Source organism: Mytilus trossulus, chromosome 1, assembly GCF_036588685.1.
Source record: "Mytilus trossulus isolate FHL-02 chromosome 1, PNRI_Mtr1.1.1.hap1, whole genome shotgun sequence".
NCBI lineage: Eukaryota > Metazoa > Mollusca > Bivalvia > Mytilida > Mytilidae > Mytilus > Mytilus trossulus.
Window position 1 is genome coordinate 106,089,952 of NC_086373.1, and position 576,716 is coordinate 106,666,667.

The 576,716-nt window shown below is 32.0% G+C and overlaps 17 protein-coding genes and 1 long non-coding RNA gene across 48 annotated transcripts; 12 read left to right on the forward strand and 6 right to left on the reverse strand.

Moving 5' to 3' along the window:
• Nucleotides 1-870: 870 nt before the first annotated feature.
• On the reverse strand, nucleotides 871-27,261 carry LOC134695847 (uncharacterized). 2 transcript variants are annotated; one of them, XM_063557303.1, is made up of 11 exons: nucleotides 27,040-27,261; nucleotides 25,479-25,658; nucleotides 24,751-24,811; nucleotides 24,068-24,328; nucleotides 23,396-23,547; nucleotides 21,611-21,751; nucleotides 21,221-21,296; nucleotides 19,854-20,017; nucleotides 19,269-19,343; nucleotides 18,531-18,731; nucleotides 871-1,337 (listed from the first exon to the last, which is right to left on the reverse strand). In XM_063557303.1, exons 1-11 carry the CDS (start codon nucleotides 27,199-27,201, stop codon nucleotides 1,140-1,142), a joined length of 1,671 nt encoding a protein of 556 aa, XP_063413373.1. In that variant the 5' UTR covers nucleotides 27,202-27,261; the 3' UTR covers nucleotides 871-1,139. The 2 variants fall into 2 exon arrangements, with proteins under 2 accessions (XP_063413373.1, XP_063413365.1); XM_063557295.1 differs by having other exon boundaries at nucleotides 24,068-24,332; nucleotides 24,710-24,811.
• Nucleotides 27,207-35,532, forward strand: LOC134695861 (methylthioribose-1-phosphate isomerase-like). Of its 7 annotated transcripts, none has more exons than XM_063557316.1 (7): nucleotides 27,225-27,315; nucleotides 29,008-29,071; nucleotides 29,703-29,844; nucleotides 30,908-31,143; nucleotides 31,509-31,678; nucleotides 34,578-34,979; nucleotides 35,342-35,532. In XM_063557316.1, the coding sequence occupies exons 3-7, from the start codon at nucleotides 29,713-29,715 to the stop codon at nucleotides 35,470-35,472; spliced, it is 1,071 nt and encodes a 356-aa protein (XP_063413386.1). In that variant the 5' UTR covers nucleotides 27,225-27,315; nucleotides 29,008-29,071; nucleotides 29,703-29,712; the 3' UTR covers nucleotides 35,473-35,532. The 7 variants fall into 7 exon arrangements, with proteins under 7 accessions (XP_063413413.1, XP_063413386.1, XP_063413404.1 ...); XM_063557334.1 differs by having other exon boundaries at nucleotides 27,229-27,296; XM_063557325.1 differs by having other exon boundaries at nucleotides 27,291-27,318.
• Nucleotides 35,533-52,218: 16,686 nt separating this feature from the next.
• Nucleotides 52,219-55,627, forward strand: LOC134705622 (snaclec clone 2100755-like). Its single transcript, XM_063564345.1, has 4 exons — nucleotides 52,219-52,431; nucleotides 53,018-53,120; nucleotides 54,918-55,025; nucleotides 55,288-55,627. The coding sequence occupies exons 1-4, from the start codon at nucleotides 52,219-52,221 to the stop codon at nucleotides 55,563-55,565; spliced, it is 702 nt and encodes a 233-aa protein (XP_063420415.1). The 3' UTR covers nucleotides 55,566-55,627.
• A 3,410-nt stretch (nucleotides 55,628-59,037) lies between these two features.
• On the reverse strand, nucleotides 59,038-86,361 carry LOC134695896 (YTH domain-containing protein 1-like). Of its 2 annotated transcripts, XR_010102860.1 has the most exons (18): nucleotides 86,171-86,361; nucleotides 85,006-85,107; nucleotides 83,288-83,506; nucleotides 78,840-78,932; nucleotides 75,608-75,805; nucleotides 74,431-74,739; nucleotides 73,088-73,233; nucleotides 72,707-72,761; nucleotides 72,269-72,386; nucleotides 71,769-71,853; nucleotides 70,687-70,940; nucleotides 65,951-66,025; nucleotides 65,590-65,613; nucleotides 64,416-64,461; nucleotides 64,154-64,231; nucleotides 63,693-63,812; nucleotides 59,280-59,505; nucleotides 59,038-59,245 (listed from the first exon to the last, which is right to left on the reverse strand). XR_010102860.1 is itself a non-coding variant. In XM_063557380.1 (17 exons), exons 1-17 carry the CDS (start codon nucleotides 86,196-86,198, stop codon nucleotides 59,347-59,349), a joined length of 2,109 nt encoding a protein of 702 aa, XP_063413450.1. In that variant the 5' UTR covers nucleotides 86,199-86,361; the 3' UTR covers nucleotides 59,038-59,346. The 2 variants fall into 2 exon arrangements, 1 of the variants encoding a protein (XP_063413450.1); XM_063557380.1 differs by having other exon boundaries at nucleotides 59,038-59,505.
• Nucleotides 79,740-82,388, reverse strand: LOC134695933 (uncharacterized). The gene is made up of 3 exons (XR_010102866.1): nucleotides 81,865-82,388; nucleotides 81,050-81,118; nucleotides 79,740-80,286 (listed from the first exon to the last, which is right to left on the reverse strand). It is a non-coding gene; the product is annotated as an uncharacterized LOC134695933 (long non-coding RNA).
• On the forward strand, nucleotides 85,958-98,512 carry LOC134695908 (RWD domain-containing protein 3-like). Of its 4 annotated transcripts, none has more exons than XM_063557410.1 (6): nucleotides 85,958-86,000; nucleotides 91,285-91,367; nucleotides 94,040-94,509; nucleotides 95,682-95,794; nucleotides 97,815-97,900; nucleotides 98,466-98,512. In XM_063557410.1, exons 2-6 carry the CDS (start codon nucleotides 91,295-91,297, stop codon nucleotides 98,495-98,497), a joined length of 774 nt encoding a protein of 257 aa, XP_063413480.1. In that variant the 5' UTR covers nucleotides 85,958-86,000; nucleotides 91,285-91,294; the 3' UTR covers nucleotides 98,498-98,512. The 4 variants fall into 4 exon arrangements, with proteins under 4 accessions (XP_063413480.1, XP_063413464.1, XP_063413488.1 ...); XM_063557394.1 differs by lacking the exon at nucleotides 85,958-86,000 and adding an exon at nucleotides 86,360-86,449; XM_063557402.1 differs by lacking the exon at nucleotides 85,958-86,000 and adding an exon at nucleotides 86,379-86,512.
• Nucleotides 98,513-125,051: 26,539 nt separating this feature from the next.
• LOC134695971 (3',5'-cyclic-AMP phosphodiesterase 4C-like) lies at nucleotides 125,052-355,222 on the forward strand. Of its 17 annotated transcripts, XM_063557480.1 has the most exons (17): nucleotides 125,052-125,139; nucleotides 152,348-152,394; nucleotides 157,697-157,727; nucleotides 161,573-161,826; nucleotides 275,372-275,554; nucleotides 277,379-277,420; nucleotides 315,469-315,576; nucleotides 326,639-326,718; nucleotides 331,184-331,296; nucleotides 332,762-332,855; nucleotides 345,745-345,947; nucleotides 346,886-346,984; nucleotides 348,840-349,004; nucleotides 349,829-349,928; nucleotides 350,955-351,232; nucleotides 352,039-352,221; nucleotides 352,664-355,222. In XM_063557480.1, the coding sequence occupies exons 4-17, from the start codon at nucleotides 161,606-161,608 to the stop codon at nucleotides 352,934-352,936; spliced, it is 2,142 nt and encodes a 713-aa protein (XP_063413550.1). In that variant the 5' UTR covers nucleotides 125,052-125,139; nucleotides 152,348-152,394; nucleotides 157,697-157,727; nucleotides 161,573-161,605; the 3' UTR covers nucleotides 352,937-355,222. The 17 variants fall into 17 exon arrangements, with proteins under 17 accessions (XP_063413550.1, XP_063413581.1, XP_063413557.1 ...); XM_063557511.1 differs by lacking the exon at nucleotides 277,379-277,420 and having other exon boundaries at nucleotides 125,053-125,139; XM_063557487.1 differs by lacking the exons at nucleotides 125,052-125,139; nucleotides 152,348-152,394; nucleotides 157,697-157,727 and having other exon boundaries at nucleotides 161,543-161,826.
• Nucleotides 355,223-363,743: 8,521 nt separating this feature from the next.
• On the reverse strand, nucleotides 363,744-373,165 carry LOC134695953 (E3 ubiquitin-protein ligase RNF170-like). The gene is made up of 6 exons (XM_063557457.1): nucleotides 373,062-373,165; nucleotides 369,300-369,431; nucleotides 368,235-368,428; nucleotides 367,529-367,605; nucleotides 365,898-366,017; nucleotides 363,744-365,496 (listed from the first exon to the last, which is right to left on the reverse strand). Exons 2-6 carry the CDS (start codon nucleotides 369,416-369,418, stop codon nucleotides 365,221-365,223), a joined length of 786 nt encoding a protein of 261 aa, XP_063413527.1. The 5' UTR covers nucleotides 369,419-369,431; nucleotides 373,062-373,165; the 3' UTR covers nucleotides 363,744-365,220.
• On the forward strand, nucleotides 373,140-396,464 carry LOC134695940 (protein Hook homolog 3-like). Of its 2 annotated transcripts, XM_063557435.1 has the most exons (22): nucleotides 373,140-373,262; nucleotides 375,589-375,674; nucleotides 376,263-376,335; nucleotides 377,860-377,910; nucleotides 379,051-379,102; nucleotides 379,440-379,588; nucleotides 379,847-379,903; nucleotides 380,228-380,311; nucleotides 381,345-381,439; nucleotides 382,214-382,225; nucleotides 384,058-384,137; nucleotides 384,776-384,840; nucleotides 385,284-385,367; nucleotides 385,844-385,886; nucleotides 386,562-386,647; nucleotides 387,056-387,220; nucleotides 387,675-387,817; nucleotides 388,747-388,890; nucleotides 390,779-391,079; nucleotides 391,588-391,692; nucleotides 392,356-392,427; nucleotides 393,421-396,464. In XM_063557435.1, exons 1-22 carry the CDS (start codon nucleotides 373,224-373,226, stop codon nucleotides 393,559-393,561), a joined length of 2,127 nt encoding a protein of 708 aa, XP_063413505.1. In that variant the 5' UTR covers nucleotides 373,140-373,223; the 3' UTR covers nucleotides 393,562-396,464. The 2 variants fall into 2 exon arrangements, with proteins under 2 accessions (XP_063413505.1, XP_063413514.1); XM_063557444.1 differs by lacking the exon at nucleotides 382,214-382,225.
• Nucleotides 396,465-402,712: 6,248 nt separating this feature from the next.
• LOC134695962 (uncharacterized) lies at nucleotides 402,713-409,249 on the forward strand. Its single transcript, XM_063557469.1, has 3 exons — nucleotides 402,713-403,582; nucleotides 407,555-407,622; nucleotides 408,974-409,249. The coding sequence occupies exons 1-3, from the start codon at nucleotides 403,131-403,133 to the stop codon at nucleotides 409,228-409,230; spliced, it is 777 nt and encodes a 258-aa protein (XP_063413539.1). The 5' UTR covers nucleotides 402,713-403,130; the 3' UTR covers nucleotides 409,231-409,249.
• Nucleotides 409,250-414,778: 5,529 nt separating this feature from the next.
• On the forward strand, nucleotides 414,779-420,273 carry LOC134696060 (uncharacterized). Of its 2 annotated transcripts, none has more exons than XM_063557636.1 (3): nucleotides 414,779-414,973; nucleotides 416,393-416,496; nucleotides 418,120-420,273. In XM_063557636.1, exons 1-3 carry the CDS (start codon nucleotides 414,858-414,860, stop codon nucleotides 418,392-418,394), a joined length of 495 nt encoding a protein of 164 aa, XP_063413706.1. In that variant the 5' UTR covers nucleotides 414,779-414,857; the 3' UTR covers nucleotides 418,395-420,273. The 2 variants fall into 2 exon arrangements, with proteins under 2 accessions (XP_063413706.1, XP_063413715.1); XM_063557645.1 differs by lacking the exon at nucleotides 414,779-414,973 and adding an exon at nucleotides 415,995-416,212.
• A 2,010-nt stretch (nucleotides 420,274-422,283) lies between these two features.
• Nucleotides 422,284-427,350, forward strand: LOC134696053 (uncharacterized). The gene is made up of 4 exons (XM_063557621.1): nucleotides 422,284-424,470; nucleotides 425,254-425,435; nucleotides 426,635-426,688; nucleotides 427,059-427,350. The coding sequence occupies exons 1-4, from the start codon at nucleotides 422,672-422,674 to the stop codon at nucleotides 427,112-427,114; spliced, it is 2,091 nt and encodes a 696-aa protein (XP_063413691.1). The 5' UTR covers nucleotides 422,284-422,671; the 3' UTR covers nucleotides 427,115-427,350.
• Nucleotides 427,351-433,095: 5,745 nt separating this feature from the next.
• On the reverse strand, nucleotides 433,096-438,164 carry LOC134696070 (cytochrome c oxidase subunit 6C-like). The gene is made up of 3 exons (XM_063557658.1): nucleotides 438,055-438,164; nucleotides 434,155-434,312; nucleotides 433,096-433,258 (listed from the first exon to the last, which is right to left on the reverse strand). Exons 2-3 carry the CDS (start codon nucleotides 434,310-434,312, stop codon nucleotides 433,162-433,164), a joined length of 255 nt encoding a protein of 84 aa, XP_063413728.1. The 5' UTR covers nucleotides 438,055-438,164; the 3' UTR covers nucleotides 433,096-433,161.
• A 23,525-nt stretch (nucleotides 438,165-461,689) lies between these two features.
• On the forward strand, nucleotides 461,690-520,633 carry LOC134696078 (nucleolar protein 4-like). 2 transcript variants are annotated; one of them, XM_063557678.1, is made up of 10 exons: nucleotides 461,690-462,355; nucleotides 470,547-470,690; nucleotides 480,062-480,346; nucleotides 505,759-505,837; nucleotides 514,598-514,767; nucleotides 515,528-515,665; nucleotides 516,085-516,288; nucleotides 516,824-516,940; nucleotides 517,301-517,688; nucleotides 518,478-520,633. In XM_063557678.1, exons 1-10 carry the CDS (start codon nucleotides 462,071-462,073, stop codon nucleotides 518,636-518,638), a joined length of 1,971 nt encoding a protein of 656 aa, XP_063413748.1. In that variant the 5' UTR covers nucleotides 461,690-462,070; the 3' UTR covers nucleotides 518,639-520,633. The 2 variants fall into 2 exon arrangements, with proteins under 2 accessions (XP_063413748.1, XP_063413740.1); XM_063557670.1 differs by having other exon boundaries at nucleotides 461,691-462,355; nucleotides 516,821-516,940; nucleotides 518,478-520,631.
• A 23,376-nt stretch (nucleotides 520,634-544,009) lies between these two features.
• On the forward strand, nucleotides 544,010-546,990 carry LOC134698584 (uncharacterized). Its single transcript, XM_063560504.1, has 2 exons — nucleotides 544,010-546,588; nucleotides 546,880-546,990. Exon 1 carries the CDS (start codon nucleotides 544,010-544,012, stop codon nucleotides 545,993-545,995), a length of 1,986 nt encoding a protein of 661 aa, XP_063416574.1. The 3' UTR covers nucleotides 545,996-546,588; nucleotides 546,880-546,990.
• Nucleotides 546,991-552,088: 5,098 nt separating this feature from the next.
• LOC134696093 (uncharacterized) lies at nucleotides 552,089-554,754 on the forward strand. The gene is made up of 2 exons (XM_063557689.1): nucleotides 552,089-552,473; nucleotides 553,145-554,754. The coding sequence occupies exons 1-2, from the start codon at nucleotides 552,197-552,199 to the stop codon at nucleotides 554,080-554,082; spliced, it is 1,215 nt and encodes a 404-aa protein (XP_063413759.1). The 5' UTR covers nucleotides 552,089-552,196; the 3' UTR covers nucleotides 554,083-554,754.
• Nucleotides 554,755-555,573: 819 nt separating this feature from the next.
• On the reverse strand, nucleotides 555,574-559,200 carry LOC134696102 (uncharacterized). The gene is made up of 2 exons (XM_063557701.1): nucleotides 558,217-559,200; nucleotides 555,574-557,553 (listed from the first exon to the last, which is right to left on the reverse strand). The coding sequence occupies exons 1-2, from the start codon at nucleotides 558,575-558,577 to the stop codon at nucleotides 556,784-556,786; spliced, it is 1,131 nt and encodes a 376-aa protein (XP_063413771.1). The 5' UTR covers nucleotides 558,578-559,200; the 3' UTR covers nucleotides 555,574-556,783.
• Nucleotides 559,201-564,524: 5,324 nt separating this feature from the next.
• On the forward strand, nucleotides 564,525-574,181 carry LOC134696107 (uncharacterized). Its single transcript, XM_063557713.1, has 2 exons — nucleotides 564,525-565,428; nucleotides 569,563-574,181. The coding sequence occupies exons 1-2, from the start codon at nucleotides 565,176-565,178 to the stop codon at nucleotides 573,621-573,623; spliced, it is 4,314 nt and encodes a 1,437-aa protein (XP_063413783.1). The 5' UTR covers nucleotides 564,525-565,175; the 3' UTR covers nucleotides 573,624-574,181.
• The last annotated feature ends 2,535 nt before the right edge of the window (nucleotides 574,182-576,716 follow it).

Consider the following 576,716-nt stretch of genomic DNA (forward strand, 5'->3'; position numbering starts at 1 on the left):
TATTACATATAGAATAAGTAAAAAAGACCAAAACTCAACTTAAATTTGACCACTGAACCATGAAAATGAGGTCAAGGTCAGATGACACCTGCCAGCTAAACATGTACACCTTACAATCATTCCATACACCAAATAAAGTAGACCTATTGCTTAAAGTATCTGAGTTATAGACTTGACCACCAAAACTTAACCTTGTTCACTGATCCATGAAATGAGGTCGAGGTCAAGTGAAAACTGTCTGACGGGCATTAGGACCTTGCAAGGTACTCACAAACCAAATATAGTTATCCTACTACTTATAATAAGAGAGAATTTAACATTACAAAAAATCTTAACTTTTTTTTCAAGTAGTCACTGAACCATGAAAATGGGGTCAAAGACATTGGACATGTGACTGACGGAAACTTTGTAACATGAGGCATCTATATACAAAGTATGAAACATCCAGGTCTTCCATCTTCTAAAATATAAAGCTTTTAAGAAGTGAGCTAACACTGCTGCCGCCGCTGGATCACTATCCCTATGTCGAGCTTTCTGCAACTAAAGTTGCAGGCTCGACAAAAAGTGCATACCAAATATAATTAGTTTAAACAATATCTAAATATAATTGACATCCCATTTGTGGTTCCCATTAAATTGATCTTAAGTTATTACACACTCTAAAAAATAAATTGACAGCAAGCACAAGTCTCTCAGCTTCTACATGTTCTACTTTAGAGCAAAACGAAATTGATGGTGCTTATATATTCTCTGATACAAAAATCTATCCATATTTGATTATACAACTATATAGTTGATAAAATTCAGCCTTGTTAATGTTTGCTTAAAATTAGTAATCTGAAATATATACAATAAAACCATAACACAAACTATAAATTTTAAATTTATTGAAACCTAACAAATTCAAACGATTTGGCACAATGGAGATAGAACTAACAGTAAAAGAAAAGCTTCATGCTTTCCTCTGCTTAAAAACAAATGTGAGGCCACTTGGATAAATAATTAAACAGCTGTTCAGAAATGTATTGCAATATTTAAGTGTTCTCTTGTTGCCTTCATAAATTTTTCTTTTGCTCATCTTCCCCAAGAGCAGAATGATGACACTTAACAACATGATAAACAAATATAAATTCAATACGTCAGATCTTTTCAAGAAAATCTTTTACACTATCCATAATATCAGGATGAATTATACTTGATTGTTCCATTAGTTCATTTAAAATATCCTTATACTGTCTCTTTTTATATATCGTCCACTTCATGTAATCTATGAACAGTTGGTCATGTGATACTACCAAACATGTCAGGTGATCACTTACACTGTCACTACATGTGATCTGAAAAAATGAAATAGTTTTATATATTCATTTGTATAACATTGTCAGGTACTTTTTTTTTAATAGACATAAATTATGATAAAAAAAGATAAATACAATATTTGAAGTTTGTATAAAAACAGTTATACTCTACACCTCTCCCAGTTTTTGTTCTTCTTATTTACTATATATGGGTTACAGTCACACTTTTATGTAGTATGTGTTTATCAAGGTTGAGATAATATTGGCATACAGCATTGTGATAATATATAACTAGAGGCTCTCAAGAGCCTTTGTCGCTCACCTTGGTTTATGTGCATATTGAACAATGGACACAGATAAATTCATAACAAAATTGTGTTTTGATGATGGTGATGTGTTTGTAGATTTTACTTCTCTGAACGCTCTTGTTGCTACAATTATCTCTATCAGTGTTCCAGCTAGGCCATTTTCAGAGAGCGCGGCGCCCTCCCTTTTCCGAGTGGCGCCCTGTGCCCTTTAAACTGCATTTTACCCCTATGTTCTATTTTTAGCCATGGAGGCCATCTTGGTTGGTTGACTGGGTCACCGAACACAATTTTTAAACTAGATACCCCAATGATGATTGTGACCAAGTTTGGTTAAATTTGGCCCAGTGGTTTCAGTGGAGAAGATTTTTGTAAAAGATTACTAAGATTTACGAAACTAGAGGCTTTAAAGAGTCTGTGTCGCTCACCTTGGTATATGTGAATTAAACAAAGGAAGCAGACAGTTCATGACAAAATTGTGTTTAGGTGATTGTGATGTGTTTGTACATCTTACTTTACTAAAAATTCTTGCTGCTTACAATTATCTCTATCTATAATGAACTTGTCTGTGTAGTTTCAGTGGAAAATGTTAGTAAAAATTTACAAATTTTATGAAAATTGTTAAAAATTGATCATAAAGGACAATAACTTCTTAGGGGGTCAATTGACCATTTTGGTCATTTTGACTTATTTTTTAGTCTTAAATTGCTGTACATTATTGCTGTATACAATTTATCTCTATCTATAATAATATTCAAGATAATAACCAAAAACAGCAATGTTCTATTTTTAGCCGTAGCGGCCATCTTGGTGGGTTTGCCCGGTCACAAAACACAATTTTTAAACTAGATAGCCTAATAATAATTCTGGCTATGTTTGGTGAAATTTGGCCCAGTAGTTTCAGAGGAGAAGATTTTTGTAAAAGTTAACTAAGATTTACGAAAAATGGTTAAAAATTGACTATAAAGGGCAATAACTCCTAAAGGGGTCAACTGACCATTTTGGTCCTGTTGACTTATTTGTAAATCTTACTTTGCTGAACATTATTGCTGTTTACAGTTTATCTCCATCTTTCCTTAAAAGTACCAATTTAGGGGCAGCAACCCAACAATGGGTTGTCTGATTCATCTGAAAATTTCAGGGCAGATAGATCTTGACCAGATAAACAATTTTACTCCTTGTCAGATTTGCTCTAAATGCTTTGGTTTTTGAGTTATAAGCCAAAAACTGCATTTTACCACTATATTCTATTTTTAGTCATGGCGGCCATGTTGGCTGGTTGGCCGGGTCAAAAAACACAATTTCTAAACTAAATACCCCAAAGATGATTGTTGCTAAGTTTGGATAAATTCAACTCGGTAGTTTCAGAGGAGAAGATTTTTGCAAAAGATCATGGATATTTATGAAAAATGGTTAAAAATTGACTATAAAGGGCAATTACTCCTAAAGGGGTCAACTGACATTTTTGGTCCTGTTGACTTATTTGTAAATCTTACTTTGCTGAACATTATTGCTGTGTACAGTTTATCTCCATCTATAATAATATTCAAGATAATAACCAAAAGCAGTAAAATTTCCTTAAAATTACCAATTTAGGGGCAGCAACCCTACAATGGGTTGTCTGATTCATCTGAAAATTTCAGGGCAGATAGATCTTGACCAGATAAACAATTTTACTCCTTGTCATATTTGCTCTAAATGCTTTGGTTTTTGAGTTATAAGCCAAAAACTGCATTTTACCGCTATGTTCTATTTTTAGCCATGGCGGCCATTTTGGTTTGTTGGCCGGGTCAAAAAACACAATTTCTAAACTAGATACCCCAAAGATGATTGTTGCTAAGTTTGGATAAATTTGACCTGGTAGTTTCAGAGGAGAAGATTTTTGCAAAAGATCATGGAGATTTATGAAAAATGGTTAAAAATTGACTATAAAGGGCAATAACATCTAAAGGGGTCAACTGACCATTTTAGTCCTGTTGACTTATTTGTAAATCTTACTTTGCTGAACATTTTTGCTGTTTACAGTTTATCTCCATCTATAATAATATTCAAGATAATAACCAAAAACAGTAAAAGTTCCTTAAAATTACCAATTTAGGGGCAGCAACCCTACAATGGGTTGTCTGATTCATATGAAAATTTCAGGGCAGATAGATCTTGACCTGATAAAGGAAGTACACCACTAATAAATGGCCCAATTGCTTTCTATGTTAAATTCCTCAATTTCGAGTGGTCACAGCTCTTTTATCTTAAGTTCAAATAAAGTGACAATCATTGCATGTCAAAGCAACACCTTCTGGTGTCCTGTACTGAAAAAATCAACATACCTTACATGGCATATAAGAAAGAACTGGATCCCATAACTTCGGATGTACCAAAACAGGTACTTCCAATCTGACAAAAAGGCAAAATGTACCTTCCTTTTTAAATTTCATGCCATTTTTTTATTATTCAAATTTATCAGTCAAAAATTGTTCTTCAATGATCACCAGTCATGCAGCTTTCATTTGATACCAAAGTTAATAAAATATTCTAAATATTTTGAAAGTTATGTCCATGCGTAGGAACTATTTTGTGTTAAATATGTACTACTTTCTGGTATGTGCTTTCTTGCCAAGCCCAAATTAGTGGTGTTACACCTTAATAATTTTACCCCATGTCAGATTTGCTCTAAATGCTTTGGTTTTTGAGTTATAAGCCAAAAACTGCATTTTACCACTATATTCTATTTTTAGCCATGGCGGCCAACTTGGTTGGTTGTTTGGGTAAAAAAACACATATTTTAAACTAGATACCACAAGGATGATTGTGACAAAGTTTGGATTAATTTGGTCCAGTAGTTTCAGAGGAGAAGATTTTTGTAAAAGATCATGGAGATTTACGAAAAATGGTTAAAATTGACTATAAAGGGCAATAACTCCTAAAGGTGTCAACTGACCATTTTGGTCCTGTTGACTTATTTGTAAATCTTACTTTGCTGAACATTATTGCTGTTTACAGTTTATCTCCATCTATAATAATATTCAAGATAATAACCAAAAACAGTAAAATTTCCTTAAAATTACCAATTCAGGGGCAGCAACCCAACAATGGGTTGTCTGATTCATATAATTTCAGGGCAGATAGATCTTGACCTGATAAACAACTTCACCCCATGTCAGATTTGCTCTAAATGCTTTGGTTTTTGAGTTATAGGCCAAAAACTGCATTTTACCCCTATGTTCTATTTTTAGCCATGGCGGCCCCTCGGTTGGTTGGCGGGGTAAAAAAACACAATTTTCAAACTAGATACATCAATGATGATTGTGGCCATGTTAGGTTTAATTTGGCCCAGTAGTTTCAGAGGAGAAGAATTTTGTAAAAGTTAAAGAGGGACGACGACAGACACTGGACGCCAAGTGATGGGAAAAGCTCACTTGGCCTTTTAGGCCAGGTGAGCTAAAAAGGTTTAAAATTGACTATAAAGGGCAATAACTCCTAAAGGGGTCAACTGACCATTTCGGTCATGTTGCCTTATTTGTGAATCTTATTTTGCTGAACATTATTGCTGTTTACAGTTTATCTCTATTTATAATATTATTCAAGAAAATAACCAAATACAGAAAAATTACCTAAAAATTACCAATTCAGGGGCAGCAACCCAACAACGGTTGCTCGATTCATCTGAAATTTTCAGGGCAGATAGATCTTGACCTGATAAACAATTTCACCCTAAATGCTTTGGTTTTTGAGTTATAAGCCAAAAACTGCATTTTACCCTTATGTTCTATATTTAGCCATAGCGGCCATCTTGGTTTGATGAAGGGGTTACGCCACACATTTTTTAAACTATATACCCTAATAATGATTGTAGCTAAATTTGGTCAAGTTGTTTCAGAGGAGAAGATTTTTGTAAAGGATTACAAAATTTACGAAAAATTGGTAAAAAATGACTATTAAGGGCAATAACAATATTTAGCCATAGCGGCCATCTTGGTTTGATGAAGGGGTTACGCCACACATTTTTTAAACTATATACCCTAATAATGATTGTAGCTAAATTTGGTCAAGTTGTTTCAGAGGAGAAGATTTTTGTAAAAGATTACAAAATTTACAAAAAATTGGTAAAAAATGACTATTAAGGGCAATAACTCCTTAAGGGGTCAACTCACCATTTTGATCATTTGACTTATTTGTAGATCTTACTTTGTTGAACATTACTGCTGTTTACAGTTTATCTCTATCTATAATAATTTTCAAGATAATGAGCCAAAAGGACAAAATTTCCTTAAAATTACCAATTCAGGGGCAGCAACCCTGAAGTTGAACAACAGGTTGTCCGAATTATCTGAAAATTTCAGGGCAGATGGATCTTGACCTGATTAACAATTTTACCCCATGTCAGATTTGCTCTAAATGCTTTGGTTTTTGAGTTATAAGCCAAAAACTGCATTTTACCCCTATGTTCTATTTTTAGCTGTGGCAGTCATCTTGGTTGGTTGGCGGTGTCACGCCACACATTTTTCAATCTAGATACCCCAATAATGATTGTGGGCAAGTTTTGTTTAATTTGGCCCAGTAGTTTCAGAGAAGATTTTGGAAAAGATTACAAAATTTACGAAAAATTAGTAAAAAATGACTATTAAGGGCATTAACTCCTTAAGGGGTCAACTGACCATTTTGATCATGTTGACTTATTTGTAGATCTTACTTTGCTGAACATTACTGCTGTTTACAGTTTATCTCTATCTATAATAATTTTCAAGATAATAAGCGAAAAGGACAAAATTTCCTTAAAATTATCAATTCAGGGGCAGCAACCCTGAAGTTGAACAACAGGTTGTCCGAAGTATCTGAAAATTTCAGGGCAGATGGATCTTGACCTGATAAACAAATTAACCCCCATGTCAGATTTGCTCTAAATGCTTTGGTTTTTGAGTTATAAGCCAAAAACTGCATTTTACCCCTATGTTCTATTTTTAGCTGTGGCAGTCATCTTGATTGGTTGGCGGGGTCACGCCACACATTTTTCAAACTAGATACCCCAATAATCATTGTGGCCAAGTTTGGTTTAATTTGGCCCAGTAGTTTCAGAGAAGATTTTTGTAAAAGATTAAAAAATTTACGAAAAATTGGTAAAAAATGACTATTAAGGGCAATAACTCCTTAAGGGGTCAACTGACCATTTTGATCATGTTGACATATTTGTAGATCTTACTTTGCTGAACATTACTGCTGTTTACAGTTTTCTCTATCTATAATAATTTTCAAGATAATAAGCAAAAACAGACAAAATTTCCTTAAAATTACCAATTCAGGGGCAGCAACCCAACAAAGGGTTGTCCGAATCATCTGATAATTTCAGGGCAGATGGATCTTGACCTGATAAATAATTTTACCCCATGTCAGATTTGCTCTAAAATGCTTTGGTTTTTGAGTTATAAGCCAAAAACTGCATTTTACCCCTATGTTCTATTTTTAGCTGTGGCAGCCATCTTGGTTAGTTGGCGGGGTCATGCCACACATATTTTAAACTAGAACCCAAATGATGATTGTGGCCAAGTTTGGTTTAATTTGGCCCAGTAGTTTCAGAGGAGAAGATTTTTGTAAAAGATTACAAAATTTACGAAAAATTGGTAAACTAGAGGCTCCAAAGAGCCTGTGTCGCTCACCTTGGTCTATGTGAATATTAAATAGTGTTGGATAATCGGTTGAAATTACCAACCGATTATCTATTACAATCGGTTAACAGCAACCAACCGACTATCGGTTATAATCGGATCATAATACCTTGCCCTTTTTTCTTAAAGGAAATCATGCATTTAGTCTCATTGTACTTGTCAAATGTGTATATTCCATATCATTGCAGAGTTTATATTTTCATATTTGATCTTTTGTTTCCTTTCAATATTCTGGCATACGTACTACTAAATTATAATTCTGGTACCTTTGATAATTATCTATTTAGCAGTTAAAACAATGAATTGATAAGAATCAAGATTCATATTGAACATATTTTATCTCATAATTACAACATTAATTACCAACAGTGACACTAACATTTCTAAATTTCAATGGTGTAACTCAGAAAAAAAATTCAATAACATAGGTCATAGCTGTATGAACATTTGAAGAACTTTTAGAAATTTAAAATTAACAGAAAAAAATAAAACAATGCATTTGCATTTTACAGTAAACATGGGTATTAAGCCAATGTCTGTTAATTCGTGTAGAACGCTTTTATTACTTTTGTAATTATTATTTTCTTTCAATTGTGTCATTCGTGCATCTGAACTTATTATTGCAAGAATGCGGAATTTTTACATAGTTGAACCGTATCCGATTCCTGATTCTTATATTCATAAATGGCGGGCAAATTTCGGAAAATTTACAAAGGTGCAATCAACAGTTTTTTTCTATGACGTAACATTTTTAGGGACCATGCATAAGTGGCCCTTAGTGGTGGACTGATTAATAAAGATACTTGTATAAAACTTGATATCACTGGAATCAGAATGTTCTCTAGTTTATAATGAAATAAAAATAATGTGTACTTTTAATATATTAAAAACATTCCATCCAATGAACATGGGGGAAAAAAGCTCTAATTTTGACAGAAAAAACTTGAAACCAGGTCATGTGCACAGACATGAAGACATGATCCATGCACATTTTTCATAGCACCCAAAAGTAAATGATGTTTGGCAAGCAATTTGGAAAGGAATATGACGTTTTTGATGCTACAAATGGATAACACATTAATAAAAGGCAACTTGCAACACGTTCTAATGAAGCAACGAAATTATTTTGTCTAAAATCAGAATCATTCGTACGCTCTCAAGTAACAAGTACCGGTTTTTAAAGAAAGTATTTCATACAAAGTTATTGATCTTGGATAACATTCCATCAATCTGCAAATGCTTTTGTCACGTTCATAAAGAAGGAAATTGGTTATTTCTTTAATAATGGATGTTTGACATTGTTACTGTCATCAACTGATATTTTTTGTTAAAAAATGCAAACAGTAAACGGACCGGAAGTTGATAAGCTCAAAGTCCGGAAACTTTAACGACAATCGATTGAACAAAATCCCAATCGATTATCGACATCACCAGCCCCAACCAACTGATTTCCGACTTATTCCGATCATCGGAACAACACTAATATTAAACAAAGGAGACTGATGGATTTATGACACAATTGTGTTTTGGTGATGGGGATGTGTTTGTAGATCTTACTTTTCTAAACATTCTTGCTGCTTAAAATTATCTCCATCTTTAATGAACTTGGCCGAATAGCTTCAGTGGAAATGTAAGTAAAAATTTACAAATTTTACAAAAATTGTTAAAAATTGACTAAAATGTGCTTTAACTCCTTATGGGGGTCAATTGACCATTTTGGTCATGTTGACTTATTTGTAGATCTTACTTTGTTGAACATTTTGCTGTTGACAGTTTATCTCTATCCATAATAATATTTAAGATAATATCCAAAAACAGCAAAATTTCCTTAAAATTACCAATTCAGGGAAAGCAATCTAGCAACAGGTTGTCAGATTCATCTAAAAATTACAGGGCTGATAGATCTTGACCTGATAAACAATTTAACCCTCTGTCAGATTTGCTCTAAATGATTACTAAGATTAACGAAAAATGGTTAAAATTTGACTATAAAGGGCAATAACTCCTAAAGGGGTCAACCGCCCATTTCGGTCATGTCGACTTATTTGTAAATCTGACTTTGCTGAACATTATTGCTGTTAACAGTTTATCTCTATTTATAATATTATTCAAGAAAATAACCAAATACAGAAAAATTACCTAAAAATTACCAATTCAGGCCAACCTTAAAAATATGTTTGTTTGCAGTTTTCCGACTGTACCTTCAGACTGAAGGGTCGGTAGGTAGGAAAAATATTTTATTTTATCAGCCAAAATACAGTTTAAAGCAGTTACACTAAACCAAGTTCCTTGTGAAGAAAAAAAAACATTTTAAAACAACAAACACTGGACATGCTTGAAACCAACATCAAATGAACAGGCATTTTCAGATAAAAAAACTTTTTAACCAAAACTGAAACTTTAACATAGTGTCATTATCCAATTTATGACATAAAATATGGTATAACTATTAAATACTGGAACACTTTTAAACAAGGAATGTCATTATGACTAGAACTGTTTTAAAGAAATATTTTCAGACATGTATGCTTCGTGACTGGAATGTTTTCATGAGCAGAGTATTTTCATCAGAAAAATGTATATATAATAGATTTATAAGACAACTATTAAAGAGTGTATTTTTAATTAAAAAAAAATAACCATCGAATCTTCCTCAATTGAAAAAAAGGCAACTTGAAAAAAAAGTATTAAGACATCCGACTGTTTTCATATTTCTAACAATATTTAATTATATGTGATAAGGTTATATTTTTGCCAGGCTTTAATGAAAACCAAAGAAATCTAAAGTTTGGGGTGAAATCCATAGCACCCCATTAAAAGTAAATGGTCTGTACTGAAATGTTTTTAATGCATAAAAAAAATTGGCAGCATAGCTCCTAAGGACATGTTTTAATTAAATTCACACAGGCCACACAGTTTTGGTATATTTGATATTGTAAGAAAGAGAATAATTGCAATGAGTGGGGCAGCCCCCCTTATCCTAAAGGAGCATACTCATTGCAATCGAAGATAGATTTAATATAGAGAGAGTATATTTATTTTTCAAGCTAACCATTCATTTTCTCTACATCTTTTTGTAGTTAGGGTTGCTTCTTATTGATTTGGCATGATCTTTATCCACTAACATTTCAAATGAGCCCTTCCTCTGTACAGGCGTGTTTACAGATATCCATGAAAATTTAAGTCACGGAGGAGTGGTTTCATCTCTGTCGTCTTCACAACGATTTGTAGAAAATATGCCATACTTCAAGCTGCTGTCGAATTATTTAACCACTGAAATTGGTTCCATAAAGTCAGGCTCCACAGATTCTGAACCCGATTTGTTTGAGACAGAATGGTTATCGTGTCAGTTATGAATATCCGCTGCATCATCGTCAATGATATCATCACTCATCATTACATGTGCCTGAATCTGTATAAACAGTTTACTAATACACCTTTTTGTTTGTTATTTGTCGTAAAATTGACACGAGACGACAGCATAAAGTACTCCTCCGTGTTTTCATGGATACCTGTAAACAATTTCCATGTGCTTTATCATTAAATGGTCACATGAACGCTTGACGGGAAGCTAAGAAAAATCGAACTTGAAAAGCGTAATTGACCCAGACTTTAAATCATTTCCGGAAAGGACCCAAAGTTCCGGATCGCGTCAATAGAGGTATTAAAAAAAAATTCTTCAAATTTAAAGCAATAAAATTTTCACAGTCGGGAGGATTTTCAAGGGTCGGTCGGTAAACTGCAAACAAACAATATTTTAATTTAAGCCTCAGGGGCAGCAACCCAACAACGGGTTGCTCGATTCATCTGAAATTTTCAGAGCAGATAGATCTTGACCTGACAAATAATTTTATCCTGATTAGATTTGCTCTAAATGCTTTGGTTTTTGAGTTATAAGCAAAAAACTGCTTATTACCCCTATTTTCTATTTTTAGCCGTGGCGACCATCTTAGTTGGTATGCCGGGTCACCAGACACAATTTTTGAACTAGATACCCCAATGATGATTGTGGCTAAGTTTGGTTAAATTTGTCCCTGTAGTTTCAGAGGAGAAGATTTTTGTAAAAGTTTACGGACGACGGATGACGGAAGCCAAGTGATGAGAAAAGCTCACTTGGCCCTTAGGTGAGCTAAAAATTACTATTAAGGGCAATAACTCCTTAAGGGGTCAACTGACCATTTTGATCATGTTGACTTATTTGTAGATCTTATTGTGCTGATCATTACTGCTATTTACAGTTTATCTCTATCTATAATAATTTTCAAGATAATAAGCGAAAACAGACAAAATTTCCTTAAAATTACCAATTCAGGGGCAGCAACCCAATAACGGGTTGTCCGATTCATCTGAAAATTTCAGGGCAGATGGATGTTGACCTGATAAACAATTGTACCCGATGTCAGATTAGCTCTAAATGCTTTGGTTTTTGAGTTATAAGCCAAAAACTGCATTTTACCCCTATGTTCTATTTTTAGCTGTAGCAGCCATCTTGGTTGGTTGGCGGGGTCAGGCCACACATTTTTCAAACAAGATACCCCAATGATGATTGTGGCCAAGTTTGGTTTAATTTGGCCCAGTAGTTTCAGAGGAGAAGAATTTTGTAAAAGCTAATGCTCAACGACGACTACGGACGATGGTTGCCAAGTGATGGGAAAAGCTCACTTGGCCCATCGAGCCAGGTGAGCTAAAAAGTCACAGATATGCCTTCAAAACAGCAAAATATGACACCTTACTGCACGCCCTGTCGTAATTTCTGCTTCTTGCTATGTTTTGATATAGTTATAAAGCCAGCAAATACAAATACTCATAAAACTAGTAAATATACGGAGTAATAAATAAATAAATAAATACGGACGTCAAAACTGTTGTCTGTCCTCTCTCATCATTGGTAGCGTGAATAAATGATTAATAGTAAAAATGATACTTTTATTAAACAGCCGATATGTTTCCATACAAGTACAATATTCCAACAATAATATATAATAAACATACGGGGCGAAGCTGCTAAAACAATAATCTTTCTCGTGTATTTTCGTACGGGTCAACTGGGTTTATCTTAAATATTATGTACAATGATAAATACGGTAAATAAATGCAAGGCATACAGCTAATGCGCTGCTTCTTACCTCTAGGACCCCCCGGGATGAGCCTTGCTGCAAGCCAAACGTAAACACAGCAAAGACTGACGAACGTGACGTTGCACTGGTATTTATTTCAAATTACCGGAAGTAAATATTCTAAGCAGGAAGAAAAACCTAACGTAAAACGCTAACATAAAATATAGGAGTCCTCGACTCAAAATGCTTGCAATAATACAATCTTATGAATAATCAAATCTAGACATATTAATTCTTCCAGTTAAGAGCTCGAAAATGAACACTTTTGGGTTAACGCTTAAAATATTGACCCAACGGTAACGTTCTGAACAATACATGACAAAGTTGCGCCATATACGACGTTATCGATATAACTAATAACATAAAGTAAAACGTACATTAATTACTCATTCGATATACTAAACACTAGAAATAACTTCTGTCAACTTATATAAACTCTCTTATTACAATAGATAACAATATTATTTTACTTGGAAATAACCAAAACACACATTTACAACACTGCCCCTCCCCCAGAATACATTTTGTCCTCGAAATATGGGCTTGGCAATGCTGACAATATGTCTAAAAATTCTTTTCACAATATTTCTAGTACATATTACTCTATCATACAAATAAAACAATTTTTACTTATCTCCAATTTGTTAAAAACAAACAAATATTTAAGCTATCTTTAAACTTAAACATACATCAACAAACTACTGCGCCTGTTAATGTCCTAACAAAAACAATATCTGCGATAACAAACTAATGCGCCTGTTAATACTTAAACGGCAAAACAAGTTTATAACTAAAAGTTTCTTCCACATATAAATATCTTCTTTTATACTTATATAACAGTTAAGTGTCACGAAAACACCTTGTTCTATTTTTTTTTTATACAGTTACAGCACTAATATACAGTTACTCCATTAAAAGTTCAATCCAAGATTCTCCATTCTATCAGACGCTGGAATTATAAACATCATGAAGCTAAACTTCTTCTAAACACCAGGCTTACCATAAGCCAACAAATGTCCTATCAGGTTCTGTACCACAAGGGTACCCCGCGTATACATATATACGCCATCTTCGATACTGATGAACCATAAAAACATAAGTATAAAAATTAGTACAAGGTACAACGAATAAAAAAAAATGGTCATCAGTATTCCCCGAGAAATATCTAAAATGGTGTAGACTAGCTCAGCATAACCATGGTGTAACCTAAATGTATAATGCAATCTAGACTAATCATTAGCCTTAACTTATTCTCGCACCGAAACACAAGTGGCACCTAAAGTATCCCAACTGCCAATATACACCCACCGAAAGCAGCTTCCCACCAAAATAGTATTAAACAATCTTTTTTTTACTGCAACAACAGCAACAATTCAATAGGATCATCAAATTCCAGATTCTGATAAAAAATCACCTGTTTACTGAAAATCTCAAAAACAATTTCAATACCACAATATACTTTCAAAAATCTATAATACTGTATACTCTACATATTTGTGCTTAATGTACTCAGTGTATACACTAATATTACAAGTCTTCTTAATAAACAATAAATCTCTTTTTTACATTTCATCAATTACAAAAAAATCACACAAGTTTCATCTATATTATAAAAAATCCGAATCTGCACAAAAACATATTCTCATTATCGTCCAGTAGGCTTATCTGTTATATAGTCCTGACTATTTCTGATAATTCTGACTTGTAAAACCAAACTGCGGGTTCCCTCCGAAACTATTCATATTTTCTGGTTTCCCTCTTTTTCCTCTTGAGAAAGGACAATCTCTGCTGTAATGGCCCTCTTGGTGGCATGAGTAACATGTATTTACTCTGTTACTATTGTTGGTATTAAATTGGTCTTTCTTCCTAACATTATGTTTATTTAATGGACCAAAATTTTCTCTTTCTTGCTTCTCGGTTTTAAACAGATCTTTTATCTCATTTAAATCCTGCTTTATGTCTTCAACATCCATTTTGAACTCCTTTTTCAAATTGTCTAAGCCCATTTTAATTTCTGCATGAGTGACATATTGGGTTGGATTCTCCCTCCTACATACCTCGAAGTCTTCTGTTTTCTCTTGTGCTATATAGTTTGCACTAGTATTTAAGTGTCTGACATTAAAGTTTGTGTTTATATTTTCTCCACAACACTCGTGCCATGTGACTACATTAATTGCATCCTGCAATGTTGCTGGCTTCTGTATGAGGACCTCATAAGCTAGTGACTGGTCTGGCAGACCCTTAATAAAGTGTTCTGTTTTGAAACGGTTCAGTAAACCCAAGTCATTTACATCAGGGTATGCTTTACCTACTAGTCTCTCTACACGAAATGCATATTCTTGTATGCTTTCTTTGTGGTCCTGTTTGATAAACTGCAGATTGGTCCTATAAGTTTCTGGTAATATATGGTCTCCAAATCTCTGTGACATAGCCTTATGAATACATTTGATATCTTCATGGAATGGCATAGGAAGCTCATTTACATATACTAGGGCTTCATCTCTCAGACAATTTAGAATTAATTCCTCTATTTGTCTGTCATTGGACCAACTAAACATATTACTCAGTAAACTAAACTGTGTCCAGAAGGCCTTGAAATCACCTTTTCCATTAAATAATGGACTTCTAGGTTTTGGTTCCTCCCTTTGCATGTGCTGAACACGACTTATTTCTCTTACATTATTTGTACTGACTGTACGTGGTGTATACGTGTTATCAGTACATGGACCAGTTAAGTGTTGGGTTACTGTTACCTGGTTATTTTGTTCAGTTGTGGTCATGTTAAAGCCTATGCTATTTTGACTGCAATTCTGCGTATTGGTGTTATTTTCAGCCACATGGTTACCCCTTGCTAATTGAGCTATATTTTCCTTATTTAGCTTAACTTGCGTGCTCATCTCGGAAACTTGCTTGCTCATCTCAGAAACTTTCGTCTTGAGCTCAGAAAATCTATCATTTTGATTTCTTAATTGTCTCTGAATGTTCGTTAGAATCGTAATAATATCGTTATCATTCCAATTCGTTTTACTTTCCTCAATCGTTCTAGTATTATGTACCGGCGAGTTAATAGGATTTACTGTTGGGCTGGAGGTGGATAAATTAACACCATCTTCTATACCCAAATCTATTAAATTGCAGGGCTCATCAGGTCCGCATTGTGAAATAATTATATTCTTCATACTTTCCCCCCTTTCAAAATTTGGAGCTGGGATTTTTCTATTCCTAAGATCCATGTTTAAAACAAACAATAATATGCCAATAGAAGCTAACTGCACCTCTATTTCCCAAATAAATAATTATCTGGAAGCTAAATGCACCTCCTTATATATATATATTTTTTTTCTATTTCTAGGAAGCTAAATGCACCTCCTTAATATTTTTGTTTTCTTTATAGGAAGCTAAATGCACCTCCTTAATAAATATATTGTTTTCTTTATAGGAAGCTAAATGCACCTCCTTAAAAATATTCTCTTTCTTTATAGGAAGCTAAATGCACCTCCTTTATAATATACTTTTTAAAAAAAAAATCAGAAGCTAAATGCACTTCTGTATTTTCCAAAATAAGCTATTTATCACAGTATAATATAAAGAGCTAAATGCACTCCATACACAATATATGTCACTTAGTGTGTTCCATACAAATTAATATTTCTAAAAATAGACGTGCCAAATTCCTTGAAAACGTGAGAACAAAACCGCTGCCACCATTGTCGTAATTTCTGCTTCTTGCTATGTTTTGATATAGTTATAAAGCCAGCAAATATGAATACTCATAAAACTAGTAAATATACGGAGTAATAAATAAATAAATAAATACGGACGTCAAAACTGTTATCTGTCCTCTCTCATCATTGGTAGCGTGAATAAATGATCAATAGTAAAAATGATACTTTTATTAAACAGCCGATATGTTTCCATACAAGTACAATATTCCAACAATAATATATAATAAACATACGGGGCGAAGCTGCTAAAACAATAATCTTTCTCGTGTATTTTCGTACGGGTCAACTGGGTTTATCTTAAATATTATGTACAATGATAAATACGGTAAATAAATGCAAGGCATACAGCTAATGCGCTGCTTCTTACCTCTAGGACCCCCCGGGATGAGCCTTGCTGCAAGCCAAACCTAAACACAGCAAAGACTGACGAACGTGAGGTTGCACTGGTATTTATTTCAAATTACCGGAAGTAAATATTCTAAGCAGGAAGAAAAACCTAACGTAAAACACTAACATAAAATATAGGAGTCCTCGACTCAAAATGCTTGCAATAATACAATCTTATGAATAATCAAATCTAGACATATTAATTCTTCCAGTTAAGAGCTCGAAAATGAACACTTTTGGGTTAACGCTTAAAATATTGACCCAACGGTAACGTTCTGAACAATACATGACAAAGTTGCGCCATATACGACGTTATCGATATAACTAATAACATAAAGTAAAACGTACATTAATTACTCATTCGATATACTAAACACTAGAAATAACTTCTGTCAACTTATATAAACTCTCTTATTACAATAGATAACAATATTCTTTTACTTGGAAATAACCAAAACACACATTTACAACACGCCCCTAGGATCATAATTATTTGGATAATATAAACAAGAGGCTCTCAAGAGCCTGAATCGCTCACCTTAATTCTTTTGGTTAAATCTCTCATCAATGATTATTTTGGCTTTTCAATTTATTTAAATGTTTTTTGGATCGTCCTATTTTCTTCAAAAGCCAAAAAAAATAATCATTTTCTCCTATGTTCTATTTTAGCCATAGTTGCTATGTTTCTTGACATACAAGGAAATAAAATATAAAATTTATACTAGATACTCTGAAACTCATTTAGCCTAAGTTTGGCTGAAATTGATACAGCAGTTTCAAAGGAGAAGATTTTTTAAAGTAAGTCAACATGATGAACAAATTGTGAAAAAAGTCTTTAAAGGGCAATAACTCCTTAAGAGGTCAATTGACAATTTTGGTCAAATTGACTTAATTGATGATCTTACTTTGCTGAACATTACTGCTGTTTACAGTTTATTTCTATCTATAATTATATTCAAGATAATAAACAAAAACAGCAAAATTTCCTTAAAATTATCAATTCAGGGGCAGCAACCCAACAACAGGTTGTCTGATTCATCTGAAAATTTCAGGGCAGATAGATCCTGAACTGATATACAATATTACCCAATGTCAGATTTGCTCTAAATGCTTTGGTTTTTGAGTTATAAGCCAAAAACTGCATTTGACCCCTATGTTCTATTTTTAGCAATGGCGACCATGTTTGTTGATAGATCATAACTTTGGATACAATGTACAAACTAGATACCCTAAGGAACATTCAGTTAAAGTTTGGAAGTATTTGTCCCAGTAGTTTTAGAGGAGAAGATTTTTGTAAAAGATTTCTAAGATTTACGAAAAATGGTTAAAAATTGACTATAAAGGGCAATAACTCCTAAATGGGTCAACTGACCATTTCCGTCATGTTGACTTATTTGTAAATCTTACTTTGCTGAACATTATTGCTGTTTACAGTTTATCTCTATCTATAATAATATTCAAGATAACCAAAAACAGCAAAATTTCCTTAAAATTACCAATTCAGGGGCAGCAACCCAACAACGGGTTGTCTGATTCATCTGAAAATTTCAGGGCAGATAGATCTTGACCTGATAAACAATATTACCCATGTCAGATTTGCTCTAAATGCTTTGGTTTTTGAGTTATAAGCCAAAAACTGCATTTGACCCCTATGTTCTATTTTTAGCAATGGCGACCATGTTTGTTGATAGATCAAAACTTCGGATACAATTTATAAATTAGATACCCTAAGGAACATTCATTTAAAGTTTGAAAGTATTTGGCCCAGTAGTTTCAGAGGAGAAGATTCTTGAAATAGTTTACGACGACAGACGACGACGGACGACGGACGACGACAGACGACGGACGACAGACGACGACGGACGCCAAGTGATGGCATAAGCTCACTTGTCCCTTCGGGACAGGTGAGCTAAAAATAATAGACAACAATCCAATAATTCTTAACAAATAAGAACCTGAAATTTTAAGTTTTTTTGGTTTTAAGTGACACACTATGAATAACAATCATAAAAGTTAAACACATATATTTTGTACTTACTAATTTTAGTACTTGAGTCAGTACATTTAGACCTCCAGAACCTTGGTACAGAAACATTAGTAGTATGTGATAAATAGTGTCCTTCATTTGACCTTGGTTGCTAACCTGGTTCCCTGATAACACACACATTATGTCAGTGTAACATAATGTAGATTTCACCAAAAGAGGTCTCAAGCATAACACAATTCTGGTCAAAACATCCTATTAACAGATAAAATAAAGTAGTTCAAAAATTAAAACAAGAAGCTGTCAGATTGGCAGCAAAACAGATTTCAAATCTTGACCCCAATACAACATCCATTAAAAAAAACAATTAAATTTTAAAGGACTCATAAAGGAAAAGACTGAAATCAATCTAAGTATCATTTTTCTCTACATAAAGGTCTACACCCCAACAATTATTTGATAAAAACTTAAATCAGGAAAATGGAACTTGACCTTCATTTAGCCACAGAAAACAACATATCTAAATTTGAAAAGATTTTGTCAGAATGTTTCAATACAAAGCTATTGCACAGACATTGTTCAACATTACCAAAAAATAACCAATTTTCTCTTTGGAAATCCTAAAAAAAAAAAAAATATAATCAACCAAATTGTTGGTGCCTGTGATACAAGATTAGTTGGTTTAGTGTGGTGCACATAAACACACAAAATTCTTAATCTTATATTTTAAAACTCACTTGAAAGTGAAAATCACTGATATTCACACTTATGATTGTAGGTTATCTTACTTACTTTTATTGACTGATGTTGTACTTTATACCATAGACTGCTGTAACAGGCCACTAGATCTAAACAAGATGTCTGGAACTAAATGATAAAAAAGTTAAAATTTAACTCACAATACTATTTGTCTTTTTAAATTATAAATGAACAATGTCATTAAAACTTTATATATGAAAAGAGGGACGAAAGATACCAAAGGGACAGTCAAACTCGTAAATCTAAAACAAACTGACAATGCCATGGCTAAAAGTGAAAAAGACAAACAGAAAAACAATAGTTCACATGACACAACATAGAAAACTAAAGAATAAACAACACGAACCCCACCAAAAACCAGGGGTGATCTCAGGTGCTCCGGAAGGGTAAGCAGATCCTGCTCCACATGCGGCACCCGTCGTGAAAGAGGAATAACAATGTTACAGTTTTCTATGAGATGCACTTCCTTTAACATTAGGAACAAGCTGTTTACAAAGAGTTGCACATTAACAAGAGACTATTATCACACATTGCACAGGAAAGATCTCATAAGTTTATAAAGGTTAAAAAAAGGGGGGAAACAAAACTGCAGTACACATGTGTATTATTCTATATTACCTGTCTGTCACATGTAAAACATAACTGCAATGCTTTCTGGTACCATTGTTTGAACTGTAGTGATAGTACCAGTAACTCAGTTGTCTCCCCATAGCTTTCAATGACCTCTTTAAATATATCACACAGAGTCTTCACATGTGGACCTACATTTTCTGGCTTAACATCTATAAAAGAAACATTAATTACCGTATATTTTTCTGTGTCTAGAAATTGTAAAATTCAGCATATTAATATTTACTATCTTTTGACAATGATGCAATATATTTTTTCTCGTTTGTGCTTTGGTTGGTTCGTTTGTACACATGTTCCCTATGATATGATCTTTCTAATTTTAATGCCAAATAAGAACTTTTTCCCAATTTTTACGGTCCACTGAACATAAAAAATGATAGTGCAGATGAGACATCCATGTACCGGGGACAAATTCTTGTTTTTCTCTCTTTTTGTACTGTTTGTTTGTTATCTATATCAACCAAACTTGCATAAAAATGTATTACATATTTAAAAAAATATCATGGATTTTTTTATCTACATATTCTTTAACTTAAATAGTTTTCATAAATCCTTTATTTTATCTCATTGTTTGTATTGTAATGAAAATTATTGATGTTGTAATGTTTATGCCCTTTGGGGCCCATGATTGAAATAAAATATCTTCTTCTTCTTATACTTAATAGGTTGGTGTGTTATCCAGTAGCAAGACATTTCAAACTTAAAAGAAAATGTCATGTACTCAGTCACTTAAACATTGGAGGGATGGTCTGCACGCTGTAGTTCATAATTTTCTATGATTTGCACAAGAACAGTGGTATTGAGTTTAAACCTTGATTTATTTTATAGTCAACCGTTTGGAATAAGACTACCATCATAAAATAATTGGTATGCACCAATTCCTGGAAAACAGGAAGAAGGTATTGCATGTCTTTAATTTATTTAAAAGCATGCATCTACTTCCAGTCATTTTTAATGAAATCTGAATAGTCTATAACAAGAAATAGGTAAAAGAACATGTAATAATAAATTGCTTTGCTGATCACAGCTGGATACAACCGCAGAGGTCCAACCCTAAACAGTTGGGGGAAAAAAATTATTGTCTTGAAACTACTAAAATGCTTATTTGGGTCCCTTTTTTTTACCCCTTATATTCATAAACTGTGTAGACCATTACCCCCAAAATTGAATCCAACCTTCCTTTTGAGGTAATAAACTTTGAGTGTAAATTGCATGCATTTCTATCAAATTATACCAAAGTTTTTGTCTGGGAACCATCTGTCTTCAGACAAAGCTGACAACAACGACAAAGTGATACCAATATATGACCTTTTTAGCAGTCGTATAAAAAGAACTGGATAGTGTAAATACAATACCTTCAGGGTGTACAGATAATGAGTTTATAAGGACTCCACTATGAGCTGGATAAATCATACTGAGGAATAAGCTGTCCTGAAAATAACAACAATATAAAATTAGAATAGGAATACAAACTAACTCTGACAGTAATAATGTAATACAAATGTACCTGGACCATTCTGCAACCAGGATCAATTGATGGAATAAAAGATCTGTTGGAATGTGTTATTCAACATATCACATGGAAACTAAGGCCACCAATACTTTGGAGAGATCATATATAAGAAAATAAACATGAAAGTTATGTTTATTTATAACATATTACTATCATTTTCCTAAATTTGCAGTGTTATAGTGGTTTTTAACTGTTTTACAATTTTCCAGATATGCCAACTAATTGAACAAACCTGAGAATTACATTTTCTCTTCTCCCTCCAAACACATCTAAGAAATGATTCCAGGATTGTAAGGTTGGTATTACCAGTCAGTGTGATCACCATCTTATATATAACTTCATAGATCTGACCATCTAACATACATACTTTGATCTGTAATAAATAGAGAATACAATATGGCTTTTTCAATATCACACACTGTATCAACCAGAGACATTAGTTCAGGCTTGAAACGGTGAGTGATAATGAAAAAGCCATATCAAATACATTTTCTTATATACCTCGCATAGATGTTTTGTATGTGACATGACGTCGTATAGATGAGGGGTTTGATAAAGCTTTTGTAACAGTGATTGACAGTCTTGACATCAATGACATGTCATCGTTCTGTTTAAAATGTGTGATAAAGCCTTCACAACTGTCACTGATATTGATATCATCAGGGATGGCTGATTCAGCACAATTACCATCAACTGTTTTACACATACACTTTAATTTCTCGTTACATTGAAGACCTGTTGGTGACCTTCTGCTGTTGTTTTTAATATGGTCGGTTTGTTGTCTCTTTAAAACATTCCCCATTTCCATTCTCAATTTTATCTGTATTTATTTTTTAAGTATATAATATATTCTGTTATCATATACTTGTATAAAATATTACCTAAATTTTACAGTTCAATAACATTTAAAAATATTAAAGGCTATGAAAGGATTACTATGTTTATTATTTAACCAGATCCCCAAAAATTTCCCAGGCATGCTGATAAACCAAACTTTATTGACTGCTTCAAGAATGTTATCACATGCCTTTCCGTGATGTTTATCAAATGCAACTTCTTGCAGTTTTCTGAAATTTGTTTGTAAATATACAAGACGACATGGCTGTGTTTGTCATGTCTTTGAAAAACAACACCACAGTGCAGAAACCCCAAGTGATTTAAGACTTTTCACATATTGGTTTTCTTCCTTGCTCTATGTGCCTCCGGTTGATACATATTAGTTGAGGAGCAACAATGAATTAAGATTAAACATGTTTTATTTAAAACACATATCAAGTCTTGAGTCCAACTTTAGACAGGTTCAATCTCCAACAATTTCAGGCAGTGAGATGCGACATTTATTTAGTAAAATTATGCACATGTTTTTCGGAGGAAAGTTAACAATATTTTTTCAAGCTAGGAACATGATAATTGTTGTGATATAGCACAAGATAAATAAAATGCTTGTAATATAAATAAAAACAAATAATACAAGTTAAGAAATGTTTACTTGGTTGTCTGTGAATTATTATCTAAAAGTTCAAACAAAGACAAAATTTGGATAATTGTTGTCTGTATTTTTTCTGATGAAGTATATGATGAAAAGATCATTACATCTCATTTTCCTGCGGCTCTTGAGCTGATATCATGACCTAGGGCTGATAAAGGGTCTGATATGAAGAATGCCATGTAATAATCTATACGTATCAGTTCTGTGTATTGATATCATAAAATATCAGAATAGTTGTTTCTCAATACTACTGATGAACTGTTATGTTTAACTCTTGTTGGAATTATTCATATACTAAACTTACACTAATATATATTTCCTCGAAACAGTACTTACAATATGTAAAACTTGTAAAAGACACATCTCCTTTCATTCATATTTACTCTACATTCCAATTATTTAAAAATTCTATCAAATTAATCTCCTATAGTTGATCCTTATTTTTACAACCACCATTTATTATCAGACTTATAGGTTTTGACCCCATCACTGTACATATTGGCTACCAGGTATATCATGCCTACTTACTAGAGAACTGTCATTCCATATATTGTCCATCTCAGAAGTTAACACATGGTCTTTACATAACTCAATTCTGAACAGAACCTCTTGTTCTAGTGAAGGTCTACTGTATGTCCACAATTTATAACATGTAGCTGCAGTAATGTTATGTCTATAACCTAAAAAAAAGTCCACAATTCATAGTGCGTTGCTGCAGATATGTACGATCTGTAACCTAAAACAAAGTCACATTCCATGATATTTTCTGGCTGACTATGTTCAAATTTTATAATTTCTAAATGTTGCAATTATTTTTAAGCCTTTAGCATTTTAAGTGTTAGAAAAATGTCTTGATAAAATGGTTTTTATGTCAATTTATGGATCTTATATACAGGAAAGATCTAATCTTAGAAAATGTCACAAGAAAGATGAACCAACCTATGAAACATCACCATACAGTATATCACACATGGAGGTTATCACATCATTGAAATGAACTCAAATTTGGATATTCATAAAGAGTATTCCAATATTTCATCTCAACTTTTGGTAGACAAATGAAAACTAAAGAAACAGACACTCTTTAACTAATAATATGATACCAACTCATCAAAAAACCAAACAATTTTGAAGAAAATTATATATTTCTTTTTCATCATTGTCATATTTGTTTTTTGTAAATAAATGAGTTCTAATTACCTTTCTTGTGTTGCAAAGATTTAGATAAATCTTCACAAATCTTTTTAGAAACTGGATCTTCCAAAGGGTACAAAGTGAGCACCTCTAAGACAAAATCCCATAATGACAACAAAGGAGAGTTAATTGGAACAGTCAACAGTTGTTTGTACACCATTATAAACCATGAATCTGATTCTAAAGTATCTTCTATATCCAGTTTAGATTTTATTTGATCCATCTTCTCCTGAAATTTTTCCCTCAATTTCCCTTTAATTTGTATAACTATCTGAAAAAAAATGGATTAAAGTTTTAAAACACATCAGAACAAATTAAAAAGTTATCATATGTGTTGATCTTCAATTTGTCCTTACATTACCAAAGTTAACAGCAACAATATTTGAATATTTTCAAAAAATCTTGATATTATTTGATTTGAATCAACTTTTAATGTTTTACAGGTACATTAATTAAAAGTAAATGAATTATTGTTCAAAGATACTATGATACCTTAAATTATGAAATGTAACACAAACATTGAGTATCTTTATATATGAACCAAACTCACTTTTTTTTTTTCATTCTTATTTACCTGCTGATTTATATTTTAGTCTATATAATATAATATAATACTAAACCAATAACTAAATTTTACACAAGAATTACCTGCTTATTATTTTCTTTGACAACATTCTTTGGTTGTATACCTAGCTGACAGACTGTGAAGTAGGAGTTCAACGGAACGCTTACAGTACTTTTTACTTGTGCCTGAAAATAGTCAAGTTTTATACCAAATTAAAACATGCAATCTGGCATTACAACAAATTATTTTGTTCAATATTAGTGAACCTGTTTGGCATTGCAGGATTTATCAATACACTAACTGACTGAAGGCAGGTTACTGAGGTACAATACTACATGTTCTTGAGTATGAAGTATGAAGCTTAAAAAATAATCTTAAGCCTTGCTATGATATGAACCAATGAATACCAAATGGTATTGATCTACAATTACTGGCTCTCCTTAAACTAACCCCATCACAAATTATTGACACCACAGATATGTCAGAAACAGCATGCCTTAAACTAACCCCATCACAAATTATTGACACCACAGATATGTCAGAAACAGCATGCCTTAAACTAACCCCATCACAAATTATTGACACCACAGATATGTCAGAAACAGCATGCCTTAAACTAACCCCATCACAAATTATTGACACCACAGATATGTCAGAAACAGCATGCCTTAAACTAACCCCATCACAAATTATTGACACCACAGATATGTCAGAAACAGCATGCCTTAAACTAACCCCATCACAAATTATTGACACCACAGATATGTCAGAAACAGCATGCCTATGTCTTGATTGCCTGCTTTTAATAAGGTGAGACAACTATAATAAAATGTTTAAATATCAAGTACAAACCAAGGCCCACTCTGCAGCTTTTCTCTCTATGTGGGTTTGTGGATTCTCTCTCCATAGTCCCATTATACATTGTGTAGTTTTATCATACAATGCTGAGCACCCTCGGATTGTTTTCGATACATATAAACGTCCTAATATCTGACCTGTATCGGGGATTTCTTTGATTACTGCATCAACAGTCTGTAAAAAATATTCAATATATAACAATAAGATTTTAGGCTTAAAAAGAATTAAAAAATTTGATCAAAGTTGAAACTGTATGATCTTTAAAAAAAAATCAATTTTTCAGCAGATTTTAAAATTAACAGATAACACCATTTCCACTTTCTACAACAACTAACCATGTTTTTTAATTGCACACTGTCACACATATTTGTTTTCTTTCAAACATAAAAATACTTTAATTAATATTTAAATGAAAGGTGTAGTTTATGTAGACATATATCAAGGTAAATTATTTAGATTGTTCATGCATGTGCTCTTTATTTTTTCCCCAGTAAAAAGTGTCCTTTGAAGGGAGATAATAAGAGTCACTGAAATGTGTAAGCTACATTTTTTTTTCTATTACTATAAAAAAACAATTATTAAAGAACCAGATACTCCTATAACAACACTTGTAAAAAGAACAAGAAAGTTCAAATGTAGGAAGAACAGTATTAATGAGTACTATCCGAATATTACATGATTTGCGGTAAATTTAAATGAATTACATGTATTCTCCTTCAAAAAGTTCATATTAAGTACTAAGATGCAGAGCCAAAACTATTCATATGGGGGGCCGACTGACTGACCTAAAAGTATGGGGGGCTGCTCTAGTCAAGCTTAAGTGAACTAATTCATCCCACAAGCTTTTTCAAAGTTTTCATATGCTTGTATCTTTCAGTAAATCAAGAAAGGACTAATTATCTTTTGGAAATTTGCTGCATTTTTCATCAATATGTGCCATTTAAAATAAAAGTTTAAGTTAATAAAATTTGGATTTTTTGCTCTACCTATAATACACCTTCGCTATTTGTCCGCCATTACTTGATATCAGACAGGTTCCCGTAACATTTTGACGTCATAATACAAAATATCTGACACCACAATGGAAAAGTGATTGTTGTATGCGTCAAAAGTTCAAGCAGCCGGGTCAGCTGGGATTTAATTAAATAGTTATCACATGATAATGGATTATTGAGATATATGTCGACATATTGAAGAGGGAGGGTAGGAGGGGTCCTGATCCCGAAAATCCTGGGATTGAAAACACAAAATACCAAGGTCCCGAAATTCAAAAAAAAATTCCGGATCCCGAAATCCCGAACTTAAAAACACCCAATCCCAGAGTCCAGATAAAGGTCCTATCCCCACTCATTGAAGAAAATTTAAAACATGGAAAAATAGATAGACTTTTAACAGTGGTACTTTAAAAGGGGATCATGCCGGGGTGTCCATGCCCCAGGTACCTAAGGTTTTTAAATTGTTTCTAGTCCAAATAATTATGACCAGACGTCATAAAGATTTGGACTAAATTGTCTCTAGAGTCGAGAAATGAAGAGAAATGAAACTTTATTTTTACCTTAAATTTCATTAAGGACAACAGACCATCAAGTATCAAATTGATAGCATCAATAGAATTTCGTAAAAATATTTCTTTCTCAATGGGACAAGTCTGTGACTGTCTTATATTCGATACAATGTAAGATACATTGTTTTTTACTTGCTCCAAGTTTGCCGCCATTTCTACTTTCACTTTCACTTTGACTTAGTCATCTTTCACTTCCGTCATAGATTTTGACACCGGCCATTTCATCTTCGACCACGTAGTCTTCCCTGGTAACTGACCAACTGTTTGGTAATAAGTATACACTCATTTTGTGGCTATAAACTTTTACCAATTTTCATTTTATTGACATATACTTTTGTTTAGTAAACTTTCTTAAGCAAACAGAAAGTAGCAAATTAGACTAGCTTTCCCCTCTATTATAATTCATTCGTGTATCATCAGTGTATGTGTTTTGAATAATCATAATATTGTTTTGCATTGTTTGTATCTGATTGGGTATCATCCTGGATTCACATAAAATAAAACACTGAATCCAAAATTTCAGAAAAATAAATTAGTCTTTCCTCATTTCCTGGATCCTGAAAAATAATCATTTGATAATTAATATATTTAAACCTTTGAAATTGAAAATGCAGGTTATGATAACTCTTCTGTCAGTGGCATAGCTACCTTTGACGCAACAACGCACATGCTTGCACAAACCAGATGGCAAAAAAAAATCATAATTCAAAATCATAACGGTCAAACAAAAAAAAGAGTGCCATTGACTGTTACTATATATATATAGATTTCAAGAACAACAGGTACTCATCCTATTCCGGCGAATCCCGCTGTTGTCGGTATTCAGGATTATTGGCGCGTCCCTCTGTATACACAAATGTTCGACCATATACTAAACGAAGTATGAGATGGTCTTATCAATTTGAAAAAATGTTTTCTTGCCCAGATCCTTCTTCCAAACAATTTGAAAAGTTTGAATCTGTACCATTGAATTCGCATATTTCATGACTGCTAGTCTGATCTTCAATCAGAAGTTCATCAATTTCTTCTAGAAATTAAAAGGTGGGTTGCGAGGTTATATATTTTTCCATCTGAGAAACCAGACCAATTCTGTGCAACATTGGAGATGACGCAGAATGAACTTTACCCATTAAGAGCTCTGAAACGTGTTAAAACCTATCTGAGTTCAACCATGGGACAAGAAAGACTTTCTTCACTTGCACTGTAATACGTTCATTCTGATTTTGACATTGACACTAAAGAAGTTGTTGCCGCGTTTAATAATGCTAGGCATCGGAAAATGTTACTCTCCTAATGGACCTCAGTTGATAACTTCGGTCTTGCCTAGGAACATTTATCACAAAATAAATTTGAATTGCTTTGTTTTCATATGTTAACTTATATATGTCATGAGATGATCCAGTTCTTTAGCCCTTTCTTTCTCTGAAACATTTATTTTTATTTATAAATTGGGGAGCATTGCAAAGTTTTTAGTCGGTTTCAGATTTGACATATAGCAAATGATTCAACTGTTCATACTTCACTTACTTCAAAATTAACTATCTTTAATATATTGAAAAAAGATTTCTTTTCCTGCAAGAAAGGGTACATTTTTTTATGCCTTGCTCTGCTCAGCAAACATTTTTTGCCTCAATGGGCTTAGCAACTTCTGAGTGCACATCATTACAAGTGTAACTATCCCACTGTCCATACCAAATTTTCTGCATCCAATTCACATTTCAACAATATCCTGCATTCAGCAGCATTGTGTAAAGAAAAAAATAATTATATCAGGTCATAATTGCATTTTAATTTTTCAATAGATTATTGATGACTGTTTTTCTTAAATCCTACAAAAATTCTAAGGGCTGAAAAAGTTCCTTCTTCCTCTCTTATACATTTGTATGTCAAGAGAAAACTTTCACATGAAGTGTTTATAAGGGAAAAGAAGGGTTTATAATTTATTGATCTTTATTATAGGTGTGTAAGCTGGATTATTGGTGCACTATTTGATCTAACACACAACTGCAGCTTTTTTTACATGGTAAGATATGTCAATCTCAGACACCACAACATCAGCAGTGTTTCTGATATGATTGATACCTTAAATTGGCAAATACTCTAAGAAAGAATTGGCTTAACATCAGACCAATAATGTGCCATAAAATATGAAACAAAAAAATGCTATTCCACATTTCAATATTCAAACAATGCTTTCTTAAATGTCAGTTTAAACAGGGTCTGCCCTTTTTTTTTTTAAATCATTAGGACAGCTATTGTGCAACAAAGTTTGCTTTTTTTTTTTATATTAAACCATTTAAGAGTAGAGTAAACTTTCACCAGATAACGAAATATTGACCAATGTAACAACTATCCACAAGACACCAGATGAAATAAGAGTAGCAACTATAGCTCACTGAATGGTTTTCTAAAATGAGCAAAACCACATTGGTTAGCTTAAAAGGCCCTGAAATGACAAAATGTTCAACAGTAAAAATAGGAAAATCTAGAGCATGACTTAAATGTAAAAAAATAATATAACAGAAAACATCCAATGACATCCATGGACTCACAAGATTGTTTCATTGATTGGTTTTTATTTGCCACTGTAGATATTTTCGTTTTCAATGAACATGTTTTACTGAACTGAATTAATCTTTTACTTTCTTTCTTAGACAGTACAAGATGACATTAGAGGCAATACGTTACACCAGTGGTTCTTTGATGTTGCTGGATCAGTTATTATTGCCTAATAAATCAGAATATATCCAGATAAAAAACACAGAGGATGGTTGGAACGCAATAAAGAAGATGCAGGTATTACAATTGGCTATTCATAAGGGTAACAAGAAAGAACAATCCCTTCTTAAAATACTTTTTTAAAATTCTAAATATCAGGTTGGTTAAAATTTTCGGAAATGGATATCTTTAAGGGAGCTACCATTTGATTTTTATGGGGGGGCTAGGATGAAATTTGAAAAAAATAGGCAGGACAGGAGTTTTGAGTAAAAAAAAAAGGCAGGATGAGACACTTGCAAAAATAAAAAAGGCAGGACAACAATTTAGGTAAAAAAAGTCAGGATAAACTTTTAAAAAAAAAGGCAGGACCGAACAGAGTGAAAAATAAAAAGGCAGGACAAAATTTTTCATCCTAGCCCCCCCCATAAAAATCAAATGGTAGCTCCCTAAAGGACTTTACAATCATTTATTCATGAGATTCACTTTCAAATTGGTACATAGTCCAGAGATGGTAATGTAAGAGGTAGAAAAAAACTCATCATGAAGTAGAATTGATATTAATCAATGTTTAAGCAGTTGCATTTGTGTATTGTATAGACAAAATGGCAGCAAGTTCATATTAATGTTAAAAAGTACATGTATTTGTATATAAAGGTTTGAGGAGCACTTTCCACTGTCATTACGGACTGTTGAAGTCTAACTGTAGAACAGTCACTAAAACAATTCAGTAATTATATGGTATTATATTTGTACATAGATTTGGGGAGCAAATTCCTTGGCTGTTGTAGGCTGCAGAACTGATACTCAAACAATTCAGTAACTATATGGTATTATATTTGTATTTAGATTCAAGGAGCACCTGCAATTGCTGTTGCTGGATGTTTAAGTCTAGCTGTATAACTGTCACTTAATCAATTCAGTAACTATATGGTATTATATTTGTATTTAGATTCGAGGAGCACCTGCTATTGCTGTTGCTGGATGTTTAAGTCTAGCCGTAGAACTGTCACTTAATCAATTCAGTAACTATATGGTATTATATTTGTATTTAGATTCGAGGAGCACCTGCTATTGCTGTTGTAGGCTGTAGAACTGATACCCAATCAATTCAGTAATTATATGGTATTATATTTGTATTTAGATTCGAGGAGCACCTGCTATTGCTGTTGCTGGATGTTTAAGTCTAGCTGTAGAACTGATACCCAAACAATTCAGTAATGTAAAAGAGTTAGTGGACTTTGTAGTGACAAAGTTAGAATATCTAGTAACCTCAAGACCAACAGCTGTAAATATGTTAGATGCTGCCAAATTATATACTGCACGGATGACAGAGTATGCTAAACAACCAGATCTCACTCCAGATGTCATAAAAAATAAGTATGTCATTCTAATTAAACTTATAGTAATGATATAAAGGAATGATTAAACAAAGAGTTATTATATAAGATAACACTACTTGTTCTTGTTATCATACACTTATAGCTACCAGAGACCAGAAAATAAAAAATATGCTTTCCACATTGTTGAAGGTGGTCATGACTTTTATTATTAATTTATTTTTGGTAAGAATTTTCATAAATTGAGGAAAATTTATTTTTTCACAACTTTTTTACGCTGAGAGTTATTTAAGATCAGGATCAAACATCAGTGACAGTTGACACTGAAACAAACAAAAATATAAAATGCATTTTTTGAAAATCATTGAAAGACAAACCTTTGCTTCATGTTTAATTTTTCGTTAGAATAGTCACTGAGATTGAACAAATGCTAGAGGATGATGTAAATGTAAACAAAAGAATGGGACAATATGGTGGAGAAGATATACTTAGTGGTCTTGGAAACAGTTCAGCTACCATTCTGACACATTGCAATACTGGTTCCTTAGCAACAGCAGGTTATGGCACAGCACTAGGTAAAAATCTTGAATAAAAAACATAAGTGAACTCTCTCAGAGCTGAAATTCCTCATTAATTTAATCATCTAATATTAAAATATTCCCTAAAACTAAATGTGTGAGTAGAGCAGTGGTCAAAATTAGCGCTGGTCCGGTGGTCCGAGACCAGTAGATTTTGTCAGCTGGTGGTTCGACGGACCAGTAGCAATTTGTCTATAAAAATTACTGATTGCTCCGCAATCTCACTTTGTTTACAACACAATTTACTTGTGAAATCAATTACGGGGGGGCACTAAGTATTACAATTGATAAAGTTAATTAATATCTTCAGTGAGCATCCTTCAAACCAGTTTTTGGAGGGAGTTAAACTGCCGGACAAAATAAATAAAATAATTCACATTAAAAAAATAGCACAAAATCTACCGGAACAAAGGCAGGGAAAATCATTCAAACTTTAAAGAAGATGAAAATAAAAGTAAACATCTGTCATTTATATAAGTGTTTGTCAAATGCATGCCATTTTTGCAGGACCAGTAGATTCAGAGCCGGACCAGGATATTTTCAGTCCACTGGTGCTGCTGGACAGTACACAAAAAAGCTTAAATTCTACCCCTGGAGTAGAGTGATAAACTCATTATTAAAATTCAAACTTGAAATTAAATTTACTTTCAATGTTAATATTTGGGTTATCTCCCATATCCAAACTGACATAATTAAACAACTTCACTTTAAAGGGATATCATACATACCTGCCAACTTTTCAAAAAGCCCTTTGGGGTTTTACGTGCAAGATGGATTCTATAGTTCTTCAAAACAATCAAAGGGGCCTTCAAATATATTTTAATTTAATTTTTTTTTTTTTAAATTGTGGACAAAATTGCTCTTTCAAAATTTCCATTTGGGAGCCTGAATGGGGGAAAACCACCGCAAATAGTGACAGTTGGCAGGTATGATTATATAAAAAAAATCTAAAAAATTTGTTTTTACTCAATCATTAATGAAATGCAAATTGTGAAATAACAATTCGCTTTTAGCAGCCAGTAAGGTTAAATTTTGTCCAAAAAAAATTAATCTAAAATAAAACATTGAGTAGGAATTATTCACTTGCAAGTGAATAATTCGACCTCATTGAATCTGTATTCACATGTGAATTTCAATTTAACCCCTTAGCTTAGGATTGATAACACGTGAATAGTTATTTAAATATCATCATTGAAAGTGAAACAAAGGTAAATCATTTTAATGACTGATTTGATCCACAGAAAATCATTCTTATACAGGTAAAAACGATCAAGTCATCTTGGGTTTGCTAGTGAAACGATAAATTGATATTGTTAGATATCACCAGCTCAACACAATATGAAGCGTTATGAACTGGTTCACTGTGCTCATTTGACAAAATGCTTCAAATTGTTACTTGCAGCTGATATTAAATAGTATCAATATGCAGACAACCTAATAATTGGTACTTATCAGGTTGTAAGAAACTGTAAAGATGGAATTGTATACTTCTAACACAGTTATAACTGTGCATTTTTGTGGAAAAAATAGAATACTAAATTTGTCTTATGCCTCACCAATGCTTCATTTGGAGAGATTTTTTGCAGTTGTGATAATTTTCTCTTTGATGTCATAATCAATATTTATAACATATTTTTATATTTTATTTTTTTATATTAGTATCTGTGATATGGTAGGTGATTAGAAAAGCTTTGTAGATGCCATATTCATTAAAGTGTACAATGTAGGTTTTCTTTGTAGTAGAGAAAACATTCTTTCTAATGTAATTCATGACCTTTTGATTTTGACAATATAATGTTTTTTGAGAGGGTAAATTCAGGGATGAATATTCAGAATGTGCAGCCATGTTGGTTTATCTAAAAGTTGAATGTTTTAACAGAATTAGTTTAGAATTAGATAGAAGTAGAAAAGAATGCAGACAATGTATTTTAATACTCCTAACATCAATGAAATTACAATTGTCATTTATCTCCATTTTCAATTTGTGATAGTAAAATCAATGATTGATGTTGCAAGTATGAAAAAATATTCAATTTCACCACTTTAAAAGGCTTACTTTTTGCACTGTATATAATATACAAATAAGTGCACATAGCTATTGGTTGTTTTGAATTGCTCAATTAAATAAATGAACAAGACTTAGTGCACTAAATAATATATGTGCTGTAATATAAATGTTAGTGAGCTAACTTATCATGAACAATGTAGAACTAAATATTTGTCTTGCTTTTGAAAAATTAAATAAAACCAATCTGGTTGAAATACAGATGTGTGTTCTCTTGCATACAAGGACCTGACAATATTAAATTCCTTTTGATGTTTTGAAAATGAAAGTGATAAAAAAAAACCACTAATTTGAATAATACCGTGATTCTATAAATTCTAGTTTTGTCATTATCAGCAATGCCTAAAACATGACCAAAAAGGATCTAAAAATTGTAGACAAATCCACCTACCATCAAATTAGTTTAATCTTAGTTTAATGTTATTTCTAAATTTATCACATACAATTTAAGTAATGTTTTTTATAAATCATTTAAGTACACAAACACTGACTATGAGATGGTTAAACTTGAGGCCTCTATAGCAGTAAACCAACATCTATGTCAACCCAATGCTGGAAAATGAAAATGGCATTTTATAAATTGGTGTTTTCAAAGCAATTGGGTGGATTTACTTTCAACAGGTATACTCAGCCCAAAAATTCGAAAGCCAAGGAGGCATTCATAACTTGTTGTATACTTGAAGGGCTATAAATAGACCTAAAGGAACAAATATTAATAGCCAAAGCAAAAGTGAAATTACAGTGTTGATGGAGTAAGAAATGCAATGATCAGTGAGTATAAAGATGCATGAGTTTTTGTAGACATTGAATGATTAATGTTTTATTTTTCAGGAGTTGTAAGATATTTGCAGAGCAAACAAAAGTTGGATCATGTTTACTGTACAGAAACCCGACCATACAACCAGGGAGCCAGGTTAACAGCTTACGAAATAGTCTATGAGAAAATGCCTGGAACATTGATCTGTGATAGTATGGTGGCCATGTTGATGAAGAAAAATAAAATATCAGCTGTTATTGTTGGTGCAGACAGAGTGGTTGCTAATGGTGATGCTGCAAATAAAATAGGGACGTACCAAATAGCCATAGTGGCTAAACATCATGGTGTGCCATTCTATGTGGCTTGTCCCTCCACCACGTATGATGACACTTTACCTGACGGAGATCATATTGTTATAGAGGAAAGACCACATGGGGAGATGACTTCTGTAAATGGAACCAGAATTGCTGCCCCAGGTATATTTTTCAAAAAATATTTTTTTATTCATTCACAAAATAAAAGTAAATTTATTCTCAAGGTGGTACCAAATACCTTTACTAAAATTAATTTGACTGATTTATTTTCTTATAATGTTTTTTGACAAAATATCCTTTTTGGCACTTTGACAAAAATTTAAAAAAAAAAAAAATTTAAACAACACAGAAAAATTTCAATGGATACATAGCAGTTTGACAAACACTATTGTTTATCGTATACAATTCCTTCTCAATAGAACTTGATGAAAATGTTCAGCTGATTTTTACAGAGTTATCTTCCTTTAGTGTTATGAACCACCAAAGTAATTTATATCTGCTTAGATTCTTACATTATATTTCAGGTATTGGTTGTTGGAATCCAGCCTTTGATGTCACTCCAGGAGAGCTTATTACAGGGGGAATAATTACAGAATTTGGCGTATTCAAACCATCAGAGCTTCAACAAAAAATAAGACAAGCAAAATCCAAATGATATTCATTATACTGTTCTAATGCTATTGATGATCCAAATAAATTTTCATTTTATATTACATTTTAAATCTTGTTTGCCTGTTTAATGCAGAAGTCCAAGGTTGAACAGGTTCTAAGAGGCTATTTGTAGATATTTGTTATACCTAAAAAGAAGCTACTGACTTTTGTTAACTCTTCTTTTGTACAAGTATCTTTTGAGACTGGCTACTCCTTGTCACAGAAAAATTAACTCCTTTAACAATAAAAAAAAGAATTTGTGGTGTGATTGCCAATGAGACAGCTCTTTACAAGAGACCAAACAACACAGAAATTTACAACTATAGGTCACCATTTGACCTTCAACAATAAGCAAAGCCCATACTGCATAGTCAGCTGTAAAGTCCCCTTAATGACTAATGTAAAATAAATTTATTTTATGTGTATCACATGGCTTCCCCCCCCAAAAAAAAAAAACCAAACTTGTGTTGAGTTTTAGATCATTTGTTATTCCTTTCTCTTACATGGTTGATGCCATTTCCTTATGAACATGAATACAGTATTCTATTAATACAAGACTTAGCTTAACTATATTAACCTTCATACAAAGCTCATAGATGATTCTTCTAGTTCAAATATGTCCTTAGACCTATGTCTGTCACTTTCATTTCTCATCATGTCAATCAACCAAAGTTGATTTTAAATACAATTATCCTTTGATCATATCTGCACAGGATACAAAATGTAAGTTTAATATGTTAAACATTTTGATAGATGTGGCTTCTCGTAAGTGTAATAAAGAAAAATCCCTGTTGCTGCCATTCTATAATCCTATTTGTTTCCTTATTCAAAGCATCACGTTTTAGAAGATTGATACCACATTACCATATTACAGCTTTTACATTAATGCTAGCGAAAGCAAATCTTTGTTTGGCTTGCTTGCTTTGCTTGTATCAATGTTTGCTCAAGCATGGCAATTAAGATAGGCGGGGCTTCAGCTTGTATACATCATACTTAAATTTTGTTGGCCGTTATGTTTGAGGTTAATTAATTGAGGACAAATATAAAGCGCAATCGTACAAATAGAAGCCAAAAAGCTGTATTTTTTTTCTCTCGAAGATATGCATTTTCATCATCCAACTTAAAAGACTGCCATTAAGTACTTTTAGTAAAACAAAATAGCTATACTCTGATTTTTTGATTCATTACATAGGTATTTTATTTGACCCATATATTTCATCTTTTAGTACTGTGATTTGTTTATGTTATAAAGTCAACCTGTAGCTTTGCTATATAAAAATGATAGAATCTGAAGCGAGATGATGTATCAAATATTGCTTGTACGTTTTCAAGACAAAATATTCATCTTGTCTTGAAAACGTACAAAGCAAGAACATTTGATACATCATCTCGCTTCAGATTCTATCATTTTTATATAGCAAAGCTACAGATTGACTTTATATCATAAAAAAAAACACAGTACTAAAATATGAAATATAGGGGTCGAATGAAATACCTATATAATGAATCACAAAATCAGAGAAGGTGTGTTCGAATAGCTATTTTGTTTTACAAAAAGTACTTGACGACAGCCTTTTAAGTTGGATGATGAAAATGCATATCTTCGAGAGAAAAAAATACAATTTTTGGCTTCCATTTCTACTATTGCGCTTTATATTTGTCATCCTGTGATGTTTTAAAATTTAGTGTCCTAAATCTCTAACATAACGGCAAATAAAATTTAAGTATGATGCAAACAAGCTGAAGCCCCGCCTATCTTAATGGCCATACTTGAGCAAACATTGATACAAACAAAGCAAGCAAGCCAAGCAAAGATTTGTCTTGCTAGCATTAATGTAAAAGCTGTAAAACTTTTGGGGAAATGAACTGTGACCCACTATTTATTAGTAACACCAAAAATTCAAAATAAGAATAGTCAACAAACTGTTAAGCACTGGGTTCCTTTTTAGCTCACCTGGCCCAAAGGGCCAAGTAAGCTTTTCACATCACTATGCGTCTGGCATCGGCGTTGTCTGTCTTCGTTAAGTTTTACAAAAATCTTCTCCTCTGAAACTACTGGGCCAAATTAATCCAAACTTGGCCACAATCATCTTTGGGATATCTTGTTTAAAAAATGTGTCCGATGACCCGGCCATCCAACCAAGATGGCCGCTACTGCTTAAAATAGAACATAGGAATAAAATGCAGTTTTTGGCTTATAACTAAAAAAACAAAGCATTTAGAGCAAATCTGACGGGGTTAAATTGTCTATCAGGTCAATATCCATTTACCCTGAAATTTTCAGATGGATTGGACAACCGTTTGTTGGGTTGCTGCCCCTGAATTGGTAATTTTAAGGAAATTTTGCCGTTTTTGGTTATTATCTTGAATATTATTATAGATATAGATAAACTGTAAACAACAATAGTGTACAGCAAAGTAAGACCTAAAAATAAGTCAACATGACCAAAATGGTCAATTGACCCCCTAAGGAGTTATTGTCTTTTATAGTAAATTTTTAACAATTTTCATAAAATTTGTAAATTTTTACTAACATTTTCCACTAAAACTACTGGGCCAGGTTCATTATAGATAGAGATAATTGTAAGCAGCAAGAATGTGCATTAAAGTAAGATGTACAAACACAACACCAAAACACAATTTTGTCATGAATCTATCTGCGTCCTTTGTTTAATATTCACATAGACCAAGGTGAGCGACACAGGTTCTTTAAAGCCTCTAGTTAAATTATGGAGATAGTGATGAAGCAGCAGAATCTGTCCCAGTCTCAGTTCCACCACCACTTTTAAGCTCGCCATGCTTAAAAGGTCTTGTGAGCTTTTGTCGTACCTATAGTCATTTATCGTTTTCGTGTGTAAATTTATTTGTCCGTTGTTTTTACAAGAAAAATAAAATAAGATGAAATTTTAATCAAGAGATGTTTATAATGATCCACAACGTTTGTAATTATTATGGTAATTCTAAGGTTGATATTCTCTTTGGCATATTTTATACATCATGATACATTACCTAAAGATTTTTTGATAAATTAAAGTTGAATGTCACTTAGACAAAACTAACCTCTAGCACCACTGTATTTGATATCTGAAACATGAACTAGGAGTCGTTAAGAATATGATATCAAAGGGAAAAGCGTTGGGTTCTTAACAAATATCTGAGAGAGAAAAAAATCGAAATTTAAAATTACTGATTAAGATTGAGCTAGGATATGTATAGTATACAAATCCTTGGTTGGCTTTGCATGGTTAACTCTGTTTCAGAGAGAGAAAAAAACATTACCAAGGGCGGATCCCGCTGTCACAATTTAAATATAAGGGGTTCCAAAAGTATGCCCCAATTCAAAAGATTTGATTGGAAAAAAATAAGGGCAGAACCCCCTACCCCTGGATCCGCCATTCACTCCGTTATCACTGAACTCCTATAGACAATCTTTATTTTGTCCTCATTAAGTGCGATGTCGGAGACTACAAACTATCTATCAATCATGTTGATTTCCTAGCTGCAATGTTTACAGATAGATGCTTCAATCAATGTTTGCCAAACACAAGTGTTGCATTGATTCACAGGGATATTACCGTCGATATCTGATTACAAATTTAAAACAAAACAAATTGCTAACATAGTGCGGTTTTATTACATTATTGTCTTTTTATATTGACCTTTTATAGTTGAATTAATACTAACGTCAAATTGATTTCACATTTTATATTTGAGATTAGCTTCAAATCTTCCAGTATTAACGAGGGTTGAATGTTAAACAGCAGTTCGAAATCACACTATAATTGACCAGCAAAGACGCCATCAAAAGTGCTGAATTGGAAATGACAGGAACTAAAAATTCAACAGTATAGACTCGGGGAAATGTATGAAGAACCTTCAGTACTCTATAGAGGTTATCATGGACATGGATCCTGTCAAGATACTTATATTTTGTCATTGCATAAACTGCAATCATACAATGTAAAGTCATTGTCAGAAAAATGTCAACTGTATTTGAGAAACTGGGGAAAGAAGATATAAACCGAACACTTCAACCGTTTCATGTCAAAAAATAATGTTAAATTTTTTGACGGTATACCAAAAACTAACACTAAATCCTTCGGCAGTATAATGGTTAACAAGTTAGTTAGGATAACATATCTTATCTAAGCCGAGTACTCTTACTCTTAGGTCGGTATTATAGGGCTATTGACTTTTTGTAATGTGTTTCTGTGCTAACAATGTGCTGACATCGACATAAATAAGGTCGTTTGAATTGTCACAGTTTACATTGCTTTTCGGGGCCTTTTTATAGCTGACCGTATGCGGTATAGGCTTTGCTCTTTGTTGAATGCCGTACGGTGACCTATAGTTGTTAATTTCTGTGTCATTTTAATCTCTTGTGAACAGTTGTCTCATTGGCAATCATACCACATCTTTTTTATATTCATACCATGGATCTGTGATCATGGTCATAGGCGGATCCAAGGAAGGCCCTGGGGACCGCCCCCCCCCCCTTTTGTGGAAAAAAATGGTTGATTATATAGGGAATCATTGAAGCATGACAGGAGCCCCTTCCCCCCCCCCCATTTTAGGTCAGTCAGCCCCCCCCCCCTTTTTAGGAAAAGTTCTTGATCCGCCACTGAAGGTTAAATGCACGTGTTCAATTACATGCATATGGAACCATTGTAAGTTTTGTATGTCTGTCTGTCAGGGTTCACATGAAATTAATCTCCTTTTCAATGTTCGTTGGTCAATGATAAGTGTTCGTACTTTTGTTAGTTTATCGGATATTGTAAGTGATATGGCCATTATATGTGATCCATGAAATGATTGTAAGGTGTTAATATGTCTGTCTGTATATAGATATTAGAAGATGTGGTATGAGTGCCAATGAGAAAACTCTCTATTCAAGTCACAATTTGTAAAAGTAAACCATGGTAGGTCAAAGTACGGTCTTCAACACGGAGCCTGGCATGGTTCATCTGCTCGTGACCATTATTTTCATAGAACATTGATAATTGTTTATGAGCTTTTGTTTCACTTCCAACTTACCATTCTTCTCTTTTTTAATAGCCGAACTTGCCTAGTGCATGCGTAACCCATCTGCAGCTAACGGGTTAAATTGAAACTTCATGAATACGGATTCAATGAAGTTTCAATATTCACTTGCAAGTGAATAATTCATGGACAATGTTTCTTGGTTTATTCTAATAAAATTGAATCAAACTGACGGTTGCTAAAAGCGATTAATCTTTTCACTAATGATTGAATAAGTTTTTCGTTTCTCTCGTAGCTAATGCTCCACTAAAGATTAAATAAGTTTTTTGTTTCTCTCGTAGTTAATGCTCCACTAATGATTAAATAAGTTTTTGTTTCTCTCGTAGTTAATGCTCCACTAATGATTAAATAAGTTTTTCGTGTCTCTCGTAGTTAATGCTCCACTAAAGATTGAATAAGTTTTTTGTTTCTCTCGTAGCTAATGCTCCACTAAAGATTGAATACGTTTTTTGTGTCTCTCGTAGCTAATGCTCCACTTAAGATTGAATAAGTTTTTTGATTCTCTCGTAGCTAATGCTCCACTAATGATTGAATAAGTTTTTTGTTTCTCTCGTAGCTAATGCTCCACTAATGATTTAATAAGTTTTTTGTGTCTCTCGTAGTTAATGCTCCACTAATGATTGAATAAGTTTTTTTGTTTCTCTCGTAGTTAATGCTCCACTAAAGATTGAATAAGTTTTTTGTTTCTCTCGTAGCTAATGCTCCACTAAAGATTGAATAAGTTTTTTGTTTCTCTCGTAGCTAATGCTCCACTAAAGATTGAATAAGTTGTTTGTGTCTCTCGTAGCTAATGCTCCACTAATGAGTGAATAAGTTTTTTGTGTCTCTCGTAGCTAATGCTCCACTAAAGATTGAATAAGTTTTTGGTTTCTCTCGTAGCTAATGCTCCACTAATGATTGAATAAGTTTTTTGTGTCTCTCGTAGCTAATGCTCCACTAATGATTGAATAGGTTTTGTGTTTCTCTCGTAGCTAATGCTCCACTAATGATTTAATAAGTTTTTTGTGTCTCTCGTAGTTAATGCTCCACTAATGATTGAATAAGTTTTTTTGTTTCTCTCGTAGTTAATGCTCCACTAAAGATTGAATAAGTTTTTGGTTTCTCTCGTAGCTAATGTATGAGAGGCCGATCATGTCAAAAACCCGATAAAGTAACGCGTTAAATTTTAACGCGATAAAATCACATTTAACGCGATAAATACAGTTTTAACGCGTTAAAACAAGACTTTAACGCGAAAAGAAATCAGTATATTTAACGCGTTAAACTTTGCAATTATCAAGTTTGGGATTTATCCCGTAGGTGAAAATTGACGTTTATCGCGATAAAATATCCGTCGCACTGGCCACATGTGTCATAATAAATCACATTAACGCGTTAAATTCAACACAAAAATGTTGCTACGATACATTATTTTAACGCGTTAAAACATCATTTAACGCGTTATAATATCATGTAACGCCGCGTTAAAACTTCATTTAACGAGTTAAAACATCGTTTAACGCGATAAAACATCGTTGGTTGGAGTTATGGAATAATGTTGATAACGAATACTAAGATCTGTTCAAATTTATGGTGTAGCGTGTTGTGAAGGCATAAAACTTTGCTCAGTGCTCCAAGCACAAAAATCATGCAAAAAACATGAAATCCAGCCATTTGATTTTCGAGTCTGAGTACAAAAATCATGCTCAAAAGTTTTTAATGACCGTGAGGTATGGCCTTGCGAGTCAGTTTTTGTACTCGTACTCGTAAATCAACAAATGAAAATGCTGGATTTCATGTTTCGAGCACGATTTTTGTGCTCCGAGCACTGAGCAAAGTTTTATGACTTCAACCCCAGGACATTTCAGACGAGGAGGATAATGAAGATATTACATTTCGTCTTCCTCTCACGATTAAACCATTTTCCTTAACAAACCAGATTTCAAAATAGGAAACTCGGTTTGTTAACTAAAAACCATACAAGTTCTAATGTCCTATTTGTAACAGGTATCTTGAACAACATACTACCAAAAACAAGTGCTGCAAATGAAAACATAGTGACATACCACCACAAACACAAGGAGATGACACCAATGATGACGATAACATTTAAGCACACTCGGGTATGAATTACAGCCTTCACTGTAACGGCATGCACGCTGTTCCTACAACCCCATTGTTTTAAAACAGAATCTTCGAAATTTCCTCCGCAAAACAAAATAAAATGTTAACAAACACTAACCATGATAAAAACTAATTCAGTATATATATATGTTTTCCTTTATTTTCTTATAGCTCTTGGTCATATGCTTAAGTAATATCTCGTATATTTGAGGATTAATACAACAAAACTTTGTGAAAAAAACGGATTTCCAACGTTTCATTTTTAAACAACTGTTTTATCTCTTATGTATAGTGATCCTATTTCTAATTCTCTGATCTTCCCGAAACTTGGCGGAAGCAACGAAGTGTGTCAGTTCTCGGGTAAATTAAAGCCGTTATTTTGTCGAATTTCGTTTGATTCGGTGGCTGCATATTAAGCTGGAATAAGAAAAATGTCCAAAGACGTTTTTTGTTGACTTAACGACTGAAAGGTAGTTTTATAAGTAGACATAGCTAAAAATGCCTAAAAGATGTGAGATAATTATAAAATCTACCGAAAGAACAAACATTTGCCTCATTGTTCGTGAGTTTAAAAATTGTAGATTCTATAAAACCATCTCTACACAGTCGTTTTTCAAGCGGTAGCGCTATTTTGTCCAAGTTGATATTTCATTTGTCCAAGCAATTAATGCGGTTTTTTTACCAGATATTTCAATAATTAATTTATAAATCACCAAAACAAAAGTTGGATACACGAAAAGTACATTAAGTCTAGATTCTTTTTTAGTTGCGGGTTGTCAAAAAAAAAACACCCCACGGTGCATGTTGTGCAAGAAAAGGAGGTAACTGAAAGACTTATCGGAAACGGCGACAAAAACAGTTTCATTGAATTAATGCATCCCCGTATTATACGGACGATTTAGAAGAAGATTAGTACATTTTAAAAGCAAGAAACTTCAACTGACTGGGAAAATAATTTTCAAGATCGTGTTATAATAATTTCATTCAATGATTATGTGTCAAGTAAATTTTTAATACAATTCAATTCAAATTAATCAAGGGTAAATATGTTTTTATTTACTGGCAGAGTGTCGGATATATTTGCATTAGGGTTGAATCAAGATATGAAAAATTAACAATGACAAATAATATGCATCCATGCAATTTTAGCAGCCTGCGATTAAAATTTTGTCGTAATTCATTTATAACGCGTAAAAGTTGCATTTAATGCGTTTAAGTTACATTTAACGCGTTAACGTTGCATTTAACGCGTTAAAGTTGCATTTAACGCGTTAAAGCTGCTATTAACATATTAAAGTTACTTTTAACGCGTTAAACTTGCTTTTAACGCGTTAAAGTTAAAGTTGCATTCAACGCGTTAAAGTTGCATTTAACGCGTTAAAGTTGCATTTAATTGATTAAAGTTGCTTTTAACGCGTTAAAGTTGCATTTAACGCGTTAAAATTGCAATTTAACGCGTTAAAGTTGCATTCAACTTGTTAATGTTGCATTTAACGCGTTAAAGTTGCATTTAACGCGTTAAAGCTGCTTTTAACATATTAAAGTTGATTTTAACGCATAAAACTTGCTTTTAACGCGTTAAAGTTGCATTTAACGTGTTAAAGTTGCATTCAACGCGTTAAAGTTGCATTTAACGCGTTAAAGCTGCTTTTAACATATTAAAGTTGCTTTTAACGCGTAAAACTTGCTTTTAACGCGTTAAAGTTGCATTTAAAGCGTTAAAGTTGCATTCAACTTGTTAATGTTGCATTTAACGCGTTAAAGTTGCATTTAACGCGTTAAAGCTGCTTTTAACATATTAAAGTTGATTTTAACGCGTAAAACTTGCTTTTAACGCGTTAAAGTTGCATTTAACGTGTTAAAGTTGCATTCAACGCGTTAAAGTTGCATTTAACGCGTTAAAGTTGCATTTAACGCGTTAAAGCTGCTTTTAACATATAAAAGTTGCTTTTAACGCGTAAAACTTGCTTTTAACGCGTTAAAGTTGCATTAAACGAGTGAAAGTTGCTTTAACCTGTTACAGTTCCATTAACGCGTTAAAGTTGCATTTAACGCGTTAAAATAACATTTAACGCGTAAAAACTGCATTAAACGCATTAACTTGAACATAAGAAAATGTGAATCTCTATCATTATTCAAAAAACAAATTAGTACCCAAAATAGTAAGGTCCCAACGTATTATTATATAGGACATCGTTTTGGTCAAATTCTTCATGCTCGCTTAAGAATGGATTCAAGTTCTTTGAATTCTCACCTTTTCGTTCGTAATTTAGTAGACTCTCCAAATTGTCGTTGTGGTGATGTAGAAACAAATACTCACTTTCTGTTATCTTGTCCTATATACATTAATTTAAGACATGAACTATTAGATTCTATTTCAGTTCTTCCTGTCCAAGTAAACACAAAAACTTTGCTTTTTGGATCAACGGTACTCTCAGATGAGCAAAATAGTATTTTATTCAGTTTGGTTCAAAAATATATTATTAAAAGTAAACGTTTTAACCCTTGATGTTAATGCCTCATCGCTCAATAGGAACCCAAGCATTTCACACTGTATAAATTACAATTATTCACGTTTATTTATTATTATTTTTATTTTATTTTTCTCATGAATTTTTTTTTTCTCTTCCTTTTCACCCTTTTCATATTCATATATTTATTACAGAGCATGCCAGTATTTATATTTATGTATTGTTCAATAAGTGTATTATGTCTGTAAAGGGAGACAGATTTGTAAAAGCAAATTGCTTGTTTCTGAATCCCTAATATTATTTCATTGTATAATATGTTTAATGTTGATTTATCTGAATAAATATTGTTTAAACTAAACGCATAAAAACTGCATTAAACGCGTTAAAGTTGCTTTTAACACGTTAAAGTTTCTTTTTACGCGAAAAAGTTGCTTTTAACGCGTTAAAGTTGCATTAAACGAGTGAAAGTTGCTTTAACCTGTTACAGTTACATTTAACGCGTTAAAGTTACATTTAACGCGTTAAAATAACATTTAACGCGTTAAAACTGCATTAAACGCGTTAAAGTTGCTTTTAACACGTTAAAGTTGCTTTTTACGCGTTTAAGTTGCTTTTAACGCGTTTAAGTTGCTTTTAACGCGTTAAAGTTGCTTTTAACGCGTTACAGTTGCTTTTCACGCGTTACAGTTGCTTTTCACGCGTTACAGTTGCTTTTCACGCGTTACAGTTGCTTTTCACGCGTTAAAGTTGCTTTTAACGCGTTAAAGTTGCTTTTAACGCGTTAAAGTTGCTTTTAACGCGTTCAAATTGAATTTAACGAGTTAAAGAAGCTTTTACGTAATGTTCTGCTTAACTCAACATTATTGCGTTAAATGACGAAGATATGACACATCCGGCCATTTCATTTATTAGGTTTCGAGTTAAACCTGACGTCTTAAAACTTAGTTAAGGCGAAAGAAGGAAGTTTTTCTGTAATTTTTTGTAGTGAATTGCCTAACGCGTTAAATTATCAATTAACGCGTTAAAAATAATTTTAACGCGTTTAAACTACATTTATCGCGTTAAATGTGATTTTATCGCGTTAAATGTTAACGCGTTACTTTATCGGGTTTTTGACATGAACGGCCTTTCATACTAATGCTCCACTAAAGATTGAATAAGTTTTTTGTTTCTCTCGTAGCTAATGCTCCACTAAAGATTGAATAAGTTGTTTGTGTCTCTCGTAGCTAATGCTCCACTAATGAGTGAATAAGTTTTTTGTGTCTCTCGTAGCTAATGCTCCACTAAAGATTGAATAAGTTTTTGGTTTCTCTCGTAGCTAATGCTCCACTAATGATTGAATAAGTTTTTTGTGTCTCTCGTAGCTAATGCTCCACTAATGATTGAATAAGTTTTGTGTTTCTCTCGTAGCTAATGCTCCACTAATGATTGAATAAGTTATTTGTTTCTCTCGTAGCTAATGCTCCACTAATGATTGAATAAGTTTTGTGCTTCTCTCGTAGCTTATGCTCCACTAAAGATTGAATAAGTTTTTGGTTTCTCTCGTAGCTAATGCTCCACTAAAGATTGAATAAGTTTTTTGTTTCTCTCGTAGCTAATGCTCCACTAATGATTGAATAAGTTTTTTGTTTCTCTCGTAGCTAATGCTCCACTAATGATTGAATAATTTTTTTGTGTCTCTCGTAGCTAATGCTCCACTAATGATTGAATAAGTTGTTTTTTTCTCTCGTAGCTAATGCTCCACTAATGATTGAATAAGTTTTTTGTTTCTCTCGTAGCTAATGCTCCACTAATGATTGAATAAGTTGTTTGTGTCTCTCGTAGCTAATGCTCCACTAATGAGTGAATAAGTTTTTTGTGTCTCTCGTAGCTAATGCTCCACTAAAGATTGAATAAGTTTTTGGTTTCTCTCGTAGCTAATGCTCCACTAATGATTGAATAAGTTTTTTGTGTCTCTCGTAGCTAATGCTCCACTAATGATTGAATAAGTTTTGTGTTTCTCTCGTAGCTAATGCTCCACTAATGATTGAATAAGTTTTTTGTTTCTCTCGTAGCTAATGCTCCACTAATGATTGAATAAGTTTTGTGCTTCTCTCGTAGCTTATGCTCCACTAAAGATTGAATAAGTTTTTGGTTTCTCTCGTAGCTAATGCTCCACTAAAGATTGAATAAGTTTTTTGTTTCTCTCGTAGCTAATGCTCCACTAATGATTGAATAAGTTTTTTGTTTCTCTCGTAGCTAATGCTCCACTAATGATTGAATAATTTTTTTGTGTCTCTCGTAGCTAATGCTCCACTAATGATTGAATAAGTTGTTTTTTTCTCTCGTAGCTAATGCTCCACTAATGATTGAATAAGTTTTTTGTTTCTCTCGTAGCTAATGCTCCACTAATGATTGAATAAGTTTTTTGTTTCTCTCGTAGCTAATGTTCCACTAAAGATTGAATAAGTTTGGTGTGTCTCTCGTAGCTAATGCTCCACTAATGATTGAATAAGTTTTTTGTTTCTCTCGTAGCTAATGCTCCACTAAAGATTGAATAAGTTGTTTGTGTCTCTCGTAGCTAATGCTCCACTAATGAGTGAATAAGTTTTTTGTGTCTCTCGTAGCTAATGCTCCACTAAAGATTGAATAAGTTTGGTGTGTCTCTCGTAGCTAATGCTCCACTAATGATTGAATAAGTTTTTTGTTTCTCTCGTAGCTAATGCTCCACTAAAGATTGAATAAGTTGTTTGTGTCTCTCGTAGCTAATGCTCCACTAATGAGTGAATAAGTTTTTTGTGTCTCTCGTAGCTAATGCTCCACTAAAGATTGAATAAGTTTTTGGTTTCTCTCGTAGCTAATGCTCCACTAATGATTGAATAAGTTTTTTGTGTCTCTCGTAGCTAATGCTCCACTAATGATTGAATAAGTTTTGTGTTTCTCTCGTAGCTAATGCTCCACTAATGATTGAATAAGTTATTTGTTTCTCTCGTAGCTAATGCTCCACTAATGATTGAATAAGTTTTGTGCTTCTCTCGTAGCTTATGCTCCACTAAAGATTGAATAAGTTTTTGGTTTCTCTCGTAGCTAATGCTCCACTAAAGATTGAATAAGTTTTTTGTTTCTCTCGTAGCTAATGCTCCACTAATGATTGAATAAGTTTTTTGTTTCCCTCGTAGCTAATGCTCCACTAATGATTGAATAATTTTTTTGTGTCTCTCGTAGCTAATGCTCCACTAATGATTGAATAAGTTGTTTTTTTCTCTCGTAGCTAATGCTCCACTAATGATTGAATAAGTTTTTTGTTTCTCTCGTAGCTAATGCTCCACTAATGATTGAATAAGTTGTCTGTGTCTCTCGTAGCTAATGCTCCACTAATGAGTGAATAAGTTTTTTGTGTCTCTCGTAGCTAATGCTCCACTAAAGATTGAATAAGTTTTTGGTTTCTCTCGTAGCTAATGCTCCACTAATGATTGAATAAGTTTTTTGTGTCTCTCGTAGCTAATGCTCCACTAATGATTGAATAAGTTTTGTGTTTCTCTCGTAGCTAATGCTCCACTAATGATTGAATAAGTTTTTTGTTTCTCTCGTAGCTAATGCTCCACTAATGATTGAATAAGTTTTGTGCTTCTCTCGTAGCTTATGCTCCACTAAAGATTGAATAAGTTTTTGGTTTCTCTCGTAGCTAATGCTCCACTAAAGATTGAATAAGTTTTTTGTTTCTCTCGTAGCTAATGCTCCACTAATGATTGAATAAGTTTTTTGTTTCTGTCGTAGCTAATGCTCCACTAATGATTGAATAATTTTTTTGTGTCTCTCGTAGCTAATGCTCCACTAATGATTGAATAAGTTGTTTTTTTCTCTCGTAGCTAATGTTCCACTAATGATTGAATAAGTTTTTTGTTTCTCTCGTAGCTAATGTTCCACTAAAGATTGAATAAGTTTGGTGTGTCTCTCGTAGCTAATGCTCCACTAATGATTGAATAAGTTTTTTGTTTCTCTCGTAGCTAATGCTCCACTAATGATTGAATAATTTTTTTGTGTCTCTCGTAGCTAATGCTCCACTAATGATTGAATAAGTTTTTTGTTTCTCTCGTAGCTAATGCTCCACTAATGATTGAATAAGTTTTTTGTTTCTCTCGTAGCTAATGCTCCACTAATGATTGAATAATTTTTTTGTGTCTCTCGTAGCTAATGCTCCACTAATGATTGAATAAGTTTTTTTTTTCTCTCGTAGCTAATGCTCCACTAATGATTGAATAAGTTTTTTGTTTCTCTCGTAGCTAATGTTCCACTAAAGATTGAATAAGTTTGGTGTGTCTCTCGTAGCTAATGCTCCACTAATGATTGAATAAGTTTTTTGTTTCTCTCGTAGCTAATGCTCCACTAATGATTGAATAAGTTTTTTGTTTCTCTCGTAGTTAATGTTCCAAAAAGATCGAATAAGTTTTTTGTTTCTCTCGTAGCTAATGCTCCACTAATGATTGAATAAGTTTTTTGTGTCTCTCGTAGCTAATGTTCCATTAATTTGAACTTCAATTTGCTATATTCACAGTCAGATAGTTATCATATTAAAAGTTTTCGTAACAATGAGAAGGGAGATGCGCTCGAAAATTTAGTTGTAGAAAGGTAGATTTTTGCTATATCTAGACAAAAACAAAAACTAACAACAAATACTAGTATTCATAGAATAAAAGTGTAACAAGACCCTTATAGTCTGTTTTTCTAATTATTTTTTTTTTCATTTAATTGTATGAATATCTATACACTTTGATCATGTTGATGGAGAAAAGAAGTGTCATTTTGTTTAATCAATCGAGTTTCACCTAATCCTTTTGAGTGTTTTCTAAATATTCAAACATGAATGTACACGTACTTACAAACAGTGATGTGCAGAAATAGTGACAACCATACATTTCCACTTTACAAAGTTAAAGATCTAAAGGCAAATTTTTATTTAATTTTCCGTTCGCTTTTGTAAGATGATGAAAAGAAATGTGTTTCCCAATATTCTCATTTCCAGCACACCAAGACATATTTGAAATTTAATGGTTCTGCTTACAAGGCTTGTGGGAAATCGATGGATGTTCACATGAATGAAAATGATTTTTGGCAAGGCATACATCATATATGTCTGTAACTATTGATTTCGTTTAGTTATGGAATTTTCTTTGATCGCATGGGTCGTTTTATTGAAGTCATTCATATTAGGTAAGATCTAATTAATTAATTTCTGAAAGCAAAAAAAATGAATTACATCTTTGGTATCTGTTATTTTTTAATGATTTCAGATTATTTATAATATGAAAAGCAAAGAAAAAAGACCAAATCAGAACCTTTCTTTTAAAAGTTACTTGTATATTCATAAATGATTATAGTGGTTTATTATTTTTTGTGTTCCCATTAACTGTCAATGTCATTCATCCATTCGTATTTGAACCACACACATAAGGTTTTTTTTATAAATGACTCATCCTTCAATTGATACTCCCTGATGGGTGGCTGGTGGCCTGAGGAAAGGAAAATTGACTTCAACACGTTCTTCCCTGACTATTTATCAAACAACGTTTTCTTTTGTATCTACGTTTCTCTGTACTCCAATGCTTCCCCTTTTCAACAGCAAACTAACAAAGAAGTTTTATTGTTGAAATAAGTTTTTGCAAGAAATGGAAGTACAGTCAAGTCTACTTAAGAGACCACATGTATTTTACAAAAAACTGTGTTAAAATACTTTATTTTTATATCCCTCTGTAGTACATTTCATATAAATTGAACCTGTATTAGGATAAGAGACCACTTTTTTGCTCTTCCTTAAGTGATCACTTAAAACAGGCTTGAATGTATTTAATTCCTGATGCCCGTGATCATGGCATGTAAAATGGTTACCTTTTTTATGTTAATTTTCATAAAAACGATGGAAAACAAATAGACAAGTACCTCTCCTACAGAAAGTAGTCGAAGAGACGAACATCAACCCACGATACAATAAAATTGAGAATGGAAATGGGGAATGTGTCAAAGAGACAACAATCCGACCAAAGAGCAGAAAACAGCCGAAGGCCACCACTGGGTCTTCAATGCAGCGAGAAATAACCGCACCCGGAGGTGTACTTCAGCTGGCCCCGAAACAAAAATGTATTCTAGTTCAGCGATTATGGACGTCATATTAAACTCCGAAATATATAAAAAGAAACTTAAATTAAAAAGCATACAAGACTAACAAAGGCGGCGTGGTTAAACATGTTTTTGATATCTCAACCCTCCCCTATACCTATATAAACAAGCACACAACAATACGCACAGTTAAACTTAGTTCAAAAGAAGTCCGAGTTCTATGTCAGAAAAGGTAACAAAAGAAACTAAACAAAATGACAAAGATACATAAATTAACAAAAGACTACTAGCAGTTACTGACATGCCAGCTCCAGACCTCAACTAAACTGATTAAAATATTATGTCTTCATCAATTGAATATCAAGCACACTACCTCCAGTTAGGGATTTAGTATTATAGCATCATAAAATATATTAGAAGTACATAACCCGCATCATGCCAACAAATGGTTTTAGAATTTCGAAATGTGTTTATTACCGATGCTAAGACCCTATAAGTAAATCAATATTAAAGCCAAAATAAGCAATCTTCATTCTCATGACAAGTACGATGGTAAGATTTCTTTGGTGGTTTAAACAACAGTACATCATAGATTGGGTGTTGTTTGCTTGTTTTTTTTGCTTGCTATATAAACGCCGGTTGGCAAAGTTTTATACATTTTCAGGATGAACACTGGAATAATTATAGGTTCTGAAAAGAGGGTCGATCCTATTGAAGTGTTGAAACTTCGACTGCAACTGGAAAAATAGAAGCATGCTGGATCTATGTTGCAATTTTGCTTTGCAACTTGTCATCTAAAAAAATCATCAAATATTTGTAGCAAGGTTCTTTGATGCTGTCTCTATGAGGTATGGCAGCGATTTTTACATGCTTCGGAGCAAAAAGCACATTTTCGCATGGCCTTTTTTCTCTTTAAAATTTTGTCTTTATTCTTAACTGACACTAATCGTCAATCTTTATATATATTTAAAAACATGAAGCAAAGCTTTTCTTTAAGTAAGTAAGTATGATATGGTAGATATGTACAATTCGACAAGGTAAACATGAACTCTTATATTTTAGTTTTAGGTATAAACTACACACCAGATGGTTGCGAAGAAGGTTGGTTGTACTATAACCAGATGTGTTATTTATACAGCCCTCACCCATTCGACGCCATTGTCGCCAAGGATATATGTAGTACGTACAAGGATTCTGTCTTAGCCAGTGTATGGAATGAAGAAGAAATGAGTTTTATAACCACCACAATACTCCCAGTTAGTATTATTTTTCTTATTTCCAAACCTTTATAACAGTTTTCAACCATTTTTTCAACCATTGAAAATAGTTTTTAAAAACTCAGATGCATAGACACAAAAAATGAAACTTGTGTCCTCAAACTTGAAACTAATAAGTTATTAGTATTTTTGGTCTTATTAATAATTGATAGAAATAGTTAAATATGTGATTTTCAAATGATTCCTATCCAGTTGTAAAAGAATAAATATATGATAAGGCTTATCAAGTCAACCAATATTTTATCTATAAAAACAGTCTAGTTGTGTTGTCCTGTAGAACATGTAGAAGTCCAAACCTTCAATTATAATAAAAAGAGAGACTGTTTTGTTCTTCGGATATATACACGGTGGATCATGGTTTTCGTGGAAGTAAAAAATAATGTCATTCAACTTGCTTATTCAATTTTGCTTCATCCGCAATACGACTGAATGTGGCTGACTCATTTTTTGTTCCATTTTCGGCTACAGATGCACAGTATTCTCTCCATCGAATTGCATTTATTTGCTTTATTAAATAATTGATTAGTTAATACATTTATTGTGTTTTGTGTGTTAACTATTTTAGCCTTTCACAAAGAATCTTGTATGGATAGGACTTATACCGAAACCTAACAAAGACAAAGAATGGATTTGGATAGATGGATCCATGTCGGACATGGACAAAAATGGTAAGTTTATATTGGTGGAATATTTAATAGCTGCAAACGTGAAAATGGTAAGATTTTGGTAAGAAGGTCGTTTACAATGTTTTTTCCATTTTGGCCGGAGTCCATAGAAGATGTATAGTTGCTTTGCTGAATAATGCAATTCCGAAGATTCGTGAATTGATTGAAACAGTATTTTTATGTACATCGTTATTGTTTCCAGAATATTTAGTGTAAATGAGTTATAAGCAGTATTAAATAAAAACATGATCCTGTAGAACTCTAAACTATAAGTATCAACACAATGAAGATATCAATGTATGTTCAGTTATCTATAAGTAGTAGAAACTGATAAAGACAATATTTAAAGATCTTACAAAGATGAAAAAATGTAAAACCTATATATTTACATGGATGACATCTTAATTAATGTGCTCTATAAACAGCATCATCGTGAAAACCTATACATTTACTTGGATGACATCTTAATTAATAAGTCAAACAATACCTGGATATCAATGCATGTTCAGTTATATATCAGTAATAGAAACTGATAAAGACAATATTCAAAGATCTTACAAAGATGAAAAAATGTAAAACCTATATATATTTACATGGATGACATCTTAATTAACGTGCTCTATAAACAACATCAGCGTAAAAATTAAGATGTAATTTCATTTTTGTTGTGAGATTTTAGAGGCAAACCCAAACTTTCAGACCGATCTTGTCTAGGTTTAAGTAATATCCTGTAACGAAATCCCTGACATAATTATTTATCAGTTATACACAGGAAATCTAATACACAATACCAGCGAACGAGTTGGTGAATATACATCGTATAAAATAGCACTGCCTTCTTAAAAGTATAAGAGGCCGAAACACATAAGGGACAACCTAGCTTTTAACATTGATAATAGGGAACGAAAATTTTTAGATTTTTCGAAAGGCCATTTGAAACTTCGGTTTGATAAGAACTTGTGAAAGATTATTATAGAGACTAGACATAAGATATGAAACGAAACGAAAAGATCGCTAGAAAGTAAGTAAGTTATCTAACTGTCCAGAGTTAGATGGGCAGTCTATCTGACCAGTGAAAACCACGCCGTGAAGAAATAAAGAATGAGAATCAAGCAATACTTGGTTGCGTACATCCGTAAAGACCACCACCCATGCACGCATATTACATTCTGATACAATTGAGAGTTGAAACGGGGAATGTGTCAAAGAGACAACAAACCCGACCAAAGAGCAGATAACAGCCGAAGGCTACCTGCATGCACCAATGGATCTTCGATGCAGCGAGAAAATCCCGCACCCGCAGGCGTGCTTCAGCTGGCCCCTAAAGTTTAATGGTTCAGTGATAATGGACGTCATTCTAAACTCCGAAAATATATATAATAAACTTATAGTTTAATTCATATACAAGACTAACAAAGGCCAGAGGCTCTTGACTTGGGACAGGCGCAAAATTGCGGCGTGGTAGTTAACTTTAAGTGCCTACCGGTATAAATGTAGATGCTTTTTTGTCCCTTCTAGCTAGAAGCTATTTGTGAAATACCGATACATGAAAAACCTGTACAGATTCAACACATGATGTGTTTTTGATTTAAACTTTATTCAGAGAGACGATAATTTACCTCCGCTATAACCAAAGAGGTTACAACCTCCTTGATTATATTTGTGCCTAGTAGATTTTGCTATTTTTATGTACATTGTAAGTTGTAATCTTTCATTGAAACTATAATTACGAATCTTTGTATCCGGTTGCATTTGGACTAGAAACGTCTTGCTGTATAAACATGTCCAGTTTGATTGCAGGAAACGCACCAAAATCAAATCAAGATATATGTGGAGCTTTGAATGCAGATGGAATTGTAGTCTTCAAGGAATGTTGGGAAAGGCTTCCAGGGTTCATTTGTAAGAGCTGTAAGTATTGTATACCAACTATCCAGTTAGTTGCACTTCTTCATTAAAAAAAGAAAGAAACAACAAAAAGTATATAATGTTTTTAAGTGATACATTATTATCGTATTAACTAACCGAGACTGTATGATAATCTCTGTTTAAAAAGATATAATGATGAACAAGAAATTAAATGCGATACAAAAAAGTTGAACAAAAAACAAACGAAGCGAATAGTTAGTGTTTTGATTGTTTGTCCATGAAAATATCTTTGTATTCTTTGTAGCATTATCAATGGCATACATCGAAAGTGATCTTTTTAACAAGTCAGTTGCGAACCCACAGGAACCACCTACGCTGCTGTTTGAAAGAATATGGCCACCTAAACAGCAGGATTTGACGCAGTATGTTAAACACATCGCCCATACGAAAGCTGTATCTCACGAGACTGACTGTGCGTTCTACTGTTCTCATGTGCCTGGCTGTAAAGCATTCATCATCCAGTGTGTTATGGCATGGAAATGTAATCAGTACAACTGTGATCTTTACCAACCAACATCTTGAATGCATTGATTGGTTGATAGTATTCCGTCCAACCATTTGCAGAGTTTACAACCAGTCTTATCTCAAACTCAAATAAAAATATGACAATGTAGATTTTCTCTTAAGTCTGTCTTTTAAATGCAAAGTACGTCGAAATATTTAACAATAGAAATGTAAAATAAGTGCCATTCGCTAAGCTGTCTAGGGAGATGTTGGATATACACAAATAAGACAAGAAACAAACATCACGTAGGGGGAGGGGTAAAATACACAAAGGAAATAAAACATACAGAGGTCAACACAAAGTCTTCAACAAAAGACATGTGTCTTAACAATAAAACAAGATAAAAAGTAAAAAAACAAAAAAAAAACAAACAGAAAACACATAAGGGCACACGCTGAAATGCCTCGCCTCCTTTACTCGTCATTGATATTTTGTTGATGGTACTAAATATTAAGGTTTCTTTCACCTGTCACATAAACTTAACATTAAGCAAGAAAACTAAACATTGACCAATGAACCATGAACGTCAGATGAACCATGCCAGGCAGGCATGCATAGCTAACACTTCTTCCATACAACAAAAATAGATGACCTTTTGCTTAATAAATAGTTTAAGAAAAACAGACCAAAACTCAAAAACTTAACTTCGACCACTGAACCATTAAAATGAGGTCAAGGTCAGATGACTGCTGCCATCTAGACATGTACACATAAAAATCATTCCATACACGCAAATATAGTAGACCTATTGCAAACAGTATAAGAACTATAACCACTGAACCCTATATACAAAGTATGAAGCATTAAGGTCTTCCAACCTCTAAAATTTAAAGCTTTCTGCTACAAAAGTCGCAGGCTCGACAAAACCCAATTAAACTATTTTTAAAACAAGTAATATAGTTGTTTGATTTTACGTAAACTTTTTCCCATTAGAGGAACTTCGCTGCTCCCGTCAGAGGAACATTGCTGAGATATACATTATACTCATATAAGTCTCTGTAGACTGAAAGACTCCTAACAAAGCTTTCTAAAGGAAAATAAACAGTATTGCAGTTGTGTTTAAAATAAGAGCACCAATATAAATTCAAAACGTATCAGATGTAAAGATAAAACGAGTAGAAAAATCAGGCATCCATGTACAAAGTATGAAGCATCAAGGTCTAACACCTTCTAAAATATAAAGCTTTTGAGGAGTCGCAGGCTCGACAAAACCCCAAATAAGCTATTTGTTGTAGTCCAAAACGTATCAGACGTAAAGATAAACGCTTAGTGTAAAATATCGACAAATGTAATGCCTACACATGTTAAAATGAGCATAGAGCATAACATGAAGGAAATATTTCTTAATTTGACTTTTCTACACCTTACACAAGTATTTAAATCCAAACTAAAAGACAAATTGAAAGATTTGGTATTGTTTAGTTTCATAAAAAAAGAATTGCCAACGAAGATACAGGTATCTTGTCTTAGGGAAGGATAACTAAATCCTACATTGTAAAGCATCACTCTGTTTCAAACAAAAAAATCTCTGAAATTGACATTATCAAGATGCTTGATTTCCGAACAACATATTTGTTACGTTTGGATGGCGTGTTTTTTCAACAGACTGTTTGCAATCGATTAGGTACCAATTGTGTCCCTCTTCTTGCCAACTTGTTCCTTTATTATTATGAGGCCGACTATATAAAGGAACTTCTTAGAAAGAAAGAAAAGAAGTAAGCAATATCTTCAACTTTACTTTCCCCTCAATAGATGATGTTCTCTCATTAAATAATTAAAAACTTGGTGACTATGTTGAACGCATCTATCCCATCGAACAAGTGATGAAGGACACAACAGATACAGATATGTCTGCCTCATGTCTTGACTTGCATCTAGAAATTGACAATGAGGGTCGGTTAAAAACAAACTTTATGACAAAAGAGATGAGTTCAGCTTCCCAATTGTGAACTTTTCATTTATATGAAGCAAAATTCCAGCTTTGCCTGCATACGGAGCATATATCTCCAAATTGATAAGATATTCCCGTGCTTGTATTTCCTAAAAAGAAAGGATTGCTGCTCACAAGGAAGATATTAAATTAAGAGTTTCAAACGGTAAAGATGAAAACATTTCTTCTTAGATTTTACAGACGACATCACAAGTTGGTTGACTGTTATGGAATAACTGTTTCACAGCCCCCTTTTTTTGGTGGGGGCGTGTTGCTTAGTCTTTAGTTTTCTATGTTGTGTCTTGTGTACTTTTATTTGTCTTTTTCTTTGTTAGTCATGGTGGTCAGTTCATGTTAGATCTATGAGTTTGATTGTCCCTTTGGTATCTTTCGGCTTTTACCCTCTTTTTCAGAGAGATCAACAATTGAACACAATTTATTGTCTGGAAACTACAAAAAAAGATGGTTTATGGCCTCCAATTCCTCAACTGTTGGTACCATAATCCTCAAAATCAATCTCAACCTTCCTTTTGTTTATTGTCTGACAACCACGACCTCATGATATACATTTTTTTTGTGGATTTGTGGCATGATTGCCAATGAGACAACTTTCTACCACAGACCAGAAGTGGAGGCTGTAAACAACTAAAATGCATGTTGACATGCTAAGCACACCCAACTCCTAATTCAAATTAAAGGATAGAGTATTGCAGATCTGGAAAAAATACTCACACATTTCAACTCATGCTGCCAAGCTGCTGACCAAATATGCAGCAATTCTGTTCAGTAGAACTTAAAAAGTGGGGAAAAATGTTAAAAGTTCAATCAACATAGTGAATATTCATAGCATCTGACTAGAAGTGTGTGCTGGACAGATACAAGAAACCAATACACATTTCACTGTCAATCTGATGACCAAATATGAAGTCCTTCAGATAAGTAGTTTCTTGGTAAAGTGATATATATATATTTTTTTATTTGGCAAACAGATGGTTGAACGAGGTGATTGCAACTATTGTCTTAATATCACCTTAGTGGATCAAACCCGGTTTACTACAAACCAAAAACTTTGAAACTGGTATTTGCTGCTTTGCTGCTAAGCACATGGCATTAAGGAGTAGGGCAAAGACTGGTAGGCTCCAGGCCAGAATAATGTGTTTGGGTAGCTATATAGATGGCATGTTTTCCTGCATATTATTACCTATTGAACAAGCACTTTGAAAAATCTAGCTCAGGTTGTCTAAGCAGGGTAAATATTTAAATTATATCAACCTCTTCTCATCCTGAGCAGCCTTCCATTATCATCCTTGTTATCATTGACTTTTAGAGAAGGGACACAAAATGGCCAACACCAACATAAAACAGGCCATTGAATTACAGGTTCTTTACTTTGGATATGAACATATAGAATTTCAACTGTACCATGTTTCCCACAATGAAATTTCAACCAGTGCAAAGCAGAGGATTTTATATAAAAACAAAAATTCTGAGAAAAGCATGACCTAGTAAGTAACCTGAATTTTTTATACTTACTCTAAGCTTAGATTTAAAACAAGTGATTATACAAATGACATTTATTAATGTATGATTCACATACAATTGCTATAAGTACACAAAATAAAAAGATTTAAAATGTATAAAAAACATTTACACAAATGCTAAAAATAAATGACAATAGATCGATAGCACTTTCATTTCATTCTTGTTCATCAAATGATTTTCTTCATCACTAATCACTCATTCTGATGAAAGACAGCTATCCATTTTCAATGCACATCCAATGCAGCACACCCTCTCATAACAATGCACATCCAATGCAGCACACCCTCTCATAACAATGCCCTCACATTCCTCTCATACAACTAGCATTATCGTGAAGATCGTCGATCTCTGTGGCGATGTCTGTGTTCTCTTTCTCTTCCATGTTCACGTTCACGGTCACGTTCCCTGCTTCGGTCTCGTTCACGACTTCTACGTCTCATTGGTTCTGAAGTCCTCCTTAAGAAATCATCAACATCTCTTTCATACTGAAAGGCAAACAAAGACCATATAATCTTCAGACTTATAATAGGAATATGGTATTTTATATAACCTTATGCAATCTTGTGTTACTAGTAATATAGTTCAGACTTATTAAGGAATATGGTATTTTATATAACCTTATGCAATCTTGTGTTACTAGTAATATAGTTCAGACTTATTAAGGAATATGGTATTTTATATAACCTTATGCAATCTTGTGTTACTAGTAATATAGTTCAGACTTATTAAGGAATATGGTATTTTATATAACCTTATGCAATCTTGTGTTACTAGTAATATAGTTCAGACTTATTAAGGAATATGGTATTTTATATAACCTTATGCAATCTTGTGTTACTAGTAATACAGTTCAGACTTATTAAGGAATATGGTATTTTATAAAACCTTATGCAATCTTGTGTAATAGTTCAGACTTATTAAGGAATATGGTATTTTATATAACCTTATGCAATCTTGTGTTACTAGTAATACAGTTCAGACTTATTAAGGAATATGGTATTTTATAAAACCTTATGCAATCTTGTGTTACTAGTAATATAGTTCAGACTTATTAAGGAATATGGTATTTTATATAACCTTATGCAATCTTGTGTTACTAGTAATATAGTTCAGACTTATTAAGGAATATGGTATTTTATATAACCTTATGCAATCTTGTGTTACTAGTAATATAGTTCAGACTTATTAAGGAATATGGTATTTTATATAACCTTATGCAATCTTGTGTTACTAGTAATACAGTTCAGACTTATTAAGGAATATGGTATTTTATAAAACCTTATGCAATCTTGTGTTACTAGTAATATAGTTCAGACTTATTAAGGAATATGGTATTTTATATAACCTTATGCAATCTTGTGTTACTAGTAATATAGTTCAGACTTATTAAGGAATATGGTATTTTATAAAACCTTATGCAATCTTGTGTTACTAGTAATATAGTTCAGACTTATTAAGGAATATGGTATTTTATAAAACCTTATGCAATCTTGTGTTACTAGTAATATAGTTCAGACTTATTAAGGAATATGGTATTTTATATAACCTTATGCAATCTTGTGTTACTAGTAATAAAGTTCAGACTTATTAAGGAATATGGTATTTTATAAAACCTTATGCAATCTTGTGTTACTAGTTATATAGTTCAGACTTATTAAGGAATATGGTATTTTATAAAACCTTATGCAATCTTGTGTTACTAGTAATATAGTTCAGACTTATTAAGGAATATGGTATTTTATAAAACCTTATGCAATCTTGTGTTACTAGTAATACAGTTCAGACTTATGAAGGAATATGGTATTTTATAAAACCTTATGCAATCTTGTGTTACTAGTAATACAGTTCAGACTTATTAAGGAATATGGTATTCTATATAACCTTATGCAATCTTGTGTTACTAGTAATACAGTTCAGACTTATGAAGGAATATGGTTAAGAAATAATTCATGGGGGCTTGAATATATCGTGATTTTACCACGGGTTGGCCCTTTATGACAAATATTTTACCCTGAGCGATAGCGAGGGGTAAAATATCGGCATAAAGGGACAACCCGTGGTAAAATCTAGATATATTCAAGCCCCCATGAATTATTTCGATCCTAATAAGACAAATACGGCAATTCTTTTGGATCGAAGCGCTCTAGGTGTAGGCAAATGTTTGCCGTTCCCATAAATTAACGCACTTTTATATTGGCGGTAAAGAACGGAGCAAACAGAATTAGTGACATGCTCAAACTATTTACAATAACATATTTAGATAGATTTGGATGAATTTTAATGATATTTTTTTTTATGTATCTTCTTTGTACATAAAAAAAGGCTTATACCACATTTTAGCATCGTTGGTTAACGTTTCCTTGTTGTGATGATTTTCGGTATCAGCAGCATGTATTTTCCCGTAAAATGCTTAAATTATTACGTCATCATTCTATGACGTCGTGTACTTCATTCATAAACAATCATATGACGTGGGAGTACAATCGGAACAGCCCAACCAATATATTCATATTTTACCACGGGTGTGTACTCAAAGCGTTTGAAGGACGTCATATTAGAATATTCTATATAACCTTATGCAATCTTGTGTTACTAGTAATACAGTTCAGACTTATTAAGGAATATGGTATTTTATAAAACCTTATGCAATCTTGTGTTACTAGTAATACAGTTCAGACTTATGAAGGAATATGGTATTTTATATAACCTTATGCAATCTTGTGTTACTAGTAATATAGTTCAGACTTATTAAGGAATATGGTATTTTATAAAACCTTATGCAATCTTGTGTTACTAGTAATATAGTTCAGACTTATTAAGGAATATGGTATTTTATAAAACCTTATGCAATCTTGTGTTACTAGTAATATAGTTCAGACTTATTAAGGAATATGGTATTTTATATTACCTTATGCAATCTTGTGTTACTAGTAATATAGTTCAGACTTATTAAGGAATATGGTATTTTATAAAACCTTATGCAATCTTGTGTTACTAGTAATATAGTTCAGACTTATTAAGGAATATGGTATTTTATAAAACCTTATGCAATCTTGTGTTACTAGTAATATAGTTCAGACTTATTAAGGAATATGGTATTTTATAAAACCTTATGCAATCTTGTGTTACTAGTAATATAGTTCAGACTTATTAAGGAATATGGTATTTTATAAAACCTTATGCAATCTTGTGTTACTAGTAATATAGTTCAGACTTATTAAGGAATATGGTATTTTATAAAACCTTATGCAATCTTGTGTTACTAGTAATACAGTTCAGACTTATTAAGGAATATGGTATTTTATATAACCTTATGCAATCTTGTGTTACTAGTAATATAGTTCAGACTTATTAAGGAATATGGTATTTTATATAACCTTATGCAATCTTGTGTTACTAGTAATATAGTTCAGACTTATTAAGGAATATGGTATTTTATAAAACCTTATGCAATATTGTGTTACTAGTAATATAGTTCAGACTTATTAAGGAATATGGTATTTTATATAACCTTATGCAATCTTGTGTAACTAGTAATAAAGTTCAGACTTATTAAGGAATATGGTATTTTATATAACCTTATGCAATCTTGTGTTACTAGTAATATAGTTCAGACTTATTAAGAAATATGGTATTTTATATAACCTTATGCAATCTTGTGTTACTAGTAATATAGTTCAGACTTATTAAGGAATATGGTATTTTATAAAACCTTATGCAATCTTGTGTTACTAGTAATATAGTTCAGACTCTATTATTATGTCACACCAAGGGTTCATTTACAGTCACATTTCATTGTTAATATTGAAAACTTGTATGAGGTCTGTTATTGAATCACCCCGATACTGTAGTAATATAACAAACATTTAAGCCATTTTTAGGAGATTTCTGCAATATATGTGTCCTTTCTAATTTACAGTGTTTAGCATTAGGGTTAATTAAATTTGTTTCTGTCATATTCTATATTAAAATGACAATAATTTAATATGGGAACTTTGCAAAACAAGTCAAAGTACCATGACTGAAGATGCAGGGCCAGAAAATCAGTATACAAACTCAGTTGCCTACCAGTTATAATCTATTTACCCAAATCTTTCAAGACCTTTTTTCCTTTTCAAAGCTGTTTTCATGCCAAGAGTTTTGTTTGTTTTTCTTATGCCATTTAAGTGTATTTTCAAAACATTGATAATGATATGTGACATGTTTGTATGTACTTTTTGTTTTTAACTTTGGTGATTGACAGTCAAACTTTGATCATTAACTGACACTCTTCTCCTCATTCCGACAAATCGGCTATATATTGGACTTGATGAAGAAAACCATACATTTTTGTTTCAATAAAACAGTTTTGTTTCTGAATTAGAAACATGTTAGTTCCCTTCCTGATGTAAGCTATCAAATCAAAATGTATACCACTTTACAAATAATACTTTAAAAGTTTCAAATCCATGTTAATTTGTGCACCAACATATTTAAACATAATAATTTAAATAAATAAATATAAATATTAACTGTTGCATGGTCATCATACATAAAATAAATCTGATCATACACTGATAATTTAATATAATTATCACTTTATAATTAACCAGTCGTAGTTACTCTTTAAATTTCAATATTTTTTGAATTAATAGAACATAACCCGTATTGTAAGATATAATAATGTACTTACAGATCTTTTATCTGACCGTGAGGCAGACTGAGCATATTCTGGGACTGGCATGTATTCTCTTTGTCTTTCATGATATGGATTATGATAGGGTGGCATAGGTTCCATACCAAACCCAGGTGGCTAAAATGTAAACATTGCACAATTAATCTGGCTATCCTTTTGCACATTCCTTTGTAACCCTAATTGACTGTATTATGATGAACCATTTTATGTAAGCTGTGGTATTTTTTTCTCTCTCTTATTTCTATGACAGTATATTAAATGGTGCCTCAAATGTAAAACTTGTATGGATGGTTATTTTTTTTAGAATCTATCTCAAGAGTTGTTTTTGAATTTATACTATTACATTGCAAGACAATACAGCTGTTCAAAAATAATTTTGTTAGTGTTAATTAGTCATAAACAAGAATTGCAACATGTTTTTTTAAAGTGGCTCTATTAAACTGAGTATAAATACTAACTGGTGGTCCATAAGGTGGCATCCCTGGGGGTACGGGTGGTCTGGCATGCTGGAATTCTCGTATGTAGTCATTGTAAGACTGAAACAAGAAAATATTGTCATCATTTCTAGTTCTGTAACATAATGGTCTATCAATAAAAGAAATAACTAATGTTAAACTAAATCGTTACAAATCAAGGGCTTTATTACATACTAGTAATTTGGTTTGTATTTTCCTATACAGATAATTTTCTCAAAATTCAAAATAATCAACAAGAACTTACCCCATTTATAAATGTATCTCTTCTTACTCCTGCATATCTGGGTGACCTACAATACAGTAATATTTTAACCACTATTTTATAACAGCTAGAATAACTATACAGAGCCATATTTTCAGGGTTTATTTTTTCTACTAGAAGATGTTACTTATTGTCCATCAAAACAAGTTTGTAATTTGCCAGTCATATATTATCAAAAATTCCCATTTTAATTTGAACGTTTACCCAAATCATATGGTACAGATTGATGGACTGATTGATTGTTGTTATTCAATGCCACTTTGGTGACTATTGGGTATGTTATTTTATATGTAAAGTAATCAGTAAGTTTGGATTGGTGGAGGAAGCTAAAGTATTTCAGAGAACCACTACCTACAACAGGAAAACTATTAATCCAAATCAATATCAAAGGAATCGATGAGTTTTCTTACACACAATCTGAGTGTTGACTGGTTATCAATTATTTAGACCGGTCAGCAACAGAAACTCCCATATAATAGACAAATAGGTCTAAATTGATTATAGAATGTGTATTTGACTTTGAACTACATAAAACAGTTGTTATATTGATATCATAAGCCAAATAAAATATTAAAGCATAATAGTATAAAGTGTCTTCAGTTTATTAAAATATTTTCTGTCAGCATTGATTGACAATCTTCTCCTTTACACAGTGTAAAACAAAGTTTAAGCATTTATCCACATGAATAAAAGAGGTGGTATAGGCACCAATGACCAATCTATACCTGTTATAACACAAGACCAATCTATACCTGTTATAACACAAGACAAATCTATACCTGTTATAACACAAGACAAATCTATACTGCTATAACACGAGACAAATCTATACCTGCTATAACACAAGACAAATCTATACCTGCTATAACACAAGACAAATCTATACCTGTTATAACACAAGACAAATCTATACCTGTTATAACACAAGACAAATCTATACCTGTTATAACACAAGACAAATCTATACCTGTTATAACACAAGACAAATCTATGCCTGTTATAACACAAGAGGATAAACAACATAATAACTTTTGTACTTGTAGTCTTGTAAGAACTATACTGATTAAACTGATTCTGCCTGAGGCTACATTCTATTGTTTTATTATGCTTTTTATTAATTATAGATGGTTACAGAATATAAGACTTTTTCACTCACCTGTCAGGCCGATCTCTAAACATTCTACCTGTAATATTCAAACACAATGTCAATGAGTCACAATTATCTCTAAACATTCTACATGTAATAATCAAATAATGTCAATGAGTCACTATTAACTGTGCATTTTTTAACTTGAGGATTTTACATTTATCAAAACAGAAATTAAAAGGATTAATTTTCAGTGTTGAATATTTGTTCTCTATTAAACTTGATATTTTATTTATTCTCCAGCTATGATTGATCAATTGTTGTTTGAGTAATATCCAAAGACAAATATTTAGGATAAATTCTCAAGCTTTGAACCTGTACACATCTTGCACACAAATTGAGAACATGTTACATAACATTGACTTTAAACCTACCTCCCTCTCTATCAAAATCTCCTCTTGGTCGTTTTCTTCTTGGTCCTTCAAAATCATCCATGCGCCTTCGTCTGCAACATGAAAGGGTCTAATGTAATACATGAATATACATCCAGAAAATTGACAAAATACATATAAACACCTGAAAAACTTTTAAATTAACAAAGCTTTCAGGATATGAAAGTGAAATGTAGCAATCATGAGGCAAAAACATATCCATTTGTGTATGCTTTTTTCTGAAATTTTTTTTCGTTTTTTATTATCAATAAGTCCCATTTTTTTCCAAACCAACTTCACGTCTTAAAACAATTTAATTTGCTCATGATTGCGTTCTTACTTGGTGAAGAAATAAGAGGCTCAACAAAAGTCTTATTTTAACATGGAAGAACAAGATATAAAATTGCATTATTGGTATAAATGTGAAACCAACTGGTCATTTGAACACATGCATGTTATTATTCACCTTTTCTGTCTTGACATTGTTACTATAATTTAACTAAATCTGAACCATTAAAACTCAAAACGTATTATGTGTAGTGCTGGGGGAAATTTTGAAAACTGTACCACTGCTTTCTTTATTAAAGTTTTAATACCTAAGAATTTTCAATAAAGTAGAACCTTGCTTCCCTAAACATCAGCAATGCAATATATATGGATGTATACATTATGTGCAAGTCTTTAATATCCTATTCAAATCTAAAAATAGAAATGGAGCACTTAATTAAAGATGGGATGATTAAAAGGGCACTTTTTATTTGTCAAATAATTTTCTCTCTTTAATACTTAGTTAAACTAAGATATATTATCATCATATTCAAGAAAATACTTTGAATTTGAACTCAGGCAAGAGCCAATATTTGATCGGTTAAAATACAAAATCTTGATAATTTATAAGTAAGTTAGTGGACAGCTGATATAAAGCTTGATACATGTATTTGGTATGGACATTGAACATTTGTCTGTTTGTCCATCTCTTAAAAACAATACATTGACCTCTTATTCGGGAAAGAACGACTTAAAAGTGGACATAAATGACATAATTTCATAGTAGAAAATAAACAGTACTTGTATTACTGTTCCTATTCTTAATGTCTCACTGGATTCTCTACATAAAAATCTGTAGCATCAACTTCAGCCATAATAAGTTACAGTAAGATCTAAAGCATCAACTTTAGTGCTCATGACTAACAGTGATTATCTACAAGGCCTAAGCCTGGAGCATCAATTTCAGTAATCATGACTTACAGTAAGATCTGATTCTTTAGAACTCATAAATCTTGAGCTCTCAAAACTTACAGTAAGATCACCATGACCTAAGCATGTAGCATCAAGGTCAGCAATCATGACTTACAGAAAGATCTTAACTTGCAGCATCAACTTGAGGGCTCATAAGTTACAGTAAAGTCTACTTGACCTAGACAGTAGCATCAAGGTCAGCAACCATGACTTATAGTAAGATCTTAACCTACAGCATCAACTTTAGGGCACATGACTTACAGAAAAATCTACATGGCCTAGACTGTAGCATTAACTTTAGCAATCATGACTTGCAGTACAATCTTAATCTTCAATGCTGATGACTTTAAGTATGATCTAAACCAGCAGCATCAACTTTAGGGAACATGACTAACAGTAAAAAGTTCTTGGCCTCAACAGTTGCATCAAGGTCAGCAATCATGACTTACAGTAAGATTTTAACTTGCAGCATCAACTTGAGGGCTCATAAATTACAGTAAAGTCTACTTGACCTAGACAGTAGCATCAAGGTCAGCAACCATGACTTACAGTAAGATCTTAACCTGCAGCATCAACTTTAGGGAACATGACTTACAGAAAAATCTACATGGCCTAGACTGTAGCATTAACTTTAGCAATCATGACTTGCGGTACAATCTTAATCTTCATTGCTCATGACTTAAAGTATGATCTAAACCAGCAGCATCAACTTTAAGGAACATGACTAACAGTAAAAAGTTCTTGGCCTCGACATTTGCATCAAGGTCAGCAATCATGACTTACAGTAAGATTTTAACTTGCAGCATCAACTTGAGGGCTCATAAATTACAGTAAAATCTACTTGAACTAGACAGTAGCATCAAGGTCAGCAACAATGACTTACAGTAAGATCTTAACCTGCAGCATCAACTTGAGGGCTCATAAATTACAGTAAAATCTACATGGCCTAGACTGTAGCATCAAGGACAGCTATTATGACTTACAGTAAGATATAAACTTGCAACATCAACTTGAGAGCTCATAAAATACAGAAAAATCTACATGGCCTAGGCCTACTGTAGCATTAACTTCAGCAATCATGACTTACAGTAAGATCTTAACCTGCACTCATCATTTTAAGTAAAATCTACTCATGACTTGCATTAACATCTACATGGCTTAAGTCTGTACCATACAATCAACTTCAGCTTTCATAACTTAAAGTATGAATTAAACCTCCAGCACTCATGGCTTACAGTTAGATAATAATCTTCAGCTATCATGACTTCAGTTAGATTGACTTGACCTTAGCCTGTTGCATCAATGCCAGCAATCAAGACTTACAGTAAGATCTTAACCTGCAGCATCACCTTCAGAGCCCATGATGAACAGCAAATGATGAACAGCAAGGTCTACATGAATTAAACCTGTTTCAACAAATCCAGCGATCATTGCATTCAGTGAGATCTGCATCATTTGGACAAGAAGTATGAAGAACATCAGGGCTCATGACTTACAGTCAGATCTAAATGATTTAAGACTGAAAAAACCATTTCAGACAGTGATCATAACTAACAGTAAGATCTACATGCATTCATTTCAGTTCTCATGTCTTAAACAGCACTCTCTGATATGTATCAATGTCTCTGTAGGTTTGATTGAAAATGGTGGTTTTTTTATAATTTTTCATGATTTCAGTTCTAAATTGTTCACTAAATGACAGTCTGTAGTCTATAAACATAGGTATATGATGGCATACTATATATATATATAAATATCATGTATATATAATATCTATATCAAACATTGTTGAAGCAATTATTAAACAAGAGTTTCAAATAACAATTCATGAAAAACTGTGTTAAGACACGAAAGACTGTAAGGCTAAAATGTAAATTGGTTTGATACTTATTTTCCTGTTTATCTTATAATCTATAATTTAATAATATACTGTTATGTTTATTTATGAATTGTTTTGTCCCAAAAAATTTGTGGAAATCTTATCATTTTTTTTCAGACTAACTTTCATTTTCTATAGTTAATATTTCTTTTACTAAGAACTACAAACAAAGAAAGACATAATTATTTTACCTCAGATATTAAGGAACTTTGTAAAATTAAGCCCTTCAAAATTTAGTCCCTATTTTAACTAAGGGAGATAAATCTACCTCTAAATTATTCAATCTCAAACTTATGCAAGCTTGTAAGATTTGGAGGCAATAATAAATTTGTACTGTAGGTTATCTTATAAAAGACAAATCTCTACTTACATATGACATGATTGTTCATCAAATTAAAAAGGCATTCCATTAGAATATTTATAAGAGACTGATATAAGGATATTAACATATAAAGAACATTAACTTATTTGCATATTTGAGCTTACTTTAAATAAAGGAGAATATAAAACAACATCTAAACTTCCTGAAAAATAATGAATTTCAGATGCAATGACACCTATAATGTATAAGGCTAAATAATACAATAGTACAGGTAAAGTAAATAAACAAACTTAATATTATGACATGTTCAATTGACCAATTGATTTAACATATAACTATTTACTCATTTAACCCAAACCATTACTTGAATATAACATACCATAGTACACAAATCCACACAAGAAGTTAATGGCTATTGTCACCATATTATTGTGGAATAAGTGTCCACATAACTAACATTGTCAATTAATATGTAAAATGTTCACTTGCTACTCTATTCTTCAGTTTTAATCCACACTTAATATCAAAACAGACCACAAATATGGACAGTTTAATTAGTCCTTTTTAACATGTGATCTCCTTCTGTGTTATGAGTAAGCTCGTTTTACCCAAACACAGAAATTTAAGTCCTGTATTTACCATAGGGCATCACACTACAAACCTATTATATCATTTTAACACAGCAAGTCCATTTGATAGAATTTAAGTCCATAGATTATTAGTCCTTTTATCACAACTATTATCTAAATAGTCCTTTAAACTGCAAACTGAAATAAGGTCCTTAAATTTTCAAAAGAATAGAATTCAGTCCTGGAGTGGTCTTCATTGAAGAAGTTGTTTGCGGAAAATTAAGTTCGTAATATATGGCAATTTTAATCCATTTAGCACATTTTCATCACATTTTTCATTATACAGCTTTTTTTGTCCCTGCTAAGATTCTTCTTGATATTGCAAGATTTAAAAGACCTGGAACATCTTCAAAAGTAATAAAGTAATAAATACAAATGTTTTTAGACAGTTAGTGTTCAACAGTCTATACTTACCATAAAAAGTTTACAAATTTAGACAGTAATTTTTGAAATTATTTATGTTTTTGAAAAAGTTAAAAGAAGTTTGGATGTTCAGAAGTATCACCCTCTGTTTTTCTTTCCATTTTTTATGGACCAAGAATAGGACAATGTTTTGTCACCAAGTGAGATGTCTGGTGATCAGCTTGGTTTTACATGTAGTGGTCACGTGAAATATAATACAATGTTCAAGTTATTCCTTTAGAATTACACATGTTGTAGGCTAACCTAAAGAAATCACCACGTCCAAACCGACCGCGGAAATCTCTTCCACGGAAATTTTCTCTTCTATGTTCAATATCACCTCCTCCTCCTCGCCCTCGTCCTCGTCCTACTCCCTCTCCCCCATCTCCTCCTGTACTGCCATTAGCTCTCCGTACAGAATGTCTTTTACGAGCTTTCCGCACAATGGAACTCAAGTCTACATTCTCATCTGCTGAGAATAGTTTACACAACATTTCTCCACATTTTGGCTCAATATCCTATAAAATAGAATTTTTCAATAAATGAATAATATCAATTTAATTCTACAGGCATATTGTAGGATCTGAATAACTTATACTAATCTTACATTCCTTTCTTTGGAGTATATAAGCATTTCTTTAATGCATAATTAGACACCCTGTCAAATGCTTTCAGGCTTAAATTACTGCTTCATAGTTTTTATTTAATGTTCAAATCATCTCGCATTGGATCAATTTTCATTATTCTTTTGATGTAGTTTAATCATAAATTAGTGCAAATTTAACATTTAAGTTTTGAGTTTCAACCCTGTACTTGGTAGGTGTTATCGACTATATTCTTAACTGACCAAGATTATCAGTTTTCCTACATAAGGTTGGTTCTCCCCAGCTTCCTCGAACCAATGAAAACTGACCACAATGAGATAACCAACCCTCCTGAAAGTGGCATTAACCACCAATAAATCAGTGCACATTAAATGAAATTTATACTAATAAAGAATAACATCAAAAAGACATGTCCTTTAGGGACGACATCAAAAGATCGATGTAGGATAAAAAACTTAAATCAAATAGTTTGGGAGTGGGGTGGGGTGGGGAGTCGACATTGCTACAAGTTTTGTTAATCCAAAATCGATTTTACATATATCCATATAGGTAAATCAATTTTTCCCAAATTAAGTTAAGGGGGGTCAGTGAAAAAACTATTTGAATTAAGTTTTTTTATCCTACATTGAACTTTTGATGTCGTCCCTTAAATGAATATTTTAAGAATTAAGTTAATATGATATATGATAAATGTTTAAATCTGAACTATTCAAAAAAGATATTTCAGACATAAATGCATACCTGTCCGTCACGACCAATTTTGACAGGTTTGTTGTCATTCCAACCATTGTGTAGATGTTGTGTCTTTGTGAAAGGTAGTTCTCGTCTGAAAATTTGCCATAATATTAAAGTTATTCTTGGCAATTAAGTAAAATTATTTCTTAAGGTTGTTCAAAAATAACAAACATGGTATCATCTGACAAAATCTCCTTAAGTATGGTCGTCAAATACAGTATACATGTAACGTGAATTTTTAATTTGCCTATGAAGGTTGTTATCAAATTTTAAAAGAACCTTCTATTGGTACCAGTATGTTTGAATTGAACAGCTCATACATTTTTTTCATTATTTTTTATTGATATGACACTACGAGGCTTCTTGATATATATTTGCATTTTCAACAATCCTCAATTTAGTTCAGCTTCAAATCAAACTACATCAGATGCATATTTTAATGGTTAACTATGAATGACTAGAATCATTAAACTTTAAAAGTTTTACATATATCATGTATATCAAACCTGTTTATCCAGTCAAGTTTAAATACCCCGCTAAGTGCTCTAGCACTTAAACCAGGAGGTAAAACCCATCTGATTGGTGGATGGTCTTTGGTGGATTCATCGGCTATTCTTGCATAACCTGAAAATAGTCAAATGATTGAAATCACTGTAAATTCCTATCATAATTTCTTTAAACCATGGTTTACAAATGTATTTGTATCTTAAACATGTATTGTTTATAAAAAAAAAAATGCCTTTCAAAATCACTCCCCATTTCTTCTGGAACAGTCTTAATTCTTTTTGTTTTTAACTTTCTCATTAGTAAGCAGAAGAATCAATCTTCACAGAAGCTACTTTTATATAAAAGAAAGTGACCTCTTCAAGAATGAGCTGAATAATTGTCTCTGCAATTTAGGGGTTTCAACAACTTTATTATATCTAATATTAAAATTACAATACCTTGAAATTTTCCACTTTCTTTAACAGAAAATATCAATATCACATTGTCATGGTTCTGAAAAAAATAATTGAAAAAGATGTTTTAATTGTTTTCGTAACACCAAAGTATTCCTTACAGTACATAGAAATGAAAATTTAGCAAATATTTTTAACAGCTGTACATTCCATTTTCATGGCTTAATAATTAGTGGTAAACCAATAAAAATAGCTGAAATTAAATTCATATTGTTTTTAACTACATTTAAAATCAACTGTTATTCCTATACATACATTTATTTCATTTTGATATTGTACTGAAATCTATTTTTTTTTTAAATGCAACATCCCCTTCCAAAGAACATTTAAATCAATAAATATAACCTAGTTTGTTTTCTAGCTTACCCTATAGGCTGTGTTCAGTCTGCCTTCATTCTGTGGTGGTGTGGACCACACTCCTTTGGCCTTTGCAAGTGCAACATTTTCATGATTGTTACTCTTAATGAGAAAAAACCTTGCATTGCGGAACACATATTTCAGCTTAGAATCACCTACAATAAAAGAAATGAATATCTGTTGAAAAGTATTATTATTTAGGTATGTTGTTGCAAGATAAGTGTGTCATGGTCTCAGGTTGATCATGTGGATGGTATAAAATACCCTACAGTTGGAACTGATGTTAGAACTTGTACTTCATGACAAATTTGACAGAGTTGCATTTAATTCATGTGTCTATTTTAGGTACAGCCTGTGGTTAAAGATTTAAAACTTTTAATAATTTTGTCAAACTTTCTTTGGATTTTAAATAGAAGTATTTTCATTATCAAATGATAGCAACTGAGAAAATAAATGTTTTTCTTATTTTTTTGTTATTCACTTATAAATAGGATATGCTTTTTGCTATCGGCATAACACTTTCAAATTGACAGCAGTAGCAAGATATACATGGAAGACTGTAAACATAATTGTTGATATTTAGATCTATATGATTGTTATAAGATAAATAGTTTTATAGAGAGTTCAATTCAAGATATTTTGCTGATGATACCAGATGAGGTTTCTTTCTGTAGTTGAAATTTAAACACTGACAAAGTAGGAAACAGACCTGTTTTTAAATAGAGAAGACCCAAAACTTGTCTTTGACAAACACAAAGCTTAATTTTAAATAAAGGGATTAAAATATTAAAAATTCCATGAGGGTGAGCTAACAGACAAAAGATATTTCTTAAATAATCCAATTGCAAAACCCTCCTGTTATAAAACCTTACGTTTAGATTCTTGCAAAACCCTCCTGTTATAAAACCTTACATTTAAATTCTTGCAAAACCCTCCTGTTATAAAACCTTACATTTAAATTCTTGCAAAACTCTACTGTTATAAAACCTTACGTTTAGATTCTTGCAAAACCCTCCTGTTATAAAACCTTACGTTAAGATTCTTGCAAAACTCTACTGTTATAAAACCTTACGTTTAAATTCTTGCAAAACCCTCCTGTTATAAAACCTTACGTTAAGATTCTTGCAAAACTCTACTGTTATAAAACCTTACGTTTAGATTCTTGCAAAACCCTCCTGTTATAAAACCTTACATTTAAATTCTTGCAAAACTCTACTGTTATAAAACCTTACGTTTAGATTCTTGCAAAACCCTCCTGTTATAAAACCTTACGTTTAAATTCTTGCAAAACTCTACTGTTATAAAACCTTATGTCTAGATTCTTGCAAAACTCTACTGTTATAAAACCTTACGTTTAGATTCTTCATCTGATTTTTCTGCTCCGCTCTCAGCGCCACTTTTTTCCTCATGAGGACTTTCTCCATGTTCCTCCTCCTCCTCTTCTTCAACCTCACTGATTTCTTCTGATGGAACATCCCATTCAATTGGAGAGATTCCCCGCTTCATCATTTTCTTGCTTGACGGAGATCCTTCGTCTCCATCGTCATCTTCTTCTTCGTCCTCCTCCTCCTCGTCCTCTTCTTCTTCTTCCTCCTCTTCAACAACCTCTTCCATTTCTTCATCAGCATTACTCATCCTTTCTGAACCACTCTCAAAAAAATCTGCAAATATGCAAGATAATAAATAATTCCCCTCTTTTGTAATTTGCTGAAATAGTCAACTTTTTAGTTTCAAACTATTTGTCAAGCATTCACTCTACATAATATCATATTTATAGGTTTTCTTATGTTCTTTACTCTTTGTAAATCCTCAATGTACACAAACCCAAATGAGTAAATGAAATATGCAATAATATAACATACTAATCTCTATTGAAAATCTTAATATGACGTTCTTCAAACGATTAGAGTAAACACCTGTGGTAAAATTCTAAGTTATTCATTTATCAGCTGATAGGCAACATCATGACATGATTTCTGTGGGCTGTTCCAATCCTACTTTCACATCATATCCTTTTTATTAATGATTTACCTCACTACAGATGGTGTAAATAATGCTTTTGAACAATCACGTAAGAATGTAAGGATTTTACAGGAGAATTTGTATAATGTCTGTATCTTCTTAAATGAAAATAAGATTGTCAATTAAATCATACAAATCTGTCTCCTTTTTTTTTTTTTTTTTATTGTATATGGATTAAAAAAGTCACTTGTTTAATTTTCTTCCTTGTTATTGTCAATTTTAATAGTATGGTCAAATATAGGAACAGCAAATATTTCCCTTCACATAAAGAATTGCTATCTTCGTCCTAAAAGAATAGAAATAATTCAGATGGGCTTGCATTTATACTGATTTAAATAAAGAGTTGGCCCTTAATGCCCTTATGCTGAAATATTACCCCTCACTGTCGCTTGAGGCAAAATATTTAGCATAGATGGCCAACTGTGGTAAAATCACAAAAAAATCAAGTTCTGGTTAATTATTCCCTAATTTTATTTTCACCTTTACTGTAACACTGGAGACACAAACCTGATTCCTCTTTATTTTCCTCTTCAGCTTCACTATTTGCTGCCCTATCACTGCCCTCAGCCTCACTTCTCGTGTCATATTCTTGGGCTTCCATAGCTTCAACAGCTGGTTTTATATCTTCTTCAAGATTTAATTGGTCCTCCTTTGTCGGCTCAATTTGCTCTTCCAACTCAGGTTCAACTGGTTCCTGTTTGATTTCTAAAATAAAACAGTTCACATTTATTGATTGGTCTGGATAACATTGCTAATGATTACCTTGCAAAATTAGCTGTGAGATCACTTGATGCCAACAAATTGAAACTATTTGTAAAGCCAAACTAGAGGCTCTAAAGAGCCTGTGTCGCTCACCTTGGTCTATGTGCATATTAAACAAAGGACACAAATGGATTCATGACAAAATTGTATTTTGGTGATGGTGATGTGTTTGAAGTTCTTACTTTACTGAACGATTTTGCTTTTTACAATTATATCTATCATGAACTTTGCCCATTAGTAACAGAGAACTATATTTGGTAAAAATTTACATAAATTTACCAAATTAATGAAAATTGTTAAAAATTGACTATAAAGGGCAATAACTCCTTAAGGGGTCAATTGACCATTTAGGTCATGTTGATTTATTTGTAGATCTTACTTTGCCGAACATTATTGCTGTTTACAGTTTATCGCTATCTATAATAGTATTCAAGCTAACCAAAAACGGCAAAATTTCTTTAAAAATTACCAATTGGAGGGCAGCAACCCAACAACCAGTTGTCCAATTCATCTGAAAAATTCAGGGCAGATAGATATTGACTTGATTAACAATTTAACTTCTTGTCAGATTTGCTCTAGATGCTTTGGTTTCATAGTTATAAGCAAAAAACTGCATTTTACCCCTATGTTCTATTTTTAGCCGTGGCGGCCATCTTGGTTGAATGGCCAGGTCATCGGACACATTTTTCAAACTAGATACCCCAAAGATGATTGTGGCCTAGTAGTTTCAGTGGAGATTTTGTAAAAGATTACTTAGATTTATGAAAAATGGTTAAAGATTGACTATAAAGGGCAATAACTCCTAAAGGGGTCAACTGACCATTTTGGTCATGTTGACTTATTTGTAGATCTTACTTTGCTGAACATTATTGCTGTTTACAATTTATCTCTATCTATAATAATATTCAAGATAATAACCAAAAACAGCAAAATTTCCTCAAAATTACCAATTCAGGGGCAGCAACCCAACAACCATTTGACCGATTCATCTGAAAATTTCAGGGCAGATAGTTCTTGACCTGATAAACATTTTTATCCCATGTCAGATTTCCTCAAAATGCTTTGGTTTTTGAGTTATAAGCCAAAAACTGCATTTTACCCCCCCTATGTTCTATTTTTAGCGGTGGCAGTCATCTTGGTTGGTTGACCAGGTCACGCCACACATTTTTTAAACTAGATACCCCAAAGATGATTGTGGCCAAGTTTGGATTAATTTGGCAAAGTAGTTTCAGAGGAGAAGATTTTTGTAAAAGATTACTTTAATTTACGAAAAATGGTTAAAAATTGACTATAAAGGGCAATAACTCCTAAACGGGTCAACTGACCATTTTGGTAATGTTGACTTATTTGTAGATCTTACTTTGCTGAACATTATTGCTGTTTACAGTTTATCTCTATCTATAATAATATTCAAGATAATAACCAAAAACAGCAAAATTTCCTCAAAATTACCAATTCAGGGGCAGCAACCCAACAACCGATTGACCGATTCATCTGAAAATTTTAGAGCAGATAGATCTTGACCTGATTAACATTTTTATCCCATGTCAGATTTCCTTAAAATGCTTTGGTTTTTGAGTTATAAGCCAAAAACTGCATTTTACCCCTTTGTTCTATTTTTAGCCGTGGCGGCCATCTTGGTTGGTTGACCAGGTCACGCCACACATTTTTTAAACTAGATACCCCAAAGATGATTGTGGCCAAGTTTGGATTAATTTAGCAAAGTAGTTTCAGAGGAGAAGATTTTTGTAAAAGATTACTTTAATTAACGAAAAATGGTTAAAAATTGACTATAAAGGGCAATAACTCCTAAACGGGTCAACTGACAATTTTGGTCATGTTGACTTATTTGTAGATCTTGCTTTGCTGAACATTATTGCTGTTTACAATTTATCTCTAACTATAATAATATTCAAGATAATAACCAAAAACAGCAAAATTTCTTCAAAATTACCAATTCAGGGGCAGCAACCCAACAACCGATTGACCGATTCATCTGAAAATTTCAGGGCAGATAGATCTTGACCTGATTAACATTTTTACCCCATGTCAGATTTGCTCTAAATGCTTTGGTTTTTGAGTTATAAGCCAAAAACTGCATTTTACCCCTATGTTCTATTTTTAGCCGTGGCGGCCATCTTGGTTGGTTGACCGGGTCACGCCACACATTTTTTAAACTAGATACCCCAATGATAATTGTGGCCAAGTTTGGTTTGATTTGGCCCAGTAGTTTCAGAGGAGAAGATTTTTGTAAAAGTTAACGACGACGGACGACGGACGCCAAGTGATGAGAAAAGCTCACTTGGCCCTTCGGGCCAGGTGAGCTAAAAATGTTGTAAATCTTAGTATTCAAAATCCACTGCCAGGGGCAAAACAAAACTGTGTACCTACTGTGTTTGAAAGTATTGTTACAATTTCTGAAAATAATTGTATTATGAAATTGTGTGTTTTAACATGAAACATGCAAATTTAGATATAAGGTAACTCCAAAATTATGTCCTACAGTACATTTTTCTTTTAAAAGTGCATATCAAAATGGACTTTGATTTAAATTGCAAAAAGAAATGAAAGTAAAATTTCTTCTGTATCTTATGTCTTTAACTCTTTCCTCCATGGATTTTGTTTTAAACACTTGATTTGCATACAATTTTTTCAGAAGTATTAAAAAAAAATTCAAAAAATTCAGTAGTATTAAAAGTATTAATGCATTGTGAAAAGGAATATTTCATCAATGAAATTCCAGTCAGATATTCTCATAAATATCCCTTTTATATTAGATACAAATTTTATTAAGTCTGATACTGATTTTTGGTTGTCAAGATGTTTCAACTAAGGCACTACACATGCGTCAAAAGGTGTCATTATGGAGTAAAGGGGATGGTGTCAAAAGACGTCATTATGGAGAATAGGGTTACCATCTGACCACATCCTTAATTTTTTTAAATCCACTATTAATATTGTTTTGATAGCCACTTGCCTGCTTCTTTCTTTATTATCTTCTTTTTCTTTTTTATAACTTTCTTTGGAGATATTTTCTTCACAGAATATGCCTTTTCTGTTTGTTCTGATTCTGAAAAAAATAAGAGCTCAAGCCTAACTTTGAATTATAGTATAACTTATCGTTGTATTTGAATATAAAAAATAAGACAAAAGGCAATTAGTTATTCTTTTTATTACATTGGCAAATGGCTTTTTTAATGAAATTAATGTAGAAAATGTAAGAAACTATATATTTTCCCTACACATTGACAATTTGTTTTGATCCAACTTTATTGACGTCTTGACAACGCCTATTGTTGTATGACGTCAGAGAGTGAAAAAACCATGTTTATTTCACATGTGAAATTATCAGTTTTTATTTAACTGGAAAATCAATGTAATTCATTGCAACCAATGTAATAATATAAGATCATGCCAAAGTGTAAACCCTTAAATGAGACACTCACACGGATCAATATAAGATCATGCCAAAGTGTAAACCCTTAAATGAGACACTCACAAGGATCAATATAAGATCATGTCAGAGTGTAAACCCTTAAATGAGACACTCACAAGGATCAATATAAGATCATGCCAAAGTGTAAACCCTTAAATGAGACACTCACAAGGATCAATATAAGATCATGCCAAAGTGTAAACCCTTAAATGAGACACTCACAAGGATCAATATAAGATCATGCCAAAGTGTAAACCCTTAAATGAGACACTCACAAGGATCAATATAAGATCATGCCAAAGTGTAAACCCTTAAATGAGACACTCACAAGGATCAATATAAGATCATGTCAGAGTGTAAACCCTTAAATGAGACATTCACACAGATCAATATAAGATCATGCCAAAGTGTAAACCCTTAAATGAGACATTCACACAGATGGGGCAATATGCGCAATTGTTATTCCATAGGCCGTAATGGTAACGTTTTCTTCTGTTGCTCAGCCCATATCGTAAACTTGTATATGTATGATGGCTTGTTTCGAAGCTGAGACATTTTTACATATGTGGTTAAATTTTCGGGGTACGAAGTGTGATTCATTTTTCCGTAATTTAGCAAACCCCGAGTATCCTTTTGCGATGTCGCTCCTCATGGTAAAAAATCCCAATTTTAACACAATAAGTTCTTTGAAATTTTAATACTTTGAACACATTTCATAGCTCCATGGTTATTACACATTTATTCTGTGTTCCCTTATTTTCTAAATTAACACTAATGGTTCAGCTCAGTTATTTGTTTATCATAGAAATGTGTCAAATATCACTACACAGAGATTTTTTGTGTACACGTGACTTTTGTGTTCCTCATTTCAAGGCGCATTAGGGGTATTGTCCCATATTGAAATCCATAGTTCTGATTTTTCCAAATATTTTTAGATGATCTTCATCGGTATGACATTCTGAATAAATCTGTGTATTTTTGTCCATTTCTGAAAAAAAATAAAGTCATTTCAGCACTATATGGCAATGACACTTTTATCGCTATATTCATTTATTTTTAATACAACGTGCATGTATAATTAATTTCTTCCAGTATACCTTTACTAGTCAAAACAAGGACAAAACTTCTGATGATAACCTTAAATAACAATACACAGACCCTATTAAAGCATTCTATAACATTTTCTTGTGTCTTAAAGTGCATTTTGACAGAGAAATTATGCAAAAATGTAGATTTCATAAAAAAAAAACCAGCAAAATAACTATTCTTACTAGTGGACATCTGGTATATAATACTGTGGAAACCCCTCAAAACTACTGGGAAAGTCATTCTTATCATGTAATAAGAGTGCAATGAAGTGCAAATTTTCAAAACTTGTCCATTCACATAATTCTATTTGAGAAAAAAAGGCTTTTTACATGTATTTCAGTGAAAACCCTTTATCAGTGAGAAATCCACATGAGGTATTAAAGGAAACATTGTGACATCACACGTATTATGGCGTCATTAAATAATGACAGATCAAAATAGTGCTAAATAGAGTTTGCAGTGTTACATGAGAATCAGTTGACGCAAGATTTAACTCGAAATGTTGAGTCGAAAAGACCAGTAACCAAGCCTTTTCATTTAATAGCAAGACCATAGCAACAGTTTTCATATAAGCATATTTTTAACATACCGACTATAATTTCATTTGCACAAATACCATAAATTAATAATTTAGAGCTTACCTAATAAATCAAAATGCTTACCAGTTATTCAGGACTTTTTAAAACCTTTAGTTTGTCATCTCATATTTAAAAGTAATGATATGTCTGGAACTGAAATAAGACAAAAAAAATTAACTCAAACTGTGTTAGCATTTAATTTAAATACATAAGTATTATTGAGAGAGAAAAATCTAATTCTTGAAAATGTTATCACAAAGAAAGAAAAATGCTTCTCCCTTGTGGCTTAGCCACCTTCATTTAAACTGTTTATATTAGAAGCAATGAGTAGTAGCTAACTAGCTTAATACATGTAGTTGAATAGCAATATTGTGTTCAAGAAGGTTTGACCCTCCCCCTTTTTCACTGAGAAATGACAATATCTTGTGTTTTGCTCGTGTGCATTAACAATAGTAATTCGTGATTTTCTTAATACATGTACATGTTTTTTTTCTGTTTATTTGCGTATGATATCTACTGACCAGGGTCAAATCATTGGATAAAAGCACATGTATGATGTATCTCACTTTACTCGTGTGAAGTGTGTTATCTCCCTTGATTATAAGCTATTCCTGTAGACCAGAGTGATAATTGCATAACAAAGACTATATTGTGTCATGTTTACTTACAATTTATTTATATTACATGTAAGTTTTTTCTTGCCTTTTTCAATTGAATAAACAATTCATTTCGGATCTCTCGGGGTAAACAAAGTTATGACTGTGCCTAAAAAAAGTGTTCAGCCCCGTGCCAGTAATGCATTTAAAAGTGAAAATTTTATTGAATTTTTGCTGTTCTTTATCAATAATATTTATCTGAAATCATTTATGATAACTAGGTATAAATAAAAAACTACTAACCATCATTTTAACAATTTTCTGTGGTGTACAAGGTGAAATTAGCTTAAGACATCTCTGGATCCTAGCTCACAAGATGGGGCAATATGCGCAATTGTTATTCCATAGGCCGTAATGGTAACGTTTTCTTCTGTTGCTCAGCCCATATCGTAAACTTGTATATGTATGATGGCTTGTTTCGAAGCTGAGACATTTTTACATATGTGGTTAAATTTTCGGGGTACGAAGTGTGATTCATTTTTCCGTAATTTAGCAAACCCCGAGTATCCTTTTGCGATGTCGCTCCTCATGGTAAAAAATCCCAATTTTAACACAATAAGTTCTTTGAAATTTTAATACTTTGAACACATTTCATAGCTCCATGGTTATTACACATTTATTCTGTGTTCCCTTATTTTCTAAATTAACACTAATGGTTCAGCTCAGTTATTTGTTTATCATAGAAATGTGTCAAATATCACTACACAGAGATTTTTTGTGTACACGTGACTTTTGTGTTCCTCATTTCAAGGCGCATTAGGGGTATTGTCCCAGATCAATATAAGATCATGCCAAAGTGTAAACCCTTAAATGAGACATTCACACGGATCAATATAAGATCATGCCAAAGTGTAAACCCTTAAATGAGACATTCACACAGATCAATATAAGATCATGCCAAAGTGTAAACCCTTAAATGAGACACTCACACGGATCAATATAAGATCATGCCAAAGTGTAAACCCTTAAATGAGACATTCACACAGATCAATATAAGATCATGCCAAAGTGTAAACCCTTAAATGAGACACTCACAAGGATCAATATAAGATCATGCCAAAGTGTAAACCCTTAAATGAGACACTCACACGGATCAATATAAGATCATGCCAAAGTGTAAACCCTTAAATGAGACACTCACACAGATCAATATAAGATCATGCCAAAGTGTAAACCCTTAAATGAGACACTCACAAGGATCAATATAAGATCATGCCAAAGTGTAAACCCTTAAATGAGACACTCACAAGGATCAATATAAGATCATGCCAAAGTGTAAACCCTTAAATTAGACACTCACAAGGATCAATATAAGATCATGCCAAAGTGTAAACCCTTAAATGAGACACTCACAAGGATCAATAATGATTAAGTCATAAACATTTGGTCTAAAAACCTATATCATGGTAATAAAAAGGTCTATGTCAGGTTAAATATTTATTCATATACAATAATTTTGCTCAGAGTCTGACTAAAACAACAGTAATTCAATAGACAAGAAACAAATTAACTGGACTTTATTTTCATACGTGAAGATTTAATTTGGTAAAGGATTCTTCTAAGAATCATTAATTATTTAATGTACATGCATTGTGACACATTAATTTATTTTTGTCTCTTTTAGTCTCAAAAAAATTTCAACCACAAAAACAACATATATTCATACCAGTAATAACTTTTTCCTTTTTACTTTCTTCCCTCTTTACTTCTGCTTGTTCTTCCTCTGGTGGAGGTTCTTCTGTCACAGGTTCTTCTATAGGGTCTGGATTCTCTTCTATCTCGGTAGAAGCAAAGTCAGGCAGCTGAGCCTCCTTTTTAGAAGCCTTAACCTTTTTAGTAGGTGATTTAGACTTAGATTTAGGTTTAGATTCAGTCTTTACAACAGCTGTGAAGTAAACGTCAATATTATCAATGGAAATCAATCATCAGCTCCATTAGTATGAAATCTGTTCAGTTAATACATATTTTACAATAATTTAAAGATATCCATAGCATGTGTCTATCAAAAGTCATTTCTATTAATACAATACTAATATTTACAATATCTACACTTAAAGAGAGAAGAAACAGTATAAATATTGATTAAGTTGTTTTGACACAAAAATATGTCTCTCCAGCTTTCTCCAGTTTTATGTACAACTGACAGCAATTACAACAATAGAAAGTATTAGAAACATTACCTTCCCTGCACAAAGATTCATGTGTAGAAGCAAAACTATGAAGTATTCAATTGTTTTTTTATTAATGTGTCTGTGATGCAAACTGTAGAAGTCTAAATTCTTTGTTTAAGAAAATTGAAGTTGGCATGGGGTACCTATCATTTTAAAACTAGCAATACCTGTGTTCTTTCTGAATTGATCTAACTTTTAAGTTATGACAAATTCGAGTTTTAACCCAAATACATGCATATATGTAAACATGGTTCACTCAACATGGAAAGTTTTTAGTTTAGTACACATGAGGTTTACCTTTTAGTTGTGGTTGTGTCAACTTGTCAGATGCTGATTAAGTGGGATCCCTTTTGTAGGAAAATTTTGGTTGATTATAGAGGGAATCACTGAAGCAAGAATGGAACAAGGTCCCCTCTTAAATGTCTAAGGCAGTTAGTTTGCCCCATCAAAATTTCCTGATTCACCACTGCTTGTTACTATTTATATTACATGTTTAAAATGATGTGAACTTCAAAAAATATAATTCATAGTACCAAAACAGGGTGTTGAAATTTTTCAGTTTTACATTATAATCTCCTCTTTATCTGTAATTAATTTACACAAACCAAACTTGAGCAGTTTTGACTAAAGTATTAAATAAAACAAAATCTGAGACTACAAATCAAAATTGAAAAGCTATTGGAAAAGAGGATATATGGTATAGTTTGACAACAATTATATTAGAGAGCTTGTGCAGTCTTCAAGATGAACTGTTAAATCTACAGGTCCAGAGCTCAATTTTTGAAAATTTTTAGTTAGATTCTGTTGGCCTGTAGATATGATTTTTACAGGCCTGAGAGCAATTTTACTTGCCTGGGCTGCCAATCTATACACAAAATAGATGGGGAACAGCCTTACCAATATCCTCTGCCAACAAAAACAAGAAGGCACACCCTGACTGTTTCTTGTGGAATAAAGGGTATAGAATTTTCTTCTTCAAAAGGGAAAAATTGTGTATTGGTACTTTTATATATATATATATACATTTATTAGCAAAGGAAAATTGTTAGAAGGAACAAGGATCTATGAGTTGACACAAAGAAGTGAAACTCGTTTGAATTTCACTACATGTACATGAATATGCCTATGACTTGACTCTCTTCTAATTTGTTACACCTCAATGAACGAAATTTTATAGTTTTATTTTATTCTATATATATTACATTAGACATACCAGGTTTGGATTTAGAACTATCCTTTATCTCTGTTGAGAGGTCATCATCAACATTGTGGCCTTGAAGAATGTCATCCAAGAGGTTTTCTACTCTTTCCTCTCCTAAAAGAGATTAGAATACATTAAAGCAATACAATCTTGTGTTTTTCTACAAGGTACAGTCTTCACAACAAATTTTCAAATCTGCAGACCAAGAATTTTAATATTTGAAAATTTTAATTAGATTTGGTTTGCCTGTAGTGATAATTTTTAAACGAGAAAGCAGATAAGTTCATAAAAAACTTTTATAAAATTTAGTGTGTACAATAACATCGAACATGGTGGCCACGGAAATCACAATGGCCCTTGTGCACGATGCAAACACTAAATTTAAAATGATCTTAATGAACTTTTTTGCTTTCTGTAAAGCATTTTTAAGTTTTAAAATACATCGATTATACATTATAACCTAATAATCAATGTTTAGAAGTCACAAATATGTGCTAATATTAAAGTTTCAAGTGTTATTGGGTCATTACAAGTATTATAAACGGAGTCATTCAGCCTAAACTAAATTACAATCAACAGCAATCGCTGAGGGGGAAAGGATCTTTATTGGGACTCCAGGATCTTTTGTTTTTAAGCTTGGGATTTTTGGATTTACCGTTTCGGGATCCGGGAATTCTTTTTCCAAATACAGGACCTCAGGATTTCGTGTGTTTAGGACCCAGATTTCAGGATTTCATATTTCTAAGCCTGGGATTTCGGGATCAGGACACCTCCTATCCCCACTCATCACTGGCTTTATAATCATGTAGAATGCAGAAAGTTTGGAATCTTAATTAAATAAAGTCATAACACATATCATATCATACAGTTTTTAGTAACGACAGCTGATAAATGTATACCACTTGAACTGAAAATATCAACATTTGAAAACGTTATCAACGGAAAACGTTTCTGAAGCTAAAATTTCGAGGAAAAATGCATAAATTATAAAACTGCATAGGTGATTGGTGAGTAAAATGGTCAAACTTACGTGAATTTTTTGTTTGGACATTAATATAGGTACTACATAATTTTAAAAATAACGGTTATCTTTGATTTCAGGGTTGATATTTATTTTTTCAAAATGCTTTGTCCTTTTTCAGCGCATTTTAGATTGCAAGCACGCTGTAGTTTATACCTTTAGAGTCAGTTGACTCCGCACTCATAACGCTCAAAGAGTGCCAAAGTTATTCCGTGTATCTCCTGCTAAAATGCCAAATTTCAAAGAAGAACAAATACTCTTAAATCATTTGTCTTTTTTTAAGATTATTTTACAATTTTCAAGATGGCCGAATCACTTCCTATTCGGAACTATGAAATTTTACACCTTAGAAAAAGCAAGAAACAATCCGAACGAGTTTTGAAGTTATCTCCCATGGAAAATTTATAACAGAGATCAAGAAAAAGAAGAGAACAAGTAAACTTCAGTTATTTCACTGTTGCTTAGACGAATTAAAATTAGCAAGCACAATATTAACCAGTCAGTAATGTCCACTTCTTTATACAAGTATCAAATATAGCCACTTGTAATTTCCACCTCTGTAGCATTCTCTTTATTTATAAAAAGAAGCACCTCTTTATGATCTCTTTATGAGGACAGTAATGGTGGGAACTGTTATGACGTTTATTGGTAAACATTCTTGCCAAAAGATGTTAACGGTCACTTTTGGTGCATGACGAAAAAATGTACGACAATAAAAAAATAAGCTGAATTTGACGAATCAGGCTTTTCCCCCCTACAATATCAGTTAATTACCAAATCGCAATTACAAAGTGGAAAGCGATTGTAGTTGCAATAACTTGTTTTCCAATCCACAAAGAAAAATATGTTTGAACAAAAAAGTTTAAAATAATCAATTTTATCGGGGATGGCTCAATGATATGTAGCTTCATTTTGTGTGCATTTAATTTTTAAGTCTTTAATAACGCCATCTAACAAACTATTGAGTTGACCTCTGAAGACCTGATGGTTATATAAACAATATAAACATTGAATATAGATATATATATATATATACTTTTTGTAAATTGAAAGAGAACCCTCTAGGTTTGTGTAATTTCATATCAAAGATTAAAAATATATGTTAATCATAGTATTTGTCTGTATAATAATGACTTTTTTGTGGATCGACTCAATCAATCTAATGATTCACCTTTGTTTCACTTTCAATGTTGACATTCTTTTCCTAGGTAAGGGGTTTATTAAAGTTCACATGATTACAGATTACTTGCTAGTGAATAATTCTTCATCAATGTTAATTAGCTTAATTTGACCAAAAAAAAGTGATAGCTAAATGCAAATTATTATTTCACTATTTCATTGTATTTCACTTTCGTTAATCATACATAAACCAGTTGTTGGCATGACACAGGTTATGTTCTTTTGATAAATGTTTAAATGATGATATGATACTAAACCCCTTACAGGAAGGATTGTGTCTGATATTCCTATGATGAAATCATAATCTTTCAATCAGTTTGATTGAAGTCTGGAGCTGGCATGTCAGTTAACTGCTAGTAGTCTGTTGTTATTTATGTATTATTGCCATTTTGTTTATTTTCTTTGCTTACATGTACATCTTCTGGCATCAGACTCAGACTTCTCTTGAACTGAATTATAAATGTGCATATTGTTATGCATTTACTTTTCTACATTGGCTAGAGGTATAGAGAGAGGGTTTAATTTTACAATGAGGTATTTGGTGTACATGACCTTGTTGAAGGCCAAATTATGAATACATCGACAACACATATATCCTATGAGTTTTATTATTGTGCAGCAATATATATTTTTATAGATATAGGAGTAATAGTCTTTCTTAAATTGACATTTATTTTAAATTGTGCAGACTTTATCTTAGTAAAGAAATACTTATAAGTTTTATCCTGTGCAATACCACAATGAAAATTTCACAATTACATTTTATTGTAAATAAGATGATACCCTTCACCTATGTTTACCAATCAAATCTTCACCCTTTTTTTTTTACCTGTTTTACCTGTCGCCAAAAGGTATAAACTACAAAATTTTAAAGAAAAACTTGGAATTCGAAGAATATTTTAATATTTTGGACTTCAAAGACGCTATTGTTTTTTGTCGATTTCGAACGACTAATACTAAGTTGCCGATTGAAACAGGAAGATGGCAAAACGTGATAGAGAAAACCGCTTTTGCAGTCTATGTAACAATCGACAAATAGGTGACGAATATCATTTTATATTTGAATGCAATTTTTTCCATCAAAAACGAAAAGAGTTTTTAACTGCATATTTTACAAAACGGCAAAATACAGTTAAATTCTCTGAACTTATGTCAAGTACAAGAAAACCAGTTCTGAAGAAGCTTTGTTCTTTTATAAAAAATATAAATGCTTGTGTTTGTACTCAAGGCTTGTAACTTTTGTAACCTCTCTCGCTTGTTTTGTACATATTGTAAATATTTATTGTTGTATTTGTTTTCTCTGTACCAATGTAATGCTTTATGAGAATAAAGATATATAGTAACCATATCACCACAAATTTTGTTTTTTTTTACTCATGAAAACTCAAATTAAAGTCATAAGAAACGAGTGACCGGTGAAAAATAATGTTCTTCCAATTCTTAAACCAATGCATACAAACATCATAAACTTAGTCTTCTGTGCTCGAATTTATCATTTTTTTCGTGTAAATTTCGTATAATCGTCAATTTTTTTTTTCAATCAGTCAGTGTTGTTGTGAAAATATGGCAGGTAATTAAAGTTCGTGTTTTGAAGCCGAAGTTTAACGATTGTCACCTGTTTGTCAACAATTGACGTAAAATAAACAAAAAAGCATGGAAATTGAGCATGTGTTTAACATGGAAATTCAGATAATAGTTTATTTTAAGGACATCCATGCGTATTGTGGTCACCAGATTTTTACGAGATGGGTCACACTGAGGTCACCTTGCATACGGAAAATATATCGGAGGAATTGCTTGCTGGAAGGAAGCAATTCAAATAAAGTAAACTTCTTCTAAATATGAATAAATTAAAGAATTTTCTTCAGAAAAATGTATATGTACATAAGTTTTACAATGAAAACTATCCATTGAGTTATAAAAAACATATGCATTATTTTTTTTTGATTTGAGGTTTCTTATGACTTTAATAAGCATGATAAGAGAATGGTTCTTTGAAATACCCAAGATATGTTAATATTTTTTTTACTACAATCAAATGTATGGGTTATTTCCTACAACTGTATGTAACAGGCTATTATTTGAACTTGGAACTATTTTTAATTATGGAATTTGCATAATTTCTTGAGTTTAAATTTTTTAATTAATTCCATGTTTATTTGGTATTATAATTTTTTGAGTGGTTTATAACACTTTCCATACAATGTACTTTGGTTAGATAGTGTTGTGCGTTGCACAGTACATTCTATTGAAAATATACTATTTTCTTTGTAATAGAAAGTGTTGTGCGCAGCACAGAACATTTCAGTACAGTATGAACATGGAATTTATTAAAACTCTTTAACATATGAAACAGGATGTGAGGTATTATTATAATTGATCTCAAAACAAAATGAATGTTAGAAAGTGTAAAGATGATACTAAATCTATGATAACTAGTACTATATCAACATAGTATGATTAATATTAGTCAAGGCAATATAAAATAAAGTATAACAAAGAATACTACCTACCATTTTCAGAATCTGTCATTTTGAAAAGAACATAAGCTACTAATTTAACATATATTTAATATCAGAGGTTGACATATACCTGACACATATTTGTATCCTAAGTTTATGACGTCATTCATTAGCATGGTATATAACTAACCTTTGAGTGTTATGAAAAAAGGCTTAGAATACAGATGATTCACCTAGTAATGTCAAATACACTTATTAGCATAGTAATTAACAATTGATCAGTAGAGAGTAAAACTATAGAGTTGTAAATGTCATCAGAGTTGTTTTCTGATGTCATTATATGAGTCATGACAATAGACAGGTGCTCTATTCTATAGGTTCTAAACCACTAACTAGTCACGACAATAGACAGGTGCTCTCTATTCTATAGGTTCTAGACCACTAACTAGTCACGACAATAGACAGGTGCTCTCTATTCTATAGGTTCTAGACCACTAACTAGTCAATGACAATAGACAGGTGCTCTATTCTATAGGTTCTAGACCACTAACTAGTCAATGACAATAGACAGGTGCTCTCTATTCTATAGGTTCTAGACCACTAACTAGTCAATGACAATAGCCAGGTGCTCTATTCTATAGGTTCTAGACCACTAACTAGTCAATGACAATAGACAGGTGCTCTCTATTCTATAGGTTCTAGACCACTAACTAGTCAATGACAATAGACAGGTGCTCTCTATTCTATAGGTTCTAGACCACTAACTAGTCAATGACAATAGACAGGTGCTCTCTATTCTATAGGTTCTAGACAACTAACTAGTCAATGACAATAGACAGGTGCTCTATTCTATAGGTTCTAGACCACTAACTAGTCAATGACAATAGACAGGTGCTCTCTATTCTATAGGTTCTAGACCACTAACTAGTCAATGACAATAGACAGGTGCTCTATTCTATAGGTTCTAGACCACTAACTAGTCAATGACAATAGACAGGTGCTCTCTATTCTATAGGTTCTAGACAACTAACTAGTCAATGACAATAGACAGGTGCTCTCTATTCTATAGGTTCTAGACCACTAACTATGAGTCATGACAATAGACAGGTGCTCTCTATTCTATAGGTTCTAGACCACTAACTAGTCAATGACAATAGACAGGTGCTCTATTCTATAGGTTCTAGACCACTAACTAGTCAATGACAATAGACAGGTGCTCTCTATTCTATAGGTTCTAGACCACTAACTAGTCAATGACAATAGACAGGTGCTCTATTCTATAGGTTCTAGACCACTAACTAGTCAATGACAATAGACAGGTGCTCTATTCTATAGGTTCTAGACCACTAACTAGTCAATGACAATAGACAGGTGCTCTCTATTCTGTAGGTTCTAGACCACTAACTAGTCAATGACAATAGACAGGTGCTCTATTCTATAGGTTCTAGACCACTAACTAGTCAATGACAATAGACAGGTGCTCTCTATTCTATAGGTTCTAGACAACTAACTAGTCAATGAACTAATTGAAATTAAAAAAACACTCAATTTCATATGAAGTTAATAAAAACTAATTCACAATAAAACCTTGTTTAATACTCATTACATTAAATATTTGTTTTATTTCAGACAATATGGGATGTCTGAATTAGATGAAGAAATACAGAGTTTAAAGTCATTTTATTGTCAACCTGGGGAATTTGCAGTCAAAGGTAAGTGTATTTGAACTAAAATTTACAATGAGAAGCTAGTTTATTATTTATCCCTGGTTACATTTTGATCAACTTGGAATCAATAGGTGGATAATTTTCACAGGTTTCATTGTTTATTTAATATATGGAATGCAAACAATTGTCATTTTCTAATGATTTAAACTCAAAACTTGCTGTATATTTCAATTAAAAAAAATGTAACCTTATTGTGCTAAAATAAAAAACAATTGAGAAAAAAATGAAGACAAACTATTATGCAATGTACAAACGAAATTCAAACAGTTGTGCATTTTGAACACCTGGTGAGTAAAATTTTGCAAAACGCCTTCAAAATATTTATTTTTATACAACCGCAAATTTTGAAAAAATTTTCGTCGTATATTGCTATCACGTTGGCGTCGTCGTCGTCCTCGTCCTCGTCGTTGTCGTCGTCGTCCGAATACTTTTAGTTTTCGCACTCTAACTTTAGTAAAAGTGAATATAAATCTATAAAATTTTATCACAAGGTTTATGACCACAAAAGGAAGGTTGGTATTGATTTTGGGAGTTTTGGTCCCAACATTTAGGAATTAGGGGCCAAAAAGGACCCAAATAAGCATTTTCTTGGTTTTCGCACTATAACTTTAGTTAAAGTTAATAGAAATCTATGAAATTTTGACACAAGGTTTATGACCACAAAAGAAAGGTTGGGATTGATTTTGGGAGTTTTGGTTTCAACAGTGTAGGAATTAGGGGCCAAAAAAGGGCCCAAATAAGCATTATTCTTGGTTTTCGCACAATAACTTTAGTTTAAGTAAATAGAAAATAATGAAATTTAAACACAATGTTTATGACCACAAAAGGAAGGTTGGTATTGATTTTGGGAGTGGAGGTCCCAACAGTTTAGGAATTAGGGGCCAAAAAGGGACCCAAATAAGCATTTTTCTTGGTTTTCGCACCATAACTTTAGTATAAGTAAATAGAAATCTTTTCGTTTGATTTTGACAAAAAATTAATCGGTTGGGTTCTTTGATATGCTGAATCTAAAAATGTACTTAGATTCTTGATTATCGGCCCAGTTTTCAAGTTGGTCCAAATTGGGGTCCAAAATTAAACTTTGTTTGATTTCATCAAAAATTGAATAAATGGGGTTCTTTGATATGCCAAATCTAACAGTGTATGTAGATTCCTCATTTTTGGTCTTATTTTCAAATTGGTCTACATTAAAGTCCAAAGGGTCCAAAATTAAACTTAGTTTGATTTTAACAAAAATTGAAATCTTGGGGTTCTTTGATATGCTGAATCCAAACATGTACTTAGATTTTTGATTATGGGCCCAGTTTTCAAGTTGGTCCATATCAGGATCTAAAATTATATTAAGTTTTGTGCAATAGCAAGTCTTTTCAATTGCACAGTATTGCACAATGGCAAGAAATATCTTATTGCAAAATATTGTGAAATAGCAATTTTGTTTTTAATTAGAGTTATCTTTCTTTGTCCAGAATAGTAAGCAAGAAATATCTAATTGTAAGAATTTTTTCATTTGGAGTTATCTTTCTTTGTCCAGAATCAACTTAAATCTTTGTTATATATACATTCACTTTTTACTACCAACTGATAAATTAAAATAATCTTTACCATTCAGTGATAACAAGCAGTTTTTTTTACATCTTAACATTTTATGATGTATTTAAATGAGTAGTAATTGTTGCAAACTCCATTAGAAATTTTAATTGAGATTAGTTTTGGAATAAGGGAAAGGGGGATGTGATTAAAAAAATTGGGTTCAATTTTCTCATTTGAAATTTCATAAATAAAAAGAAAATTTCTTCAAACATTTTTTTGAGAGGAATAATATTCAACAGCATAGTGAATTGCTCTAAGAGAAAACAAAAATTTTAATTTCATTAGAACAAATTCATTCTGTGTCAGAAACCTATGCTGTGTCAACTATTTAATCACAATCCAAATTTAGAGCTGAATCCAGCTTGAATGTTGTGTCCATACTTGCCCCAACCGTTCAGGGTTCATCCTCTGCGGTTGTATAAAGCTACGCCCTGCGGAGCATCTGGTTTAAATTTGAATTTATTGTCCTTACTGCAATGATTATAAACAAATGTGAGACTTAAGGTTAACAATCTGACAGTGGCAAAGACAGCATTCACTTTTTGTATAATGCTTATATTCCACAAGCTTTAAAACCTGGATGCCTCATATCTTGTATTCCCTCTGTCATATGTACTTGACGTCATTTTCATGGTTCAGTGACTGCTTGAAAATAAAGTTTTCAGTTGAAATACACCCTTACTTTGAGGAATAGAATAACTTTACTTGGCAATGGGTTCCTTGCAACTGTTACATCTACATATCATTCATATGGATTACCTGACCTTGACCTCTTTTCATGGATCAGTGATTAAGTACATATTACATGACCAAATCTGTCTCTTCGATATTAGTTGTACGGAGTGATTATTATGTGCCCATTTCTGGCTGGCAGAGTTCATTTGACCATGACCTAATTTGCATGGTTCTTTAGTCAATGTTTAGATTTTGTGGGTTGATCCTTTTGTGATAATAGGACCATGTATTTGTACAGTGAAACTATACAAATCTTTGATAGGACCACTTTATTTGTAATATGGAATGATTGTAATGTACTGCTACATTTTGTATTTATTTTGATTTTATAGAATTTGGAAACAACAAACAAATATTAGTTCATTTAAAACATAACCAACCTAGCCAGGAGCCAATTCTTATAAATGTTGACCTCAGAGTAACAGAAAGTTATCCTGAACAAATACCAGATATTATAGTAAACAGTCCACAACTGACTCATGAACTTCTAACAATCATACGTAAAGATGCTACAGAATGTGCTCACCAGAATCAAGGACAGGCTATGATTTTTGTAGTTTTATGTAGTATTCAGGACAACTTAGATAAACTGGTTGATGAACAGTATTCTTTAAAGGTACCAGAGGAAGATGAAACAGGAGATGTGTGGAATTGTTTCTTGTTACTTGATCATATGAGAGCTAAATCTAAATACATTAAAACAATTCACAAGTGGACACAAGATCTTGATCTTAAAGGGAGATTACTGTTCTGTGGGAAACTTATCCTTATATTACTACAGGGTCAACATGGTAACATTAAGGTAAATTGATAAAACTCATTTTATTTTAACTCATCTAGACTAAATTCCCTAGAATAATATTTTCAGTTACTTAAATATGTATGTTGATTTTTCAAAACCTAATTTATATTTAGCTATATTGTGGTAATATTTTTGGTCTTTTAAGCTCGTAGGACCAGAGCATTGCATATCATTTTAGATGCTTCATCCATCAACCAACATTAAATTTTTTTAAACATGTTTAAACATGCATTAGTTGCCATGAGGTTTTTAATTGTTTTGTAATTTATTTATTTTTTTTGGGGGGGGGGGGGGGGGGGGTTCAATTCTCAACAGCATAGTGTATTGCACAAAAGCAATAAAAAAGGGGGTTAAATTTTTATCTTTTTTTTTGGGGGGGGGGGGGCAATTTGCAACAGCATGGTGTATTGCACAATAGCAAAAAAATGAATATAAATTCAATTCATAAAACCTATTCTAAGTTCTTTGAATACAGTTATTCTGTGTCAGAAACCTATTATGTGTCAAATATTAAATTAAAATCCAAATTCAGACCTATATTATAATTTAGTGTGAAAATTGTGTCCATTTTTGTCCCCTGCTCAAGGTTGGACCTCTGCGGTCGTATCCACCTGCACTCGGCCAAGCAATTAATTTAAACTAGGTTCCCCAATGAAGTTTTGTTAAATTTGGCCCAGTAGTATCAGAGAAGATTTTTGTAAAAGCTAAAGCTGAAAAGCGACGGACGGCAGACACAAAGTAATGAGAAAAGCTCACTTGGGCTTTTGAGCCCAAGGAGCTAAAAAGTTTTTTTTTCACATGTCACACTTCACACGCAAGAAAATGGTGTATCAAGGGTTCGTGGCACCGCTGTTTATTAATTTGACATCAAATTTTTTAAATAATTGTAATGAAAATCTTGCGTACACTTATGATTTTAATATATGGCACACAAATAGCAATAAAAGTATAAATATGTCTATTGATTGGGTATGCTTAATTTATATATATCTCTTGTTCACCAGTGTACCTAGTGAGCATTATAAGAATTGTGTCAATTACTTGCAAGAAAATTAGTTAACATATGTATTTTTAAACAAAAACAGTATTAATTTTGATTGTCTAAATATTATCAGAAAAAAAATGTTTGGTAAAATATGTGTATTTAAATTGAAGGACTTTTTATATTTTAGGACTATCTAATCAGACATCGAAGTGTAAATGTTGATGTTGATTCACATGGAAGGAGTTGTAAAGAAAGAATGTTGTCTGTTATATGTGAAGAGAAGGCTACAGGTGGCAAAAGGTATGTTCCTTCCAATGATTGTAGTTCAAAGGAAATGCTCTCTGTGGTACAAATGTATTATCAATGTAAATATATAATTTTGAAACACTATTCTTGCATTACGTTTATATTTTTTGCTCGACATAGGGATAGTGATCCGGAGCTAACTTCTTAAAAGCTTTATATTTTAGAAGGTAGAAGACCTGGATGCTTCATACTTTGTATAAAGATGCCTCATGTTATGAAGTTTCTGTCAGTCACATGTTCAATGTCCTTGACCTCATTTTTATGGTTCAGTGACTACTTGAAAATTTAGTTAAGATTTTTTGTAATGTTAAATTCTCTCTTTAATATTATAAGTAATAGAATAACTATATTTGGTATGTGCGTACCTTGCAAGGTCCTCATGCCGGTCAGACAGTTTTCACTTGACCTCGACCTCATTTCATGTATCAGTAAACAAGGTTAAGTTTTGGTGGTCAAGTCCATATTTCAGATACTATAAGCAATAGGTCTAGTATATTCAGTGTATAGAAGGCCTGTAAGGTGTACATGTCCAACTGTCAGGTGTCATCTGACCTTGGCCTCATTTTCATGGTTCAGTTGTTATAGTTAAGTTTTTGTGTTTTTGTCTGTTTTTCATATACTGTATGCAATAGGTCTACTATATTTGGTGTATGGAATTGTACATGTGTAGCTGGTGGGTGGCATTTGATCGTGACCGCATTTTCATGGTTCAGTGGTCAAAGTTAAGTTTTTGAGTTTTGGTCTTATTATCTAACACTATATGCAATAAGACAACTAAATTTGGTGTATGGAAATATTTTATGATCTATAAGTCAGTCGCTCAGATTTAATTTGACTGTGACCTCATTTTCACAATTCATTGCTCAGTGTTAAGTTTTTATGTTTTGGTCTTTTTTTCTTAAACTATAAGCAATAGGTCAACTATAATTGTTGTATGGAAGAAATGTTAGCTGTGCATGTCTGCCTGATATGGTTCATCTGACCTTGACCTCATGTTTATGGTTCATTGCTAATTTTTTAGTTTACTGGGTTAATGTTTAGTTAATGTGACAATTGTAAAAAAGCTTTATGTTTAGGACTATCAACATAATATCAATGATTAGTAAAGAAGGCAAAACATTTCAGCGTGTGCACTCTTGTGTCAAATATATAACCTACAAATGGGAAAAACCAAAAGGATAAATGCTTTAGACCATTGAAACTCAGAAGGTCTAGACAAAACTACATAGATAACTTTTGTACAAAGAAATTGCAACCTTTGTTTCACAAATTGTGTTATCAATTGATTTCAGTTTACAATCAAAATATATAATTGAAATAATTCATGTACTTTATCATTAAGTTATGACTGGGCAACTCACTCTAGAACTAACCTGGTGGTAGCATTGTAAATATCTCTTTGCACCATATGTGTACAGAATAACTTTAAATTGTACCATGTGATGAGCTGTGAATGGCTAACAATATGTTTAAATTCTACAATTTGAAGTGGAAGATGCACTTTTTCATGTCCCCCTGTGTCAACATTACCATAGAGCATACTGTAGTCATAATTTCTTCTCCCAATGTTAATTTTAGATGCTTAGGTCTTTTCCTCTGTAACTATTGTTTACAGGGAAGCTATATGCCTATGGAAACTTTTACAATGTACAGTTCTGTTGGACTAGGATCATTTGACCTGAACCTCATTCTCATGGTTCCAAGTTAGTTTCTTAGACAGTTGCCACAAGAGTTAAAATCTTTGTAAAGTGTACATGTTAAACATGTCATATATGGCCATGATCTACGTCTAAAATATTAAGATATATATGATGAAGCTGGCAAAGCTGGTGTTAATTTATTGATAATTATCCACTGTCAGTTATGTATACTTTTATGTTGAATAATGAAATTAAATTCAAATAAACAATATTTTGGTTTACATTTATTTTACATTTTTTGTAGCAATTCTGATTATAAACCAATATGAGGTTTTGATATATTTTTATTTTTGATTTGTTCTTTATATTTTCAGATTTCCAGACTTTACTGTTATGGAGTATGATTTAAAAGAAGACTTGGTGAAGCTATTTTCTGACTTTAATCTGTCCTCATTATATTGTAAATATATTAAAGATGTTTATTTATGATCATATTTATTATTGTATTTATAATGCATACATGTACAAATCATAGAACTGCATAACAGATTGATGTCCTTTTCATTCCTATGTTTCAAAGGTCATTGTGCTTTGGTTCTGATATAAAAGAACATGTAACAATTACTCACGTAAATATTTTATTGTGATGGACCTATGATGTTAACATCATATACTACAACATCATATACAGCCAAATGTGAGTAGGTCCAGGAAGGTCTTATTTCAGCCCTAAAATGGGACTCATAAATAACAATATTTGTGTTCTGAAAGACTGAAACAAACAAATTGTATAAATAAAGGCAACATTGGTATACAGCTGTTTTTGTTTTCTCTTAGTTTTAGTTGCATCCCTAATCAAAGCATTTTGAAGATCTATTTCTTTCTGAATAACATATTGCCAATCATACCACATCTTTTTTTTTATATATTGGTTGCAACCTTTGACCAAAATGAACTTGTTATAATTTTATAAAGAGATGTATATGGATGATATGTTTGATACACATTCTAACTTAAAATTTTAGGGTGGTCAATGCATGAGGCCAATGTCTTCTGAAGCTTTAACTACTGACAGATATTTATATATCAAATGCTTGATAGTGACGTCCTCATAGACATTAAGCAGTGTAGAACATATTGAACAAGCAAAGGTGCTATATAGTCTGCATAGACGTTAAGACAATAAGCTGTGTAGAGCATATTGAGCGAGTAAAGATACTACATAGTCCTCATAAATATTAAGAAGTTTAGAACATATGGAACAAGCAAAAGTACTGCATAGTCCTCATAGACTAAGAAGTGTAGAACATATTGAATAAGCAAAGGTACTACATAGTCCTCATAAACATTACACAGTATAGAACATATTGAACGAGCAAAGGTACTATGTAGTCCTCAGAGACATTAAGCAGCGTAAAACACATTGAACAAGCAAAGGTACTACGTAGTCCTCATAAATAAAAGCAGTGTAGAACATATAGAAAGAGCAAAAGTAATTGATAGTCCTAATGCACATTAAGCATGTTAGACATATTGAACAATGAGAGGTAATTTATAGTCCTCATAGTCATTAAGCAGGGTAGGCCATATTGAGCAAGCAAAGGTACTTGATCGCCTGCAAGTGCGTTAAACAGTGTAGAACACATTGAAAAAGCAAATGTGCTATATAGTCCTAATGTACATTAAGCAGTATAGAACATAATGAACAAGCTGCAATGTTACTGCACAGTGCTCACAGACATAAGCAGTGAAGAACATATTGAACAAGCAAAGGTGCTTTCTAGTCCTCGTAGTCATTAAGCAGAGAAGGACATATCGAATAAGCAAAGGAACTTTTTTTTTATTTTTTTTTTTTTTATCTAACATATATAATATACAACAGTACAGTTATCAAACAATAAGTTCATATATATATAAATGTAATATAATACAACCTATTAGAAAATGTATAGAACTTGAAAAATAACATTTTGTTTGGATTTTATAATTGTATCTTATTAAAAAGGACATACAAAAAAAATATAGAGAATTAATAAATAAAAGAATTAAAAGATGATTAAAGAAAAAGAAAAAAAACAAAAAAAGCAACAAAAAACAAAAAAAAACAAAAAACCAATATAAAAAAAACAAAATTTTGATGTCTGCCAATTTTTTCATAGTTGCTAATCCACCAAAGTATCTGTAAAGCCTCTTGGTAAATGCACCAAGCTTGATTAAACTTTTCAAAACATTTATTTTTAACTGATATTTTCTTCTCCAAAATATAATGATGCTTTATTTTTTCAATCAATGCTGTTAAACTTAATTCTCCTTTAAAATATCGTGTATTATATATATATTGTTTAATCCAGAGAAAAATATTGTTTTGAGGGTCACCTTTGTACATTCGTGTTAAATTTCCAAACAAAAAAATATCCTGTGTAAATGGTATACTAATACCGTTATGGAGAAACCACATTTCAGTTTGCTCAATAAATTGTTGTACATAATAACAATCCCACAGTATATGTTCAATTGATTCAAGTTCAGTCTTACAAAAAGTACAATATGGGTTTTGCACAATCCCAATTTTGTTTAAAAACGTATTTGTTGCCAGGATTTTATGATTAATTCTATACTGAAGCCATTGTAGCTTAGTATTTTTTGTAATAGCAAATGTTAGTTGAAAAATCTTTTTCCAGTTTTGATTTTCTAAAACTAAAATTGCTTCCCATCTTTTTACTCCTGTAGGAACAGTGTTGTTTTTGTTTAGCACCAAATACATATCTTTTGATACCTTTTTGCTTTTGAGAATGGTCTTTATAACATGGTATGAAAGGAGATACTAATTTATAATCTCCCCTTTTAATTTTTTTGGAGGTCTTAGTTAGCATAGAAATTATGCTATTATATTTCATGATGTCTATATCCATCTGAAAACACTCCTGAAATTGATAAAAAATTAGAAAGGTACCATTCTCCCCCGCAATATCATTTACATATAAAATACCCTTACTATACCAGTCTTTGAAAAAGACTGGTTTGTTATCAATTTGGAATAGGTTATTCATCCAAATTGGACTGGAAAGAAAATATTCCCAGTCGTGCAAATTCATTTCTTTTTCAATTACCATTTGCCAAGCACCCAGTACATCTTTCCAAAATTTATTCTTAATACTTTGCTGTAGTTGCTTTACATAGCTATTACCACAACTAAATAATCTATCTTTATCAACATATGACAAAAATATATTTCGCCATTTACAATCATTTCTACAAATTCTTCTAATCCAAGTACATTTCAAAGCATTTATAAAAGCATGTAAATTAATCATTTTTAAGCCTCCATCACAATAATCTTTTTGTATTACATCTTTTTTCACTCTATGAACTGGTGAGTTCCAAATAAACTTATACATCAGTTCATTTATCTGTTTAATAATATCTTCACTTGGATTAGGTAGTGACAATATTAAATGATTTAAAATTGGCAACATAAGTGTCTTTACAACAGTAATTCGACCAATAACAGTAATGTTATGTCTAGACCATTGTTTGACTAGTCTTTTTATTTTTACAATATTTTCATCATAATTGATTTTAACTAGTTTTTTTTAAATCAACATCAAAATTAACGCCCAATAATTTAAAGGATGTGCTTCCCCAAGTAAGATTTTGATTTGTACAAAGTGTCTCTGTGCTGTACTTTTTACTTCCAATCCAAATGACATGAGTTTTGGAAAAATTTATATTCAAACCAGAAATTTTAGCAAACCAATCTAGTTCCAATAATGCCTCATTTAAAGATTCTTCACTACCATCTAAAAGTAGTGATGTATCATCAGCAAACTGCGAGAGTTTGTGTTCAACATCAAGAACTTTGATTCCATTTATATTTTTGTTATCTCTTATTTTTAACGCTAAAATTTCAGCACAAAGAATGAAAAGATAAGGCGATAATGGATCACCTTGCCTACAACCCCGTTCAACAGTGAAAAAGTCTGAAAGATTCCCTCCCTGAATGACTGCTGAATTAATGTTTTGATAGAGCACTTTCACCCAATTTATAATAGAATCGCCAAAATTAAAAAAAATCAATACATTTAAAAGAAATTCCCATGAAATGGAATCAAAGGCTTTTTCAAAATCTATCAGCAATAAAAGGCCGGGTATATCATTATCTTCAGTATATTCCATGCTATCATAGATCAATCTTAGATTTTCCCCAATATATCTTCCACTCATAAAACCTGTCTGATCAGTATCAATAAGTTTAGTCAAAACTGTTCTAAATCTTCCTGCTATAACCCCAGAGCCAATTTTATATACAGTATTAAGCAAAGATATAGGGCGCCAGTTTTTTAAAAAATGTCTAGGTTTGTGACCCTTTGGAAGACATATATTATCCCCTGTTTTTGAGTAACAGAAAGTTCCCCTTTATCATACCCTGCATTCAAGGATCTTACAACAAAAAATTTTAAGTCAGGCCAGAAAAATTAAAAAAATTCACTTGAAAAACCATCTGATCCAGGCGTTTTATTGCTTTTCATTCTTTTTAAAGTTTCACCAGCTTCCTGAACTGATATTTCACCTTCTAGTTTATCTTGTTCATCCAAAGATAACTTTCTAACATTTACATTTTGTAGACTATTTTCAATATCTTTAGGTTTACAACATTCAACATCTCTGTTTTTGTACAAATTTTCATAAAATATTTTAACCTGTTTAAGTATTTCTTTTTGGTTAGTTACAATATCACCATTTTCTTTTTCAACCTTTGGAATAATCTTGCTGGTAAAATTCTTAGATTCAAGTCCACAAGCAAAGGAACTTGATAGTTCCGCATGTACATCAGTTAGTGCAGAACATATTGAACAAACAGAGGTACTATATAGTCCTCATAGACATTAAACAGTGTAGAAAATATTGGACAATCAAAGGTACTTGCTAGTCCTCATAGTCATTAAGCATATATGACATACTGAACAAGCAATGGTACTTTATATTTCTCATAGACATTACGCAGTGTGAACATAGTTACTACTAGTATATAGTCCTCATAGAGTTTGAACAGTGTAGAACATAATGAACAAGCAAAGGTACTTTATAGTCCTCACAGACACGAAACAGTGTAGAACATATTGAATAAGCAAAGGCACTTTATAGTCCTATCGAATAAGCAAAGGTGCTATATATTCCTTGCATACATTAAGCGGTGTATAACATATTAAACAAGCAAAGTTACTGCAAAGTCCTCATGTTCATTTAGAAGTGTAGAACATATTGATCAAGCAAAGGTACTATAATAGTCTTCATAGATATAACGCAGTGTAGATTATATTGAACAAGCAAATGTAATTGATTGTCCGTATGTTCATGAAACAGTGTAGGACATATTAAACACACAAAGGTACTATATAGTCCTTATGAATATTTAGCAATGTAAAACATATTGAACATGCAAAAGTACTTGACAGTTCTCGTAGACATTCAGCAGTGTAGAACATAATAAACAAGCAAAGGCACTTTATAGTCCTCATAGACATTAATCAGTGTTGAACATAATGAACAAGCAAGGACACTATATGGTACTCCTAGAAATTAAGCACTGTAGAACATATTAAATAAGCAAAGGTACTTGATAATCCTCATTTTTAAAATAAGAACTGTAGAACATATCGAACAAGCAAATGTACTCTATAATCATCATAGACATGAAGCAGTGTATAGCATATCGAACAAGCAAAGGTACTATATAGTCCCCAAGGACTTTAAGCGGTGTATACCATATTAAACAAGCAAACGTACTTTATAGTCCTCATGTTCATGAAGCATTGTAGAACATATTAAACAAGTAAAGGTAATGTATAGTCCTCATAGACATTAAGAAGTGTAGAAAATATTGAACAAACAAAGGTACTCAAAAGCCCTCATGTTCATGAATCAGTGTAGAACATATGAAACACGCAAAAGTTCTACATAGCTTTATGTGGGAATTTCTCGCTACATTGAAGACCTGTTTGTGACCTTCTGTTGTTGTTTTTTCTATGGTCGGGTTGTTGTCTCTTTGACATATTCCCCATTTCCATTCTCAATTTTATTATGTATATTTAGCAGGGTAGAACTTATGATACAAGTGAAGGAACTTGATAGCCATCATGTTCATGAATCAAAGTAGAACATATTGAACACGAAAAGGTACTATATAGTCCTCGTGTGCATTTTATTAGCGTAGATCATATTGAACAAACAATGGTGCTACTATAGTCCTCATAGACATCAAACATTGTAGAATATATCTAACAAGCAAAGGTTCCTGATAGTCCTCATATACATGAAGCAGTGTAGACATTATGAACAAGCAAATGCACTTTATAGTCCTCATAGACATTGAATAGTGTAAAACTTTAAGAACAAACAAAGGTACATAATATACTTTTAAGTCCGCAAGTGCACTTTATAGACATTGAGCATTGTAGAACATATTGAAAAAGCAAATGTTTTTGATAGTCCTCATAGACATTAAGCAGTGAAGAACATATATAATAAGCAAAGGTGCTATATAGTCCTCCAAGACATTAGGCAGAGTAGAACATATTGATAATGCAAGGGTACTTTATAGTCCCCGTGTACATAAAGCAGAATAGAACATATTAAACAAGCTGAGGTACTCGATTGTCCTCATGTACATTAAGTGGTGTAAAACACATAGAACAATGTAAAGTTCTACATAGTATGATAATCCTCATGGAAATTAAGCAGTGTAGAATATATTGAACAAATAAAGGTGCTTGGTAGCTCATATGTACACAATGCAGTGTAGGACATATTGTACAAGCAAAGTACTTGATAGCACCCATGACATAAAGCAGTTTAAGACACATTGAACTAGAGAAGGTTCTATGTAGTCATCATAGACATTGATCAAGAACATATTGAACAATAGTTATCAAAGGTATAACAAGTAAAGGTATTAAATGGTCCACGTATTCATTAAGCCGCGTAGCACATATTAAACAAAAAGGTACTTTATAGTCCGCACGTACATCAATCAAGAGAGACGAAAGATACCAAAGGAACATTTAAACTCATAGATCGAAAAATAAACTGACAACACCATTGCTCAAAACGAAAAGACAAACAGACAAACAATAGAACACAAGACACAACATAAAAACGAAAGACTAATCAACACGAACCCCAACAAAAAAACGGAGGTGATCTGGAAGGGTAAGCATATCCTGCACCACATGTTGAACCCGTCGTGTTGCTCAGGTTATTACAAACCAAATGTTTAGTCTAATTGGACAGGTCACATTCATGAATAGGGAACGGGATTGTAGGTACGACATAAGGAACATATCCGATATCATCTATGACACGGATATTCCATAACGGTCAACCAACACGTGATGGCGTCCGTAAAATTTACGATGGGAATGATTTCAACTTCATCATCTGGATCTCTTGGTTTAAAGCTTCATTGGGAGCAAAAACCCTCTTTCAATGAAATCATGATAAGAAATACGTACAAGCCCGAGAATATCTAATCAATTGGTAAATTAACTCCGTATGCAGGTTGCTTGAATGTTGCTACATAGAAATGTAAATGCACAATTGGGAAGCTGGAATCATCTTTTTTGTTGTTTTTAACCGACACTCATTGTCAATTTCTAGATGTAAATCCAGATATGTGGCAGACTAAACTGTATCTGTTTTATCCTTTATCTCTAGTTCGATGGGATGAATGCGTTCAACACAGCCGGTCATTAGATTTTGAATTGATTAAATGAGAGAACATTATCTATATAGCGGAAATTAAATGTAAAGGATATTGCTTACTACGTTAGTTCTTCCTAAGAAGTTCCTGCATGAAGCCAATCTCAAAAGAATAAAGACCAGAAGAAGAGCACAATTGGTTCTCATGGGGAACGCTGATAGTTTGTGGAAAAACACTTTCTCCAAACGTAACAAATGTGTTGTCAAAATATCATATACAACAGAAAAGGTACTTCATAATTCTCATAAACATTAAGCAGTGTAGACCATACTGAACATGCTTATGTACCAGATAGTCTAATGTATAAACATTAAGCAGTGTAGACCATACTGAACATGCTTATGTATCAGATAGTCTAATGCATGAACATTAAGCAGTGTAGACCATACTGAACACGCTTATGTATCAGATAGTCTAATGCATGAACATTAAGCAGTGTAGACCATACTGAACACGCTTATGTACCAGATAGTCCAATGCATAAACATTAAGCAGTGTAGACCATACTGAACACGCTTGTGTATCAGATAGTCCAATGCATGAACATTAAGCAGTGTAGACCATACTGAACACGCTTGTGTACCAGATAGTCCAATGCATGAACATTAAGCAGTGTAGACCATACTGAACACGCTTATGTACCAGATAGTCCAATGCATGAACATTAAGCAGTCTATACCATACTGAACACGCTTGTGTACCAGATAGTCCAATGCATGAACATTAAGCAGTGTAGACCATACTGAACACGCTTATGTACCAGATAGTCCAATGCATAAACATTAAGCAGTGTAGACCATACTGAACACGCTTGTGTATCAGATAGTCCAATGCATGAACATTAAGCAGTCTATACCATACTGAACACGCTTGTGTACCAGATAGTCCAATGCATGAACATTAAGCAGTGTAGACCATACTGAACATGCTTATGTACCAGATAGTCCAATGCATGAACATTAAGCAGTCTATACCATACTGAACACGCTTGTGTACCAGATAGTCCAATGCATGAACATTAAGCAGTGTAGACCATACTGAACACGCTTATGTACCAGAAAATCCAATGCATAAACATTAAGCAGTGTAGACCATACTGAACACGCTTATGTACCAGATAGTCCAATGCATCAACATTAAGCAGCGTAGACCATACTGAACACGCTTAAGTACCAGATAGTCCAATGCATGATCATTAAGCAGTCTATACCATACTGAACACGCTTATGTACCAGATAGTCCAATGCATGATCATTAAGCAGTCTATACCATACTGAACACGCTTATGTACCAGATAGTCCAATGCATGAACATTAAGCGGTGTAGACCATACTGAACACGCTTATGTACCAGATAGTCCAATGCATGAACATTAAGCGGTGTAGACCATACTGAACACGCTTGTGTACCAGATAGTCCAATGCATGAACATTAAGCAGTGTAGACCATACTTAACACGCTTATGTACCAGATAGTCCAATGCATGATCATTAAGCAGTCTATACCATACTGAACACGCTTGTGTACCAGATAGTCCAATGCATGAACATTAAGCGGTGTAGACCATACTGAACACGCTTGTGTACCAGATAGTCCAATGCATGATCATTAAGCAGTCTATACCATACTGAACACGCTTATGTACCAGATAGTCCAATACATGATCATTAAGCAGTCTATACCATACTGAACACGCTTGTGTACCAGATAGTCCAATGCATGAACATTAAGCGGTGTAGACCATACTGAACACGCTTGTGTACCAGATAGTCCAATGCATGATCATTAAGCAGTCTATACCATACTGAACACGCTTATGTACCAGATAGTCCAATACATGAACATTAAGCAGTGTAGACCATACTGAACACGCTTATGTACCAGATAGTCCAATGCATGATCATTAAGCAGTCTATACCATACTGAACACGCTTATGTACCAGATAGTCCAATACATGAACATTAAGCAGTGTAGACCATACTGAACACGCTTATGTACCAGATAGTCCAATACATGAACATTAAGCAGTCTATACCATACTGAACACGCTTGTGTACCAGATAGTCCAATGCATGAACATTAAGCAGTGTAGAACATACTGAACACGCTTGTGTACCAGATAGTCCAATGCATGAACATTAAGCAGTGTAGACCATACTGAACACGCTTATGTACCAGATAGTCCAATGCATGAACATTAAGCAGTCTATACCATACTGAACACGCTTATGTACCAGATAGTCCAATGCATAAACATTAAGCAGTGTAGACCATACTGAACACGCTTGTGTACCAGATAGTCCAATGCATGAACATTAAGCAGTGTAGACCATACTGAACATGCTTATGTACCAGATAGTCCAATGCATGAACATTAAGTAGTGTAGACCTTACTGAACACGCTTATGTACCAGATAGTCCAATGCATGATCATTAAGCAGTCTATACCATACTGAACACGCTTGTGTACCAGATAGTCCAATACATGAACATTAAGCAGTGTAGAACTGGCATGATAAACAGGTTCAGGTACTACATAATTCTATATTGTTTTGTATAAATTAATCCTGATTCCATTTATTATATGGTTATCTTTACTATAGTGCTTCTGCTGCTTTGTGCTTATTTAAGTTACTTTTACAACTATTAAATGTGTCTGATGTGCGTTGATCATGTGCAAACCATTTCTAAGTTATTTTTGCTTTTGTGTTTTAGGCTTATAAGTGCATGCATGTTTCAGTGTTTGTTTATGTGGACCAGATTTTTTTATAGGATGCTTATAAAATACAGAAATAACAAATCATTTAACAAAAAAACAATATGTGTGTTAAAACAAAAAAGTTATGGCTTTCTTTCGAAAGGGAAAATACGGCCACAAATCCGAATCTTGAGTAAATATACAAAATTTCGACTTCATTTAACTAAAAAAGTAGCACATGAAGGTATGTGTTTTATTACATATTTGATTAATCAGGCAAAAATTAGCCTATATGGAAATTTTCATCAAACAGGCTGTAAATACGGGATCAAAACTGTATGGTTTGCCCTTAAAATACATGTTTTGTTAACTTGTTTTGCATATACCGATTTTAAAATAAAATTAAGCTTTATGTCCTATGTATTATATCTGCGACTGCGAACACATACTGAAATATTTTGGCTTTCGAAATCGTTTTGTTGGTCGTTGGTTTTTAGACAGATCCAGGATTCCCGCCAAATTTTTCATCTAACTGCTCAATGCATGTTTGAAGATAAAATAGATTCCCAGGTAAGCAAACGAGTAAATATCAAACAGAAAAATAATCTAGATTAACATATAAAGGATGATTTAATCCAATCACGGTCAATTCTTGGATTTAAAGGTACGAAATACAAATAAAAAATATCTTATCTAGAAAATTACCTCCCTTTAACTTTTTTTTTTTTGTATTTTAGATTCTGCTTTAGAATTTGATCATGTCGGGTATTATATCATAGCAAAGGGGGAACATTTATCAAAAAGATATACAATTCATCAAATGAGCAATAAACCATATCAGGCCCGTAGCCAGGAATTTCCAATGGGGGGTTCGTTTGACTCACAAACTCGACTTTAACAGTCACAATTCGAACAGAACATCGACTTTAACAGTGCTTAATAGTTTTCAAGGAGGGGTTCGTCCGAACCCCCCGAACCCCCCCTGGCTATGGGTATGCATATAAATAATATGAGGCAGGCATTACCTGTAAAATTTACCATTATGGGGATGAAGAAGTCTATGAATTAATTTTTTGTAACTTAAATATTTGTTTAAAAAAAAAAGAAACTGAAATACCGTACCTTTTCCAATTTGGTTATGTTGTTAGGGATTTTAGTTGTGATGTTATTTAATTTATGATGTCACATGCGATGTAAACAAAGACGCTATCATCAGGTAACGTTTTTTCATTTCAAGGAATTATTAAAAATGAAATGGGTATTGTGTTCCTTCCTATTTATACTAGACTGATAAATATATATATTTTACTCAAAGATTCATACAAATGAGACCGGAAAAAGGAAGTACATAGTAGATTTCTGCCCAGATCCGGGATTTCAAAACATGACAACCATGATAACAAAAATTGAACGATGTTGAGTTCATTAATTCAATGAAAAATTCGGGAAATTTTCCGATTTTTTTTTATTGAATTTTCTTCTGTTATTGGGGACTTTGTCCCCATATTAATTTATTTTTATTAAAAAGTTTGTTATTTTGAAAAAAAGAGTAATTTTTCAACCTTTCTTATAGGGGGTTGGAGGGGTCATGATCCCTAAATCCCGGTAGTAAAACATGAAATCCAGAGGTCCCAAAGTAAAATAAAATTATAATCCTGACATCCCGAAATTCAAAAAAAGAATTTCTGGATCACCAAAGTATCAATCCAGAAAAATCCTGAGCTTAATAACACCTGATCCTGACATCATGTGCACCACAATAAAATGTACACTTTTTTAGATAATAAAAAAAATCCGCTGATTTTGATGGATCACATTTATTTTATTAAAAAATAACGATAATGATAATTATTTCAGACTTCTGGAGAATCAAGATAAGGATGTTTTGATGAAACTGTAGATTTTAACCAGTGTGACTATAAGAGAGTGGTCAGGTGGTAATGCCCTTTTGTTGTCAGGTGTCATTTTCAGCTACTGTTAGCGTCAAATTGGTTAAAATTTAAGCGTGATTTGTCAATATATCCTTATTGTGATTCGTCAGATGTCTCAAATAATAATTTTATCTTTATTTTTTGGAAAAAAATAGCGTGATTCGTCAAATTCAGCTGATTAATTGTCTAAAAGAAGGTGTAGAATTTATCGTCATGCACTAAAAATTATCCTTAACATCATTTGGCAAGAAGTTTTACTGTTATACGTCATGAAGGTACCCCCATTATTACCCTCAATGTCATATAATAGTAGCTGAAAATACTCTTAGACGTAATCCTGAAAAGGGCATTACTATACTGTTAAAAGTGCTGTTCCATAACATGTGGATGAAAAAAAATATTACCACTGAAAACATAACCTCCCATTTAATTAACCCTTTCAAGGCGAACAATGCGTTGAGGCATCCCCGTAGCCAGGCCGAACAATGTGTTGAGGCATCCCCGTAGCCAGGCCGAACAATGCTTTCAGGCATAGACAATCATGTGATAATCATATTTTTTTTGTCTTTTAACTCATTTCCCCCCGTAAAGCTATGTTTAACCAATACTAAAGAGGTTTTCAGGAAGCTTGTATATCACAGTTAAAGAATACCAATTCTGACTGAATTTGATACCTTATATATACTTCAATACAATGAAAGATCGGTAGCGTCAACAAACAAAATAAGCCGGCGCCATTTTGTACAAGACATGTGATCTTTTTCGTCGAAAAAAGGTTATTTGGATTGAAAGTTGAATTTAATTTCATGAATATTTTGATTAACATTATGATACAAATTACGAAAAACGATTTTAAAATTGCACGGAGAATAAAATCAAGTAATAATCCGACTTCCATCGGCGCGGTAATTGGATTTTTCCCACGAGTGCAAAAGGTCGCACTCCTTTTATGGAAGTTCTAAATAAAACAATCCAATCACATTCCTCTCTCACTTGCCGATGTCAAGGACGCAAAATTATAGTAAATATTAGTAAAATATCGTTTCATGGTCTGTATCGTGTCTGTAACATTCTGAGACACAAAAATGTCCGATAGTTCTGAGAACGAGTTTGAGGGATTTTCGGTGGGAGAAGTAGATCTTCTTGGTCAACGGTATGAAATGCATTGACCTCAAAATGACATCGGTGATGATTTTATGATCACTCCTGAAGTGATGTTGAAAGAGAAGGGGTCGGCGAACTTTCAGACGAAAAAAATTACAGCTGGCAGATGTAAATATGTCCCCAAACAATGACTGATGGCACCAAGAATTTTATATATTGAAATTTGAAAGAGGTCTTCCCCATTCCTCCCAGAAGTAACTGGTCCACAAAACATATGAGACCCAAAGAAGGATATTTTTTCCAGATGTTTCTATCTAACAACCAAATAATTGATAGTTATAATTAGATAAGATAAGACATTTTCATTCCAAAGATAGGATATTTTGATTACAGAGATAAGATATTTTTATTCTAATTAAAGGGCCCATGAAGAGCAAAGTAATATTGCAATGATTTGATAATTAACATGAAACCGGTAATGTTTTTATAAATCATATATAAATGTGAATATAATCATCTCAAATCTAAGATGTTAAACCACAGCCAGATCAGAGCCACACACATATATTAAAGTAAAAAATATTTTTATATTAACAGGCAATTATTCTCATATTCAATATATATGTACATTGACGGAAAATAAAATATAATTGTATGAGCTTTAGAATTTAGGACAAAAATGTTATATTTTCTGACAATGTACATAGATTGTTTTTATCCTGAAATTTATTAATCCCAACACTTGAAGGTTTTATCATGTTTAAAGTTATTAAAAATATAAGTCATGGTCTCTTAATTTTTCAAAGAAATGGACGAAATTATGCAGATAATAAGGTATCTTCACTTCACTGATACGCACCAGCGAGGTGAGCAAAGATGGGAGGCTAATAATGATGTATCTTACAAACTCAGAAATAAAAGACCCCCTTAACAGACAAAAATGAGGGACCAACATGTCCCCATACGATAGATGACCATTCATGATACCTTACAAAGGGAGGGATGCATTCAAGCAATTCATGCCTCCTAAAACAAAGAAATGGGCCATTAAACTTTGGGTTTTGGTAGCGTCAGACACAGTGTATGTCATATTGTGAAATCTACCATGTCAAGACAGATCTAACACATGTAGGTTAACTCTGTTTGCCAGTAGACTTTGGGAAACAAGATAAGGTGTCACATATGCTGGGCTAGGGTAAATATTAAAGGTACACAGGAAAAAAGGTTTCAAAATATGGTTGTGTTGAATGTAGAAAACCCCTTTGCCTACCCCATTGCTTCACTGTCTCCCACTCAGTCAAAAATTAAACTTTAACAGTTATTTTGTTACAATTTTTAAGTTGAAAGGATATACATAATTTGTTGAAAAGGTTTTCACAGAAAGTTGTTGAAAGGATATTCATAATTTATATTTGTTGTTACAGTTGACATTTTCATTTAATAATTTTTGTCATTTTTTTAGCTCACCTGGCCCGAAGGGCCAAGTGAGCTTTTCTCATCACTTTGCGTCCGGCGTCTGTCGTCGTCGTCCGTCGTCGTCGTCCTGCGTCCGGCGTTAACTTTTACAAAAATCTTCTCCTCTGAAACTACTAGGCCAAATTGAACCAAACTTGGCCACAATCATCATTGGGGTATCTAGTTTAAAAATTGTGTCCGGTGACCCGGTCAACCAACCAAGATGGCCGCCATGGCTAAAAATAGAACATAGGGGTAAAATGCAGTTTTTGGCTTATAACTCAAAAACCAAAGCATTTAGAGCAATTCTGACATGGGGTAAAATTGTTTATCAGGTCAAGATCTATCTGCCCTGAAAATTTCAGATGAATCGAACAACCTGTTGTTGGGTTGCTACCCCTAAATTGGTAATTTTAAGGAAATTTTGCTGTTTTTGGTTATTATCTTGAAAAAATATTATAGATAGAGATAAACTGTAAACAGCAATAATGTTCAGCAAAATAAGATTTACAAATAAGTCAACATTACCGAAATGGTCAAATGACCCCTTTAGGAGTTATTGCCCTTTATAGTCAATTTTTAACCATTTTTCGTAAATCTTAGTTATCTTTTACAAAAATCTTCTCCTCTGAAACTACTGCGCCATATTAAACCAAACTTGGCCACAATCATCATTGGGGTATCTAGTTTAAAAATTGTGTCTGGTGACCCGGTCAACCTACCAAGATGGCCGCCATGGCTAAAAATAGAACATAGGGGTAAAATGCAGTTTTTGGCTTATAACTCAAAAACCAAAGCATTTAGAGCAATTCTGACATGGGGTAAAATTGTTTATCAGGTCAAGATCTATCTGCCCTGAAAATTTCAGATGAATCGAACAACCTGTTGTTGGGTTGCTACCCCTAAATTGGTAATTTTAAGGAAATTTTGCTGTTTTTGGTTATTATCTTGAAAAATATTATAGATAGAGATAAACTGTAAACAGCAATAATGTTCAGCAAAATAAGATTTACAAATAAGTCAACATTACCGAAATGGTCAAATGACCCCTTTAGGAGTTATTGCCCTTTATAGTCAATTTTTAACCATTTTTCGTAAATCTTAGTTATCTTTTACAAAAATCTTCTCCTCTGAAACTACTGCGCCATATTAAACCAAACTTGGCCACAATCATCATTGGGGTATCTAGTTTAAAAATTGTGTCCGTTGACCTGGTCAACCTACCAAGATGGCTGCCATGGCTAAAAATAGAACATGGGATAAAATGCAGTTTTTGGCTTATAACTCAAAAACAAAAGCATTAAGAGCAAAACTGGCATGGGTTTAATTGTTTATCAGGTCAAGATCTATCTGCCCTGAAAATTTCAGACGAATCGATAGTCAATTTTTAACAATTTCCATAAAATTTGTAAATTTTTACTAACACTTTTAACTGAAACTACTGGGCCAATCATTATAGATGGGGATATATGTACGCAGCAAGAATGTTCAGTAAAGTTAGATCTACAAACATATCACCATCACCAAAACACAATTTTGTCACGAATCCATCTGTGTCCTTTGTTGAATATTCACATATATACAAATGTACCAAGGTGAGCGACACAGGCTCTTTAGAGCCTCTAGTTTTAATAAGGAACATTAAATTATCTTCATCATTGAACAATACAAAACCAAAGACAGTGAAAATTCTAGCATCCCATGGAGTCAGGACACTAATAATAAATAATTTTAAATATAAATCATAGACTTTTTCAAAGTAATTTTATTTTTAAAAGTTCATGATTGTCTTTCAACATTTAATTATGTTTCACTTAATTTATCAACACATTATTAAAGTGTTAAATGTACATGGATTAGTGTGTCAGGTCATATTACATTTAATTAATATTTCCATGCAGTCAGTGGTTTGATACAAAAAAAAACCAGAAAAACATATTTGCACATTAAAAGAAAAAGCACATATTAATCTCAAAAGTTTTGATTTTACCAGATTAAAATATCATTAGATATCTCCATTTAAATATCAAAAATTCCACAAAAGATCCTAAAAGTCAATTTATATCTATATTCATACAAAAATTCAAAGAAAACATCGGACTAAGAAAGACAACTCCAACTTATCCAGGGACACAACTTCCTATCTGGTGATTGCATTGTACAGGTAAAAAAATGGCCGCCGCGGAATTTGACAAACCATTTTCATTCGTATTTATTCTGACTAATACGCTAGAATTTTGACTCTGGAGTTATTTTTTTCTATAAAACTTCGATTAAGGGACACTCGAAATTGTTAATTACCGTTTGTATTGTTAATTTAGAAGATGGGAGGCAAAAATGTAAACCGGTCACAAAAAAAAATAGATTTTGCAAATCAAACGTCATTTTCTTTCCACATAAGGTTAAACAAAATCAAAAGTAGGTATTGTCATGTAAATTTATTTATATTGCAACACTCCTTTGATACTTAAGTGTAACAATATCGAGTTTGAAACCGATTTGATGAGAAACAACAAAGAAACACGCGTTTTTTCTAAAACGTCATTTTTTTTCCAATTCACACGTCAAATTAATTCAGGCCAGGCAAACTGCGCGCGGAAATTTGATCAGGTCACACAACGTCGCGGAAAAAACAATTCAGTAAGGAAAGTGTTAAGGATTAGTTTACAGTTTAATTCATATTAACATAAATGGTGAAAATCATCAGTTCTAAGTGAAGTTATTGCCCTTGAATAACTTTTCATTAGTTTTTTTTGCAGAAACAATTGTAAACAGATACGCTATATAGCCAAAATGATCAGCATTCTCATATGGCCAAAATCTTTGTCAATTCTGTAGAGTAGTTATTGACTTTGAATGATGATTTTCACCATTACTTTTTGTTTTTTTTAGCTGTACCTTCAGTAGATGGAGATAGCAAGAATGTTTTGCAGGACAAGCTGTACAAAGAAACCAGCATATCTGAACCATCAGTTGAATTTAGAGGTTTTATTGTTTGATGAATATTTTACTGATATTTTTGTTTTTATAAGGGAAACTTAAAATAGTTGATAGAGAGAAACTAGATATAGCAGAACTGGTCAGCAGGACATTTAGATGTTCAGATAAGTCATCATGGTCGTTAGTGTCTGTTGACTACTTATAGAAGTTATTGTCTTGATACCTTATGCCAGATTAGTTTTGAATAGGTTTGTATTATAGTGTTATTAACTGGCTGTTTCTGTATTGGCACTGGTATAGATTCAAGGTTTGCTGTATTGGCCTCGAGACCCATAGGGTCGAGGGCCAATACAGCTGACCGAGAATCTATACCAGTGCCAATACAGAAACAGCCAGTTCATAACACTTTTATCAAATGATTATAAGAGAATAAAAAAACGGAATTGAACGTCCCGTATTAGCCCATGGGCCAATACAGCTTTTTTCCCCCCTTTTTTCTGTATTGGCCCTGTTTTTTCTGTTTCAAAACTTTAAGACATTACAAAACATTGCACATCATTTAACCTGTTTATTTTATGACTTTAATTTAAAAAATATTATACAAATGTTTTTATGCATAACGATACTTCCAAAGTTAAGTAATGGCGTAAGAAAATTGAAAACCGGAAGTGAACGTCCTGTATTAGCCCTAAGGCTAATACGGCTTTTACTTGCCTTTTTCTGTATTGGCCCTGTTTTTTTCTGTATCGGCCCTGTTCGAAGAGCAATATTAAATCTTGATTTATATCGACAGTGGAACGTTTTTAGTATAGCACATGCTGATTTATCCGTATTAGGGCTTATTTGCTCATATCATTTAATAATGATGTTTCAATTCAAGCAAAATATTATAGCCTTTCTTTTATATTAAAAAGAAAAAATAAGATTGTAAACCTATAGCCATACTTCAATGTTATGTTAAAGTGTAAAAAGGTGACCCCATAGGTTAAGTTGTCTAAAATTTTGTTTCATGAGAAGTATCAATATCAGAAGTAAACTCCCTATTATTTTTGGTTTGCCTTATGTGTATTTATGACGAGGTATCTGGACTAAACCATTGTCATTTGATGTACAATTTACTGTTTTATTAGCTTTAATATGAATAAAGGAGACATGAAGTATATTACAATTGGACAGCAACCCAATGACAAAAATAACTGAAGGACAGATTAGTTACAAAAAAGATAATATGCCACACTTCAGATGTTTTTCTGATTTATAGAGATTATGGAGATGAAGAACGAATGAAATAAGATGATTTAATTGTATTCATATGAAGTTACAGAACACCTAAATCTTTTTCAAGCTTGAATACATATTTTCAATTTTCAGATTGTAGATTGTTTTAAAAGGACTTCATATACATGTAATATCCCTAGGATATGGCTTTGTCTCAAAGTGATTTTTGCTCCTGTTCTGTTGTATTTGCAGTTATATTGCAGTCCATACATTTGGTGTTAAGATTTTTCTGCAAAGGAGGTGAGATATATCACTGTAAGTACATGAATTTGAATTTGAAAAGCCTATTTATTAGGGAAAAAAAGAAACATAAATTGATTATCTTTCATGCTTTTAACTGATTTAAAATATTCAGGAACATAAGACATAAGACATTTAAAATATTCAGGAACAGATGTCCAAAAAAAATAAGAATGACTTATCTCCCTTTTACAGATATTTTTATATATAAGAACCTTAGGTATGACTTTACACTTATTTTGCAAATTTCAGACATCATTTTATGTTCTTTTGGAAGGCTTACTGCATTTCTAAAAATAAATTTAATTCTGTTTTTTTTCCCTGCAGAAAATGAATACAAACCATTGAATACATACCATTATACAATTGAAATCTCTTAGGCCTTATATTAACAAGGTTTGTCATGAAAATAGTTTCATCTAAACCAATTATCATTTGGCTGATTATCTAAGGCCGAAATATAATACTGGTGCAAAACTTAGTAACATATAACTTGAATAAACCAAATAAAATTATGAATTAAGTTTAAAAATAATTTCAACATGTTCGAGAATATTTCAAAGTTTTCTTTTAACCCTCTACACTGAATATTACAAAGTTGAACATTTGACTCTTGTTTATTGAAGTCAACCTTAAAACAATTTGAACTTTCTATGGTGTTTCCTTTCACAGAAATTTGATTACTGTCATTTCTCCAGTAACTACACATTTCATATCATATGGAAAGCAATTGCTTTTTTCCCCCATTGATTTTGTTTTTATCTGATAAATTGTCAATTTCCTTCATGTATTATTTCATTATCCATTTTGTTATAGAGGAAATCTTATTGCAATTGAAAATTCCATCTGTTTTATGGAAAATTGTTTTTTGTTTAAACACTTAATCTTAGATCAATGTCATCAAGCCTTCTTGGCCAAGGTCAATAAATGTCTTATTGTTCACTGGTAAGAAAGGAAGCAAAATATAGTCTTGGTTTGTAGAATAAAATGACAGAAATTTGAGTGAAGAAAGGGCTTTCAGAATCTGTAAAGTCTAAAAACAATGCATATAAACATATGTGAGGTGATCATAAAGGTTTCATTTAAACCTATTTTTGTGCACCATAGTATATTTCTGGAACATAATTTCAGGTATGGTTGAAACAAAAAGTTTAGGAAGCCAAATACATAGGATCTTAGAGAACACCAGGACTAAACTGTTTGAGGTTAACAATGCATGAGAAATGAAGGGGATGTAAGCAGCTGTAGGTAATGGTATGACCTTCACCAATGAAATGATCCAATACCTCATTGTCAGGTTGAAAAGGCCCTGACATGAAAAATAGGAAACAATTCAATTGAGAAAACTAACAGCCAAATTTAAAACCAAAAAAATATGAAAAACAAATATGGCAAACATGAACCAATAGCAACCACTGAACTACAGTCTCTTGACTAAGAACAAACTTGTAAAGAATGAGCATTGAAGCATGAAAATGTATAATTTTTTTGCAATTTTGTGCAATTGAAAAAACAATGTGGAACAACATTCCCCAATATTCATGCACCCACCCAACAGTATTGTCAATTTTAAGTGATGTGTAGGTGTGTTCTTATGTCTCATTGATGATCACACCAGAATAAGTTAAGTATTACAGTAGAGGGAATATTATCTGTATATCCTGTCACAAAAACACCAATCCATGTTAATTTACTGGGGAAATATAAAAAAGAAGATATGCCAATGAGACAACTCTTCATAAGAGACCAAAATGACACAGTAATTAACAACTATAGGTCACTGTACCACCTTCAACAATGAGCAAAACCTATTTTGCATAGTCAGCTATAAAAGGCCCAGAAATGACAATGTAAAACAATTAAAACGATAAAATTAACGGCCTTATTTTTACACAAAAATGAACGAAAAATAAATATGTACAACATAAACAGTCAACAACCACTGAATTACAGGCTCCTGATATTTAAGAAGGTAATAAGTTTCATTTGAATTAGTTTATTTCCCTTTGCAAGCTATTTTAAAACTATTCAAAAACTTTTTTTTGTTTTCAAAATTCCAATAGGTTACATACTTTATATAATTGTTTAAATAAACCAATTTTTCAAGACGTTTCGGCCATTGGCCTTCTTCAGTTCTTTATTTTTCCTCTCAACTACATGGCTGACTTTACATTTGTATTTCCTTTTTAATCATTGATAAGATGTTATAGCTAAATATTCAAAAACTTTTAGGTATATCTGATTTCTTAAGATGTAGTCAACATTAATTATTATGCTTATGAAAGTTCCCTTTAATGATATCTTTCTATTCAGTTGTAGTTATGGATTTTAGTTAAAAGCCTAAATTAATCGCTGGCTGATGACCATCTTAACACAAGATTACAGTTACAGATCATAAAGAGGGAAACTTCACATTGATTTTTTAATCATTCTTTGGAATATGATTTCCTGAGAACTGCAATTAAGAAAGGTAATTTGTCATATTTAATAATTAGGCGCATCATAGGAAGTCTTAAAGACTATCGACTATAACTGGTCATCATTTAATAGTTAGGCAAATAATATGAAGTATTCCAGGCTATCAACTTTAATTGGTCATATTTGATAGTTAAGCACATCATATGAGTTCTTTAAGCATAGCGATTTAATGGTGGTTGTTTGAGTTAATTGAAGTTTTAGATAAGAGATAGAGTGCCAGCTCAAGGTTAAGATCAGGTTAAAATTATGTGTGAGTTGCACTTGAGTTTCATAAAGTTAAATCTTCCAAGTTTGAGTCAAAAATTCAGTTAGTGAAAAATTACAGTAACAATATTTTTTATGAAAAAAACCCAGGAAAGACGTTTTATTGAAAAATACCGCAAATGAAAATGTAGAGATCTTGGAAATTTGCATATCAAATACTTCTTACTCAATTTTATTGCCATACTTAAAGAATGCATTTAAAACGGTTAATCTGTTGATTGATAATGATGAACAATTTTAAAGAATTTGATAATGATGAGACTGACATCAAATCAAGTGACACATCTGATATTTATTGATCAAAACACTCATAGAAATATTCAGCCATTAGTGCTTCAGAAATTTATGCATCTTACACTTTCTGATGGAAATGTGCATAATATAAAAACTTATCACTGAAACTACATTTGCAAATTATCAAACCATTTTCAGCTTTCATTTGATAACAGATTTGCTCTAGTCATGTATGCCATTAAACTCAATCTGACAAGAAAGATCAATTTTGATAAACCATTTGATGACACTTCCAAGCAAGGATAGAAGCTAATAAACTTGAAGCCTACCTTCCATTCAAGGAAATTAAACATTTTATAAGGTTTTTGTTTCATAAATTTCTTGAACTTTAACTTATTTTCAGTTTCTAGCAATAAATCTAGTTCCTCCTATCCACAAAGATAAATTTTGCTCACTTTATTGTTTCCAGAAAGTCATAATCTTATTTTGTAGAAGCAGTCATCAATATTTTATTTGTATTTTACCTTAAGAGCCAATCCGCCAGAAAACCATGCAATATTCAGAAAATCGTCCAAATCGACAATCACAACTTGACAAATTTTTATATATCATATCAATCCTTGACATAAAATAAAAAAAATTGGCCACTTAATTTTCGCCAGAATCGCATCTATTTTTAGTAACAGCCTCATTTGCATAATTATGTAAATTCATTATAAAACCAAAGAAAAATCCAACTTTTAATGCCTTTTAAGAACTACCCAAAAGCATATTAAATGGTGTAGTTGAGTTTTTAGAGTAATGTCAGGTAGAACCCTTCCATTTTCCTATGTAATGGTCAATACAAATGAAAATTTAAACGATTTGGCACTTTGCCAGGAGCACGGACACAAAGGCGGGTTTTTTCATACCTGAATTTACATGGTTTTCATTTGCTTGTAACTTGCAAGACCTATTCCAGATATGTTTGCAACTTATCTCAGTTTGAACTATGGGGTATGATTTATTACAAAACAAAATGTTAAGCTTGGCAAATGACTATTATATGTTTATTTTTACCTTGGAAGATTGGTAATTTTAGTCCCCTATTGACAAATTTTGATTTCATTTTAATTGAATTCTAAACACAATTGGAAATAAAATGACACATTTAATCATTTGGAAAAGTCAAATAAAGTAACTAAAACATGTAAATAAAAAATGATAGCAATGAATATTTCTTATGATAATAACCATAAACATTATCTTAGAGAATTGTTCACAGATGATTGAGCAAAGTGAACATAAATAGTATGTATGTTAGTTTGTATGAATGATAGGTGAATGTTTCCTTCTAAAATATTGATAAAGTGACCACAGGGAAAATATTGTTTAGACCCATTCCTAGCAGAGTAACGGTGAATACTAGAACTGTGTTCATCTTATCAGGAGCCTTGGTGGCCGATAGGTTTTAAGTGTATCATTTACCTTATGACACTGAGGTTGTGAGTTGGAATGATAGGTTTTAAGTGTATCATTTACCTTATGACACTGAGGTTGTGAGTTGGAATGATAGGTTTTAAGTGTATCATTTACCTTATGACACTGAGGTTGTGAGTTGGAATGATAGGTTTTTTAAGTGTATCATTTACCTTATGACACTGAGGTTGTGAGTTGGAATGATAGGTTTTAAGTGTATCATTTACCTTATGACACTGAGGTTGTGAGTTGGAATGATAGGTTTTAAGTGTATCATTTACCTTATGACACTGAGGTTGTGAGTTGGAATGATAGGTTTTAAGTGTATCATTTACCTTATGACACTGAGGTTGTGAGTTGGAATGATAGGTTTTAAGTGTATCATTTACCTTATGACACTGAGGTTGTGAGTTGGAATGATAGGTTTTAAGTGTATCATTTACCTTATGACACTGAGGTTGTGAGTTGGAATGATAGGTTTTTTAAGTGTATCATTTACCTTATGACACTGAGGTTGTGAGTTGGAATGATAGGTTTTAAGTGTATCATTTACCTTATGACACTGAGGTTGTGAGTTGGAATGATAGGTTTTAAGTGTATCATTTACCTTATGACACTGAGGTTGTGAGTTGGAATGATAGGTTTTAAGTGTATCATTTACCTTATGACATTGAGGTTGTGAGTTGGAATAGGTTTTAAGTGTATCATTTACCTTATGACATTGAGGTTGTGAGTTGGAATAGGTTTTAAGTGTATCATTTACCTTATGACACTGAGGTTGTGAGTTGGAATGATAGGTTTTAAGTGTATCATTTACCTTATGACACTGAGGTTGTGAGTTGGAATGATAGGTTTTAAGTGTATCATTTACCTTATGACACTGAGGTTGTGAGTTGGAATGATAGGTTTTAAGTGTATCATTTACCTTATGACATTGAGGTTGTGAGTTGGAATAGGTTTTAAGTGTATCATTTACCTTATGACATTGAGGTTGTGAGTTGGAATAGGTTTTAAGTGTATCATTTACCTTATGACACTGAGGTTGTGAGTTGGAATGATAGGTTTTAAGTGTATCATTACCTTATGACACTGAGGTTGTGAGTTGGAATGATAGGTTTTAAGTGTATCATTACCTTATGACACTGAGGTTGTGAGTTGGAATGATAGGTTTTAAGTGTATCATTACCTTATGACACTGAGGTTGTGATAGGTTTTAAGTGTATCATTTACCTTATGACACTGAGGTTGTGAGTTGGAATCCCACATGTAACTCCAATGTTAATTGACTAGGGTTGACATTTTTCCTATCCAAGGTTTGGGGTTCTCTCTAGACCTTCCAGCTTCCTCCACCAGTAAAAACCAAATGCCATGAAATAGCACAACTGAGCTGAAAGTGGCTTTAAACATCAATCAATCAATATATGATTCTCTACCCCTTTAAGTTTGGCTTAGAGTTTTAAGATTAAAACTTAGAAGAAATGGAGTGGCAGTATTTGGTTAAATTTTAGATATTATGTAAAAGGACATGTTATAACGTCTTTATCTGTGAGGAATATATCAAAGTTAATAGAATGATCAGATAGAAAAGATTTTTATTATTTTAAATTTAACATTGTTCCAATAACTTTTTTTTATTAAATTTAATAACTTTTCAACTATCAAGGCAAAAAATAAAGTGTGCATGTCTGTTATGTGACTTTGAAATATTAGGCAAAAAATTATACTGTCCTTTGCATGACCTTTAGAAATGATGAAAACAATTTTCCTAACCTTGTATTGTTAAGAAATATTAAATATCAAAAGTGTAGGTGTTGATTTTTATACTATTCTGTTTCCATGTGGCTTCAGTTCTCCCTGCATGTGTAATAATTATTTTGTAGCTATAATACCATGTCACACCTCATGTTTACATAGACAACATTGTGACATCAATACCCAATATAAAGGTCTCGCAAAATGTGAGAAAAAAAAATATTTGTAATTATGAAAAATGGAAAATGATAAACTGTTTTTAATGACTATAGCGAAATTGTTAAATGTTTGTGATTTAGAAATTTCTTTTTTTCCTTGTAGTAGTTAACCTAATGTCAAGTTAGCATGAGAAGATAGGAAAGCCCTGGAATTTCAGTGAAAAGGAGATATGTGTTTAGTTGACCTTTATTTAAGGTGAGTGTGATATTGCGACATTACGCTTGCTGTACAAGTTTCATGAGATACAGCAATGTATTTACAGCTAAATGTCAAGGTCATGAGACATCACAACTCAAGTACCTTTTATTACTCCTTTTATATCATGGAATATCAAGGCTCTTTAGTTATCTAAGTAATTTGAAACTAGATGCTCAGTATTAATAAAAGACATTTAGTTTTCAAATAAAGTTTAAAGGTCAAATTTATAGAGCCATTAGACACTTAACTTATTGCTCAACATGCTTAAAGCTTAGTAAGAGGGTAGATCAAAATAAAATACAATACAATACAGACCTGTGTTCAAGATTTCCTTACTGAGATCTAACAATGCTACATTTCACATTCTGTTTTAGAGACCTTTCTGGATCTTCTTGCTTTGTAATGAGACATAACTCCAAACATTTGTACGCAGGAATAGGCTGATAAAATTACCAGAACAGTAAGTTGAACTGAATGGTGTCAGATTCTTGTAGGCAAAGCCTGGATACAGGTACTGTAAGCCTATGTTGGGCATTATGTTTTGGGGTTTGTGCGTCTGTTCTACATTCTGTCTGTCTGTTCTGCTTGAGGTTAAAGTTTTTGGTCAAGGTAGCTTTATTTTATTTTAATGATCGCCACTTTGAAGGCTATATTATTCTTCAGCTATTTAACAACCAATTTAATTGATCGATAATTTTCATATTTTGAAAGTTACCAAAATGCAAAACCATACTTCTTATTGTGTTCTACTAATATGCTACTTTAGTTTTCTTTTTAACAATCACAATCATGCAATGAGAGTCAAAATTGTGTTTTTCTCTCCTATATTTTAATAATGTGCAGGTATTTAGTATGCCTTGTAATTACATATCTATTATATAACAGACCAGAACTCAGTATTAAAGCCTGTACAATCTGTAGTGTTTGCCTGATTGAACTCTAACCTCCATATTAATACATTTTCCGTTTAACAATATTCTTGAATGTCAAATAGTAATTTCTGTTGTAGGTGTTAAAACAAAAATTATCTGAAGCAAAAGATAAAGAAAGTAATTGATTAATTCATCATTTTGACAAACCAGATGCATTATTTGTAAGTTACGATTTCACGATTTGGTATTATCTTTTATCACCAACAGTGCATGTAAGGCATGAAATCAAATAAAAACTGTGGCTTTGACTGATGTTATTCATTCTCACAGATTTGTTGATATTTAATAATTGCAGGGGGTCCGATATAAATAAATTTTCTTCATTGGCTGAATCTAATTCCATTCGGTTCTGCTATAAACAATTTTCTTCAATAACGGTTAATCTGTTTCTATTTCTTTAATCAATACCTATTGTCATCTTATGTGCTTATTGTTGGGAGATGTCCACGGCAGTTAGATTTAACTTCTCTTAATGATATATCAACTCATTTGAAAAAAAAAGTCATTTGAGAATGATTTCTGATGGTGAAAATGATCAGTGACAAGATTTGATTTGTGTTAGTGGTAATCGGTAGACACATTACAACTGTTGCATCATTACTGTCAATTTTATCATCAAAGTTGTGTTTTATTTTTGAAGTTTGACAAGAAAGATCAAAGTGGCATGTTTAATGTCAGATGTAATTAACCTTCACAGGAAGTTAATGATAGCTATATAACTACCGTGATTAGACGGATTATCTACCCAAATATCAAAGGTAAGCTTTTTATCGTAGATAAGGTTTAAAACAGACTAACAAACAAGGAAACAAACAAAAAACCCCAGTAAAAACAAGAAATGGTTAATTAAAAATAAATATAGGGACATCAGTTGTAAAGAGTAAAAGTTAGATGTTGTAATAAAAAAGAATACTTTGTTGAATACTTTTATTTGGAAAGAACGGGAAAAGTATTATATAAATATTTTGTAAAAACCAAAACGCAAACAATTGCAAATGGAATGCAAATACTATAAATTAATTTAAGTCAATAGAAACTGAATCATTAAAAAGTTAATTTGCACAATTGATCGATTTTAGTTCATTTATGACAGTAGCAGATTAGTGCAAATGAGTTGTGGTCTAAATTAAGTTTTTTTTGGTGAGAATGTCAGACTGTTGAGTAACTGTTGAGTAACTAAATTGTTTGATTGATATAGTAAAGTTTATGTTTAATTATTTTTATTTCCCAGAAATCAGATAACTAACTACCTACATTCACTCATAACTAACCTTCGTTAACTTAGCTTGAGAAAAGATGAATATAACTAGGTATTTAAGGTTCTAGGTCTAATGTCATCAATCGAAAATCTTCGATAACCTTTAAAGCATCCTAGATTGAGTCTCAATAGCTGAGTGGTCTCAGTAGTTAAACACCTGTATCATTAGCCTGTCAACACTGAGTGGTCTCAGTAGTTAAACTCCTGTATCATTAGCCTGTCAACACTGAGTGGTCTCTGTCAACACTGAGTGGTCTCAGTAGCTTAACTCCTGTATCAATAGCCTGTCAACACTGAGTGGTCTCAGTAGCTAAACTCCTGTATCGTTAGCCTGTCAACACTCAGTGGTCTCAGTAGCTAAACTCCTGTATCGTTAGCCTGTCAACACTGAGTGGTCTCAATAGCTAAACTCCTGTATCGTTAGCCTGTCAACACTCAGTGGTCTCAGTAGCTAAACTCCTGTATCGTTAGCCTGTCAACACTCAGTGGTCTCAGTAGCTAAACTCCTGTATCGTTAGCCTGTCAACACTCAGTGGTCTCAGTAGCTAAACTCCTGTATCGTTAGCCTGTCAACACTCAGTGGTCTCAGTAGCTAAACTCCTGTATCGTTAGCCTGTCAACACTCAGTGGTCTCAGTAGCTAAACTCCTGTATCGTTAGCCTGTCAACACTCAGTGGTCTCAGTAGCTAAACTCCTGTATCGTCAGCCTGTCAACACTCAGTGGTCTCAGTAGCTAAACTCCTGTATCGTCAGCCTGTCAACACTCAGTGGTCTCAGTAGCTAAACTCCTGTATCGTCAGCCTGTCAACACTGAGTGGTCTCAGTAGTTAAACACCTGTATCATTAGCCTGTCAACACTGAGTGGTCTCAGTAGTTAAACTCCTGTATCATCAGCCTGTCAACACTGAGTGGTCTCAGTAGTTAAACTCCTGTATCATTAGCCTGTCAAGACTGAGTGGTCTCAGTAGTTAAACACCTGTATCATTAGCCTGTCAACACTGAGTGGTCTCAGTAGTTAAACTCCTGTATCATTAGCCTGTCAAGACTGAGTGGTCTCAGTAGTTAAACTCCTGTATCATTAGCCTGTCAAGACTGAGTGGTCTCAGTAGTTAAACTCCTGTATCATTAGCCTGTCAAGACTGAGTGGTCTCAGTAGTTAAACTCCTGTAATGAGCCTGTCAACACTGAGTGGTCTCAGTAGTTAAACACCTGTATCATTAGCCTGTCAACACTGAGTGGTCTCAGTAGTTAAACACCTGTATCATTAGCCTGTCAACACTGAGTGGTCTCAGTAGTTAAACACCTGTATCATTAGCCTGTCAAGACTGAGTGGTCTCAGTAGTTAAACACCTGTATCATTAGCCTGTCAAGACTGAGTGGTCTCAGTAGTTAAACACCTGTATCATTAGCCTGTCAACACTGAGTGGTCTCAGTAGTTAAACACCTGTATCATTAGCCTGTCAACACTGAGTGGTCTCAGTAGTTAAACACCTGTATCATTAGCCTGTCAACACTGAGTGGTCTCAGTAGTTAAACACCTGTATCATTAGCCTGTCAACACTGAGTGGTCTCAGTAGTTAAACTCCTGTATCATTAGCCTGTCAACACTGAGTGGTCTCAGTAGTTAAACACCTGTATCATTAGCCTGTCAACACTGAGTGGTCTCAGTAGTTAAACACCTGTATCATTAGCCTGTCAACACTGCAGTAGCTAAACTCCTGTATCATTAGCCTGTCAACACTGAGTGGTCTCAGTAGCTAAACTCCTGTATCATTAGCCTGTCAACACTGAGTGGTCTCAGTAGCTAAACTCCTGTATCATTAGCCTGTCAACACTGAGTGGTCTCAGTAGCTAAACTCCTGTATCATTAGCCTGTCAACACTGAGTGGTCTCAGTAGCTAAACTCCTGTATCATTAGCCTGTCAACACTGAGTGGTCTCAGTAGTTAAACTCCTGTATCATTAGCCTGTCAACACTGAGTGGTCTCAGTAGTTAAACTCCTGTATCATTAGCCTGTCAACACTGAGTGGTCTCAGTAGCTAAACTCCTGTATCATTAGCCTGTCAACACTGAGTGGTCTCAGTAGCTAAACTCCTGTATCATTAGCCTGTCAAGACTGAGTGGTCTCAGTAGCTAAACTCCTGTATCATTAGCCTGTCAACACTGAGTGGTCTCAGTAGTTAAACTCCTGTATCATTAGCCTGTCAACACTGAGTGGTCTCAGTAGTTAAACTCCTGTATCATTAGCCTGTCAACACTGAGTGGTCTCAGTAGTTAAACTCCTGTATCATTAGCCTGTCAACACTGAGTGGTCTCAGTAGTTTAACTCCTGTATCATTAGCCTGTCAACACTGAGTGGTCTCAGTAGCTAAACTCCTGTATCATTAGCCTGTCAACACTGAGTGGTCTCAGTAGTTAAACTCCTGTATCATTAGCCTGTCAACACTGAGTGGTCTCAGTAGTTAAACTCCTGTATCATTAGCCTGTCAACACTGAGTGGTCTCAGTAGTTAAACTCCTGTATCATTAGCCTGTCAACACTGAGTTTGTGAGTTTGAATCCCACATGTGGTGTTTTGTTCAACTCCAATCCAAATGTCCGTATCTTGTTGAAGGTCTTTAAAAACAAGTGAATAGTTTAAGGTAGAGGCAAGCTGTATACTAAAATCTACTTGCAACTAACTGTGTTTTTAAGTTAGAGATTTTGGAATTCACCAAATTTCCTAAGGGTGTATCAAACATACCAACCGTGGGTTGATCTGACCAAAACTTCAAATTTTACAGAATTATTTGGACTATGACTTCATCCCATAATGTTTAACCTTGTGTAGCTGTATACCTGATTTAGTATAATGATATCACAGAAGTCGGTGATCTGGACCATCCTTTCACTGATATCTGTAAAATTATTCCCAGAATTTATCTGCAATTTATTCTTTACTAATTTCCATTGAATTACGATTAAATTGTTTCTGCAATAGATTTTTATAGGCCATCATATTATAAAATGATATGTTTGAATGCATCTCTGATATCAAATTTAGTTATTATGACAGACATTTCAGTCTTCAATACATTGAAATTAATTTCACTTATTTTTACAATTTTTAACTTTTGATAAGGTTAAAATATTAAATTATTTACACTGTTTATTTAACAAATTATGTAAACCACATTGCACAGTTTGTTAATATTGGTAAGAAGTGGTTATATTGTATTTATTATGTAATAGCTACCAAATATGATTTGAAAGCTCTATGATGGAATATTTGGACATTAATTGATTGACATTCTATTTAGTGGTATAGCGAAGGAAACGGGATGATCAACGTGGTTTCCTGGTTAACTATTGGCTTTAATTAACGCTTGACTTCCTCCTGGGGAAATCATATAAAATCTTGTAAATTGGAGAAATCCTAGTCTGATAAAGAATTAAAACAGTTTTCCCTGAAACAATTAATTGACTATTGTCTTGTATGCTTGAAAATATACTTTTGTTCTAACATAAGTTTTATATTTTCACATACAATGAAGTAAATTATAGCCTGTATTATGTGACAAGATATATCGTCTCGTACATTGAAGTGAATTATAGCTTGCATTGTGTAAGACCAAGAATAACAGGATATTTTGGTTTTTTAATGAATAAAACTACCATTAAATGTAATTTATAGCTAAGATTATGATAAATTGAGCTTATACAATTATAGTCTGGGTTGAAAATATCTTAATAGTAGACTAGTACATTGTATAAGTAGTCTTTAGGACTGATGTATGGTCAAAGCCTTTAACATATGCTTTTTGCAAAATACCAGCCAATAACTGTATAGACCCATACCTATATTCAAAAGATTCAGTCAAATATATCAATTTTTTGTCATCAATATATAATTTGCACCAAAAGAGATACTAAAGGGTTAAAACTATAACTGTTTGCATGTTTAAAATGAAATTTTTACAAATGAATAAAGGGAAGGGGAAGAATCCTTTTGATTTTGGGGTCAATAGGAAAAAGGTCAAGGTCACTTTGGTGTGTTACTTAAAGTACACTTTTTTTTCATTAAAAGAAGTTTCAATTTAACGATTTAATTTCCCATTACATTGGATGAAAGATATAGGGGAGGTGGAGATATCAATTGATTTTTAGCTCACCTGACCTGAAAGGTCAAGTGAGCTTTTCTCATCACTTGACATCCGTCCAAAATGGTCAATTGAGCTCCGAAGGAGTTATTGCCCTTTATAGTCATTTTTTTTACAATTTTTACTAACATTTTCCACTGAAACTACTGGGCCAATCATTATAGATAGAGATATTTGTAAGCAGAAAGAATGTTCAGTTAAGTAAGATCTACAAACACATCACCATCACCAAAACACAATTTTGTCATGAATCCATCTGTGTCCTTTGTTGATTATTCACATAGACCAAGGTGAGTGACACCGGCTCTTTAGAGACTCTAGTTTGGGTTTATAGGTCAAAGGTCAAGGTCACTAACTAAAAGCAGTTAAAGATAATAATTTTGGGGTCTTATACACAAAAGATTAACTTGGTCTAAGGAATTAGAATCTGAAAATAATAAAGTTGTGTATGCTCTAAAACCTTTAGAAACTTTGAAACATGAATCTTTTTTAAAATCTTGTGAAAAATTAAAATGTGGTAAAAATTTGGAAAACAAGGTTCCTTATGAGATTCATTGTTACAAGCAGATTCCCTATCTAGGTCAGTGATACAATCTCCTGGGCCCCTTTTGAATATTATGCTTTCATTAAATGAATGGATTCTTTCTTGAAGTATTTATATTGGAAAAGGAATGATATAGGTGGGATGCACATGAGACTATAAATCTCTAGTAAAACTCAGAAATAACCAATATAGAGCACATTTATTGCTATTCTTTGGTGGAAGATCTTTAGTGATTAACTAAACATTTCACAGCTAAAAACACAATTGATTATACATTGTTGTATACAATAATTCCATTTTAATTTGGTTTTGTTTTTCCCCTGTTTACTACATACATTGCTGAAGGTAATGTATGTAAGTCTGACTTTTGAAGTGTATGGGCTTTGTATGAAGGCAGAAGAACTGGACTATAGCCCATCTCTTGACTAATGGTCCAAAATTAACTTCCGGGAGGACTGTATACAAACTGTTAAATGATCAGGTGATAAATAATGAATCTGTCTTATGAAATTATTTTTAGGTGTCTGTTCAACTGGCTTAACCTTTAACCTTATATTCGAGGTCTTATTCATGTACTAATTTGTTTGAAATTTGTATTTTTAGCTCACCTGACCTGAAATCTGACGTGGGGTAAAAGTGTTTATCAGGTCAAACTCTATCTGCCCTGAAATTGTCAGATGAATTCGACATTCCTTTGTTGGGTTGCTGCCCCTGAATTGGTAATTTTAAGGAAATTTTGCTGATTTTGGTTATTATCTTGAATACTATTATAGATAGAGATAAACTGTAAACAGCAATAATGTTCAGCAAAGTAAGATTTACAAATAAGTCAAGTGACCAAAATGGTCAGTTGACCCCTTTAGGAGTTATTGCCCTTTATTGTCAATTTTTAACCATTTTTGGTTATCATTTACAAAAATCTTCTCCTCTGAAACTACTGGGCCAAATTAATCCAAACTTGGCCACAATCATCTTTGGGGTATCTAGTATAAATGTGTCCGGTGACCCAGCCATTAAATCAAGATGGCCGCCACAGCTAAAATAGAGCATAGGGGTAAAATGCAGTTTTTGGCTTATAACTCAAAAACCAAAGCATTTAGAGCAAATCTGACGTGGGGTAAAAATGTTTATTATGTCAACATCTATCTGCTCTGAAATTATCAAATGAATCACACAACCTGTTGTTGGGTAGCTGTCCCTGAATCGGTAATTTTAAGGAAATTTGTCTTATTTTGGTTATTATCTTGAATAATATTATAGAGATAAACTGTAAACAGCAATAATGTTCAGCAAAGTAAGATTTACAAATGAGTCAAAATGACTGAAATGGTCAATTGACCCCCTAAGGATTTATTGTCCTTTATAGTCAATTTTTAACAATTTTCATAAAATTTGTAATTTTTATAAACATTTTCCACTGAAACTACTGGGCCAAGTTCAGTATAGATAGAGATAATTGTAAGCAGCAAGACTGTTTAGTAAAGTAAGATGTACAAACACATCACCATCACTAAAACACAATTTTGTCATGAATCCATCTGCTTCCTTTGTTTAATATTCACATAGACCAAGGTGAGCGACACAGGCTCTTTAGAGACTCTAGTTTGTTATTATCTTGAATATTTTTATAGATAGAGATACTTTTAACAGCAATAATGTACAGCAAAGTAAGACCTAAAAATAAGTCAACATGACCAAAATGATTGATTGACTTCTGAAGGAATATTGCCCTTTATAGTCAATTTTTAACAATTTTCATAAAATTTGTAAATTTTTACTAACATTTTCCACTGAAAGTACTGGGCCAATCATTATAGATAGAGATAACTGTAAGCAGCAAGAATGTTCACTAAAGTAAGATCTACAAACACTTCACCATTACCAAACACAATTTTGTCATGAATCCATCTGTGTCCTTTGTCGAATATTCACATAGACCAGGGTGAGTGACATAGGCTCCTTAGAGCCTCTAGTTAATTTTTGTCTGTATAAAATTAGAGGTAATATTTCTGGATTACAAACTTCATGTCAAAGCCAAGCTTGTTTTTAGCTCACCTGGCCCAAAGGGCCAAGTGAGCTTTTCCCATCACTTTGCGTCCGTCGTCCGTCGTTGTCCGTCGTCCGTCGTTGTTGTTAACTTTTACAAAAATCTTCTCCTCTGAAACTACTGGGCCAAATTGAACCAAACTTGGCCACAATCATCATTGGGGTATCTAGTTTAAAAAATGTGTGGCGTGACCCGGTCAACCAACTAAGATGGCCGCCACGGCTAAAAATAGAACATAGGGGTAAAATGCAGTTTTTGGCTTATAACTCAAAAACCAAAGCATTTAGAGTAAATCTGACATCAGGTAAAAATGTTTATCAGGTCAAGATCTATCTGCCCTCAAATTTTCAGACGAATAGGACAACCCGTTGTTGGGTTGCTGTCCCTGAATTTGTAATTTTGAGGAAATTTTGCTGTTTTTGGTTATTATCTTGAATATTATTATAGATAGAGATAAACTGTAAACAGCAAATATGTTCAGCAAAGTAAGATTTACAAATAAGTCAACATGACCGAAATGGTCAGTTGACCCCTTTAGGAGTTATTGCCCTTTATAGTCAATTTTTAACCATTTTTCGTAAATCTTAGTTATCTTTTACAAAAATCTTCTCCTCTAAAACTACTGGGCCAAATTAATCCAAACTTGGCCACAATCATCTTTGGGGTATCTAGTTTAAAAAATGTGTGGCGTGACCCGGTCAACCAACCAAGATGGCCGCCACGGCTAAAAATAGAACATAGGGGAAAATGCAGTTTTTGGCTTATAACTCAAAAACCAAACAATAAGAGCAAATCTGACATGGGGTATAATTATTTATCAGGTCAAAATCTATCTGCCCTGAAATTTTCAGACGAATCGGACAACCCGTTGTTGGGTTGCTGCCCCTAAATTGGTAATTTTGAGGAATTTTGCTGTTTTGGCTTATTATCTTGAATATTATTATAGATAGAGATAAACTGTAAACAGCAATTATGTTCAGCAAAGTAAGATTTACAAATAAGTCAACATGACCGAAATGGTCAGTTGACCCCTTTAGGAGTTATTGCCCTTTATAGTCAATTTTTAACCATTTTTCGTAAATCTTAAGTTTTCTTTTACAAAAATCTTCTCCTCTGACACAACTGGGCCAAATTAATCCAAACTAGGCAACAATCATCTTTGGGGTATCTTGTTTTAAAAATGTGTTCGGTGACCCGGCCATCAAATCAAGATGGCCGCAACAGCTTAAAATAGAACATAGGGGTAAAATGCAGTTTTTGGCTTATAACTCAAATACCAAAGCATTTAGAGCAAATCTGATATGGGGTAAATTTTTTATCAGATCAAGATCTATCTGCCCTGTAATTTTCAGATAAATCTGACAACCCATTGTTGGGTTGCTGTCCCTGAATTGGTAATTTTAAGGAAATTTTGCTGTTTTTGGTTATTATCTTGAATATTATTATAATTAGAGATAAACTGTTAACAGCAATAATGTTCAGCAAAGTAAGATTTACAAATAGGTCAACATGACCGAAATGGTCAATTGACCCACTAAGGATTTATTTTCCTTTATAGTCAATTTTTAACAATTTTCATAAAATTTGTAAATTTTTATTAACATTTTCCACTGAAACTACTGGGCCAAGTTCATTATAGATAGAGATAATTGTAAGCAGCAAGACTGTTTAGTAAAGTAAGATTTACAAACACATCACCATCACTAAAACACAATTTTGTCATGAATCCATCAGCTTCCTTTGTTTAATATTCACATAGACCAAGGTGAGCGACACAGGCTCTTTAGAGCCTCTAGTTTTAATTTTTCAAAGAAAATTCAATGTTCTTTTGACCTTAGAAGTTTTAATGAATATTCATAATTCCTCACAGTGGATTATCCAGGATATAACTATCAGTTATATTACACAAAATTTTTGTTTTGTAACACTTTATTTTTTAAAAGACAAAAAGCACACTCAAGTTAATACCACCTTATAATGATTTTCAAGTTCCTTTTCATTTTGGTTTAATAGTTTTCAAATCAGTGCAAATAAGTTAGTGAACGACAAGTTTAATTACGCCATTTTTGGAAGTCAAATTACTGCACAGATTAACTCAGAGAACAAAAAAATTCCAATTTAAATGAGATAACACTATTAAATTGAACAAATGATAATGGTGACAGCTGCAACATACAGTTGATAAATACAGAGGAAATTTGTTTGACAAATGTTGTGAAAAATAAATGTTAACTTGCATTATATAATTAATGGATAATGGTCATTAATGGGAAAACAAGGTAAGTCAAATTTAAGAGTAAAGGAATTGAAATTTTGTTTTTAACTACAATTCATATACATAACATCGCCTTTATTTAGCTGACTTAGCTTCAAAGAGCACTATTTGAGATATTCAACATCCATTGTAACGTTTAAAACAAACCAATTGATCAATTTTAACCAAGTTGTACTGCATCATCATTTGGGTGTGTGACTTGTGGTTGGTCACTTTCATATACTATGGATTCATTAATATTTGTTGGATACCAATTTTTCATGGTTCTCTTGGCACAGGAGAACCACAAATTTAGATGTTCAACAAATTACTAATTTTCTAATGGAATGTACACAGAAATCCCTGAAACAACGAAATTAAATATCCACGAAAATGCAAATTTTCTTCATGGTTCCCAAGAAAATAAATAAATCCACGGTCTAAGAATATATAATGGACACAAAGATTGAGATCTCCAATAGTTTGTGGTTAATAAGAATAATAGATATTAAAGTTGATTTGACATTTACTTATTGTCTGTTGAGAGTTTTATGAGATTAAATCATTTATTGACAAATCTGTACTCTTTATTGGAAATATTATTGAAATCTGTGATGGATCTAATAGTATGGTAATCATTAATTAAAGATATTGGAAAAATAAACGAAAGAAATGAATTGATAATCGATTTGTTCAAAAGAAAACATTTATTCTGTCAGGTTTAAGCTAATTGAATGATTTTTAATCATGCTTATATGTTAGACATGGAAAACAAATTCATTCTCTGAAATTATCATTTCAAATACGCCAACCTAAGTTATTTGAGTATCTTATCTTTGCATATTTGTATAAAAAACTTAGGTAGGCAATGTTAGTGTAGAAGCTAGAGTCTTCCTAAGGTAAGGTTTCTGATATTTACTCTTCATCCTCCAATTGTCAATGCTTGTTATTCAGAATCAGCTTGAAAAAGACTGATAATTAATTATATATAATAATGGTGATGATTTGAATTATGATTGAAATTAAATGGAAAGAAAAACACTTTGATGGTACATAACTCTCTAATCTGCTATTTGAAGATATAGTAATGGTCTGCTGTCTCCATTCATTCTATCATAACCTGTTATAATTGGTCACACATTATTAGTGACTATATTAGGTTAGATGCTTGAATGTGATGTGTAGATGATCATAAAATTCTGCTATTCTGATCTGTTTTTGTTAGTATAGTGACCCTTGGTTATTTTCATATATATAAATGAACAACTATGCATAGTTACTTCATCTTTGTTGTGATACTCTGTTAACACCTCATATTAAACATTATGGAAATCAGAGTGATTGTAAGGTGCTAACATTTACTGAAAGCAAGCTCAATATACCAGCTGATATGAATTTGTTTCTACACCATAGTATCCTGAATAGATTTCAAACATTTATATAATGAAAAGTAACACCAGTTTTGATCTTGCACAATGCCTTGAGTAAGCTTCTAAAAATGTGTTGTTACACCACTGGCCAATACAAGGGGAAAGTTGAGTGTCGAAAAACATGTTTAATTACCACATTTTGGATTGGCCTGTTCCAATGTTGGAACCTGTCATGAGTGGTTGTGGTTTGTTTTTGTTAGTCATATTTTTTTCGTTAAATGTTAGGTACGAATTTGTTCTTGTGTTGGTCTGTTGTGCACTTGTAACTGTCCAAGGTTTAATGGAGGGTTGGGTGCCCTCTTATATGTTTAATTCCGCCACAATCTGCATGTGGCTGTCCCAAATCAAGAGTTAATAAATCAGTGGTTTCTGTTTGTTTCAGTATATCATCTTTGTTTTATAGTTTATTATTTTGTACTTGAATTAGGTCTGAAGTTTCCTCATTTGCACTGTATTACATTTGTCATTTCGATGCCTTTTATAGGTTGTTATGTGGTATAGATTTTGCTCATTGTTAAAAAGCTGTACAGTGACCGATAGTTGCTTACTTCTATGTCATTCTTTCTTTGTCATTTGGCCTCTTGATATCTTTTTTGTAAACAATTATAAGAAGGTCATACTATGAAATACCAATTGATGTCAATCCCTCAAAACAGAGTATGATTAAAACTTAAATATCAAGAAGTCTATGAAGCCAAAAAAGATAAAATTGAAAGATTCTTTGCTCTAGTTTTAACTCAGCTATTGGTTTAAAACTAACAAGGATAAGTACAGAATATACTTATGTTACCTAATAGTTGTCATGAAAATTGTATAAGAAAACACGTTTTATTAATTATATTACTGTGTCCTGACTACTATTGCACTCCAGCTATTGCAACTCATTAAGAATTCCAACAATTTTTTTTCATGAATTCAACTGTTCAACTGGTCAGAAAGGCACCAACTGTTTCTCTAAAAAGGCTTTGTTTCCTTTGCTATGAAACCTATGTGTGAGTTCATGGTGTCTAGATAATGCTCAAATCGAATATCTTTATTTTAAAATTGTGGTGATTGATTATTAGCTCACCTGGCCCGAAGGGCCAAGTGAGCTTTTCTCATCACTTGGCGTCCGTCGTCCGTCGTCGTCCGTCGTCGTTAACTTTTACAAAAATCTTCTCCTCTGAAACTACTGGGCCAAATCAAACCAAACTTGGCCACAATCATCATTGGGGTATCTAGTTTAAAAAATGTATGGCATGACCCGGTCAACCAACCAAGATGGCCGCCACAGCTAAAAATAGAACATAGGGGTAAAATGCAGTTTTTGGCTTATAACTCAAAAACCAAAGCATTAAGAGCAAATCTGACATGGGGTAAAAATGTTTATCAGGTCAAGATCTATCTGCCCTGAAATTTTCAGATGAATCGGTCAATCGGTTGTTGGGTTGCTGCCCCTGAATTGGTAATTTTGAAGAAATTTTGCTGTTTTTGGTTATTATCTTGAATATTATTATAGTTAGAGATAAACTGTAAACAGCAATAATGTTCAGCAAAGTAAGATCTACAAATAAGTCAACATGACCAAAATGGTCAGTTGACCCGTTTAGGAGTTATTGCCCTTTATAGTCAATCTTAAACCATTTTTCATAAATCGAAGTAATCTTTTACAAAAATCTTCTCCTCTGAAACTACTTGGCCAAATTAATCCAAACTTGGCCACAATCATCTTTGGGGTATCTAGTTTAAAAAATGTGTGGCGTGACCTGGTCAACCAACCAAGATGGCCACCACCGCTAAAAATAGAACATAGGGGTAAAATGCAGTTTTTGGCTTATAACTCAAAAACCAAAGCATTTTGAGGAAATCTGACATGGGATAAAAATGTTTATCAGGTCAAGAACTATCTGCCCTGAAATTTTCAGATGAATCGGTCAATCGGTTGTTAGGTTGCTGCCCCTGAATTGGTAATTTTGAGGAAATTTTGCTGTTTTTGGTTATTATCTTGAATATTATTATAGATAGAGATAAATTGTAAACAGCAATAATGTTCAGCAAAGTAAGATCTACAAATAAGTCAACATGACCAAAATGGTCAGTTGACCCCTTTAGGAGTTATTGCCCTTTATAGTCAATCTTGAACCATTTTTCATAAATCGAAGTAATCTTTTACAAAATCTCCACTGAAACTACTAGGCCACAATCATCTTTGGGGTATCTAGTTTGAAAAATGTGTCCGATGACCTGGCCATTCAACCAAGATGGCCGCCACGGCTAAAAATGGAACATTGGGGTAAAATGCAGTTTTTTGCTTATAACTATGAAACCAAAGCATCTAGAGCAAATCTGACAAGAAGTTAAATTGTTAATCAAGTCAATATCTATCTGCCCTGAATTTTTCAGATGAATTGGACAACTGGTTGTTGGGTTGCTGCCCTCCAATTGGTAATTTTTAAAGAAATTTTGCTGTTTTTGGTTATCTTGAATACTATTATAGATAGCGATAAACTGTAAACAGCAATAATGTTCAGCAAAGTAAGATCTACAAATAAGTCAACATGACCTAAATGGTCAATTGACCCCTTAAGGAGTTATTGCCCTTTATAGTCAATTTTTAACAATTTTCATTAATTTGGTAAATTTATGTAAATTTTTACCAAATATAGTTCTCTGTTACTAATGGGCAAAGTTCATGATAGATATAATTGTAAGAAGCAAAATCGTTCAGTAAAGTAAGAACTTCAAACACATCACCATCACCAAAATACAATTTTGTCATGAATCCATTTGTGTCCTTTGTTTAATATGCACATAGACCAAGGTGAGCGACACAGGCTCTTTAGAGCCTCTTGTTTTTTTCTTGGCTGTATCTTAGAACAAAAACTTTCTATCAGTACATGACCCAACAAGAAATTAATACAATATTTATTATACCTGTGACCTTACATGAAATTAAATCAATTGCAGCTTTGTTAATAAGATTTCATCTTTTTGTAAAAAGGCTGTTTAGGTATTGATTATATGTCTAAATTGTCATACCTGTCCATGCCATAGAAAACTTCATTAAGACATGATTATATAAGTTGAGGAGATGCAGATTTCTTCACAGAATTTCTTGTTTTTTCCAGTTATAGTTTGAATTTAGTTTATATTCAGTTGTACAAGGAATCAAGAAGAACTGACATTTCTTTACATAATTTCTTTTCTTTTCTGTTACAGTTAGATTTGATTTTATAACAGGGAAACATTGCTGTTCTTAGCATTATACATAGATTTCTGAAGAGTATCTAATTACGTCAAGTTTTATGCCAAAAGAAGACAATTGAGACATTGACTTCATTTGGAATGTGTTAATCAGTCTTACGATAGGTGTTTAGTAAGAATTTTAAACTTTCATTTATATTTTAAGAATTTAAAGGGGTCCAGAAAAGGTATTTAAACAATAATTACTTGTTTTCTTGAACTTCTGATATTTCAAATGTATTGTATTCTGTAATGGAATGCCAAAAAAAACCCAGAAAAAATCAGTATAAAATGAGAGAACAGGAGAGTCAAGAGTTCCAAAAGAGTATGTGAGTTGGATGTACATACAAAATAACTCCTAATTAAAGAAAGGAACAAAATTGCTTCATCTGTAAGTTGGAGGGGGGAGTATTGTATGGGATAAATCATAATCAAAAATTTTATTTATACATTAAAAATGATAACTTATGAAATATTTAACATAAATTAAATCACAAAATACAAATTTATTTGTTTGTACTGTGTCTACACAGCAGATTAGCAGTTGTTGCAGAATTAATATCTGATGTGGGTATTAAATGGAACTCAGAGAGTACTTACTAATTAAATTATACATTGCATTAATGATGAAGGATTTTGTTTAGCTTCATTTAAATATAAACTGAACATGAACACTTCAATATTGTTTTTTTTAGATGGTGATCTTTCCTTAAATTATATTGTTGTTCTGATACCAAACATCTGTTGCCATAGATACTGATGATTGTCTAAATGTAGAACTTTTTATTTGCTGTTTCAAAATAGCGAAACTTTTGACTTTAAGGTAGCACAATATTCTAATTCAGAAAATTTTGGGCTCTTATATTAAAGTAGATATCATCTTGCCATTTAAAAAAATATTACTGTAATACCAATGAAGAACATATCAAATGAGAGATAGCCAATAACCAAAGGGGTTTGTTTATAAACCACCACTATCTCACAATTTTAGGAAGACAACTAAAAAAATCTTTAAACCATTCTTAATCTCGTATAAAAATTGTCCACTCAAGGGATAGTAATTGTACGTTTTATTCATTAGGAATTGTATAAAGATAGCATAAAATTGTTTTTTTTTTACCTGCTTTGCAACAACATAAGTAGATTTACGTAACCGTTGGACTATATTTGTTTGATCATCTGTCTGAAGGAGCTTGGGAAAACAATTTTGTCAAACTTTTCCTGGCTTTTGTGGAATGGATGATTTTATATTTGGTATTCAGTCTTTAAGAGTTTTTGTTTTAAATCATAATCATTTTATTAGTATTTTATGTAAATTGGTAAATTTTCTTGTCAGAACTAAAAAAAACTTATTGACCATTGTAACGCAGCTGATTCTGATTGTGTCTAAAAAGCCACAAAGCACCAATTGTTCTAATGGTTATATTATGCAGTATCTAAGCTGTTAATCTTTGTACCATGAGGACCCTCTTTGTCTAGCACTCAATAATGGTCATTTTATGTATGTCTAAACCTGACATGGTTAAAAGCAGTAATAATGAATGTTATTGGTGTCAGAAGTAGGGGATGAATGATGTTGTCTATGAAGAACATTCTTATTTGTCCTCATCTGTTCTGTGAGACACAAATGTCTATAGAATTGATTGGATAGGTTTAAAGTTTCATATAATGAATTGTTACCTTTACATACAAATGAAATAAGAGAAAACAGTTTAATGTCATATATCCCTCTCATGTGTTGTATACTTGCCTTAAAAAGTCCTTGATGTTATCAATACTATTGGTCCCTTCACATTATGCTTACAAGCAGAAAGTTATGTGGATGCTGTCATGTCTAAATTAAGAGCATATAATGACAGACAAGAATAATTTATTGTTTCTTTTTGTACATTAATGTTCATTCTTCAATTTAAAAGATCAATAATAATTTCTGTTGTTCTGCATTGGCATCCTCCTTGTCACAATTTTATAATATCCAACACTTTCACACCAACTGGACAAAATTCCACCAATCTTATGCAGATTCTCCTAGAGGACATGCAGTTGAACACCCATTTTGGGGTTTTCCATATCAAAACATTGAATTTGTCAATTCTGTTTATTATTTGGGGTGAGAAGGCGGCCCATTTTCTTTGATAGCCTCAACTTTAATAAGTTTAAACACTTAACTTAAAGTCATCATTTATGAAGAAAAAGCAAAAGGGGAAGTGGTGGGGAACACTGTCTTCCAGATTTCCTATTATTTATTGTTTATGTGTTGAGGAATCCAAGTTCTCAAACAGTTGTGAAAGATAAGTAAATTATACATGTACTCATAACTAAAAGAAGAAAAACAAGGTCTTTACACTAGAAAGGTCAAGACAAGGGCTATAATTAGGACTACCTATAATTAGGATTAGAGTAGCAGATTTGGCTTATTGTATAGAATTAAAGCCTCTTTTTTAGCTCAACTGACCTTCGGGCCAAGTGAGCTTTTCACATCACTTTGGGTCCGTCGTCGTCTGTCGTCCGTCGTCTGTCGTTGTCCGTTGTCATTAACTTTTACCAAAATCTTCTCCTCTGAAACTACTGGGCTAAATTAAACCAAACTTAGCCAAAATCATCATTGGGGTATGTTGTTTAAAAAATTTGTCTGGTGACCTGGTTAACTATCCAAGATGGCCTCTGTGGCTAAAAATAGAACATAGGGGTAAAATGCAGTTTTTGGCCTATAACTCAAAAACCAAAGCATTTTTTGACATGGAGTAAAATTGTTAACCAGGTGATGATCTATCTACCCTGAAATTTTCAGATGAATTCGACAACCCATTGTTGGGTTGCTGCCCCTGAATTGGTAATTTTAAGGAAATTTTTCTGTTTTTGGTTATCTTGAAAATTATTAAAGGTAGAGATAAACTGTAAACAGCAATAATGTTCAGCAAAGTGAGATTTACAAATAAGTCAACATGACCGCAACATCCAATTGACCCCTTAAGGAGTTATTGTCCTTTATAGTCAATTTTAAACAATTTTCATAAAAAATTTAAAATTTTTCCACTGAAACTACTGGGTCAAGTTCATTATAGATAGAGATAATTGTAAGCAGCAAGAATGTTCAGTAAAGTAGTTTATGACTAAGTAAGTAAGTCTGTATAATGCAAATAGAGTAGTAAACTTTTGTGAGGAAGCCATTAAAAATACAGATATTTATTTGATCAGTGTGTTTTCCCCTGAATATTTAAAGTTATGACATGTTACATCTATAAATAGAAATCATTCTTCTACAGATTACAAAAGACTAATCATGATTTGCTCATCTAACTCAAAGACCCATGTGATCTGTTCTGTTTTCTTTGTGTTTACTAACGGGATAACGTTTTTTGAGAAGTGTCTGAAACCATTTTTATCTGATCTAGTCATTTGAGGACAAGAGAAGAGGGAAATGTACCTCCCTTTTCATCTTCTGTTTCCCCTGGCAGAAATGGTGAAACTTTCATTAGTTTTATTTAGGGGAGGGTTATTTTATCTAAAGAAGCATTATTGCTTAAAGAGGATCTTAATTTAATGAAATTGCCAAAAATATGCAATATTTTTATGACTGAAAAAAATAAAACACCAACATTTTTATGGTACAGATAACCTAGTAGATTTATTATCTTTAAATGAACCGAATTGTGACAGCTATTGGTTTGTGGTGAAGAATCAAATCTTGTTTCTTGGTGAGTATCTTATTTAAAATGAAAACCAAGTCTTTCTTCATTATTGTTTGCTATTGAATACATTTTTTATGTGAAAATTTCATTAATTAGTTTTGTTGTCAAGTAATTAAATGTCGTTTACACCTGGGGATGTTGTAGTGTCACAGGTATTAATTTTTCCCAATAATATAGTTAGATATATTGAACATCTATCATATGGTCTGTGACATACTTGGACTTGTTTAATTATTATTGTCATAACATCTGTGTCTCTTGGACCTAAATTAAAACTCAGTTGAAGTTTTCATTCTTATCTATTTAGTGGTTGTAATTAAATCTTTTGTTCAATAATTATTGTTGATCAGGCTTTGAGGGATACATGTTGGTCACGACTGTGGTATAGATTTAGTGTAGTATTTGAGACTATTGCAAGCTGTTATACCTCATCATGCAAACACTAGTATAAGTACCTTGAAATCGAAAAATAACTTCGATTTTTGAAGAAAGGACAAAAAATTGAGATACTTAATTTTGATTTCATGATATCTGCATACAGATATCAGAATGTGAGTTCTTATATTTGCAATACTCGCCCAGTCTCATTATTCACATTGATTAAAACCTCTTTAATTATTTCTGAATTTACAGTATACAGCTGCCAGCATGTTTGATTATATCAGTAGTATTCCTAGCAATGTTCATTTCCACAACCTCATTTTTATGGTCCAGTGACAATTTGGAAAAACTAGAGGCTCTAAAGAGCCTGTGTCCCTCACCTTGGTCTATGTGAATGTTAAACAAAGGAAGCAGATGGATTCATGACAAAATTGTGTTTTGGTGATGGTGATGTGTTTGTACATCTTACATACTGAACATTCTTGCTGCTTACAATTATTACTTGTACATCTTACTTTACTGAACATTCTTGCTGTTTACAATTATCACTATCTATAATGAACTTGCCCCAGTAGTTTCTGTGGAAAATGTTAACTGTAGTAAAAATATACAAATTTTATGAAAATTGTTTAAAATTGACTATAAAGGACAATAACTCCTAAAGGGGTCAACTGACCATTTTGGTCATGTTGACTTATTTGAAGATCTTACTTTGCTGAACATTATTGCTGTTTACAGTTTATCTCTATCTATAATAATATTCAAGATAATAACCAAAAACAGCAAAATTTTCTTAAAATTACCAATTCAGGGGCAGTAACCCAACAACAGATTCTCTGATTCATCTGAAAATTCCTTGGCAGATAGATCTTGACATGATAAACAATTTTACTCCATGTCAGATTTGCTCTAAATGCTTTGATTTTTGAGTCATAAGCCAAAAACTGGGTTTTACCCCTATGTTCTATTTTTAGCCATGGTGGCCATCTTGGTTGGTGTGGCGGGTGACGCCACACATTTTTTAAACTAGATACCCCAAAGATGATTGTGACCAAGTTTGGATAAATTTGGCCCAGCAGTTTCAGAGGAGAAGATTTTTGTAAAAGATATATAAAATTTAAGAAAAATGGTTAAAAATTGACTTTAAAGGGCAATTACTCCTAAAGGGGTCAACTGACCATTTTGGTCATATTGACTTATTTGTAAATCTTACTTAGCTAAACATTATTGCTGTTTACAATTTATCTCTATCTTTAATAATATTCAAGATAATAACCAAAAACAGCAAAATTTCCCTAAAATTACCAATTCAGGGGCAGTAACCCAACAACGGGTTGCGGGATTCATCTGAAAATTTCAGGGCAGATAGATCTTGACCTGATAAACAATTTTATCCCATGTCAGATTTGCTCTTAATGCTTTGGTTTTTGAGTTATAAGCCAAAAACTGCGTTTTACCCCTATGTTCTATTGTTAGCCATGGCGGCCATCTTGGTTGGTTGAGCGGGTCACGCCACACATTTTTTAAACAAGATACCCAAATGATGATTGTGGCCAAGTTTGGATCAATTTGGTCCAGTAGTTTCAGAGGAGAAGATTTTCGTAAAAGTTAACGATGACGACGACGACGGACGCCGGACGCTGGACCTTGGACGCCAAGTGATGAGAAAAGCTCACTTGGCCCTTCGGGCCAGGTGAGCTAAAAGTGAAAAAAAATATGCAATTTTGATTTCTCTCTTATTATGAGTAATAGGATAACAATATTAGGTATGTGCATACCATGTAAGGTCCTCATGCCCTTCAGACAGTTTATACTTGACCTTGACTTCATTTCAGTGATCAGTGAACAAGGATAAGTTTTTGTGGTCAAGTCCATATCTTAGACACTATAAACTGTAGGTCTAGTATTTTGGTGTATGGAAGAACTGTAAGGTGTATAACTGGCATTTATCATCTGACCTTGACCCTATTTTCATGGTTCAGTGGTTTTAGTTAAGTATTTGTGTTTTTTTTTTTCCTATACTGTATGCAATAGGTCTTGTATATTTAGTGAATGGAATGATTGTATGGTGTACATGTTTAACTGCCAGGTGTCATCTGACCTTGACCTTTTTTCATGGTTCAGTGGTCAAAGTTAAGTTTTTGAGATTTGATTTTTTTTCTTAACTATATGCAATAAGTCAACTATATTTGGTCTATGGGATTACATGTCAGTCTTGCAGGATTTATTTGATTTGACCATGACCTTATTTTCACAGTTCATTGCTTGGTGTTAAGTTTTAAGCTCACCTGGCCCGAAGGGCCAAGTGAGGTTTTCTCATCACTTGGCGTCTGGTGTCCGTCGTTAACGTCGTTAACTTTTACAAAAATCTTCTCCTCTGAAACTACTGGGCCAAATTAAACCAAACTTGGCCACAATCATCATTGGGGTATCTAGTTTAAAAAATGTGTGGCTTGACCCGCCAAACCAACCAAGATGGCCGCCATGGCTAAAAATAGAACATAGGGGTAAAATGCAGTTTTTGGCTTATAACTCAAAAACCAAAGCATTTAGAGCAAATCTGACGAGTAAATTTGTTTATCAGGTCAAGATCTATCTGCCCTGAAATTTTCAGATGAATCGGACAACCCGTTGTTGGGTTGCTGCCCCTGAATTGGTAATTTTAGGGAAATGTTGCTGTTTTTGGTTATTATCTTGAATATTATTTTAGATAGAGATAAACTCTAAACAGGAATAATGTTCAGCAAAGTAAGATTTACAAATAAGTCAACATGTATGATGACCAAAATAGTCAATTGACCCCCTAAGGAGTTATTGTCCTTTATAGTCAATTTTAAACAATTTTCATAAAATTTGTTAATTTTTACTACCGGTTACATTTCCACAGAAACTACTGAGCCAAGTTCATTATAGATAGTGATAATTGTAAGCAGCAAGAATGTTCAGTTAAGTAAGATGTACAAACATATCACCATCACCAAAACACAATTTTGTCATGAATCCATCTGCTTCCTTTGTTTAATATACACATAGACCAAGGTGAGCGACACCGGCTCTTTAGAGCCTCTAGTTGTGTTTTGGTCTGTTTTTCTAAAACTATAAGCAACAGGTCAACTGTATTTGTTGTATGGAAGTGTTGTTAGCTCTACATGTCTGCCTGGCAAGGTTTTTTGGACCTTGATCTCATTTTCATGGTTCATTGGTCAATGCTTAGTTTTCTTGGTTAAGTCTGTTTCTTAGAAACTATTAAGCCAAAGGTCAACTATATTTATTGTTTTGAATGATTGTAAGGTGTACATGTATTTTTCCTTTTTTTTATAAGACCTTGACCTCATTTTCTTGGATCAAGTTAAGTTTATTTGATAGTTGTAGTAATACTTTTTATTTAGGACTATCAACATAATGCCAATGGTTAGTAAAGAAGGCGAGACATTTCAGTGTGTGCACTCTTGTTCCTATATCTATGAACTTTCATGTTTTATAAGATTTCATAAGTTGTTTCCCTTGCTGATAATTTTGCTTCAAATGTGCTGCAACTATTTTCCCAGAAAGCAAGGGAAATACTGGAACAAAAAGGTGAAAGAAGACATTTCTTGCAATGAAACGAAATAATTCATTTAAACAAGTAGGATGTGACATGTACATCTTTTAATGAGCCATGTGTTACAGTGATTGATTGAACAATTCTATAAGTTTCCATTTTATTGAGACTTTTAGTTTGACAGTTGTCCCAAGGGAGGTTAGAGAACTCTGTTTTGATTGGTCATCTTCTGCTGTAACCATCTATTTACAAGTATTTACTAAGCTTAATTCTGTTTTGTGTATCCTGGGAAGTAGGATGAAATTAATGATACAAACATGATAGAAACTTGTCCAAGTCACCTTTTAAAAGGTTGATTCTCTGATATTTATTGCAGAGTAAATGTAGAGGGACTTTCCATATATAGAGAAGTAATTAACAAGCTTTGGTTTTAGAATTTTTAAAGTAGAACTTTATTTAATTAACTGACACACAAAGTTTGCATATTACTGAACCAAAACATTTTATTAAAACAGAATCTGGCTTGATTACAACTTAAAGAGTCACGAACATTACTTGATGAATCTCTTTAGAAGTTAGTAGCTTCCTTTATATCAGTAAAAATACGAGTTTATTATTTTCTAGTTCTTCTTTGCTCTGACAGTATTATTGTTAAAATTGCCTATGAATTAGTCATCTTTGATGTGAGTTTTATTAAAATTGCTCAATAGCCTGCCTATGAACTTGTCATCTTTGACTTTAAAGTATTATTGCTGATATCATTGACATTAAATAACTTGCTGCAAGTTGCATATGTATCTGTCTTCCTTAACATGACAATATTATTGTTGAAATGGTAGTTCTATAGCTTGCCTGTGAATTTGACTTCTATGACTTGACAGGTCTATTGTTGAAATTGTTATTTTAAACAGTTTTTTGCCTATGTATTAGTCTTCTTTGACTTGACAGTATTTTTTGTCGAGCCTGCAACTTTTGTTGCAGAAAGCTCGACATAGGGATAGTGATCCAGCGGCGGCAGCGGCAGCGGTGGTGTTAGCTCACTTCTTAAAAGGTTTATATTTTAGTAGGTGAAAGACCTGGATGCTTCATACTTTGTATATAGATGCCTCATGTTACGAAGTTTCCGTCAGTCACATGTCCATTGTCCTTGACCTCATTTTCATGGTTCAGTGACTACTTGAAAAAAAAGTTCAGAATTTTTGTAATGTTGAATTCTCTCTTATTTTAAGTAATAGGATAACTATATTTTGTATGTGCGTACCTTGCAAGGTCCTCATGCCCGTCAGACAGTTTTCACTTGACCTCGACCTCATTTCATGGATCAGTGAACAAGGTTGAGTTTTGGTGGTCAAGTCCATATCTCAGATACTATAAGCAATAGGGCTAGTATATTTGGTGTAAAGAAGGACTGTAAGGTGTACATGTCCAACTGGCAGGTGTCACCTGACCTTGACCTCATTTTCATGGTTCAGTGGTTATAGTTAAGTTTTTGTGTTTTGGTCTGTTTTTCTCATACTTCATGCCATAGGTCTACTATATTTGTTGCACAGAATGATTGTAAGGTGTACATGTATAGAGGGTAGATGTCATCTGACCTTGACCTCATTTTCATGGTTCAGTGGTCAAAGTTATTTTTTTAAGTTTTGTTTTTTTTATCTAATATTATATGCCAAAGGTAAACTATATGTGGTGTACTGAAGTACATTATGATCTAAATGTCAGTCCCGCAGATTTTATTTGACCATGACCTCAATTTAAGGGTTCATTTCACAGTGTTAAGTTTTTGTGTTTTGGTCTATTTTTCTTAAACTTTAAATAATAGGTCAACTATATTTGTTGTACGGAAGCATTGTTAGCTGTACATGTCTGCCTGGCATGGTTCATCTGACCTTGACCTCATTTTCATGGTTCATTGGTCTTTGTTTAGCTATCTTGGTTAATGTTAAGATTATGTGACAGTTGTAATAAAGCTTTATACTTAGGACTATCAACATTATATCATTACCAATGATTAGTAAATAAGGCGAGACATTTCAGTGTGTGCACTCTTGTGTTAAAATTGCAACATTCTATAACTTGTCTGTGTCATATGAATATGTCATCTTTGAAAGGAGAGCCTCAGTGTTGTTGCTGATACCATTACATTAGCTAATTGTCTGTGGTATTTTCCCTCTTATTCTGTGAATGATCATCTCATTGAAATTTTAAGCTCTAAAAATAAGTACGTCCCCCATCTTTGACAAAAGGAATCGTTACGTTTTAGGTTCTGATTATTCTCATGCAGCCTTATTTTTGCTTTTTCTGGATCTTCAGCAGATATCAGCCAAATGAAATTAGACTTGATAGCTTTGAATCTTACAATTGGAGTCTTTTAAAAAAAAATATATATAATTTCAGAATGTCACATCTAATATTTGAATGTCTTGAATATACATTTATAAGCAGCAGTCATCCAGCATCATTATGTAATCTTGTTTGTTTTTAGAAAATTTAAAAGGAAGTAATTTTTTCCTCCACAACTGATTTACACATGTGGTATTGTAAATTGTTTGTTTGACTGTTTTTTGACATCTCCACTTTTTGTTTCTAAATCACATACACACATTTTTGTAATAAGTCTTCTATGGTTATATTCACATCCAGTTTAGATAATCTGCATATGAAGGGTTTTTATTTTTTATTTTATTAAATGTGTAGGTTCTTATAACCTCCACACTGGCTTGTCTATATTGTTAGAATGGTCAGGAGTCCAAACATCATCATGTGTTTTTACCTCAAAATATATTATGTGTAAAGGTAAATTACTAACAAGTAAATGGTGTTATTGGGACTTGATGTACAATGATGTAAGTGATAGTATTTTTCTCCCAGACTTCTCAAATGAAGTGATCTCATGTAGGCTACTATTAAAGGATTTGAAAAACTTTTCCCCTTGAAAACTTCAAAATCAATTAGGAATATTAAACACCTTTTAAAATCTTGAGACATTCTAATTTCACTCTATTTTGCCCACTGTTGCACATGACATTATAAAACAGTTATCAAAGGTACCAGGATTATAATTTTAATAGTATGCCAGACACACGTTTTGTCTACATAAGACTCATCAGTGACACTCAAATTAAAATACTTATAAAGCCAAACAGGTACACAGTTGAAGAGCATTGAGGATCCAAAATTCCAAAAAAGTTGTGCCAAATATGGCTAAGGTAATTTATGCCTGGGATATTAAAATCCTTATTTTTTTAAAAATAAGTTTTGTAAACAGGAAATTTATAAAAATGACCACATTATTGATATTCATGTCAACACAGAAGTGTTCAAAAAGAGATGTTTAAAAAATTTATCAATTGATAGTTGTTTAGTGATACAAATCATGAATGGAAACTGAAGTTACATACAATTTCCCTGCTAGAATAGCATCTTTGTGTGTAGTCTTACAAATTGTTGTTAAAGGTTAAATTTGATTTTTGTAGAGTCATAATCACCTGACTTTGACTTCTCATCATATTTCCAAGATACCGCAGTGCTAATTTTTTTTAGAATAACCTTAGCTAAGGCTAAACCCTAGGTTCTGTGAAAAATAATTATATTTACTTTTAAAATGGTCTTATTCAACTTTAGTAGGTAAAGTTTAATATTTAGTTTTAAGAATCATTTTATAAAGTGTCTTTGTAAAAAGTTCCCACAATCTGACCTAATTTTTATTGTTCACAGATCAACATTAAGTTTTTCGTGCTTGAATCAGTGCCTCAATCTCTATGCGTCATACACTGGATGTTAAGCAACCAACAATCAATCTATATGTCGAAGGCATCTGGTTAAAGGTTAACTGTTTGGTCTATGAAATCAAACTAAACTTAGGATATTTAACTGATAAGGTTAATCTGACCTTGACCTCATTTTTACGGTTCATTTATCAGTGTTAAGGTTTTTTGATATATGAAGTATGATTAATTATTTGTTTAACATCAAGTAGTTAATATTTCACAGCCAGAATGAATTAACAATTAAGATATTGAACAGGTAGGTTAGACAAAGGGATCAAGGGGATAAACGACAGAACAGATTAAGGTCTATGACAATACATTATTCAATTATAATCAATTAAGGAGGTGATATGACCATTCTTATTATAGTGATCATATTTTATCCCATCAATGGACAGAAAATCAATCCTAAACTGTTGTATAATACTTCTACCCACTCACTTTTACCTGGAAATTCCACCATCGTATGTAAAGTGGTGGTTCTTATGCTGAAGATTCTGGTTAAATATTATCAAACTGATTCTTATTAAAGAACATTAATCCTGGAAGTTTACATTAAAGATTTACTGGAATACTGAATTTGAACTTGATTTGATATAATCATTAATGACCTTTATGTTAGATCAGATTATGTCACTGATGTATTCTGTGGTAGAGTAATGTATCGATATCACATATCACGTACCTATAATGATGGATGTTTTAAAAAATCTTCACTGGCTATACAGCTCTCGCACAGTTGAAACACCTACCTATTATACTACCTGTATGAACTGTAATCAAATTCTTTTAGAACTATAATCTGTGATCCATAAAATATAGGTCACACTACCCTTTTGACAATATTAAGACTAGATTAGTAGGTTAATTCTACATTCATATTACATTTTACTAATTATTTACATTAGAAATAAAATTGTTCAGAGATAAAGATGCATCAGTGTATATAGTCTGATTAAAATCAAACCTCTCAGTGCTCCTGTTATCTGATATGTCGTGATAGATAGTGAGAGTAATCAGACTGCAGTGTATATATATATATATATCCTTTTCTTTGGACAAAATTGTTCATTTATTTATTAATATATGTTGTGAAATCTGTAAACTTGCTTGAATTGTGATGATGTTAAATGATATTGAGATATATATCAATGTTGTATGATTGCCCATGAGACAACTAACCACAGAAGTTCAAATGAATATAGTCTTTTTGATATTTCTAGTTGTTTGCCATTACATAATTGTGTTGGGGGAGGAAGCATAACTAACAGTGTGTAAAAGTTGATAGCCTTTAGCTTTAAAATAAAAAATCTCCATCCAAGATTCAGAGTAAAAGTAAGACTTATATTTATTAATGATAAATTGTGAGCCATCATAAGAATACACTATTGTGGTAGTTACGATAGCATTGAAAGCTTACAAGTGTCACTCTGTCAGAAGCCAATGTGTATATGCAGCCTTAAGTTGGAAAATGATTTCCTGGATTATACCAGATAAAATGTCATTTACATTATGTATAGATGGTTCCTTAGTTAATCAAATACTAATAATTTTATTAGAGATTTTACCTGATGTCTGCAATGTCTTATTGGCTTAATACAGGTACAAAACAGGTAAGGAAACTTAGACATTTAAATCTGATGAAATTAAAATCAATCTTGTTTTAAACATGTTTTATATGTTTTTCAGTGGGAGATTTGAAATGATCAATTGAGGTGATTCTACCTACAATAACTGTAAGTGAAATTTATAATTAGAACGATCATTGATATAGTATTGCTACTTTGTCTTTTCTTTATAAATATTTTAGAATTTGTCAGTACAAAACGGTTAAGAGTTATGTCATTTGTTGATCAGTGATGGTTTTCATTTGAAGAAAATGTACTTGCATTTCAATATACCTACTATAAGAACTGTTAAAATATTGAATCCCATGATGTACCAGTATACCAAATTTGTTACAACTGAGAAAAATGCTATATCACCATTTTTAAAATTGTATTTTTTTAACACTGAAACCGACAACAAATTTCTTAATGTCAATTCATTTAAATTTGTGGATACCAATTTCAGTGGATTCAGGAAAACTTATATTTTCATGGATATCTGATTTCTTGGATATGCCATAGTATACAAGATCTTAGAAAATGTTTTTATGCCCCACCCAAGCTAGTAGAGGGGCATTATGTTTTCTGGTCTGTGTGTCTGTTCGTTCTTTCTAATTATCTAATTATTGAGATATCTGAATTCGGTCAATGAGTATCGATGCATCTGATTTGTTTAATGAGTATGGAAGTATCTGAATTAGGTTAATGAGTACAGAGGTATCTAATTTTGGTCAGTGAGTATTGATGCATCTAATTTGTTTAATGAGTATGGAAGTATCTCAATAAAGTTAATGAGTATGGAGGTATCTTATTTTGGTTAATGAGTAGGAATGTATCTAGTTTTTGTGAATGAGTACAGAGTAGTCTAACTTTGGTTAATGAGTACATAGGTGTCTTATTTTGGTTAATGAGTATGGCAGTATCTTATGTTGGTTAATGAGTATGGAACTATCTGATTTTGGTTTATGAGTATGAAGGTGTCTTAATTCGGTTAATGAGTATGGAAGTATCTTATGTTGGTTAATGAGTATGGAAGTATCTCTGATTTTGGTCAATGGGAAAGGAGGTATCTAATATTGGCTAATGAGTACAGAGGTGTTTTATTTTGGTTTATGAGTATAGCAATAAATGATTTTGGTCAATGAGAAAGGAGGTATCTAATTTGGTTAATGAGTATGGAAGTATCTCTGATTTTGGTCAATGAGAAATGAGGTATCTAATGGTTTGTTTAACGAGTACAAAGGTATCTAATACATGTATTGGCTAATGAGTACAGAGGTGTTTTGTTTCTTTTAACGAGTATGGAGGTATCTTATTTTGGCTGATGAGTACAGAAGTGACTTGGGTAATGAGTATGGCAGTAAATGATTTTGATTAATGAGTAAGGAGGTGTCTAATTTCTTTTAACGAGTAGGGAGGTATCTTATTTTGGCTGATGAGTACAGAAGTGACTTGGGTAATGAGTATGGCAGTAAACGATTTTGTTTAATGAGTAAGGAGGTGTCTAATTTCTTTTAACGAGTAGGGAGGTATCTTATTTTGGCTGATGAGTACAGAAGTGACTTGGGTAATGAGTATGGCAGTAAACGATTTTGTTTAATGAGTGAGGAGGTGTCTTATTTTGATTGATTATCACTAACTGTAAGTTTAAAACTTAAGTTTACTGCATTTTACTGAAACAATTACATAATAGGTAACATATCTTTGTGTCAACAATTTATAATTTCAACATCAGCATTTTGCTATAGAAATTACATACAGGCACGACATATCTCTCCTGTCAACAGTTTATCTCTATGGTACAGTAGATAGAAACTTAATTCAGTAAAACATACATATCTATTAATCAGCCTCAATATCAGTCGCTAATTTATTTGATAAACTACTGTAAATTCAGAAATTATTGCGTGCATTTATTATTGCGATTTTGTCATTTTACACTTGAATGCGATTCTAATTTTTACGATTTTGAGAAAAGTCATGCTTAATTCAGTTAAAATATTACAAAATGCGAGTTTTATTTATTGCGTCTACAACTCAGTCGCATTATTCGCAATAATAAAAACCTCACAATAATTTCTGAATTAACAGTATTTACCTGACTGTTGCACATGTGACAAAGTAACAACATTGTTGTATGATCAGGGAAATTATCACTTTTATTCAGCAAGCTAACACTTATTTTGGGAAAACATAGTTTATTTTTGAAATGAAACTGCCTTTGTTTTACACTTGAGTATTTTTAGGTAAGTATGTTTATTTTTTGGTGCTTAGTACTGATCTGATTTTGGCCCCAATGAAGTTCTGGAGGTGGAGACTAAAGCATGCTGTTTTTTCAAGTGTGTAATTAGGTTAGTTTAAGCAAAACCTCTTATAATGAGGTAGTGATATTTGGTACACTGATTGAGCTGTTATGTAAATTAGAATATTTGATTTGGACATAGACATATTTTGCTTTATTTGGTGCCTTGACTCTTTTTATCAGAGCAATCAAGGCAAGCTATTCTGGCTTCTTGGAACCTCCAGTTGCATTATAATTTTACTTCATTTTCCTATTAATAATTTCTGTGATATAGATAAGATGATGTGGTATGAGTGCCAATGAGACAACTTTCCATCCAAGTCACAAAACATAAAAAGTAAACAATTATAGGTCAAAGTACGGCCTTCAACACAGAGCATGTTTATATAAGATTCAAACAACAACTTGAGGAATAACTTTAAGCTAACCTTTAGGAATGTTTACTGAAGAAACATGATTCATGATTACCAGAGTGTTGAATTACTTTTAAGTTTAATTGCAATAGTATTCATAATGGTTTGGTGATCTTAAGCTAAGCAATGAAGGAGGTTTGGGGTAAATGCCATAGAGACAGACACATAAAAAAGCAGAAAGACTTCTTGATATTGAAATCATACCAAATTCAACAATAGACCAGTGTCTTGATAATGTCTAATCTAGAGCTTTTGATGAATCCAAGTCTAGGACAAACTGTGTTTTTAGGTCACAGATCATGCCACCAACATTCAATTTACTATAGGAAACCCTCTCCCCCCTGCCCTAAACAAATAAACCAAAACCATTAAGAAATATAAAAAAAATACATTTATTGTAATGGGTTCCCAAGACTTTTAAAGTAGGTGGATAAACGTGATAGTGTTTAACTATTTTTTTTAGCACTTGTAAGACCCTCTCCAATGAGTCTTGATCAGTATTATTACAAGAGGTTCATAAATTAAGAAAAGGCACTTAATTGTATACTATGGTTTGTATGGATAAGAGAGACAAAGGTGCTTGCCTATTGGTATGGGATTTTAAATGTTTGATTATGTCCAATTAATGACTATGAAATTGGCATTTGTGTCTTCTCAATGCAGCATTCAGTTTTCAGTTGTAACATAGAGACAGTCAGAAAATGAGACAGGGTTAGTTGACTTGACTTCATATTGACTGTTTACATGTAAAAGTTCTAACTGAGTAATAGATACATGTACGATGAAGGTTTCATTCACTTCTGGATTCTTCCTTTAGTATATGCATATCATACTTGTTGTTTGTTGTTATGCAATTTTTAATCAATTATTCTAAGTCAATGTTAGATCCGGTAATAAGAACTAAAAGGTATGCAGATCTGAGGCATTGCAATGTAAACAAAGTAGGAAATGAAAAGATCATTGTAAATGTAGGATGAATATAAGTTTTATATTACATCAAATGAATGGTTTTAGGGTATACATGTTGTTCGATTTATTATATAAATCTTTTTGATAAAAGCTAAGTAAACATTAAATTTTAATTTAAAATCTTTATCAGCAGTGGTGAAAAGTACTGAAGGATATAATAATGCATAAATATCATCTGAAGCAAATCATTATTGACAAGTCGAGCAATACTAAAGAGAATTCATCAATTTTATTATATAACAAGACCACCAGATTGTTTGGCATTATACTTTAGATTTGAGAGTCAACAGACTTTCAGTTTGAGACATTAAAATTCAAAATTAAAGAAAATGAAGATATTGGGTTAATTTATAGTTACCTAGATATTACATTTTTGGTCACCATATGACCATTTAGTGATGGACAACCTAGTATCTTTGTATTTTTTAATTTTGGATTTTAATGTCCCTAACAGAAAGTCTGTTGGCTCAAATCAAAAGTCAGATGTTAGTAATGAGTATAACAATGCATTAAAACATTTAATGCTGACCTGTTTTGATTTCATTGAATGATTTTATTAGTAACTTATAAGTATGCATTATTATTATAGCAAAATGGTTTTGCATCAAATTTTTCATATTATCATCTAGAGGCCTTTTAAAATAGTTTCCTTTATTGTAAAAGACCTGCAAGCTATAATCATGATGAACCATAGCAATAAAATTTAATTCCTTTGATATATAATCTGTTATTTTATGCATTATTATTTCATTTTACCCATTACTTTGCATACTTAATTAGAATTCAGTATTTTATAAATGTCCTGGAAGTAAAAAGTAGTATATGCCTGTATTTAGCATAAGGACCGGTTAGTTTGGTTTGTTGTCTAGGAAATTGGAATTAGGGGCTACAGCAATGATGAATAAGAATTTAAACTTGAGACACACAGCTATAAGGTATGATAAAAGTCCATAACATTTTTACTCATGGTCATTTAAAACTGATAGTCTGCAAACCCTCATTTGACCTCTTGATGTTGTTTGTATTGTTATGCCATTAGGTTGTTGTCTCATTGATTCATAACATCATTTGTTGTCATGGCATTGTCATATGGTATGGTGAGCTATTTCAAAGCCCCTGGTATTCCAAACTTAACAGGTTTTAAAGCCAACTCTGTTGACAAATTATTGTTAACTGTGGTACTCTATCTATCTGCAGTGTCATCATACTTACCTTTGATTCAATGGCTTCAACAAATGGAATTGTTGAACAACCTTGACTGGCTGATTCAATGCTTTCAACAATGTTTCTTTATATATTGGCATCAAAATCAATGGACACATATGTTTGGTTCTTGCTTCACTATCTTATGTCCATCCATAAGTACGTAGAATTATTGATCAATTTATCAATTTAATGCAATTAAGTTTTTTGTTATTAAAAGAATATGGAATTGTCAAAATCTACATTCTCAACCTGGAGTTCATTTTATTGCTTTACTGATTTTTTTTTTTTTCGATAATCTTTAACCATTACCTATGCCATTTTGAGAAGGTCCGGATTAAGACCTTTGGAAATGTAAGAATTCCAAATCCAAGACTAGTAAGATTTAAAAAGCTTACAGATAACCATTTTATAGTTTCCAAAGATGTAAGCTTTCATATGTATAAAATTGTAACACTCCTTTTGTTATCTATCTGATGTCACTAAATATTAGATTTGCACATTTGAAATTGAAAATAAATATGTATTTCTAAATTTTTTTCAGATCTAAGAGAACAGAGGTGAAGGGTTAAAGTGTGAGTTTTTATCTAACCTTATTATTCAAAACTATAACATACTAATACTGCATTCATATCCATTAGAGTGATACAACAATAAAAGATATAAATATTGGCGCCAGAATGTCCCTATTAATGCAGTTGTCATATTTAAATATTCGGTATATATGCATAAAAGAACTGGTGTAAACATCAATGAAACTGCAACACTGTTCAGTATAATAAATATGTAGAGATAATTCAAAAGTCTTCACTGATACAATTCTCAAGACATGCAAACAAGTGTGATGGCAACAACTTACAAATAGACAGCTATACAACAACTGGTAAAACTCATCACTCTAGACAGACACACTTGTGAATTTGGGTTGTAATTTGTTATTAGTCTACAAGTGAATGATAAAAGTGCTCCTAGCATTAATATAAGCTGTAAGTTTTCTTGTTCCGACACTCCTATCCTGTTAACTCCATGAAAAATATCCTTGGGATATTTATTGCATAATCTCTTTGTCCACCCTTCAGTCTCAAACTAGAGTTTGTGGAATGACTCATTGAGTATCCCTTGCTTGATTGGTATGTAACTGAAACATAGAGATGATTAAAAGATGAGTAAAAATTCTATTGATTTTGAGGTCAGGAGTTCAATGGCAAGGTCATTGTTTAAAAAAAAATTAATTTTATTCTTTTTGATAAAATCTTTCTTACAGCATTGGAATGGATAAAGGGATATAGGGAAGTCAAGTTATCCTATTTATTATGGTTTCAATATGGTATTCAGTCAAGGTCATCACTACAGTGCTAAAAATAGATTTACTTGGGGGGGGGAGGGGGGAGGGGAATGGATCTTCAGATGATCATTCATTTTAGTTTGCCTTGTTTGAATTAAGGGTGCTATAAACAGTTTCGTACTAAAAACTAGGGGTTATTCCCCGACTAAAAATAACCATGGAGGGAAACCCCTGTTTATTTACTTACTTGTTGATTGTTGAAAAAGTATCATGTTTTTTGTATTTGATTGTAAAAATTAGTTAATTAGCTTTCAATTAAAACAGGTTGAATGATTGAATTAATTATACCCCCGCTTTAAAAAAGGGGGGGTATACTGTTTTACCTCTGTCTGTCTGTCCGTCAGTCCGTCCTTCCATCCGTCCGTCAGTCTGTCCTTCCGTCCGTCCGTCAATCTGTCCTTCCGTCCGTCAGTCAGTCCGTCCCATGAATATTTTTCGTCACATTTTTCTCAGGAACTACAAAACAAGGATTTCTGAAATTTGGTTTCAGGGTTTATCTAAGTCAGCTATACCGTGTGATGCGTTTTCAGATTGATCACTTTTCAACTTCCTGTTTACCGAACGCTTGTATGATTTTACACATGATAGCCAAGTTGAAAATTTTCGTCACACTTTTCTCAGGAACTACAATACAAGGATTTCTGAAATTTGGTGTCAGGATTTATATAAGTCAGCTATACCGTGTGATGCGTTTTCAGATTGATCACTTTTCAACTTCCTGTTTACCGAACGCTTGTATGATTTTACACATGATAGCCAAGTTGAAAATTTTCGTCACACTTTTCTCAGGAACTACAATACAAGGATTTCTGAAATTTGGTGTCAGGATTTATATAAGTCAGCTATACCGTGTGATGCGTTTTCAGATTCATCACTCGACAACTTCCTGTTTACCGTACACTTGCATATTTTTACACTATTTATTTTTTCGTCGCATTTTTCTCAGGAACTACAATACAAGGATTTCTGAAATTTGGTGTCAGGATTTATATAAGTCAGCTATACCGTGTGATGCGTTTTCAGATTGATCACTTTTCAACTTCCTGTTTACCGAACGCTTGTATGATTTTACACATGATAGCCAAGTTGAAAATTTTCGTCACACTTTTCTCAGGAACTACAATACAAGGATTTCTGAAATTTGGTTTCAGGATTTATATAAGTCAGCTATACTGTGTGATGCGTTTTCAGATTCATCACTCGACAACTTCCTGTTTACCGAACACTTGCATATTTTTACACTATTTATTTTTTCGTCGCATTTTTCTCAGGAACTACAATACAAGGATTTCTGAAATTTGGTTTCAGGGTTTATCTAAGTCAGCTATACTGTGTATTGCGTTTTCAGATTGATCACTTTTCAACTTCCTGTTTACCGAACACTTGTATGATTTTACACATGATAGCCAAGTTGACAATTTTCGTCACACTTTTCTCATGAACTACAATACAAGGATTTCTGAAATTTGGTTTCAGGATTTATATAAGTCAGCTATACCGTGTGATGCGTTTTCAGATTCATCACTTGATAACTTCCTGTTTACCGAAAACACTTGCATATTTTTACACTATTTATATTATCCACTTGTGGCGGGGCATCAGTGAGCAGTAGCTCGCAGTTTCACTTGTTTTAAAAATTATATTAAATATACATGTTTCGAGAAGAAACAACACTGTAAACAGTCTGTTTTTTTAGCAGTGAAAATTGAAAACCTATTTGCAGCCACTGTAGCTCTTTTCGGAGCAGGCGACCGTACCCTGAAACAAGATTTTTTTGAAAGACCAGGTAAAAACCTACAAAATTCATACAGTTTTGATTATGAAAAATGTGCATGGATCATGTATTTATGGGTGTGCACATGACCTGATTTCAATTTTTTTATGTTAAAATTATACCTTTTTTCCCCCATGTTCATTGGATGAAATTTTTATAATAAATTAAAAGTACACATTATTTTTATTTCATTATAAACAAGAGAACATTCTGATTCCAGTGATATCTAGTTTTATACAAGTATCTTTATTAATCAGTCCACCAGTAAGGGTCACATATGCATGGTCCCTCAAAACATGACGTCATAGAAAAAAACTGTTGATTGCACCCTAATGAAAGTTATACAGAAGTAAGATATAGGGAATGGTGAAAATTTTTATTACATAAGCTTGAATTCCCTTTGATTGATTGAAATGAACTTTATACAGATGTAAGATAGAGAAGAAGGGAAAAGAAGCCTATTGATATTGGGGTTAACAGGATAAAGGTCAATGTCATGGTTACTTGATTTTAGTTAACTTTTGGATGGTATCACACATATAGTTATAACACATGTACACAGGTGATAAATAGCCTCTTATTCTCCTTTGTGACATCATCAAATATGTACTTACCATGAACAACATGACGGATGCCAAATATGGAGCAAGATCAACCCCTGCCGAGCACATAAGATAACCCCTGATTCTTGGTGGTGTTGATGTTTCTCAGTGTTTAGTTTCTTATTATTTTACAAACTTGCTCGTCTTTTAATAAATAGTATTTAAGAATTTTGAAAAAAATTGCATTTGTATTTCATCAGTTTAAAAATTATGTAACTCTGACAATCTGTTTTCATCATCTTCTAAACATATTATGTGCTGAAAAAAAGAAACCATGTATAAAAGTGACATTATTGAGGTGAAGTTTGTAAAAAAATCATGTACTTTTATAAAGAATGTTAGTGATAAGGGTTTACATGTATTACAGTGTTAAGAAAAAAAGGTTATACAGATAATGACATGTTATGTTTGTTCATGTAATCATTTCATCTGCTTTATTATGTGAAAAGGGATAAACAGTGTTTTTGTTCATAATTCCTGCAAAATATGTGTGAATTTTGTTTCATAGAGAGGAAATAATTAGTAGATGGCTACCTCAGATGGCTATTAAAAGATCAACTATTCTAGTGATTTTTTTGATTGGATATAATTCAAATGCACCTAAAACACCAAAATTACCATATTCAATAACGTTTATTATGCTTCTATTTAACAAGTGAAATATGAATTAATATATTTTTGTTATTACCTGTTTATCAGAGATATATATGAGAATACACATACAATGTAGTAATGCTGAATCGTTTAGCCAAAAGTGAAGATATCCAGCGTACCCTGCCATGCCGTCAACAGACCATAGACCTCGATTCTGGTCACCTATGGGCTCACAGTCATTTAGGTCCAGGGAAGAAAGACCAGTTGAGGGTGCAGGGCAGTGGAATGTCCAAGATGCCTCATCGATACCTGATTCTGTCCAGAACATCACGGTTGACATGGCCCTCAGCCTCTATGAAGTAAGTGGAACAGTTTTCAATGTTATAGACTTGTTAGACTAGAATTGATCTTGCAGATTAGAGGTCATATATGATATACCCTCTGCTTAAAGTAAAATATTGAAACAAATGAATGAAATACAATTTTAGGACTTCTTTTTATGATCTTAGGGGTTCACATTTGTAGGTTCAAGGTCCAAAAGGTTTTTTGTGCAATCAACTTTGAATGAAAGGTTTTAAGTGGTATACTTATTATATACCAAGCATTGTCACTTTGGGTCCTATCAGCCAACCATTATTGAAATCAACACAAGAATTAGTATTACATTGGACCCTTTTAGAAATTTGTAGACACATAGTTTTCAATCAGTTAAAACCAGATGAATAGAACACTTTCCTCTAAAGTATTTATTGATTATTTATTTGTCCACCAACTAGTATATTTTTGTGCATGGTACTTGCAGTTAAGTTTAACATTGGGACAGGAGAGGATTCTTTTGGAAAATTGTTTGAAAACTAGAATCCAAGGAAACTAGTTATAAGAGAAAAAGACCTTGTGAGGTACTCTCTGAGTATTGTAACTTAAGTGTTAATCAACTAACCATTATGGTTGCCAACAGTGGATTCAGTTTTACATGAAAGGGTATTGGAATCGTGCTTTTGAGAATCCAATTTCTGAATGAAAGCTATGTTCAAAACATTTCAGCCCTAAAACCAAGAAAAATAATGTAATACTATAGTTGGAAATTACATCATATATCATAGAAAAATGGTCCAATATCACCCCTAAACTAATTAGATAAAAATTTATTACAATTAAACTTGTATATAAAGGTCACCCTTGACCAAAGAAAAAAGGCCTTAAATTTGAATTAAGGTTAAAAATGCAAAGGTAATACTACAATGGGACAGGAATAGGGTGACCTGACAAGACCGGTTTACACTATATAAGATGACTTTTCTAGCAGAAATGATGAGAAAGTTTTTATAGTTGACTCGTGTAGGAGTTTTTGAACTTGAGTATGTGGTGAGATTTTGTTTGCCTAGTGACATTGTAGAGATGTGAGGTATGGTTCTTTAATTATAGCCTGTTATATGAGGTATATCTTGACATTGATTCAGTTTCTCTTTGACAATTATGCAGGTGAGACATCTCTGCCTATATACTAGTTATTTATGATAAGAGTACTGAGTATTACAGTTATAATGACTTCACACAAATACCTTTACTGACATCTGACCTCAATGCAAAACCAATTATATAGCATAAAGTTATCCGCATATAGAAATACTGGTATTGTTGGATAATGAAAGGAAATTAATGAAAGCCTCCCGAGATGACCTTAATATATATTTTGAGAAGTCTGTAAAAATTATGTCTATTTTAGTTTTGTAAACACACAGTGTTCATAGTACACATTAATCAACCAAATTATATTGTTGTATTTTGATATTAACTGAATAAAGTAGTGACATCGTGGGGTAATGAGAAAATCTTAATAAAAATAGGACTACAATATTTAGTTGGCCATTGGGCTGTCAAATAGTTTTCATCATAGAGCATGTACTGAAATAAACAGAACAAAAAGAAGTATAGGCCCCATGAGGGTTTATAACACATAAACAGTATCATTTTAAACAAACAAGTATCATTACACAGAATTCTTCCTAGAAATAAGGAGAGGTGGTATGATTGCCAATGAGTCCATCAGAGCAGTAAATCTAACTAATAAGGCAACACAGTGACCTAGCTGGGAGATATATATTGCTACATAGAAATGGAAAATTCACCATTGGGATGCTGAAATCATCTAATCTGCTGTACAGTATATTTTAAACAGATTCTCATTGTCAATTTCTTGATGTAAGTTAAGTAATGAGGCAGGCTTAACCATTGTATCCTTTATCTTAAGTGCAATAGAATATTGTTGTTTTGGTATGATTGCCAATGAGACAAATATCCTCAACAAAATTAACTAGCCATATTTTTTTCATATTCATTTGGAGGAAATAGTATAATGAATTACTCTCTTAATTTGTACATGTAGTAGATACAGAATAATACAGGAATAATTATAGATTTTACATGCAACGATTGAAATGCATGAAGGCAGATTTATTGACTTTGTTACTCAACAATATTACATTTGTTACTATAAGGTTTTCTTATTCAATTAAATATTGAAATTATATCACAAACACATGGGAAATTAATGGTTTTACAATGGAAATAACATTTTTACACTTAAAAGATTCTATTAGTGATGTTATAAACAATAATTCTGTTGATATAATAAATGACTTTACAGTATTAAGCTATTAACAGCTTTTGTCTTTTGAGTATGAAAATTCAAAGAAAATAGACATTTTTTACAATTGGAGGCAAAACCAGCATTCTTGATTGGAAAAATTAACTTTTTCCGTTGTTATTTATTATTATTAGCTGAAAAATGTTGATAAAATTGAAAATATTTTCCTTGAAATATGAGGTATATTGCACCATTCTACATGCAAACTTTGAGATAGATACAGTTTTTTCTTGTGATGCCGGCTGTGAGGGCAGATCTAGTACTGCGACAATCCATCCATCTTTCTGTCATTCTTTCCTTCTGAAAGGTACAAAATTAGTCCAACCTGGCTTCTCTGCAATGACGTAATTATACAATCTGGTATGTCTACAGCTTGAGTTGAGGATGTTAAATTGTAGAATGGAAGCAATTTTAAGATCTGCCATGCAGCCACTTCCTGTTTACAGATAATTCAAAACTTTACAACACTCTATAGGGTCTCATTTTGCTGGATACTGGATCCTGCTTATTTTTTTGGTCAGTTTCCTGTATCCCAATATCATTGTTATGATAATGTTTGTAGTTTCACGTGTCCTGCTCGACTTTGTTTCCCTTTTTCATGCATGATAATTTGATTTACATGTGTCACACTTTATAAAAATTGTCCAATCCTGCATCATGGGACCACTTCTATACAAAGGAGTGATTTGGTCTGCATCTTTTGATATTTTTGTAGCAATTTTTACATCCATAGTGCTGCCACTTTGTGTTTGTTGATATTTTGAAATTTTACATCAGAAGAAAATATTCTTCAAAGTATGGACACATACTACATTTATTTTTAAACATAAATAGATTAAGCTTTCATTTACAAATAATTTCAACCTTGTGTCATCAAATAAGGAGTTGCAAAGGTTTCATTCTGAGTACTATCTTGGGGTAAATAAGTTGTTGGTAAAATGTTATAATGTTCTTGGTTAACTGAGTTTGTATCTTTTATATCCTTGAAAAATCAGTTAAATTTGCTTAATTTTAGTTGGAGTTCCTGTCAATTCAGTACTTCAATGAACCAAACAACAGTTTATGATGTTGACAAATAGAATATAAAAAATAATTAATCACAGCATATGTTTTGGCTGATGCCTGAAATTGTTTTGTAATTAGATATTAAAGGCTAATTAAATTATTATATATTTTCTGTCTCTTTATGTGATGGTTTGTCAACACTTCTCACTCCGTACCTTCATCAGATTACCATATTGAAATCTTGTAACATCAGTAAGAAGCTGGTCATGTTCAAGTTCTAGAAAGGGTTAGGTAGAGAATGAATATAATCTTATTCTAATTTGCTTGTATGCATTGTCTGCTTTGTTGGTTAATCATATTATTTGAGAGGAAAGCTCAGAATATGTTCCTTTAGATTGAATAGTAAGGAAAAGGGAAAAAAAAGAATGTTAAGAAAATTAGCCACATTTTTTGTTGCAAGATTTAACCAATTACAGCAGTCACTTGTAGAAATAAACAAATTAAGTGCTTCCTGTTATGCCATCAATAGTTGTTAATTGAATTACTTTGACTGTATACCATTTGGAAAAAAAAACTTGACACACTCTATAACATAAATATCCAGTCTAGAACTAGCACAATGTATGGCATAACATTGTAATGACATCAGAACTAGTACAATATATTGCATAAAATTGTAATTACATCAGAACTAGTACAATATATTGCATAAAATTGTAATTACATCAGAACTAGTACAATATATTGCATAAAATTGTAATTACATATTCAGTCCAGAACTAGCGCAATGTATGGCATAAAACTGTAATTACCAGTAATCTGATGAATTAATTTCAAATATTTTATATTAAAGTATGCTGTACACTCAGTGTACATTCTGTTTGGTGTTAGTCAAGGCTCTGTGTTGGAGGCCATAATTTGACCTATTATATAGTGGTTAACTTTTTATACGACCGCAAATTTTTTCATTCAAAATTTTCGTCGTATATTGCTATCACGTTGGCGTCGTCGTCGTCGTCGTCGTCGTCCGAATACTTTTAGTTTTCGCACTCTAACTTTAGTGAAAGTGAATACAAATCTATGAAATTTTAACACAAGGTTTATGACCACAAAAGGAAGGTTGGTATTGATTTTGGGAGTTTTGGTCCAAACATTTTAGGAATTAGGGGCCTAAAAGGGCCCAAATAAGCATTTTCTTGGTTTTCGCGCTATAACTTTAGTTTAAGTTTACAGAAATCTATGAAATTTTGACAAAAGGTTTATGACCACAAAAGAAAGGTTGGGATTGATTTTGGGAGTTTTGGTTTCAACAGTTTAGGAATTAGGGGCCAAAAAAGGGCCCAAATAAGCATTATTCTTGGTTTTCGCACAATAACTTTAGTTTAAGTTTATAGAAATCAATGAAATTTATACACAATGTTTATGACCACAAAAGGAAGGTTGATATTGATTTTGGGAGTTTAGGTCCCAACAGTTTAGGAATTAGGGGCCAAAAAGGGACCCAAATAAGCATTTTTCTTGGTTTTCGCACCATAACTTTTGTACAAGTAAATAGAAATCTATGAAATTTAAACACAAGTTTTATGACCATAAAAGGAAGGTTGGTAATGATTTTGGGAGTTTTGGTCCTAACAGTTTAGGAAAAAGGGGCCCAAAATTAAACTTTGTTTGATTTCATCAAGAATTGAATAATTGGGGTTCTTTGATATGTGGAATCTAACTGTGTATGTAGATTGTTAATTTTTGGTCCATTTTCAAATTGGTCTACATTAAGGTCCAAAGGGTCCAAAATTAAACTTAGTTTGATTTTGACAAAAAATTCATCGGTTGGGTTCTTTGATATGCTGAATCTAAAAATGTATTTAGATTCTTGATTATTGGCCCAGTTTTCAAGTTGGTCCAAATCGGGGTCCAAAATTAAACTTTGTTTGATTTCATTAAAAATTGAATAAATGGGGTTCTTTGATATGCCAAATCTAACGTGTATGTAGATTCTTCATTTTTGGTCCTGTTTTCAAATTGGTCTACATTAAAGTCCAAAGGGTCCAAAATTAAACTTAGTTTGATTTTAACAAAAATTGAAATCTTGGGGTTCTTTGATATGCTGAATCCAAACATGTACTTAGATTTTTGATTATGGGCCCAGTTTTCAAGTTGGTCCAAATCAGGATCTAAAATATTATATTAAGTATTGTGCAATAGCAAGTCTTTTCAATTGCACAGTATTGCACAATGGCAAGACATATCTAATTGCACAATATTGTGAAATAGCAATATTTTTTTTTAATAAGAGTTATCTTTCTTTGTCCAGAATAGTAAGCAAGAAATATCTAATTGCACAATATTGTGAAATAGCAATATATTTTTTTAATTGGAGTTATCTTTCTTTCAACTTAAATCTTTGTTATATACAATGTATATTCACTTTTTACTACCAACTGATAAATTAAAATAATCTTTACCATTCAGTGATAACAAGCAGTTTTTTTTCATCTTAATATTTTATGAAGTACTTAAATGAGTAGTTATTGTTGCAAACTCCATTAGAAATTTAATTGAGATTAATTTGGAATAAGGGAAAGGGGGATGTAATAAAAAAAAATGGGTTCAATTTTCTCATTTGAAATGAAATTTCATAAATAAGATGAAAATTTCTTCAAACATTTTTTTGAGAGGATTAATATTCAACAGCATAGTGAATTGCTCTAAGAGAAAACAAAAATTTTAAGTTCATTAGAACACATTCATTCTGTGTCAGAAACCTATGCTGTGTCAACTATTTAATCACAATCCAAATTTAGAGCTGAATCCAGCTTGAATGTTGTGTCCATACTTGCCCCAACCGTTCAGGGTTCAATCTCTGCGGTCGTATAAAGCTACGCCCTGCGGAGCATCTGGTTACACATTGTGATTTAGATGGAGGGTTGTCTCATTGGCACTCATATTACATTTCTTATTTCTATGTTATCCCTTGTATGTAAGTTGAATTTATAATTTAAATATTTATTATTTATTCATATTAGAACAAAAAGACAAGATGTCGTCGTTAACTTTTTACATTTTGAACTTGAATTTGAGCCTATGACCAAGTGTTGTTACTTTGACTCCCATCCATCATCCAAGATGGCTGCCAGTGGGGGGACTTAGTTAAACATAGGACCCTACGGGAAATGCATACAAAAGCGTTTTTCTAGAGAACCACTGAATTGAATGAAACCAAACATAGCATGAATGTTTCTTTCCTTATGAGGTGCTGGTTAAGTGTTGATACTTTGTAGCCAAATTTTATCTTTTTTTTATATGATTTCAAAAGAGTCAGGTGAGCGGTACAGGCTCTTGAGAGCCTTTAGTTTAGCAGGCCCTGAGTCTAGTCCCCTGCCTTGGAAGTTTAGGATAAACCACAGTAACTAAATGAACTTTGAATTAAAGTTCTTTCCATAAATATAGGTCAGTTAAATATAATATATAGGTAACTCCAATCCTAATCCTTAATTAGAATAAGATAAACCTTAGAATTCTCTAAAAGTACAAATATGATTGTGGAATGAAGGAACACTATAAGTTATTAAGGATAAAAAAATGTCAAGATCTAATGAAAAGCTTTTCTGGTCTTAATATCAAGCTGTGAATTGTCTTAAGATGAATGACAGCTTATCTGTTTGTCTGTGACATTGTATTATGATTTATATTGAAAGATAGTTCAATATGTACCAGTACAGTTGACCTTATACAAATGAATAAGTGGTGATTGTGGTCAATGACAAAAAAAAGAAAGAAAATGTCAAAATGTCATCTCAGTAATTTATTGAAACAGAAGCTCAATGAAATTGAATTGAACATTTTGATGTAATTTTTGTCTAGTAAAAATAAATGTAGTAATTTACAAAATTCCATTTCTCACTTATAAATAAACATTTCAATTTTAGCTCACCTTTTCTCATCACACATCTCCGTCATAGTTAACTTTTACAAAAAATTCTGCTCTGAAACTACTGGTCCAAATTTAACCAAACTTGTCCACAATCATCATTAGGATATCTTGTTTATTGGTTTGCATTAATTTTTCATGGCTAGATCTACTTCTCAGGATACTGTAACAGATATTGGTCAAGTATAATTGTTGTATGGACTATGGAATGATTGTAAGGGTCACATGTCTATTAGGTTTAGAAGTTCGTCTGACCCTGACCTCATTTGCATGTTGTAATGTTTAGTTTTTAGTGGATTGGTCTAAGCTATATTTCTCATATAGGTATTTGGTGCATGGAATTGTTGTAAGGTATACATGTCTGTCTGGCAGAGTTCATAATGAAAACATCTTGATTAATCCTGATCACAATTTCTATTTCAAGCAGAATATATTAATTCTGTCATATTGAAATTTGTATGCATGTCTGATACTTTGTTCAGGAAATCTCATTGCTTTTTAGTATCTTAGAGAAGTAATCTCTTCATACACAGGAGTAACAATAGTACAAAGTTTTTGATTTTTGGGATTTGATTTATAATTTAATTTTTACTTATTACAGAGTTGCAGACAATGGTACCTTATTATCAGGATTATATTGGTACCTAAGTATATATTTTCTGATTTATTAAAAAAATCAGTAATACTTGAAATCCAATTTAATGAATGAGCCTTGAAACATCACTATTTGCTAAAAGATAATGATATTTTAATTAGATTTATCAAAATTTACCAAATACAGTTAGAAGTTACATACTATCTTTTTACTTTATTTCAGGTGACCTACTTTTAACCAGATTATTTATACCCTAAAGCCTTAACTTTATTTTTAATTGGCAGTCTTTCAAAAATGCATTTGCAGTTGACTAATTGAAATAGAAAATGTACAATGCGGATTCTTCTATTGTGTTTAAATAAAAATATTCTTATGAAAGCATTGTGAATGAATTGACTACCATTTGAAAATAATGATTTTTCTAAGCTTTAAATTCCTAAGGCAAATAATTTGATATTAAAAAAATATTGGAATAAAGAATATTTGATGGTTTAGAATTACATGATACCGTGGGACATTTGACTTGTAATAAATTTGATCACCCTACTGTCTGTTTAATAGTATAATCTGAACCTTAACATTAAAATGACATATAGACAAATTGATGATACAATGATTGCAGAATAATTCAACTTCAGGCCTACAAACTATTACTGAACGGAAAAGTGTTAGACCAGATTTCACGAATTATACCACTCCAGGTCTTGATAAACAGTAGAAAATTGTTGCCCGGACAGGTTTTCATTGTTTTGATTGAATTTCCAATTACGGTATCTTATTTCAAGGAATAAATCAATTGATTTATGAGTCGTATTTTGTAAATCATTTAAGATTGTCCATAGGAAATATCGGTGGTTACTGATTTGATAAATGCTTCTTAGTAGGATGATTAAATCAGTGGTGTTGCTGATTAGTTGACAAGAGTTATACAGATCTCAAGGGGCTAGCTACTGGCTTGTAATTAATTGATTTCTGTAAACAACTTTTAATTTTTGTCACATAACAGGCAGGGTCATTGGTATATACAGGACATTAGCTACTGATAATAAATGCTGTGTCAAAAAAAATCTCACAGAAAATTTGCTTCACTTAACTTGAATGTATTCATCTATGTATTTCAATTGATTGTTATTTTAATTTTTTGGTAAAGATTGCAAAAAATGCAATTAAAACCCTATGAAACTGACTTGATATCTAAATCTTCCAAGGTCGATCACTACTTAAGGGATACCCAACATATAGTGCGTTGATCATAACATTCTAAACATCCTATCCATGAAAATTTACAGCAATTAATCAATGAAATAGATGCTCAGATATTCAAGTTACAAAATGATGTTGTACTTGTAAAGAAAATTACATAACTCATTCAAGGTGCAGGAACTGAATATATGTTCTAAAAACATCATTGATATCCTAATTGAAGTTATCTTCCTTTGTTTGAGATTGGTAGTTAATCAGCTACAACCAATGCTTTATACAATACAATATTTATTTTTACTTCCCACTGAAAAGTTAAAGCAATCTTTACTCCTCAGTGCTTACATTTTTGCTGCTAACTTGCAGAGTTATGTGAGAGGACAAGTTTACTACCAGTGTGTCTGAACAACTTTACAACCATATAATTGATAAGTTGAGTTTATTGACCAATTTTGTAAACTTTGGACAATTAAGAGATATATTGTATAGATACCTGTCTATTAATGAATGCTCCCCTTGGGATGGCTTGGACAATTAAGAGATATATTGTATAGATACCTGTCTATTAATGAATGCTCCCCTTGGGATGGCTTCAGATACCTGTCTATTAATGAATGCTTCCCTCAGGATGGCTTTAGATACCTGTCTATTAATGAATGCTCCCCTCCGGATGGCTTTAGATACCTGTTCATTAAAATATTCACCCCTTCCTATTGCTTTAGATACTTTTCTCTTATTAAATCAGGGGCGTAGCTGCCGTTAGGCACTTTAGGCACGTGCCTACACGAAATTTTTCCCAAATATTTTTTTTATCAAAAAAAAAAGATAAACAACGTTATCTGTAGATGAACGCCAGTGAAGTTGTCAAAACTCTTTGATTATCGAATGTCATGTGTACACTAGTCTATCATTCTTAGTGAATGGAATATTGGATAGAAATGAATGTTTTAATGATTTTACCTTATAGAATCTATAAACTAGAACTTTAGTTGGTTCAGATCATTTCACTTCTATCAACAAAAACTTGAATGAACCTCAACTTAGACACATGAGTGTTTTATTTTAATTACAATGTAGTTGTTGTTAAGTTTTCTACTAGCTTTCCACTTTGCCTTCAACCGACTTGCCAATGTTGGTTGTCTGTTTGGCTGTGCAGGATGTATAAACGCAGTCACGTCAGGTCAGAATGGGGACATTAAATCCGATGCCTAGTTGTAGAGAGAATGCCACTCTTTGGGGAGTTCATAGTTGGTCTACTGAAAGGCAATATTTCTGCTCCTTTTCAATAATCCCTCATGTCCCAATGCATGACATTTTCAAATTTCCAGACCTTCGACCTGGACAACGCCTATTACAGGACCTACAGTAATTCCCTGTTGTATTTATTGTAAATTGGGTTTTTTGTCCATATTCCAAAGCAGGTAGGGATTTTACAGTAGAGGATATAAAGAAATACAATGGTATGAAGTTAACAGAACAGAACTGTTTGTTTGTGTGGCTAGGGTGAAGGTTTAAGAATAAAAAATTATTAATGGTTTTTGTCTAGCCAAAAGGATAGTTTTATTATATAGTAATATCAGTGTTTATGTGGGTGCCTATTTTTATGCCCCACCTACGATAGAAGAGGGGCATTATGTTTTCTGGTCTGTGCGTCCGTTCGTCTGTTCGTCCAGTCGTCCGTCCGTTCGTCCGTCTGTCCCGCCTCAGGTTAAAGTTTTTGGTCAAGGTAGTTTTTGATGAAGTTGACGTCCAATCAACTTTAACTTAGTACACATGTTGCCTATGATATGATCTTTCTAATTTTAGTGCCAAATTAGAGATTTTACCCCAATTTCACGGTCCACTGAACATAGAAAATGATAATGCGAGTGGGACATTCGTGTACTGAGGACACATTCTTGTTTTTATGAATGATCGTCACAATATTTACTATTAATTAAGTTATACATATATATCAATCAGAACGGAATATAGATATGAAAATACCAAACAGGGTGTACTGCTTAATTAAAGGGATACGCTGATCTACACTGGGCAGTGCATATTGTTTTGTTTTTTTCCATATTTCAGATTGTACTGCGTTATCTAATTCATTAGTCAGAATACTCATAATTCTTCGAACTTTTCATCACGTATATAATAATTATCATGAATAAATAACCAGTAAATTTAATATTTTTGTACATAAAATTATGCAGCTAAAATGCTGAAAACAGTTTTCCGTCGAAGGTCTCATTGACATAAACCCTGGGTCTCCTTTATTCATAAATACTGCAAGATTATAGAATTATTGTTTAATAAGAACTGAAGTATCTTGCTGCATCAGCTGTGTCTGGTAATGTACTGTAATGGTGTTTAATTATATATTATAGGTGTTGTCATTGGTTCCTCGGAGATAACTAATTACATTCACACTTTATAAATTTACACCAATTTGCCAATAAGTGTGATGTAAGTCGAGTTATTATAACAATTGTAAATGTTATTTGTTTGAAGTGTTGATTAATTTGTCTGTAGCCCCAAGCATCTAAAGTCTCTAAGTATTATGTACCATCTGATGGACTCTTAAACTGCTAGAGTAAGTGGTTATAAGAAAGGAAGTGAGAATAGAACACAAAAACAACTTGCCATGAACAGTTCAGTATAATTTGTGATATATTTTTTTGTTATAATATATTTTGTGAAAAGAGCCATGTATCTAAGAGAGGTCAAATTTATTCAATACAAAAGTATTATACTATTTTTAAGATGATTTTTTTCAAAGATAGATATTATTTTTTTCTCTTTTTAGATGAGAAGAAACTCCTTTTAGTAATGCATTACCATTGCTGTAATTGTAATTTCTTTTACTGTGGATTCATTTTTATTAGGTGGATACCAATTTTCATGGGTTTCGTGGATACAGATAAACCACAAAATCAAATGTTCAACGAATTACAAGTTCATATCAGCTTTGTTTACAGAGATTGCTAAACCACGAAATCAAATATCCACCAGAAAATGCAAGTTTTCCTTGTTCCATGAAAATTGATACCCACGAAAATAAATGAATCCACAGTTTTTGAGAAATAATCCTTTAAGCAAATAAGCATGTTATTCCACATGGAGTTTTATTACACTGCACTGCTTAATTGATACTTATAGTACAGACTTTAATAAATTGTTTGGCTTGTAAAATAGTTCAGACTTTAATATATTGTTTGGTTTGTAAATATTCGGAAAGGTTAGCAATCTACTCTGATAAGCTAAGTCAAATCATGATGAAAGCCTTATGATTACTGTATCAAGTTTTGCTATAATAATAATTGCTGAAAAACACTTTTACTTGCCTTTTAAAAATTAAATTGATTGACAAACATGTATATTTTAAAATAAGAACTTTCTGAAATTTGTTATCAGAAATCATGTGAACATACTGTGATCTGTGATATGTTTTCATATTCATCTCTCAACAACTTCCAGTTTACTAAATACTTATAAAATGGCCATTGTGTGTAAGAATATTGGCCATTTTCTAAGGATATATAATTAAGAGCTTTCAGAAACTTGATGTCATGCCACAATTGTACATACCCTCTGATGCATTTTAACATACATCTCTTAACAACATTCTTACACATAACGATCATGGTGACAATTTCATTACATCTTTCTCAGAATTTAAAAATCTAGAGCACCCTGCAATTTGATATCAACATTTATCTGGGTATGTTTTATTGTGCAAACATTATTTTCTTTTCCATTGCAATTCAATTTTTGGTTTACTGATGATTTTAATCAGAAGTATCATTGCAGGATTAGAACTTAAGACTTTGGCAATGGTAGCCCACAGCTTAAATCTTGTAGGCCACATATATAGTCCTATACAAGAAAAGCAGAAATTTAAGTAGCCCACACCAAATGGTAGGGGCCATTGGCCTGTGGGCCCCTGCTAATTTCATACCCTGCATTGGTTAATATTAAATGACCACAGTAGGTTTTACACTTGCTTTTTGTTTGTTATTTTGTTTATTTATTGTTTTTTTTTTGGAAAGGGATAATAAATTAAACAAACGACTGCCATTTGTTATACCAGGTTATTGTGTTGGAATTTCCTTGCTTTATTGAACAAAAAATCTTCCTAAAAAGAACAATTGTATGATATACACATAAATGTTTCCTAAATTGATTAGAGTTACCTCTCTTTGAATATGTTGTCTTTCTCCTGTCCAATACTGATCAGAAAACTTAGTAAGTAAATAATCTTAGCATCAGAAGTAATGTAATATAAAGCAGTGATTGCCACAGTAGTTTTAATCCTTACAGTACATGGGCCATAATGTCTACCCAAAATGCAGTATTTGGCTCAAATAGCTGGCTCAGTTTATACTTTTTGAGGTCAACTGTATGATATCTATTTATTGTCATGTTTTACCTGTTTAAGGTGCAGTGTGAGCCCTAATACAAACTTAATCAATTGAAATCAAATTATAATCATTTTTCTGGAGAGGTGGGCTACCCTTCAGTATTTGAAAGTGGTTTGATAGCTGTCCAGTAGCAAATATTTCACACATGTTCATATCAGGGTAAAGGTTTAGGATAAAATGAAAGTGGTTTAATAGCTGTCCAGTAGCAAATATATCAGGCATATTCATATCAAGGATATATGTTCAATTGGTAGATTGTTGTTTGAGTGTCCTGAGGCAAAATATTTTATATAAGAATAAGGAGGCAAGGTATTATTACCAATGAAACACCACATTTCAAATAAAGTAAATGTAAGCAAATATAGGCAACCATATGGCCAGCAACAATGTAAAAATCCAATATTGTATAGTAGGCTATTAGAGGACCTGACATGAAAATATGAGCAACAGTTCAAACAAGTAAACTAATGGCCTTATTTATAACCATTTTTTTTCACGAAAAAAACCCAAATAAAAGACTTGAAATCAACAACAACCACTGAACTACAGGCTGGAACTTGGTGAAACATGGTTGTGAGCGCTCAACCTTCCCCCTAACTTGTGACAGTGATGTACAAGCACAACATAAGATCTAACTGTAGAAATCAATTGCAATTATTATTAATGTAAAAGATTGGTACAAGAAAATAAAGAATAACAAAAAAACTCTTGATAAATTAAAAAAAGGGGAGTCAATACAAAATAATATAATCAAAATGTCATCAACCAACAGAAAAAAACCACTGTCAAATTCCTGACATGGTTACACCTGGTTACATAGCTAGTTAAACCTCCCACATGTATGACAGTTGTTCATAGTTTCATTATTGATCTTTATTTTGACATATCCGGCGTACAGGTACAGGATGAAGTCGGTGTAGGAAGGATTGAATGTTATTTGCTTACCGTATATATTAAAGTGTAGTTAAAATATTGAATTGAAGTTGCATGTTGACCTGTACTGGTCACCATCGCTAATTTATTTTTAAGTCACTATTTATTCACTTTTAAAAGATAAATGTGTAGATAAATGTGTAAGCTATTTACCAAAAAATCTGCTAGAGTTATCTTTCTTATGTCTGTTGAGACTGTTAAAATACTTTATAATTTGATCTGATCTCAGTCTACAATATTTTTAAATTGGGGATTTAAAAACAATTTCCAAATATTTTACATAAGAAGCTTGATATCTTCTGTGTTATTTATATGTTTGATTACTAATTAGTTTTTTGATATGATAATTGAATGATTTTCAGATCTGTCAATGAAATTGTAATAAAAATAGAAGTATGTCCAAAATAAACATTTCAAACTAAATTTAGATTTTAGAGTAACGATTCTGTCAGCTTCTTAATTAAGTCACTTTTTATTAATAAGATGTAGAAACTCGTTTTCAAAAAATGAGACATGTACTTATCCAATGTAATATGTTTGGTTGAGTAATTTGATGGGGATAGTTTATGTCTTTGATTATCTATTATTCTGTCATTCTATGAAGTTTTACTATAGTGTTGTCATTACAGTGACTGACGGTAAGATAGGAACGGGATTTAAATGCCTGCCAGTTTCCTACAGATACAAATTAAAGCGTATAAAATTTTGACCAAAAATCAATGTAGAAATTTTATGATGAGCCGTTTTAAGGTTTTGCACCAAGGTCGTTTTAACTATCCTTCCTCATTTGCATATATCTAAATAACAGCAAGGCTCTCTAGTGTCCTGGTCTTGGATGTGAAAGGAACAGTTTAAAACACATGATTAGTTTAGGTATAATGTTATTGAATCAAATCAAAATGACAAGATCCTATACTTGTCTCCCAACTGTAGTAGAACATTTCTCAAATGTTATTGATCAAGTAAATTGAATCAGTCCACTGCATTGAATTAAGTCTACAAGAAATGCCAACAATTTATTGATGATTTCACCCTGTCTATTTTACAAATTAACACCACAGAAATATTTACAACTTGGTTTTACTTGCTACATTGCCAAAATTCAATTTATTGTTTGAAGAGGCCATGATCCAAGGGAGATTATCTATAAATTTTATTGTACAATTGCAAGAGATGATTGCATATCATTTCCTTATCTGTCACAATGTTATCTCTTGTATTAGGCAGATTATTACCCAAGGGTCTGATATTGGTTTAAGGTTAATACTGTATAGATGTGGAACATATGTTCTGATTGTCATGAAATATCCAACTGATGCTTAATTTAACAATATTTCTCAGCTTTTTTCTGCTTTGCTATTTACATGGTTGAAACTATTACAAGATGCAAAAATACACAGAATAAAGCTGAAAATAATTATGAGCTGTGTTACAGCATTTGTAAATCGTGATGTACTTGATTTGATTTGACGTATATAAAAAGTTTAGGTTAGTTAATTGTTGTTTGATTTAAGTCCAGTGGGAAATATTCCATGTATTTTAAGCATGTGCCATTTTAAAATATGATGCAATAGACATTATAATGAGAAATATATGATCAAAACTTTATAATTCAACTATGTTTTGCTTTGAAATGCTCTGAATATATCTGTAGTTAATGAGTTGAAAAGAGAAACTATAAATTGACTTTGTAATAATTAAGTTTTCTAAATACTTCTGGTATTGTCCCATCATCTCAGCATGGTGTAAGGGGCAGAATATCCGGCATTCATCCATGGGTCTAAAATTATTTAATCAGCAATGTCTCAGAAAAGTATAAAAACTTAGTGCTGATCAACTATTTTAAAAGATGTTATGCTCTTAAGCCCTTAGATAGGAAATTATTAGGAAATTTGAATTGCTTGTTCTCTCAAACCTTCATATTGTATAGGATTTTTCTGAAACTTATATCAAAGGTTTAATTCAGTATTGTCTTTAATGAATTTTGATAATCAGCTCTTATCAATAATGACTGGAATTAAGGTGGTACCCAACACCTTCACTTAAATTAATTTGGTTCGTTTAATTTTCATAAAATGTTGACAAATAAAATTGAGAATGGAAATGGGGAATGTATCAAAGAGACAACAACCCAACCAAATAAAAAAACAACAGCAGAAGGTCACCAACAGGTCTTTAATGTAGCGAGAAATTCCCGCACCCGGAAGCGTCCTTCAGCTGGCCTATTTACTGTGACCCTTTGACAAAAATATAAAAGTTTCAAAACATTTAAACCAACTGTTTTATTAGAAAAATTACACTGGTTATATAGCAGTTTGACAAAAACTTATTTTGATCATTGCAATATCAACACAACGTAATTTAAACTTGTAGCTGATTTTACAGAGTTTTCTCCCTGTAGTGTTAGGTACCACCTAAAGCCCCTTGGAAAAGTAAAAATGGAAAATTCCATGTAAATGCTCTCAATCTGACAATATATTATTTTTATTTTTTTTATCAAATCTATATCTAATGCATGTTTGACCAAGTTGGGAGAGTTCCAAAATCTGTGCTTATAAACTTTGATTAAAAGTCTCTTGAAATGTATGTTATATTGAAATTGGAACTGTAAGTACTATCATGCTTACATTAATGAAGTTTGGAGTTATTGCCCTTGGGCAGATAAAATATGTAGATTTGTACATTTGAATGCTGTTTATTTTTATTTTTTTATTAATGATTTGCAAACACTCTTATAATGTACCAACCTAAACTTCCAGAAATGATTTAGGTGAAAGGCTAACAATTATTATACAACTACTTAAAGTAATTGCTTGTTCAGTGGATTTTTGAATTGATGACATTGATTATGGAATAATCTTTCCCCATCAAAACAACAATATCTAAAGAGAAGGAAAAATTACTATTAAAGATAATTACAGACACTTATATGCTATTGATATAAAATGCTTTCACTTTTATTCAAGTAAAGTTTTTTGCTCATGTTTTTGTCCATACAGAAATTTTCTTAAAAAATAATACTTCCCCAAGGAAACTTACAATGCATGACTTTTTTTCAAATGGATTAATGATTATTTGATTCAAGTGCTTTGAGAATGATAAAAACATATTTAAAAAAAAAGAGTTCTAAAAAATGTTCTTTTAATTCGCACCACTTAATCAAGTTTGACATCTGCTGAGATTCATTTTACTTGTGTATTGATATATGTTTTATTTTGACCTTGACCTCATTTCATTGTTCATTGATCAACATTAAGATTTGTGATTACATCAGATTATCTATTACTATAAGTTAAAGATCAACATCATTTGATGTATAGAAAGATTGGGACGGAGATTGGAGTAGGTAATGAAAGCCAATGTCCACCTGACCTTGACATCACTTTCATTGGATTCATATATGTTAAAAGTTTTTGTAATGACATTGTTCTCAACAAAGATTTAAATATAAGCAGTAAAGCAGTCTAGAAATTTTAGTGTATGTACTCTTGTTATACCATCCTGTTTTTAAGCCACACTATATAGTATTAGGGGGGCCCATATGTTCCTATAAAGGACCCAGTGAGCTATTTTCATTGCTTGGTATCTGTTTTCTTTTGTATTTTTGTATGTTTAATTTTACGAAAGTACTGTCTCTTTGCCAAAGACATTGTTGAAATATTAAGTTAAAAAAACTGTGTCCAAAAATCTGGCATACCAACCAATATGGCTAGAGAAAATAACAAAGGAGGTAAAATGCAAGTGTTGGCTATCATCTTGAATATCTTTGTAAACAAAGAACATCTGACAACAGCAAAACTGTTCAGATTGTTTTGATCTTCCTACTGTCCAGATATATCTATACCTGTTAAAGGAGATATTGCCCTTATTATTCTTTTTTTCAGGATATATTGCCCTTATAATTCTTTTTAAAGGAGTTATTGCCCTTATAATTCTTTTTAAAGGAGTTATTGCCCTTATTATTATTTTTAAAAGAGTTATTGCCCTTATTATTATTTTTAAAGGAGTTATTGTCCTTATAATTCTTATTAAAGGAGTCACTGCCCTTAAATGATCAGCTATACAAGATAAACAAAATAAAGTTTTTAGCCATGACTATATAATAGTCTACAATGTTTGAGAGTGTCCATTGTTGAAGATGCACTTGCAACTAGGTGAGCAAAACAGAGAGTCTTCAGTCTTATCCACTTATGCTCATGAAACCAGTTGACAAAATTGAGGAAAGTTTCACTGAATCCTACTTACATGACGTAGTTATACGCCTTCTAATTTAATTATTAGTCCAAATACTTATTGGGGGTGGGGTGGGTTACTTTGACATGACATGGACTTTGTCCTATTCATGCATTCTCTACATTACCTATTTGTTTCCTCTTCTCCCACAAAACATGTTATCTTATATATAATATCAGTTTTCCTCACTTTTCCTGTACTGCCTTTAATCAATTGATTAAATATTTAGTATATAATCATGTTGATTTTGTGTTATAAACCCTCTTGGGGGCTACTTTTGTGAATAAAATAACTCTTCTATAATCATATCATAAGAAGTTACATATTGACTTGGGACCTTTGAACAGTCTGATCAATACACTTAAACATTGCTTCAAAATATCAACAGTTAAAAAACTTGATTCTTCAAGGGATGGGTTAGACTTGTTGTAATCCAATTATTTATGTGATTAAAAATCTCAACTACATCGGCAACATAGTATTAGAGAAAAAAGTGACATAAAAAGGTCTCAACTACATCGGCAACATAGTATTAGAGAAAAAAGTGACATAAAAAGGTCTCAACTACATCGGCAACATAGTATTAGAGAAACAAGTGACATAAAAAGGTCTCAACTACATCGGCAACATAGTAATAGAGAACAAAGTGACATAAAAAGGGTTTTTTCAAAAGCAAAAGACATAACTGCTGCGGCTACATGGTTATAGTCAATTGGTTTCTACCCACAATAGACCCAATTATATCAGCAACAACTCTTTGATCCCAATTTTAAATAGAAAACTCACCAGACCTGTCTAATAATCAAATGTTTTAGTGTCAACTCGTCTCATATTTGGTAGTATATAATATTGTATTTTATATACCCTCAGTATGCTTAGTAAACCTTGGAAATGTCTCACACATGATATGCTACCACCAACATTTAACCTTGGAAATGTCTCACACATGATATGCTACTACGAATATTTAACCTTGGAAAAGTCTCACACACGATATGCTACCACCAATATTTAACCTTGGAAATGCCTCACACATGATATGCTTCCACCAATATTTAAGCTTGGAAATGTCTGACACATAATATGCTACCACCAATATTTAAGGTAACTGTTAATTGAAGGGGCAGTTTTTACCTTGTGAGCTTCATCCAGTCTCTTTAGGACTTAAATAAAAATATGCATAGTGCATTACAGGGTAAAGTTATCATTTAATCAAATACTAATGGATTTAAAGTAAGTATCATAGATCAGGCAATACTTCCATAAAAATGAGATAAAGTGAGTAGTATTGGAAAGTAGACTTAAGTTTTTTTTCGGTTAATGTGATGTATTAAGCTGTGGTACTTCAGGGATGTCCTGATAATATCTGTCCGCCATATACCTTGCATTCATTCTGTTACATATTCACTAGGGTAATATAATATGGAAATTGAGGCAAATAGTGAAAACTAAAGACATATATTCTGTCAATAAAGTTGGGGAATCAGCTAATGGTTATCCTAATGCTAAATATATAGCCTCTTTGTAGCAGAAAGATAAACTTAAAGCAATCGTGGAACTTCACAGATAGAAACTCTATGGTTATTAATGGTTGTTTTATGTCGGAAAATGTCAGCCCTAGAAAATATTATCACGCTAAAAACAGATTGTTGACAATTGGTCAATGCTTGATTATAGAAATAGATCATTAGTTTTCTGTATTTTGATGTGTAGCTATTGATGTTCCTTTTTAGTGGCGAGAAATTAAATCTAAAAGTTGACTTGATGATATTAGGTTATTGATGTAATTTTATAGATGTCTGCCATTAATTCTCAATGTCTGTCATTATTGAGTATTTGTAGGATATTTGGCTTTTATTGACATTATATTTTTATTTTGATGTCACAGTTGGCCAACAAAACAATGTTAAGAACTAATTGCTTTTAGAATGTCATTTAGGATAGAAGTTTTTATATCTAAGTCAAACCAGTTTTCCTTATATTAAAGTACTTGTTCGAATTTTTTGAAACATTACAACACGGTGTCAAACAGACAGTCAAACATCTAAGTGGTGTTGCCCATCCACTTAACATAGCGGTCATTTGACTTTTATCAATAAACAGTGTATTCACTTCTATATCTCCTCCTAAATGTTCATCAAAATTCACTGATAGTGCTTGTACACTTTCTATATTTGTTATCCAAATTCTTTTTTGAATTTCCCTGAACAATTTATGAACTTTGTCATAGTTTCTGGTATCTGCTTTTGACTGTGACTCCTATTAAACTTCTTATCTCATCTCAATCTAAGTTTTGTAAGTTATGTAATGCCATATTGTGCATGGTGTGCCTCCTTTTTTGTTATTTAGATGAATTATTTTATGAGTTTCCATTTCCAAACCATTGACTTTGTAGTTGCGTATGGTAAGGGCCAGGTATCTCATTTCTAAATTTGATTTCATAACCTGACTGCTTAGTGTAATATCTTTTTCCCCCTGTTATTTGCAGCTGTTAGAGTGACTAAAGACTGGCATGTAAAGTAAACCTAGTCAAATCTACCCCTATTCTCTAGGAACCTTGTATAGTCCTGTAGGTAGTCTGTAGCTTGTTAGAGTGACTAAAGACTGGCATGTAAAGTAAACCTAGTCAAATCTAGCCCTATTCTCTAGTAACCTTGTATAGTCCTGTAGGTAGTCTGTAGCTTGTTAGAGTGACTAAAGACTGGCATGTAAAGTAAACCTAGTCAAATCTACCCCTATTCTCTAGGAACCTTGTATAGTCCTGTAGGTAGTCTGTAGCTTGTTAGAGTGACTAAAGACTGGCATGTAAAGTAAACCTAGTCAAATCTACCCCTATTCTCTAGTAACCTTGTATAGTCCTGTAGGTAGTCTGTAGCTTGTTAGAGTGACTAAAGACTGGCATGTAAAGTAAACCTAGTCAAATCTACCCCTATTCTCTAGGAACCTTGTATAGTCCTGTAGGTAGTCTGTAGCTTGTTAGAGTGACTAAAGACTGGCATGTAAAGTAAACCTAGTCAAATCTAGCCCTATTCTCTAGGAACCTTGTATAGTCCTGTAGGTAGTCTGTAGCTTGTTAGAGTGACTAAAGACTGGCATGTAAAGTAAACCTAGTCAAATCTACCCCTATTCTCTAGGAACCTTGTATAGTCCTGTAGGTAGTCTGTAGCTTGTTAGAGTGACTAAAGACTGGCATGTAAAGTAAACCTAGTCAAATCTACCCCTATTCTCTAGGAACCTTGTATAGTCCTGTAGGTAGTCTGTAGCTTGTTAGAGTGACTAAAGACTGGCATGTAAAGTAAACCTAGTCAAATCTACCCCTATTCTCTAGGAACCTTGTATAGTCCTGTAGGTAGTCTGTAGCTTGTTAGAGTGACTAAAGACTGGCATGTAAAGTAAACCTAGTCAAATCTACCCCTATTCTCTAGGAACCTTGTATAGTCCTGTAGGTAGTCTGTAGCTTGTTAGAGTGACTAAAGACTGGCATGTAAAGTAAACCTAGTCAAATCTACCCCTATTCTCTAGGAACCTTGTATAGTCCTGTAGGTAGTCTGTAGCTTGTTAGAGTGACTAAAGACTGGCATGTAAAGTAAACCTAGTCAAATCTACCCCTATTCTCTAGGCACCTTGTATAGTCCTGTAGGCAGTCTGTAGCTTGTTAGAGTGACTAAAGACTGGCATGTAAAGTAAACCTAGTCAAATCTACCCCTATTCTCTAGGAACCTTGTATAGTCCTGTAGGTAGTCTGTAGCTTGTTAGAGTGACTAAAGACTGGCATGTAAAGTAAACCTAGTCAAATCTACCCCTATTCTCTAGGAACCTTGTATAGTCCTGTAGGTAGTCTGTAGCTTGTTAGAGTGACTAAAGACTGGCATGTAAAGTAAACCTACTCAAATCTAGCCCTATTCTCTAGGAACCTTGTATAGTCCTGTAGGTAGTCTGTAGCTTGTTAGAGTGACTAAAGACTGGCATGTAAAGTAAACCTAGTCAAATCTACCCCTATTCTCTAGGCACCTTGTATAGTCCTGTAGGCAGTCTGTAGCTTGTTAGAGTGACTAAAGACTGGCATGTAAAGTAAACTAAGTCAAATCTACCCCTATTCTCTAGGAACCTTGTATAGTCCTGTAGGTAGTCTGTAGCTTGTTAGAGTGACTAAAGACTGGCATGTAAAGTAAACCTAGTCAAATCTACCCCTATTCTCTAGGAACCTTGTATAGTCCTGTAGGTAGTCTGTAGCTTGTTCGAGTGACTAAAGACTGGCATGTAAAGTAAACCTACTCAAATCTAGCCCTATTCTCTAGGAACCTTGTATAGTCCTGTAGGTAGTCTGTAGCTTGTTAGAGTGACTAAAGACTGGCATGTAAAGTAAACCTAGTCAAATCTACCCCTATTCTCTAGGAACATTGTATAGTCCTGTAGGTAGTCTGTAGCTTGTTAGAGTGACTAAAGACTGGCATGTAAAGTAAACCTAGTCAAATCTAGCCCTATTCTCTAGGAACCTTGTATAGTCCTGTAGGTAGTCTGTAGCTTGTTAGAGTGACTAAAGACTGGCATGTAAAGTAAACCTAGTCAAATCTAGCCCTATTCTCTAGTAACCTTGTATAGTCCTGTAGGTAGTCTGTAGCTTGTTAGAGTGACTAAAGACTGGCATGTAAAGTAAACCTAGTCAAATCTACCCCTATTCTCTAGGAACCTTGTATAGTCCTGTAGGTAGTCTGTAGCTTGTTAGAGTGACTAAAGACTGGCATGTAAAGTAAACCTAGTCAAATCTAGCCCTATTCTCTAGTAACCTTGTATAGTCCTGTAGGTAGTCTGTAGCTTGTTAGAGTGACTAAAGACTGGCATGTAAAGTAAACCTAGTCAAATCTACCCCTATTCCCTAGGAACCTTGTATAGTCCTGTAGGTAGTCTGTAGCTTGTTTGAGTGACTAAAGACTGGCATGTAAAGTAAACTAAGTCAAATCTACCCCTATTCTCTAAGGCACCTTATAAAGCCCCATAGACAGTATGCAGTTTGTTAGGAATAACAATGTAAATCAGATGTTAACAATTGTTTCTCCAGATTGATTACATTATGAAGCTACATCATGCAATCCATGAATTATTTCAGAACCATGATAAACGATTTCTGTCATCGAAAACCAAAAGTTAAATTATTTGTCCAGCCATTTTCACACAACAATCACTCATGAAAAATGAGCTAGAGACATGTCATTAACTCAATTACATTACTATATAGGCTAGAGACATGTCATTAACTCAATTACATTACTATATAGGGTTGAGACAAAAATCTGATGTTTGTTATTTGTTAAAATTTCTGACTATTGAATCTTTGCTTTAATGTTATGCAGAGTGCATTTTTTTATGAAATTCTTGTAAATTTAGAAATTTTGCTGAAAAAAAGTTAATTTCATTCCATGATGGATGAAGATTGAAATTCATTGCTAAATTTTTACAATAATTTCAGTGATGAATTGAAAAATAATAGAATTTTCTAGTCAATTTGTCATTGGTTGTTATATGTAATGAGTTTTGTGCATTGTTTTGAGACTTTGATGGGATGACGGCCATCTATAATGAGCTTTCAACTTTATTTGCAGTCTTTAATTAAATGAAAAGAAGTAATAACACAGATAAATTGGTTGTATTTGTGTCTATTACTCATCCGTGAACTGAAGCTTTTATCTATCAATGAACAGAGCTAAATCTTGTCATCAAAATCAGAATAAGAAACAGAGATTTGATCAAGTAAAACTAAAAAATCATTAAAAAATGAAAAGTGAGATGAAGTCTGTAATTGAATTAATATCTATTATGTCAACTTTGGTTGCTTAGCTTTTACGTCTTGGATCTCATTTCAAATCAAATCATCTAAAGTAACTGAAGTCTGCCTCTATTTCACATCCTTTTACTTAATCTTTGAAGTTTTGTAACCTCAGATTCTTATTTTATTTCTTATAATGAACAAACTGTGTTGGAATTAATAAATAACAGCAAATAAATAAATTTTGAATCAGTACATGCACTACATATTTAGTGTTAAGACCTCATTGATAGTCTTGAGAAAGCATGACATTGTGCAATTCCAAAATATATGTTCATGGTATCAAGAGGATATATTACCATATGTTTTTACATTAGTATGGCAATACATATTTAGTTATGTTTTAATTGATCAAAAATTAAATCTGTGTTAAAATCAATATAAAAAAGAAGTACCATTGAAGTCTATGATGAGTTTACATGTAATATTTTTAAATTTACAGGCTCTGTTAACAACCTCACTGTTAAAATTTGGATATGGTATCCTATTTGCTTTAAGAATTATACAGGAACAGCCAAACTTTAAAACCATATCCCTGTATCTATTAAAAATAAGTTTAAAATTTTTATGCCCCACCTAGGATAGTAGAGGGGCATTATGTTTTCTGGTCTGTGCGTCTGTTCGTTCGTCCGTTCGTTCGTCCGTCTGTTCGTTCATCCATCTGTTACACTTCAGGTTAAAGTTTTTGGTCAAGGTAGTTTTTGATGAAGTTGAAGTCCAATCAACTTGAAACTTAGTATACATGTTCCCTTTGATAAGATCATTCTAATTTTAATGCCAAATTAGAGAATTTATTCCAATTTCACGGTCCAGTAAACATAGAAAATGATAGTGCGAGTGGGGCATCCGTGTACTGTGGACACATTCTTGTTAAAAGTAATTTGTGCTGAGAAATCTGTGACAGAATGATTTACTGTAGATTTACTGTATATATAGATATGCTAAGATATTTTATGCAGTAATCAAGATTGATACTTTGTTGGTACTTTTTATTACCTGTATCTAAATCACAAAGAGCAATTAGTACCTGTATCTGTATCTCAAAGGACTATCAACAAACAAAATGATAATTTTTCAATATTTTTTTTATTTAAAAGATTATAATATTGATGAATTTAAGTAACCTCTAACAGCACTTAATAACAGAGATTAATTTTCTACAATACAGGTAATTATTACAGGTAATTATTGAATAAAGTATGAAATATTATAACTGTTGATTAACCACTTAAGCTAAGGTTAATGGGATTCGCTGTTGATGGATTAGGAATGTCTGTTCTTGCCATCAAACAACTCACATGGAATCAAAAGAAGTGTGATTTCTCAGGGGGTAGGGATAATATCTGATTTCTAAACACAGTTGTATTAGTTCTACTTGGAGGTTGAATGATTTTACTGTATTGGAAACTTTCAATGAAACATGGGTGAGAAAGGGAATTACTTTTTTAAATATTCAACACTGAGTCAAAAAGACAAATGTCCTTAATCTCTTTGGATACAAGCTTTGTAATACATAATGTTCAAGTTGATTTTCTTTGGAATATGGAGATTGAGTCTATTCATTAGACATGTATTTTTGTGCATTGATTCCAGTTAATTCAGTCTGTATTGTATTATTGATTTAATGAATAAACATTGAAATTAAGAAAATTGTACATGGGTCAATTAGACTTTATCTTGGAAACATTTTAATGGTAACCTAATTTTTGATTATCACTAACCACCAAAAGCCTGTTAACTTTGAGGTTGTGCGTTTGATCTCTGATCCTCAGAGGTGTTAGATTCTACTAGTACTACCAGTTTTCCTGCCAAAGGTTACTTATTCTCTCTGGGCGCTTTATCTTCCTCCTCAAATTAAATTGGTCCCCACAATGTAGCAAAAGTGGTGAAAGTGGCATTAAACACCAACATTACAATCCATCATAATTTTGACAATTATATAGGATACGTAGAAAATCTATTAAAGTTTGACTGTATGTAATAGGTAACCTAGGAGGGATGATTAGGTCTCCCATTTAAATGTAATTACACCCCTTACATCATCAGCAGATGTCAAATCGAAACTTTTAATGAGAAGTCTTTGTGAGGAATTAACAGTTTGAAATGCATGAAAGAATGTTATTATATAGAATTTGAAATTTGAATTGAAAATAACTTTTGAATTATGATAATTTTAGTTTTGATGGATTGCAACTTCTGAAGAAAGTGAGCGTGTAAATTGTTAAATTGTATGTAATGGATTGTTTACTGCCATTGGTTGAGAAACTGTATTCATGTTAAAATTAAACTAGGATTTTCATGTCAAACCTAAAGTATTATAATTTCATGGTTTTATATAAAAGAAAAGGAGTTTTATAAAACTGTTTATGATGTATTATGACTTATGACATTTTCTGTAACACATGCGTCTCAAGGTAGATAATTCCTTGTCGATACAATCAATACATTGATCTTTATCACTCGTTAAAAAATACGTCCAAAAATACCGCCTATAGTACTTGATAGGTGTGTAGTAATCTGTAGATTAAATACAGGTACATATTAATTTGTTTTAAGTCTTCAAAGAAACTAGCCAAGGGATACAAGTAATCGTGTTCAGGTGTAATAGCATGTCAATATCTGACAGATATCGTTATATTATTTAATGAACTTGTCCTTTCTATAGTGATGATTTGATTTGTCCAACTAATTCTATCACTTCTGGATGGATTAAATTGTGAAAGTAATAAAAAGCATAAAAACTTAATCAGATTTCTGGAACTGCAGATAGCAGATAAGAAAGTATAGTAATGAAAGCTTTATGTAGAATTGCAGATATTTAGTGGAAGTTGGATTGTAACCATATCACAAGTGCAACAAATTATAGAATTTTAGTGTTGAGAAAATTTCAATATCCTGAGAGTTTATTGCTATTTTGTGTTCGTTACTTTCACAAATTGGAGAAAATTTGCTAGAAAGTTTTAGGATCTCTGAGTTTAGGATAATGGAAGCTGAATGTGGTGATTTGGCTGATCTTAAGGCATACAGAACTAGTCTGATCCAAAGTCGGCGCCACACCCTCGCCAATGTACGGTAAGAAACTTCTAAATATTATTAAGAATGAGGATTTAAAGGAGGAGCATATATTGTAAATATTTTGGTTTAATAAGTTCACTGTCCTGATAGATATAGTGGTTTAGAAAGGTGTGAATCTTTATCTCTCAAATAAAAATCTTAACAAAACAAGAGAGATTTTATTTGTTTTATATAGATAAGGAGATTATATTCTGGATGAGTAAGTAGTTAGGGTAGGATGTATATGTTGTTCAATAAGATATATCTTACAAAGTTAAAAATCCCATCAGAAAGTCCTACAACAGATGGTACCTTAATCTACTGGCTTATTATAAATTGACCAGATGCCACTCAATATATGGACATAAGGGGGGGGGACTGGATAAAAATTGACATTTTATTTTGTTATTGTTGTGATTAAATAGTTTGTACATGTAGGTGTATTCAGATGTTCTTAAGTTATTCATATATGTGCATGTATTATAGGATATTATAGAATAATTATCCATTCATGTAATCAAAATATGTGTTTAAGATTTTTTTCAACTGTTTCCAATTTTCATAACACTGACTGCATAGGGCAAAATAGCTTTATTTATGAAAAAAGGTTTAATTTCACTAACTTTAATTCACACCAGGGCCTTAATTTTACCAAAATTCTTCCAATCTTTACTTAATTTCACAGCCCAATGTGTGTATTTAAAGTTTTCAACAATATTATGGTATATTTCTGAAAAGATCACCTAATTATAAATGCCTGAAGATAGTACAAAACTGCATATTTGAACAGATAACTGCAACTTTAGGTTATTTGTCCCTTAAAATTCACATGTTTAACATTGTTAAACTAATAAAAAATATAAAAAAAATTGGTTGAGCTAAGTATTAATTATATAGATTTATGTTTCCGTTTTTAACACAATGTCAAGTTTATAAACTTGAATTTCCTGTTTTAATCTTATAAGATGATCTAGGCCAGGTGATTGAAATGAATACAGAAAAAATGCAAACAACATTGAAAACTATGAAAATAGACCAAAACATGGTCTGTGCTAAAATATAGAATTGCATTTTGAACATCCAAGACAACTATTATTTGGTGGCCTTTGGCTGTTTTCTGCTATTTGGTCAGGTTGTTGTCTCTTTGTCACATTCCCTATTTCCATTTTCATTTTATTTACGGGGTAGTATGAGTAGTATAATGTTGTATAGTGATATCTGTGGTGACTTTTATAACAATGTTAACATGGTGTTAAGAAGCCTGTTTAGATTTGTCCTGAGATTCACCTGATATTTATGATATCCTGAAAGATATTTTGCAGATATATCTGATATACTGGAAGGTTTATGGAGATTTACATATAAAATGGTACAGAATATGTTATTTTAGAAAAAACAAATGGGGCAAAGAGTATGTAAACAATTTTGATGCTTTTGTTTAATTTTAAAATAGCTAGTAGAAATAGTAGATGGTAGTGCTTGTATAATAGTTGTGTTCCTTCCAAAAGAAGGTTTATAAGTAGAGGCTTTGGTTGAATTCTGTTTTCATGCCCCTGTCATAGTGGAGGTGGGATTAAGTGATACCCTTGTCTCTGTCTTGTGACAAGACTCTTGTCTGTCCACTATATGTCCTTACGTTCTGCCCCAAAGTTGGTTTCCATTCTCTTACTTTAGTTTGCCTCAACCAAATGTCATGAAACTTATACACAATACTTGTAACCACAAAATTCAGATCAATCTCAAATTGGGTAGCATCACCTACACTGTTCTTGAGTTATGCCCCTTCATAAATGTAAAAATTGCTAAATCTGTCATTTTCATTCTTTAATTCGACTCATTCAAATGTTATGAAACTTATACAATGCTTATACATTTAATCACAAAATGAAATGGTTTTAACTATGTGAATCCCGCATATGTATGTGCAAGCGGGGCATTTGTGGTCCATAGACACATTCTACATTTATTTTAAACTGTGTCTAAATTTAGTTTGAGTAGAAATTTACAAGTTAAACTAGTTTCTATTTATATTTATGATAGGTTGAGCTGTATATTTTATACATGATGTGTGACAGGTTTATATATAGACTATTCTTAATGACAGGTTTAAGGGTAGAGATGCTTAGGGAATTTATAACAGGTTTAATTATAAGTAATGTTCTATCTATTTATGTACTATACATTCAGGTTTTAAGTAGATGTATTTAAAAACTATACCTTCAGGTTTAAAGTAAATGATTTTGTATTTTTGAGAGGCTTTCACTGCTTTTACATGGGTATTCGCTGTATTTTGAGAAAGTTTTAAAAAAGTTCTGTCTATTTTTATCTGGTTTAACTGTAGAAGCTTGAGATATACTTGGACAGCTAAGATGTTGTATGTTTTGTAGTATAAATTTGACCTTAGATATTGAACTGTGAAGGGGAAAATGTTTTATTTGACTGATATTTTGGTTTAATAGAGATGAATTGAGAAAACAGATTTAAGTTAATTGAGAGGAGAATCCTTGACCTCATTAGGAGATCATTATAAAGTCATGAGCTGCTCACTGAGTCAAGTAAACATGTGTAGACATTAACCCAACAAGGAAAACATAGAAGAGAATCCTTGACCTCATTAGTCAATCAATGTTATACCTAGTTATAAAGTTGTCAGCTGCTGTAAACATATGTACATGTAGACATTAACCCAACAAGGAAAACATAGCACCATAAATTGATTCCTCAAGAAAACCTTTTAGAATCAGGGTGGTCTGATTTTGATGACATTAAGAAAATCTTTAAAATCATGTTTTGATGCTTCCTCTTCAAACTTAATGTAAATGTAAGAAATGTCAAACAAATCCAACTTTGTATGGCTAACAACAGATGTAGGCAGAGAATGAAAGCTGCCATATAAACATGTAAAATCTGACTTAAGCATGTATGCCTTCAGTTTGAATTAACAGTATATCTAGAACAGTTAGACTATTACATACAAAAAGACATATATATCAGAAATCTGACTTAAAATTCTATCTCGTTTAATTTCATCAGACTGAACAGTGAATCTTAGTATTGCTTGAAGAGAAAATCTAAGTTCTTTTTTGGCTTATTTTGACCCTACTCTTTCTATATATTCAGTCTGTTTAGTATCCATATGTAAAGTGCCCTGATTCAATAATGTAAATGGGTATGAACTTCACAGATCTTTTCATTTAATTGACTAGAAACTTATAAGGAGAATGTAACGTTGACGATTTTATTCAGTGAGTAGAATTTATTCAATAATAACATGTTACAACGATGCAGAGTGATTTGATGCCTTTCTCTGTAATTGATGTTCTGAAGATGACCGGATCCTGACGACATGAATACTGATCATAATAACTAAGGACTTTTTTGTTTTTCTGTCATACAGTAATCAGTTGATTGCATTGAAATATCTTCACAGACTAAAAGCTGATTAATTTCATGCAAGCTGGGAGACATTATATATATTGACGTTTAAATTAAATTTGGAGTTTTATTCAACCTCTTGGGTCCAAGTTCATTGGTGTACCAAATTATGCTGTTTTTATGGTGTCATGGTGACTGAAAGAATTCAATATGAATTATATAGGCAGAAAATAACATAGAAAGGGCAGAGAGTCATTAAACAATATTTGAATTTTATGTGAACACAGAAGTAATCAAAACATGACATTAGGGAGGAAGGATTGCAGATTGAAAATTTCTTTCCTTTTGTTGAGTATTGGCATTAAAAAGAGATATTTATACCAATAATAACTTGTTATGTACCTCACCAAATTATGTCCTTTAAATTTCAATCTCATTTGAACAAGTGTAAATAGGAGTATTTTTTTCTACAGGATTAAAGTATCTATGTGAAAAGATTTTCAGGGACCAGAAATGTATGATACATTCAGTTTACTTTTTAGTTTGTTACAGACTCTGTCAATTGTGTATACTATTTTTCATCACCTAAATGTGATTTCTTCCTTCTTGTCCACGATGTTGGGTTATTTTTGGATTAATCACTCTTTTGTGTATTTATCACTTGAGTCTCCATTTCAGTTTATTCATGTCTATATTTATTTATACCAAGTGATATATTGAATATTGTTGAAAAACTGGGTTTATTAAGTATATGTACAATACCAGCTTGCACTTTGGAAGACATCAATTAAAATCTTTTAAACTCTTCAATTGTGTATTTGATAATCTAAAGCATTCTGTCATGAGTAACTTTTTTTCTCAATCACATTCACAAAATGTTTCGATAGGCTATCAAAGTTTGAACTATCATTGTAAATTGACCAATGCTATTACTTCACTTTCATATTGGTTTAAGAACAATTAAATTGTAGATAAATCTAAAGATTTTTTTTTCTGTTTTTTTGTGTGCTAAATAACCATTTATACAGCAATTATGAAGTTAGACTATAACATGAAATAGACGGAAAAAATCTAAACGTTCTAAAAGTCTTTTTCAAATAATCTTCTGTATTTTACTGAACGTCATGAACTACAATTGTTACAAGATTTCTTTTGAAAGGAAAAACTGGAACATATATTTACATTCTATAGGTGACATACATTGTATAATGTTCTTGTTCCAAAAATAGATAGAATGTTTCAAAACTTTGAAATTCTTGTAACAATTTTTCACTACATGTGAATCTTCCAATTGTGTATGTTGTTTTATGCACAAGAAGACTGTGTTTCAACTTAACAGTTCTTGTTCCTCAAAGTAAATATATTTTTCTTGTATGTTTTATGTTCTTGAATGTCTTCTCATGCTATTGAATTATGTACAACATCAAACAAATAAACATCTGGGTGGGTCTTTTTACTGTTAATTTATGATTTCTGATAATTACATGTTAGTGCAAAACCACTGACTTTCAATTTACAGACCTCCTAATGTCTATAACTCAACATACAAGCATTTTCAGATTGGAAGAAAGTGTTGCCTCATCTTGTTTCCAGGGAGTAAATTGTTACGGCAACAACTTGGCTTATCTTGATCTCTTTAGCTGTAGGCAACAGAAGTGTGTTTGTCAATTTAATTTCACCACAAATGGCAAGTACAGCAGCCAATTCCTTGATAATAGACAAGGCAACAATGTGCCTGGTCAATTTCTTGATAATAGACAAATCAATATTGTATAGCTGCCAATTCCTTCGCAAAAATGTACAGCAGCCTATTCCTTGATAATGGGCAAGGCAACAATGTACCTGGTCAATTTCTTGATAATAGACAAATCAATATTGTATAGATGTCAATTCCTTAACAAAAGGGAAGGCAAAAATGTCCAGAAATATTTGGATTGGTCAATTTTGACATCTATTGTGAATTTTTGGCTGTATGATGATTTACGTAGGCAATGTCTGAAAAAATAGTTTGTATAATTGCTGGACAACAAAATAGTTATTGCTATAGAAAGTCGTGTTTAACGTGCCAGTCTGACAACACAACAGCATAACATGACTCCATACTTTCTCTTTAATTAACCAAATCAAATTCTCAAATCAATAATTAATGGGATAGAATATACAGAACCCAGAATGACAGATCTATTTTATTACTGGTTAGAATCTAGATGCTTTGATTTTAAAGCTAATTGTTAACTAATGCATTTTACAATCAGTTGTTGTTTGAATAAACTTCTGATCTAGTTTGTATATTGATCATTGCTTAGCTAACTGAAATTATCTTAAAACAAGATCTCTTTGAAACTTAGACATTCAGTTTTCATTGGCATTGTAATTATATAGTCCTCAAGATTAGATGGCAGGGGCGGATCCAGCCATTTTAAAAAGGGGGGTTCCTAACTCAGGTTCCAACTACATGTTCCCATTCAAATGCCTTGATCCTCAAAAAAAAAGGGGGGTCCAACCTTTGGAACCCCCCTTCTGGATCCGCGCCTGGATGGTTGCACAAAGTATCTGTACAGGTATTTATAGCTTCAGTTTTAAGTATTGACCTGTATCAGTGGGTTATATTTTTGAACAAGATTGGTTAATAATAAAAAGCTTTTTGTGGTTTATTGTTATATCTTATATTGGAATAGTCATTTAATGTCTTATCATTCTAATGTCTCTTTTTTATTACTAAAAAATCCTTGTTGTTGTCTGTGGCACAACACGTTTCGATAACATAGAAATGACCAGGATTTGTCAGGGTATCCTTTTCTCATGCCTTATAAAGCACAGTCATATGTACTTTTCTTGCCAGATTTTGATGAAATTTGAGTCAGAGGTTTATATTAGAAATGTCTCAGACAAATTTGTAATTCAGTGCTGATATAAAAGTATCTGAAAAGAGTTATGCCCTTTTGAAAGTTTTAAATTTTTGCCAAAGGTTTGTATTAGCAATGCCTTCAACAGAATAAAAAATAAGTGCAGATAAACTATTTGTATATATGTTTTTTATCCTTTGAAAACAAAACTCAATTTGCCTTTTAAATTATGCCTTAATGTCCTGGTTAAGATTTAAGATTAGGGTAAATATATTATGTGAATTGTTTGTTAAGCACCTACTAATTGTTTACCAAATTCTTTGTTTGATTCTGAGTGTATGTTTAAAAGTCATTAATCCTTGAATAGTCATGATTATTAAACCTGTATACAAACTGTTAGTATAAATATTTACAAATTATGAAATAATCACTTGAATTGTTACATTAAGACATAGTTATACATAAATATTGACCTAACAAACATTGTATTATAATATTTAATCATACTTATATTATTTATATTTTATAGATTATTGCCATAATCCATTTATCCTAACATAAAACAAACACTTGAATGATATCCATTTAAAATTTGCCATTTGGTTTACTCATTTGAGTCTACTCTCCACAAGTTTGTGATTAAGTCTCCCAATGTGTTTTTCCTGAAATCTCCCTTTGAAGATCTCTTGCAACATTCCACTTGGAAATTAATAAACATTTATCTATTTCCTTGCCTTGTTTCATGAACAGTTGTTGTTTTTCATGTAAAAAATTTAAATATTGTTTACTTGAAGAACCTTATCACAAACAGGATATCACATCCTTACTTTTTCAGAACCCTTAAATTTAGATGAGATCCCTATTAACTCTTTGATCATTTGATTCAGCTTATTCTTAAAGGTTATCATTTAACCACTCATTTTGAAGATGTTTTTGTCGAGCCTTCGACTTTAGTCGAAAAAGCGAGACTAAGCGATCCTACTTTCCGTCGGCGTCGGCGTCGGCGTCGTCGTCGGCGGCGTCCACAAATATTCACTCTGTGGTTAAAGTTTTTGAAATTTTAATAACTTTCTTAAACTATACTGGATTTCTATTAAACTTGGACAAAAGCTTGTTTATGATCATAAGATAGTATCCAGAAGTAAATTTGTAAAAATAAAATTCTATTTTTTCCGTATTTTACTTATAAATGGACTTAGTTTTTTCTGCGGGGAAACATTACATTCACTCTGTGGTTAAAGTTTTTAGAATTTTAATAACTTTCTTAAACTATCCTTGGTTTGTACCAAACTTGGACAGAAGCTTGTTTATGATCATAAGATAGTATCCAGAAGTAAATTTTGTAAAAAAATAAATCCATTTTTTCTGTATTTTACTTTTAAATGGACTTTGTTTTTCTGCAGGGAAACATTACATTTACTCTGTGGTTAAAGTTTTTAAAATTTTAATAACTTTCTTAAACTATCCTGGGTTTGTACCAAACTTGGACAAAAGCTTATTTATGATCATAAGATAGTATCCAGAAGGAAATTTTGTAAAAAGATAACTCCATTTTTTCTGTATTTTACTTTTAAAGGGACTTAGATTTTCTTCCAGTTAACATTACATACAGTCTGCAGTTTAGGTTTTCAAAACATTAATTATATTCATTTATAACTATCATACATTTTACCAAACTTGGACAGATGCTTCTTACAATCGAAAGGAATATTTTTATTGATTTTTTTCCCTCCTTTTTGTTGAGCCTGCAATTTACAGCAAAAGTAGGCGAGACACTGGGTTCCGCGGAACCCTTACAAATTTTTTAAAGTATTGTCTTTATTGGTACTTACTTACATCGATTTTGATCACTAAATATGTATTGCTTTACAGTTGTAACTTCTGATTATATTATGAAGATAGAAAATTGATAATGTTTGGTCTGATACCTTGACTTTGATGCCAAAATTCATATCCTATTTCTTGTTGTCCCATTGCATTTTCAAATGACATGAAAAAAGATTTTGTTATTACATGGATATTTTCAAATGACGGTTTGGTTGACTGTTGAATTGAGAGCTCTGAGTGTATATTTTTTTGTTTGCTGTTGCTTGTTATGTTGCTGTCTGATTGACCTGTATCTACACGAATGGTAAAAGTACATTATATCGTTATCCACAGCTGTTGTCAGTTATTATTACAAATCAACAAAAGACATTATTGGTAAGGACTAACAAGATTATAGTTTTTGCATAAAAAAAATTGTTTCCAAAATAAAGTGATAAATATATATGTGTATAGGAATTTTTCATTGGATAATTCACTGTAAAAAGATCACTCAGCTTTAAAACATTAAAATAGAAAGTTTAAGATTTAATTTTAGCATTCTAGATGTAGAAATTAGGTTTCTTATGTGTAGTATATTTATTAATTAATTTTGGAGTTTACATTTTTGACACAATTTTTTTTATTTAAAGATATAATTTTAGGATTAATTCTGATGTATATTTCTTAATTGTACAGTATTTGCCACATTTTTTTCTTCTAGAATATAGTTTAACCTAAGAGAGGTTACAATTTACATGTTTATTAAGCTTCTATAAGTCGGGTATAGAATGCTGGTCCAGCCTCTTTTTGATCCCAGTTATGATGATTTATATCAGTTGTTGTCATCACAGTAGATCTTAATGTGACAGGTTAATCATTATCGGAGGTCAAAAGTCATCCAATAAGAAGGTTTTATTATTGTTATAACATTGAACAAATTTAGATGTGACAGGTTGTCATATCAGTGGATCATAGGTTATAGGTCAAGGGATTATTGATGGAAGCTTCATCAGTGTGGTTCTTCATTTTGATTGTGGAGGGAGGCTTAGTGCTAAGAGATGTTACCTCTCTATGGCAACAGTCAAAGGTCATTGGTACAATGGGGTATAGTCATTGAGTGCTCAATGATGATAGTTTTTCATCAATTGGTACTTACACAAGGTTGTGCAGGACAGTGTTTTGTTCTTTTCTATTTTCTGATCAAGATGAATAAGGCTGTCACAAAAACTTACTAATAAATCATTGGAAATGTAATTTTAATCCATATTGTATAGCAATAAAATTTGAATAAAAAAAGATGAACATTTTATGTATATTTATGTATATTAGCCCTTGTCCTCAAACGTAAGGTAAACTTTATTTGGTAAGTCTGAGCCTATTTTGATTGTTTGTTGATGGCTCTGAGAGTCATTGTTGGGGATTGTTAAGTACTACATTTGTATTCAATTTAAACATTTAATTGGAGAAAATGGTTGATAATGCATAGTTTTATTGTATGAAACCTTTGTGTGTTGTTTTCTGACATGAAAGGCACAGATGACATTTGGTTATTGAAGAGGAAATGTGTATTGTAAAGGTTTAATCCCTGGATGAACAATATAATGTAACATGTTACCACCTATCTTGTCCTTGGTGTTATTTAAGTGTATGTGTAAGGATCACAGTAGGGAGGTCCTTAGTATTGTACTGCATACAGATTAACCCATAGTTCACAATTTAAATCATCCAAATGCCTCATTAGGTACTGAATTTAAACTGCTGAGAATATGTCTTATAAAAATAGTTAGGACTTGTACTATTTATATGAGTTAGAATTTAAAGAGACATAAATTTCATATAATACTAGAACACACCCGCGAAATCGCAGGCATTCAGAGCGTAGTTTAAAGTATGTAAAGTGTTGTTGGAAGAATTTTGTAAAATATTAGAGGACTGGAAAATTTCAGCAAAAATATCATAAGTCATAGGTTATTGGAGGGGGATTGGAGGGATCCAGAAATGCCGCCTTCCCGGGCTTTAAAACATGAAATCCCGAAATCCCAGGCTTAAAGAACGAAATCCTGAGGTCCCGAATTCAAAAAAAGGAATTCCCGGATCCCGAAAGGGTCAATCCCGAAATCCCGAGTTTAAAAACACCCGATCCCGGAGTTTAGATAAAGGTCATATCCCTCCTCTTATTGCCGGGGGACAGGAAAATGTTTTTTTTTTTTTTATTTCCAATATTCCCATTTTTTGGTTTTCTGTCAATTTCAATATGAACATACATTTAGTATGTTATGAACATTCAAGTAAGGAGCCTGGAATTCAGTGGTTGTTGTTTGTTTATGTGTTACATATTTGTTTTTCGTTAATTTTTTTGTACATAAATAAGGCCTCTAGTTTTCTGGTTTGAATTGTTTTACATTGTCAGTTCGTGACCTTTTAAAGCTGAGTATGCGGTATGGGCTTTGCTCGTTGTTGAAGGTCGTACGGTAATCTATAGTTGTTAATATCTGTGTCATATTGGTCTCTTGTGGAGAGTTGTCTCAACATGGCAATCATACCACATCTTCTTTTTTTGTAATCAATGAATTTTGTAAAAGATTTAATGACTGGAGAATTTCAGAAAAGGTATCAAATGTTCACATGAATATTTTTAGCGCTTATCTGTATATTATGAACATTCATTACTATATAAATATAGTGTATTTACTTTCAATTCTAAGTTAACTAATCGATCCATAGTGGTCATTGATATAGTATACAGACCCTCTCTATTTAATAAAATCTGTGACTGCCGTGGATAGTAAACTTGAAAATGATAGCAGATAGAATTCTGAAAATACACTTTTATTCTTTGTATATGTATGTTCAAAGTATACAGAAAAACGTAAACCGGAAGTCTAATCTGACTTAAAATTTCGTCCAATAACGGGACAATATCTGGATGCCTTTTTTTCTTGTTTTTCTCCAAAAATAACTCAATCTGAATAATCATATAAATGGATGACAAATGGCAATATGCACTGTACCTATAGGACACAGAATCGTGTTGATTAATTTATTGTGGAAAGAAGAGAAGCGACACCCAAAATGAGGTCTTCTCGTTTAATAGTATAGATTCTTCTGAATTTTAAACTATTTTGTATGTCCCCGTCCTTTCACTAGTACCTATGTCTGACATTCCATCATTCCTTCATTCCTTCTTTTGTGTATCTTTTTTTTTCTCCATAATACATATACCTATTAATGGTTATCTGAGTTTTGTTTGTTATGTGCATGCTTTCAATGTAAATAAGGAGATGTCATATGATTGTCAATGAGACAACCAGAATTCAAATGTAGTGGATGTAAAAAAAAATGATTTTAAGTAAGACACGGATTTAGTGTATTGAATAACCTGCTTTTCATTTAGTTATGAATCCATGTGGTCCAACCAAGTTTACAAAAATTCAAATTTTTTAAGTGTACTGCTCAGATAAAGTTATTAAAAGATGCAAATGGCAATACAGAAAATTGGCTTTTTTGTTAGACGCACATAACTTTAACTTGGGCTCTTACTTAAACTTTCAACTGAGTCAGTATTCATTGATTTCAGTTGATTGAGTCAAGCTGCAATAACCAATAGTTAGATAGCTTTTCATTGTATTATTTGTAATGACAAAACAAATTTATTGGCCATAGTCGATGTCAAAACCTTTGAGATTTAGAACAGAATAATAGTTTAATTCAAACAAGGAATAAAAATATAATTTTAAATTCCAGTTGTCAGGATTAATCTCTCTCTGGTTTTGTTCCCTATAACTATGAAACTTTGGAAAGTGTTTACGGTTGAGAATTGATTGTGTTGATAGTTTTATCATTATAGACCTAAATAAAGACGCCAAATGATGTAGAAATTACTTGATGGTTTGGTCATTGATTGTATTAGTAAGATGATCTCATAATTTTTTGTTGTTTATCGACTGTTTCCTTGATGGTTGACTATATCTCTTTGTATTCTTATTAAAACATTGTAAGTTAAGCCCTGCATTATATAGACAGAAATCCTTGCACAATGTTTCTTAAAATCACTTCTAGATAGCCCATTAGCAAAAAATGGAGGAATAATAAGAAATGAAATAAGTAATTTGTGTTTAGGTTCATATTCTTCAGTATTTCATTGCTGACCTACTAGACATTAATGACTTTTTTGAAGTACATTATTAACTCTTTAGTATTTAATTACTGACCAAGAGAAAAACTTGTTTTATTGTGTAATTCATTGTCGAAGTGCTAAAACTATGGCAATAATGGGTTTTAGGTTGACTTTGCTTTAGCATACAGTTTGTTATTTCATAGAAATCTATGTCCCTTTTACATATGGTTTGTTATTCCACAGAAATCTAAGTCTGTGACTGTGTACTGTTAAAAAATCTACAAAAATGTTAACAGAATGAATTTAAAGAAAATAAAACGTTTATTGCAAGCACTCCTAGTAGAATGTTTTAATAGCTTCTGTCTGACATGGTTTTAATTTTAAGACTGAACATTGTTATACATTTATCTGTAAGAAGACTGATTAGGTAGAAAGCACTAAATGATTTTTCCTCTATTGTTTTCAGCTTTAACAACAAAATAAATCAAACGAAATGTAGTTTGTTTCACTTGTAATACTTACGTCTAATGCATAACTGACGATTATTTTGATTGAATAAAGGCGCAAATTTCAAGGCATCTATTCCAAGACACACAAACATAATATAAGTTAATTCGAAATGCTAGATTTAACCGTGTTCACTTGTTTCATGAGGTTTAAGAAAACATTATTGTATTTGAAGATTTGTAAGCATCAATTTTTTATTTGTTGGTACATGTAGCAAATATCTGTTTACCAGATTTTTCAAAGCATCACCAAATAACTCGATTTTCAATCATCAAATCACCAAATGATGCTTTCAAATCTTCAAATACAATACTGTTTTCTCCCTAGGTGTAGTTACTATTTTAAGGATATATCTTTCCAATAACTAATGGTAACACCTAGGACAAGAAGTACATGTATTTTGCTTTGTTGTACCAAACTTCTCAAAATCTTCTCTAATCTTTGACGTGTAAACCTTATCCTCAGAGATACGAGAGTTTAATATTGTTTTGACAAACGTCCCTAAACAGCATCTTAATTTGACATAGTATGGTACATGAACCCTGCTTCCAAACTGCGAAACTTTATATCTGTAATTATTTTACCAAAGTATTAGTACATGTACTTTGCCTTGTAAAGTGTGAAACGTTATATCTGTAATTATTTTAACAGAGTAATAAGAATTCAGACCAGTAGTAATTCCAGGACATTTATGGTTGACAATTAAGTTTAATAGTCAGTCCAAGGTCAAATAATGGTTAATAGTGTTATTTGATAGAATTAAATTGTTTTTCTGTACAAGGATTTTTTCATCTTGGTATAAAGTGTAATTTGTTTCTAATTATAACTTTCACATCAGTCTTTGGGTTTCTGCAATGATTTTTCGGAACTATCTTTTAATGTTAGTGGTTACATAAAACAATTAGGCATATTAATTTTCTCTGTTCCAGCTTAAATACCTTGACAAGTTTATAATTTTCACTTGATAATTGATTTTGTTGTTGTTAGGTTATGATTATAAGACTTATTTGGGATGGGTGGGGGTTTAATTATGGTGAAATAAAATGACTGCCACAGCCATTAAACTATTCTTAATTGAGTAGAGACCTCATAACATCTTAGATATCTTAGATATAGAGAACAGTTTTATATTATACTCACCAAGTTTTCTTTACTCCAATTGTAATTCTATTGTGGCCATCCACAGTGAATTTGGTTTTACTTACCATATGAATGAAGTGGGATTTGGAGTGATTTCACCCCTTTATCTTTAACATCATCTTTATTTAACAGACTATCAAGTATCTGCCATCAATACCCAAAATTCCCAAAATGAAAAAAAACCAACAACCTCAGAGAACCACTATCAAGGTACCTGTATTGTAGCTTGGTTAAGTAGTTGAGTTGTCACGTCGTATAGTGTATGTGCAATTTGCTGTCAGTGCATTGAAGACGATCCATTTCATCTGTCAAAATGTTCAAAATTTGTCAAAGTGTTCAAAATTTAAGGAACTTTGAGTAAAATTCATAAAGATCAATAACTTAGGTCTATGCCAAGTGTGTTTAAATTTATTGAACTTTTAAGTTAAAGAACATCAAACAGTGCATTTAAAATCAGAGACAATATAACATGAACAGTCTCTGTCTGTTTACTTGTTTACTATGAAAAGTATTGGCACAGATGACCTGTAAAGTTTAAGGTAATAAAGAATTTGAATTAGTTGTTTTTGAATCTCAACCCCTAGAGCATGATGGGAAATAAGGAAATGTCTTTTTGTGGACTACATTTTGGTCACAATCAAGCCAACAACCCCTGTATATATATGCACACTAAATATATTGCCAAGGAAATAAGATAGAAACTAATAACAATCAAAGGTTTCTTTTTGATATGAGCTAAAAGCTTTTGCTTAGGTGTGACTGGTGTCAGTTAGACAATTAATATGACATAGCTTTACATCAGGAAAGAGACTTTCTTTAGAATGATCATGAAAATACAGAAAATCAGAACCTGAGACTTTATATATCTGTCTTGTAATCAATACAGGCTCATGTTATTGTATCCAACCTGTTACATTCTATTCTGATGGACATAAAACATTAGGAGAAAGTAATTTAATTGTGTATGTAATTAAGTGACAGATGCTTCATCCATAATGTTATTCCGTGTCATCTTCCATCGACTCACTCGACTGACTTGTGGACTAATTTAGTTTTACCACAACATAGATTAGGTATTTAGATTCCGATAAAATATTTATTTGATTATTTGTAAAGCTTTTAATACATTTTAGTACAAGTCCTGCTTGTGGCATGATGTATATCAGCTTTAGCAGTCCTGGAAAAAGATGGCATTTTAGCTTACCAATATTTTTGTTTATATTAGATTTATATTTTGCATTGAAACCTGGCCATTGGAGTCTTTGTAGTCCTGACAACATTCCTATTGCACTTTCTTAACTTGACTTGAAATTCCCTATAATTTAACCCTAAGATGACACTTGTGCACATACTAACATAGAATATTAGACAAAACCACTTATGACAGGGCAAAAGAGATGTATAAGATCCCATGGATATTTAGAAAAGTTGGCAGGTATCAATCAATGACTACAACATTACTGTTTTATTTTAAAGTCAAACATGTTTTCCTGATATTATGCTGATCTTTTGTGAATCCAAAACAAGTATTTCTTTTTAACAGAGTACAAACCCAGGTTCATTATGGTATTGTAAATGTTAGGAAATCTGAAAAGAAAAGAAATAAAAATACAACACTAAGTGAAATCCTCATCAGTTTACCTATAGATGTTTTGTATCTTACCAGAAAGGGGCAAGGTTATTCTAATGTTAATCACCTTAGTCTCATTAAGGTGATATTTGTCAACCAATCTTCATTTTCCTGAAACTTGGGAACTTAATAATCAATTTTCTGTAAAATTTTCAAAAGGATGTCTATTTTGTTTCTTGAATATGGGTTTTGTGTTCAGGCATATAAAGTTTTAAAGAATGCTCCAGTAAATGTTTTCGTAGGTGTATATATACTGTATAATAAGGAATAGCTTGCCCAACCCTTTGTACTTTAGAACATGTTGACATGTATTTATATAAATCTATTGCAATACATTGATGAAGATTATCCCTACTTAATAACAGATTTACAATTGGAAAATTTTATATACGTGCATATTACTAAATCTATTGTGTAAATCTACTTCATTGGAATTAGAATAAGAACTCTTTTAGTCCTTCACCTTTAAGCATCTGAATATATTAACCTGCATTAAATCATATGCATTCCAATTAAACTTCATTTTTTATTACAAATTAATTTAGCTGTAAAATCAAGTGAGACAAAAAGGTTAAGAAGTTATGATGATCTATTGTTTAAGCTAATAGATTTAATATGGTCTCTGGGGCAGTAAATCTTATTATTGAAGGATTAAAGAGAAATCTTTTAACATTCATCACATATTTTTATCTTTTGAAAGATTAATCAAATGTTAGGGGTTGATGTATGGAGAAAAGTACTTCACAGAATTTGGTATAAAAAAAGTGAGGAAATACAATAAATGTCCTGGAATGATTTCTAGCTTGTCTAGACTGATGTAGAGATTGGACATATGGTTTGGACATAGGGTATTACTGGACATTATATGTTGACCACTAAGACCGAGTTTTAGGGTTAGATGTTTTACTAGGGTTGCTGTCTCATTCCACACTCACACTTTAAAATGTATGGGGTTGATTTATGGAGTAAACGTAGTTCACAGATTTGGTATAAAAAAAAGTCTGGAAATTCAATAATTTCCTGGAATATATATGGTTGTCTGTCCATCTGTCCAGATTAAGAATGCAGAATTACTTACAATGAACCTTCTTTGCTTTGACTCCTTCGTAGAAATCAAAAATATATGGACCAGCTAAAGATTTGTGTAAAAATACTCCAAGGAAAAGTGTCAAACTCCAATTGATTTTTCTCTACATTTTGGAAGAAAAACTTAAAAAAAGTATAATTTTCTAAAACTATAGAATATTGATTATGTATGTAGTATGACAAATAATAGGATAAATGTAGAATTATTAATATGGTTGTCCTCACTATATAATCCTTAATTATGACTGAGATATTAATTATACTTCAGCTTTGACTTTGATCAGTAATAAATGGGAAATAAAATCCAGCTTCATTTCAGAAATCAATTGGTTCATTTCAGGGAAAGATAAAATGAGATAGTCTATTTATTGTTTGTCAGAATTAATTGCTATGATTTAATGAGAATGGGTCAGTTTTGATGTCCCAAAATAGGTCTCAAATTATTCTCATTATTTGAGTTTGAAAAAACAATTTACTTTATAAGAATTGAACATGTACATTTTATATTATTATTGATTTATGCAGATATAAATCAAAATTCTATGCACAATTATAATCATGAAATGAATTATGCATGTCACCTCAAAAACATCTATTAATAATTCTATTAACTTGATTAATTAAAATTGTCATTTTGGAAAAGTAACATCAGTACAAATATTTAGGTATACTGGAGTTATCTCTCTTTGTGATGGAAACTTAATGTACAAATGTATTAGAATTATATTTATAATAAATCTGTTATTCAACCACTTATGCATAACAGAATATTCAATTGTGAATCAATTAAATCATTGAGTCGTACAACAATTTAGTTAGTTAGAGGTAGATTCATATTGTTTATCATCATGAACATTTACCACTGTACATAAAACAAACAATAAACAATTAATGGTTTCATAGTTGTTGATATCCAATAAAAGCACAATTAAATATATGTAAAATATTAACAAAACTTGTCATTAATAGCAGTTCTAAGGCAAAGTGTTACTATACAACCTTTTAGAACACTTTTCACAGACATGCCTCAAAACTTTTGGAAGATAATTGCAACAAAACACTTCAGTGAGAGCTTCTTCATATACTGAAAATGTAATTTAAAAAAAATCACCAATCATATATTAACCCATTCAATAAAGAAATATGAGGTATAAGTGGGTAGCTAGCTAATGTTGTTATAATAACCAGTCATCAACAATCTACCTTTACATAAAAGGCTAAAAGTCCTTAAACATACAGATGAAAAGACAACGCTTTACAAGGTACTTTGAACAGGTTCTTTGCATTTTGGTTTTGCCATGTTTATTATGGAGTGCCTAAATAATGAGGTTTGGAAAATATATCTATATGGACACATTAAAATGTTGACATTTATACATTGAAAGTTGTGAATAATGTTTGATAAACTTTAAAATGTGCTCAATTAGTTTTATTCAAAAGATTTCAGATTTAAGATTTATGCTTTTGAAATTTTTTAAGTAGTTTTTGTGACAAAAAATATATTTATTTCAGCAGAGATTATGTAAAAGTCAGATAGTTTGGTATAAAACTAAAAGACTCGCAACAATGTTTCTATGAAGCAAATTAAGTGACATTATGAAAAAATGTTAATAGAGCATTGTCATTCAGTAACAAAACTAAGTCAAATATTTACATTAAAACAGAGCATTTTAACAAGAATATTAACTAAAACAGTTCAAATTATAATAAGAAACTCATCATATAGATCCCACTATTATTGGTCAGCAGATGGTGTGTGGAACGAAATGTCAAGTCAATTTATATTCTTTTTAAACTAATTTGATTCTACATGGCAATCGTTATACTTCTATAATCAACACAATTCCTATAAAACATAATTACTGTATGAATCGATTGGTCGAACAACATATGGGTATATAAAAATATCACCTGCAAATAATTTCTGATGCAAACAACTTATGTTTCAATATTTCTAAATACCACCAGGTTAAATTTTAATGTAAAATTGTTAAAGCAGAAATGTCAGTATTGATAAAATGATTGATTTATCCTTTTGCAGTTTTAATTAGCTGTAACTGACATTTGGTCTGAACTACCACAGATTGGTTAAAGGGAGATAACTCTAATTTTGAACTTGATTTTGATACTACAATAAGAAGTGTCAATCTATTGGTAAAAAATCAACTGAATTAAAAAGAGAAGGGATTTTAGACATTTTGTTTGATAAGTAGCTTGACAGCGGTGAGTTGTAACATGTGCCATATATTTGGATCTGTAAGACACCTACTCTCTGATACTTTAAGATATAAGTGAAGGTATACTTATCACAGCAATAGATACATGTATATAGATGAGCATTACTGTTGACTTATTGTAATATCTGCCATTTGGTGTACAATATTGCTGGCTTATTGTAAGCCTATCTGCCACTTGGTGCACACAATTGCTGGTTAATTGCTAATATCTTTAGACTCGTTGGCATTTGGTGTACAATATTGCTGGTTGATTTCTTATTTGTAATATAAAACTGTTTATCATTGGCTGAGTACTACTGCTGGTTGGTTTAGGGCAAATATCCATGAATTACAAAACATTTCACATCTCTCAGGGTTGATAACTATATCTTCCACATCTCTCAGGGGTTGAGAACTATATCTTCCACATCTCTCAGGGTTGAGAACTACATCTTCCACATCTCTCAGGGTTGAGAACTATATCTTCCACATCTCTCAGGGTTGAGAACTATATCTTCCACATCTCTCAGGGTTGAGAACTATATCTTCCACATCTCTCAGGGTTGATAGCTATATCTTCCACATCTCTCAGGGTTGAGAACTATATCTTCCACATCTCTCAGGGTTGAGAACTATATCTTCCACATCTCTCAGGGTTGAGAACTACATCTTCCACATCTCTCAGGGTTGATAACTATATCTTCCACATCTCTCAGGGTTGATAACTATATCTTCCACATCTCTCAGGGTTGAGAACTATATTTTCCACATCTCTCAGGGTTGAGAACTATATCTTCCACATCTCTCAGGGTTGAGAACTATATCTTCCACATCTCTCAGGGTTGAGAACTATATCTTCCACATCTCTCAGGGTTGAGAACTATATCTTCCACATCTCTCAGGGTTGAGAACTATATCTTCCACATCTCTCAGGGTTGAGAACTATATCTTCCACATCTCTCAGGGTTGATAACTACATCTTCCACATCTCTCAGGGTTGAGAACTATATCTTCCACCCTCATCTCACCATTTTAGATAGAATATCTTAATTTTTTTATAAAGTGTCTGTGTCCTTTACTTCTATACATAATGCTACAAGGATTTGTGCAGAATGGAATAAATGAATATTTCAGTATTTTTCTTTCTTCTAAAGCATCAATTCTGTAATGTCTTGCAATAGTCCCTTTTATTGATTTATTGCCTTTTCAAAGATAATTTGATAGTAAAATGCATTTAAAAAGGCAAATTACAGCTTTGAAAGGATTTAGGAATCCACTTCAAACAACAGTAATTATTTTGATGTTCTCTAGAGAACTGTAACATTGTAATATAGGTTCTAGACATTCCTCTGGCATATTTCTCCACTAATTGTGTAGTCTAAAAAATAAAAGTACGGATTACTTGATCTTAAACTACAAGAAAGGATTTAATGTTTTTCTTACTTTATATTATAAGGCACTAAAGTAAACAATAAAATATTTGTTTAAACAATGCTATTCCTTCGTTCACCAGTGTATTTTCTTTCATTATTCCTTTTCAAAACTTGCTTCAGTGCATTAGTTGTAGAATTTCATTTTGTAGATTTAAGAACATCCCTAGTATATCATGATGTTGCTCTCTTGTTCAGGAGGCCATCATTTGCCATCAGTTGAATTTTATATGTAGATAATGATTTGAACTGTTTGGCAGACTAATACCAATTAAGTTCAGCTTGAGCAGATTTATTTAGAAATTTTGCTACATATCTAAAATCTAAGAACTCCTTCCATGAACTGGTGAAATTCCTAATAAACACATTAAGTAAAGCAGCTTTAACACTACATGTGATCAGATCTATGTTGATAATTAGCCATTGTGAGCTAAAGAAAACTGCCTTTACATTTTGATGCAAAAAATCTTGAAATTTTGTTGCTGTGGTATGGGAGACAACTCTGACAGTCTTGTACAGATGGAGAGAAATTTTAATATTGAATAATTTCTTATCAGCAAATACAGGCTGTTTTGTATGATATGTCAGTTATTTAATTATTTGTTAAATATGGAGCTTTATTAGCATAAAAATACTACTAAATTATCAGAAGTCAAGGAACATTAACTTTAAGATAATAGTTACAGATTTTTGATAAACACATGTTTTCATCCTCATACAATAATTTTATCCTTGTTGTTGATTTTTTTATACTGTAAGCCTGTTTTATTGAACATTTCATCTATTCTTTTTTAAAAAATAAAAGTACGGATTACTTGATCTTAAACTACAAGAAAGGGAGATTAATGACATAGACATTTTCCATATTTAATACTAAACATCTTCTTATATCTATTTACCTTTGGATCTGTGGCATTAAACTAACATTTTTCTTAACATGAGATCAAATTATATCCTTGAAAATTTATCTTATGGGGAAAGTTGGAATGATTAGAGAAGCTAATTATGGCTTTAGATTGCTCAACTGCTAATTACATGTAAATTAGATTGATTGACATTCATGTGGAAACTTTTCTGAGGAAGCTAAAATCTTAGGATGATTTCTTGCCATTTGATTTTTCAGCCCAAACATGTCATTATAAAGTTAATTGTACATTGTGGACTTGGATTAATTGACTAATCTACTAGAAGTGAGCAATGCCTTTCAGACATGATTTTAGATGATAATAGTGGTTACCAGAAAACTTCCTGGAATGTCATGATGATTTGCGGTAAATTGGTGCTGAATATCTAGGAGGCATTGCTGGCTATGATTGTAGAAACTTTAATATTGTGTAAAAATCAGGAAGGTTAGAAACATCTTAACACCTGAAGATCCTAAACAATAAAAGATGAAAAGTGGTGTACATTTCCTATCACAGTTCTTAGACAGAAAGTTGATTTGGCGCCACAGAAGACAGCTCCAGTTATGAAATTTTGTGTAATTAAGGGAGTTAATCATTGTAATAGATAAGATGAAGTAAAGACGAAGTAAAGGGTGAAATTGAATTCTATGAATCAATGTTATAGAGTAGGTGGTTCTCAGAAACAATCCCCTGGAAATTATTACTCTCCCAATTCTTCCTAAGTGTAATTTATATTGTTTTTAAATGTGGAGGGAGCACTATAATTTGTTATTATAACTAATTGGTATTGATTGTATAAGAATCTTACAGAGTTTTCTTAATTCAAGAGTCATAAGCAAGTTGAGATTGTTCAAGGGGAAACTCGTATAGTCTAGACAAATTCAGCCTAAACATTTGTAGATTTGCATATAACCAAAAAATCAGTTGAAAAAGGTTATAGCTATATGTTTATTACTTTGCCATACAATTTTCTCAGACTGTAAGGTTGAAAGAAAGAACTTCTTATACTTTATTCTTATGTTTAGGTCCTAATTGGATAAATTCTTGCATATAATGAATAATTCATCCTGAAATTAAATGGATTATAATGAGATATATTGTACATGGATTGTATGAAGCCTAATTTCCTTTTCTCTGTTAACTTTCTGTTCAGCTTTCCTTCTTTCTATGACAGAGTGTGATATTTTACCATTAGTGAAATGTGCCTCAATTTGTAAATAAAAACATAAAGACAAATTCTTTAGAAGAGGATTTTCTTATTATAATGGTGGGAAAGTACATCCTCTCAAACATATTGTACATTGATATAGTACTGTTACAGTGTACAGATTTGATCTAGTTAAATAAGGTATCATCGTATAGTATTTGATTATATACATGTACATGTATTTAACCTATTTAAAATTCGATCATGTCAAGTTGTACGTCACATGTGGTTTGAGGCTAAACAAAGTCAGCTGATCTACCATTGACGTAAATACTACTTTAAACAAAGTAGATTATCTTACAATGAGAACTAAAACGCATTTTAGTTGATCAACTTACTGTAAAAAGATATATTATTGACTAACACTTTGTTTCAAATCCATATTGCCCCAGTCTTGATAAGTATCTTCTTTCACAAGTTAAGGATAGTAAAAATTTGTTATCCTTGTAAAGCAGCATTACAGGATATTTTCTGTAAACCAATGATCCATACAGTAAACCAACTAATTTTTCGAATACTTTATTTCATGTTTAGCCCTTGTTTGTCTGTTTGTGTCGATTTAATTTTACTACTTATTCAGTTGTTCAGAAAACAAATAAGCACTGTTTAAGTCAATGTTAAGTTTGAATTGCGACTGTTAAAGTTGAGTTTTTGAGTCCAACGTCCCCCCCCCCCCCTCTGGTAAATTCCTGGCTACGGGCCTGTGAATCCCTTTCCTTCAAAATTATCCTTTTCTGAATGAGTTCAATTTTCAAACTCTTGAATTCACCTTAAACTGCAACTTGACTCTACAGAACCTATTTGCCATGAAGGTTGCCAGAACATTCCAGAATTTTGATACCACTGTTGAACAGATCACCTTTTCAAAAATTTCCATTTTGAAGTTGTCAAAGGTCAAGCTCTGACATACAGCCAAGGGTAATATGCGACCAAGTGAAGAAGAGGGGAAGAAGCCAGTTGGTTATAGAGTTGGATTTGACTTATATCTATAGTACAAAACAGCCATTCCTTTTTTTGCAAGGGTTGTATAGGGATGGTCTTCATGGCTAAATTCTGTTTGAATTTTATTATTGATATGTTTCATTCAAAGATCATCTGATTGATGTGATATTTTGATTACTCACTTGTCTCTCTATTAGCACAATATCAAGTAATATCTAATTAAATGGTTGAATCACCTAAGAACATATTGTCATATCTATCTGGTGCCATGTAATTGTATGCCAATATTTATTGTTGTTTATTGGTACATTGTGTAATTCTTTTGATCTTTACACCTTCCTCTTGCATATGCTGCACACATGTAAATAAACATACAAGAATGACCTTTCAGAAAAAGTGTGAGAAATATATTAATTACATTGATGGGGAAACTGATAGATAAAAAGTATGTCCGCTCCTGAAATCTGTATAAACAAGTAAGTACTCTGTTATTATAGTATAATTGTCAAAAGTAATGTGTGCCAATTATAAACGGTTGTATGTGTGAACCCTTGGATTATAAGAAAGCATGTTTTCAAGGACAAATTTTTGTGTTGATCAGTTGGATGACGATGATTTTGAGAAACATTTTGATAATGTAATGTTTTTGAGGACAATTTCTCTGGACATAAAAACAGGATACAGCAAATGAGAGATCGATCAAGTAGAATTGTCTCACCATTCTCGAAGATGAGAAATGATTTTAGGAGCAGATTGTAAGCAAACATAAGTTTTTCTTGTAAGAGCATGTACATTTACTTAGATAGTGTAAAACTGTTAAAATTGTTGGGTTAAATTATCACTTATTGTTAATTAACTTAATAACCTGATAACTGTGAATTGAAATGGGACATATTCTAATTAGAAATTTGTCCTCTTTGTCAAATAAAATGAAAAATTTTCTTTAGATATATTTTTATTATTTGAATTTAAAAAATTGGTATGTTTATTAGAGAATGACAATAATAGAAAACTGTTGCACGAAAGGAGAATGATATTAAAAGAGAATTGTTGCATGCTTGTTATTTATATATCTCCATGGTTATGTAACCGTTGGGAGTTGACATGATTTGATCATATTACTGTCATAATATTTGAATGAAGAAGAAACACAAATGATGTCTTAATGACAGTGCCAATTTTCTGTGATTTGTGTGGAAAAATTAAGGTTATTCTGTATTCATATACTGGTTTTATCTCTTTGGCTAATTCAAGGGGTACAATCAAAATCACGTGATGGATATACACACACCGGAAGTTACAGTCGAACTCGCCGCTTGAAAGGTTAGTAGTTGCATTTTCTTGTTTATATCAATTAAATTTGTATTAATAAGTTGGCACACCGAATGTCGGATAGTATGTAGTTTTAAAATACACAATTGTTTTTGCTAGAAAGCGTGCAGTTATTGCAAACACTTCCACACAATTCCAAATTTTTGACGGATAACTGTGTCGAAGTGTTAGCATTAACTGCACGCTTTCCAGCAAGGATAATTGTGTATTTTAAAACTAGATAGTATCCGACATTCGGTGCACTACCTTATTTATTAAATTTTATTGATATAAACAAGTAAATACGACTACTTACCTTTCAAGCGGTCAGCTCGACTGTTACTTCCGGTGTGTGTATATCCATCACGTGATTTTGATTGTACCCCTTGTAATTGCTGCGTTTAAAATAAGGATCGTTACAGTTTAAAATTTCAATCTTCTCTATTTATTCTGAATATTAAAAAAAAAGTATATAAACAATTATAATAATAACTTTATTCCTAAATATGGAATATGATACATATATGTGATAATGTGTTGTATACATAATACTTACTAAAAGATGTATTGGTAACCAAGATTGGTATCCAAAATTGATCCAAAATTGATCCGCAAGTGATGTTGATTTGCTAGGGGGATTAGGATACATAGATTCTAAAAATTGTATTAAATTGTTTTGACAAATTGCTTATAGAAATTTGACTGTTGTAAACATTTGTAATTATCGTAAAGATCAAACTTTCTGAGTTTTATAAGCTAAGATGTAATTATAGTTTTAGGACACCTTAATGGGAACCAACTGTGGCCCTCTTCTTGCTAACTTGTTCTTTCATTCATATTAGGCTGACTTCATATAGAAATTTCTTATGAAGAAAGAAAAAAGTTGACAATATCCTCTAACTTGACTTTCAAATATATTGATTATGTTTTGTCCCTAAATAATTCAAAATTTGGCTCTCATCCCTTATGGAAATAACTGACCCCATCTGTATCTTATTAGGTCACCAGTACACTATGTAACTAATAATGTATTCTATCATGTTTTTGTAATGTAACTATTATTTCATATCATTTAGGAGTTTCCATGAAAATAGCCAAAATTAGTTACCACTCAGATTTATACTTTAACGATATGAAAACATGTTTTTAAATCACTCCAATAAAAGTAAATGTTTTTAAGGTTGACAGAAAGACATATAATTTGATTGGGAACTGCATTCAGCCAAAGGGAAACTCTCCTGTTCTGTTATGATCCAATTTACTATAGCCATTTGTATCTAAATAGTTATTTAGGAACATCTCTTTTATTACTAGAATTCAATAAAACTTCTCCAAACTAACATTAATAAGACCTGCAGTTTCTGATATGACTTCATCAGATGCATAGAATAAATGCACAAATACAAGGAAATTAATTCCATATACGTCCCACGTCAGAGTGGGAATTTTATGATGCCATTTTACAACATCTAAATTGGAAAATATTAGAATGTTTACATAATTGTTACTGCAGGGGCTGGATGGAATTAATTTATAATGTTCTTTATTTGAACAAATTGTTGTTGATGTTTTGATAATTATTTGCCAAACTTGAAAATAAAGATAATGAAGAAGATCGATGTCCAATTTGGGAATGTTTGAGCATGTACCTTCTTGGAAAAATATGTTCCATCCCATTTGAAACATTAATTTATCTGTAAATGAATCTCTTTCAGTAAACTAACCGACAGATGAAATATTGATATATTGTTAACAATAGATAGAATTAGAGATGGTAGAAATAAGAAGAAAATCAATCAGTCAGAAAAAGGATTATCTGATGTCTCTATAAATCTCTTGATTTACATCAAATTTTAATGAACTAATTGGCATCTCTCCATAAGGAAGGTTCAGTCAACTTTTGTGTGTCCAGTTTCATATTGATTTTTATTCAACTAAACAAAGCTGAAAAGGATACTGATTTTAATTAAGTAATCAAACTACTGTACTTCAGAAATAAGAGAGATGTTTTTATTAATTCGAAAAGAAGAATGAGACAGTATCAGGTTTCAAAAGAGAGTTAAAAGATATCAGAGGGACATTCAAACCTATAAGTCGAAAATAAACTGACAACGCCATGGCTTAAAAAGAAAAAAAAACAGACAATCAAATTAGTACACGAAACACAACATAGTAAAACCAAAGACAGTGCAACATGAACCTCACAACTATATCTTCTCAAGTTGACTTTTCACTAATTAATCACTGAAAATTGTGTATTGAAGGAGGAATTATGCAAATAAGACGATGATATATTGGATTTGCTCATTGTTTAAGGTGGAACGGTGACCCATAGTTGTTAATTTCAGTGAGATTGGGTCTCTTTTGACAGTTGTCTCTTTGGCAATCATACGCATCACCTATGGGTGCGGGAATTCTCGCTACATTGAAGACCCATTGGTTGGCCTTTCGCTGTTGTCTGCTCTATGGTTGGGTTGTTGTTGTTTGAAACATTCACCATTTCCTTTCTCAATTTTGTGCTTCTTTTTTTATATTTATTGATATATGGAATTTTAATAACTAGAAAATCATTTATTTAGTAAGACTGCTGACTAAGATTAAACTCAAAGACCCTTAACATTGTCATGGTTAAGAGACATCTATCAGACTGATATGCACTCCCTATAACTTGTTTACATTAAACAATATACCAAACAATGCTATTCTGCTAAAACCTGCTATTTATAGTTATTAGAAATTGCACTTATTACAAAATCTCAACAAGATCTCGTCTTTCAATCATTCAACTTTATCCAGTGCTCAAATACAAAATCTAGTGTTTTAATTGGTTGATTTCTGAGTGTGAGTATGATAATTGTACTCAACATTCTTATGGCTGTAAGCCAAGATGTCCCTGTCAAACATGCATCATTCTTGGGTTCACATATTGCTTTTCTTTAATTAAAGAAACCACTAGTTCTGTAATGTAATTTGGGCATGGATTTCAGCAAAGATAACTTAGCAATGCTTTCATGATTTTAAACAAATACAATATGTGGAAAGCTTTAAACAAATACAATATGTGGAAAGCTTTAAACAAATACAATATGTGGAAAGCTTTAAACAAATACAATATGTGGAAAGCTTTAAACAAATACAATATGTGGAAAGCTTTAAATGGTTGCCAGTTGAAGTGAAATAAGGAATATTTAATAAACCAATCAAATTATAATTGTCAGTTGCATTTTGTTTCCAAATTTGAATAGTGCTACTAATTTTGTCAAATTAGTGTAATCCTCATTAGCCCTTGTGAAAAACATACGTTGAATACACAGAAGCCAATCATCAAACAGTACTAGTAAAGTATAAGATTGATATGCTGTAAAATAGAGACAGAAGAATACCATGGGGATATCCAAACTCCATTTTAAGTCGAAAACTTAGAATGCCAATGATGGCAATAAAGCTCTGACACAAAGAATTGTAATGGATTTTTGAATGCTGTAAAAGTTTAAAGTATGCAAGTGGTTATAATTTGGGGTAGCAGTTAATTGATTGTATTAATTCATATTCCCGTTGATTTATTATGTGTGAAGAAACACCAGAAAACAATTGTCACATATTGCTGAAATACCTGGTTCCCTCAATACCTTCACATTAATTTGACTGTCTTTGTAAGGTAAACAATCATTTACATGGTTACGTAACTCTTACATAAGGAGAAGTTGTGTAAGACCAAGGAGATAACTAATCCATTAGAGTCCACTTAAATACTGGATGTTAGCAGTACTTTAAATACTACATAATTTCTGGGTAATTTGCAGTTCTCAATTATATGCAAATCTCTACGGAATAAACAAAACTGTAATAAACATTGGAATTATGGAAAACATCCAACCTTTGTTCAAGTATCTCTGAGAAATAAGCAGAATATAGTGTTAATGCCTATAACAATACAAATAAGTTTGTTGTTTCAACTAAATAATTTCACATTTTGTTTCCTATTTCTAGAGAATTATACCAGAAGATTTAAGGCTGTTTTTAATCTTGTTGATGTCGACCTAATCTGGCTTTTTTTGTGTCTGTTGAATAGTGTACTTATTCACACTCTATCTTCATTTTCATGCTGAATTATAGAACAAAATCCAACATCTGCTTTAAAATAAACTTGAGGGAAATTTCTAAATCGTTTATTGTGGTGTTTGCATTTCCAAACAGACATTTGTAGTATATCTGACTGTCTTTAAACTACTAGTTTCTTTAATGCTTGTCAAATATATCTAGTTGTTTATTTGGCAGAAGTAGAATTTGGAAATCTTTATTCAGGGTGGAATGTTATGGTCAAATACATGTTTTATATTGATATAATTTAATTTTGGATGTAAAGAGTCTTCTGATTGGCTGACGTTGTTTTGTTTGTCAGCTCATAGACATAATTATACAACCGCAAAATTTGAAAAAAATTTCGTCGTATATTGCTATCATGTTGGCGTCGTTGTCTGCATCGTCTGCGTCGTCGTCGTCCGAATACTTTTAGTTTTCGCACTCTAACTTTAGTAAAAGTGAATAGAAGTCTATGAAATTTTAACACAAGGTTTATGACCACAAAAGGAAGGTTGGTATTGATTTTGGGAGTTTTGGTCCCAACATTTTAGGAATTAGGGGCCAAAAAGGGCCCAAATAAGCATTTTCTTGGTTTTCGCACTATAACTTTAGTTTAAGTTAATAGAAATCTATGAAATTTTGACACAAGGTTTATGACCACAAAAGAAAGGTTGGGATTGATTTCGGGAGTTTTGGTTTCAACTGTTTAGGAATTAGGGGCCAAAAAAGGGCCCAAATAAGCATTATTCTTGGTTTTCGCACAATAACTTTAGTTAAAGTAAATAGAAATCAATGAAATTTAAACACAATGTTTATGACCACAAAAGGAAGGTTGGTATTGATTTTGGGAATTTAGGTCCCAACAGTTTAGGAATTAGGGGCCAAAAAGGGACCCAAATAAGCATTTTTCTTGGTTTTTGCACCATAACGTTAGTATAAGTAAATAGAAATCTATGAAATTTAAACACAATGTTTATGACCATATAAGGAAGGTTGGTATTGATTTTGGGAATTTAGGTCCCAACAGTTTAGGAATTAGGGGCCAAAAAGGGACCCAAATAAGCATTTTTCTTGGTTTTTGCACCATAACGTTAGTATAAGTAAAAAGAAATCTATGAAATTTAAACACAATGTTTATGACCATAAAAGGAAGGTTGGTATTGATTTTGGGAGTTTTGGTCCCAACAGTTTAGGAATAAGGGGCCCAAAGGGTCCAAAATTAAACTTTGTTTGATTTCATCAAAATTGAATAATTGGGGTTCTTTGATATGCCGATTCTATCTGTGAATGTAGATTCTTAATTTTTGGTCCCATTTTCAAATTGATCTACATTAAGGTCCAAAGGGTCCAAAATTAAACTTAGTTTGATTTTGACAAAAAATGAATTGGTTGGGTTCTTTGATATGCTGAATCTAAAAATGTACTTAGATTCTTGATTATTGGCCCAGTTTTCAAGTTGGTCCAAATCCAGGTCCAAAATTAAAATTTGTTTGATTTCATCAAAAATTGAATAAATGGTGTTCTTTGATATGCCAAATCTAACTGTGTATGTAGATTCTTTATTTTTGGTCCTGTTTTTAAATTGGTCTACATTAAAGTCCAAAGGGTCCAAAATTAAATTTAGTTTGATTTTAACAAAAATTGAAATCTTGGGGTTGTTTGATATGCTGAATCCAAACATGTACTTAGTTTTTTGATTATGGCCCAGTTTTTAAGTTGGTCCAAATCAGGATCTAAAATTATTATATTAATTATTGTGCAATAGCAAGTCTTTTTAATTGCACAGTATTGCGCAATGGCAAGAAATATCTAATTGCACAATATTGTGAAATAGCAATTTTTTTTTTAATTAGAGTTATCTTTCTTTATCAAGAATAGTAAGCAAGAAATATCTAATTGCATAATATTTTGCAATAGCAAGATTTTTTTTTAATTGGAGTTATCTTTCTTTGTCCAGAATCAACTTAAATCTTTTTTATATATTCACATTTTACTACCAACTGATAAATTAAAATAATCTTTACCATTCAGTGATAACAAGCAGTTTTTTTACATCTTAATATTCTATGATGTATTGAAATGAGTAGTTATTAGTTTTGGAATAAGGGAAAGGGGGATGTGATTAGAAAAATTGGGTTCAATTTTTCTCATTTGAAATTTCATAAATAAAAAGAAAATTTCTTCAAACATTTTTTTGAGAGGACTAATATTCAACAGCATAGTGAATTGCTCAAAGGCAAATTTTTTTTTAAAGTTCATTAAGTTCATTCTGTGTCAGAAACCTATGCTGTGTCAACTATTTAATCACAATCCAAATTTAGAGCTGAATCCAGCTTGAATGTTATGTCCATACTTGCCCCAACTCTTCAGGGTTCAACCTCTGCGGTCGTTTAAAGCTACGCCCTGCGGAGCATCTGGTTATTTTGTCATGGGACCATGACATCATCAACACTTTTCCATGGTTTACTCCAGTTTAAAATGGAATTTAAAATTAAATTATTCTTTAAAAGCAATGACTATTATATATTTTTTCTGTCTATTCGTAATAACATAAAAGATGTGGTGTACACTTTTCAAATAACCTGTGTAGCTACACCAGTTATTCAGTGTGCACCACATTTTTGACGTTATTACTTCATAGACAGAAAAAATATACAGTCATTCCTTAAAGAATACTTTTCCCCCCCTTAATAGCAGTCAAGGGTTCATGCTTGATAATATTGTAGTGGTTATGTACTATGGGATCTTTATACATATGAATTTAAGCCAAATAATGGTTTTTTTTAATGGTGATATTTGGTCATCTTTGTTCAAGTCAAGGATTTATGATGAAGAATACATGTAGAATTTACCATAATACAGTAATAATATTGGAGAGATGACTTTGATAACATCTTGGAAAAAAGTAAAAACACAAAAATACATAACTCCGAGGAAAATTCAAAAAGGAAAGTTCCAAATCAAATGGCAAAATCAAAAGTTCAAACACATCAAACGAATGAATTACAACTGTCATATTACTGCCTAGAACAGGCATTTTCTTATGTAGAAAATGGTGGATTGAACCTGGTTTTATAGCTAGCTAAACCTCTCACTTGTATGACAGTCGCATCAAATTCCATTTCATTGTCAACGGTGCATGAAAAACAAAAACAGACACAATAATAAAAATTTCAAAAATAGGGGTACAGCAGTCAACATTGTTATCATCTTAATCACTATAAAAACAACATATGTAACTAAGAAGCACAAAAAGGCATACATCAAATTTAACATCCTCAGTTTGCTTATATTATACGATTTTATTTATCTTTGTAAAATCCACCCATAAAGGATGGAAGTTTTTCTGTACTGGTGTAAAATTGCGCGTTTGAAATTCGCACAGGTAGACATAAAATAATTTTGTTTAAAATATAACGGCATACTTTTAAAAAACAGAGTCATGTAAAGTAGATATAACAAAAATTGCATGTACCAAATGAATGTGCTATTTTATACAGGTTAATGTAAAATGAAACTAGTTTTTGTTTTGTGAATGATTCAATCAAGGTCAGAGTAACAGTAGGGGTAGTTTAATTTTCAAGTCTTTAGTTGAAAATGTCAAGTTTAGAATTTCAAATTCAAATTTCCAACAATCAGTTAAGAAATCTGTCATCCTGGGAAAGGGTCTATCAAGTGAATGGATTATTCAGGTTAATTGATGATAGAGTAGTCTGCAACTTAATCATACGAGAGAAATAAGTATTACTGTTCTGATTATAAAATTGTACCATTAATTATTAAAGCCTTTATATGAATAATTTGGCTTCTATTTATATTATCATGTATGGCCACACATCTTAGAATAGTGTTGATTCTTTCATTATTTTTGCTTACAAGAGAAAGACTTCTATTCTTTTGAAACCCAAGTTATAATCTCTGTAGTATAAGCAGGATTAGATTTCCCTCCTTTTTGTTGCTATTCAGTCTGCAATTTCAGTGTAATTAATTAACCTTTCTAAGAATATGGCTTCATGTCTCAAATAAAATCTGTTATCAAAGGTCAATTCTGTTATTGACAGACCATTTATAGATTGAGATGGCTGGGTATTAAGTCATTCATCATTATTGGGTATCATGTGTAAAATTCAAGAATATTGTAGATGAGAAGATCATCTATATTTGCTTTGAAATATATGTTTATTAACCCCTTCCCATTCACACCGGTACAGCTTACCGGTGAAGCCAATTTCAAGATTTTTTTTTGGGCATTTAGACTGTTTCCATAGCCATTTGCTGACGTACAGATGTGGTTAAGGGCTCAAATTAATCCTCAGATAACCAGCAATCCGATTTAATGTGCAGCAAACCTCTATCGTTATTAGTTAATAAATAAGTCGCCTCTTACTGGTGTGTAATTCTTCTGTAAAAACCATTTATTTTTCTTCAAATTTTTAAGGAAAATTCTCAAAAAGAAGGGCAAAGAAAACTGCTCTTTTAAGAGGATTTATGACTTTTCTGAATAACTGTGCAGTGAGTTTTTGAAGAATAGTATTAAACTAATAGTTCTAACTTGTACACTAGTTGCAAATGTAGCTTTTAGAGTAGAAGCGCACTCACAAACTTGAAATGCGCTAAAAATCCGAAGTCATTTCTTAGAGATATTATGAGAAAAGAGACAAAAACCACTTAAATATTCTAATTTTTTTTTGGCAAAGTTGAAATAGATGTAACAAAACATGGTTTCGTAAGTGTTGGGGTATGATAAAGTTGAAAACACTTTTGTTTGAATAAAGGAACATGTATATTTCAAAATGACATTGTAAAGAGTGGATTCCTCCTAGATTTGTGTAAAATTCATGCATTTGGCAACAAAAAATTATCATCTGAACACATAATTCCAAAAGGAAAACAAACTGGGTAAGAATCTTTATATTATTTTTTTTTTGAATTTCTTCCGTCATAGTAGACTTAATAGATATAGGAAGATGTGGTGTGAGTGCCAATGAGACAACTCTCCATCCAAATAACAATTTAAAAATTAAACCATTATAGGTTAAAGTCTAAGTACTTAAATTTCAATAAATTCATTACAATGCCAGTGGCGCAGGGGTACGATGATCTATACCAAGGCGCTAAGATTGAGGGTTCGAATCTCACTGCCGGAGTTGGAAAAATAATTTCCTATATTTAATGTAACTTAACTTAACTTTACTTTCAATTTCAAAAAGAAAACCTACAAATTTTTTTTTCAAAGAATGTGTGTGCCAAATTGCCCCCCCCCCCTTTTTTTACCCCCTTGGCTCCATCGGGCTCGGTCAAGGGTGTCCCAGATCAAGCTATCATTGGTAATTCAATGAATTGTCACTTGTAAAAACAAAGTTTAAGTTGCTGATTGATTGAAAACGAATTAGACCAATAACTAGGGGTCCAAGTTTGAAATCGGACAATAATGGTGTCTAAAATCAGTTATTTTGAATGTTACGGACATCTATATTTCAAGGCCTATAGCACATTATGAGTCTATTTATTCCACTATGATAACTTTTATGGCTTCAACAGACTCGAGGCATTGTGTTTCCACCAAAACCTGACCCTATTAGCCCACCAATATGTCTCTGCATGACTTTTTGTCCAAGGATTTCGTAATTTTTCACTTTTTCGCAAACAGTCACGTGACTTTTGGAAATAAACCACGTGACCAAAAAATGACGAATTATCTCCAAACTTAATTTTCTGAAATATTTTACTAATTATCTTTCATTTGAGCCCAACATGACATGTGTATGACCATTGATGCGAATGCAGTATTCATTTTAACTTTGATAGTGTCTTTTCGATAAGTAAAGGTCTAAAATGCCTGAATGGGAAGGGGTTAAGAGATAATTAGAGAACTGCTAAAACGGATATTAGTTGATGAGGGTAAGAAAAGGCAATAACATATTCTAAACTTCAAGGTCAATATATTTTGTAAACTTCAAGGTCAATATATATTGTAAACTTCAAGGTCAATATATATTGTAAACTTCAAGGTCAATATATAAAGGCAATAATATATTCTAAACTTCAAGGTCAATATATAAAGGCAATAATATATTGTAAACTTCAAGGTCAATATATAAAGGCAATAACATATTCTTAACTTCAAGGTCAATATATAAAGACAATAATATATTGTAAACTTCAAGGTCACTATATACTGTTTAGATCTTTTTTAGAAATTTCTGACAGTTATCTTAAGATCAATTGGTAATACTTGCTACTGATACTAGGAAATTAAAACTAAAAAATGGGTTGAACTATGATTAATAATATCATTTGCTAAACTTTTCGACTTGTATACAAACAACTTTGCATGTTGAAAATGATACAGGCAAAGGAACATTTCTGATTATACCACATCAATCTATGCCATGTTAAATTCAGTAGAATTATGTATTACAAAAAGACATGTCTTTTTCATCAACAGAAACAAATTTTTCTTTGGTTTGAATTTCAAAAGTAAGAGTAAAATCAATAGAATACTGACACATTGTTAGATTACGTTATATGATATGTGAAGAAACAATTGTAGATGAGTCTGGACTGTAGGGATTAGACATTATGTGGTTATTAGGCAGTCTCAGGCAATACTATCAGGAAGATGATACAGATATAATGTTGTTGCAATGACAATATTTAACAAACAATGACATGTTTCTCTTGTTACCATTGATTACTTGACACAACAATGCCTTATAGATAATTATAGCTTTCCATTCTATCACACTATTTCTCTTTAGCAATGATCATATCAGTGCAAAGTTTGCAGTTTTATGTCAATGTTGACTGTTATAATGGATTCTTTCTTTCTGTGAACTTTACTATCATAAAATTGATAGTTGAAGGGCATAACATTTTACCTGAAATTGGCTTAAAATAATGTGTACAATTAACACAAGAATGGTATAATTTCTCCATTTGAAAAGATGTTGATATGGTGAATGTTGAGTTCTTAATTAAACCGATATATGTATGCTAAACTTGTCAAGTTCACCATTACTAAGTTATTAACAAAAGTTCTCTGTCTGACAGTAGACTTAAACTTGCCAAGTTATCCATCACAAAGTTTACAAAATTTGCCAAGTTCACCATTACTAAGTTTCTTACCAGAGTTTTTCATCTGAAAGTCCACAGATATTAACCAAAGTTATCAATCTGACTGTACATTAAAACTTGCCAAGTTATCCATCTGACTACACTAAAACTTGCCAAGTTATCCATCTGACTACACTAAAACTTGCCAAGTTATCAATTTGACTGAACACTAAAACTTGCCAAGTTATCAATCTGACTACACTAAAACTTGCCAAGTTATCCATCTGACTGTACACTAAAACTTGCCAAGTTATCAATCTCACTGTACACTAAAACTTGCCAAGTTATTCATCTGACTGTACACTAAAACTTGCCAAGTTATCCATCTGACTGTACACTAAAACTTGCCAAGTTATCCATCTGACTGTACACTAAAACTTGCCAAGTTATCCATCTGACTGTACACTAAAACTTGCCAAGTTATCCATCTGACTGTACACTAAAACTTGCCAAGTTATCCATCTGACTGTACACTAAAACTTGCCAAGTTATCCATCTGACTGTACATTAAAACTTGCCAAGTTATCCATCTGACAGTACACTAAAACTTGCCAAGTTATCCATCTGACTGTACACTAAAACTTGCCAAGTTATCCATCTGACTGTACACTAAAACTTGCCAAGTTATCCATCTGACTGTACACTAAAACTTGCCAAGTTATCCATCTGACTGTACATTAAAACTTGCCAAGTTATCCATCTGACAGTACACAGTTAGTTAAACTTGTTATAAACTGATGTTGTGTTCTGTCACTCATTCAAAGCAACTTCAGTAAGTGTAATACTATTATAAATTGTTTGGGGAAAATTATAAATAGTTGTTGAAAATATACTAGCTGTTAAATCAAAATGCTCATGAAAAGCCTTAAAATTTACATTAGTGGCTATCATTTTTATTTTCAAATAAATATCATATTGTTATCAAAATACATCAGAGGATGACTAAAGTAGGGTTGGGGCAGGCCTCCTCCCCTTTCTGGGGATAGGGCATCATTGTAAAATTGAGAAAATAAATGGGGAATGTGTCAAAGCGACAACAACCCGACCATAGAGCAGACAACAGCCGAAGGCCACCAATGGGTCTAAATTGTAGCATAAATGGAGCGGGCCCACTTCTATGCAATCAGTTGGTCTTCTCTTATGAAAATTTCTGGATCCGCCACTCTACATGTAAACAGTTGAAGCCAACTATTATAAGGTGGTAGTATTCTTGCTATTATTGTCACTCAGGAATAACTAACATTTGTCATATCCAATAATTTCTTGATGGTCGAAACATTTAATCATGTTGTGATATTATTAATTATATTGATATTACTCTATGTCCTTACACATGGGAAATTATTGTTATGCATCTAACAGGTTCATTTTAATGCATGTACTTTTACTTTCTTTCACATGGTACAATAATCATTCAATTTAATAAGATTTAAATTGGAAGAAAATCAGTGTTTTTTGTGATGAGTTGTTTTGTAGAATGTTTGTGACAATCTGATTGGTTATTGTCATTTGACATTACAACACTCCCCTTCTTCACAGAATTGCCCTATTTACACTTGAATCTGTCCATGTTAGTTTATTGATACTGTCACTTAACCTATATTATGTAAATGGTATACAAACATGCCTTGACATACTCTTTGTTGGAATAACAGCTTTAATTTCTTGACACTTTTAACAGTTTGTAAGATACAAAAATTAAAAGTCCAAATTGAATTTGCACTATGTTCTTTTTCAATATAAGAGCAATTGGTAAGGTTTCTTTTTGTGCAAATGCTCAGTGTTGAAGACCATTCTTTGATCTATAATGGTTAAATTTTACAAATTGTGACTTTGATGGAGAGTTGTCTCATTGGCACTCATACTCACATTTTTAATGTGCGTATTGTTATGCGTTTACTTTTCTATATTGGTAAGAGGTATAGGGGGAGGGTTGAGATCTCACAAACATGTTTAACCCCGCCGCATTTTTGCACCTGTCCCAAGTCAGGAGCCTCTGGCCTTTGTTAGTCTTGTATTATTTTAATTTTAGTTTCTTGTGTACAATTTGGAAATTAGTATGGCGTTCATTATCACTGAACTAGTATATATTTGTTAAGGGGCCAGCTGAAGGAAGCCTCCAGGTGCGGGAATTTCTCACTACATTGAAGACCTGTTGGTGACCTTCTGCTGTTGTTTTTTTATCTGGTCAGGTTGTTGTCTCTTTGACACATTCCCCATTTCCATTCTCAATTTTACATCTTTTTATATCTATATACAATAAGAATAAAAGTTGTATTCTTGAAAGTAACTTCTACCATCAAACATGGTCGTAAAAATCTACACTGAGCCACACTGACATTTTCTTGCTTTAATTTGACCCCTGTCCAGTTATAAAGGGGAATCCTTATGAGATGTCATTAAATGTAATGTCTTGAAATGAGATTGGATTAACCATGCTAGAATAAGATTAAATTACTGAAAGACCCCTCTTAAATTATAGAAATATATCCTTTTGTATTACCCATAATAACTAATGCCCTCATGGGTGTATCTAAGACTTATATGTTAGCAGTACTGTTAACATTCTAATTATTGACGGACCTTGATGCTGGCACTGGACAGTATAAATCACAGCTCAGAATTGACAAGCTAATCAGTATACCTCTATAATTTTCTGTCTTCTGTGTTTACATCTAATCCTGAACCTTATAATATATGTTATGAAATTATCATTTATCTGTATAGTGTCATATATAAGTAAAAGTTTTCAATGTTCAGTAATGCATTATATTGATCTTGGATAAAACCTGATCCATTTTCATCCCTGTGTAAAACCATTACTATAGACGTGCTTTTTATTACTCATTTTTAATTTTATGTGTTTTAGATAAAAAAAAAGATATGTAGTTACGATTTAATAGACTTGCAGTTGATTATTTGAAGATAGTACATATAAGTAATCAACACATTTTCATTTCTTACGTCTTTTGGGACATTCTTGTTATATTTTCATTTCTTATGTCTTTTGGGACATTCTTGTTATATTTTGATATGTTTGTATCATCTCAAGTATTTCGAATATTTGGTTATATTTAGGAATTTTGTTTCGGGTGAATACATGTAATTAAAAGTTATTCGATTTTTTCTTGAGATAATAATTTTGATAATAACTGCCTTGAATATGAGATGAATTATCCCAGGTTTATACTCCTCGTTTGGTTTATGAGATACTGACTCCATGGATAGCATGTTGATTAGGTGACAAGGCAGAGGACTGTAGGGAATAATTTTACGTTGCAAATTCTTTGCAGAAATGCTTTATAATATTGTAAAGTACTTTTCTATAATTGAATCAATGTCTAAGATTTTTTACTATGAGAGGTATTGCCAGACATATAATATATTTAATGACAGTAAATGAAATATATTATGCAAACCTATTGTAATGTTACAAAAACCAACATTTTACTTGGTCAATTGACCAATTTACTATGGAGCCACATTCAATATGATACCAACTGACCCACAACTCAACCATGTATGAATAAACAATTTGTATGAAATAATGAAAGTTTGTACCCACCCATTAAGCCCTTGTATTGACTATAAACATTTAATGATTTCATGGCCTTCAAAAGAATCTACGTTAAGTAGAAAATTATTGTTTTATAATTTAAATTCAACCCATCTTTTGAAGCAGCCTCGTTGCCCTTGAATTTGATCCAGCGTTCTAATTCAAAATCTTATGTCCATTCAACTGTCTATTGACCCTCTATTGCTTTTAGATTTCTCCATCTTACTTGTATCTCCACTGACAACACATGATATGCAGTCTACTGTAAATTCAGAAATTATAGCATGCATTTATTATTAGGAATGTCAATTTAGACTGAAATGTGATTTTAAGAAAAATCCTGTTTATAATTATTTTTTTTGCATTTCTAACACTGTCGCATTTTCACAATAATAAAAACATTTCAATACTGATTTCCGAATTTACATTATATATCATACCTGACATTCATACCTGGTTTCATAAATGTTTTTCTTAATTAAAACCCACAAAAAATTCGGTGAATTCAAATGTGTATTTATCATGGATGAACCTGCACTTTTGTTTTAGAAATGTCATAATGAATAGAAATACTTCAAATAAGTGAGTATAAATGTCACAAAGTTGCATGTCCTTTAACCAGTTGTACATCAAAAGTTGAAAACTTTTACAGAGGTCTCTTGGAAATCTGCTTTCTATCATAGCAGATAGAGCTCCATAGAAATGTGTAGTCTCTAGGAAATCTGCTTTCTATCATAGCAGATAGAGCTCCATAGAAATGTGTAGTCTCTAGGAAATCTGCTTCTTTCATAGCAGATAGAGCTCCATAAAAGTATGATTATTATCCATAATGTGACAATAATATAGTTACATGTGAATTTAATCTGTGCAGTATAGATTTTAAGTGTTGAGATGAGATAAAGAATCTTTTGAAGAGGTGTAGAGATTTGAACGATTGTTTAAACTCCTTGTATAGAATTGCCTATTTCCTTTCGTTATTATTTATTCATTATTATTTATAACATTATCAATAGTTTCCTATAACATCCTTCCCTACTTATCGGTGTTTGATATTAATTGATTAGATATACATTGAGACAGTCCCCTGAAGAACTACTGTAATGACGTACATTGTCAAATTTATCTCTAAAGAGTTGCTCATGTGGAAAACCATTGCAAAACGTTTATTTTCATGGGATAAAATTTTACCTTTATCAGGAAAAATTAAACAACTGTGTTAAAAGGTAGAATTTGTGACTTAACTGAGCGTAATTGTCAACCTTATTAACTTGCTAGTTTAGACGTTTTATGGTTGAAAGCAAGAAGTTAACAACATTAGAACCAATAATCGGCAATCCCATAACCAAGAGAATTTAGTTCTTTCGTAAAAAGTTTTATGTTCCAAATTAGAGGAAATGATTAGAATGGAGCCCGCTAAGAAAATTGAAATCTTACAGCGCTAGAGAAATTAAAAGTGTTATAAGGAAGTTTGTAATTTGTATTAGATGAAGGCAGGTTTTAGCATACTGACTCAGTGGAGTTTTTTTCGTGGATACTTTTATGTTTCATCAATAGACATAATTACTGCACAGAAGGAAATGATTCTCTGATTTAATTAACCTGTCAGAAACTCGTTAGGAGCTCATTAAGGTGTAATTGTCTGCAAACGAAAGGGCTGCTAATTAATTTGGCATTTTATTAATATTTTAGATAGGGATTACAGAAGGCTAAGAAAATTTAAATAAGAATGTATATAATGTGAGAAGGAAACTGAGCCATGATTGACGTAAATTCTTGTGAGATAGTTACAGTATGTGATTAGCTTTTTCCGATACTGTAATGTGATATCCTGACATGGTACATCGGACAAACCCTACAAAGTGTGGCATTGTTTACACAATTATATTATTGCAGAAAATCAAATATTTGTGAAATCTAGGATTTTTTTAAAGTGTTCGGAATACATTCATAATATATCAATCAATAAAAAATATTGCTATAATGATATTCAAAATAAACATATAAATGTCACATGTTATAGGAAAGTTAAGCCTAATGTGTCCTAGTCAAACGGTATTATAATGCAATACACACATTTTTATTGAAAAAAAAAAGAAACAACGAAAAAAGTTGGATGAAATAGTTTCGTGTGTGATTTATCACTACAGCTGTTGATAAATATTTGAGGTTCGAAGGACGTTGTGTGACACTGTCAATATTTACTTTTGAATGATCTGTAGTAATTGTTAAATCAATCCTAACTGTTTAAAAACAAGGTGTTAAGTGGAAAGTAATTCTTGTAAAGTACATATACTGTAATATTACACTTAACCTCAGTAATACCTTAGTGTATATTTGTTTTGGAATTATTAATACGGTTTCAGGGATTAACATTTTTCATGACATGTATTAGTTCTGTGATTTCTACAGACTAACCTATTGGAATATCTTGACATAAATTTATTGCATAATTTATTTTCCAAACATATAGATATTTAAAATATTCATGATCGATTTAAATTTTTGTCAACATTTTTGTTTTGACTATAAACATACTGACCCACAGAGTTTTACATAGTGGACAAAGAAGGTCTGATGAAGTGGAATGATTAATAGATCTGTGGACAAGTCGATTAAACATTTAAGGAAGCATCCAGCGGATTTAATCCATCTCATTGCTAGAGAAAATATTAAAAGGAAAGTTATATTTTACGATTCAAACCTATAAAATCTGTGTGTTATGATAGATAAGCCTTCTAATATGATGTAGGATTGAATTCAATGAGATTTTTATTTTTGCAATTCGGTAATATAAAGCCATGTTGACTGTCCCGACAATACAAGAACCTAAGAGAAGACATTCCTGGATATGGTAAGTCAACAAATTTTTAAATTTCAATCAGAAAATTTCTAAAAATAAATATTTATAATGTTTTGAAAAAAAACTAACATACTTTTTTTTTCAAAGGAAATAGACAGGAAGCCTTGTAAATTAAAATTATAAAAATTTAATACTATGCTTTTCCAATTGCTAAAAACAGCTGAAGTAGAAAGTTTATGCACCATTTGATAAAAAAGAGCATAGAAAAATATTAATGAGGGCTATAAAGGTAAAAAAGTTAAAAAAAAGTTGTAAAAAATGATTGAAATTCCCCATGAAACCGACTAGACATATTCATGATGTCAACAAGTTGCCCAGTAGGCCATAATTCTTTGACAAAATTGCCAAAGGTTAATGAAAATTTATAACAGGTTAACAAACATGATTGCTGAATGACCTGGTTGTGTGGCTAATTATCTGATATTATAATTACCGTTTTCTCCCTACTTCAGATAACAAAGGGTATATTACATAGGTCATTCATCCTTTATTTTCACAGTTTGTGGACTCCTTGTTATTATTATTTCATTTTTGCTTATTCAGCTTTTTACATTTTCTGATAACAAGCTATTTCCATCCAATATCTTCTCTAGGTTATATTTTACTTCCAAAGAAGTGTTTTCTGCCCATTTTCGTTTTTAAGGTCTAGATTTTTAAATTGGTTTAGTTAGGTCTTTGTGAACATTCTAGATTTTAAAATTGGTTTAGTTTTTGAACCATTAGTAGAGATGGTCAAGCCTTTATTGTAAATGCTACAAGATCCTGATTTAATGCATGGGATATTTGTCACTGGACATTAAGGAAGTGAACTATCATTCAGATATAGATACAAGCAAAAGGCATACATTTAACCTTTTATTCCGGATCTTTGGGTTCTCTGTTAACCTTTAATCTGATCAATTATAAAATATAACAACTAATCATTATTTTACTACAAAATTTTATGGAATGTAAAAGTTATGAGTAGTGAAGTGATATGAAGATGGGATTCATAGAAAACAATAATGAATTTGTTGGTAAATAATGCTGTAAAAAAATACTTTTTCTTAATAAATCCTTTTTTGTGCTGGCAAAGTAAATGTGAACAATAAATCAATCATCTAAATCTGTATCAGAATGGTTAATTTTGTACTTTGAGTTTGATGGAGTTGTTGTATTTTAATTGTATGCTTTTAAAGTGTCACATTATTAACATGAATAGTTTAGATGCATTAAGATGCAGGCATCTGAATACTGACTGGATGTTCAAATTGTTAATGTTCTTGTCTAATCCCCTTTTTATGGACACCAGTTAATGTCTACAGAACCTGTCACCAGTCTCTAACTAGGGCGGTGTGTCACTCAACATTCAAGATATTTCTGTGCAATTTTATGTGGACTTTTTTTTTTTTTTTTTTGGCAAAGCTTTTACCTCAAAAAAAGATTTTTGTTTTTGTAAAAGAAAAGACTTAAATTAACCAGTAAAATATCAAATGTCATTCCTTTGAATTGACAAATCAGCAACTTGCAAGTTCTAAAGTTGGTTGCTATCTTTAAACATGTTATTCTTTGTAAGTTATATTCATGTGATGAAATATCTTCATTTGAAATTGTCAACTAATGCATGCATACAACCTCAAGTTGTCGGAAAACATTACAAACTGGCTTAGTAACAATAAAATTTAAAAATTCAAATAACAATAAAATTTGAAAATTAATACCATCTACATATGAATGTGCAATCAGAGCTAATTCTGCATTATAATGTGTTATTTTATATTTTAAAAACATATTTACAAATTTTATTCATTGTTTAGTAAAGCAGGTATTTTTTTCTCAAATTATATTTGTAGTTTACCTGTGATGTAAAAACTTCAAGGACATATTTTTTTCTACTGAAAACTTATCTGTTCAAGATACAAATAAGAATTTTTATTTTGTAACTTTTTGTCATGTGTGGAGATCATTTATCTTTCAGACCCACCTTCATCAAAAGCTTGTTTCAGCCAGATTGCAATCTAATTCTAAGCAACAGTTTGAAAATTTGAAAATGATGAACCAAAAGAACCTTGATTTACTTTAATGGGTCCTATTTTGAAATGAGAATTGGGAGACATTATCAACTGAACACAAATCTACTTTGAGATGTCCTTTATTAATGTAAATGACAGGGATTGGTTTTGATACCCTGCCTTGATACTTTTGTTCTGTAAATAAATAATGCTTACTGATAATTGAAAGGAAAATTTATTCTTGTAAAGTTGATATTGGATGTAAGTCTCCAACTGACTGTGAATTGGTGATCTTTAGCTGAATGAAATCTATGGTTAATTTTTGTGGTGGTCCTTATCTGACTGAATGCTATGGTAGATTTCTCTTGTTGTCTCCAGCTGACTGAATGCTATGGTAGATTTCTCTTGTTGTCTCCAGCTGACTGAATGCTATGGTAGATTTCTCTTGTTGTCTCCAGCTGACTGAATGCTATGGTAGATTTCTCTTGTTGTCTCCAGCTGACTGAATGCTATGGTAGATTTCTCTTGTTGTCTCCAGCTGACTGAATGCTATGGTAGAATTCTCTTGTTGTTTACAGCTGACTGAATGCTATGGTAGATTTCTCTTTTTGTCTCCAGCTGACTGAATGCTGTTGTTTATTTCTAATGTGGTCCTCAGCTATGAATGCTGTTGTTTATTTCTAATGTGGTCCTCAGCTATGAATGCTATGGTTGATTTCTAATGAGGTCCACATCTATGAATGCTATGGTTACTTTCTAATGGGGTCCCGAGCTTACTGATATATTTATTTCATTTGTGGATTCCAGCTAACTAATATGCTTATTATACCCCTGCATTGAAAAAAGGGGGTGGGGGTATACTGTTTATTATACCCCCGCTTTGAAAAAGGGGTGTATATTGTTTTGCCTCTGTCTGTCCGTCAGTCCTTCCATCCATCCGTCCCATGAATATTTTCGTTGCATTTTTCTCAGGATTTCTGAAATTTGGTTTCAGGCTTTATATAAGTGAGCTATACCGTGTGATGCATTTTTAGATTCATCACTCTACAAATTCCTATATACCGAACACTTGTATCATTTTACACATGATGGCCGAATTTATTTCTTTTATGTCACCATCTAGCTGAAATGTGTATTTCGATTGTGGACTCAGCTATCTGATAGGTTTATTTAGTCTATTGAAGACTTAGCTATATGATATTTTATAGTGCTTGTGGACCCCAGCTTTTAAACTGGTATGTTTATCAGTCTTTTGTGGACCCCAGCTATTAAACTGGTATGTTTATAAGTCTTTTGTGGACCCCAGCTATTTAACTGGTATGTTTATAAGTCTTTTGTGGACCCAAGCTATTAAACTGGTATGTTTATAAGTCTTTTGTGGACCCCAGCTATCAAACTGGTATGTTTATAAGTCTTTTGTGGACCCCAGCTATTTAACTGGTATGTTTATAAGTCTTTTGTGGACCCCAGCTATTAAACTGGTATGTTTATAAGTCTTTTGTGGACCCCAGCTTTTAAACTGGTATGTTTATGAGTCTTTTGTGAACCCCAGCTATTTAACTGGTATGTTTATAAGTCTTTTGTGGACCCCAGCTATTTATAACTGGTATGTTTATAAGTCTTTTGTGGACCCCAGCTATTAAACTGGTATGTTTATAAGTCTTTTGTGGACCCCAGCTTTTAAACTGGTATGTTTATAAGTCTTTTGTGGACCCCAGCTATTTAACTGGTATGTTTATTAGTCTTTTGTGGACCTGAGCTATTAAATTGGTATGTTTATTAGTCTTTTGTGGACCCCAGCTCACTGATTTGTTTATTTCTCTTGTGGACCTCAGCTAATTACTGATAAACAAATACTATGATTTATTTCCGTAGTAATGTTTCAATTTGATGTGGGAGTCGTTTTACTTTGTATCCTTGTATATTCACCTTAGCCTGCGGTCTCTTACTATATCAGCTGAAACAGTAGTTAATCAAAACACCTGTCTCCTACCTGTATGATGACCTGACATAGGTAACATATATTGATTACAACTTTGTGCAGTAGGGACTGTTTATGTTTATTTAATATGCTCCAACTCAATAGAAGAAAATCCTGGTAAGTTAGTATTTTATATACAATATACAAAACAGGTAAAAATACAGGTATCATACAGGTTATACATTAATACAGCTGTCAGGAGGTTACAGAACTTACTGTAATAGACATGTGAAATTTAAGATGAGAATGAAAGCTGTAATATGATTTATTTTTATCTTTTACTGAATTTCTCATCCAGCATGAATAAGGCAGAAACCTAAATAGAATATGAGACTATGCATAAAATAATATAAATTTAATTGAAATTTGATCCCCTCTCTTGTATATATTTTTGTCCACCATTTCTTCTGGACTAATGAGTTTCAGAGTCCTTGATTTCATTAGCATCTCTTTTACATAGCAACAAACGAGAAATTAAAAAAGGCCAATGTTTTTTTGTATTTCTATACAAAAGTTCATATATTAGCAGAGTCATTTTCAAACTAGTTGTATTTTACATTTTCACTATAGTCAGTACTTGGTAGCCATATTTTTAATGGATTTAAATGCTTTTATAAAGTTTGATACAGTTTAAAAAAAGAGCCTCCAGTAATTTTTTTGGTTGAATAAATCTTTAAATGTAAATAATAATCTTGTTGTCATTTTAGATTTGCTGACGTAATCTTTCGATACATTACGTTACTATTATTTAAGAACAGTTCCTCTCTCAGACTTTCGATATAAATTACGTTACTATTATTTAAAAAGGTCTCCTTCCTCAGACTTTTATTAAACTGTCAGAAATTCAGCTGTGAAAATATTTATATCAAATATCTTCATGTCTGATTAATAAGTTTTAATTGAACCTTGATTGAATTCTGATTAAAAAGAAAGATATAATGAACTAAAGATTTCTTTAAATGTGAGTTTAAAAATAAAAACAAGTATTGCAACATTAGTTTCAGACCCACATGGAGAAAAGTAATGTTAGTTTTACTGATTTGAAATGTTTAAAAATTGAGGACAATAAGAAAAGAAGTAAGACATGTACCATTAGGTGGTATAATTGGGACAGATTAACATACAACTGGATATTTATATGGAGAGAACTATAGATATAGGAAGATGTGGTGTGAGTGCCAATGAGACAACTCTCCATCCAAAAAACAATTTAAAAAGTAAACCATTATAGGTTAAAGTACGGCCTTCAACACGGAGCCTTGGCTCACACCGAACAACAAGCTATAAAGGGCCCCAAAATTACTAGTGTAAAACCATTCAAACGGGAAAACCAACGGTCTAATCTATATAAACAAAACGAGAAACGAGAAACACGTATATATTACATAAACAAACAACAACTACTGTACATCAGATTCCTGACTTAGGACAGGTGCAAACATTTGCAGCTGGATTAAACGTTATAATGGATCCAAACCTTCTCCCTTTTTCTGAAACAATAGCATAACATCACAACATAGAAAAACATACGATAAAATATAATTGGCAGGCTTAACTCAATCAAAAAACGTATGATTACACAATGAAAGAATTTACTTTAAGTTTACATAGTGATGAGATACGTTGTCAGTTTTGATTAGTGGTCAGCAATATTTGAGACAACCTATGAAATACTTATTTTATAACAATAACAGTATCTTAGTACAGAGTAGAACCATGTATGTGATAACAGCCTATTATTGTAAGATTTTGTCTGGGATATATTGAGGTTTTTCAGGTGCTAATATTGCTTTTTTTGTTTGACAGAAATTTTTGGGCACGGAAAGATTTCTGGGAATGGTGGCCCATTTTAGACATGCATTGCCACCTTTCTTTTCATGTAAGACTTAATAGGTTTCAAAAATGCATGTTTATTTGTTTGTTGTTGGTAGGATTAAGTCCATTTCCAATATTTAGCATACTAAATTGAAATTTTCACTTATACACTGTGGTTTTTTTTTAGGAAAAGAAGTATATAGCTTTGAATTGAAAATGAAAATGAAAGATTTATTATTATCTAGATTATTTGCTAGGGAAAGCTGCAATGTAAACTTGATATTGTCCCAAGATAAGTTACAATATATACTGACTGCAATGTAAACTTAAAAGTATCATTGATTTTTAATGAACATCAAACAATATGAAACACTTTAATGCTTCCTTTTTATTGACTCTTTTACCTGAGATATGACAACTGTATGCTGCAGACAGATTTTTCAAACAGATCGATACCATATAAATCTGATGACTAACAATTAATGGAAAATTAATCGGAAAAAAATAAACTCTTTCTGTGCTGATGAGGTATTGCACCAAAAATAGTGCAAAATAATATATGAAGTAACAGAAAAGATTTTTGAAATGATACAACATACTGAATATCACATGACTGATTTGTTTTAGCTGACCTAGGCTGTAGAGCCTTAAGCTTAAGTCATCACTGACCATTTATTATTGTTCCTTCATTATTTTTTTAGTTTCTCCTGTGAAATTTATAGGTCAATATGGAGCAAACCATAAACAAAAATAAAGTATATAAGGTCATTAGGGGCCAGCTGAAGGACTCCTCAAGGTGCGAGAATTTCTTGTTACATTGAAGACCTGTTGGTGACCTTCTGCTGTTGTTTTTTCTATGATTGGGTTGTTGTCTCATTGATACATTCCCCATTTCCATTCTCAATTTTATTTATAAAAATCTTCATTTCGTTTCAAGTAGATAAATAAAAACAATACTTAGCTTGTTTTTCCTCTGAAACTACAAAGCCCAGCAATTTATAACATATTTAGAGAATTTTTTTTTTTTATTATTCATGAGTCTATTGTTACAATAATAAATCTCTGTTGATAACGTGGCAAACATGTCAGCAATGAAGTATAATCATTGTAATCAGATATAGAGGCTTTAAATTCTGGTTAATCCATTTTGAAATTTTTCATATTTTCTCTGTATGTGTCATACCGTATGAAACTTTAGTTGAATGATGATTAGACTAAAGAAGACCCTAAAAAAGTAAAACATTTACCTTATAATTCAGAATTATGAAAAAGTCACAAAACTGAAAGGGAAATAACTCTTCAAAAATTTATTTTGTATCATGCACTTGGAATACAAACTCTTCAATCACATGATGTAAGAAGATTTCGACATTGATGAAATACATCTGAAAGGTCTGTAAAATTTCAAAACATGGAATATACATTAGCAATTACAGAAATGCCCAGTGCGTTGGAAAATAAATTTTTCAAAATTGACGCAATTACAGTCATTTCCTTTCAGGCAATTTTGTGAATTATTTAGTAGATTTGAGTGATAAGAAATTAGAGAAAGTTTAGAATCAATCTTATAATGCTGGGAGGAAAAGCCATAATTATACTGTCAAACAGAGTTCAGTGATAACTGGCTGTGACAATGATCAAAGGATTACAGCACAGATTTAGGATCAACACAAGGGATTATCAATATCTGTTAGCAGCCAAAATTAGATAGAAGAAAAATAAGTATTCAATGAATAAATGCAGAAAAATCATGAGATGGGATCATTAAGAATAAGAATGTTCAGGCCCGTAGCCAGGAATTTCTAAAGGGGGGTTCGTTTGACTCACAAACTCAACTTGAACAGTCACAATTCGAACAGAACGTCGACTTTAACAGTGCTTATTAGTTTTCAAGGGGCTACGGGTATGATGTTTTATTATTCCAATCAAGGTCTTAAGACAAGGGATTTTCAATATCTGTAATATAGATTATGAAAATATGTACAGCCAAAATAAAATATAACAAAAAATAACGAATACGTGATTAAATGTAGATAAATTATAAGATGGGAAAATAGTGTGGTCAAATATGTCATGTCATTGATGCTACATAAAAAATGTGAAAAAATATTTAGTTGTTCCAATACTATCAGAATTTCTCTTCCAAATTTTTATTTGATATGAACCATTTACGTGTTTTGAACTATCTTACTTGTTAATTGTTATTTTCTATGTTGTTCTGAATGCAGCAAATGTGTGAGAATTTGGAATAAATAAGAGTCCTAGAAAACTGGATTTGCAAACCTTAGTAATGTTAGTTATCTTTGAGGTGGCAGAGGTAAAGAATGTATGCTTACCCAGCAATACAATTATATTGTGAAAAAACTAAATTTTCATTTAAGTTTAGTAAATGTTATCTAGTAGTCACTGAAAACCTAAGAAATTCTGAAGGACACTTTATTTGAGATAATGCATCTTTTCTTCTGACTAGACAAGAGGCAGATGAGTTATATATAGTTGCTGTGTTGGTAGAAACTAAAATTGCCATCCTGAACATGCATGGCATATTTGCCACTGCACATAAGCAACTAGCAATCAATCAAATAAGAGTGCTGAGACAAACCTTCAGCTATCAAAATATAACTTTTAATTTAACTGCAATTATTATGTAATAATCTGTAGCAGTAATATAACAATAATTTGATTTGATTGTACTTAAGGACCAAACATCATTCTTTGTGCGTAACATTCAAATATCACAAAAATCTTAATTTGTAACCTACATAGTTTTCAAGGATATTTTTTATCCATTATATAACCTTTTCCGATATTTTGTTACATAATAAAAGATTTCAAGAGTTACTGGCCTTGGTATGAGCTGACATACATTGACAATTGATAGGGTGTGGAGGTCTTTTCAGATAGTTTTAATGATAATGATTTTAAATTCAGTTGAAACCCTGACCTTGTGTTACTTTTGTATCAAGATAGAATATATGATAACTTAATTGTTTCTTTTCTATTGATAAAAGGACCTTTTAACCACCAGTTAAAGGCAAATCATGAAGGTGTCATATGTTTTCCAAAAATATGATGCTGTAAATGATTTTTCACAATGAAGTTGAACACCAAATTATGCAGTTAAAAGGCTATTGATTTTGGAGGGAGCTATAAATTTAATTGGGTATACTTCACATTTTATTTTCATCTTTGACAGACATCATGAAGCATATGGTGTACCAATGATGAGTCAAACCCACTCTAGAAGTCAATAACGAATGTATGGTGCTCCTTTTATGATATATATCACTTTATCTGTAGACAATAGGCTAATTAACAATCAATAACATGATGTTTTACTGATGGGCAAACCTCATCATTCACTGCTTATCGATCATGCTGCTGTGATCACTGTGAATCATTCATTTATATGTCTTAAATCTTCTACAAAGTAAACCAGGCCAAAAGTTGTAGGTGCTATATTGTATATTACACTGGCCAAATTTATGTTGACATAAACAAGGATGTCTTTAATAGGTGCATAGTTCTCATATCAAGGTCAAGCAATCTGAAGTTAATCTCATTTCATTGCTCTATTATGTCATGGAGACTAAAATAATAAATTGTAATGCAATAAAATATTGTCTGCCAATATTAGATGTGTTTACCTAGAATAATTGACGTTGAAATATTTGCCACTGGCCTATCATTTGAATATGCATCTATTTATTTGCCACTGGCTCTATTATTCTGCATGTGCATATATATATATATTTGCCTCAAGCCTTAATTACTTAATGTGCAGGTGATATTTGCCATTATAAAGCATGGTTTGTCACATAACATTCCCAAGGACAAGTTTTATTGTACATGTATAGTCATTTGTATCACAAAACAAATTTAAATTATTTGGATTAATTGCCCATTAGAACATATTCTTATTTGGATTTTTTTTATATTTCTTTTGAATGATTATGCAGGTGAAATGATGTAACACAACCCTGACATTATATTGAACAGAAGAATAATTGAAGCAATGATCATAGGGAGACTATTGGCAAACAATGAACATAGATCACTTATCAATTACTGCATCATTTGTTTGACTTGCATATCTGTTTTTGTTGGATGCACACAAATATGTGATTTATTGGTTCTTGGCCATATTGTCTAAGTCTCATCACTGTAAGGTCAAACAGGTGCTCCCTTAATGATATCACTTTGTCAATAGAAACTCAAGGTTGTCATAGAAATCTTTACAGTATTATCATGATGATTGCCAATGAGACAACGATTCACCAGAGACTCTGCCTGAACAAGGATGTAAACAACTAGAGGGCAGGTCAAGATTGTTCCATTCTAGAATTAAGTCACATCAGATCTTTACCTCAGGGTCTTTTTTTAAAAGGGGTATAGATCTTCACAGGAATTTCAAATTCTGACCAATAAGGAATGAAAAGAAGGATTCACCATAGATTGAAAATCAATAAATAAACATCTGATTGGGAAAAGTTCAAATTGACTTTGATTACAGCTGTTTTTATGTATGAATAATCTGTCCCATAGTAAAGTTCATCACTGATACAGATTAGATTATGTCAGTAAAAGAGTTTTGGAAATACATGGAGAAAGACAGGAAAGAGACAATTACTCAGACAATAATTCTTATTTACTCTCTCTGGTATATTGAAAAAATGACTAATATGGCCCCATGGTATATGTTAAAGTAAATTGTTTGTAAATTGGATGTTGTAAATCAGCCTGAATTGTTTGATTGGTTTTGAACCCACAAGAGATTTACTGGAATAATTGATATCAAAGATTGATTAGGAAGTATGTAGATCAAGCAGATTTATAAACCTTTGTTAACTCCAGGGGAATCTAAGGATCAGATCTAAGGAGTAGAGTAAGACATGTAATCTACTAAGTGCCTGAGAGGTTACTAATGGGAGACCTTACTCAGGGGAATCTAAGGAGTTGAGTGCATGGGATTACTGATGAATGGCAAAGAATATTTTAAATAAAAAATGGAGGTCGAAGTGTATTTTGAGTAAAAAGAACTTAGTGCCATTAGAAGTTAGTGATGATGATAATTGATCCTTGTTTAATGTCCAGTGGCAGATAGTACATGTATATAAGAATGGGATCACATGTATGTTAGTATCATTGTAGTATTATTTGTCCAATACAATACATGGATTATACTTCCATGTTTATAATGATCCTTGTTATGACAGGTCATTCCTTCATTCTATCTGTCCATCTGTCTTTAAGACCTTGAATCTTTCAACTTTTTTTTTGGGGGGGGGGAGGGGTTTATGGAAAGGAATGATTTTATATTTGTTCTGTAGCTGTGGAGATGTCAATTTTTATATCTTAAATGTAGTTACTTCCTGTTTGATGATAGATTTCTTATGAAGCACAGAAGCACTTCATTCTAGAAATGTGTGCATGATCTAACATACACATAATGTAATTATTCAATTATGCACACTGATAATCATGCTATTATAGATTATGCATGAACCTATAATGAAAGTCAAAAACATATCATTCATTGAACATTTATTTGTGTTAGTAGCTTTATTATGATTGTTTATATATAAGAATAACCTCTAAAAATATTGTATTATAGGGTTATTGCATGAATATTGGGGAATATTGTCCCGAGGCGAATTTTATATTGCACTCGCAAGCTCTACGAGGGACAATATTCCCCAATATTCATGCAATAACCCTTTTATTGTATAGCAACATAATATTTGAAAGTAACATTGGTTTAAACTAAGATTTAAACGTTGATGACGTCATGAATTTTGAAGATTTATTGCACTAGTGTAATATTAGAATTTATTGCACGCTAACTTTTGGTTATGTTCTGTGGGAAATATTATATTGCTATACAATAATAAGTTTTATCATATCATTAGGTTAATTCCATTTTAACTCTTACACCTTCCTGATAATTTGTACATACTAATATGATAGGTGTATGGTGATCTAGAATAACTCAAATACAAAGGTGTATGGTGATCTAAAATAACTCCAAAGCAATGCTGTAATTAACAACCACTCAAATAGTTTAAAAGACAAACACTTTCCAATGGGATATTAGAAAATGATTTGAACATGTTATGACTAATTAAATAGGTGAAACCTAAAAAGTTCAAAACCCTAGAAAAGTAATTCAATAATATTTAGTATTCGGATCAGAAAGAATCCTTATTTTAGTATTGCGCCATAGACTGAAAACCTACAAAGTTGGCAGGGTTTTACAGAGTTCAATAGAGGAATTTGTCCTTTCTATATGGTAGTTTTCTCAGTGGGGAGTCTCATAACATAGAAAAATAATTTTATTGAGATAAGTTTATGTCAACATATTTTGTATGATATTTAAATAATATTATATGAAAATTAGAGTTTGAATTGACATTTAAACATTTAAGTTTTGTTCTAAATATTTCTTCCATCTAATCCAATTTCTGACATTATTCAATATTGAGCAGAAATGTGTTAGATATGCATACAGCAATACAATGAAAGGGAGGTAACCACAACCAAGTCAACTATAAAACTGTTTGAGAAGTTATATCAAGCATTAAAGTTATGTCAAAGCATGAACCTAACGTCAATTAGGTTTTTGACCTTGGTTTTGTTTATCACGTTTTCACTTTCAGAAGAAGTACTTCTGATGATTCTTTTATACACCTTGTTTAAAAAACAAATTTAAATATAGGTAGTACTGAAGATCATAGATCTATGTAACGTCCAGTGAAAAATATTTCATGCATTTTTATGATTATAGCTTGATAAACTGTTTGTTTAATAATCAATTCAATAAGTTCATTAAAATAAGATTTATCTTAGAATGAACATTGCAGATTTTAGATGTCCTTACAGTAGCTTATTGCATGTAATTTTCTATAACAACATTTGCACAGGCATTTTGAATTTTGAATGACATTACAGAATAGACTCTGAAAAGATTAATTTTCAAAACAGATTTGTGGATAGTAATAATATTTTGAATTAGCAGAGAAATTTGTTAATACATCTGAAAACATTTGCTGCTGTATAGTGGTATAGGGATGTTGTTGTCATTTGAAGACTTGGTTTGTACCACGGTTCTATATATTAAAAGGAAAGTTGGAATTGATTTCGTGGGTTATGACTTGAATTATTTAAGAATTTTGAGACATAAAGGGGCCTGATATAAAGCAAACATATTTTTAGTTTCCTGACACTAACTTGAGTATAAGTGTATGGATTTGTATATTTTAGAGTAAAAAACTTTGTTTAAATTGCTTATTCTTGACCAACTTCAATGTGGTTAAAATAATATAGAAAATGTTGGAGTTCTTTGAAATGCCTGATCTTACTGCGTATTTAGAATTAAACAAAGATTGATTTGAATGTGCTGAATCTAATAATGTATACATTTTTAGATTTTGGAATTTCTGCCTTTTTTTGAGTCATTTTCAAATGAGTCCTGATCACCAGAGTTCAAAAGGGTTCAAAATTTAACTTTTTGTTTAACTTCAACAACAAAAAAGTGATAGGTGTTTTTTGGTTATCAGTATGCTGATTTGCTTAAATTTGATCAATTTTATTTTATTTCATTTTACATGAAGAGTTACCTCTCTTTCAATGTTTCAGCTCGTAATGTTTGTCATATATTTAAGGTGATGTGCTAAATTAACTAAGAAATTGGCTGATTCAGAAATATTTGTTTACATGATTATTAAAATCAAAGTTTTGTTTTGAAATGTACAAAAGAGTTTAAGAGTAAGACTTTTTAATGTCAAATTCCAGTCAATAAGGCTTGAATCAGTTAAGTCATAGATCTTTTCAACACTATTGTTAGCCTACCCAGGGGCGGATTTAGGCGGGGGCGTGGCGGGCGTGCGCCCCCCCCTAAAATTTGCAAAGCATGGGTTGACTTCAACATATTTAAAGTATCAGAAGAGACCATTCAATCTTTTTTAACATTCAAAGTATATAAAACAGTCAGTTTAACAGAATCAACGTGATTACTAATCAACTGACCTACGCTTAGTTCTATAAATGATTTCAAAGGGAGAAGTCAAACGCGGAGCTGCATTTGATGACACATATAATAGGTTTTTAGCAGTTACACATGTAAAGTAAAAAAAAAACTGTTACATTGTATTTGCGGTTTTTATAATCAATTTGTTTGATAATTGAAGTTCCAAAACACCCCTTACTCACTTTCACAATTTCATCATGACACGGTCAAGAAAGCAGTCGGCAGGTAAAATTATTTTATAATATCCGTAATGAAAGATAGAAATACTGTTTCAAGCGAAAGGTTAGTTTATTAATTTGTATCTCTGTGTCTATATTTACTTCTCATTTGCAACCTAAATATTTAGCCGAAATCTGTACCGTATTACTGTATGCTTGGGTCCCTAGAAAATAAACATAACTGCGTAAATGCATCTCATTTTGATTTTAGTTGTTTGTGGCGAACACAGTAAAGTCTGGCACGACCTCCGAAAATCAAAAATGTAAAAAACAGATATTATGAAAGGACAATTAAAAATCGCTGGTAAAAGTAGAAATTTTCGTTTGAAAAATATATTGGTCTTGTGAGTAGTTGTGATCTGTCTCGTTCACTATGCGTCCGTCTGTCCGCCCGTCTATCTGTTGATTGTTGTCAGGTGTGGATTAATATAAAAAAGAAGATGTGGTATGATTGCCAATGAGACAACTATCCACAAAAGACCAAAATGACACAAACATTAACAACTATAGGTCACTGTACGGCCTTCAAGGCGGTTTCAGCTTGAAACTTTAATTCCTCACTAATTTTAACGCACAATAGTTCGAGATATCAACATTGCACCCCTTTAGAAGAATATTTCAATAATTTTACTTTAAAAAAACCTCCAAATTTTTTTCGCCTCGCTCCGCTCGGCGAAAATAACAATTTGCGCCCCCCCTAACTTGAAATCCTGGATCCGCCCCTGCTACCTTAGATTCATAGAATATTTTTGATGTTTTATTTCAAAGCTATGTGACAATTTACACCAGATTTGAATAATAAATTTACATGTTGTGCATTAGCTTGAGCTTTTTGGGATTAATTTATCCAACCTGTAAATTGTAGTTGGAGTCATTGTAAGTACATTTATTTCATATCAGTTAAGAATAAGCTTCCCGTATTGGATTAAAAGGGAAAACATGACATTTATTATTCTTCAGTAAAAAGTTCCATTGGTCATAAATAGAACAAAACAGACCAGAAAACGGGTTGTGAACGGACTTTTATGATGACGGGTGGGGCATGGTTTCCATCTGTTAATGACTGTTGGGGCGGGGTTTTCGTCTGTTAATGACCGTTTGGGCGGGGGTTTTGTCTGTTAATGACTGTTGGGACGGGGTTTCTCTGTTAATGACCTTTGGAGCGTTGTTTCTCTGTTTAGAGAGATGTCCGTTTAATAAAACATTTTCCTGATTTTAATATCATATTCAAGTTGTTGAATTGCTTACCATATGTTTTCAAAAATTATAAAATTATAGAGAACATTAAGTTTTAATATTCTGAAATATTGCACTAAAATGAATGGCTAGTCTTCAATTTTTGCCATAGAAATCGTACAACTAATCGAGTTTGTTTTGGACATTTTGAATTTATGAAGATTTTCAAAGACATGGTTCATCAATGAAATAAACATAATAGTTCTTGAAGAACTGGACATTATCGTGATACATGGACTGCCTGTAGGACAGTGGTAATTTGACTGTGACAGGGATAATGACCTCGCCTTCGGCTCAGTCATTATCACTATATCAGTCAATACCACTGTCCTGTGGGCAGTCCGTATTATAGTATTAATGTATGGACTTTTTAATATTGGCCCTGTAACATACCCATACTCTGTCCGAGGCCATTATTAATATCAAGAGCATGTTACAGGGCCAATATGAGAAAGTCCATATATTGATACTTTATAAAGAAATAAATGACATTTTGATTTAATCGATGTCCCGTTTCATCTGTTCATAATGCATGACAGTGATTCGTAATGCACGGGTGTGATTTTGTAATGCATGACTAAGATTTCATAATGACTGGCTGTAGCAATTTCTCCGTTCATAATGACCAGATTTCAGGTGTAATGGGACTTTTAACTGTCATTAAAATTTAAAGGCAATTTTTAATGCTTAAAAAATTCTCCATTTTATTTTACATAACCAATTTTCTGATTAGTAATTTAATTCTTTCAACAATTTTCCATTTTAGTCTTTAATTCAATATAGCCTGCAACAGGTTTATTTTACACTCCTGGAATAGCCGTGTATTTACAAATTTGCAGTAAAAGTTTTTCCTGTTTCCTGCATTGAACAGTGCTTGTTATGTAAAAGAAGTGTTAAGGGAAAGAAATCGGGGAATAAAAAGGGGTCATTTTAAAGTTTTATGGGGTATCCTCTTAAAGCAGGTTGTTTTGTATGAAATATTTTAAAAATATTTTGTAACAGTTGAGCTGTGTATCATCTATGGATACCTGACTGACTCCATACTAGCTATTTCTCAGTGATTGATAATGAAACACAAGTATGCTGACGTAAGCATATTGATATGCTATAACTTTGAGAGAGCATCTGTTCATTAATAGCCGTCTTCTGATTAAATCTTTCATTATCTGACCTGAAAAATCAGATTCTGATGTATTGCAACATATCTTTGAAATTATATATATCCACACAAAAGTTTTGTGAAAACTACTTACAATCTTGTATGTATGAATGGTTTGAAGTAAATTACACATGTTCTGGGATATTTTAATCAAGAAAGTATAAATATAACTTGTGTATCTGACCTTTTTCTACTGTAATATTTTATCTTTGATATGTTGCAGTTATTTCCCTTTGTCTATAGACATAACCATGACAACACTTACGTCAGACTCTCAGTAAGATAGTGACATGGGCATTAATTGTAGCATAATAAATGTTCTAATCATTGGGTAATTAGACTTGCCAGAAGTTTTACATTCCTTAGCGCCAAATTCTCCTAACCCTGGTCAGACAAAGGTCATCAGTACTTGAAAGTTGTGGAAAGTTTTGAAACTTTGACCAGAAGATCCTATCAGATTGATATAGATGAGTGCTCTACATAGAATATTGTTATCTATTCTATTTCAATTTTAATTTTCCAATCATTTTAATGGTCTGATTAAGTTGCTCTTGTGAAGAATAAATAATCTGAAAAATTGATTAGAAGTTGAGGGGGGAGGGAGGGAAATAAGTTTATTATCAAAAAAATTGAAAAAGTGAATGAAATAGTATTATTAAAAATTTGTAGAAAATCAGATTAAATGTTTAATGAAATATATATGATAAACAGTAATATGTAAGTTTTATGTGAATAATGTAAATTCTTGTACAAAGAAAAGAGAGTAAAAGCGTTACAGTGTAGATATAATAAGCTCTGCCAGGTATTACGTAGAGAGCTGACTGATGCTTGTAAATTTGTCAAAGATTCTACTAGTTCTATGTCATTCTCACTGTCATGTTCTCCTTACAATGGCTGCAGCTGCTATCTATAGAAAGTTTAAAAAACTTGGTTTAGTTCCGAAACACGGTAAAAAACATAATCATGGAAATCCTAGAGTTAAACATCCGGATGATGATGATGAGGAGGATCGGGATACGTGAGTAATTTTACAGTATGACCTGTTTTATATGAACTTCCGTGTTTAACAGGAATGCATATGTTGTTTATCATAGTTATTTATTTATCTTGTGTAGAATTTCTTCATTAATTTCCACCAACATGTTGTTTTATAATGAGGTAACAGAAAGAAACATTGTAAATATCTCGTTTTGATGATTTAATTACCTCATGCACAACTTAAACTACTTTCTTGGTGTTAGCTGTGAATGTTTTAGGAATTATTTGAAGATGTTGATGTGTAAACAAAAAAAGGGGGGGATGATAAAAGATTTGAAGATTGAGAAGGGAATCATTATGGATATCTTGATAATACCTTTAAATTTTAATGTATGTTAAGATGAAGCATCATCGATGATAATCCCAAATATAGTTTTTTATTGCAAAGCTATTAATAATCTGGCTTTGACATGTATGTGCACTACTTTTGGTTTGTTTGTTGTTAGTCTGTTTTATTTTTTAGTCTTAGTAATACAAGTTGTTTCCTATTGTTTCATGAAATATGATTGAAGGTTTCTGTCCCAGTGACATACATTTAATACTTTTGAATCAAATGTATTTTTTTACTTTTGATTTATTTCTCAAGGACCTTTCATGACACACTAACAGTAGTTTTCAATGTGTCATTTACCATTATTAAGTACCAGTACAATTTTGTTTTGTTGCAGTAATTCATAATGACCCATATTTCACAGTTCAGCTATTTTATTGAAGTTTGGAAACCTTATGTAGTAAGTTACCATTTGTGGATCCAAGGGGAAAGTTACGGTGATTGGGAAACTAGGTTGGGACCCTCCTGCCCCTGTTAAAAAAAATGGCTGTATCCGCCCCTTCAACCATTGGTAAAGTCAAACACAGCAGTTATTTTATCATAATGATCTCCTTTTGTATAATTTTATGTCTAAAGTTTATTCTTTCATTAAGGTTCACATGTCATAAAGGGTATGACTTTTCAACTTTAACCTTAGGTTAATGAAATAGGGTATGCAGATGCATCGTGGGCTGGGAGTGAGGCATATACTTAGGTCTGGTTAATTTTTGCATTTTGACCCATTTGACCCCAATTGTAATAAATCCTTATCCAATTAGTGCCAGGCTTATAAAGTTTGTACTGTAGAACTTAGGTTGAGACTTGGTATGCTGATACATGTACATCATGAAATGTTAATTCATATACAGAAGGATTGTCAATCTGACCTTAAGTTTGACCTTCATCTTTAAGATAGTAAAACATTTCTAATTTATGTTCTGTGCATAACTTTTGTACCCTAGAAGTTTGAATGATAAAATTTGGTAGATCTTGGTAAGCAAAAGGATTATACTAACCTTGACCTTTTCCTTTGACCCCTATAATAGTAAAACATTGTCAGATTTGTGTTTGGTGCATCCCTTTTGTACTGTGGCACTTATATTCTTTAAATAAAGAATTTATTATTATATTATTATTATTATTGACAACAAATTTTGTATTCAAAAACTTGATGGGATCAGGATGTGTCAAATACCAAAAGTCTCCTTCACCGTTGATCTCTATACTAAAAGTCCATCTCAATTGTCATTATTTCAATTCTAAATTTCATGGTAGGAACTAAAACGCTTGTACAGAGGAGTACTAGTCCCACTTTCCAGACATCTTTAGTTGACTCTATATACAAATAAACTCATCATAGATACCAGGATCAAAATTTTATATTAACCCCAGTCATTGGTTTTGTCTAAAAAAGACTCATCAGTGACGCTCTAATAAAAAAATGTTTAAAAGACCAAATAGAATACAAAGTTGAAGAGCATTGAGGACCAAAAATTCCTAAAAGTTTTGCAAAATACAGCTTATAAGGTAATCTATTCCTGAGGTAGAAAAGCCTTAGTTTTTCAAAAATTCAAAGTTTTGTTTAAACAGCTAATTTATATTTATAAACACATATCAATGATAACTCATAGTCAACACAGAAGTGCTGACTACTGGGCTGGTGATACCCTTGGGGAAATAAATCTCCACCAGCAGTGGTATGGACCCAGAGATTGCAAATAAACTCATCATAGATACCATGGGGTCCATAAACCTTGTCATTGATTATTCTTGTAAAGAAAGGTCTGTACCAAATGTTGTTTCTTTCAAAAATTTGAAAAGGCCTTTTACATAAATTACATTTAAATGCTATGAAATTATGATTTGAATTTTATTTAAGATCAGATGAATGAAATAAAAATAAGCCATGCTGAAATGAATTAAGGGGGTACTAACCATGTTTTACAACTGGTTTTTGAAAAGCTTTTATTTTGCCATTTTGCTATTTTGGCAAAATACCTCTAAGTGAGACATTCAGACTCCGAGGAACTTTAGTTTATTTGGTCTTTCTATTGTTCCCATGTTGCATTTCTCTATGTTGTGAAAGAAAATAGGATTATGAGAGATGGTAGAATAAATTGATTTTTGATCAGTTTGATATAATTTTGAGATTTTTGAGGGTTTTTTTTGTACTGTTTGTAATATCCTTCTTATTATTATTACTTCCCCCTGTATCAGGAAGACAGATGCCATTGATCGATATTTGGCCATTTGATATATTTTCCTTTCTCTTTACACATTTTCACTCTGGGATTGAACTGTAAATATGTGTGTGTTTATTTTTGGAATTGTGAGTGTTTTAGCAGATGATGGACAGATACAATAATATACTACAACACTGAGGAAATGTTTTACCATTATCTTTATAGCTTTATCATTGTTCTCACATTAAGAAGGGGTGTTTTCCAGGGGTGGGGAGAAATATAGCAAAGATACAGAGATGTTTCGTATTTAATCATTGTTCAGACACTATGAAGGGGGATTTTCTGTTGGTGTGCAGATATATATCTAAGATGAAGCTATTTTATCTATAGGTGGATAGTTAGTGAAGATAGGAGATATTTTGACATTATAAAATGGGGGGACAGATAATAGCAAAGATGATTAAGAGAGCTGTGGTGTACTGGTTAGTGCATTGGACTACTAACACAATGGTTCCTGGTTCAATTCCCGTTTGGGATGAAAATTTCAGGAACTCAATTTTCGGCTTTCCCTTGACGCAATTTGCAAGTATGGTCTTGAGGAAATGATGATAGTCTGTCGGAAGGGGACGATAAATGGCTTACCCATATTAAGAGAGAGCCATATCTCTTGCATGTTAAAGACACCCTTGTAGATTTCTAAAAAAGAGTAGGCTAATGCCGCTACAAGGCAGCACTCCCACCCCCAAAGAGGACAGGGATTAATATAAGTTGCAAAAACTTGTTTCCCAATCCACTATAAATAAATATGTTTAAACTAAAGATGAGTAACGGTATATCAAGGATGGCAGGATTGTTTAAATAGGACACATATAGAGCATAGATGGGCAGATTTTGTTCATAGAGGCCCAGATTTATATCAAAGATTGTCTAATTTGTATGAAGAGGGATTAACCTATATATTAAAGAAAGGGAGATTTTGTCCAGAGGGGGAGACATATAGCAAAGATGAGGATATATTAAGTTTTTGATGACTGCTCTAATATTGAAAAGAGAGACAGATTTATAGCAGAGATGAGATTTTGATAAGCATGGGGTATAGTGTGTTTGGAAGTTTGTTAGTCCATCTATCAATCCTCACACTGCTCTATACTTGTATCTGCTTATTATCTTAACCACTAATCTGAATTTGAATAACACTTCAGAATCTTAACCATCTTTGCTCAAAGTTGCCATAGGGGTAAACAAAATATCTCTCCACCGTACTTACATCATTAAGGTTATAGTTACTTATTTCATCACTGTTCTAACATTAGAAGGTGTAACATAAGATTAGTTCTAACTTCAAGCAAAGGAGGGTTTTCAGTATCTTTTTATATTTCTAACTTAAGGGTCAGGGGGTTGTTTGTGTGGGGGCACATATATAGGCAATATGCAGAGATTGCACATCATTATTATCATCAATTTTTAAAATGAAATGACTACAAATCTTTACAATAAACTTAATGGCAGTATTAAGAAATTGAATTCAATTTAGATTAATTACTACTTCTGTAACGGAAATTTGAATTTTTGAAGTCACAAAAAAAATGATTCCAAGTGAATAGATACAAACAGCTTTCCCTGCCGTTCTACCCTTCAATATCAGTGTCCTGTAATAGTATGTTTTTACACAATTTGAAATCTGATATGGTTGACAATTCTGGTTGTTCTTTCCATAGATCATACAGCTGATGTTCATTTCTATAAATGAGTAGGTTTGTTAAATATCCATAATCAGTCCTAAAATTCTGTGAAATTAACTTTAGCCATAAAAATATGACAAAATATGTACTTATATCATACAAAACAAATTCTACAAGCTCTAACAAATATCATAATTTTAAAAAAGAATTATAATTTTGACTAGTTCTTGTATATATTTTTAGTAGATTTTACTTCTAAGGAAATTATAGCCACATGCAAGTACCTTCCTACCCTTTTGTTGGGATGACGTATCTTTTTAAAACTATTTTGTTTTGGATCTAAAGGGTGGCCAATGTTTATGAAAAAGGCCTTACAAATGCATAAGAACAGGAATTTTGGCTAAAATCTTGTAAAGTACCATCCTATTGAAGCTGTCAACATTTTTAAAATAAACATTAGACAACAAAACTGTTAAGTTATCTATCTTTTCCATGTTTTAGATATTTAATACAGTGTTTTACCAGTTTACATATGGTTTAACTCAGTTTGATTATTAGGGCCTTTGTAAGTAGAAATAAGAAAATGTGGTATGAGTGCCAATGAGACAAGTCTCCATCCAAGTCACTATGTGTAGAAAGTAAACAAGGCCTTGTTGCCATGAATTCTCCTTTGACAGGTAAAACTTAGTTAACACATATTTGTGAGTTATTGCTTTGTTTTTTCTTTTACCTTTATTAATATGACATGTTTTTAAACTATATATAATTGTCATAATTATGATAAATATCTCATTTTAAAACCTCTTCTTGTGTGGGATATCCATTATACCTTTGTTTCAACATTATTTAAATTATTTTAAACATATTACATGAGATGTAAACATAAATAAAACGAGATTCATGTAAATTCTCAAAATCTAAAGTGATTGTTACAACAGAAAGTGCAGTAAAGAAATTGTTTTTTTATGTAATTTTTTTCTTAAACAGAAGCTTGATCAACTGATTTATTCATTTTAAATGTGACGATATAAATATTAGAGTTATTTCCCTTCTGCCATGTTTAAATTTTCTAGAACTTATTTGAGGAATAATATTTTGTGAAGGAAGGAGAATTTGCTCTGTTATCTTCTAAAACATTATATAAAATAAACATGTAAAAAGATGGGAACATACAATGAATCAATACAGTAAAAAGGATAAGTTTGTAAAAAGATGGAAACACGCAATAATACAATACAATTTAAAGGATGTGTTTGTGAAAAGTGACACTTGATGAATCCACCATATTTGTTTTATAAATGAAATAAAAGATAGGAAAGGGAAGAGTGCAGCATTTTTTATAAACTTTTCAGAACTCTGATTTTATAGATAGTATTGCAGCTGTGTATTTTAAAGAGATTTGAGAAATGTAAAAGATATTCCTTTCAACAAGATATTTTTTTCCTTGAGAATCACAAAAATGTATCTAACCCATGATAAGGCAAGGTAACACACTTTAAAATTAACTATATTGTTATCAATTCAATTCAAGTTAAAATATGAAGATGATACTTTTATGACATTATTTATGATAGAAAGTATTTTTGCAAATCACACAAAGATGATACAGATATTTTTTTTTTAAATTCTTGAAATTATAAGAATGTAAGTTGATTTTTATGCCCAGTCTATGATGAAAGTGTGCTAAATAAGGTTAAAGTTAATACCATCAACTTTTGATCACATCAACTTGAAATTAAATAAACATGTTTATTGTCATATAAACTTTTGAAATATATGCCAAACTAGAGTTTTGACCCATATTGTTGTTTCAGATTAAGATTATTTTATGTAAAAATCAAAGTTCTGACAACTCTGAAAGAATCCTAATCAGTAATAAATCATATAATAATAAACAGTATCTGTTTGATAGGAAAAAATTACCTCTGATGAGTTGTTGTTGATGAAATTTTTGTCTGAGTATTTTTGATTTTATCCTCATTAAACATTGGCAGAGGTAACCCATAGTTTGATATACAGATATAGTGTAACTTATCTCTCTGCTAAAATAGATTAAATTAACTGATATATTCTGAATATTTTTTTTCTCTCTATTTTTGTTATTCTTTCACCTACATAAACACAAGCTGTTAAATGTCATCTACCTGAAAGTTTTATCTTAATGCACTTCAACTTTGTTCTTTATTTTGCCTTTAAAATATTTTCATGTAGAGTATCATTGATGACTGGGTCTTTTGTAGATGATCAGGTCTTAGGTTCAAAATTTTAATCCTGGTATGTGTTATGAATTTAATTGCAACTATAAAGTTGTGATCCTAAGATTTGGCTCTTTCTAATATGGAGTTGTTGTATGATTGTCAAGAAGACAACTATCCACCAACAACCAAAGGGATAGGGTGTTCCAACTATATTTCCCCATTCAAATGCATTGATCGGCCCCCAAAAAAGGGGGTTCCAACCCCTGGAACCCCCCTGGATCCGCTAATGGAAAAAGAGCCGAAAGATACCAAAGGGACATTAAAACTCATAAGTTGAAAGTAAACTGACAGTGCCATGGCTAAAAAAGAAAAAGATGTATGATGAAAGTTAGTGATTCTAAGCAATCCTACATTCCATTGTTGTCAGTATTTCATAGAATTATTCAAACTTTTAAACAGAAGCTTCTTCATCTGTTTATGATGAACAAAAATCAAGACTCCACAATAATATTTTGAAAATATTTTTTTCATTTTTTTTTTTATGCTTTATTGAAAAAATTGTCATAATTTTGTATTACATGTAGTAGTTAACATTTACATAGAGTTTAGGTTAACAAAATTAGACCTCAATAATTTTGTCAAACCTTCTTTGAATGTTAAGAGACTATCAGATGCTGATATCTTCTCATCAATAAATAGCTAAGACATCCATTTCAAGCTACCACTTACATTTTATCAAACTTATATCTTGTACTGGCATCCAACAGTATGTCAAGTTCAACATGTCAGTTTCTTTACATTCTCATTCAGTCATGATTTAAATAATATCATCTCTTGTTGAGTAGGAGGCCCTTTTAAATTATATTTTGGTCAATACAAACAAAGGCCAAGGTCGGAGCAGTTATAAAAAGTCAGAAATTTGGGCAAATTGTTTGTTTCTCTTTGTTACCTATCTTGCCCATAACTTAAATTTAACTTTATACACTTGGAGCTGAAACATGCCTCAGGGAAGGTAGGACTCAAGAATTAAGAATCCAACAAAAATTATCTGTAGACTCTTGGTATTTCATTATTTTAAAACAATTAAAGAAATATATACTGAAATGAATGTCAATCAGAACAGTTTTTGACAAAATTTTCCTGTTTTCAATATTTCAATATAAGTCCCATCATCAAAGCTGGTTGTTTCAGATTAACATATCTACATAACTTTACATGGAAGTACAAACTTCATTGAAAACAAAGCATAATAGGTATTGAAGCCTTCAGAACATCTTTTTTCAAAACTTTTGGAAATTAAAAATTGAAGAATACATTGTATTTGTTCAAAGAAACTGGTTTCCAATTTATTCATTTTCAATTGAACTCTGGGTGTGTTTGCATTGCTCTTCTTTTGTAATTCTTTATTTCTGTATGGAATTGAATGTGAAATGTGTTCCACAAATCTGCAATGAAAAGTGAATTTTGAGAAGATTTCTGTTTTAATAGTTTTCTTTCTGACAACAAATCTTATTATTGTTTTTCTTTGTGAAGGTGTTATGTTTCCATGTGATTTGATTAATTTCGATGTAATAGTTTATATTAAACCTATGCACATTAGAAACAACATATGTGAAGTTATATTGCATTCTGCTACAACATCAAAGATTCAAAGATCATGTCTGGAACAGGTCCAACATACACAGACTAAAAAGATGATGGCATTCTCTGATTATACCTGCTGGTTTAAATACTGTACATCAAGAAAGGTTCCTGTTTTGTGTGAAGACTGCCATTAAACTTGGTATTGATCATTAACAGATACTTCTAAATAGTTCTTAGTACAGTACTGAGGATGTTGAGGAGGAAGTCACTTGTGGTTTTTATTCACCGAAGCAAACGGTTTTAGATGGCACATTTCACTACTATTAAAAGATGAGTGTTAAACTGTCATTGTCATTGGAAAAAATCAGGCACTGGATATAACAGTCCTAATTAATTTATTTAATTTTTTTTAAACAATTCTGTTTTCTGTATTAAGTTTTTTAGGTTCAGGTTATTAGAGGTTGCCTTAGTTCAGGTCCATTGTTATTTCAATCATCACTTGTTTGCACCATTTGATATTAGAAAAAAATCCTATCAGATGATGTTACCTTAATTTAACAGATCATTTCTTATCAGTTAGAATATACATAAACCAAGGAAATTTGGTGCTATAGGTTACCCTGTAAGGTGTCAAGGTCATATTTGGATGTCAAGGTTGGATATATGCATGGTGTTAATGATGAAACATAGCATTAGGTAGTATGTAAAAACTTGTATATAGAATATCAGTTGTTTATTATGACCTTTTAATCTTAGAAAAAGGACAATTTTTAAAAAAAGGTGTTCTACTTGTGTTGAAATTTGCATGTAAACTTCAGATCAAATTTGTATAAAACGGGGACACACAATTACAGGACCAGAACCTGCAATAATGAATGATGTGCAAATTAAAAAACTATATTCCTGAATCAATACATGGCTTTGATTAGGTTTGAATATGTAAAGTCATTATCACTCTCTAGAGTAAATGAAAGAAAAACATGAAACAAATAGAAATAAAAGAAAATAAGGGAATCTTTGAATGAAACTTTGATACTAGGTCTGCAAATAGGTCAGCATAGATGAAATTTTCAGTTTTTTTCTGTCAGGATCTACTGCCCTTAAATGGTGAGGATGCCGTTGTTTTTGGAAAAAAAACTATAAAAAATAGGGGAACTGCTATTTTGCATGTTGCGTGTTGCGTATGTAACCATGGTTGAGTTAGGAAGCATTGCTGACCATCAGTACACATTAGCAAAAACCATGGTTGAAAGCATGGAGAACCAATGTTTGACCATGGTCAACCTAGTTTTTAACAGGGTCAACCATGGCCACATTTTGCAGGGACAGTTCTTTAGAGCCTTTCGTTTCATTTGTTTAGGAATCGAGGGATCAAGGTTATCTTGTTTAATTCATGTGTTGTAGTTGACAGCTTAGAGTGCTCAAGCTTTGTATATTGAAAAAAATAAGGAACAATTTTATATATATTGTATTTCATATATTTTTATGTTTTGGTGCTGAAATGTGTGACGAAAGTTCTAACAATGAATCCTATTATGTAATAGACACAAAGCCTATCTCACAAAGAACTTTAAAAAATGTTTAATCATACCTGCAGTTATTTATTTATATCTTTTGCAATAGGGTTTGTTTAAATATTGGGAACCAAGGTGTGTTCTATAAGATCAAAGGTACTGAAATTAAATATTTCATGTGTTGATGCCTTCCATTTACAATCAGATCTTTTCTGACTACAAATTATTTACAATATTTGAATAGTTAAGTATTGGACTGATTGATTTATGTACTTATATGTACGTGAATGCCTATTTTATCTTTTTAAACCTACCAAACATGATTACGATCATTATCGATACCTGCTTGATCAATCTATTTATTTTACAACGTAAAACTTTCTGAGATGATTTGTAAAACTTTCAGAGACGTTACATTAAAGAAAGCATGGGAATAAAGTTTGTTTTTGTGGAAAATGTTGTGTTTAGGAAGTAATTAGCACAAGCGTTCATTTAAGACGTAATAATTGTAACTCTATCTTATCATAAGTTTGTACACCAGCTGGGAAAGTTCTCATCTTTGATGTAAAAAATATCAATATGTATAAATAGGATGTACCATTTGTATGGAAGTCACTGATTATAATACATCAAATTCTGATTTAATCAAGTTTACAAGATCTTCTCAAATCATTTTCTTCTGTTTCATTTAGAAATTAACGGAGGTTAAAAGAGAACTTTCAGATAATTATAAATTTCCTGGAGTTTATGAACGATATGAATTAACAAGCTTTTTGAGGGTGAATATTTATTTACCTATTTTTAATGTAACTTGTTTTTCTTGAATAAGTATAACTGTGTCATATCAGCTTGAGCCTGACTAGGAATTAATGTGTGAAATGACCGAAACCAGAATGGATGTATCGGAAAATGAGGGCGTAGAGTTAGATGATGTTTTTAGTATGGATTCAGATAGGAGCAGGTCTGTCATTGAACAGCTAGTCAAGGAGAAATTTCAAACTCCAGATAAATTTTTGTTTAAACGTTCATCATCATGGATGAATAGACCGAAATCTGTCAAACGACATGAAAAAATTAAAGCTGCCAGGTAAGAAACAGTTTAATTTATTTTTTTATAGTTAAAAGCAATATATTATTTTCTCATACTGGAATTTATATCATTTTGTACTTTTTTTTATGTACATATATTTGAATTGTGTCTTCAAGATTTGTAAATTAAATATACCTGTAATTTTATACTACTATATAGTCTAAGGAAACAATGTTATCTATATGGACACTACACTAACAACATATTAGATGTAGTATCTAACCTAGGGACTGTTTATAAACCTACACTATAATATAAGGGTCAAAATAGCCCACAGTCAAATAATTGGGCCACACAAATCATTGTCAACCAGTATAAAAAGTAACCTCTTACTTGAATCTATGTAGGTGTAAAAAATATTTGAGAATTAGGTTGTTAGATATAGTTTCTGAAAGAGTTGCCACTGTTTTTAAAATCTTAGGCCCAAAGCAGATGTAGATGGACATTGTTATTTTACTCTTTTTGAAATAAATAATAACCAAGAGTCAAATATACTTTGAAATGAAAGAAAAGTATGCTAAAAAGATAAATATGAAAAACAATCAATAAAAAAGTGACAATATAAAATGGTCTATTTGATAATTGATAACTTGTAGATAATAAATCTTTATCCATGCATGTGGTATGAGAGTTTCTTGTATTTTGTCAGTTATATTTTTAACATCAAAAGATATTTTAAAAAGTGGTTGGTAAAGACTTCAAATTGAAATTGCTCAGGTTGAACCTGGACAGACTGCTGATATTATTCTGTGGTCAAATCTCCTATACCATAGCTTCAATCGTTTCAATAGTTTTATATCAACTCTAGATCAAGCTTGAACTGAAGTGACCAGTTGTGATAACAAATGTTAACTGTCAGGATTTACACAGGCAATTCTGGGGGAAATGGTCATCTTAGGGAACTATTGGTTAATATAAGATAATGAGATGTTTCCATTGTATTTACTAACTAAAGGAACTTTATATAAAGCTCATCACACCCCACTTGTATTAATTGGTCAAGTCTTTTGAAATAAGTATACATCAAAGCTCTGGTCAAGTCTTTAGAAATAAGTATACCTCAAAGCTCTGGTCAAGTCTTTTGAAATAAGTATACCTCAAAGCTCTGGTCAAGTCTTCAGAAATAAGTATACCTCAAAGCTCTGGTCAAGTCTTTAGAAATAAGTATACCTCAAAGCTCTGTTCAAGTCTTTAGAAATAAGTATACCTAAAAGCTCTGGTCAAGTCTTTTGAAATAAGTATACCTCAAAGCTCTGGTCAAGTCTTCAGAAATAAGTATACCTCAAAGCTGACTGGTCAAGTCTTTAGAAATAATTATACCTAAAAGCTCTGGTCAAGTCTTTTGAAATAAGTATACCTCAAAGCTCTGGTCAAGTCTTCAGAAATAAGTATACCTCAAAGCTCTGGTCAAGTCTTTTGAAATAAGTATACCTAAAGCTCTGGTCAAGTCTTTTGAAATAAGTATACCTCAAAGCTCTGGTCAAGTCTTTTGAAATAAGTATACCTCAAAGCTCTGGTCAAGTCTTTTGAAATAAGTATACCTAAAAGCTCTGGTCAAGTCTTTTGAAATAAGTATACCTCAAAGCTCTGGTCAAATCTTTTGAAATAAGTATACCTCAAAGCTCTAGTCAAGTCTTTTGAAATAAGTATACCTCAAAGCTGTGGTTCCAAACCAATTAAAAATGATTGCTAGCAAATATCCAAAGTTTTAATGAAGAGCCTAAGATATTAAGTTTCGTTCAAACCTTGCAATTTAATTAGTTTATCATATTATGTGGTGAGGAGCTCCGTTCAATAAATGATTATTGGAAATAATGTTTTGAAAAAATGTAAAAAGGTAAAGTCTGAAAGCATCGATATAATTTCTATAAAAATAAAGGACATTTTTAAGAAGCTTAGCATATCATAAGAAAACCATTATGGGACAGCATTAGAGAACATGTTTTATGCAAATACCATTAATGCTGCTTTTATTTCTTGGTTATTAGACATGTATTAGCATTAAGCTCAGTCATTAGACATTATTATGGGTTTCTAATGTTAAAGTTAAGTAAAAGAAAAGTATACAACAATTTACAATGAACATTTTTTTTTTCATTTTAGAACAAATATGTTTTTATAATAACTCAGTACAAGAACTTAATTAAAAACTGATGCTGCTAAAATTCAGTGTATGGATTGTGCACTTATTTGTGAAGTTAGGGAGAGGGAGCGAAGTTAGGGAGAGGGAGCGGTCCTTTCATGAGCAAATAAACTTTTGTTTTGTTTGAATTATAAAGTTTTATCATAAATGATGACTTTATCAATTAGATATTAAGAAATTATCATATCATAAGGAGTTAAAATTTTGTTCAGGGCCAGGTTAAAATAGCGTCAATAGAACATAGAAAATTGGTTGAAAAATCTGTTGAAAATTAATAAGTGAAAAAAATTTCATCATGTATTATCTATTATTACATGTTAAAATATTGTATATTTATTTCTTTGAAAATTTAATTTGATCTTATAATAAGATTTTTTTTTACTTTTAAGGGTAAAACGTTATTCTGACGGTGAAATAACTTGCTATTCAAGGTAACATAATTAATAGGTTTGTTTACAAACAGAATCTAATAGATTGTGGTGATCAAATCTTCACTAATTCATACAGAGTGTTTAGTGCTTATAGTTTTATTTACCACTTAAAACAAATCTAACAAGAAAATTGATTATATATAACACAATTTACTGAGGCAGATAGTTCTGTCAAAGTAAATATTTATTGGCAGTGAAATTGATTCCCAAAACAACTATCTCTGTAGGATGTTTCTTAAAAGAAAAGCTTTGCAATGTCCAACATATAAAACTTTTTCCTCCTTGGACGTGAGATTCTATTTGATCAAATGATGATTAGGGATTGATGATGGGTTACATTGACTATCTCAAATGTCTCCGATAAAAAATACGATAAAAAACACGATTCATTTCATTAGAAGAAGACTGATGGGAATTGATTGGTATTCTGGATATCATTAAGTCTTGTTGATTTCAATTTCTGAATATAGTTAGAATTGGTACCTATACTTTGTTTCTTGTGATGGAGAACATATTTTGCATACTTTGATTCTGAACATGTTTGTAATATTTGTAACTGGTTGACTTTTATTCTTTACTGGACATTCTGATGGAAATTTAATATAAATTGAAATATTTGTATCGGCAATTTATACTTAAAACAAAAATAAAAATCAACAACGTCATAAAGTTAATGGAATATTATGGTGAATGTCTACAAATATTATAAACCTGCTGGAATTAAATAAATGTCATAATTCCAAAGCAAAAAACAATAGGCAGAAGTCAAGATATGGACATTTGTTTGTCAAGGTTACAGATACCTACGTAGAAATGTACAAAGAACCAAATATGTCTTGGCATCTGTAATCTGTCTAATTTTTCATTACAATCAGACTTGATATTGACATCTCCTGCCGTTTTACACACAAATTGGCTGATTCTTTATGAAAAATAACCTCCATCAAATGATTCTTTAATGAAAAAATTACTAAATTCTCCATATGATCTTTTATTAAAAACTATATATGGAGTTTTATAAGATTAGATTTTACTTAAGTCATTTATTTCAGTTATCTATAGTCCAGTGCTTAAAAGTTAGTTCAGGATTTTCTTGAACCGGTGATTGCTTTTGGTTGAGATATATGTAATCATGTGTTGACAGTCAGTTAAGCAATGTTTTAAAAATTGCTTTAATTTGGTTAAGCAATATTCTAGCTAGGATGTTATCAAATCAACATAACATCTATCTAATATTGGCAAGGATTGTCAGTTTTCATGCCGAAGAGCTTTCTGGTTCTCTTCCCCAATAATAAGTGAGTCGAGATTGCTGAAGGTGCTGTTTATCACCAACAAACTGATAAATAGTTACCTTTGGAAAGACTTAAATCATTTATTACAGAGCTTTCTTATTTGCTAATCAATTTAGGAATAGATCGTAATAATCTTTTAAAAGTTTCCCATTCATTCCACATTTGTCAACTTCATATTAGATTTTTCCTTTTTGCTTGGCAAAAAAATATCCTTATTAAAAAACACTGAATAATATTAAATAAAATTTAAATTGAGGTGAATGGTAAAGTTGACCTGAAGTATTTAGAGATGTCATTGAATGTGCCAAGGCATGTTCATACCTTAATTAAATATTGATTCTAAGATTAAATATTCTCATCAAATTTGCGATGTATTTGGTCTGTATAAAATTAATTTAGGATATTTTCATTTTCCCTTTTATGAATTTATAGATATGTTTTGTTCTTTTTACATAAAATGCAGAATCTGATAATGAAGTTTGTGACATTAAAACATGAGATGTGTTGCTATTGATTGGTATGTCAGAGTTCTGTCAGATGACAGCTAAATGTGTTTATAGTCAATGAAAGCCTATTCCAACAAGTTAATAGTATAGTAAAGATAAAGCCATAATTGTGGCTGTAAGAAGTCAGTAAAAGTTTACATGGTTGTAACGTGTTTGATCATATTGATGAACGTTTACGCTTTGCTCTGATACAAATGTTAAGGCTGATGAGCATGTGTTTTTCCTCTTGTAAAGATGTTAAATTAGGTTCAGGACAATTAGAACAATATGTTTATTTAACTAGTATGATGTAGTACACCAGTATTGACAATCATACAACATCTTATTTTGAAAGCCAGATATGATGTCTATGTTTTAACATATTTGACTTTGAGGACATTATATGATGTCCATGATTTACAATGTTAAGAGTTACAAGTGGTAGTTAACTTGACCAATAATACTTGACTCAATTTTTTAAACCATTGTGATAGTAATTTAAAAAAATGTTTCAAAATTCTGATAAAACTTTCTGATTATGTTTTTTTATTGGACCCTTTTCAAGCCTCTTCATTCTATACAGGCTGTAGCTTGTGTATCCTGGAGTTGTTCACAATATTTTTGAAAACCACATTTGCATAAATCCCCCTAACCAATTATATATGTGGGTTATCATGGGGTATCACCTTAATCATTTAAAAATACAAATCAGTTAAAGAAAATGTTAATAAGTGTTCATGTTTTATTTGTAAGTTGAGATTGTTTGACAGGAGCACTCTGAGTTGTCCTGTTTGACAGTTCTATCAAGATAAGACTTTACAAATGGTTCCATAATCTGTTAGTAACTTATATGTAATCGATACCATGGCTTGCTGTATGTATTTGGTTATAAATGAGGAGTTAAATGAATTGGATGTTATAATGCATACTCATTACAGAAACACGTACCAGGGGATTTAAAGGGATAGAAAGTTTGATCTTGGTGGTTGTGAGAATTCAGAAATAAATGTCAGAATTGCTAATTAGACATGATGAAACTAAGTATCAGAACTTTTAATCAAATGCCATTGTTAACCATCTTCTTTTCATCGGTCAAAGTCCGTTAGCTCCATCTGTGGCTTTTACATACAAGATGTTGTTAGGACGTAACAATTAGGTATTATGATGTGACATGTTTGTATACCACAGAATCAATACAAATATGTAGTCACGTAATGTAACTAGTCTAATGATATCAGGTTCGCACTCATAACATTTTCACCAGAGAATTGTTTAAAAAGATAATGCAAATGTCTTTATTTTGAATTTTTTATATGTATTGTGTTGAAAAAGTTATTGGTAATGTTCAAATTGTGTAAATCACTCATGAAAAGAATTTAAAGTTAATTGAATGAAACGGTTGACAACTGAAAAAAAATCAAAGAAAAACCTGTAAAGTAACTTTTTTCATGTTCATTTATATCAGTCATGCATGCTACTAAACAAAACCATGTTTAAGCAGGATTATGAAAAAGAAGGAGTTCTAGTATTGCATTATATGTCTCTTATGTGTTGCGTTACTCTTTGATTAATTTGTTTGTAAACTTATGTGTTGCGTTACTCTTTGATTAATTTGTTTGTAAACTTATGTGTGCATTGAATATTTTGACACATGCAGTTTAGGTTAGGCTTTCAAGCCTTTCATTATTGTAACTAACAGTTAGAGGTTAAGGAGTCCAAGTTGTTTTTTGCCTTTGATCCATACATATATTAAGCTAATATTGTGGTTATCTAGCATGCTCTTGGTGTTCTTAATTTGTACCTGTTTAGTTGATAAAGGCATTTCAATAGGGGTTAGAATTTCCCCTACCTATCATATTTTATGCCTCCAAATGCCTACCCACTTTTATACCTAAAAATGCATACCCTCAAGTGTTTTAATGTTAAGTGAATGTTCACAAGGATTGTATAAGTATGGTAAACACCCATTAAATTCTTGATTGTTACACAATTGTTAGTGGTTCCTTTGTCATGTATGTACTCCAAGTAAAACAATGGAGCAAAACTGAGAATTCTTACCTTCCTACTATGAGGAAGACATTAACACATAGATAATTGATTGGCCTAATGTGAACTCAACATAACACATGTCACCCAAGCATTGTCAATATGCTGTCATGTCTTATAATGTCATTCACATGTCACCCAATCATTGTCTTAGTGACATATCAAACTCAATATGTTGTATTATCTTATAATGTCATTCACATGTCAATGTTTTTAGTTTCATCCTAGACTGAGTTTTCAGTTACTTGCAAATCATCAAAAGTGTATCCTGCTCCAATGCTTCATATCTTTGCTCTATACATGAACTTGTACAAGTCAATTATATACCTACCAAAATCTTCTGTATTCTTCTATATGTCAGTTACTTGTCAAAGATAAATGGTAATCATCTGTCACCGTTGTCAATTACTTTTCAAAGATATATATATAGTTTCCTTAAGTGGGCTTCAGTTGACAGTATTTGTCAAAGATATATGGTGTATCTTTGTGTTTGTCAGTAACTTTATAAGGATATATGGTGTATCCTTGTGTTTGTCAGTAACTTTATAAGGATATATGGTGTATCCTTGTGTTTGTCAGTAACGTTATAAGGATATATGGTATATCCTTGTGTTTGTCAGTAACTTTATAAGGATATATGGTTTGTCAGTAACTTTATAAGGATATATGGTGTATCCTTGTGTTTGTCAGTAACTTTATAAGGATATATGGTGTATCCTTGTGTTTGTCAGTAACTTTATAAGGATATATGGTGTATCCTTGCGTTTGTCAGTTACTTTATAAAGATATCTGGTGTATCCTACATATCCTAGAGTGTGTCAGTTAATTGTCAAGTGTGAATCTATAACTTAAAAGCATTGATGATGCATTCTGGTTTGTGTCTGAGTTACTTATCAAAGATGTATAGTGTATCCTGGTTTGTTGTAGTAACTCGTGAAAAATACAAGGTATATCATTCAATGATCTTTATCAAATGTGGTATGATGGCCAGTGAGACAACTCTCCAGAAGAGACCAAATGACTAAATAAGCTACCAACTGTTACCTTTGCCCATATAAATAAATTGCTTAAAATAATATTAATATTCAGACAATGACACTGACCCAAATGAAGAAGACGTTGAACCCAAGTCATCAAACAAAATCTTTATAACTTTTGTCATTTATATTTTATTACTGTTTACTGCTTTTAAGTTTATGGGTTTTAACACACTGCATGTTATTAGTTATTAAGTTAAACAAATATTTATTTAAATTTTCAATAGATTATAAATATTTACAGTAATTCTTAAACGTTTTTTTTTTAATTTCTTTAATTCCTTGCTAATGTGTTTTTAATTGCTCTAATTATTTGCTGACTTGGGCAGAAGGTGTAACATAATACAACATTGTGCAGATGATTTGAATAAAGTTTTCCTTATCCCATTGAACTGAAAGTGTTTCCAAGAATTTATTCCCTGAACATTTCTATGAACTATGTGTCTTTCAGTGAAAGTTTGCAAATATAACATATGCTTTCCTCATTTCTCAGTTATAAATAAGTTACATACACTAAATTTTAACTCTATTAGACAAGATGAATTTAGCCAATTTTGATTGTTCTGTAAATCTCCTTTTGGTTTTCATACTTTCAGATGTTGGTTTTTTTTGTTTTTTGTTTTTGGCTTTCTGAAAATTTTTGGTCTTTAAAGCATACATGATCAAGGTTATATCCAATAGGAAATTCAGTCCTTATATGCATTAAAGCATATATAATTCATATATTTAATGTGGCATTTTGAATCTAAGGGAGTCTGAAACTCAATTTTTGAGTATTCCCTTTCAAATGTTTTTGTTATGGACAATATGTATGTAGTATACCAACTTTCCAAGAGATAAAGTAATTGACAGGAACAAACTAGTAAATATTTGTGAGATGTCTAGTAAGGAAACGTATTAATTGCAGTATTGGCAGCTACAATTATTTATTACATGAAACATATATTTTTCAGTCTATGAATAGACTACTGATGGAAAGATATTTTCAGAGAAAATTTGGGCAAAGATCCAATGTAGAAATTAGAAAAGGGGGGGGGGGGGGGGGGGGTAACCTATTTGCTCTCTTTTATGGCTGAGGATGGATCAATATTATTCTGACTTACTTTTATTACCTAGATTATACTGAGAACTGTATTGTGATTAGAGGGATTTACTCAGGAAAACGTCCAATTTATGTTCAATAATTAGAAATATATGGAATATTTGATATAAGTTAGTTTGTATAAATTTGCTTTATAGATACATTGTGCAATTTGATTCCTCAACTTCTTTTTGCTTTTTATTTAATAATAATCAGCTTGTATTATTATCTGAAGCCAAATAAGATAAGAATTTATATTAATCTAATCAAGAACCCATAAAGGGCATCATTTTACAACAATATTATGGACAATATGATTGGAAAAAAGAAAAAAACAAGAACCTTATATAATACAATGTACTGTCATGTTATGGACAGGATCAGAGCCTCAAACACATCATGTATGACTGTCTTACATAACTTTTACAAAATATCTCATAATAATCATATACTATTTTATATATTATAATTTTACACCTGGATCTTATTACTAAACATTTAATAATATAATTGCTTAGGCACATGAGAGTTGGTAAATGCTCATAATAAAAAAGATATTAAGATTGAATCTGGAAGATATCATCCTTAATGTGATGACAAAAAGTTGCATGTATTTAATTTTAGGATTGACTCTGGAAGATGTTATCACTAATGAGATTACCAGAGATAAAACACACTTTAAAGTTATATCATAAATAAACATTTTTAACTCAGTCATACAAAAACAACAAACCTAATCATATATGATACAGATTTTATTGACCTTTGTAGTTATAGCTATCTATTAAGATTCAGTTACTTTGTGATTCTTCATCAAATATTACTTTCACAGATCATGCAGTCCCATTACATAGAAGTACGACTGATCTTTAAAAGTACACTACACATTTTTAATTAATTGATTGCTGGCAACTAGATAATGAAAACTGATTTTCTTATTCCATTATTTATTATTGATAATGAATTGATGTACATAACGTACCTATGAGTTGTCCATTGTCTATTAATAAAGAAGTGGTGTACATTGTGTACCTGTTTGGTTGTCTTATGTTTATTGATAAAGAAGTGGTGTACATTGTGTAACCCGTTTGGTTGTCCTATGTCTATTAATAAAGAAGTGGTGTACATTGTGTACCCATTGGTTGTCCTATGTTTATTTATAAAGAATGGTTGTACATTGTGTAACCATTGGTATCCCATGTTTATTTTTAAAGAATGTGCGTGCTTAATGTACTTTTTGGTTGTCCTATGTTTATTGATAAAAAATGGTTGTACATTGTGTACCCATTGGTTGTCCTATTTTATATCGAATGGGTGTACCCATTGGTTGTCCTATGTTAATTGATAAAGAATGGGTGTGCATTGTGTACCCATTGGTTGTCCTATGTTTATTGATAAAGAATGGGTGTGCATAATGTAATTAGTCTTCATCCCTTTCAATCTTTCACCTTTCTTTGATGTACCAGTACCTAATTATTGTCCATATTTTATTGATGAAGAATTGGCTGTAAATGATGTACATGCTTATGTTCCTATGTTTCTTTTAAAAGATGGGATGCATAAGTTCTCTTTTATGACCACTTTTAGTCTACCACCTCAGATAACAAAAGATCATTGCAAGACATTATTTAAAAGATAAAAGTATTAAAATAAATGGAACCACTAGCAAGAAAATTGATGAAAACTTGAATGATATATGACATGATAAAAGACAACATTCTGTAGCTAATTAGTGATAGAACTTTTCTGTCATATTTATGTTTACTTATGGATAGATTCAGCTCTTAATTCAATCATTCTGTTTACATATAGTGTAATGATTAATTACTATAGGAGAAACATTTTTTGTAATCACTTTTCTTAAGGGAGAAGGCTGGAGCTGTTTAAGATCTTAAGCTAATAAGACTGTTGTTAAATTGTCAGCCTAGACTCTACAAACCGAGCTACAAACCATGTAAGATGACCTGCTACTTATTTGGTAGAAAAGTCTATAAGAATTGATTTATAAATGAATGGTAGGGAAATAAAGATTTAAAAAGCTTTTTTCACCATTTGAGTTTAGTAATTGAATTTTATTGGCTGTTTTTATGAGATAGAATAGATATTACACATACAATTCATTAAATGCATTCAGCTTCTTAATGAAAAGCCTTCCAATAATCAATTCAGATAAAGAAATGAACTATTACAGAAGTTTGAAAGAAATTAACTATTATATGAAGTTTGTAATGACATCAGTTTTCATGTTAAATCCTTTCATTGGAGTTTATAATCTTGCAGTGGAAGAAGTCACCTATTAGAAATATTTATATAGTAGATATTTTCTTTGTGTTGTCACATTTGTTCACCTATACAAATGTTCTCCTATACAAATGTTCTATTTTCACTCTTGTTGCATACACACCATTATACCGATGCAAAGAAAAAAGAAAAGTATCTTTAATGTAGAGTACATATAAACTATAAATGTATTATTAATCATGTTTCTTCCATTAGCCAGTGCTATGTACATGTTTTCTGTGACGTATTAATTCAGGATTGCTGAGATAAACGGCTATAATCAGATAAATTTACTATGATTTAACCAATTCCATCTCTAGTAGCTGTAGGATATTTTGTTACATTCACAATTTTTTGTGATTTTTCTTTAAATATTTTAAAAAAAAACTCATGATAAGACAGATGAAAACAAGAGAGCTTGAGTATTAAAAAATTTAAATTTCTGAGGAATTCTTTATACCTACCCAATAAAGATGTATGGTGTAACTTTGTTTGTGTCAGCTTAGCTTGCCAAGCAAATATGGTGTATCCTAAAGTGTGAACCTTTAACTAAAAAGCATTGATGATGTATTCTGGTTTGTGTCTGAGTTACTTGTCAAAGATATATGATGTATCCTGGTTTGTTTTAGTAACTTTTGAAAAATACAAGGTGTATCATTCAAAGATCTTTATCAAATGTGGTATTTTGGCCAGTGACACGACTCTCCAGACGAGACCAAATGTGGTATTATGGCCAGTGATATCTTGGGAAGAGACCAAATGACTAAAGAAGCTACCAACTGTTACCTTTGCCCATATAAATAAATTGCTTAAAATAATATTAATATTTATACAATGACTTTGACCCAAATGTCAAGAAGACGATGAACCCAAGTCAACAAACAAAAACTTTATAACTTTTGTCATTTATATTTTATTACTGTTTACTGCTTTAAAGTGTATAGGTTTTAACACACTGCATATTATTAGTTATTAAGTTAAACAAATATTTATTTAAATTTTAAATGAATTATAAATATTTGCAGTATTTCTAACTTTTTTTTTTTAATTTCTTGAATTCCTTGCTAACGTTTTTTTAATTGCTCTAATTATTTGCCAACATTGTCAGAAGGTGTAACATGATACAACATTGTGCAGATGAATTTAATAACGTTTTCTTTGTCCCATTTAACTGAAAGTGTTTCCAAGAATTTATTCCCTGAACATTTCTATGAACTAATTTAACTGAAAGTGTTTCCAAGAATTTATTCCCTGAACATTTCTATGAACTAATGTGTCTTTCAGTAAAAGTTTGCAAATATAACACATGTTTTCCTCATTTCTCAGTTATAAATAAGTTACAAAAAATAAATTTTAACTCCATTGGGCAAGATGAATTTAGCCAATTTTGATTGTTCTGTAAATCTCCTTTTGGTTTTCATATTTTCAGATGTTGTTTTTTGTTGAGGGTTCAACTTTAGTCGAAAAAGCGAGACTAAGCGATCCTACATTCTGTCGTCGTCTGCGGCGGCGTCCACAAATATTCACTCTGTGGTTAAAGTTTTTGAAATTTTAATAACTATCTAAACAATACTGGATTTCTACCAAACTTGAACAGAAGCTTGTTTATGATCATAAGATAGTATCCAGAAGTAAATTTTGTAAAAATAAAATCCGTATTTTACTTATAAATGGACTTAGTTTTTTTTCTGCGGGGAAACATTACATTCACTCTGTGGTCAAAGTTTTTAAAGTTTTAATAACTTTCTTAAACTATCCTTGGTTTGTACCAAACTTGGACAGAAGCTTGTTTATGATCATAAGATAGTATCCAGAAGTAAATTTTGTAAAAAAATAAATCCATTTTTTCCGTATTTTACTTTTAAATGGACTTAGTTTTTCTGCGGGGAAACATTACATTCACTCTGTGGTCAAAGTTTTTAAAGTTTTAATAACTTTCTTAAACTATCCTTGGTTTGTACCAAACTTGGACAGAAGCTTGTTTATGATCATAAGATAGTATCCAGAAGTAAATTTTGTAAAAAAATAAATCCATTTTTTTCTGTATTTTACTTTTAAATGGACTTAGTTTTTCTGCGGGGAAATATTACATGCACTCTGTGGTTAAAGTTTTTAAAATTTTAATAACTTTCATAAACTATCCTGGGTTTGTACCAAACTTGGACAGAAGCTTATTTATGATCATAAGATAATATCCAGAAGTAAATTTAGTAAAAAGATAACTCCATTTTTTCTGTATTTCACTTTTAAATGGACTTAGATTTTCTTCCAGTTAACATAACATACAGTCTGCAGTTAAAGTTTTCAAAACATTTATTAGATTCATTAACTATCCTAAATTTTTACCAAACTTGGACAGAAGCTTGTTACAATCATAAGATAATATCAAGAGGAATATTTTTATTGATTTTTTTCCTCATTTTTGCTGAGCCTGCGATTTACAGCAAAAGTAGGCGAGACACTGGGATCTGCTGAACTATTACAAATTAGCCAGTGCAATGTACATGTTTTCTGTGACGTATTAATTCAGGATTGCTGAGATCAGATAAATTTACTATGATTTAACCAATTCCATCTCTAGTAGCTGTAGGATATTTTGTTACATTCACAATTTTTTGTGATTTTTCTTTAAATATTTAAAAAAAAAACTCATGATAAGACAGATGAAAACAAGAGAGCTTGAGTATTAAAAAATTTAAATTTCTGAGGAATTCTTTATACCTACCCAACCCAGGATTAATTGTGATCCTCTTATGCCTAAAAGTAACCAGCTATCACTATACAAGAGGTCCATAGGGTTTTGTGAAATGAAAGCTTATCTATTGTTTTTGGTATTACTTTCAGTTACTTTTTATCAAATTCAAATGTTGCTTTGAAACAAATATAAAATCGAGGACATTTAAAATTGAAAGTTTAATGACACGTTTCATGTCTGGAGTGATTCCAGATGGTACATGTAGGCGCAACTATATTTTGAAATAAATTGTATAACATTTAGAAACACAACCTGTTTCCACATTAAAACAATCAATTGCCTTACAAAGGATATATTTACAACATCTTGTTTACAAATGACAAATACTTGATTAATGATGTAGTATGTATTGAATGACGTATGATATGTGTGACGATAAAATAAAATGTTAATGTGACGTGGATCATGTATTGTATATAGGAGAATTGAAGGATCGTAGAAATTCTAGTTATTTGAAATGTTTGTGTAAGTTTAATTTTGAGCAGGGTTATATCACGGAATGAAAATAGGATTGGGGTGTAAAGTAAAGGTGTTTTAGTAAGAGACTCCCAATGTGACCCTGATTTAGGAGCAAATAAATAAGATGATACAATTAGTCATTAGGTGAGGGGACTAATTAGGAGATTTCTACAGAAGCTTGAAAAAGAATGATTATATACTGGATGTGAAAGATATGACATCCAATTTTAAGAAAAATAAGTTGAGCAGAGTTAAAAATAAATGATATTTAGTCAGATAATTGCTGGGTTGCTGTCTTGTATATGCCCATCCAAATCTTGGTTGTTATATGTTAAGAAAGATATTGACAGTGACGGTTCACGGGCTATCAGTGAAGGGTTACTGGCATAGTAACTATTAGTGAAGGTTCATTGACATCCTATTACACTTTCAGTGAAGGGTTACTGGCATAGTAACTATTAGTGAAGGTTCATTGACATCCTATTACACTTTCAGTGAAGGGTTACTGGCATAGTAACTATTAGTGAAGGTTCATTGACATCCTATTACACTTTCAGTGAAGGGTTACTGGCATAGTAACTATTAGTGAAGGTTCATTGACATCCTATTACACTTTCAGTGAAGGGTTACTGGCATAGTAACTATTAGTGAAGGTTCATTGACATCCTATTACACTTTCAGTGAAGGGTTACTGGCATAGTAACTATTAGTGAAGGTTCATTGACATCCTATTACACTATCAGTGAAGGGTTACTGGCATAGTAACTATTAGTGAAGGTTCATTGACATCCTATTACACTATCAGTGAAGGGTTACTGGCATAGTAACTATTAGTGAAGGTTCATTGACATCCTATTACACTATCAGTGAAGGGTTACTGGCATAGTAACTATTAGTGAAGGTTCATTGACATCCTATTACACTATCAGTGAAGGGTTACTGGCATAGTAACTATTAGTGAAGGTTCATTGACATCCTATTACACTATCAGTGAAGGGTTACTGGCATAGTAACTATTAGTGAAGGTTCATTGACATCCTATTACACTTTCAGTGAAGGGTTACTGGCATAGTAACTATTAGTGAAGGTTCATTGACATCCTATTACACTATCAGTGAAGGGTTACTGGCATAGTAACTATTAGTGAAGGTTCATTGACATCCTATTACACTATCAGTGAAGGGTTACTGGCATAGTAACTATTAGTGAAGGTTCATTGACATCCTATTACACTATCAGTGAAGGGTTACTGGCATAGTAGTGAAGGTTCATTGACATCCTATTACACTATCAGTGAAGGGTTACTGGCATAGTAACTATCAGTGAAGGTTCATTGACATCCTATTACACTATCAGTGAAGGGTTACTGGCATAGTAACTATTAGTGAAGGTTCATTGACATCCTATTACACTATCAGTGAAGGGTTACTGGCATAGTAACTATTAGTGAAGGTTCATTGACATCCTATTACACTTTCATGTTAGTTGATGTATGTCTGATAAGTTTCCCATGATTCAGCATCCATCCTTAACATTATCTTCATATCATATCTCCAGACCATACCATTTAAATCAAAACACTTGATTTTAAGTTTTAAGATAGTGATCTTAAATGTTGTTGCCAATATTTACCAGTTCTAGAAGAAAAACAGAAGCTTTTGGATATCAAGCCCAAAAAGTCATAATGAACCCTCTCTTCAAAATATTTATTTTTCATCTTATTACATTTAGATATTGACCATATGTGTAATGTCTAGAGTGTTGGACTTCAGTAGCACTATTTTGCGGTGCCAATGTTCAGCCATCAAAAAGTTTGTTTTTAAAAGAAAAGAAAAAACATTGTTACTCTTGAAAAGAACATTTACATTATCCCACATTTCAGTAGCTTTATATTTGTTTATTTCTTTTTCAGTTTTGATGTAGAAAATGGAACTGGCCCAGGTCGTCCTACCCTTGAAGGTTCAAGTCCGTCTTCCAGTCGTCTTGTCCTACAAAACCTTCCACAGAGACGAGAATCTTTTCTCTATAGATCAGACAGCGACTATGACTTGTCTCCAAAATCAGTGTCCAGACACTCATCCATGCAAAGTGAGATGTAAGTATTAGTAGTGGATCTTATCTTTAATCAGGGTACATGAAAACAGCCAGAAACAGTTGAACTTAAATTATTTTAGTCAGTATAGAACATTCAGTAGGATTAAAACATACTGATGAAATGAAAGGTCTGTTAAAAGAAACAATAAATGTTTAAAATTTGCTATCTTAGAAAAATCGATAACTTTACAAATAATTTCATCATCTCCAAGCATATTATAGTTACCTCCCATATAAAAAGTTATAATGCAGTGTTGAAGTCTACCAGAGTTACTTCCCTTTCAATGTTGAACTTTAAATTGTAAAGTGATATAGTTTGCGATGTATATGTATTGATTTCTGTCCTCCAGAATTATAGATGATATTACGTCAGTCTTAGATAATTTATTTTCAAGCATGACATCTGTCATTTATATCCTATTTCAGATCTAATGATAATTAACTTGAATGTTATTTGTTTTTATTTAGACAGATTTGTACCAAAAAATTAACTGACATTTCTCCTGGCATGTTTTAGGTAGTTCAGATGTTAGTTAGACCACAAAGGACACAGTTATTCATTGCTTATAAAACTTTTCTGTTATCAGTATTCAGTTTTAAAATCCTAATAATGTCAATCAATATATTATATTTGTTTCAAATGCGGAAAACTTTGGGTTTTTTTCCAATGTAATTGTCATATATATTATTGTCCTTCAAATTTTCTTATTCGTATCACCTAACAAAGAAGTCCAAGTCTTTCATCAAAGTTTTTGGGTTTTTTATGAAAAGAATTGATTCAATATTTGGTCTGCAGCTGAATAATGCTGTGCAAAAAATTCTTGGCTTCTATGGCAGGGCTTAACAATTTGACAGCCCTTTTTCTCCCCTTATTTGTTTTCTCACTACAACTCAACATTATCTGACAGCAGACCAAATATAAAACCATTCCCTTTCTTAGAAGCCTAGAAAACTTTGAAACGAGTAGTCAATTTTTACTTCCAACCCTTAGCAACTTTTGTAAGCCAATAGTTAGACTTACAATTCTAATAGTACAAAGAAATTTTTGTCATGGTTTTCTTGGCTAAGAAATCAATTTTTACATCCAGTGTACAGCCACTTCCTGTTGGCCGATATATTGAAATTAAACAGCATTCATTATACAAGAAAGTTTTCATTAAAGCTTCTTAAGATGACAACCCATTTCCTCTCTTTATATTAGATGTCTTTTGGGAAAAGGGGGTTTGAATTTGTTAGTTCTTTTTTTAATGCTCTTTCACCAAGCTCTTTAAGAATTGGCAGAAATGATTGGTAATGTACCTGTTGAATGATACTCTAGACTCTTGAGTTTAAAAATACTTTGAATAATTATCTTGTATCAAATTTCAATTTCTAACATTAAGTATGTTATCACTGTACAAATGAACTTTTTATTTCAGCTTTGGTAGACACCTTAACTTTTTATTTCAGCTTCAGAAAAATATTTGAACTCTTTGTTTTAGCTTTAGACATCCAAAACAGACCTTTTAAATTTTTTTTTTCAGCTTTGGGTAATGCTTATTAATATAACAGCTTTGGTAGAAACCTTAACTTTTTATTTCAGCTTCAGAAAAATATTTGAACTCTTTGTTTTAGCTTTAGACATCCAAAACAGAGCTTTTAATTACTTTTTTCAGCTTTGGGTAATGCATATTAATATTACAGAGCTTTTTAAGTATTTTTCAGCTTTAGGTAGTATTAGTAATTTATAGTAATTCAGTATTTCAAATCAGTGTGTTGGCTTTTGCTATTAGATGTAAAGATAAAAATCTTTAAAAGTACATCTTTGTGCATTTTGTCATTGAAGGTCACCACCGACACCAACATCACACACCACTAAAGGTCCCCAGTAAGTGTCTTTGCTATGTTTTTACTAACATACCAAATGTTTAGATAGACTGCAAAACTTTCTTTTATTCACAGCTGTTTGATATTTACTTATTGATTTACATTACTACTTTTTTAGCTGTGTAATAATATAAATTGTATATACTTACTTCACTGAAATATTTAACTTATAATTGCACTATTGTGTATCTTATTTCTGTACTGTGATGTATCAAACATTTATGTGTTGACTGCTTTAAAACATTAGAGTTACCTCCCATTGACCAAAGATAAGTGTTTATAATAAAAATTTTGCAATAAAATATTTTTGATGTTCTGTAGAGTAAATTGGATAGATCTTGATTAACTATGTCTAAAATATCATTTCAAAATGCATTTTAGGATTTGATAGTTTATTGACTTTAAGATAAAACCATTTAATTGCAGTGCCATGCCACTGACTCACAGCTGTATCAGTATCAGTTATCTTTATTTTGAATATATCCAATGATTTTCTGAAGATTTCTGCAGTTTTTATATACACATCTGTCAACAAGTTATATTGTTTTGTAAACTCAGTTCACGATTCACACAATCTGTCAAATTTTCTCTAATGAATAGGCAAATGAACTACACGCTAAACAAGCAGCTAGAAATTGTGCTGATTTCTGCATGTTAGTATGGCTACCTGTTTGTCTGTATGTGATGATGTGTTTTGTTGCTGTGCTTGTTCTAGATCCCTATCCAAAATACTGTAATGGTTAAAACACTTTTAAGTTGCAGTCTACAATTCAGTTCTTTTTATTTATCAACTAGTGAAAAGCTTACAAATTATTTTTTTTTTATAGAAGTTTTCAAATATATCATATTAAATAGATAGTAGTTATCGTGCAAGCTTTTATAAAAATATGAAACCTTAGATTGTTATGACATTTTATAATAGATATTGTTTCAAAGATGACTGTGATTATATGTGTTTTGAAAGAAAGGTGAAAATATATTTGTATGGTGAATTAAAGTTCAAGAGGAGATAATTGGACCATGTTTCACATATCAAAGAGTGATAACTTTGGCTTCACTTTGCCATTAATTTTATCATTGTTTCCCATACAAAATTACAGTAGATAATATATTCAAATTATAATAACTAGTTGTATATTAACATGCTCTTTCACAAATTGATTTATAAAATGTCATGATACAAAGTTTTCAAATTAAAACTTTTTATTACTTAGTTAAATAAGATGGTAGATATTTTGGAATTGACATAGTTTGGGTAAGATCTGCTACCCTTTTGTCACCATACTTGATTCAATGTGCACAAATTTCTACATGAATCAGCCAAAAAGATATGACAAAAATACTGAATGCCAAGTTGAATTCCAAAAAAGTCCATTAAAACTGACAATATCAAGTGTTATTAACCATCAAACATGTGAAAAAAACCTCATATTTCTAACTTGGTACTTTAAATTGAGAATGAAAATTGGGAATGTGTGAAAGACATAATAACCTGACCAAAGATCATTTTCCTAAGAAATTTATAGCTACCTTAACCTCCCACTTTATGACAATTGCAATTGTTTTAGTTCCATTATATTGACAAAATTGGGTGAGCAAACCAAACAAACACAAAAGGTAAATGTAGGTTTGATGCATTGCTTAATTATAATCAGTATGATCTAGTAAGGATCTCTTAGGACTTGTTAGTACCACATTTTTCAAATAATAAAATCAACCACTTCCAAAATGGTGACCAAGAGAATTAACTCAAAATATGTCAAATTGAAACCTGTTTATTTACTCTTCTAAACTTCTTATAAATTACAGTGTTAACCATTCATTGTCGAATATTTTCTTTACACTGCATTTACTTCATATTAAAAACAATCTTTCTCAAGCACTGGACTGATGTTTTTTACCTATTTAAACTTTGGAAGATGTTTAGGCCTATTTGTTATTCTGAAAGGGGAACTCCTATTAGTTAAGTACAGGAATAGATTTAAGAATATTAAACATTGTAATGTTTTTTGAATAACATTGGTAGATAAGATTTGTCAGATTATATCATGAATAACAAAACATAATACATACATAAGATAGGTTTCAGTCCAATGAATATTCAGTGACATAAGATATGTTTCAGTCCAATGAATATTCAGTGACATAAGATATGTTTCAGTCCAATGAATATTCAGTGACTGAAATTAGAATGATTATTTCTGAGTATTTACTCATCTATATACGACCAACTATTGGATATCAGGCAGCAGTTGGCAGAAATTCCTCATCTGTTAATGAATTAGAGCTAAAATAGATTTGTTATATTTTGTTTTTAGACTCCAACCTTTTGCGACACATGTTTTAACTTTATTATTGAGTGCTTTAAAGCAACATTAAACTTTAAAAGATATGATTATAAAGCATAAAATTTAACTGAATCATTATGTAATACAGGTGCATTATGCATTCAGTCTTACATGTGAAGTAACGTTTTATAAATTAGCCTATTTATATATACGAGGATAGGATCAGATAAATCACAATTTATATGATAACCTTTGTATAACAGATTGGTGATCCGTTTTATCAACTACTAGTTACCGTGCGTTATACCTGCGTTATACCTTCCGTGTAGTACCTGTAATTAGCATTATAATTATCTGTGAGTACTTGTGGAGTACCTGCAATCAACTAGAACAATTACTACTGTTTCATCTTGGATTAAGTGTTTGTGTTCTACCTTTACTACTAACATTAGAGATCTGACCAATGGGATGTAACCGCTGACCAGTGTAACGTAATTACAGGAATGTCAATATACTGTCAACGATTATTGGCTCTTATGAAACAATCCATTTAATCTTACTTTTGTATCGATGCTTTCATCAGAGGAAGGTAGCAGAAAAGTTTATTTTTGGAAATCAGCGACATCATCGTAACCAAGGTTTCTTTACTGTTTAGTAACATCTTATTAACGAAGGTAAGTTCCTACATTTATTACTAATTAATTATATCATTAACAACTCTGTTGGACAACTTTGCAGTTTTTTGTTCCGTCATTGAAATACTTTATGCAGTTATAGAAATTTACACTTATCTGCACCATAAAATAAGAGAAGTATAGGGAGGATTTACACTCGAAAACTCAAAACATTCTAGACTTTCCGTGATTTTCCATTTAATTTCTTTTTTGTTTCAATCATTTATGTTTATTGATTATACAATCATTCAATGCTAAGGGCATGTTTATGGGTTTCTTTAATTCACTTAACTAATATACATGTACACATCAATTTTTTATTGAATTAATGATGAAGATATATTTCCCCGAAAGATTTTGATATTAATTGCCAAAGGCTGATCTTCAACAAATTATGATGTAACATGTCAGTATAGTAAACGAAAAACAAAAAAAAACACTTTTTCTGCGCAGGATTAATGCTTTTTAATTTTCTTTTTCTTAACCTGAATGAAATAAATTTTTCTGTAGTAAACAAGATTTGTCCCTTTCCTTAGATATTTTATAACAGACCAAAACTATGTACCTATACTGCTCATTATGAAATGGTTGTCACTTTCCAGGGATACTTTAGAACAGTCCAAAACTAGGTACTTATACTGTTCATTATGAAATGTTTGGAATACTTTTTAACATCAACAAGATTTGTTATTTTTATTTCTGGACCTCAGAGAACATTAATGTAAACATCAACATTGGTTCTATAAACAGAAACAGCTATATTTATGTTGATATAAATCTATATGATAATTTTACATGATGTATCTTAGACAATGTACATCAGGGTCTGTATTATGACATTGTATCTTAGACAATGTACATCAGGGTCTGTATTATGACATTGTATCTTAGACAATGTACATCAGGGTCTGTATTATGACATTGTCAAACATTATTGTTACTAAATTTCGGGGTACTGGTACTTTGTGGATAGAAATGTTTATATATTGAATTAAGTGAAATTTACTAAAATTGTTTTATTTCCCTGCATTTTCTGTTATGAGAGAAAAGTTTATGATGTGGACTTCTTCTATTTTTGTAACTGAGCTGTGAGTTTGAATCTATAACATTATTGGCCAGCTTTCACTGACCTTCGTTAGCAGGTTATTGACTACAAGAGCTGGCATCCAATATCTTGTGAACTTGGTTTGATCTCTTTGTGAGGGATGATGTAATCCTAATGGCCATTTTACAAGAGAAAAAGCTTAGTTAATATCAATAATTCAAGTTACATTAGTGTTAAGTAACAAATTACAGGAATTCTGACAAATTCTATTGCTGTGTATTAATGTTAATAGCAAAATACATTTTTTTGAATGTTTGTAGAACATAGTTGATACCTCCTCGGAGTGCCTGTCTGTAGAAATCATGACTATCTAGTAATTATTATACTCTTATTACTGTTAATTGTCTTCCGTCATGAAGCAGTGTGGAGGATACGGGAATGCTTTTATCTGTTCTTCTTCCGTCCATTAAGATTGACATCAGCAATATTTTGGAGAAATCGAAGTAGAACAAATAATTTTAAAGGAGTTATGCCCATTTGAAATATAAATGCTGAGGAAAACATGAAAAGGCTTTTCACAAGTACATTTCTCATTGGAGTTAAAATTGTTGAAATTTATGTCAAAGATTTGCACAATCAATATCTCAGATGGAGTCAGAAAATCAGAATTGGTAAAATATGTTTTTGGGAGTTATGGCCCTTTGAAAAGTAAATGATCTTTAAAATCAGTAGTGTTAGCCCTCTCCCACCTATATCAGTAATCTTTATCCTGTCATCCTAAGACACTTTCAAAAATTATCAATGCTATTCATGCTGTACTATCTCACACCACACTATCTCTCAATACGACCAATAACCAAACCCACATGGTAAAGTCAGCTATAAAAGGCGTTAACTTGACAAAATGTGCAACAGTTGGAAAAATAACAATGTCCTGATATGCAGGCTAATATCTTCAACACAGCTTTTACTTCAATCTTTTTGCTAATTAGGTATTAGGCTAAAGACCCATGGTATTACTTGTAATCCTGTGTAACTTATTGAATGATGGTAGTCATATTGAGTAGTGGTAATTAAGAGGGTCCTTATTTGAGAACCGTAGGGAATAAGGATTTCAATGATTATATTCTTCTCTATTGATGACACTGGTTTGCTGCCTAAAGTACTGTCTCACTAACAGTTCCCATGACAGATGCAAAACATATCCCTTTATATCAAATATTTTCATGGGGAATTTGACCTTTTCACCTTCAATTCTTTTGTTAAAAATGAAAAAAAACAGAAAGGTTATCAAGATATGATATTCTAAATGAATGTTATATTTGAAATAGAATCAACATTTTACTTTTATCATGGACATAAATCTTTGTGATTTTCAATGTTTGGTGGAGCCTCCAATAAAACATCAATTTCTGTGATGATTTGTCCTTTGTTAAAAGATATCATTAGATTGTGTCAACACAGTTTTTGTTAGAACATTACATAATGATGCTACAATCAGTCCTCAGTAATGATAATTGTAAAAGTCAGTTTGATTGAGAAATTAAATGTGATTTGTTTTGTAATACACATTACCAAGCAATATTTAAAGGGTAGAGGGCAAGTTTGACTTCATTATGTTTTTTGATTGATGGATTTTTAATCAGGTTCAAATCAAAGTTTTACTCAGATAATAATGATTTTTCATGGTTCATAGACTGATTGAACAGTTGAACTGAAAGAAATAGTGAATACTTTTCGACAAATCTTGTTATATATTTCTGAGCTCTTTAGAAAAGTAAGTTTGTTTCATTTGTTTATTTCTGAGTTTTAGAATCTTGGTTACATGCAGTGGGAATTTTCAAAATTTTGTTCAACTAATCAGTTTTGAGTAAATCTTGCAAAACAATGTGAAGTGTACTGTTAGGAGTGTAATGTATTTTTAAAAGTTCATTAATGTCGAGCTCTCAATGTCTGTTATGAGGTGTCAGAAAACTACTTATTCTAGTACTTTCATGGTTCTACTGATAGCTGTGAACCCTGCATGTATACTTACCAAAATAGAAACAATATTAACCTCACTTGTTACCAGGAATGATGAAAATTGCAATGTCTTCTCCCGTAATTAATTTTTACTCAAGTTTATGTTTTTCCACTTTCCAGGTAAAGCTTTTCCATATGTTTTTTACCTAGTAGATATAAGAAGATGTGGTATGAGTAAATATTACCTATAATGGTTTACTTTTACAAATTGTGACTTGGATGGAAAGTAACTATGTCTCATGTCAATTTTTAAAATTTGTAAAAATAAACCTTTATACAGTCCTCAACACGGAGCCCTGGTTCACACATAACAGCAAGCTTTAAAGGGCCCCCAAAATGGCTAGTGTAAAAACCATTCAAACGGGAAAATTACCAACGGTCTAATCTATATTAAACACTTTATGAATCACATCAACAAACAACAACTACTGCACATCAGATTCCTGACATAGAACAGGTGCTAACAAATGCAGCAGATTTAAAAGCTTATTTTTTTCACTTTCCATGTATGCTTTTCCATCTGTTTATCCAACAGTTATATGATTACTCGTTCTTTCTTATTCTGTTACCAGTAATGTTGACCATTAAATATAGAAATTTAAAGGAGATGTGGTATGATGCAGCCAATGAGATAACTGTCAACCAGAGTTCAAATGACATGGATTTAAGCAATTAAAGGTCACATTTTGGCCTTCAACGGAGCAAAACCCATAACCACAAAGTCAACTTTAATAAAAGGCCATGATATGGTAAAATTTACACATTAATATGAAAAAAAACAAATGACTAGAATTAAAAAAGGGACAAACAGCGTTACCAACGACAACCACTGAATTACAGGATCCTAACCAATTATAAATGTGTTAAGGTTAATTCTAATGCAACAACGTTTGTAACGTTCATTTTGATTGGATTACGTCACTTATTTACATGGCATCAATTGACAATTGATGCTATGGGACGTACGCGCAAGCGCAGACGGCATATGACAGATTTTAAATACATGTTTTAACGTTGTTTTCTATCAGTTTCATTAGAATGGAGATAACAATATTGTATTTTAAGCTCCGACGGCATCAATTGGGGATTTGATGGTCGCAAATACCTGTTTACTGTCTCCGCTAACGCGTCGCCAGTAAACTTAATTTGCGACCATCAAATCCCCAATTGATGCCGTCGGAGCTTAAAATACAATACAGTTATCTCCTAAATATGTTTGTGGTAAATGAACCATACAGTTTCCACTTTATGGCTAAACATAATAATAACCTGTAAAATCACTCGGAAATGTAATTTTGGCAAAATTCAACAGCATCTTGTAATACATGTATATGGAAACGCCTTTAATATCACTGTGGCTTATTGCCACTTTTTGTTTGTTTTGAAATTGTTGGAAGATGATGCTTTAAGTATGCTTGGATTAAGATGATAATGTAAACACATTATTATTAGGAGTAAATATCAGAATGATCTCTCTTATTATTACATGCTGATAATGTCTTAATAATGTTAAGTGGTGTATAGGAATCAAATATATATCAAATGGAATTAAAGGCTTTTAAAGATCATCAAAAACATTAAGTTAATTTGAATTGTATATCATGCATAATTAAAAGTGAATTAGGCATATCAAATTTATAGAAAATTGAAAATTTACTTGTGATGAATGTTGAAGGAAATTAATTTTTCAACGCTGTAATTTCAAACATTGGTTTGACTGGGAAATGTCGGAAGTTTTTCATGCTAACTGAATAAATTGCATTATCGAGAGAGCTTTATACCTTAAATCAGTCGATGAAGAAATTTTACATTTCCCTGGATTTGATATCAAAAGAATGCACATTGATTTCCATCTAAAGTTCTGTCAACTTCTCAGGAATCAATATTTTCAAGTTTTAGTCTTAGAAATGTTAAAGCACTTCATAGAAAAATCATCTTCTCAATTGAAAAGAAGTCAAATATAATCTTATCATGTGAATAAATGGGGAATAAGTAATTGAAGAAATTTAATCCCCACCTGATTTTCCAATCTGTGGATTTCTACAAAGCTTAGACAATACTTGGATTATTTTCTGGAAAAAAAATCTTTCTCCATCTCCTTAAATATCAAATTGATTAAGTTTTATTTTAGCTTAGTAAACATTATATTTCTGTGGTAATTAGACAAACCCCAGTGATCCTTACAGATTTTATTGGGAACTCTCAGCTTTTATGGTGTAATAAAAACTTAGAAATCACTAACAAGACTTTACCACTATAGATGTCATGTATGTTCTCATTAAAAGTCTGCTTTCTAGAAAGAACTGGTAGAAAAGAAGTATAAAGTTGAGGTTTACACAAATTTATAGACTTATTGCATTTGTTTAGGTGGGAGAAACTTAGTGCTGCAACTAGGAGTGCAACAGTACTCAGTAGGATCAAATTGTTGAGGTTTTAGAACTGCATTTTTTTTTCATGATAAGAAAAGAACAAAGTTTTGTATTGATATCTAAAGTATGATGATTTGTTTTTCTTAGGGAGATATTTAAAATAAACAACAGCATTAAATCAACAATCATCAGTGTTTGTCTAAACATACTTTGGCCAGTGTTGGGTGAGGATACAGATCTCAAAATCTTATCTTTCTATGATCATTGCTTTTAATATTTTATAGTGTTGTTCATCTTGAGGTAAAGCTTTGCAATGCATTGTGACTCCTGTATGATGATACTATCATTATTGTGATGTTCTAGTAAGCTTATATAGATTAGACCGTTGGTTTTCCCGTTTGAATGGTTTTACACTAGTCATTTTGGGGCTCTTTATAGCTTGTTGTTTGGTGTCAGCCAAGGCTCCGTGTTGAAGGCTGTACATTGACCTACAATGGTTTACTTTTATGAATTGTTATTTGGATGGAGAGTTGTCTCATTGGCACTCACACCACATCTTCCTATATCTATATCTGTAGATTTTTAAATTGCTAAAATCAAATGTCTAGGTAAAGTAAAATAAGTGGTAACTTGAATTCCCCAAATGAGAAATTTTGTAGATAAGTGTCTTTAGCATTTCTGTAGTCATTCCTTTGTTATTTAATTTTAAAATTTGACATTCTATCACGTTTTAGGGTTACAGAAAATTTGCATGACTGTTGTTTATAAACTTGGTGATATCTTATAGTAGATAAGAGTCAGCTACCAATCTGCTATCCACATGATTCCAAATCATTTCATATAACTGATCAACATTTATAGTAGCACAACATGAATGTCTTGTGATGCAGGATCTGTCTACCATTCCAGAGCACCTGAGAACCCCCTCATTTGCATGGCTTTTGTTGGGGTATGTGTTGCTCAGTCTTTATTTATCTATTTTGTGTTTTGTTTGTTGTTGTTTCTCTTAAGGTCCTTTTCTTTTTATGCTATGGTGTTGTCAGTTTATTTTTAAATTTGATAAGAACTTCACATTTGGATGTCTCCATTTTTGATAGGAAGTTGCTGTTTGTGGTTTGCAGCCACATGAAATTGACAAAGAACAACCATGAAAACTTGATATATGAGTCCTCTGTCACAATTTAAACTAATATGAGAGTTAATTGCTGTTTTGAGTATAAACAATGTTGATTTTAATAGACTGTATAGTGGTTTAAGAAAAAAAGGATGTAATTTACCATATACAGTCTGAGCCTTAATGCGCCTAATTATAACTGTGATGGTGATGTCTTACTTTCAATAACAAGACCTAGTCTAATCAGATTGTCAAATATTAGACTGAAAAATGGATGTTATTATAGAACAGACAAATTCTAATTATGATACAAGGCAGATTTTACAAAGTTTGTATTAAAAAGACTGATTTGGATCAATATTCCGTGTGATGATGACATTCTTGTTGACTTTGAAATTAATCAGTTGTAAAAGTATGGCAATAAAAGTACAAATTAGAGAGTTTGTAGATTAACATTATGGTTATTACAATTTGGTAATGGTTTAGCTTTCATATAATCAAGATTTATACAGATAAAAATAATAGTTATTGAATGGTTATATCATTAGTATACTTTGATGGTAACTCTCAAGTTGAACTAAATCAATCATACGGTTGCATATGAAAAAGGGTAAAAAATTCATTGATTATAGGCATTCTCTCTGCATTGAAGACCTATTGGTGACCTTCTGTTGTTGTCTGTTCTTTGTCATGGTCGGGTTGTCATCTCTTTGCCACATTCCCCATTTCCATTCTCAATTTTATTTAAAACTTATTTCAGTTGAGCATAGAAGGGTTAAGTAATGTTCAGAATTCAGAAAAATGACCATTTCTATTTAGAAACAAGTAAATTTCCAATTTTTTTTTGTACAATTTGGAGTTTCGTATGGCATTTATTGTCATTGAACTAGTATATATTTGTTTAGGGGCCAGCTGAAGGACGCCTCTGGGTGCGTGAATTTCTCGCTGCATTGAAGACCTGTTGGTGACCTTCTGCTGTTGTCTGCTCTATTGGTCGGGTTGTTGTCTCTTTGACACATTTCCCATTTCCATTCTCAATTTTAAAGTTTCTATTTTCCAGCTTGGTTAGTCAAATCTGGGCCTTTTATAACTGACTATGCAGTATGGACTTTGCTCATTGTTGAAGCCCATACATGACCTATAGTTGTTGTTATTATGTGTTATTTTGGTCCCTTGTAGAGAGTTGTTATCAAACATGAAATACATATTGTGTATTGATGTTTTGAGTTAACAGGCTGTTTGATATAAAACCTTGACAATATATTTATTTATTTATTAATGTTATATAATTTACACATGTTGGTATTTAGGTCAGTAATTTCTGTTTATGTTCTAAGGTATTTATAAACTTAAACTGAATGTTTTCTGTAGTCTTTGGTTTCGAGCCTACCATCTGATGGTTATTCCAGAAATATGTGTTGTGCTCACTGTTCATTGGTATATGAAATGGTTGCTGTTCTTTGACATATGTAAGTGTTTGCTATTCTTTAACATATGTAGGTGCTTGCTGTTTTGACATATGTAGATGTTTGACACATGTGGGTTTTTGGTGTTATATGACATGTGTAGGTGTTGTTTATTGACATGTCTAGGTGTTGTTTATTGAAATGTCTAGGTGTTGTTTATTGACATGTCTAGGTGTTGTTTATTGACATGTCTAGGTGTTGTTATTTGACATGTCTAGGTGTTGTTATTTGACATGTGTAGGTGTTTGCTGTTCTTTGACATACGTAGGTTGTTTGCTGTTCTTGAACATGTATAGACTTTATATGCTGTTCTTTGACGTATTATTTTATATAGATGTTTTACACATGTGAGTGTTTGGTGTTATTTGACATGTGTAGGTTGTTTGCTGTTCTTGAACATGTATAGACTTTATATGCTGTTCTTTGACGTATTATTTTATATAGATGTTTTACACATGTGAGTGTTTGGTGTTATTTGACTTGTGTAGGTGTAGTTTATTGACATGTGTAGATGTTTGCTGTTTTACTGGTGGATCATTCTTTTTTATTAACCAGTTATTTTGAAGTTACAGTTACTGTATATGAGTATTTTTACAAGAGTTTTTTAATATGGTTTAAGTTCCATAATAATGGTTATTTGGCAGAAGTTTATTTACGATTGAACTTGTTGAATTGCATGTACTTTAGAAATAAAAATGCATCAGTACTTTGGAAGTTCACACAGTAATTGATAGTATGTTATCTTACAGTGATCAGGAATTTAAGTTACACACCTCTAACAATCTCATCAGTTATTCATGTTCAATGTTAAAACAGTAGGTAAGAATACCTGTAGTGTATTCCAATAAGTGTAAATTTCCAGCTTATTTTATTGCATTGTCATAAACAACTTCCTGGTCTACTTTTAATTCATTAAATAGAAAACTCAATAGTATTCTTCCTAAATTCCTTAACTTCATTATTTGCATAAAAGTTCTAATCACTAATGTATTACTTCTCAGTATTATTGAGGTCACTCGGCTGAACAGTTTTTGAGTTCTAGGTTCTCATTGAACCAGGAGATTTTTTGACACTTGAATATCAACTTCATAAAAGAGTGACTGAATTGGAAATTTTTTACATTTTTACAGTGACAGCAACTAGAAGCTTGTATTCTATGTTCTTGTAAATGTTGTAAATTTGGTCACTGTAACCTATTATGTTGACCTATTTGTATCATCTTTAGTAAATAGCCAGGGTTTATTATTTTTCTTAGATTATAACTCATGACTCTATATCATAAGTCTATATAATGTCAAGGGTAAAGACATGTGAATTTAATCTTAGGAAGACATGCAGTATCATTTATTAAAATGATTTGTAAACAAAGTACTCAAACCATTAATTATAAATAATCTATCTTTATTATGTATTTTTGAGCATAGATTCATGCTGAAATTATAGTAGAATTATGTTGTTTATAAATAGTACAAAAGTAAATATTTACGTTTAAAATGATTGCAAGTAGCTCAATGTAGGATATAATTAATCATTTGGTAAACAAAAATTATTATTGTCAATTTATGACATTATTTTGAAACAGAAATAATGTGCCAGTACAACAAATGTTGGGGCATTAATTTTGACAAAAGTACTATACATTTGTCAGTATAAACCATTGATAGCTTAGTGATACTCTATTAATGTTTGCCAATATATTTACAGACATCAAAAGTGTTACCCTCTTGATTGAGATTTTTCTAAACTGATAGGAGCAGATATTCAAGTTGGCTAATTTGATAAACTTGAGGAAGGAATAATTACAGAGTTATCATAATTGAATGTAGACTATGAACAATAACGATTGAATAGTTTTTAACTTGTTGGATATGCTTAGCCTATAATGTATTGTATTGAGTTAAAAATAGCTACTGTGTATTTATATGGCAAAGTTTTAGATCTTAGTCCATTTAATATTATAGGAACTGACGGAAGTTATATGTCTGTTACACAGAGTGGCTTAAAAGGTTTTTAAGTACGATAAGTAATTAGTTGTTTTATGGTGGATATTCTTTACAGGGGTAAGGAAGATATTTTTTAAAGAACCAGTGTAATTATATACTTACATAATTCAGTAAAAAGTATGGTGTAATACTTGATAGTGTTTCTATCAGTAATATATATATTTAACCTTGACCCTTGTCCTTAAGAAAATTAACTTTAATTGCATTGCATATTAATATGTAAGTAGTTGTAGTAGAAATTGTAGTTAGACTTCTGAAGAATTAGGCCATTGTTTTGACTAATCAAATCTAACTGATGACTTATGGTTGTACAAGGTTTGTGCTAGTTTTGTTAAAATCTTTAATTCTTGATGATACTTTCTTTCATTGAAATTGCATTGAAATTGGAAGAGTAAAATTTACAAACTTTGTGTATTCAAATTGGTAAGACGTAAATTACTTTGCTGCCCAATTGTAGTAATAGGGATTAGTGTATTCATACATAATACAAGAGATAAGTCCCTGTCCACAATTTAAGTGGGCTAACACATACTAGTCTGTTTGTCTGTCTTTTAGTTGCAATTTTCTTGTCAGATCAAATGAATATCAAACTCACTTAGCGGTATAACAGCTAATCTTTTCCCCTCCCCTTTTTAGCTCACCTGTCCTGAAGGGACAAGTGAGCTTATGCCATCACTTGGCGTCCGTCGTCGTCCGTTGTCTGTCGTCTGTCATCTGTCGTCTGTCGTCTGTCGTCCGTCGTCTGTCGTCGTAAACTATTTCAAGAATCTTCTCCTCTGAAACTACTGGGCCAAATACTTTCAAATTTTAACTGAATGTTCCTTAGGGTATCTTATTTTTAAATTGTATCCGAAGTTTTGATCTATCAACAAACATGGTCGCCATTGCTAAAAATAGAACATAGGGGTCAAATGCAGTTTTTGGCTTATAACTCAAAAACCAAAGCATTAAGAGCAAATCTGACATGGGGTAATATTGTTTATCAGGTGAAGATCTATCTGCCCTGAAATTTTCAGATGAATCAGACAACCCGTTGTTGGGTTGCTGCCCCTGAATTGGTAATTTTAACGAAATTTTGCTGTTTTCGGTTATTATCTTGAATATTATTATAGATAGAGATAAACTGTAAACAGGAATAATGTTCAGCAAAGTAAGATTTACAAATAAGTCAACATGACGGAAATGGTCAGTTGACCCCTTTAGGAGTTATTGCCCTTTATAGTCAATTTTTAACCATTTTTCGTAAATCTTAGTTATCTTTTACAAAAATCTTCTCCTCTGAAACTACTGGGCCAAATACTTCCAAACTTTAAATGAATGTTCCTTAGGGTATCTTGTTTGTAAATTGTATCCGAAGTTGTGATCTATCAACAAACATGGTTGCCATTGCTAAAAATAGAACATAGGGGTCAAATGCAGTTTTTGGCTTATAACTCAAAAACCAAAGCATTTAGAGCAAATCTGACATGGGGTATCATTGTTTATCTGGTCAAGATCTATCTGCCCTGAAATTTTCAGATGAATCAGACAACCTGTTGTTGGGTTGCTGCCCCTAAATTGGTAATTTTAACGAAATTTTGCTGTTTTTGGTTATTATCTTGAATATTATTATAGATAGAGATAAACTGTAAACAGGAATAATGTTCAGCAAAGTAAGATTTACAAATAAGTCAACATGACGGAAATGGTCAGTTGACCCCTTTAGGAGTTATTGCCCTTTATAGTCAATTTTTAACCATTTTTCGTAAATCTTAGTTATCTTTTACAAAAATCTTCTCCTCTGAAACTACTGGGCCAAATACTTCCAAACTTTAAATGAATGTTCCTTAGGGTATCTTGTTTGTAAATTGTATCCGAAGTTGTGATCTATCAACAAACATGGTTGCCATTGCTAAAAATAGAACATAGGGGTCAAATGCAGTTTTTGGCTTATAACTCAAAAACCAAAGCATTTAGAGCAAATCTGACATGGGGTATCATTGTTTATCAGGTCAAGATCTATCTGCCCTGAAATTTTCAGATGAATCAGACAACCCGTTGTTGGGTTGCTGCCCCTGAATTGGTAATTTTAACGAAATTTTGCTGTTTTTGGTTATTATCTTGAATATAATTATAGATAGAAATAAACTGTAAACTGCAAAAATGTTTAGCAAAGTAAGATCTACAAATAAGTCAATTTGACCAAAATTGTCAATTGACCCCTTAAGGAGTTATTGCCCTTTAAAGACTTTTTTTCACAATTTGTTCATCATGTTGACTTACTTTAAAAAATCTTCTCCTTTGAAACTGCTGTATCAATTTCAGCCAAACTTAGGCTAAATGAGTTTCAGAGTATCTAGTATAAATTTTATATTTTATTTCCTTGTATGTCAAGAAACATAGCTCCTATGGCTAAAATAGAACATAGGAGAAAATGATTATTTTTTTTGGCTTTTGAAGAAAATAGGACGATCCAAAAAACATTTAAATAAATTGAAAAGTCAAAATAATCATTGATGAGAGATTTAACCAAAAGAATTAAGGTGAGCGATACAGGCTCTTGAGAGCCTCTTGTTTATGCCCCACCTACGATAGTAGAGGGGCATTATGTTTTCTGGTCTGTGCCTCGGATCGTTCGTCCGTCTGTGTGTCCCTTCGCTTCAGGTTAAAGTTTTTGGTCAAGGTAGTTTTTGAAGAAGTTGAAGTCCAATCAACTTGAAACTTAGTACACATGTTCCCCATGATATGATCTTTCTAATTTTAATGCCAAATTATAGTTTTTATGCCCCACCTACGAAAGTAGAGGGGCATTATGTTTTCTGGTCTGTGCGTCTGTTCGTTTGTCTGTCCGTCCGTCCGTCTGTCCGTCTGTCCCACTTCAGGTTAAAGTTTCTGATCAAGGTATTTTTTGATGAAATTGAGTCCAATCAACTTGAAACTTAGTACACATGTACCCTATGATATGATCTTTCTAATTTTAATGCCAAATTAGAGTTTTGACCCCAATTTTATGGTTCACTGAACATAGAAAATGAGTGCAAATTTCAGGTTAAAGTTTTTGGTCAAGGTAGTTTTTGATAAAGAAGTCCAATCAACTTGAAACTTAGTATACATGTTCCCTTTGATAAGATCATTCTAATTTTAATGCCAAATTAGAGATTTTATTCCAATTTCACAGTCCACTTAAAACATAGAAAATGATAGTGTGAGTGGGGCATCCATGTACTGTGGACACATTCTTGTTCAGTTTTGTATTATGAGTACAAAATATGACATGATAAAAAGTTTCTTCTATTCCAGCTTTTTTACTTTTTACAGCACATGTGAAAGAATAATTTCTCACTATGATTCCTCTCTTTTTAATTATAAGTTACTATTCTTTACTGTTGAAAATGTCTAATAAAATATCTTAATCTTGCCAGAAATATCAAAGTATATAAATAGGATAGTGTTTCCCAAAATTAACACATACGATCTAACATATACAAAGAGCAATCTGTTGACGACCAAATTTAATAAAAATGAATGAAAATGAAATATGACTGCCAACAATTTCATATTTAATATTTTGAAGAATGGATTTCTTTGTAGGTTTGTTCAATGTTCAAGGTATATCTTATCATGTTTAGAACATTAGGCATATTGCTTCATGTCTTATCCATCCTTGGTAGATCTAATACATTGGGTCAGTAAACTCACCATTTTAAATCTCATAAAGACTTGATTAAACAAACATATTTAGTAATATCAATGTCACATTATGTATCATCGTGGGGAGAACCTCTTTCATTTAAATTCTATGTATAGTCAGTGCAACACTGTATTTATTTCAAAGATTGAATTTTTTCACAATTGAATTTCTTAAAACTTTTTTTTACCACCCTATTGATTATAGGTTCTCTCTCCATAAAATAATCTCCTTTTCAAAATTAGTTGAAAGCCTGATGACAGAACTCTATGCAGTATCATTAACGTAACTATTTTACATATTGTAGATAGATAGTTGATTCAAAATTTGAACAGATCCCAATTTTATTCTTCTTCTTTCTTATTTACTGGGTAAAAATTTCTATATCAGATTATAGGGTTTTATACAGTATCTCACTTTGTTGAGATAGAATGAAAATTGAAAGTGGTTTATTTATTTTGAGAGTTTGAATATTGCAATTTTTCTAGTTCCAACATGCTGAAGTGTTTTTCTTGTCCCCCATTCTAATCCTCTTATTATTTGCCAATATATTCTCATCATCTCAAAATAAGCAAATGTAAAACCATTCACAAAAGTTTCCCATTTTACAGTAATAGCGCACAATAGATTAAAATCATAAGGTTGTTTTCTTATCTTAAAAACACAAGCTATCTTAAAGCTTAGATACTGCAGCCTCTAATGAAGAGAAGTTAATGTATACAGCATTAAAATGGCCAACAAGGGTAGAGGGGTGAGTTTCTTCATATTTTGGCTAGGTAAATATGAATGTCATGTGAATATTCTGAGACATTTATTTAGGAGATTAAATTCTTTATCTCAAAGTCTTTCTTTAAAATAATATTTGAAATAAGCTTTCTTGTCAAAAGATTTAAACAATAATTGATTATTTTATGTAATTATAGATCTTTCCTTATTTCAAGTAATGACTGATTATTTCATTTTAAGCATATAATGTAGACTTCAAGAGATATCTATGCAAACATTAAGGTTATTGAAATTGGTCAGGTGCAACTCACTGTAGAAATTATTTTGCTTTATTATGGAGGAAGGTATTTCTCAACTGAAAAGTCTAATCCTCCTTGTAAAAATATTTACTTTGAATTCAATTTTCTTATCACTTCATTTAAAAGAATAATAATGTTGATTTATTTTATTTATACAAGATAGATTTAAGTTTCCGTATTAATTTGATGTGAATTAATTTTCATGTCTTGGATAGGTATGTTGGACATTACAGTCTAAACTCTTGTTGAACTTTTGTTGAAATAAATTTCAAATGTTTACTTGACTTATGCTGTTTGTTGTTTCTTGTCATTTTTTGAAGATCATGGAAGTTTTTTTCTAACATAAATTTGCTGATCAGTGAGCCTTGAGTGTGCTTTTACTATTTTACTTTAAAAAAAAACATGAACATATTGTTTGCAATTGTTGTCCTTAAGTTGATTTACTGATTTCATTGGAGGCATTTTTATGCCCTGGCAGCCACGGAAACAACTTAGTTAAATCCTTCAATCTGTATTATAATTTCTTTGTTACACCTGCAGATATTGGATTGATATGTTTGTTTGTACATTTGTACATCAGCGTTTAATGATGATTAAAAAGATTTACTTTGCTTTTCATTCTGGTTAATTAGCTTTTGATGGACTTATGGCTGTAGAACTTTCACTTTCATGAAAATTGTACTTCTTGAGGAGTATTTGGGTTATTTTTAGTACATTAGTGTGAAATGAGGCTTTCTGTTTTGTTCCATTGAACCACCGTTTGACAGAATGGCTCATATACTGAAGGTCAATGAACATGTCAAAGATATTTCGAATATTTTATCATCTCAAATATTTTATTGGAAATTTAAACATAATAAGTGACCTCTTAAAGCTGAAAATTTTGCTATTCATTCTTTTGATTTACTTGCTAAAATATATTATTATGAAAAATTATGCAAAAGTTATATAAAACATTCTTACAACTGTGAAGAATGGTTTGAAAAATATGTTTTGTTGAAACGTTAGGTTAAAGGTTAGTAAGTTAACATCGAATTATTATCTATAGACAAGAAATAAATTTAGGTGTTAAACGTTAAAAAGCTTCTAAATGATAAATGGAAAGTAACCAGTAGTTGTTTTAATCATATTTATTAAACTTTTTGTACAAAATCCGGCATATAGATTAAAAAAGCATTTTTAATGAAAATCGTAGCTACATGTACTACTCGTTTAAGCTAGCTGTTTTACCTTGGAAATATTGATTACAGTAACCAAACTGATATATACAATTAAAATTGATTGACCTGTGGTAACAGGAAACTTTTTAGTACCAACAATATTATATAACACTTATATATGGATTTGGGTGTAAAATGTCCAGCATTGATTATTGGTTGTTTAATATATAGTGGTCAATACTACAGTGTGTTTGCAATGTACTACTACTTTAATATTCTTTTAATGTCCTTGAACATTTTCACTCCCTGTGATAAATTAGTGACATGTTGTCAGTTTTGTCAGAACTGTAAAGAAATTAGAGCAATCACCTTAAGTAAGGTTAGTAGAATAAGATTTAAAGTAAAGCATGTATGTTTGTTGATATCATGCTATTTTCAATGAAAATGTGATTCTTTTTACTCATCTGGTACAACAAATGTAAAGATGCTACACAGCAATCAACTATATGGAACTGGGCTGGGTAACAGAGACAAAATAGTAGTTTTTTAATATTATTATTTTTTATATCAATGTAAAGGTTAACTGTTGTTTGGAATGTCTTCATTGATGACTTTAAGAAGTTTTCATCTTATAGCCAGATAGGACAGTCCTTGTGACAGCATGCTATTATTTTTCAGAAGTTATTAGGAAAATCACTAAGTTCCCCATTTCTTATTAATTCATTGGTTAATTGATTATATTGTGATAGTCTTATATCTCAGTACCCAGGAAAAAAAGTATTCATTTGACTGTTGTTAGAATAAATAACTGAGGATCTCATCTTAAAAAAGAACGAGAGAGATAATGGACCATAATGGCTATAGTTTGTGAATGGGACTTAAAACAACATTAATTGAAATCATATTGGCAAATTTGTAGAAGGAAAGACCATGTCCATATTGGCCAGATTGTTTTAGGAACATCAGACTTTCTTTGATTTGTTTGATGGCTTCTGACCTTCAAAGGTCTTTGACATTGAATGGTAGCAACAACACAGGTTAATCTCTAATTGTCAACAACTCAGGTTAATCTCTAATTGTCAACAACTCAGGTTAATCTCTAATTGTCAACAACACAGGTTAATCTCTAATTGTCAACAACTCAGGTTAATCTCTAATTGTCAACAACACAGGTTAATCTCTAATTGTCAACAACTCATGTTAAACTCTAATTGTCAACAACACAGGTTAATCTCTAATTGTCAACAACACAGGTTAAACTCTAATTGTCAACAACACAGGTTAATCTCTAATTGTCAACAACACAGGTTAATCTCTAATTGTCAACAACTCAGGTTAATCTCTAATTGTCAACAACTCAGGTTAATCTCTAATTGTCAACAACACAGGTTAATCTCTAATTGTCAACAACTCAGGTTAAACTCTAATTGTCAACAACACAGGTTAATCTCTAATTGTCAACAACACAGGTTAAACTCTAATTGTCAACAACACAGGTTAATCTCTAATTGTCAACAACACAGGTTAATCTCTAATTGTCAACAACTCAGGTTAATCTCTAATTGTCAACAACTCAGGTTAATCTCTAATTGTCAACAACTCAGGTTAATCTTTAATTGTCAACAACTCAGGTTAATCTCTAATTGTCAACAACACAGGTTAAACTCTAATTGTCAACAACTCAGGTTAATCTCTAATTGTCAACAACACAGGTTAATCTCTAATTGTCAACAACACAGGTTAAACTCTTATTGTCAACAACTCAGGTTAATCTCTAATTGTCAACAACTCAGGTTAATCTCTAATTGTCAACAACTCAGGTTAATCTCTAATTGTCAACAACTCAGGTTAATCTTTAATTGTCAACAACACAGGTTAAACTCTTATTGTCAACAACACAGGTTAATCTCTAATTGTCAACAACTCAGGTTAATCTTTAATTGTCAACAACACAGGTTAAACTCTTATTGTCAACAACACAGGTTAATCTCTAATTGTCAACAACTCAGGTTAATCTTTAATTGTCAACAACTCAGGTTAAACTCTAATTGTCAACAACACAGGTTAATCTCTAATTGTCAACAACACAGGTTAATCTCTAATTGTCAACAACTCAGGTTAATCTCTAATTGTCAAATGTTGATAGATTTGATTTATTTATAGAACACAGTAAATATTCCCTGTTTATAATAATAGAACTAGCTATTTGTCACTCAGTTTTAATCAGGTAAGTGCATTTAATTTTTGGCTAATGAAACATAGTGCACTTCTCAGATTACAACAGATATTCACTTTTGGCCCATATGGCACTCCATACTTCTTCTAGATTTTCCTTGATTGCTGTTCAATCTTGCAGTTATTGTCCATAATATCATTTCTATATGTGCAGTTGTGAAATTATCATTAATTAAATGCCCTTAGGACTGTAAACCAAAAGATTTTCCAGAATTTTCTTGGGAAGACTTACATATTTATAAGCAGAGCTTCTGTGTCACAAAAATGAACACGTTCTTCATTTATTTCTTCTCAAATGTTACTGCCATATATCTTATTTTAACCCATTTGTCATGATATGTATCGTATATTTACTCAACTGATTGACAGTGCAGGATAGTTTTCACTTTTGTCTGTATATTTCATAATTATTGATGTTGTGTTCTTGTTACTTCATGTAGTTTGACAGCTTATATGTCACCATCATCTTAACAAGGATACAGTTCTTGTTACTTCATGTAGTTTGACAGCTTATATGTCACCATCATCTTAACAAGGATACAGTTCTTGTTACTTCATGTAGTTTGACAGCTTATATGTCACCATCATCTTAACAAGGATACATGAGACTTGTAACATTTGAAGTTGCATGTCTGCAATAAATTTAACGAAATCCATCCCAATTAGTAGAGCAGATATACCCATTTTACTTGCCATATATCAGTAATGTGAAACACTCATTCTATTAATGCAGTTCCTTTAAAACAATAATTGGAGAATGTCATATATGATTTGCGGAGTAAAATATATGGTTACCCCTTCCAATTGTTATTAGGTTCATCACATGGGATTTTTCTGTCCATCTAAAAAATAATTCAAAATCCTGATTTTACAATTACCTCAGAAAACAAATAACCATAATGCAATATGTATTTTAATATTTGCAGATGTTAATCTCAGATTTTACATTTGCAAATATCAGTTTTATACTCTAGCTCTACTAACTTATCTGAGGAAAATTATATTTGTGACAGTGAATTTTCTATATGGTAGGAATCACCTTGTGGCACTCTGATACTTTATTATATTTTCTACTCCTCAAAACTTATTGTATTACTTAAAGTCTTGAAGTGACATAACATGGTTTTATTGAAAACATTCTGAGCTTGATATTTAATTTGTCTATGGTATGTTTTCTTTAAAGAAAGTTATTTGTAAGAAATAATGTTTTCAACTTAGACAGTAATTTTAAACAGACATGTTTTCTTAATAATTATGTAATTTTTCATGCTGTTCAATTAAGTTAAACCATGGTTTCCTAAAGTATGGCTTAATTTGATTGTTTAATTCTGAAATTGTCTGCTGTTTTCTAATTAAATGTTAGTACAATTTACTTTGATTCAGTTCACAATAACTGATACATTTTGTACTAGGATATAGGTGCAGGTTTTAAACAGGAGGGATTAAACTCATGTAAAAGAGAAATGTTCATTTGACATGGGGTGTTTAGGTTTGATGCCATATATCAGTTGGAGTTGTGAGCCTGTGTTGGGAGAGTGCCATCTTTTCTATCCACTAAAAAAACCGTTGTCCTTTGAGGTACATTTCCTTCATGGATTGATATGTATTGTGTAATACAATGAATTGATAACAGAACATTTGAATGAAAACATCATTGGTTGTCGTTTGTTGCTTTGTTACATATTTTTATTTTCATTCATTATTTTGTACATAAATTAGACCATTAGTTTTTTCTTGTTCAGTCATTCCTGGACCTTTTATAGCTGACTATGCAGTAAAGACTTTGCTCATTGTTGAAGGCCGTATGGTGACCTATAGTTGTTAATTTCTGTGTCATTTGGTCTCTTGTGAAGAGTTGGTTCGTTGGCAATCATACCACACTAAAAATTTCTTTTAAACATGTATAACAAAAAGTCATTTATTTTTTATCATTGGGAAAAAAAAACTGAATTTATGCATGCACAACACATGATTCTTAACCTTTATTGTAATATATAAGTTGCCTTCAACTACAAATAATATGGAAAACCAAAAATTGTATATATTTCATGATAACAATAGAAAAATAAAGGTCATGAATTGAATATGAAAAAACTGTCTTTCTAGGTCAACTTTGTCTTATAGAGCTTCTTCCTCAAATATTAGGGTATTTACATAATTTAATGAACTGTAATTTGTAACAGGTAATCTCAGCAATGTTATGAATGTTGGTTACTGCCTAAATGCTTATTGTATATCAAGTTGATTGACAAAAAGTTTTCTCTGACTTGACTCGCCAAGGATTTTCATTTGAAGCCATTCCTCAAAGATCATGCCACTTAACTCAATTGTCTTAACACTAAAAACCTGTCTTGCTTCTTATCATTTAAGGCATGCAACCAATATGCTGAACTATCTCAGCACCGACTCATTTGCTGTTGTCAACCACCAAAGTCTTAAAACAGCCTATGGCTAAACTTGTTGATTACAGAAAAATCACAGCCTTTTCAACTTTTGCATTAATCATCATTCAATGACTTCAATCTCCATTCACCAAGTATTCTATTGATTTCATAAACATGAAGTTCTAAGCACAAAAAACCCACATTAAACCACTATTCCGTATTATGCCATTACAGTTTTGAGGAAAACATTAACTGGTATAATTTAGCTATAAAATATGGTACTCTAATTCTCAGTTACATAAGGAAAATTAAATGTAACAGTAAAAACTTTTTATGACACCTATCTGGAATTCTCATAAACAGTGATTTATAGATAGGTTCTGTTTATTTTAAGGGAAAGTATTGAGTATTATGATAGCTGCCTGCCAGCTTAATGAGGTGAGAAGTAATTTTTCTTGAGTTTATCATGTAACTTTATTAGAGTAAGAACTATACCCCAGTAAGATTATCAGAAGTCAAATTCGTGTACTACATGGTAATCTTTGATAACATATTATAGTGCTTGTCTTGTCCTGGCAACAATCATCCAGAAAATGTAGTTACCATGTGTTTTGTTGTTAAGATTTTGTTTTTTTAGTAATTTATTGGTAATCCATTATTTTTTTATGAAATAAAACTGAATTGTGTGCATTATCTACTACTGTGATGTTGTTTTCACAACCAAATTAAAAATAACATCAAAGAAATTTTCAAATTCCAAAAATTTCCTGGTTATAAATAAATATTTTTTTCATATTGTTTTCCCACCTGTGAAAAGTTTACCTATTTACAAATGAATGGTGACCCAAGATTCTCAGTTGTTTTCTTTATATTAGGACACTTCAACTACAAGATATTTATAGACTGTTACATATTTTCTCAGCTGTATTAAGTGCAGGTATTAATCATGAAAAACTTCACATGAAGATTTTCTGTGAAGAATGACAACTGTAGGAACATTTTAAAGGAAGCAGAAATTAAAACTTTTCTAATTCAATAACTTCCATAAATATTTGTTTGTTTCTCATAAATTACCACTTATAGGCGGATCCAGGGGAGCCCTGAGGGGCCTGGGCCCCCTTTCGTGTGAAAATTTGGTTGATTATATAGGGAATCATTGAAGCATGACTCAGGAGTGGGCCCCCCTTATGTCAGTCAGCAGGCCCCCCTTAGGAAAAGTTCTAGATCTGCCACGCAGCCACTCTTAGAGTTTGCCCTTACTCACATTGCAGTGAACTTGAAGATATCTTATTATTATTTTTTGACATGCTAATGACTACATACAGATTATTAGAGTATCTTCATGCTACTACAGCATCTGTAGAAATATTTAAGGTGATTTAAGAAACTTTGACCTATCAAGGGTGTACTCATTATCTCTGCATTCTTTGTACCTTGGTATTTTTTTTATTCTTTCTTCTATCTCTCATTTCATTCATGGTAAAATACTTCACACATCTATTCTTTGGTTCAATGATATAATTGACAAAGAAAAAAATTTAATATCCTTTTTCATAACGTTTGTTACAACAAGTGAACTAATAAAGTAGGTTATAAGTTGTAAAAAGCTAATATTAGCATCTGTTGACACAAAAGGTTTTCCGCATCAACACTTAAAATGTGTACAATAAAAGAGGCCCTCTTTACACTTTAAATAACACTATTGATCCCCGACATTTTAATATTTAAATTGATGATATTTTAACTTTACGTTCAGAACCTTTGTGTTAGTTGATTATCATGTTACTAGAGTTGTAATTCTGGAGGTTTCATAAAAGTTTTGCATAGTAAGCATTATGTGAAAGGTGAGCTGCATATATATTTTTCTGTACTTTAGATAATTTTCTTATGCGTATCAGTTATTTATAATTATCTTATGTATAATTATATTTTTTGTTTATAATTAATTATGTGTGTTTGGAAACTGCAAGCCATGGTCCTTTTACTGAAATTAACTTCCATAAAATTCACTTCCATATAAGAACAATTATATTGAAGTAATATGTGTGTCTAAGTTCAGATATAAAAGTTTTCTTTAAAGTCAAGCATTTCAATCTTACAATTCATCTTACTTTTTGATAAATTTTCTGCAAAGTGTTTTTAGGATGAAATCACAGTTGCTGAGTGTAGCTCTTTTAATGGCCATGTTCTTTTTCTACAACCATAAGTTTTTGATTGTCAACTTGTTATCTTCTGCTGCTTGTATCATCTTTAAATATTGTACCAAAAACAAATTAATGTTTAATTTTCATAGAACTAATTTGTAATTTGAAATAGACAAGTGATCTATTGTTGTGACTTTGTAAGGATAATTGTCATCATTATCGAAGGATAGAAAAGTGTTAGTATGCTGTCGATCACGTTTCTAATCAAGATCCTGTAATCAACAAGGTTGACAAATTATGTTCTTTATTAGATCAATATCTAAGCCATATTCTACTGATGTTTATAGCTTCCCATTTCCTTCATCTCTAGAATGTCAAAGTAAAACAAAAATAACCCCAGACGAAGACATCTTTTAAATCTAATATATTAATCATGATCAAATATCAAAACATTTTGATGTCATTGGAAAACACAGTTTATTTTGTTTGTTTCTAAAATCATGTTTTTTTCACGTAGACTTTTACATTATTCCCAAGAAACAAAAGTATAACTTGAAAATTCTTCTTTTAAATCTAGGAAAATCAAACAAAAATATTATTGAATTATTTTATTTTATTATTATCATAACATTTATTTAAATTTTGGATATGGTCAATTCTCAATTTGTACTAAGTTTATATTATGGTCTTTAATGTATGATAGTTTAGGCTTCTTACTCTGTTGTATTATTTAAAGCTCCTTTAAACCAAGGGAAGGAGTTAAATATTTGTAGAAAACTGTCTCATGCTGTAAATTTTAGAACTTCAGAGATCAGAAGTATTCATGATCTACTTCAAGAATCGTGGCATTAGGATTGAAATTTTATACCGTTCATCTTTTTTCCAATCATGAACATATTTAGCAGCCTGACAAGATCATACAATAAAGCTCTATGTAACATATCTCTGACCCCTTATATCATTGACAACATATCAAATCTTCAATGGGACATCCCTTAGGACTCAGTTTATCACTCTTCAGCATATCCTTTAGGGACAATTCAATATTAACCATATATCTTATACTTTTTTTATGATATCAAGAATCCTTTTTGGTTTGATCTCATTGTTTCTTCTGATAGAGAAACCATATGACATTGATGGTATTACATTCTATGATTGTAATCACCAATTATCATATTATCACCTCATGTACTGCAAATCCAGAAAATTATGTGTAGTGCACTTTTTATACAAGTACAAGATACATAATTGTGGAATGATGCAAACAATTAATGCTCTGCTTGCTCTGTGGTTTTGATCTTTCTCATTGTTGAAAGTTGCATAGTGAAAGTATAGTTGTTAACTCTTAAGTCATTCAGTCTCTGCAGGTGCAGATTTGTCTCATAAGCATTTGATAAAAGATGTCTGCATTTACTGTACACTTTGCTGTTAGTATTTTGCTGAATTAAATCTCTTGAACATGAGCCTTCAAAACCAAAAGTTTGAATTTATGAAGTCTATTCCTATGAAATTTGATATCATCTTGCTTCTAAAAATTCATCCCAGTTTTTGCTATGCTAAATTGGAATCTATTCTACAGTGTTGCTTTAGTTTTTGGTGATCAATCACATACCAGTTTTTCTAGCCTAACAGGTTTCATCTGACCTTAACCTTATTTTCATTGATCATTGATAATGTTTTGTAGTAAGACTTTAATCTTAAATATTTTGAACATAAAATGCAATTTCAGTAAAGCAGAGGCAACTGTTTTTTAGTGTGGGTATTAAATGCCTCCCTTTACATGGTTTATTTCCCTTGACAATAATGAATATTTATGATTATTCAGTTTATGAATATTTATAATAATTTCATTTACCCTTTTTTATGTACTATTAATTATTTAAGATATTAATAAAACAGGATAATATTATTGATCAGTTGCTTTGAACAGGTTGTTTAGCAAGGCAGATAAGATTTAATTGAATTATTTTATCTCTCTGATCAAATGTTATTTTTTGAAAAACACCAAACATGATTAGGTGATAAGAGAACAGGTATTGATTGGACGTTCATCCATTTCAAAGATGAAATGAGAAAACAGTCGTATTATTGAAGAAAAAAAACAATACTTTGAAATTCATTCAAACTCATTTATAATAAATATTGGAAGATAAGTAACAGTTGTAGAAGTCATTAAACAAACAATAACATTTGTTCAAGTCATTATATCTCAGGATTTACTCTGATCTCAACACTAGTAAGTTATATTTTTGCTTGAGATAACCTATGTTTTTTTGCTTTTTGTTTGAATTTGCTGATTTAAACTATTCAGCAAACATTATATCATTCACAAATATTTTATAACCATTAGATTAAATGATATAGTATACACTGTTAGGTTAGATAACCTCTAAAATACCTGAGTCTATCATCAGATATCTTTAGATGGCATAACCTGAGGAATAGTAAAAAACTTTCAGAAAATTTACTTTCTAAAGTCTTCTATACATTCTTGTCAATGATTGAATTTAATATTTGCCATGGAACATTTGACAGTTTTCATTTGATTAGGTAATGGCCTCCAGAATTGTCTAGAATGGCCAGTTTTGCTATAATTGTCTGGAATGGCCGTGAGTTTTGTTATATGTAGATGGTTGGAGACTTTCTGGGCACTCCAGCTCCCTTCATTAATAGAAACTGGCCTCTACATACAGTCAATAGTACTTAAAGTGGCAATAAGCAACAATCAATCAATCAAATGTCTTTCTTTATTATTTTTTTGTGTATTGAATTATCATAAGGTTTTTATGGAATTTTTAGTGTTGAAATTAAGCCAAAAGTATCCCAATTAAAAAGATTTGAACTTGATAATTTGTTGTGCTTACACATAGATCTACCATTGATTGCCAGCAACTGTCAGTTATTACTATGTGAAGATGATTGAAGTCTTAAATGAGGATTTCAAGAAAGGAAAATTGAGGTCTATTGTGCTTAGTTCTATCCTGGATCAAATGGTTATCAAGTAACGTAATTAGTGATAATTTTGCAAATTTATTTATGTATCCAAGAGTTCACTAAGTTAAGGACATCTGAAAAACATGACTTCTGTTTCAATTTGAATACGCAATTAGCTGTCAGTTTAACATCTTATTAGTGAAGTTTAACAAATTAATTTCTATTATTACAAGTTTAATGATTTTGGGACTAATGGGCAAGTAATTAAGTGAAAATTTGGCACATTATTTTTTTAGTATTTTGGACAATTTAATGGTGAGTGTTTTAAAATATTGAACAGATATATAATACAAATTGAGACATGTTTAGTGTGTGTTGAACCCATTGAACAGATAATTAAGACAAATTGAGACATGTTTAGTGTGTGTTGAACCCATTGAACAGATAAATAAGACAAATTGAGACATGTTTAGTGTGTGTTGAACCCATTGAACAGATATATAGGACAAATTGAGACATGTTTAGTGTGTGTTGAACCCATTGAACAGATAAATAAGACAAATTGAGACATGTTTAGTGTGTGTTGAACCCATTGAACAGATATATAGGACAAATTGAGACATGTTTAGTGTGTGTTGAACCCATTGAACAGATAAATAAGACAAATTGAGACATGTTTAGTGTGTGTTGAACCCATTGAACAGATAATTAAGACAAATTGAGACATGTTTAGTGTGTGTTGAACCCATTGAACAGATAAATAAGACAAATTGAGACATGTTTAGTGTGTGTTGAACCCATTGAACAGATAAATAAGACAAATTGAGACATGTTTAGTGTGTGTTGAACCCATTGAACAGATAATTAAGACAAATTGAGACATGTTTAGTGTGTGTTGAACCCATTGAACAGATAAATAAGACAAATTGAGACATGTTTAGTGTGTGTTGAACCCATTGAACAGATATATAGGACAAATTGAGACATGTTTAGTGTGTGTTGAACCCATTGAACAGATAAATAAGACAAATTGAGACATGTTTAGTGTGTGTTGAACCCATTGAACAGATAAATAAGACAAATTGAGACATGTTTAGTGTGTGTTGAACACATTGAACAGATATATAGGACAAATTGAGACATGTTTAGTGTGTGTTGAACACATTGAACAGATAAATAAGACAAATTGAGACATGTTTAGTGTGTGTTGAACATTGAATATATATTTAGGACAACTTAAGAAATGTTTATCTGTGAAGTTGTTAGGGGTTGGAATCCTGTGGAGTCAGATAGCTGAACTGACACAATCACTGTTATCATACAGCCTGAGTATGATTGCCAATGAGACGTTACTATCCACAAAAGATCGAAATGACACAGACATTAACAACTATAGGTCACCTTACGGCCTTATACAATTGAATGAGCAAAGTCCATACCGCATAGTCAGCTATAAAAGGCCCCGATAAGACAATGTAAAACAATTCAAACAAGAAAACTAACAGCCTTATTTATGTATAAAAAAAAACGAAAAACAAATATGTAACACATAAACAAATGACAACCACTGAATTCAGGCTCCTGCAAGCATGAAACTGAAAAGCAAATATCAGAGTAAATACAAAATGTGTATTGAACTGTCTTCAACAAGAATAAAAGAAAATAATTCACTTGATTTATTTGTATCTGCCAATTATGTCATGACTGACAAACTATATTAACCAGTAACACAGTTTACTCTGGGTTCCTTATTTAACGCCTGTCAAGAGTTTTATTACACTGACCTAGTTTCCTTATTAGATTATTATGGTATTTGTTCCTGAGTTTTAAGTCAATACCAAGTTGGTTTGATATAAATGTATTACCCTTATATAATGAAGTACAATACTTTTTGATTTTTAAGTTGTCAACTATGGATGGATATTGACAGTAAACAGATCAAAAACTGTTATGAAGCTAGCTTTTCTAATGTAAATATTGGATTACAAATGGAGGAATATTTTTATGCCCCACCTACTGAACATAGAAAATGATAGTGCAAGTGGGGCATCCGTGTACTATGGACACATTCTTGTTCAGTAGTAATATTATAAGTCTTCTTACCCAAAACCCACCCAACAGATGTCTCTGGTTTAAAAAAGAAAGCCATTTTGAGTAGTAGTTACTAGCATAATAGTGGTTGTCCTTGTAATGTAGGCTTTCACCACCAAAATTGTCTATAATTTGCAAGTGACAGAAGTTTTTCAACCATATGAAAGAGGTCACATTTGTAAATTTGTGATGTCATGTGGTATTGAAGGATAATCACATAAGTTTTTCTGTTTTAATCTGCTCTTACATATTAATGTAGTAAATCTTTGTACTGTAATCTTCTTATATTTAAATATTTTTTCTAATATAATTTAAGTGAATACTAATATTTAGATTAGGTTCTATAATCACTAGCTTTATCTCTGTTGGATTCAGTAAAAGTTTTAGTACCAAAAGTTACCATTGTGAAGGGTACCCTCGGTTATTTGATCAAAAACCCACAGGGGCCTCTAGAATAGATACTAATACTAATAGTCATAAACAATATGATCCAGGTTTAGAGTACTAAGCTTTCCTTGGTGGTATTGATCAAGGGTTACTGTGTAATTTGTTGATGATTAATTAGAGGTCTTTTTAAGAGATGATCGATCAGAGTTTAAGATCTGTATTTAGACTGTTGTAATTGGAGTGATAATAGATCGATAACATTATCTGTCTTTTACATCATCTGTTTCGGGTGTCAGGCAGTTTTTACCTGAAAATATATACATGCTGAACAGGTGGGATTCAGCATACCTTAGCATGAAGTTAAGCTGTCATCATTTTTAACCAGGGAATATTTGTTGTACTGACTGATATTAAAAGTACATAACAGCTTATGGATTAGTTAATAAACAACCCCTATAATATATAGGGATTATTTTCATATTAAATGTAACATACTAAAGACTATAATTAATTATAATACTGTATTATGTTTTATAATTGTTAAATGTTTTATTAAAGTTATGTGAACTTAAGTCGGTGGGTTAATTTACTGTTAAACTTGTTATTGTTTGTTTTTTTCAGGTTGATGAATTTGATGTGATTAAAGTGTAAAATGTGAACAGTTGTGAAAAGTGGAAAGAGAACTATATATTATAATGTGAATTGAGAAGAATGTTTTTATTCATTTGGACGTGATTAGCTTAGAACATTGTTATTTTATATAAGTAACTTGTAACATGTCTCACAACAATAAGCTACATCGAGTGTTAAGTACAAGTGTTTTAAGAATTCCTAGATCTAGATATTCATTTTGGCAAAGGTAAGCAATACATAAAACCATCATTTCCATCTATTTAAACTTATATTGGAGGGGAGGTAACTCTAGCTAGAAACCACATTATCTATTTAGTTGAAAATTATGTGTTGTGTTGTTATTGTAGTTTTGTATGTACCTATTAAAAAAAATCAAAATTATCTAAATTAAGATTTCTGATTTTCCCTTTATCCTTCAATGCCAGTTTAATTTGGTAAACATAATGTTTTAGATTATCATACTAAATCTTTGTCACAAAAACATCAAACTTCATCTTTATTTTGATGAAGTATTTTTATTTGGATGGTCTCTTCTCTTTGTTATTTCCTATCAAAATTTTTATCACTGAATTAGAATTTTTTTGTAGAGTTCCTCCTGATTTTTGTTTAGAAATATCAAAGCAATTTCTTATTGAAACAAAATAAATGCTAGCAATATTGGAAATATAAAAAAGAAAATGTGGTATGATTGCCAATGAGACAACTATCCACTAAAGACCAAAATGACACAGACATTAACAACTATAGGTCACCGTACAACCTTCAACAATGAGTAAAGCCCATACCACATGGTCAGCTATAAAGGACCCCGATAAGACAATGTAAAACAATGAGAAAACTAACGGCCTTATTTTTGTAAAAAAATGAACGAAAAACAAGTATGTAACACACAAACAAACGACAACCACTGAAGTACATATATTGGAATAAGTGTATACTTCATTGGATGAAACACAGTGGAAAAAGAAATGAGATTATGTTTCAGGAAAAAAAATTAAAGGAAGATTTAGGTGAATGGCAGTATATGAATGACGAAAATTAAATATAAATATTGAAAGTAAAATAAAGTGTGTTGTTAATGCTCCATATGATGTGGATGTGTATTGTGCAGGTTCTGATGATTTGTTATTATTTTCTTCATTTATCTAACAAGTTTTGTACAAATACCAGAGTAAAATTGTTTTAAATCACCACAAAAATATCTGTAGACAAAATAGGACAGTCACACCCCTTGATTTTGTACAACCGGACAACTTTTATAAAACCACTACCATTCCTTTTGTTTAGGAGAAACAGTTTTGTATAATAGGGGTAAAAAGGATATTTGAAAAACCAACCCTCTTAAAAATTCTGTAGGTGTAAATTTATTACTGTTGAAAAAGTATTGTCACAAGGGCTTTATGAAAGTATTTAGATATCAACAACCATGGTTTAGTAAAATATTATAACATTTAGTCATGATTTAATTAACTTTCTTATTCACAACCCTACATTTTTTCAGTTAAAAATATCAAATTGTTCCTGCTTTTATATATAAGCAAACATTTTTCTTTCAGAATGAATTCTTACAATCACATTAAATTGATCTGATTATATATGTTATTGTATATTAAATCTATTCTGTTATTAAATATTTATATAACCTTTTATTTGACAAATTGAATAACTAATAAGTACTGGCAATTACATATTTTCTTTTCATCATTAAATACTACAGTATACATTATTATAATTTCTAAGTGTCTAATGTAATCTTCATAAAATGCTTTTAAAATCATGCAATCTTCATTGTGTTAAATAAGTTTGCAAGGGAAAGTTTTATTTGTCAAAACAGATTAAGCATGAAAATAATGAAATGTGGTATAATGACTTCTACATATTTTTTATTTGGATTTTACAAGTAAATAAAGTTTTCCAAAGGCCTAGCCCTACGTGTTCTCCTAAGTCATGAATATAGACAAGAGTTATGTCTCTTTAGACATCATGACTGAATATTGTTTAATACATTTAATAATTTTGATACAGGTGGATTAAAGCATTATAAAATTGAGTTCATGTTGATGGCTGCTGAACATAGGAGAAGCAATATTTTCACAAATTATGTCTTTTTCATTAGGTGACATAATACGTCAATATTATGTGAAAATATTGATAGTTTTGTATACTTCAAATCTTTAACTCAAGTGAGGATTAACCTACATTATCTGATAAATCAAATTAAGTACAAACCATTACCTAAAAAGAAATTTGAACAAGCTCAACCACGCATTTTTCACTAGTTTTCACTTAGACATGGGTTTTAAACAACAAACTTGACACCTTTAAATAAAGCAAATGTAGATAGATAAACCAAAAATTCTGTCCAAATCTTTAAAATTGTCTGCACACTTTTAGTAATGATACATGTATTTTGTGTACTTTAGTTTTTGTTTTGCTAGACAAAAAATAAACACATACCCTGACCATTTAAGTAATACCTTACTCAGAAAAGATTAAAGACAGCAGTCCACCAATACATGAAAATCAGATAATATATGGAGCTGTCAATATACATGATCTTTACAGGCATGTATATTTAACCTTCTGTTGAATGAACTTATAAGGAATAGCTTGAACTTTAACCACAGACATATATCTTTACCCTACTGTATAGTTATTTCATTCTTAGAAATTCTTTGAATGAACTTATAGGAAAAGTTTGATCTTTAAGAACTAAAGTATCTGCTAATAGAATATTACTTGACAATAACACATCAAGTATATTTTTATTGATTTTCAAGGATTCCTGTTTTGATGAGAATCTGTTAATTTTTAGATTGATTAACACCTACCATTTCCATAGCAATGGTCTTTAAGAAATAGGCCTACCTTGAATATTTATAATTCTGGCAAAACTACCATAAAATAAGCTAAGTTGTCATGCAAAAATATGAATTTTTGATACAGTAATTTGGTTTGTGACATTTTTTGTTTAAGCTTGAATTTGGATATATTTTTGTTGAGTATGCGAGATTTTGTGATGGAAGCCATACATGACAATCATGTATTCCGTCGTCGTCGTCGGAGGAGGCAACACTCTAGTTCAATCTGTGGGTAAAGTGTTTTATTTACACATTAAAATCTTTTTCAAACATTCTTGGAATTTTATAATAGAAATTGCAAGAAGCTTTTTTTATGATAAAAAAAAAAAAACTATGTATCCAGATTTTTTTTCATTTTATGTATATGTTACTGATGATTGCACTTTTGCAGTAAACATTGACAAAACTGAGTCAAAGTTTAATTTTTTTCAGACATTAATAAATTTTTCAAAACTTCTTAGAATTTTTACCATTGACAACAGTAATAGCCAGCTCTGACAGGGTTTGACACAGTCTTTTACAATTTTTACAAAAGATCTTACCGATAGGATTAATGATTTCAGAGATATAAAACTTTTCTGATAAATACACGCATGTAAATAATTTTAACAAGAGTTGTCTTTCTTTCCCTTCTAGCAAAATGAAAAAGTTTGTTCTAGCATCTTTAGAGTTAACTATTGAGATTAAATATTGTTACATGAAAGCATAATTATAATTTTAATCTAAATTGAGTGTTTGTCTTACTTACTGATACACCTCTAAATTTTCCCCTCAATATATTTTGTGTGTTGATTGTGTTCAATGAGATATTAGTTAAAGATGACGTTGTATACCAATGGAGTTCTTCAATGGGGTTAAACACTGGAAGAAGCTTCACTGCACAAAATCACCTACATGCATATGGGCTGCATTATTAGAGAAACATTCTGCTGTTTTTCATTCAATTCATTTTTGTCCAAAAACATTGGCTATTTTTGCATTGAAATTGTAATTTGGCAGGGGATGATAGCCCTTCATATCTAAGTTTAACCATTTAATGGAGTTATTTTCCTGCTAACTCTGATGGAACAATTTGTGATCTGGCAGGGGATGATAGCCCTTCATATCTAAGTTTAACCATTTAATGGAGTTATTTTCCTGCTAACTCTGATGGAACAATTTGTGAAAATTATGTGGAGGATCACTTCTTATAGTCTCTAAAATAATCGGTTAGACCGCTTGTTTTGTCATGTAATACAATTATTCAATCAAGTTTTGAAATGAAACAGTACCGCTGATATATGGTTTTATTTTTCTTCTTGCACTTTTATCAGAGTATAAATAAATTTATCCCAAAGGACTATTTGATTTCTAAAAGTACAAATAGCATCATTTTCCTCATAAACAAGCATGGCAGGCAACTTATGTTTTACTTTGTGATTTTTAAAAAAATCATATCTTCATCTAGCCTGAGAACACAGTTATTTCGTAGTGCATTTCTTTTAGACAATAAATTCAAATTAAAAAAATCGCACCTGCTCTTTCTCAAATGATTTTTACAGTGTAATGTACTACCAGTGAGACAAATAATATCAAAATTATAGAAACTTCTACCAGCTCTAACTCAAAATATTGACAATTCTGTGTTAAGGGGGTGTAAAAGTCAGTTTGACAGCTTCAGACATGATAAAATTTGACCTTTTAGAACTGGACCAATTCACTACTTAACATAAAGATTCAGCACCCAAATTTTTTGGACATGTAATATCATCCCCCTTCTTAATATTTCATGCATTTAATATCAAGAAATAAATTGGGAAAGTGTATCAAGTAAAACATGCAAGTAATACACTGTTTACACTAGGGACTATATTCGTAGACAACGTAAAACCAAAGGACGATAACTGTGTCCTTGGACCATCTACTAAGATCTCATAAAATATGACAATAGAATGGAAAACTATCAATTAGCTTTTAATACCCACTGATTCCGTATTCCCTGATGATTTTTGAAATGTGCAATAATTGAATTCTTTTTTTTCAAAGATATAGATTTGTTTGCTGTAGTGACCAAAGAGATGTTAATGTTTGTGTGTGTAAGCATAAGTATAGAGTCTTGAGCTAATAAATTCTACATGTACCAATAGAAATGTATATTTGTCTTTTTACCATTGTACTTTGGTCTACAAGAATAAAGATATATATGCATTGTATTATCATATATGTCACATTCTTATGTAGAGCTGAAGATAGATAAATAATACTATTAAAATGATAATCAAATTCTGTACAGAAATCCAATATGGTGATTTTAAATAGTTTGTATGATTTCAAAGTCATTTTAATTATATTTTTTGGTTCTCATTTCACAAATTACACTATAGTGTTATACATTTAATTCTGAGATAAAATCAAATATCTTCTAAACCTCATAAAAGGAAGTGCTTAGACCCTTCTCTGACACCAAAACTGTCCAATTTAAGTTCCATTTAATGTTTTTAGCCCTCTTGTCTCCAGGTTGTGACGTCAAACTTAAACTTCTTAAAGGTTTTATAACAATTGCGTGACCCATATAAAAAGTGAGTCAGATTAAAAAGTATTGAATAGCTAAGTATTAAATGTTTTGTTTCGAATCGTAAAGATCTTTACAAATATACAATTATAAATAATTAATGCGTTGTTACCATTGATTAGTTAGGTCATAAGTACATTGGCATAATTATTGTCTTTGGCTTTAACTTTCTTTTTTATTGACAAATTCACGAACGATTGACGATAAATTATCTGTAATTATTGGATACAGTTTGTAGATGTAGTATTGTAGACTTAATGGAGATATCGTGTACAGTAAATCTTGTTGGTTAATTCCGTGTAACAGTGCTGACTCTGTAAATCAATACAACCGACTCTCGACAGAATTTGTACCGTGTTAGTCCAATAATCTTCTCATTTGCAATTCTTTCCCTTCAAATAATTGAGCTGAGATATAAAAAAGTGGATTTGCGTCTTGAATGTTTAATCAAAGAAAATGGTAAAGAAATCCATTGGATCAATTTAAATAGACATAACTCATTGTAGTTCCGTTCGTCAATAGTTATCGTGAATTCCAGAACACTTATTGACAGAACGTTTGTATAAAGTACAACATCTGCCTCATATTCGAAGGACACCAGAAAATCGGTGATTTTATTTATTATCAACATTCGTCAAATATCGGATTTTTATTGACATTGAATTCTGCATAGTCTGTCTTGTGTAAAATAACGGTAGTTCTAATATGGAAGATTTCAGACATGTGATATGTGATAATTTGTGTTGGATCCAACAAATTATATTTCAGCTGTTTCCTCAGAATTACAGGATTGTATGATTTGCTGGCCACTGGAATTTATTTATTGTAGGCCTTCTAAACTGCCATCACGTTTTGTTTTAGCCCAGTTATGCAGAAGATCGTTCAGTATTTGACTCCCCATTTTAAAAGCAATGGGTGCAATGTAGTCAATAAAAAACAAAGAGATCGTGATCGAAATAACTCAAGACGATTTTCTACTTGTTTTAATTCCAGACATGCTGATGACCTTATTGTAACCCCTTTTGCACAGATCCTTGCCAGTTTACGAAGTGTACGCAACAACTATATATCATTAACCAATGTACAGGCTCCAAGAGAAAGGTGAGTACACTTATTTATGCATAGGCAAAGATTCTTGAAACTATATGACATTTACTAATGCTCAAGCGAAGTGAATATATTAAATGGCTGCTTAGCTTAGTGGTTCCAGTTTGCTAATATATTTTATTTTAAGGTTTACTGAATAACATGACCTATGACCCTAATGAGAATCAACTGAATAGATATAATAAAATGTGGTATGTCAGAGTGCCAATGTGACAACTTTCGATATAAGTCACAATTTGTAAAAAGTAAACCATTTTATGGTCTTCAAACCAGAGCCTTGGCTGACACACCAAACAACTAGCTATAAAGGGCCCCTAAAATTACTAGTTCAAAACCATTCTAAGGGGAAAAACAACTGTTTAATTAATATAAAACATGAAACTTCTTTTTTCTTATGTATGACTGTAGGGTCAGTAGTGAGGATCAACTGAAGCTTTGTTTTCTTATGTATGTTCCACACTAGGACTAGGGTCAATGCATGTGTTGACAAGGAATACTTAGAATGGTTTGAGTTTGAGTACGATTCTTGTTCACCAGGAATACTTAGAATGGTTTGAGTTTGAGTACGATTCTTGTTCACCAGGAATACTTAGAATGGTTTGAGTTTGAGTACGATTCTTGTTCACCAGCAACAGTTACAATATGGTGTAGTTAAAATACAAATTATTTCAGGAAATTGATCAAAGACAAAGTTTTAAGCCTATGATTGATACATTGGGAATACCCATGTGAGGTGAAGTTCTAATATGAAACACAATGACCATCTTTTCCCCCCAAGAGCTATCAACTTTGTTTGTGTTTGTTATTGTAATGATTTAACACTAAAATTCAAACTATGGTCCTTTGGTATGATTATGACATTAATTAAAGCTTTGTTATCAAGTTGTTACTGGTCTAGTTTTTAACATAATGTGCTATGTTTTTCATATCATGTATCCTTATTCAAATTAATTCGCAGGATATTAGAGAGCTTATTACAGTATGATTTGAATAGTTTATATAAGTATAGAAACTTATGTGACAAATTACTTTGAATAATTGATGAAGTGTAGTGATCTAGAATCAGGACAATTCCTCAGTGAATTAAATTACTATGCATAGTTTTTTGTTATTTTATGAAGAATATTTGTAATTTTAATTTTGTTTTATATTTTTTGTCTTTGATTTTGATGCATGGTGGTGCTGGTTTGTAGTTTTCAGAAAGTTCAGTAATATTCAGTTAGATAGTTATCTGGTAGATTTCTATTTCAGACCTGTCATTATCACTGTACTAGTACAGATTTTTGTTTAGGGGCCAGCTGAAGCATGCTGTGTTGAAAACCCATTAGTGGACTTCAGTTGTTTTTTTGCTCTTCGGTCAGGTTGTTATCTCTCTTTGACACATTCTTTACTTCTATGAGGACTGTTCTTTACTTCTAGGACTGTTCTTTACTTCTATGAGGACTGTTCTTTACTTCTGGGACTGTTCTTTACTTCTGGGACTGTTCTTTACTTCTAGGACTGTTCTTTACTTCTATGAGGACTGTTCTTTACTTCTATGAGGACTGTTCTTTACTTCTAGGACTGTTCTTTACTTCTAGGACTGTTCTTTACTTCTAGGTCTGTTCTTTACTTCTATGATGACTGTTCTTTACTTCTAGGACTGTTCTTTATTTCTATGAGGACTGTTCTTTACTTCTAGGATTGTTCTTTACTTCTAGGACTGTTCTTTACTTCTATGAGGACTGTTCTTTACTTCTATGAGGACTGTTCTTTACTTCTATGACTGTTCTTTACTTCTAGGACTGTTCTTTACTTCTAGGACTGTTCTTTACTTCTTGGACTGTTCTTTACTTCTATGACTGTTCTTTACTTTTAGGACTGTTCTTTACTTCTAGGACTGTTCATTACTTCTAGGACTGTTCTTTACTTCTAGGACTGTTCTTTACTTCTATGAGGACTGTTCTTTACTTCTAGGACTGTTCTTTACTTCTATGAGGACTGTTCTTTACTTCTATGAGGACTGTTCTTTACTTCTAGGACTGTTCTTTACTTCTAGGACTGTTCTTTACTTCTCCGACTGTTCTTTACTTCTATGACTGTTCCAATTTATCCAATCGTTCAGTCTGTTCATAAGTGTATTATCTAGTGCTGTATTTGGTTGGTTCACATTTTATCTATCCAGGGTGTAGAGAGTCTGTTTGATAGGTTCACAATTTATAATAATTGTGTTTGTGGTTAGTTCATGTTTGAATCCATTGTTTGTATGTGGATGGTTCACATATTATATAATCAATGTGTTGTATTTAGTTGGTTCACATATTATATAGTCATTTTGCTTGTGGTTTGTTCAATTTCTATCTATCCATTGTCTTGTGTTTTTATGGTTCACAATTTAATCCATTGTGTTGTGTTTGGATAGTTCATATTTTTAAATCCATGTGACATATATAGTTGGTGCACATTCTAATTCATTGTTTTGTTTGTTGTTGGTTCACATTGAAATCCATTGTGTTGCTTTGGTTTGTTCACATTTTGACTCATTGTTTTGTTTGTTGTTGGTTCACATTGAAATCTTTTTATGTTGTTTTTGGTTTGTTCACATTTTGATCCATTGTTTTGTTTGGGGTTAACACATGTTTTCTGTTCAGTAATCTGTTTGTTGATTATGTGGTTGATTGACATCTTACATATATTTTGTGGTTTGTTTAAAGAACAGTTTTATATGCTATGTCCTTGTTTGTTGAAGGAATTGTGTTCATGGATAGTTTGGTTGCTTCACATGCTGTGTCCATGGATAGTTTTGTTGGTTCACATGCTGTGTCCATGGAATGTTTTATGGTTTCACTAATTTTAAGTGTTACAGACTTCTGTGTATGTATTCTGTTCACTTATTTTGTTGTTGATTTACATGATACGGGAAGCCTGTTGTGTAAATATATCTATGTGTTGTGCTAGGCTCATTCTGTATTAGCATTTTGTTCATGATTTCTTCTTTGTTCACATGATGTATGAATTCTGTTGTGAGCATTTTGTTCATGATCTCTAATTGGTTCATGTGATAAATGAATTCTGTTGTTAGCATATTATTCAGGATTTCAAATTGATTATAAGAAGATGTGGTATTTCAGTGCCAATGAAACAAATCTCCATCTAAGTCACAATTTGTAAAAGCAAACCATTATAAGTCAAAGTAACGCCTTCAACACAAAGCTTTGGTTCACAGAAACACTTATGAACCACTTCAACAACCACTGAACCTCATGTTTCTAATTAGTTTACATGATATTTGAATTCTCTAAGAGATTGGAAACCTATTGAAGTTTTGCACCTTCCATTTTGTTGCTGTTTACAATTTTGTTTTCATCTTTTTAAATGCTCAGCATAGCCCATTCTTCATTTCTTAAGAAACAACCTGCAAACGCCAGCCATTTCAATCTTTGATCCTTAATTGCAATATAAAATAGTTTTTCGTAGAATTATTTGCTGCCAATCAACTGTCTTTGTGTACTAATGAAAAATAGATTTTATCTAAAATAAACAAAAATGAGAAAGATTGATTGTTTTTGATAATTAGAAAAGTTTGTGTGATTGATATGTCTGAAGTTGAGATTAGGTAAGTGGACAGACCACTGATATTGATGTTCTGGTAACAAACCTGCTGATGAAAAAAATTTGTTTCACGTCATTCTGTTCTAAAATTAGATACCTGGAAATAAGATATGACTATGTTTATACCTTAAACGTAATTATCAATGGTCTCTAGTCATGTAAATCTCTATAAGTGATGAAATAATGAATATAAAATCATAAAATTTCACCTGAGTGTGGAGATTTGTTACTGTTAGTAGTCATGTTAGCATGGTTTTTCCCTTGGATGACGACAATTGTTTAATTGTCTTTAGATAGTCACGTCCTGCAATTATAGAAGTGCCATTGCAGCCAGGTCAATAGAATCTATTTATTTTTTATCTTTATGATAATTTTTTGTTAGCATTACAGAATCATGTGAAACAAGCATGATCATTTCACTAAGAAATATGCTGTGTACAGTCACTTTACTTAAATTAAAGTGTTCAACTTTTTGTCTGTTCCTGCAACTTGTAATGGGATTTTCTGATTTGGGGAAGAGGTAAAGCTAGCAATTAATCAATAATAGACCAGAAATTATGGTTAGATTGAGATTGTTATTACTGTTACAATTGATGAAAAGAGAAAAGGAATTAGTAGGTTAAGTTGGTTTGTTTGGTTTGGTGGGAGGGGGGGATAGTATTTGCATTTTGCAAACACTTATTTGGAAATCTCTATCAGCTTTAATATACATTTGAATAAAAAGAAATAAGTGCCACACATCAAAGTAAAAACAGTTAAACCATTAAGACATCTACAGTGCAACTGTTGGTTTTCAAATTTCTCAAACTATCTTCCTTCTTAGCCTAAGCAAGTGTTGCCAATCCTGATTACGAGTCTACAGTATTCCCTTTTAAACCCGGTTTAACCTAACCTCATTTTGTACTTGTACCCAGTCAGGTTGAAGGAGTCAAGTATGTGGTATACTTTATTTCTTCCTGTATACTTCTTCATACTGCCACTCGACTTTTTAAATTCATTGAAATGTTGTCTTTTTACTCTCTTATAGATAGGCCATGTGGATTTTTATTTCCTTTTATGCACTAGGCTAGTTTTAAGTGGTTTTGAACATTTTGCTAATTAATATTATAAAAACAGTTAATTCAAATCAACTTTAGAATATTTGTTTCTGTAGTTAAATAATGCCCCTTAAAGAAATTAATTCAGATTTGTAGAGTATTAATTTATTACATCCTTGGACAATATTCTACTTTTTGAAAGAAAAATAATTTGGGCATCACTTTGACCCATAAAATATTTGTTTTAACTCGTTTAAGATGATAACTCCCATTTCTGTGTAATTAAGTAGGAATTTTAGTAAACGTTTTCGTGTTTTAGAATTAAACAACTTAGGCTGTCATCAGGTGTTGTAACACAGTGGCATGCTTGGCTTATGGCACAAGAAAATTTGAATGAAAAGAAAAGGCCGTCTTTGATCTTTGTACTTCTTAGAGATCTCCATTTCCTGAAGCTTCATTACGAGTTACCGATTATGTAGCACATCTATACACGCTACAGAAATCTGTAGGCATCTTGTCATTTGAAACACTATTTTATTTCAAATATGATCATATTATAAAGTATTCATTGGAGTCTTTGATGAGCCAATCCTTGAAGCTTCTGAAGTTTATATCAAAGTCCATCAGTAATGTCAAATAACTTCATGTTATCAACCTCAGCTGACATTGTTCTACCTTATCGTGCGTCTCCTGGCACACTGTAACGTCTTTCATGCTATCGAAAGGAAACAGAAATTGTATACGTTGTCTTATCATCTGTCACGAGACAGTTTCTGTATTAAGTATGATAACTTAGAACGGGGAAGCTAACGAGGTTCTAATCACATATAGAATGGCCGTTCAAATTGATCATATATGGTTGGAAAGCATCAACTCTATGACTTGGAAACTATCAGATGGATGAATGCTTACCTAGACCTTGGGGTAAATAGGAATTAATGAGATGATTGCACAGACAACTTGAGCTTTAAATGCCCAGGATAAAACAATAACAACTAGGTATTGATTTTCTCCAGAAACAAGATAACATTTCAATGTATTTATTGTAAAAAATATGATTGATTTTTGATGAGAAAATTAGTGATTAGACATAGTTTGCATTGATGTGGACATTTGTCATCAGCCTTCTTGTTTGGAGGATATCTGAAGTAATTTAATTATGTCAACGGACAATGTTTTCCATCATTAGTAGTCTCAATTGATTGTGTTACATTTTCTTATGGACAGTTCGTCTATGACAACAGTCGCCATTGATTTACTAAATTGATTTGGTGTACTGTAAGGTGTTGGCAATTTGTTATTTATGTTTCTTTATGCAGCCAAAATCATTTCTTTGTTTGTTTATGCAGCTCAGCATTTCTTTGTTTGTTTATGCAGCTCAGCATTTCTTTGTTGGCCTATGCAGCTCAGCATTTCTTTGTTGGCCTATGCAGCTAAGCATTTCTTTGTTTGTTTATGCAGCTCAGCATTTCTTTGTTTGTTTATGCAGCTCAGCATTTCTTTGTTGGCCTATGCAGCTCAGCATTTCTTTGTTGGCCTATGCAGCTAAGCATTTCTTTGTTTGCCTATGCAGCTAAGCATTTCTTTGTTTGTTTATGCAGCTAAGCAATTCTTTGTTTGTTTATGCAGCTCAGCATTTCTTTGTTTGCCTATGCAGCTAAGCATTTCTTTGTTGGCCTATGCAGCTCAGCATTTCTTTGTTGGCCTATGCAGCTAAGCATTTCTTTGTTGGCCTATGCAGCTCAGCATTTCTTTGTTTGTTTATGCAGCTCAGCATTTCTTTGTTGGCCTATGCAGCTCAGCATTTCTTTGTTGGCCTATGCAGCTCAGCATTTCTTTGATGGCCTATGCAGCTAAGCATTTCTTTGTTTGTTTATGCAGCTAAGCATTTCTTTGTTGGCCTATGCAGCTCAGCATTTCTTTGTTTGTTTATGCAGCTAAGCGTTTCTTTGTTTGTTTATGCAGCTAAGCGTTTCTTTGTTTGTTTATGCAGCTCAGCATTTCTTTGTTTGTTTATGCAGCTCAGCGTTTCTTTGTTTGTTTATGCAGCTCAGCATTTCTTTGTTTGTTTATGCAGCTCAGCGTTTCTTTGTTTGCCTATGCAGCTCAGCATTTCTTTGTTTGTTTATGCAGCTCAGCGTTTCTTTGTTTGTTTATGCAGCTCAGCATTTCTTTGTTTGTTTATGCAGCTCAGCGATTCTTTGTTTGCCTATGCAGGTCAGCGTTTCTTTGTTTGTTTATGCAGCTCAGCGTTTCTTTGTTTGTTTATGCAGCTCAGCGTTTCTTTGTTTGTTTATGCAGCTAAGCGTTTCCTTGTTTGTTTATGCAGCTCAGCATATCTTTGTTTGTTTATGCAGCTCAGCATTTCTTTGTTTGTTTATGCAGCTCAGCGTTTCTTTGTTTGCCTATACAGCTCAGCATTTCTTTGTTTGTTTATGCAGCTCAGCGTTTCTGTGTTTGTTTATGCAGCCCAGCGTTTCTTTGTTTGTTTATGCAGCCCAGCATTTCTTTGTTTGTTTATGCGCCCCAGCGTTTCTTTGTTTGTTTATGCAGCCCAGCGTTTCTTTGTTTGCCTATGCAGCTCAGCGTTTCTTTGCAGCTAGATGTCTGAGAGATTTAAGTTGCTATATATTGTCATTTTCTTTCTCTCTTGATTATGCAGTGTAAAATGTAATTCCAAAGCCTTGAATTGACCTTGAGCTACCTGGATGGTTTGGTACAAAATCTGAAAAATGATGGGTTTAAGTTTGTCAAAAGAAAAAAAAATAGTTTATAGCTTGTTTTCTTTGATGTTGTTTTTTCAAGTCATTTAAGTTCAAGAGTTAAAAGTACAATATGTTTTTTTCAAAACTTGATCAATAAAATGTCACTTAGATATACATTGTAATAGACAGCTGTTTGAATTTCACCAAGTCTCCTGTCTTCCATCAGTAATTATACTCCACGCCATGAGTTGCGGAGGGTATAATGTTTTTGACCCGTCTGTCAGTCCGTCCGTCCGTCTGTCAGTCCTGTTTCTTGTCATCGCAACTCCTCTCAAACCACACAACAGAATTTCACGAAACCTTTTCAGATAGTAAGGACATCCTGTGTAGTTGTGCATATCGATGGGAAATTGCGATTCAATTTTTTTTCTAGGAGTTACGCCCCTTTGAACTTATTTATTATAATGTACTACTGCAACAGTTTGTCATCGCAACTCCTCTCAAACCACAAAACAGAATTTCACGAAACCTTTTCAGATAATAAGGACATACTATGTAGTTGTGCATATCGACGGGAAATTGCAATTCAATTTTTTTTTCTAGGAGTTACACCCCTTTAAACTTTTTTGCTTCAATGTACTTCTGCAACAGTTTGTCATCTCAACTCCTTTGAAACCACACAACAGAGTTTCATGAAATTTTGTAGATAATAAGAACATACTATTTAGATGTGCATATTGGCAGGAAATTATTTTTTCTTATACAATTTTTTTTTCTTTCACTTATTTAATTTCTCCAATGACAATGTGGGGACGTGGGGTATGTGAGCGTGCTCACTAAGGTTCTTTAATTATGTTATAATGTGGGTGGCATGTACTAAACAGAATGTTTCCGTGTATGAGGTTTTATCTCCATATAGGTATATAGAAGCAGAAAAAAAAATATATGAATTAAGGTCACCAACTCATCATTCAAAGGGAAGTTCTCAAATTAAGAATTCCAAAAACAACATCCAAATAAGCCATGTAATACAAAGGCTGTAGCACATCATTATTTATGGATTTTTTAAAACAAATATAAAATGGTTTTTACAACAAAAACTGACTTTGGTAAATCTTTTGATTGATTCATTATTGAAATAAAAGTTTCTTTAGGAAGCAATATAACATGCTTAAAGAAAATCAATGGTTTGGTTTTGGAGAAATGATGAGTAATTATATGGATGTCACATTTTTAAACTTGAAAGAATTATTTGTGGTCCTCTTCTCTTTACCCTGCTTTATCGACAATTTGATTCTACCATTTTTACTGAAATAATTAGACATTGAACATTCATTTTAGTAATGTGGAAAATGCATTTTGTGAATGAAAGTCCCCTAATGCCGTTTTATAGAAAGCTCCCAAACTTGGTAGGATTGTTTACAATTATGTACACTTGACCATATTGAAGCACCATTTTATATTGGACCATAAGTCCAGAAGTTATGGGACTGTTTAGCTATGGCATAGCTACTTTGTTCCTGTTGATATATGCAGTAGATTTTTATTTAGGTTAATGTAATCTTTCTTTGTATTCAAATGAGTTGCTGATTTGAAATTTAAAAATAACAAGCCCTTCTTATGAATTTTCAATATTAATTTGAAATTTGTCTGTTTTCTACTTGAACTCACAACGTTTATAGAAGTGGTGAATAAGAACAGTTTTGATTGAGTACAAATAATGTTTTACAAGAGAACGAAGCAGGTTGGCCATTCACAAACACATTTACTCTACATAATTTAACATGTTTAATTGAAATATATGTTGCTTTGTACAACAGCTTGTGAAATCCTAGATACATATAGAAAGAATAAGTGTAGAAAACGCCTGACTATTAAATGTGATTTCCTTTAATGATTTGGAAGTATGAGACATCTATGGGTTGTAGATACGGCAAATATGATATGTATGTATAGCCTTCTAAATTATTGAACATTTTATTTTGTCTTTAGAAACTAGTGGTCTTGTATTGAACATTTAGTGATTTCACCTTGACAGCTTGTATATTAATAAGCTAAAGTAACATATGATGGTGAATATTGGTATAAAGTTACTTTATAAGAACTGACTCGATGTGGTTTCCGCTACTTTTGAAGACTTTTGTTTGTATGCATACTGTGGTTTCTGAGTGGGGGAGATGCTGTTGTTTAACTGATGAAATATTCTTAGACGTCAGCATTGAATGACAAAGGGTTCAACTGTTATCCAATCTAAATGTGTGCTAATTGTTGGATACTCTTAGAAATTGTTTCCTCAAGTCTCTTTTTACCAGGTTATATATTTTGTAGTTATTCAAATTTTGATTGCAGTTTACAGTTGTCTGCAAGTTCATGCTTTAATATGTATAAAGTTACCCCTTCTTGATTAGGAGAGAGGTGATGTGTTACTCCTTTTTCATGGTAATACCCCCATAAGTTGAATCTTTTTTGGAGTTCAAAATTTTCCTTATTTTAAACCACCCAAGATTTTCATTCTATAGTTAGACAATATTTATAATCTAAGGTTAAAATGCATTAACAAATACCAATACACATGTGGTGTGTAACTGTTGGTTGACATGATTTCTGTACCTTCCACATATATTTGATAAAGTTTAAAGATGTGAAATGTGGATAAAAAATGGCTGGAAATGTCATCAAAATGTGTTCCATTGAAGAGTATATATGGCACTGCTAGTAAGGATACTCTGTGACTTTATGTTATTTGGTGTTTTGACATTCTTCCAGCTGTGTACATGATTATACTTCATTGATCCACATATAAATCTGTAATACTGTTTTCATGTTAGTTGTAGAGACACAATCTATCTTTTCTATAAAGCTCAGCGGTCTTTACTTGATTTTTCCCAGTTGGGTACAAAAATCAATGGTTTTTCAATAGTTGTAAAGCACATTAAGTTTGGTCTACAGTTATTTCTACCTGTACTGCAAACATTTTCTGATTAAATTAATTACCAGGATTATCTCCCCTAAATCAGCGTTCAGAAAGATCAAGGCCTTCATTTATTGAAGCACACGATTGACAGTGGTCCAAACTGAATCAATAATGTTATATGTGAATGTCTAATGGAAATATTTATTTTGTATCAGAATTGTTTGATATGTTTTGATTTATCCCCAGGTTAAGAAAACACCACTTTTACAATTACAATGAAACATATATCAACAGAATTTTTTAAGCTTGAAGAATTTGTTCCCTTTAGACAGGTTAAAATAGTTAAATGTTTGTATAAATGGACTTTGAAGCAAGAAAAGTTTAGAAGGTTTTCTGGTTTTATAGTAAGGATTGAATTAAATTGATTTCACTGTATTGCATCGTCCATTCTGATACAGCATTTAACAGTGTGATGTCCCTTCAAATACACAATTTAACAAGTTTATGTCCCTTTGGATACACAATTTAGCAGACGTTCAGACGCTCTTCTCCTTCCATTAATATAAAATAATAAGATGTGGTATGATTGTGGATGAAACAACTATTCACAAGATACCAATTGAGTATGGGTAGTTGTCAGCATCTAATACAATATAACTCAGTTGAATTAATAAGGGAGTTATACCCTTTACCTTCAAAGTTATTGCAACCAGACATATGACAGAAATATGTAAATTTGATTGCATAATGTTTATAAACTACTTAATCTTTGATAGTTTAACCTTATATCATGTTTCACTTTTTTCCAGATCGAGAGGTGCCTCTAACCCTTCAGGATCTCACATTCATGGTCGAGGTTCAACGGGTCAAGAAAACAACAAAATACCAGGTAAGAATTATCTCCCTTATTAAACTAAAACAACAAACATAATCATCTTTGAGAATATAGTCATTTATAATCTACCATGAAACACGTTAACAAATGAATTTGAAAATATAAAGTCGGGTTTAAGTCCTCTGCAGTTTTATCATGCTTGAATCGTTTGAATTGTGGATTTTGCTAGTGTGTGAAGACATTTCCAGAGATGTTGGAATTCTGTCAAGTGATTAGGACCTGATGACTTTTTACTTCATCAATCAAAGTCTATTTACCAATGTCATTCATTGTTTGATTTAGCAAAAATATTGGAATTTTGCTGCTCTCTTGTCAAATATGACTGTTCCAACAAATTCTTGCTGAACTGCTATTTTTTAAAGTTCACTTTTGTACTATTTTAGGCCCATAGTATACTATAAACCAGAAAATATATCTCATATAGAACACACAGCTATCAATATTACTCCAAAAGGCATTTGAAATTGATATCTTAGCTGACTTCTGAATAAAATTGAGAATGGAAATGGGGAATTTGTGAACGAGACAACAATCCGACAATAGAACAGACAACAGCAGAAGGTCACCAACAGGTCTTCGATTCAGCGAGAAATTCCTGCACTCGTAGTCGTTCTTTAGCTAGCCCCTAAACAAATGTATATACTAGTTTAGTGATAATGAACGCCATACTAAACTCCAAATTGTACACAAGAAACTGAAATTAAAAATAATGCAAGAATGCCGTGTTACCACCATACATTTTACCTAGAGAGTTTTCTGCAGATTTTAAACATTTTAGCCTCTAGTAAAGGATTGGAAAATTGAAAGTAACTGCTGGAATTGTCATTTTACTATTTCTCAATATATTTTTTGATTGGTTGATCCTGTAAATCTTGTTTTAAATTCATTTCTGTTATTGATTATTTATCCTAGTAAGAGCTGGTAGTCGAATCCATACATCAATATAATATCTTTAGAAATAATATGATTCTGAAATTCTGAAAAAGAAGTATTATTGTCAATTGTGAAAATAACTTTTGATTAAAAAAATCAAACAAATAATAAGTCACTATAATATTAAAATATAGTATTCTAAAGCCATTGATGTTGTGGTCTCATTCTGAACAGATTTGTTTTAATGAGAAATTGTAAATTGTTGCCAAATTACTCTCATTGTATTTTTAAATATCCTAATCCATTCAATTTAAAAGTTACTTAGCATTATAATCAGAATGCTGCTAAGATAAAAAAATCTGTTTAAAATGACCCCACACAATAACATACATAGACATATCTCTGACAGGCTGCAGACCTTCTGGAGTTGCTTCCCTTTGTCTGAACATAGATAGACCTAAACAATTATTCAGAAGAAGTCCTAATATTAATTTGCTGCTAAGTAAACAAATATACTTTAGCAGTGATAGATTGTTCCATTGTGTATTAAGAGTACAAAAAGAACAATTATAGCAAGAATTAAAATGTAAAAAAATGTTGTTATTAATCAATATGTGATCAATAATAGATGGAAATATTGTTTTTATACCAATTTCTTAACCATGAGACCTAGAGATTGTACTTTTGGAAAACGTGTGGGAATTACAATTGTTAGAACGTAATAACTGAATAAAAGTGTATAGTAAGAAGTGTCTGTGACAAGAATGGAATCGTTATAAGTTTCTGTGACAAGAATGGTATCCTAATAAGTTTGAGTTTGTCAAGTAGAATAAATTACTACACTAACCCAAGCACGTATAAGATTATTCATAGCTAACAAGCACCTGAATGTTGATTAATTACTTTTGGTTCTGTAACTTTGTACTTTTCTAATTACATTGACATAAACAGATTTAATGAGATCGACAGGAAATATAAACGGGATTAGTACATGTTAGCGTGTTTGATGTTGACATGTCACAAGTCCGTTGGACAATCCTACGTAATTCTTACTATGATAAATTAATATGTTTCAATTGTAAAATATCTTTTATATTGTGTTTACTACAACTTTGTTTACTATGGCTATGTTATAGTAAAATATTGACCCCATTGATAACAGACAAGCTTTGTATTGGGAAGTAAACATCTTCTAACCACCTCCATGAAATATATATTTACGTTTCGTTTTTGTCCAGCTCAGAAACTTTTGTATATTTGATGGTTAACATGTTATACAATATATTAACACACAGCTAGAAACCACTGAACATAGGTCAGGTTGTAGTTGATACATTGCACATAGTTAAATAAATGAGAAACTTGATAAATTTGAGGTCAATAACCATATTACTTGTCATCATTTTGAAATGTTTTTTTCTGGGCCATGTCCTGTTTGATGATTGGGCACTTTGTGAAGACTTTGTAAAGAAAGATACATGTCTTGTTTTTGTTGACAGTTTTTATATTCCTTTAAAGTCCTATTTTATCCCTTTTGCCATTACTTGCCCTGAATAGTTGTTAATCTACCCCTCTGAAACAAAAGAAACATATTTTATTTACACTTGACATGAATGTTTGTGTTCCCACAAACAACTAACATATCTGCTGCAAATATTGTTACTTCAGCTGAAATGGTTCTAGTAGTGGTTAGTAAATCACTTTGTCCAGTAAAGTTTGTATGCTCAGACTTATTTTGTCCAGTTAAGTTTGTATGCTCAGACTTATTTTGTCCAGTTAAGTTTGTATGCTCAGACTTATTTTGTCCAGTTAAGTTTGTATGCTCAGACTTATTTTGTCCAGTAAAGTTTGTATGCTCAGATTTATTTTGTCCAGTTAAGTTTGTATGCTCAGACTTATTTTGTCCAGTAAAGTTTGTATGCTCAGACTTATTTTGTCCAGTAAAGTTTGTATGCTCAGATTTATTTTGTCCAGTTAAGTTTGTATGCTCAGACTTATTTTGTCCAGTAAAGTTTGTATGCTCAGACTTATTTTGTCCAGTTAAGTTTGTATGCTCAATCTTATTTTGTCCAGTAAAGTTTGTATGCTCAGACTTATTTTGTCCAGTAAAGTTAAGCTGTCAGCTTTACTGTTGGTATTGCTGTGTTTGTTTTTTTTTTATCTCACATTAGCTAGAGGTATAGGGAAGGGATGAGATTTCACAAAATAGTTTAACCATGGCACATTTAGGAGCCTGTCCATGTGCATTAGTCTTGTGGGGTTTTTTTTTCAAATTTTGGTTCTATTTTATGTTTGGGAGTTTAGTGTGGTGTCCATTTTGCTTAACTAATATCCATTATTGTTTAGGGGCTAGATGAATCCCACTGTCAGGTGCAAGATTTCATTGCTGCATTGGTGGCCTTCAGTTGTTTTCTCCTCTAAATTTGACCCTTAAAGGGATGTTTACAAAGCAATAAGATTACAAAGGTAGTCTGAAGGGAATGTTTTTTTTATCTTTTGGGGTGAATTTATTCTTACCATGACTTCCTTATATATTTATTATCTGTCCTTGTTATCCTTCATTAAGAATTATTTATATCGTTAATTTGTTAGTCTGAGTAATCTACTTCCTACATGTACAATGCCTACGTTATGCCGACAATAGTCTTATGTTATATAATATGCTATGACCAACCATTATGACTGTTTAAATCTGTACGACAGAGCTAACCAGTAGTAAAGTATTGCCTTCGGGCTCCAGATGATAGAGTGCTTAACATAACAATAACTGTGTTCTACTTTTTACTACATAATGTTACGGGATCATTATTTGTCAAAATGCATATAATTTGTCAAAACGTTGGCGAATAGTAGTGCATATGCATATTGGTATTAGTTAAGCTGAGTTTCATAATATTACAGCAATTTACTTGGTGCATGAACCAAGAAACATGTACTTTTAATTCCCCTCACGGAAGAAAATTGCATAATAACAATATTTTTGTCAGATGCTGGCTGATCGTCCAAACCACCATTGAATTCCTATTCTTTAAACAAAGAACAAATTGTATTCATTGTATGCATGGTGGTATCATTTCGTAATGATTAATCATATTAAACTTTGTCAAACACAATAGTAAAAACAAAACAGATATTCAGCCAATACGTTTGCTATCACCATCATGCCCTGTACAAGCTAAAGGTTCTGATTGAAATCAAGGAATAATATTATGGTGTTTGATATATGAGTTGCTGTTGCTACCATTATTTTTGGAGATTTGACCATTGCAAAAGCAATTTCACTGGCAATTCTGAGCTTTATCAGTAAAACTAGAATGTGTTACCATCAAATCCTTGATTGACAGTGTTAACTCTTCAAACACCATCATATTTTCCTATTTTAATGCAATTCTTGTAAATTGTTTGAAAGAACCATTTGAAATATTCTTGACACACCATTTACTATTATACAATGTTCTTGCTAATGATTCCAACCATATACCATGGAATTGACAGCAGATGTCATCCAGTTATTGAAAGTGCCATTACACATATGTTTCTTTGCCATTAACAGTTCCTCTGGTAATAACCTGCTCTTCCTTTTCAGATGAAAAATACTCACAAATGGCCCTGGATACCTTAGAGGAACTAGACTGGTGTTTGGATCAACTAGAAACCATACAGACTCACAGATCTGTCAGTGACATGGCATCGAGCAAGGTAGGTGGTATATAAGCAAAGCTATGATAGTGAACCTCTCACCATTGCATAGTGAAATCTTGCATATAAAAGGCTTAGTTAGGAACCCTTAAACAATCTTTCATGTGTGGGTAACATGAGATCTCAAGCTCATCTGACATTTCTAATGTTTGTATTGTGATTTGATGTTAGTAAGGAAAGCTAATGTTCAACATTATAAATTTAAATAAAGTTGATCCTAAAAAATCTTACGAGTGAAAATTCCTCTTAATCATGATCATTTCATTTTATCTTACGATAAATTTGTGTGGTAAGCTTTTGGATGCTCCTGAAGAAAATAGGTTACCACATGTATGATTTGACCTACAAATAAATATCTGTCTATCAAGTCATTGTTTTGTTACGATGTGGTATAGGTTTTTCCCACAAAACGGAAGGAAACCACATAAGACTCCATAGTCTCTGAGATAAGTTTTACCTGGGCAAACCACAAAACTCCATCTTATACCTGGGGAAATCTATAGTATTGACTCAGTATTAGAACAATTTGATAATTGATTTAGATTCGTTATCAAATGTAGTAGGATTGTGTAACTAATGTTTTAAAGACTTTAGGGCAATTACAAGTTTGATATATTTTATGGACAATTTTCTTTGTTGATGTGTGGGTTGACCACCATTTGTGTTGTTTTTTTTCTATTACCATTTAGTAACTGTCTTCCTAATTTATACCCAACATCTCTTTTTATTCAAACAAAAGGCATTAATAAAAAAACTTTTATGTCATTCTAAAATGAATTTCATTTTCCTAATCATAATCAACCAAATGTTACGAAACTAATACACAATGCTCATTACCACAAAACAGATCATTTTCGAATTTCGGTTGCATCACTTTTATCATTCTTGAGTTATGTCCCTTTATAATGTGATATGCAAGCAGGGACATCATCTGTGTCTAATGGACACATTTTACATTTATTTTTCATATTTCATATGATAAAAATTAATGGGAAAAAATTGAATAAATTTTGTTTGTACTAATGTACTTTCTGCTGAACAGATCAGCAAGCACACTAGTATATTTGGATAAAAGTATTGCAAGATCATAAAATTGCTTATTGAATATGGTATTGGTAAGAAATAGGACCCTTTACTGCACATGTATACCACTTTTTATATTTTTGTCTTCTATTGTTTAAAACTGTAAACACACAAAAGAGAACCATTTAAATTTAACTTTCATGCTGTTTTCATGCATTCAACATGCACTGGTCACAACTGTTTTTTAGTGAGATTCATATTGCTCAGTCTTAAGAGTTTTATGCTGTGTTTTGTGTACTGTAGTTTGCCGTTTTCGTTTTTAGTGATTGGCAGTGTTAGTTTATTTTCGACTTGTGAGATTAAATGAAAATTTCATTTTGTACCCTTTTAAAGTCATGACACAAACATACTACACGTATATCATATCTTTCTTTGTTTCCAGTTTAAACGTATGCTGAACAGAGAACTGAGTCATTTTGCTGAATCAAGTAAATCCGGAAACCAAATAGCAGAATATATATGTAACACATATCTAGGTGAGTACACCATGTAAAATAGTCAGCATGAAAACTGGAGAATATATATAAAAACATATCTAGGTAAGTCCACTGTGTGAAGTGGTTAACATGCCAACAGGAGAAATACATATCAAATTATATCTTAAGTCATATCTAGGAGAGTTCTCTATGTGAAATGGTCAACGTGCAAACAGAGAATATATATGAAATACATACCTTAAGTTATATCTAGATGAGTACTCTATGGACAACGGAAGAGTAAAGTTGTAATACATCAGAGATAGTATGACCTGACACATACTTAGTTAAACTGACATGTAACATTGCATTCCTAAATTCAGTGAGTACAGACATGAAAAAGGCAGACCAAAACATTTTCACAATAGGTAAAATGTTATAAATTGGCAAAGAAATACTCAGGGATATCTGATTTGGTATGGAAGTACAGCTCCACTCACTGAAATTCCATAGATTTAGTGTTGTTTCAAAACAAACATTTTGATACTGTTTATTAAAAAGAAAAATGTAAATTAAATTATTTTCTATATATTTTTTCACAAAACTTGAAGGTTTTCTGTTTTCTCATTTCTTGACCAATATCTATGTCTGGTTGTGTGCAGTGTGGTAGGGTCAGTTGTGACGACAGCCAAGCAAAACATCCATTAATTATTGGAAACTATCTGCTAATATCATTTCTTAACCCCTTTATTATTTTATCAGATGCATATGTCAGGAAAGAATAATATTTTGCACACAGAAGTAATGGGGGAGGATTCTTGATAAAAGTCCAATATAACGAAAATTTTCTTCAAAGGCAGAAGAAAAAATCATGAAATCATTAGATATAACATTTGTGCCAGACTATCAAATGCATTTTTATACTCATGATAGTTTTGATGTAGTAAGCTATCGAAAGATGTACGTGACATACTGTACATATTATTGAATTTATTTAAAAGTTAAAATTTGAAATCTGTGACGTAAGCAGGATTTATATTTAAAAGATAAGTGTGATTTACACAAATCTTTTTATCCAATAACAGGAGCACATGCAATAAGATATTTTGTAAATGTTATATCTAATTTAAACTTATAGTTTCAAAGATAAATATTAATAAATGTTCAAGATTTTGAGTGCAATTTCTTCTCCAAGTGAAAAAAGTGCTTTAATAGTTAGTATGCCAACTCTTTGATTGTTGAAAATGTTAGGTTCAGTTATGTCACATGAGGTGAAAACTCGTCCTGAAATAAAGTAGAATGTCACATTGCCCCTTTTTCTATAAAATGATGTTGTCTGACATTTTAATGTAAATGAGACAAAAGAGTAGAGTTTTGTATGGTTTACAATTTGTAGGATTTCATCTAACTAAATGGCATCACATAAGACATCTCTATTTCTAGCATTCCTTAGGTTTCATCAAATGTCAGACTTAACTTGATCAGAATTAAACATCTTCTCACTTTAACCTTGTTTTTCTGTACTTTCTTAAACGCCTAGGTTAGAATTACTCAGAAACAAGATGAAAATCAATACAAGCTTTGGATGTATCTATCACCAAGAGATGAATAGGTTTATCACCCCGACTCTATCAGTGTTTCCTTGTTCTCAATTCAACTTCATACAAATGAGATGCAAAACCAATTTGCATATTTAATTACAGATGCTAATTAACTAGTAATAAATTAAATTTTGATGAGCGTTTCCTTTGACATTAGTTTGAAAGCTTCAAAAAAGTTGTTGCTTCAGTGTAATCAAAGTTCTCATTCATAAATTGAGTCATATGTCTGGATCAATCTGTCAAACTGACTATTTATTATATGTAAACATGTATAGTTCTTGTAAAGTTAATGTCTGGATTTGGGATCATTCAAGTTATACTGAAAATCAATGGTATGGCAAAATTAATAAAAGGGAGACAACTAAAAATACTAAGAATGACATTTTTTGCTCATTGATGAAGGTTGTAGGATGATCTATAATTGTTTTCATCCACATCATTTTAATCTCTGGTGGATACAGTTGTCTCATTGGCAATCATACCACATCTCAATCTCTGGTGGATACAGTTGTCTCATTGGCAATCATACCACATCTTAATCTCTGGTGGATACAGTTGTCTCATTGGCAATCATACCACATCTTAATCTGGAATCTCTTTGAAGAGTATTTATCAGAATATTCAGAGATCCCAACCCTCTCTGAAGATGATTAATGACATGTTCAGGAAATCTAGCACACTCTCTGGCTTTTCAATGGAGATCTTGCTAGTTAGCCATATTTATACAGCCAAGCAAGATTGTTTGTTTTCGTTTTGTTTTGGGTTTTTTTTTTTTGGAGAGAGGGTATATTTTAGTATTTTTAACTCTTCAGTGCATCATTCTTGTTTATTATGTAATTCAGATCTTTAGATATAATGAGTGACTTTTCCAATATTCAGCTGCCTTAGGCGGATCCTTGGGGGGGCCCCACCCCCCTTTTCGTGGGAAAAATTTGGTTGATTATATAGGGAATCATTGAAGCATGACTGGAGCAGCACCCCTAAGGAAAAGTTCTGGATCCGCCACTGGCTGCCACTTGGCTCTTGTTTTTATTTGGAGGTTTTTGCCTGCATGATATGGTAATGTCATGTCTATTAAAGTGCATAAAATTCTGGTATTCAAAATCTGTCGATCAGATTGACATTTATTCATTTCTCCCACGCAGAATTGCCATTCATTAATATTTATATTTTTGTAATATTCATAAATGACAACTCTCTAAGTCATGAGAAATATGACATGTACTGAAGTCAGTACACTGATGGTCCATATTACATTTCTTGTGATGAAAACTGAAAACTTTAATGTTTTCTCAATATTATCATTTGTAAGAACACAAGGCCCCAAAAAACCAATGATAATACCCACAAAGTACAGTTAAAATTCCTGGCTTGTCACTATGTGTCTTACCTTGTCAATCTTTGATAAAACAGATGGGTTATGAAAATCAGATGTCAAATTCTAGTTTATATTGATCGTTTTTTTAGATAAAAATCCAAATTTATTACCTTTTGAACTGAGAAGAGAAGTCAAAGGTATTGTTTTAAGTGTGATTTATTTTTTTTATTTTTTTTTGTTAACAATGATTATTGTGACATTTGAGAGTGTAAACTGTTAGTGCCATCCTAACTCTAATGATATCGCATGGAACATGTAAAGTCTTCATTTTCAGACTAATTTAATGTTAATTTAGCTGTGAATATCTGAATTTTCATAACTATCTTAAAAACAGTTTTACATACTTTTTTTTAAGGAATTTGAGTTTTAAGTGGTTTTTTTTACCTAAATGAAGTTATTCATCTTCAGATTTTTTTATGCGGAAATGTACAACAGCTTAAAAACAAAATTTTATCAAATAGATAAATTTTTCTTGGAATGTCATTGTAAGTAGACATTAAGAAGGCTGACAGACTATGCCATAGTCAATAGGAAAACATAAAGAATAGTCAAGAAATGACAGAGCTTCTCTGTCCTCAATGGTCAAGTCAAAGTGACGGACCCCTTAACCTGAAATGTCTAATTTTCTGTCCTCAACGGTCAAGTCAAAGTGACCGACCCCTTAACCTGAAATGTCTACTTTTCTGTCCTCAATAATCTGTTCTAATCAAGTGCTCTGATCCAATGCTGCTGTAATTAGATTTCTCATTTCTGTGTCACTACAGCAACCTTTCCATCAACAAAAAGATAATTGCATTTTTTAATGTAGTCACTGAGATGACCTTTTCCAACGCCAAAAGATAATGGAATTTTCACTTAGCCATTTTCTCCTGTGACATTTGCAATCACCAATTTCCTGTTGAAATCACATCAGTGGAATGGACTGTCTGTTATGGCATTGACATTTATTGTCCGTATGTAAATTCACTTCTTCCTAGGCTACTTATATTTTGTCTTGCATAAAAGAGAGAAGAAATTATGTCATGTGACAATTATCTGAACAATGAGTGGTCAGTTAGTAAAGTTCAACAGCCCTGTAAGATTTAATGTAAGTCTCCCATATCAAACACTTGAATTAATCCTGGCGTACCACAGAATCTATTTAATCCTTCGGTGATTGAACTAAAAAGGATAATAGATATTGATTATAGAAGGTTAATTGGTTGATTGACAAAAACAACGTTATAATGGTCAGGCCATTACCGATAGTATATACACCAACGGAGAGTGAAAATTGCCCTTGTTTAAATCACGATAAATTGGTCATTGCCATTATCTTGTGTTTTAGAGACTGTTGTCATTTAGTTACGAAACTTAAGAAGCAGATAAAAATATATTCAGAAATGATTTTCAATTTAAAAATCACTTCTTTTTGGAAGTATAAAAAAATAAATGCTGTATCTGCACACAAGAACATAAAAAAAATGTATCTTTCAAAGAAATTTATCTTTTTCTCACAACTAATTTAAAAAAAAATTATGATATTGATTATAAGGGTTGAGGTTACTTTTCTACAATGAAGAAATGAGACACGTTTTATAATTTTACAATAAGTAACTTAGATAAGTGAGACGGAAATTATATCCTTGTAAAATAATGTTGGCAGGAAGATATTTTTTACACTCCTATTTCTTGGAATGTGAACAAAGATTTTACAACCTAATTGATAAAACATAAAATGATCAGAATTAAATCATGCTTTGGGTGCAAGATCTAATGAGGGGAATACCATCACTACCTCCTACCCAAATATACTTTCCATTCATTTCAATATAGTTCAAAGTTATGTTCTCTGTAATATTGTTTGACTTGTATCTCATTAGTGAAACTTAGCTCAACATTTTCATACACTGCAAAACGATGAACTCAGATTTAAGTTTAGTTCATATTTTTTCTTTACTTATCTTAACAAAAATATCCTTATCCTGATATATATATTTTCATGAATGAAATTTAAATATAATTACAATTATAAAGTTTGAAGGAAAACACGTTGGTTGTATTACTTATTCATTTGCTTTGTGTTTATATAGGTAATTGATAGTTTGGCTGTTGTCACTATTATGATGTTATTACTGGGGTTTGTTACAGACTATAAGTTGTGATGATTGTATGTGGCAGTTGATACAAAATTTGTACTAAGGGAGACCAATTTAACCTAATTTTCTCTGTTGGATTCATTTAAGAAATGTTGATTTCATAACATTATACTTCATAATATTCATTATGTTTGTTCATCCTTATGGCCATATGGTGTTTTATACACAACACAATTTAAGATTTATGTTTATTAATAAAATATCAAAACATACTAAAACTACAACTAAATAAACTGTATCATAACAGTACATATCTTTCTACATTGTATGACAAACTATATAATACATTATTGGCTTTCTGGGGGCTACTCATTCACTTAAGAGAATTGAAATAAACATTTCAAACTATTCAAAATATGAGAAAATAAATTCAAAACTTATCAAAATATGAGAAAAATGAAAATAAGCGATTAGTAAAAAATGTTCCTGTGGCGATCCCCAGGAATGAACCTATTTGTTCCTCGGCAGGAATGAACCTATTTCCTGGGGTGATCCCTAGGAATGAACCTAGTTCCTGGGGCGATCCCCAGGAATGAACCTATTTTCCTCGACAGGAATGGACCTAATTCCTGAGGCGACCCCCAGGAATGAACCTAGTTCCTGGGGCGATCCCCAGGAATGAACCTATTTGTTCCTCGACAGGAATGAACCTAATTCCTGGGGCGATCCCCAGGAATGAACCTAATTGCTCCTGGGCGATCCCAGTGTAGTTAAAATACTACTTAAAATACAATTTGTTCCTCGACAGGAATTACCTATCTGATGTATTATTGAATTGGGGGAGTATGATTCCCCTGGAATTAAAAGCAAAGGCACATATCATTTCCATAATAGTAGCCCCTAAACAAGAGATGAACAAATATATATATATATTTAAACTAACAAACAAGATATATAAAAGAAAATATAACATGTCATATAGCAATTTCAAATCACTCTTTCTATAACTTCAATTTGTATAGATGATATATTTTAGACTTCGCAGGAATGCATTGCATGAAAACACTTTAGCTTGAATGAAAATATAACAAACTAAACAACTATATGAATATTCTAAACAGAAATAATAGAAATACCAAGAACTTGCAGTCAGAATTACACAATATTGGTCTGACTGTAACTTAGAGTAACACCTTTAAATTTTAACATATTTTAATACATCCATATCATACCTATCACGTAAGCTAAATACCCAGTTAATGCACAGGTGTAGTTGGGGCTGGTGGGTGGGATAACTGATTGTAATTGCATCAAATACAACGATGCTTCCTCTCAATTCATCAACAATACTCTAACCCCCCTCTAGGGCACTATTCCTACTAAGCTAAAAATAGATGTTATGTAATTTCCTAAGAATAGACTAAATACCTGCCTGCTGAAATCATTGATAACAGATACATTGTATTGTGTATAAACTATAATTTAATAAATCAAATTTCCTTTTATACACAACACAATTTAAGATTTATGTTTATTAATAAAATATCAAAACATACTAAAACTACAACTAAATAAACTGTATCATAACAGTACATATCTTTCTACATTGTATGACAAACTATATAATACATTATTGGCTTTCTGGGGGCTACTCATTCACTTAAGAGAATTGAAATAAACATTTCAAACTATTCAAAATATGAGAAAATAAATTCAAAACTTATCAAAATATGAGAAAAATGAAAATAAGCGATTAGTAAAAAATGTTCCTGTGGCGATCCCCAGGAATGAACCTATTTGTTCCTCGGCAGGAATGAACCTATTTCCTGGGGTGATCCCTAGGAATGAACCTAGTTCCTGGGGCGATCCCCAGGAATGAACCTATTTTCCTCGACAGGAATGGACCTAATTCCTGAGGCGACCCCCAGGAATGAACCTAGTTCCTGGGGCGATCCCCAGGAATGAACCTATTTGTTCCTCGACAGGAATAAACCTAATTGCTCCTGGGCGATCCCAGCGTAGTAAAAATACTACTTAAAATACAATTTGTTCCTCGACAGGAATTACCTATCTGATGTATTATTGAATTGGGGGAGTATGATTCCCCTGGAATTAAAAGCCAAATGAAATGAGTTCATAAAATGAAAGAATGAAAGCCCCCAAGAAATAATAATGCTAGCAAAAACAAATGTAAAAAAAAAAAAAAAAAAAAAATTACATTAACGATACAATAATTTCAAAAACAACACATTTCTGTTGTGCTTTAAAAAGAACCCTCTACCAGTTCTGAAAGAGTGATCACAGTAATCACTTCTCTCTAACCCAGACGGATAAAATAACTCTATATGGTTTATCTTTTATCTATGTTATGACGTTTTAAAGCTACATGCTGTTTGGTAGGTACTCTGGTTGGGTTTTTTAAGAGTGTGTTGTGTTTAGTCCACAAAGTGTTTGTATAAAGGCTGTATATTGTTTAGTCTTCTATGTGAACTCTCATTTAATTGTACAGTGTCTGTTTTGTAACTTTTTAAGTCTCTGATTTGTACTTATACTTGAACAGTATCTGTGTGGTAACTATCTTCAGACTTTCAGATGTAACATAAATGTAGGTTGAGCCAATAATAAGTTAGACTTCCAAGATCATGCACAATATATATCACGTCTTTATTAATATTTGTAAAAACAAGGATTTTACCAAAAGTTAATGAGTTCTTGAGCATTAGATAATAGTTATGTAAGTAAACTTATTGACGTCACAATGCACGAATACCAACCTAAAGTACCAAGGAAATAATTGAAAAGAGAACTGCTAACATTAAACGTGAAAAACCACAACTTTCATCTAAGGTTATCAAGAATATTGAGAAATAATTTAAGTCCAGGAAATGTGGGTAATAGAAATAACATGAATTTAGAAGCTGAATGTAATGTAGGGGATACTTCTATACTGTTGTAAATCTCTAACTGTCCTGCGGCATACTGAAAACAGGTCAAATATTTACAAAATTTCTAATTATTGGTTTTAAACTTTTGAAATTTAAATTTGATTAATACTGATTGCATAACATTGTGTGGAAAATATTATCCACATGTACTTTTTAAAAGAGATTTAAAATATTATACTCTAAGTACCATTCTACTTGAAAATTGGGCAATTAAAAAGACACTCCACTTTATAGAAGAATTTGTTTAATTGGTCCAAAGCTGATTTAAAAAGGTCAGTTTATGGAACTTTTTTTTAATTACATGAAATGCATGTTCCATATCTATTTTTGCATGAAATGCATGTTCCATATCTATTTTTGTCATTTTTGAAGAAAAACTCCAATTTATACTATTTTCATTTTTTCCTATGTAGGATTTAATATTCTTATTTAAAAACCTTCATATTTGAAGATAAGGAGTTGTTTATATCATGTTTAATTTTTTAAACAAACAAACAAGACAAAAATGACAGAGTTCTTTTTCTAAGAAAATATGTCATAGGGAAACATTAGTATTTTCCTAAAACACTGTTTGCAAATATCAATCACCTCATTTGCATTTTGATTTCTCTTCCTATAAAAGTATTATAGTTAATAGGAGAAAAATCAATACTATTTACTTTATAAACATTAGAGTAATTACCTTTACTGACCAAGTACAGGTGAAAGTCGGTAATTACTATAAAACATTTACCTCTTCACTGAGCATGCTCAGACACTTACTATATATTATAGTAAGCCACATGTATCTCATTCATACTGTGTAAGTGATCATTATGTTGAAAGCGGACAAATACTTAAGTTTAATTCGGATGTTATACTACGAAAAACATACTGACACATTTTAAAGAAACTGTGCATTTGTGAAAATTGAATTAGGACATTACAGGAAGGATAGTAAAGAAAAGACATTTGTTAGTGACTATAATAACTCACTATGGTACTAATGCATTCTGTATTAACACTATCTAGTTATGTACATTCTGAGGGAATGAAATACAAATCAAAGCTCATTCAGGAATCATGTAAGTAAACATTAAGTACAAACTTAATTTTTTGCATTGAAGATTTTTATATAATTTTATTATACAACGTTCATGTTGAAAAGAATGTTGTTGTGTTTTGTTTTAAGAGGAGAAGTTAAAATAGAAGACCCCTCTAAATTTCTAAATAATATGCCTTTTTATATCAAAAGAATTTATTTGAATGCATAAAGTTGATTTTTATGCAATAACTTCTTGTTATTGAGTAAGACATGAGTTTTTATCCCAACTACAATACATGTAGGTCTTTGAACTGTTTTGGTAACAAATAGTCACCATGAGCTTGTTTTAAACTACTTCTTTTATGGGATATATGATTGTGTTAAAAGTAAGAAAACTGAGTAGGAATTGAGATTGTATATAGATATAGGAAGATGTGGTGTGAGTGCCAATGAGACAACTCAATAGCTTATTTTGAAGCAAATGAATCTTTTGAGGGTCACTATGAGCATTTCCTGTTAGATAACAAACTAAGTACCTCTAATAGAATTTAATCTAGCCTTCATGTAACTTTAATTGTTTATTTACATATAAAATTGGTTAATTGAATTCTATGATAAAATAATAAATGTATAATGAATTAAAAAAAAGGAAGTTCAGATATGGGTTTTTTTTCTCAATAAAAATATATATGCCATGGTGGATTTTTGGATTGGGGTCCCTATCTTTAGATTCTTTGACTTGACAGTATATTATATATATATATATATATGTTAGATAACCATCAGTTTATTTTTGATTAAAAAAACATGGATTTAAAAATACCTGGTACTTGAAAATGAAAAAGATGGTTCACTTTATATTCTGTAAAAGTATTATGTAAAGTCTCCAAAACTATTGATTGATAATATCAGGTCATGCGGTTGGAAATCTTAATGACATTGTTTTTGATCTGGGGAGATTAAATGTCAGGAAGAAAAGTGTGAATGACGTAGGACCAAGATAATAACAGGAAGCTGTTGACCCTCGTTATTGATTTTGTTTGACCAATGACAGTATGGTGTTGATAGTCCAGGGATTATGTTTTAAATATTATCTGATTTTCAAATTTCAGGTCACTTTATAAGTCTTGAGCAAACTGAGCAAAACCCATATTGTAAAAGTAAGCAAAAAAGGCCTTGTTGAAGTCTCAAGACTTTGTTCAGTGCTCTGAGCACAAAAATCATGTTGAATCATGAAATTCAGCATTTTGATTGGTTGATTTCCAAGTATGAGTACAAAAAACTGAATCGAAAGTTTTATGACCGCAAGGCCACCATAAGGCCTTGAGCAACATGAGCAAAGCCTTTTTGTAAAAGTATGCTTTAAAAGGCCTTGGATTGATACAATGTTAACAATTACAAGGCATTGTTAGGTTTTGAGCAAAAATATTGTAGAGTGGAGTATAAAAGGCCCTTGTAACTTACAACTTTGAGCAAAACCTATATGTACAAGTGTGCTATATAAGACAGCCCTGGGATTGACGCAATGTAAACAATTATAAGGCATTGTTTGGTTTTGAGCAAAATTAGCAAAATTTTATCATAAAAGTGTGCTATAAAAGGCCCTGGTTTACTAAATGTGATCATAAAATTTTGAGCAAAACCTATGTTGGAAAAGTGATAATCTTTATTGTCAAAAGTGAGCAATAAAAGAACCTTGGGTGACACAACGTGAGCTAATAAAAAAAAGTTGATAATGAATACCTGTACTTCAAAAAAGAAATCTGTTTGATAGTGATAGTTTTTGTGTTTATACACCAATATTAGTGTATTGACTTATATCCAGTAAATAAACCTGTATTAAGTTTGCCACTAAATGACTTTCCTAAGTACGTGTCAAATAGAATGTGTAATCTTATTAGCAGGAATACTATTGATAAGTTACAGTTAATTTAGAGGGAAATTTATTGAAATAAGGGTGAAATAGATAAAGACCAGTTTACTTTGCTGGCAAAGACTGGATATACAGTCCAGAATCTAGGACATGTAAATATCTTATGCCTTCACTTACACATACAGAAATGTTAATGCAAAACAATAAAAAGTCTTTAATTATGATACCTTAATGTATAGGAGTATGTATTATAATAGGGGTGGATAAGATAAAGACCAGTTTCATAAGCTGGCAAAAAATGGATCTACATATAGTCTAGAAATTAGTTTATAAAATCTTATGCCTTTACTCACACAAGGAAATAGAAATTCCAAAACAATGATTGTCTTTAGTTATGGTGCCTTATGTTAGGTCAAAATATTTTACATAACTTATAACAATAAATAAAAGCAACTACATGTACTAATTTCAATTATGACATTTCAGAAGGGGAAAACCCATTATGTATAGAATATAGGAACACGTTTGCATCTAGCTTAGTGCTGTCACAGTAAGGGCAAAAGTTGACAAACATAAGAACAAATATGAAAAATTATCTATCAGACTTAATAATATACAAATAATTTACAAGATGAATGATAATTTATAAATTACTTTTAATAATGAATAGATGAAAAAATTTGTTATATTTGTATTTCCAAAAGAAGTATTTTTGGGACTGTCTTTTGTCTCCTAATTTTTGGTGTAAAAAAAGTTTTAAAATAAACAGAACAAGATGTTCATCAATTTGTTGAATGAAACAGGGCTGTGTCTACAAATTACGTGTAGTATTATGTATATCTTACAACAGTGATTCATCTTTTTTGTCTTCGTATATTCATATCAATTACACAGCTTTCAATTGTAAAATGCACAGAATTAATGCATGAAAACAAGTATTTAGTTGTAAAATTTGTGACTTTTGTGTGCTAACTAAGTTTTTGTTCTAACATCTCCATCTGTTGACATTTAGAGGTGTCGACAGGAAACATAAAGACAGGTAATTTAATGAGGTTACAAATTAATTACATGTATAACATAGAAATCAGCGTGGATGAAACATAAGCGGACTTATAATATATGTACAGGAAATGGATTAAACTGCTGACATAAATGTATCTTGTTACCAGCTAGTTTAACCACCTTATCTCCCAGTACTCAAGGTTTACGTGGAAAAAAGTGGGTAGTCAAAAAAAAAAAATAGTATTGAACAAAATTAAATTAGATTTCCGAGATCCTTTTTTATTCATTTGAGGGTCTTACCTTTCTTTACTGGGAAGCTAATGTATTTTCATATTAAAAGATAAAACTATTAAACTAATGTAAAATGTCATAGTTAAAGAGGTAAACAATAAAATAAAAAAACAAATTGTGTCAGCTATATATCCTATTGCCAAGAAGGAAACTGTTACACATTTGTTTTGGCATAAAGATGTCGCCTATTCATATAAAACTGTGCATAGAATTTTCATTAAATAAAATTCTAGTTCATGTTGGTAGTAAATTTACTATATATAAACTTCATATCTACATTAATGCAAGGTAAAAAACTGTAAGCGAACATAAACTTGACATGGGAATCTTTGCCTCCTGCAGTATAATGTATTGTATGATTGTAAACTTGAGGGGGACCAAAACAAATACTTGGCAAACTCTTATTGTTGTTATGATCTTGGCAGATTGAATAGGAATTAATGAAAACTTCTCAGGATAATAGATAGAAGATTCATTTCTCCTGCCTTGTAAACAATGTAAAATTGGTCATGAAAATGTCACCTTAACAGACGACAAGGCGACAGCTGAGAAATGCTACCATAAATAAAAAAATATATAATCCTAAAATAGTTACGAAGGACATACATTTATTACCTTACAAAATTAAGTCATTATGTAGGCAAATAAAATTTCAAGATAGCAAAGTAGGTAATGAGATGATGGTATTTCTACACCTTCTTAGATTTGAAATCTTTCTGTTATTCATTTATCTGATATAGAACTTCCTCTGTTACAGATAAGCAGCAAGAACTTGATTTACCAACAGTCAAAGTAGATGAACCTCAAGTCAAAAGGAAAGAAGAAGAACCAGAGAAAGACTCAAAGAAGAGTCCTATGACCCAGATTATTGGGGTTCGCAAAATGAAACATGCGAACAGTTTTACTGGAATTGTACCTAAATATGGCGTAGAACCAACTAATGCTGACCTTTTAGCACAGGTATGTATATAATACATTAAAAAAAATTAGAAAAATGGCAGACTTTTTACTCAAGAAAGCATCACATGCAGAACATTTGGCATAGATATTTATACTACGTAACAGACCAAGAAAAAATCCAAACTTTACATTTACATGATGGATTGCAATGTGTTTACTTGCTACTATTTAAAATGAACCTAAATTTTAAAAAAACATACTACATTGATTACTAATAGAAAAGAAATTTGAATTTTAGGCAACATATGTTTTATCTATATATTGCGGAATTATTGTATTATAAAATTAGTTCAAGTTGGTAGTAAAAATAATACTTATTATTGTGGCAACATTTGTGAGGAATAAATATTACATATTGATATCATATATATATCACAGTATTGGTCTTATAATGTAGTACCAAGGTCAAGGACAGTTGTTGAGGGTTATACATGTGTCAATATACGGCGTTACAAAAGAAATGACTATTGTATATTAAATTTCTGTTTGGATAAGTATTAAGTACAAAGCCTGAAGTAAAAGTAAGATTTGCATTGTCTGTGTCAATGGGTCCCGTAGGTAAATCAAATATATGTAATGACGTAAATACTGACCTAGTTTTCAACAGTTAAATACTTGCTGTATTCGTAATTTGTTAATTACTTTTAAATCTTTAAATCAATATAAAAGGTTAAATCATATTGCTGTATGAGTGACTTCTATCAAATTTCCCCGATATTTACTCTAGTCAATATTTGCATTGGAAACCATGTCACTGTGATGCACATCTTGGTAACTTGGTTAATTAGTAATAAAATGCACCAGGTTACGACCGGTTGACATTTGATGGTTGACAGTGTCTCATTATTTTGATAATTAGATATTCAACTGTTACATGTTCAATAACAATATTAAAATGTTATGTTTTAGTAATAAAGAGTACATATTTATATTTTCAGACTTTAACTGATATTAATAAATGGGGTGCTGATGTCTTTAAAATTGCTGAATACTCTGGGAATCGACCTCTAACCTGTTCTACTTACAAAATATTTCAGGTAGGTTATTACTCTGGTCAGAACTGACCACTTACTTATATACCATTATCCTCAATATATTTCATTAAGGCTAACTTTGAATCCTTTCCCCACTGCTGAAATAGGTTTGCCTTAACAGGGTATTACATTCATTCATCATAGTCATTTTTCGGAAAAAATGATACATTTTAGACTTTAAAATGACACTTAATATTACAAATGTGCTGAAATGGATTGATCTCAACTAGGACTGCTGTAGTAGAATCGTTTCCTTAAAGAAAGTTATTAATTACCATTGTATAGTCCTTGATCATGACTTCAGTCTAACTTATTGGAAATTTTGGTTAACCTGTATCTATATTAATGTTTCTAGTGATTTATTATTGTTGACGTCAGTTTCCATTGTCTTGAGTTTCTCTTGGTATTAACTTGTGATTGAAACCTATGTTGCTGCTGTACTGATATTCCCTTAGATAATTAAACTCTATGAATGAATCAAACATTTTCTAAAACATGCCAAGAAGTTTGCCAGCTTCTGTAAGATTTCATGAATTAATGTTTTAAAATTTGGCAGTTTATCCAAGAGAAATTAAAAATATGTGAGAGATGATAGAAGCAAACTCATATCATCAGATAAGAAAACAGAAAAATCCTGGTTATGTAAAAAATTTGTATTAAAATCATCTTACAAATTATTATCAAAAGATATTCCGTTAATATCAAAATATATTGAATTATACAAATGAGGTGTACTTTGTCATTAAGGAGACTTTTAATGTAAGATAAAGAACAGCGGTAGAGTACATTTCACTTGGTTTTCTGAGAAGTCATGTAAATATATGTTAAATCTATTTCTAACAGAAAATCAGGTTTTTTTTTTAACCTTAATATTATATCACAAACCAAAATATGATGAAAAAGATCTGACTTGTATAAGATTAGGTTATTGGTTTCTTTCTGGAACTAGTTCATGTAAGATTACGAGATAAGACGAACCCTAAATGATAAAACGACAAGATACTAAAAGTGCTAATGAATAGTTAATGATTATACAGGATGGCAATGCAAAAGAGATGTTTTTTAAACCTTTACATCCCTTGAGTAATAAGGCTTGGTGTAGAAACATGAGGTTAGATCATTTGATTCTGACGTCATAGTATTGATCTGTTATCAGTGTGACCAGAAAGTGATTTTGGCATAACCAGCAGAAGTCATTTAGTACCTGAGGAAATACCATGCTGTAACATGACAGTCTGTTCTCTCTTATCACTAATTGACATATAATAAATTCAAAACAATAATTTATACAAGATCATCATGTTCTGGTAATAAGCCATAAGGAATTATACATTTCATCATATGGCTCCTTGTAATATGTTGTCACGATTTTTCCACACTCTAAAAGTACATTGCCTTCTAAACGATAAAACCCAAGTCATTTACTCTGAGTACAGTTTAGCTTCCAAGAAGGCGAAATCATGACTTACTTGATGTATAATTATTAAATGATACTTTGATAGGTTTCACACCAAAGATTATTTTACCATTGTCAGATAGAATACATGATAATTGGAATAAAAGACGTGCTGAAGGGATGGATGTTATTGACACTTCGGTCATCTACATTAATTACTTGTATAATACCTTTGTTGTTGACCAGCATGACTGGACACAAATTTGAATACTTTGAGTATTAACACTCATACCTGATTAAAAGTTAACACTTCGAGTGCTATAGTTCTTATTGGTGCGAAAAATATTTTAATGTTCTTAGCATCATTGGTTTTTTTTTCTTAATTCATTTAAGTTCATTTAACTTTATCCAATTGTCAGTAAAAACAATGACCTTTAACACCGAAATATATTATTGTTGCAGGAACGAGACTTACTAAGTATGTTTAAGATTCCTGCTACCACACTGTTGAACTACCTGATGCATTTAGAAGATCACTATCACCGTGACAACCCATATCATAATTCTACACATGCTGCTGATGTCACACAATCTACACATGTGTTACTGTCCTCACAGGCATTAGAGGTAAATATTACACAATCTACACATGTGTTACTGTCCTCACAGGCATTAGAGGTAAATATTACACAATCTACACATGTGTTACTGTCCTCACAGGCATTAGAGGTAAATATTACACAATCTACACATGTGTTACTGTCCTCACAGGCATTAGAGGTAAATATTACACAATCTACACATGTGTTACTGTCCTCACAGGCATAAGAGGTAAATATTACACAATCTACACATGTGTTACTGTCCTCACAGGTATTAGAGGTAAATATTACACAATCTACACATGTGTAACTGTCCTCACAGGCATTAGAGGTAATTTGACTATTTTCTGATGTACTTACAATTTTTATTTTTTTTTTTGTGGGGGGGGGGGAAACCCCTTAAAACTTGCATGTTTGATCAATACCGTTTCTACAGTTTTACTCTAGCACTAAAGTTCATGCCACATCAAGTATAGTATGACATCTTATCTTGACGTTTGTCATGTACAGTAAACATATGAAATATTATTACATTATATGAGGTAATATATCTATCATTTAGGTTCACATGAAACAGATTGTAGGTAACTGACCAAATTAAATTTTTGCTGGTACACTGCCTGTAGCCTTGGTGGCAAAGGTTGTTGAACTTTTGTCACACCTTAATTAGAAAATTTCACCAGGTAAAAAACATTGCGAGACCCATCCTTATTTATTTGCATACATTTCCACACTAAAGAAGACTTAAAACAGCAATTAAAAATTTTGATTTCCATTTTGTGTATTATATAAACAATATTTAAATGTATAATTTTTGTCATATGTCATAAGTAAGATCTTTGTTTTCAGAATGTGTTCACAGATCTTGAAGTTTTAGCGGCCATTTTTGCAAGTGCTATACATGACGTAGATCATCCTGGGCTCACAAATCAGTATTTAGTTCACACAGGTAAGGACAATGGTCATTGGCCTGGCTGATTAATACACTTTAATAGGTTCCACTCTTGATTTAGTAGTAACTTCTAAGTGCACCAAACTTTTATATAAGTAATTGATGGTCTTATTCCTAACTAACTAGTTGAAATTTGTAATAATGAGAGATGGTTTCATTTTTGAAATTGACCTCTTTACTGATATCTGCATATGATTTGAATATTCAAAATTTAGTCCACTAAACATCCCAATCGAATAGTGATTCTAAGACGAGGAAACATCTGGCCAAATATTCATCATAAAGATTCTACTCTAAAAGACAAAACACATCAAATTAGCATTTCAAAGTACATTTTTTGTTTGCTGTCAACAGATTTTCCCATTATTTATTGACATCATTATACTTTACTGATTATAGATGAGTTCATATATCAATCATTTTTAGTTCAGTTGTACTTTGTATTGATTTTATTTCTACTTGCGTAAAGAAGTTGGGATTAATGTGCAAAATAAATTCTCTGATGTCATAGTTTTCATTTGAGAAAGATTAATATAATCTTTTAATATACTTATGTGCATTATAGGATGATGATACAAAAAATTATTGTACTTAAATTTTTCAATACTTCACATCAGCAGTAAGATTAGAAAATTAAATCTAATTAATTAAAAAAAGCACAATAATTGGATAAGAACACAAAATAGTAACAAAAAAAAAATTATAACTGTATACTATCAAATTTAAAGTACAAAAAAAAACTGTGGTAAAGGAAATCATATAAAAGTATGATGATGTGGTATGATTTCCAATAAGACAACTCTCCACAAGAGACTAAATGACATAGAAATTGATAACTTAAGGTCACCGTAAGGCCTTCAACAATGAGCACAACCCATACATGCTTAATGACAGATAATTATTTGAACTTCCATATTAGGAAATATTTTCTATTAATTTTTAGAAATGTCTGTGTAATAGAATATGTTTGAATGGGGTTTTTTGTCTCTCAGTTTTACATTTATTTCTTTCTATTTATTTTAGGTTCAGAACTAGCACTGATGTATAACGATGAGTCTGTTTTAGAAAACCATCACCTCGCTGTAGCATTCAAACTTTTACAAGAAGACAATTGTAACATTTTCGTCAATTTAAGTGATAAACAACGTCAGACATTAAGAAAAATGGTAATCGATATGGTGTTAGCTACGGACATGTCAAAACACATGAGTTTATTAGCCGACTTGAAAACAATGGTAGAAACAAAAAAAGTGGCAGGATCCGGTGTGCTTATGTTGGATAATTATACAGATAAAATACAGGTAAATAAAACTTAATGACTGTATCAAAAGCCAGAATTATCCAGTCACTCCTGATTACAACAGAATCATGAAATCTAAGAAGTTGGTGTCCAGGGAACTAATAAATGACTAGCTCATGTAATTTCGTGTATTGTATGATTATAACACATTAAGTATTAAAGAATGTTATCACCTTTGAGACAGAATATCTCATGACTTAAAATAATAATAGGATTATATAAGGAGAATTTTTATTATGATTGCTTTATCATGTTTATTGCTTAACTTCCATTGGCAAACATTTCGTGCATATTTGCACATTTTACATGTTAAATTTAAAGCATCGTATGTTCATGAAAAGAAAGTAAACAGTTCTCTATGCAGTAAGTGGTACAATGCACTAGAAGCCAATGTTTATCACAGTTTGGTCAGTGGTTTCATTATCAGTTAATCTTCATGTCATATGACCAGATTATACAAGTTTTATAACAACTGTACTGCACATGTCCTCATTTCTATCAATTATTTGATAATAGGACAGAGATAATGGCTCCTAATTTCTTCCGGGTCTTCAATAATATACAAGTTTTATGAAAACTGATATTGCTTTAAATAATTAATTAATGATTTATACAACTGGAGATGAAGAAAACTTTAAACATTCTGTGTTTCACTTTATCTGAATTACAAATAAAAGATAGACAATTCACAAAAGAATTTAAATTGACACACACACAAAAAATAATTTCTTAATAAATAGGCATTTAGTTATATTGGAAGGAATGACTTTAATGGAATTTGTTATAAACTAATTATTTAATTTTTAGGTGTTACAAAATATGGTCCATTGTTCAGACCTGAGTAACCCCACCAAACCAATTGAGATTTACAAGAAATCAGTTGATCGACTGATGGAAGAATTCTTCCAGCAAGGAGATAAAGAAAGAGAACGTGGTATGGATATCAGTCCGATGTGTGACCGACATAATGCTACGATAGAAAAGTCACAGGTAAGAAATCCTTCAATCTATCGCTCAAAATTATCATATAGTTAATTGGATATAAATCTTTTTAACACATTAAAATTCAATGTTTGATTGATAGATTTTTGTAGTATTATCAAATGAGAAATTCAATCAAATTGAGGACACTTTAATTAAAAATTTGACTTTCTCAGTAAAAACAAGTGCTTGTCAGTTCCATTGTTAAGAAAATATCCTGAATGAAAAGATGAAAGTACAGAGAATTTTGCATGTCTGTAACCTGACCATAAATGCTACATGGATCATCATGTTGTACAGTATATACCTAAACAAACCAGTTAAAAAATAATAACTAACAGATGACATGAATGAAAAACAACAATTAAAAAAATTTGGCCTAAAGTTGGGAAAATAATTTGTATATATATTTGCAGCTGATATTATATAAATATTTTTTTCTGATTAACAGGTTGGTTTTATAGACTATATAGTGCACCCTTTGTGGGAGACATGGGCAGATTTAGTGTTTCCCGATGCTCAAGAAATATTAGACACTTTAGAGGACAATAGAGATTGGTATCAAAGCATGATTCCAGTCAGTCCGTCAGCAAGTTTCTCAACACGGAAACGGAACTCAGATAAAGAAGAGGAAACAAAATTTCAGTTTGATATGGACGAAGTTAAAGACAATAATTGTGATAGTGCTCAGACTTTAAAAGTTTCTACGCCAAAGACGCATTAGTTTTATGTGATATTTTGTTTTAAGGGAGAGCACTCTGTGATTATTTATTTTTTCTTGGGTTGTTATTTGCGTTTAGGTGCTCAGGGAACTTGCAGTACCCAATGAAAACTGAACGAAAAACTTAATTTGCTGATTTTGCAACGAAACATGCAAGACTTATTTATTTGCCATTGTATTTGTTTTTCTGAATTTTTTAAATATGTTTGAAGGTCAGCTTCAAAGCTCTTCCTTTATTGCATCAATTTCATCCAATACTTTTTCTCTTTGAGTACTATGTAGGTTGTCTTCCAGAAAATTATATTTACTGCTCTGCTGAAACTATTTATTTTGAAAGTAAAAATAAGAATTATAGCAAGAGTACTAAAGCTTTTCTTCTTTTCTTTTTTTATCATTATTTATTTTTATTTTAAATTCTTCCATTGATGTTGAAAAGTTTATAGAATTTTTTATTTATATTTATTACTTTTCTTGTTGTGACTTAATCTATGTAAAAAAAGTTGAACACAGAATTTATTTTAAAAAATTTAATGAAATTATCTCCATTTTACTTACTGGTGTGATGGAGAGGTTAAAACCTGAAAAGTGGAAAAAATTGTTTAGCAAGGGAGATAAACTTATCTTCAACAAGAGAAGATAACTCATCTGTGATCTCATATCAAATTTTATCTGTAAATAACGGAAATGTATTTAAGTTTTTGCATTATTTATAAATATGTAAATATGATACAGTTTATTATGTAAGCATTACTCATTGTTTGAAGATAGCCATGACATCTGACCAGTACTACTATATCTGTTGTCAGTGTATTTATATTCTAGGATTTACATAGAAAAGTTAGCATTTAGGAACACTTCCCCCAACAAATAAGAGAATAGGAAGATTCACCTATGAATCAGCAAGTATAAACAACAATTTTTCGTGTTTTTGATATAAAATTATTTGATCTGGTGATTGATTGAAGTTTCCCCCTTTTGGCTTTATTTTTCTTAAATCCACTTGAGTTACTGCTTATTTTAAAGCATACTTAAATAAGTTTTGACTCTATTTTCATCAAGGCTGTTTCGTCTATCATTTATGCAAGAGACTTTTCAGAATGACCTGTAGTTATACTCAGAAACATGTAGTAATTAGTTTCCCCTAAAAAAAACAGAATAATAATTATAATTAGCCATAGTTTGTCTGTCAATCATTGATAAATTTAATTTCAATCATAAAAAAGTGAGTTTTCATTTGTTAAACTTATTAATTGTGTGAAGATATATTTTTGTTCGGCTCAGTGTTAGAAAAATAAGAAAAGAAAGCCATTTGATGTTTACAATTATGCATGTTGTTAAGCTTAAAAAAGAACATATACATTTTACGTGTGTTATAAGAACAGCTGATACTTGTAGACATACAATTTATGCAAATTACCTTCACCTTTCGACAGGTGTCTTTCTAATGTATTTTATCAGTGTAAAGCACTGTTATAGTTGCTATTTTCTCCTTTATTCTCATAAAAACCTCTGATGGGAAAGACAATACAATATAAACCCCAATTATATGATTGGGTAGACACGATATTTTTCATTACTGGTAAACACTATAGTGCAATATTTGATCATCGTCATATGTAATATAATATTCATTGTTATTGATAAGCTACAGCAGTAATTCCCGGGTATGTACAGTGTGTCCCAGGTTGTGAGGAAAGTCATTTTCTTTGCAATACTTTCTCCACTGATAATTCTGGTCTACTGTACAGGTAAGATTTTATATGAAACATACCATGTTAATGATTGTTAACTAAATCTTTTGATTTTAGTGTAAATCAAATTCAACATTTGTTAGATATTTATATATGGTGTTTATGTATAGTAATATCTAGCATGTTTTAATAAGTGCTGATAAGAATAAAACAAAATCCTGTACAGTTTTCCAAAATGTTCATGAAGAATTCAACAATATGTTTTATTACGATATTTCTTGTTAGAGATAACAAGTGGCATTTTATAAAAACACTGATCTATTTATTGGTAGATTAGATAAACAGAATTGATTGGTCAAGTTTTTCCATACCATTCCGGTCATGTATTAGATAGAATTGTATTTGTACACATTATAGGTAGAAATAACTACAATATCTAGAGGTAGATAAACAGGCTGGTTACAGTTTTCTGAATCAGAAAAGTGTTTTAACATCTCTATAGAAATCCAAACAGCTCTGTGATACTGATTAAAACATTCAGTAGATGTTGTTGCTGAACTCAACATTTATACATAAACAATAAACAAATTTAAGACTGCATTCTTTTTATTTCTTTGATGAATTATTCCTAGTAGATGACATATATGTTGTTACTAGTCATGAGACAGTGTCCAATTAAGGCAAAACATAGGATTTTAGTTTTCCCATTGTGAACTTTATGTAGCATCAATCCAACAGCACTTGCACATGGAATAGATATTGCTAGATGATATGATATTCAAGAGGTGTTTTTTTAAGATTTCCTATAATAAGAGTGTTGCTACTTATAAGGAAGCTTTTGAGACGAGGATTATAAAAGTTGTGTCACAGCTGACAACAGTTCAGGTCCATTTATTGTAGCAGTACATATCACCCTTTCCTTGTTGATGACATCAACATATTTGTATGGCAGCATGATGGGTGCCAATAGTGGAGCATGATCATCTTTCCCTTCTGTAGTACCTTACGTTTTAATTATGGTGTTTGTTTTGCTCTTTCTTAAGTTTTCTGCATACTACTTGTAGACTGTTACTTGCCTTTTTGTGCTTGTTGTTTGGCTGTTGCCTTTTGGCCATATTTGTCTTTTGATTGCAAATAAATAGGAATTGAAATATTCACTGACTTAACATAATTTCATAGATGACAGTGCTTATTTTGAGGGTACAAGTTGTGATCTATTACCAATATGAAATTCATGACAGGTTTATTTTATACCAGTACTAGTAATGTTTAGATTGATATTAAAATCAACCCTGCAGTGTTCCATTTTGTGAAAATTCTTATGCAGCTGTGTCATAATGGAAGCTTGAGGTCATAGTTCAGAAGGCAATTCAAACATAAGATTAACCATGATCACTCAATCAGATTATCATAGAACAACCATTAACAACTAACCATGCAAATAGATAAACAATATATTTTACCATTCTCACTTATCAAAAACACATAGACAGCAGGGCAGCAACACAGATTAACAAAAGATACATAAAATGTCACATAACGTAACCACCTATACAGGTATATATAAACAGATACATACCATGCGATAAATCACAAACACCTAGACAGGTACACATAAACACTGATAAATACCATGTGATAAATCACAAACACCTAGACAGGTACACATAAACAAAGATACAAACCATGAGACAAATCACAAACACCTAGACAGGTACACATAAACAAATATACATACCATGAGACAAATCACAAACACCTAGACAGGTACAAACAAAGATACATACCATGAGATAAATCACAAACACCTGGACAGGTACACATAAACACTGATAAATACCATGAGACAAATCACAAACACCTAGACAGGTACACATAAACAAAGATACATACCATGAGACAAATCACAAACACCTAGACAGGTACACATAAACAAAGATACATACCATGAGACAATCCCAAACACCTAGACAGGTACACATAAACAAAGATACATACCATGAGACAAATCACAAACACCTAGACAGGTTTACATAAACAAAGATACAAACCATGAGACAAATCACAAACACCTAGACAGGTACACATAAACAAAGATACATACCATGAGACAATCCCAAACACCTAGACAGGTACACATAAACAAAGATACAAACCATGAGACAAATCACAAACACCTAGACAGGTACACATAAACAAAGATACAAACCATGAGACAAATCACAAACACATAAACAAAGATACAAACCATGAGACAAATCACAAACACCTAAACAGGTACACATAAACAAAGATACAAACCATGAGACAAATCACAAACACATAAACAAAGATACAAACCATGAGACAAATCACAAACACCTAAACAGGTACACATAAACAAAGATACAAACCATGAGACAAATCACAAACACATAAACAAAGATACAAACCATGAGACAAATCACAAACACCTGGACAGGTTTACATAAACAAAGATACATACCATGAGACAAATCACAAACACCTAGACAGGTACACTTAAACAAAGATACAAACCATGAGACAAATCACAAACACCTAGACAGGTACACATAAACAAAGATACATACCATGAGACAAATCACAAACACCTAGACAGGTACACATAAACAAAGATACAAACCATGAGACAAATCACAAACACCTAGACAGGTACACATAAACAAAGATACATACCATGAGACAAATCCCAAACACCTAGACAGGTACACATAAACATAGATACATACCATGAGACAAATCACAAACACCTAGACAGGTACACATAAACAAAGATACAAACCATGAGACAAATCACAAACACCTGGACAGGTTTACATAAACAAAGATACATACCATGAGACAAATCACAAACACCTAGACAGGTACACATAAACAAAGATACATACCATGAGACAAATCACAAACACCTAGACAGGTTTACATAAACAAAGATACAAACCATGCGATAAATCACAAACACCTAGACAGGTTTACATAATCAAAGATACAAACCATGAGACAAATCACAAACACCTAGACAGGTACACATAAACAAAGATACAAACCATGCGATAAATCCCAAACACCTAGACAGGTACACATAAACAAAGATACATACCATAAGACAAATCACAAACACCTAGACAGGTACACATAAACAAAGATACAAACCATGCGATAAATCACAAACACCTAGACAGGTACACATAAACAAAGATACAAACCATGAGACAAATCCCAAACACCTAGACAGGTACACATAAACAAAGATACATACCATGAGACAAATCACAAACACCTAGACAGGTACACATAAACAAAGATACAAACCATGCGATAAATCACAAACACCTAGACAGGTACACATAAACAAAGATACATACCATGAGACAATCCCAAACACCTAGACAGGTACACATAAACAAAGATACATACCATGAGACAAATCACAAACACCTAGACAGGTACACATAAACAAAGATACATACCATGAGACAATCCCAAACACCTGGACAGGTACACATAAACAAAGATACATACCATGAGATAAATCACAAACACCTAGACAGGTACACATAAACAAAGATACATACCATGAGACAATCCCAAACACCTAGACAGGTACACATAAACAAAGATACATACCATGAGACAAATCACAAACACCTAGACAGGTACACATAAACAAAGATACATACCATGAGACAATCCCAAACACCTGGACAGGTACACATAAACAAAGATACATACCATGAGATAAATCACAAACACTTAGACAGGTACACATAAACAAAGATACATACCATGAGACAATCCCAAACACCTAGACAGGTACACATAAACAAAGATACATACCATGAGACAAATCACAAACACCTAGACAGGTACACATAAACAAAGATACAAACCATGCGATAAATCACAAACACCTAGACAGGTACACATAAACAAAGATACATACCATGAGACAATCCCAAACACCTAGACAGGTACACATAAACAAAGATACATACCATGAGACAATCCCAAACACCTAGACAGGTACACATAAACAAAGATACATACCATGAAACAATCCCAAACACCTGGACAGGTACACATAAACAAAGATACATACCATGAAATAAATCACAAACACCTAGACAGGTACAAAAAAACAAAGATACATACCATAAGACAAATCACAAACACCTAGACAGGTTTACATAATCAAAGATACATACCATGAGACAAATCACAAACACCTAGACAGGTTTACATAAACAAAGATACATACCATGAGACCAATCACAAACACCTAGACAGGTACAAAAAAACAAAGATACATACCATAAGACAAATCACCAAAACCTAGACAGGTTTACATAATCAAAGATACATACCATGTGACAAATCACAAACACCTAGACAGGTTTACATAATCAAAGATACATACCATGTGACAAATCACAAACACCTAGACAGGTTTACATAATCAAAGATACATACCATGAGACAAATCACAAACACCTAGACAGGTACACATAAACAAAGATACATACCATGAGACAAATCACAAACACATAAACAAAGATACATACCATGAGACAAATCACAAACACCTAGACAGGTACACATAAACAAAGATACATACCATGAGACAAATCACAAACACCTAGACAGGTTTACATAAACAAAGATACATACCATGAGACCAATCACAAACACCTAGACAGGTTTACATAATCAAAGATACATTTGTACATACCATGAGACAATCCCAAACACCTAGACAGATAGACACAAAAAGATACATACCATGAGACAAATCACAAACACATAGACAGGTACACATAAACAAAGATACATACCATAAGACAAATCACAAACACCTAGAAAGGTTTACATAATCAAAGATACATACCATGAGACAATCCCAAACACCTAGACAGGTTTACATAATCAAAGATGCATACCATGAGACAATCCCAAACACCTAGACAGATAGACACAAACAAAGATACATGTCATGAGTCAAATCCAAAACATTTAGACAGGTACACATAAACAAAGATTCATACCATGAGACAAATCACAAACACCTGGACAGTTAAACATAAACAAAGATACATGTCATGAGTCAAATCCAAAACACCTAGACAGGTACACATAAACAAAGAAACATACCATGAGACAAATCACAAACACCTAGACAGGTACACATAAACAAAGATACATACCATGAGACAAATCACAAACACCTAGACAGGTACACATAAACAAAGATACAAACCATGCGATAAATCCCAAACACCTAGACAGGTACACATAAACAAAGATACATACCATGAGACAAATCACAAACACCTAGACAGGTACACATAAACAAAGATACATACCATGAGACAAATCACAAACACCTAGACAGGTACACATAAACAAAGATACATACCATGAGACAATCCCAAACACCTAGACAGGTACACATAAACAAAGATACATACCATGAGACAAATCACAAACACCTGGACAGGTACACATAAACAAAGATACATACCATGAGATAAATCACAAACACCTAGACAGATACACATAAACAAAGATACATACCATGAGACAATCCCAAACACCTAGACAGGTACACATAAACAAAGATTCATACCATGAGACAAATCACAAACACCTGGACAGTTAAACATAAACAAAGATACATGTCATGAGTCAAATCCAAAACATTTAGATAGGTACACATAAACAAAGATTCATACCATGAGACAAATCACATACACATAGACAGGTACACATAAACAGATACATACCATGGGACAAATCACAAACACCTGGACAGGTACACATAAACGAAGATGCATACCATGAGACAAATACCAAACAACTTGTCAGGTACAATTTTATATTTTTCATAAGTCACATCCCAAATACCTAGATAGGTAAGCAAACCTGCACCAATCAAAATTAGTTGTTTTGTGACTATTTTTCTTTAATTGAAAGATACATTATAACCTGCCTCACTGAAGGCAATAGCAGTACTAGTAATCGCTCAATTTTGCTTGTCCTAAAGATAACTTTTTTTTAAATTTACTAAGCTTCTTTTAAAGGGAATGATTCTATATTTGCAACTTGACAATGTTGAGTTGTAATTTTTCCATCTGCTTTGTAGCCACATGCTGTCTGTGAACAGTTACATGCTGTCTGCGAACAGTCTAAAATTTGACAAAACTCTTTATACAAGGAAAATTTTGTCAAAGTTTATTCGACATCAGAATATGGGATTGATATTTTGTGCTCCAGTATACAAGTTTATTAAATAAATAGCTTGCATGGTTGACACAATGATGAGTGACTTGTGTATAGAAACATGTTCACCTTGGTCTTCTTTTGACTGGCAATAAAAGCCTGACAAAATTGGCATTTAATTCACAGCCACATCTTGTTAGATTTGCAACTTTAAATCTGACACCTGGTGTAGAGAGAATTACTACACCCCTAGCAACAACTGTTTAGGGAGGGGTCTGTAAGTGGCCTGATGCCCATCAACATACCATTATTTACAGTCCAATCACCATTTATTCCTGTCCTACTTCATCAACCAAGTTGTCAACAAGCTGTGACGCTCATATTGCTGTAAATCATATTTGTTTTTATGCCCCATTTTGAGGCAATATGTTTTCTGGTCTGTGCGTCCGTCTGTCTGTTCGTTCGTCTGTCTGTCCTGCTTCTGGTTAAAGTTTTTGGTTGAGGCAGTTTTTGATGAAGTTGATATTCCAATCAACTTGAAACTTAGTACACATGTTCCTTATGATCTGATATTTCTAATTGTAATGCCAAATTAGAGATATTCCCCGTCCACTGAACAAAGAAAATGATAGTGGGGCATCCGTGTACTTAGAGGACACATTCTTGTCTGTTCATTATTTTGAACATAAATCAGAGCATAAGTTTTCTTGTTTGAATTGTTTTCATTTGACATTTTGAGGCCTGTTATAGCTGATTATGCCTTATGGGTTTTACTCATTGTTGAAGGTCAGAGTGACCTATAATTGTTTTAAATTTCTTTGTCATTTGATCTTGTGTGGAGATTCATCTCATTGACAATCTCTCATATCTTATTTTTTTTAAATAAAAAACATCAACAAAATATCTAATTGTTTCTAATGACCCAAAGATGTCATGACCTATGCCTAGGAATGTCAAGGTCATAGCTAATGTATGCATGGAAGAAATTGTTTATCACTTTATAGTTGCCTGTTTTGAAGCAAGTGATATTTCATAGTAACATTGCTTATAGCCGATGTGTATGTCCTGATAAGGACAGCTTTTGGAAACAAACAATTTGATTTTGACATTATTCTTGAATGGAATATCTTATCTTATTCTAATTTAGGACCATAATATTTGAAGAATGTTTACATTGGAAACAAAAAAAATTTGTACTAAAGTGTATTGTGCAAAATCTCTTTCACAACTGGATGCAGAATAAATAAGTCAGTATACTAGTACCCTATAAAACTAACAATTTCAGTGTGTGTAACCAGGGACTTTCTATACTATAATTCATAAATCTGACAAAAAAGCAGACAGAAATTTCCATATGAGAAGTATATCAGGTTTTTTAATTGGTTATAAGGACAAAAATCTTTCCACTCCTAAATAGTAAACAAGTGAAACAGTGACTGATGAATGGAATATACAATCTGTTTCAAGGCAATCTTAAAATAACATAATTAAATTACATGAGGAAAATAAATGTTCCATATCTCTTCAAAACTCATTTATTAGACGTTCATTAACAGATTTAACATGTCATAAAACTATCTCATTCATAACACAACCATACAACTTCCGTTGATGACATTAATTTGGTCAAAAATACATTCATGTATAAAGTAAATATTTCCAACTTTGAATACAAATATAAGAGTAGATTACTTTTACATTGAAAATCACCTACAAGAAGATAAACAAAAGTTATTTTGTAGAAGCAAACGTCTCCAATACTATTGCAATATACTTGGTATTTGATATCAAAATTATGTGGTTATAATACCAGTTATATAGAGTGATATGGATTTTGGAATAACCTTTAACATACTTTTGTACACTTGTTTTATGTTTTTAAAAAGTCTTTTATCAGATCTTGTGTAATATTTTGAGCAGATTTACCACTTGATTCTTCACTGAAGCTTTTAGTTAAATAATAATTAGTCCTTGATTAAAAAAAAAAAAGGCCACAATATTTTTACAAATTTGATTATCATTATGTACACAAGGAGCTGACTGACAAAATAATAACAATTGCCCCCCCCCCCCCCCCCCCCCTTCATGATAAAGTTTATTTATGTTTAAGGTAGACTCTATGTTAAGCTGATTTCTACAATAAACATTTAGTACATCTAAAGCCTTCCACAGCCAATAAAAAATACTTCATGAACTTCTTGTAAATATCGCTGTTAAATAGACTATTTTCATTTTACACACTTTTGAGTCAGGAGTTTATATTTTTCTTAACAGGTAACCTTCTCTTTGATTATATATCCTGGAACTCAGTCAAGTAAGAGCAATGTAAAGAAGTAAAATCAAGCTTTCAATCAGTGCAATTTTGGGGGGAAATTATCTACTTTATATTTTTTAATACACTATTTTCTTATTACATGTAGTGACTTTTGACTCTGGATGATATAAATTTTCCACAGGTTACCTTATCTGTAGTAGAACACCCTGGTACTGGGTCAAGTAAGAGCAACCAAAGGAAGTGAATCAAACATATAATCTGTGCAATTCCCAAAAAATTCTATATGAGTTTAAAATACAGTTATCTCCTAAATGACAAATGCTAAAAATAGCAACAGCCCATTTAAGCCTTTTGAACCAAGCAAGCTGAAGGAATCACAAATATAAGTTAACCTATACCTATAATACATTCAAACAAAGCAAAACTAAATGAAGTACCACCAACATGCAAAATGATGAAGATTAATTAATTCTTTCATTAACCCATAGGTATCTTTGGTACATCCATCTTTTTACTTTTCAATACTGTAAAAAGAATTTTTCTGTTTGCAACTTGTGATGCAAAAATTTACCTTTATAAATAATATATATATATAGTAAGTCTGATATGGTTAGCTCCCTTTAATAAGTAAAACAAGACAAAGACTTATATTGAGCAATGTGAATAATACAATATCTAATACATGATATATTCAAATATTCATAACAAATAAAGAATAATATAAAGTGAAAGATAGAATAAGTTAACCATTATCATCAGGCCGATATTATTTCTTTGGTTTCTTTTTATCTTAATCTTTTTGAGAGGGAACAATTTCATGGTTTAGATATGAATAGCTGTTGCATTTATTAGCATATAATTCTATTATTCGTTCATCATTTATTTGGCTACTGCAAATTTAAATTACTTTTAAAACATGCCATTGCATACCGGGTTCCTGAAAACAGCTGTCTCAAGTTTAGCCTTTGCAAAATAGTAGTGATATTTTAATAACATTTATCTAACATGGGTAATGATGTTATATTGAGTACATAATTAAAACTGATGTCCCTATTAGACAAAGCATTTAACATCATAATCTTTTAGGGTCTGGATGAAATTTACAGATAACAGGATAATGAGCAAAAAGTTCAGAATGCAGGGCAAAATTTATAGATAGAGAAAAATAGGCAAAATATAAAGAATAGAGAATAATGGGGTGCCAAAATATAACGAAGAGAAAAAAAAATATATTGAGGTCCCCAATCCAGACCCTTTTAAAAAATTACATTAAAGTGATTTTCCTACCTAGATTGTACATTATGATATTTTGTTTTAAATACAGGAGGGTAAAATGTAACTTAAAATAATGCCTACCATAACATAGTGTCCTTCTCTACGAAATTATTGTTAGGTTCTTACAGATAATATATTGTCTGTGAAATAATGTATGTGAAAATAAAATTTCATTATGACTGTCTTTCTGTCCATGACAATATTTCACCATGAATTACATTCCATGAAAATATTTCCTAATGGAGTTTGCTCTGAAGAATCCTAATCCATGAAATTATAAAATGATTTTTGGAATCTTTGAAATAATGTTCTTCAAATTATGTGTCAAATTTGTTGAAATGCTACATCAAATAATTATCATCTATAGTATACAAGCATGCTGTTTGCACATTTTTAAATTCATAAGTATTTTGTATATATCAGAAAAACATATATTTTACCAAAAGCTAATTAAAAAATTGCATTTATAAATCATTAAAGTTAAATATGTTAATACATTTATGTGTAGTATTACATTACACCATTTAGAATAATTAAATACTGCTAATCACTTGCAGTATATGTTTGTTATTATCAATATAATATTCATAAGACAAAACTGAATGACACTCCATCCATCTATGAAATAATGTCCAATATAGACATAATTCTATATATTTTCTGGCCATTTTACATAGATAGGGACAAAATATCATGATATATAATGATGAAGTATTGTCTTGGTGGACAATATTTTATAGGAAAATATTTTACTTTACAAAAATACAGGATTTGAAAATAATTCAAGTTATCTCCCTTCCTTTGCAATTTCAGTGCACCCCAGCTGCTCTATTTTGAACAAACTGTCGATATATCAATGTCACATAAATAGCTAACAATAAAATAATAAAGAAATCGTCAAGAAATCCTAAGACACCAAACACAGCTTCTGGTATTATGTCTAAAGGTGAAATAAAATAAAGTAAGGCAGCGAGAAAACACACAATCACACGTAAACGAAACATCCAAATTAATCCTCCAACCGTGAAAAATTCATTGTAAGTGTGTCTAAGTAATGTTGGAAGGTCTCTTATATAATCCATCAACTGAAATAGAAACGTAAAAACATGTTATTCTGGGTATGGCTCTGATGAAAAGTGAGTTTATAAATATACAGTAACATCATAGAATAGTAAAAACATGTTATTGTGGGTATGGCTCTGATGAAAAGTGAGTTTATAAATATACAGTAACATCTTCAGCAACATTCATTTACTGTGACATTGGTTTTAAGAACATCAACTCTAAATATTTCATTTGTTGATTCTTTGATGGATTCAAACTTGTAGTCTAATTCACTAACCAATGATATAGGCCAAATAATAACTTTTTTGTTAAATAAATTTATTAGATGTCAGTTTTTTGGGGGAATTTTAATACATAATGTGCAATTATAAATAGTTAATACTTTATAATAATGATAAAAATAATAATTATTTGAACTTACAGGTCGAGGAGCACCAGAAAATCGTCTATTATATTCATTAACTCGTGTTGAAACATTTCTCTTTTCTTCTGTTTCATTATTATTTTCTTCTGGCGTAAAATTCACCAGCAGGAGTGTTACCTGAAAATATATCAAGCAATAAAATCCTCAAAGATTCATGAATTTGACAGCAGCAGTTAGAGAATATGCTTGTCCTTGACCTTTAGTGCAAACATGAAACAAGATTTTGAAATTCGTCTACCACAGTACTTTTTAAATTAAATATTTACATACCATAACTGGTTTGAGTTATTATTCTTGGAGATTTGAAGGAATAAGAATGATTACCATAATACTACCGACAGCAGAAAATAAGACAAGAACAATACAGTTTTGCTTAAATCTGTTTCATTTAGACTTTGTTATATGTTGTCTTATTGGCATTTTTACTATAACTCCATATTCTATATATAAAGTGGTTCAAAAATCTTAATTTTTACAAACAAATTGAATTCAGAATCAGATGGTTCTGTTTGTAGTTTTATTTAAGTCTAAGTTTGCAAGGATCCCATATACCAAATATAGTTATTCTATTTCTCATAATATATTAAGAGGGAAATTCACACACCAGTTTGTTTCGGCAGTTCTGAACAATGGAGATGTGGTCAATCATACTAGACATATGATGGATGGAAACCTTATAAGGCATCTGTATACAAGGTAAGAAGCATTTTAAAGTCTTCTATCCTCTGAAATATAAAGCCCTATACAAATTGCTTACACTGACAACACTGCCAGATAAGTAGACATATGTCTTCCATTCTGCAACTATTGTTGCAAACAAGACAAAGCCATGCAAAAAGTAAAGTTTAACAATCAATCCCATCATTTCTTTTAAATATGTGATAAATATTTAACCCTGATTCTATAACAAACACAGTCAATCAAACTACTATAAGAAGAGAAAAGTAAAAACACAAAAATACTGAACTCCGAGGAAAATTCAAAAAGGAAAGTTAAAAATCAAAAGGCAAAATCAAAAGTCCAAACACATCAAACGAATGGATAACAATAGGTCATATTTCTGACTTGGTACAGAAGGATCACTAAGGAATTTTTCACCTGAAGATTTTATGTGACAAAATGAGCTGCGTCGGATGGAAATCAACTGTTCAAAACAGACCAACACATGAAAAATTCGTCTTTGATTTTGATTTCAATGTTCATAAATCTGACAATGAAAGTCTTACTCATATACATGAATACTTCCCCAACTTGCATACGATCGATTTCTATCCAACACAGCTCAAATCAAGGAGATATAAGCTCATGAAAAGAGACAACCTTAAGTCTATAGATGAAATCATGAAAGCATTATGACAATTCAGCATTTAAAAAAAAAGAGTCATGAACCTTTAACCTTAAAGTAAAACCTTGAACTACATTCAGATCTTAATTTTATAGTAAGGAACCTTTATCTTTATAGGTTAGGAATTCTTTGACCTTTACTAACTGAAAGTACAGAGAATAAGAGACTTTTTTTAAACTCATTCTTGTGTTTTAGCTGAACTGAAATTGAAATGGTGTAAAAGTTTATCTAAGAGCTGTGTAAGTACAGCCATGAGCCATTATGGAGTAAACTGATATTTTACCTGTTGTCTACAGACAGGACAAGCTATAGCTCCCAACCATCTACTACCATGCTGCCAATATGTAACTATACAAATACCTGAAAATAATTAAACAGTTTCTTACTAGTTATTGCCCCAACCAACTACTATCTTGCTGCCAATTCGTAACTATAAAACATAAATACTATTCTATACTGTACATTTGCTGTGTCAACAGCAGGTAACATATCTTTACATTTTTACTGTCGAACAGCAGTTTCATATAACTTTACATTTGTTCTGTCAACAGAGGTTTTACTCATTGTTGAAGGCCTTACGTTGATCTATAATTGTTAACGTCTTTGTCATTTGGTCTCTTGTGGAGAGTTGTCTCATTGGCAATCATACCACATTTTCTATTATAGATATAGGAAGATGTGGTGTAAATGCCAATGAGACAACTCTCCATCCAAATAACAATTTAAAAATTAAACCATTATAGGTTAAAGTTATGTTATATTTGTACTGTCAACTGCAGTTCACAAAATTGTACATTTGTGCTGGCAACAGCCATTCCCATAACTGTACATTTTTACTGTAAACAGCAGTGCCCATAACTGAACATTTGTACTGTCAAAAGCAGTTAACAAAACACATAGCTCTCCATATTTGTACTGTCAAAAGCAGGTCACATAACTGTAAATTTTTCCTATCAACAGCAAAGCAGTTACTGGTAGTCTATTCTTACCACAAAAACAATGGCCACAATTTGTTTCTACCCCATACTCAGCATTATTTAGACAGATTGGACAGGTAGCACTCCCATCATTGGCATTACGTCTGGGTAGTTGTTGCTGTGGATGATCATGCCCAATTACCTCCCTTGTAGCAGTGACGCTGGCAGCACTGTCAGGATGGATCCTCAATAAACCTTGTCTTTGGCTGCAAATATTTTACCTTATTAATTTTTTTTATCTTTACTCTGAAATATGAACAGATGAGTTACTGTCTATCTTTGTTGGTTTTTTTTTAACTGTACATTACTTAGTTGTAAAACTTGTGTCTCATCAGTTGTGGTTTTTTTTTAGTTTTGGTCCATAATATGTTTCTTCAATTATGCTTGATGTTTGCTTTATTTACAGTGGCAAATATCTCATCCATGTCAAGGATGAAAAAAAGTTAACAGTTTGTATAATTGGTACAGCCCCTGGCACTCTATACAAGAGGCATTAGATTTATGGTCCCCATCCTGGCATGACTTGCTGCACATTTATACTTCCCCATGGCCAAACAAATGTCCCATTTAAGCAAAGGTTTTACTAACTGTGAGAGTTGACCATAGGATTACATATTTATATACCTTCAGTCAATCATTTGCAAATATGATTTTTCTAGACATGTATATTTCTTCTGACAATTATTTCAATCTTGCTTTACAGTTAATATCTTCAACTATATTTTTTTCCCAAAAGTTTAAATAAATGTGTCTTTTTGTTAACAATAAATTGATCTCTTATATTAAGACCTTGGGACTATTTTTATGCCTGCAAAAGACATTAAGTGTTACCTTTGACCCTCTTTCTGTCCATCCGTCCCATTTCAGTTTCAGACTTTAACTTCAGTTTTTCTCATCAAAATTATGTTATTTTGTAAGTCAATATCTGTTTTTTATACTGCATTTATTTATCAGAATTAAAACGACTTAATTTGACAACAAAACATCATCTCAATATCGGCAGGTATGTAATTATTGGTAACGACATGGTGGTCACTCATCTTAATATCATCAGATAATAGACCAGTGGTAACTCACCTTAATCTGATCAGGTACATGACCAGTGGTACTATAAGGGCAAGAAGAACAATAAATGCATATATCAATTCATCACCAATACCTTCTACCATTGTAGCTTTTCTAAAATATCCACCCATCAAAAATAGAAATCTAGCAAAAAAAAAAGAGAAAAATATGTATTTCAAATAGTTTGTTGGTAAATGTAGAAGTTTATCAATGATTATAAATTATACATGCAGTTTTATTATTTCAGAGTCTTTCACAAGTACTAAAGCTTTCTAATGTATTGGCAAAGTACAACTAGAAACACTGTTTGAAGTTTATTGCACATTTAAACGTACATGGCATTGCTAAAACATTCACTGATAAAACCGTGACAATTTTTCCCTGTTCTTTCAGTAATTGATAACATTTTAACCTGTTTGAGAGACAGGTTCTCGTCTCCTCTTGTAAGTATTCCTTTTGTTAAAGATATTTCAAAAAAAATTGCTCAAAACAGATTTCCAAACTGTTCCAGGACATTGCTGGTAAATATAATCCTATCAAATAGGTTTCATAAAATTTTGGCAATTATTGTACACATGAGAGAGCTAACGATGCAATTTCCATGAAATTAATGTTTCCAAGGGGCATAACTTTTTTACAAATGATTAATCAGCACTGATTTTCCAACAAATCCAATTTCATTATCGATCTTAAACAATGATATACATCTTAGTTTCATAAAAATCTGGCAAGAATTGTACATGTGAGAGCGCTAACAACACTTGAAGGATGGACTGATTAAAGGAAAGAGCTGAGTATTTTCATGTCTCCTGCAAATGTTACTCAGATAAAGGTTTTTATTAAACATCATTACATGATAAATCTGACATATGTATACACAACCCACATGTCAAACACAAGTTTCATAAAAGTGCTTAATATTTAAAATTCCAATGTCCCTCTGTTGCACATATTTTATCTATCCAAAGTACATGGGCAATAAAGCAAATTATAAATATCTTAGAGAAATGATGAACATGTATTCAGAGCAAAAACAATGTGATTTCTGTTAAAATCAATTTTTCCAAGGGGCATAAGTTGATCTGCCACCTTTAAAGAACTTGTCTGTGATATAGCTGATATAAAACTACAGTATAAGATTTATTAAAATCTGGCAAGGATTGTACCTGTGATAGTGTTAACAAGACCAGATAGACAGGGGAGACAGACGCTTGGATTTCTATGTCCCTACAAAGGTGTGAGCATGGGAAAATTAGTGGTCAAACATTTCAACAAATTTGATTTCTTTACTCTGACAAAATGTGGTTGCAAATGAAACATTTCAAACAATAAAACAATGCTGTATTTAAGGTCAAGTTACAGCTGGGAACAGTATATCATATATGTTCCTGGTTACAGTAAATGGGCTATATCACAGATTTCAGTAAAATTTGGCATACAACTCTGGCTTGATGAACTTCAACTGAAAATCGAAATAATAATGCATTTATCTCAATTATCATTTGAAATATTACTGATTGAATTTTTACAAAATGGGTCAACATTTGTGTAGAAAGCACATAAAATCGTCGAAAACCCTTCTACAATTTGTCTAAAAATCGCTAAATCTCTAATTCTACTCCATAGATTTTTCTTAAAAAACTATATGTTGGTGATACATAAATTTCCGTTATAATGATGCAAAATAAAGATAGGGTCACCGACTTCGTTCTTACGGTATACATCATTCAAAGTTGCGGTCTTTGTGAAAAAATTCAACAAAACGTCGAAATAATCATAACGTTGATTTTTGACTTTTTCACTACCAACAAGGTTACAAATTGATTGTTAGACAAAAAACGAAGTCGGTAACCCTATGATTATTTTATATCATTAAAACAGAAATTTATGTTTCAACAATATATAGTTTTTTAAGAAAAATCTTTGGAGTAGAATAAGAGATTTGGCAATTTTAAGACAAATTTTAGAAGGTTTTTCGCCAATTTTATGTCCTTTCTATACAAATATTCACCCATATTAATAGAAATCAATCTGCAATATTATTTAGATAATAAAAGAGATAAATGCATTATTTTTTTGATTTTCAGTTGTAGTTCAACGAGCCAAGGTTTTATGCAAAATTTTAGCAAAAACTGAGACATAGCCCATTTACTGTTCCTTGACCTTAAGCACATTTTAAATGTCAGATTGAAGAAGTCAAGGGATAAATATATTTCTATACCAAGTGTCAACCTTCTTGGAAACAGAATAGAAAACTTTCTATTTCGATGAATTTCTGTCAAAATCTTTGGTTTAATTGAACTTCATTCATGCCTTTAGGGGCATCGTTACTTCCGTTCCAATGTTGAGCCAGTGGTTAGAAAACTATTATGCTATATTGTACAAATTCATCAGCAAACCGAATTCTCGTAATCGACAATCAGCACTGCTGTCATTCGGGAATTGTGATAAAGTACCTACAGAACATCCATTACTTCTAGTTTATCCTGCACAATGATGATCACTAAGATGCTTGGTGTGGTGAACATTAAAAGTGCAGAGATACAGGAGATCCCCTCTTTCTGGTTAAAAACATCATAAAGGCACGCATAATTGACAAGTTTTTTCAGGTGACGGACAAACTCGAAAGTGGTCTATTAGTAGTTTTAATTACACCTTATGTAAGAATCTTGGGTTTTGATTGGTTGATAGCCAGTGTATTTTTCACCAATTTACTGTTTTCAAAAGAATATTGTTCATTTTTTAACAGTGTCCGCGGGTATATGCAATAAGGATCATTGGTAATGCCTTTTTTTCCCCTCTCTGCCATGGTATTTGCCAAAAAATACTCTATTGGACTGGACGCTTGTAATGTCACCATCATCAATGCATTTTTAAACTTTAAAATTCTGTATTATTTAACAGATATAGCATGTTCTTGAGGGGTATTTGCGAAAAATACCAGTCTTGAGAATGAATTTCCCTCGCCTTATGGCTCCTGAAATTTAACATGATATATAGTGTTGTAGACCTTGAGATATTAAGATAGTCTAACTAGTTGAGTTAGGGAAGATATTCTTTGGCTCAATTGGTTAGAGCGCTGCCTTTAGCGGCCGAGATTGAGGGTTCCAACTCCGCTGGTACCATCCATGGCGCTGTGAGTAATTACTGGCACTACTTGTACAAACTAGTGTATATAGGTGCCAGGCAGTTGATTTCGGGTCATGGTGGTTGACCAGCGGTCATAAGATGACAATGCCAAATCTCGGTGGAACTGCCCAGAAGCTTTCCAAGTAAATGTCTCAGGTGTACACTGGTAGTGGACCTGTGAGTTGCTCGGATGGATGGCAGCAGCCCAAAAAAAGAAAAGAGGGGAGAGTGTTGTAGACCTGAGATATAAAGGTAGTCTTACTAGTTGAGTTAGGGAAGACCTTCATTGGCTCAACTGGTTAGAGCGCTGCCTTTAGATCCCGAGATTCAGGGTTTGAATGCCGCTGGTACCATCCATGGATTTTTCCCTTCAATATGTTTAAAATACCTCTACACGAACACTGATTCTTTAAAATAAATATAAAAATATATGACATACTCTATGAATGTTGGAAAAATAGGTCCTAACCTCAGTCCTGTCGAATAACCTGACCAAATGAAGAAATGAAACTTGACACTTCTGACTGTTCTGTCAGTTCTGACACTGACAGTGACACTAGACTTGGTTATGTCGTATTAAAGAAACAAGTGGTTTGGAAGAACATGCTTTACTTTTTGTTGCGTTCAAAAAAATAATTTACCAACCTTAGAATTAATCGTCATTACTTAAAACCTGCATTAATCATCAATATTTTTATCACAAGCAGAAGAAAAACAAAACGAAACCGGAAGCGGAAGTTACGAGTTGCAGCCCTTGGTTGAACTATTTACTGTTTTTGACAGAACTGGGGCGTAAAAAACAGGAAAATGAATCGTGAAGAAGTCTGCGATAGCTTAATTATATGGGTATTTATTGATTTTGATGAACACGTTTGCGTGTGTTCCACATTAACATTTCATGTGTTCATTAATTGTAGCACAAAATCTATATCACATTTGCTGTTCGCAAATCTGCCATTTTTTGTAAATTATGAAATTACACATGCAATTTATAATTTAATGCAAAGTTTAAATGCCATGTAGTCAGGTGTGATAATATACTCAAACTTAATTGGGACTCCCTGTAAGAGAATATATCTATATACAGTGGAGTCCCCGGTGTCTGTGCGGCCCGTGATACCGCGCATTAGGTGATTTCGTCATATCAACACAGTAACACAAGTAAAATGGTTCTTGTTATTGTTTTAGCATCCCGAAGGGATAAAAAAGAATAAAATCGATAAGTTCAAGAGTTAAATAATAACTTGCAATCCCGTGATTTACAATATTTGGCCAATTTCCTTTAAAAAAAATTACATCATCAGATAAAATTTGTTTTATTGAAGTCAAATTTATATCAGATTGAAATAATTTTTGCTCTGCATCCTTTGCAGTGTTCTTGATTCAAATTCAGCTATATTTCGTTTCCAAAAATCTTTTCTTTATTCAAAATAATCTATTTTTGGAAGGCATGCGCGAAATCACCGGACATTGGAGGAACTCTCAGAACAGGGGTTTCCCTAATTTTGGTCACAAATTACACAAATTCTTGGGGGTGAAACCATACAAACAGATGCTTCTATTAAATAAAAGTATATTATGAATATTATCCAATTATTGGTTTTATCAGTTGAATGAAGTGAAGCCATAAGTCTTAGGTGCGCGGATACACCGGACTGCACCGTACACATGTTTTTAAACGCCTTATTGCTATTTAGATATAGGAAGATGTGATGTGAGTGCCAATGAGACAACTCTCCATCCAAATAACAATTTAAAAAGTAAACCATTATAGGTTAAAGTACGGCTTCAACACGGAGCCTTGGCTCACACCGAACAACAAGCTGTAAAGGGCCCCAAAATTACTAGTGTAAAACCATTCAAACAGGAAAACCAACGGTCTAATCCATATAAATAAAACGAGAAACGAGAAACATGTATATATTACATAAAAAAACGACAACTACTGTACATCAGATTCCTGACTTAGGTCAGGTGCAAACATTTGCAGCGGGATTAAATGTTTTAATGGATCCAAACCTTCTCCCTTTTTCTGAAACAATAGCATAACATCACAACATAGAAAAACATACGATAAAATATCAATTGGCAGACTTAACTCAATCAAAAAAAATTGTCTGCCTTAAATTATTTGACATTGCTAAAGTTGCTGTAAAATTTGGACACAAGCCACATCACAAATGAAAATATCTGACACCACAATGGTTACATGATATCAAAAGTTCAATCAGCCCAGATCCCGGGGTCAAGCAGAACAGATCTCCAAATAGCGATAAAATGTATTAAATAAGAATCCTGTTGCTTTCTAGTCCCTTATCACTATTCGGAAATCTGCAACCCTTGCCACTAGAATCAGCGCCTTTTAAACAATTGACATCATATAACAACTCTTTTCCTTTATGGCATCAGATATTTTCTAGTACAATGTATGACATCAAAATTTTATGGCAGCCTTTGTGATGTCCAGTAATGGCGTACAGAAGCTGCCGCAAAATTTTGACTTTAAAAAATAAAATGTCTGACGCCACAAAAGAAAAGTTATTGTTGTGTATGATGATAATAGTTCAAGTGTAGCAAATCCTCAAATAGCTAAAAGGTTGATAGAAATATTTACATAATTGGGTATAAAGCTGAACTGTGACTCAATATGGCCCTAAATCTGTCTGAAGAATCTTCTGATGACATCACATGATTCACATCAAATGTGAAGAAAATGCTCCAACCTAAATGTGAACCCCTGTTATTAGCTGAATATTGTTTCTTATAAAAATCAAGTGATCAATCATTTATCGAAGATTATTTGTGGGGGTTGACTTCAAAAACTGATTTATAATTTTCAAGGTAAAAAGAAAAATCACATCCATAGGTCACCTGAGATCCTTAAACATTAACCAAAACTTCAGAGCAAACTTAACCAAGTCCTAACTAACTGTAAAACAATATACATTTGTAAGCCTAGTATCTTGTACGAGTTTTAAAGTAAGGTATAAAATGTAACTTGATTTGTTAGATTGAATGACCTTTTATTGTCTACAAATGTAATTATTGAATATACACTAAACAGTAATGAAAAGTTACATTCTTTCTAGTTGAAAGTTTTATCAAACAAATGTAAACAATTCTACAGTGGAATATACAGTGATATATATAAAATTCCTATTAATTATTTCAGATGCAGACATTTGAGGTAGAGGCATCATGTAATTCAGCAGGAGATCTAAGTGATGGTGTGGCTATGTCTCAAGTTCTTCATCAAATGTGAGTATTATTGTGATATGATTAACGATGTGACTGTGAAGTTCCTTTTTCTTCCAAAAGCAATTACAGGTATTTTATCTAAAAATGATGAATATTGTCAGTAATGAAAGATGATCAAGTAAATGCAATGAATACCTTATGTCTCACAAATTATTATAAAACATATGTTATTTAAAAAAATGTCATGAATGTTTTGTGATAGCTTTAAATTAATTACTAAATTTCTTTTGCAGAAAACTAAAATCCACAAAATGTAACTTTTGCTCAAACCACAAAAATTGATACGTACCCACAAGTAAAAGTACTTTTACTGTTTTACAGTATTAAGAGGTGATACATACTTGTTATTGTGCAATATGTTTACTCATTTATATATCACAACAACCTTTTGTAGTAATGAAATTTTTTCACATTATTTTTAAGGTAATAAATAATAAAGTAAAACATAATTGCAGAACATAAACTGAAAGGCAATTACATGTGAATGCTGTGGTTCAGGTGTTATAGGAACACTATTCAATAATATATTAATTTAAAGGGAATGAATTTAGATGATATACAATGTGAATAAAGATTTATTTTCTGTAGAGCTCCAGATTATTTCGATGAGAGCTGGTTGACAAAGATAAAACCTGATGTCTCAACAAACTGGAGGCTGAAGGTAAGTAAAAATGTACATGTATTTATAATAGATTAATACATCTGACACGAGGACATAGATATAAGAAGATGTGTTATGAGTGTCAATGTGACAACTCTCCATCCAATCACAATTAGTGAAAGTAAACCTTTATAGGTCAAAGTACGGCTTTCAACGTGGAGTCTCGGCTCACACTGAACAGCAAGCTTTTGAAGGGTATCAAAAATGACAAGTGTAAAACCTTTCAAACATGAAATCATACATGTACAGTGAAACCTGGGTAAACCGAAAACTGATAAAACCGAATTTCAGTTTAAACCGAACAAATTTCAAAGTCCTGAAAAAATTTCCCTATCAATTAACGTTAATCTTACCTTACAAAACCAAACCCTGTCAACACCGAATTCTGAAGGCTTTTTGAAAGCTAGTTAGTAAACTTGTCTTAAAAAATTACCTGTCAAAATCGATCAATAGCAATCAAAACAAAAAAGCAGTTTTAATTATTTCATGCATGATTTAATTAAACAAACACAGGAAGGCAGAGTATTCCCGTGGGTATTTGAGATTAATTAACTGGTGAGTTGTAACTATTTAGCATGTTTGTGTCCATGTCTAAAGAGATTTTTTTGTAAAGAAACGTTAAACTGGTCAGCTACCACCATGGCCGATAATGAAAAGGCAGAAACTTTCAGATCAATCAAATGCACCTTACTCTAATAATTACGACAACAAAATCGTAACTGCAATTTTGTAGCTTAACTGTTTAATTAGATAATTGTTTTAAAATGTTTCACTGGATTAAGAAGTCGTGCAACACAACAAGGTCAATGGCTTTCGATTGTCAGATACCTGTTAGAGGCCCTATATATTTGATTCGGATGCTCCCAAAAACTTCCGTTAGCTATTCAGCAACAATAAAGTCCGAGAATAAACTGGACCCCTGCTGTTGTTTCACTTTTATCGTGTGCCGAAGTATCAATCAGCGGGTGACCAGTTTAGTCCGAGAACTCGTGTGAACAATGATGTTCCGGATTCAACTACAGAATCATCATTTGACAGTGACTGCAAACTTGAATTAGTCAGTGCATAAATTATAGGTGAGAAAATAATTATCAAAAGCAAAATCCCTCTATGTCGGACATCTCACAAAAACTAGCGTGATTGACGGAGTGGCGTTTGATTTATTAACAAAAATGAAGCAATACGTTTATCATCATCTACTTATATTTTTTACATTTACATCTTAATCAACACAAAAATAAATTGCCGTCTGTTGTGTCACCTATAATCCCTTGTCAGTAAGTGCCAAAATTATTTTGGTGTCGACTTCCTTTTACCTCTATAATCCGAACACCTGTGAAAACTGAACAAATTGCAAAGTCCTGTGGGTGTTCGGTTTGGACAGGTTTCACTGTATTTAGAAATTATTCACTGAACGGAGCATGTTATAATTCTGAGACTAATCCTTTTGCAATAAGTGAAAAAAATAAGTTCATGTGTAGACAGGAATTACAAGTGAGAACTTTGTATATTTTTTTATTTTAGGTCAGTAACCTTAAGAAGATCCTTAAAGGAATCTTAGAGTTTAATGTGGAGGTGAGTTTAATTGTAGATTTCTGGACGTCATTTTAATTGTAGATTTCTGGACGTCATTTTTAATTGTAGATTTCTTGACGTCATTTTTAATTGTAAATTTCTGGAGTCATTTTTAATTGTAGATTTCTGGAAGACATTTTTAATTGTAGATTTCTGGACGTCATTTTTAATTGTAGATTTCTGGACGTCATTTTTAATTGTAGATTTCTGGACGTCATTTTTAATTGTAGATTTCTGGAGTCATTTTTAATTGTAGATTTCAAGAATTCATTTTTAATTGAAACTGTTAAATACAAGAAATAAATACATCTCTTGATTCAGACAATACATGCATGTCAAAGGTGAAAGATTTCACCACTTTAGGTTTACAGAAGAAGCTGTGCGTTCCTCTTAAAGAAGGAAGAATTCTTACTCAGTTTCTCTTTGCTTACTAGTAATTTATTATATAAAATATGAGAATTGTTATGCAATATTTTGATTTTTCAATGTCTTGAACTTTTTTTTTTGTTACTTACCAACAATTGTGCATTTCACTTTCTGTATCCTTCAGATAATGTTTAAAAAATTGTTTTAAATAGATATAGGAAGATGTGGTGTGAGTGCCAATGAGACAACTCCCCATCCAAAATAAATATATAAAAGTAAACCATTATAGGTCTTCAACACAGAGCCTTGGCTCACACCGAAAAAAAAGCTATAAAGGACTCCAAAATTACTAGTGTAAAACCATTCAAACAGGAAAACCAACAGTCTATTCTATATAAAAAATGAGAAACACATATAAATTACAAAAACAAAATACAAGTACTGTACATCAGATACCTGTTGTATTTCCTTCTTATTGGGCAAAAAGTACACAAATAGCCAAATAGGATAAAGGATCATTGATTGATAGAAAAATTTTGAAGCATATTTGAAAAATAACTATATGGTCTAAATACTCAGATTGTCTGCCCTTAATAACCAAATCCATTTTGTATACTCATGGTGCAAAAAATATGTATAAATTATAAGTTTGATAGTTGAATCATTATTACTGTTGCAAAGTTACGTATAGTTTCAGTTTTCCTTTTAATCCTATAAAGAATGGATGTATGATTACTATGAATGTGATAATATATTTATTTTAATATTTTATAGATACTTGGAATAGAGATACAGGATTTCCAGATGCCTAATGTTAATCACATTGGTAAGTTGATAGTTTTCACCCTATATATAATGACAACAAAATAAAAATAAATAGAAACTTTTGATAAAAAGTAAACTTCACTAAAGTGTCATACCTGTTCTCTGTACATGTTAATGTTTTACTACAAAGTTTATTTGTCAACTAAGATGTTACGTAATTTCAGGTGAACACTGTAACACGTCAGAGCTGTCCTCTACGTGTAAATGTTTTACTAGAGTTTATTGTCAACTAAGATGTTACTTTAATTCAGGTGAACACTGTAACACGTCAGAGCTGTCCTCTACGTGTAAATGTTTTACTAGAGTTTATTGTCAACTAAGATGTTACTTTATTTCAGGTGAACACTGTAACACATCAGAGCTGTCACGCTTGTTACAGTTGATTCTAGGGTGTGCTGTAAACTGTGCTGACAAACAGGAATATATACAGAGAATTATGTCCATGGAGGTCTCTGTCCAACAGGTTGTAATGAATGCCATACAGGAGGTAGGTTTTACTCAAAATAATGTATTTTGTATAGGAATTTCTAATGTTGTGAAATTATTGACTTAACATTTAAAGAAAAATCCAAAGTGTAATTCTCAATAAGGGGGAATTTTCTTACAAAAAAACATAAATTTTGTATCCAGTTTATATAAGTCTACTTTGCATTTAATACTACATGTATATAAAATATGCCATAGATATTGTTTTAGATTTTATTTACAATCACAATTTATTATTTCATTATGTTATTTAATGTAGCTGATGATGAAAGAAGTGTCAACCAATGGGGATGGGGATTCTGAAATGGCTGATCAGGTGAGTCCATTCTTTAGGTAGGGTTATTCTAAAATTGCTGATCAGGTGAGTCTATTCATTAGAGAGGGTGATTCTGAAATGGCTGATCAGGTGAGAATAACGAACATAATCTCCCTTTTACCATGCAGTGACATTCATTAGACAATGTATCAGTTTGGGAGAATTTACATGATTAGTTTATTTCACCAAAGAATAAACTACACTTGATATTAACCATATGTTATTATCTGTTTACTTTTTCACTACAATTTCATACAAACGTGGATAAGTCTTTGTCTATAAGACCATCAGTATTTTTTTACTCATTGATTTGTTTATGTATAGTTGAAGAAAGCAGTTGATGATTTAAACTCAGCACTTGAAGACAAAGAAGACCTCACACAAAGATGTCACGAACTAGATGTACAGGTATGTATACATATATTTAGTGTAAAATTGAAAATGGAAATGGGGAATGTGTCAAAGAGACAACAACCTGGCCAAAGAGCAGACAACAGATGTTTTGTTGATGCTTTGGGATTTCAGTGGCATTAAATATATATTCTAATTCAACATTGTTACTAAATGTTCCTTTTGATTGGATTGGTTGGATTTAACGTTGTTTTCTGTCAATTTACTGTCTCAACTAGCGTGTCACCATTAAACTTAATTTGCAACCATCAAATAACCAATTGATGCTGTCAGAACAAAAAATACAATACAGTTACTTATCTCCTAATTCTTGTCTGAATGACAGTGTCCATTGTACACAATATATTCTTGTATATATATTATAAAAGCAAACTTTGACAGACCTTTGGATGACCTCAAAACAATATGTGCCATAATTATTTCAGTTTGACATATCTTATAACAAATATATAATTGTTTATAACAATTTTAAAACAAACAGGACTTTTATGGTGTGTTCACACATAATTCTAATTTGATTCGCATTAACTAATTTGAATTAGTTTAATTCGCATTCTAAACGTTTTACCTCCAAATGTAAATTCTAATTCATTTCAAATTCGATTAACTGTTGGAACCACGTTGACTTTTTATTCGTATTAACAAAAACGCATTTCTAATGCAAATTGAATAATTGAATCAATTCAAAATTAAAACAGAATAGTGTGTGAACATTACTAATCAATTCGATTCGCATTCGATTTCAAATTCAATTCAAATTAAATGACTGTGTGAACAAGGCATTATTATGTATAAAGGCATACATATTTTTCTGTGAATTGCACTTAAAAGTTTGTTTGTCTATAGTTGTTTATTTTTTTATATCAACTGATGATACAATATAATTCAAAGCAATTTATATTGTTAATTAAAAACAGTGAAGGCTGTTTGTTTTTGGTTTATATCATGTAAGAATTTATGATGATTTATCTATAGTTGATCCCTAAGAAGGCTTGTAAGGTACTAATTAGATTGATGGTAACTTTTAAAGGTTGCAGGCCTACTAGAGGAGAAACAAGTTTTATTCAGTGAGAATGAAAGACTGCAGGAGAGGGTGAACCAGGCAGAGAACCTGGACGAACCTAGGTAAGATTAACATAAATTTTAATAAAACAAACAAAATGTTTGGTTCATCATATGCAAGGCCTGGAACATCTCTTCTGTATACTATAGATTCAGAAATTATTACGATGTTTTTATTATTGTGAAAATGCGACAGGGTCATAATCGCAATAATTTAAACTCGCAATTTGAAATTTTTCATATGAATTAAACAGGATTTGTCTCAATATCCCTAAAATAAAAATCGTGTTTTAGTCGAAAATGTCAAAATCACAATAATAAATGCACGCAATAATATCTGAATTTACAGTACTTGCAGTTAGAATTAATAAAGTAGGGTACATTTATAATACAACATATGTAACTAGTCAAATATACAGTTGGATCACTTTGAAATTTTCTACAAGTACGTTTTATAAAACTTAAATGACAAATGTCTCTTATAAATATTAGATTGGTACTTCATCCAAAACTTACCCACAATGCACAGCAATATACAAAATAAACCACAGATGATGTTGCCCATGAGAGGTTAAAACCCTCTTAATCAAATTAAAGACAAACTTGTTTTTTTCATATTTGGATTGAAACCAACTGTTGCAACAAAATTAATAATGGATTACATCTGATCTAGTAAAGTTAGTTTCTAAATTTACATGTCCAACCAGAGGAAGAAAGTTGCTGGAAATTGGTTAAGACACCAAAATGTCTAACATCCAAGAAGCTTTATGGATTGTTATATTTAAGCACATTGAATTAGATTGTAGGTTATATATTAATTTGCTGCTCTGTTTCTAGCCTGTTTCCTAGGTAAGTTGATAGAGAGCTAAATATTATTGCACAATGTATAAGTTCTACTAATACAGACCATGAGATTACTCAGGGCGTGTCTATGCATGCTCATAACTCATTCTATGAAGTAAGACAAAACTGATTAGGAGTTGTAAAAAGAGGATGTGTCAGAGCATGAAGTAATGCTAGATTATTTTATAGAAAGTAAATGTTTTTGTTTTTTTCTCTTTGTATTTAATACCCTTTCTATTTAGCTAAAGGAAAAATTTAAACGCAATGCAATGTTTTGCATGTTATAATTTGTTATGAATTCAAAAACTTCTGATGAAAGTTGAATTGTAGTAGAGTTTGATTAAGTTAAACCTGTATCATATTTTCTTCTATCATATATCTAAACTTTTAACTTTGATAGACGTTAGTATTTTGCCTAAACACCATACTTATTTAGTCTTTAGAAGTCAGAAAAAACATATTCCATTCTAATATATCCATCATGTATCTGACAAGTTTAACATCTGTGCTCTTGTAAACATGCTTTGTTGACATCAGTATAATATGTATTTATCTGGTAGTGGTTTCTTCTGGTAAGTCTAAATATATCAAGTCACATGTGATATAGATAGCACCGGTTATAGATATTGTCAGGAATCATTGTAATTCAAGGCTCTTCATTTTGTATTTTTGAACTCCTGATTTCAGCATTCACATAAAAAGACCCACTTTTACAGTTTTGGAATTGTGTGCCACTATGACACATGTATGACAACCACACAATACAACAAAAATATTGACAACTTTTTTTAATTTATTTAAAAAATATTAATAGAAACATATTTTTTTAATATTTAATTGACAAATTTCTGCTGCATTCCTTAATTGCAGTTTTACTCACTTCTACAACAGGTAGGTCACTATGACCTATATGTAATACCTGAATGACTTCCTTTTTTCTTGCATGCCTTTTGAGTCGATATGTCAAAACTTCAATGTTATGATTCATATCTGTTGACCTTGACCTTGATATTACTAATTGCAACTACTTAACCTTTATGTACAACTCTCTGGCATAACCTTGGTTATGATGAAGGTCAATTGTCATGTTTTAGAATCCAAGAATATCTTTTTTTCCGAAAGATTTTTTAAAATGGAGCTTCTATATTGAAAATATATGTCTAATTTAAAGATGGTTCCCGGCTAATAATCTGTTAAGCCCAATGTATATGCATGCAATAACTGAAACTATAACTGACTGAATATTCATGAAATGAGTACCAAAAAAAATGGTGAAATCACATGTTTCACTTCATAAATTGTGTACTAACAGTATGTTTGCCTTATATTGTGTGCTGGTTTGTGTTTTGTGATTTTGTGTGAACTGCTGTCTTGGTATGTTGAAGGGTTGCCCTGGTGTATTTAAAAGTGTGCCTTCCCAAATGTGTAAAGTGTTGCCTTGGTATGTTAAGAAGTGTGACTTGCCCATATGTGAATGGTTACAAATTTCCTTGGTGTTTTTAGAAGTGTGACTCACCATACAGAGTTAAGTGTGTGACTTTGCAGCATAATATAAATTATTGAAATTGAAAATTTGTCAAACAGGATTAATTCATTTCATACGTGATGAATACAGGGTCAAATTTAAGTACTCTATGCAGCATTGGATGTATATAAATGGATTGAAATTTTGAGGAGTCTATTAAAATAAAAAAGAATATTTTAGTTTTTTGTCACAAATACACGATTCTTGTATGATATTGAAAACATCTGTTTTATGCATGTTAATTTTCATATATTAAATTGGATTAGTACACACAGCAGCTGCAGTACTAAGATGTGTTTGTTTGTGTTTTCAGTACACCAGCAGGTAAAAGATATCAGCAGTTACTTCTACAGGTAGAAAAACTACAGGAAGAAAATTTTAAGATAGATGCTGGTAAGTGTATAAATAGAATGTTTACATTATAGTTGTCAAACATATTTACATAGTTATTTAAAATAATTTGCTCATCAATAATATTTTATAATTTAAACTATTAATGTGTTGAATTCTATGGCAATTCAATTCAGTATTTTAATTACGTACGACCTTATGTATAAAATTACACATTACAATTATAAAAGATACATTTTGTATACATTAGCCAACCTGTACAGATTTATGAGAGACAATAACAACTGAAAAAACATGTATGTTCTTAAATATTAAACATAAATGGTAAAATTATACAACATGATTATTTATTTATTATTTACATTATAAAACTTCTCTGCGTCTTTTTAGAATACAATTACAGGTTTTGGCACATATTGATATGATATCTTGAAAAATAGTCCATTGGAACTTATAAACTCTCAAAGTTTTACAAATCAAAAATGAATTAAATATACTTACACAATTTAGTTGAAATGTTTAAGTAGATCTGGAATTGCATAGTCATGCTGACAAGTGTTGCATATTCCAAATAGGCATCAGGTCCATATATTCTAGCTCTAATTTAAAAAAAAAACCAATTCTAATGTCAATTGACACAACCTTTATAAGTGTTAGTTATGGATCTTTTTCTTTTTCAGCAAGAGACGACTACAAGATAAAGCTGGAATTAATGACAAAAGAATTCAATGACATCAAACACAAAGTTAGTTCTTTTTAATAAACTCATGTTTCTAAAACAGCAGTTTATTATTGTTCAAAATTTCTCCCCTTTATTATATGTATCTTTTTCCTATTTAACATATACTGAAAGAAGTTATGGGTAAAGATAAGCATAGAATGGAATGATTCATAAAGTTTTATTCTAATGAAAGGTCCAAAAGGGATGATTCTTTATGTTTGATAACTGCAACAAAGTGTGTTACGATATTTTTTCCACTCGAGACAGTTCAATCTTAATATTTAAAGTATGAGGCTTGTCAAGCTTTTGAGATAATGTGAATTTAACTGTTGAGTGAGGAGAAATATTTTTCTCCCACCATCAAGAAATGTTAAAATAGCATGAAAATTTGAGAATAACTTTTCCTTCTTTTTCTTTGACATTTTCCTGAAAGTTATATTGTCATTTAATGAGTCTTATTATTTCAGAACACAGAGTTAACATCTATAGCTGAGGAAGCCAGAGGATTAAAAGATGAATTAGATGTTTTACGTCATACATCAGAACAAGTTGTAAGTTCATACATTTTACACAGTTCTACTACACTTTGGTCATTGTAACCTACATTTTACACAGTTCTACTACACCTTGGTCAGTGTAACCTACATTTAACACAGTTCTACTACACCTTGGTCAGTGTAACCTACATTTTACTCAGTTCTACTACACCTTGGTCAGTGTAACCTACATTTTACACAGTTCTACTACACCTTGGTCAGTGTAACCTACATTTTACTCAGTTCTACTACACCTTGGTCAGTGTTACCTACATTTTACACAGTTCTACTACAATTTGGTCAGTGTAACCTACATTTTACACAGTTCTACTACACCTTGGTCAGTTTAACCTACATTTTATATTATGAAAGTTTGAGGTTAAGATGAATCTTTGATACTGTTTTCACCTCAATATTACTTAAAATGACAACATCAATGATATAATTAATTATATGTCAACCTTAAAGTGTAACACTTACTTATTTTTCAGACAAAATATGAAACAATGATTGAATCATACAAGAAAAAGTTAGGTGAGTTTGTGTGAATTATTCCTATGAAAAAAGGTAAATGTCCTGAATTATTTGAGCAGAAAAGAGGTCTACTGAAGTTATTTTTTTATAAATATGAACATTAAGTTAATCAAATTAAACATTACCCTTGACTCAAACTCTCTAAAATGATGCATGGTCAGAATAATACCAATTAACATATAATTTTAACACATTTCTTTACATAATCTGTTAAAAGAATCAAAATTTAGATATTTATTTAAGAATTGAATGCCTCTTTTTGGGTTGTAAAAGCATTGACCAAAGTACTTTTTGTATGAAGCGTGGAAGCCTTCATTCTAAAAATGGTCAATACTTCTACAACCCTATGAAATTGCTTAAAGTAGCATTCAATACTTATAATTATGTTGGCTATGATCATGAAAACATGACTACTATCAAGTTTTTCTTTTTATTTACCTGTGCACTTTATTCTGGAAACTTGTGTCATCATTGCATGTTACAGTTCATGCAATTCATTTTGAAATAAAGAATGATGTGAGATTGCTGTAAGCCAATCAAAATAGCATATAACACTGTGTATCATCAGTTCAGCGGATATAGGTACTAACCAAGCGGGCATAATCGATTTTGACCTTACAAAATAATGTGTATAATAATGAAACATACATCTTATATTATTATTTTACTTAACAGATGAAATGGGAGATTTAAGGGTACAAGTGAAACTGTTAGAAGAGAAAAATACAAAATACATGCAGGAACAACTAGAGATGGAAGAGGTAATAACCTGATATCATACCTTACATATATGATAAACAATTCTATTTGTTAACACAGTATTATGTGATGTGGAATAGTGAGTTAATTTCATTTTAATACAAGGAAGGATGATCTACCATGAAATTTTACTCTCAGTAATGAATAACCATAGTATTCACTGGTTGAGCTTATTGATTATATTTATACATAAGTTACCTCCCATTACAATGAAGTGACAGAAGTATGTAAACAAAGTGGCAACAGTCTTGTTAGAAATGTAGGCAAAATTTCTGAATAAAACAAAATGTATAGGGATTTTTTCAAAAAAGAAATATGTCTAATGAATTATTCTTTAACAATAAAAATGTGTATTTTCTAAAGGAAATAAATTATTGACTTTATTACATATTTAATTTGACTATTTTCAGGAAATGAGAAAGTCTGGTTCTATGAAGCAACAGTTTGATATGTACAAACGTCAGGTCCATGAGCTTCAGAACAAGCTGTATGATGAGACAAAGAGGGCTGATAAGTCTGACTTTGAAGCTAAGAGAGCTGTAGATAAAATGGCAACACTACAGAGAGAAAAAGAGGTAAACAAACATTGATTCTGGTATGGTAATACTATGACAAATGGTGCTTTGTGCAACATAGTGGACTCTTTTGAACATGATTGAAACTAATTATTCTGTTAAAGTTGTCATTGTCAATTTAGTGTATGTAAACAAATTTAGAAAAATCGTATAGTTAAACACACACTTTTATTTGATCAGACTGGCTCATGAAAACATTAGATATATATTAATCATATAATTCGCCTTTTCAGAATCTAAAGGAATATGGGTGATCTAGTTGTTTGTTCACCAAAAGGAAAATAACGTTACATCATTGGTTGAATATCTATTGTTTGGAACATTTTAAACAAATCACAACGTTTTAGTGTACACTTTCGAAAATATTACCCAGAATGCATAAGATTCTAAGGACAAATTATCCAGGTACAAATGTACATTAATAACTGAATGCTTTTCTTTCTTTTTTCTACAGAGAATAGCAACAGAAAGGGATTCACTCAAAGAAATGAACGACGAAATGAAATGTACACAGCTACAGACATTAGATGATAATGAACCAAACGATCTAACATCCACGCCCAGAGTGGAAATGTTATCCCTACCCCCAGATATTAAGTATGTTTGTTTCGATCCTTTCCCCTGGATATTAAGTATGTTTGTGTAATAGTATGCAGAAAACATCTTTGCTTTATAGTTTTAACAATGATTGGACTCTTTTCATCAATCTTGGAATATTTTGTTATCAAGAGGCTTTTGTGAAAAGAACATCTTTAAAATACTATATTCACTCCAATGCATCTATTAAAATCTTTGTTATTGTTTCGTTTCAAGCAGCTAAGTTTTAATTTTTATAAATCTTGAAAGATGTAAATAGAGGAGTTGTGAAGTCACTATGAAGCATGTCAAAAAGATGTGACACAATTTTGGTATTGCAAAGCACTCTAGCCATAGACTATTTCAAGTCCATTGTTAATGTATAATAATAATAAGCCCTGTTGTATTTAACTTAAAGTGTTGTGTTTGTCTTATTATTAATTTTAATTACCTGAATCATCTAATAAGATGTTAAAAAAAAAAGTGTTTGGATTTTGTACAATGAAATATACATATGAAAAAGAAGATGTGGTATAATTGCCAATGAGACAACTCTCCTCAAGAGACCAAAATGACACAGAAAACAGAAATTAATAACTATAGGTCACTGTACGTCTTTCAACAATGAGCAACGCCAATACAGCATAATCAGCTATAAAAAGCCCAGCGATGACAATGTAAAACAATTTGTATGAGAAAACTAACAGCTTTATTTATATGAAAAAATTAACAAGAAACAAATAAGTTTCACTTAAACAAAGGACAACCACTGAATTACAGACTCCTGACTTGGGATAGACACATACATGCATAATGTGGTAGGGTTAAATGGCTGCAAGTGTTCTTTTTAAAGAATACCTCCAACATAACTGAGGCTTATTTGCAGCCATAATTGTGTCAGTGTGAAAGGTTGCAGTGTGCCCGAAATTATTGTCTTGTTATTTTTACAGAGAGAAAATTTTACGATTAGAACATGAAAACAAGATGTTAAAATTGCGATCTAACAGTACTGATGGAGGTGACAATGACCAAGTACTACAGTCCATGCTGGATGACACAAACTCCAGAAAGAATGAACTGGAAACAGAATTAAGGTTAGTTATCATCATACAGTGTGGTCAATATTACGATTAGCCAATATGTAAAAATAGAAAACAAGGTCTATTTATATAGGTCACAGTTACTACATTTATATAGAACAAAGAAAAAATATGAATTTCATAATCTTAATCAAAATGCGAAAAATTATCATAAAACAAAAAAATAGAAAAATTACCAAAAAAACAATCTGCAAGGAATGTTTACAAACCTGTAACACATATTATTTGAAAACAGTTACAGGTAAAGAATAGAAAATCTGACTTAAAATGTTTGAAATATTTAATATTTGGCATTAATGCTGTATTCTCACTCGTAGGTTATTACAAGGAAAGCTTGCAATTGCATTTCAACACCCCTTTGATGGGTATGTCTTTCACCTTTATAAAAACTTTCCTTTTCTTTTATTTCCAATTTTGGTAAAATTGATGTTTTATTTTGTTATTTTCTTTCGCTATTTTTATTTTTTTTGCTGGTATAATTTATGGATGCATATCATCCTCAGCTTTTTTGCTAGAACCAATGATTTATGGGTAACCATATTATTATAATAAGCTGTATTTATTATTCCACATATTACAAAAGAGAAGGGATAAACCAAATGAATATTTAAACAAAAGTAAAAAAGAAACTTCCAAAAGACTAACAACAGTACACAAAAAACAACATAGAAAACAAAAGACTGAGCAACACAAACCACACAAAAAATCAGGGGTGATTTCAGGTGCTCTGAAAGGATAAGCCAATCTAGCTCTACATATGGCACTGATTGTTTTTGTCATGTAAGAGCAAAGCTAGGGTACCCCTCTGCTTTAAAGAGTGGTACATAGTTAAAAGCTGTCAGTCTATTCCTCACTGAATGCTCAATAAGATAGTTTATATTGAATAGCAACCTTACATAGATATATGGTCACATAAAATGAAAGTGATCCCTATTGATTTTCAAGTTAATATCTCTAAGGTCATGGTCACTTAATATGCCAAAAATAGTATTGGAAAGTGGTTTCATAATAAAAAAAATATAATTACTTTTAGCTGTGTTCCGAAGGTTAAAATTTGGAATCAGGAGCTATCAGGTTTATAAATACGTAGTGTTTATTTGTTTATCAAATTTATCAATTCAGTTAACTTTGAATTCTACCAAGAATTATTCACAGCTATGAATACATTATCTTGTTTTTTATATAAATGTTGCCCAGGGAAAATTTCTTGCTTGAAGGGACTTCGCTATAGATTTTCAAGGGTCGACCTCAGCTATTGTTGTTTCAAGATATATTTTGTAAAATAGCTTTGCACAGAACTTAAATAGAATTGTAAGGAAATTGGTTTATACTCTTATATATTTTAACACATCTCTTTTGGGTATATTCTCAAAAATATATTTTCTAAATATCTCATCACCAGAATTCATGAGAGACATATTAAAAGTGCCAGACTGTTGTTGCTTTAAGATGAGTACAGTGTAACCTGCTAAATCCAACACCTGAGAATACCAACATCCTGCTTTAACGGACACATGTTCCTGGTCCCACAACATGTCTATCCTTGTAGATCAAACCTGAGTATTTCGACACCCTGCTTTAACCAATACATTTTCTTGGTCCCACAACGTGTCTATCCTTGCGGAATAAACCTGAGTATTCCATCACCCTGCTTAATATGACATTTTTTTCTAGTCCCCAAGTGTGTCAGTTTACACAGGTTACACTGTACCTTTAACCTTGTAAGTGTTCTCTGTCATACACACTGAACAAACATCAAATTTATAAGTATGTCTCGACAGTTTAAATCTTTCAGATTATTCATTTATTTTCATAATAACCGTGAACTTATTTTGACATTTTCATGTGCGATTATAAAAATTCACTGAATATCTGTTTCTAGGATAGCCAACCAGAAAATAATGGAGTTAGAAAGCCAAGTAGAGGACTTACAAGAAAATCAAAAGACAGTTTCTAATGAAGAAATAATTGTGATGAAGAAAAAGTTGAATGAACAGATTCAGAGGACACAAGAAAAAGACAATCAGTTAACTAAAATAAAAACAGTTCAGGATGAACAAGAATCAAAACTCAGTGCTAACTCAGATAAAATACAAGAACTACAAGATCAGTTACATAAAAAAGAAGATGAAATTAAATTGATGGAGGCAAAATATAAAAAATATCTAGACAAGGCTAGATGTGTAAGTATTGAGAGCTTGATTTAACAATGTCTGGCTTAGTAAAAAGGGAAATATATCAAATACAAATCTCCAAGGAAAATTCAAAACAAAATCTGTCACCAAATGGCAAAATCAAAAAGTCAGACACAGCAAACAAACTGATATTAAAAACTGCCATATTCCTGACTTGGTACAACAATTTCCTAATGTAGCAAAGGTGGATCTACAAATTGTCAGTGATGTAATAAAATATTACAGTAAATTGTATTTCATTTTTAATGATTTCAGTGTCAATCTTTTCAGGGACTCTCCTTGTTAAAAGATTGCAATTATTAAATAATTCGTAATAATTTAATATTTGATTGGACTATTTTTGTTTAAAGATTGCCTGAAATGCAATCAAAACCCTATGGTACTCATATAGACAGTGGCGGGAAACAATTTGGTATAATCTATGACTTAAATTCAGCAATGCATCCTGTTTCTACACAGAATATTTTAACACCAATATGTATATATATGATTGTAGGTTTTAAAAACTTTAGACCCTAGACAGAATGTAGATACTGGCCCTGAAGTCCAGGCTCTGAGGAATCAGCTCTCAGAAAAAGAGAAATATATAGAACATATGGAGGTAAGATTAATACCCTCTGATTGAGTCAGCTTTTAAGCATGGTTTAAACTTCATGAGTCAATAAACAGCTGTGTGAACACTTATTATCAATCTGTTTTTTTACTAGACACAAGAAAACAACAAAAAATTATTAAATGGGAAATACAGTCTTTGCAATGTTAAAAAGGATTATTTAGCCCAGGATAATATTACTTAATGATATGTAGGTGAAATCAACAATTCATTGACATGCAGTGTATATGCCAATTTTATTTAAGCTGACATTCATGTGATGACAGGGATTTACATAAAAATAAGAGATGTATCGTTTACATTTATGAAACAAAAGCCTATCATATAAACAGAATCTAGAGGTAAACATCTAGACAAGTGTATCCACAATATATCAAGCTCTAAATCGCCAGTGAATTAGGAAATAAATACAACAGACTACAAAAGATATATCATTTGCATCTAATAACCTCATTGGCAAAACATTGATAACTCAAGCCAGCACTGACTCAGAAGTACCACATCAACATAAGGCAGATTTCAACTAGTATATTGAACACTGAACTCTTCTGTACCTAAATTTACAGTAAAAATTAAAAACTCTTCTTTATATAAACTCAATCTGAAAATTATCACAATAATTAAAAGCAAGATTTGTTTTTTTATTTACAGGAAGAAAACAAGAAATCCAGACTTATACGAGAAGAAGAAGAGAAGTATATGGTATCTTCATGGTATAATTTAGTAAGTATGCTTAAAATGTCTATATATGACATTAAACAAATTTGACAAATAGTGGTTTTTTTTGTCTTGATTGCATAAAATGTTGCAGAATGTTGAATGCAGAAAGTATGGATGCTAAAATCATTAATGAATATCTGTTTTGTATTAAGTATTAATAGTTTAAAAAAACAAATAAAGCCTCCTTGTCTTTTAACATCTGTAAAGTACTTGATATCAATATTGCAATGTTGGTAATTATACTATTTGCTTTGTTACATTTAAAGGGGCACTAGCTGTCAAATTCATGGTCACCAATTTGACTCAAATTCTCATAATTGATTAATTACAATGTAAAACATTTATCCAATCTATCAAACGTTTAAAATAAACAGTTTACAAAGCATGGGGTAGATGATATGTAGGTTCGTTTCGTGTGTATTTAAATCCAGATGCCATCTAATTAACTATCGATTTGACCTCAGATGACCATATAAGCGATGTAAACACAAATAAAGATATGAATAGGTTAAACCAGCACGTGCAATTGGATTTTTATAGGTCTGTTTGATTTGAATTTATAGATTAAAAATATAAGTTTCTCATTGTTTTTAACCGTATAAGAATAATTTATGTGGATCGAATTAGTAATCAAATGATTTACCGTAGTTTCACTTTCATTGTTGACATTTTTTTTCTTTAAATAACCAGTTCACGTACAATGCATGCGTTGTCAGTCTCTAGCTAGGGGTTAAATTGAAGTTCACATGAATACCGGTTAGAATGATGATGACGTTTTCACTTGCAAGTGAATCAGTCAAAAATTATGTATAATCGCTTATTTCAACAAAAATAAAGCAAATTGATTGCTAAAAGCAAATTATTATTTCATTATTCCAATTTAATTAATGATTAATCTAAAAAAAATCATACTTTATTTTTTTATATATATCGTAGCTAGTGCTCCTTTAAGCAAAAATAATAAGAGATATTTATTAACTGTTATTTTATTTGTAGGGCTTTCAATTACACAGACAAGCAACAGAAGAGCGACTTAACAACAGTACCAATGGCATGTCCTTCTTAGCTCGCCAACGACAAATTAATTCACGACGAACTCAGTCTATACCAAATGCTCACACGAATTCATCTCGATGAAACTCTATAGCCTTTTAATGACATGTGCAATCTATTTATAACATACTGTATTTATACCTCATAAGAGTCAAGGTCATATATTTTTGTTTTCCCTAAGGTCATTTCATTTTTTTCATAGAATAGAAGAAACTGCATGAAACCTGCAAAGATGACCAATGCTTAGATTTGTGTCATTAACAAATATTTTATTAGTTTTAACAAGTTATCATTAATAATATAAACATTAGGGCAAAGTTAGTTTTTTTTTGTAATGATAAACGCAACTGATGTGATTGAATGTCTGTCAATCACAGAGAACACTATTGTAATTTTAATTGGTATAACCAAAAATATTATACCGTCATAAGATATAGTTTTTAAAAGATATTAAAATGATAATGTCTATTTAAGTCTTAGATACTTTTTAAGGAAACATCAACATTGAATGATATTGTGTCAGTTTTTTTAAACCCATTTTTTTCTTCATTTGTATGTCATCTGTTATGTATGTCAGATTTTGCTGTGATTTGTTTATACTAAACTGTTGTGAAAGTAAAAATATCATTATACATAGATTTATTTTTCAAATATTTCTCAAAATTCTTCAAATGTTCATTTGGAAGAAATGAACAGAAGGAAGTTAGCCTCTTATAGTTAGCTATTACGCTTTCTCTATAACTATTTGATAGGTGAAAAGTGTAGAAAATATTCAATTTCAACTTTAAAAAAAAAGTAAATATTTGTATTCTCTGGTTTTGGTGTTTGTAATGTTTGATTTAGAATATTATTCATCCTTATTTGTCAGTTTTGTTTATATGTATCAACTATTATTCAATCCATAGTAGTCAAGTGTTAATTCATATGTAGCTAGAATCTGCCTTAATTATATCTTTTACAATATCTTAATTTTGAACAACAATCCTAATCTTAAATTGTATGGAAAGTATTTTATGATAAAAATTCGTTTGATATATGCTATGTGTTTTAAGTGAAAAGTTAAGCTCCATTATTGTCACTTATGTAACTAAAAAGACAAGACACACATTTTAAATACTCAGTTTAACTAAGCAAATGTTTAAGTATTAGCCAAGATATGAATAAAAAGGTTTTTATTTGTCAAAGTGTGTAATATATTTATAATGATATTCAATAACTGTGATTTGCATATTTGTGATATGGACGAGAGAGAGATATACATATATAAAACTATAACTGCCATCACTGTAAATAGATTTTCTCTAGTCATAAAATATCAAAATGGTTGTATAGACAAGGGTTTATGTTGTCCTAGTAGCATATTAATTAGAATTTTGCTGATATATATTTCTATATTTAACTTCAAAACTTATTATTTTATTTTAGAAAACATATTTTTGTAGTCAATTCGTCTGTGCCAACTTTGCCTCATTTACGAAAGTCACATAGGTATGCTTTTTAATTACAGAATACCTTGCCTCTCCAGTATGATAGGAAAAACTAAACATTTACTCATTTTCACAGAAACTGGCATGTACTTTTTGTAAATATTTTAATAACAATGACTTACCAGTAGATATGTTTTTGATATTCATAAAGACATATTTATTATATCAGATACTTTCTGTTATATAGTTCATGTAGCAGATCCAAATAAATTCACAAATATTGTACAAGTAGAAGATCCAAATAAAATTTCTAAAAATGTAGCACATGTAGCAAATAATTTTTAATTAAAAGTAGAAATGTCAGTGACATATGTTTTTTGTTAAATATATAAAAAAAAGATGTTTTGTTACTCAAGGACCATTTTTAATAATGATGTCGCTAATTTTTTTGAGTATTGATACATTATTAATACACTCATGATAACATTGTGTTGTATACATAAGGATGAATCTCGAGTAGATGTATTTATTTTGTCGTTTTGTATATACACATAGATCATATCCAACTTATAACAAATGGCTTATATTGTAAATAACTAAAAACATTTATAATCATATTACTAACACACTTATCAGTATAGAAAACAATGCATTTGATATATTTACTAACTGCCACTATAAAAGACTGTATTTATCCCATGCTTATATTTATTTAACCCCACTTAGTGCAATGGAATGATAAATTATCAAAGTTTCATTGAATTCATCTGTCCATTTGCACTGTATTTTAAGCAACTGCTCTAAAATCCAGTGATCTGAATTTTCAATAAATATTCAATATCTGTGTATCACATACTTTTCTACATTGAGCATTCCCCTAAGCAAATCGTTGACTTTTCGACATCATTTTATATATGGGTATACAACTCTCCTTAGGAGTGATTCCCTGTTTTTATAGTCAAAGGGCCAATTGCATATTAAAAAAAATTCAAATCAGATATAATTGATATACATCTAAAAACATCCAAATTTGAATTCTACCACATTTTTATCTGGCTTGAAACTTCATATCTATTTATGAAGTTATGTCTTTAGTCACAGTGGGAAAATGGTAAGAAAATTAATAAAGTAAATGCAATGCTACAGTTAAACAAGTTTGTTGATGCTAAGTATATGAGTATGAGCATACTCATGCAGTAAAACTTATATGATTTTGACAATATTTTTCCGAAAAAGGGCATCAACTTTTAAGTTGTATCAAAATGACCGAAATTAGGTGAAAAAAAATCCTGATCTTTGCTTCAGTGTAATGTGTAATAAGTTAAAAGGACATTATTTGCTTATTTAAATTCCATCAGTTTATTTTTGATAATTCAATTGGTTCTATCATAGAGGTCAATTGTTTGAATAAAATTTTAGATTTTAAAATGTCTTGATTTGTCATCCATGAGATTTGCAAGAAAACAATATATTCTTTTAAACATTGTGTTTCTTTGTTAAAATATTTTAAACAAACTCTTTCTAATGCAACGTTGACAGTTTTGTAGAAATATAATTTTTTTAGAAAAAATATTTTTTTTGCGGGAATTTGCCCCAAAGAGGGTCATTAGATGCAAAAAGCGTCAATTTTGCCGATTTTTCACCCCTTCTCTTAACCCAGAAGGCCCAGGGTTGCTGGTTAAGGTATCCAGCTGTAGCCTACGTGTGGAGTGGACCCTTGTGAACAAATTGACCCCAACAGTTGTTAGATCGGAGTGAATCTGATCTTGATTCATCAGTCTACAGAAGGTCATTTGGACCCAAAATACCGAATTTCACGATTTTTGCCGATTTTGGACTTCGAATGGACCCAAAACCGGAAGTAGTTGTTTCCTATGCGTATTTCAATAATAATAATGATCAGAAGTTATATGGCCGTGAGTTTGCACTATCTTTGCCAGTTTTATGCCTCTGAACTCCTTGTGTAAGATACAGATGTGAAGCCTACCCCTCCAGAAAACCGAGTTTTAGCCAATTTCAATTTTCCAAGTCCGTATTTGTGCTCAAAATGCTACTTATACATGAGAAACGTGAATATGGATAGCCTCAGGTTGACGGGACATACATAACTTTCAAAATAAGTATCATAAAGTGGACTTCTAAAAGTATGGAACGCCATTGGAGCCAAATAACGGTTATTAGGGTCCACCCGTCAAAAGACGGGCACCGCATGGTAAGGGTTAAGGAAATGTCATTTAGATGAGTCACCATTTCTTCCCGAAAATGAAATTAGAAATAGATATTTTTTTTAGGATTTATAGGAACAATTTTGTTATACTGGTTATTTTAAAAAAATGTTTATCCCAGGAATGTTGATGGCATTATTTTTATATCTTTTCTTTAGCATTTTATTATAAAGTAGAACATAAATAAACTCATCATAGATACCAGATAAATTCTAAGGAAAATATACTAACCAAACTAGATTTAGAGCAAATGAACATAATATGCTGTAGACATCTGTGAATTGTATGAAAACAAAACTTATCTTAATTCATGAATCATATTGTACCTTTAGGTTTATTTACATGTGTTCAATAACAAATTTGTGCTTTATCTGCATTTTATATGTGCTATATTAATATTCTAATCACTTTTAAATACGCTGCTTTCACTTATAATGTCCAGTGCTTTATGATATGGATGTGTGTGGTCATTGTTGACAGAGACCACAATAGTATAGGGGTCAGGGACTGAGACTTTGGAGGGACACTGTCAATCACTCCCAAGTAAAGTTAGATTTACCTGTGGAATCCTCTTTCAGTTTGCTCACTAAATGGCAATAAATCTCTCACTTTTCTGTGTTCAGGACATAGAAAGGGTATTTGTTTTGCACATTTTAGAACGCATTATTAATTTAGTTACCATTATTGAAGTGAATTTAGATGAATGATTTGACTATAAATGGGAAAGGACTATTTTATATTGTATTTTAATACAAATGTCAATTGTTATAATAAACCAGTTTTTATGAATATTACTTTGTTGTTATGGATTGGTCCGATCTTAATGAGTTGTAATGCTGTCATTTAACTATCTCTTGACCAAATATATTTAAACTCAGATAATTAAAACATTGGTTACTTTAGTTTTCAAGCTCCCTTTAGTTTTTTAACAACACCCTGTAATACATTGCAGTGCATTCCAAACTTCTGGTTGTAAGTTTTCTTGTTGAAAAACATCTTTAAAAAAGTACTATCAGTACAGAAAAACCAGTATGACTTGTTTCAACATCACAATTTACAATATTGATGAACCTACTCTTCTCAAAGGTATCATCAGCTGATTAAGGGAAACTATTGTCTTTGAGGATAACATTAGCTAGTACAGGTGTACTCAATGTTCATTGAGCTCATCATTAGATAGTGCTAGGGACGTTATTTCTTCTTTTCCCAGTCACAATAAACTGACCACTCATTTGACCAAAAGTACAGGAAAAGTGGATATAATATACCGAAAAATCAGTAAATATGTACTTACATCTATATACACCAAATACCGGTATCCTGCTGTCTAGTTGGCATATGACATTATCTAGGAGATGGGGTTCATTGTGTCCCTAAAGCCCATTATGATTCCGCTTCATATTCTAGTAATTTGTTCCATTCACTTGTTGTTCTCGGTAAGAAGGCATGATATTAGATGTCTCTTCTGAGTTTAGCTTGCCTTTAATTTGTTATTTTTGGTCCTACTGTTACCTTGTGCATTGGGCTGGATATATGATAAACAACTATTGTTTGAACTTATGAGACAGCACCAAACTCTGTTCCCAACACCTTTGCTGGAGCTATTACCACTGAAGTTGGTCTAAATGCTGCTTCACATCTTAGAGTGTTTGCTTGATAGAAGCTATAGACAAAGTATCTACACTTGATCAATATCTTGTATGATGGTAATTTGAAGTGGGTCTTATACTAGAGAAGCTTATTCTAGGTTCGGTCTTACTAGGGTGGAATATTTACTGTAGTACACTAGCCCAAATTTCTCCTCAAGAAGCCAGGTGTCTTTTAAGTTAAGTCGATGGTCTGGTTGATGTGTTTTGGCCTATTCAGGTCTTTGTTAGCCAAAGGTTATTCCCGATGTTTATTATTTCTAAATTTAGGAGATAACTGTATTGTATTTTAAGCTCCGACGGCATCAATTGGGGATTTGATGATCGCAGATTAAGTTTACTGGCGACGCGTTAGCGGAGACAGTAAACGGGTATTTGTGACCATCAAATCCAAAATTGATGCCGTCGGAGCTTAAAATACAATATTGTTATCTCCATTCTAATGAAACTGACAGAAAACAACGTTAAAACATGTATTTAAAATCTGTCAAATGCCGTCTGCGCTTGCGCGTTCGTCCCATAACATAAATTGTCAATTGATGCCATGTAAGAAAGTGGCGTTATCCAATCAAAATGAACGTTACAAACGCTGTTGCATTAGAATGTGTCAATGTATAGTAGGACATTGGGTGTTGATGTTGATGTGAGACGCAGATAAATACTCTTTCCTGGCTGGAAACACATTAGCCACTTCCATTCTCATTCTTTAAACGAGACTAGACATTTTTTGCATCAATGTGAGGATCAGTTTACAGTCATTGGCAGGCAGTGAAGCGGATAATGGTGCTTCTGGAAAATTGTTAGTTTAAGCCCCATCTCATAAGAAACCACCTATCACAGTATCTGGGGTATTCATGAAACCACACCAAGAGGGTCAGACTTGTGATTTTCACGGATCTTTTGTCGGATAGTTATTGCTTATCCATGCGAGTCATTCGATTGAATAGCTATGACTCCATAGAAGTCAATAATTTTTAAGAAGTTGGGCATGTGCTACCTTATCACAGGCCTTGGTAAAATCTAGCAGAATGATGACTATGTCATGTATAGTTATTAGCAGCTTGAAAATGATCGCTTTGTTCTGAACCCTTCTTGTTTATTGCAGACTAGTAGTATCTTGTTTCAGTCGAAGTGCACTTAACTGAACTGCAGACTGTGTGCTGTAGTAGCTTACATGTAATTGATGTCGAGGAGCTTTTTGACGAATCTTTTTCACCTTTCTTATAATCTGGGACGATGGTGCATGTGCTCCAACCTACAGTTATGAATCGATCGATTGGCAGTTGGAATAGTTTAGTTGGGTTAGCTGTAGTATTCTTTGAAATTGGCTTGGGTGTTATTCCTGAGATTACCACTAGCTAGTGATGATATCTGAATACTCCTTCCTGTGGTTATTACCAACTAGTGCGTGTGGACCAAATATTCCCGAATGTTTCATCATCTGTGTTAGAACTTTCTGAAAGAACCATTTGCTACTGATATTCCTCCCGGTGTCACTATCAACTAGGGCGGTTGGGCTCAATGGTACCGAGGATATCATTAGCTAGTGCAGATGGAATTCTGAGAAAATCATCAGCTGTTGCTGCTGGGCTTTCACGAGAATATCATTAATAAATATTTGGGGTCTGATATCATCAGTTAGTTGATGGGCATCTGCAGAGTATCGGGAGCCAGTGCTGGCGGAATAACTGTTCTAGAGATTATCGTCAGCTATCTGTTCGTGGTATAATCACCAGTAAGTGTAAGTAGGCTTACTTTTCCTAAGTGCATACTCATCTTGTGCTGGTGGACGTGCTGCTCCAGAAGATATCATCAGCATGCCCTTTTTACTTTTCTTTATTGGCGCTGACAAGTTATTCGGTGGCCGAGCAATCTGATATATGACCAACACGTTCGAGCAAATATGACTGACACTCCATACCAAAAGAATATTAATCCAGTGAAATTTTAATCCCGTTGCTTGATTTTGAGTGAACACTTGTTGTAATCTATTTATATGTTTAAAGTTTGGGAAATGATAACATCATCAACATAGATTAAGCAAATGTTCATGTAAAGGTATTAATCTATCCACAAAATGATCTGCTGACACTATGCTGAACTGTTGAACAAAACAAATGACATAAGAATACATTTGTTTAATCCAAACGGACCAACAAGTAAACGCAAGTGACTCTTATATTTAATGCCCCTCGGTTTTGGTTTGTTGCCCCTATTTTGTTTTTTGTCCATGGATTTATGAGTTTTGAACAGCGGTATACTTCTGTTGCCTTTATTTGTCACTCGATATCAATATACATCTGCTGGTAACCGCTTTTTAAATCGATGACACTGAAATAATCTTTTCTCTGAATGAATCGAGTAATTAATCGATCTTCTAATTAATCTTGGAGAGCACGAATCTTTTCGTATACACCGCTTGAGTTTATAAAAACAAACTATTCACAGATTATCTTATTTTTTCCTACCTTAAACTATTTTTTAATACCATGAGAACTAAGAAATCCATCTGTAAGTATTTTTAAAGATAATAAATGACGTCTTGTTTAATTGAAGATGGTATTTTTCTATGAACTCTTGTCTATAACATGTATCTGATGTTTCACTGATTTCACTGATGTTGTATGGTAAATATCAAGCGTCAATTGTATAAAAGAGGATAAAAATATACAGGCTTTCTCTGACTTTATTTGTTGTTTCACGGGTTTGTGGAAATTTTAATGTCACGAATGAAGCTGGGTTTTTTGTAGTAACTGGACATTTACTGGCTGAAACTGTTATGTAGTTCAGTTTTTTTTATCAGGACGACTTCAGAGATGAATCAAAGTCGTCGCATAACGGAACAGACAGTCTTTTGAAGGTATAACAGCACACTGTCGGTGAATATGTAGCTTTTTATGGTAATATCTCTTTATTGCAACTAAGCTTTTGGGGTTATCATAACCATTAGCGTCTACACTTCTGACTCAAGTCATATCTGATGTTACATCGATTCAAAACAGTTGAACCGCAAAATCAATGCGAATTTGAAGAGCAATATTAAAACTTAAACCTATGTAGTCACAGCTGAGTTGGAGAAATTTTTTTTTGTAAGGAGCAAACCCATGTTTATAAATACCTAATAGTATAACAAGCATATTGTATAAACTGAGATATGTAAAAAGTAAAATAACAAAATTACCGAACTTCAATATCATGCGATGCATCATAGGTATGATATAGAATACATAGACGACAGTGCAGTTGTTCTTTAAACATTGTGCTTTACAAGCAAATGATGCTTTGACAACAGGATAATTTCTGGTCTTCAGTTTACACAAAAAATACTTTGAATTGTTCAGTAAAGAATTGAAATTAGTTATCAAAGGTACCAGGATTATAATTTAGTACGCCAGACGCGCGTTTCGTCTACATAAGACTCATCAGTGACGCTCATATTAAAATATTCATAAAGCCAAACAAGTACAAAGTTGAAGAGCATTGAGGATCCGAAATTCCAAAAAGTGTGTTCTTAATAATGTGGTGTCAATGTTTCAAAACCATGGTCCCTTTGAGTAGTATTACGGTTCAGCCATCTATTGTTCCTTCTTTAATTTCATATACATTGAGTTACTAGCATTAGTGTGCCAACTTCTTAATATCATTCAGAACTTTCAGTAATACGTTAAACTTCATGTAGTTATCTTGCCAGAATGTTTTACATTATTACTACTTAAAAGTGCATACCAATTCCTTTTACATTATATCACAGACATATCTGATGGCACCTTTTCTATTTTCTAGTTAATATTTACTAAAATTATTAGACCACCAATATAGTGCCAGATAAATAGATAGATAATATTGGAGTGCTTTGTGTCCCGTAAGTAATCTTTATGCATCAGTTGGTATATTTAAAAATGCACTGAAATATGCCTACACTTGTAGTGTGATTTTCACGTTTGATTACCTTGTTCTATATAAAGAAGATCAAAAACTAAAATAATAACGTCTTGTATTAGTGTCTCAAGCCTTTTGAGTTATTGATTTTCATAAGAAGAACAAAGTGAACCTATTATTTTCACTTTTAAAATTCGATGACAATTGTAGCACTTATAAAGGTACATAAATCACGACGTTAGCATTGTTATATAGTTTAACTTTATTGATCGCGTATGTATTTTAACGCATTATGTTTTGAAAGGATAGTTTTTCATACCTTTTGAATGATTTGTACTGAAGAAAAATTATGTATGCAACACAACCGTTATATAGTTTAAATATTTGATTTTGTGATTAAGCTGCTGACTTCACGGATGTGAATAAATTATCTTAGAATGATTGTGTTTGCACATGACATAATCACAGGATAAAACATGGAATATAGAAGAGACAATGGACTAGTAGTAAGTGATGAACCAGAAAATGACAGTAATGAAAGCAAACGAATGGACAAATATCGCGTATCTGATGAACAGTGGAAACTTATAGAGGAACGACTAAATGGAGGTTCAACAAATGCTGAGAGATCAGGCTCTCAAAGCAGTAATAGTAAATTATCGAAATATAGAATTTCCGGCGAACAATTGGATCATTTAGAAAAACGAATGAAATCCAATGGAATTGATCCTAGTCAATCGTCTACACCTCTACGACAAGACAGGTCAGCTTCTTTAAAACAGCACAATAATTATGAACTTCTAGCAAGACAAGATTCAGCGGACAGTGGTTACGCCAAACTTGATCACATTCGAAATGGATTACATCCGCAAGATATTCCTGATTATGAAAAAGTAAAGAAATCACCCCATCCTAATCGTAAAGAAAGGTTAGTTTATATTATCATCTTAACAGTTAAATAATATCAATAACTTATTTACATGTATTTTCGTGTTCATCATGATCCCTTTAAAAGTCAACACATCTTTTTCTCGAAGTATACATACATGTTATTTTTCTCGTTATTACTTTCTTCTAAATAGAGAATTATTGGTATTGCATATTGGAAATGGTATCATGATTTATCTTTACATTCAAACTTCTAAGCAACAGTATGTCATTTTTGCAATTTATAGGTTATGAACGATTCCTCTTTCTGAAATATATTTAGTTCCTTTAATTTTTGTTTTGTTTACCTTGTTGTTTTTGGCTTCCAGTATACCTTGGCGTGATCGTACCTTTCAAATTTAATTCTGTGTAATATCGCAGTTTGATCGCGATTAGTATGTCATGTGTTCATATATTATACTTCTTGTGTATCTGTTAAATGTATCAAGGATTTTTTGTAGGTTAGCTTGTTAAAAAATATGTTCAATTATTTGAACATTTGATTTAACTTAAAATTTCAGTCAACGTGTTTAGCATTCCCTTATCTGTCAGGGCATACAATATCAACGGACTTCTGATATTAGCCATTTTCTTCTTGTGGTCATTGCTTCATTCTGAAACCAAACAGTTGGCTGGATATTGTTATAAACAAATTTGTCTGTCGGGGAGTTACTGCATCATCTAAAATAATTTTACGGGTGGAGAACTTGTCATCTACTGTATAAAATGCAGCAAATTCAACGTCTAAATTCCTGTCCGACTCGGCTTCAAACTCAAACGGACGCCTCTCGAGGGGTTCATGTGACCGAGGAGTCTAAAGTTCATCTACATTGATCCTTTGCCTATCAACTCTTGTCTTGCTTGTGGCGAGGTGTGCTCGACACCAATCTCAATCTGCCAACTTTGCAAGTTTTCCTGTCGGCGGATCTCTGCAGTTATCCAACCAACTTTTTACTCATTAGATCTCAAAACAATTATTTTATTTAAATATTTCAAAACTAATATTAAAGTTTTTTCTACTTTAAATTGACATTTTCTTAATACAAGCAATGGTGTACATCAAGTTCATTTGAATTTTGGTGAATATAGTGTCTCATTGACAATCATACCAGATTTCTTTATTTTATATATGTAAAATGTATGTAACCTTTTAAAAGAAATTAGAAGTTACTTTCAATTTTACTGTTCGTTTTATGAGATTTAAATTAGAAAAATTGTGTAATGAATATCTGAGAAAAGATTTCTTCCAGTTTTCACAATGACTTAAATACGAAAAAGTCAATATAATAGGTATGCACTGTTATAAGTTATTAATAAAAGAAATATATATTAACTGCCACATTCCTTACGTCTTTTGCCATATCGATATATTTTTTAGAACTTGATGATTTCATGAACGTTGTTTGTATCTGATACGTTGCCAGGAACCCGAAATTACAAAAACGATGAGACATAGAAAGTTCACACCTCATTTTATAAAAGAATAGATGTGAATAAGGAGTAAAATATTTCTTAATTAGGAAAAAAAAGCAGGTTGGCTCTCTTTAAACTGGAACTTAAAGTCTGAATCACAATCCTTTAAAGGCATTATGTATAATTAGTTAATGACTAACAGCGTAAATCGACCTGTTTTAAATGTTATAGAGATTTACTCTGACAAAGAAATATCAGGATCATTGAATTCTACAATCGGATCATCGATCATTGTAGTAAACAATTTGTATTTAAAATTTTGAATTATTTTCATTTAATTGGGAGAGAAAATGCCACATAAAAGGTAGGATTCTAATTTCTCACAATGTTGTATATATGAGAATAAGGGTAAAGAGATAAAACAGTAACATTTTGGCAAGTTTCTAAATCTAATATTGTTAAAACTTGTTAATTAACTAACAGAGGAGTGACAAGCGTGTGTGAAATGTATTTTTAAAACTTGTTAATCAATAGTTTTTTGTACAGTTAACAAATAACATCAATGATCTTTTGTATTGACGGATTTTCCAATAAAAATCTTTGTGACTTTTTTTTTTGACGGTATTTGCATATACTGTTTATCTTCCAAGAAAGATTTCAAAAACATCGTTTGTATAGGGATTTGCCAGATTGTGACATCGAAAACAGTTATCAAAGGTACCAGGATTATAATTTAATATGCCAGACGCGCCACACGCGCCAGACGCGCGTTTCGTCTTCAAAAGACACATCAGTGACGATCAGTTATAAAGCCAAACAAGTACAATGTTGAAAAGCATTGAGGACCCAAAATTCCAAAAAGTTGTGTCAAATACGGCTAAGGTAATCTTTTCATGGATAAGAAAACCCTTAGTTTTACGAGAAATTAAAAGTTTTGTCAACAATAAATTTACTAAAATGACCATACAATTGGTATTCATGTCAACACCGAAGTGCTGACAACTGGGCTGGTGAAAACCTCGGAGACGAAACGTCCACCAGCAGTGGCATCGACCTAGTGGTGTAAATAGTTATCAAAGGTACGATTGACTGCTATTGCATCTATTCTGAATATCAAAAATGTGGTCATTTTTATAAATTTCCTGTTTACAAAACTTTGAATTTTTCGAAAAACTAAGAATATTCTGATTCCGAGAAACGAATACCTTAGCCGTATTTGGCAAAACTTTTTGAATTTTGGATTCTCAATGCTCATGCTCTTCAACTTTGTATTTGTTTGGCTTTATAAATATTTCGATATGAGCGCCACTGATGAGTCTTATGTAGACAAAACGCGCGTCTGGCGTACTAAATTATTATCCTGGAACCTTTGATAACTATAGGTAAAGCTACCTAGATTTGTTTAGGGATTTAACTGATTTTAACATCGATAAACTATTATTACCTCTATTTTATAGGATAAATTACTTAGATTTATATAGCATAGGGATTTACTACATTGTAACATCGATAAACTTCTATTGCCTCTATTTTATAGGATAAATTACTTAGATTTATATAGCATAGGGATTTACTACATTGTAACATCGATAAACTACTATTGCCTCAATTTTATAGGATAAGATACCTAGATTTGTGTAGGGATTTACCAGATTGTAAATAGTTATCAAAGGTACCAGGATTATAACATCGATAGCCTACTACTGCCTCTATTTAATAGGATAAGATACCTAACATCGATAAACTTCTATTGCCTCTATTTTATACGCTAAGATATTTAGATTTGTATAGGGATTTACTAGGTTGTAACATCAATAAACTTCTATTGCCTATATTTTATAGGATAAGATACCTAGATTTGTTTACGGATTTACCAGATTGTAACATTAAAGAACTGCTATTGCTTCTATTCATTTAAGATACCAAGAAGGCATTAATCAAAACGATAAAAAGAAAAAAAGGACAACTACATGATCAAACGAAAAAATGGCTAAAAGACCCGCAATAGGTTTGGCATGTCGTCATTTAACCAGGTTCCATACACCATTTTTTCCTTAAAATGTCCTGTACAAGTCAGTAATATGTTAGTTCTTACCAAATAGTTCGTTTCTATGTGTGTTATATCAACGTTTGTTTTTTGTCGCACTTCGGTGTTCCTGTTGTTCTTTTGTTTTCCTCTTATAGTTGATGTGTTTTCCTCGGTATTTGTTTGTAACCGGGATTTGTTTTGTCTCAATTGATTTATGACTTTTGACTGGTATACTTCTGTTGCCTTTATTTGAAAACAGTCAAGATATAGCACGTATTTCAATCTGAGTACTACGTGCGTCAATAGGATAAAAGAATCTCGTGTGACTGCACAGTCAGTAAGAACATAATACAGACAAGATCATTATGCAGGGTGGACGATGTCGGATAGACGCTAGAGTTAATAAATAAGAGGAAAGTATTATTGCCATCAACGTATTATTGTTTATGTAATGGTTTGCAAAGTCTATAAAAAAATAGACTTCAAATAAAATACCTTTACCGTTATCTGTTTATTGAATTTTCCTTTCAGTTCATTACAACAGAAGATTCAGCATAGAAAAGAGTTGTCACAAAGTATACAGTCTTTATCATCTGAAGGTAAGAATGTATTTATAGAAGGTTAGAATACGATTCTGAAATGTATATTTTCATATTTTCATATTTCAAGATTGACGACACGATCCAAATTTCGAATATGCATTCTATAAAAAGGGTCAATATATCGGGACATAACAGTTAAAAAAATATTTTAAAAACAAGAATGTGTCCAAAGTGCACGGATGCCCCTCTCGCACTATCATGTTCTATGTTCAGTAAACCATGTAATTTGGGCCAAAAATCTAATTTGGCATTAGAATTAGAAAGATCATATGATAGGGAGCATGTGTATTAAGTTTCAAGTTGATGGGACTTAAACTTCATAAAAAAAATACCTTGACCAAAAACTTTAACCTTAATCGGGACAGACGGACAAATGGAAGAACGAACAGACAGACGAACAAACGGGGGCACAGGTCAGAAAACATAATGCCCCTCTATTATCGTAAGTGGGGCATAAAAGTGATGATTTTGACAATTTTAGTATTGGGTAAATTTCTATTTTATCTGTGTTTATTTAAATGAACAAAAGGAGATGTAGGATAAATCATAATAAACCAATAGGCTAGCGATATATGTTTGGATATTTATGGATAAATCAAAATAAAATGAGTTAGATTTACAATTTACGTTTAAGAAAATGAACACTTTGTTATAGTTATCTTAAATAAACTTTGTGTACCGATACCAATAATGTTTTCATAAAATGTTCCTATTTTCTTCGAGTTAATGGTGACACTTTTTTCTTGGAGTTAATGGTGACACTTTTTTCTTGGAGTTAATGGTGACACTTTTTTCTTGGAGTTAATGGTGACACTTTTTTCTTGGAGTTAATGGTGACACTTTTTTCTTGGAGTTAATGGTGACACTTTTTCTTGGAGTTAATGGTGACACTTTTTTCTTGGAGTTAATGGTGACACTTTTTTCTTGGAGTTAATGGTGACACTTTTTTCTTGGAGTTAATGGTGACACTTTTTTCTTGGAGTTAATGGTGACACTTTTTTCTTGGAGTTAATGGTGACACTTTTTTCTTGGAGTTAATGGTGACACTTTTTTCTTGTAGTTAATGGTGACACTTTTTTCTTGGAGTTAATGGTGACACTTTTTCTTGGAGTTAATGGTGACACTTTTTTCTTGGAGTTAATGGTGACACTTTTTTCTTGGAGTTAATGGTGACACTTTTTCTTGGAGTTAATGGTGACACTTTTTTCTTGGAGTTAATGGTGACACTTTTTTCTTGGAGTTAATGGTGACACTTTTTTCTTGGAGTTAATGGTGACACTTTTTTCTTGGAGTTAATGGTGACACTTTTTCTTGGAGTTAATGGTGACACTTTTTTCTTGTATTTCAGCCATACAAGACCTCAAACCACTGACAATTCCAAAAGATGGAGATCTACAAGGATTTTCTGTGGAAGAAATGTCAACATTCTTTCGGTACATGCGTATTGAAGACAATATAGTGCAAAGACTTAGCAAAAAAAATGTTGACGGAATTAAATTTTCCAAATTAAAAGATACAGACCTTGAGAATATAGGAATAAAGAATCCAATTGTCATGCATTTTAGAGACAGGAGTTGTAAAAAGAAAATTCCATTCATGTTATAATACATATTTATTGACTTAAGCGTTCTTTTTTCGCCTTCTTTTTTTCACATACACTCACTGGTTTACCAGGTTATCTTACAAAACACATCTATCAGGTTCAGAATATAATGGAAAATAAGTAGATGTGCTTTGTTTTCCAACGAGACAACACTTTTCACATAAGTCCAAAAATTACATGGATTTAAGCAATTTCTTACTGTTATAGGAAACAACAAGAGTATAATACCGCAATGTGTGTAAACAGTAATAACAATACATCAATGTTTCTTGAATTTAGATTTAGAGGTAGTAAATAAAGGCAAAAATAGTATACCACTGTTTAAAAGTCATTAATCGATTGAGAGAAAACAAAATAATCTGAGTAACAGACCAAAACCGAAGGAAACACATCAACTATAAGAGGAAAACAACAAAACAGCAGAAACACTGAAGTGCAACAACAAAAAAAACGACAATGCAACATACATACATAGAACGAACTATTAGTTAATAACTGCCATATTCCTGGCTTGGCACAGGACATTTTAAAAACAAATGATGAGTTGAGTCTGGTTTGTTATACAGTACAAATGCATGCAAGAAACCTCAGGACAGACAGTGTCACACGAATATATCAACACCACAAAAAGTAACGTTACAGGTAAACAAAAAATTGGATATAAATAAAGATTAGGTTTGTTATTTGCTACAAACAATAGGATACAAAACAATGTTCGATTAGATTTTCAAATAAGACATCAAACATAGCTCTCAATTCGACAAAAACGGTGGACTCGAATGTGTTCTATTGTTCCTGCTATAGGGAGGTTCTGTTAGAGGAAAGATCGTTTATTTACTTTCAATTACACCTATTTTATAAAAAAAAACAACACCTAAGGATAAAATCGAAACGGACAAAAACGATGTTAAATGTAGAATATATATGAAAAGTTATATGATACTGAAAACAGTTACTGTCGGAATACATAAATTTCTGGTTTAATACGTGTGTTGATATAACTATGACTTGACTGTTCCTATTGCAGTTTATTCAAAATTCTTACCAAATCGCATTTTGTTTTATTAAGCCAAACTGTTCAACTGGTCAGAAATTGTAACGAACTGTTACATAGAAAACCAAAGTAATGTTGTGAAAGTGTAAGATGATAAAACTTACATTTCTTCCACTTCATTCATTATTATTATACAAAGAAAATATATAATAAAACTTATAAACATTCTTTTATTGTTATTGTCATACCAAAGGTGATAGGTAGTAAATTTCTAATTGCTAATATATCCAAACTAAGCTTTCGTACAAAGTTCGTATTTCCTTGGTGTTGTATTATGTCTTTGGGATTGTATTCTGGTGGTACACTTACTGTCTGTTTTATGTCTTTGGAATTGTATTCTGGTGGTACACTTACTGTCTGTTTTATGTCTTTGGAATTGTATTCTGGTGGTACACTTACTGTCTGTTTTATGTCTTTGGGATTGTATTCTGGTGGTACACTTACTGTCTGTTTTATGTCTTTGGGATTGTATTCTGGTGGTACACTTACTGTCTGTTTTATGTCTTTGGGATTGTATTCTGGTGGTACACTTACTGTCTGTTTTATGTCTTTGGAATTGTATTCTGGTGGTACACTTACTGTCTGTTTTATGTCTTTGGGATTGTATTCTGGTGGTACACTTACTGTCTGTTTTATGTCTTTGGAATTGTATTCTGGTGGTACACTTACTGTCTGTTTTATGTCTTTGGGATTGTATTCTGGTGGTACACTTACTGTCTGTATTATGTCTTTGGGATTGTATTCTGGTGGTACACTTACTGTCTGTATTATGTCTTTGGGATTGTATTCTGGTGGTACACTTACTGTCTGTTTTATGTCTTTGGGATTGTATTCTGGTGGTACACTTACTGTCTGTATTATGTCTTTGGGATTGTATTCTGGTGGTACACTTACTGTCTGTATTATGTCTTTGGAATTGTATTCTGGTGGTACACTTACTGTCTGTATTATGTCTTTGGAATTGTATTCTGGTGGTACACTTACTGTCTGTTTTATGTCTTTGGAATTGTATTCTGGTGGTACACTTACTGTCTGTTTTATGTCTTTGGAATTGTATTCTGGTGGTACACTTACTGTCTGTTTTATGTCTTTGGAATTGTATTCTGGTGGTACACTTACTGTCTGTTTTATGTCTTTGGAATTGTATTCTGGTGGTACACTTACTGTCTGTTTTATGTCTTTGGAATTGTATTCTGGTGGTACACTTACTGTCTGTATTATGTCTTTGGAATTGTATTCTGGTGGTACACTTACTGTCTGTTTTATGTCTTTGGAATTGTATTCTGGTGGTACACTTACTGTCTGTTTTATGTCTTTGGAATTGTATTCTGGTGGTACACTTACTGTCTGTTTTATGTCTTTGGAATTGTATTCTGGTGGTACACTTACTGTCTGTTTTATGTCTTTGGAATTGTATTCTGGTGGTACACTTACTGTCTGTATTATGTCTTTGGAATTGTATTCTGGTGGTACACTTACTGTCTGTTTTATGTCTTTGGAATTGTATTCTGGTGGTACACTTACTGTCTGTATTATGTCTTTGGAATTGTATTCTGGTGGTACACTTACTGTCTGTTTTATGTCTTTGGGATTGTATTCTGGTGGTACACTTACTGTCTGTTTTATGTCTTTGGAATTGTATTCTGGTGGTACACTTACTGTCTGTATTATGTCATTGGAATTGTATTCTGGTGGTACACTTACTGTCTGTTTTATGTCTTTGGAATTGTATTCTGGTGGTACACTTACTGTCTGTTTTATGTCTTTGGGATTGTATTCTGGTGGTACACTTACTGTCTGTTTTATGTCTTTGGGATTGTATTCTGGTGGTACACTTACTGTCTGTTTTATGTCTTTGGGATTGTATTCTGGTGGTACACTTACTGTCTGTTTTATGTCTTTGGGATTGTATTCTGGTGGTACACTTACTGTCTGTTTTATGTCTTTGGAATTGTATTCTGGTGGTACACTTACTGTCTGTTTTATGTCTTTGGAATTGTATTCTGGTGGTACACTTACTGTCTGTTTTATGTCTTTGGAATTGTATTCTGGTGGTACACTTACTGTCTGTTTTATGTCTTTGGGATTGTATTCTGGTGGAATACTTACTGGCCATTTTATGTCTTGGACATTGTATGTTTGTGGTATGTGGCACCGTTAAAGTCCACAATTCCTCTAAAGTCCACAACACCGCTAAAGTCCACAACAATTTTCCGCTAAAGTCCACAACGCCACTAAAGTCCACAAACTTTCCGCTAAAGTCCACAAAATGACCTCCGCTAAAGTCCACAAGAAAACGCCGTTAAAGTCCACAATAACAAGTTCCGCTAAAGTCCACAAAAAAGCACCGTTAAAGTCCAAACATTTTTTTTTTATTATCAAAAGATCAATTCGCTGTTTTTTTACTCCCAATAGTATATATATCTAATAAAAAGCATGAACCCTTGTTTTTTCAAAGTATTTCTTACGAAAGCGTATTAGGGACATAGTAAACATAAAATTTGTAATGAAATATTCAAAGTCGAAATTTAGACATTCCAAATTTTAAAAGTTCGACTTAATCTCGAATTTTTTGAATTCCGACTAAGTAAAAATTCAAAATTTTGATTTATTTTTTAAACTCGAAATTTCGACTTTTCTCAAACGCGAAATTTCGAATTTTCTCAAACTCAAATTTCGACTTTACTTTACTTTTACAACTTTTGATTTCTGTTGTAATTCCTCTTTTCCTCGAATGGGACATAACTGAATTTTGATATGCACACGGATGCAACAAGTGGACCAGGATCTGCTTACCCTTTCGGATCAACTTATATGACGTCTGGCTTTTGATGAGGTTCGTGTAAATAGTTTTCTATGTTGTGTTGTGTAGACTAATTTTCCTTGTAACCTTTCAAGTATAAAATATTTCAAAAAATAAACATAAAATAGGGCGATGTCTTTATGTTGAAATTGCTAATCACGAGTTGTGAGCGTATACAGAATAACAAAATCTTTGTTCTGAAAACCAAAATAGTGTCATTTAAGAATAATTTTTTTTTCAGCGTCTGACGAAGTAGTCTTTCATTACAATTTTTGTTAAGATGAATGGATCACGAAACGTCTGTGAACAGTAACTTTAATGACCTAGAAGAGCACATGGAGTCCTATTATTTAATGTGTTTTGCAGTTTATCAGGGGGAGTAATGTAAATATTCATCCCATATTTGTAAGATGTCTTAGTCTATTTAATATCTTTTCATGGAACTTTTTACCAAAAAATAATTTAAAGTAGAATAGGAAGTATCTAGATCAATGGTATTTATGGATATTGGAGGTCAATGATTTTTTGTAAGTTTTGAATGGAAAGTTTAAGCAAATATTATGTTTCTGTATTGTTATGGATATGAAAAGAAATAAGTAAAGAAGTGTATACACATTCGACAAGAGAACAAGAGACTACGTTCACTCCCTGTGTAGAAAATGAATAACATTATTCAAACTCAGAATTGTTATTTGATCTTAAGAGTTAGTCGTGCAAAGAGTATTATCATAGAATGGAAATGGGAAAAGTGAAGTATCTATTTCATTTTATTTTTATTTTGAAATGGTTCATTAATTCTCATTTTTAATTGTTTTATAGTTATTTGATGATAGTTTGGAATGTAAAATCTTTATGCAACTATTGGTGTGTGAAAAGGTATAAGGTTACTTCCTTGTGTAAAACGCACATTAATGCCATGAATGGCTGATATCAAAACAAGGAAAAATTTACTTAATTTATATAAAAATGATAAATGTAGGATGATTAACAACATGGATCCCGTAAAAGGCTAAAAGACAAGGAGTCCGCCGTACACAACGCTTCGTCAATGAGCAAAACTCATTTAATTCTTCGTTCATTTTTTATTTGCAAAATTTCTCTCTTTTCTTAATTTTATCTTTTTATTATGAAGTTTGAAAGCCCACAACAATAGGTCGGCATTTTGAATTATTATTCCTCTTGATGCTTCTTGAAAATTTAAATATTACCAAGGTGTACATATCTTTATTTTAATGTTTTATGTCACTTTGACATCACAATTGCCAGGTTTGTACGGTATTGTATATATTGAAAAACAAATTTGTCAAAATAACCGTTTGTCAATTTATATTGAGAAATTCAAGGATAAAATAAAGACAACTTTATGCAGTATTTAATATTTCTATTCAAGTATGATTACAATTTTCTGCACGCGATTCTCAAATTACCATGCGACATGTATGTTAATTTTGATTTTTCATGATAAAAGGCTTTATTGAAACATGATTATAAAACATCGTTCAAATGGAAATTAAATTTGAACCAGTAGGAAACAGCGCTATGGTAATCGAAATTAAATAAAATCATGAACTGCTACAAAGATGTAAGGTATACCGCAGATCTTTTTTCTCTGACCGATTTTTTAACCCATTCTTTGTCATTCTTCCGTGTTAAATATATTATTGACAACATCTGAATTTTATAATTAACAATAATAACTAGCAGGTAAACGGACAGGTAACGTTACGCATGCTTAGACAGAGTTTAAATGATTATTATTTATTATAAACATCATGGCAGAGGAGGACGATAATTTTGTCAGTAAATTTACTGATTTGTCAACACTACCAGTCAATGGTCACGGAGGGCCAAACAGTGGGTCATCACGACTGACTAACGGTCATGACAGGTAAGGCCAGTTACTCATTTTATATCATTTGAACTTTTCTGACCATCTCTAGATTCAATTCAAGAGGCGAGATAGGACAATGCTCTCATTATATCTTTTTTCGAAAGTCCTATGCATTTCTTAAATAGCATTGTCCATAAATTAAAAATTCATAGGATGAGAAACAAAACTATTAAGGGAACAATAAAAAGAACTAGATAGTAGAGGAGGCACGAATACACGGACAGTGTACAGATATTAAGCAATCAAACGGGAAAAAATATATATAGAAAAACACAAATTAAGAAAAACCACAAAACAAAACATACAATATAGATAAGTACAATAAAAAAAACATAAAAAAGAGAGAGAATGAAATTTGTACGATGCTGAAATTTTATGGTCCAGCTAAACAAACTAATACAAAATACACAGACAATGTATCAATATGACTTTATTTCTTTTCATTGATTATGAATTACTTTCATCAGTACCTAATTAGTAGGCACTTTTTGTTCTATACTATTCAATATTGATCGTCTTATGTTAAGAGAGGGATTATTTTAAATCTAAGTTTCCTCGTATAACAAAACTTAAACCGACTTATAGACAGACAGTTTAAACTGGACATTGATTTGTTTGAACTTGACCAGCTTTAAGGTAGGTTTACATCTAACATGTTGTGTATTGGTGTTTTTTCACAATGAGTGAGCAGACTTTTTATCCTTTTTCTGAAGTATACTATATTTTTGGAACATAGACAATGTAACACTATCTATATTTATATTGTTGAAATACCAAGAGTGGATGTTTTAGCCCAACTACTCAAAAAACAAACACAAGACATTCACACTGTCCTTGTATTATTCTGATACAAAGCAAATGTCTACATGACACATATCTATGAAGTATAAAATATCACAAGATTATTTAGATTTAAAATTTCATTGAATATTTCCAGTTGACAAAATCTGTAACATTTTACCTACTCCTACTTTAAATGAATCATGTATTCTATTGGTTCATTCTATTTATAAATGAAGATTTAAACCTTTTATAGCTTATTAAATTGTGAATATAGATTAAAATCATAATAGTTAAAAACAAAGTATTTGGCTTGATAAGACTGAGGATCACATTAGTTGTGGGTGTTAGGAATCTTACTACAAAGTATATATAGTATTATATATACACATTTTATGGAATAATTTAGTCTACCTAACTGGAACAGAAATACATCAGTATGACAGGAGATTACAGGTATTTTCAAATATTTTAGTTTTTTATTTATTTATATGATTGACCTTTTTTTTTTTCTCTTTTATGTGATGGACAATATGTTGATGATAGATCAGTCTAATAAACAAAATCAGAGATCTATAGTATTTTAAGTAGATTGATGATAGATAAAACAAAATTCAGTGTTATGTTTCATTTCAGTACCAGAGAACTTCCACCAGTGCCAAATGACTTTCGTCCATCACTTCCAGTTAATCCACCAAGGATGATTCCCCCACGGATAACAGTCAGCAGACCCCCATCAGGTAGATATAGAAAGTCTTAACTACTCTTTATGTTTTATTACGAGTCAGACTCTATACTCGAGAGTAAATTAGGAATATCTCAAATAGACATTTATATTCGTTAACCAACGGACAATAGTCTAGAGACAAGCAGAATTAAATCAACATATATACATATAAAATATAAATAAATGAAAACAAATATAAGTATAAATAAAAGGTAGCTAACATAACGTGGTTACGCATTTTTTAACTCCAGTAAATGTTCAAAACTTCTTTAGTTCAGAGGGATTGATCATCATGTGATCTTTAACTTTATATGTAAGATATTAGGTCTGCTGACAACAGGAAATATAAATATATTTTTTTCTACTTTCGTCCAGTTATAGCAAGGTACGTACATAGAAAAAACAAATACCTGTCTGTTATTGTAAATTGTTATTACCCCAAGATGCCTTTTGGTTATTTTTGTGGTAGATTTGCTGTCTCATTGACATGCATCTCATATCACTTCTTATTAATATGTATTTACATTGCATTGATATTACACACACATGTATACTATAGTTTTCTATATATCAAAATGATCTTTGAATATTTCGGATAAATGATATATTCGTATAAAAATTCAACAAACCAGAAATATCGAAGAAATAAATCACCAATAGTTTCTATAACATCGCAGACCCAGTTTCCAAATTACCGTGACCTAGTATCCAATTGAACCAATTTTGTTAACAAATGCAGCCATAAATCTTTTTTTTTACAGATTTTTTTTAGAGAACAAACCATTTGTGTTGTTTTGTATGACCAATTATGGGCATTATGTTTTCTAGTGTGTGCTTTTGTTCGTTCGTGCGTCCGTTCGTCCGTCCGTCCGTCCGTCTGTCCCGCTCAGTCAAGTTAAAGTTTTTCGGCCGCTGTAGCTTTTGATGAAGTTGAAGTCCAATCAACTTGAAACTTAGTACTCATGTTCCCTATGATATAATCTTTTAATTTTTAATGCCAATTTGATATTTTACCCCATTTTCACGGTCCACTGAACATAGAAAATGATAGTGCAGATGGGGCATCCGTGTATACTATGGACACATTCTTGTGGGTTTTTTTTTATTATTATTTACCATTATACACGTCACTCAGTTTAGTTAAAAAAATAATTTCCACGAAATGATCACATTATTTAACAACAAATAAAGTATTCAGTGAAAAAAAAGTAAAATCAATGAAAATGTCTCCTGCGACATTCACAAAAGTCAGCTGAAATTTGTCACAAGCATCTATTTCTTACAAAGTGCACAGCATGGACTAATGTCAAATTGTTATGAAATCTGGACAAATAAAACAAAACAATCTTTTTTTATTTTTTATGGATTTGTAGTTAAGCATGGCTGCAATTTAGATTTATGTACTTCTTATTATACAGACACATGGGTTGTACTGAGATCGGTCCAAACACATTTTTTTTCTGGTTTCACATGTATTCAAAATTAAACTTATGGAATTATATACTTTTATATTCAATAAGGATTAAAAATCTTCTCTTTTTCTTGAATAGACATAGGTGTTAACATTGTCAAATGAGTATACTTGGATATATGTACACACACAAGTTCTGATTTACCCTAATGTTTATTTTTTCAGTAATTTCCAAGTTTATCCCAGAACATGAAATAATCATTCCAAATGACGGGAACGTATCAAAGTTTACAGTAGAAGAACTCTTAACGTTCCTCAAACATATGGGAGTTAGTGATAGAATAGTTAACCATTTAAGGAAGAAAAGTGTGGACGGTAAAAGATTTTCAAGACTTAGTGATTCAGAATTGGAAAATGTGGGGATTAAAAATCCCATAATAATATATTTTAGAGACAAAAGTAGTGCCAAATCTAAAAAGTCAGCACCATTTATGTTGTAACTCATAAGTCCCTTATAACATTCTCATACTTACCATATACTTTTGTTTTGTTATATGCTATCGTTACATAACTCACATGTATTGTTTTATCCTAAAATATGAATACTTTTGGAGTTTCTCGTCACAACGAAGAAGATAAAAATGACCAGTATTGGCCAAATCCATGTGTTAATTATATATCATATATACATATAGTGACAGCATGGACGACAAATAATCAGCATTTATTTATGTAAACGGGTATACAAGTACATTCATAAAATACATGGTGGTTTAAGACTATGCATTTTGTGATTTGTGAGTGTATTTTTTTTTAATTGACTTAAACATACATTGATCTGTATTTTATCATTCGGCCAAGATTTGCATTGGGTTTATGAAAAGCAGAAAATGTATAATTATTTACAAATAACTATGCAGGGTTTCTATATATAATTATTGTATATGTTTATTAATACCGCTATTTATGAATTTGACTAGGTTATATATAATGTTGTTAGTAAATTTATCTTTCTGAGTAACGAATAATGAATTTGTTAATGTACTCTATCATAATAATGTATCATGGTACAACTTGACATTAGATGAGGAAGAATTGAGCCATGTTGCTCTCACATTGAAACAATTGATCTCCTGTTGTAGACCTAATGTATTTATATAACCATATCCATTCAAATTTCATAAAAAAAAGTTGCTGCCACTTGACTGTGTACTGTCGGTCAATACAAGCTTGGAAACAAAAAAGTAAATTATATAGGTTAACTATTCTAATATATATAGATATGTTGTTAATTATTACACATATGGCAGTTTTTGCTGTTAAATGTTAAAACTAAAAGGTTTTTGTCCAAGCAATTAATGTATTTATTAAGTGCGTATTCCGTAATTCTGTGTATCACGGCATAAGAAGTTATTATTCGTTATCCTCCCACCTAAGTCAACTTGAGTCGTCTGAAGAATTGCTATTTTTCAATTTATGTTACTCGTTTTTTGTATGATCTTCAAATCTAGACAAAAACTTCGTTATAAAATAATATTTCGTGTTGCTAGTTTTCACTGCTGACTAGAAGCTGTACTTATAAACGGCCACTCAGACCATTTGCATATTTTAAAAGGGTATACATTTAACACGAAAATATAAAATATACATTGTATGTAATTTTAATAGGCTGTTCTCCTTCAACAAAGATAAATATACACAATAAAGGATAAATGGTACATATATCGTTAGTAAAATCGACCTAGAAAAACTGAAAAATGATATCAAACCTGTATTCAACACACGAATTTGTCACAAAGGAACGGATGATATTACACTACAGGTATAGACATAATAAATAAAATTTTCTTATTTAAATGCGAGATCAAAATTCATCTGTTCTATTTGAAAATCCCAGTCCCATTTATCCTGCTCCGGGGCAACACTCAAACGATGGCTGTTGTCATTTACTTAAAGATGCTTCAAATTAATTTATCATAATCAAAAATTAATCAAACCAAAGATGTGTTCCACTGATATTCTTACATAAAAATTTCAGGTTTCTGCCATCATTTGAAAGTATTTTACATTAAAAATTAACTTATGTGATAGTTTCGAAAACTGTACATGTTTCATGAAGGGACTATATCGAACATTGTCATTATGATGAAATATTGTAGTTGGTAAAAAATGTCTACATTAAATTTCGATCATATTTTACAAAAACATATATAATTTTTGCCGATTTCAATTTACTCTTTGTAAGTTTGAACTTTGGTTTTTGTTTATAAAAATTGTTAACTTTGTTCATGTATAAAATATGATGTTATTTTTATATTTAAGTATGTCTTTACAATGCATTTACTATTGTTTAAAATTAATAAAACGTGTTATAATATTTTTCTTCTAGTAATGCCTACGAACTATGGTGCATCTCGTAGGGTTGTCACTTGTTTTAAGAGAATCGCTATTTGTCAAAGAAGGGATGTAGTGTTTTGACACATGTTATAATATCATCATATCTACATGCAGCGTACAAAACTCAAAGCAAGGAAAGTATTGGTCGTTGTTTTATTTGTTGTTGTTGTTTTTAATTTGGCAGTTTGTCGTCTCAAAGTCAGTCATCGGAGACTTCTCCAGGAGCAGAAGTTCACACCTCGCTGCAAGGTCAAGACGGACTCTTTCAGTCCCGTTGTGTGGAATTCGATGTCTCTTCGCCATTCCTGTGCATTGAAGACTTTCGTACAACATACGCAGGGAAATAAAATAGAAAAAATCAGACTAGAATTACATCACAATTAGTCCGATAATCTAATTCAAACATGCAAAAGCTATGCAGACATTTAGACGATCACAGAACACATAAAGTGTTGCCATCGAACAGGTTTGATTAGGATCTTATGTATGCATATGATAGTTTTGGTGAATACACAGACCTAAAGCGAAGAATTAAAGTAGTGCATGCAACGAACATTAGCAGTGATTTCGTCTAAACACCATAAAGCTTAACTGTCAAATTAACTTTATAAGGCATCATGACACAAACTGCGTACCTGTACTAAACAACACCAACACGAAGGGAAACGTGCTATACATTGTGGTTTTTTTTTCGGTGAACCTTTCAATACGATGAAAAAGCTCGAATAATACTGCAGGTTTGAAGAATTATATATTCCATAAATTATTTTGGGATAAAATCTTTGCTAGATGTCGATAATGCCAAACATGCGAGGACTGTCGCATACATATACAATTCAGCAATAAGGGTAATAGTAATTTGTCTTGATCGGGCTTGATCGAGTTGACCTGATCGGCAGTGTGAACCTAGCTTTATGCAACGCTCTATTTCCTTGCCCGATTTTGACTATGCTTTTTGTCTTTTTTTTGGTTTGAAGTGGTTCATCTCTTTAATTGTATACTTAATTTTAACATATTTTGGCCTTGAGCATCACTGACGAGACATTGGTTGTCGAAATGCGCATCTGGTGCAGTACCATTGGTACCATTTATGTTATCGAATAAATTAAATGCAGAAATGGTTTTATGGTATGACAGGTGATGTATAGCCGGAGAATCTTTCTCGGTCGAGGTACATTTCAATTGACATTAGTATAGTACCAACTTTCATTTTCCTGACATTAAAGAATCGTTCTCTGTGATTTGCAATTAGTACTTTGCAACACACATTTGTATCAATCTAAATGATAAAAAGAACATAATGTAGTCACTGAATCAGCATAATTGATAGGTAGTGCACTTGGCAACTCACGATTAACAAGGTAGACAAACTCATCAATTGATTTATTTCATTCACATATTCGTCAACACAGCATTGCATGCATCTTTCGTGAAACATGAATAAATACTCATGGTATTGAGCTTATAAAACATCGAGCATATGCTAAAAATGCAGAGAAAACACTGCCTAGCCTTTACACAATATGATATCATTAGGTACCTTATGGTTGGTTTTGTCTGTGTCTTTATGTTTTTTCCTTTTAAGATTTATTCACAACTTGACGTATGTTTTGTATAATTTATAAAAGATTTAGTGTGCAAACCTAAAGACTAACACAACTGTTGCTACCCAGGTCACAAAACTGGTTACGTATTCACAGACGAAAAAGAACACTTAGTCTAATTAGATACCTAGTATTAGGTTATCCCTATACTTAATATATTTAAATAGGGTTCGATTAATAATATTTTCTCGAAACTTCATAAGAGAAACTTTTAAAAATGTTTCAATCTTTTAATTCTGGTCATTACAGTAATTTAAATGATCTGTTTAATGATAATTGTATGTGACATATTTAACCGATGGTCATTCATGTAACATTCATGACCCATGGCAATTCATTATGTCAAAATAGATTTGAAATGTTGCCATATGATAGATGTACACAGCTAATATTCTCACTTCTACAGCGTGTTTAACCGATGTTATAATAATTGCTTCATGTCTTACAAATCTCAGAATCATAATTCGCATATTACAAACACCTGTTGTCAAGGAGACAAAAATTATCAAAATACTAACTAACATCTGAAAGTGATCAGTTCATTAATACAAACGTCGAAATGATCAGAACATCTCTGTTTGAATTCATGCTTTTAACGCATTTTCTTTTCATATATCAGTTTCTGAGATTCTGAGATTCCATCATCATCACAGAACAAGTCACATTAAGCTGACATGGGAGATAACCGTACTATAATAACGGGCGACGTTTACCTTGATAAATGTGATATCTGAAAAACTTAAATATTGTTATCGGCCAGGTAATAAAAACAAAACATGGCGGATAATAATGAAAGGACTAAAAACAGCACAGTTTTTACGCTGAAGGATTTCACGGAATGTTTCACACCACCTAAAACATTCAAAGTTCTAGGGGGACGTGGATTGTACAGTAATGCCCATACTACCGCACTCCGAGTGGGTGACTCTTTATACCTACATACCTTAGCGGTTGAGTGGATATGTTTGTCATTTTTTGACACAGACACAGGTATACGACGTGAGGTAAAGGTCCCTCCAGACAGTCACATTAAATTCAATATCGTACACAGATCAGAAGAAGCTTTTCAAAGGATTTACACTACAGTAGGTGAACTATTAGAGGCCTGGCCGACAAGATTTCAAGCCAACTATGGACGAGAGGATCCCTATCTTCCTCAAATATTCAGGAAAGGTGAACGGTTTAGATTCATTCGGAGAGCTCAGAATCCAAAGGACAGGAAACTGTGTTTAGAATGTGAGGACGAATCTGGACATATTTTGACCTTACCCGGTAATTGTAGAGGGGATTTCACTGTACTGGACGATCCCAAGTCTTATAATCTCCAGGAAATTGTGGCCTTCGGGGATACGGAAAGGAAATTAAAATTTTCAGAGGAAAATATTCAGTTAATAGCTGTTGATAACGATGAAAGTTCATTCTATACAAATGTAGGCAATAACGGAGAAATTTTAACCAAGCTAACAGGACTACCTCTGACTTATAAAGGTCTGATTACTATGCGCAAACCTAACTTCTTTGTTATTGTTTCACCACAAGATAATCACGATATAAAGTGGAAAATATCACTCGAAGACGAAATAGAAGTGATGGATCAGCTAGACGACTTTCTACCATCAACCAGAGACATGCCTCTGAATGAATTCATAGACAATTTCGAGTTAGACCTTCCTGTTATTGCAAGAATCTCTAATTACGGCAATAAAATAACTCGTTTCGAAGATCATCTTTCTCCTGGAACTGAAGTAATTATTCATCGTTTTGATAAAGATGTTGATAGAATTCTTGCAAGTACCAAATGTGATATATTTAGTTTAGGAAGTGATGTTCAGGGTAAATTCGACAAATGTAGCAGACGTTTTAATTCCGTTCAAGCAGTTTTAGACACACGAGAAAAGATCAAACTCAAAGTAACAGAATCAATAGCATGCGATGTTCCAGAACCTTTCTGTTTAAAATGCGGCGACATTCTTAAATGCACAAATTTTAACATACAAAACGTGAAAATAAGATATGGCAAAAAAGTATATGGTGAATGTCAAGTTGTTCAGTGGGACATATTAGATGACACTGGTGGTCGTGCAATAATTAAACTACCTGCAGATCTTGAAGTGACGTTGCTAGAAATTGCAGAAGACGACGGTTTTGATGTGTCGAACATTTTACAGTATCGCGTTGAAGTGCCTATGGACGCTTATTCATTAGATAGTGATAGCTTTGTGCCATTTAATCAAAGTATCCGTTTCGAGCATTACGTTTCTGACCCTCTTGTACTCATTTCGCCTATACCTCGCAATTCTGATACAAAACACTCATGTCTCGATGCCAAAATTGACCTTTGTTTAATGGTGCCTTTACGTCATGACTTGACATTACATCTCAGAGAACGATTGCATTTCCCACCTAGTTACTTCATACTGCCAAGACGGAAGAAATGGCTGTCAACGGGACCAGAGAAAATATCACTTGAAATATACAACAATTTAATAAAATATAATGATCAAGCTTACGAAGATTATGAATGCAAAGATGAACAAGTTGATACTGCCTCAGGAAATACTAATTTTGTCGACAGGTAAATTCTTTTGTCATGTGTAACAATATATTTGTTTAATAGTATATTTACTATATATATTTATGCATACAAAGGTATAGTGTACTATCAATGTACTATCAACACTTAATATCGACAGCAAAAGAAAAGTTATTGGCCAAGATTGGTGACCCTATAGACCGAAGAGATAGCCGAAAACGAAATATACTTAAGCAAAATAAATAAATATCCAACATCAAAAAGAAAAGACTGAAAGAAATATGGTCTTCGCTTCATTAAAAGCAACCGAATAAATGGTATCCCGAGTTTAAATTGTCTTTCATATTTGCACTTGAACTTATAATTGACATTATTTACATTGAACCACTGATAAACCCTTTTACGTGTTATTCATGAATTAGAAGTGAAAAAAGTCTCGAAAAAGTCCGATTGTCATTTTTATTCCACACTACTGTCATAAGTGTGATGTAGTCTTATTTGTGCTGTGTAGTGTTATAGAGTACACTTAGATGTGAATTTCTATCTTATATATATATATATATATGACTCTTGTACATTTTTATACACTTGTCTGTCTTAGGATAATAACGTCTTTTTTCGAGTATTCGAATTTCTTTTCTAAGGACAGTACAACTTATCATTAACAAATTTGCCGTTTGCTCGTTTTGAATTTTTCTCGGAGTTCGGTATTTTTGGGGATTTTACTTTTTAAAATCAAATGGAAATAACTCTTCATTTCGTTCGTTTGAACAACACTCTAAACGAATAACTGATATAACATCGTCTACTGTTATTTATTTATAGGATGAGGGATGGCGTTCGACGTTTATCTAAATTATCACTGAAGATGACAAGGTCAACAAGTCAAATTAATGTACCAGACGAGGAGAAAACACCTGACCTTAGACGAAACTACTCTTTCCAAAGCGAAACAAATATTCCTGGAGTATCTAACAATTTATATGAAAGTGACCCCAGATACAACGGTTTGTTCATATAAAGTCACATGCATGTCATAAACTCTATCTAGAAATAGTAATTTGAGACTCATCTAAAACTTCTCCTTAACACATCTAACACTTCTCCTTAACACATCTAAAACTTCTCATGAAATCATCTAACTACACTTCTTAAACACTTAACACTCATCCTGAACACATCTTGTACTTCTGAACACACCTAACACTTCTTCTGAACACATCTAACACTTCTCCAGAACACATCTAACACTCATGAATACATCTAACCCTCTCAAGAACACATTTAAAACCACTCCTGAACCGTCAAACACTTCTCCAGAACATATCTCACACTTCTCCTGAACACATTTTACACTTCTGAACACATTTTGCACCACTCTTCAACACATCTATCACTTCTCCTGAACACATCTTTAACATCACTCCGAATCACACCTCACACTTCTCCTGAACACATCTTTTACATCACTCCAAGGACGTATAACTAACATCTAATATACGTCCTTGATCACGCCTAAACACATCAAACATCACTCCTAAACACGTCTAACACCTTTCCTGAACACATTTTACACCACTCTTTATTACATCATACACCTTTCCTGAACACATCTTACATCACTCATGATCCCATCTAAAACTTCTCTAGAACACTTCTAATACTTCTGAACACATCCAACACTTCTCCTGAACACATCCAACACTTCTCCTGAACACATCCAACACTTCTCCTGAACATCCAACACTTCTCCTGAACACATCTAACACTTCTCCTGAACACATCTAACACTTCTCCTGATAACACACCTGACACTTCTACTTCTCCAGGAACACACCTGACACTTCCACTTCTCCTGGACACATCTAACACATCTAAACACATATTACACCACACTCCTGAAAACATCTAAAAAACTCAATATAACGCTGTTTCTGTCAATGTAGTAAATAAATGATTAAATAACGAAGACCAAAATTGAAAAAAAACACTCTTGAAAGACGAAAATCATCCGATACAATTTTATTTCATATGCCAGTAATAAATTAATTCTTGAAAGCTACTGTCTTTTGGCACAGTGTTAATATCACACTGTTGGAACATGTCATATTGTGAAGACCAACTTGAATTTTGTTTCTTCTCTAAAATGTGTAATGCAGAATAATTTTCGACTGTCAAATTAAATCATTCTAATTATTTTTTTCAGATGACAATATCTATGAAGATTACTCAGGTGCTATTCGACGTCCAGAGAAAAATAGTAAGTATATAATACACACAAAGTACCAACAGACAATAACAAGACAAACAATATTCATCACAGCATTAAATCGAAATATTAAGATTTAGCGTTACGAACCTCACATAAACCTGGGTGTCAACATGTTACAACCCATCATTGTGATGAACCAATATGAATACACTCTGCGTCTGAGAAAAGGGGGACAAGATGTGTTAGACTAACATAGGGAGACGGAAATGATGATTGCAATATAATGGGTACCGACAAGTTCTATGTAACACGAATAAAAAGATGTATAATAACTGACAAATAGTACTTTATTATGCGATCAATTTGTTTGCTATTCAGAAATCAATTGCTGAAATAATTTATTTGAATTGTTTTACAGAACAATCCGTTGGTAGAAAACTTCTACGGAGACTGTCCAAGAGAGGGAAGAGGTGACATTACTGCAACGATCGTGCACTGACATTCCATTCAGATACCAGCTCGTCATAATAGACTTCACACATATATAATTGTTTTAAAATATATACCTAAGGACCTTTAGATACCAGCTCGTCATAAAAGACTTGAAACCAAATCTATTTGTTAAATATATACCTAAGGAACAAGACAAATCAATCGGACCACATTGTATTGGAGCTATTTTAATATATGTTATATATTAACACTATACAGGGAAAATGTGTGTGTTATACAAAGAGTAAAAAAAAAAAGGAAATATTTAGACTAAAATTATTAATTAGGCGTATAAATCGGACATTATATTTAAATTATATTACAAATAAAAACAAGAGTATTTAATACAGATACAACTTATACAAAATATGCAAATCGGACCAAAGATTTGAATGCTTTAAGTTAAATCTTCTATGCCAAAGCAAACATACCATACATCGAAAGATATGTATCGTGAATTTTTTCTCGTTTCTTATCAAAACCCTTTTCTGTTAGTTGTTAATGAGTTGATAGATACCAAGAAAACCTGTTAATACATTTTTCAAGTTATGAAATGTTTTTTAATTGCTTTACTACTAGTATGATATCACTTCATGGTTTCGATAGTGGTCTCCGCTGCAAGCATGCCAGTACTAATCTAGTCTAAATTGTATCATTAAATAGTATTATAATTCTTTGCCCTCATGTTATATATACAAAAGATATTATCTAACTTATGTTTGTTTGTGTTATTTAGTTGCAAATAAATGGTCCTCACATTTTATAACATGTGTATTATTTACAATACTTGACCTCTCAGCACTATTGTCTTCTTTTTGTCTGATTGGAAAAGGAGTTTAAGTCACTTTCTATAATCTGCCATGTCAAACCATATGCGGCATGCTCGGGCTTTGCTCTTTGTGAAAGACCGTTTAGTGAATAACAGATGCTAACATCTACGTATAGTTAGGTTTCTAGTGGATACTTGTTTAATGACAATCCTATGATATCACATCTCCTTATTTCTATTGAGGGTAAATGTAAATGGGAGATACCGAGGATTTATAGACGGAGAAAATAAATATTTATTTATAGAACAGTTCCTTTACTGCTGTTCTCTATATCGACAGTAACTGTAAAGTCTTCAGTTGATTGCTTGTTGTGGCACGTCCAGTGGCAGGACGATGGAATCTTTAATGATCAGTTAAAGAAGTTTCTTTTTACACAAAACTGTAGTTGAACCTTTACAAAATATTGTATATTTTCAAGCGAGTTTACTGGTAATCAGGAAAGTTTTAAAGTTTTCATATTTGGAATATTTAAACATACAACAGTCATTAAAGAAATCTATTCTTGATTTCTAAGACACATGATTTTTGTATACGTTAGTTGTCCGATTAGCTTTCGACTAGCTTTCGGTAACTGTGAGCTCTCTTAGATCTGTACTTTGTGAGTTTGTTAGGTTTTTTATGTTTGGTTTTGTTCAGACAAATTATAATGAGCGAGAATTTCACCAAAAAAAAATTATGTTCATGTAGTCGCTGAACCTTGATAAACAGGTCAAATACATTGGACATATGACAGACTGAAACTACGTATAATATAAGGCATACAAGCTATGAAACAACCAGGTCTTCTATTTTAAATATACAGCTAATATACGGCGTATTGTAATCCCTGCGTCTCAGACTTTCTCGCATATAGCGACGTTTGTTTCATGTGAGACAAACAACGAATATTAATACTAGAAACGTATATCATGCTGCAACCAGATGCTCCGCAGGGCGTAGCTTTATACGACCGCAGAGGTTGAACCCTGAACGGTTGGGGCAAGTATGGACACAACATTCAAGCTGGATTCAGCTCTAAATTTGGATTGTGATTAAATAGTTGACACAACATAGGTTTCTGACACAGAATGAATGTGTTCTAATGAACTTAAAATTTTTGTTTTCTCTTAGAGCAATTCACTATGCTGTTGAATATTAATCCTCTCCAAAAAATGTTTGAAGAATTTTCTTTTTATTTATGAAATTTCAAATGAGAAAAATTGAACCCAATTTTTCTAATCACATCCCCCTTTCCCTTATTCCAAAACTAATCTCAATTAAAATTTCTAATGGAGTTTGCAACAATAACTACTCATTTAAATACATCATAAAATATTAAGATGTAAAAAAACTGTTTGTTATCACTGAATGGTAAAGATTATTTTAATTTATCAGTTGGTAGTAAAAAGTGAACATACATTGTAAATTTTATATAACAAAGATTTAAGTTGATTCTGGACAAAGAAAGATAACTCCAATTAAAAAAAATTCTTGCTATTGCACAATATTTTGCAATTAGAAATTCCTTGCTAACTATTCTGAACAAAGAAAGATAACTATAATTAAAATTAAAAAAAAATTGCTATTTCACAATATTGTGCAATTAGATATTTCTTGCCATTGTGCAATACTTTGCAATTGAAGACTTGCTATTGCACAATACTTAATATAATAATTTTAGATCCTGATTTGGACCAACTTGAAAACTGGGCCCATAATCAAAAATCTAAGTACATGTTTCAACTTTTGATGAAATCAAACAAAGTTTAATTTTGGACCCCGATTTGGACCAACTTGAAAACTGGGCCAATAATCAAGAATCTAAGTACATTTTTAGATTCAGCATATCAAAGAACCCAACCAATTCATTTTTTGTCAAAATCAAACTAAGTTTAATTTTGGACCCTTTGGACCTTAATGTAGACCAATAAGAAAACGGGACCAAAAGTTAAGAATCTACATATACAGTTAGATTTGGCATATCAAAGAACCCCGATTATTCAATTTTAATGAAATCAAACAAAGTCTAATTTTGGACCCTTTGGGCCCCTTTTTCCTAAACTGTTGGGACCAAAACTCCCAAAATCAATACCAACCTTCCTTTTATGTTCATAAACCTTGTGTTTAAATTTCATAGATTTCTATTTACTTATACTAACGTTATGGTGCGAAAACCAAGAAAAATGCTTATTTGGGTCCTTTTTTGGCCCCTAATTCCTAAACTGTTGGGACTTAAACTCCCAAAATCAATACCAACCTTCCTTTTGTGGTCATAAACATTGTGTTTAAATTGCATTGATTTCTATTTACTTAAACTAAAGTTATCGTGCGAAAACGAAGAATAATGCTTATTTGGGCCCTTTTTTGGCCCCTAATTATTAAACTGTTGAAACCAAAACTCCCAAAATCAATCCCAACCTTTCTTTTGTGGTCATAAACCTTGTGTCAAAATTTCATAGATTTCTATTAACATAAACTAAAGTTATAGAGCGAAAACCAAGAAAATGCTTTTTTGGGCCCTTTTTGGCCCCTAATTCCTAAAATGTTGGAACCAAAACTCCTAAAATCAATACCAACCTTCCTTTTGTGATCATTAACCTTGTGTTTAAATTTCATAGATTTCTATTCACTTTTACTAAAGTTAGAGTGCGAAAACTAAAAGTATTCGGACGACGACGACGACGACGCAGACGACGACGCCAACGTGATAGCAATATACGACGAAATTTTTTTCAAATTTTGCGGTCGTATAAAAAGCATAGGTTTCTATTTAGATACAGATATCTTGAATATTACTCTGCGACAAAAACTTGTTTGTCTTCCAAATTTTACAAAGTTATTATAAATTTGATTGAAAGAATTGTGCAACTCTTAATAATGATAACTATTAATCATTGACCTATAATGAACATATACTTCGAATTGATTTTGATGACCTATGTTGAACATATTCTTCGACTGGCTTGATTTCAACGACCAATGTTGAACATATTCTTCGACTTGATTTCAACGACCTATGTTGAACATATTCTTCGACTTGATTTCAACGACCTATGTTGAACATATACATCGAACTGATTTGTTTCCATGAATAAGCTGTAGTGATTAAAGGCTACCGAATAAATTGATGTACTAGTAATCAGAGACATATAATCTTTGTCTCTGAAGAAATCAAAATAAAAAAGAAAACAACGACATGTTACTTACGAGAAAAGGTAAACTCATGATTAGGCAAAATAATATTTATGTCTATTATAAATGTTAAGAGTTTAACGACATTTGATTTTCTTGAAGTAAGTATACTCCTTATTTCTAAAGTGATAATGCATTATATGTCTCTGGTTGTATTGATTAAATGTTTACATTTAACGGAGAACTATATGAGTAAGATAGACATAGCGAAACGGAAATTAAGCAGCGGTTCAACATCATTTCTTCAGTAGGCCTTCAAAACCTATATTGAAATGCTCTCTGGTTAAGAAAAGGTATATCTATACATCAGGAACCAATAGCACCGATATACCAGTGAATGGTATTTCTAAATTTCCATGATGAGAATACACTTTTTGGCTCGAGTACGAAATGAATAATTTTATCAAAATTTATGATTTTCATAAGTGACCATGATCTATGTTCTCAAAATCAATAAGCTTCTCTCCATTCTCGATATCTTAAATTTAAGGTTTTTTTGTGTAAAATCTTATTCCAATTGTGCAATTGATACTTAACTCATGAAGGAAGTTATCAGACAGACAAGGTGAATACTATACTCCCAACAATTTTTAGGGGAGGCATACAAAATGTGCAGGTGTCAGACCTATGTATTCTGAAGATCTTTTCGAATATGTGCCTAAGGAAATATTGATTTCATCAATAATAATGATATATTTTTTTGGAAAATATCATTAATTTATGAGAGGCAGATGACCAGTAAAAAAGCCCACTACATTTAACTATGACAAAGTCACAATTTTTAAACTAAACAAAGCAAATCTCAAGGTCGTATCTTTAACTCCTTAATTCATACTGAATTGTTCACAACATGCAAGTATATTTTCTTTAATATATTTTGTGAAATGAGTCGCAGAATCGTGCACAATAAAGAAAATATGAATTGGGACAGTGTGAATAATAGTGTAGTAGGTTGTTGTTTCTGTGATTGGACAAAATCAAGCTCATTACTATGTATCTAGCACAACACACCTTAAACTCATTTTTTTTGTACATTTTTATAATTTGTTTTTACACTAAGATTTAAAACATAATCATGCCTATAAACAACAGTAGCAACCTTATCATAACAATAAAGAGTTATCTCTCTTTGTTCATAAAATGTACTTTTTCCAACAATAAATTGGCTTCATTTTAACCTAAGTAATGTTTTATACATTGTAGTCTTATTGATAGTCATGTTTATATTGTACTAGAATACAAATAAGATGATGTGGTATGATTGCCAATGAGACAGCTTTCCATAAGAGACCAAAGACATAATTAGAAACTATTGGTCAATATATGGTCTTCGACAAAGAGCAAAACCTATATACCCGTTTCATCTTAATGAAGTACCATAAAAAGAAAGGTTCTTAACACTTATAAGAAACATAAAGCCACATACTCATTACTGTGAAGATTTATTATATGCTTAAAAGAGAGTTTGTGTGTATTAACCGTGGAATGCTAACTACCTATTCCATCAAATCATAGGTGCCCAACATTGCTTTGTGAAGACTTCAGGTTATAACCTCATTGTTTCTAAATTTCTTTTGTCAATTTAGAACTGGGCTATTGATAGCTGAGGGCAGATACATGTGGTCACTATTGATTTTTTTTTACACAACTTGTCTGTATTTTTAGAGCTTGAAATATGATTTTGACACTTGTTGATCAGTGACTTTCTTTTCTTTTTTGTATTGTTAGGTTATTGTCATTATAGGCAATCCTATAGTCATCAATAATCAGAAAACCATGTACTGTCATGTTGGCTATATAAGGTTACAATATATGGCCTTTCTCTATTCATTCTAGTGTTGTTCCCTAGACAGATCTTTTCACTATTGCTTCATTATATGTTTGTCTCAATTTCACCCCACCCATGTTATTTCCCTCCAATACATGATGACATGGTTTCTATATTGTACTAAAACTAAAAAGATGAATTTTGTTTTTATTTCACTTCTGTACAGACAAATTGTAAATTTCACTAAACATTATAACATATCAATCATCATCCTTCCTTATCACACCATTACTGTCTATACACTGGAATACTCCTGCTTTCATCTTCCTCTGGAAATCTTTCTCTATGTCATAAGTTCTATAAGAGAAAAAAAAATTGTTAGTACATATCCTATAATGATTTTTTTTTTGGATTTTTTTACATAAATAAGGCTGTTATTTTTCTCGTTTGAATTGTTTTACTTTGTCTTATCTGGGCCTTTTATAGCTGACTATGCGGTATGGGCTTTGCTCATTGTTGAAGGCTGTATGGTGACCTATAGTTGTAAAATGTCTGTGTCATTTTGGTCTTTTGTGGATAGTTTTTTCATTGGCAATCATACCAAATCTTCTTTTTTATCTTAATACATGTACTATATATATACCAGCAGGTACTTATATATCACTTCTTATAAATCCCAATATGAAACCTTTTTATTGAATACAATAAACAATGCAGTTTTATGTTGGGTTATATTTCGGACTCCAGAAACTAATATTTTATATTAATTTTCTTTATTTTAGAGCAACATTCTTTAATTGGAAATAAGGATGTACACTATAAAAGTAGTGAAATTGTGTATGCCATTGCCTACAATATAAAATACAAATGTATATAAAATCTTGCAGAACAATAAAAAGGTAATTGCAAGAATATAGGTAAATACTATATCTTCCAGAATATCAAATTGCACATGAATTAAAGATGGTTAAAAAAATGATATTTAATTCTGAACAATTTTGAGCAGTATACATTTAGTTGAAATATTCAAAATGCATGAAAACATGCTGTCATTTAAGGGTAACCAAGATTTTTCTAATGTTTAAGGATTCTTAAAGTGATGAAGTTGTCACACTCATTAATACTAAGAACTAACTACCAGTCTAAATGTTACTATATGGTCAAATCTTTTCAATTCCAGTATTTTCTCAATACAAACCTACCAGTATACTGATGACTAAATAAAGTTTTGGAATGCTATTTCTGACACTTACTTCTCAAATGCTGTCCATCTGGAAGTGAAAAAATATTCTTCCCATGCTTTATATAAACCAACTGATGCAATAGTAAGAACAGTTGCAACTTTCATGTGGTAAGCATAAGATTTTACCCACAATCCTTTCATCACTGGTTTGGGAAGTTTGGTCGCCATCTGTAAAACAAAGAACAAAATCTAACATGGTTAAAAGCATAATTGCACACTGTCACATAACTGCATATGTTCTTCATGTACATGTAATTTACAATTGCATGTATGTTTACACTCCTTTAAAATAATGTTCCCTTAAAATAAATTAAGACAATAAGTAATGAAAAGGTCATACATGTGCTTAATTTAATGACTCTCATAAAAAAAAGGTTTTTAGCTACATGTACCTTTACCATTAAAATTTAAACAGAAAGGTAAAAGTGAACCAAGTTCAACATCTACACTATATCTTTGGTAGTTGTATGTTTGGATAGCAAAAGTAAAGACCTAGCAGTATGTAGGCTGGAAAGGGGGGGGGGGGGGTTGTATATCGCATACAAGATTGAAAGACAACAACACAAAGGCTTTCACTAAATTGCAGTATCTTGAAACCATCTTTTCTTGTGTTGACCAGTTTTGCAACATGAATGATATCATTAGGACAATTACATAATATGTTTCATGGCCTGGGTAAAAATTGAAAATGGCCAATGAAAAAAGCGACTGTAAGAGAGAATGGTGAACAACGGGAAGACTAGATTACGCTTTTAAGTCAGACAAAGCAAAGTGACAGATGTGAATTTGACTTTATCGCCAAGGCTGCCTGCTAGCATGATCCCTGGAACTATAGACCTCATACAATAATAACTCTTCCTTTGTGGCATTTAGACATTTTTTATTGTGGCCTCAATTTTTTTTTTTTACAAGATCCTTTGTAATGTCCAGTAATGGTACATGTAGATAAATAGCAATATGGTGTATTCATGGCCTTTATACAACTCAAAGTCCTTATTGCTATTTTATTCAGCATAATTTACTGGACATCACAAAGGATTACACAAAATTTTGACATCATAAAACAAAATTATTAAAAATATATATGTCAACACAATGGAGCCGTAATTATTATGACGTCAACACTACAAGCTGTTCAGGTTTACTGATCGACATAGATTTCCAACTACATTTTAGCAAGGCAGTGTTAGGAATACTGTAAACCAACTTATTTTCGCGGATACTTTATTTCGCGTTTATCCCCAGCTAGTTCACTTCACAGCGATTTAATTTCGCGATTTTCTAATTTACTTGATGTATTTTGATAAGGAAAGATCCAAGTTAAAAATATGGCGACGATTTAAATTCGCGTTATATTTCTACTCGCGAAAGTCGCGAAAATTAATCGCTCACGAAATAAGTTGGTTTACAGTAGTCAAATTGCCATTCTAGGCTGCGCGTACCCACATCCAGTTTAAAGATGAAATGTTGTCGGATCGGGAATGAAACGTGAAATATATATGGAATTTGTTGCAATTATTGGATAAATTGATTGAAACTACTCAGAATTTTTGTAAATATACACATATATATATAGGAAAGTGAACAGTTTTTTTTAGCAGTTTAATAGTAAATATTCTTAAAATGGAAAAGAGTGATATTATAACTGTGGGGAAGACATTTCAGACTTATCATGAATTAGAAAAATTTGTACAGAACTATTAGGCGTTAAATTTCATACAATTGTATAAATAACAGGCTATTATTTAAACTTGGAATTATTTTTAATTATGGAATTTGCAAAATTTTCTCTGCTGGAAATTTTTTATAAATAATATGTTTATTTGGAATAATAATGTTTTGAGCGGTTCAATACACTTTCCATATATTTTTTTTTGTATAGATAGTGTTGTGCGCGGCACAGTACATTCTATTGAAAATAAACTATCTTCTTTGTAAAAGAAAGTGTTGTGCGCAGCACAGACCATTGAAGTACAGAATAAGCATGGAATTTACTAGAAATTTCAAGCACAAGAAATTATAAAAATTCCATAATTAATAATAATTCCAAGTTTAAATAATAGCCTGTTAAATGAAATTCTGACTCTATAGCAGATGCAGAGAAAAGAAGGACTGGGAGCACAAAAATCAAAGAAGATTTAAAGCACAATAGAACATTTTTTCTGCATTCATGGTGGGAAAAAATTCCAAACAAATTCGACAGGAAAAAGGCCATATACATGGTATTTATTTTAAGGCATTGTAGTTTTTTTGTGTTTTTTTTTATGTTGATTACTTCCTAGTTTTTGTATTGTAAATCGTTCATGATATTAAAGATATGTCTAACCTCAGAATCGAAAGAGATCATAGTGCAATTCTCTTGTTCCAGAAACAGAAAGTTGTGCATTCACTTTGTGCACAATTACAGTCATATGTTGACCATTAAACTGGCTAGGCGTATAGTCACGTTAAAAAACAATACCGTTTGCATAGAAGTGTAACTTTTGAAGGGAGTATGTTTCATGAGTTACATGAATCTTTTATAATTGGTTTAAATTGATATTATTATTTGCTTCTTTAATTTTTATAAACACAAGCTTTAATTTTAGTAGTTTTATATATTTTAAAATTTCAGTTTCTGTTTATTTAATTTTATATAAATAGTATTACACTTTGTAATTTCTATCATGTTTTTCTTTTAGTTTCATTTATCAATCATTGTGCATTCAATTTTGCAATGTTTATTAGGTATCATTATTTAATAAATACAATTTGAAAATATTATTTTTCATACTCTTCACTCGTTCTACACGAAATCCCCATATATCGACAATTTCTGTATAACGTGACGGTACCCAAATTGCACCTATTTTGACAGTTTTTTCACCTACGTTTTTTTATGATCAAGAAAAAAATGTCCATACTGTGTTTATTTTGTAGCCCTATCCTTCTTGATTATATAGGTACACCAATTTAGATTTTAATCCATATTGAGTCATTGAAAAATGGGTTTGAATCAACCTCCAAACTATCCATGATTCTGTAATGAGGAGTACCCAAATTGCATCCATGCTTAGATTCACATCGTCAAAAGTCTAATAACCGGGCTTTTGTTTAATTTCTTCAAATATTTTGAACAATTGGATATTTGTCCATGCTTACTCTTCATATTTTACGAAATGGATAGTTGCAATATATTGTATTTGCTATTTTAAAAAGATGACGTTTTGATGACGTGGCATGTTGACGTTTTCGTACATTTTGTTTTTTCAGTAAACATTCCATCTGTTGATAAATACTGTGAACGTTTTGTGTATATTTGAATATGTTTACCTATGTTGGGAGACGTGCATAGTATCAAATCATAAAAATACAAATTGTTTAGTCTCCAGGAAATCTTGTAAGATTTTTGTTGCTATTTTTTTCTAAATAGGTGCAATTTGGGTACTCGGTGCAATTTGGGTACCCTTACGTTATATTACACGTTTTATTCCCGATCCGATGGCATTTTATTAGAAAACCGGATGTGGGTATGTGCAGCCTAGAACGGCAATTTGACTATTCTTTTCGCATGCGGGTACGCTCAGACACTGCCTTTTAGCAATAAGGCTGCCCTTCCCAGTATTACCAGTGAGAAGAAATTTAACGCTTTTAACACTACAGATTTGATACAAAACGTGTTTATATTAAGAATTATATTGGATTTCAAAAGATGAGACAAATTTATGGTTTTCATATGACCATAAACAAGCTCCATGCCATGTACTGCCATGGACATGAGTGCTTCCACAAATTATGTCACAAAATATTTTGAACCAGAAGACGTCTCTCAAGATTCCTATTTTTATATTAAAAGTTCCTACTTAACGTCTAATGTATGATATGTTTGTATCAACTTAATGCATTTAGTTGGGAAACCAGTATAAAATACCTTTTCAATGGAAAAAATTTGGTAGCTGAATGACCTTCCAAAATTTTAAGGGGAAGCTACTCACTATTTTCCGGTGAAGTGTTGATTAATTAGGTGCAGGACAACTCGTCCCAGAGACAACTCGGACTATTGCATAAAAATGGGTCCTGATACTATGATAACATATGTCATGAGTCATAGTCAGAAGTCTCAGGTCGATCCGATGATGACCGTGCACAAGTTTTAGGCTGAAGGATTTTTACATTAGAAAAGGGGGGGGGGGGGTAGAAAAAAACAGACAAAAAAACCAACATGGCATCAGAAAAGAGACTGAATAATGGGGTGATCAAATACAAAGAATGTGATATAATGAGCAAAATAAAGAATACAGAAAATAGTCTTCCTATATCTATTAAAATCATAGAATATTTTTCCTTGAAGTGTTCATCTTTACAAACAATACATCTAACACTTTCAATTAAGTATAGCGACGAGATATCCGGTCGTTCCGGCCCCAAACAGATCCGGCCCCAAGTTAATCCGGCCCAAAGTCGATCCGGCCCACGTCGATCCGGCCCCATATTAAAATATGAATAAACTATATTCACTATATTGAGGAATTTGTGACAAATTTGAACAGTATAAACAGTATTTGCAAAAAGTGTCGATGTTGGAGAATATGATATTTGAGGAATTTTTAGAACTTAAAAGAAGAACAAAGTTTGTATTGTTATAAATGACTGAATTTGATCAGAGACATATATACATATGTGTATATATGTCTCTGATTTGATAATTTTCACGAAGAAACAAGACATTATATATTTCAAAATTTTATTTGGATCAATATGTGAAAACCTGAAACACTCAAAACAAGACTAACTAACGGAAATTGCTAATATAACCAATAATAATATTATTAGCAGCTTTATCGGCCGGGACAAAAACAAATTCCTTGGCTAGTTCTTTATGTTTATGTTTCACTCCGGATACGAGAAATAGGTTTATTGTGGTTATTGTTTATAATAAAATGTTCTTTAAAATGTTGAATACGTATATCAACTATCTTTATTACTGAATTAAAAAAAGAGTCCAAAGATTTTAAAATATATCAACAAGAAGAAAAGAGAAAATACATTAACTAGAGTCTTGTCAATACGGACGAGAAACAATCAAAAGTATACATTATAACCAGACCTTGTAATAACGAAGATCAAAAGGTAGATAGAAAATGAATACTTCGTGCTCAGAATCAGAATAACGGTTTATTCTGACAAAATTTATTGGTTCTATCTTCAAATCTTTACCATCGAAACGTTTTCCCTCCCTCGGTAGAAGCTGAATGGTTGCTCCCTTATATATGGAATTTGAAAAATCCATTCAATAATGGTGCGATAGTGCAGATAACAAGTAACAAAGATAAATATTATTCTGTCCAAAACATTCGTTGACCATTTGGTAAATACCATACAAAGGGAGAATTTAACAGGAAATAAACTCTGATTATGGTTTCATAATCTGAAGGATACAGAGACAGTTGGCTTCTTTGATATGTGGTTTATTAGGCAGATGGACCAGTTCAGATGCTATATGCAACAAGTATAAGAACGACAGCTTTAAAAGACTGTGTTGATACAACTCGTTTGAATTGGGCGAGATATTGGACATTGTCAACTTCGCAGTGTTAAGTCATAACAATCTTATAGACCCTCCAAGCAATATTTAGTATTGTTTACTTGACTCGTAAAAGTAAAATTACAAAAATACTTCAAGAACTCCGAGGAAAGTTCAAAACGGAGAGTTCCTAATCAAATGGAAAATCAAATGATAAAACACATCAAACGAATGGACAACAATTGTCATATTCTTAACAGGCATTTTCAAATGTAGAAAATAGTGGACTGAACCTGGTTTTATAGCGCTAAACCTCTCACTTGTACGACAGTCGCATCAATTGCCATTTCGTTGTACTCGACAACCACATACGTGAATTAGCCTGTTGGAAAAAATGAACAAGAAAAAACAGTTAAAAGCTAAAGGGAATTAAATGCACTTTAAGTTGAACAACATTTCTATTATACTAATGGGAACTTTATAAGAATATAATGAAAATCCTATTGAAAAATAATCATTAAATATATCAGGCTTTTAAGTCTGTATTTCAGACACGCATTTAGTCTTCTTGGGATGCATTAAATATATATGACACGCATCAAGTCTATATGACACACATTTAGTCTACAAGACACGCATCAAGTCTATGTGACACACATTTAGTCTACAAGACACGCATTTGGTATACATCCATGCATGCAGTGTCTACATGACTAGCATTGAGACTACATGCATCAGTGGTACTTGCAGCGTATAGTTGAATGGCCATTTCAATTGCAAAGTCGAAGAGAATTTAAGCTTAAAAATAAAAAAAAAATAATCTCTCTATGTCTGGGTGTAAAAAAACTGCTATTTACATAATTTTTAAAATTTCATCAACATATTATTATGAGTCTTTTTTACCATCGTATTAGTCTGTTACATATAATATAATGTTTCAAATAGTCAAGGACGTATATTAGACGTTCTTGTCCTTGAAATAGCCAGACATTGGCCCTGTCAACATTTTTAAATACTAATATACTCCTTTAATAAAATATTTCGTTTTTCGTATGAAACCAGGATTTAGTAATAATTAGTTATCAAAGATCATCAAAGGTACCTTGATAATAATTTAGTATACCAGACGCGCGTTTCGTCTACATAAGACTAATCAGTGACGCGCATATAAAACAATTTATAATGCTTTATTTAAACAAGAACAAAATTAAAGAGCATTGATGATAAAAAAAAAAATCAAAAAGTTGTGCCAAATACGGCTTCCTAAAGGTAATCTACGTCTTGGAAAAGAAAATCCTTAGTTTCTCGACAATTTCAAAGTTTTGTCAAAGGAAATTTACAAAAATAACCACATTATTGATATTCATGTCACACTGTGCTGGTGATACCATCGGGGACGAAACGGCCACCAACAGTGGCATCGACCCAGTGGTGTAAATAGTTTTCCAAGGTACCAGGATTATAATTTAGACGCGCGTTTCGTCTACATAAGACTCATCAGTGACACTCATATGATGATATCAATATATATATAAAGCCAAATTAGAACAAAGTTAAAGAGCATTGAGGATCCAAAATTCCGTTGAAAAAGTTGTGCTAAATACGGCTAAGGTAATCTAAGCCTGGGATAAGAAAATTCTTAGTTTTTCGAAAAATTCAAAGTTTTGTAAAAGGAAATTTAAAAAAAATACCACATTATTGATATTCATGTCAACAAACTGGGTTGTGATACCCTCGGGGACGAACCGATCACCAGCAATGGCAACGACCCAGTAAAGCAGATTAGGAAAATAAACGAATAATGATATAACTAATATATAATCTGCAGTATTTAGAGGCGGTATAATTTGACAAAACAAGCACAAAGCATATTAAAGCTCTGACGGTAAAGATTTATCAGACATACATATTCGTCACTCAAGCCATTGTTCAACTACTAAATTGTCTATTCTTCTTACCAGCACACTTGGTACAATTTAAAACCTGATAATAAATTATTCAAATAAAGCCTTCGAAAATAGTGGAATTACTAGTAAATTGCATGCTTATATTGGTGATTTTGAATCTGTTCAAAGTTTTGATTTTTCTACCCTGTATACCACATTGCCTCACATTCTCATTAAGAAAAAATTCACACACCTAATTAAATGGGCATTTAAAAAGTCAGAATGTGAATATATCTGTTCAAACTCTTCTAGGTATTTTTTTAGTAGCAATAAACCAAAAAAACTATGTCAATTGAACATGCTTTGATACTATATATGCCCTTGAATTTTTACTAGATAACATCTTTGTTCGCTTTGGGGATTCCGTATATCGTCAGATTATCGGAATTCCAATGGGGACTAACTGTACACCACTTATTGCGGACCTGTTTTTGTATTGTTATGAGTTACAATTTATGACAAAAATAAGCAAAGACCCATCGAAACAACATCTGATAAACAAATTCAATAATACTTTTAGATATTTGGATGATATATTGGCTCTCAATAATGACGACTTCAGTATGTATATTAAGGAAATGTATCCTGTTCAACTTACTTTAAATAAAGCTAATACTAACAATGACCACTGCCCTTTCCTCGATCTTGATATTTATATCACTAACGGAAAGTTGAATACTAAAATTTATGATAAAAGAGATGATTTTTCATTTCCTATCGTTAATTATCCCATTTTTAGATGGTAACGTTCCCTTGTCACCATCTTACGGTGTTTATATATCTCAACTTGTACGATTCGCTCGCGTATGTAACAATGTTTTAGATTTTAACGAGAGAAATTTATGTATTACTGAAAAATTATTACACCAGGGTTTTCGATATCGCAAACTAGTCAAAACATTTACTAGATTTTATCATCGGTATAAGGACATCATTCGTAAATATAGCTCAACATGCAGACTTCTTATACGTTCAGATATTTCACATCCATTTTTTATGGAAATATTCTTTATAAAGCACAAAGATGTCAGTACTCACCTCAGAAACTAACAAAACCTTTCAACACTTTTATTAAGAAGGGATATAGTTACGACACTGTTGTCATGTCATTAAAGATTGCATATTTTGGCGTTAATATTGATTCACTTATAGGGCTTTGCATCGGAACTAAAAACTTTTATTTAAAAAAAAAACACAGTTGTTGGCATGACACGGGTTATGTTCTTCTCATATATGTTATGATGGTATACTACTAAACCCATAACGGGAAGGATTGTGCCTGATGTTCATATGATGAAATCATAATCTTTCAGTCAGTTTAATTGAAGTCTGGAGCTGGCATGTCAGTTAACTGCTAGTAGTCTGTTGTTATTTATTTATTATTGTCATTTTGTTTATTTTCTTTGGTTACATCTTCTGACATCAGACTCGGACTTCTCTTGAACTGAATTTTAATGTGCGTATTGTTATGCGTTTACTTTTCTACATTGGCTAGAGGTATAGCGGGAGGGTTGAGATCTCACAAACATGTTTAACCCCGCCGCATTTTTGCGCCTGTCCCAAGCCAGGAACCTCTGGCCTTTGTTAGTCTTGTATTATTTTGATTTTAGTTTCTTGTGTACAATTTGGAAATTAGTATGGCGTTCATTATCACTGAACTAGTATACATTTGTTTAGGGGCCAGATGTAGGACGACTCCGGGTGCGGGAATTTCTCGCTACATTGAAGACCTGTTGGCGACCTTCTGTTGTTGGGTTTTTTTCTTTGGTCGGGTTGTTGTCTCTTTGACATATTCCCTATTTCCATTCTCAATTTTATTAATTACTAGTGCTACCTTTATTACTTTCAATCACGTGGGCGATTATACCCCAAACTCATTTATAATTATAGGAACGCCTTCAAGTTGATAATCTTTTGGGTGCCAAATTTGGTCTGTTTTCAAATTTTAAATCATTGAGGTCATTTTCGAACACAGAGGAATAATCAAAAAAGGAAATTCCATAGATTTTCGATTTTAGATATTTTTAAACAACCAACAACAGCATGTTCATCTGTTGTGGCTGTAAGTTGAATTTGACTTCAAATAACAGTAGCCCAAGATGATTAACTGATGGAATTCGAGCTTTTCGTAGTTCCTAGGTAGTAGATTAAATTAAGCTGGTAAAATAAGATTACAGAATGAGAAGACTTTTAAAGATTCTAGCGAGTAAAACATCTCTGATGAGTTCTGATTCCGTCACTGTAGAAGACCGCAGTAACATGCTTGAAAACCCTCGCACAGTATCACCGAAACGCACATTTAACTTGCGTATGCAGTATTTGTGTTGATTATTGCTCAGATATTTGAATTAATGTATCAGTAAATTAAAAAAAATCCGTAATGATATCTTCATCTCAAGATGCTTTGAAAGATAGACTGGAAAAGTACTTTATCTCCCTCAAAGGAGATGGTAAACTATATTGATGTGAAATTCAGTTCAAAGATAATTTTGTTTTCACTGCTGGGCTATTGTTGGTGAGTATGCCCTTTTCCTACAACCAGAGTTTGTATCGACAGCAATATATTTGTGTAAATCCGTTCTTACTTTGCCCGGTAAGCATATTACTACTACATCATGATTATCCCCGAACCATCTTATTCATACACAATACATAATCTAAATGTAGCATTTAGTATTTAGATCAAACCTTAGTGTCACAAAAATCAGCCGAATTACTTTTGATAGAAAATTTTTACAAAAGAGAGTCGAAAGATACCAAAGGGACATTCTTATTGAATTTAATTCCTTTTATTTGTCTTTCAGTTTGGAATTAGGAATGCTTGTGTAAAAAGGTAGAACAGTCAAATGTGTTGATACTATTGCAAGAAGAAAGGGACTAAGAGTGTATGTACTCAAACAGATCTTTCGAATATTTAAGTATCCGCATCTGATTCACACTGTTCCAATAGTAAGTAGGTCCACAACAACTTTGATGGCTGATAAAATAGATGTTAATGATTTAGAAAGAGGTTTCATGGAGCACTCCAAAGACTCACCAATATAACATTATTTGCAATGACACTTATGTATTTTAGGTAAAATTATCCAATTCATTGGAGGAGGACCCAATTCTTAAAATCTTTGGTTGAATTTTAAAGCAACATCCGACCTATGATTTTTCAGAATATCCTCCTTAGTAAATGTCGTGGTGGTATATTAAGGCAACGGAATTTTCCTCGGAGATAAGTATATCATTCTAGTAAAAAAAGTTCCAATGAATTTGACTGTCTTTTTTCATGACTAAATCATTCTGAACAATAGCAAAATCAGACCGCACATGAAAAAGAAAACCCACCGCCAGTCATTTCTTCTAATAAAAACAACATAGCAAAAAGTTTCTTAAAACTAGATAGGACACTTATCATGCTTACATCACTAAACCTAATTACCATACTAACAAAAAACTGATAACAATTTCAAAATACGATGATATAAATTTTCTTCCTAGTTTAGAAAGAACGATTCTTTTTTAAGACATGAACGCGGCTGTCAAAGAAAGCACCCATTTTTCATTTTAATCCTAAAGCGTTTATGTTTCGTTTACGTAACGTTTTCGACCGACTTTGCGAAACACTCGTAGGTAAAATCTTACGCTTAAACGTAAATCGTACGATTCTTTGTGAAACGATAGCCAGTATTTTAGTTATTTTACTATTTAGAATAAAAAACAACTGTATGGATTTATGAATAAATATGCTACGTCGATTTATATAGATCACAATGTTGTTAAACACCTGTACTACCTTCATGGCAAATTTAGATGCGTATAGTCGCAGATAAACCCCCTAAATGACGTTACTTTCATGTGTAAATCGCATATATTAACTGCTTTATAACGGAGGTAAATTAATTTTTGATAACTCACTTTGAAAATCAACATATACCACCACGATATTGCGATAAGACGTGGCACGATACTCGTCTATCCCAAACTCATGTATTTGGTTTTGATGTTATATTTATTATTCTCGTGGGATTTTGTCTGACGCTTGGACAGTTTCTGTGTGTGTTACATTTTAGTGTTGTGTTGTTGTTGTCCTCTTGTATTTAATGCGTTTCCCTCGGTTTTAATTTGTTACCCAGATTTTGTTTTTGTCAATGGATTTATGTGTTTTGAACAGCGATATACTACTGTTGCCTTTATATACCACCACGACATTTACTAAGGAGGATATTTCTGAAAAATCATAGGTCGGATGTTGCTTTAAAATTCAACCAAAGATTTTAAGAATTGGGTCCTCCTCCAATGAATTGGATAATTTTACCTAAAATACATAAGTGTCATTGCAAATAATGTTATATTGGTGAGTCTTTGGAGTGCTCCATGAAACCTCTTTCTAAATCATTAACATCTATTTTATCAGCCATCAAAGTTGTTGTGGACCTACTTACTATTGGAACAGTGTGAATCAGATGCGGATACTTAAATATTCGAAAGATCTGTTTGAGTACATACACTCTTAGTCCCTTTCTTCTTGCAATAGTATCATCACATTTGACTGTTCTACCTTTTTACACAAGCATTCCTAATTCCAAACTGAAAGACAAATAAAAGGAATTAAATTCAATAAGAATGTCCCTTTGGTATCTTTCGATCTTTGCTAAACGGAAAGTCCCTAATCAAATGGCAAAATCAAAAGCTCAAACACATCAAACAAATGGACAGCTGTCATATTCATGACTTCGTACAGGCATTTTCGTATCTATAATACTAAAATTACGAGGTCGAATTTGTCAGCCGTCATCACGTAAAAACGACGAATCAAAGAATTCAACTTTATATATAACTAATATAGTACAAAGGTGTAGATTAAAAATTACACCACTCCGAGCCTTTTGTTTTCCACGTAATTCATATTGCCAATAATTAAGAAGTTCCGGGTCGAGTCCGATACCGGTACCAATAGTATATTCACCTGTTACTATTACCTTATCTGTACGTTCCGCATCTGACAGGCGCACCAACAAACGGTTTATTCAGGATTAATATGCTATATACACGGGTCATAATCACAGGGTTGACACTACTAAATTGTCAAATTGTTACCTATTGTAAATCTGGACTAAAAATAAGGCGTATAGGTACAGTTTTCAATTTGTTAGCGGGCATGACGTAAAACAGCGAATCAAAGAATTCAACTTTATTTATCACTAATATAGGACAATGCTGTTGATTAAAAAATACTCCATTCCAGGACCTTTTGTTTCCAAATAATTAATATTACCAAAAATTGATAAGTTCCAGTTCGACGGGTTCAAACAGTAATCGGCATGACTTAATCAGATGACAATACTAATACTTAAATAAGGCTTGCGCATAGTTGTATACTTTAATTCAGTTACGGACCCGCGATATCACGGGTGTGTTCTAGTATTAAAGAAGAAAATGATTAGTATCATTGACCTCGCAGCCTTAACTCATTCAGAAAAAGTATCTATATACGTCTTTTTTTCGAGTTTAAATAATTTCCTGAAAATCTCTTAGATTGAAATTTGAAAATCACAATTATTTCATCAAAATCTCAAAGCGGCAACAGTATTCACAAAATGCAACAATATTAAACAACACAAGTTTAATTGCAAAACAAAACGGTATTCCAAAATCTCTTTTTTATACAATATTCATAAATCTTATTCAATTGAATCTGGAATGAAATAAAATTGCAAGGCCCCAATTTATCACTATTCTTTAAACAATATTTTTTGTCAGTTTTAACAGGACGTTTGTTGAATGGTATGGTAGAAATCATTTAGTCTGAAGTGTCAATTACATGCTTAAAATCTTCCGTGACCACAGCGGAATGTAAATTAAATGGAATTGGAAATATTTCTGCCGGATTAAATTGTATAAGCTTGTCGTGAGTGTGCACGTAATTTCATATTTTAAATTGCGGATCGACAATTATTCGAGAATTAAAGCTGAAAACATGGCTTCATACGATGATAACCCACTTACAAAATCAATTCTTTTAAATTTGTTCTAAAGAAACTCTTGTCAGGAAGATAGAAATGTCCCAGGATTGAACTTATTAAGAGACAAAACATAGAGCGCGGGAACCGCCTGTGGTAATGCTTCATTTCGATCGATTTTATATTGAAGTGTTCATTTCCCTCAATCCCTTTCCAAGACAACAAAATTTGGTATCCCTGGTAACATTAGTCTTGCCTTGTCACAAATACTTAAATCATTAAAAAGACAAATTTCTTAAGAGTTCAATGACAAAATAATATATCGAAGACATTTGAATCTGGAACTATTCATACTACTTCAATATTCATTGTCATCATATATATAATAATATCAATTTGGTAATGAGGATACATTCCACAAAACGACAATTAAGCAGCAACTATTTTAAAAGAACAAACATTTGAGAGGTTTACTAATATCCAATCGCCATAAAACTATGTTAAAATTTGAAAAAAATGCTAAAAACAACATTTACAATTTTGAACAGAACATGCATGGTTTAGTATTGTCATTATTGTTGTGGACAATCCGTTTCTAAGTTAAACACAACGGCTTTTTTCAAAACTATCCTACTGTTTGGAGATCAATGTTTACAACGAGTATTGAAGCCAGTAACCAATTACAACATGCACTTCTCTATGTTCTAGGATCTGTTCGTGCTTTTTTTATGTATTGTACATCATTATTCTACTGGACAGTGATTTGCGATTTCATTACTTTATTATTTCATATGAGTTCGTATAGCTTTTCTTGGTGTATTCTGTCTTTAAAATGAACAGTACTACAACTATGGAAGTCCTTTTGAACAAGCCAATTATTCATACACATATTTAGTTAACTGGTATATGAAATTGCAGGTGACTTGCGTGAAATGCAGTACTATACCGCATTTCGTCTCATGAACTCATAGATGTAGATTTCAAGCAAGTAATTAATTATAGCAAGATAATTAGTAAACAAATTCTTCAAATGCTAGACATGTTTTCTTGAGATATTATGGAAAAACCTAAACGTGGCCAATTTCGTATTGAATTTTCAGCTAGTTTTTTTGCAGCTTATATTGTCAAGTAACGTGATAAAGAACTTTTTGTTTTGAATTTTCCTCGGAGTTCAGTATTTTTGTGATTTTACTTTTTAAAAGATTTTATTTATAAAAATACTTGAAGCTCTGTCTTCATTTGACAATAAATTATTCTTCAAAACCCTCAAGTCTCATTTTTCTTTTGCACATGTTATTACGCACCTTTGCCCCCATTTACACACATCTAAATCTAAACATGACTGAATTTCAAGAAAAACACGATTATAAACTAAGAATTGTATATCATGGGTACACATAGAGAAATAGTGTTGATTAAATGTTCCCTGGAGTATGGTATCCGTCCCGTCTGATGATCGTTTCAGAGGTGATCGATCGGAGATTTAGCACTGAGAAAACCATCATTTGTTTTTCATGTGACTGCTTTAGGAATAACTCCAATGATTTAATGTCAAATTATCTGCTTCAAGATTATACCAACGACTTTCAATTAACTATGACCTAATAAAACTATAACAAACGTACACATCACGTGCAAACCATGTAAACAGTTTTTAATTAAATGAGGTAGGACTATCCCCTGTTACATTCTGACGGTAAAATTTTGAAAGGTGATGAAACATAATGGAATTCAAATATTGAAAAGTTTTATTGTCTTCAACAACTTTATATGAATCAAATTGTTTTTCAGCTTTTTTTTAACATGCATTTATCTTGAAGAAAAGTTTAATATTTAACAGGCACAATTTCGGATCGAGCACTTCTGGGACCATAGTTAACGAGTTCCTATCTTATGTCTTTGTTATATTTTGTTCACATATCTCAAATTTGTAGCTATACATATGGTTTGGACACCTTTATATATACATTTTTTTTCTATTTTATTTTTTTAAGTTTATCATTTTTTATTGAAATCTGTACATTTGTTAGTTTAAAACATCAAGTTGCGGTACCTTATCCCAGCCTTGTTAACATTAGTAAATAACATTTAATAATTGTTATTATTGTATAGCAATATAATATTTCCCACAGAACGTAACCAAAAGTTAACGTGCAATAAATTCTAATATTGCACTAGTGCAATAAATCTTCAAAATTCATGACGTCATCAACATTTAAATCTTAGTTTAAACCAATTTTTACTTTAAAATATTATATTGCTATACAATAAAAGGGTTATTGCATGAATATTTGGGAATATTGTCCCTCGTAGAACATATATTGCACTCGCAAGCTCGTGCAATATAAAATTCTACTCGGGACAATATTCCCCAATATTCATGCAATAACCCTATAGTATTATACCTAAAACAATAATCTAGTATAACAAATGCACAGGTTTTGAAAAAAAATGTATATATGTATTGTTTTTTATATTAAATTTCATTTTTTTTATTTGCACATGAACATAATAAGTTATACACATTTGTTTGCATAATAGTAATATACACTTAACAGAAGATATATATTACATATGGTTTGGACACCTTTATATTTTTGATAATTGCATGTTGATCTCTAGACGACTTTGTTTATCTAATCTATATTTATTTTCTTTCACCTCTACCAGTATTTGGAGAATATAGCATTTTCCTTGTTAAATAATTTGGTCATCCTCGAGCAGAATAACTGGTGTCCTATTAGAACAGTTTTTGACCCATCAAAGACTTCCTTGTGCAAAATAATTGTAAGAATTATCCATTCTTCTTCCGTTCAGTTTACTTTTATTTCCAGATCCTACAAAATGAAAATATGTTTTCTTCAAAGTTTTCATTTTGATATTTGTTTATGTGATTAACAACGTTTTAAACTAGGATCACAATCCTTTAATTTTTGCTTAAAATATCACTCAGAAAAATATTCCGGTTGACCCCTATCTAAGCCACCAAAACTAATCTGGTTGATCCTTTAACAAATCTAAAAAAAAAATAAAGCATACATGTATGTATGTGAAAAAAAAAATAGAAATCCTTATAAATATACTTTGAAATGAACACACTAAAATACAGAATGACTCAGTTTTACTTTCTCTCAATCCGTTTCATGGTCTCTATTTTCTAAACGATGACGGCTTTTTGAAGGTCAACCATATTATCTATAATATATTTTAATGAAACATACGTAAGACAAAGACCGTTGGTTTTCCCGTTTGAATGGTTTTACACTAGTAATTTTGGGGCCCTTTATAGCTTGTTGTTCGGTGTGAGCCAAGGCTCCGTGTTGAAGGCCGTACTTTAACCTATAATGGTTTAATTTTTAAATTGTTATTTGGATGGAGAGTTGTCTCATTGGCACTCACACCACATCTTCCTATATCTATTGGAAAGATTTGAGACGCAATGATTTCATTACAAATAATTTGAAATAATAAATGTTTTAAACCATTCCTGGTGATCTCTTATTCAACACGTTCTGGAAAACGTTCAATCAAGTCCCGCGTGCATTTAGCTTAAAATATTTTGTCCCGGTTTAGCTAGCTATTTTTTATATTGTGTGAGAGATAATGAAGAAATTTCTTCTTTATCTAATAAGCTGGCATGTCTTGTGACAATATTGCACAAGTGACATAGAACGAACACTTCCTTTATCTAATCAATTACAATCCATGTGTAAATTGCAATAGCGTCGTATATCAGAAAAAAACGAGAACAAGATGAATAATTTGTCGGACTGGGACATTCACTTTGGATGTGCAATTCCATTTAAACTAAATGTCTTTCTCAAGTACTCCATCAGAATTACATGTTCTGTGTAAAACAGACCCAACTATAGTTTATAATACAGTTAGTGGGCTAAAATTGCCGTCTAATGAATGTAAGCTAACTCGACAATTACTTGTTTTCTCATTAATGTGAGGTTATGGCAGGATTGATGGGACAAATTATACAGAGGTTCACTAGTACTTGGTCATTCTAGTCAAATATCCACTAAAGTAAATCAAAGAAAACAAATTACAAGTCTAATTGAAAGGAAGCATTACAGAATCAGTCAACTACCATCGAATTAAACTTCAATCACATATAACCAATTAAAATAAAAATCGTTTAGATTACATGGTCGCATATTTTGCTCATTTTACGAAAAAATAATGGGTGTATTTACTTTATAAAATGTTATCTAGATAGAATCTTTTGATTCAAAATAGAAATAAAAAAGAGAGGCCTGCTGTAAATATCTAAACATATTTACATACATCTTGGAACAACTTCAATAGCGGTTGTATTCCGATAACTTATCAAATGGATATAAGACAGTGATTCTAGTTTAACTTTTGTTTTACTCAATACAGAAAATGTTAATGTGCAAATAAGGTATGATTTTACAGTAATAAGAAATAAGCAGCCATCTCTCCGGAATAATCGGTATCTATTTGCCAGTATCCTTTCGTAAGATCAAGACTGGTCATGTACTTTAAAGGTACTAATCGTGGAATCGGATATGTCTCGTACTTTAGTGTGGAATAGTATATACTAAAACCCGTTAAGAATCGTACTTTATCGGTACGAGTATCAAAGGCGAATACCAATTGCTATTGTGTTCTTCTATATTTACATTCTTTTAGAAGGTTTTCAAGCTCCCATTTAGTCTTTCCTTCTCAATTCTTGAATTCAAGACGGCTTGTGTCTTTAATGGGATAATTTCTCACCCTTGAGTTCAGTGGAATATTTTATCATGTCTGTATTTTCAGGCTCAAATGTTAAATTTTGCTTTAACTCAATTTGCAATATTTTCTTAATAATCTTTCCTTCCTACTAACAGATTTTCACTGATTGTAACTTTCCGCAATCTTTAAATTTTGAATGTTGAAGATACATGGAGGGAAAGTAGACAGTCAGATGCCTTTCCTGTGATGAATAAAGCATATATATATGATTGGTTTGTAGTCCTTTATTGTCACATACCCGCACGTGAAAATCAGCATCTCTGATGTGTTTTGTCATTCTGAAATATCCCTTCCATGCATTACATTAGCTGTATTTGGCATCACCTTTAGGAATTTTGGAAACACGATGATTCTCAACTTCGTACTTTATTTGAATTTTTGAATAAACTTTTTTGATTCGAGTGTCATTGATTAGACTTTTTAGACGATACGCATGTCTGTCTTACAAATTTTCAATCCTGGTATGTATGATGAGTTCATTTACATAATATATGGAGCTTTTCGATTGATGACCTTGTCTACAGGAGAAAACATTCGGCCGTGTGCATTTTTGGCATAGTAGGTGCTGTGTTTCTTTAGCTCATCAATTAAAGTCTCTTTGGCTAGATAAAAAATATAACGAAGTTAGTTTCTCATTCACGACGCATGATGAAAGATATTGTCGTCCTTTGCCTCCTATTTAGTCCAATGGTCCCCTTACCTTCCGACCATTTAAAAGGTAAAAAAAAACTGGAATATCCCACCGACACTTGTAGTGCTCAAATAAGATAATGGGTCCGATAAGTTATCAGAATGGTGAATTCTATTACATGTAAAAGCATAAATTTTATCCTGATTTGCAATGACAAACAATGTGTCCAATCACTTCTATATTAGATGCGCTCAGTACATATTTACATCATTTAAACAATAAGTTAAACCAGCAACAGGAACCCTAGCTAGAACAGAACTTTGTAAGTAATGTGATATGGTTTTACCCCAAAGTATGTATCGTTATATCATTCTTTGTCTTTCAATAATAGATTAAAAGGTTGATGGAGATCAGTTTAGAGAAAACATCACGATTAAAAATTGATATAATCCAAAGAGGAATCAAAGAAGTCAGCTCTAAAGAAAAAATCATAATCTGAATTTGCCAGTATTCTTTCGCAAGATCAAGACTGCTTATATTCTTTGAATGTCTCAGTCGTGAAATCGGATATGCTTCGTACTTGAACATGTAACTAAACTCTCGATAGTCTATGCAAAAACGTTAAGATGCGGTTTTTTTTCTGTACGAGTTACAAAGGCAAATCTGAATTGATATGGCGTTCTTTTATAGGTTTTCAAGTTCTATTTATCTTTTTCCTTGTTTGTTCCTGAATTCGTTACGGTTTGTGTCTTATAAGGGATAATTTTTCATCCTTGAGTTCATTTGCAAGCTCTAATGTAAAGATTTGCTGTAACTCACTCTGCAATATTTTCTCTTTCTTTAATTATCTTTCTCTTAAATTGAAACATCTCCACTAATTGTAACATTACCCAAGCTTTCAATTTTGAATATTGTTGGTGAACAATCTATAAGGAGGACAAGTAAACAGTCATGTATTGTTATCTACACACACATGATAATCAGCAGCTCTGATCTGGGTTTTTTTTATTCTGAAAGAGTCCTCCCATGCATTACATAAGCTGTATGTTGCATCACCTGTAGGAACTTTGGATCATCAATGATTCTAAGCTTCGTGCTTTTGATGAGTAGTCTCTTGGAGACGATACGCGTTTCTGTCTTACAAAATTTATTATCCTGGTACCATTTGTAAGAGTAGGTGCTTTGTTTTATCTGCTCATTCGTTTAACTCTTTTTGACTAGGTGAGAAATATCAAGAAGTCAATTCCTCATTTCCGACGCATGATAAAAGATAATGTCGTCTTTTGCCTCCTATTTAGTCCAATGGCCCCCTTACCTTCCGAGCATTTACAAATTCAAACAGGAATATCACACTGACCCTTGTGGTACGCAAATAAGATAAATTTTCCGATAAGCTATCAGAATGTCGAACTCTATTACATATAGTTAAATTTCATCCTGATTTTTTCACGTCAAACAAGAGTCCAACAACTTTTATGTAATATGCGCCCAGTACATCCTTACCTCATTAAAACAATAGTTAAACCAGCAACAGGAATCCTACATAGAACGTGTTTAGTATCGTAATGTTTTCTAAGAAAAATGTTCTTCAATTGTATTCTTAATTTGGTTGTACACCAAAGTATGTTTCTTTGTATTATTATTTGTCTTTTATCAATAGATGAAGATGTTGATGGAGCACAGTTAAGAGAAAACAGAGGAGTTATAAATGGATATATTCCAAAGCGGAATCAAAGCAGCCATCTCTCAACAAAATTCATCATCTGAATTTGCCAGTATCCTTCTGCAAGATCAAGACTGTTCGTGTACTTTAAAGGTCCAAGTCGTGGAATCGAATATGTCTCGTACTTGCATATGGAACTAAACTTTCGATGCAAAAACGTTCAGAAACATACTTTATCGGTACTAATAACTTTGGAAAATTCGAATTGATATGGCGTTCTTCTATTATTTCTCATCATTGAGTTCGGTGGCGTGTTTTTCAGGTCTGTATATACGGGCTCTAATGCAAAGGTTTTATAATACTTTCTCTCAATTATATACCTTTTCTACTGAAACATTTCCACTGATGATTGCAACGTCCCCCAAACTTTCATGAATGTTGTTGGTGAACTGTATGAATGGAGGGCAAGAAGACAGTTAAATGCCTTAACTGGAATATACGCAACATATGTATATGGTTGGAATTCCTGTATTGCCACATACCCGTACCTGTTAATCAACATATCTGCTCTGTTGTGTAAGTCTGAAAGATCCCTGCCATGCATTACATAAGCTGTATTTTGCTTCACCTGTAGGAGTTTTGAATGCACAATGCTATTCAACTTCGTACTTTATTTGACCTTTTCGGCGTTGTTTTGTTTCGAGTGTCATTGATGAGTCACTTGCAGACGAAACGCGTGTCTGGCTTACAAATATTTATGATAAATTCTATGTAATGCAATAATGCATGGAGTTGTTTTTTTTAGGACTTTGTCTATAGGAGAATACATTTTTGTCATAGTAGGCGCTTTGATTCTTCTGCTTATCTATTAAACTCTTTTTGGGCTAGATGAGAAACCATACGAAGTTAGCCCAACTTTCCCTAACCTTCAGACTATCTCAAAAGTTCTAACAGGAATTATTCATGAATCAGCAACATGGCTTTTAGTGTATCTTTTAATCTTTCCACAACGCCATTTGCCATAGGGTTGTACGATGGTTTTCGAAGCGTACATATTTGAAATAGTGGGTGTATAGGCGTCCGCTGTTTTGTTTGCCAACATTCATAGAAAGGAATATGCAAATAAACAGAAATAAACGATCTGAAGGTAAATAATATTTGGGATTCAAACATGTAAGCAATCTATAATATGTCCTTGGCTATATACCTAATACAGGAGACAAATAATTAAACATAAATTAATTATTTATATGTTAATAACAAACCTTAAAGAAAAGCCTTACAAACCCAAAATATGTCCAATCACAGTTATCACAAGACACTCTGCGACTACTGGTCAAGGTATGGGTTGAAACGGTATTCAAATCTGGAGTTTTCAATTAGTATATGTTATTTAAAAAATTCAATTGTAAAATTTCTTTTCACCAACTTGATTTCAATTTTGAAAACACTCACCATTTATTTCAATAAGATGAATTGCTCACTATATATTCACTACATTTAGATTTGCGCTGGTTTCAATTTGGTTGATATCAATATCACATTTCTACGACCAACCTTCTGCTATATATTTCGGATCAAAAATACAGTAGTTACACCATATTATTTCAAGATCTTCTGATTTTGTGTCAAATATGTTTCCCGGTATTTGGTAATCTCTGTCTTGTTTCAACACGGACCACCTTCTACTTTGGTTCATTTGAAAATTACTTTGACAGTATATTTCTTTTTTTGTTTTTTGCACTTTTCGCGATTCTATTGCTGGTCCTCCTTCAGCGTTATTGAGTAACATATTTCCTTTGTCCTCATCAACAACAATAACTTTTCCCGGAGTACGTTTAAGTCAAACTCGACATACTAATCTAACATCATCAGCCAAATACACACCTTTAGTCTGAAAACCTGGTCAGTGAGCATTCAGTAAACATATTGTCTAACATGCATATACGTTTGAGCGTTCATAATGACGGTTAATCATGAAGAGTGCTGTAAAGTCACCAATATTTTATCCACAAAAACCATAAGGTTCCAACCACATAGGATAACGCTAACCTTACATGTTTGGTCAATATGCATCGCAGTATTTGTACAACCTTGGCTTTCAATGTTTTGTGGTTTTAAACGTTTCTGATGTAGGTAAATCAAAGTACGGTCAAACCAAATTTATAAGTGAAATTTCACACAGATTAAACAATTTATGTTCTAAATTTAAAAAGCAAGCAACAGCATTGTCTAATGTTTCAGATTTGCAGGAGTTGAATAATTTATTTGACTTTCATATAAAAATTGTAACAAAGATGTCGAGATACTGACTGCAGCAGAGAAATTATCGTCTTAGTCTGATACATTACAGATACGTAAACTTTTTGCATTAAGTTTTGCTTCTATGTCAAAAATTTGACAGGAAACGAAACCAAAATTTTGAAGTGTATTAGAGGTGTAGACATTTTTATATTAACTATCATAGGGAAGGAAATAAAAGTTATGAAGTGTTACAAAGAATACAGAGAAGTAGAAATATATTTGTGTGAAATATGACAGGGAAATAAACAGACTTTTGTGTATTTGTTAGTTTTTTTGTGTTATTCGTGCCGTCTGTTGTTACCTTTTGCGGTGATACTACTGTTCCACATTTAAAGTAAAAAAAGTAACCTCTGAGTAAAATTCAAAACTGAAAGTCCCAATTGCAATGGCATAATCAAAAACTAAAGCACATCAAACAAATGGATAACAACTGTCATATTTCTGACTTGAAAGGGGTTGATCGCCTACAACCCAATCATATCCTGTATGTACGAGTGTTCAAACTCAGATTCCTGCAATTCAGTGATGTAATTCGTTGGTTTTTTGTCTGCCATATTTGTTTGGGTTTAAAACACTTTAAAAGCCACATCATTTCTAAACCACTGAAAGTACTTTTAAAATGTCATACGAATTTGCACGTATGAGTGTTAAAATATGAGGCTGTTTGTTATACTTCTATTTATTTGTCCTGAGCAAAAATTATCCAGAATAATGTATCTTTGTGAACAATTAAACCAGTATTACCTAGTGGATATTGTGCAGTTTTTTTTATATAAAAAAAACTGTTTTCGCAAAATTATAAATTCGAATTACTTGAATGAATTTTTTTATTGGCATAGAAACTGTTCAATATATATATATATGCGTGCAAAGTGCAAGCGTCTTGATCGCTATACATATGTAGGTTTGGTACGTTTCAAAGTGAACAAATTACAGAAATATGGTGTCACCAAGACTGATAAAGTTCAATCTTATTTTTTCTCACGGTCCTTCATTATTTTTTGATTCGGTGCCATGTCTAGAAAGGTTTGTAGAAAAAGTGGTAAAAATTCATCAACAATACCAGGCTTATAATACTGTACGCTAAATATGCCCTTCGTTTTTAAAGACTCTGATTGAGACTCTATTTTAAACGTATTCAGAATGTTTGTGCATGTTGGAATTATTATATCTTCTATTAGTAGTTTAGATAACATGAAATATAGACATACTGTGATATACCTATCCATTGATTTTTAGTAATAGCACGCCTTCAATCTACATTGCTCTGAACCTAGTAAATAACATTACTATTTTGCAGTGATGTTCGGAATACACTAAGTGTTTTCGTCTCTAGAGATGTGCCTGTCCCGTCCCAGTATTCATTCAGATGTCTATCACTGACAATTACAAGATAATCAAGGCGATTTGACCGACTAGATGAAACATAATATCGTTAAATAAGACCACAAGATGTCTCTTCAAGTTTCGGTTCTCCGGAGAATTTAGTTTTACAATGGTCACAAAAAATCATGGTAGTAGTATCTGAAAAATATCATAAACATATAAATATCATGATAGTCCTAGAACGTTTAATACGTACAGGTTGGTTGTTGGTTGCTTATCACAAAAATAATGTAAATAAAAACTGGAAATCTTAATCGGAAACATTTCTTGGTTCTAAAAGAGATCACTAAAAGGTAAATATATAAATTGTGTTACTCATATTGACTACCAAAAGGAAGGATTGTGATTTCCGTTAATTAGACAGCAACTCCACCATCACAATAAGATTAATAAAATCATCTGCAGAATATTAAGGTAAAAAAAGATCATATACAGCCCAATGAGACAAAAAGATCATATACAGCACAATGAGACCAAAAGATCATATACAGCTCATGAGACAAAAAGATCATATACAGCACAATGAGACAAAAAGATCATATACAGCACAATGAGACAAAAAGATCATATATAGCACAATGAGACAAACAATCATATACAGCCCATGAGACAAAAAGATCATATACAGCACAATGAGACAAAAAGATCATATACAGCACAATGAGACAAAAAGATCATATATAGCACAATGAGACAAACAATCATATACAGCCCAATGAGACAAAAAGATCATATACAGCACAATGAGACAAAAAGATCATATACAGCACAATGAGACAAACAATCATATACAGCCCAATGAGACAGAAAAATTCATATACAGCACAATGAGACAAAAAGATCATATACAGCACAATGAGACAAAAAGATCATATACAGCCCATGAGACAAAAAGATCATATACAGCACAATGAGACAAAAAGATCATATACAGCACAATGAGACAAATAATCATATACAGCCCAATGAGACAGAAAAATTCATATACAGCACAATGAGACAAAAAGATCATATACAGCACAATGAGACAAAAAGATCATATACAGCCCATGAGACAAAAAGATCATATACAGCACAATGCGACAAAAAGATCATATACAGCCCAATGAGACAGAAAAATTCATATACAGCACAATGAGACAAAAAGATCATATACAGCACAATGAGACAAAAAGATCATATACAGCCCATGAGACAAAAAGATCATATACAGCACAATGAGACAAAAAGATCATATACAGCACAATGAGACAAAAAGATCATATACAGCCCAATGAGACAGAAAATTTCATATACAGCACATTGAGACAAAAAGATCATATACAGCACAATGAGACAGAAAAATCATATACAGCCCAATGAGACAAAAAGATCATATACAGCCCAATGAGACAAAAAGATCATATATAGCACAATGAGACAAAAAGATCATATACAGCCCATGAGACAAAAAGATCATATATAGCACAATGAGACAAAAAGATCATATACAGCACAATGAGACAAAAAGATCATATACAGCCCAATGAGACAGAAAAATTCATATACAGCCCAATGAAACAAGAAAAAATCATATACAGCCCAATGAGACAAAAAGATCATATATAGCACAATGAGACAAAAAGATCATATACAGCCCAATGAGACAGGCAAATTTATACAGCACAATGTGACAGAGAAAATCATATACAGTCCCAAGAGTTAAAAAAAAATCCTATACAGCCCAATGAGACAAAAAAAGTTATATGCAGCACACTAAAACAATCATGTCATATACAGCACGATGGGACATGAAAAATTATATACAGGTAAAAAAAATGTAAATGTCTAAACAAAATGTCAGGCTGTAGATTGTACCGGTTCTTCGCCATGTCGAGGAAGTTTACAGACACTATAACAAATTCATCAACACTCAATTATTTATTGAAAAAAAACAATTACATATAAACAAAGACAACCTCTGATGAATTTCTATATATGGAAAAAGTAAAATCACAAAAATACTGAACTCCGAGGAAAGTTCTCAATCAAATGGCAAAATCAAAAGCTCAAACGCATTCAAACGAATGGATAACAACTGTCATATTCATACTTTGTATGTAGGCATTTTTCTGTGTAGTAAATGGTTGAAGAAAACTATTTTTATAGTTAACTTAACCTCTCACTTGTATGACATGCGCATCAATGATGTGTGAAACCAAACAGACATAATAGGTAAAAATGTCAAGAATAAAAAATATAGCAGCCGACATTGTGTTCCGGCATCATGTCTTAAATCATGTCCTACTAGATACCTTTGTAATAAGTAAAAACACATTCTTTTTGTGTATATACAATGAGCTTGTTTTGATATGGATCCTATAGATATCTTTTTATTAGTATTTGAGCTAACCGATATTATCGAAGAAAATAAAGGATTTTGAACCAGAACGCATTCCCAGTACTGCACAGAGAAATCACATTGCAATTTATTTTGCCTCTTCTCTCCCAGCCATTGAATATTGAACTAATCATGATCTGAACTTTGACAGAGAACGTCGTCATAAGAAGTGTCCCGCGCTGATTATGTACTTTATTCCCAGAGGTTAAAACAAAAAAGTAAATACTTTAATGGTATGTAAGTAGATATATCCTCAATTAAGACGTTCTGCTACCAAAATATCCCATACAATTTAACTTAAGTGAATGAAAAACACCAAAATTTATACTAGAATCTCAATTAACGTGATTATATCTGAATAATAAACTTCAGCTGAAATGTTTTTGATCAATGTATTTAAGATAAGGAGATATAGTGTGATTGCATACACAAAAAAGGAGATGTGGTATAATTGCAAACGAAATAAGGACTATCGTCCAGAGCACAAATGTCGAGAATGTGTGCCATTTTCAAAGTTTCAATACACATCGAAATACATTGAAATACATTTAAGTTTACATCGTGTTGGGTTTTTGGTTTTTTAATCATTTATCGCACATTTACCTTATTTGGTTAACCTTCGACTTCAGCACTCTTTTTTGATTTTTTTAAAGGAGTGTGTTGTCCTTAACTGCCATACTGTTTAAACTGTAGATATGAAAAAAAATGTATAGATATATATTGTGTTTTAAAATTCCCTCATATTTTTTAAAATATATTATCCTAGTAATCCTATTATCTCTGGTGAGACTTTATATATACATTTATGAATAAACCATTGAATCTGAATCTGAATCATAATTAATTATTAATACTTATTAGTGTGGCAATATAAGTAAAGTATACATTAAATTACACAAGCTTCCACCTTTGTTCTAACTAACTTGTAACATTTCACCGGTTAATTTGATATAAAATCGATATTTAGCAATGACTGGGACATCTTTTTAATTATATAACAAATAAATATGTATATCTACAACAACTCCATATAGGATTAATTTTATGAGTAATTTAGGTACTTTATAGATATTTATAAAATTGTCCAGTTTCGACTTAAAATCAATCGATCGAGAAAAAGGATATGCAGTTTTGTCACTGTTAATATGCTCTCTACAGACAGCGGAAATAATTAATGTATAACTCTTCATTTATGACATCCACAGAAGAAATATCATATTGGTTTTGATAATTATGATTTTTTTTACCTATAACTGGTGATTGGACATGTGGATAAGTTATCCGTTATGTTTGTGACACTTTACTACTGGACGTGATTGCTCGATGTACGCAAGTCCCGCCTTACTAATAAAGACCCAAACGTGAATCTTCTGCCGTCCTGAAAGCTGTCGTCTGCAAATGGATAGTGACAATTCATCTTACTCTCTGAAAGACGAAGGAAAGAGGGAAATGTATGAATCTTTTCACTACTGGGCCATCCAGAATTATGGGGACAGTGGAAAAACAAAAACAGTGACACATAAAAAGTACCAACGTATAACAGATATCCTGACGGGAGATGAGCCTCCGACGGCTGGAAATTCTAAATTCAGATTTTGGGTTAAAGCAAAAGGATTCCGTTTAGGACCTGTAGACGGGAGTGACCCATCCAGAACCTGCTTATATGTTCCAACAAAACCTGTTGTAAGTAGTGAAACTTTCAAATTTTGAAAAATAATTTGTTGCTTAACTGAATTTTATTGATATATATATATATAAATTTTCATTTATGTATTTCTGAAATATAACAAAATTAAAACTTAAATAATTATTTCAAACTTTAAACAACGCAATATGATAGTTATATATTTATATACTAATCCGACCACGATATCCTGAAGCTTACATAGATGTTGTACTCAGTCGGGTCTCGACCAACTGCACAAAATCTCTCAGACTTTTTACGTTGTTTTGAAGGAAGCATCGATCTTGTATATATACAGGGCGACTATTTATTCAATACTAATGTCCGAAATTAGTTTGACGGTCGACCGGACAGTAGAATATTATGTGTGTCTCATTACTGGACACTTCTGAGCCTTATAATGGCAGACATCAATATGACTGTCACCACTGCCAGGATTTTTGCATCCCGGTGATGAGAAATTTTGTCCCATTTAATACCTAAAATTCTCTCGAGAGTTTAAAAAATCCATGACTCGAAATTAAGTTCACGCTAAGACACTCTTAACTATATTATCCATCAAACTAAAAACTGACTGTGATACCACTCTCTCATCAAACTCCACTTTATTGATCAAAAACAAGATATATTTTAATGGATGCTTTAAGGAAACTATTTTCTTTGAAAGAATAGAAAGACAATATTACAAAAATGAATGAATATCTCAGTAAAAAGGCAGGTGTCTTGCTTGGATGCAAACTGTTACTGGCATGATCACACTGTTCCCTTTGTCCTTTCCAATGCCATATTTGTTGATATTTATATAAGTCACATTAACACATAAGTTTAACACCCCGTCCCATAGCAATTATATATTAAAGTTTTTTTTACAAACTGTCAAAGTAAATCATTATATATTAAAAAAAATACGACTGATAATAAAAATCTTAATATAAACTATCAAATGAAAAAAATGTTTAACGATATATAAACCAAAAAAAAACTTTTTAACTAACACGCATTTGCTGTTTTATTTCGTCAGTCTTGTTTAGAATAATTCTTGCTCGTTTTGGTTTTATAGATTGTGTTACCTAGGAAACAGGTATATGTATCAGATAAGTAATTACAGTAGCTAACGATATATATTATAGCTATCACCTTTACGGACAGGTGCGCGGCCAGTCTAAGCTAATCGGAAACGCCTCGTGCTGATTCCTGGTTTCTGTAGGAGAAAAGATTACCTGCTACAGAACTCGGGCTAATTAGGCCCACAGATTAATATTTGTAACAAAAGGAATTGTTAAGGCAGATATATAATTTTCGTGTCGTCAAATATGGTTGGAAAAGTAAGAAAGGATATTGAAAGCGAATGAATCAATGGATAGCAAAAATGATTTGACAAAATAGTTCGTTAATGAGAAACCAGGGGACAAAAGCAATGATTAATTAGAATAGATATAACGGGACAAGGAGTAAAAAGGAAGAAGCAGAAGAAGCAGAAGAAAATATTAGTAATTATTTAGATTCATTTCAACTCGAGGGCTTGTATCGATGCGAAACTTCTGGTATTGTCACATCAGCTAAACAACGCGGTTACCTTGCCTTTATGTTTCCATGGAAACTTAATTTCTATCATCCGGTAAACTCAGATGGGACTTCAAAAATAAATCTGTTTCTATCACCAGGGATACTCATCTCACTTCCGTGGTTTATCTTATTTGTCCCGTCAAAACCGGAAAGAAGATGATAGTTAAACATCCGTCCTTTTTCCTGGTTATCTATCCCGTTGCAGTACAAATTCTCTTAACCTGAACCTTAAATAAACCACTTAAAATGAAAGAAAACATCCATTACAAGGATGTTTTTTAGAGAGATGAGAAAATGAAATAAATATATCATTTTTTATATATGATTCCTTTGAACAACAACAACAACAGAAAATAAAGCATATTCTTCAAAATGTGAAGCTATTTATTTGTAGGGTTTGTGGTTTTGCAGATTTTTGATATTGTCACAAGCACGTCAATCTTGATAGCGAAAAACATAAAATTAAAGAAAAATCTGATTGAATCAAATAAATATTTCAAACTACTATTATGTTTTAATTGCAAAGAAAAACAAATCCGATTGAATCATAATTTTATAGTTGAAACTAATAATTATTTAAAGAAATTATAAACCATTCTAAGGCAATACTCTAATTATTAGGCATCGACCTTTCGTATTTTTGGTGTTTCTTTTATATGTATTTTTTTATTTGTGTTTTGCGGAGAGGTGGGGCAACACAATTTACAGTTTTTAAAAATATTATATTTTATATTGTATTATTTTCTCTTAATTTTCAATGGAAGTAAATCATTTTTTGAAATTTTCGCTTCAGTATATTTGTTTCTTGAAATTATCCCCCCCCCTTTTAAAAAAAAAAATTAGAAAAAAAGGTTATTACCTCAGAGTAAAAAAGAAATGAAGGAAGGACTTAACAAACCGTTAAAAAGATATATAATAAATTATCTATTTGATGTTTTCACCCTTGAATCATATTTATATGTAAAGATTATCATAACTTAATATGAGATGAGTGGGTTAGTCAATGAAATAGTAACCAAACAACACGAAAAACTATAAATCTATATTTACTAATCTTAAATTAGGGTTTCGTGTTGTTTATTCTTTAGTTTTCTATGTTGTGTCATGTGTACTATTGTTTGTCTGTTTGTCTTTTTCATTTTTAGCCATGGTGTTGTCAGTTTGTTTTAGATTTATGAATTTGACTGTCCATTTGATATCTTTCGTCCTTCTTTTTTAAAAAACGTGATTTTTTTTATATTTTCCTGCTTTTTGTTGCTTATATCCTTCAACGCAGTGAAAGAATAAGACAAAACCCCGTATAGGTAAAAAAAAAAAAAGCAAGATAAAACACGTGTAGCTGCTTTCAGTTTTGTTAAGTCTATACACAGAAGACGAGACATTAAAAGTGTTTGTTTGACTGATATACACTATACAGACTGTTCAATTGGATTGAGAACGGAAATCGGGAATGTGTCAAAGAAACAACAACCACACAACGAGAAAATCTCACACTCGGAGGCGGGCTTCAACTGGACCCTAAACAAATGTGTTCTAGTATTTAAATTAAAATTCGTGATGGTGTATTATGACCATCAACGTTAACTATACCTTCCTACACATGTTAAAATGCTGATTTGACTCGACAGCAACTTTCGGAAGACATGCATGGGTGTCATTTTTTCATAAATTGATTGAACATATGTTTTGTATATTCAAAATGATATATATTTAAAAAAAATAAATAGAATAGATTATTTAAAAAAAAAAAAAAATTTGTGTAAAAACTTATTCAAATTTTTTAAAGAAATATAGTAAACTGACTTTCAGATAAAAATAGGATATTGATAATTTGTCTGTATAAAAAAAGAAAAGGAAATGTCCAACCTTCTAATTTCCCACACTAACTTCCCTCAGGATTTTAAACAAAACATTTTTTGGCTTTGTTAATGTGTTTATACAGTTCGCCTACGTCGTTAAATAATATTTTCCCAGATCTTATGAACGGCTAAAATGAGAAAGAATTTATCATTTTCATGTACATCATACTAAAACGTACTCCCGACTGAAGATAAAATCAGGATTGACAAAAAGAGTGACAATTTTTCTCTATTAAGTTTAAGCTTCGTTTTAATGACGTATTAACTACTGAAACTTTGAGAAAATTTGCCACAAAGGAATTAAGTTTCGTTTACGGGGCAATGTAGCCGCTTGTTCTCCGTTCCAATTTTCTTTAATTGTTTTACAACAATTTTGATGCGTCCCAGGACACTAGAAACACAATCCGCATTCACCAATCGGAGAAGACGAGACCCAGGAGTGGTACATTGTAATTCTCTCCTTAATCCATTGCTTAAACCGATCGTTATATCTGAACATAAAATCCTATATTACAAAACATACATTAAGGTATCAAAACTGGGAAATATTAAAATTCCTATCATTTGTAACATAACGTTGTGGTATTAATAATGGTCATGGAATGTTTATTACCATATCACAAGGAGTTTTCATTTCTAATTTGTAGTTGAAAAATAAAAAAATACCCCAAACGGGTAATACCAAAATGATGATGGTCATTCTGGTTTTAAATTACTATTTAATCATTAGTATTTCATATTAATAGATTACACATCATATTTATACAGGAAATCAAGTGTTCCGATTAGAATGACATACGAGAAATGCTTTCTGGGAGAACTTTGGTCCTTTTCATACTTTTGATTTTCTTTTTGGATCTTCAAGGTTTTTTCTGTCGTTCTTTTCGTCTATTTGGTTTAGTAATATATTATTTGTATAACTTTCCCCCCTATTTGTTACCTAACTAGGTTTTAGCTGTCGTTTCTCCTATGTCCACATGTATAATGTAGGAATAATAATGTAGTCAATAGGTAACTTGTTAATCATTGGATGGACAGAATACCGGAATGGAATACATGTAGAATATATAACCATAGCTGTCTTCACTAGAACGGAAATTTAAAGATCCAGTCATTTTAGGAAGAACTCATAAAACCAAGAACGAATATTTTCTTTTAGTAAAGAAACAAATTATTATAAACAACTATTGAGGTGTAAGGGAGGGTTGATATCTAAAAAAACCATGTTTAACCCCGCCATGGTTTTACGCCTGTCCCATGTCAGGAACCATTGCCTTTGTAAGTCTTGAGTGTTTTTTTTTAAATTTGATTCCTTAAACTAATACACATTATTATTTAGGGGCTAGCTAAATCTTGTCTCTGGATTCGGGGTTTACTCTCTGCATTAAAGACCTATGTGGTTACTATGGTTCCCTGTAGTGTTAAGAAAAGAACAAATAAATTTTTCTGACATTCAAAGTTGTATTTCACCAATAAAATTTGTTGTTTTTTTGTCTAGGAATAAAAAAAAAAGATTCTGATTTGAAATGATTTGTCATTTAAAAATTCTGTCGTGTTCTGCTATATTACCATGCATGAAATGTTATACTGCACAATGGTTATTGCGACAGTCTCTATCATTTAAACTCAGCACAATATCCCATTAAAACATCCACATTCACCCTTTCATCGTAAAACAATATGTACTCCGGGTTCAAGATATCTACAAGTTTTTTCTCAACGTCTTTTTAACCTTCGGTCTTAATTTTGCATCATTACAGAATTTATTGTACAAAGCAATAAAGTTACATTAAAAAATACATGAAATTGACTTCAAAAATGTTAAAATTGGACTGGATCATTTTATACTAGTAAAACACATGCCAGGTTTTAATAAGATTTGTCGAAAACACAATTTATATTATTTCCATGGGATACGTGGGCATTTCTGGTAATTTTAGACTTATTACAAAGACATTTATTATTTCTCCATAGCGACGAATTGAATTAAAGAAAATTATAGGAATGAAAGAAGAGAAGTACTAAAAAGAGAAGAAACATTCGATATAAAGAAATATAACTATAAATGCTATAACTGCAGCATACATTTGTGTGCACTTTAGTGTAAATGTTTTTTTGGTATACATAATAACACTTTATTTAACCTCTAACATTTCATTGAGTACAAGACAATATAATGATATACAATAGAACTTACTTTGGTTCTCATGTCACATCCACCAGCACCGACAATTCGAAAAGGGACCGTGCATCTCCAACGTAAAATCATTTTACCGATAGTATATATTTTTCTGGCCCGCTCGCCGTAAGACCCGCGGAATCACACTAAAACATCTTCTTTGACTTATAATGTTTTACTTTTACAAATTGTGATTTAGATGGAGACTTGTCTCATTGGCACTCATACCACATCTTCTAATATCTATTAAAAAGCTAATTGTGTTTTCCCTTCCTTTCGATTTTGGTGTTTTTATTGTTTTATTTTTTATTGTTTTGGAGTTTTTGTGTACTTCGAATTTAATAACTTATTGTAAAATGTGTGTTCCGTACCTCGCCTGTTTTTAAGTTGTGTTTGCATTCAGCGGCAGATACAGGGTAACTAAGAGTGTGTACGTAGCACCTTTGAAACTTACACAAATTCTTCCCGCCACGTTCGGCGGTATTTTTACCATTTTGGACAATAACATCACCTTTCATTGGAGCCTGCATCAGCCCTTGTCATTACTGCATGCATTTGTATGCGAAATATGCAATCTTATATATTTGCTGCTGATTGTATTTTTTTTTTCATTTATTCTACGACTTGCAATGTCGCAATTAAAATGGTCTATTAAAATCTCATTTTTAAAGAAGGAAATAACGAATGTAAAAATAAAGCTTAAATAAGAGCAGAATGGTTTGTATTAAATTCCATAAAACGTAATCTTGGTAAATAGGTAAAACCTTTGACAAACACCTCAATAAGATGCTGTCATCAACAATTTTAGGACGGTAATTTGATACTGATGTTTTCTGCAAAATTATATTTTCTAATAAAAATCATCTTCTAAAGGGATGATTGAGTTAGTTATAAATCTTTGTTCTCTAATACGAGTGTATTTTAATTTGTCCGTCCGAGATCAATAAGAGCCTCTTTTATCTGACTTCAGGTTCCTTCAAACAGAGCTGGTTATTACTAAACTATTAGTCGTTGTAATAATGCTCCGTGGGATCGTATCGGGTAGCAGGTGATCTCAATCCGGGATCCAAATGAGTTTCAGCGCAAAACAATGACTTTGGGACATGAAACAAAACTGGCTATTGATATACGATGCGTAGGCTCATTTATTTGAGATTAAAAACAATAATATTTACAAAACAGACAGTCGTCTTAACAGGCTTGTCAATTTGTCTTTACCTGGAGCTAAAATCCAGAAGGGACACTCAATAGCTATTATTTCAGTGTTTATAAATCATACTACTATATTGCTAATAGAATTTTATAAAAGGCCACATCCAGTAATATAACTATTAGAGTGTAAGGAGGTATGATTTATAATAAAGAGATTTGAAGTAATTTTAACTTGTATTCAGTTATCGAGATCCCACATTCATTGTAATTGCGTTCTATAGTATTGTTTGTATCATTTTTTGTGGTTTTTCCATTTTTTAACACCTATACTTTTGACGTTTTTTTTTAGTTAGTTAGAATTAATTTAGTGTGTTTTGAAAGCATGATTTTGTTCTTTCACTGATAAAAGAATTCAGGATGGCTACCCCAAGACAAGTTTAGACCGCTAAATAATAATGCCTCATGTCTGGAGTAAGTTTTCATCATCTGGTTGTCCTGGTTGTCCATTGTTGTGTGTTGTTATTGTATTTGTAGTGTCTAATCTCTCAGTGATTTGGGGTAATATTAACCCCTTTTGGTGTCTTGTCTTTTGTTGACAGTCATACAGTCCACATATTGGTGACCATACCTATGAGATGATGTTTGACTGCGTACATACCTTAACTTTTCTATATAAAGGGAGATCATCTAGAATTCAAACGTTGTTTATTGTTGTACTCTATCTTGATCAAGATAGTTTAAACTATTGTTTTCCAGTTTTTCTCATCATATATAATAATAAGCATCATTTACTTGAAAGATTTTATTAAAATGTTAAATGTTATTTATTTTTACATTTTATGAATGATTTTTGTTGTGGTAAGATAGAACAGGGGAATTCAGTATTATCAAAGTATGGAGGCTTAAGTTTTTGAATATGGTAATCATTCAATAAACCGGGAAAAATGGCAGAATCTTTTTTCTCTAAGGAATCTGTTGTTAAATGGTTGTCGTCTGTAAGTGTTTCTCGTTTCTCGTTTTTTATTTAGATTATACTGTTGTTTTTCTCGTTTGAATGGTTTTACACTAGTTGTTTTTGGGGCCCTTGTTAGCTTGCTGTTCTGTGTGAGCATAGGCTCCGTGTTGAATGAAGACCGTATCTTACGTTTATAAATTTTGACTTGGTTGGAGAGTTGTCTCATTGGCACTCATACAAAATCTTTTTATATCTATTATCTACGAGTCAAAAGACGGCTGTGATGGCTGGTCTGTCTTTGACTATTAACGGACGGACTCATTGTAGGAGGAGTCTTTACATGATGTTTTGACTAATCTTAAATATTTGCCTTTTATCTTGAAAAATACAATAGAAGTTAAACAGTTAAAAGTATTACTAGTATCAATACAAGTTTAAAGTTAATTATAGTTCTTATTTTGAATATGATTATTTTGCAGACTGATTCTAACAGTAATGATACTAGTAAGGAGTATAAACGGGTGGCCATTGTGGAGGATTTCTTCGACATCATATATGGAGTACACGTGGAGATGGATGGACGAGGAGGTAAACACGCAGGACAAAAAAGAACATATCGAGCGGTAGGTCAAACATATAGGTGTTAAAAATATTAGGAACTCAGTCATTACAGAGCATGCGCTCAATTTAACGATCAAACCTGTAACCACACCAGTGATTTGGTTTGTCGAGACTCCTGCTGATAATATAAAGTGCATACGGTGCATTGATAGAGTAAAATGGTACTTTTGTGATATTTTATAGAAAGATTTAATTTCTATAGGCTTTCTGCTTCATACTCTTATGTGTCTGTAAGAATATCTCGAGAATGTTTTTATCGTTTTCGAAAAAAGAAAAAGGCAACTTATTTACTTGGTAATGTTTGCCTGTTCGGTGTCTTGAAATTTTTTAAAGACTGTAAAGATTTTTTTTAACTCTGCCCGAGTTCTTTTTATATATATATATATATATATATATAGCCAGACATATCTTTTATAATCGATATATTTATAATAAACATATTTCAAAGCAATATTGAACTCAAAGTTTCTTCAGCGCAATTATTCTCAGCGGACTCATCTCTGTTACAGCAAAAAAACTCAAACGAATTCAACGGATTCAGATCTGGATAAAACGGTTGACGAGTGTGTTGATAAGTAACATAATTTTTGTAAAAAAAAGACATAAATATAATTTGATATTGGATATATATTGTTTAAATTCTTTATTAATATTTGTCAGTATGACATATAAGGCCGTTAGTTTTCTCGTTTGAATTGATTTACATTGTCATATCGGGGCCTGTTATAGCCAGAGACATATATACACATATATATGTGTATATATGTCTCTGTTATAGCTGACTATGCGGTATGGGCTTTGCTCATTGTTGAAGGCCGTACGGTGACCTATAGTTGTTAATGTCTGTGTCATTTTGGTCTCTTGTGGATACTTGTCTCATTGGCAATCATACTACATCTTTTATATATATATATATATATCATCGTTAATAGATTGTACTTATTGATGACTAACCGCTGAACTTAGTTCTATTGTTTTCTCCTTAAATCTTTAACATTCTTTGTAGGAAGATATATTATTGTTAATAACTTACACTTTCTAATGAGTTATTTGCTTTGATTATTCTTCCAAACGAAGAAAATTAATATTTCACTAATAAAAAAGATATTTTTTTCTAGATTTCATAGGTTTTAACCTGAATATTGATCTATAGAGGTCAACACATGTGGGGTGTTTTTTTTGCGGTGAAGAAGACTTTCATTAAAACTGATTTTTTTCCACATGACTTCCGAGCACTCCGACTTGTATACTACGTGAGCTCTTTTCCGGATGATCCAGTCGTTATGGTAATAGACATGAGTAAACAGTTTTGCATTTAAAAAAAGTGTTGTAAAAATCGCGGTTCATAAGGCATAGGAACTAAAATAAACTGAATGTCAGCATTATTGAAAAATTCATAGAATTTTAAATGTAAAAAAAAAAGGAATATTTCTTGGTCCTCGTACACATTTTATATAAATATCAATTAATGTTTTGTGAATTCGAAGTGATCGTGAAAAAAACAATTTCAAGGTTGAAAAGCCCGTTCTATGTAAAAGACAATTAATGTTTCTATGCCAACAATTTTTACACATCCATGAGACAAAAATGTCCATGTAATTTGACTGGTGGTATAATTTCTCAAAACATCACTATTCTGTATCAGCGTTTTTAAATGAGAATGACAGATATTAAATTTGATTCCAGCTTAGGATCTATAGAGTTTATAGAATATGTTACAATTACACCAACAATCTTTGAACGGCTTCTGTCGACCCGCTAATTAACTTTCCGGCTTCGGGCACCTGCATGTGTGTCACTACCATTAGCAGAAAGTGTTACGATATTTAGAATATACCCTAGGTGGTAATTTCATTGCTAATCATCTACAGACATGTTCAAATTTGGCCAAATTAAACCCTCAGTATCGAACGCCATGCCGCTGTCAACGAATTATTAAACTTTTACGTTTAATATATCTGATATCAGACAGTCGCAGGTTTTATTGTAAAGTCATTCCGATTCACACTTACATTACTAGGTGTAAATAAATACAGTGGTTGATGAATGACATAATAGACACGTATTGGATATCTACAAGAGAAACGTAAACATTTTACTCGGCAGAAGAGTACATCGGAGAGAAACATGAAAAAAAAACACAATTCTCTGGGTTTAAACCATTTTCATTGATTTTTAAAAACCGAAGATTTTGTTGGTATGGTTCATGAAAGTTATGTATTGTCTATTAGTATTTACATATAGTCAATGACATATTGTCATATCTGGTAAAGTAGTATATTGACAACTAGTTAAGTACTATATTAATAACTAGTTAAGTGCTGTATTAATAACTAGTTAAGTGCTGTATTAATAACTAGGTAAGTACTATATTAATAACTAGTTAAGTACTATATTAATAACTAGTTAAGTGCTGTATTAATAACTAGTTAAGTACTATATTAATAACTAGTTAAGTACTGTAGTAATAACTAGTTAAATACTATATTAATAAATAGTTAAGTGCTGTATTAATAACTAGTTAAGTACTGTGTCAATAACTAGTTAAGTGCTGTATTATTTACTGGTTAAGTACTGCATTGATAACTAGTAATGTACGATATTGACAACAAGAAAAGTACTGTATCACTAGACAACTAGTTAAGAACTGTATTGACATATAGTTACGTACTATAATGACAAATAGTAAAGTCCTTTATTGACAACTAGAAAGGTCCTATATTGACAACTAGAAAGGTCCTGTATTGACAACTAGAAAGGTCCTATATTGACAACTAGAAAGGTCCATTATTGACAACTAGAAGGTCCTATATTGACAACTAGAAAGGTCCTGTATTGACAACTAGAAAGGTCCTATATTGACAACTAGAAAGGTCCTATATTGACAACTAGAAAGGTCCTATATTGACAACTAGAAAGGTCCTATATTGACAACTAGAAAGGTCCTGTATTGACAACTAGAAAGGTCCTATATTGACAACTAGAAAGGTCCTGTATTGACAACTAGAAAGGTCCTATATTGACAACTAGAAAGGTCCTATATTGACAACTAGAAAGGTCCTATATTGACAACTAGAAAGGTCCTATATTGGCAACTAGAAAGGTCCTATATTGACAACTAGAAAGGTCCTGTAATGACAACTAGAAAGGTCCTATATTGACAACTAGAAAGGTCCTATATTGACAACTAGAAAGGTCCTATATTGACAGCTGATAGAGTACTTTATTGAAAGACAACTGGCTGAAAACTAATAGGGTACTATATCACATTGTCACATTGAACTGTAACTAGTGTAATATTCAAAAGGGTTTTGAAGTCGGGAACAAATATTTCATTTCACTCTACTAAGAAGAATTTTATGGGTTTGCACTTTTCCTGATTAGTAACAGTTCAATCTTTAATAACTAGTATTTTGTTGCAGTATATATAGCTATTTCTCAATAAAAATCGGATTATCTTTAAATCCGACAAATATAGCCATGATATTTTCGACACGATTTGCCTTATTTAGTTAGATAAGCTTATCATAAACAAAAGCGCCGATACATTTGAGTTCAACAAATTTTATCTTCTGATTACATGTCAGGGTGGAAAAGTTTAACGGTTTAGGAGAAAACTACTGAAGAGACGACCGAACAATTTACTTGGCTTCCATAACACATTTATTAAAATATGACTTTTCAACAATAGCCCAAACAAGAAAATTTAATTAGACGGATGATACAGGATTTCTTTTAATGCTCTTAACTCGTTTTAATGGATTTTCTCATTCTTGAAATTAAATTTCTAAACAAAAAATCAAAATGCAGTGATTTTGGTTACGACTGACAGTTACAGTAACGCATAAAAAGGGTAAGCACGACTGATTGTTTCATGACGGTTGAACACATTTGACAAGTGACGGCTAACTTTGACAGTTAATGTAGAACTTATGACAGTCGCGACTGGCTGTTACACATATTAATGTAACAGCAGGTGACAACTGAAAATGAATCAACATATATAGCAGGTGATGACCGGCTGTGACAGTTAAAACGCATTGCATTGACGACTAACTGTAACAGTTAACACGTTGACAGTGACGGTTAACACGTTAGCATGTGGCAGTTCAAGCATATCCAAGATGACGGTTACTGTGACAGTTGAAACATGTGTCAGTTAACACATATCCAAGATGGCGGTTGAGTGTGACAGTTAACGCATAAGATAGTGATAAATGGCTGTGACATGTAACCGTGACACATGTGACTGGTGAAGACTGAATATGACGGTTTATATTCAGTTAATCTTTCGTTAACCTTTTTAATAGTGTGAAATATTTTTCATATCATTCTATAACTGCCATAACTACGTATGTGAATACATGTGTACATGGTTCTAGTGGACGTTTTAGGAAAAACCCTGCTTTTGCATGCCGCATGGATTTAAGATATCAAAAGTATCGTGTTCTCATTAGTAACAAACTTGTTTATACCTAGATATATTTAAGATTTAAAATTATGATTAAAAGATTATATATATTGTTTTATAATATTATCTGATAATATGCGTTGAATATTTTCTTTTGTAAGACATTTTTTTGCCCCTGCAACATTCTACAGACTGTACACTCAAATCATATGATAAATTTTGTTGACAAACTTTCTAACTGGATAGTTTCCTGAAGATCGATTTAAAACCTTCCAGGACATTTACAGAGAAGCCCATGAAATCCACGGCGGAAGCCTTTAGTCAAGAGATATTCATAATCAATAGATGTTAGAATGCTTGCAAATTTAGCCGAAAGTGAGATTTGAAGCTTTAGAATGACTCTAGAAAATTAAATCCATCAAACAACACAGGCCATTATTTCGGAATCTTTTTCAAGGACATTATTACAGAATGTTTTTCTTCAGTATCTTGTGTTTATCGGCCACTTTCTATGTCTTTCAACAATTCTAAACTCGTAAATGTTCTTAAGGCAAAACATTTTTAGTATGAGTTCTTGTATTCCAAGTACAAATATATGTTTATCAAAGAATATTTCCACAAATATGAACTGTGTAACAGGCATCAGAGATTCTCAATCTTTTAGATGACAGAAATTAACTTAACAAAGAAGAATGTATGTTAAGGCCAATTTTCAATCGTTTGAAGAAAATAAAAAAAGTATTACAAATATATCAAAAATCATTCTTCAGATGTCCATTAGATATAAGTCCTTCAGATTATATATTGTGTACCTTTCTCTCTCACATATTTGATATGGGGCTTTAAATTTGTTTTCTTGAATCGCAAATCGGCAATTGTTTTATATCTATTTATCTATATTAAGTTATGAACCAATACTCTACCAGAAAAGCAATTTGTTGACAAGATAAATTTTAAAAGATTCTAAGATTTTCGTCCCATTTATAATAGCAGTAAAACTACTTTATTATTTTATTATGACAAGCAGACTTCGTCTTAGGTGACCACGGATATGTTCAATTTTCCAAAGCCAAAATGGCCTCTGTCTTTCCTGAAGTTCAGTCCTAAATTTTATTGGGGTTAATGTTAATTTTACTTTCTGTGTATTTTCTTTCAATGTTTTCTCTATTAATTTTAGTAATGATCTTGTTTTTTCCATTGCCCTGAAAGCAAAGTTTGTTTACTAATAGACTTTCATTTGCTGCCATATGTTAAACTATTATACAATAGTTATTTGGGACTGTGGTTCATAAAATTAGTTTATGTTTTAATAAAAGAGTTAGACAAGAAATGACACCATTCCGCTACTGCCAGGACAAGACATTGGAATCTGCGTTTACATTCTCAAACATATAATGCTGTGAATTAGTTATTTTTTCAACTTAAAATTAAGAATATAACTTGGGATTGTATTGAAGTATGGAGTGCTTTACTTATATCCAATATATTGAGTAAAAAGAATATGTTTCAGCTGCTGAGTCAAAAGTAAAACTGTTCAGTTTCGAATTAAGTTGTAAAATCGATGTAAAACTAAACTGTGTCATGTGAATCCTTTAATTCCATCAAGTTTGAATGTTTACTTTGTAGAATAATTATTTCAATAAGGTTTGTGATATTTTTTGTCGTTGTTGTCCCGTTCATTATTCCCTCTGAAGAATGTTTAGAACGTTAACAGAATACTAATCACTTGTTTTATTCTTGATCGCTGTTTATTTCATTGAGTTTATGTGAAGTTTGTCCGTAAGACGCAAGGAATACTCTATTGAATTATTTCGGCTCGTTTTACAAACATTTCAGAATTCTCTCTTGATTAGATTTCTGCGACAACGAGGAACATTTTACATTACGGAGATGGGACAAATCCTCTTTATTGAGTAGGACACAAACTGTTAATAGGAAATAGTAAAGGATTTACCAGTCTTTATTAAAGAAATTTGGAGAGACTAAACAAGTTCAGAAAAGGTTTTAATCGATTGAATGATCGTTTTAATTTAAAATTAAAAAGTAACATCAGTTCTAGTGTATAAATTTCTGTCCCATCACTAGGCAACCGTCGTCTGTCAACTTGTCGAAAAGTTATGAAAAACTATACTGAGCGGGTAAATACCAAACTGCATTCATCTAGATTAGACTAGTGTCCATAATGCCCCGCCGATTGTTAACCATGCACGGATCTATACCGGTTCTGGTGGAATATCTGTCACTGACGGTATCATCCACCAAAGAATGATTTCTTTCATTCAAATTATATGATTACCAAAGCATAAAACTGAAAATGTGGTAAAGCTATGATTGTAACTCCCTTAGGCACATTTCACGTTAGACGTTTTGTTTTAGCCCATTTGGTTGTCTTTCTCCCCCTTGCTGTTCTAAGCTTTTGAACACCATCTAGAGTGCCTGATGAAATTTATTCAGAAAAGCAGTTTTCAGAAAACTTGATGTGTGAAGTTATTATTTCTTTCATTTTTGAAACCTTATTATAAAATGTAACACTTGCCAACCATAGCTACCATATAAATGAAGCCGTGTGTTGGTTATATAGTCAACAGAGCCATTTCATTTAGCGTTTAAATGGTCATTGCTGTGACCCTAACTGCTAGATCTTCCCCTTTTGTCTTGTGTTAGATTGAAGGTTGAGATGTTCGACGATAGATTTTTCTTCAACTTCTGAAGAAGACTTTGGGTCAATGCACTTTTAATTTTCAGTATAAAACTGTTTTACTTAACTGGATTAAATTACATTGAAATTAACGAACGTCCAGTTATTTTATATGTTTTTTTTTTTATTACTTAGTGGCGTTGAACTAGCTTTCAGATAACTGTGAGTACTCACATATCTGTTCATTGTGTCTTTTTGTGTCGGGATGTATAAGTACCCGGCCACGTCCACTTGTATTTTTGTACATCTGACGAGTTAAGCCTTTTTCAACTAGTTTTTATAGTTCGTTCTTATGTTTTACTGTTATACCACTGTCCAAGGTTATGGGAAGGGTTGGGATCTCGTTAACATGTTTAAATCCCGCCACATTATTGATGTATGTGCCTGTCCCAAGTCAGGAGCCTGTGATTCAGTGCTTGTCGTTTGTTTATATGTTACATATTTGTTTTTCGTTTATTTTTTTTACAGAAATAAGTCCGTTAGTTTTCTCGTTTGAATTGTTTTACATTGTATTATCGGGCCTTTTATAGCTGACTATGCGGTATGGGCTTCGCTCATTGTTGAAGGCCGTACGATGACTTATAGTTGTTAATGTCTGTGTCATTTTGGTCTTTTGTGGATAGTTGTCTCATTGGCAATCATACCACATCTTCTTTTTTTATATTTATTGGGAAAACTTACATTTTTCATAATTGAAAAAACATTAAACGATAGAATTGGTTAACATTTAATGAGATACCTGATTTTGATAAAAACTTCCGAAATATCAAAATAAGAAAAGGATCATATAGGACTTATGTTCGTGAAAAAACACCAAAACAATCCTTTCAAATTCAATACAACTACCTGCCCTTGATTTTAAATGGGTTTTTATTCTGAAATTTTGAAAGTTTTATCTGTAAATTTTAAAGTGTTAGATTTTTCCGAAGTTTATTGAATAATACTTGGTAAAATATTTTTAAGCCAAAAATGTAATTTTGCAACAAGACTAGAAGATGCTCAGAAAAAAACACCTCAATTTGAGATCTACTGATCGCGCTAAGGCAGATTTTAACAAACTGCAGCATTGGGTGTTAATGGCAGATCTTTGATTTTATCACAAATTTTATTTAAAACTTGACATATTGTTAAACAAAGACCCATTGTCTTATTTTGAAAATTGCACGTTGCACTCTTGATTTGTATTTGTTATTGTTGTCGTTTGGCTTCAATTTAAATGAAGTCTATCCGACTACCCTGTTTATACCCCAAACATACAATTAACCACTGCACGACATGGTCTTGAGAAGAGGGTAATTCTGGGGAATGATTTGGGAAATGAAATAAAAAAAAAAGCAACACACTGGCTCAGGGCGGTACATTAATTTTCTCCGACTTTCAGGCTAAAAGATCGGAGAAAATTATTGTTCAGTGCATATGGCTTAAAAGGTTGTTTTAAAGATTATTTAAACTAACGAAGAATTTACGTCATGTATACAGAATTTAGGGGTAAGAGCACATATGTCGGCTAGGAGTAAGATTAATGTGTCCGTGTACAGTAACGTGTCTTCCTGTGGATTACATTGTTAACAAGCATGTAAAAAAATCTCGTTCAACATGTCTGACTTTATTGTACAAATTATGGTTCACATTCATAACAGTTTTCGACCCGATATGAATGTAATATTTGTCACTGGACGTTAATCACAAATCCTGTAACATCATACCTTTCGATTTATTTCCCTCAAATCTTTTGTCAGGTTAGCTGTTTTAGAAAACCTAGGCAGTTAACTTACATAATGAAAGGAGGACAACTCCAGCTTCGCTATTCAATAAGTAGTGAGGTGTTTATGTCCCATTAATTTCAATTTTTAAGTAAATAAGAAATATTTACACTCTGAAATTAGAACGAGAAAATCTTCTTAAAAATTCTTAATTGAGTGTCTGAACAGCATTAATTGTATTGGACATTCAACATCTTCTCATTCTCATATGTCTGAAATTAAACTGAAAAACGCAACAAATAACATCGAAGTCTTTTTTTATAAATCAGATCATAACTAAATGGCTGATTTAGATTTTTTTTTGTTTATTTTATTAAAAATGAATATAGCATTTCTTATAAAAAAAGAATGCCTTTTCTTTACACAAAACATACAGAATAATATAAAAAAAAAAGCTGCGATGATTCATAGCAAAATTTTAATGTACAGGACTGTTTTTTTTTTTATTCAGCAAGGGATCTGGTCGATTCAACGTGTGAAAATACATTCTTTTTATTTCAGATTGCTGAAAAATATGCCTTTTTACCTCGAGAGGCTGTAACACGGTTTCTTATGTCATGTTCTGACTGCCAAAAGAGGATGCACTTATCTTCTGCTGACAGTACAAACAACGAATCTGTAAATAGCAGTTTTGTAATCCCCCAGTCACAATATAGCTTTAGGACTACGGAACATGACAACGAGGCACAGAATGTACCCATTGTAGACTTCAACATGCCGATTACTCAAACTTACCTCAATCACCTTAAGTACAGAAACCTCCACACAGAAGTTTACAGCGACGAGGTAAGCGTTCATTATGTTTCACTTTGTCGGTTAGTGTTATGACAATCCTAAAGAAGGTGTACTGGTTGATTACCTAGTCTGGGAACAAAGTTTATTTATTAGTTGAAATTGGTTGTTATACCAGTCTTACCTTTCATAAACTGAGAGTACTCTTATATCGGTGCTTTGTCTATTTTTTATTTTTTTTGTACCGATCTTATTAGACAAGACTTTCCCAGATGCTTTTCATAGTTCTAATGTAATGCTGTTACACCTGTCTTAGAGGAGGGTTGAGAGCTCACAAAGCAGGTTCATCCCACCATATTCCCTTTTTCGACTGGCCTAAGGCAGGGACATATAAGCAAATGGATGGCGTTGGTTGTTTTCTGCAATACTTATTTTCGTTTGTTGTGTTAGTATATATTAGGCCGTTTTTTTTCAAACTGTGACATCCTGAACCCTTTAATGGTTCACTATACCGTGTGATTTTTGGGTCATCATCGAAGGCCTTTCGGTGGCCTGTAGGTGTACACCTCATTTGGGCTTTGATGTATAGGTGTCGCATTGTCAATCTTACAATATCTATATTTATTTTAATATTTTTTACGTCAGAAGTAAACATAGCATATTTTTTTTTCTGTTTCTGAAACGTAGATTATCTCAAAGGGACAACTACGGAATATCTGTAAGTTTTTTGTTAGATGAACAATATGCAAGTGATTTAAAGTAAGATACAAAAGATAATTTTGAAAATAAGTTATCTTGCTGTAAGGAGATGTTAAGTACAGCTTAAATGAAAAGAGATTGGGGTATACGTCAACGAGACAATAACCACAAGAAAAGAGTGTTTAATGGATTCCCAAAAATGAAAAAAATAATAATGTTGTTGCCAGATACATTTCCGTTTTATTAAGTAAATAATCAAATATTTAGTCTAGACTTAGTTTACACAAATTTTTAAACATATGAATTTATTGATTAGAATAATTCAATGAATTTTTAAAAAGAAAAAAAATGCATGATATTTTAGTTATGTAAAATAAACCAAAAGAGATCAGGAGGTGAAGGTTTTAACCAAAAAGCACACGTGGGTAAAATGTAAATGAGAAAGCAACCAAATGTCAATATATAGAGGGTAGGGTGAAGTCTTCAACAATATACAGCTATCGACAGGTGTCTATTCAATATGACAAACGGTAAATCGTCCCGAGTCAATAAAAGTTGGGAGTACAAACAAAACAATTATCCAATAACGAAACCCTCACACATTGACTTAACAAAGGAAATGTTGAATCGTTCAATATCATGGTTATATAAAAATGTTTGAACTAAAACCTGACAGCTATATATGGGCATTTGCTCTTTTTTTAATAAAAGCTGTTCGATATTTCAACTGAATCTTAAAATAATACTTTTTTATTCGACATAAAAATAGAAGATGCGTTATGATTGCCAATGAGACAAGTCTTCACGAGAGACCAACTGACAGAAAAAAATAACAACTATAAGTCACTGTGCGACCTTCAACAATGAGCAAAACCCATGTTCCCCAGTCCTTACAGGTTAGCCAGCACCTCAAGAACCCATGAGGCTGTTAATTTTAGAAATGGTGTTTCAAATTGTTTTGTTTATTGTTCTGATTGATTTTTGGTGTTTTAACGCCACTTTCAAGCACCGCATTTAGGCTATTTCGTGGCGGCCAGTTTTTATTTGTGGAGGAAGTGCCCGGATAAAACCACCGACCTTCGATAGGAAAACTGACAATCCTAGTCAATTAAGATTGGAGTCTAGTGCACCCGAAGTATTGAATGGCTAGCGATTACAGTAGTTACCACTTAGACCGCTCGGCCACAGAGGTCCCGTTTTTTTCTGTTAATAAGGGTTCTAGAAAAACATTTTATAATAATTTTTAATTCTAGTTTTTTTTTTACTTTTTATTTTTTATAAATTTTTCATACATCAGGGACTCTGATTGGGGACAATTAATCAATGTTCACGGATCATATAGGTTGACCGTGATATTTTTCTATTTGTTAATATTAAATCAGTCTATCAAACAGAATATTGATGTAGCATAACTTGAGGGTGAGTAAACAAGCTTCTATTGGACTTAAAACTAAATAGCGTTATCTCCCTTTGAATGTCACAGACGGCGGTTGAAAGTACGCTTTAATATAGGATTTTTTGTTTAAATCTTTAAAAATATTTAACTATACTTTTGAAATCAGTATGCCATAATAAAGAGGTTTCTGGGCAGTTCACATATAATTATAAGGTCAGATATGTATGATGCTAGAAAATCATATAAATTAAAATAAGGAATGATATAAAACATATGCAAATAGATAAAGGTGCATAATGATATCGTATACCTCTGAAATAAATGTGGGGAAATGACATATAGTTAAGTAACTTTTAAACCAGAGGAGCTAACGTAACCACAATATTATACATATCATGTTGTAAAAGAATGGCACTTGTTTATAGTTCTTCAATCTTGTTGATGTTATACTGTGTCAAAACTCTTTAATTTATCACCAACTATAGCTTCTCGTCAAGTCTTAAAATATAGTTTGATGCCTGGATTGGCTTTACACGTCTAGCAATTTTATTTCTATTTAAATATTTTTTAGGTGTAACATTAAGAAAACAAACCGATGAATATTTTTCATCAGTGAGACCCTGGCTAATAAAAAGCATTCTTATAGGGGCTATGCTGTCAAATTCATGAGCACCGATTTGAATAAATTTTTCTTATTCGGTTTATAATATATTAAATATAGCGTCTATCAAATAAGAAAAAAACTAGAATAAACAATTTTACAATGCTTAAACTCGAAATAATATATAAGAATTTCATGTGTATTTTGTTCTTAATGCCATCTAGTTAACCACCGAGTTGACCTTCCGAGGTCTGCCAAAGGTTATTTAACTTATATAAAACATAAACATAGATAACGAACTGGTGCAGTTGGAAATTGTCTAGTTCATAATAATTTCATCTTATTCGTTAAAATTGTATGTTAATTGTAGTTTTTATCTGTATAAGAATAAGTTTTGTATATCGAATCAGTTAATCAAATGGTTTATAATTGTTTTACTTCCAATGTTACCATTCTTTTCTTTTACCAACTGAACACGCCTAGTTCATGCGTAATCCATCTCTAGCTATGATGTTCAATTAATGTTCACACGAAATTTTTTTTTGTAATGAAGTCGAATTATGCACTTGCAATTGAATTATTCATAAGCGATGTTTCTTTGCTTATTTTTAGTTACCTTCTCATAGCTAGTTTAGCCATAAATATGATATCATCATATGGAGCCATTTTTGTTTGCATCAACGTTTTATTAATTTTTAAATAGTGATATCCATTAAAAGTGTAGTTCTTAATCTTCCGTAGAATCATGGGTATTTTAAACAAGCTTCCAGTGGATGGATATTTGATGGTACGAACATTCTAAATCTTTGCACATGTTTCGATACTATCTGCATGGGGGAGTAATATTCGTTCAAAGGGAGGTAATATTTAAATGCTTCGTGTCGACAATGAGAGAATTTGATGCATGCATTTCTAGAAGTTACCAAGATATCTTTAATAGTAGGTGTTAAGTCTTCAACATGTGTACTATGATGGAAATCTTCTTGGGTTATTTGACTTATGTATTAAAGATACAAAAAATAAAACCTGCATGAATTTGGATTTAATAGTTTGAAATATTCAAGTATTCAAGAGCTGTGTAATCGATGGCGCCGTCTTCGTGCTTTCTACCGGTTTTGTGGTTATACCACTGTTGAAAATCATGGTTGGATCTGCATGTTATAGTTTTCCGCGGGGTTTTTGGTGAATACACTCAAATCATAGATGGTATTTCATCTATGGTTAGACTGTGCTTCATATCATGTTTTAACAAAAAATATGTTTACATCATATTTACATCTCATCCGATATTTTTTCCTATAAATTTCCAGCTTATATTGCAATTTTATCAAGTGCAAATAGCATAATTTGTAGCAGAATTGAAGAATATTTTATAATTTTTGAAATATCAATTTTCACACAACAGATTTGATAATACTGCTTTTGTAATTCTATCATTTATTCAAGGAAAGTGTTTACAGTATCATGATACTATTCTGTCAAAACCTTGTATCCATTACATTGTATTGTTAAAATCACAGTGAAATCTTCTTAATATAGACTAGAAAATCTGATATCAGAGATCCATAGTTGCATGATGCATATTTACGCAGAAAAAAACCTTCCTCCTGCTAATAAGACAACTTATACCTCAGTTGAAAAAATCATTAAAGATTGTTGACATTAAAGAACACATTGTGTTATAGGATGAAAGAACATTTAATCTTTAAATTATTAGAATCATTGAAATGACTTAATGAGAGATGGTAAACTCGGCACATACTAGTACATTTTTTCTAAATACCAAAATAAGAAAGAAAAATAATTTTGATAAAAAAAAAAGAATGAAAAGAAAGAAAAAAGAGGAATAATATGTCAACTACGCGCATTAGCACATGTATACTATGAGAGTTAATTGCTCGAGAGTGAACATTGAATACCGTACGCAGTGTCTGATAGAGAGAAACATTTTTTTTAAAATCAACTGTAAATACAAAGATTGATTGATTGATTATTGGTGTTTAAACACCTGTCTATATGTCATATATCATGGCAACCATTTTATTTGGCGGAGGAAGCCGATGTAGTTGTTGAGAATCACCGACATTCTCTAGGAAACTGGCAATCAAAAGTCGATAAATATTGGAGTTGAACGCACAAAACCAAAGCAGGGTTCGAACTCACAATCTCAATGTTGTCAGGCTAGTGACCACTGGCAGAAGTTACACTATTCAAACCACTTGGCCATCGACAGAGGCATCTTTCATTCTGTTTGATTTTTTTAACTAAATAACTGTCCTTAATTTGTACGTAATCTAAGTTGCTAATGTTATATAACTTTCGGTCATTGTTTGTGTATAGTTATGTATTAGTCACTCATATTTCTCTTTCTTATAAATTATATTTAATGTTTTATGCTCTTTGACAGTAAATTAAATTAAATAAATAAATATTTGGTTTGAAATCAAAGGAATTTTAAAAATATTATTTCGGTCATTCTCAGCGTTACCTCGTAAAATATATATTGTATTAAAATGTTAAACTTTTTTAATTTTTTTTTTAAAGATGGTATTTTCTCGGAACTTGTCATGACGTCAATTAGTTTACTGTCGCGAATGTACTAGTTTTAGTACAGCATAAAAGTCGAGTCGAAGATTGCAATGAACTCTGACTTCCTTTTTTTACTTGCGTGTGACGTGTTACATTAAACCCGGACATGCTTTCTCGTCCGGGGTCACTCCTATTTAAAGATGTCAGTGTGTAGTGTTATTGACTGTTGTATAAATGTTTGTCCCTTTTCTTGTCTTGCATGTGTCTTGCTATCTCGTACATTGATTGTGTTAGTAAATTATGACATATTTTTACTTTTTTCTGGTCTAGACGACTGATTAGTCCAATACTGATTTTTATAGTTTACTCTTATACTGTACTGATTTACCACTATTCATGAAAGGAAAACGTTGAGCCCTGACAAACCTGTTCAATAACCCAACCACACTCTTTATGTCCAAAGTCAAAAACCTATAATTCGTGGTTGTCGTTTGTTTCTGTCTTTCATATATTTTTTTTCGTTTATTATTGTTCTTCGAATGAATTTAACATGCATGTTTTTTAATTGTTTCACATTTCGTCATGTAGTTACCTTTCACAGTTTTTGGGGTTTTGCTCATTGTTGAAGACCATACAGTACCATATAATTGTGTAGATCATCATCATGTGATTTTAGGTTGTATTATTGGAATGTTGTTTTTAGCTTATTTGGGCAAAACCGAACCGTACTGGCCGCTAAAAGCGAATTGTTATTTCACTACATTGTATTTGCATTTCATTAATGATAGAGCCAAAAAATAAATGATATATTTGATTTTTTTATATATCTCGTAGCTAGTGCCCAGTTGCATTTTATATACAACTTTAAAAATGTATAGTTTATATACAGTTTAAGGAATGTACAGTTTATATACAGCTTAAGGGACAACATCAAAAGATCAATGTATGATAGAAAACTTAAATCAAATACTTTGAAGGTGTGGGGTTTAAATTGCTGCAAGTTTTGTTTATCCAAAATCGATTTTACATATAACCATATTGGTCAATTATTTTTTCCCAAATTAAGTTGGGGTGGTCAGTGTAAAAACTATACGAATTAATTCAAAAGTTAAATGAATTAAAAATTTTTATCATACATTGAACTTTTGATGTCGTCCTTATATAGAGCTTTACAGCTGTACAGATTATATAAAGATTTGCAGCTGTAAAGTTTATATACAGATTTACAGATGAACAGTTTATAATTTTTTTTAAAGCTACGGCTTTACAGATGAACAGTTTATAAAAAACTTTAAAGCTACAGCTTAACCTATGAACAGTTTATATACAGCTTTACATATGTACAGTTTGTATACACTGTTACAGCTGTACAGTTAATATACTCTTTACAGATGTACAGTTTGTATACAGTTTGTATTCACTTTCACAGATGTACAGTTTGTTTACACTTTTACAGCTGTACATTTTATAAACACTTTTACAGATGTACAGTTTGTATACACTGTTACAGCTGTACAGTTAATATACTCTTTACAGATGTACATTTTGTATACAGTTTGTATTCACTTTTACAGCTGTACATTTTATAAACACTTTTACAGATGTACAGTTTGTATACACTTTTACAGCTGTACAGTTTGTATACACTTTTACAGCTGTACATTTTATAAACACTTTTACAGATGTACAGTTTGTATACACTTTTACAGCTGTACATTTTATAAACACTTTTACAGATGTACATTTTATAAACACTTTTACAGATGTACAGTTTGTATACACTTTTACAGATGTACATTTTATAAACACTTTTACAGATGTACAGTTTGTTTACACTTTTACAGCTGTACAGTTTGTATTCACTTTTACAGCTGTACATTTTATAAACACTTTTACAGATGTACAGTTTGTATACACTTTTACAGCTGTACATTTTATAAACACTTTTACAGATGTACAGTTTGTATACACTTTTACAGCTGTACATTTTATAAACACTTTTACAGATGTACATTTTATAAACACTTTTACAGATGTACAGTTTGTATACACTTTTACAGATGTACATTTTATAAACACTTTTACAGATGTACAGTTTGTTTACACTTTTACAGCTGTACAGTTTGTATTCACTTTTACAGCTGTACATTTTATAAACACTTTTACAGATGTACAGTTTGTATACACTTTTACAGCTGTACATTTTATAAACACTTTTACAGATGTACAGTTTGTATACACTTTTACAGCTGCACAGTTTGTATACACTTTTACAGATGTACATTTTATAAACACTTTTACAGATGTACAGTTTGTATACACTTTTAAAGCTGTACAGTTTATAAACACTTTTACAGATGTACAGTTTGTATACACTTTTAAAGCTGTACAGTTTATATACACTTTTACAGATGAATAGTTAATATACAGCTTTACAGGTGTACAGTAGTTGAGGTAGATGTGGTCAGTGTAAAAACTATGCGAATTAATTTAAAAGTTCAATGGTTTTTTTTATCATACATTGAGAACTTTTGATGTCGTCCCTATATTGAGCGTTACAGCTGTACAGTTTATATACAGCTTTACAGATAAACAGTTTAAAAAAATTAAAGCTACAGCTTTACAGATGTCCAGTTTGTATTCACTTTTACAGCTGTACATTTTATAAACACTTTTACAGATGTACAGTTTGTATACACTTTTACAGCTGTACATTTTATAAACACTTTTACAGATGTACAGTTTGTATACACTTTTACAGCTGTACAGTTTGTATACACTTTTACAAATGTACATTTTATAAACACTTTTACAGATGTACAGTTTGTATACACTTTTACAGCTGTACATTTTATAAACACTTTTACAGATGTACATTTTATAAACACTTTTACAGATGTACAGTTTGTATACACTTTTACAGATGTACATTTTATAAACACTTTTACAGATGTACAGTTTGTTTACACTTTTACAGCTGTACAGTTTGTATTCACTTTTACAGCTGTACATTTTATAAACACTTTTACAGATGTACAGTTTGTATACACTTTTACAGCTGTACATTTTATAAACACTTTTACAGATGTACAGTTTGTATACACTTTTACAGATGTACATTTTATAAACACTTTTACAGATGTACAGTTTGTTTACACTTTTACAGCTGTACAGTTTGTATTCACTTTTACAGCTGTACATTTTATAAACACTTTTACAGATGTACAGTTTGTATACACTTTTACAGCTGTACATTTTATAAACACTTTTACAGATGTACAGTTTGTATACACTTTTACAGATGTACATTTTATAAACACTTTTACAGATGTACAGTTTGTTTACACTTTTACAGCTGTACAGTTTGTATTCACTTTTACAGCTGTACATTTTATAAACACTTTTACAGATGTACAGTTTGTATACACTTTTACAGATGTACATTTTATAAACACTTTTACAGATGTACAGTTTGTTTACACTTTTACAGCTGTACAGTTTGTATTCACTTTTACAGCTGTACATTTTATAAACACTTTTACAGATGTACAGTTTGTATACACTTTTACAGCTGTACATTTTATAAACACTTTTACAGATGTACATTTTATAAACACTTTTACAGATGTACAGTTTGTATACACTTTTACAGATGTACATTTTATAAACACTTTTACAGATGTACAGTTTGTTTACACTTTTACAGCTGTACAGTTTGTATTCACTTTTACAGCTGTACATTTTATAAACACTTTTACAGATGTACAGTTTGTATACACTTTTACAGCTGTACATTTTATAAACACTTTTACAGATGTACATTTTATAAACACTTTTACAGATGTACAGTTTGTATACACTTTTACAGCTGTACAGTTTGTATTCACTTTTACAGCTGTACATTTTATAAACACTTTTACAGATGTACAGTTTGTATACACTTTTACAGCTGTACATTTTATAAACACTTTTACAGATGTACAGTTTGTATACACTTTTACAGCTGTACAGTTTGTATACACTTTTACAGATGTACATTTTATAAACACTTTTACAGATGTACAGTTTGTATACACTTTTACAGATGTACAGTTTGTTTACACTTTTACAGCTGTACAGTTTGTATTCACTTTTACAGCTGTACATTTTATAAACACTTTTACAGATGTACATTTTATAAACACTTTTACAGATGTACAGTTTGTATACACTTTTACAGATGTACATTTTATAAACACTTTTACAGATGTACAGTTTGTATACACTTTTACAGCTGTACATTTTATAAACACTTTTACAGATGTACATTTTATAAACACTTTTACAGATGTACAGTTTGTATACACTTTTACAGATGTACATTTTATAAACACTTTTACAGATGTACAGTTTGTTTACACTTTTACAGCTGTACAGTTTGTATTCACTTTTACAGCTGTACATTTTATAAACACTTTTACAGATGTACAGTTTGTATACACTTTTACAGCTGTACATTTTATAAACACTTTTACAGATGTACAGTTTGTATACACTTTTACAGATGTACATTTTATAAACACTTTTACAGATGTACACTTTGTTTACACTTTTACAGCTGTACAGTTTGTATTCACTTTTACAGCTGTACATTTTATAAACACTTTTACAGATGTACAGTTTGTATACACTTTTACAGCTGTACATTTTATAAACACTTTTACAGATGTACAGTTTGTATACACTTTTACAGATGTACATTTTATAAACACTTTTACAGATGTACAGTTTGTTTACACTTTTACAGCTGTACAGTTTGTATTCACTTTTACAGCTGTACATTTTATAAACACTTTTACAGATGTACAGTTTGTATACACTTTTACAGATGTACATTTTATAAACACTTTTACAGATGTACAGTTTGTTTACACTTTTACAGCTGTACAGTTTGTATTCACTTTTACAGCTGTACATTTTATAAACACTTTTACAGATGTACAGTTTGTATACACTTTTACAGCTGTACATTTTATAAACACTTTTACAGATGTACAGTTTGTATACACTTTTACAGCTGTACAGTTTGTATACACTTTTACAGATGTACATTTTATAAACACTTTTACAGATGTACAGTTTGTATACACTTTTACAGCTGTACATTTTATAAACACTTTTACAGATGTACAGTTTGTATACACTTTTACAGATGTACATTTTATAAACACTTTTACAGATGTACAGTTTGTTTACACTTTTACAGCTGTACAGTTTGTATTCACTTTTACAGCTGTACATTTTATAAACACTTTTACAGATGTACAGTTTGTATACACTTTTACAGCTGCACATTTTATAAACACTTTTACAGATGTACAGTTTGTATACACTTTTACAGCTGTACATTTTATAAACACGTTTACAGATGTACAGTTTGTATACACTTTTACAGCTGTACATTTTATAAACACTTTTACAGATGTACAGTTTGTATACACTTTTACAGATGTACATTTTATAAACACTTTTACAGATGTACAGTTTGTTTACACTTTTACAGCTGTACAGTTTGTATTCACTTTTACAGCTGTACATTTTATAAACACTTTTACAGATGTACAGTTTGTATACACTTTTACAGCTGTACAGTTTGTATACACTTTTACAGATGTACATTTTATAAACACTTTTACAGATGTACAGTTTGTATACACTTTTACAGCTGTACATTTTATAAACACTTTTACAGATGTATAGTTTATAAACACTTTTACAGCTGTACAGTTTGTATACACTTTTACAGATGTACATTTTATAAACACTTTTACAGATGTACAGTTTGTATACACTTTTAAAGCTGTACAGTTTATATACACTTTTACAGATGAATAGTTAATATACAGCTTTACAGGTGTACAGTAGTTGAGGTAGATGTGGTCAGTGTAAAAACTATGCGAATTAATTTAAAAGTTCAATGGTTTTTTTTATCATACATTGAACTTTTGATGTCGTCCCTATATTGAGCGTTACAGCTGTACAGTTTATATACAGCTTTACAGATAAACAGTTTAAAAAAAATTAAAGCTACAGCTTTACAGATGTCCAGTTTGTATACACTTTTACAGCTGTACAGTTAATATACTCTTTTACAGATGCACAGTTAGTATACACTTTAACAGATGTACAGTTTATATACAGCTTTAATGTTGTACAGTTTGTATACACTTTTACAGCTGTACAGTTTGTATACACTTTAACAGATGTACAGTTTGTATACACTTTTACAGCTGTACAGTTAATATACTCTTTTACAGATGTACAGTTAATATAAACTTTTACAGATGTACAGTTTGTATACACTTTAACAGATGTACAGTTTATATACAGGTTTAATGTTGTACAGTTTGTTTACACTTTTACAGCTGTACAGTTTGTATACACTTTAACAGATGTACAGTTTGTTTACACTTTTACAGATGTATAGTTTATATACACTTTTACAGCTGTACAGTTTGTATACACTTTTTACAAATGTACAGTTAATATACAGCTTTACAGATGTACAGTTTATATACACTTTTACAGATGTACAGTTTGTATACACTTTTACAGATGTACAGTTTGTATACACTTTTTACAGATGAACAGTTAATATACTCTTTTATAGCTGTACAGTTAATATACTCTTTTATAGCTGTACAGTTTTATACACTTTTACAGATGTACAGTTTGTATACACTTTTACAGATGTACAGTTTGTATACACTTTTACAGATGTACAGTTTATATACAGCTTTAATGTTGTACAGTTTGTTTACACTTTTACAGCTGTACAGTTTGTATACACTTTAACAGATGTACAGTTTGTATACACTTTTACAGATGTACAGTTTGTATACACTTTTACAGCTGTACAGTTTGTATACACTTTAACAGATGTACAGTTTGTATACACTTTAACAGATGTACAGTTTGTATACACTTTTACAGATGTACAGTTTGTATACACTTTTTACAAATGTACAGTTAATATACAGCTTTACAGATGTACAGTTTATATACACTTTTACAGATGTACAGTTTGTATACACTTTTACAGATGTATAGTTTGTATACACTTTTACAGATGTACAGTTTGTATACACTTTTTACAAATGTACAGTTAATTTTCAGCTTTACAGATGTACAGTTTATATACACTTTTACAGATGTACAGTTTGTATACACTTTTACAGATGTACAGTTAATATACTCTTTTACAGCTGTACGGTTTGTATACACTTTTTACAGATGAACAGTTAATATACTCTTTTATAGCTGTACAGTTAATATACTCTTTTATAGCTGTACAGTTTTATACACTTTTTACAGATGTATAGTTTATATACACTTTTACAGCTGTACAGTTTGTATACACTTTCACAGATGTACAGTTTATATACAGCTTTACAGATGTACAGTTTGTATTCAGCTTTACAGATGTACAGTTAATATACAGCTTTACAGATGTACAGTTTATATACACCATTACAGATGTACAGTTTGTATACACTTTTACAGCTGTACAGTTTGTATACACTTTTTACAGATGTACAGTTAATATATTCTTTTATAGCTGTACAGTTAATATACTCTTTTATAGCTGTACAGTTTTTATACACTTTTTACAGATGTATAGTTTATATACACTTTTACAGCTGTACAGTTTGTATACACTTTCACAAATGTACAGTTTATATACAGCTTTACAGATGTACAGTTTGTATTCAGCTTTACAGATGTACAGTTTATATATACAGCTTTACATATGTTCAGTTTATATACAGCTTTACAGCTGTACAGTTTATATAGAGCTTATCGGATGAACAGTTTATATACAGCTTTATAGATGTACACTTTATATACACTTTTACAGCTGGCAAGTTTGTATACAGCTTTACGAATGTACATTTGATATGCATCTTTAGAACTGTACATCAAAGATAACTTATACTAAAGTAGCTATCTAATTAAAAACCAATCTGTCATTGCTCCCGTTTTCTGATTTGTCGGGTGGGAGATCTAACGAACCCCGCTTTGAGGTTACATTAAATAATCACCCTGTAATAAGGTAAAAACAAAATTAACCCTTTTCTCCTTCGGGGCATCAAATTTATCAAAAAGTAACTTTCAGATTAGATAACATCAAATTATACTGGTTATTCATGTCAATATAGTGCCCAAAAAAATAATTGAGAAGATGCATAGTTTTCTCTTATATTAATATTGTTTGGATGTCTTCTACTTGTATGTATTTTGTAGATTTGTTGATTTTTTTGATTTTTTTCAACATTAATGAAAATATTTCTATCTAGTTAAAAAAAAAATCCAAAGCAATACTTTTTTTTTATTTATTTGATTTTTGTTTAGCATTTTTGTTTATCCTGGAAATGATTTCCATTCTATTCATCATACACATTCCATTAACTATATCAATGTTTGAGCGGTGAATACGATAGACGATACAGTCACTTTGTTCCGTATGAATAATAAATTAAGATGTTTCCATCCAAATATCTTTGACGCGAGTAATATCCAACAACTTATCCACAGACAAAACAACCAAAATCAATAGATGGCGCTGCGGGTCAAATACAGAATAGAATCATGAAACCCTCTGTGATTTTGTAGCCCTGACTACTGTCAGATCAATACAGAAACAAGTTCGGTTTAGATAAGATTTTTACCTGTTACAAAGGGACACCGTTGGACAAATTCAGGTGTTCTTAATTTACCTGTGTAAAATCGATGTTATTTTAACTGTAAAAGAAAGGTTTGGTGAAAGCGTGTCTTATTTTGTTCTGGAATAATTTAGGAGATTTATTAGAGGATTTCGTTGACACATCAGAAGTCAAGACAAGAGCTTGATTTCATGTGATTAATGATCACGATGTATAATGTTAAGAGATAGGAAAGGAGTTTCTTTGGAGAAAATCATATGTTTGGTAATGGTGACTTCTGCTGACAGATATAACCATTAGAGAACTTGCGCCTGTAAATGTTAAACATAAATTCACTGAGAAGACTATTAAAAAAAAAATAATCCCAGAAAAAGACAAAACGTGTTCGTTTAAATCATGTTCAACTTTGCATTCTGCCAAATCAGATCTAAATTCAAGTTCTTAGAAATATGAGGATGTTGTATGAGTGCCATTTAGAAACCTCTCCATCCATGTCCCAATGTAATGTATAAAAAGTAAGCCATTATAGGTCGAAGTAAACCGTTATAGGTAGAACGTGAACCATGATAGGCCTTCAACACGGAGCCTTGTTTTTCACTGAATAGCAAACAATAAAGGACTCAAAATTATCCAAACAGGAAAACCGACGTTTTAATCTATAAAATACACGAGAAACACTTATAAAAGACATCAACAAACGATAACCACTAAACAACAGATGCAAACAAATGTATTGGGTTCAAACGATTTTAAAGGCGCCAACCTTCACTCTAACATTAAACAGTAGAATAACATTACAACATAGAAAGAGATTCTATAAAACCTTCTACGTTTTCACGTTTTCAACAAAGATGTGAGCTGAAAAAAGAGTATATTTTAAGGATGTTATTTTAATCATATACCAATACGTATTTCTTGCTGAATCCTTCTTTTTACTTGGATAGAAAGCTCTCCATTTAAAGTAGAAGGGAACTGATGTAAGGATTATTGCTCATTTTTATATTTTAAAAACAACTAACCATCGGGTTGAAAAGAAAAAAAAAATGAATATGGGTCAGTCTTAAAGAATAGTCTAAAAAGAGTAAAAACTGATGCGATATTCTCCAACTGTTTAATTGACTTTTATATCGAATTTAACTATATCTGTGGAAAGGGATACTCATAAACGAACGTTGGAAAAAGTGTATAGCCAGAATCAGAACCTATTCTATTCTTAATGTAGGCAGGAGTTTTCAACTTTGTAAAATATCGATTAATGCCGCCATTTTATACAAAACATGCCTGTATACCAATTTTGACAGTTTTGTTCATAAATTGCTCTCCCTGTTCTTAATTTCATAAGACAACTGTTAATTTATTATTCCTGTTTATGACATAAATTGTTCTCTATAAGTCAAAGGCTAAAGGTGATAATGAAGTTTGATGACAAAAAAGGTAATACCACGACTCACAATTTAGTGCTGAACAAATGATATTTTAATAGAGCTGGTGATGGAAACGAAACTCACATTTAAGAAGATAACACTTGGTTTGACTGACATTTTAGGAGATAACACATGGTTTGACTGAAAGATATATCCAGGATGGTTTCTTGATCTAATTTTGGTTTTTCCATTTGGTGTGTTTCCAGAAATGTTTTTTTCCCAAAAGATTTGTAAAATGAAGCATCACATGATACTTTTTAGCAACTACTTCAGATTCTTATGTTATCATGATGTGCATGTAGCTGTTCACAAATGTAGTCGTTTGTAAGGACACCAATGTGTAGGTGAGCGGCGTTAAGATGTTTTCAAATAAGTTTACAAAGTTGAATAGACTACGTACGTAAAAGCTTTTTTTCTACATATAGACAACATAACTACTTCTATTAAAAGTTAGCACAACATTAAGATTACTTGTCGAAATCTACAACAATCAGTCATTTTAAACCAAATATTTATTAAAAACTTAAACACATGTGTGAAACAAACTTATATTCGCATACAAAATGTCGTACGTTGCTTGCGCTTATTGGTTTATAAAAGAAAACTACCTATTTTGCTAATTGCAACTTGGATGGAGAGTTGTCTCATTGACACTCATACCACCACTCCTTAATTATATCTTTAAAATCAACGTATTTGTAATGATTTTCAAAATAAATGAAAGAAAAAATTATGTATGATGCCAGTTTGAAGTTTATGACCTTATCATATATACGAATGTGTTAATGTAACTTCAATGTTTTCTTATATTTAGGTCTTTATTAAAAGTTTAGTTTCTTTTTCCCTCATAAATTAAAATGAACCTTTTAAGTGTCCTATTTGTTTAACTTTAATGAAATGTTTGCATGTAAAATAAAGAGAGATATTGTAAAGACGAACAAATATCGAAAATAAAATGAAATGTTAACTTACAAGTAACAAATTTTATAATCAGACCCATTGTATTGCGTCTATCTCACACCTTACAGCAGCATCCGTTGGTGGCTTTTGCAGTTAAACATCCAATACATTTCCATTTTATTTTAGGAAATATTTCATTTCGGGGATGTACCCACGGAGATGGGAAACACAGTTGAACATATCTATATATAGATACTAAAATAACGAGGTCCAATGTGTCAGCCGTTATGGGGTAAAGACGACAAATCAAAGAATTCAACTTTATATATAGCTTATATAGAGCAATGGTTAAAATTAACAATTACACCACTCTAGATCCTTTTGTTTTACACTGAATTAATATTGCCAATAATTAATAAGTTCCGGGTCGAATCCGGTACCGATACCAAAAGTATATTCACCTTTTACCATTATCTTATCTGTACGTTCCGCATCTGACAGGCGCACCACCAAACGGTGTATTTAGGATTTTGCTGTATACATGGGTCATAATCATAGGGTTAGCACTATACTAAATTCAATCATTGTCAAATTGTTCCCTATTGTAGTTTTTAAATCAGTAATACTTTCTAAGATAACAATACAAGTACTAAAAATCTGGACTCAAAATAAGACTTACTAGGTACAGTTTTCAATTTGTTAGCGGGCATGACGTAAAACAGCGAATCAAAGAATTCAACTTTATTTATAACAATCAAAGCACAATGCGGGTGATTAAAACATACTCCATTCCAGGACCTTTTGTTTACCAAATAATTAATATTACCAATAATTGATATAATAATAAGTTCCAGGTCGACGGGTTCACACAGAAAGAGTTTTAAAGCAGAGAAAACTGTATCTTATAATCGGCATGACTTTATCAGATGACAATACCAATACAAAACAAGGCTTACGCATAGTTATATATATATACTTTAATTCAGTCACGGACCCGCGATATCACGGGTGTGTTCTGTTCTAGTATTTATTTATATATGCGTGTAGTTCATAATGTTAAGACTGCCTTTTCTTTTCTTTGAATGTATGCTAGATTATTGTTTCTATGCCCCATTTATGGGCATCATGTTTTTCTGGTCTGTGCGTCCGTTCATTCCTTCGTCTGTCTCGCTTCAGGTTAAAGTTTTTTGTTAAGGTATCTTTTGAAGTTCAATCAACTTGAAACTCAGTACACATGGTCCCTATGATATGATCTTTTTAATTGATATGCCAAATAAGAGTTTGGACTACTGAACGCAGAAAATGAAAGTTTGATTGGGTCATCCGTGTACCATGGACACATTCTTGTTCTTTTTGTTATGGTATCCTAAATGTCCGGTTAACTTGAACTATGCTCTTTGTGAGCTAGTTACCGCATAAATAAATAAAGAAGTCGAACTCGAAACGAAATTTAAGACACGACAACCAGCGGTGGTTCTTTGGTATTTTAATGCATGCTGTGAATGTGAATGTGAATCTTCAATCAAAATTCAAAATTAGAAGAAAAAATTTGATTGGTAATTGTTCAACGCCGAATCTTTACAAAAGAATGAAGTTTAAAGGCACCAATGAGTAATAAAAACAAAAAGGGAATAGCATAATGCATTAGTGAAGTCTACCACTATAGTTTCCTTATTTATTACGAGACCAAGAACAAAAGTGAAAACATTCTATTGACAAACAATATCAATAGTAAAATAAAATTTGAAAAAAGATCCTAAAAGAATTGTTAAAAAAGTGAAAATACCTAATTTGTTATGCAAAATTTATAAAATTTGTTTTACATCATATTTTCATTGTATTAGTAACGGCAACAAGTGACTAATACATGATATCACTGTACAAATACGGAAACGAAGTTAAAGAATTTAATGTCGCAAATTATAAATTATTAAAATAAAGAAAAAAAGAAGTCAACAAAGAAGACATTTGATTTTACCCGCTTTTCCCCCATTCTCTCAGGAACTGTGTGAGTGTTTTATATAAAATGTCACACTATTCGGCGACAATCAATTATTTATCATCAGAGAAGCTTATCCTCCATCGATTGGAAAAGAATATCTCCTAATCTAAAACTGGTTCCGTTATTTCAAATGATTTAAAACGAAACGTATGTTTTTGTGAAGGGTATTTGTTTCTCCCATTTAATATAAAACAGTTGACAACAGATGCTGGATGTTAAACCACTCTTCCAAAACCACTGTACTTCATTATTTATAACACCGATCGATAGGAAGGAAGGTGCCTAGAGGCAAGCGTATGGGTGCACTGAAGAATCAGATCAATAGCTAGCCCTAAATTCTACCGATTGTTAATGGGGGCTTTTGTCATCGATACGGCGCATGCTCCTGATAATGTCAGCTTCTGTAAAGATTTGGAAAATTAACTTTACCCATATTTAGTTATTGGCGATCGATATTCAGAGGAACGTTATCCAGCATCCGTCGCCAATACATTGGTGACAGTTGTATTGATGTGTAGTTCACCTTCGTTATTCATACAAATATTGTACCAGGTGTAATTACTAAAACTGGGGAATTCTTTGTGAACATTGACTATATAGTAACATAATCAGGAACAGAGGGAAAGAAGAGGTGGGTGCCGAAATATGTCGAAAAAGACGAGTAAAACAGATAAAGGAAAATCTGAGGTAAAAAAGTTTTAATTTTTTCAACCTTTAGTATTGATTAAGTGATGTAACTGTTGATTTTAAGATAGAACGAGACATTTACTGAGAATGTAGGGTGAAGATGAATCGATACAAACAATTTGAATTCTTCAGATTTTTTTTTGTTTGTCGATATTGAATTTTTACCAAGCGGAGAAGATGTGTGTATAGTAAGTATAAAAGATAATTGTATAATATCTGTTGTTAGGAGAGGAACTCGTGTTTATTTTATAATTTTTACGGTAATATTTATATTTCAAAAAGTGAACATGATCGTAGCAACACGCAGAGACAAAAGGAGAAGGGTGAATTTATTTTGACAATAGATAATCACAACGCTACCGAAAACCGTTCGTATCGATCGGTAACATCGGGTCATACGCTGACAAAAGTCGCACACCATGGCACGCGACACAGCTGTTACCCTTTAGCAGAGGTGCAGATGGGGTAATCGATTATAATAGTCTCACAAAATATTATTGATTCCTTTGTTAATGGGTTTAATTCAACGATCAAAGGGTGTATAACTACCACCTGTATTGGAAAAGTGTATAACGGGATCGGAACAATAGCGGAAGGAACATTCAAAGTATTTTTGTTCGCTTTTTCACTTTTGGGAGAAAATAGCCTCCAGTTAGACATAAATTTTTGACGTTTAAGTTATAAACATCAAAAATTTGTCCTTTGTGTTTAAAAAGATAAAGGATTCTGTTTAGCAATGAAGGATCGTTCAACAGTAAGTTTATTTTTCGTATATAATTTACGATTTGATTTGAACTTTTGTGACCACAACAATTTGTTTTACACATGTGTAAATGTTTTGTTTTTGTTTTTTATTGGGTTTCTTTTGAGTTATTGTTGTACTTATTTTAATTCAGGGTAACAAAATATGAAGAACTAGCATTGTTATAATAGTTTTCATTTTTATTTTATCTTTGAAATGATCCAAAATCTGTTATCTTACAAGGAATCCTTTTAAAAGATGTATATTCTTTCAAAAAGGACGTCGATATTTTTACCTGAAAAGTTCTGTGATCAGTAACGGTTCACCTGTATTGATTTTACCTGGGACAATTAAGCCTTTGAATTGGGTAAATGAGGTTTACAGTTGATGGTACTGAGATTGGATGATAATGTAAGCAGACTCTCAGCGGACATAGTCATGTCACACAATTCTAATATTGATTTTCTCCGCTACTTTCGGCATTAACCACTTTACTACATTAGTATCAACGGTTTTGGGGAACGTGATCTACATTGGGTTCATTATTGGACAAATTTTTATCAATAATTTATGGGAGACAAATATAATGTGTATAATATTTACACTCCTGTTATGTGTATTAGTCGTACTTAATACCTTATTAAAATGGTTACCAATGGAAAGCTATATAAGGATAAATAGGCAAAATTTATATTTAAAAGGTTAAAAAGTGAATTAACCATTACAAGATAAAATCTTTATTTATATAATTCAGATAGTCGGTACCTTCTTTTATATATATCATACTGAAGAAAGATATTATGTTTGAAATACTTATAAGATACAATTTGTTGTTATTTTTTATTCGGTCATGTCATCTTGCAGTTACATATAGAACAACAGCTTATTAAATAACTGGTCGTATTCCCTAGTACCACAAGTGCTGGAGTTAACATCTTGATTGGTAGACTTTTCATATCAAGTGCTATAGTCTTTAAATGATACCGCAACTCTAGATCTTTATCTGAATGAAACCAACAATAGGCGAGTGTAATATTTGAAAAAGACGTCTAGTTAAGGACTTTAATGCACCCACCTAACACACGGCTAATCTCTTTTTTAAATGAAAGAATAATGATTTAACTTTGATTTTTGCCCGGTCGTCACAAAATCGTACGGTGCAGTTTTTGTAAAATTGACGTTTATTTCAGAAATTAGTTGAAAATTATAAAATTACGACATGTTTTTCAAGCAAAGAAAATTAGTCGTAAATCTTCTTTTAGACAGAAAAATTAAGTGAAATAGATTCTTAAAATAATGAAAAACAATATATACAACTGTAAGTCCGCATGCTTTTGCATTCCTTATAAATATTTGACATTTTGTACGAAAATTTTCATAATCCTGACCTTTTAAGATCTACAATTAAAATTTTAACAAATGCTAATGCACTCTATCCGTTTTAGAACACACCAAATTACTCATCAGTTATCGTTTTTTCATTCAAGATCAAGACTTAATCTCAGCATTTCTTAAAATCACGAATTTCTGTAACTTTATGATGTTGGGTAAAATCACTATAGTTTCCGGAATCCCTTATCTATTTCGTTATCGGTTTTTTTCTGAATATATTAGTCGATTTCCGTGTACTTAATAGTGCTATTAGAGTACGATAAATCATATTTAAACGGTTCTATTTCTATCTTTAACTTCAGTGTAGCTTAAATAGATATAAAATCGTCCGAAATTAAGATCAAATCAAAGTAAAACATAGTTTTTGAGTTCTGTAGAATTCACCCCTTTCTAAATAAGGAATCGTATCGGAAAATTGTAGAAAATCTTCCGAGTAGTGTCAAATTTTCAAAGTCCAGTTCACAAGGAAACCATTCCTATGCTAAAAAGCAAAAACTATCCCTTGATTGACACATATGTGCATTGTCTTTCATGTATTTACTACATAGAAACTATGTAGTTAAACACTAAAGTGAAGATACAGTTGTATTGCCGCAGTGGAAAAAACGAAAAGATGAAGTTTACAGAAGACTGGTCGATGAATATGAAAAAAATGAAAACATCCCATTTCAAAATACAAAATATCATAAGAGTTGTTATAAATACTTTCTGTTTTGTCTGTACAAAGATTTTGTACTACATGTACCAATTCTACCGACCAGTCTCTTCTCGTATATCAACAAGGGTAGTAGATCTACAACTCATTCTGATTTGTCTGTTTGTATATTTTGCAAATGTATAAAGCCTATAAGCAAGTTACACAACTTCATAAGGTATCCTCTGAGGAGCAAACTAAAACTGCATTGAGTGTTACTACATATATCTCCTACCATGATCTGATTTACAAAATAACTCATGACAATTTTACTATTAAATATTTATACCATCGAGCTTGCATCGCTAAATATTTGCTACAAAATTTGAAAGTAAAGAGCTATTTAATTCTGAAAATAAAACAGCTTTTACTAACATTTCGACGATTAAAGATGACGTGCCTGTACACAAGAAAGTATTCTGGTTAACAACTTTAATTACTTGATCAGTTAACCGGGATTAATTTCTGCCCGAGGATCGCCGACGAGAAAACTACACAACAAATTATCAGCTTCAACAAAAACTAAAAATATATGGTCAATTTATAGTTACATGTATACAGCATCAACAAGGCCAATGTACATCCAATATTGTAAACAGTAGTTCTATGATTTTGTCTTATGCCGTAATGACAGAAAATTAGTCGTTTAAAATGACTGTGATATACAGTCTGTCAAATTTAAAGATCTGAGCAGTGACTGCGAAACTGGTTGCAACCACTTTATGCAGCTACTAGTATTTTACGGAAGCAGATATAGGGTAAAATTGTAATCCAAAGATGAATATCCATTATCTCAAAACATTTCACTGGATTATTCAATTGAAATTATGCCACCAGCTTAAAAAAACATTTCTGTATTGTCTTTTGGATGATGGCGCAGCTTCGGCAGTTAATAAAGCGTACGATATTCCTATTGACAAAGTTCTTAGATGTATGGCTTTAGTAGAATGTATATTATCTATAAATATTTTTTTTTACTCTTTTTCATTTAGGTTTATTATTACAAATGCACCGTATTTATGGACACACCTTTGATATACTATTAGCAAGTTTGACTGCTCAGGAGGTTAGAAAATTGAAATTGGGGCATACATTCTACATGGCATTATTTTTCTTCTGGGTGTCAAAATTTCATCCAAGACAATATCGACCTAACTACAGAAACAATAAAAGTTCTCCGTATGACTATGGTTGGCTAAAAGGCAACAGCGGTCCGGTATGATGTCATCCAACTTTCCACAAGATTTGACCTGTTCACGCATTGGTATAGGTATCGGGGGAGGGTTGAGATTTCTAAAAACACGTTTAACCCCGCCGCAATTTTGCGCCTGTCCCAAATCAGGAGCCTCTGGCCTTTCTTTGTTTTGTATGATTTTTTATTTTAATTTTTTTAGTATATTTCGGAGCTAAGTATGACGTCCATTATCATTTAAAACTAGTACATTTTTGTTTAGGGTCCAGCTGAAGAACGCCTCCGGATTTAGGAGTTTCTTGCTGCATTGATGACCCATTGGTGGTCTTCGGCCGTTGCCTGCTTTTTGAACGGGTTGGTGTCTCTTTGACAAATCCCTCATGTCCATTCCCAATTTTTAATTCAATCTGTATATAGTAGATCTTGTGTCCGCTTTGAGCAGAACCTCTGCTGTCCTGTTATATGCCCATGCCAAGGAAGTTGTCTTTGTATGGATATGTTGACCGATAATAATGATGAGATTACAAGTTGAAATGAAGCTATAATATTATATTCCGATATCGCAATATTCCGACACCTAAAGGGTCCAACATCCCATTGGTCCGACGTTTCGATCATTTAGGTTATAAGCTAACGGGATTTTAACATAAGAAAGCCAAATAAAAGGTTCAATATTAGGATAACCTTGTCCTCCGTTTGAAGCGGTGAAACAAGATATAAAAATTAATACTTAGTGCCAAAGTAGCCGAACGTCATCACTAGCGTAATTTAAAAAAAGTACAAACTACTTTGTCAAGTGTTGTTTAATTAATTAGATATATCAAGATACACGGCGGCCGACTAAAGTAAAATCAAACACACAGTTTGACGTACAATGAGTGATCATAATTTCCTTGTCATGTTTTATATTGAAATTGTCACAATTTTGTTGATATAAATATACTAGTAGCACTTTACTCATTTTGGTAATGTTAGTTAGTACTCTTATCATATCTGATTTAGTGATGTAAATGTAATTGCGGTATGATCCAGACTCAACATATTGCACTACAATAATAAAAAAAAAAGTCTGCCCTATGGTTGTCTGATCTTGAAGCGGTTGGCAGGCTTTCAAACTAACAGGAGACCATACGCTTCCTCAATTTTAATGTACAGCTCATCATGGGACTTTTCTAAACAATTAAAAATACGTCATATGTTATATTTCTCCCTTGCTTCAAATATTTTGTTTCGGAATATTTATATCAAATTTGTAGATATATGTTTGTAAGTACGTGCAATCAATAATATGGATGTATTATAAGATTTAGATAATGCAAGGGCGACTACAGATACATTTGTGTGACTTAATGGTTGATTTTCAAAGACTCCGAGAGAAAACGTTACGTAACATGCGTTACCGTTAACATCAACCAAAATTAATTAATACTATGATAGAAATATATTTCCCCAACAGTAATACACCATTCCTGTAAAATTGTTTCGTTTTTGCATTTGTTTTGACTCGATTAATCTACTGGAAGTATCCGTGAATTTAAATTGCACCCATGACCTTTGACCTCGATTTAAAAAAAAATGCACCATAATTTCTTTTGACGACCGGGATATTTAGAAAGTACACATTCTTAGCTTTCCAGTGATATATAATTAGCCGTGTGTTAGGTAGGTGCATTAAAAATGTAAATTTGGCTCTCATATCACTCGCCTACAAGGGTTTGGTAGTATATTACCTCACCCATTGCACATCAAATATATACTCTAAACGATTTCAATAATGTATATACACTAATATAATCTTTCTTTTGACGATCTTTTTTATTTTGTATATATAAAAGTTAACTCATACGCGTAAAAAAATATTTATTTTGTACCAAGCTCTAATTGCTTGCCATGCAAACGTGATCAGAGGACCCGGGCTATCTAAAATTATGTTTTCATCATAAATTAGATTGGAATTCAATGTATAAAACCCTGATGTGAAAAAAAACCCGACTCGCTATATAATTTCCGAGATACATGACCTCATTAAATCAAACCATCAGCATGTGAATACTATGATGTGTATGTGTGTGTGATATAAAGAGTTGTTACCAAATTAACATCTGCGTTCTCCTACCTTATATGGCTTTGTGTTTAAGATTTCCAAGATAGAAGGGACGAAAAGGTGCTAAATGAGATTGACGCCAAAATTTGTATTTGTATGCGTATTCTCAACACAACTTGCAACAAAATTTAATTTGCTTTAATTTTTGTTAGAAAACTTTACAGATTAGCTCAATTCTGTGTTCATTCTTGTTTTCAATATATGCTTGTTCGAATTTCTCTTGCCAATATGCAACTGGAATGTCAGATTTAGCTTACCTTAGCCCAACTTCAGTTCAAATGTGATTTTGATATACCTTTTTTAATCCATTATAAACCTTCATCTTGGATACGCAAGAAATATGTGTCACTGGATAATAAGCAAACAACGGTTAACTTATCATATTGAATTGTTTTTTTATAGGAGAGTATGTCTACTACAGACAGTCTAGCAAGTGAAGCGAGCCCTGTAACAGACGTGAGGACCAGCACACCTGTTAAAGGTAAGTCATGTAGTAAGGTAACCACAATCTTAGCGGAAAACATAGTGAGTAAAGCTAATATATTTTACATTTATCAACAAATATGATTTACAAATTTGATTGAGAAAAAAAATGCGTAAAAATGTCAACAAGAATATTTAATTCATGACTTTGCGCATGTAATCTTTGTCAAATAATGTTATTGTAAAATGTAAGTTCATAAATTATGTAATGAGACTAAAAGTGAGGTTGCTTCTCCTTTGCCATTATTAATATTATCAAATATAACAAAGATTATCGAGATACTATTAGCATACGAACACTATCATTGAAATATCAAATATAAGTTAGTACCACGAATAGTATTATTTTACTAACGCTCACGAAGTTCGACGAGTTACACTTTTCTTTTCAAAGCTAATAAAGTTCCACGAGTTACCATTTACAATAGTTTATTAGAGCTAACGAAGTTCTGCGATTTACCATTTATTTGATAGATCTAACTAAATTCCGCGAGTTATCAATTATTTATAAGAGCTAACTAACTTCCCGTTTACTGACTAAAGCTAACGAAGTTCGACGACTTTTGATTTACGTACACATTAGCATAAAGAAGTTCCAAGATTGATCATAAGTCTATTCTCAGTCTATCAAAGCCAACAAAGTTTCGCGAGACATTTAAAAAAAAAATTATTCCAACGGTGTCCTAGCTTGACAATGATAATCAACAGCATATAACTCAAGCATATTTAAACATTAGTGATTTTCAGTTTCGCAAGAATTGGTTTATTTTTTTATGTCATTGTTTATAAAAATCTTTTGTGGATTTTATAACAGCTTCTTCATTTTTGAAGGTCCGGATATTATTTGTAAAATACATGTAAGCTTTCTCTATTGAACCAGTTTTTTGTTGTACTAAGCCAGGAACCACACCATTGGTTTTGTTAGTATATGTCTTAGCGCTTTCATCTGTTAAATAATTCACAAATTCTTTAGAATAATGGCGACAATGAGCTTGCCATTAGAAATCACCACTTGCCTACTAAGACCACTCGCCCATCTAGGCCTCTAGTTAACTAACGCGAGTTCAAAACTGTGAAAGCAGGCATCGAAATGACCATATGCTGGGTTTGTCACCTAGAATATGTTGGTGTTGTATTGGGTTTTTTTCATTTCCTTTAAGAATAGTAAGAAAACTAGAATGAGTACCAATTAAGTTTTAATTTTGTAATCCAGAATGTGTCTCACCCAAAAGTAATACTTTTTTACAGATAGGATTTGATTCGATTTGCTAATGAATTAATTTTAAAAACATGGTGACAGTATGTAAAACAAATAATTTTGAATGAACATTTTCTTATTCAATGTTTACATTTAATTCTCTGCCTGTCTGTCTTTCTTTTTTCTCTTTTTCTCTTGAATATACAAATTAAACAAACACAGACTGATTTAAACTCGACTTACTGTAACAAACTGTCAATAGAGCGAATGATCGTATACGAAATATCTATAAAATTAAAGGAAAGAAGTTGGAAACGAGTATCCTAGCTTGGTAGGGACTGATAGAACACCTCCAACGAAACAAAAAGAAATTTACTTTTATGGGGAAAAAATGTATACAAGCTCTAAGAAAGTCAAATGATTGTCTAAAAATATCTAAATTAATCTTCATATTCGTGTACTTTATAGTGTTCTTCCCAATAATTAATTTATTAAACCCCAATATGGTTGGGATATTCAAGGATCAGTGTCAAGATATCTTCCTTGAGCGAGCGACATTTCTGTCATAGAATCAATTCGGTTTGAATTATATTGAAATGGTTATATATGTTTACAGATGGTTATGGTCGCCAATTTATTAAATTGTAGAAGAAATGCAGAAGTCTTGTACTTCTAGTCAGAATATTTTTTTCAACTGCTTTGTTAAGACTTCCCAAGAAACATCCACCTCCTGGTCACACGTCTAAATAATTCACAAGCATCGCTAGTCTGTATATGAGGTATATACATCCTTACAATTTACCCCTATCACAAGCACTGAGTGTGCCTAAGATCAAACCTTCCAACTATATACCTTTATAATTCCGATCTGCAAGGAATCCATCACTACAGCACACCACCTTAAGATTAAACCTTCCAACTACATACCTTTAGTATTCCGAACTGCAAGGAATTCATCATTACAGCATACCACCTACAGACCAAACAAGAATATATAAAACATCTAAGCCTTCCAACTACCAACCTACAAAACGAAATAGAATATGTAAAACATCTAAGCCTTCCAACTAACTACCAACCTACAAAACTTCTGAAGAATACCCCCATCAATTCAATACGAAACCTTCCTAACTTTTTGTGTAAAACAATAAAACCTTACAAAATGCCATCCAAAGATCTATATGTAGTTACATCATTTACAGACTGATTTTAAATTTTAAATGTTCATCATGCTTGTATCTTGCACAGAAAAAAGTGCCATTGCAACATCCACACCACATGATTCACACTAGCTTTCACAAGTATCTGATAGATTTCAGGGGAAGCGAGGTTTTCCCACCACCTTTAATCTGACAATCCACTCATTAGATAAAGTATGGTTATTCCATACATTTGCTCTTTGCACATTTGCTAACAAAAAGCCCGAAACAACATCAAAAGGAACTAACTGAAAAAATAATAAACAATTAAAGCAGTCAATACAATAGATATTATAAAATTTCTCGAAGTTTTTCATATCAGCTATACTAGTGTTATTAAATATTCTATGTAGTTTTCTAAATATTAAAATGTGTAATAAACCCCAAAAAATCATAAAATCATTTTTGAGGAACTGAAAATGTAGAAAACGGCTTCTTTAATTACAGTTTTTATTTGCACGCTAGAGTTTACATACTATCACGATAATGTTCAAATAGAATTACCAGTCGTTCATTTTAGGATGTGTAATCCTGTGTTAGTTCTGAGACCAAAATTCTGACTGATCGCTCATTTCTCTGATAAGATAGTTTGGGAGAGAGAAAATCGATGGCTTGGGAAGTCCTGATACGCTAGTGATTTGTAAATACTCCGAGTTCCTGCATAGACGTTATTTGTAAGAAGATTTGGAGCTTAATAAAAACAAAATAAGGTCATGATGCTAGAAATGCTTTACGACAAACAATGAAGAGAAAACCTTGGAATTCAGATTTATTAGAGACAGGCATCAAAATTAGGTTCTGCTTCAGATAAAAAGTAGAACATGTCTCTTCCCATTAAGATGAGTTGCTTAAGAATTGTAAAAATTAATAACCAAGTAAAGCTTGTCTGTTTTCAAAATGCATTATAGGATTGGTGTCTTATTTACGTATACACCACACATTTCTTATTACTTTTGGTGTACAACAATACAAAATGAACTATTTCATTGAATGTAATAAGTATGAATTGTAACAAGTTTATAGGTGGAGTAGTTCATCCTGAGTGATCCGTGCGCAGTTGTCAATTTTCTTTGTCAAATCATTAAAACCAAAGAAAACAAAAACAAAGCCAACTTGTATAAATGTTTGCCCTCGTGAATTCGGTGACATATGTATCAGTACATTTTACAGCACTTGTGTTATATTATCGTCTTTTATGAGTAGCAATGAAAAAGATGTTATAAAATTGTGTTTATTGATGATGTTACATTGATATGTGACATTATTCTGTCGCCATGACTGGGGAGAGATGAAGTTTCCAATATTTTCCTGATAGCTACCATTAGAATCGTAGAGAGCCCCCGTAGAGACATCTGAACTGTGTTTGATGGTATGAGTGCCACTTTGGCGATGTTTGTAGATGATCGATTCAGTGTATTAATGGTTCTGAACCACCAGGAATCAATGCCTTATCAGAGAAAAGCTTGATATGGGCAGATCAAATACACCACCCAGCATGTCTTAATAACAAGTATTAGATTTACTCACATTTATAGCTTTTTACACTAAAAACTATAAGTGACGATGTAAAAAGGCAGAATTTCAAAAGCTTGTACTGGTTATAAAAACGATGTATGTCAGTTGAAACTTTTTTCAAATTATTTTTTTTACAAAGAAATATATTTAAAGAAATTAATACTCGTTGAAATGTTAAAAACATATTCTTAGAAAATGCTGTAACAATATGGGTGATGGAACAAATGTCAAAAGTTATATTTTAGTCACATGCTCACAGTTACGAATAAAGCAAACCCTTATGACGTATGAATATTATTTCAGACGAATACGGTTATTCTTTCATTTTGCACATTTATAAACAATCTGAGTAAACAATTACTGACTGATTCTTCTTTTCTTTTTTCCCTTGACAAGTAAAGAGAATATGAAGGGGAAAATGGTTTTCACTCTTTGCTATAACAACACAAAAAGAAGACAATTATTGAAAACAAACTTCAACGAACAGTTGTTTAGTAACATTGATGATCTTAATGTTTAAAATAAACGACAGAATCCTATAAATCGTAAATAATTTGATCCAACTCTCAAATCGGTTATATTAAAGAGCACCAATGTCCGGTTGGATCTGCAGATGTTTGTCACATTTTGTTAAATTTTTGTTTTCATCTAAAAAGACGGTTTTTTTTTAATTTCTTTGTCTTTGATTTTATTTTGATATTTGCATTGGTTTTGATGTTCGTGTTTTTCATAGACCATCACACAAGGACTTTTGTTACTCTGTCATCCTTGCTGACGCACACGTGCAAACACGCACACCCCTGGGCTTTTAAACCCAAGATACCATACAAAAAAGATTTCCAAATATCTATTTCCTTGTATTCATATCTTATATGGAATCCATTTTCCGTCTTTTTATGAGGAAAACCAACATACTCGAATACGTTACGTTCTTAATTAAACAAATTAGGTCAGAAAAGGAAAACCTATAAGTAATACATTTAGTTATGCGGAAAGGAATGGGTATGATGGGGGAGAAATATAGGACAGGTAAATTAATGTAAAATTTTCCCTTGACAATAATATATATGATAATTTTGATATAGAAACAAGATACTTTTGTTACTAGTATTCTGTTTCATATTTCATCTTTTCTTGAGAATGACAAAGACGGTTGCTACAATGATTTATTGATACTTTCCATTTAATACATGCCTAAGGACATTTTTTTATGACAATATTTAAAGGACGATACAGTTATTTTATTTTTCAAGAAAATAAATAAAAAATTTGGAAACTGTTAATTATTGTTTAAAAAATGGGGTTGTTGGAAATATCGTCAAGGAAACATAAAATCGTAGATGAATTGATACAAATCACCACGACAGGTTGTCAACAGTGTTTGCTGAAGGTAAATCCCAACCTAATACCGGATAATTAAAGTCAGGAACCGTAGGTATGGTGTCGTCTGCTAAACCTCTCAGCAGACGATCAATATGTAAGAGTAGAACCATTATTCATGAAGCGTCACAAAGGAATCGGATTTGCATGCAAGAGAAACACGTATCACCTCCTGTGCTTACTACAAATACTTCATTCAATAAACGCGTAACTGACACCGAATATGGTGATTTAAAATACTTTGAAAATAATTTCACAGAATAAACGGTTGATGGATAAACTTTTACAAGGTAAGAAAAAAATAGTTTGAAATAAGATCGATATTTTTGGATACGGAGATATTATCAGGTAACACAAAGAGAGACAGGTAAGAAAATTGGATTTCTATGGCAACCGAAGTGTCTAATCGTCCACTGATCGAAGTTGTAGCTCGCAGACCTTCCATCACGTACACAGGAACTATCTAATTTGTCATTTGCACTTACAAAACCTTCTCATTTTTTGTCGTTATAAGAGTTTAAATCAATAGATAAAGGATGGTGATTCGAAATTAGAGAAGGGATCAAGCAGTCATAGTTTTGATTAAAAATATATATTGAACTTTACTAATATATATTTTCGTTTTAATTTGAAAAAAAAAGAAATAACAGGTTTGTAATTTTAAAGCCCGAATTCACAAGTTAAGTTATGAATAAAATTGAATTTTCTCCTTTTTTGAGTAACACATCTGCTACTTAAAGACTTCACTCAGTGCTCTTGTTCAAATGAGGGAACGCGCAGTTGTGTGTGAAATTAAAGGGAATGGACCATACAAACTTATTGTTTGAAAAAAATCAGAACATACGTTTAATTCTATTTCACTGTGATAGCAAATAAAGCACGTTTTTTAACTGTGGAACTTGAAACGGAAATATATTTGAATATAATACGAGTTCTGTCTTTCTACATTTCTTAATCCGAGCTTACAAGATTTGAAATAAGGGGAAATTTGGTATCTAAGTTGGTCATAATTATAAGAAAAACAAGTTTCTTCCGGGACATTAAATGTATTATTTTGGCAACGCAACCGTTGATTTCTTCCAATACTTTGACAATGAACTCGAAAAGTTGGATAATATCAGTCTTTTGTGATTGGTTGCATTTGTGCCCTTTCCAGTATGTTCATATGATAACGTGCATAATTTGGTTAAAAAATTATGACTTGGGGTGAAATTAAATGACATCGAGCCATGCACTATGTATATGAACAATGCATTAAGATTTTTCGGATATCGAAAATTGTATGGATTCAAATGCCAGAATACATTTTTACCGCAAGTTGCAAAGTTGAGATAAAAATGTAACTAGTTTGCATATATTTATATATAACATAAACACTTATTCAAAGCTCCACAGATCTATTAAGTTTAAAATCTTATGGTAAATTATCTTAAATACACGGAGATATTAAATATATTAGCAAATTTTAATTTAAAATGTGACAAATTAAGATGATTCAAAGTTAAAACATTTTTGTTATTCAGCGCAGTAGAAATCAAGATCAGTGACATAAATTTAAAAACAAAAAATTCTCAAAGAAATATTTCTAGGAATGAACCTGTAAGTTTCTTTCTATATACATACTATACACAATTCTTTTGCTTTTGCGTAACTTAAATCATTTTGATTACTCTACTCTTGATTGTTTATTTGCACAAGATCTTGCGGTCCTGTCAAAGATAATAAAACTCGTCAGTTCAAACTGTATGTAGCGATTGTGACGATAACTACTGACTAGTGGACCAGTAGTGATCACAGAGTAAACTATATTAAGTACAGTTTAAATTTGTCTCATACATCCTTCTGGTCGATATGTACCTACTTCATCCAACGGGTTTATAACATGTGTATGTACCCGTAGGAGAGCCGTGGTGTAGTGGTTAGCGCATTTGACTACAAACACAAAGGTTCCTAGTTCGATCACGGATCCGGGGAGAACATTTCAGGGACTGAATTTTCGACTCCCCCTTGACACCATTTGCGAGTATGATCTTCAGAAACGACGATAGTCCATCGGAAGGGTACGATCAATGGATGACCCTTGTTTAGAAAGAGCGATATCTCTTGCACGTAAAAGACATCCTTGTAGATTTAGAAAAAGAGTAGGTTAATGCCGCTACAAGAAAGCACTTGCACCAACAAAGTGGAAAGGGATTAATATTAGTTGCAATAACTTGTTTCCCAATCCACTATAAATAAATATGTTTAAACTAAAACCCGTAGTGTTCACAGAGTAAACTCCACTATTTTCTACATAAGAAAATGTCTGTACCAAGTCAGAAATATGACAGTTGTTATCCATTTGTTTGATGTGTTTGACTTTTTGATTTTGCCATTTGATTTTGGACTTTCCTTTTTGAATTTAATTTGGAGTTCAGTATTTTTGTGTTTTTACCTTTTCTATATCAAGGAGGTTGAATGTTGTCTCATACAATCTCCGTGACTATATATACCTGCTTCATCCAGCTGGATTATAAAGATAAGTGGGCCAGTAGTGTTCATAGGGTAAACTATATCAAGGAGGTTGAATGTTGTCTCATACAATCTCCGTGACTATATATACCCGCTTCATCCAGCTGGATTATAAAGACAAGTGGGCCAGTAATGTTCATAGGGTTAACTGTATCAAGGAGATTGAATGTTGTCTCGTACAACCTCCGTGACTATATATACCTGCTTCATCCAGCTGGATTATAAAGACAAGTGGGCCAGTAATGTTCATAGGGTTAACTATATCAAGGAGGTTGAATGTTGTCTCATACAATCTCCGTGACTATATATACCTGCTTCATACAGCTGGATTATAAAGGCATGTGGACCAGTAGTGTTCATAGGGAAAACTTTATCAAGGAGGTTGAATGCTGTCTCATACAATCTCCGTGACTATATATACCTGCTTCATACAGCTGGATTATAAAGGCATGTGGACCAGTAGTGTTCATAGGGAAAACTTTATCAAGGAGGTTGAATGCTGTCTCATACAATCTCCGTGACTATATATACCTGCTTCATCCAGCTGAATTATAAAGATAAGTGGGCCAGTAGTGTTCATAGGGTTAACTATATCAAGGAGGTTGAATGTTGTCTCATACAACCTCCGTGACTATATATACCTGCTTCATCCAGCTGGATTATAAAGACAAGTGGGCCAGTAGTGTTCATAGGGTTAACTATATCAAGGAGATTGAATGTTGTCTCATACAACCTCCGTGACTATATATACCTGCTTCATACAGCTGGTTTATAAAGGCATTATATAACAACAATTATAGAATAAGAATATAAAAGTCAATGCAGAAAGATCATAAAAAGCAGAACGAAATCAACGCAATAATGTTGAGTTCTTTTTTTCTGCAGTTAACTTGAATTCAGACGTTTACAAGATAATATTTTCTTATTCATGAAAAAAAATCAAACGTTATTGTAGATGCCCCATCTGAGAACGGAGACGCTGTAAATGGACCTGTAAATTTATCAACACCAAAAAGCTCCAGGAGTACAGATAGTCCAATGGAAGATGATAAAGTACCAATAGCTAAATCACCAACCCCTAGAAATGACAGAAAACGACGAGCAAGCGACGACAGTAGTGTAGAGGTGAGTAAGGGACAATAGAGGCGATAGATTATCAATTGTAGATTTAAGTAAATGTTTATTGATTTTTTATTCGTCTTGATCATTCATTTATAGTGATTAGAGAATGCAACGAATTCCACCATCTCTGATTGTATATCATGAACACCTTGTTTAATGTAGTTGGTTGGTGAATAATATCATACTTGATTTCAAAAAGGGGATATGACTCAAAGAGACATGAATGAGAAATAACGATGAGTTTAATAAAAACAGATTTATTTTTATAGTAGCTCCCTGTGCATAATCTTTTCTCCAAATGCACAGAGAGGATCTTTAACGTATTCCAGCCGTGCCACTTTCCTCACACGTTAACTTACCCACTGATCCACTCGCAGGACCTCTGTATATGATGACAGAATAAAACCATACTATCTTAATTCAGTGTATTTTTTTTTTATAGTAATCTGACGCCTGTCATTAATGCTGTTTCCTTGTAAATTGAAGATTACAAGTTCAAATAAAAGTGAATAATACTAGTTCATTCATTTTCTGTTAAATGATGGAAGTTCAATAAGAAAAAAATATATAATTTCAATTTTCCTTTTACAGTGAATAAACGTAATTAATTTGTAATAGATACAGATTTCTTTTTTTTAATTTTAAACCCTTTATGTATGGCATATTGTATATATCTTGAACGTTCTCCCTTTGTTTGTAACAAGCTAGTTTACGAATTGAAAAAAATGTATTGCTTTGAAATATTGTAAATATGATTATTTAGAGTTCAACCAAGACTAGTGAGGTAGAAATGGGCGATGATCAAGACGGCAAAGATGATGACGATGATAATGACGACGATGATGACGAAAAAATTCCAGTTGGGAAAGAAATTGACCCCGAGAGACTGAAAGCTTTCAATGTAAGGAACAAGTAGAAAGGCATCTTTTATATGAAATTTGTAGAACAGATTTTTTTTTATCGTTTGAACTTAGTTAATTTTTTTACTTTTCTTAAAGACCCTTGTATATCCAGTAGACAGTTCATTTTTTTTTATACAAACGCCATTTATTCAGACTTACTTCATAAATAAAGATATTTGTGACGATTGCCTTAAAATGCATGTTCCAAACATGCTGAACCTAATGTGCGCGGACATCTGTTGGTGTACCTTGTTTGCTATTTATTATAAGTGTTTATATTTATGAGGCGATGACATTGTCATTATTAATAACTTTTAAGTTTATCATTTAATTCCGTCTCCTTTTTTCATTAATTGAAGGACATGCATCCAAAAACATTTCCTTAGCATTTAATTAAATTGATATTGCTCAATTACAGATGTTTGTTCGATTATTTGTCGATGAAAACTTGGACAGAATAGTACCCATATCAAAACAACCTAAGGACAAAGTTCAAGCAATTCTTGAAGCATGTGATCGTCAGTTTCCGGAATTTCACGAGAGATCACGAAAAAGGATTAGAACTTACCTCAAGTCCTGCAGACGAATGAGAAGAACTAAAGAGCAAAATGGTTGGGAACCGGTACGTTTGTATAATGAAATGTTTTATGAATAATAATGGGCATGCACTTTTGAAAATTTGAAGAAAAAAATGAAACAAACAAAATTTCTTTCCGCTTCACCCGACTTGGTGCCATTTATTTGGGTCGAAATCATTAAAGAGTTCAATCCTGGAAAATTTTACAATTGCATATTAAAATAACTTTCGCTCTGTTTAAGATTCGAGTATTTGTTACTTACGAAATAAAATACTAATTGCATGAAAAAAATCGCCACCAAAATAGCATAACGTAGTCAAATAAATATATCTTCAAATGCATGAAGAGTAAGATAAATGAAAACATAACAGTACAACTTTTTTTATTATTTGCATAATATTTAAAACATAAATTTAATTGTGTATACTAGTGTAAATTTCAACTAATCTAGAATATTTAATTAAGTGTGACGTCATGTTTAATTAGCACATCTTTGATGACATAAACACAATGTAAATATCCATGCATTGGCTTAACTGTGAAAAGCTAACTTGTTTATTCTTGCAACTTTTACAGCAGCTTCGACCAACACCTCCCCACCTGACTTCAGCCGCAGCAGAAGGTCTTTTAAGTAGTGCATGTGAAAATGAGAGTAATAATGCTAAGAGAATGCGCATGGGACTTGAACCACTTCCGGTAAGAATTCGGAAATGTGTTAATTTATTTTTTAAGGCAAGACTATGATTTTGGAAAGTTATCTTAATTTAATTGTTTTGTGAATTAATGTTTATGAGGCGATGCCATTATTGATATTATAATTCGCCGTAAACATTCAAAATCCTAAAGCTATCCTAATTTAATGTTTTGAAACTTCAAACTTGACCCAAACAAATATGTTTTATACAATTGAATGGTAGTCACTTGTTTTTATATAAAACAAAATGTGATTTTAAATCGATATATATTATTTAAAAACTAAAGGTTGCATTATTAGTCGTTTAACATTTATAACAATTTTTGTTTATGTTTTTGAAATAGTTTTGTCTTTACTTGAAGGCATCAGTGATGAACGCAGCAAAGGAATCATCTACCACTAACCAAAGTCAAACATCTACACCACAATCAACGCCTTCATTACAGAAGCAGACGACACCACCACCACCAGCGCCACCTGCTGTCCAGGTTGCCCACAGTCGGTCTTCACCAGCACCACAACCCTCAGCAACTCCTCAGGCTGAAAGACATTCACAGAGTAACAGTGATTTCCTACGACATCAGCCTCCACCACCCGCCTTCAGGCCTCCTCCAGAGTTTCATTCGCCATTTTTTCCGAACGGAAACGGACTTTTCCGTCCAGGTTTTCCGCCAACCTATCAGCATCCAGCCCATCATCACCCCACAGTGTTGTCACATAGTTCTATAACAGCAAACTCTGTACAAAATGGTATGTGATAATAAGATAATTCTTTAAGTAATAATTTAAAAGGCGTCTGAAATTATGGGTACCGGATATATAAAAAAAAGACAACACAAATATGTATATGATAAACGATGGTTAAATGAGTATTCACAATTCTTAATGAAAATGACTGCATAGCTTTGTAAAGAATGAATACGAACTAAAATTGGGTACACTAATCGATGTACAGAAATCATTTAAACATGCATGTAGATAGCAGAAACCAATAAGCGCTCATACTATAAAGAACAGTTCGTTCACTTTTGGCAAGCAGATTATGTGGAAGATTAAATTAAGGTTTACAATAAATAAATAATTTGAATGGTCTTCTTTTTGACAAATTTTCCTATTATGTTTGTTTGTTTGTTCACACATCATTGTCAATAGGATGGAATTGTATGCTACTGTCATACAAGTGAGAGGTTTAGGTAGCTATACACCAGGTTTTATCCACCATTTTCTACATGAGAAATTATCTCTACCAAGTCAGGAATATGACAGTTGTTATTCATTCGTTTGATGTGTTTGAGATTTTTGGATTTGCCATTTGATTGCGGATTTTCCGACTTTCCGTTATGAATTTTCCTAGGAGCTCGGTATTTTGGTTAATTTACTTTTTTCTTAATCTTTTGGTTTTAAATACAACAGAGATTTTTATTCCCTATGGCATAATATGCAACTCATGATGTATTCTCCTTAAGTTTGAGGTTTAAAGTACACAAACATGATTACAATAACAGTTAGTAACTTTAATTCGTTTGTTTACTTATTTAGGACCAACCGATTTAAGCTTGAAGAAAAATTCTGCAAAGAACCAGCTAAGTTCTACTGAGATAACAACTATTAAGCAGCTCATTGCAGGATATCGTGAATCTGCCGCCTTTCTGTATCGATCAGCAGACGAACTTGAACAATTACTTCTGCAACAAAACTGATAGTAGATGAGGTTCAATTGAAACTTGTGAAATGTATTTGAATATAATGTAATAACTTGATTATAAATAGCATGTATTTTGTTTAAAACTACTCTTTTGTAAAGAAAACTCTAAATGAAAGTCAACCATGTGCATACTGTTTTTGTTCACTTGGTGAAAGGCCCCAAATTGTATAGTTTGTCACAATTTCCCGAATCATGTTTTGGACTTAACATGGTTTATATACAATATATTGTTGTTTTGTATGATTGAGAGAGTTTACTTGATGTTCTATTTTGTATTGGGTAGAAAGAATCTTTTATCGCCGCAAACTTAAGCGTTTAAATGAATGAGATATCCTGGAAATAGTGTTGTAATACGATTTAATTTTCATTAAGTATTTATTTTCAAGGAAAATTCATACCTGCATATCTTAAAGGTTCATGCTTTGTCACTACACATATTATAGTTTTTGACAATCCATTTTTTAAAACTTCAAATATGTAATTGATTTTTATAAATTTATACCGGGATAAATTATAACAGATTATTTTTGGCCTGATTTTCATAACTTATGTGGTGCATATGTCATGCTCTAGCTCATTGTTCTGTGATCTTGCAGGGATATTAAATAACTAGTCAAATTTTACATTTATATATTATCATGTGTATAGTTGTGGGCTTACTTGTCTGTGTTTCCATTGATATTATATTTTACAATTACAGAGCTATTTTTGTATTTTTAATGTTTGATATTTGTATGAATTTGCAGTTGTGGTCACATTATCCCAGGAAAGTGCTAGATTTTCTTAGATTTTAAGTAATTTCTTATTTATTTTGTTGTAAACCTTTTAAAACCTTCGATATTTTCTGTTCTTAAACCTTCAATAGCTTAAAGTTCTTTCATAATTATTTTTAAATGAGGATGAGTGTAACTTTTAACGAACATGCAAATAGACAGTTCTACATGAGTTAATTTTAATTCGTGGTCTTGGAGTACACTTTTAGTGATTTTCTGTGGTTTTGCTTTAAAGTAAAAGTATTTTATATTGCTACATTATTTTATCATTTATAATGTGAGAATAAACCTTAATGCCTCATGATTTTTTAATGGCATAGCTCTCGAAAGAAAGTTAAAAGAAATGTCAAATATTTGTATCAAACTTAAGACATTTACACATTTTTTGGTCAGGTTATTTATCCTGTAGCCTTCTGTTTCCTTTGCTACTTTTCCTATACCATGTTTCTATATCCTTATTAACATAGTACAATAAGATTATAATAAATTATTTGCAAAAAACAATTTTGGTTTTGATATTGAAGTACAAACTATATGCTAATATTTTTTTAATTTAAAATATGCTTAAATTATATTGAAGAGACTTTACTTGTGTCTTTTACACGATGGTCGAATGAGAGGTTTTGATATAACAGCCTTGACCAGTTATTTTCAATATGGCTTGTCCAGAAAAATGTAAAATTCTTTAATTTTTTTATTTATAAATTGAATCAAAATATTGTTTTATAATATTAGAGGACGTTGTGCAATGATTGATTTAGTTTTTAGGAGTAAGAAAATCTTATACTTCTCAGGTTACTCAAAGAAATCACATGCAATTATTTCATTTAGTTAAACAAATTTTATATAGCGTGGGATGCTTACATTCCAAGAAATGAAATAACATGTTTGCATTGAAATATAAAGTTACTGGAGTAAATCCTGTGCTGTTTTATCATTATACATTTAAAAAAATGTTTTACTTTGAATTTTAAAGGCAATCGTTTTAATAATCTGCCTCATTTGTGTTCATAATTTGTAGATATTTCTTGTGTTTATTTATTTGACATTCCTTTGTTTTGTTATTTATTTATTTCTGTTGTTTTCAGTATTATTTACTATACTATATATGACTGTTTTTATTTTTGTGTATTTTTGATCTCAAAAGTGCAATAGATTAAATTAGGTGGATATTTAATATTTATATTCATGTAATGTATTTTTGTCTTGTGAAAAGAAATATTAAAATGGAGGAACAATACTGGAGAAATAGTGTTTTACTTATAAAGTAGCAGTTTATAAAAAGTAAAATCACAAAAATACTAACTCCGAGCAAAATTAAAACGGAAAGTCCCTAATCAAAAGGCAAAAATCAAATAATATAACACATCAAACAAATGGACAACAGCTGTCATATTCCAGACTTGGTACAGTCATTATCAAATGTAAAAAAATGGTGGATTGAACTTGGTTTTATAGCGCTAAACCTCTAACTTGTACGACAGAAGCATCAAACTCCATTATATTGACAAAGGTGCGTGAACAAAATATCACAAATAGAGGCACAACAACAACACGAACCCCATCAAAAACTGGGGGTTATTTCTTGTACTTCTCCACATGTGGCACCCTTCGTGTTGCTAATGCTATTACAAAGCCGATAAATAGTAATTCGATAGATCACATTCGTGAAAGGGAACGGGATTGTTTTATTACAAAAGGCAAATATCCGATTTTGCTGTTTGTATTTGTATAAAATGTAGTCACAAAAATACTCTGAGTAACATTCAAAACGGAAAATCCCTTATCAAATGGTAAAACTCAAAAGCTCAAACCCATCAAACAATTGGACAACAACTGTCATATTCCTTACTTGGTAGGCAGTTTCATAAAATAAACGCTACATTTTGGAAAACAAAACTTAGTTCTATACGATAATCTTTGTTATTAGAAAATAGCCGATTATGAAACATAACGACAAATGACTAAGGTAATCTCCTAGATACAAATTGAGATTTGAAAGAAGTTTTAGCGTCTAAGGTGAATACTCATTTTTATCGCACAAAGATATCGTTCAAATATTAAATGCAATGCTCATTTGATCGCTCATTGTTCGCCTATTAATCAAATTTTAAACTTGACCAATCTTAAATCGAAATACAATCATTTACTTACCAAGCATGCAGTGTGTTTTGTAATTACACGTATATTGAATCAATTTCGATCGACGTTGTTTTTATGGTTATACGACTCTTTTTGCAAAAAAAGCTTCGACCATTACGGAAAGAAGGAAACATAATAAACTGCACTCCTTAATTAAGCAGCAAACGTGAAAGAAAACAACACAATAATGCGAGCTGCGTAAGAGAGAAATCGACCTTATACAAGTGCACATATACATGTACATGAATAAAACTTTGATTTGTGACATTTAAAGATGCAATAATAGATGAATTCTAATATATACATATATATAAAGATAAAAGAAAAGATAAATATCCGGGCACAGATTGATATTTAAGTAAAATAGTAGCATCTACGGAATACTCATTTTTATTGCAACAAGTTTAGTTTTAAATGCAAATTGAATGCATGTATTATTGAAAACTTGGCTCTAAAAATAAATGTTATTGTGATACAATTCAAAATCGATTTGTACCAACAATAAAAGGAAAAGAACCTTATGTTACCAAGCATGTAGTTTGTATTTACACGTACTTTGAATCTATGGCCGTGTTCACATTGACCTAAACTCGGTGTTATGTTAGTGTAACTCACACATAAACTAAACATAATTACGTTCCCATTGATAAAACTCAATGTTTACATGTAGTTTAAATCATGTTTTGCCTACATGCAGTCGATAGTCGATGTAGGCCTTGTGTAGGTTCAGTGTACACAAAACTAGGCATTCCGAACTGTAATTTTTCCATTTATACGTAAAAAAAGAAACGATTTTTATATAAAATTGATACTTATAACACTTATTAATAAAGTTCTTTACAGAAATATTTGTCTAAACTTGATATATTTATTTGTTATAAAACACTTTACGTAGCCTTATTAGCCCCTTATCAAGACTCATCCATCATCTTTGCCGAGCACATAATTTATTAGAAAAGGTCTTCCCATCACAGGCACTTGTTTCTGTCAATATATGGTTTACTATCCATACCAGTACAAAATGTTTTTTTTTGTACTGGTATGGATAGTAAACAATATATTGACAGAAACAAGTGCCTGTGCTTCCCATATCGATTGGACGTACACACTTGACAGAAATATTTGCCACTGGTATTTTTTCAAACAACGATTCACTCATTAATGCATTACTGAAAAAGGGCGAGGTTACTTGTTTGTTTGTGTAGAATCTCTGATCCGTTAAAATATAATTAGAAATAAAAAAAAATATATCACCCTCTTCTTTTGCCAAAGAAAAACTTGTAGAAAAAATATCATTTGAAACAAACAGAAAAGATAGAAATGTACTGATCCTTTAAAACGCAATTCTTTTTCTCTGTCTATAAGCAAGCTGATGCAGCCTTTTTTTAATGCGTAGTCGAGACATCTTTAAACTACTGCAAATCATCCAGAATTACTTTCTTAAAGGAGCAACCACTTTACTTTAAAAACAAAGGGGGGGGGGGGGGTTCTGAGTCCGAATTTTTTCTCGCGCGAAAGTTAATATTTATTTCGATGATAGCAATTCAATATTTAACACTATAATGTATGGGGAAACTTTGGATTCAGAATATTTTTTCATTCTAATCATCTGTATGACCCAATTTTTTTTTAATCAAATTGTGGAAAAATCCATCCCCCTTTTTTTTAAAGTCAAATGGTCGTTCCCTTACTGCTAGAAAAGTTGTTTGAAAGTTTGAATTCGATTTCTACGTAATGAACATTTAAATGACATATAGTTTACAAGTGTGAACAAATCTTATGTACAGGTAACTAAACAAGGTGTATAGATGTGGACAAATCTTATGTGAAACTAGTGTACAGTTCATTAAACCAAATGTAAACATGTTTACTGTACACGGCGTTTGGTGTGAACACGGCCTATGTCGATCGAAGTTTTATTTTGGTAAATTTACATTGTTTTCCTGCACGGGTTCGACCATTAAAGTAAGATGGAAACATACTTAACAAACTATACTTCTTTTATTAAATAGTCAGTGAGAAAGAAAACAACAAAATGATAATATACTTTTAATAAAGACAAAAGAACATCTAATACAACAGGAAAACCTAAACACTTTTTTTGTGAAGCTTCCTCGAAAAAAGAAAATGTTTATGAAACATTCACACACATATAAACAATCGTATATTCAATCGAAACCAAAGGGAAATAACTGCTGTTAAAATTTCAAATGTAAATGCTTTCAAAAATTACAATTCGATGTGTAAGAATTGGAGAACAGGATGTAATGATGGTTGTGTATATTTGCCATTGTGTACGAATTAGTCAACGAAAAACAATTATTACAGACAACAACCAACTACACATCCTTTATCCGGAGCTTGAAATCAGTGACAGGTTATAATTGCTGGTTTATTATATTGCTCACTATGAGAGGTCATAAGTGACAATAGAGAATATTGGCCATTCCATTGATTAAAGACTGTTGGCACTTGCTTCGTGAGTGCTGAAATCCTTACTTTAAAATGCGATTCTTGATGGTTTCCCCTCCGTCACCTCTTTATAATTTTCTGCTCTTTACCTTAAATATTGATCTGGTGTTGCTCGAAATACACAATTGGATTTCAAATGCTACAACATGACAAAATGTTAAAAAAAATACACTGGAAAACAAATTTTAAATATAGCGACCAACGAGACAACAGGTCACTGAGTTACAGGTTCCTGACTTTGTACATCTTTGTTTTAAGATGAAATCAAATGAAGAGTCTTTTGTTGAAGAACATGTGTCTTGCGTACCAAATTATTAGTCTGATATATTTTTTTACAATCTCTAATTCTCATTTAAATTCTATTTTCTATAGAATTTTAAAACAGCGTTCTTTGGTAGAGTTCTACGTTCTTTCAGGATTACATACTGTTATCTATGAGTTTTGATAATAACGAGATTGGTTTTGCTCCCATAAAAAATTCGTATAGCAACTTCTTTTAATTATTTGGCCTTCCAACTGCTTTGATTCAAACGCATATGATTAGTCTGATGTAGACAAATGCGTGTCTTGCGTTTAAAATAAGAACCCTGGTATCTTTGTTGATTTTTTGCCAGAAAAGACATATATCAATATTAAAAAATATTGAAATTTTATTTGTTTCAAATTATTAGAAGACTATAAGACTAAAAAAACCAGGTATAGTTTTAAAAAATTAATTATTATCAATGCGAATTTAGTTTATTTGAAATTTGCAGCAGAAAACAGTAAAATCACAAAAATACTGAACTCCGAAGAAAATTCAAAAACGGAAATACCCTATAAATCAAATGGTAAAATATAAAGTTCAAACACATCAAACGAATGAATAACAACTGCCATATTCCTGACTTGGTACAGGTATTTTCTTAAGTAGAAAAATGTGGATTGAACTTGGTTTTTATAGCTAACTAAACCTCTCATTTATGTATGACAGTCGCGTCAAATTTCATTATATCAACAACGATGCGTGAACAAAACCAACAGACCGAAACAACGCATAGGAAAGAAAATTAGTACAGTTAATGATAATCTAATTGCATTTGCAATAAAAGCGTATATACTGACTGTTTTAATACACTTTCGCAATAAAAAATATAACTTTTATATTTGTTTTGTCAGCATTTTTCGATCTTCCATAGGCAAAAGTAATGCAGCAGAAAGTTTGGACTTCGAAAGTCAAAAATAGTATTAATTTTATACAACCTTCTTTAACGCACTTTGCCTCATATCATATATCTCTAGCGGAAGGTTTAAAACTAAAATTTACGGTGGAGAGAGGATTTTTCATTTCTTTTTTGTCAATCATATACGTTTCAGATGGTATCATCGTGAGGTGTTTTTTTTATATATCTAAACTGTATATGTAACAATGTATTTGATTATACTAAAAAAATCTCTGTATAACTGAAAAAAATATTACACTTTGGTTTTCGATATCCCAAATTTCTACTATATGTTATAATCACTGCAAGAGCATCATTCGTAAATATAAATCAAAATACAGACATCTTATACGTTTAAGTATTTCCTATCCCATCTTTTAAGCACAAAATATCGTCATCTACCTCAAAAGTTTACAAAACCTTTAACCAGACTTATTCACAAAGGAAATAATTTTGATTCTGTTGCAATTAAGTCCATTAATGATTGCAATCTTAGAATTAAAATTGAGTATTTGAAGGAAAAAAATACGAAAAACGCGTTTGGCGTTCAACATTTGAAAAGGTCAAAAGGCCAAATAAAATCCGTATTCATCATTATTAGTTAGTTAAAAGTAGTTGAATAAGATAATTAATATTTGTTTTAATAACTGTTGTATAGTTGGATTTATACTGATATTAACTAAAGTACTTCGATAAGCATGCTTTTGTAGATTTAAAAATGTTTTTCTCCACAAGACAACAAATGACACAGAAGCTAGCAGCTACTAGTTTAGGTCACCATACGACCTTCAATAATTAGTAAAGCCCATATCACATAGTCTGCTATAAAAGCCGAAATGACAAATGTAAAACAATTCAAACGGGAAAACTAACGGACTAATTTATTTACAAAAATTGAACATAGACAAATATGAAACACATCAACAAACGACAACTACGTAATTACAGGCTCCTGACTTGGAACAGGCACATACATACATATTATGTCTGTTTGTTTTGTTCACACATCATCATCAATATAATGGAAATTTATGCGACAGTCCAACAAGTGAGAGGTTCAGCTAGCTATAAAACCTGGTTTTATCCACCATCTTCTACATAAAAAATGCACGTACCAGTTCAGGAATCTGACAGTTGTTATCCATTTTTTTGGTGTATTGTTTGCTTTTGATTTTGCTATATGAATATGGACTTTCCGTTTTAAATTTTCCTCAGAGTTCGGCATTTTTGATATTTTACTTTTTGTTTGCAAATAATGAAATAACAGTACAAAATGTTCTTAATTATATTTTTGTGCTATATAAATTAAGGTAATAATAATAATAAATAAATCATATTATGATATGGTGAAACATATGAGTAGGATCAAACTTTAATCGTAAAATTGCAAAAAACTTAAACGATCCATCAAGACGTAATGAAGATCTTACAACACAAATTTACATATACTTAGTGCCAATGAAAACGCAACACTTGGTTTTTCAAAAATAAAATTTATATTAGATATGATAATCATTCAAAATAAATTGTTCTTGAAAATTATCAATTTTAACAAAAGAACAAAAGATCGATATCAAACAAAAAATGTTTCCTTGTTATCTTTCGTGTGCGAAACGAAATATCAAATGTCGAATCATCAACTCAAAGTGATGTGATCCCGAGGAATTAAATTATTTTATTCCACTTGTCCCGCAAAGCAAACTCAAGCTGACTTTATGATATTGGTAGTGGTTTTCATCGTCTAAACCATGTAAAATCTGATGCAAAATTTGCTTGATTGGACTAAAATCCGACGAAAAGCATGACTTTTGGCCAAGGCGGGTACCAAATGTCTGCAACCCCCACTGACGTTTTTTGGTACATAGTACATAATGAATGGTTTTTGTTCTACATAATTCGATGTTTACGCCAGACGGCCGTTTCGATGTCACTAAGAAAGACTGTGATGCTCTTTAACAATTTCTGCGCAAATGGTGCTTTACTGAAATTGCTCCAAAGGTTCTACCGTGACCATCATTGAACTCTCGTGACCTTTGAGCAGCCATCAGAGTCGATATCGGACATTTTAAAGACCAAATGTATCGGTCTTGCTGAGCGTTTCTTGCTTTTTGTATCCCGGGATGTGGCTTATCATTAAATGATTCTTTTGTTTGAACTCGTAGATGATTTGGGTTATTGTAGAGGCTACAAATTCAGTCTTCTCGTAATTGTATGCTGTGAAAGGCTTCATTGAATCGTGCGCAAAAACTGCATGTCGCAGTTGTCAGAAAGTCCTGGCATCTACTCAGATGTTTATTGCAGTTTGTTAACAATAAGGGCGGGAAAATTCATGACATTAGCCAAGCTTCAAATGACAAAATCGTGAAAATGGTGGGTATGTTGAAAAGAGGTGAACTCAGTTTATGTCCGTTCAAAATAACCCTTACTTCGCATTTGTTCGTATACAACAAAATACGAATACAGTTGTGAAAATAGACAGCCACAGATAATTTCAACTTGCTCTATCCTGCTCTAATGCAACAGCTCTTTATACACAATAATGTAGTTACATATATATGATTGCGTTTTTGTGAATAATTTGTACAAAGAAATACTCATTTATAAAATTAGAAAATAGGCTTTAGAACTCTGGTTAATAATGCGGATAAAAACTACCTTATAGAGTTCAACACAAGATTAAATTTAATAAGAACCTGTTAATATAATGTTATTTCTTTCATTGAACATGATGTTAAGATTATTCCTGTAAAAGCAAAGTACTGAAAGTTTTGAAATGTATTCGAGAATAATGCTGCTAAAAGTTAAAATATAATAGTTCCTGGCTTATAATTTGATACGTCAGACGCGCATTTCGTCGTCATAAGACTCATGAATGGCGCTCATATAAAAAAAAAGTTCGAAAGTAAAACAAGATTAAAGTTGAAGAGCATTGCTTAAAAAATAAAAAAATGTATCATTGCTGAACAAAAATCTCGTTTAGTAAACAAAATAAAGCGATAAACATATTTTTAGAGGAAGTAGCATGATAAAATATTGAAGGGCTCACGACAAATAAAAATCAGGTAATATATATCAACATGGGGAGCGACGATCATAACAATGAAATAACAAAGTCATAGCACCATTCCGATAATAAAATTATTCATACACTTGTTAAATTCAAGTAATGTATTTTGTCTCGCAAACAGAAATAATACAAATACAAATATTTTTTTGCCACAACTTATAAATAGTTATTTGTTTAAACCTATTGCAGTAATAATATTATTCTCTTATATTTGAGTGTGAATTCACATTACTATAAGACGTGTCACGGTACTTTTCTATCCCGAATTCATGTATTTGGTTTTGATGTTATATTTGTTATTCTCATGGATTTTGTCTAATGCTTAGTCCGTTTCTGTGTGTGTTACATTTTAATGTTGTATCGTTGTACTCCTCTTATATTTAATGCGCTTCCCTCAGTTTTAGTTTGTTACCCCAATTTTGTTTTTTTGTCCATAGATTTGCGAGTTTTGAACAGGGGTATACTACTGTTGCCTTTATTTATAAAAAATATGACAAAATTAAAATTTAGATACAAATACAGTATAAACTATTTCTGACATATGAATGAGGAACCCAAGTGATAATGCTGAGCTATTGGTTACAAATGATAATGTGAGGCTGTATGTATCACATTAATTTTATTCGATGATATTTCTCGTTGTGGGACAAATTTATTAAAGACCAAATCTGGAGGTATGGGGGTTTAAATAACAAAACAATGATTTTCAATTACTTCTAAAACATTCAAAAAAGATATCAAGTAAAATTAAGAATAACAACGAATAAACTATCTTAGATATGAATGAGCACCATAAGCCTCCCCTTCTATTCTTTGTCAATGATATTTGGTGATACTTTATAATTCGTCGTTTCTGTTAAGTTATTTTACAGGCATTTTTTTACTTTGTTTCCAATAGCAGTTGATTGAACACACATGTGGACTGGTAAACATGGTATATTGCGCTTAATTATGAATAGACAGTTAAGACCCACAGCAATTTTACCAAAGCAGAAAAACAATACAGTCTACAAAACAGTACACAGACCACAAGGCTGCGAAACACATACTCCATTAAAAACTGTAAATTATTTCACGTGCTCCGGAAGGGTAAGATACTGTTTCACTAATGGCATTCAGCGTGTTGAACCTGAAAATCAAAATTATGTGATAATTCGCAGTGATGTCACAAAAGAGAAAATGTAGACGAGAAAAGGTTTTGTTTGACCAAAATATTGCATAACGGTCAAATAAATTATAACTACGTAAGTAAACAAATCTTTCGAAGATACGACTTTAACTTTATCACGAGAAACCCTTGGTTTCAATAGCTCGCTTAGATGAATTGTTACACGTCAAAATTTTCAATTTTAGATCCTCTCTTAAAAAGAATGTATTTAAATTTGGGATTTCTTCACACTTATTTGACGGCTTTTGTAGAATTATATAAGAAATCCACGTCTTTGAATTTGGAAATCTCACGTAATGAGAACCATTTTTTTTACCGAAAATATGAAATTCAACACCTTGCATTTATGTACGTCACATTGGACGTACTAGATACTTAGTAATTGAATAAAGTTAATCAAGATTGCGATGATTTTGAACGAAGACATGACTAAAATTTTAGCTTCGTTTTTTAAGGCACGACTGTTAAGATTTGAGGACTTTTCCTTATATTCATCAATAAATTAAATTAGTATTAAAGTTGCTCATCACCTCAATTTTTTAATATTAAGCGTCTTGTAGACTTGTAGCCCAGTAGTTTGTACTCACGACTAGTTGTCCGTTCATATATAGGCGCTTGGGTTTAGGGTTTGGATATATATTTTTCTATTGTTGGCTGTGAATTTTCAATTTTATATTTGTGTACTACCACACACTTAACAATTATGGCAATTCCATGTTTGTCTACATATTTTGAACGAATATTTCAACGTGATGAAATCCTTTATTTTATTATCTATAAAAACGATGTTTTTTTAGTGAAGATAGTGAATAAATAATTGTTGTAATTGATAGATTAATTCCATTAGGTGAAACAAGCATAAATAGTTATCAAAATTACAAGGATTATGATTTAATACTCCAGACGCGCGTTTCGTCTACATCAGTCTCACCAGTGACGCTCAGATCAACATTGTTATAAAGCCATAGTTGGAGAGCATTGAGGACCCAAAATTCCCAAAAATGTTTTGCCAAATACGGCTAAAGTAATCTATTCGTGGGATAAGAAAATCCTTAGTTTTTCGAAAAATTCAAAGTTTTGTAACAGGAAATTTATTAAATTGATAATATAATAAATTGATATTCATGTCAACATCGAAGTGGTGACTACTTGACTGGTTATTCCTTTGGGGACGAAACGTCCACCAGCAGTGGCATCGACCCAGTGTGTCAGGATTATGATTCAATACGCCAGACATCATTATGTGGTAAAACAGTGAAAACTTGCATATTCAGTGTGTATTTTTTTTTTATCCAAATCATAAAGTAAAGCGCTTGTGGTTCCGCTGCATATCTCTTCAATACTTCAAAATGATGTGTTTAAATTTTTACATTTTATATTTATAATAGAAAGAGAGTATATCACACAGATAAACATGCAATCAAAAGAGATGTAGGCAATGAATAAAAAAATCCTACTCTGAATGCTTTTTTTTTTTACCTTCAATTGATTATGAAAGAAATATTAGTATGTATTATTCACATATACAATTCTTTCACAACCAAAGGGAAATAATCATCAGTATAATAACATATGAAAATATTGTTAAAAAGCTAAAGAAAAACACATACTCTATACATATATTGGTGCAAAAATAGAGCAGAAACGTTTCAAAATTTTAATGAAATCGGAAATTATGCCAACATTACAGATACATATAGCCAACTGGACAAAAAACGTACAATTATCCATAAAAAAAAATCCAACAGTATTTTAATTTGGCGTTATTATTTTTTAAGCCATATATATATAACGACTTACAACAAATCCCTACTTGTTGATAAAGGCTACATTCTGAATGTTGTAGGATCATTTCTTGTTAACTTATAGTATGAAGGTAAACATACAGAATATTTCTTTGGTTTTTTTTCGCACTGTAACAGTTTAAAAAATTAATGCCCTTGCATCAGATCGTTTCATAACAACATTTAGCATCTGAGATCACCCCTAGTTTTTGGTGGGGTTCGTTTTGCTTAGTCTAAGTTTTATATGTTGAGTCTTGTGTACTATTATTAATCTGTTTGTCTTTTTCTTATTTAGCCATGGCGTTTTCAGTTTGTTTTCTATCTATGGGTTTGTATGTCCCTCTGATATCTTGTGTCCTTTTTTTTAATGTTAACTTTGTTAAAGGGGCACTAGCTGTCAAATTCATGGTCACCGATTTGACTCAAATTCTCATATTTGATTTATAACAATGTAAAACATTTATCCAAACTACCAAAAGTCTAACAGTATACAGAGCATGGTGTAGATAATATGTAGGTTCGTTTCGTGTATATGTTAGTCCAGACGCCATCTAATTAACTATTGATTTGACCTCAGATGACCATATAAGCGATGTAAACATAAATAACGATATGAATAGATTAACCCAACACATGCAATTGGATTTTTATAGGTCTGTTTGATTATATCTTAAAGATTAGAAATTTATGTTTCTCATTGTTTTTAACCGTATAAGAATTATTTTATATAGATCGAATCAGTAATCAAATGAATACCGTAGTTTCACTTTCATTGTTGATATTCTTTTTCTTTAAATAACCTGTACACGTATAATGCATGCGTTGTCATTCTCTAGCTAGGGGTTAAATTGAAGTTCACATGAATACGGATTTAGTGAGGTCAGCTAATTCACTAGCAAGTGAAACAGTAATTATCAATGTTGCATCGCTTAATTTGACAAAATTGAACCATTTTGGCCTCTAAAAGCGAATTATTATTTCACTATTTCACTTTCATTATTGATTGAAGAAAAAAAATCTTAAGTAAGATTTTTTTATATATCTCGTAGCTAGTGCCCCTTTAAGGGATAGTGAAACGTACGTTATACGACAGAAAATAATTTAATACATGTATACAATAGATAATTCATTGAAATTATGATGATATTTTCTATCTTGACATGATATTTAAACATTGAAGTAAACTTCATTTAAGTGGCCTCTTTCTTTACTTTTACTCTGAAAATTAATTCGTCTAAATTGCATTTTATATCAATCAAGAGGCAAAGCTGGATAAGTCTTCGAAGTCAAACTTGATTTATATTGGTCTTAGTCATCTATTTCGTAAAATTTTGATATTTGAAAAGCACAGTTTGAACAGCTCTCAAGTTATTGACCAGAAACAGCTGAAGCTTTGCCAGTCCGCACAGTATACTACCGAGACCTTTTCATAGTTAAGATAATGAATTTAGTTCATCGTATTAGTTTATTTCTACAGACACTCCGGCTTTTTCCGCCAATCAAAACTGGCACCCAGCCCACGATATACATTTAGTAGGTAATAATGCTTAATACCTATAATTTAGCGTTGCACAAGGTCATGTTTTTCTACGACGTCTTTTCACTAAATACATTGGATTTAGGATGTGTCTTGGTTGATATGTTTGTCTTAGATATAAGTGATATGATAGCTCGTTCTTGAATTGTACTGTTAGTGTTACACCACTGTGCCAGGTTGGGGAGGATTATAGCTCACAAACATGTCTAAACCCGCCACATTATTTAAGTGTCTATACAAAGTCAGAAACCTGTAGTTCAGTGGTGGTCGTTGATTGTTGGTTCATGTCCTTCATATTTGTTTTTTGTAGGTTGTTTTGGTGTAAATTAGGCCGTTAACTTTCTCGGTTGAATTGTTTAATATTTTACATGTCGGGGTCTTTTAAAGCCGACCATTATATATGGGATTTTCTCATTGTTGACGTCCATACGGTTATTGTTCTGAAACTAATTCATCATTTATTCTTCATGTGATCAACATTTTATAATGTTAACGTTTCATTGCGTACATCGCTTTATGTGCGCCAGTTTTAGGAGTTTTATACAGAACATTGTAGGAATCCGTGTTACTTTCCCCTTTCTCTGAGTGACAATTACCAGGCTTCTCACAAAAGAACTCAAAGTTACTCAATTTAATTACGGCACAATATATATATACACAAGACAAATAAATATATTTCACAGCACAGGACAAACACTCGACTATACCACTGACAGTCACATATAACAAGTAAAGTTAATGTTAAATATAGCGTCTAGCCATTAGAAATGTTCAATATATTAGTCCAAACAGTCGAATAAACACACGAGCTAGCCACAGTATACATAAGCACATCTTATATATAAGCCCATAAAATACAATAAAATTCATAACTAACACAGTTGTATGCGGCGGGTGGGAGGGTAAATAATTTCAACGAAAATTTTCAAATGTACCGCGAATCCCGAAACAAAGAAATATATAAGAGCGTCCTGTATCCAGGTAACAAATTAACCAATCAAAATAAAGAATACTCGGCACAATTTCTTCCGAGTAAATATAAACAGTGATTCACGTGGTAATTATCCATTTTTATAAAATCAAAAATTACACGATAACTGCTCAGCGGGTCGTGTGCACAACCACACGGAACATTTAGCGGACACGTTGTCCAAAGGAACAATTCGTGACTAACCACAGCGTGAGTTACATTTAAATCATTACAAATTAAGTATTTACATCAGCGGTGAACTGTTTTAATATCTTTTCTTGTGTTATAAAGAAATTATGAACATTTTACCGTTCAAACTGTTGGTATCTGCGATGAAACAACTTAATTCAAGACAGAACCCGACGTGTGCAAGAATATCTTTCTATATATTATTATAAAGAACTTTAACAGCTTTATATATACGAACTGTTTATCCGTATTTTTATGGACTCTAATTATCATTGAACACATTGTAAAATGTATTTATATTTGTATTTTCAGTTTTTCACCATTTGGATTGGTAGTGAAATAAAAGTCAGCTCCTGATTGTTTTATCTTTACTTAAACCCAGTCATCTTGGTTACACATACTGGTCCGGCCAGTACAGTGAAAAAAGCTACAACTTGCCTGTTGTTTTCTTGGATTACGTACGCTACTCCACGACAGTCATCAAACCAACAACGTTGAACAAACATTGCCGATTTACATCATGGATCCCAGCCACGCGGAACAGCAAGAAGAGGTTAAGCCCCCAGAGGGAGATGTCACTGAAGAACCAGAAGAAAATCCGTCTAAAACAACAAGTTTAGATGAAAGCGCCGAGACTATGCGAGTGCGTGAACTTACCGAAAGGGGACAGGGAGCCTTTATAGAAAAACGTGACAAGTTCTATAACGACTTAGAGGCCCTATGGTCAAACCTAGAATCTAGATTATTAGAAACGACCAAGCCTCCTAACGACCTCCAGCAATTGTTAACAGCACAAGATAAAATTGTACAAGCCTGTACTAATTATCGCAGGCTCACAGACGAGACTTGCAATTTCTCAAAAGTACAAAAACATTAGACAGCCTTCAAGACATTGATACGTGCAAATTCACAACGGATATCCGAATGTCTAAAGTTGACCTGGCAATTGAAACTTTGCACGAACATCGCATTACGTTTACAAAGGCTAAATCAACAAAAACGAGGACATCTAAGGGCAAGAAAAGCTCGCACAGCGGTAGCTCTAATGTCCCTGACATGTCAAGTCTTGCACGGAAGAAGCGTGCTAAAGCAGAGGCTACCAGAACTCGGATAGCCTTTGCCGAAAAACAGGCCTTGCTCCTAAAGCAGGAGGCAATGATAGAAGAACAGACTCTTTTCAAGCAAAATGAAATAAAGACCGAGGCGGATCAAGAAGCCATCAGAGCAGAACAAGAAGCCATTAGAGCAGATCAAGAAGCCACAAGCAGAAAAGTCGAGGCGGAGCAAGAGGCCATACGTAGAAATGCTGAGGCTGCATAACAGAGAGCTGAAATGAAACGTGAGGCCATACGCAGGAAAACTTTAATGGAACAGGAGGCTGCATGTGCAACACGGGAAAAAGCCGAAATTAAAGCTGCTATGAACATTCTAGAAGCACAAAGAGAAGCTGCAGCCGCAGAAGCCGAGGCTCGTGTCCTGGAGTACGACGGCAGCCAAGCCTTTAGCGAACTACCTGACGAAAAGGAAGACCCGCTCCAGCGTGTGCAAGATTTCGTCAATAAACTTCCTGTATCAACTGTTGTCAAGGAAGTAACAAGACCTAAAAAGGAAAAACAAATTCCTGTTAAGATCGAGCTGAGTCACGAAGCACCAGCGTTCGTGCCGTCCGTGGCACTGAACTTGCCATCACAAACACCTGATGTCTTGCCTACACATTCTAAGTTACTAGAAGTTAATGTATTGTTACGATTTAGTGATCGTATTATTAAATTAATGGAACTCATGTTTTCCATAGTTTACTGTAGTAATTTTACAAGTCAGCTGTTTTGTTTATGTTTTTCATATCGCTATTTTTACGATGGAATGTCACCTCGTACAGAATATTCACGGTTGGTTGGCGGGTATTTGTATTATAAATGATGAGGTAATGTTTTTACCTTATTAGCCTACTTATTTTCTTTATGTAATAACTTGTATTTTAGCCGTAATCATCTAAATCCCAGCAGTGCCATAGTTTATTTACTAGAGAAGCCATATTTATTGTGTATTGGCGGCCTAATACACGAGATTGCCTGTGAACATAACAAACGTTTTGATTGGTCGAGCCATTGACCGGAAAATTATAAATAGAAGGTTGACGAAACGAACTTCAGATTTATTCTCATCGTCTGCAAGAGCAGTCAACATTTTAGTCGCAATATAAATTTAGTCAACCTAAATTAATCCAAATGTCTGAACCAAAGTCAACCATTAGTATGGTACGCAGGTTTTAATTGTTTTAAGAAAACTTAAACCTTCTAGCACATGGCTATTGTTTGTTTTGCAAAAGTCAACCTTCGACCTACGGGAAAGTCCCATCAGCTGTCGTTCCACTTAGTCAACCTTCTATCGATGCAATAGGATGAAAGAGATTTTCTGGAAATCTACTTTCGGTTTATTATATGAATATCTTATTATAAATCAACCCTTATTAAGTATTTTATACTTTTGGAAATAGAAGGTTGAAAAGTTCAACCTTCTATCAAATCAACCTACGGAAACAAGTCAACCTAAATGGGAATTTGAAGTCAACCCTCCTGATCTATAAATAAAGATGATTACGGCAAATTGTATATAAATATAAATGTATGTTTTTATGATCAATTGTAAATATTTGATTATATAGATGTTATATAAAATGCATCTGAACTTTATACCTGATTTAGTTATTATTTCAACCATATACCAACTCAAAGGATCCATGCAAATTATGTTCGATCGAGCCTCCTTATTCATTTAAACTTACCACTCGGTTTAAGGGGAGGAATCGTTACATTGGTGTCAGAAGTGGGATACGAACCCACGCCTGGAAACCAGTTGAGGTCGGACTCAGGGGTCGGAGCCAGGCCGGGACAGAATGGCCCAAGTCGATAAAGGTTAATGAATCTTTGGCAAATAATGAGGGACTATTTGTTAGAGCTAAAATTAATGATAAATGTTTAGCTTTTCTTGTGGATACTGGAGCAAATGTTACTATTTTAAGTAAGAAATTTATTGATGAAATAAATCCCTCATTACTTCCTAAAATTAATCCTGTAAATATTAATTTAATTACTGCTACTGGTGATAGTGCACCATTTATAGGACAAATTGATGTTGAAATTTGTCTTGGAAATTATATTTATCACCATAATGTGTTAGTGGCTGATATTTCCAATGAAGGTATCATTGGAATGGATTTTCTTGTGACTCATGACTGTGATGTCTTGTTAAGTCAAAATAAGTTGAAGATTAAAGGGGAGATAATTCAATGTTATCATTATGCAAGCAGTGCCAAATCTTGTTATAGAGTTGCTATACAAGAGACAGTAGATGTACCTCCTAACTCAGAAATGATTGTTTCTGGGGAGTCAGATGAGCCTATTTTTAGAGGTTATGCTGGGTTAATAGAACCTAATGAGAAATTTATGGAGAAAAATGGTTTATTGGTGGCAAGATCAATTGTACATCCAGAGATGTATAATATTCCTTTGAGGATAATAAATTTAAATAAAGAGCCCTGCACTTTATATAAGGGTACAATTATTGCAACCTGCAATAAAGTAGACGAAGAAGATATTCAAACTTCTGAGTTTGTAAATAGTGTGGCTGGTAGCCAAACTATAGTAAATAAGGGGAGACAATTACCTGATTATTTACATGATGTATTTGAGTCTAACCAAGCTAATCTTGATAAAGATCAAAAGGAGAAATTTAGAGACCTTTTAATAGAATATAGTGACATATTCTCAAAGTCCTCTGAGGACATTGGTTTAACTGATTTAGTTGAACATACCATAAATACTGGAAATAACCCTCCAGTACGTCAGCGACCCAGACGAATACCCCTAGCTAGAATGAAGGATGCTGAAGCAGAAATTCAGAAAATGGTTAAGCAAGATATTATAGAACCTTCTACAAGTCCCTGGAACTCCAATATTGTTCTCGTGAAGAAGTCAGATGGTAGTTGGCGATTCTGTATTGATTTTCGCGCCGTAAATTTATTGGTTTTACACCCATCCTACCCGCTACCACGTATAGATGACACAATTGATTCCTTGTCGGGCTCCAAATTCTTCTCAACCGTAGATTTAAAGTCGGGATATTATCAGATTCCAGTAGCCAAAGAAGATAGACCAAAAACAGCTTTTTCTTTTCCAGGGGGTGGTCTCTGGCAGTTCAAGAGAATGCCAATGGGTCTATGTAATAGTGCCCCTGTTTTTGAACAATTAATGGAAACAGTTTTATCAGGTTTGACCTGGAAAATTTGTTTAGTTTACCTAGATGATATAATTGTTTTCTCAAAATCATTTGAGGAGCATATGAAAAACTTGAAAGAAGTTTTTCAAAGATTAAAAGCAGCTAATTTAAAGCTGAATCCAAAGAAATGTAACTTTCTTAAGAAGGAAGTTAAATTTTTAGGTCACATTGTTAGCGAAAGTGGAGTAGCTACTGACCCAAATAAAATTCAGTCAGTTAAGGACTGGCCAGTGCCCAAGAGTGTGAAAGATGTGAGAAGTTTTCTAGGATTGACATCCTATTATAGAAAATTTATTTTGAAATATGCTGATAAAGCAAAACCTTTATATAAGGTTACGGAGAAAAACCAAAAGTTTGTCTGGACAGAAGAATGTCAACAATCTTTTGAAGAATTAAAGATTACTTTAATTAGTGCACCTATTTTAGCCTACCCTACTAGGGAGGATTTATTTATTTTGGATACCGACGCAAGTAATGTTGGTATGGGAGCAGTGCTATCCCAACTCCAGGATGGAGTAGAAAGAGTAATTTGTTACTTTAGTAAAACTTTCAGTCGAACTGAGAGAAAATATTGTGTTACCAGAAGAGAACTACTAGCTGTAGTTGCCTCTATTAAACACTTTCACCATTATTTATATGGTAAATACTTCAAGGTTAGAAGTGACCATGGTGCATTAAGATGGTTGTTCAATTTTAAGAATCCAGAAGGTCAGTTAGCTCGTTGGTTCGAGGTCCTGGCATCATATGATTTTAAAATTGAACACAGAGCTGGAAGGTCCCATAATAATGCAGATGCCCTAAGTAGACGTCCTTGCTATAATAAAGAGTGCCCTCACTGTGCTAGAGCAGAAATGAATTATGAATTGGTTCCAACTCATGAAAAAGTTTTAACGGTTGAAAAATGTAATGATAATGTCACTATTCGTGAATCTTGCAGTAATGTTCAAGATGTTAGTGTTAAACAATCAGTTACAACAACTAGTATTAGCTGTAAAAATGAAGATTGGCCAAACATGACAAGTGACGAAACTTGCCACAAAGTAAAAAGTCATATAATTCATAATGAATTTAGAAGTAAGGGTCCAGATGAAAACCCTGATGTACTCCCTGTTCAGTCTAAAATAGTAAGAGTTTGTACCAGATCTAAGGATTATGGTTGCAGTCAAAATGAGAAGGACGACCCAGTTAAAGAGATAAATTTTGAAAATGTTTCAGAATCTCAATTATCTGATGATGTAATCAGTATAATTATCCAGTGGAAGATAGATGATGTTAAACCCATATGGGCAGATGTATCCCATATGAGTCCTGAAGTTAAATTTTATTGGTCAAGATTAAATTCTTTAATTCTTGTCAATGGAATCTTATATAGAAAGTGGGAAAGCTATAATGGAAAACATTATGATCTACATATTGTTCTTCCAGCTAATTTTAAAAGGTTCGTGTTGAACCAAGTACATAACACAGTGACCGGTGGTCATCTTGGTGTTAGGAAGACTCTATCAAAAATTAAACAGAGATATTTTTGGTATAAGATGAGACAGGATGTTAAATTTTGGTGTACCAAATGTGATATTTGTGCTTCTAAGAAAGCACCTTGTAAAAAACCTAAGGCCCCGATGAAGCAGTATCTTGTGGGTGCTCCTTGGGAAAGAATGGCTATTGACATTCTAGGACCTTTACCAATAAGTGAGAATAATAATCGCTATCTGATGGTAGTGCAAGATTATTTTTCTAAATGGACAGAAGCTATACCAATTCCAGACACTGAAGCAGTGACTGTAGCTCGGAAATTTGTGGAAAGAATAGTAACCATTTTTGGGGTTCCTCTTTCAATCCACTCAGACCAAGGGTCTAATTTTGAATCTAATGTGTTCAAAGAGATGTGTATTATTTTGGGTATCCATAAAACCCGTACAACACCATTCCGACCTAAATCGGATGGTATGGTTGAAAAATCAAATTCAACCATTGAGACGATGTTATCTGCTTTTGTAAGCAAACACCAGAGAGATTGGGACGAATATATCTATTTATTGATGTTGGCCTATCGGTCATCAGAACATGAGAGCTTGGGTACATCTCCATGTTCTATGTTATTTGGAAGAGAAGTTAATCTTCCAGTAGACTTAATTCTGGGTAGACCAGAGACTGAAAAGTCACCTTTGCCTTTAAAAACTGTTTATGCATATGAATTATCCCAAAAGTTGGAGGTAATTCATAAATTCGCACGAAAAAAATTAAAAATGTCAAGCGACAGAATGAAAAGAAACTATGATGTTGGAACTAAGATGCAAACATTTGATGTAGGGGATCCAGTGTGGTTACATAATCCTCGTCGTGTCAAGGGATTGTGTCCTAAGTTACAAAATAATTGGGAAGGCCCATATATTGTTGTAAATAGACTCAATGATGTTATATATAGAATACAGAAGGGACCAAAAACCAAACCTAAGGTGGTGCACCAAGATCGGTTGAAGCCCTATTTAGGGGAAAATGTTCCAATATGGTTTAATTAGGGATATAAGGGGAAGTAATAACCCTTAAAATCCAGATAGCTATCCAATATAGTATAGTTTAAATTTATTTATTTTATGAAAATATATAAATTACAATAGCAAGCTTTTAAAGGAAATGTTCCTTTTTATAATTGCAGGTCACCATGTATACTTGTGGTATCTGTAGTGATTTCACATTTGATCAGTCAATAATCTGTAAGAGGCACATGACAGAGCAACACAGTGGGTTTGGCTGGAGATGTGAGGAATGCAGAGTCTTGGTGAGTCGCCGTGCAGCTCACAAGAAGTGTGAAGGAACTTTAAAACTAATTAATAGATCCACAATGACCTGCACCAAGGAGGAAGAAGAGCAATTCCTTCAGTTCCAGAGACAGAGGGAAGATAGAATGATTACGGAGAAGGTAGATAAGGAAGAAAAGACGGCATTACAGAAGGACAGTAAAAAGAGGTCGCATAGGAAGGAGCAGGAGCAAGGGACGAAGAAACAGAGAACAGTGCTGGGACAATTGTACACAGAAGAAAATATGGTATTTGGAAATGGAAAGGCAGGAGAGAAAAAGAAGGAGATGAAAAAGGGTCAGGAAAAGAAGAGAACGCCGGAGGAAGAAAGGGAGAGAATGGAAAAGAGGGAGGAGAAAAGGAAAAGGAAGGAAGAAAAAGAAGTAGAGAAGAGGGGAAAAGAGAATGAGAAGGAGGAGAAGGAGAAGAAGAAGGAGGAGAAGGAGAAGAAGAAGAAGGAAGAGAAGGAGGAGAAGAGGAAGGAAGAGAAGGAGAAGGAGGAGAAAATAAAGGAGAAGAGGAAGGAAGAGAAGGAGAAGGAGGAGAAAATAAAGGAGAACAAGAAGGAGTTGGTGAATAAACAGAAGGAAGTTCTTTCAAATCTACTGAAGGATATGGAAAGCTCCTCCATGGGAAGTATGGAGGAACATGAGGTAGTATCACTATGTGATCCTGAAGAGAATGTTTTTTTTAATGATATTGTGGGATTCACTTCGGCAGTGGAACCCATTTCTCCTCTGCCAAGTGATCCCTGCAACACCAGTCCGGATCCTGTCATGCCATTTATAGACGTCCCTATTATGAATATTCCTATTGATGCCCCCATTGAAGATTCATCGTCATGGGAAATACCACTGATCTCCACCAGCCTATGTCTGCCGTTATCCACCCAACCTTGTGAAACATATTCCCCAACCCAAGAAGTCCTCTCCCCGTCTGATTTACGACAAGCAGCTGCAATATATACCCCTACCCCAGTCAAGAAGCTGAAGCTTGAGCAGATGAGCAAGAGCCAGCAATCCCGTTTTTTTATAAATGTGGGCGGAACTAGATTTGAGACTTCTGCTATTGCTATACAATCCTGCCCAGATTCCCTCTTGTCAGAGATGATAAAGGAGGAATCTGTTGTGAAGCCATATTTGTTTGATGGACGTCACACCTATTTCTTAGACAGAGATGCAAAACATTTTCATTTAATTCTTAACTATTTGAGAAACCAGGCCAAAATACATTCAGATATGTTGCCGAGAGATGTTCGTAGTTTGAGGGAGTTACAGGTGGAGTGTAATTTCTATGAGTTGCGACACTTGGAACTCTCTGTACAGAAGAAAATATTAGATTTGCAGCAGTTAAGCTTGATTTAAGAAGGAACATTGGGGGGTGGATTTTATGATATACAATGTGTGTTACTTAAATATATTTATTATGCATGGTGAGATTAGGTATTCCTGATGCAGCTACAGTATTACCTTAGAAAAGCCCAATGAGGTCTTCATGACTGAGAAGTAATTTATCCTTTTCTTTTCTCAGGTTTTACTGTACAGTATTGGCTTATTTATTCACATATGGTAGAATGTTTTGTTAATTATGGATTTTATATCCATTGATAGTGCTAATTTGACATGTCATAATTTGACATAATTTTGTTGTTGAAATTTCAATACTCATTTACTGGTATGTGAATAGACTAGTTAGAGTGTAATTAAGGAGCTTGTATTATAAGACAGGGTTGTCTTATTGGATTTTTGTTTCCAAGTTTTAGCCAACCAACCAATTAATTTAATACATGTATAAATGGTTTCTGTGCATTTGAGGACAAACGCCTAGTGATTAGGGGGCTGTGTTACGATTTAGTGATCGTATTATTAAATTAATGGAACTCATGTTTTCCATAGTTTACTGTAGTAATTTTACAAGTCAGCTGTTTTGTTTATGTTTTTCATATCGCTATTTTTACGATGGAATGTCACCTCGTACAGAATATTCACGGTTGGTTGGCGGGTATTTGTATTATAAATGATGAGGTAATGTTTTTACCTTATTAGCCTACTTATTTTCTTTATGTAATAACTTGTATTTTAGCCGTAATCATCTAAATCCCAGCAGTGCCATAGTTTATTTACTAGAGAAGCCATATTTATTGTGTATTGGCGGCCTAATACACGTGATTGCCTGTGAACATAACAAACGTTTTGATTGGTCGAGCCATTGACCGGAAAATTATAAATAGAAGGTTGACGAAACGAACTTCAGATTTATTCTCATCGTCTGCAAGAGCAGTCAACATTTTAGTCGCAATATAAATTTAGTCAACCTAAATTAATCCAAATGTCTGAACCAAAGTCAACCATTAGTATGGTACGCAGGTTTTAATTGTTTTAAGAAAACTTAAACCTTCTAGCACATGGCTATTGTTTGTTTTGCAAAAGTCAACCTTCGACCTACGGGAAAGTCCCATCAGCTGTCGTTCCACTTAGTCAACCTTCTATCGATGCAATAGGATGAAAGAGATTTTCTGGAAATCTACTTTCGGTTTATTATATGAATATCTTATTATAAATCAACCCTTATTAAGTATTTTATACTTTTGGAAATAGAAGGTTGAAAAGTTCAACCTTCTATCAAATCAACCTACGGAAACAAGTCAACCTAAATGGGAATTTGAAGTCAACCCTCCTGATCTATAAATAAAGATGATTACGGCAAATTGTATATAAATATAAATGTATGTTTTTATGATCAATTGTAAATATTTGATTATATAGATGTTATATAAAATGCATCTGAACTTTATACCTGATTTAGTTATTATTTCAACCATATACCAACTCAAAGGATCCATGCAAATTATGTTCGATCGAGCCTCCTTATTCATTTAAACTTACCACTCGGTTTAAGGGGAGGAATCGTTACAGTATTCCCAGATCTGGGATCACTTACTGGCATAGGAATACAGGGCGTATCAGAAAAGTTCCCTGTCTCACACATGAAACAATTTGTTATAGAAGAGACCCCTTCTGCACACCTGCAGCAAAACAATCCTACGTTAGAGATAACCAGATTTCTCCTTCGCAAGGACTTGCTGTTCTCCCGGCTTACAAGCTTTAACGACCAGGCTGAATCCTTTCATACATGGAAAGCCAGCTTTAAAAACGTTATAGACGAACTACAAGTTTCAGACTCGGAACAGATAGACCTACTTATTAAATGGCTTGGACCAGAGTCCGGAAAACATGCCATGAGTATAAGGGCATCAAATGCCAACAACCCAACAAGAGGCTTACACAGACTATTGGAAAGACTGGACGATCGATATGGTGCTCCAATAATGTTGCAGACGTCTCTCGTCAACAAACTTGACAACTTTCCAACACTGACAAATAAAGACAACTCACTCTTGTACGATTTGTCAGATATCATTTCAGAAATCGAATATCACAAAGAAAATCCCAAGCTGGGATGTTTGCTAGCTTACTTCGACTCTTCCAGGGGCGTAAATCCTATTGTGGAAAAACTGCCATACGGACTCCAAGAAAAGTGGATAACAAGGGCTTCAAGATACAAGTCTAAATATGAAGTTGCATTTCCACCCTTCACAGAATTCTCTGACTTCATCAGGGAAATCAGCAAAATAAAGAACGATCCTGGATTCATTTTCGGGTCAAAAGTCACACCAAGTACAAAAGGTGCTGCGCCAAGGTTCACACCTCAGCCTGGAACAAAAATCAACGTTCACAAGACAGCGGTCGAACACGGATCTGGAGAGACTGCACAGCAAAACAATCTGTGCATAATACACAATACCGAACATTCGCTAAATGAATGTCATGGGTTCAGAGCTAAAACTATAGAGGAACGCAAGGACCTATTGAGGCAAAATAATCTTTGTTACAAATGCTGTGATTCGACTATGCACAGAAGTCGTGATTGCAACGTGAGTATCAGTGGCAATGAATGCGGAAGTAAGCAACACACCACCGCATTACACACAAATCGAGTGTACCAACCCATAGGTGCACCGCCTAGATCAGTCGACGGCGGGGAGCAACTTGAGCTAGCTGAAACCAAGCTAACCTCTGTTAGTTCAACTTGCACAGATATCTCCAAAGACGGCAGTATTAGTAAATCTTGTGCCAAGATACTTCCTGTGAATGTCTTTCACAAAAATAATCAGGACAAAGTAATTCGCATGTATGCAATTATTGACGACCAAAGCAATCGGTCTCTTGTGGCTCCTGAATTCTTCAGCCTATTCAACGTACAGACAGAAACAAAAGACTATTTGTTATCCACATGCTCTGGCAGCAAGGTTACTTCCGGTAAACGAGGAAACGGCTTTGTCGGGAAGTCCGTACAACACAATACTAGATTCAATCTGCCTGAACTGATTGAATGCGATAACATTCCCAATAATCGGAACGAAATTGCTACACCTGAGGATATATTGCAATATCAACACTTGCAAGAACTACAAAAACATATTCTCCCAATTGATGAGAAATGCAAAATCCTATTGCTCATTGGAAGAGACCTTATAGAGGCACATCATGTCCTCGGTCAACGTCTAGGACCACCAAAGGCTCCATTTGCGCAAAAGTTAAACCTGGGTTGGATTATCGTTGGAGAAATACGCTCCGATAAGCAACATATTCACCTTGAACTCACTACAAAGGAAACAAATCCAACTTGCAGTACAAGTGTTGTGAAACCACATACAAAGAAATTACCTGAGTGTAATAAAACCAACACCCAGTCAAATGAAATTCAAACTGAGTCGTTTAAACATTATCCCCGTTTACATGGGCAACCGAAAACGAAATCAGCGACTCCAATCGCCAGCTTTGCAGAAGCCGAAAAGTTCACTTCGGAAGCAACGCCACCAAAAGTGAATGCCAACAAAGAAAAGTACATAAGAAAACATTCAATTCCCAAGGAAAGCTTCAATTCGTCTTTGAATACGCTAGGACAATAGGAAAGCAGCATAGACAATTCCAACTTAAGTCACAGAGAAAAGGAACATGGTACTGGATGGTCTACTGTATGCCGTAAACGTAAAGGAAAGCGTCCGTCCCGCAAGACGTCCTCGTTTGATCGCACATCCGTTTTGAAAGGAGATGTTTCCATCAGAACTACAGCCATGGAGTTGGATCTTAGATCGCCGCCATCTCGTCGGAAACACCGCCTTATCTAGGATAGAAGCTGTGAAATACCCAGCCTCCCGTAGGAATACTTCTAAGTGAATATGTGTACTGTTGTTATATATTTAACATTTATTTGTTTTCGATAATGGAATAGTGATGTCAGATAGACCTCAGACGGGGAGTGTTCTGAAATTAATTCATCATTTATTCTACATGTGATCAACATTTTATAATGTTAACGTTTCATTGCGTACATCGCTTTATGTGCGCCAGTTTAAGGAGTTTTATACAGGACAGTGTATGAATCCATGTTACTATCCCCTTTCTCTGAGTGACGATAACTGCTCAGCGGGTCGTGTGCACAACCACAAGGAACATTCAGCGGACACGTTGTCCAAAGGAACAATTCGTGGCTAACCACAGCGTGAGTTACATTTAAATCATTACAAATTATGTATTTACATCAGCGGTGAACTGTTTTAATATCTTTTCTTGTGTTATAAAGAAATTATGAACATTTTACCGTTCAAACTGTTGGTATCTGCGATGAAACAACTTAATTCAAGACAGAACCCGACGTGTGCAAGAAATCTTTCTATATATTATTATAGAGAACTTTAACAGCTTTCTATATACGAACTGTTTATCCGTATTTTTATGGACTCTAATTATCATTGAACACATTGTAAAATTGTATTTATGTTTGTATTTTCAGTTTTTCACCATTTGGATTGGTAGTGAAATAAAAGTCAGCTCCTGATTGTTTTATCTTTACTTAAACCCAGTCATCTTGGTTACACATACTGGTCCGGCCAGTACAGTTATCTATATTTGCTTCAATCAACTTCAATTAAACACCGACAAATGATCGAATTAGTTCTTGCTAACTCTTACATCGTGTAGAACGCCACATGCGGGGTGTCGGCTTTGCTTGACATGGGGTGGCAATTTTGAAGCGACAAAAAAGTAACAAGGTAAGTTCAATCATCAACATTTCTTATTTTAAGAACTCCCAGTACCATAAAATGTATTGCACGGAAGGAACCGCAACGTAATCTATTTCCTGAATGCAGAAGCAGTCGTTTTCTGTGCTCAGTTTTCTCAAACACCTCGCCCTAGTTTTCCGTGTTGCAGATTTTGAGGCTTTATATGCAAATTTCGGTATAAAAAACTACTTTACACAACTACCCTCCGTATCATTTATATAGAATTGTATTCCTCTCATGGACTTCTACCAAATACCAGTTTCTTAGTAAAAAATAATTGGTTTTAAAATTATCATTCATCACAATATAAAGTGTCGCTCGGGGTGTCAGATTTTGCATATCAAGGGGTAGAGGCTTGTCATAAAAAAAGATATCTTTGCATGTAAATTAGTCTTCATATGATACATTTTATTTCAAACACAACATCTATACTATGACAAAATAAGGGTACTTCATTTTGCCTGTTTTAGTCTTATAAAAAATATGCTTTTGATTTCATTCATAGTACAAAATGGCTCAAAATATTAAATTTTAAAGCTGGTAAATGATTTCTTTTCCTCTTCAGTTTACCATGGTCAGACAAAAGTCAAGGCTATTGCTCAATAAACCCAAACCTGGTGGAAAATCACAAAATAGTTCTCAATATAAGAACTGCCCGAAACTTCAACCAGCAAAACTGCATCATACTTCATCACCAGGTTCATCTAAAAGCACTCGTGCACGCCGCAAAAACGCATCACTCCAAAAAGAATTAGAATACTCTCTCCAAAGAACCACTCGACAGCCTCTTTTTCATCGAATGACAAAACATATTCAAGTAATCCTGAAGACGATGATATTACTATTGTAAATGATTTCCAAACAGCGAGTACAAATTTTAAAAAAGTTCATTTGGCTGCTGAATTTCTATCATTTATCCAAATGGTAAAAGAAAATACATTTCCTCGAGATAATATTTCGCTTAATTTTTCCTGGAAACAGTCAGATTCATGTTAAATAGAATAACATCAGATTGGTCTGTTCAAAGCATTTAATTAATTGTATTCCTATGCAACTTAATTTAAATCATTAATGATTTGATAATAAATCGGGTACACCCTTTTCATTCATACGTGTAATTTTCATATTCTTACGTGCATTTGTCAATATTTTTGTTATTTAAAGGTATAATATAAAACAAATAACATTTCACTTCTATTCATATACAATAATTTTTCTACTTTGAGGCTTTATTTGCTATGTTTATCAATAAAAATGCACATTACTTAAAAAACTAAAATATGGACCAGGCATACCTTAAGGTTTATGTACCCTTCTGTAGACATTTTTGTACGAATTTTTCAAACCTCAATTGTATCAAAACTACAGATATAATAAATAATAGAGATAGGCCATTTAGTACATATTCCAAGGGGAAACTTAATGCAAAGCATTATTTTTTACTGTTTCATTGCATTTGATAGAAAATGAGGACTTTGTGGCAAATAAATCAAGATTTTTATAGAAAATCCACACCCTTTAATACAGAGATTTTTGTTATAAAATTTGAAACATAAATTACTCACTTGATTTTCTATGATGTGCTAGTGTTCATTTTTTACAAAAAGTTCTAAGCAACCTGTTAATTCCAAAACACCTCGTGCTGAATCACTAAAGTCGAGCGCACCCTAAAAGGTGAACTTGATTTTGGCCATATTTATATTTGTTTTAACAAATAACTACATTTATAAACTTGTTTTAAGGAAATCAATACTAGCACTGCATGCAATAATCCTATATCTATCAGTCATCAAATGGCCAAATATGAGAGTACAAGGATAAAGGCTGTGGATTTTTTATAAAAATCTTGATTTATTTGCCACAAACTCCTCTTTTTCTATCAAATGCAATGGAACAGTAAAAAATATTGCATTGTATCAAGTTTCCCCTTGGAATATGTACAAAATGGCATATCTCTATTATTCATTATATCTGTAGTTTTGATACAATTGAAGTTTGAAAAATTCGTACAAAAATGGCTACAGAAGGGTACATAAACCTTAAGGATTATGTACCCTTGTGTTGCTTCAATGCTAAACATATGGACATTTTATAGAAAATCCACAGCCTTTATCCTTGTTCTATCATATTTGGCAATTTGATGACCGATAGATATAGGATTATTGCATGCAGTGCTCGCATTGATTTCCTTAAAACAAATTTAGTAAAGAAGTTATTGGTAAGAACAAATAGAAATATGGACCAAATCAAGTACACCTTTTAGGGTGCACTCGACTTTAGTTACTCTGCACGACGTATTTTGGAATTTACAGGTTGGTTGTAGAACTTTTTGTAAAAAAATAAACCCTTAGCTAGCACATAATAGAAAAGCCAATGAGTAATGATCTATGTTTCAAATTTTATAACAAAAATCTCTTTATTAAAGGCTGTGGACTTTCTATAAAAAATCTTGGTTTATTTGCCACAAAGTACTCTTTTCCATTAAATGCAATGCAGCAGTCAATAATAATGCTTTGCATCAAGTTCCCCCCTAGTATTTGTTCAAAATGGTCTGTCTCTGTTATTCATTATATCTGTTTTGATACAATTGATTTTTTTAAAAATCGTACAAAAATGGTTACAGAAAGGTACATAAACGTTTGTCAATTTGTCATCATCACAGTGTAGGTGTGTTTGAATTAAAAAGTATCAGACAGAGACCGATTTATAAGAAAATGTATTCTTTTTTTAATGACAAGCCTCTACCCCTTGACATGCAAAATCTGACACCCCGAGCGACACTTTATATTTTGATGAATAATAGTTTAAAAACCAATTAATTCTAACTAAGAAACTGGTATTTGGTAGAAGTCCATGAGAGGAATACAATTCTATAATAATAATACGGATGGTAGTTGTGTAAAGTAGTTTTTTATACCGAAATTTGCATATAAAGCCTCAAAATCTGCAACACGGAAAATTAGGGCGAGGTGTTTGAGAAAACTGAGCACCGAAAACGACTGCTTCTGCATTCAGGAATTAGATTACGTTGCGGTTCCTTCCGTGCAATACATTTTATGGAACTGGGAGTTCTTAAATAAGAAATGTTGATGCTTGAACTTACGTTGTTACTTTTTTGTCGCTTCAAAATTGCCACCCCATGTCAAACATAGCCGACACCCCGCATGTGGCGTTCTACACGGTGTCTTAGCAAAGACAAAAATATCTACAAATAAAAGATTGGCCGAAATACTAGAAAGCGTCTCTTGAGTAAATAACACCGTGGTTGCTCCAATGAGAGTAATGAGACCGAATCGTAATATTGAGACCTGCTCGGGGCGTTAAGCATACAGGACAAGCAGGGTTGCGCTACTATATCTAATAGAATTTAGCCATAATTTTCATTTGGGAATAGCTGAAAAGTTTAATGTTGTCAAAAATTGCCATTGAAGGCTATATTGAAGAATATTTTACATTGCATTGAAGGATCTTCGCGGCATAAAAACATAGCGACCAATATTTAATTTTTCATATTCAGGACAAATATTGAACTTAAAATATGTCAACACGCACAGGTGCGAGTTGTAATCTTTTTAAAACATGTATATCCTAAAAACTATTTGAGTATATACAAAATTAAAAAACATCTCATCTCGCTCCTGTGTCTGTCAGAACATACCAAGTTTGAGCTCTTTGCAAAAACATATTCTTACCATAAGATTAATTTTATTTGGTTTTATCCATCCAACATTTCTCCCTCATCCATCTTCTTCGAGGACTTTTCATCTACATACGTGCTACTTTAGGTAAAGAAAATCCTAACACTTTTTGCACGGACCGCGGGAAAATTTATATGTGAGCTGTAAGTGATTGACAATACAGGGCCGTGTTAAATGTAAGATTCATTCCATTAATGTCAATTTGACTTCTGGTTAATGTACGCATCTACTGAACATATTGTCCAAAGCTGAGAGATGAGTCAGGTGTATAAAAGAAATGAAACAATTTTACATACAGGTGAAATGAAGTTTTTGAGATCTTTTTCAGTTTGTATTCGCTGTATGCTAAAAACATAAAAAAAAACAAAAAACACAAGTGACATAAGGTTAAAAAAGATGACAGAAAATGTAAACAGTTGTCTTATACAAGTTCAAATTTATTTCTGAATATTATAATGAAAGTACTTCATGTATTTATGTGCTGGTGCAGACTGTGTCATAGGCAGAAGTGAATACTCTAAAAAAAAAAAAAAAGCGACCATTATCCATATGGCCCGGTAGTATTTACTTTACATGAACTACTTTTCTCTCTAGTGAAGAATAGTGTTCCTGTAAAGTACATGTAAATATCCACATTGAACGAATAAAAAAGCTGTTGATATTCATAATCAATGAGAAAATAAATGCAAAGGATCAAACGGAAAATAATAGGTCTGGAAAATATTGTGTATTCAGAAGAGTAGTATTTTCAAAGAAAAAATATATACTTTTTTACTGTATAGGGGTATTCGTATGTATTTCAAAGCAAATAAATTTGAAATAATTTTTTCAATATGTCATTCAAAAGACTTGTTTGATATTAAGATAATAAAATTATTGTGCGGAAATGTAGTGTAGACAGTATAAAAGCAAGAACTTTCAATCGAATAGAAAAGCATTAAATTTATCTTAGATATTCATAGAGTGGTGGTTTAATTCTAACGAATATCCCTTTCAAACCTTACAAAGTTCCTTCAAGCGTTAAAATTCCCAACAATTTGAAATGTGCTAAAGTCAGATCTTCTTTCTTAAAAGATGCCATGCCGAAAACTACAAGCTGGACCATTTATGTATTTGGACCGAACGAAATATTCATATGGTCTGAAACATGTCTTCACGTTTTCATTTAAATGTTTATTAAAATATATGATTTTGACTTAAGGATCAATACAATTATTTAAATTTTACCGCTACATAATGAATAGTTTATGATGCATAACCAAACCGGTTTTATAAAAATAGTTTTCTGTAACGCGATTCATTTATTCTATAATATAAACAAAAACTTGAACACGTTTCTATATAAGATATGGCGGACGTATCTGCCAACCAATCTCCACCGCTGGACAATGAACTAAATGTAGAATGGACAGACACATTACCGACCAATATAAAAGACGAATTACCAAAGATTTGTAAATATGAAGGAAATCTTCCTCCTGGATTGAAACTATACTCACAACAACCAGTGCTGCTGTACAGATGGTACCATAAAAGAAAGGGCGAAGTTCGGACAATATACCGAGATTCTACTGGACCTTACTACGAAGTCGGTCAAACGTTAGAGATACCAGACGATTTTGAAGGTAAGTAATTTCCCGAATTAATACAAACAATATTTATTGTCGTTAGTAATCAGTCTCTTTATAATTACTAAAAAAAATCATGTTTTGAAACGACTGCTCTATGAAACAAAATAAACTTATTACTTATAATTACTTTTTCCTTTTTTTTATAATTAGAAATATAGGTGTTGTTCTGTAAAATAAAAATCACTTAAAAACAATGATAACATGAAAAAACCACGTTTACATTGATTTAAAAAATATAAAATTGATATTAAATATATATGTAAGAAAGAAAATATGCGCCAAATCTGGAATAATGAAAAAAAACCTTCAAGACCAACATTTGAATTGAAGCTGAAAATATACTTACATTGATTAATGGATTGTTGGATGCTCAACGTCGCGCGATTAACTTAAAAAAAAACCACAACACTGAATACCAAATGCGAATACTGTAAAAAAAAAAACACCAAAAAAAACCAACAAAAAAACGTGTTTACATACGTAACGAACAAGAAAACATACATATCGTGTGTTCTTTTGGTATAGAGTTGTCTCATTGGAAATCTTACCACGCCCTCTTGTTTTATATAAGATGCCATAACATGCAACACAATTTTCCAAATACGAATGCACAAAAATAAACAAGTCTAGATATATTGATTTAAGACAAATCCCATTATTCACAGGTTGGTTTGAGCTTGTGCCACCAGATTTTGGACGTGTGAAATATTTTGAATCTATTGAAGAGGTCTCCAAGACAATGCCAATGAAATTTTTCACACGAACTAACGTTTCAGGCATATGTGTAAATAACTCTGATGATAACGAACAGACATATGTTCAACGTAAGATAGCGGCTGGAACAGTCCTAAAGGTAGAAAGCACTTTCAAAGCAAAATGGCGGACGTGTGCAGAGATAGGAGTCCTGAAAAAGAAACAAAAAGAGTGGACAACACGTGAAATACAATATCTCAAATGCATCGATAATAAAGAACAAGAAATATTGATACCATTCACGGCAAAAGGAAAATTTCATCCAGTTTATCAAAAAGGGAGTTCGGACAGCAAATGTGTTTTCAGAATGAAAGATATATTGACAGATTTAACTCTGCCTGTGAAGGTTCGGATTATCTATGGAAAACCGCCGGTAGTACCTTGTATTTTTACTGGTATGATGGTTATAAAGAGACGTATAACTGAAGATGTGTTTGTTGGAAGCACTATAACTTTTAAGAGGCATGCGCTGTTTGAACTTCCTGTATCAGATGATGTGAAAATCTGCACGGCTAAATCAGTAGAACAGTTTATAGATATGAAGTCATTTAAAGATGCAAAACAACTTTGCACGAAATATTCAGATTCTTTCAGTTCCCTAATTAAATTGTCTCCAAAGTTAGACACGGATCATCAAATGATCCAACATATACCAACAGAAAAAACGAAACAAAGACACGAAAGCTTGAAAACTCTTGATCTTTTAACAAATATAAGCCTTACTGACGATGAACCAAGAGCACAGTTCATGGAGAGTTCTAGTGACGACACAGTATCAGAACAGTCTCTTACGTTGGGAACGCTGGTCGAACTTAAAGAATTGTCAAATAGGAGATCTATGATGTGTTAAATTTTATTGAGTTGACTGAATCTTGCCTTTTTAAATAGTGTGCCATTTCCGGTGAAAATAAGGAAGTTTAGCAATATTTAATTAGTGTCAGAAAATTGTAATGTCTAGTCATTTTTTTTTATTTAATGTAAAGAGAATCTTATATTCGTGATATCATGTTTTAGTTATCTAGTATGTTTGCCATATACAAATTTATGGAATACTACAAATTGCACATATAAAGCCATGTTATTTTATGTTGCACATATGCGGGTTGTGGTATATCTTACCGCGAGATAATATAGTTTGCCACATCTTATTCTCTTTTTTAGCTGACTATGCAGCATGGGCCTTGATCATTATTGAAGGCTGTACGGGGACCTATAGCTACATATTATGTATCAAAAGTCGCACAATGATTTCATGAAATATCAAAAGTTGTAAAATGTCAGCGACATCTTAATCAAAGGAATTTTTTTTTTTAAATTGCCTTTCCAATAGATTATACATTAATGTCATTATATTTGAGATTGTCTTTCGGCTATAAAAATAAGTTCCGTCTATTCAATAAAGTCCCGAACACTTTCGTTTGAGAATTCAATTATTTCATATGGTTTCGAGTTGTCGGACTTTAACTATATTACAACATTTCGTTCAATAACTTTTAAATATATGTTTTTGACTGGTGTTATTTAAATTTGAAAAAAACTGTTTAAATTGCATACAGGAAGAATTTTTAATTCCGGTGTTTGCCTACATTTTGTTAGTAAGTTTGATGACCGTCGTCCTTAAACCTATACAAAATTATGATATACAATGGTTTTGATGTTATATTTGTTATTCTCATATGATTTTGTCTAATGCTTAGTCCGTTTCTGTGTGTGTTACATTTTAATGTTACATGTCGTTGTTCTCCTCTTATATTTAATGCGTTTCCCTCAGTATTAGTTTGTTACCCCGATTTTGTTTTTTGTCCAGGAATTTACGAGTTTTGAACAGAGGTATACTACTGTTGCCTTTATTTATACAACCAAACTTGGCCGCAATCATCCTTAGAGTATTTAGTTAAACGTTCTGTGAACCTGCCGGCCAACATAATAGCCATCATGGCTAAAAAACGGGAATGAAATGGAAATATTTCCAGAATATGGACAGTGGACTTCTTAGAGAGATTTACGCTTTTTGCATGACAAGAGCTCTAAATGAATCGATACTGCTGAATTTACATACTGTTTATGCATTGTAGAATGAATAAAAAAAACATGCTGTTCAATCTAAAGCACAAATTGGAAATGAAAAAATTCGAGCGCCAAGGGTAATTCGAAACGGAAAGTCCTTTATAAAATGGCAAAATCTAGTGCTCAAATACATCTAACAAATGGAAAATACCTGTATTCCTGAATTGGAACAGGCGTTTCCTTGTGCAGAAAATGGTGGATTTAACTTGTCATGATAACAGTTGCATTAAATACCGTCATATTGACAACAATGTGAGAGAGAAAAACTAACAGACATTGTGGATTCATTTATTTTCGTGGGTATCAATTTTTCGTGGATTGAGGAACACTTGCATTTTCGCGGAAATCGAGGTTAACATGTATCCAGTAATGGGTAAAAACGTCAAAATGTTAGATACAGCAGTCAACATTGTAATATAATGTTATAATCACTATATATAAATAAATAAAGGTTTCTACAAAGAAACACAAAATGGCATAAAAACAAAGTACATTAGTCAAATCATGGAAGTATTATATTGACAATATAATACTTCCATGGTCAAATGAAAGACAAGAATTCAAAATTGATCAAAGCACAATATCACAATGGTGGGATGTATGAGTACCGAGCCACATCATAAGTACATAATCAAAATTAGACTATTAAAAAAGTAAAAAGTTTACCACTTTTCTGATATAATACAAGTAGTTCTAAGCAAATAAACTATAATAAATGCTTATATATGATTATTGATATAGCTATAGGATTAGGTAAATTTGTATCCTTCATCTAATATATGCAGTACACTATTGCACAAAGACACAAACAAAAACTATAGGGTAATTCGCGCGCAGAGTACCAAATAGATTATCCCGGTCCTTGCCTACAAAGGGACAACCGAAAAATAATTTGGATCAAATTCCAAATTAAGAGGTGTACAGTGGCATTATATGATGACGATTCTAGAAAAGGTTTAAATAAATCTTTAAGGAAGATGCAAATATAAAATGGATATCCCCCAGAAAAAGTAATGACAAAGTCAATGGTTTGTAAACTTAATCGCGGAAAATATTTCCCCGAGTACATTACAAAATAGAAGGGGTATACATTATATGGTGAAAATTCTGAGAAAGTTTCATGTAATTTTGTTCATTACATTAGTAGGAATTAGTAGCAATAAATCAAATTGTGACCCCCGGTGAATAAATGGCAAAGTCAAGATAAACCCTAAATATAATACGAATCAAAAACAAAATAGGTGGGACACGGTGACTTGAAATGATGAAGATCCTGAAAAAGTGTCATTGACATGAAAAAATAAAATATCTAAGGGTTAATCGCTACACCATAGTTTCCATTGTTTTGCACAAGGGTGATCAGTCTTTTTAAAAGATGTGACAAATCTTTTTGTTTCCAACTACATTCAAGTTTTATACTTTAGATTTTTAAATAGCACCATATTTTATCATGATAGACATAATATAAAGCCATGTTATTTCTACTACAATTTCTCGTCCTTCTTTGATTCTTTTTCCTCTTTTCTTGCAGTTTTATCCACTTTATAATTATGGCGCACTTTAAGTTCGTTGGCATATCCATCAGCGTTTTTATCCATGAATTTCAAAGTATCTAAGAAAGTTTGATGTCTGTCGAAATGCGGGTAGTTTAAAGCTTTTACAAACAATGGCACCGGTGCTACGGGAAGTTCTAATAATCTTTTGTTTTCACTTATAGTACATGCTATTACTGTGTGATCTTTGATCAAGTCACACACTTTCAATATTTGAGAAAACCCACATGGTTTTGACGGCGGTCGACCATGTAGTAATTTCAAAATGACCCCTTTAGACAACCCTGCCGTGTACATATCTTTTATATTGTATGCATATCCTATGTTCTCAATATTGATATGTTTTGACGTTGACTTCCGAACTTCAATCAAGTAAAACATTCCCGCCGCTTCAAAAGGCAGCAATACGTTGGTATCGTCTTCCGTCTTACAAACAAGACAGCGAAGTAGTTTTCGTTTGACAATCTTTTTATGGTCAGTATACCTGACAAAATCTTCCTTTACATTGAGTACTTTCAGTAACCCTGGTTGGATATCTACTTTGAGGTGTAATGGTTCAGCTAAGTTACTATTTGTAGTGTACTGGTCGCGGATATATCCAGTCACTTGTTTATATGATAAGATTTTCTTTGGCATTATCCTCGCTACATTGGAGATTGTTGTCAGTGGTTTATCACGGTCATCTATGAGACGAAACCATCCTGCAAAATAAATAAACAGATTCAATGTAATTCCTTTAATTGTTGTTTTCCTAATTTGGTTGTTTTTTTCGTTTTTAAAATAGGTCGTTTGGTGTCTCTGAATTATTGATTTATTATTTTCTGAAAGTTTTTCATTTTTGAATTCACGTAAAAGATGTTTGCAATCTTTAGTTGCCAAACCACATCGCTATCAGGAGTTGCATATCTTTAAGTTGAATCGTTTGATATTTTAACAGTTGTTTTATGACAAATTGAGGTTAATATTACTGAAACGAATACTATTAACCGATCACTGAAATTGTTTCATTTAGGAAAAGTCAAATAGTTTGTTTAAAATTAAGTTGTATTCTAAGATAGATAGTCAAATGAGGGCAACATGCAGCAATTCAACAACACAAGTTAAAAAACAAAAATTAATGTGTAAAATTCTAAAATGATGTTTAATCTTAACGAATTTCTACACGAATTTGCACACTGTAATGTTATTTTTGGAATAAATAACGATACTGAAAGTGAATGTTAAATTTAAGATTTTTACTTATATTTCTGAAACTATTGGTCTGTCAATAACTCCTCCTTTTTAACTGTTTTGACAACATTATCAGGATTGTGCCATTATCTTCACACGTTGCAATAGTTATAGTATTCTACATGTTTACGTACCTGTATATCCAAGTGGAATAACAACTATTGGGTCATCTTTACATTGTGCCCCGGTCAGTAAATCAACAGAAGTCACATTTTTACAGTAAACTTTAACCCCATTCAGCTCTTTATACAGAAGTAAAGGTTTATGTATATCCAATAATGGCGAGCTGTCAGCTGAGGATTTTTCCTGCCACATTTTCACTACAGAAGGTAAATCACCAGAAGAATCAATTATTTCCTTCAAAGGCTGTGGTGTTTCTGTCCATGTAAACTGAATTTCCATGGAAACCTCTGGTGGAGATTGTTCTTTTTCGTTGTTTGACTCCATTATTTTCCTGGTCTGTTTGTATATGGTTCCTCCTAAGACGTGTTGCATGATTTATTTAAATAATTTATTTAATTACACAAACACATTCAATATATAGTAAATATGTTTATAAACCAATATATGAATTTATCAATTCTAATTCATTTTCGTCCATTCATAGTCACCCAGGCATACTAAGAAGGTATTCAATATCTTGTATTCAGCTTTATAGTCGTAAAAGGTGATATATTAAAAGACATCAACATGTACAGTAGTCCTATTATTAAGTTCGTATTTTTCACATATCACGTGATGTGTTCGATGATTTGTCTCTCTCCGTAATAATCCATCCGGAATTACGAAACGTCAATAAATGAGAGGAAAGATAAGTTTGAGAAACAACAGATTTTCCATGGCAACTGGTAAAACTAGCTCACATAATAAGTCCAATATATTAAGAATCACATTTTCACAACGAATATCACCAAAAAAACCCACAGTAGTTGTGATTTTACGTTTTATGTACCGTACGAGGGTAGATCTGATCGATGACCTTAACCACTTTGTATTGTCTCATATAATTTGCCTCGAGTAGTTTGACATTTTCGTCCATTAGCGTGCATTAGTTTGACAGAAATAACGGGTTGTCATTTTGTAATTTTTCGACAGTAATTTATATCGATCTCGTTAAAAGGTACACATTCTAACCTGGGAACAAATTTTGTTACCTTATTTCATTTGAACTGATAGTAAGATTTTCAAAATAAACAAAAATGTTAAACGAATATATTTACAATACTATGTATGTTATTTGAATATGTATAAGATAAAGAAATTGTGAAATCAAATAATCTTATGACAGTATTTTCAAGTATAGTTTTCTAATCAAATAAACTTGACAAATTAAATCTTTTGTAAGTTTCTCAGATATTATAACATGGGCTTTAACACCATGAGGGAAGCCATATATCCATGGTGCAGTTTCATGAGTTTGGTGTTTACAGTTCGATAACTCGAGTGAAATACCTTTCAATCAGCAATAATTTCTCATAAACATAAAATACCAAATTTGACCATTACCGTTATTTTGAAGGAAAAAAAAGATTACCATTGTAAAGTCTTTTTATTGTCACTGTTTATTGCAGAATCTAGGGAAAACTGGATAATGTTCGCGGTATTTCTATGGTATAAAGTGCATAAGACTTGTTTCAAAGTGTAAGGGTTGGAATATTAGTAAATTCATCCCATTTAAAGTAGTTTGCTGTAGTATGTATAACACGATGAAGATTAATGAGTATTAGTTAGCTAACAAAGAGGGACGAACAATTTCTGATACTGGAAAATAGATGAATTCAATAACAACCTCACAAAAAAATGTATGAAACTCACTAAGAAATGGATTTATCCGATTTTTTAAATTTTTGAAGCACTACGAACATTGTTCAATTTGTAATGATGAGAGAAACAAATCCAAAAGAGAAAACAGATGAAAGTTTCCAGGAGTTGAAAACAATGTTTTATGCAAACATGGAATGCAAAATACCTGAACTAACTTTAATGTACAATTATCTAAATAGTTCTTTTTTTTCATAATACTCCTCATGCGCATTTCGACGATACATGTCTCTTAAGTGATGCTCGTGGCCAAAATATTTGAAATTCAAAGCTTAAATAAAAGGTGAAGAGCTATAATCCAAAAGGTCCAAAAGGTATAGCCAAATCAAAGGACACGCATTTAGCTATATAGCTGCAACATATCTAAGGAATGAATCGAGCAATAGTGTAACGTTTTGCCTCACAAAGCATACAATGACATAACTAGATTAAAACACTCAGTGAAATGAAAGTAGAAGTAATATGGTGGTATTTCTGTAGTCTGGTGATCAGTCCAGAAACTATTTAACATGTTGCATCTAAAAGATAGGGAAAAAATACATTTCCCCATACAGCAAAGCCTATGTCGTGTTGTAAGCTTTAAATTGTCCCTGGATCTGGATAATAAGATATGAATAATACAAAAGAGAAATATAACAGTCTTGTTTCGATTCGCCATTTTGTTGTCATCCATTTGTTCGTTTGTGTGTCCTTTAATGGTAAGTTCGTTCCTGTCACGTGAAGAAAGGGACCTATCTGTTTGATCCGTGTCTAAACAAATCTCCAACCTCAATGTTGACTGAAAACAACATTCTGCTGATTTACAAGTACTTTTGAATTTAGACACCAAAAGTTATGTATTATTAAAGTTCAAAAGTCCAATTCGGCAAGAGTCAAGCAGTCAAAGATTCCAGTTAAGGTTTTCGCCTACAGTGATGCTCATGTACTTTAACCAGAACACAGAAGTTCATTGTTCTGTAAAATAAGATACCCTTAATTAAATAGGTATAACAAAGAATTTGACTTTTAATGGAAAAGGATGTTTTACTAGAATAGTCTGACCTAATATATCTTTTTACTGCAATAGCCTGACCTAATATATCTTGATAACCTTATGATAATATTATTCAGGATTTTTGTAAAATGTCCGGGGGTTGCCATCTGTTTCTTACTGTTTTACACCAAATGGACCGTTTGTAACATGAACGCTTGACAACTGCTTTCTGCCAGAAGCAAGTAAAAAGTACAAAGCCACACAGGTGTATGCTTTCACGAAATTAAGGATGAATTAATCACAAAAATTAATGTTATGAAAAAAGGTGAACAACTGTAATATTGTGTTTGATTGATAGATTTGATGCGCCATGTTGAGTCTGGTGGTGAACGTGTCATATAATTAATTCTTTGTTATAATTTAATGTCCATAAAGAGTACATTTTACTTAATATTGTATAGTTTTATGTAACGTTGTGACATCTACATCACACTTTTCTCTGACTTTCGACATTCTGTTTTAACCATAAGATATGATACAGTAATTAAAAATATCACACTGCTCTTACAACTAGAACTGTAGCAATGACAAAGTATCCTGTTGCTCTACTTGTTACAACTATTACTATAACAAGGACAGTCAGTACGTACTTTACTTTTTACTCCAGACATATTTGGAGGAATTCGTACTCCAAATTTGAGTCCCTATGTTGTTCATTTAATTAATTAAAGTTTTGCATTTACCTTCATGACATTTAAACATATACAACTACACAATACGAGTGGACTATACTTGACAATTAATAAGAAATTACCGACATCATTTTTTGTCATCGTGTTGTGCTGTCTTTGTATGAGCATAACGTTGTCAGTGATCTATAGATTAATACTTCATGTTTGCTTAGCATTGCTTTCATAAGATTAGAACAGAGGTACATGTAGTAAAAGAATTACAACAAAGGACTTACATAAATAAATTAAAAAAATATCTCTAAAACTTTTATACGAATATCTTTTAAAATATTAATCGGGCAAATGCTGCAGTCTTAACAAATTATGAAGGGCGTCAAGAGGTTTATAATTAGGCGTCAAATATGTACCAATTTTGCTACTTGTTAGTTACACTTGATAGATTTCTTCCCTCAATTAACGAAAATAAACTTTTAAAACGTGCCTATTAACTGTATTTTCCTACTTTTTGTTTGATAGTCTTGGAAAAATAAAAAAAAATGTAACGATTACGATCAATTTAGTAATATGTGCTTGTCAACCGCTTAAAACTAGTCTAGAATTAATTAATATAAGTTTATAAACAGGAAAGCCAAAATAATCCACTCCCTATATGGAATGAACACCAGTATTATTATTGAGTGAGTATAGAGACGTGTATATGAGAACGCGTCATGGAGTTACTGTGAGTCTTTTCTTCTAGCTCTTCTCAGAAGTTAGACTGTACATTTTATATTTTTCCTTTTTGTCTTCAATTATACAATAAAGTATTTCTGTTTCATTTACGTATTCTTTAATAAATAGATGATGTCGTAATTCTGCATTGCATGAATATCTGATCTATTTCTGGCGGTTTGGTAACAATGATTTAGCAATTGTAGCACACACTACTATCATTCAATATAAAAAAGGAGGTGTGGTATGTTTGCCAATGGGACAACTCTTCACAAGAGACCAAATAACACAGAAATTAACAACTACATACTGCCTTTAACAATGACCAAAACTCATACCACATAGTCCGCTATAATAGGACCAGAAATGACAAATGTAAACCAATTCAAACGAGAAAATTAACGACCAAATCACGGTCAAGTCCGTATGATCAGAAGGGACAGGTTATAAAATGATGTCACAATATAGACAAATATAGTTGGAATTGTAATAAAGGGATATTGATGAACATTGACCTTACCTATCTGAAATATGTATTAAAAGAAATCTTGGAATTATCGCCTTGCTCAAATTTGCATGCGTGTTTGTACTTTGAAATCATATTACATGTTTACCAGCCAACATAACAGACTATATTCATTCTCATGCGTTTACTTCTATCCGGTTATATAAACAAACTAAAGGCTCTAAAGAGCCTGTGTCGCTCACCTTGGTCTATGTGAATATTAAACAAAGAAAGCAGATGGATTCATGACAAAATTGTGTTTTGGTGATGGTGATGTGTTTGGAAATCTTACTTTACTAAACAGTCTTGCTGCTTACAATTATCTCTATCTATAATGAACTTGGCCCAGTAGTTTCAGTGGAAAATGTTAATAAAAATTTACAAATTTTATGAAAATTGTTAAAAATTGACTATAAAGGACAATAACTCCTTAGGGGGTCAATTGACCATTTCGGTCATGTAGACTTATTTGTAAATCCTACTTTGCTGAACATTATTGCTGTTTACAGTTTATCTATATCTATAATAATATTCAAGATAACAACCAAAAACAGCAAAATTTCCTTTAAATTACCAATTCAGGGGCAGCAACCCAACAAAGGGTTGTCCAATTCGTCTGAAAATTTCAGAGCAGATAGATCTTGACCTGATAAATAATTACTTAAGTACACCCCATGTCAGATTTGCTCTAATTGCTTTGGTTTTTCAGTTATAAGCCAAAAACTGCATTTTACCCCCATGTTCTATTTTTAGCCGTGGCTGCCATCTTGGTTGGTTGACCGGGTCACGCCACACATTTTTTAAACAAGATACCCCAAAGATGATTGTGGCCAAGTTTGGTCTAATATCGCCCAGTAGTTTCAGAGGAGAAGATTTTTGTAAAGGTTACTTTAATTTACGAAAAATAGTTAAAAATTGACTATAAAGGGCAATAACTCCTAAACGGTTCAACTGACCATTTCGGCCATGTAGACTTATTTGTAAATCTAACTTTGCTGAACATTATTGCTGTTTACAGTTTATCTCTATCTATCATAATATTCAAGATAATAACCAAAAACAGCAAAATTTCCTCAAATTACCAATTCAGGGACAGCAACCCAACAACAGATTGACCGATTCAACTGAAAATTTCAGGGCAGATAGATCTTGAACTGATAAACATTTTTACCCAATGTCAGATTTCCTCTAAATGCTTTGGTTTTTGAGTTATAAGCCAAAAACTGCATTTTCCCCCTATATTTTATTTTTAGCTGTGGCGGCCATCTTGGTTGGTTGACCGGGTCACGCCACTCGTTTTTTAAACTAGATACCCCAATGATGATTGTGGCCAAGTTTGGTTCAATTTGGCCCAGGAGTTTCAGAGGAGAAGATTTTTGTAAAAGCTAACGCCGGACGACGACGGACGACAGACGACGGACGCCGGACGCCAAGTGATGAGAAAAGCTCACTTGGCCCATTGGGCAAGGTGAGCTAAAAAAACGGATAGATGTGGAAAAACGGTTAAAGAAGTTGGAAAAATAAGAATGTGTACCTGCATTTATACACTTCAATCTGAAAATTGATATAACTGTATATATACTGTAGGACTTTTAAATATTTTAATAAATACCTACATATTTATAGACACATATTATAAGCATATTGTGTTTTCCGTTCGGGGTCATTAAATATCACCTGTCAAGAGTTTTTACAGTATATTTTGCAGATTTGAAAACCTTATTTAAAAAGGTACTTAATTATTGGCAAATTTTGGTCAATGGCTTCTTTCCTTGAGGAAGTAATTTAATAGCATTTATTCAGATATCTGTCTGGATCTAAGGATATAGGTGCATATATATAAAAACAAGTTACTAAATCCTTAAACGTTTATAAGCAGGAGTGTTTCCGGCTGTCGAGCGTGTGTATGGACTTTACCGTTTAAAGTCTGATAAGATATAAATAAGGAAGACACAGCTACGTATTAATTTCTACTCATCATTTTTACGCGTGACATAGAATCATTCTTCCATGAACATTACTATTTGAATTAATTTGTTATTACGAAGGTGAGAAATGGATTCATTTGTAAAAACAGAAGTATACGGTGATAATCTACTACTGTAACGAACTTATTTTTTTCTCACAGTTATGGAATATTTTGAACTATCAACTGTGTAGTGTACCTATGGTTGGGTTTTCAATAGTATTTTAACAATGTTATGCGTTCTTATATCGATTTAAACGTATAACCGAGATTTAAAAGGTTTTAAAAAATAAGGATGTAATTAGTGACAGAAGATACTAGTTTCTATAATAATATTTCATTTCTCGGAACTTGTATTCTACAAAGCGAAATTATTGACAAAATATTAAGTTATGGACTTTTAAGTGACTTGATACGAAAAGAGGATGAATCCATCGTGGGGATATGAGGAAGGAGTGTATAACCTCGAAGAGATTTGCTACAAACACCCTCCTCCAGTCGTTGTTCATTGCGATATAGAAAGTTCAGAGGTTACACCTGGTAGTTCCTCTTTTGACTTATCTCAGCCTCTACTTATATATAGACAGAGGAATATAAACAAGATAAACGCTCAAAATGTTCAGAGGGATTTATTTAGAGAGACCGGACCTCCTCTTGTCATCCCAGAGGATTATAAAGGTAAGCTATGAGATTAAAAATTAGGAGTACTAAAATTGTACAGAACTCGTGGGTATTTTAAAGGTATATGTTTGTAACCCAAGTGATAAAAGACAGGCAGTGCATCCTTTTGTTTTCAGACGAGTTATAGGATAGTTGTAGCTATGATAGAAATTTCTTATTTTCAAACAAGTTATACGACAATTTTTTTTATGTCAATATATCATTTTGGTCCTCAGACAAATCGTACGGCAATTACTAATGGTATGCCAATGTATCATTTTTTTCGCTCAATAAAATGCATGTAACTTGAAATAGAACATACAGAATGTATAAAATATTGAAAACTTGTGTCGAATGTGAAGATTTAAGTTTAATATAATAATCAATTCTAGATGATAGTCATTAAGTGGCAATAGGAAAGGTAAATTCAAGTTGAATAAATCCTAACTAAGCGGCATCTTTAAACAAAACTAATTCAACATTGGAACTAAAAAAAATACAGATAGTCGTTACTTCATTATATATTATCACATTATATTTTTATATTATATCATATTAATATATAGTATATTTTCCTTTGGGTTTATTTGATCCGTTTATCATATTTTGACACTTTAAGATTCAAGAATCTATCCTAAATTGAGGTAAATTATATGGCCTCCGAATACCGTTTCGATCCCTTACATCACTGAAGAGACATTAATTGTCGAAATCCGGATATGGTGTACATATTTTTGCACCTCATGTTTGTGGTATACCATCTTCTCCGCAAGTTTATTGCTTTTAGTTTGATATCATATAATTCATTTACTGGAGAAAAAAAATACTATAAAGATTCTCACAAGCATGATAATAAGTTATACGAGAAGGAGTTTCGATTTTTTACATGATATATTATAAATGTATTAAGTTTAAAAGTTTAGTTAATTTGTTAGTTGTTTTAGTGCTTTGTATTGATTGGATAAGTGAAGCCCTTTCAAGCGTTTTTATAGTTTGTTCTAATGTTGAACTCCTAAACCACTGTCCCATGTTGGAGAGTGGAGCGCCTGCAAACATATTTAACCCTTCCATATACTGTATGTGCCTGTCCTAAGTCATAATTCTGCAATTAAGTGGTTATCGTTTGTTTTGTGTGTCCTATTTGGTTTTCATTGATTGTCAATTCGGAGCTTTTTATAGCTTACTATGTGGTACTTTTTTGCTTATTGTTGAAGGCTTACAGTTGCTTACTTCTACGTTAGTTGGTCTCTGGTGGAGAGTCGTCTCATTGGCAATTATACCACATCTTCTGAATATCTGTGGAGATGATCTTAAAAAAAAACTAAATCATATAATAATAATACTTTATTGATGTATATATAAGTTAAAACGTATCTTTTAGCTGAAAAAATCTGTCATATCAATGTTATATATATACAATTTTGAATTATGTAGTATTTAATGACCATTTAATTGCTGTCAAAATAATAATTATATCAAAATGTTTGATACCGATCTGGTAGATTAATGAACCTCCTCCATTGTAATGTTGTAAAACATCATTCTAAACAGTAAATTGACAAATCCAAACTAATTGTATCAATAAGAAATATTGTATTCGTTGTATTTTCAAAGCCTAAGTTGTTAAAGTATTAATTTGAATAGGAAAATAATACTTATTGAATGCCTCTTATTTAAAAAAAAAAATCAGTTAGAGTTTGCATGATACATTGTCCATGGCGTGTTAATATTTTGTTATTCATATTTCTATTGATTGGTGTTGTTCTTGTGTCTTTTTATCTTTTAAAACTAACGTAAATCTACAAAACAATTTTTAATCTTTCGTGATCTTAACATCATATGAATATAATAATTTCCTTGATCATGACCTGTAGTCCAGGTAAAATTCCCTCTGTAATTTTTATCATTTTCAAAAAACTTCTTGGTGACAATTACAGATTGGCATTTATTTGTCCTTGGAGGTAATAACTTGACCCTATTTATAAATTATCCAAATAAGGAAGAAATTATTGACTTAAACACAATTTTCCATAATTTGTTGAATCCTACTTTCTGTATACTAATCTATAACCGGGAAGAGTAAAAAAATTGATAACACTGTCACAAGTAGCCAGTTTTGAGCTTCGACACCCCAATTTAATAACAGGGACGAAAGATATCAGAGGGACTTTCAAACTCATAGATCGAAAATAAACTGACAACGCCGTGGCTAAAAAAAGAAAAAGACAAACAGACAAATAATAGTACACATGACACAACAAAGGAAACTAAAGACTAAGCAATACGATCCCCACCAAAAACTGGGGGTAATCTCAGGTGCTTCAGAAGGGCAATCAGATCCAGTTCCAATGTCGCACCCGTCGTGTTGCTCATGGTTTTTTTTATACAAACCCGGTAAATAGTCTTATTTGAAAGGTCACATTTGTGAAAAGGGAACAGGATTGTAGTTACAACATAAGGAACATATCCGATATCATTTGTGAAATTACATTCTTCTTTTCATTTAGTGTTGTTATGTCATTTATTATTTGTTGCTGTCTTCTTTCGATATCTTATGGTTCTCCTTCATCAAACTGAAGTAAATTTGTTCAGTATTTTTGAATATGCTCGAAGTCACAATTAAATTTTGGTATGGTAAACAGAAATAAAAAATACTTATAAAAATAAGACAAAATGGTATGATTGCCAATAAAGACAATTGTCCACACTAGACCAAAATGACACAGAAACTAATAACTATAGGTCACCATGTTTACTTGTAAATGCATTCATATCTGAGTACTTTGTATAAAAAATAAAATAATTTCTATATGCATAATTAATTTGATCATGACTAGCCTGGATAACCACACAGATCGTCATAATAAAACGTGTTTGTTTCAATGTGAAGGTTGTTGCTCAACAGATACATATATAAAATCATGTTACAATGGTGACAAGCGAGAAATTCATACCTCTTTAAGTGAAAAGATATTTTATTCAATTTATTTGTTATTGTACCTTTTCTCGTTAATAAGATGTATAAAATTTAAAAAATTAAACCACGTAGTATAGTGTCAATTTCGTCCTGATACTTTGATGGTATGTAAAGATTAAAAGTACAAATCAATAAACGTTTTCAAATCAGTTTTCATAATTTGTATTATTGATTTTATTTAAAGAAAAGATTGCATACATTTGTTTGAATGGATATGATTTGCACACACTATCCTTCAAACATAGTCAACGAAATTATAATAAGTCAATCCCACCATATAAAAATTTAATTTTTAAATGGCACTGACAACGACGTTTATTAAGAATATAGGTGGGTCAACCACAAAAATTAGAGGACAAGACCACGGCCAATATATAGTTTTGTAAACAGAAAAAAAGCATGAACTTATTGCTTTCAAAAATTAAAAAAATTAAACTTAATTACATGTAATTTTAAAAACACGAATAAAAATTAACGAATCGTGAAAAAGACAATGAAAAAAAGAAACGAGCCTTGTATCGTAAAAAATAAAAGTTATAATAGATGGTTAAAGAGTTATACATTAATTATAAAGCAATCCAACGACAAAAAAAAACAATTTACTATATAAAGTTGTTATTGTTTTGGTGAGAAAAATGCTACATACATTGAGACCCGAGAGGTCTCTACAACATATCGAGCTAACGCAAATCGAACCAACCGAAAATAATTTACCGGAACAATGAGCAAACATAATATCAGCATCATGCAAGGAAACGTTGGAAACGTTTGACATTAATTTTGATGTGAAGATGACCTTGATAAGTTTTAGTGTCGTGGTATGAATATGACAACTGTCGCTTTTACATTGATTGTTGAATTTAGTCAGATTTAGAGTGAGGAAAGGTGGCACTGTACATCGATGCTGATTGACAATGCACGATGTGATTTTTTTTTAGACGAGACTAAATATAGTATACAGTTTTTATTAAGTAAAAATATAAATCCCATCGAATGCAAGAGAGAGTTCCGACTTCTTAGTGGAATTCAGTTTTGTTTTGTTTTTTTATTGATCAGTTTGATATTTACATTTGGTTGCTTGGTGGTTATATCCATCACCTTGTTCATTGATATTTTGCTTTGTACAATTTTAATTATCTTACACAACTAACCTATAATTTTACTTTTTAAAATAGGATGGTTTGCAGTTCTACAGAAAAAGCGTATAAATCCAGCTACATTAGGACACAATGTTATGGAGTATAAACTAGTTTCTGACCTTTCAAATTCTGATACAGAGACGTTTCTTATTGGTGGATCAGAGCAAGTGCACGCGCTTCAAGTATCGATCAGCTGTGACGGAAAATCTCAGCAACAACAACGAGGTCTGTTCCCTGGCGAGGTTTTACGTAAAGGTAAAATATATGTTGGAGAAAGTAAGCGTAAATCTGGTATATTTCGAAGATCCAAATTAAAACAGGAATACTACTTGTTATGCACCGATGAATGTGAACGAGAAATATTACTTCCGTTCAACCAAAAAGGTGTGTTTTATACATTAACGACACAAAGCGGTCCAATGCCTTGTCCTGTCTTACACATGAAAGATATACTTGATAAAAAGTACCTACCAGCTACCACCAAACTGCTTTTTGGAAGAATGCCAATTGCGGAATGTGGATTTACTGGAATATTGCGCCTTGAACACTCACATTTTGAACGATCAGTAATTGCATGTACAACTTCCGAGAAGAATACCTTTGTCGAATTACCAATAAATTGCTCTTTGAAGTTCCGAATATTTGAAATGAACGATGAGGTAGTTCAGTCAGATTTATATAAACGTGCTTTCGCTTTGTGTAATGAGAAAGCGTATTTATACATGAGTGGAATCAAAGTGAATCATAGTATAAACGAAACAGTTCTATCAGAGGATGAAGTAGCAACAGATTTGCCACCAAGTCCTCATATTTTGAGGTCGAAAAAACAAGATCCCTCTACAGATGACAATAGAGAATCTGGTTATATCGAAATGAGAGATAGTTTGGAATTATCAGAAGAAGCATCGTATATTGACATGAAGGAAAGTCTCTCATGTAGCAGTTCGATTTCAATAGATTTCGATGAAATGGATTATATGCTTCCGAGCGGTAGAAACAGTTTACACAATTCTCTTCGAAGAAGTAACTCAAGGGATAATAGTAAAACAAATACTTTGACGAAGCATCAGTCATACCGTTCTCCGCCACCTGTGTGTTCTCCGCCGCCATTACCAACAGCATGTGCTGGATCGCCTGAACATTCGTATCTTGACCTAGATAGTGGTATATCTGATGGAATACCTGTAAGTGTTCGAATTGACAAGGTACATTCTGATAAGATTTACGATATACCTCGCATTCCAAGACGTCTCAGTGCACCAGAACCGATTGACATGTACGCAATGAGTATTACAAGACCAACATCATTAGATATAGTGCCTGAGGCTAATTTGGGGGAGTCCATTAACTATGAGAACTTTTCAATATTGCGAGAAGTTGTACCTAAACCATGTGGTACTTTAAGACCAGGACAGACTCGAAAACCATTGGAACCTATTTATAGTGATGTTCCTAGTAACGCATCAATACACCATGTACTAGAACCAGAAGAACATCTAAATGACTCACCAACCAAAGATACAAAAACTACTGTTGTAGTCGAAACAGAAATACCATCTGTAACACAAGATTTTAGCAATAACAATTGTGACATAAAGACTAAGGACAAAATTGAACGTGAAACACCATCCTTTGTCTCAACGAATGATAAGTCCGAAGTACCGAACTGTCAGGACGATGAAAAGACTTTAAATGAGGAAATAAATGCGCCACACTGTCCGGACGATGAAAATGCTTCAGCATTAAATGAGGAAACATATGTGCCACAATGTAAAGACGATGAAATTACTTCAGATTTAATTAGGGAAATAGATGTACCACAATGTCAAAACGATGAAATTACTTCAGAATTAAATGAGGAAATAGATGTACCACAATGTCAAAACGATGAAATTACTTCAGCTTTAAACGAGGAAATAGATGTACCACAATGTCAAAACGATGAAATTACCTCAGAATTAAATGAGGAAATAGATGTGCCACAATGTCAAAACGATGAAATTACCTTAGATTTAAATGAGGAAATGTATGTGCCACAATGTAAAAACGATGAAATAACTTCAGCATCAAACGACGAAACAGATGCATCACAAGGTCAGGATGATGAAAATACTTCAACATTAAATGCTGAAAAAGATGTGCCAGAACGTCAGGATGACGAAGATGTGTTACCATTAAATGAAAAAATGAATGCAACACACTGTCAGGAAAATGATGAGGTGTCGCCATCTAATGAGGGAACAGATATTTTCCCCCCAAACATAGATGTTGCACGAGAGAAAAAACCTGGAACAGATAAAAATGAAAAATTGGATGAAAATGAATCACTTTGCAAAAGTGAATCAAGAAACCAGATTTTAGAACAGTGCGATGAAATACGAACAAGTATTGACACTAAACATGACGAGCAGACATCGGATAGTGAAAGTATGAACACTGAACAATCAACCAGAATTGATGACGTCATATTATTAGAATCAAGATCTGCAGTAACTGAATTTATTTCAAGTGATGCACCATTTGATGATATCAAAGTCAATCTTGACACAAAGTGCTGCAATACTGAATTGTGCGAACATGAAATAGAATGCTCAAATCACACTAACATAACTACTTTTACCCAGGATGTGGAAGTCAGCTCTGTGAAAGACCAGACGAGTAGTACGATATCAAAAGATATTGTAGGTGAATTAGATAGTTCGATTACTAATGATGATAATAACATGTCTGAGCAACTAATTGAGAGTCTTAGTCATGTTTGTCCCTCCACTAAAAACAACGGAAACGATATAGAACTTCAAAGTGAAAACATTGCAAGTGCTCTTCAAGGACATGCTAGTGATAGTTACATAAATGATCACATTACCACTTCAGAATATGACAAAATATCAAAGAGCGATACGCCTTTCAACATCGTCTCACAACCCTCTAATATAGAGGAAAATTCGCTTGAAACAAATATAGGAAAATTAACTATTAATGTATCTCATATGTATGACGAAGTACAAGCAACTGTCACTCCACCACCATCCGCTTGTCTCGTTAAACCTCTATCAGGAACTATGGGTGATAATAATATCCCAATTATTAGTTCTAAGAATGCAGAGCATAAACAAATGCCTAACCCTGATAAATCAGTGACGTCCTTGTCAATAAAAAATTCTGTCATGGATGAATCGAATAGTGCAATTGACCGGTCTACAATTGATACTAAATTTGACTCATATGCGGTTAAAGCATCAAACTCGTGTATTGAAAACAATGAACAAAATGCTGCGCCTGTATCTGGCAACATACATGCTTTAGTTGAGAAAGATTTGTATGAAAGTAGTAATACTGACAAACTTATGTCTCAATTTGAAAAGGATAACGTTGAAGGTGAACTAAACACATCAAAATATTCAGAATTAGAAATGCAAGGTGCTAAAATGATTGAAAATACTGTTGAGTGTATAGATAAAAAAAATGAAGAAACGTGTCAAATGCAGTCAATAATTCATACAGAAACGGTTGTTCAAGAAACAAAACTTTCAGACAATAGCACACAACAGCCCCAACAAAGAGAAGGCGAGCAAACACATCTGAAAATGTTTATATCAGAGGGACAAAACAATGTCGTAGATATAGTGCGAGACAATATTCATACATCTATCAGACAACCAAAACACGGTGCTTGTCAGGAAACAAACGATACAGAACGAAAAACAGTCAGTTTGATAATGGACAATGTTCAAAGTTCAAAATCCTCGCATAATTCGCCGAAATCAGACAATGAAAACATTATTTCAAGTATTCACGAAGAGGTTTGCGACGAACACATTGAAGATAACATTAATGACGAGGATGACTTGTGCAAACTTTCTACCAGTGAAATCGTTGCAGGATTTAGAAAACTTGGGATAAGGAAAAGTGTAATAGATATTGTTCAGCAACGCAGTCTTCGAGGATCAAACTTAAAAGATAATCAAAATCTTGGACAAATTTTCCCTGGAATATCGTGCATTGACAAGCGAAAGATTAGTATGTTTTTGCAAGGCATGATGCAAAGTTCTGATTCTTCAGGCAAACACAATCCGACTGAACCAATATGGGTTTGAGTTGTTTAGTTTTAAGTGAGTCATAAATTGTTGATTGTGATATCCATTTTGAGTTCCTGTTGTAGACAATTAATTTTGAATAGTCAATAAATGACAATCAGACTTTATTATAAGAGCATTATATAGTACATTTGTATTATTCTTTGCTTATATTTGTGTATTAGGCACAGACAGAATGCTTGCAACCGAAGATATTCATATTATGTTTTATGTGAGTTTTTTTAATTTTTTTTTAATTTAAAATAATATTGATTTGTACTATAGTGCTGCCACATTTACATCTCATCAGTGCTTTATTTGTTTAATTTTCTATTCTTGTTTGTTTGCGGAGTGTGTTTGTCTGTATGCCCATGTTCTCTTTGCATTGTAAGTTTGAACTACAGAGGTAGATGTGATATGTTCATGAAACATCATCAATTAATATAACAAGATTTTTGCAAAGTGTATGCAAAAAGGGTGGTGAAACTTCATTCAAATTGTTGATTCAATTGTCATGATTTGCGTTTTTGCAAACAAAGAATGAGGCTATTGAATACAACTCTCAATATTCACAAATGAGTTCATTATTGTTAAGTTTACTTTTTATAAAATAATGAATTATTCGAAAATAAGGATTTATAATAATTCTCAAGGCAGAGATAAGTGATCAACTTTGGCATGTCAACTGTTTTGATTCTAGCGCCACCTTAAGAAGACGAAATGCACGTCTGAAGTGATAAATTATAAACCTATTATCTTAGATCAGTTTTTATAACCACCGCTTGTGGACGTTCCAAGGTATCATCAGCCTAGTAGTAAGCACATTTGTGTTCACATGAAATGTCATTGAGATGTCTACTTTCTAAAAAAAAGAATTGTATATTATATTGAATTCCTCAAAATACTCAGGTTGTCTGCTTACTCCCATAAAAAGGAAAAATTTACAAAATACCGAATTCCGAGTACAATTCAAAACAGAAATTCTTCTATAAGACGACAAAATCAAAAGTTCAAACACATAATACCAATGAAAAACAACTCTCGTACAGGCATTTCCTTATGTAGAAAATTTTGAACTAAACCGGGTTTTACAGCTAGCTAATCCTCTCTTTTGAGTTGTACGATAGTTGCAAACTTTGCATTGTATTAACAACAATGTGTAAACAAAACAAACAGACCTAGCTTAGTCCTAATAGGTAAACATGTCAAATAGTTATCAAAGGTACCAGGATTATAATTTAGTACGCCAGACGCGCGTTTCGTCTACATAAGACTCATCAGTGACCGTCATATCAAAATATTTATAAAGCCAAACAAGTACAAAGTTGAAGAGCATTGAGGATCCAAAATTCCAAAAAGTTGTGCCAATACGGCTAAGGTAATCTATGCCTGGGATAAGAAAATCCTTAGTTATTCGAAAAATTCAAAGTTTTGTAACAGGAAATTTATTAATATGACCACGTTATTGATATTCATGTCAACACCGAAGTGTTGACTACTGGGCTGGTGATACCCTCGGGGACGAAACGTCCACCAGCAGTGGCATCGACCCAGTGGTTTAAATAGTAAATAGTAAATAGGGGTACAGTGCACATTGCGTTATAATCTTAATCACTATGAAAACAAACAAATATATCAACATAAAAAAAGGCAAATATACAGAACACATAAGCAAAATAATAAGACAACAATAGAATAAAATTACCAAAGGAACACATCACAATGGCAGATTGCATTAGTACTGAGCCAAGTCAAAATGGTATTACAAAAAAAATGACTGAACAGTAAAGGTTAATAATTTACAAAGACAAATTCAATAACTCTATAACACGTATTTAAGATTAAAAAAAACAACGTTAATACAAAGAGTCTTAACCATCATGTATTTTTTGTGAAGCTGATATGGAATATTTATCAACAAGGGTCTCTTCCGATAATTTTTGTTAGTAAAAGGACGAGACATTTGACATAACTCTGGTTCACCAACTTTCTGCTCGATACTGGTAACGTTTTATAAAGTCTGAGTATCAGCTACAAGCTCTTGAATACCGACTAATTTGGGAAATGTATATCTTATATACAGTTGAAGTTGGTTTATTGCTACTAAGGTGGGGGAAATTGATAATTTCAAAATTGGAAATCGTCTCGTTTGTGATAGATTCTGGTACTAAAATGACCGCTTATGTCAAAGTGAAGTATATGTCTAAAAAGGCCGAGGGGAAGCTCTATTTTCTCCTTAACTACTAGTTCTGAAGGCATCCAACAAGAAAAGCTTGGATTTTTAATGAAAAGATCATCCTCAAAATATTTGAATGTAAAATTTTAAAATCTGGCTTCTTTGATCTTCTTGTTTTTGACTAGTGTTTGAATGAACTCTGACTCTTATAAAAATTAAAAGAATCGGCAAGAGAGGCTAACAGTTTGTTTCCATAGAAATGCCGACAAATTGTTGGAAAAATTCGACTTCCAAATTCAACAAATATGTTGCCGTTTCTTATGGGGTTTTTCCATTTTGAATTTTCCTGGAAGTTCGGTGTTTTTGTTATTTCACTATTCCTAGGTAGACTCAAACTTCAAAACCAATTCAGTATCTTTGAACGAATTTAGTAAAGGTTTCAATTAATTTGTGACTACGAAATTCTTGACTTAATAATTTGCAAGTGTTATCCAAATTGAATACAAGGACAGAATAAGCAGTGGTTAGCTCCTTACACCAAACCTCTTCAAGAAGGATTATGTAGAAATAAACTCATTATAGGTATCAGGCTCAAGTTTGTACGCGTTTGTCTTCCAAAAACTCATCGGTGATGCTCGAATAAAAAAAATACCGAAATATAATATTAAGTTGAAGAGCATTGAGGAACCCAAATAAAGCTAAGATTATATATTGTTGTGGAAGAAAGATTGTAATCGACACTGCACAAGTATTACTACTGGGTGAAAAATTACGACCACTGCCATGATTTGGTTGACCAATTAAAAAGTTTCTCTGACTGAACTCATTGAAAAACATTTTATAATAATCTAAGATCTTTTTTCATATGCAATAGAGTCAATTTTGGCTTCAAATTTTAGGTTCATCTAAAGAAAGATTTTGGACACTTTTTAAACACT

Excerpts from the sequence above, each read along its gene's own strand:
- LOC134695847 (XM_063557295.1), bottom strand. The coding sequence starts at position 27,201 with ATGGCGGCAAACTTGGAGCAAGTAAAAAACAATGTATCTTACATTGTA. Across the intron at positions 21,752-23,395 it reads TATGGAATGACAGTTCTCTA|ATCAAAGTATGTATGTTAGA; the intron begins GTAAGTAGGCAT and ends TATTTATTACAG. Across the intron at positions 19,344-19,853 it reads GTTTTACATGTGACAGACAG|TTCCAGACATCTTGTTTAGA; the intron begins GTAATATAGAAT and ends TTTATCATTTAG.
- LOC134695861 (XM_063557343.1), top strand. The coding sequence starts at position 29,713 with ATGACATTAGAGGCAATACGTTACACCAGTGGTTCTTTGATGTTGCTG. Across the intron at positions 29,845-30,907 it reads ACGCAATAAAGAAGATGCAG|ATTCGAGGAGCACCTGCTAT; the intron begins GTATTACAATTG and ends ATTTGTATTTAG. Across the intron at positions 31,679-34,577 it reads AGGTTATGGCACAGCACTAG|GAGTTGTAAGATATTTGCAG; the intron begins GTAAAAATCTTG and ends TTTATTTTTCAG.
- LOC134705622 (XM_063564345.1), top strand. The coding sequence starts at position 52,219 with ATGAACTCTTATATTTTAGTTTTAGGTATAAACTACACACCAGATGGT. Across the intron at positions 52,432-53,017 it reads TAACCACCACAATACTCCCA|CCTTTCACAAAGAATCTTGT; the intron begins GTTAGTATTATT and ends TAACTATTTTAG. Across the intron at positions 55,026-55,287 it reads AGGGTTCATTTGTAAGAGCT|CATTATCAATGGCATACATC; the intron begins GTAAGTATTGTA and ends TATTCTTTGTAG.
- LOC134695896 (XM_063557380.1), bottom strand. The coding sequence starts at position 86,198 with ATGAGTGCGGAGTCAACTGACTCTAAAG. Across the intron at positions 73,234-74,430 it reads ATCAGATGAAGAATCTAAAC|GTGATTCTAAGCTGAAATAT; the intron begins GTAAGGTTTTAT and ends CTTTTATTGTAG. Across the intron at positions 59,506-63,692 it reads CACGGTCAGATAAAAGATCT|TATGAAAGAGATGTTGATGA; the intron begins GTAAGTACATTA and ends TTTGCCTTTCAG.
- LOC134695908 (XM_063557410.1), top strand. The coding sequence starts at position 91,295 with ATGTCTGAATTAGATGAAGAAATACAGAGTTTAAAGTCATTTTATTGT. Across the intron at positions 94,510-95,681 it reads GTCAACATGGTAACATTAAG|GACTATCTAATCAGACATCG; the intron begins GTAAATTGATAA and ends TTTATATTTTAG. Across the intron at positions 97,901-98,465 it reads TAATCTGTCCTCATTATATT|GGTGGTCAATGCATGAGGCC; the intron begins GTAAATATATTA and ends TTAAAATTTTAG.
- LOC134695971 (XM_063557480.1), top strand. The coding sequence starts at position 161,606 with ATGCTGAATCGTTTAGCCAAAAGTGAAGATATCCAGCGTACCCTGCCA. Across the intron at positions 349,929-350,954 it reads TCAGTATTTAGTTCACACAG|GTTCAGAACTAGCACTGATG; the intron begins GTAAGGACAATG and ends TATTTATTTTAG. Across the intron at positions 351,233-352,038 it reads ATTATACAGATAAAATACAG|GTGTTACAAAATATGGTCCA; the intron begins GTAAATAAAACT and ends TTTAATTTTTAG.
- LOC134695953 (XM_063557457.1), bottom strand. The coding sequence starts at position 369,418 with ATGGGTGGATATTTTAGAAAAGCTACAATGGTAGAAGGTATTGGTGAT. Across the intron at positions 367,606-368,234 it reads TTGTGGCCATTGTTTTTGTG|GTATTTGTATAGTTACATAT; the intron begins GTAAGAATAGAC and ends AATTATTTTCAG. Across the intron at positions 366,018-367,528 it reads GTCCTGTCTGTAGACAACAG|GTAACACTCCTGCTGGTGAA; the intron begins GTAAAATATCAG and ends ATATATTTTCAG.
- LOC134695940 (XM_063557435.1), top strand. The coding sequence starts at position 373,224 with ATGAATCGTGAAGAAGTCTGCGATAGCTTAATTATATGG. Across the intron at positions 379,589-379,846 it reads TAATGAATGCCATACAGGAG|CTGATGATGAAAGAAGTGTC; the intron begins GTAGGTTTTACT and ends TATTTAATGTAG. Across the intron at positions 379,904-380,227 it reads ATTCTGAAATGGCTGATCAG|TTGAAGAAAGCAGTTGATGA; the intron begins GTGAGTCCATTC and ends GTTTATGTATAG.
- LOC134695962 (XM_063557469.1), top strand. The coding sequence starts at position 403,131 with ATGGAATATAGAAGAGACAATGGACTAGTAGTAAGTGATGAACCAGAA. Across the intron at positions 403,583-407,554 it reads CATCCTAATCGTAAAGAAAG|TTCATTACAACAGAAGATTC; the intron begins GTTAGTTTATAT and ends TTTTCCTTTCAG. Across the intron at positions 407,623-408,973 it reads ACAGTCTTTATCATCTGAAG|CCATACAAGACCTCAAACCA; the intron begins GTAAGAATGTAT and ends CTTGTATTTCAG.
- LOC134696060 (XM_063557636.1), top strand. The coding sequence starts at position 414,858 with ATGGCAGAGGAGGACGATAATTTTGTCAGTAAATTTACTGATTTGTCA. Across the intron at positions 414,974-416,392 it reads CTGACTAACGGTCATGACAG|TACCAGAGAACTTCCACCAG; the intron begins GTAAGGCCAGTT and ends GTTTCATTTCAG. Across the intron at positions 416,497-418,119 it reads AGTCAGCAGACCCCCATCAG|TAATTTCCAAGTTTATCCCA; the intron begins GTAGATATAGAA and ends TTATTTTTTCAG.
- LOC134696053 (XM_063557621.1), top strand. The coding sequence starts at position 422,672 with ATGGCGGATAATAATGAAAGGACTAAAAACAGCACAGTTTTTACGCTG. Across the intron at positions 425,436-426,634 it reads AAGTGACCCCAGATACAACG|ATGACAATATCTATGAAGAT; the intron begins GTTTGTTCATAT and ends TATTTTTTTCAG. Across the intron at positions 426,689-427,058 it reads TCGACGTCCAGAGAAAAATA|AACAATCCGTTGGTAGAAAA; the intron begins GTAAGTATATAA and ends ATTGTTTTACAG.
- LOC134696070 (XM_063557658.1), bottom strand. The coding sequence starts at position 434,312 with ATGGCGACCAAACTTCCCAAACCAGTGATGAAAGGATTGTGGGTAAAA. Across the intron at positions 433,259-434,154 it reads AGATGGACAGCATTTGAGAA|AACTTATGACATAGAGAAAG; the intron begins GTAAGTGTCAGA and ends TTTCTCTTATAG.
- LOC134696078 (XM_063557670.1), top strand. The coding sequence starts at position 462,071 with ATGGATAGTGACAATTCATCTTACTCTCTGAAAGACGAAGGAAAGAGG. Across the intron at positions 480,347-505,758 it reads CAGAAGTTTACAGCGACGAG|GAGAGTATGTCTACTACAGA; the intron begins GTAAGCGTTCAT and ends GTTTTTTTATAG. Across the intron at positions 505,838-514,597 it reads GACCAGCACACCTGTTAAAG|ATGCCCCATCTGAGAACGGA; the intron begins GTAAGTCATGTA and ends ACGTTATTGTAG.
- LOC134698584 (XM_063560504.1), top strand. The coding sequence starts at position 544,010 with ATGAAACAATTTGTTATAGAAGAGACCCCTTCTGCACACCTGCAGCAA.
- LOC134696093 (XM_063557689.1), top strand. The coding sequence starts at position 552,197 with ATGGCGGACGTATCTGCCAACCAATCTCCACCGCTGGACAATGAACTA. Across the intron at positions 552,474-553,144 it reads GATACCAGACGATTTTGAAG|GTTGGTTTGAGCTTGTGCCA; the intron begins GTAAGTAATTTC and ends CATTATTCACAG.
- LOC134696102 (XM_063557701.1), bottom strand. The coding sequence starts at position 558,577 with ATGCAACACGTCTTAGGAGGAACCATATACAAACAGACCAGGAAAATA. Across the intron at positions 557,554-558,216 it reads TATTCCACTTGGATATACAG|GATGGTTTCGTCTCATAGAT; the intron begins GTACGTAAACAT and ends TTTATTTTGCAG.
- LOC134696107 (XM_063557713.1), top strand. The coding sequence starts at position 565,176 with ATGAATCCATCGTGGGGATATGAGGAAGGAGTGTATAACCTCGAAGAG. Across the intron at positions 565,429-569,562 it reads CATCCCAGAGGATTATAAAG|GATGGTTTGCAGTTCTACAG; the intron begins GTAAGCTATGAG and ends TTTTTAAAATAG.